Here is a 543736-nt window from a genome sequence, read left to right on the forward strand (position 1 = left end):
TTCATTGGAAAATATACTTTTGATGAAACTGAAATGGTTTATGGGAACATTGCACTTTTCATAAAATTTTCAGTGAAAGACTTCTGAAAGGATTCACAAACAAAATGGAAAATTACCTTCCCAGTTGATTTTAGGATAGCGTTTTGTACTATCTTAAAATAATGTATAATAGTCAAAATGCTTCATTTCCATGAGGTGATGCTGATATTTTCAAACTGGAATATTTGGGAGTTTCCATGACACAAATATTTTCAGTACTTGGATTTTCCTGATTCAATAGAAAGCCAAATTTTGCCATGGAGGAATTCCTCTAAAGGCAAAAATGTCACTTTTCTGTATGCACTTAATTATTACGGTGTCGTGTTGCCTGCCCTTCGTCCGCGTGTTGTGGGAGTCTTGGCCTGATGCTTTGAAGGCAGGCACAAGGTGGACTACCGTTACGTGATGGCTGAACCCCGCTCTGCAAGCACTCTTGGGAGAAATAAAAAAATCTGCCTTGCTAGTATGGTTTTTATTAAAAAAAAAGAAAAAATTGGGAAAGACTTTAAAAACGGCTGATGTTGCTTCTTCAGGTTTCTGTCCAAGGGAGTGCGTAAGCATGGGTGTAACGTCAAGCTGGTCGGTAGTCCCGTTCCCCTCGGTGGGGCTCTGTCCTCGGGTAAGTGCTGTCCCGTACCGGGGAGCTAGCAGATCTGTTTCAGTCACGCTGCTGGCTCTCTGGATCGCTTCTCAGTGCTCATACTGGATTTCCAGTTTTCAGTCCCTCTTGGTCTGGCTTGTGCCAACGTGTTATTTGCATTACTGACGTGTTACTTGTGCAAATGAATGGTTTCTTTTGAAATCGGCACGAACGTATAGAGTCTAGAAGCAATAGTACAAAAATGAAACCAAACTGTATGCTTCCAAGCTGTGTAATTGCAGAACAAGATGCTAATGTTCCTCAAAAACGCAGGCTTTTGCCTAAATGACATGCTTTGTGGGAGTAATTAATTTGTATTTAATTATTATCTAACTTGTGAAGAAATGTTCTGAAGAAGTCGTATCTTCAGCACAAGTCTTTCAACTTTTTTCTTTAAGATAAATTTCTTATTTAGACTCGCAGCTTTTTATATTTTGTATGATAACACCAACAGGAGACTCCTTAGCAAAAGTCACTGCTTACAATTTTTGCCTTTAAGGCTATCTCATAATTATGCATTTAACTAATCAACACTCCAGAACTTCCAGATGCAACAGATACAGGGTTTGTGAATAATATCCCTACATGCATCTTAATTTCCTAGCAGCAGCTGTAATTTATGGGATTCCATGCGGAATAGCAGGGCTAATGATGGGCAAATGTGTTTTTAAAGTTGTACCGGATGCAAACGCTGGTATATGGTGAAAGGGATGAAAACAGATGACTTCTGAGCATCAAAGCTCCCGCCTCTTGTCTGTAAATGCTCCCAAATCCCGGGTCGGCAAAGTGGAGCTCCGGAGTTGTTCAGAGTAAAACTCCTGACCCTGTTTCGATGTAGGCGAGGTGGGGCTCATCTGTGTTGAACTGGCACAGGGCTGCCTATCCGTACTGCGGTGGGACGATCCACAGGTGATTGAGCCTGTATTCCTCGGAAGAGCAGCGGGTTTTGGCAATGACATTCCTGAAAGAGCAGAGGCCACCCTGTTTATAATTTTTGTCTGGGGTTGTACTGTGTTTGGCTGGGATAGAGTTAGTTTTCTTCATAGTATCTGGTATGGTGCTGTGTTTTGGATTTGTGACCAGAGCAGTGTTGATAACACAGGGATGTTTTAGCTGTTGCTGAGCAGTGCCTGCACAGCGTCAAGGTCTTTTCTGCTCCTCACCCTGCCCCGCCAGCGAGCTTGCTGGGGGGGCACAAGGGGCTGGGAGGGGACACAGCCGGGGCAGATGACCCCACTGACCAAGGGATATCCCAGACCATACGGCATCACAGCAATAAAAGCCGGGGAAGAAGGAGGAAGGGGACGTTTGGAGTGATGGTGTTTGTCTTCCCCAGTCAGCGTTAGGCGTGATGGAGCCCCGCTGTCCTGGGGGTGGCTGAACGCCTGCCTGCGATGGGAAGGAGAGAAGGAATTCCTCCTTTTGCTTTGCTCGCGCACGCAGCTTGTGCTTTACCTGTTAAACTGCCTTTATCTCAGCCCACGAGTTTTCGCACTTTTACCCATCTGATTCTCCCCCATCCTGCTGGGGGGGAGTGAGCGAGCGGCTGGGGGGGGCTGAGCTGCCCACCGGGGTTAACCCACAACAACTGTCCCAGGTGAGACTAGAGACATGGCATGAAGACAGAGAAAGAAAAGAGAGAAAAGCTCTCCCTGGTGTGTTCGCAGCCGGTGTAAAGGCAGGGGAGACGCCTAGCTCCGCGCTGGGCTGCACCCTTTGCACAGCCGAGTGCTCAGCCCAAGGACCTCTCTCCCCAGCCGTGCTCACCGTACGAACGCTGGTTTTACAGCATGGAAGGCTGGGGAAGATTAATTTCCAGGATCTCTTCTGTCTTCAGTGAATATTAGCCACAGAGTTTGTCGGTGCTCATAAAGATAATACTGTGTCTACCAAAGAGCAGGGAAATGCTTGTTAAAACTAGTTTCTGCTAGAGATGTTTCCAGTTTCTTTTGTTAAATCTACTGGGCCTTTCTATTCAGATACACTTGTATAAAACCAACATAGCCAAAAACAGAAGATGGAAAATATTTAGCGTCTAGTGCAGAGGGAAATTGAGTTTCTTCAGTTCCTATGATGATAACATGTGATGTGAACTTTCCTGACAGCCCTGGATTTACAGAGAGGCAGGTATCATCCTGGAGGAGCTGCCAAGGAAACCTACCTGCCTGATCCTGCAAAGTGAGGAAATCTACTGCTGGGAGCGTGCCGAGGGCCGCCAGCTCTGCCAACCTTGCCTGCAGAAATCCCTTTTCTTGCTAGAGTCCGTTTTTCTTGGAAAGTCTCAGCAGTAGATTTTCACTTGTGAACCCCCAAATCGTCAAAACAAATGATCTGGACCCATCTGAGCTGTGTTGGTTTATAGATGAGCATCTGTGCATCAATCTACCACTCGGATGTGGTTTGTTTTCAAGCAGGAATTCTTTAGGAGTGTTATCTTTGAAATACCCAGTCCCACGGTTTCCCAAATTTTCCCCTCAGAGCAGGTATTTCTGTGGTACGTTTTGCAAATGCTCAGAGTTCAAAATAGCGCTCGGTCTGCGTTAAGGCTCCTGTCCTGCTAAGCACTGACCGATATTGCAAACCATGAAGGCTTTTGTTTTCTTAAATAGCTGGCCACTGGAGAAATTCGGGTGTAAGTGAGCAGGAGTCGTGTTGGTTTAACTCCAGTAAAGCAGTCACGTGTAACAAATACTGTATTATTAACACGGGGGGAAATTTTCAACTTTCAGCATCTTGACAAAAAAACAGACAATAAAAATTGCTCGGTGACTTTTTCTAACCTTTGCAACGTGTATTTTACTCACCAAGACCACTGCCTCTCCACTCTGTGGTTTCAGGCAGTGAAACAAAGAGATTTTAAGCAAGCCATTCACTGGGAAAATGCCTTTTGTTTTCTGAAGTGAACTTTCAGGAAATATTAATTTATTCTTTCTCACATTTTTCATCTTTTGCTCTTTCATTTTTCATGGTTTATATCTTCGTAAGTCTGAAGTCCTGCGTGGTGATGTAGGTATCAAGGTGAGCACGGGCATGGGATGATCATCGATCAGATCACCAAAACGCAGACCTGCCTTGTATCCTGCAAAAAGTGAAGTTTAAATAGCCAAACACATGCGGAATCAACCCAACTGTGTGACTGGTTGTCCAACCTGGCTTTCCTCCCTGGCCCACCTTGCACGCTGGGCTCTTACTTCTTAAGGGCAGTTCCTGCTTAGGTGCAAAGTTGATGGTTACAAAAGTCTGATGTCTTGGGGCTGCTTCTTGAGCCAGAAAAGGTCAATAAACAGAAGCGACACAGTCCCGCTGATAGACAAAGAGTCTCTGTCCTAGGGCTGGGAAGGGGCGTATGACTTTAACGATAAGGAAATCTGGAGACTAAGAGGTTGTCTGTGAGAGAAAACAAACAAAAAAGTGGTTTTGGAAAAGGACGGTTTACAACTGAAAAATGAAAGTTTTAATGGGAAGTTCTCGTCCTGCTCTATTCAGAACAGAAGTACTGTTCTGTGGAGGATATTACCATTATGACTATTATTGTACTGCTTCACTTATATGAGGCATGTGGAAATAATTCTTGGTTACAGTCAGTCTTTACACCATCAAGAAACGATAAGGGTTGTGTTCTCTCCTTGCAAAATTGTGAGTAGTGGCAACTAGAGAAGGAACAAGAAGAAACTCCCTACAACTGGCAGATAGCAAGAGAGGAGATGATGTGGCAGGAGAAGAACAATTTACGATTTTTAATTGAGTAGCTAACTTTTAATGTGAAAGCAGCAAGTAACTGTTTTTAAAACTAACGCCTGTGAATTTTATTGATTTTCTTAATAGAAAACGAATATTTTTGCTCTATTTGCCCTTCCTCATCCATCTGTCCTAGTTGCTGAGTACCTCTTGGTTACACTGCAGCCTGCCAAGACACGCTGATGGGACGGGTCCTGAAGGGGTTGAGTAGACCATGGCCACCGATGTCCCAATATGGGATTCCAAACCCCCTCTCCTGTGCCTGCTTGCAGCGGGGTTTGCTCTGCACAGCTATGAGGTCTCTCTGCAGACCTTCGTTGACTTGGGTGGAGGACCATGGGCCAGCTGTTCTCAGGGCCAGGGCCACTCGCGGCATGTTACCTGCCGTGCCTTGCCCAGGTGTGCTACACCGGTGCTCCCCCTCCAGTCCTTCCCTCGTTACTTAGTTAAAAGCTGTTGGCATTTCAGATGAGATGGATTTCAAAGGGATGTTTGACAGAGGAAAGTACTTAACCTGGAGAGGTGAGGAGAACTGAGCGGATGAAGGAGGGACTGGAGAAAGGAAAAAATAATTATGTGTGAGCACATATGTGGAATATTTTCCGAAGTGCTTTAACCTGGGGAAATTTTTTCCTGAAGGGGATAGTGCTGAATCAAAGAAAAGGGGGGATTCATAATTGTGCGATTAATTTGTGGACTATTTTGAGATCTGGCAGGGTCTATTTGGAGATCTAAAATATGTGTTTTATCAGTCCATTTTTCTGAAGAGCTAGACCTTGCTTGCAACTGTAAGTAATCGGTATTACAACTCCCAGTGAAACACATTTCATACATCATTTTAGTTCACTGTGTGACTCTAGCTAGTGCCTTGTGCTAAACTACGTTCTTCACAATCGGGTGATATGTTATTTATAGTCTAAAATCACCAGCGACAGCTTGGGAAAACACATTCTCTGAAAGCTCCCAGGGCAGGTTCGGCACCTATTTCCGCGGTGAGTTGTACCTTACATCACACCGGTTCTTTCCCCGTTTCTTGCCAGACAGCGTTAAGGAGCTGTTGACCGCTCTGATGCTGTTCCTGAAGTGAATGTGAATATGGCGATGCCCCGTGTCCTCCTCCCAACCCAACCTCAGGGAAGCCACTACCATGTGTCTCCAGCAACAGCCCGGAGGACGGAGAGGAGAAAATGCGCATCAGGATTGCGTTGAGAGGGATTGCCTGTGTCAGGGCCTAGGAGAGGTGCGCAGGGATGGAGGATGTGTCTGGACGTGGCACGGGACAGCGTTTGTCCTGGCGGAGGCCACAACCCCAGCAGAAGGACGGCTTCACCGAGCGGCTCAGGTGTGGGCTCAGCAGAACAAATCCAGGCTGTGGCGCACGGGAGTTTGATCCGGTGGCTGGGAATCCACCACAGCCTGGACACGAGGAGTCAGCCGTGTCATGAGCAAAGGTAAACGGCACACAGTTCCCTCCGCACACAGAGGCACCGGCCGTTTAATGCAGAACAGCCGTGGTGCTTCTTCCCACAGCAGCTACAGGGCCCGTGCTGCAACAGGGACCTTGGTCATGGCACTTCTGAACTCGGCGCTGTTTCAGCGTCTAACGCTTCATCTGTGCTAGTACTTTGTAATACGGAACTACTCTTTTTCAAGTTCGTCTTTCTTACGTGCGTTGTGTGCACATGCACGTGTTTTGGATCAGCTGTAGGCGCTGCACACAGATATGCAGGTTGCTTAAAAATTTATTTGATCTAAGAATCTTTTCTTTTTTTTTTTTCCCTCTGACAAGTCCTCCTGGCTCTGGTTTTCAGTGGTGGAAAAAGCCAGCTCTAGCCCTGGAGAGCTGGAAGAGTGAGACATCTCCAGTGTACTCCAGAACGGGAAGAAATTGAGACGTTATTTTAAGGCCATGCATCATTCCTGGAAAATAAGCTTGCATATTTTACATAAGAATTGCATAATTACTTTCTACCTCTGCACAAGGCTAGTTCTTTTGCATCTTATAATACCAGGAGTTTTTAATAGACATCTTAAAGACTCCGTTATCTTTGGCAGCATCCTGGCAGCTTGGCACAGAGCGCAAGCTGTAACAATGACACCAGCTCCCTTTTTTTCCCCTTTAAACACCATGTTACCGAGAATACATGAAAATCTGGCAGAAGTCAGCAGTTTCCTCCCAGGTGTGCCTCTCACACCCGCTGCCCCACGTGCGGGAGGCTGCCTCCCGGCTGGGGTGAGCTGTCACACCCCAGGGGGAGGAACGACGACGTCCCGGGTGCCCAGGGACCCTGGGGTGCCTCTGTCCCCCGTTATGAGCAGACAGAGGTGCATTTACCTCCGAGACCTGAGAAACGTTCATTAGCCAGAGACAAACCAAAGGCCGTGTGTCAGGGTGTGTGACCAACATTGACCAACAAGCCCAATCGCTGGGTTTCATTAGGATTTTGTGTGTGTTATTTCGGCCTGTGGTTTGCTTTAGTTCTCCCTTTCTAGTATTTATTACACCGTGTAATACTGGAAGCCACTCCTTGTCTCAGGTACATCCCCGTAGCTTGTTTCTGAAACGCTTGCAATATTCCTTTAAGGCAGCAGGGGAAAAGGTGGGACCTCAAAATGGAGTTTATGGGGAAAATCCTTCTGTTGGCCATTTATTTCCCTGGCTTTGTCCCCTCCCTGATCTGCAGTGGTGAAGGCTCTGGCCGTACCTCGGCAGTTGTTTCGTGAGATGTTGAATTTCCATAGCTGGTGCTGTTCACAGGGGTGGCTTTTGCTTTGTCCCTTTGCAGGGACCAGTTTTGGTTATCAAGGTCTGGTGATGTCCTGGGAACTGCCAACATTTGTGCAAGCGGTCCCAGGCGCCGTGACCGCAGGGTGAACACCTAGATGGTCTGAATATTACCTTAAATAGTATTATTCTAAACATTGAGCCCTGCAGGCCCTGGGAAGTGCGGGGACTGCTCACACAGGCTGTCCTCCTGGGTTTGTGTGGACATGGGCAAACCCAACATTTCTGCAGAGCTGAGAGCGGTTGGGTTAGAAGTGCTCATGCCATCCGTGGGATCGGTTACAGCCCCAGCGGCAGCTCACCTTGCCCCCAAACCCCCCAGACGCCTCGGTACCGCGGTGTCCCCAGTACAGGGTACTCCGTAGCCCGTGGACAGCCTGAGCGTGGTGGGGCGAGCACCGTCTGTCCAAAGCACTGATGGGTGTGCGAAGCTCCGGCAGCTCAGGCGCTTGCAGTTACTTTCTGTTCAACTGCAGTCGGACCAGAAGCCAGCAATATCGCCGTAGTTTCCCTAGCAAATTTTAAAAATCCTGGACGCGTTTCCTGAGATTTTCCAGAGCTCTGCGGGCTCTTTCTGATCTCTGGTGGTACCTCTGCAGCACGAGGCAGCGGGTGGTGACCAGCAGCTTCTTGCTCATGCATACAGCCTGGGAGGTTGTTGTCCTCAGAAGCATCTGATGAGGTTTGCGAGGGGCACAGCGTGCTCTGCAGGGACTTCGCAGCAACAGTCATCTCACGGAGTGAAGTATTGGAATGATATGATGCATGTGTAAAGGACAGAAGAATGCATTTGCTTAAATTTATCTAGCTAAAAAACCCCTGAGAACTAACTGCGTGATCTGGTTAAGAAAGGTGACGGTCCTTGTTGGGACCTCTCTTTCCTGAACTGTTGATTGCCTGACCTTGTTGCAGCAGGATGCGTGCTAGCCGGGGGCAAACCTGTGGTGAGGAGCAGGAGGTCACCGGGCTGTGGGTGTGCACAACGGCCAGCGAGTCCCGCGGCTCTGCTCCGGCCGATGCGGATCTGCAAGCGCAGCGTTGGAAACAACGCGCTCTTGACTTCTTCATGGCTAAACACATGGCAAAGCAGAGCCCACGCGTAACCTCGGTTCAAAAACCTCGGGTGCAGCAGCAGAGCAGGTAAAATTTGTTTGTTTGTTTTTTTCCCCAAGAGTGATTCTTAGAAATCTTCAGTAGTTTTTAATAACTATTTTTTTATTAACGGGCAAGAATAGCTCTCTGAATAACTTAACACAAAAGAAACGAAGTTTGAGGTGGTGTGCATTTCTGAATATCTGTTTATCACATTTTAATGTTGATGGGAAAAGGGAGAAAAATGTTGATGGCATTTTTGTGAAATTCCACCCGTTTATGACCATATGAAATTAAAGCTTTTATACACTTATAAAGAAGCTCCAAAGGGAACAAATATGTTTTTCCTACTGAAGTCTGCTTAAAGCATATAACAGATATGATTGCACAGCTCAATATTTCATATAAAACAATATGCTCTACCATTTTAATTTTCAAAAAAATTGTTTTTCATATGAATTCGTGTTGCATTATTTTCCGATTCCAACTAAATTAGAACTATATAGATATAAATGATATACATTACATTTATTATACATAATCTAGGTAAATATGAACTAATTCATCAACCATACCTCAGCTTTCATATAAATTATCTTCGTGGCATTTTTGCTTTTATATGAAGTCTTACAGTTGAAGGATTATTTGACTATATTTGTAACTATTGCAGCATTAATTTAATTGCATTTCTGCGTAAGAATTTGCAAAGCGCTTGATGGAGAAGGAGAAGCAGGAGCCATCCCGGCGTGACCTCCCTGCTCCAAAGGGGAGCGGTGATGGGGCGCAGCCGGGGTGCAGGGGCTCTCGGGGGGCTCTCGGGTGCTGAGCCCCGCTCCCCTGCTCCGCCACGGCACGAGGGCAGCGGGGTGTGACAGCATCTCGTGGGCGAGCTGCCCAAACCGGCCGGGGGGCCGGGCGCCGGGCTGTCATCTCCATCACCAGGAAATTGGTCTTTTGGTGTAATTTTCCTCCAGTAATTAGTCTCTCTGTGATTTTTAGACTTTGTGTCATGTTGTGAATGCAACATGTTCGACAGCATACCTGCCAGGGAAAATATCTTCTGTGATGGGTAAGGAAATACCATTTTTCATGAAAGACATCAGAAAAATTGAATGTGAAACTTCTGAACAGTTGGGGGCACGATGACTTTCAGTGACAGGGAGGACTCTATCTGAGCCAGTCAGCAAGTGTCAAACTGCGCTATCCTGCCTTTTCCTCGGCTATTTGGGCTTTAACACCCGGTCCTGGGTGCAAACGGGATAGCTACAGGCAGGAGACGTTTCACTGCATAAACCACCGGTGTGCCAGGCACGGGGAAAAACCAGGCACGGGCAGCTGGACACCAGAGACAGCAGAAAAGTACTGCGCAAATGAAGGCCTCGCTTCTTTAAGGGATTTTATCACATGTTTAGGGATGGGAATAGATTAGTTGACTTCTGTGCAAATAATTGCAGTTAATTAAATTTAAGCTTGAGTATTGCATTGGGTCATAATATTGTGAGGTAAGTACATATGGGGTTTTTTTAATACTGAGCGAGCCAACCTTATCAGAAAATGGTCATTTCCAATGGGCAGTGGAGCTGGGAAGGGGACAGGGCAGACTCAGCCGGAGCTGCTGCTGGACAGGCTGAGCCGGGGGAGACGGCTCGAAGCACACCATGCTCTTTGCACCGAGAAGCAGCCGCAGGCTCCAGAGCTGCCCCCGGGACCAAGTGGGGACCGCTGAGGGGTCTGCTCCGGAGTGGTGTCCGGGGGACTTCAGCTGGAAGAGCTGCGCGGGGGAGCCCCCTTCCCGGGGCCGCCCGTGGTGCAGCTGGAAATCAGCTCGGAGCGCTGCATCCATCACGACCAAATTGTTCAGCAACCTCCAGGACAGCGTGAGCAGCAAGTAGCATCTGTTCTTCCCTGCCAGAGACGCGATGATGGACTGCCAAGGACAGAGCTCCCTCCTAACTTCTCGCTGTCTGGAAGCCAAGGTGAGATTGAGTCGATGTAAAAAATGGCCACGCTGCCCGCCGCTGGCGGGGCTGGCTGCCTGCCTGGGGAAGGGAGCCAGGCGGTGGGAGCAGACCCTGCTTTGCCCCAAAGAAAGCTGCCACAAGTCCCGGCTCGGTGCAATGCCCACCGAAACTCATGAGGTCTCTCCCGACTGGTTTGGTAGGGACTGGGTGAAGGGCAGGGTTTTGTCAGGTGCAATTCCAGATTTAAGTGGGAAAAATGCGTGTTCCCATCCGAAGCCGTGCAGGACAGGACACGTCCTCTCGCTCGGCACCCCTGCCCATGGCAAACAGAGGACAAAGGCCCTTGCTCCCCGTTGGGAAGCCCCCCGTGCTGGAGAGGGCTGAGCAGAGGAGCGGGAGGCAGCACGCTCCCCTCGCTGGCCCCTCTCTCCTGGCCCCCAGCTGCCCTGCGGAGGGGCCGTACAGAAGCAGGGGGTTGCCTGCATGCCTGGCTGCTCCAGGTCTCTGCATCACCTCCCCACGGGTGGAGGATGATCTCCCACAGCAGGAGTGTTCCTGCCTTACACCCAAGCTGCTGGTCTCGTGGAAGGCAGGCGTCCTCTGCTTGCCAGCGGCAGGGCTCTGGAGGGGTTAAAAACAGAGGGGAAAATACCTGAAGTGCTTTATGCCTCCGCAGTGCTACACAGGCCGTGCAAAATTCATCAGAGCAGTAAGAAACCATTAATTCCCCTGCACAGCGGCTCTCCGCAGGGGCGCAAGGCAGGAGAGGAGGGTGCTGCAGGGCTCAGGGTGGGGGACCTGCGCTGCTGCCCATCGCCAGCCCCGGGCTCTGCGGCTGAGCCATGGCCTCATGCTCCTCTGGGGCTAATGCATCCTGAAATAAGGTGTAATACTGCTTTTATAAAAGGATGCAGAATTAGATAATCTAGGATACTCTTACTTGATTTAGTGGAAGTTAAAGTACCATATGTGTTAGGGCTTGCAGGATACTATGTTATTTTTAACATCCACACATTTGTAGGAATTGTAACTAAATATGTTTTCCAACAGGAATAAAAGTACAGGCTTAGGTATTTTATGAATGGCAGCTGTGTTGAGTGATTCAATAAAAATATGTGCACAGTGCTATTAATCCAGGCAGGAATTTTGCTGGCGCTGTGCAGGGTGTCTGGAGCGGAGTTAAAGTTCTCGGTGCTCGCGCTGCCCGAGCCTGCGTCTCACCGGCCTTCCGAGCGAGCCGGAGCTCGGCCAGGCTTTCCCGACAGCACATGCCGGGGATATTTAAGGGGCATGTTTTCACAGTGCATTAGCTGGATGGTATCCTTGCGGAAACCCGTGGGCTCATCTGCCCTCCCGCTGCTGAGGGGAGGTTTGCGAAAGCATTTTGACTCCTTCTGGCTGAAAGTACGGGGAGACATTGGTCTCTGCCAGCAAGGCAGAAAAAAGATGCTCACCCTTTTCTACCTTTAAATTGCACCTTTTTAGCAATAATTGGAAGAACTGATTTTTACAGTTAATTTATCTTGGAAATGACTTACGTCTGCACTGCGTGAAAGGCATGGTAATACAAACGGCAATAAATAAATCACGTGGGGCAAGTAGCAGGCAGTGATATTAAGGCTAATAGCAGTGTGGCTGTTGCACCTGCATGCGCCGCACTTGTTAGTCTAGTTAGGTACAGGCATAAAAGAAAATATTATTGTTATTGTTGTTGCTGTTATTATTGTAATTAGTACTCCCATTTCCTGCTGGGGAGCAGAGGTGTGAAGCCCCAGGTGGCAGCTTCGTGGTGCGGTTGGAAACCCACGGGGGAGTGAGTTTCTGTGCTCCTGCGTGGTGGGCAGAGGGCAGCCCCGGCCCTGCGGACCCCGTCCTGCCCGACACCCCCAGCCTGGCTGCTGGCACAGCCAGGGGACGGGACAGGACCCCCACGAGGTGCCCCGAAAGCCGCGGGAGGGGATGGGGAGTGGGTCTGCGGGTGCCCCTGCCATGTCACTTGCCCTACAGGGCCATGCTGCCCCGTCCCCCAGCACCGCAGCCGTGCTGGCAGCCTTTCCCCTGCTGGGCTGGTGGTGCTGGGGTGAGCACCCACAACATGAGTATGGCTGTGCTTCCCGCCCGGCGGGACAGTGCTGGTGCCTTGGCAATGCTGCTCAGCTGCAGCTGCTCCCGGGAGTGCTGGCAGCGATGTCCTGCTGCAGCGGGGCCAGCGAGCTCCCGTCCCCCTTGGCATGGGGCTGCCTCCCCGCAAGCCCTCAGACCCGCAGCAGGAGGGGGTCTTTGTTTGCAATTTGTGCACCCGTTGCTCATCGCAGGCTCGCCTCCTGGCCGGAGGTGTGCTCTGCGGGCTCTGCGTTGGAGCACGGTGCAACCCAGGGGACGTGGCACACGCAGCTGAGCCAGCTGCAGGGGAGGCTGTAAAGGCTTTGGCATTGTACCTGCAAGGGGATCAGATAAAACGCTGTGGGGTGGGTGCCTGCTAGCACAGCCCAAAATCCAGCAGGGGTGGGCTGACTTGTTGGGGTCTGCCCAGGTCCTGCACCAGCACTCAGAAACAGTATGAGCGGGTTGGGTGAGACCCCATCATCTGGGTGGTTTCCTCGCCCTGTGCAGGGAGGTGGTGGTGGTGGCAGTGGTGACACGAGGCCAGGGCTGCCCTCTGCAAACTGCCACTCTCCCGAGCACGGCTGGGTGCATGCTGGCAGAGCTGCTTTCGCATCTCTTCCCACGTTGGATGCAACTTGACTGTCCCGGTCCTTCAAACCTGCCCCACAGCTCCTTGAAGCCCCGAGGGCACCAGGCATCCGTGAGGAGCGGTGGGACCCGTGTGCCGACCTTGTGCGGGGTGGCACGTGCTGGCAGCACTTCCACCTGCGTATGGGCAGGGTCATCCCCAGCGCCGGCAGTGCCTCAGTTTACCACGGAGGGCCGTGCAGCCCCTCCATAAGCCCTCCCTGTGAGCGCTTGTTGGGGTCCGGGGCGCCCCACGCCCGCCCTCTGCCCTCCGGCCACCGTGGTCACTCTCTCCCCGTGCCTGGGGCTTGGCCCACCCCGGGTGGGAGCGCGGGGGGCTGGTGCCCCCGCTGCGGGAAATGCCAGCCTGCCCGCGCTTCCCATCGCTAGGCAACGGCGGGTGAAATATATCCTGATTTCTGCTGCTCCCATTTGGCACCTCCCACCATGTTCTTTCATGTGCAGTTGCACAGTGTAGCGGATAAAAAGCCCGTTTTCTATCTTTGGGTGCCAGTGCACATTGTAGCCATCGTCGGGAGGACAGGCAAATCAATTGGCAAAGAGTAAATGACTGACATTAGGACCCTGAGTGACTGCCTGTACCGAAACGCTGCTTCTCATCTCGGGGCTGGGTGCTGCCAAGCAAAGTCCAAAAAGTTATTTTTTTTTTCACATCAGAACTTCAAGCTGATCAAAGAAACAAACACTTTTAATGAAACATATGCAAGATACTTAGAAGGAGAAGATTCACAATGCATCTGCTGTGGGACCAGAAGGCTTATCAAAAGTGTGAAGTAGGAGGAGAAAAATTACTAGTGTATGATGCCAGAGAAGATTACAGAAATATTAAGCAGAAGGAATGTAAACACATATAGCTGGTGATAGCTGGCGCGCGGCTTGCTGCGCACAAAGAGCCTCCATGCAGTGTTGGTCTGGGGATGCTCTTGCCGTTGCATGTGAGAGCCGGCACGCAGGGGATGGGTGCAGGCTCTGGGTGGCCCCCACTGCAGCTCAGCCAGGCACCCCTGCAGAAACCTGCGCCCCCACGCACCCAACCCTCCCCTCCCGGCCCCAGCCCCGCTGGGCTGTGCGGGGACAGGCAGGGCTGGCCACGGCCATGTTTCGGAGGACAGTCCCCCTCCCAGGAGCCCCTCTCTCCTGCCATCTGGCTCCAACTCGACACCGGAACATCGGCAGAGAGCTCGCCACGCCATCTAGTTCAACTGTCCTTCGAGCCGAGGAATGTTGCAATGGCAATTTATTTGCATTGTCCTTATGAAACAAAAACTTCAATGTAATATCAATTTTCTTGCAACGTGTTTTATTGAAAACATAAATACTGTGAAAACCTGTAATTTCTGGTGATAATATAGTAGGTTTATTATCAGCGGGAATATCACATAATTATTTCTGTTCCACATTCAGGAGTGTGCAGACATATGGCTTATCTATTTCAGCCACTGGCCAAATTCTGCTCTCCCTTAACCCTTGCAACCTCGGTGAATTCAGCGAGGCTGCACAATTATAGCTGGCAGCAGGATCTGGAGCTCTTATTTCTTGTTAAATGAATATTTTTCATTTCAAAGCTGCCTTCCTGTCCCCCCACATACAGACTGCTATTCTTGCTGTGTATTATAATTTTGCTTCTCCCTTCACAGTGCTGGCAGTTGTGTGCAATGGGCTTTCTCTGCCAGTAAGTGCCACCACCGGCTCCGTTGCGAGGCAGAATTGGGGTGTCCCTGGAGGGGTGTCTCTGCCCCCTCCTCAGGCTGCTGGTGCTTTTTGGGGGGGAGCCCAGCATGCGCAGGGGTAGGGCATGGTGTACTCCTGAGCGCAGTGCCTGCTGGGCGCAGGAGGACGCGTGCTCAGGGCTCCATAGCCGGCATCGTATCTGGGTACTATCAAATAATTAACCATCACCATCAGTCAGGACCGACTGTCCTGTCTCTGTCGCTGTTCTTTCCCATCTCTTTTCCTAACGCCCACTCAGGAAAATGCCAGTTTTTCCCTCTGCCCGGGAAAGCTGACACTCCCGTTTCCCTCTCGGCATCGCTCTGCAGGCAGGTGGGGGACGAGTCGAGGGGACGCGGCAGGTCCTGGCTGCCAGGTCAGTTTTGCCCGAGGTTACCAGCCACAGAAGACCCACCAGCATATGCCGAGGCGGCCAGGAGGCAGGTTTAATGTATGCTCCTGACCTTTCTGATCGCTCTTCTAAGCTCTGCATCTGCAAGGCTGCCTGGTCGCCCAAGAGGGATGGGTGCCCTTGCTTTGCCCTGTTCGGGAGATGAAGCCCCCGCCGCTGCTGCCTCCCCCGTCTCCCCGACTGGAGAAGGAAAGGAAGAAGCAGCAGCCTCTGAAACAAGCAGCCGTGTGGGCATCACAGCCACTGTCACCTCTTTCTGAACTTTGGGCAGATGGTCCCTTGCCTTTTGTGGACACGGCCACCAACATGAATAGAGTGGAGTGGAGTAGAGTAGAATAATTTCAGCTGGAAGGGACCTACAACCATCGTCTAGTCCAACTGCCTGACTACTTCAGGGCTCACCAAAAGTTAGAGCATGTTGTTAAGGGCATTGACCTTAACAGGCATGGGGCATCGATCACCTCCATGGGAAGCCCGTTCCAGTGTTTGACCACCTTCTCAGCAAAGAAATGCTTCCTAGTGTCCAGTCTGGAAGGTTCAATTTTTCAAGGAAGGTTGCCACACTGCTGTCCACAGACCATCGGTGGTCCGAGGAGCAGAAGCTGGGGACCCATGGGAAGCGGGCAGGCAGGTGCCCCTCGGTTCCCAACTCTAGATGTGATTGAAAGGAGCCAGGCCACCGTCCAGCACGGCTTGGCTAGTGAAGACCCTGGTCCCATTGCTGCATGGGGGGCTTCCAGGGCGGCGAGACCGTGCTTTCCTGCTGCCGTAAGGGTGGGGTGACCGGTACGGCAACCGGGCATCACGCCCCGCTCGACCGCGAGTATTTCACAGGGGGGGTCTCCTGTTATTTCCGAGCAGCTGTGCTGGCTTTGCAACATGGTTTTGAAGAAGCACTTCCAAACTCTGCATTCAGGTAAAGCAGTGTCTGCTTTGGAAAAGCTCAAGCATTTCTTATAAATGCACTGTTTATTGTGATTTATAAATAGCTCTTGTGGTGACATGTAAAGCCTGAAGTATTACGTACCGCTCAGCACAGTGTTGCCTGTTGGAGAAGGAGCCCTAGCAAAGTCAGATTCCTCTGCGGTTTTCAACATTTGTAAAAGCAAGCTGGAAACGAAAATAAGTGAAGGCATGCAAATAAAATTCTTTCCAAAACACCCATGCTGAAGTGGGTTTTTTTTCTACCACTGTTTTTAAAAAAGCATCTGGCAAGCCTTTCTTCAAATTTATTTTAGCTAAATGCAAACAAACAACAACTCTAATAAGCATAGTAGCATATTCATTAACAGTTCTGGCTACAGCTTTTGAAGATAAGGTGAGGAAAAAGTTCTTTAATTTTACTTGTGGAAATGTATACGATCACCATGAAAGGCATTTTAATCTTAAATAACGAGGAGTATAAATGTATATAAAGCCCTGCTAGCACAGACATCACCTTTTCTGCTTCTGCTCGTGAAGGTGGAGCTGCAGGAAGAGCCGCAGCCCTGTAGAGCGGGCGCTGCATTTGCACAGCCCTTCTGGTCTGCCTGGATGTTGGGGTGGACACTGGGATTCATCCTGGTATAAAGCCAAATAATAAAAAAACCCCACCCCATTAGAAACAACCAACCTTTTCCAGCATCATGCACTCTCCTGCCGGCAAAACGCCTGTGGTTTTTGCTTCTTGATGGATCTATGATCTACGTGAAGTAGATCATAATGTTTAACTGCTCCAAACTGTTCCGTTTGTTTCGCTTTCTGAAAGAAAAGCCCTCGTGGGAAGGGCCGGGCTCGGTCCCTGCGGTGCAGCACCGTGCCGTCCCCCCCGGTGCGAGCGGGCGGTGTTGGGGGTTCGACGGTCGGGCAGGGGTTTCCCAGGGTTTGCCAAGGGCAGGGCTGCGGCGCCTGGGGCACACACACACACACACACCAGCTGGCTGAGGTTTTCCTCATTTCAGACCATTTTGGTCTACGGATTCAGAATAGCGGGAGCTTGTGTTTATTGTTTCAATATTCGTCAATAAATTCCCACTTAAGTGGCCAGCAGAAATATTCAATGTTCCTTTTTGACAGTGTTTTCTGTATGCAACGAACATCTCAATTACAGCAGGACTCTGTGCTCATATCCTCAGTCTTAAACTGTTTCATTTGCATGCACTGGGTGACTATATTTTGTTGTTGAAAAGTTAGCCTTCAGAAATTAAATTCAAAAATTCATCAACTTGAAAAGAGCTGTTGGGCATAGAAATCGTTTGATCATTTCTCAGCAGGGCCTCTGACACTGGCAATCTCAACTACTCAAATGGCCTGGCAGCCCCACGAAAAACCACGCAGACAGGGAACCCCCTTCTCCAGGATCACCCCAAGCCGGCGGCAGGCGGAGGAGATGCCAGTGCAGGCGAAGCACGGGCACGTGGACGCACGGAGGGAGGTGCTGCAAGTTTCGGTAAAGCCGTGGATGCCATCGCCCTTGAATGAAGGGTGGCTGGCAACAATAGGATACAGCTGTAAAGATATAATTTGTTGAACGTTACGGTTATGCTTTTCAAAGGTCAGCATTGCACTGGCTAAATTGGCTTCATGGGGGTTTGTACAAGGAAAGATAAGAGCAAATAACCTGTAGGCACGATCCCTAATGAAAGCTATTCTCACATGTAAATTGATGTTTCATCCTGCCTCTTGCATGTGCCAGACCCAGCACGGCTACCCTTTAGCAGGCAGCTGAAGCTGCCGGCTCCCCTCCCGGCTGCAGCCGAACGATCAAACGGCCGTCGGCATGCCAGGCTGCTCCCACTGGCGCCGGACCCGGGGCGTCCCGCCTGCGGCACGAGCCCGGCTGGTGGGCAGCCCAACCACACCTCGCGTGTGCGGGGGAGTTTCTCAGCCCCACTGAAGCTGGTGCACGTGCTCCAGAATTACAGAGAAATAATGAGAAAAATATGGCTGCAGCAGTATAAATGAGACTCATTAGAAAGCAAGTGGAAAAGATGGGGCTGATCTGAGACACCAGGACTAAGAGTTTCCCAGATTCATTTAATATTCATCGTGCGTAGTTTCTAAGAAGCCATTGCTTCTTTGCAAAAATTTCACCTCACACCTGCGTATCACGACGGTTGTTTCAGGCCTCGATCACACGATGCCTTCCCCAAGCCATTGACAATCGCATCAGGTTACTCAGGAGAAGCCAATATTTTTGTGCAAAGCTCAGATAGTAGCAGGTAATGAGTATTCCCATCTCAGCAGATTTCTAATGCAAACTCATACAGAGAAATATTACACATTAGCCTCCTTTAGAGGAAGCTCATTAAAATAGGAGTGTTTGCACTCCCACTGCTGTATGAAGATGTTGCATTTTTCAAATTTGATTCCTAAACCAATTAGTTTTCCATACTATAAATGCCTTTCTTTATACACTACACATTATAAGGCAGGGTTGTCATTTCTTTAATGGGAATCATTATTTGAGCTGAAATGTTTGGTCTGGTGAGTCAAGTTGGTTTCCATTGTGTAAAGGAAAAACGTTGCTGCCATTTGCCTGCTGCTTCTTGCTGCCGTGGTTTTCTGGATGCTTCAGCATCCAGAAGGTGCCCAGCCCCGGATCCACCGGGATCCCCTCCGGGCAGCGGCACGCCTGGGCGGGCGACGGGCGCAGCTGCGCCCGTCGCCCGCCCAGGCGTGCCGCTGCCCGGAGGGGATCCCACCCACGTGCTTCCACTTCGTCTGAGATCGACCGAAGTTTAATGCTGCTGAAAAACCTCCTCGGCTGCGAGACGCGTGCCACGAGGCGCTGCCTGCACCGTCTGAATGAGAGGGCGGTTTCTTTTCTCTCCCAGCAACGACCGTCCGATGCTAAAAGCTGATGGAAGCTGGTACCGGCGCTGCCTTTTCTCACCGCCCCAAATGTCTGTCCCCTGTGGGAGGACCTGCGTGGGCCCCTGCCACCGCTCCCGTCCCCGGAGCTGCGTCGCTTTCCCTGGGCAGGGATGCCCGTGCAGCAGTGGTGGGAAGGAGGCTGCAAGGATCCAACTGCTACTAACATCTGACCCATGAGAAGTATGTGTGTGTGTGGGGGTAAATAATACGTTTTTTACTGTACATTTCAACCCTGTCTTTAAAGTATTGAGCTAGCACAAAATCCTGTTCCTTTTTAGATGGATGCATTGCAAGAAGCTTGAGACATTTCGAAGACATACACAAGGAATCTGTTAAATTACATTTGCATTAAATTAACTTGGGTGGTCCATGCGTTATCGAACATCTAAAGGACCGGAGAAAATGTATAGCTTAAGAAATGTATTATCGCGTCTGGTATAGCAGTGACCTGTTTAGTGGATGTCAATATGTTTTCTTTTAGGAGGACTCTTTCATTTTTGCTCATAGCGAAACTATCCAGCCTCCCCGAAACATCTCGATGGGTGGTTCTGGGTGTTTTGCAACATGTGTGGGGTGACGGCTGCGCTCTGCGGTGGTTACCGGAGGTCGTGACTAAGAGCCGTCGAGAACATATAACACCAGCGCTGCCTTTGGGAAGGAACAATGGAAAATTCTCTTCATTTCTGCAGCAAAACAGAGCTATTGCCACATGATTGCTCATTAGCAGCAAACAATAATTTTCTTTATATTTGTCCACGTTTAGTGCAGCTTTATAAAAAGTCAGTGCCTGATAGTCTAAATCATTGAAATGAAGACAGTGAGCCAAATTTAGTTTTCATTTACTGCCCTCAGGAGAGATGACCAGAATGTCATTAATAAAGTAAACAGCAGTAGGTGGCTTATGAGTAAAAGACATTAATTCCTGAAAGCAGGACACACATGGCAACATGTACATTGGCCAATAGTTTAAAAATAATTACGTCTGAATTGTTTATACAAATGTGGCTAGATTTTTTTTTTATCTGAACTGATCAGATCCGTCTTGAAAACCAACCTCAGTTCTGATTTCTATCTGGTCTAGTGGTTCCCTGACCTATATCTACCGCTTACAGTGTGCACGGACAATAACGGTAGAAGAAATGCTATTGCCTGTCTGCACGTGCTTAGGGCAGAATACAGCTTAGGAATCGATGTGCTTTTGTTAGCAGTGATGAAATACGGCGTCAGGTGGACGTGACAGTGACGGAGGTGCCGTACGCTCACCGGAGAGGTGGCAGGGGGGCCCGTACCCGCCCTGGGCATGCCCCTGCTTTGGAGCTCAGTCGCTTCACGAGGCTTCGGCACGTGGCAGGGCTGGGTCACGGCCAGCTCGCTTCAGTGGAGGAATACGTTCCTATCATAAGAACGCAAAATGGTTATACTATGCATGCTTTTTTTTCAAGCTGGTGATCAACTCCTGCATTTTGAACAAGTCCAGGCATTGAAGAACCCCTGCAGAAAATCCTCCTAGCCACAGGGACGTGTTTGCTGTGGCAAGTGTATCCTGGACGAGTATGTGCCATACCTGATACATCCCTATTTCAAAGGGCCACTAACTTCATTTCTGTGGTTCATATGCTCCAAAACCATTTTAATAATGCTAGAAATAATTGAAAGGCTACGCCCTCACCAACTGAGGACTTCAGCCCGGCAGCAAGACTTTCATTTTGCCAACTGTGGATACAAAGCCAGTCCGATGCATGCATCCAGAAAGCTATACCCGGGTGCCAGGGCACAGCCTCACGTTGCATTGCTCGCGGTGCAGGAGAGAAACCGCTGTGCGTCTCCTGGGCCCCTCCTGCACTTTGCTGCATGTTCAGAAATGGTCTCTTGGGAGGTGTTTTATACATAGTCATGAAATGGCCTCTCAATACCTTTGGTAGAACTGTATGTGACCATCTGACCACAGTGCCGCTGGACTCAGTCCTCAGGGGCCCTGATATCTTTGTTGGTAGATATACACAAATATTTTGCTTTTCTTCTGTTTCCCTCACGCGAAGAGACAGCAGACACCCCGAGGGTCAAGTCCTGGGACGCAGGGCAATACCTCGACCCATGCATTCAGTGTGCACTGATATGTCGTTTGGACAAACCCCCTCGTTGGTGGCCAGCCCTTAATGACAGAGAGGTTTCCCTCAGTGCTCTGAGAAGCCACTGCAGGAGCGTTTCCAGCAGTCCCGTCAATCCTTCCTGCGCCTGTCTGTAGGCGGAGGAAACGGCTGCTCCCCATCCAGTTAGCTTTCTGCAAGCCCCCAAAATTCAGAAAAGTCATTCCAATTATTCACTTAAGTGAACGCTTGATAATAAGTGTAATAAACTTGGAAACTAGGTGTAAATAAAATATAGGTTATTAAAGTACTGTAATATGATGGTAAAGAGCTTATAGGTTCTCGTAATTAAACGGGCTACGTGTAAACAACAGTGCTGGCAGCTTAACCGTCCTCAGCAGCCACCAAGTAGGAGGTTTCTTGAGTAAGCCAAGAGGAGAGATACTGTTTGCATTATTATCTCTCTTATTTATTAACTCCCAAATACACAATAAACTCACACAACGCATTAGTTTGCAATCAATAGCGCTCTTTGGGCATAAGGCTTTATGTCTCCTTCCATGCCATCTGAAGTAGGAAGCCAAACCGAGTATGACAGCAAGCTCCACACACCGAGTTAGGAAAGTCATTTTTCATTTCAGGAGAAGTCCTCTCCAATAATGGAAATGCTGAAGGTTATTACAATAATAAATGAGTTGGCAGTGCGATTTATATAAGAAACTAATGTACTTTCTTACGGAGCACTGTTTAATTCCTTGTAAATCTTGCACTTACCAGACAAGCTCTGACTCCCGAGCGTCTCTGCCGAGAGCCTGCAGAACCGGGAGTTCGTGTGGTTCATTTCTTGTTGTCCAAACAGCTGTTCGTGATCGTCCTCCCTGCAGGTATCTGTTTGGGGATTAGTAATGCTTCGCATGCTCGTACATCACAAGAAGTGGATGTGTAATTACATTAAACATGCTTCATCTCCTTGGACTCACTTATCCCGAATTGCTGATATTGGCTCAACTCGATGAATTTTCTTCATAGACTTTTATTTTTTAGCATCATGTACTCTTTGCAGATAGGAAGCCCCACACCAGGCAGTACCGTTCAGCTTTCTCACCGGGTGCCCCAGTTTTCAGCCTAACGGTTCCTCTTACATGGGCAAACCCACTTGTTTTCTGGGCATGGCTGGCTCGGTCTGGTCGACGTTGTCCCGGGGGGAGATGCTGGCCGCTTCCCACCGGGGCCACTCTGGCTCTCTCTGGGGAGGCTGCAGGAACAGCAGACTGGGGCTGGAACCGGGAGGTGCTGGCCAGCTGAGATAGTCACTGCTGCTGCGTAATCCCGCCGGTACGGTCCCCCACCGCGGTGCCGGAGGGCAGCCGTGGGTCAGCCGTGTCCAAACGGGAAGCTCTTGGCAAAGAACTGCAGGGATTCCCGGTCCACCATCAGCAAATCTCGAAGCATCTCAATGCAAGGATGTCGCATGTGTCAACCCGTTGGACAAATGAAAAGAGGGTAAAAGCGAGTGGCAACGGTGCTGCAGGCTCTGGGGGTGCAGGGTGGGTGGGTTTGACATCCTAGGGTGGATGTTTCCAGAGAAGCAAGACTTTGGGAGGCTCCCTGCAGTGCAGGCAGTGAGCGAGGACATGAGCCCACTCCGTCCCGCATCAATGCTTCCCCAGGGCCTCTGTGGTTTGAGGGGTGTCAGTGGGACTGCAGTGATGCAGGGGGCTTTCTGCGGGCTCCCGGCAAGGGGAGCGCATTTCTTCCTCTGGTAGCCTTTAAACCATGCGTTTTGGGCTGGCCGGGCCAGAATGGCTCTGCTAGAGCTGCTGTAGCCCAGCCCAGGCTCTGAGTATATCCAGCAACAGGGTACAGCACACGTTATTTGTCTGGTAGAGCACTGTGCCTCCTGTCCCCTCATCTGAATGGCACATAAAACCTTCTGAAACCCAAGGAAGAGGAATGCACTGTCCTGCATGATGCAGGAACAAACGAAATTTTACAGATTCTCCCCTATCAACAAACTAACGTGCAACAGTACTACTTCTCTGCTTAATAGCGTTTCCATTTTTAATTCAAAGCTCTGAGTGCTGTGGACAAGCAAGACATCAGAAACCAGTAAACCTTTGCAAAATGGGACAGTTAATATCCCTTGCTGCTCAAGTCGGAGGTGTGTACCTGGGTCTGTGCCACCTATACTGCGCTACAGCACTTCTGTGACAAATTCCAGGAGACGCTCCTCCACTACCATTAGAAGCATACTTTTTTTTTTAGATAATATTTTATATTATTCTATATTCAATATTCTACTGTCATATTGAGTCCGAGCCTGTAAATGTTTCCTGCAGGAGAGTGCCACGAGCAGTCTCTCCGACTTTAGAGGTGCTACCCTGTGTTTGCAATGACTGTACTGGCACCACACACTTGAGGGTGAAGGCTTCTGAAATGACTGGCGTTGTCCCGGATGGGAAACAGATACTTCCCTGATATCTACAAATAAGAAATATGCAAAGAAAGTTATGAAGAAATCAGTAATAGGTGTTTAAAAAGAGCTTAAAAGCTCATTTAGGAGATGTCGTCCCACTCCATCCCCTGCAGCTGGTCACTGAAATAGGGAGGTTTCTCTGAGCGATGCTCACCATGTCTCAGGAGTTTCTGGTGGATGGAAAGCCGCCGATGGAAGAAAAAGACCCCTGGCTACACCTCGGTGCTCAGGACCGGCTGGCGCAGCCCCTCGTGCCTCCAGCCCCACCGAGGTGCCTCGGCCAGCCCACGGAGGCCGAGGCTTGGTGCCAAACTGCTTATTTCCTAAATATAGTGTCTGCAGCAGCTACTGCGTAGCTCATCAAATGCACTTTCCTACTCAAACTTACCAGGAATGTCAGGTTAAAAAGAGACTAGAGTCAGAACCTTAAAACTTCCCAGGAAAGTCCTGTAAAGGGTGGGCACCCTCCTAGCCAGATGGCAGAAGCATTTTTCCAAACTACCCTGGTTTCTTACAGAGTATCTGCTGAACACACACATCTGCAGCGCTCTGGTAAGGAAACAAGAGTCACACTTAGATGCCCAATGCATTTTTCATTTTCCTTGGGGGTCTAATCAGAAAAATCTATGACTGAAATAGATGAAGACAGTCACTCCAGTCTGTATTGCGGAAAAAAAATAAATAAAATAAAAAATTTAAAGGGGAAGATGACAGGCATGAAAACTTTAAATGAGAACTTCACGCCCCTGGAGTGATTCACATCTCTGTGTGTTTTGGTCTCCCTGTAGCTGCAGAGCAAAATCCATAAAGATTTAGTGTACTCCCAAACACGACTCCCCTTCGCACTCATCTTTCATGACTGAATCTCCTTGATTAAATCATGTTTATTTTAGTTTATCTCAGTCCTAGGAAACCACAGATTTGACTACATCAGCATCCTAACAAAATAAAAAAGGGAGTCTCAGACCTGGGAAGTTGCCCCAAGACTATATTAAGTTTTTCCCAGGGAAGATGCTGGATCCCAAGCACTGAAATGGTTCGCTCGGCTGGGACAGATGCAGTATGCGGGCACGCACAGAAGGTGCCATGCTCTGCGGCCAGGACTGCCCCGTGTCTGCTCATTTCTGGTCTGGGGAGCCCGGGTGGCAATACCTAGCCAGTCATTTAACCGCAGCAAGTGCATTGACTTCTGTGCCGTACAGCTCCTCGCTACCCTTGCACTGACTTTCAGCTAACCGAAATCAGTGAGAAAAAAGGATTTTCTTTTTTATAGCAGCACCCTTCCTGTGATGTGCCTGTTTGTCACGGTACTGACCCCTGCCCCTCGCAAAGCCCCAAGCAATGTCTGCCCGGGAAAATTAGCACCTTTCTTACGGAGCACAAGCATTGGAAACATCCCACAGCCCCAGCTCCCGATGGCTGCGTTTCAGTTATTGCTAAATCATCCCTCTGACTCCAGTGCGGCGTTTCCTCAGTTTTCCCCTGAAAGCACTTGCTTCATTTCTCTCACATGTTTCCCCGGCACCGTGGGGCTGCGCCTGCCGCCAGCCAGGGAATCGGCTTCCTGCGGGCTCCCCCGCATCCTGACCCGCCGCACGGCCCCTTCCACCCGCCCGGGGGTACGCCCCGGGGATACGGCAGGATTTCAGGAAAACTGTTTTTCTCATGCCGGGGGATGAATTCCTATCGCATGTGCTGTAGCCAGGAGCGAGGAGCTCTCGGCGTGATTTCCTCCGGAGGGTCAGCACGAGCAGCACGACAGATTCCTCGTGGCTCGTGCCCCGAGGGTGTCCGCAGCCACCGGCAGCACCTCTGCACCTCCGCTCCTCCCAAAGCAAACCCTGGTAGACATTGCACACTTTCTCACCAAGCCTTTCTGATTCCCATACGGTATTTCGCAAAAAAAAAAAAAGCTCTGAGTTTGTGATCTGCTTGGATTCTGCTTTAATTTCCGCGGTGCTTAGATCCACCCATTGACATTTGGGATTTTTGCTACTCAGCTCTATGCTGCAAAAATAATAATTAAAAAAAATCCTTCAACCTAGATATAACTACACTGAGAATTCAAAATGCGTATTCTTAGTCTCTCATTAGTTGTATTTAGCTGTAAGGTTAGGTATTCTTCTTTTTCCCATAAAAAGAGAAGCCTTTGCAGCTAACCATGTCTGACCACTCGGTTCCCCAGGGACGGGACTGTAGTTCAGTGAATTTTTCCTTACTGTTGCTTACCCCACTTTTTTAGGTGGCAATTTCCTGGACACCGCGTGTGATTGCTGTGGCTTCAAGGCAGGAAAGGTCCAAAGCAGTGACACGAGGACAGGAGCGGTGAGAAGCCCCGAGCACCCCAGGTACCTTGTGCAGTCCAGGGGTGCAGCGGCCTCTACTGAAGGCTGGATTGCAGGGTGCCCCAGCCCTGGCAGTGGTCTCCTGGTGCGGAGTCCCCGCTGTCCCCCCCTGTTTGGCAGCGCTCCTCCCTCCCCTCGCCCCCTCCGCAGGAAGGAGCTGCAGAGCTGGAGGGAAGTTTGCAGCTGAGCCCTAACTAACGCGGCTTAAGAGACTTGAAGGCCCTGAATCTCCCCTTCAGTGGAAGATTAGAGTGCATTTTGCCTCCAAATTCGCACCAGAAGAGGCGAACTTCTTTAATCTCGTTCAGGGCCTTGTTATCCTCTTTTCCGAGACTCATCCCATTGAACGCGAAGCATCTCCAGACGTTTCCCAGAGATCCCCAATGCGGAGGTTAACCTCCCGGGAGAACCGGGGTGCCCTCTGCCTGCACGGGCAGCTCCCGTTGGAGGGATCTGTCTTCTGAGCACGAGGACCCACTGCCGACACCACGTCCGAATTCACCCGACGGGCAGCACCCACGGTGTGTGGGCTCAGGTGGGTGCTGTGGGGAAGGTGGCCACCATCTACGGGCAGAAAATCCACAGCAGCTGGGACCTCGTCTTGAATTCTGGTGCCGTTGTTTACATAGAGACTGAATCTGAATTTAGGGAAACGTGCTTACTATTGCTGCGTGTTTTTTATTAATGAATATTTTATTGTGGATATTACTTCTACTCTGAGTCCAGAAGTTGTAACAGGTAGCCCTGCCTGTGGCTGGGTTACGTGGGTAGACTGGAAGGCCTCTTCATGACTCAGGATCTACTTTGATGGAAACCGTTTGAGGCCATACCCCGATTCACTCTTGACGATCCAAATTCTTTGTGCAGGCTGGAATATCTTGGAGCAGTTGTCAAACATCAGGACACTTTGGCGATTAGTCCCGAGTTTCAGAAAATACTGAAAATCGGCGCTGGGCGAGTGCAGCATACAGGAGCTCGCCTAATTTCTTTTTACCTTAGTCCTTAAAAACTAGCAAGCATTCCATATCAAATTCTCACTCTTAAAAAGCATCTTCTGAACACAAAAATGCTTATTGCACTGATCTCCAGCCGTTGGTCATCTTGAGCGGCAGCTGCAAGCAGCTCTGGTGAATTGAATGTGAATTCACGTCCAGCCGAGTGAGTATCAGGGTGGTAAGGCGGCAGTACCAGCCTGGCTCCGACTCCAACAGGAGCCCGTGAAGAAAAGGGCTGGAAATTTTGAAACTGAAAATTAACACACTCAAGCTAGAAAGGAATCGCAAATTTTTAACTGCAATCCGTCCTTAACATTTAGATAATGAAGTGGCAGTTTTTCTTCTCTAGCCTTTAAATGAAGATCACGTCTTAGAGCTCAAAGAGAAGTTATATTGCATTGCTGGGCAGCTGCCTGCAGCCTGTGATACAGGGGTACTTTCTCACCTTCAGGTACGTGATCTTATTAATTTTTCCAGTGATCTGGCACTTCCTATGGATAACGGACATGGTAGACGACTAATTCCCTTCTCTTTCTTTCTTTTTTTTTTCTTCTTTTTTTTTTTTTTTTGTGGAGGAAGAACAGAAGAACAGAGAGAAGTGGGGAAGAAAGGCAAGATGTAATAAGACATACTTTCATGTAGCTGTATTTAAAGAATCACAGAATACGTTTCTTCCATCTTCTGCAAAGCCGTGGAGCATTTCAAAAGCACCCGCACATTCAAACGGACAGGAATATTGTGGTTCATACCTCTTTTCCATTGATCTCTAATTCTACCATTATCCAATGGAAAATACCAATAGCAATAAAACAGAGAACTAGATGTGCCACAGACAATCTTCAAACGGATGGCTTGGCGAGTGAGAGGAGGAAATGAAGCACTTAAATCTCTCATCAGATGTTCTGAAAATTATTTCAGCTGCTAAAAATGCTAAACAAATTTTTATTTCAAAGGATATGTTCCAAAATCTTCCCCTTTGATAATTGCTTTTTTTTGAACCATCTGTCATATATTTCATTCCAGTCTCAGAGGGCCAATGCTCCCCTCCCCTGAGCGCCTGGGAGGGTGAGCGGCAGCCCCCCCAGGTAAGGCTTTGGGACCCAGCCCTCACCCCAGCATCCCGCTGCCAGTTGTTTGCAAATCGCACGTGGCAGGAGTTTGGGATACGGGCTTGGCCTCGGGCGGGCGTAGTTCCTGCTGCTTAGGGTACCTTGCTCTGCATTTCTGCAACTGTAAACTTTTTTCTTTTTTTTTTTTAAACAATTTTTATTATTTATTGTGAACCATCTAGATTTAAACCCTGCCCCCCAACCTTTCAAAATCCTTTGAGGCTACATCCTTAGCCCTTAAAGTGTTTTCACTTACTGGTAATCTCAGTCAAAATGTTGGGCTTTTTCTTCTTCTTTCTTTTCTTGGAAGTTCCTTCAGTCACAAAACAGCTAAAAAAAGAACCAGTCTGCCTGGCTGGTTTGGCAAGGCGGAACTCGCTGCTTTCTGCATTTCTTTTTGCTTCTCCTTCCCTTTGTCTGCTGAAAGACAATCTCTCACAATGCCCGTGGCAGGGACGCGGCCTCATAGTCTATATTCACCCCGAGTAAACAGCCAAGGAGGCCAAGGCTTTTCTCCCCCGGGATTGGAGAGCACCCGGCGGCCGGGTCCCTCGGCCCCCCCTGCCCGGCCAGGAGGGACCCGCTACGTGGTGCCCAATTCGGCAGGTGCGGTGGTGCCGCGAAGGGTGCCAGCCCGCGGGTGGGATGTTCGGGGGGCACCACTGACGCAGGCGTTGTACCCGCGCAGCGGCATCGCACGGTCGCAACAGGATTGTGCCTCCGGCTTTTGTATTTCTGGTCTGTATCTGCCACGGCTTTGTCTGTTTTTCACGTTTGCATCTTTAGCACCCTATGCCCATTCAGTAAAACATTCTAATAAAACTGAAGAACGGTAAGAAGCGAGCATCGGCCACCTCTGCGGCTGCCAGGGCACCCCTCCCGTCGGGAGGGGCACGAAGGCGGCGTGTTGCGGTGCCTTTCCCCAGCGGCGGCGGGGTTCCAGCCCCCCGCGAAGGGACGCGAAGACGGAAGAGTGCCACCTTGTGGGAGACGCGGTTTTTTTTCCGGATTTCACCCCGAAAAGCCGGGCGAGGTGCCCGGGCGGGCTCGGGGTGGGGGTGGGGGGGGGGGGGGGCCGGTCCCGCGGGGGAGGCAGCGCAGCGGCAGCGAGCGCCCGTCTCCGCCCGGCCTCGGCCGCGGCTTCCCCGCCGGGTCCCCACGGCGGGACGGGACGGGACGGGACGGGGCGGCTGGCGGCTCCTCTGCAGCCAGCCCGGGGTGTCCGGATCCGGCCTCTCCCCGGCCGGGGCCGGGGCCGGGGCCGGGGCCGGGGCAGCGCTCCCCCAGCCCGGTCCAGCGCCCGGGGGGGGCTCTGCGCCCGCCGGCAGCCTGCCGGGATGTGTGGGATCGCAGCGCTGTTTGACACGGTGGGTTAGCACTTTCCAGCTAAATTGTCAGCGATGGCTTCTGTCACTGACAGATCGACGCTCGCTCAGTCAGGGTTTTTCCAAAACAATGTTGTGAGAAGGTTTCAGATTTGCAAAATGCTTTCAATTTGGTGATGTTGTTGGAAAAATATTTGCTTCCAAATCAGTGTGCAGTGTAAAACAGAAGGGCTTAATGCTTGGTGCTTTGCATTACATGCTTTGCTAAGGAATGAGGAGTGCAGCTACAGCAGCCTTTTCCCACTGCTGGGGAAGCTGAACGCTCTCTGCGGAAAACAGGATGTTATTGCCTGACAATTTTCTTAGGGGGTTAGGATTTCAAATATCACTCGAAAATACCAAAGCTTGTGCTATTCATTGACAGATTGATAGCCCACACTGTGATTTGTAATACTTTGGTGAACATCTTGAAATACTTATGTCATGACTGAGGTAAGGTTTGAAAAAAAAAAAAACATTTCCTTATTTTGTTACACTTTTTTAAATGTTATGATTTATACTAATATTAGCGTATTGCTAACCCAAACAGCACTGCACTTGGCTGTGCTTTTCCCCTTGCCGCTTGGTGAACCAGCACCTCTCCCTTCCGTGGGAGAGCCGGGGCCGTGCGGCTCCTGCACCCTGTGCTGGGCAGCAGGATGCGACCCTGGGCACACAGGCTCAAAGCCCCATTGCACAGTGACACCCGCCATCCACAGGCTCGTGCTTCACAGGGCATCCTCTTTCGTCTTTCCAAAAAACAAGTGCAATATCAACCCAAACCACGGCACACATGAGCAGTGAAGGAGTACAAATGCCGTGGCAGGGCTTGGCAGGAGATGGGGTCAGAGCTTTTTTGCAGGACACGTGTTCACGACTGCTGTTCCCATACAGCACGGCTGGTTCTCGCCCCGGAGTTTCCACCGTACTGTGCTGTGGCGGTGACTCTCCCTGGGGGTGGTCGTGACGGTGCTCGGCCCCACCGTCCTCCCCAGCCTGGCAGAGGGCACCGGGCTGCTCCTTGCCTGGTGCTTACACCCCGAAGCAGCTGGCAGGAACGGTGGTGGTGCTGTGCTAGAGAGCTGATTTATCATTATTCTTGGCTCTAATGCATTTTGCTTGGCTACGTATGCTAAGGTCCTTGGGCTTTTTTTTTTTTTTTTTTTTTAAAGTTAGACCTCTGAAATCTGATGATCCTAAGGGTCTCTTTTGACATTATAGCAACATTTTAAACGAATTTGTAGGGGAATACACAAGAGAGATAAAAAGTCAGGTTACCGTAGCATGTGCTGAAGCCATCTGACTGCGTGTAGTGAGGCCTTTGTGGTGGCAGGTGCCAGAGGACCCCCAGACTGAGCCAGTTGTGAGCTGTGGGCCGTTACCTGTTAACACCTCACCCAAAGTGCCAGGGGAGCACACCCTGCACCCCTCCAGTGAGAAAGTGCTTAGTGGCGAGGCTGGATGTGGCTGTCCTGCCAGGAGAAAGCTGTCGTGTTACGAATTTCTTCCCCAAAATGATGTGAGGTGCGCAGCGTGCGTGATACACACAGGAAAGGGAACGGCTTCGGGGCGTCTCCATGCCTCCCCCTCTGTCACTAGTGCAGAGGCTTTCCAGAGCTGCCCTTGGCACCCCAACACCCCTCACTCACGGGCCGTAGGTTCAGCCTGGTCCTCAGCAGAGACGTTTGCCACTTCATGGTGGTTCTCTGAGGTCCACATGGGCTCTGCTGGAGGTCCTGAGGGTCCTTGGTGCCCCCCCACCCCAGAGGACTTCTGTGCATCCCCCTGCACCTGTGTCACAGCAAAGCAACTGTCGGCATTTGTTTCCCACCCTGAGCTACTCGTGGTTGGATTTAATGGGCAGTTTTTATCCCTTGGGAGTGCACGCCTTGGGGAGATTACCTTGCAAAGTAATGCTCCCCGGCATGGGCGTGAGGTAGGTGTCTGTGTCACCGCCGGCCACGCTGGACTGACCTAAGCAGCCGCCACTTCTGCTTCTGCAAAGCTCCAGACACGGGCACAAGCCATGACAGGTAATTTTCACACTCCCTGGCACAAGTTGAGGTCTGGGGTGGGGGGTCCATCGCTGCTGGGCATTTCTAAAGGAAAAGAGGTCCTTGCTTCTACAAACGGCTAATGATAAAGGTCTTGGAAATGTATTTCTGTTTGTATAAGAAATTTAATAATGACAATTTCAAATCTAAAGCAGCCCAGGGCTGCACACCCACTTCAGCAGTGGCAGGGGCCATTCCTGGTCTCTGCTCATCGATGGCAGTGGCAGCAGCCAGCCCCACTCCCATCCCAGGCTCAGCTGGGGTGCAGGGCTGCTGCCTTGGGCACTTAGCTCAGACGTACAGACTCACTGCTGCTTCTTCCCCAAAATAAAACCCCCAAACCTACGCCATTCTCAAAATAGAACAACCCCCCTTCCCTTCAGCTGGGGCTAAATCTCATGTTTAAAGTGGAAACAAATGTGCCCCGCGCAAGAGGCTATGTTTAATCTGGGTATGCGGCAATGCAGGGCCAGGACCGGCAAAGCCCGACGCGGCCCTGCAGCAGCACCCCGAGTGCCGGCGTGGGAGGGGGGGGCTGCCTGCGGAGACGCCATGCATGCTAATGTCTTGCTGGCTCCCTGGTGCCAGCAGTTGCAGCTCATCTGTTGGCAGTCGGTAATGTGCTGAGAAAATGTATCTATTGGATTAAAAAAAAGGCTATAGGGTGACCAGATGTTCTGGGCATCAAACCAAAACAGTTTGAGGGAGGGGGAGTAAGATGTCTCTTCTAAAATCACATTAAGTTCTGGGGTTGTCTTTTCTCTGTGCGAAGAGCTCAGTCCTTCAGGGTACGCTGAGTAGCCTGGAGGCTGCAGAAGGCATCTTTCTCAAAGATGGGATGTTTATGCATCTCTTTCTCCATCTGACCCGTGGCAATAAGCTGTACCTACATTAAGCCTGCTTTTGCACTGGGCATCGACCTCTCCTTAAGGGACAGGGACACTCATGACAGCCCTAAAAGCCTTGAGAGCCATGCATGGCAGGATGACAGCAATGCTAGCTGATGTTTTTATGGATACACTCGCTAAGATTTTTAAAAGGGTGCTCGATACTGGTGGGGGGCACTGAACTCACCGTTTGGGAGTCCAAGGCGGTCGTACGCAGAGCTGTTTTGCCCAGTTTCCCTCCTGTCCTGGTTGAAGATGCCCTTGGGGGGCAGGAATATCTCCTCTCAGTCACCAATTCCTCTTGCTCCTCTAGTTCCTGGGCACTTTGCTGTATGTGACAAGAGCCAGGGCTGAGCTGGGCTTTATCGTCATACAGGATTTAACCTCATTAGCCGATTGCTCAGATTTAACCTCAGTAAGTTATGTGGCTTTTGGGGAGCGCAGCCCGGTGGCTCCTGGAGACTGAAACCAGGAGGAGAGCAACTGCGCTCTTGGACTGGCCGTGTTTTCAAAGTGAAACCCTGGGATATTACAGAGGGAGGGGAGAAAACTGGTCCTCTGGAAACATTGCTGCAGATATAGGGGAAAAAAGGAAGTTTTCTTATGCCTTTCTCTCCTTTCAGATGCTGCACGAAGGGCAGGATGAGCATCAGCGGGACAAGTCCTCACCAGTTTCTCCAATTCGTTCCCAGTCCAGCTCCTACACTTTGCACCTCTCTCCTTCCTTCTCTCCCCTTCCCAAATCACTGGGAGTTTTGCTGCTTGGCCCCTTCTGTTCACATTTCCACCCGTTCTTCTCAAACCATATGTATGGGTTGGTTTGCAAGAATGGAGCCTTGCGTGACTCCTGGAGCAGCAGCAAGCCCAATAGCAGAAGAAAACTCAGCTTGAAAATGAATAGTTCCCCCTTAAGATGAATGCAAATCAGGGAGCCTGAAGAATAGTGTGAAATCAAGTCATGTTAAGTCCTGGAAACTATTACCTCCTGCTGGTAGTTTAGGACTGTACAAGAGCCAAGTCCACAGACATCAAAGTATTTACAAATTAAAATAAAGCTCGCATGGTGCTGTAGGAAATGGGATGGGCTGATGGAGACCCAATGTGGGTTTCTTCATAAAAGGGGAAAATTAAGTTGGGAAGGAATTTTATCATATGAAATTGCTGTATGCAGCTGACACTAAATTTCAACGGTGGTTACAAAAATGACCCTTTAAACCAATATCAGCATTAGAGTACCTTCACTTTGCTTTCTTTCATGTGCATGTGAGCAGCTGAAGAGCTAGCGCAGCAATGTCAGTCCTGTGGGGCAGTTCACGCCTCTGCACCGCAGCCAGCGCGCGGCGGACAGAGCATCGCCACGTTTCCCACCACGGCCGGAGGCACCGCCGGTGCACGCGGCCAGGGTAGGTGTCCAGGGCAGGTGCGATGAAACATGTGCGTGGAGGAATCCAGGTCTTCGTGATGACTGCAAAAGCAGCCCAAGTGACCAGGCTAAACCAGAGACCAGCTTTTGGATGGCTAAAATTAGGTCAGACGAAATCCTCCTTTGTTCTTTTCTTTATTGGTATCAAATAAGCAACTTAAAAGTGAAAAGCTTTTAGACTATAAATAACTCAGCTGTTCAACTGGCAATTTTTTCTTGTGAAAACAACATCTATTTCTATCATCTTCTCTGTTTAACAGCCTTTTGAAATTACATTTTTTTAAATAAACTTTTTGGGGAAAACATATTCTTAAAACATTACCCTCTTCCCTGCTTTTGGTTACCTTCAACCTGAGCAAACTAGTGACTCGAGGATGATGGGACAGTGGAAAACAAGTCCGGATAGGCTGGACATAGTTATATGAAAGCGATGATGGGGAAGCGGGATTAAGTCCTTCCTCCACTAGTTCACACACCGAAATGGAGCTCTTCCGAGCAATTCACAACACGCACCTCCTCCTTGCTGGTGAGCAGTATACCGCAAGCTGGGGTAGGAGGACATGCCCATACTTCTCATTTCTGGACACGGTGGTTTGAAAGGCCAAAGGGAAGTCCATGCTTAAAGGTTTTCAAAACCCAGTTTACCAACATCTTGAAATAGTGATACCCAAAATTCCTGAATCCTGCACTGCACAAAGGCATGAGCAATAGGAATAACGGAGAGAGAACCCTTGGTTACCTAAACGGATGACACTCACTAGAAATGAGCAGTTTTTTTCTGAAACTTACATGCATGAGAGATGTGCCCCCTACCACATAAAGAAATGCGTATGTATACACAGATATTTCTATGCAAATGTCAGGATACCCACCAGTTCTTCCAGGCCAAGTCCAAGATAAAATCCCCATCCCCTTCCCTTACACCAAACCGAGAGGGGAAAATCTGCTCACACTGATGAGCATCCCCATCGGCTCTACAGAAAGACCACAGAAAAGATTACAAACCTCGACAGTGCTAGTTACAGGGACATTATCCATAAAGCATGTAATCCTATCCAAACCTTCCGACAACAGTTTCACAGTACGCCAGAATTTTTTTAGGATATTTTCTGTTTTCATCCCGTGATCCCATGTAATACATAGTCTTGGCATTTCTTATCACTTCCAACCATGCATTTCTCAATTTTTTTTATGTTTGTTCCAAATTTCAGTGCTGTGCATCCTTTTTGCCTTAGACCAAAAGCATATCACACATTCTCATCATTTTAATTAAACTAGGGCCAATCCAGGGCAAATGTTTGATTTTGACTCAAAAGGTGCATGCAAATCACAAATTCCATTTGATTCAAAATGGAAAAGGCTCCCTGCTACATCCTTACTGTATACGGAATTAAGCAGTCTGCCAAATTCATGGCTGCACATCACTTTAAAAAGTGTCTGTGTTTTTGAAATTAAAAAATGAATTCATACATTAAATGTAAGTTGTGCATGCATTGTTTTTAAGATCCACTGTGAATACTACAGTATAAAACTCAGATCTTTTCACTTGAGGCAAGCGCCATTTAAATTTATCAACTCTCAACAAGCAAAGACTTCAGTGTGGATGCTGACTGAAATTTGCATTAAATGTCTACTGAAACAAAATTTCCTAGCATGTGAAATGATCTCAGAATGACTTCATCTTCTGATGGCTTTCCATTAGAAGCACTTCCAGTGCAGCTGCAGAAATGGCACCCGTGGAAGGTATGAACGTGCACCTTGAGCTGGAAAAGCACGGTCCTGTGGGGGTGAAATGGCTTCTGTCCCATGAAAATTTGCTATTTGTATCTGGACAAAGCTGGAGCCATTGACAACGTACTTGCAAAATACCAAAGCTGTGTCTCAGAAACAGTCTGGTGGAGGAGGCACGGAGTTTGCAGTCCTGGCTTCTTCCTTCTCTGCCTGATTTGCCCACAGCGAATGCTGCAGACCAAAGGTCAAGTACCAGTGCTGACCCAGGCCAAGTACAGCCTTGAACTTCGGCCACCGCTGTCACTGGTAAGCATACTCACTCCAAGGTTAGTCTTGGATGTCATCTTCATTGTAAAACCCACCTTAGAGCTGCAAAATACTTCAGCTCAGTGTTTTTCCAATACACCATGCACAGAGAAACTTCCCATCAGCTGTTGCCTGATGCTCAGCTCTTCCACCATCAGGTATCGCTGGTTGGGTTGCAGCCTCTGCCGGGTCTATGACCATGGCATAGGGCTCATACTCTCTCCTTTCCTTTCTCATGGAAGCTCCAGAGCTTTGCTGGTGTCTGCCCACCTCTGCTGTCCTTCCTGGAGTGCATGTGTAAGTCAGCAAAGGGGCAAGTGGGTTATCCCCTCCAGTGCAGCTACCTGAAGGGGTGAAGGGCTCGCGAGCTTTGCTGGAGAGGTGGAGGTGGGTACAGAGAAAGAGCATTCCCCGCAAAGCTGGAAGACCTCCATCCCCACGTGGACATCCTCCCAAAGTGTTTGTTACCTATTCAGATGTGAGACGCCACAGAGGGAGGAGATGCTTTTTGGCATGAGGGAAAGTCTCCCAACAGCCCCCTGAGACAACACAGAGGAATGGCGCAGGCTTTGCCCTCTTTGGGGATGGCACAGTGCAGTGTTAGATTGGTTGTTCAGTGGTATCTGGAAGTGCCCAGAAGGCACTGGCTTTGCCGTCTGCTGGAATGTCCCCTCCACCCTGGGAATGCAGATCTTCTTGCTCTGAGAGAGGTCATCTTTATCATGAAGTTGTTCCTTCTTCCTGTTTCCCATTACTGAAAGGACGTCAGTTTTGAACCACTTTTTTTTTTTCATAGAAAGTTCCTCGATGTGACTTTTTTCTTCGTGTCCGCCAGTTCAGCCAGGCAATCGCCTCATCGTGGGAGAAGTCTGTGTCCTCTCCCAGCTTGGAGCTTGTCCAGAAGACAAGAGCACATTGGCTGAGTTGGCTTGAGATTTCCACGGCTGCGTCACGTCACCATGCGATTTCTCATGCTCACAGAGCAGCCTGTTGACTTATGAGTTTGAAAAGTAGCTGCTGAGCTGCAGAGCCCGTGATGGTGTGAGCTCTGATTACGCTTAGGACTTCATGCTTCCTGAGCTCGCATTTGAACTGCACAGGTGATTGCACTTTTATTACATTGGCTGAGTGGGCGTCTCCATTCATGTTCCGCAAAGCCATAAAGTTTGCTCGTGTACCTGTTCCTCGGCTCTGATCATCCTTGCTTTCCTAATTATTTCCCTGTCTCGCCTCCTTTCCTCAGAGCCCCTTGGTAAGTTTTGTAATTTTGTACTTTCAAATACATTTGGGTGAGTCTCAGTTATACCTTTGTGAAGGAAGGGGCAATTCTTGAAGCTGCTGCTCTTACGACGAGTGTGGGAATTGTCCCTGTTTCATGACGGTGATCCACTTGGATGCCCAGTCTCTCATTCAGGCAGAACACCTCCTGACAGTTAACTAAGAGCACAGCCTTTCCCATGTCGATCCTGGTGGCTTATGTGGCTCTCAAAAGCAGCCTGAGCTCTTGTAGGCATCGCTTACGTGAGCAAATACATTGCTGCTCACCGCTTATCATTTTCCACTATGAAAACGTGAATGGAAGCTGTGCAGCAGTCTGGGTTCTGGTGCATTAACTCTCCAATCCTGACATCTGGATAAAAGCAGTAGTACCTACCTTCAGTCTTTCCGTGCCATACCTCCTATTGCTATCGTCTGGGAAGCTGCCATCAAAGGTGAGCCCAGGATCCACGTTCCAATCCAGGACCTCTACGCTGGTCAGCCCTGGATCCTGGGATACCATCTTATGTTCCCTGTCATTGAGCCTCCTGATGAAAAACAATTTTTTTATTGCTTCTCCCATTGGAAGGCAAAAACTTACTGCTCTAACAGTGAGGTATCCAATTTCCAGGCAGTTCAGTTTTAAAGGCTAGCTGAAACCCATTTCTTTTTGTATGAAACATTATCTTTTTGCTTAGGGTGTTCTTCTTCCTCCCCAGTATTCACCTCTGATACATTGCTCGGGACACATCACATCCTTCTGTCTTAGTTTTGTTAGAATAAATGAGCCAAGCCCTGGCAGTCTCCATGCATGGAAGACCTCCCAGCGCCTTGCTCATCCTCATGGCCTCTCTCCACCTGCCCCATCTGCGTTCCTCCCAGTTGACCCGAGTCCCTCCAGCTGTAGGTCCATCCTTTACATCCTGAAGAGGAATTTTTGATGGCCTCTCTCCTACTCCAGGGTGGGTTTTTTCCCATAAGTTGCCACACCATAGCTTGTCCATCCCAAGCTGCGGTAGGAGAGAGGGAAGCATGCAGCACGCAGGTGTTAACACATCATTCTGCAGGATGCTATCAGCACCCCGGGGATTTCTCTGTGGCGAAAAGCAAAGAACAAACATTCGGCGGTTCTCATTTCATTCCCTCCCTCACTGGCTGCTGTATTATGTGATATCTTATTGCTAGATGCTGAGGAGCCTCACTTCCCCGTGCAGGCAGTGCCGCTGCTGTCACATTTATTGACTGCTGGCAGGGATAATGCTTGTGAAGCATCTTAGCGTGTAGGTCAGGCAGCTTCATACCAAAAGGCTCTGCACGAGCTGCCCGGAGCGTGCTTCGCGTCTGGTTGTCGCATTAGGCCACACTGTGCAACCGAAGGGATGTTCCTCTTGCCCCGGTCACAGAAGCCATGGGAAGCCCGGGGGTAGCACCACTCCCCACAGATCAGGGTCGTGGTCACACTTGTGAAGGACACAGACAGACGGCATGTACAGCACAAGGCCTGGGCTCAAACATTCAAGAGAACCATTAATGAACCCGATATTTGCTTGTTTCTTCACTGTGAAACCTGCAGGATTAAGCACTGCATCTCTTGCACGTAGTCAGGTCCTTCCGAGTTTTGTGGCACCGACCTGAATCTGACTGGAACAAAGCTGCACATCTAATTTCTTCAGCCTGAATAGTCTTTTTGGACTGGGGGTTCATCAGGGTGGAGACGGTTTAATGTGTTTATAAGCATCCAGCCCAACGCCAGTAGGAGAGGAATCGACTGCAGCTGAGGAGAAGGTTCAGCAGGCAAACCTGGGCGGGCAAAGGGGGCTGGGTACGGGTCCCCACTGCAGAGCGCACCTCAGTGTGGGTCTGCTCAGCGCTGGTGCTTCAGCCTTCACTGATAAATTCTCAGGAAGCAAAGAAATCCTCTGGAAAAGTGATGGGGAAGGCACTTGCGGTGGTACCTACCGCTGGCGCAGTCCTCCCTCCAGTGGGTTTTCAGGTCCTCAGCGCCATCACTTTCCTTCCCTGCATGTTTTCCTCAGGATCTAAATGTTTTTTTCAGAGAAACTGTATTTGAGTTATTTATTGAGAGTGTATTTTCACGTGAAAAAATCTACAGGGTTGTAATTTGGATGTAATGTTCCCCAAAAGCCATTCAGGCAAAATTTCTTTTTAACTGTGGCTAATTACATATACTCGGTTGCTCAATACCAAAAATAAGAGCATCCAATGTAATGTTTATTATTTCTCTCACAAAGGGGAAAAATCATAAATTCTTTCTAATGGGATCTTTAATAATAAAAAAGAACATAATCATTACTATCAAAAGATGTATGGCTTCCATGGGGTTTACTTACCAGCATTTTGTCTGATTACGTCTCTGTTACACTCACAACATTAATTATTGGAGACTAATTAGGCAAAATTGCAATGTAAACCCTAATGAAAACTGGTCTCACAAAATCGTAACTCTCCTTGCCGCATCCTTTCAGCTAGGTAAACTTTCTGCTTGCAGCAAACAGCAGATCTTGCTTGTTCATTTATTTGTCACCCCGAGTCTTCTCCAAGCACCCGGGAGTGTAATGCTTCCCACCGACGAGCGGTTTTACGGTGCCGATCGCACAGTTGGCTTTGTTAAAATGAAGCAGGACTATTGACGGTGCAGGTTATTTTCCAGCTTTGCAAGTAGCTGTGCACGGCTCTCCTCTCTCTTTTGTGAATTCTGGTAAATGCTTTGATTCCCTTTGCCTCGTCCTGGCCTCTCCTGCTCTTCCAGGCGGCTGCGCAGCGTCCACGGTGAGCCCCCCGCGTGGCAGGTAGCCCGCCTGCAACGTGACCTCCTTTCCAGCTGGGCTGGAAATGCTTACAGCAGCTTTACTCCAGCAGCTGATGTGCTTGCTCAGCTAAACAAGGTCACAAATTTCTTCCTCCCCAAGGGGCAACTGTCCTGGGATACAACCTTTCACAGGATATCTGAAATACAGTGAATTTCTGCTCACTTGCACAGTTTTTTAGAAGTACAGAAGCATGAAGGAGAGATTAGCCACCTCTATGCTGAACTTCAGCTCAATATGCTCTGCAAACTCCCTTGCTCTGTGGTGGGGATAAAAAAAAAGGAAAGAAAATAGGTAACTGCGTTGCTTCTTTTTTGGATAATAGATCTATTTACTTAATTTGCAATATCTCTAATTTTAGCTTGGCAGTGGTATAAACCTACATCTCAAAGGATGTCAAGGCTTCTTACAAACAGTATGCAGAGATCAGTGCAGACAAGAGAAGAGCATGGACAAACGCTGAACAGAAAAGTTCTTTTATCTGCAGCAGTTTCTCTTCTTCGCTCGAGATAAATGAAAGGGACAATGTCCACCTGAACACCACCTTTCCCTATCACAGGGCTGTATAGGCTATTGTTGCAGCGAAGCCCTGAGAAAATGCCATGATGACACACGCCGAAGCAGCAGCTTTCCAGGAGAGCTGCTTTGCACGGGTGTCTCTCCCAGCAGTAAGATGAACTGGAGAAGGCAGCAGAGACGGACGGTGTGATCAGCAGTACATTGGAGGGCCTGGGGGCTGCTCAGTAAAGCTCTTCATGCTGCGGGGCCGAGAATCGGAGGTGTTCCCTGGCGATGGTAGGTTGGCCAGTATAGACATGACCTGATTACATCTTGCCCTGTATTTGGTGGGCATTGAGAGGAGCCCATCACCTTCCTCTCTGTGGCAGCCTCAATCATATTTGAAGAGTTTGTGCATGTCTTCCTTCATCCATCTCTTCCCTAGACTAAACAAGCCCAACTCTTTCAATCTTTCCTCTTAGGTAATTTTTTTCTGGCCTCTGATCGTTCTTGCTGCTCTCCCTGGACTGTCTCCAGTTGGTCCCCAGCTTCCTCCAAATGCTGTGCCCAGACCAGAGACAGTTCTCCAGCTGAGACCTTCCCACCGCTGCCTGGAGCGGAGGATTACTTCATGTGTCTTACACATGACAGTCCTGTTTATACATCCTGGTACGATGTTTGCTTTTTTTGCAACAGGATGACATTGTGTACTCAGCCCAGACACAACCCAGATTGCTTTCCTTGGAAAGAGTCCCTTGTATAATGTTTTCCTAAATAAAAATAATCATTACTTGAAGCTGTGTCCTTTCTAGTTTCCCAGTGAGGCACATCTGAAGTTTTCTTTTCCCTTTTTTTTCTGTGCTTAACATTTTTCCCCATCATCCATAACCATTAATATTGCACAGAGACGATCTTCGGCACGGTACACTTCGGATTCCTCACCATCAGAGTGATGGCTTCTTTTTCATATTTATTTCACTGGGCTTTTCGTATCAATTCAATCTCATCTGGCTAAAAATAAATGTGGAAACTGGGATTTCTGTGCCTATCTCAGGCTGATGCAGCTGCCAAGCAGATGTAGCTGCTTTTCAGTTTTCCTGTTTGTAAAATGGGTGCAGCTAAATCTGTTTGTAGCGTAATTATTAGCATAAATGACAGCCTATGCTGTAAAGGATGCGGCACCTATGGCTCCTTAGGCATTTTCACATGCTGTTCCTTGATGCACAGGCTCATGTTTTTGCAGGTTGAAGGCCAAAAACATTGAAGTTACTTTTTACAGGAAATAAGTTACAGGAGTGTAAGGAACAACCGCTTTTTACGTTTGCTAGAGATCCAACCTTGTACGTTGCTTATTTTTTCCCATTTTTTCAGGAAGTCGCATTCATTAGCATCTCAATTTACTTATTATTTGGATAATGCTAATGCCTTTTGAAAGGTTTTCTAAATTTCCAGGTTTTAGACAGAAAGAAATTATTCTGTGTCAAAAGAAGTCCTTGTTCCAGGCAAGAATGCAATTTCAGTGCTAATAAATCTTTCCAATGCTTTTTTTTAAGTTCAAGTCCATTTTAATCAGTATAGTAGTGGCTGCTCGGAAATGGACTTTTCACCAGTGGCAGGTAATGCCAACGGCCCGCTGGCTGCAGTTGCGTTTAACTCCACAAATTGAGACCCTGAGCTCCCCTCTCTCTCCCCTGTGTGCAGTCTGCAGTATTTCATACAGCAGAGGAGACGGACGGTGTTTTCTCTACGCACGCAATAAAAAAAGCTCAATGGAAATACAGGGGTTTGTGCCCAAACCCACGAGAAAGGTGTACCTGGCCCAACTTTGGTCATAGACACTGCTGAAGCACACTAGAGCACAGTCACCAAGGTACCTGCTTAATCCCTTAGGCAACCAGGGTAGGCAGCTTTTCGACTCGTTTTCGATATCTACAAATGTGGTAGACATCTAAGCTCAATTTCTAATCGGTGGAGAAGAAATAAGTACTTCTGAGGCACATTTTATCTGCCACGGTTTGATGTCTACTTGAGGATGAGATGAGATGAGATGCTGTAGGCTGCTAAATCCCCTCCCTGAAGTCTGCTGGCAGCTCAGGTTTTAGCAGAAAAGTTCTCAAAGTTCATAAAAGTGTTTTTTTTTTTTCTGTGCATGTGCAAAGACATAATGCCTTTTTGGGTTTTGCTATGTTTTTGCCATACAGGTACTGAGGAAAGCTGTAACATCCCCAGCTCAGTAAGGCCTTGGCTGACATGAGATCCCAGCTAGCGTCTGTGTTCTCCTTGAACTCCTCGGCAGAAGAGGGAGTAAGGACAGCGCCAACAGTAATAATAACAACAGCTATACACCATGGATAGTAGGGACTGAAGGAAACCGATAATTACTGCACAGCTTTATTGGTAATTAATTAAAAATAGATCCAAAGATGTCATGTAACCATTACTTTTGTTTGTAACCACGATTTAACTCTATTGGACTCTCTGTACCTCTGGTCACACAGCCAAACAATTCATTCTTCCGTAGTAGCGCTCTGTCCCTGTAGGCCAATTAGGCAGAGATACCACCTTATGAAAGAAACACATGATGAAGCCACATGTCTTTGCTGCAATCAAGGCAAGTCATCACTTCTGCTGTTTATTTCTGATCTTCCCCATGGATTTCCTGGGAGGGTTTTGCCCTGTGAATTATGTTTTGAACCTTTTAATTTATGCAGAGAAGATGATTCTGTGAAAGATAATATTGTGCAATTATCTACAGTTATTACTATAATAGTGAAATGGTGATCTTAATAATTATACTACTAAAGCTAGCATTTCATTAGAGGAGGGCAACTCTGGCTCTAACGACGCACTTTGATACACTGTTTCTGTGATTTGTTAATTGCACTCTCAGAATCAAGTACTGATTCAGTGACCATAAACTCTGCTTCCTATAGCATCATTAGATCATAAACTCCCTAATAGCAGAAAGTTTTAATTATGGAGCACATTCTCTTTACGATAAATATTTCTCAGTGTGACTTGCAGTGTGCAAGCACCAGGAGTCCAAGGGAATTGCAAGTGGGGGTTTGTGGGGGCTGGCAAGTGTGAGCTTGTCTGTTCAAACAGGAGCAGCCCCCATCTCCCCATCAGGTGTAGCAGCGCTAATGCATCAAAGCCTCCAGCCTCGGCCACTGCCTCCAGGCTCCGTTACAACGTGAGCATGAAATTGCGCTGTAATGCATCCAGACTCTATTACAGCAAATAACTAAAACAGCCATAAAGAAACTTGGAGGTGATGGTACCGGCAGCTTCTGTAAAAAGAAAAATTCTGCATGCTTATGCTTAAATCGTTCTGCTTAGAAAGTAGGGAGGAGACTGCAATTGGTGACAAAGGTTTTGGGCGTCTGTGAAACGAGTGTCATTCTCATGAGGAGCGCTGTGTGCTCCTCCTCTTGGTGGGTGGGAAAGGGGGTCCCTGCCCCGCATGCGAGGGGCTCTGTTCGCCTCTGCTTCCCGAGGAACCGGCCAGAGCACCCAAGTCCTCCTCCAGCCGCGTCCTCGGGTTTCCCTCCGGCAGAAACGGAGTTGTTTTGGAGACGAGCTCCTCCCCTGCCCGAGTTCAGTCCCGCAGGGAGATGGGATGCGGAGGGGCACAGCCGAAGCCAGGAGGCTGGCCCCGCACCGTGGCCCCCAGCCCAGCCGTGCCAGGCAGCAAGCGGGCGTGCGCCTGGGGGCTTTGCCGGGGGCGTTTTAGTATAGCGTGCATATAGAGCAGTATGGAAAGCAGGCTCTCTGGAGCATCTCACACCCCCTTTCTATGTGTGGGAGTTAGCAAAAAAAAAAAAAAATTTAAAAAAATTTGAAAATTGTGTTTTTGTCCTCAGGGAACCTGAGGTTCCTCGGGAGGTTCTGTGGGCAAACTGATGGAAACGAACATTAACACCACCGACATGACCGGTCCCGGTGAGGGGTGGCGAAAGGGCAGGGGCAGGCTGGTGCCGCGTGCCCGCCCGGGTGCCCACCCGTGCCACTTGGCTCTGCACCGCCGCCGCCGCCTGCCCGCTGGGTGCTGGTCTGCACTGGAGACATGCCGGCCCCCGCGGGGAATGCCGGTCACTCCTTAACCCAGAGCAACGCTGGGTTCTCCTAATAGCACTCCTGCAGCCGGTGTTATTTTACACAATCCACCTGCTGCCTTGTATCAATAGTCCCAAGGTTTCCTCCTCTTCTCCTCTCCTTGTGGAATTAATTAAATGCAAAAAAGGAGAGGAAAAGGCATTCTCTGCTGGCTGGTGTGTGTTGCTTTCCTCTTTTCAGCACTGAAAAGGCTGTTTACAGGGGTGTGTTTTAAAAAATATTTGGGAACGGTAATTAAGTGGAGAATGGGATAAACAGAAGAACAGCAGAAGTTTTACTCAAGCCATCCATTCACTACAGTTCCTTGTTCCCCCTTGGTGAGTTACATCATCATCTCCACTGCATTTTTTATCATTACCTAAGAAGATTAACGGCTTTTGGATGCCAGCATGATTTTAAAAGTCCGGTCTCTCCTTAGTGTGTATTCATATTGTGTAATTCCCTATTAAGTTTCACTCCAGCTTCCAGGGGAGAAGAGAGCTCTTATAGGAGCGCAAGCATGAGTGAGATTTACTGCCAGATAGCCTTGTCAGATGTGTGGCAGAACTCCTGTTGAACCTAATGGGATTTGCATACCAGCAATTGCTGAAATAATCTGGCCCCCAAAGCTGTTAAGATCATATATATTAAGCGTACATAAAATAATAGGGAATAAAGACAAATTACTGGGGGATGGGATAAAATCGTTGCCTTTGGAGGAGTGACCCTGACTGGCCGCAGCTGGGGATGTGCTCCAGCCTGCATCCCGCCGTGCTCGGTGCCGGGGATCTGCCAGACCTTCCTGGCCTGGCGTGGCCGCGGGGAGGATGGGGCTGCAGCCGGGATGGCACCCACGGGAGCAGGCGCTGCTCCAGCTCGTCTCCAGCAAGCGCCAGGAAGGTTATCGGCAGCAGGGGACTTTGTGGATGTCTTAACAAATTAATGTGGAAGTGTTGTTCCAGAAGATACTTTAAGTGTGAACAAGACTTAGTTTTTCCTACGTAGGAGGAGAGAAGCGCGGTGGTCCTCGATGGTTTGTGCAACAGCTCTGCATTTGTTCCAGGGCAACTCCCGTCAATGCAGCGGTGTCTCTGGGATCACTGGCATCCAGGGGACCTTCCAGCGTGTTTCCTGGAACACACCCTGCCGCTACTAAAAAACCCCTTTTGTTTTGAGAATTTTTATATTGCCATGGCACAAAACTTCTGTAAATCCACGTAAGATTAAAATCTAATTGTCCTTAAGGCTGGCTCCCCAGCAGGCTGAGCACCACTGCCTGCATCACCCCTGTGCCGCTGGCCTGACACGGACACGAGGCCCTGACCGCTCCGATGGCAGCAGGAGTCTTCCTCCCCAGGGGAGCCAAGGAGGGGGCAAACCCCTGCAGCTGTCGGACAATTACTTTTCTTAGAACTAGTATTTGTGCCCTCGAGTTTTAGAGCTGAGTTCCCTACTGCTGCAGAGGAAACCCCGCCTGCAAGTCTATTCCCTAATTCCTTAAACTCTGGCTAACAGACTGTCCCAGTATTGCATATTCCCAAGACAAAAAATTGCACATAAGATGGTTTTGAAAACTCCTAGAGCACGGAAGAGAAATGAATAGACCCACAAAATGTTTTTACAGAATCATCACGTATTTTCAACTCATACCCAGGCAAAAAAAAAATAAACTAAACCTATTGTGTCGTCGATGCATTTGAGTCTCTCGGAGATAAAGAACAAATTCTGGGATATAAAAGGGCAGAGAGCCTTCAGAGGACAGTGCTGTTGAAAAGCAACTCAGCAAAGAGACTAAATCTTAACCTGCTAGCTTTGTTATTCCTTGGTGGTTTCTAACTAACTGGTATATGTGTGTAACAGCTATTACACATGTATTATATACAGACATGTATATTATGTAGTTGTGTGTGTGTATACACAGAGGGAGAGGATCTGCTATGTTTAAGGTGATTATTTTAACATTGTCATCCTGCACGCCTAGCTAATATGTATATTTTGAGATGAATGTTGATATTATTGGTTTCCTCTTATGACCTTTCAGCCTTTTACTTTTGATAACAGAATGTAGACCAATCCACAAGGAATTATTTGAGTGATTTTCCTAAAACCATCCTGTTCTTTCTGTGGTAAGATATAAATGAGGATTTATATATACCGTCAGCAATGTATAATCCGCCTTCTCTAACCTGTCTGGCAACTTTTATCAGAGCGTGCTGCGAAAAGGGAGAAGTGTGTGGAGTCAGCAGTAACTGTGAATGTGCAATATGTAAAAATAAATCAATAAAAAGGAAAGGAAAGAGGTTTAAAACTTGATGATGTGGCTCCAGGAGAATAGTGCTCAACTAGGGGAAACACCCCCTCTGTCTTTCCCGTGCACGCTGAGGATGGAGGAAGTAGCTATGCAATCTGAAGGGCACAGCAGCCCCGTGTCCAGGACGGTTTGCTGGTGGGGAGGCCAATTGCTGGGGAAGGACTTGCGTTCGTGCAGGTGTACTCCCTTAGCCTCCAAAGCAGGCTGCAGGCTGCCCGTCGGCAGTGGTCTCCGGCCAGAGCCGAGCCCAACGCACAGCCTGTGCCGGACCTGCTCCGGGGGATCAGAGCACAGCCCGGCTCTGCTGGGCTCTGCGCACAGGACCGTCCCTCGCCCCGGCACAGAGCCCAGCAGGCAGCGGCCCCTCGGCACCGACCCCGTGCACCGACGCAGCCGTCTCCCTTCGCCCAGCCGCAGGAGCAGCCCTGGGTGCTGTGGGGCCACCGCCTGCCCGCGTGCGGCTGCTGATGGGTGCTGCGGGCCCGTCGGCGCTGCGCTAGGTATATTGCTGTTGCACACACAGGCAGATTGTCCACCAGATGGTACAGCCTACTCTTTGAGAAATATTTGAAAGGGCAACAAAATACAGCAGAAGCCATTTGACAGTCCACATGGTTAGTGCAAAATTAGCCAAAATGACTCCACTGGAAGCACAGCCAGTGCTGAGCAAAGCTGGAGATGCAGCTGAGAGAAGGCACCCAAACCTTCAGAGATTCAGCACAAGTGTTGTGCTCTTCTCCCATCTGTGGTCCTCTTTCCTACCTAGCATTGCTCTTCTGCAGCGCCTTGGGCGTTTGGGATGCCTTTAACTCAAAGCACTGGTGAGACTCGCTCCTGAGTTGCACTGATCACATCTGGACCACGCAAACCTACTGGGTATCGAAAAACCCCTGGACTTCTGCTCCAGTCTCTACCAAGGTCGGCAGAGCTGGAAGAGGGAAAGGAAACTGCAGCCGCAAAGGGATTCCTCCCCTGGGCTCTGTTCCCTCCCGTCCTCCAAAAGCAACTTACTCATCACGCGATTTATGTAAGAGGAGCCCTTTCATTTCTCAACCCGCCTGCATTTCTTCACCCTCCCCGGCCCCCCATGCTGAGTCTGGAGCTCTCTAACCCAGTGCGCGGCATATGGCACAACCCTGGGAAATTTGTTGGGGTGGGAGACTGGGATTTCTGTGAGCGGAAAGCTGGCAGTCCTTGCTGGGACCTGAATAGCTGATGCTTTCAAATACTGCCTGTTCCCACGTTTGCCCGCCGAGCTGCAGTAAAAGGGGGTGCACGGGGCTGAGCAGGGGCTGGTCTCAGGGGGCCGTGGGGTCAAGCCCCGCAGCCACCCCAATGCGGTGAGGAAGGGGGAGCCCAGGGCAGGGCAGGAGCAGGCAGAGACCCCGAGCAAAGGGCTGAGCCCGGGGCAGGGGATACGGGGAGCAGGGGGACGTCCAATGGGAAACACAGGGGTACCGGCAATCCCAAACTCTGCTAACATGTTCCTCACACGCTAGAAGAGGTTTTATTGTGGACAACATACGACAGTAACAAAATACTAAATTTTTCAGCTTCGCCTGAAATTCTTCCATTTTTAGTTCCCGGTAGGATTTTGTTCTGGGGTGGGGAGAGGTGGGGAAAGAGTGGAAGGTTGGAATTACACATCTCACCCCAAAGAAACATGTCCCCAGCACAATGGTTTTCACCAAGGAAACGCGGGGCGTAACACAAAGCATCCCAAGCAGTTTCCCTTCCTGCTTTACAGGCACGTGCAATGGAAAAGGAGAGAACAACCCGTGCCGTGGCGGGCGAAGAGGAGCTCGCCGCTTGGGCAAAGCCTCCCCCAGCCTCCTGCGGTTCTGCCGGACCAAGGAGGAGCAAACGGGGCTGTGGCCCATCCCGGCAGCGGCACCACTGTCCCTCCTCACTGCCAGTGCCTCTGTGGCGGCACCTGGGGCCAGCGGGGCCAGCGGCAAATCCCGCGCCTGTAGGAGCGAGGGGATGGCAGGGGAGGACGCGTGCCCACCTCCCCAGCGTGGACACGGCGATGCAGCCCAGTGTTGGTACAGAGATGTCCTCATACAAATTAAAGAGCCAAGAAAGGAGCTGCTGAGTGTCCTAATTGGATGCCGGCAAGAGTTACTGCATTGCCACTGATTTAGGCAATTAAAGGCACAGTCTCTGCTGCTCAAAAGCTGACATCTTCAGGTGGCTCATAACAAAAATGAATACCGCTGCTAACTGTGCCACCTAGTCATGCTGTAAAGTAAATTAATTACTGCAACAGAACTAATAATAACAGTTCGGGCAGAATAGGAGCAATATTATGGTTTACCATCAGAGACTGTGCTGAGACTTTTGCCTCTCTGCTGCCCATGAGTGCAACCCGGCAATTGCTGACTGTAACATTTCTATTGTATAGTTTATGCTAAATATGCATATCTTAATTGCATTAGTCAAAATAATTAGCTAATATATTTTTGCATAATGACGAGGTAAGCAAATATCACCATAGCTCAGTGCTTCTTGCATGAGTAAATTTGGAAAATTAATAGACTCCCAATTTCCTAATTATCTGTCTTTTATTCCAAACTCAAACAATGAAATGCTATTGCACACTCCTGGGCATCTTGTAATTTAGTTTGCACCTTGAAAATTTTAAAGCACCTGTTTTTCTTTTTCCTTTTTTCCCCACCTTTGAAAAGGAAATGTGAACAATCCTTCCTCCCCTTCACTGTCTTAGGGAATGAGGCTGCTGCACTCAAAGTGGAGGATCACAAGGTTTGTGAGCTTCCTAATTTCCAGACAGAGCTGGGGGTAGGAATTAGAATAAAAGCATCTTAGACTTAAAAGTATATATTGAATTGGAAAAATATTAAAAGTTAATTCTTTAGGTGGGGAAAATGGGCAGTAATATCTATTAGGCATTCAATACCTCTGGAGGCGGATTGTTTCTCTATGTGTGTTTTCAGAAGTGCTGGTCTGGAGTGTTCCTAAATCACTAAAAAACCCCACCAAAACCTGAGATTTTGCTAAAAAAAGGGCATTTTGTAAATAAGTGTTTTTGTGCATCTGTAATTTGTCAATTTTCATTTGTCTTCTGATGATGCAGAATTCAGCTGTTGTTCGTCTCCTGGGTAAGAAGAAAGCGGACGAGATGGTGGCTGCACAGCCGCAGCGCCCCGGGAGCAGGGCTGCACCGCGTGCCCCAGGAGCCCCAACCGGGCTGCAGATGTGGCCGCCCTTGGTACAGCACCCACCACCTGCCTGCAGCCGATTTCAAGACCCCGTTGCTGCCAACGGCAGCCAAAACGAGCCGGCAGCCCCGACCGCCGCTGTGCCGGCGAGTGCTCCCAGCTCCCAGCCCAAGCTTCAGCGCCTGGGGGACAGACCTGGGCTCACTCCCATCACACGGGAAGGTGCCTGGGCACCGTGTCTGGCAAAGGTGGATGGAAGGTCCTATCCCAGCACTGACAGGCGTTTGCACAAAAGCAGTTAGCACATAACACTAACCAGCTGGGTTTCCGAGGGGTAGTCAGGCTTGCTGGGGCTTACGGGAAAGCAATTTGAAATGTGATGAAGAGAGCTCTCTGCTGATGACACTTGTCTTCACCAGACCCTCCCCAACCGGTCCCTGTGCCGATGTAACCGTGCTGTGCTTTCCAGCGCTGACAAAAGCCAGAGCTGCTCTTTCATAGACCCCGCAGAGCTGCAGAGTGCCATTTCGGTACTCAGACCCACCGCTCCAGCTGCAGCGGCTCACAAACTATACCAACTTCTATATTAACATGCAAATTGCAGCATTATGGAATGGGTCTGTATGTAAAGCTTGTAAATTAGTAAACATGGATCATTAAAAGAAAAAGCTTGCTGGAACGGCTAAGCATTCCCTCTCTTTAACCTGTAGACGGCATGTAAGTGGAGAACTGGGAGCATCTCCGAGTACAAATGAAGAGCACACATCTGCAAACCTGATTTTCCTGGAACTTTTTCATCACTTGGTCTGGAAGCCGTGGGCTGCAGACACAAAGAAGGCATGCTCTGTTCTCAGCAGGGACTCCTCCGCAGCCACAAGAGCTGCACAGAGTCAAGAGGCAGGTTATTCCTTCCCTCCCCAGAAAGAAAGAGAATTTTTTCCCCACATTTTTTTAGCAACAGAATTTTTTTCCACTAAACCATTCAATCTTTGCCAAGGTCCCTTGCGTGGGTTTGTGCACCTTGCCACCCTGCCTCTGCAGCTCTGCCACCGTGCCCGGGGCTGCACCGCACCCTGTGCCTGGCGTTTGTTTAGTGACTGAATACAAGATCACATTTCCCTTAAACTGCTCCTGTTTGCGGTCGTCTATGGGTTGTGTTTGCCTGGATGTTAGAGGCTGGAAATCCAGGTGGGAATGGAAATGGCAAAGGAAGGACAGAGGGGCCGAGAGCCCCATCGTGCCATCAAGCTGCCACCCACCACGTTGCTCACAGGCGGCTTGCAGGTCCCGTCCAGACTCATGAGATGGCAAAGACATCTGCAGATGTTATTGCTGTGGACCGAGAGTTCCAAGACAAAGCGCCAAAATGCCTGTCACAGAATTGGGCACATCTGGCTCAACTTGATACAACGGGCATCCAGTTAAGGCTTCGAGGGGCAGAAGAGCCCTTTTTGGGGTCCCACGGCTGCCACGGTCAGTGCTGGGCACACCGCGTGCCAGGAATCGCCACCCGTGCACCACGTTTGGCTTCTGGTGTCTGTTACCATCGCTGCTCGTCCTGGTAGTCTGTGAGCACTTGTTTCCATTTATAGGCACCGGCACTTGCCATCCTCATTCTTTGTCACTGGAGAAGGGTTTTATTATAGAATATCAGATCTGGGAAGTTTGAAAGGAGTCGCAGCCACCCATTTAGCAGGATTATACTTGTATGCCGTTAGTATTGCAGCTATGTTATTACAGGTTGCTTTAATCAAATCATTACAGACCTTGTTGCCCACCTCTTCATACATCATAGTATTTAGAATACTCTGAGAAAAATAGTAATATTGTGAAACATCCTTTAAAAATGAAAAAATGTTCATCTAAAGGGAAGGAGGTTGTTGAGCCATTTTTATTTGTCTTCACATTCAAAAGAATCCACGGCCTTTTCCAAAAAAGCTGAATCATAAATTTGAGAGGGAGAACAGTAACTCTGGCAGGTCGACCTCCTCTCCAACGTGTCCTTTCGTGCAGCACTCTGCAATGGCGTGGTTTGGAAGGTGAAGTCTGGGGAAACTCTGCAAGCAGCATAACTCGTGCAGAGAGAGAAGACATTCCCGTATTTAAAATCCCCGCAGCTGAGGGAGATGTGGCTGAGTCAGTGGGCACCAGCACTGCGAGGGGATGCTCGCAGGATGGGTCCCGTTGGGTGAGCCGGCACCTGGGGGTCCGGGTTGTCACGTACAGAGCCTGGGGGCTGCTCCGTGCATCTGGAAATGCGCCTATGTTTTCAGAAGCATGGTCGCATCCTGGCAATTTGAGCAAAATTGCTGGGAAGATGTGGCTCGGCCCCGGAGCAGGAATGCCTTACGCTTCTGCAGGGGGGTTGGTGGCCCCTGGCTGGGGCGCCCCGCAAATGTGTTTTCCACGGTCACATTAGGAAGCCGGTGCCATTCTTATCATTTTATGCAAATGTTATAATTTCCTAGCTGCACACACAGAGGCAGCGATTATGGTGGGTTTAACCTGTGTTTAGTATATCACTGTCAGTAACTGTCTCGTGAAACTTCTGCAATATAAATGAACCAGCTGGTATTAGAAAAAGTGTGAAGATCTTTTTTTTCTCCTTTGGGTGGGGGAAGGGAAGGCGAGTGGGTGTGTTGCAAGGTTTGTCACATAAAGCTGAGAGATTTGGTGGTTGTGAATATGGTTTTACTAGAGTGCGGGCTATTATTATTTTTTTTTTTTTCTCTACCATGTTTCAGGAAATCTGCTGATCTTGTCGCACCTATTTGGTCAGCAGCTGCTATTGAGCCTTGTGACACATTTGTATTTCATCAACCCTTGCTGCTGGGAATCCCAGTGGGAAGTGGGAGCCACACCGCCGAGCCTGGCCCCTTCTACCCCTCCCTGAGCACCAGAGCCCCCTCCGTGTGCTCAGGGCGCGCAGCTGGGGAGCAGAGGCTCGGCAGACGCTGGGGAAAGCAGTGAAGGCCTTTGGGGCAGCACAGACCCAGGTGGGAGAGCCTCCACCTCCCCCTTTTCATCATACATGTCCAGCGTGAAAGACAACCCTCCGCAGCGGCTGCCTTTGCCGGCGGAGTGGCTGACCAGAGGCGCCCCAAAGCAGCAGACCAGAGCTCTGCACCTGGGCCCCGAGGCACCCAGCGCGTCCTCGCGAGGAGATGTAGGGCAGAGGAAGCAAGTTAAGAGACCCTCAGTATAAACTTGTCCGTGCGTCTTTGTAACGTCACTTTCGGTTCATTTCCTAATCTGGGAAAATGCTAAATATCCACATGGGTTTGCTTATGGGATCAAAACAATTCGAGCAGAATTTTTCTAACGTTCATGTGGCTCTCACCTCCCGTGATGGATGTGACACCCACGCTGCTCTGGCTGCCTCGTGCGACGTAGCCAGGAAGATGCACAGCAGTGGAGAGAGCCGGGGCGGCGGGAGCCCACGGGAGCGTGGAGCCAGCCCCGCAGGGACGTGCAGACCACCAGCTCTGTTCGCTGCCCCTGCACCCCTGCCTCCGACATTCACCTCCAGGTTGTGTTTGCAGCTAAACCGAGGTGTGCCTCTTGCTTTGAAACTGCTGATTAAAAAGGGAACGTGGCCTCTCCATGGTTCAGATTTACTCTTCCTTCTCGGTAAGATGGAGGTGTATTGAATCCCCTTAAAAACAACAGTCATTCACTTATTTTTCAGTTGGCATGATCAGCAGAAAAATTAAAAACTTGAGGAATAGCTCTGCAACTGCAATGGTGCATTTACGTGAGGGCTGACTACAGCAGGTCATTGTCACCCCTTGATGTTAGGTGGCTCCTTTGAGATACGCCTGCCATCTTCTCCTTCCCTGCTTGGACTTCTCAGGAGTTTTTCCGTGGGGAGCGTCCGTTGGGGGAGATTGGATGTGACATTTGCAGCCTTTTGTTTGCAATCTCAGCCAGATTGGAAGCAATCAAAAGTCATTTCCATCTGATGCTCGTCCTCCAGCCTGCTGGGAGCAAGCCGGGGGTCGTGCAGGAGCGCAGCGTGCTCTGCCCATCGGTCCAGGAAGGCAGAGGAGAAGAAGCAAATGCCATCTCACATCTCGACGTGGTCCTTCAGAGGGCAGGGATGACTTAGGGCATCCCCTGGCAGTGGGGATGGAGGGTTTAGAGCTGGCCCAGCTTTGTCCTGGAAGCGGTGGTGTAATCTAGGTCGCAAAGGACAGACGGAGGTCCCCTGGTCCAGCTCCTGCTCCAACATCGACACCACAGCAGGTCACTCAGGTTGGATGGGGTGGCTTCGCAGGGTACTCGGTGGGACACTGCCATGCAGAGCTCTTGGCATCCCACCGCCCCTTGGCACGAGGTTGCAGCAGCGCAGGGTGCTGAGCGTCATCTCCAAGCTCTGCCTACGAGCTGCAGGACCTGATGGGTTTGGGTGCCACCGTATTTGCCAGGGTGATGCCTGCAAAACTGGTTTGTACCGTGACCCCCCGGCGCTCAGCTGCCCCCTCGGCTCTGCCAAGACGAGCACATTTCTCCCGCCGCTGCGGCGAGTCCCAGCAGCGCTGTCCCTGATTTAGAGCCAGCTGCTATGTTTTCTCAGAGTTGAAAATTGTACTGTCAGCAATATCACAAAAGTGATTTCTTTATCAAAGGTCATTACCAATTATTTTGTAAAGAACTGACGCTTCAGTAATTACCTGATTTTATCTTTTTTTTATGTAGGTCATTTATATTTCATTATTGTCATGTTATGGCCTATCTGCTTGCAAAGAGGCATATATTAAAACCAGCAACTTCGCCTTAGTGTCAGAATTATTGCCCTATATTTCATTTGCCATTTTATCTACTGTTCTGGAGAACATCATAGCTTATTAGTTAAAGTGTTATATAAACTAACACACAGACACACACATATGCATGCTCCTCTCCCAACAGTTTCACTCTGTATTTCCACTCTCTTTCCTACACAGCCAGCAGTAAAGAATTTCCTGCCTATTTATTTTTAAATGCAGAGGGCAATCGCCAGTACCTGGCTGTTTTTACATCACGTCCCCGTGAGAGGAACCCGACTACCGCCTGCAAAGAAATGCTGGAACTGGCAGTTTTGTTGTTCCCTATGGGACGGTGATCCCAGAGGGTGACTGAGGCAGGGTGACACGCAGGGGCCGGAGGAGCCAAACCGATGGGCAGGAGGCAGTGCCGTCCCCGGCTGCCCGCCCTCCCACTCCCGCCTGCTGCTCAGTGCAAACCTCCTCAGCTTCGCTTTTCTGCCCATGGTGTGGGCAAGCACCCATGGGTGCCGTGGGGAGGCACAGCTCCCCAGAGGGGTGAGCATGCTACATCACAAATTAAATGCCGTGCAGGTGTTAACGTCCTCCCCAGCCTTTCTCCCTCACAGTAAAAATGGTCTGGCAAAGTATTACCCATGGTAGTAGTTCAATAAATGTTTCAGGCTGAGGCTGGGTAGGGAGCGTGTGGGAAAGGAAAGGAGAGGAGATATATTGCTGCTGCCACCCGCCAGCTCCCGTGCAGGGTTCTGGTGCATTGTCACCAGGCATTGGTGGCGTGTCCCCGCCACCCGCCCTGCTCCCAGCTGGCTGCAGCAGGGCAGTCCTGGAGACCTTGCCTGCACGGCCCTGATGGAAGCAATTCAAGCAGACGGGTTATTTATTATCAGTGCTGAATGAATAATTTGGAGCAAATAATTGATACGATGAATTAAGTCTTATTTAACTCACAGGTAGATCCTGGCTCCCCTGAATTTGCATTCATTACTTTTGGGGTTGCTCAAACGTGTGTCTCCAGTCCAGTACACGGACTGCTGGGAGATCTGCAGGAGCCCCGTCATCCATGCTGCAGTTGGAATTAGGGAGTTTTTGTTGGCAAAATACATCACAAGATGTTACCTCCATGACCTTTGGATGGGAGGCATCCGTGGACAGCTCTGGCAAATGACCCACCTCAGACCCACGGAAGGGTGTCCCTCCAGAGATACCTGTCCTTTCCCACCGTCTGCACTGGGAGACTACATCAGTAGCTAAGATGATCCAGCAGTTAACTGTTGGATAACTAGCGCTCAGGGATAAGTCCTGTTTCACGTGCAGAAGTGGATCTGCTGTAAGTATACTACAATTTAACAGGGGATTTCTAAGTCCTGCCTTCCCCCGTCCTGGTGCGGCCACGGGGTGACGGCTGGCGTAGATGCTGGTAGGCAAACACGGTGGAAAGAGAGCTGCCGTGTGGCTCTCAGGTAGTGGGTTTAACCTCGTTATGAAGAAACAGCAGCTTCCGAAAAAAGCTTGTCCCAGTGTAACTTTTCTAACGGAGAAACTCCCCTTGACATATATGCAGGATATTGACAAAGTTTCTTTCCTTCCAGGACTTTGCATGTGCCTGTGCACGTGCCTTACCGTGTGAGCATTACGGTGGCATCTTTGATGGTCATGAGAAGTGCATGTGGAAAACAGCCCATTAGCAAGCCTTAACCGCCAGAGAATTGTAAGTAAAACAAATTGAGTGTGACATTAAAAAGTAAAGTATTGAATGGATTTTCTTTCCGAGAATTACACGAAGTCAAGTATCTTATTAAGTTCAAGAGAATTACATTTTACATGCTTCAGCAAGAGACATGTACCCTTTAGAAAATAATAATGAACTGCTTTTTTTTTTTTGCATTCATTTACATACCTTTGATAAATTACTGTAACCAGATTAGGGAGATAAAATAACTAGTCTATTAATTACAATGATTATTATTTAATAGAAAATGGGATTCTGGGCAACGTGTATGGTAAAAGGAGAGCTTAGCAATGCATTATATGGATGTGGTATTTTATCTTAAAGAGTAAGATAAGTGTCCAGCTCTTTCTGCAATCTAAAGAATATGTTCATTACCTGTGCAAGATTTATAAGTATAATTGACTGTAATATTTTAAAACTATTTGCCGTATTTCGTAGTACATGGAGGACAAGGCAGAGCTGCTTCTTTAATTAAACTGTGTAAATTCCTTCATGAAGTTATCTGACAAGGGTTCCATTTGTAAGGAAATTATTTTTTTATTGAAAAAGTTTGCAGTCCTGCTTGAACTTAAGTGGGTGTGTGCATGTGTAGTCATCTACATGTGTCTTTTCATTTTATGTATGTCTTACGTAAATCCTATTACATCTAATGCATGTGTGTGTGTATATACACGTATTAAATCCATATATACATATTTATATGCATATATATACATGTATACCTACAAACACATATACTAGTGTGTAATAAATCATAAGCAATGTCAGACATGTGGGCTCGGTTCCACCTCGGTCCTGGCCCACGTGCACCTCTCCGGTGCAGTACACGAGGCAGGGCCCGTGCAGAAAACAGCGGGTGCTCACGCCTTCCACCCTTGGATAGCGAGTCTTCTGCTTTGCATTCATCCACAGCATAAAATGGCCTTTTTAAGGGAAGACGTTTTGAATTGTGTCCAAAAATAGGAGACTGCAGTCTGTCATAGCGGAAACACAGGAGAGGGAGGAATGGGAGTTACATGCACAATCCTAAATTTGATATTTTCCAGCTCTGAAATGCCTGGCTTTGTGGCTGGTGCACTGTTCTTTGCGCGTAGATTTTGTATGCGGTTTCTGAAGGCTTTTTTGTAGTGGTTGTGTTTTTTACAATGAAAATAGTGGAATGTGCTTTATCCTGTGCTACCAGTCCCACCTCCACCACCACCGCTGCTTCTGCATCCGTGCCGACGGCATCTGCCGCAGGCTGGAGCCAGGGGCTGGGTTCCAGGCGCTGCCCCCAGTACCAGCACCCTTCTCCCTGTGCCTGTGCTACACGCTGCTTCAGGGACGGATGCTCTCCCCGGATCCCTGCCTATGTTATCATTTGTTACCCCACCTTTGCCGGTGGGAAGGGCTCAGCCTTAGGCACTTGCATATAGTTCTTGCAGTGTGTTTTTAAGCAAAATAAAAATCATGGATTTCTCATGATTAATGCCACTGCAAAACTGAGCAAACTCCGGCTAGATCACAAAGAAGCCTCATTTTGGACATGAGGAAAAATTTCTTTACTGAAAGAGTGGTTAAAGATTGGAACAGGCTGCCCAGGGAAGTGGTGGAGTCCCCATCCCTGGAGGTATTTAAAAGACGTGTAGATGAGGCGCTTAGGGACATGGTTTAGTGGGCATGGTGGTGTTGGGTCGATGGTTGGACTTGACGATCTTAGAGGTCTTTTCCAACTTTAATGATTCTATGATTCTATGATTCTATGAAGCTCTATATTAGTTCGAGAGCACCTCCCATCAGACATCAGGAAGGTATGAGAAAAAGAGGTAGTCTAAGAAGTTTTTACAATAGACACTGATAAGTAACATGAATACACTAGTTGTCATCAGTTCATTCAATTAATTATATTTAAATAAATGTATTCTTCTATCCTTTCAAACCTTGTCACTAGGTAGGCATTGCACAAGAGCAAGACTTAAAAGTCGGCTAAAAGAGTATTGTTCCCCGGAGCTGGAATTCATCCTTGCACCCAAGAATAAGAAACATTTCCACAAGACCACTTACGTCCTACTTAAGCTCTCAACTGGGATGTAAGCCCCAGCTTTGCTATCCGTGCAACAGCAAATTCATGCTTTTTATACTTGGGCTACAATATATGTAACCTCATTTATGGACTCTCTCAGTAGTCACACACAGGCATGGTATCAGGTGAGGGACAGAAAGTCTAAAAGCCTCATTATAAATATTATTAGTCCCTCATTAGCTGGCCAGTGTGATGAGTGCTCTTGCATCTATGAGCTGCACATCCCTCCTTCTTCCCCCTCCAAAACTATGGCTGCACCCAGGAAATGGAAAAATGGGAATTACTGACTTATTAATTGAAAAATAGGAGGTAAGAGGCTCCTGTCCTAAAATAGGAGAATTCAGTTTTTCTGTTATTATTTCTCAGGACAGCGGTTTTGGAGGCAACTTTCCTTTTGCGTTGTTGACCCCCTCCAAGCCCCGGTGTGGCTGGCTGGGCTGGGGCTGCTCTCGCAGCTGCACTGGTCCCTGCCCGCTCCGGCTGCCTCGCCTGCTGCTGGGCTGCCGTGGGGGGCTGCTGGCTCTCCCGCGCGCGGTACCCTGTGGCGGCGAATGAAGGACTTGATTTGCCTCTCACTCACCATGGTGTAAATGAGGAGCCGCTCTCCTGAAGTAAACACAAAGTTGATTAAAAGAGATGACGGTCACTCCCTAAGTACACAAATCATGCCAATTCTGAGCAGCACCTCTCAGCAGTTAACATACACCGTTAGGAGGATACACTTATTTAAATGAACTTTTCCAAAATAAGTGGGTTTTTTGGAACAAAAGGGAAAAAACACACTAAGGAGCAGGCAGCAGCACTACCCGCTCTGCGGCTCTGCGGCACTGCTCCCTGGCTGGAGCCAGGCCCCGCCGGCCATTGGCAGGGTGCCTTCGGGACCCCCACGTGGGGCCAAGGGGGGGCATGGGCATGGGCATGGGGCGCAGCTGCAGCCGGGGTGCGGGGAGGGTCTTCTGCACCCCCCTGGTCAGACAGAACCTTACCTGCCAGTTTAAAAGGAAATGGAAGATAAATGCTAACATCTGCGGCCGCACATGCAATGGTGGCAGGGGAGGCTAAATGCTAAGTAGAGCAAGAGACATGTCTGGCAGAGTTACCTATGCATAAAATGAACCTCCCCGCAGTGCCCCAGGAGCGGTGTCCACTCCCTCCCCGCAGCGACCCAGCCCGCTCCCCCGGGACCCTGCCTTCACCAGCCCCACCGCGGCCGCGCTCGCTGCTCCCAGGGCTGGCGGGGCAGGCTGCTCCGGTCCCTGCTCCCGGACCGCGGGCTTCACGCTTTGACAGGAAAACTTCAGCTTCCACGTTTTCCCTTCTCCTGCTTTCCGCGGGTCTCTCTCCTGTCTCATCTGGCACCGGAGCTGTTGCCACCTTTCCCAGAAACAGTCTCATGTCTCACATCTTCTGTTCACACTCGCAGCATCTATCATCTGCAGCCTTGCTGCCGTAACTTCTTTTGGCATATGTCAGGTCACCATTTATTTCTATGTTTTATTTTTTTAACAGAACATCCCACATGCTGCGATCAGTACTGCTGATTTATAAACCCCCTGCAACCTCTCTGTAGCTATTTTTCTAAGCAGGTCAGGAAGCAATGTCGGAGTTACCCTGCCTCTCTGCAGCCGAACAGGGGCTGCTTTCCCCAGCCCTTGGGTGAGCTGACATGCAGTTGTTCTTAGCTTATCTGTCACATCTGGTTTTATTCACACATCTGGCAAAAGACAGCCATTACATATATTTTCCAGCTCTCCTAAATGTTCCTGCCTTGCATCCAGACGGAGGAAGGGTGAGGTCAGGCAGGAACATCGCTCTCTGACAGCTCCTTGATGGCTCTATGCACGGAGGTGCTGGTCTCAGGCATGCTCCTCTTTGGGGTGCTCCTGTGCTTAAGAAAATAAATCATAATTGCTACTAATTAACTCTCTGGCATCTTTGCCCCACAGCCTACGCTTGCACCCCACAGCCAGGCACAGCAACCAGAGAATGGTGATGCTATGAGCACTGTGAACACCTCCACCTCGGGATGGCAGAGCCTGGACTGCTCACTGCCCCCCTCGCCGGCAATGCCGGGACATGCCGAGCCCCTCAGCCCGGCTGCTCTGAGGCATGCTCATGGTTTGGAGGGTCACCCCGGACCCTGGAGCGGGACCCCGTCCCCCTCCCTGGCTGGCAGCCCTGGCTCTCCCGTTACAAGCACTGGGGGAGGCTGAAGAGAGTCAAGTTTGCAGAATAATAACAACCACCTGTCAGGTCTTATTACTCAGATATTTCACACCAGAGATTTGTTATATTAAAGGGCACTGAAATTACTTATGTCAGGTAACTGAATTATAATTAAATACTATGTAGGTTATTAAAATATTCTTACGGCAATGGGGAAACATAAATGATAACACAAGACAGCCCCATTACAGAATTAGCTTACTAGCAGAGTTTTACTTTGATTTGTCATTAACTGGAATAACTACCCTCTCTCCAGCACTCGCCTCCTCTCCCTCTGCCCGGCCATGCTCCAGCCAGGCACTCTCTGCCGTCGGCTCTGGCATGCAGCAGCCACAAACATCCCAGCGCTGCGCAGCTTCCACCAGCAAACATGGAATTTAGCGTTTCTCCTGGGTGTCAAAAATCCATTCGAACCCCATTGAGTGAGCCTTATGTGCAGTGACAGGGAGCAACCCCCACCCGGAGCCCCACTGATCTGCATCAATCTGCCATCACTAACGGGGAGGATGCTGCGAAAAGGAAAGAAAGGTGGCAGGATGGGGGTTCTGTTGCTTTCTTTTTAGCTTGAGAAAAACCTACGTTTTGTTATATGTTCGTATCTGAAGAAACACAGAAATTATGCACGGAATAAGCTATGAGTTTGCAAAATTATTTTCCCTTTCCTATTCATTCCTACATATGTGGAGGAGACAGTCATGATAAACTGTAAAACCATATGATAAACAGCAGAATGGTCTCTAAGCCTGCTAGGATTTAATAAGGATGAATTTAATACATTTAATAGGGTTCTGCAATAACTGTCCTGAACCCCTATAATACTACGTCCTTGGTTACTGGAACAAAGACGGGAGCCCTGGCCTCTCTCAGGGCCCCCGATCACCCGGGTATGTGACCGTGTCCCTGCTCCCTCTCCTGTTTCTCACTCCATTTCTGCCCAGTAGCTGAGTTTCCGCGGGAGGGAGGGGAAGAGCCCAAAGAGCCCCAGTACCGCGGGTCACTCGTGACTAAACCAGTTGTCATCTGTTCAAGCCGACCAAGTCCCCGACGGTGGATCCTTCTCCTGCTGGCTGGCGTGTGCCCGCCCAGAGGCTGCTGTATAACAGACGGGCACTGCTGCATTCGGGATGAGCAAAACCAGCTGCACGCGGGAGACGGAGGGGTCTGCACGGGGAGATCAGGCCCCTGAATGGGGTTTGGATGTCTTCAATTGGTGCTTGCATGGCTCCCAGGTCTTGGACCTGGCCTAGTTTTCTTTCCCCCTAACGAATACATATTTTACAAGCAACTTACAACCCCAGAAATTTCTTCAAGGAATTGCTAATCAGCAAGATGCGACAAGAAATAAAAAGTAGTGGTGGTTAATAATAAACCAAACAGTGTGGAAAGCACAGATTGCACTCAATATTACTGTCTTCCCCTAGATTTGGGGTTTTGGTGGGGGCTTTTTTGGGTTTGTCGGTGTTGTTTTTAGCTGATAGTTCCCAGCTGGGACTATAAATTCATCTCTGTGTGGAGCTATTTTCCTACTTGTCTGTGCACTCATCGGGATGCTTTATCCTTGGTTACTGGAACAAAGACGGGAGCCCTGGCCTCTCGCGGGCCCCCCAATCACCCGGGTATGTGACCATGTCCCTGCTCCCTCTCCCGTTTCTCACTCCATTTCTGCCCAGTAGCTGAGTTTCCGCGGGAGGGTGGGAAGAGCCCAAAAAGCCAAAGAGGGTGGGATATAATTCTTCCCCTGCTTTGTGCAGGGCAAGCCTCGCTCCCGCCCTGGGAATGGAGGGACTGGGACACTGGGCGATGCCCTGCGGCACTTGTGCTCCTCATCCGCCGGCCGGTGCAGGCAGAAAGCATCTCCGCCTGCTCCAGTGCAGTGCTGCCGGTGAATCGCGGCTGGTCCCAGGGAAGCAATGCAGCCCCGGGTTCCCCTGCCACTCCGCGGCCGGCAGCGCCGGAGCGGGCACGTGCCATCGGCGGCAGAGATTTCATGGGACGCAGCTGGTGGGTCAGACGGCAGGGCAGGAGGGGCAGCTTGTGGTCTGGGTCTGCTGAACACGACGCCAGGGCACAGCCTCTCGCACCTCCGGGTCTCAAGTTACTCCTGTGGTGTTACCGGCCTGATCTCACAGGCCTTATTCAAGAGAACTGATGTTCAGTGGGGTTTTTGCCTGCGTAAGGACCGCAGCCCTCGGTGAACGTTGTGTGTCTGATTTCCGAGCCGTGAATTCAAAACCAGTTAAAAAAAGAGAAGGAAAACATTCAAAGGGTATAACGTATCTACTAATAGAGGCAGTGTGGGCACCCAGATGAAAGGGATCTGATTAATGATAGCACCTGAGATAAGTGGCACTTTAACCAACTTTAACTGTTGATGTATGATGACATAATGTCCCCTCCAATTAATGACAAGGATATAAAACACCTGTATTTAGCAGAGCAGATGTTGCTTTTATGGTTAAATGCACACAGAAATTGACTTTTAAAGGACCAACGTTAACTTCTCCATTATTTGTTTCTCTATTTGTTGCACTGTATTATGAGCAGGAGTGAAATGTAACCCCTCGTGCGAGGAAGGAAGAATACGTGTTCTTCGCTAATAGTAATTTATAGGTCATCTCAGAGCGGTTTATGGAACATAGGGTTATCTTTGCTGTTACATATCTCCAGAGGCGTCTCTCCCAAAGGATCTCAAAGCAACTTCCAAACGGAAGAAGAGTTTTTGAGATATGTACAGGAATGATGTACATCTTAACCAGAACAAAAGCATTATGTAGGCTTTATATCGTATTTTCTTCTCATTCTTTGTCCACAAAGGGATAACTGCCTTTGAATCCAGCTAACATCTCTACTGCAGCTCCAGTGACAGTTATTTATGCTTTGACCCTAAGGGAGCCAACTTATACTGTTAGTCATTCATATGCTCACATCTATGTTATGCAATTCGGTTGCTATTTTCTGAGGAAAAAACATTTGTTAAGAAGATTCCCATTAAGGCCAAATAAGGATAAGGGACAATTTATGTCTGGGGTGATCAAAGGATCCTGCCTTTCTCCTTTGGTTTTGCAAAGCATTTTGGAGTGTTTTCTTCACATTAAATACACAAAACAGGGAGAAGGTGTTGCATTTCTCCATTGCCTTTCATCTTCGAAGATGTCACAACTATCTGCTGTCACCCACATCACCCCAGGCGCTGGGTGAGGAGCACCCAGGTGGGAGCAGAGACAGGCTGGGTCGGGGTGTTGGCCGTGGTGGCACAGCGGGGAAAGAACACAGAAATTATCATTCCCCTCAGCTCCCACGCTAATGAGCAGGACTGCCTTCTCTGTGTCTCCTGAGGTTTAAAATACAGTAGCTGCATATGGGCTCTACGGAGGATTTATTTATAGAGCATAAGTGTTTCCAACTCTTCCAAGTTGATTGCAAGTCTTACAATATTAGGCACTGTTCTTAAAGTCCCAGCTTCTATACTCCTGGTATTTCATGAGAATCTAAGATTTCAGTGGGTAAATGAGAAGTGTCTGAGCCTCACGGGAATAGAGAAATGCTACAAAACATTTCCTAGAAGTAAAAAGCCTGTGAACAACCCTTCCCTCCTTCCCCTCCTCACAGATGAGTGATAGAGAACCGCTGACCACAGAAGTCACCCCTGCGTTTTATGTCAGCCATGAGTTGTGGATGTGTTTTTAAACACCTGTAATTGGCAATGCCAGGTCCTACATCTCCTTCAGCCATTGCCAGGCAGGGTCATCAGAAATACCCACTCAACGATACACCAGGCGCAGGCTGCTTCTCCCACTGGAAACTGCTTTTCAACATGCCATCTCAAGATGCTAACATGACAGCACATACGAGAGATGTTAGCGTGTTACATATTATGGGCTATATCTGAGATTTTAAAAGAGCATTTCTTCATCTTCATACTAAAGGGGCGTAGATTCAGACTAGATCTAAGGAAGAAATGTTTTACGCTGAGGGTGGTGAAACACTGGCCCAGGTTGCCCAGAGAGGTGGTGGATGCCCCATCCCTGGAAACATTCCAGGTCAGGTTGGACGGGGCTCTGAGCAACCTGCTCTAGTTGAAGATGTCCCTGCCCACAGCAGGGGGGTTGGACTAGATGACCTTTAGAGGTCCTTCCAACCCAAACTATTCTATGATTCTATGATTCTGTGATCTTCTGGCTGGTTGTTTTTTTAGAATGGAACACTTAGCATTACAAAGATTGCAATAATGACCTGTCTCTTCCAGTATACTAATATTATGGTTTTATATACTGGGCCTTTTGCAGCTGCTAAAACCTTGTGCCTGTCTATGTATCAGGTGTCCTTGACACAGTAAAAAATTACCTAGAAATATTGTCCCAAGACAGCAGAAGAGCATCCGTGCAGTTCAGCATGCATCTCGTCATCAGGCCACTTAACCGCTCATTTCACTCCTCAAGGAGCTCCTCTTCCCCAGCTGTGAAATGGGGCAAAAATTCAGCAGAGAAACAGGAGAAGAAGCTGAAGGAAAGCAGACTAGGGCTATATCGTACGTGTCTCACAGGAATTACTTTGTGTGAAGAATCAGAGTTGAAGTCAACAGAGTGGCTTGTATTTTTCTGTTTGCCGTACATATTTATTTCACATCCATCACCCTAAACCTGCTTTGATTCTGACACTGAGTTCTTCAAATAGTATTTTCAGATGTTAAAATATGGCTCAGTAAGTGATTATAGCTCAAATATGGCGAACGACCTTTCCTCCTAGAGAAAAAAAAAAAAGACCTAAAGCTTGATATCCATGCTGTGGTAAAACTCACTACAGCACTTACAAGGACTGTCTTGATGTGTATTGGATTTCTGTTACTGATCTCCAGTCCAACAACTGCCTTTTGGTGCCTACAGATAACCCCTCTGAGGGCAGGGTCTTTTTATACACAGTCAGTCATGGAAGTAGGGTCTTGGATTGCAAGTTTGAGAGTAGGTACCACCTCTTTCTTCACTTTTGCATGGCAGTTGGCATGAAGACAACAACAGTAAATTAATACTTTGTTGGCTTACTGTGTGTAGAAACAGCTGGCTTTATTTCATCTAAAATATCAGGATTATTTGGGATGTTTTGTTTGCATGTGACCTCTTTACTTTTGTTTGGCTCATTTTTTTTACGTCTCATGGCAGGATCTGGGGACAGACTTGAAGTTAAAGAAGAAAAGGAGGTAATGTGGCATTTCAGGGGTGACTTGCCATGTGTGAGAAACAGCCCGGGACCATGTCCAGCAACAATACAGGGAAAAGGAGTTTCTTTCTGTTATTGAGGACATCAAGTCTGAACACACTCCTTAAACACACAAAACATTTCTGTAAATATTTATTGGCCAAATAAAGTCTTTAGAATTGCTTGCATTTCCTTGGGGGACTCTGAGGACTTCTCCTGTGTGAAGTCCCCAAATTTTTCCCCATTAGTGAATCATTCCACATAACACCTAATATTCCGGTATTACCTGGCATTGGGTTTGCCCCTTTAGCCTTGTTCCCTACCTAAAAATTAAATAGCAAAAGTAAAGTTTCTTTTCCTTCACTTCTCCCCCTTGCATGCAATAGGTAATTGTTCATTTTGCTTTTCCCACCTTTCTACTGCGCTAAACCACTTGCAGAGCCCGGTGCTCCTCTGCAGGAGCTGGGTGGCTGCGTTTGGCCCTTTGAGGGCAGACACCTACTATCTGCTGTCACAAGGCATCTTGTAGAGGCTATGAGAAGGCATGAAAGCAAAGAAACGTTCAAGCTCACGTACAAGGAATGCAAAATCATGTCCAATTATCACAGCTTCCCTAAAGATCCTAAAATATTGCTTCCATAAGTCAGTCTGAGACAGAGAATTACATTTATTTCATCCTCCTGAGATTAGAGAAGAAGTTCAAGTTTCTGTTCTAGATAAATAAGATTTCCTTAAAGCAGTTTAACAGCTGCAACAAAAAAAAAAGAAAAAGTGAAGACATCCATTTTCTGCAATCAGTCACACAGTGGCAGGTGCAAGTCAAGGGGCATGGCCTTTAGCAGGACCCAAGGGTTGGCCAGAGCATTGCCAATTAATCATCCAGTAAAATGCACTTGACAGCTTGGAGAAGTCTCCAATTCTTTTTCTCATGATTGCATTGCTAATTTGGTCTTTAAACTTACTAAGAACAGGCAAGACTTAAAGAAAAGCTGTCAAGTTTTCTAATATAATATTTTTTTAAGGGGAAGCTTTTCTAAGTTGGTTCAGACAGTCATAGCTTGTGAGCGGCTAATATAGCTCAGTAAGAAAGCATTTGAAGAAGTATTTCACCAGTGATGGGTATTCTCCATGGTGTTAATCTGCATGGGCTAATGCACGTTTTCTTTCAGGCATGACATAAACCCCTCTTTTGTTTCATCCACCTGTTTTATTTTAGGCAAGACTGGTGAGAGATGATGCCTGAAGGCACAATTTAGGCACCAAAGCCCATGTGGAAAGGGCACACAGGCATGCCTTGACGTTTCAGAGAGGTGCTCAGATGTTCAGAGTTACTTCACTGGATCCAAAACACAATTGGGGTCCTCAAAATACCACTGGCTTTCACAGGAGTATCAGTATTTATAAGCCATGACTCTGGTGTCCCTCATTTGTCCAGGACCACACAAGCCCATTGGCAACGACTGTGGTGGGCAGACCCACACTGGTGTGCCTGGAGAGGCCCGGTTCAGTGAGCATGGTCTCCAGCCCCACTACAGCCCACCCTGCCGCAAACTGATGTCCCCATCCCCGTAGCTCTGCCCGACCATCCCGGGCTGTGCCTGACCCTGGGTGCCCTCACCCAGCCCTGCTTCCAGGGAGCCCCCGGCCCCTGCCGTGACAAGGAGAGGGGCTCAACATGGAAACTGCTCTGTCCCAAAAGGCTCCTGGTTCATTTACCATAGGCTGAAAATTGAAGCAACCCCACAGGCTCAGTGGCCTCTGCTGATCACTGACTGCCATGCAGGAGGTTATACCCTGGTATTGGTCTTTCAGCACACAGTATTTGGGCATTGCTCTTCAGACTCAAGTCAGCCCTCCATGGTCTCTGATCCTTATAGATCCCCATCCCATCTTATCTTGGACAAAGAGGGGTTAACATTCACTGCAAGTACAGGGGGGACCTATCCAGAGCATCCAGAGCACATCAAGCACTGTGATTCAGCTCCTGAAGAAATCAGTGGCAGGAGTCTCCTGGCCATGAGATGAACTCCAAGGCATTGGAGTTACCTACAGACTAAATGGAGGTGCCAGGGCATCTTGTGTCCCTTTAAAACTCACGAAAAAAAAAAAAAGGCAGTAGTCATTAGTGTATTAGAGTTGTCATCGTTATACTAGAGGTGAAGAGGGTGACTGAGAAAGTACAGTTTAAGGGTAAAATTGGGATGAAATTACAATACCCGAGTAAAAGAGGGGACGAGAGTTATGGTGGTGGGCCCCGTGGGGTGGTACCCACCTCTCCTGACTGACAGTGGTTCAGTTCATGCTCAGGCAAGTGGTGACCTGGGCAGCATCTCAATTTGTACAAATAAAGAAGGCATATAGGAGGCATAAAGTTGTCCCCAGCTCCATTGCACCATCTGCACAGTAGCTGGATGCATTTGGGTCTTGCACATGGCTGCTTAGAAATGCTGGTCACTACCAACAAAAGGACACAGAAACACAGTGTGTGCGCGTGCATACGCGTGTAGGTATTTGTGCACGTGTGTGTGCGCGCACGTGTGTGTGTTGGTGCCCACGTGCATGCAATACTCCCACACCCACACGTACCCAAAGTACTACATTATCGTGTGGGAAAAATATATAAAGGAAAGTCATGACCTTGTGCTCACAGCATTTAGAGAAAAGCACCAGAGTAGCTTTATACTGTGTTCTCCTATTTTCTCAAAATAGTCAACTTGTTTGTTTGATGCCAACATCTCATGGACCGAAACAGCTCACTGGGGGATTTGGGCATGAGTTGGCACGTGTTACTTCTAGTTTATGTAAGGTCTTACTGCAGTTTCTATTTTTAACCATGTTAATAAAAAGGATTGTTCATCATTATACCAGCTTAGCAGACACAAATCACATGCCTAGGCAAATCTTAAGGGGAAGTAAGGTGATTCATTCCATTAATCCTCTGCTGCACAAAGTCACAGTAAATCCTGGTTCTAATAAGTGGGTTGAAGGCTAAGACCTTAGGGTTCCTCTGTCTAGCGTTTGGCTCTACTTGCTTTTGGGATGTCAGATTTCCATTTCCAATATACGCTGGTTTTTTGCCGGTAAAAAAAAAAACAACCCAAACCCAGAAACTGAGCCCTTTATCAACACACAAGACTGATCTTAAATGAGTAATAGTAACAGACAAACATTAATAACTTGCAGTCTAAATAAGCATTGAAAAGTTTGAAAGCTTTTTTTTTTTTTAAATATAAAAATAAACATGAAAAATGCTTTGTCCTAGAAACAGAGCCAGCAGTGTATTATCTCAGCAGACTGCAGCTGGACAGCAAATGACATGAGATTGTATTTTGGTTCCTCTACTTCAAGAGAAACATGATGGAGCCAAGTACATGCAGAAGCTGTATTGGCAGAGGGAGGAGAGGAAATGCAAGTGTACGTGAAGTTAACGGGGTTACTCCGGTGCAGAGCAGGGAATCAGACACTTCCCTGTAAACAGCCAGGCAGTGGAATTTGCATGAACACAACTACTGTCAGAGACTGAGAAATTTTTAATCTGAATGCATTAAGAAAGATATATTCTGTTTTCCATAGGCACCCACTCTCAGTCTTGATATATTTGTGGGGCTCTCTTTCCCTAAAAAAGATGAGCTTTTCAGTGAAAAAAGCCGATGTAGTGGGTTACAAGGAGAATAAAAGTCCTTGGAATATTCAGAGTATGTCAAACCCATGGGGACCTGATAGTATTTACTTTGGCATCGGCACAGATCAGTGATTAGACAACTTGAGTGTTGTCTTGAAGACTGTACTTATTAATGATATCCAAGCTGTCCACTCACCTTTCAGCTTCACAGCAAAGCTGTTGTCTCCTTGACATCTCTCATCAGGACCTACCTCCACGTGGAAGGCCAGGTAGTGCTGGATAATGTGCAAAGACCATATCATTACAACTATAATTTCCTTCCAATTGTGGATGCTGTTATATCAGCATACAGATACAGGTAAAGAGGAATAAAGTGTTTTAGTCGTAGGCACCTTTAGGCTAGTGAGAAAGGAACCTCATCTGTGTTTGGGCTTGGACCGGGTTCTTGTGTACACAGCACAAGAAAATTCAAAACTTATATGCAGATGATGTGAAAAGATTTTGGAAATATCTGCAGAACATCAAATGGTCTAAAACCCCTTTGTCATTTAAGACCCCAAGGGCAAGTGGGAGATGCCCAAGCCAGGACCATGTGGCCACATCCTACGAAGAGCCGGTACTTACAGCTGGAGCAGGCAGCTCTGCTAACCGCGCCAGGCTGGTTTCAGCACAGCCCTTCGCTGCCCACCTGGATGTGCAACGGCCAGATCGCGTGTCCCGGCACTGGTTCCCCTACCTGCTGTGGACACGCCCAAAGCGTGGCTGGAATAAAAAAGTCTTGTAGTAATGATGGTGATGAAGGTGTTGCAAGTGGACTGATGAGCAAATGTTGGGTGTAGTTTACGGGCTGCACTGTGCACGAGAGGTCAGAGCAGGCAAGGACCTTCCCTTAGCTGTTCTGTCACTCCTCTGCAAAACCAACAGTGGGAGAGAAGAAGAAAAGCAAGAGTCACTTTTTCTCTTAAAGAACTCTTACTAATTCCCCGTCTCATTCCCTCACTCAGAATAAATAAATAAATAAATAAATCACCGAGACTTAGACCCCTCAAACTGCTGTCTGTTACAGTAACATTAAGTATCTTACATTCACGATTAATCCAATAAAGCATGGAAATTCAGAGTTCAGTCTGACACCCTGTCCTGCAATCAGACGTTTGTAATAATAAAAAGGTACAATTATGTAAGCTGAGACCTGAATGTCAGTTTGGTTTTTCTCTGATTTTTTTTTCCTTGCTCTTTATTTTAGAGGCATGAACACGGCCGTTTAGCTGCAGCGTGACCTTGTCCCTCTTCCCCTCTGCAGCCCACTGGTTTTGGGGGAGTAAATCCAGCAATGACAGTCCCTCAAATCTCCCGTGGCCTTTGCCCCCCACCGGCACACATCCACCCGGCAGGGCTGTCGGGTCACTGTCTTTAGCTAACACAAGGGGAGTTTCTGGGAAAAGCCTTTTATAATAAATGCAATGGCTGTGCAGCATTAGTGCTGGCACGAGGTGGAGAGCTTCCCACTTCCGACCTGCCCGTCGGGACCCTGCCCCTCCACGATTCTCAGTGGTTTCCAGAGTCGGGATTAAATTAGGATTACATTTCTCAACCTCTAAAAAAAACCAGGAATGGATGAAATGTGGGATTAACAGCTCTGGGCAACAATCTAGGAAAATCTGTTGGTTGCTCAAAGATCTTGAACCGGTAATACGGAGATTTTGCGAAATTAGGAGTTTGAAGTACTGCTTGTAGCAGTCTGCGCTAGGCATATGGCTAAACCAATCCTAATCTCTCAGATACCCAAGTCCATGTGAAGAGCTGGAAGATGCTGCAAGATTCTCCCTTTTTTCCCACAGAAATATATTTTTTGAATGTGAAGATATTCTATAAATATCCCATAGTAAAATACCTAAGGGTAATAATAAATGACAATACATGTGCAGAAATGGCAAAATGCGGTACTGCGGTTCAGGAGTGTCGTGCCCTTACTGTCCATCCCGCGTAGATATCACGTCCAAAGCTGCAGAAACACGCGTTACGCCTTTGCTGCTTCACAAGCCTCAGGTTCGTTTCCACCTAACTTTGGATATCGTATGGTGGCTGTGCATACGTTTGTGAGCAGTCAGGGTCTCATGGTGAGGCACAGGAGGGTCTGATTTGGTCAAAAATTAAGTTTTTTTTGGGTCAAATTAGTTGTTGGGTTCCTGCCGCTGCATGACCAAGGGTGTGCAGCGCCTCGGTAGTGTCTCAATCAGCAGAAAATCAGAAGGTGGAGGTGAAGTTTGATGGGACTGTTGGCTGCGTTTCTGAGGAGGATCCAGCTGAGTGCTGGATGTCTTGAATTACCTTCCCTTGTTTCTGCCTGTATGAATTTTTCCCTGCGGAACCATTTTCAAAGAATCTCGGTGCATCCCTCGACATTTTCCAGAAGCAAGACCCAAGCAATCCTTTTCTCACAGTACACTTAGAAATGGGCCCCAAAATGAAAACTTTGCCCAGTTCAGACAGCAGCACTTGAGCTCCGTGGCTCAGGGCTTTCACTCGGAGAGAAGGGAGATGACAATGGTGAACCGCATCCCGCTGCTCAGGAGGTCTGGACCCAAGTTTGTTCCAGACCCACCGAACCCCGTTTGATGGGACAAGAATTGTACAACAACCGCTAAAGCACAGTGACCTCCAGGACCAAAAGCTTTTCCACAAATTAACATTGTCCTTTCTGGGGTGTGGATGCATAAGGGAGTTATTTTTAAATGCCATGGATTCTTGTGTTGTGGGTTACCCCTAATCACAAATGAAAATGCAATGAGATATTGCTTCCAGTTTCTAATAATGTCTCACAGACATGTTACACTTTCTTTAGGACTGATAGTCAGGAAGCACCTCATTGCTGCTGCAAAGATTATGATAACACTCCAACCCATTTTAAAATTGAGGAAAAGTGTCATTATCAAAATGTCATTCCAGCATGCATGCTGGTGGTTTTTATGTCTTTATGCTGCCTTTGCTACCAGGAAAAAAAACATTTTATGCATAAGCATAGTCTTTCCAACCTGTTTCCACCCACCATTTCAAGCTAGTGCAGCCTAAGGCACGTCCTTGGTCTCTAAACCTGGATATGGGCCCACTGACACCAGCGAACACCTTCTAGTCTGTAGCAGCGGGTAGCACAGATCGCTGACCTGACTTCATCCCTGATCCATGAACAAAGGGGCTGCGGCTGGTTAAAGGGTTCACCCGCGTCACCACAGAGGCATCGCGCTGATGGACAGGCTCCCTTGTTACGGACAAAAAAGCCGGGTGCTTTTACAGCATCCCACGTTTGGCCGATCAACTCTCATCCAAGCATGTAAACCCCCATCTGCCTCATTACCTCTGACAGGGAAGGTAACATATTGCATGATTCAATGCGATGATAATGCAATAACAATAATAAATAATAAAATTACACTCCCGTTGTCTTACTACTGAGGTTCGATGAGAAGGGAAATTTTGCCAATATTGCTTGGCTGAGAAATGAAGCAGAAAGTGTTAATAGCAGAACAGTTTCTGTATTAATCTGGAAGCGACTGGCCCTATATGATAACGTGGCAAGAACATACACAAGGCAAATAAGACTGCAGACAAACGTATCATTGTCTTTTGAGCGTCTAAACTCCTACAGCAGCGAGCAGGCTCGGTGGCGAGCGTGGATCCGTACCTGCTCTGGGAACCCAGATGGATGACATAAAAGCCATGCATCTTTATTAGCAGCCGTTGTGCAGCATCTGGAAACGGAGCGGGAAGGACTGAGCAATTATTTTGCGGTACCTGTCCCAGGGACAGCTGTATTGCGCCAGGATGTTTCTATGGCTTGTTCAAGGCTCCTGGATATGGATGGAGATCATTATACTTTTGTGTAGTCAGCAGTCTGACACTGATGCCACATGATCTGGCTGATATTTTCTCCCGGGGGAATACAGACCAGAAACTTAGCGGAAAAACAAGGGCTCTGCTTTAGAAATCTATTACTTAAAGATTTGGGGGAGGGGGCGGTGACAGGTTTTTATATATTGATGACAATTTTCAAGGCTTTCTATACCAGGTTATGTGGGAAAGTTAATAGGAATTAGTAAAAGGTGTGAATTTATAATGAGTTAGTTAAATTAAGCCATTGTAGAAACATGAGCATTTGGAATTAAAGCGACCTTAATCTGAAATATCTTGATTTTCTGCAATGTGAGGTGAGTTTAACTGGATTAAGGCCATTCTAATTATAAGCAGGGATGTGGTCAGACATTCATTCTAGGAAACACTGTGGTTTGAGATGTTACCGCTTAATAAAAACACATTCCCACGTGGTTTTGCAGGGTCCGGCAGCTCGGAGGATTTCTTTTGCTGGGCTAGTAAATATGTCTCTATTTTGAAATCAAGCTAGCAAGGAAAAGGCAAATTACCTCATTTTAAATGTTCAATTTACACTCTCAAAGGTGTCTGCCAGAGCAGTTAATGCTGCGGGGTGGATATGGGAATCAGAAGGAAGCAGAGGGGAGCGTGAAGGGGGATACGTGTGAACAGTGAAGCCAAGAAAGAAAACAGAATGCTTCAGATGACAAAATGTGTCCAGCCGTGACGGGTCTCCCGGGATCCCCACGGACTACCCAGACAAGGGGGAATAATGCAGATTTTGCAGTGCAAAACATGAAATCTGGTGCAGTTTGATTTGTAGCTTTCACTTTGATGTCATGCAACAATTGCTTGGCGCCCTGAGATTTTGCACTGATATTCCTGCTTCCAGGAGGGTGTTAGCGATTTTATTATCTTGTTTTTTTAAATAAATTATATATACACACACACGTAAGTGTGTATGTATTATCCTGCTCTGGCTATGTATATATGGGTGTATCTGCATGTTTTTCTCTCCTGTTCTTAAACATTAAATACAAAATGATCAAACATGCATTCATATTCACAAACATTAACTAATAGCAATTACTATTATATATTAATTTTCAAATATTGAGTTATTCCTAAATAACTGCCGATGCTATTAATCAATTTCAAACAAACTTTCAAACCAAACTAGAATAATTTTTTCAGCGATTACTGCATGCTTACAAGTGCCAAGAGGACAGATGACTGAGCAGGGCAGGAACACCCTGTAAGTGGCCAGGCGGCTGTGTCGGTGTCACCCGTGCATTCTTCCGCAGGTACAGCTCTTGCCTTTCCCCTTACTTAGTGCAGAAACGATGGTCCAGCTTGGGCGGCGGTGCGGAGGGGACGCCCAGGCTGCAGCCCGAGAGCAGGACCATCACCCTGGGGTGAGAGGCTCCTGCAAGGGAGGATCTCCTCCTGCCTTAGCTGTCCTGGATGCTTGTCATCACCAAACTAGCATCTCCTGGGGACAAAGCTGGGAAAAAACACTGAAACCTCTTGGCTTTGTATATTTCTTTTAGTTGCGTGATTATTGCTTTAGCTGCTAAAAGAACTCATTAAAAGCACAAACTCTTTCGCTGTGAGAGACAGCCAAGGAGAAGAGGTATATGTGCCCATAGGTGGTTTCCTCTCTTCCCCCACGTGGTGCCGTCCCGTCCCGCCGTCCGGCAGCGCTGCGTCCCTGGCTGGTGGCTGGCGCGCTTTGGGAATGGCAGGGTGTCTGCCTCCACGTTTCGCTTTCGGTTCTTAATGAAAACATATTGCTGTAGTCATCCAGTTACTGCAGTGTGAGCAGACGGAAGGCTAATAAGGACATTATTGGGGAAAACATATATGAGCCAGGAAGACACGTTCCTTTCCCAACATATAAACATACCGGGATGATAAAGATGTCTGCCATTCCCCGATAACTACAGGCTGTGCATCAAATGCAGTGGCATGGACAGTAATGCCATTCCCATGACTAATGCCACAGGAATATCTAATAGCATCAGGTCCCAAAATATCTCTTTTTTACCTGCATTTTTTTGGACTCATATTTCTATTCTGTCATTCCAATATTCATTTTTCCTAATATAATTTAAAAACTTCCTGATATGATTATATTATTCATTGTATCCTATTAGTGAAAACAAAATTACTCAAATGAACCTATTAGGACATGACAGAAAACTGCTGACATGATGGAAAGTTTCTAGGGTTCTCCTATTTGGATTCATGTAGCCATTCTTCTTTATTACTGCTGATGCTGCCTATCACACCGTACATGAGTACGGATGCACTGGGGGCTACTGGGGCGCAAGGGCTCAGCTGCGGGTCAGTGCCGGGCTCTGCCGAGGAAAGTGGGTGCTGCCAGGCACCTGGCGTGATGGATTCGTGGGGCAGGAGACAGACGGGTCGGGGGCGGCTCGCAGCAGCAGTCCTTAAGGGGAGCAGTGCCTCAAATTATCTCTATTTCAGGTAAACAAACAAAAAAGCAAGACAAGTTGGAGAGGGCTCCCAGCTGTCCTGCAGGTCGAGAGCAAACCAGCCCTACAGCTACTCCTGGTCTGCAGAAAACCCCCTTCTCAGGAGGAGAAAGCCCCACATTTCCTTCCTCAAACGTCCTCCAGCAGAGCTATTTAAAACTTACCCTTCCTCGGGGCGAATCTCAGCTCCCTCGCCAGAGCCAGGCTCCTGGCTGGTTTCCAGCAGCCTCCTCCTGCCTCACCAAAGCCCGAGCTCTCCCGGCTCCCCCGTGTCCCGTGGGGCCATCACACAGCTCTTGGGGCTCCCCGGTCCCCCTACCATCTCCTTGTACCCTCGGTGGCACGGGGCCGGGAGCCGGGCAGGGGGAGGCAGGAGGGCTCCTGCCCGCGGGGTTGCCTCCAGCATCCTGACCCTGCGATATATATTTGCCATTACTGACGCGCACATATAGATGCTGTTTGCTTCTACAAGTGCGCCTTAGCACAGCTACGGCATTTATTCTTCACTGAATTATGACAGCCTAAGGGAATTAGAGGAATTTACCTAAGCACTACAAGTTTAAGGTCCCGTTTTTCCCCCAGGTTCAAGGATTTAAAGCAAAAGTTGATTCAAATGAGCATAAATTGAAATGTTAGCTAGCCAATGCTTGCAGGAGGAAGGTAAATATTGTGATACCTGGTGCAGAGACAGACTGAAGGTGACAAAGAAGGTGAGTCCGGCAACACAACAAACTTCTGGAAAGAGCTGATCGGCCTGAAAATCACCTGTGCTGGCTGAAGAACCTGAGAGAAAGGCATAGGCTGTAAATGCTTGCGACCCCTTCATTTCCAGTGATAATGGAGCAAACCTTTCTCCTTCTTCTTGCCCTCTCTCTTTTTAGTATTTCAAAGACTGAAATCTGTATTTTATTCCATAGCTAAAAGGAAATGCACTCTGATTACAATATTACAGAAAGGCGTATTATAGTTACGGAAAATAGCAGCCATTGTGCTTTCCTTGAAAGTTGCCTTAAAAGATTTAATTTATATTTTTGATGATGAGTGAAATTTTTTACTTTAAAAAAATTAATCAGCTGTCAGTGCTGGAAATTTTAATTCTCTATTCACTAATGTTTAATAATACCATTATATAATAATACATTAAGAGCAAAATAAGACAACCCACTTCATTTTGCTTTGGTCTGCCTTAAGGACTGGCACTTGAATCCTACAGATGAAAGGCTGATACTTTTATCCCTTAAACTACTCAGTCAGCCCCTGAAACTAAAGGACTTAAAGCAGAATAATTGGCTTTTTACAGAAGAACAACAGAACAATGTGCTCTCTGCCTCTCAAGTTCTGTTTTGCATCTGTCTCCATATTCGTTCCTTTGTATAAATAAATTAAATAATGTTACCTAAAGAATTAGATCACAAAAATATTCTCTCTTTGCACTTTGTTCAAAATTAATTTCCAGATGGCCGTTCTCTTATGTTCTGGCCAAGGAGAAGGAGAAGATCTTGGCCCGTGTGAACCACAACCGAGGGTGGAGGGGGTAACTGTCACTTCATCTTTGTACGTATTAATTGTAAAGACATCGCAAGCTGATGTCCATAAAAAACAATGTGAGGACAGGGTAGCATTTGCTTTCAAATATTCTAAATTTGTAGTGCTCACAGAGAGAGGGGAAGCATGAGAAAATAGAGGCATATTTGTATGGCAAATTTTTATTCATGTCCTGAAATCTATAAAGGATGCTTTCGCCTGGGAGAGAGCAATTGTGCTCTCCATTTTGTTTCAGCAAGGGCAGTCTCAGGCTCCTGAATGTTGGCTGTAACTAGTGTGCACTCGCCAAACCTTGATCAAGGCTCAATGCCAAGAGGATTTCATCTAGTTGAAGCAAGAATTCAATGTTCACTTGAGCTGAAAACATCCCTGTGCTGTGGCCAGCACAAGGTTATGAACACTTATGTCCTACTTACGCCCTATTTTGAGACCGTAAATGTGACTTAAATGTTCTGCAGGCTGAATAACAGTCCTCACGACAAAGGTGAGTTTCAACCCAAGTCTTTAGGCATGTTATATCTATTTTTTTAGACTCCTTTTTTCAGTCGCTGCATGTACTCGTTCTGTATTTGCTCTCTTTACAAGGCTAGCTTTCCTCCCCTTGGAGTTGTTCCCATCACTTCTGTGTCCACAGGCATTGCAGCTCCCTCCTTACTCACCTGATGCACCTAACAAGCACCATTGGCTTTGCCAATGAAGCTTGCAAGTTCCTTTTTTCCACAGCTATTTGCAAATCCATCATGTAGATCTTGCATGCTTGGGTTGTAACTTGGCCATCAGAGCTTGTAAAATCTTTCAGCCAACAAACACACACACATGTGCAGTAACCTTGATTTAGGATTTTAATCTTAGGGATGTTTATGTAAGCAAAGACACATTGCACATTGGTTGCCAGTGAACTTTAAACATATGTGAAAGTATAAGGGCATGTGTAACTCCAAGTGTGTGAGTAGGCTGCTGAAACTAATCTCATTATGGAGTTCCCACCCGAGCTCCATGATAGCAGCACTCAGTGGATTATATCCATCTTCACAAGTCATAACTGATTAAGGGGCAGACGGGGAGATAGGCTGATGCTCTTGCAGTCCATCTCTGACTGTAGCAGAGGAGTCAAGAATGGGAGGTTGTCACTGCTCAGATGCAGACAGCCAGGGAGGAAAATGTGACTCTCACAGCCCAGAGTTTGTCCTCGTGTTAATTAAATGGGAGGATTGCTTCTTTTAATGCACAGATGAAAATATGCTGCATTTCTTTCCTAACAGGGCACTCACCCGGGAAATTGGAGCCTCAGGTTCAAACCCCATCCCTGCCTTAAGAGACAGGAATACAACTCCAAATCCTTAGGAAAAAAATGTAAAAATACAGGTACAATGTCTGCACAGCGCAGCTTTGCACAGATACTTGAACAAAGCCTAAGGAGCTCCACTAGGTAACAGAAGCTACATAACTGCACGGTCCAGCTAGTGTACACTTCTGACTGCACACAAGCTGGGTCAGCTATGGCTGCATGGCAAAGCCTTGTGTGTACCGGCAGCTTTACACAGCCATGCAGAGAGAGCCTCAGCCTCCTCTGCGAAAGCCGTCCCGCTTTGCATAGATCAATTAATTGACTGGGTTGAACACAGAGTGACCCCACCACTTCAGACTTGCAGGGTGGGAAAACTGCATCTCATTGGGGGTCCCACAAATATTTCTGTACTTCATGCAACTTGGGGCAGGAGAGCCTGAAGGACAGCAGACGTCGCGGAGTCTCCTGTGGGCTAGCGGGCAGGCACTGCCTGGGGGACTTCCAGAAGAAGCGGGATCTGAAGCTGCCACATTACAGACTCCTGGGGTATGTTTGTGGCTTTTCAGGATCATGCATGTTCAGTACGCATTTGCTCAACTGGGCTGCCTAAGGGGCAGAACATCTGCTTCGGGGATCTCATCAAGGTGGAGGCACGATCCGAGACCCACCAAGGCTTTGGTAGCTCTCCAACAGATGAAATTTAATTGCCACAGCATTACCAAGGAAAATTTAGTAGGAGGAAGGCTCCAGTGCTCCCAAGTCCAGGCAGCAGCTGAACAGGAATGTGTGATGCTGAATGGCTGGAGCCGGGCAAGTCCAGCTCCAAGTCGTGCCTAAGTCACTCTTGTGAACCAGCTTGTAACACGAATTATTTTGCAAGCCCAGAGCTCGTGCAGCTGACAGAATCGCTGTCATACACCTTCAGATACGTGAGGCAGCAAGCCGACTGATGGGGTTGCCAGATTTCCTTTAGAAGCGACCACTCAAAATCTCCATGAACTTTATGCTCTGCACCTTATTTTCTACCCAGAGGCAATCAGACATGTAAACCTATGTGCCTCTGGCTGAAGTCAATGTGTGAAAATGGTTTACACCATCAGAAGGGCTGTTTCTGTCACCCAAAGAAGATAATTAAATGGTGTAGAATTTCAAACCAGGCTTCACCGTTTTTTTTCTGCTTTTCCTCCTGCTCACATCAGTTTAGCACTCAACTAATTATAGGCAGGTTTTTTCTGTGACTCTTCTCAGGCTTAGAAATGACCAAGACCCCAAAGACAAAGGAGCACAGTTCTCTTTCAACACCAAGAGGTCTTGGGGTTTTTGTGTGTCTGGTTTTGTTTCTTAGCTGGATGTGAAATGTAGCTGCTCTTGCTGGCAAAAACTTTCCAAACAGGATGCTCGGATAATCCGAAAAGGATGCTTCCCCCTGCTTCCCCTCACGAACGAGGAGAAACAGAAAAGAGGCTGTGTACGAGTGAGGAATCTTAATGGCTCCCAAATGTCTTGACACCAAAAGCCCTTCACACCTGGGGAGTGGACATCAGACATCTCCGCCAGGCTGGTGGGCACCCGCATCCGAGGGGCTGCACCCGATGCGCTTCCTCCAGGAGAGCTGCAGCGCCCGCAGAGCCGGGATGCACTTTGGTGCAGTTTCATAACATCTGTTACAGATTTAACTAAGTAAAACCTGTTTGTACAGTAAAATATTGAGCCTACATTCACTTATTATTCACAGGGAATCCATAAATATTCATAGTAATTTTCTGCCACTCCTTTTGGGATTTCTTTATGTTTAGTTTCTCCCATTTTCTTCACGCATCCAGGACTGTTGTGTTCCCTCTCCCTCCCTTTGGGCTTTTTACACTGCTCAGGTGCTTTTAACAGCCGCTGTGGGTACTGTGAGGAGCGGGCTCCATGCTCAGCCGAGGAGACGCTGTGCTGAGGCTGGACCCAGCGCTGTGCGAGGCGCTGAGCTGCTGTGCTGTCCGTGAAGAGGCGTGTATCCCCCTCCAGCAGCACTGCAAAGGGGGTACCAGGGGCCACCTGCAGAGACCTCGGCCATGGGAGCCTCCTCCCCAGGTAGAACTGAATGTTGAATGAACACACATTGCTGAAATGCCGTGGTGGAGCTGTCCGGAGAGGATAAATCAGGCACTGACTACAGAGACCAAGTCTTCACAAAGTGTTTGGCGCCTGGTGTCGGCTCTGGGATCCCCATCCCCACGTGAGCTCGTCACACGTTCTGCCTGTCCAAACCGTAGGTGAGACCATCGCATTAGATACCTGTGTCCTTCCTGCTTCTGTGCCACTGGTAAGTGACTGCTGGATCTCCCTGACGGCGTGCTGAAATAGGAGTAAGCATACACAAATATAAGCAAAGTAGCAATGAAATAATCAGGTAAAGCAAAGTGACACACCCTTAGGGAAAAAATTAGGGACTGTGACAGCCTCACCGAGTATGGACAGAGTCAGGGTGCACTAACGTCACATCCAGGGACCTCCCAAAACCCCCGGGAGGCCAGGGAGGCTGGCGGTGAGACAGCGGTGCCTTCGGTACCCACCACCTGCCACACCCCACACATGATGGTGGCGATGGTGGAGAAGGCGATGGTTTCCCAGGGCAGCGGTGGTCCAGGCTGGGACCTGGGATGTGGCGTGGCATCCTTAGCCACAGCAGGACCAGGACCTTTCTGCTCTTTGACAGATATCATTATCTACATGTCAGGCTGTGCCCTTCGGTGCAGCTGGGCAGATCCCATCCGATGTACACCTGAGCTCCTGACACTCCTGACAGACGGGGATGCACAGGTGGTTCCCGCTGAAGAAATGGAAGTTGCCTGGGTGTAGAAGCAGACAGGAGCACGGCACTTTTATGAAAGGCATGTATCTTTAAATTCAGCCTGTAATGAATGCAAGGAATTTTTTTGATATTAAAAAGACGTAGAAATTCAGCTCTGAAACCCAGATTTCTAGAGGTCTAAATCTGAATTCCCTCTGCTCAAATGCTTCTATAATATTACTTGATTTTTTCCAAAGCAATCTGATGGCATGTGAAAGTTATTCTTATTTTTACCCTTCTTACCCATATGAAAAAGGAAACACAGTCCATTTGCTGTAAGCCCCTAAGCATCTGCTGATTTGTCAGTTTTATTTAGTTAAAATGCATTCACTTTTGCTGCATAGGGGACCATTTAGACAAGCTAGCTGGAGAAAATTAGTTCTACTTTACCAACATTAACTACCCTGATTGTACATTAATTAAGATATGCCTTGTGACATATGATATGTCCTCAAATAAATATTTTGGGAGTTAGGCAGTTTTGACAATGTAAAATTAGTATGGAGGAGTAAAAATAGTGTTCGGTGGGAAAAATATTACCACGCCTTGAGAATGTAGATGCTGTGGGTATTTTGTGTATGAGTGGATGGTTAATGTTGTTTCATTGGTTTTGGTTTTGGATCCTTAATGAAAAATTCAGTCCAGTTATACTTACTGTGTGAAGTAACCCTGCAGTCTCTGAGAGCAGGAGAACATGACATGATAACCCACCTTTCTTTTCCAAATCTTTCCCAACCAGACAGAGCTGCTGCTAATTTGCCGGTTCTCTAACATGGGAATATTTCCTGTGAAAGTGTCTTGGTGAAAGGCTTAAATCAGGGCACAGCTGCTGTTCAGGAGCATGGACCAGCCGGCCAATGTGACCCAGTATCTCCCAACCACCCAGAGGTGACCCCAGTGAGAGAAGTCAGATGAGAAGGTGTATGCTCGGGAAAACCTGGTCCGTATCGCCTTGGGGCACAGGGATAGTAAATTTATTTCTAAAAGTTGTACCATCTTTCCAAACTCTCCTCTTCCTTAGCTGCACAGCCCTGCCTCGCTCTAGCTGCAAGCTGAGAGCCCTATTTTCGGGATGCTCAACAATTGTTTGTTCATCAAAATAGCCATAAGCTTGGACGTGATTTTCCCTCTCCTTATGGTGTCTGGAAAATATAGCTGCACTGAGGGCAGTATGGCGTGAAAGTTTATGACAGTCAGTACTGTTCAGCCCCCAGCTGATCAGCTGCTGGACCTCCTGGGTGGAGATGGGGACATGAGCTTGGCTCCTAGAGGCTTGGCTCAGCAGGGCTTAGGTAGTCTTCCTCTTAATAATGTGGCAAGAGGAGCGTGGGCTGCTCATGTACAGTGACACTGGCAGCAGGTTGCTCGAGGTCCCTCCAGCCTCTTCACGTTGGCAGAAGTACCTACATCAGCATCTTGTACTGCTTGAAGGAGCTGTTGGTGAGACAGAGGGAGATTCAGCAGCGAACAGTGGGGTGAGTTAAATCCCTGGGTGTGACAACCCAGCCGGGGTGAACAGCACTCCGCCAGCTTGTTGCTTTAATAGGGGTGGAATCTGCCCCTACAGCTGTCCTCGCATGGGGACCTGGATCAAAAGATGCGTGTTGTAATGAAATGTGGACAAGTATGGCACATTGGAAAGGGAGATATTCTGTGCAGCTACAGTGCTGTGCAAAGAACTTTTATAGTGATTAAAGGTGTATTAATATTTTTTATAATCCTCCTTCTTATTGTCTGAAATGAAACAAGTGCATCTATCTATTCATACATTGAAACGTAGAGGTGCAACCACACTGGCTTCTGCCAAAATATCCTTATGTGGGAAATTTGATGGTATTAACTGTTTGGAGCCTCACATAACATTTGAGCCACTGTTTTTCTAATATTAAGGAATTAAAAGGCGATTTTCCTATAGCAAATATTTACCCTGACCATCCTTCTCAAAGCTTCTTCTTGCAATGAGGGAGAACACTGTGCAACTGGCTTAGAAAATGTCAGCAGCCATCGGTAATTTAGGGGACCTGGCAGCTCTGGTCTCAAGATCAGCTCCCACAGATCCTTCTCCCATCATTTCAGCCCTTTTCTTCAACATCGCCTTACTGTGAGCAAAGGGCTTCAAGGGTCTGGTGAGCCATGAGTTATTTGCAAGCAATATAAAAGTAGTGATAAACCTTTAAAAACAGCTGTAGAGCATTTACCACATAAAACAAATAGGTATAAAACATGTAGGGATTTTTTTTCTTTACATGCATGCTTTTTAAAGCAGAAAAAGCCTGCCTAGGTAGCTGGCCTTTAAGCCTTCAATTAATTGAACAAAGATTTAAAAATTGTTCAATTGGTTTCATTAGAAAGTGTATAATAGAATAATAAAGTAAAACAAATGATATAAAGCAGACCCACTAATTAGCTCTACATGATTGATACAGCTTTGGACTAGGCATTTGATCTCAAACAAAATGCAGTTCCTTGTTAAGAGGATTTTTAATTGATGTGCAGAGAGGTATTAGATGATGTTGGAAAATAATTACTCAAAAGCTATTCATGCATTTGGCTGAACATAACAAATGAAGTTTGGGCTCTGGATCTGGCGGAGTGGACACATGCTAATTAATAATGAGAGGAACAAGAATCTTCCAGTAGTTTTTAACCCAGTGTTTACTAGGAGATTGCTTCGCAATTATGCACCATAATGAGGTTGTCATCTAAGCAAAATCAACATTACTCAGATGTCATTTGAGATTGCTAAACGTTGCGGCCCATATATATGTTCAATTCTTTTTACAGATGGTAATACGTTATTAATCAACAAGAGCTGTTGCTAGCTATCCAGCTGCCATGGGCGTTCTGGTACGAGGGGACACCGACATTCCTCTCCTCATTTCAGCCTGTAAAACATAATGTCGCCGGAGCGCCGGAAATTCTAAAATTTATTCTAAAAACCCTAAGCCTAGGCGTCTGTTCACCAGGGAAGCAAGAGGGATTTACATATTCCTCCTCTTCAAAAAGCTGACAAGTGGAAGTCTGAGCCGCCCTTCACGTGAAAGCGTCGGCCGGGTGCTGCTTGTCCAGCCACCTCCGCTCCGCTCGTCGGCGTGTCCTCATCAACAGCCCTCCGCTGCTGCAGGGGCCCTTTTCAACAGCCTCCGCAGGTGCCAGAGAAGAGAAGAGGGCCAGCCAGTGCTGAGTTTATCCTAGCTGTCTGCACGCAGTCCCTGCAGGTTAGATTTGAAGTCTATTGGCAAGGGGAGTGGGAGCTAGAAATGCTGCACACCATGCGGTACCTATCCCCTGAGCAGGCTGCAGTCTCCAGGGCTACCAATCTGGCACTGCCACCAGCGCTGAAATCATAGCAGTTTAAAAAGAAAATAATAAACCTCGTAAGAGCCAGTTGCTTAGGTTTCAAGCAATCTGTTTTTTTTTCCTGTGCCACTCTTTGCTCTAATATCTCACTGCCTTTGCAGACTAAGGATACAGCCACGCGTCCTGAAGATAAATTTCTCCTCCCACAAAGTGGCAAGGGCTAGCCGTTGACTGTTCCTGCGTTGAGAGGTTCTTGCCATGTGTTGGTGGGAAGGCTGGTGTGAGCAGGTGGGTCTTTCATCTCATGCCGATGTTGATGAGTGTCTGATTCAGATTCCTGCAGGTGGTTAGGCTGTTTCGACTGTCACCCAGTTCTCCTAACACAAGGGCTGTGGGACTTGACGGCTCAGGGGTGACATGAGGTTCAGGGCTTGGCGCGTAACTGTTGTCTTGCCATGTGAGTTTCTTTCATCTTCTGGCTATTTAAGCAAAGGGATTTGATTGAAATTGTGATGTCTTCCTTTACCTTTCTGCTGTGCTTAGCACAATGAGGTGTTGATCTTGACTGGGGCTTCTGCAGGATACCAGACTGGCTCTGACATCCTCTTATTCTATGGAATATTTGACGGTAAAGATAGTATAACCAAGTGGGCAGGATCTGCTTGTCTTTTCATGTCTTTCATTCATTGGTTATATAAACTCTTTGCCTTCTTTTCCCTTTGGAAAGACAACAGTATTGGTGTCTGCACTTGTGAAGCACCCCAACGTCTCTGGAAGAACAGCTCGAGGTGAGACGTTCTTATTCAGGAGGTGGCATGCCCGCTCAGCTGCCTGGGCTGGGCTGGGCTGCTGTTGAAATGCTGGAAACAGTTTAAAAAAATTCACAACATTTTCGAAAGTTCAATGTATCTCTGAATGTTGTGATGCCTATTCTTTATCTCTTCCTTGGAAAAAAAGCTAGATTTTAGGAGTTAGAGTTTTTTTATTTATTTATAAAAACCCCTCTAAAATACATTACGTATTTTCAGATAGAGTGATTTTTGTCAGTCAGTAGCCTCTTTCCAAATAGTTTTTTCTGTTGATTTGTTTTCAGCACCTTTATCAAGTACATTTTCAAGTTGTGTTTTTATCTTACAGTACCTCCAAAAAGAACCAATTACTTATTTTTTAAAATCATTTTTATGCCTTTATTCTTTGGAGACCAATTCATTTCAGACACAGGCTTTCTGCTTACACACAAGGTAGTACACAGTAAATGGCACAATGGGCTAGCGATATTTATTTTTGGGTAGACCTCGGCCCTGTACAGTTAGGAAATGAGGAGAAGGGGATTTGCGTCCATTGTTCAGTGGGTATCCCTGAGGGGACCCCCAGAATTCACCAGCTTGTGGCAATTCTCTTTGTGGATGAAAATGACTTCAGAATGACGTAACAGGTCTCCACTATTTCTCATTTCCACATACATTTCAGGGACATCATCTTGCCAACAACAACGTATGTATTCTCAAGCATTCTCGATCCCTTCAGAGGACTCCCCCGAGATGCTGGGGTGATGCCTACCCATAATAAGGCACAATGAATAGACATTTGGAGGTTCAGTTGTGTAGATGCTGTCTTCAGTTTTTAAAATCCACCTGGTTTGGGCCTTCTTTGTCTAAATAATGCTGCCTAGCATTCATCCTGTGTCTCAAAAACACGCTCCATCCTCCCAAAGATGAAATGGAACACTTGGAGAAACTGAAAAATAAATCAGCAGTATCTGATTTGAACTTCCATCAGTAGGAGTGTGTGGAAATATTTTCTTTCTCAGTTCTTCATTAGGAATGTCAACAACATTAAAAAAAGAAAAAAGATTACTATTTCGGCTGAGACTTACTCCTCCATTTTTTATTGCTCTTTATGTGACTTGGTAGCCTATCCAGTGAGAAAAACCCCTCAAAGGTCTCCTAAGATAATGCTAGCGCTATGTTAAGTGCACTGGACCTGACCTGGTGAGGATAAGAAGCACCATGAGAAGGTGAAGATCAGCGTACGTGGGGCTTATGAACAGTAGACGTTGTGCCAAACGCGTGTCTAGCTTACGGTGATGTTAAATCAGTTGTAGCTTTGCTAAATGACATGAAGTAGCTGTGGATTTACACCAAGACTGAGACCTGGCTTTCAGTGCAAAGTGCAGGCACTAAACAATAGCCCGTTTCTGCAAGAAGTTGGTGTTTCTTTTTTCGTTCTGCAGTGCAGTGTCACTTGGTGGTCACAAGGACAATCCCCTGAGAATGACTTCTCTTCCGTGGCTGCAGCAGCAGCAGTTGCAGCAGCAGCAGTAGCAACAATATGTACTTTTATCCCTGGAAACTCTGAGAGCTGAATCCTCTGGGTCCTGCTGGTCCTTATAAAACAAAGCAAGTCTTAAAATTTGGCTGCTACTCTTTATAGACGAAAGTCAATTTGTCTTTTAATAACTTAGCTTTTGATTTAGCAGTATTGAATGAGGAATGAACAAAACCAGACTTATTTCCAAAAATCACTTCGGGTTCGGATGCTCCATTTCTAGTTGTCCAGTATGAAGCACCTTGAGCAGGCTGGGCTTCCAGTCTTGGTAAATGGTCTTTAAAAATCTTTTATTCTGGCACCTGAGTTTGGCCACACAGGTGCCAGGTCACCCCAGCTGCTGGGCCAGTTTTGGACAAGGTGCACGTTGGGCATCATTCAGACATAAACTCAAAGAGGATTTTTCCTGGGGCCAAGTTTTATTTTCAGAGTACATTCAATTAGCGATTGTCAGGCAGCACGCTAAATGAAATTTCTTCCTTGCTATTTTTTAAATGCTTTCCAGTTTCTACGTTTGCCCCCACACAAGCACATGCATGTATGCATTTATGTGTGTGTGCCTAAATAAACCAGCCCTGTCAGAAAAATCAAAAAACCCTAATCCAATCGTGCAACGGTCTGGCTGGCTGTGCTGGGAAACATAAGCTGCGTTATAACCAGGAGCCTGTTGTTCACAGGACTGATTATTTAAGACAACTGTTGTTCCTGCGTGCAATCCTGTATGCACTGTGCAAATTGCATTACTAATTTACTAGCTGGCCAAATGTCACTCTTTTGTAATGCGCCGCATTCCCTCTAGCTCCAGACAAGCCACTCCGCAGCATCCCTCTTTGGGAGAGAACTTCTCGGTTGATTTCAAGAGTGATGCCAAAAGTCTCACTTTTCTACTTCAAATAAATTACTCTGACACTTCACAGCCATGGCTTTATATTTTTACTTAAATGTGTGTTTTGTGGGTGAGAGTGCGGCGTGGTTTGAACAGTTGTCAGAAGTTTTATTTTTGGAAAAAGACAGAGAGTATTTTGTGAGATAATTAAGAGTTTGTGAAGTTTCCTCGAGAAATGAAACAGGCCCAAACCATCATCTTCTGCTCATATATATATGCCTTTTACACTCAATTCCTCATTTGCCACCTCCTCCTCCACTAGTTTATAAATCTGTTAATTAATGGTGTTTATTCTCCTCTCAGCCTTGCCTGAGAAATGGTTTTATGACTATATTATTAGGAAGTGATGATAACATATGTGGGAAAAGGTATTTTTTTGTATGTGGGCTTAACAATCGCTATGGAAACAAGCAAATATTTGCAGACCTCAGCTACTGATTAATACCTACTGGTTATTTTGGCTTTATAAAGTTACTGTCTGGATGTGAAGAATTTCTTGCAAGCGGTTCGCTATGGCAATTTGTTTACATGTGTAATAGTCTCATCAGAAATTACTCCGGTAATTTAAGGCTCCATCACGTTGTAGCAGTTTCTGAAGCAGCGATTTTATCAGCGTGTGATTGAAACACAAGCACTAGGCATTATTTTTAAACCATTTGGTTCACATTTCAGTGAAAAGAGTTTTATTACAAAAATATTTCTCCCTGAAGGGAGGGATGCAGATATACGCACTGACTAATAGCGTGCTGTTAACGTAGTATTGACAAGGCTGCGGCTGCCAGGAGAACTGCTTGAACAGAGAAGCTCGAGCAGAGCGCTAGAGGAGGACTTCGCCAGCAGCGCGAGCCGTGGTCCGCGCCCCCGTCTCTACAACGCGTAGCACAACGGGCGCCCTGAACCAGACCTGGGTTCGGACACAGCGATAATTAACGTCGAGGATACACCTAAGCATACAGAACGCTTTGACATCGAGTGACAAAGGGGGATGATAGGAGAGAGGAGGGACAGGTTTGTCTTGATGTGAGAAACTCTTTACACAAGTGTTAACACAACTTCCTACAAGAAGAAGTGTTCTTCTGCATGAGCTGTTGGACTCCTCTATTGGAAGAAAATCTTTATGAGGTGGTTTGCAGGTCATAAACCCATCACAGAATTCTCTCCGATAGCTAGAAAGTATAAAAAATAAAACTTCGGTTAGTAAATTCTTTACCCTCCACACGTTTTTGTCTTTCTAGAGAATCCTAAATTCTCACCTCTGCGGAAAGAAATAGATTTGGTTTTGGATTAGAATGATTTTGATTCCCAGGGTGCTTTTGAAAATGGGATTTGAGCTCTTTAATCATATAGGTATTAAAAATACTGTGGTAGATGGACAAAAGGTAGTACCAAGTGTCCCTCTTACTGAACTGTTAACTTGGCCAATACAGAATTACTAATCTACTTTATATTCTTGCTTGTCATAGCTCCACACTGACTCATGTCTTCATGAAATCGTTTTCTTTTGTTCTGTATAAATTTGTGGTTCGTCAAAAGACCCAAGCAGGCAGCACCAGAAACTCAGCCCTGCTGCATTTATGTGAAGAAGGGATGTAGCACAGCACAGACCACCATCACACGCAATGCAGCCACCTCACCAGCAATCCAGCCCAACTCCTTGGAGATGTCCATTAGCTCAAGGGTACCAACCTCTCTCCCTTTGATCTCCATACCAAACTATCCACATGTGCTGAGCCACTGGACACATACCGCAATCCTCCCAGACCCGAAGAGATGAGGCTTTCCTGGTATGGATGAAGGATGTCAGCAGCTGGGTGGGAGAGCAGAAGCTCCATGCATTCATCGTCTGATAGCAACAGGCTGGCGTGCAACCACTTCCACCAATGCCCACCAATGCTCACCGATGTCCCCTGTGGGTTCCTGCTGTCTCACTTCCCCCCCGCAGCTGGAAATCGGGATTAATCAGCAGCTTCTGTGCACGGACAACCTCGTTATAATTTTGATATGAAAGCTGCCTTCAGATTTCTTGCAGCCTGGCCTTGGCTTAAGAGCCAGAGTTTGGCCGCCCATGAACTATTTCTTCGAGGCAGTTGGGACTGGGAGATAGACGGGCTGTGGCGGAGGGCAGCGAGGCAGAAGGAAACGCAAAAGGTAGTAAGTGAAGCCATGGTGATCTGCAGGGCCTTGGGGCATCTCCCTGAACATCTGCAGTCACCTCAGGCAAAATCCTGTCCCTGCTGAAGTAAACGGAAAATTGCCGCTGACCTCGAAACGGCCAGAATTTCATCCAGGTGCTGCCGGACTGTGCAGCACAGTGTCGCAGGGTGTGCACGCTGCTGCAAGACGGGGCTTTGTCCCACCACGGACACCTTGCTGGGGCCCCTCCACCCGGGGAAGCTTGCAGAGGTTAGCAGGGCTCGGGGGTGTGAGCACAAATGAAAAGGGGGCAGAAACGCCAGAGAGAAGGGCCAGAGGTCTGCGGTTTTCCCTGCTCTGTTGTTTGACGGTAAAATTTTTCTCCAGGGAAAACTTTATTTTTAATCCAGTTAGGTTTCACAAGTGAATGCTTTAATGGTTGTGCCCAAGGTCCTCAGTCAGTCTTAATCTATGTTAAAAAATCAGCAAATGTGGCAGTTTACCAGAGGTCTGTCTGAGGGAGACTCACAGCTGAAATTACAGAGAGGCAGTGCATGGGCGCTGAACTGGGACGGGCCATGTGTGCTGGTAGCCCCCAAAACACTTTCAGCCTGCTATTGGGGTAGCAATCCAGCAACTCGGGTATCGTTCAGCAAGGTCGAATGTATGGAGCACGTACATGCCAGGGCATGGCTTTGATTCCTTTTAAGTCCTGGCTCCTCTCTTTTTGCAGAGTTTGTGAACAGCTTACGTAGTCACTGAGGCGGTGGCCTGAGAGCAAGTCCTTGAGAAGGTCTAGGGTTTATCTCACTCGATGAGTATTTTCATTTTGCTGTGAATATAGCGATGCTTGCCTCTTCATCTCTTTCTGTGGGTCTTGAATTGTTTTCTAAGTAATAAATTTGGTCTTCAAATAGCCCTGTGAAGAAGTAGACACCCTCCCCTCTGCACAGAGGAGAAAACCACAACAAAGGAAGGATAAAGCCTGAACTGTGTTGTTGGTACATAGGATGTCGGATATTTCTGCAGCTGAACTGCAGGTTCGGAAACCAAAGTATGTGGTTAAACGTATAAATCTAAATCATGTTTGTAAACTATAGAATGAGTAACTTTAATCATACAGATATTTATTATGTAAATAATACTGTAACAATGTATCTGATTATTTATCCCTTCATGCTGACAAATTACCCCTAAGTGACTTGCCTGAAGACACTCATGAAGTCCATCTGCGAAGGAAGAGCACAGCCTGGGTCTCCTGAGTCCCGGTCCTGTGGATTGACTGTATGAATATCTTCTTCCAGTCAATAGCTTCATCAATCATCATTTAAGTCAGCTTGATGGTTGGCTTTCTAAGGCCATCCCTGATGATTTAGTCCTATCCTTCTCTCTTCAAAAGCTTGCAGCCTACGACTTGTCAGATGTTTGTAGAGATGTGCTCTTTGCCCATCGGTACTTGCCCTAATGCTCACGCTATGAGCAGCCTGATGCTTGCACTGCTGCTCTCACGCAGGCGGATGGCAAGAGCCCTCCTGGAGTGACCTGCGCTCAGATGTGTCCGTACCCGTGTCTCCCTGGATGACAGCAGTGAGGAGAGCTCCTGCCACGAAGCAGGTGACGGGGCAGGACTGGTGGGGGGAGAAGAGAGGATGCAGGAGCGTGTGGAGGGCACCGGCCAGGCGAGCATGGGGCAGCAGCTCTGCAGATCTCCGGAGGGACGTGTCTGAGCGGAGGATGCTGCTGAAGGCAGGGGACAGCCTGAGTGATGGGACAGGCGGGCCACGGCTCTGGCCAGCAGTGATGGCAACCTGTCCTCTACCTGACCCTGCCGAGGGGTGGGCTGGCGCTCCCCCCGGCCGCAGCCCAGCTGCTCTGATTTCTGGCGATAAGGGAGGAATGCAGAAGCTGATCTTGCCCCGGGTTTGGGCTCAGTCATTCCCTCAGGGCTGCCCCTGCTGAAGCGGTCTCAGCTCCCAGCTCCAGCGGCGTGCAAGCCCCCACAGCACACACGTGCACATGGATGCTGTGGTAAAGGAGGGCGTGCCACAAGCTCCTCAAATGGATTTTGGGAATATCGATGCCAGTTCTCTATTTCTATCCTCAGTCCCACTGCTTTATCCCTTTTCCCTCTGCTTTATCTGCTGTCAGTCTGGCATTCTGCTTGTCAAATATGTGCTTCTCATGTATCATCTTCTGCTACACCAACTCTCATAATTCATCTTTATTCTCCAGTTTTCTGTCTCCTTTCCTGTCCTTTCTACTCAGGATTGCTTTTTATTTATTTCCACACTTGGGTTTTCTTTTATTTATTACTCCTCTGTTAAAAATCACTTGTGTTAATTTTTCCCACACTAGTGCTTTTAAAATATGACATCTCTGTGCACGCCTTTGTAAAAAAGTAATACAAAGCTGAGGCCAAAGCATCAGTGGTAGGATTCTTCTCAGCATTGATCTCATTCTGCTCCTTCTGAAATCAATGAGACTGGGTTAGGCTGATGCTGAGCAATTCTTGGGAAAAAAGTGCCTCTGATTGTTGCAGTAATACCACACGGTGTGCTTAGCGGGTTATTAACAGTCCCAGCTCCTGAAGACAACTGATGATAAAAGCCTAAGGGATTTTAATAATAGCAGGGTAGAGCTTCAACGTATGACCTCAGGAGACCTTGGAGAAAGATGAAAAATTCAAATAACACAGTATAGTCCTGCCTGGAATCCTGCAAGTTTGTGGTTAAGATACCCAAATTTTTGACACCACCAAAATCCCAGCCAAAACACTTGGCTGTACCGGGTGTGCAAGTTCCCGCCTGCTCTTTGGGGTGCAGGATCAATTGGAAAGAGCCGGCCAGGGACTTTTTCCCAGTAGAAACAGGTCCTCTTCCCTTTTACCTCCTCAGCAGACCTACAGCATCCCAAAGAAGAGACAAATTCTTTACATAGGAGCTACCTAACTTGTAGCTTTCTTTTTTTCAGATTTCTCATGGAAAATAATGTACGTTCATAGGAAGGAGGAACCTGGAGGTTTATCCTGGGGATGTTCAGTAGCTGTGGCAGCCGGCATCCTGGAAAACCCACCTATTCCCGAATGCCACCCCAGGCTCTCAGTGAGGGCAGAACAAGCCCTGGTGAGGAAGGAAGCCTTTCCCTGTATTAATCCACTGTTAAGTCTTCACGATTATTACTTTGAGTGCCAAACGCAGCCCCGAAGGAGGATCAGTTATACCTTCTGCTTCCCCGCTTGCCTCTGCCGCATGAATCTGTGTACATGCATCACAATATTGATAATAGCATCAGCTTGGTATTTTACTTAGCAATGGTCTGGTTCCCTTAATGAAGCAGTCTCCAGCTTCTTCATTTCCTCTTCTTAGTAACCAGATTATTGACTTGTAATTTGTCACAATGATATAGCCTGGTTACTAAATGGGAAATGTTTAAATCAAGCAGCAATTAATGCATTGTAAAGCACTTCAGGTAATTGTGTAATAAGCAGCACATTACCTAGAGTAGTAACACATTTTACAGCTAAACCAGCAGGAAAAATAATGTTTTTTTTGCCAGGTTATTTTAGGGTGTGAAACATGCTGTTGTGGAAAGGCAGTGTGAATCCACATTATGCAGAAATCAATGGATACCCATCTTTTCAGACTACAGTAGGAGCTGTGTGACAAGGGCACAGCATTTTTCCTAATCAAGCAGGTTATGTGAAAGCTAAGAGTCAAGCTGAGCTTGCTATATCCAGCTGTACTTTGTTTGCTACTTAATGGAGCAGGTCATAGTTATAACACCCCAAAGAAATCAGCTCGTCTCAGCCTGAGGAGCACAGAGAAAGTGTTGGAACTCCAGCGGCTCTGCATTAAATCACTCCTATAGGTCATCTGCAGAGAGAGGACTCGGGGAAATAATAAACCAGCATCGTTCTGCTGCTGGTGCTTAAGGCTCGTCCCCAGGGGAGGCAGTCTCTGGGTTTAGGTTGGGAAAAGCAATATGGCTAAAGAAACAGTGATTTATGTATTATACAGTCCTTGGCAAACCATCAGACACCAGGCTTGCGGCTCCCCCTCCTCTGGACAGAAGGAAGAGGAGTTTGTAAAGCAGGTTGGCGCGGATAAAGGATGATGTACGGCTTCTGCCGTTAGAGGACCCGGGGGCCCTTAGCACCGGTGGGGCTCTGCAGTGCTGCGCACACCGGCAGTGATGAGTTTACCGTTTCAGGGCAATGTCAGGCTGTACTAATCCTGGTCTTGCAGCAGCTGGTCATGACAGGGAGTAAAGCGTCTGCAACGAGGTCCCCAAAGCTTCACCCCCATGTGGGTTGCTCCACACAACACCTGTGTTCTTGCTGGCTTCCAAGTGTTCCTTAAGATCGAAGATGGACCCAATCTCACATGACAGCAAATACGGTGGGGGGAGAGATAATCCTTAACTCCTTCCCAGCAGTAAATGGCATTGTGGGTAGGTAAAGCACAAGCTGATCCTTTGGTTTTCAAGGAAAATCCTCCCTTTTTAAAAAAATTGGATTTCAAAGAAATACTCCTGCAATGTATCATATTTGGCCTTCCTGAAGAATCATTCCAGTTCTGGGACTTTAAGAGGAAAGAATAACCTGTACATCGTGTTCGCTCCTTTTCATGGTGCTCCCGGGGAGCTGCTGACCAAAGAAAGTGCTAACCACCATGTTTTCACCTTTAACTTTGAAACATGCTGATCACATTTTCTCCTTCAGCCTTTTTCTCTCAGCTGCTCGTGTATATAGTTTATTCAATTCATGGCAGTGCACAATGAAAATCAATAAAAAGCATTTGTTATAAAGTACCAGAGATTAAAATGACTGACTTGGCTATGCTATTAAAACATGGGTAGCTCAAAGCAAGGATGCACACTTCACACAAAATATGATTTATGCTCTGCAGAGAGGAAAAAATCCAGTAAGCAGAAAAGGAAGTTTTATTGTCTTGCCAATGAATCACTGTCCTGCTTTTAAAAAAGTTAACAGACATAAAAATATTATTTAATACAACTAATTTAGCATTTTATTATAAATGTAACTATTGTAAATAATGACCATTTTTCCCTGCTAGCAATAGTACCTTCAAAACTTTAATCAGGTCAGCAAAGTAGCTGCCTCAGTTTCGAAGATTTACATAAAATTAATTTCATTTTGCTTATCAGTTTTACATATTCACACATTTCCAAGTGCATCAAAACCTTTTGTTTGCAAGCTGGAGTGACACGGGGGCTACGAGTGCAGCACAGGGGGACCCATGCCACAAATACCGCCCGGTATCAGGAGCAATTAATCCGTGTCTTATTTACCCAGGCAGGACCCCAGCTCCGCAGGAGCCCTCCTACCCGCAAACCCCACCGTGCGAGCTCCTCTCCTCCTTCCCGCGAGCGCACTCGGGCACACCTTCGGCTTCACGTGCACGGGATCTGAGTCCCGCTAACATATCACGGCATAGATAACGCACCTTACACAAACAACTAACTCCTTTGGGTTGAAGAAGACTAATCTGAAACAACAACATTTCTTGGGATGTTGCAAAGGGCAGGCAGGTTGTGCACCACCGGTTTTACACACGAAACTCATACACTCCGGCTTTATGAAGCGCAGCCCTAGTTCCCAGCACAGGCAGGCAGGGTTTCACGCCCTTATCCGTATTTAGTCACGTGCGGCCATGGTAAAAAGGTCTGGTCTTCAAAGCCGTCCCCACCGCCCGCAGAAGCCGGTAGGAGCCGGAGGGTCCCAGGAGGATCTCCGGGCGCTGCGTCTCCATAGGCGCAGCCCCGCAGCCGCCCTTGCAGCAGCGACGACTTACGCCAGGCTAACGAGCCAGCGAGGATGGGGTCCTGACGTCCTGCGTCTCCCGTTGATAGCAGATTAGCAAATACCCAAATTACAAGGCTGTGCAGCCCATAGCACAGATGCCTTCTGTGCATGCTGCGGTATGACAATGCGGAGTTGTGAAAAGCTGAAGTCCTGGCAGAAGCAGCAAGACATCTCAGCTGCATTATTAGCTGCTCAATGGAGAATTTCACAGGCAGGTTTGAAGTTTACTCAGCTTAGTAAAAAGAAGAGGAGAAAAAGCTACTGTAGTTTGTTGCAACAGGCAAACTGAAATTCATTTAATTTGTTACTTGCCGTTTTGTCCTATAAACTCAAATACTTATTAACACTGTAAATATGCCTTTTTACTGGCTCGCTGACAGCTCACATGCTTTCTGTGCTGTCTCCTTAAACATTTATGAGCATTCATGAATATGCAAATTCACAATCTAATGCCTGCAAAATGGTTGCAAGTACAAATGCTGTGTTAATATTTCATACAATGATGGGAGCAAATCAACAATCATAAATTTTGAACAAATATGTTGCTTCATTAATAACTAATGAGGCAGTGCATGGAGCTCTAGATTTGGCATTTAATAGTAAAAGTGGTGTTTAAAAAGAGCTTATTGGGCACTACTCTCATTTGAAAGAGGGTTAGCAGCCCCTGTGGCTTGCAGGAAGCTTCCAGGATGAGAAATGTTGGAGGCGCACTCACAGAAACAGCGTTATGGATGCACCTCCAAGAGCGACTTCTCTTTCCCAAGTCTTTGCTGGTTTTGGGAGACCAAGAGAATTGTCCAACTGTACAGCACTCCCCTCGCAGCCTCGGTGGTCTGCGTGTCTTCGTGAAACACGGTTCGTATCCTGGGCTTTGTTTAAAGACCCCCACGTGAGATTTCAGCAAACCTTTGGTAGAAGAACCTCATTTTCCTAGCCTAAGGTGAGGCTGGTGCCCTGCACTGGTGGCCTTTCCCCGAGGAACTCATGCACGCTGCTTTGGCCAGCCTGGCCCACATGTCCACAGTGGATCATGCAGGACAGGACCACCAGGAGAGCTGCTCTTCACCTGAGGCTGTGGCAGCTCCCATGTGCAAAACACGAGTTGGTGATCTTGATGACTCTTGGAAAGTCACCAAGTGTGGCACGTGTGGCTCACACCCACGTGCGAAGGGCACAACAGGCTACACAAGTTTGCTCTGCCGCACACCAAGGGGGAGTGCTGGAGGCACTTCCTCAGTCTTCACCTCTGACAGCCCAGAGGAGAAACTGGTGATCTACAGGGGGGGGAAGAATAACCAGCGTTTAAAATGCCACGTACGAATGGTGATATTAAGAATATTGTTAGTGTCTAAAGGCATCAGTCCCATCCTGGGCAACATTTCTTTGCTCGTGCTGATTGAAGCCCGTCCCCGAGCTGTGCATGCTCCCAGCAAGGGCACTGAGCTGCAGCTCCTCGTCCTGCCACTTGGGAACACGGCAAGGGGCTGCAAGCTGCAGGGTGGACATACCTGTGCTATTTTCCCTGGAGATCATGGGATACTTGATGTCATATTAGGTTGCCAAAACGCCAAACTGACCACAGCAATCCTGTGGTTTTCTTGGGAGAGACCTGGCCGTTGTGAGATGGGTCCTGAGAGAAGGTCTCTGCACCAAGCCAGGATGCCATCACCCGTGTCCTTCCTCTGAAACGCTCAGCTCTGCCGTCACGATGTCATAGAATCGTTAAGGTTGTCAATAAGCATCAAAGTGCCTGATAGCACTACAGCACAGGTAACATTAATTTAACTGGATGACAGTCCATGGTGGAAGGGGAGGAAATCATTAAGAATGCTGCCCAAGTGACCCTGCGCTTGAGTATCTTCTTCCAGCATCATTTGCTTTATATAGAGTTACGCTGATTGTGATTTAATTAAAGCCCGTCTTCAGTGTTTCCTGACATAGAACCTACTCTATTCCTCCAATGAGGTTAGCAAAATGGCATCTTTGAGTTTTCCTGGTAGCACTGTTTTCTCTCTGCTTTGATGGAAGGTGGACCCCCGTGCTTCCTCCAAGGCGCACAACTTCTACCAAAAGTTCTCCTTAATTTGACTCTATTCGCGTGGGCAAGCAACACCAGCTTCTGCAGAGCTGCTGCGCGAGCGGGAGAGCGTACCCGTGATTCATCTGTTTATTTTTTCTCTCCTCTTTCCTCCCAGTTTTGCTTCTGAAGTTTGGATAGCTGGGGCGGCTGGGCGAGCGCTGGAGATCAGATGAATTCCTGCAGGGCCGGGACCGCGGCTGGGGAGCGGCGCGGGCGCTGCTTGCAGATGCAAACTCGCCTCCTGAAACAGCCACCTTGTTTCTTTTCATGTCCATGTCCTTTCTCCAAAAGATTGTGTAAACTATTTGACAGCAAAGTGAGACAGGGCAGTAAATGTCAAGGGAAATGGATGGGGGTCAGGAAGATCACTTTTTTGGAACCTGTTGATTTGTTTTAGGTTGACCAAAGCACAAACAGCTCCGCCGTTTATCTTGGGGAGGGGAGGGCCGTGGAGCTGAGCAGCAAGAACTTGTTAAAAGTCTCCAGATCCTGTCAAAATGCCTCCGTTTTATGGCTTTCAGTCGAAGGTTGAAGTTTTTGATGAGGTGCATGAACAGTGACCTCATAAATTGCTCTATAAAGTGTAAACACGATTTCTAAAAATTCTTTTTGAAACCCAACTTTAATAATAAGCCAAACTTGTTGGAACTGCCTTAAATATTTATGTGCGTGGCATGCTCTCTGCACAGCTTGTAATTATAGAATATTATTTCTCTTTTTGTACATTTTTAGGCTGTGCTGCCACTAGCTTTTGACACTTTAATTTAAGCATAGTTAAAAAAAAAAAAAAGGATAATTTCTTTTTTCCACCTTAGTACAAAGATAAACCAGTGAAATCATTCCTGCATTTGCTGGTACAATTTCAGTTTTTAGCTATGTTGATAATTTACTTTTGATGCTAATTAATTACAAGTAATCATAAAAACAAATTAAAAGCACTATACTTGCAGCAGGTTTTTTTATGCTTATGAAATAATGCATCTTTATGCATCTGTTTACTTGCTATGTAAAAAAAATGTAATCTATATTCATAGGAAAAAAAACACTGGTGCTGTAAACCATTACCGCTCACATGTTTTTAGCTATCTTTCCTTTTTCTAGAAAAAGGGCAGTCCAGTGTAAAACCCAAAGTCCACCCATTTTGAAACTCGCGTTGAAGGTAAAAGCCTGGGATTTAGTGATTGATCGTATTTATAGACAAGCTTGGGAATATGGATTTTTAAAAAGTGCAGTTTATTTATAGATAAATATCCATCCAAAATGACTTAAAAAATCAATTAGCAGCTTAAAAGTAGCTCATGCTTAAAATAAATTATTATACGTTGATGCTCAAGGCTGGACTGGGCAGGGCAGGGGTACCTGGGTCCAGAGCTCTGCTTGCAACAGAAGGTGGGGCCAGACCCCATGGGTCCCTTCCCACCCGGGCTTTTCTGTGCCGTGAACCGTTTTTCAGCTGTGGAGAGGTAAGGCTTGCATTTGTGTGCAGGATTTTCTACTTGGTTTTGCCTCTTGCCTGTTTTGCGTGTATGCAGATAATCCAGCCTGCACCCTGGCGGTCCCTGGTCCGGCTGGTCCCTATCGGAGGCATGTTGGGCTCCTTGCACAGGAGCAAAATGGTCTCAGAGGTGGGTGAGAGCACAGAGCCAGTCCCCTCTGGCACCCACAGCCTGCAGGAGGCATCTCCCAGAGAAACGTATTTGGGCTTCGGGATCAGTCATGCATCAAGTTGGTGCTGCTCCGTAAGGGGAAATGTGACCTGGTATCACGTCATGGTGCTGCTTCATTCATCAAAACATTCTGTTTGCCATGAAATCATCCCTATCTTTAAGGTTTTATGAGGGAATGGCCCCATTTTTCATCTGGGCTTCTGTCTCAAATAACCACGGAGATGGCTTTGAGGTGGTGCTGTTTGTACGTGTCAGGAAGATGGAGACGTGGATGTCATCTGTGTCCTGATGGCACTCGGCTCCGCGATGGCTCCTGACCTTCTCATGCGGTTTTCTGTATGTGTTAAATAGTTTATGGGAGAAGAGAGAGACTCGCAGATAACCCACAGGTTTTGGGTCAATGCAGCTGGTCATTATGACCCTCTGGGATCTCACAGGGAGGAAGGATCAGAGCCAGTTCAGAAAACTTCCTCCCACCCTCGCCAAGTCTCAGAGCTGAGTCACCAACAACTCATTATCAAGACTTTGTGTATTGACCTAATTTCTGGAAGAAGGCCTTGAATTCCTTGGCAACTTCCAATATTAAGAAACAGAAGCTTTTATGGGATTAGATGTGAAAATGAATAAAACAATGCCATACAGTCATCTTTGCCGTACGGAAGTCAGTATTAAATTCAATATTTTTGTTATGCTTCCCCGTATTTTTTTTAGTTTTCAAGTTGGCACAAAATTTTGGTGTTCAAAGTTTTGTAAAGAAAAGCATGGAAAGGTCTGGAGGGGGTGTCCTACGCTACAGCACCTGGGAAATCTGTTGTCTTCACCAAGCCCAGCCAGGCTAGAGTGCTTTCCCAGCAGAAGGAAAGTTCTCATTCCACACCAGAACTGGTGACAGGCATCACACAGGGGGGTCTGGTCTCATGGTGGCTACGGAGCTGGGAGGTACCCAGTACCCATCTCAGGCTACCCTGTGCCATTGTCAGAGCTCAAATGCTCTGCACAGACAGAAGATCGTCCACCAGCTTGAACGGTGGCAAAGGTTCCAAGCTGCTGGAGCTGGTGGACTTCGTCCTTGGGAATTTAGACCTGACCACGGCAGCTACGGGGCTGTTGGCCGTCACCTTCTGGGACTGGGAGGAGCAGCAAAGCCAGGCTGTGCCGTAGGCAGTCCTGGTCAGGGTCAGCAGAGCTCAGGCCGTGGGCACAGCCTGCATGGTGAACACACACCTTCGGCAGGATGGGGCAGGGCAGGGCTGCAGCACCAAATCAGTTTGGCAAAAGAGAAACGGTACAAAAAGTGTGTGAAATCAGATGGGAACAAGCTCAGCAGGGACGCTTAGGCAAGAACAATCAACTGTGCAAAGTCAGGATGAAGAGCATCTGGTTTGGGAGCAGTTGCTTGGGTGTACAGGGAAAGAAAAGGTGGGTGGGATGCAGCCATTGAGGACTACGAGGTGTCTCAGTGAAAGAGAAAATCTGTTTTCCAGGCTCATGGCAGGTACTTGGAAAGGGTGGGATTAAAATGCAGCGAGAGAGCTTTGCTGGCCATCAGGACTGGTGATGGCCATGGTGAGCATGAGGCGAGAAACAGATTACCTGGGAGGCTGCGTTATCCCCGGCACTGGCAGCCTTTGGGAAGAGCCAGCGTCTATCAGGAGTCACAGCAGCGCTGGTCTTGGGTCTTGGAGGGTCCTCTTAGGAATATCTGGAGGTTTATTCCCTTTGACAATAACCATTTTTGTTTTGGGTGTTTTCTCTGGCATTGATTTCACAAAGGGGTTGAACACCTGGACCGCTCTCATTTTGGTGGTGTCTGGTGTTTTTCAGCAAGCTGGGTAATCAGGCTACTAGCAGTGATGAGGATACAAACGTCTCCCGTGGAAGCTTACCATATCTGCTGATGGAGACCAAAAGAAACACTTAGAAAAAAATTCTGGTAGCACTTCAAATTAGATGTCCTGAATAAAATACCTTAACCTCACATATGTTTGAGGTGTTGAGGATTTTTATTACATATTAAACAAATGTAGAGGGTAGTATATATAACACATGCAGTACCCGTATTTGCTACATGGTTGTTGGACCTCTATATACAGTCTTTGCTTTTAATAATCAGCTGCCATATAATAAATATCCAATGGCTGTCTTAACAAATCTAGAAAGGTGCATTTACGTGCATTCTTATTATATGTTAATTATTAGCACCACGTATGCCAAAGAGGTTTAACTATGCAATAGATATAGATCTAACTAAATACCATAGGTGTTAAAGCTCAAGCAACACGTTTTTGTTAATCAAATGATACTGAATTAACATACTGTACAATAATTGCCTTGTTAAATTTAAATTAAAACCTTATTTGAGACACATAATCTGGAGTGTGACTCACTGTTCTAACCACATTTAGATTGTTGTCAGTACAATTAGGATTTTGAATTTACAAGTTGGTTTTTTTTTTTTAATTTAATCAATCACTATAGCAACTGCAAAATTAAACAGGAGATGTTCCCCCTTCCAAGTCCAGTTTGTTGTACTCCTCTTGCTGATGGAAAAGCAAACTTAAAAACTTTCTGAAACCCAGCCATTTCAGAAGTTTATCCAAGCCTCTGAGCCTGGCCTCCTGAAAGCCAGGTCTGAGAGATGCAAGGACCTGTGAAATCCATCACTCACCCTCTAGGAAAAACCCTTTTGTGCCAGGTAGTGGAGCACAGCAACGTATAGAAATCAGACGCGGCACACACCGAGCACGCATTTGTCTGCTGTATGAATCACAGCCCTCACCTAAGCTGCTGCTGGCGCTGGTACTTCTTAAAAACGTGGGTGCTGCCTGTCCAAACCCCTTTTTCCTTGCTCCGTTGTTGAGTGGAACAAACAATAAAGGCGTCCTTGACTTCCCCAAGATATGGCAATCTCAGATCTCCCATCTCAGGAGAGTTTCCCTGATAATTAGGGGAAGTTTCTCTTTGTTTGAGTTCAGATTTAATTTCATGTGGCCAGGGAGAGGGTGAAGTTTCTGACGAAGGTAACGGACTGAAGTGCCCGAGTCCCCCGGCTCTCAGCGGGACGGCACTGCGCGCTCTGCCAGGTTTTCAGCTGTTTTCAAACTTAAGGTACAGGTAAGACGCCATGTTCAAAAGTGCACAGGCACAAGGGGTGCTGCTGACAACAGCTCTGGAGGGGAGAAAATGTCTTATGAGCTATTTATTAATTTTGCCTATGACCATAGGAGAAAGGGTAAAATTAACTAAGAAATTGATTTTCCAGAAACAGTTTTCTTAAACAAACAAACAAATTTAGAAAAATAACAAACATTCTTCTCTGTGCTGTAATTCCCAGCTAGGGAAAACAGCTCCCTCCCCTTCAGAGGGAGCTGTAGAGTCCAGGAGAGGTATGACTGCATGAGCAGATATCCCTATTCCCCTGAAAATCTAGCCTTTAGATAACACTTTCACAAATGTCTATAATTGTTTCTCCTATTTTCAGCAATTCTGCTTTCCTCCTTGTGTTTGTCCTTATAATGTAGCTATGCTCTCACTTTGGAGAGCTATAAAATCCACTGCGTGTTGGTGCATGTGACCTTTTTCCTTGACTTTTCGCCTGGCTGTCTGTCCTGCTCTGGCTTACAGCTCGTATTGGAAAAGCTGTGAGAAAGTCACTCAAAGAGAGGAAAATTCCCCTCCTTGCTGGTGCTCAAGGGCTGGGAAGACTCCCACACCAGCACTTGCTCTTTGCTCGATTGCGTTATGTATTTACTCAGTTTGTCCAAGAGTGGAACACGCCAAGGGGAAAAAAAGCAAGTGAATTTTTCATCCAGAATAAAAAGTATTTGGGCTGGCTTTGAACCTTAACCAAACATTCAAGTTGGTTTATACAATGTGCAGCTAAGTTTGCTTGTGTGAACAAAGTTAAATATTATAGAATTACATGAAGTTCATTATTTTACCAAAGTGCAGTTGGATAAAGCTTTCTTAAGGCTGCAGACAAAGCCCATTTCGTACATAACTGCTTTAGTAGCGATTAACGCCGGTCCTGCTTCCTGACACACTACATCAGCGCTGCTGAAGCCAGGGCAATTACCCGGTGCCTTGCCCACGCCTGAGCAGACCCCAGCACCCACACCGCCGGCACCTGGCACCATTAATAATCCCATTCATTGAACTCTTTTATTTGTACCCTTCCAGGTTTAGACATTGACCTCAGATTTACAGGTGTAACTTAACGAGGCACATGTTGCAGCCAGATGTCCTGCAAACAGATACCACATATATATCTTGGTACACGAATAATCCTGAAATATTCATTATGAGGCACGCTCATGAGATCTGCCTTGTTATTAGAGTACCAGTCTTGCACGTCAGCTGGAACAGATGGAAAAAACTGGAAAATGTATTTAACATTCCTGCTAGTTTCTTAAAAATAATTATCTGATTAAAAGTGCCAAATGCAATTTTCATTTTTCCTTATTCATCGTACTGGTAAAACTGTAGTTAAATTGGCAGTGATGCAACACCACAAAGTTATGACAGGAATCATAAAAGGAGCAGGCCAGCAAGTGAATTTTAACTCCAGAATACAGGATTTAAGTACCGTCCAAGCTCATTAATTTACAACTGGGGCTTTGTGCAATAATCATAACATATAAATTATACATTAGGCACCTTTCAATCATAATAAATGTGTTGAAGGTATTCTGCAAGGAACAGCTAGAGAAACAAACTGTGGTGCACGGCATGGAAATGGCCCATGAGGACTTCTCCTGCGGCGTGTGGGCTGGGGGCTTGCTGGCAGCTCGCTGGGAGCTCGACCAGGGGCTTGCTGGGATCTCGCCAGGGGTTCGCTGGGAGCTCACCAGGAGCTCACCAGCCCGGGAAGGGTTGGCGTCTTCCTCAGGAAGCAGCCACCACGGTGGACAGTCTGGGATGGGGAGACCAGGATCCTCTCCTGGGCAGGGAGGTTGTGTGGTGTCCTCTGCCCTGGGACACCAGCTGAGTTGTCTGTAAATGCGATGGCTGTTTAATTGGCCATGAACTTACTGAAAACCTTATTCATTTCCTACTAGTAAAGTGCTGCTGGTGTCCATTAGTATGTCAGAAACCACTGAAGACAAGAAAGTATATGCCTTAATTGCAATAAAAAGACATGAGAAGCCTGATTTTAAGTGCACACAGCCGAGGTGGGATTAGTCTCACCGAACATCGGGTGCCTTCTTCATCTGAATCTGCTCTAATTACCCTGTGCCCTTTGTAGCCAGTGGAGTGAAACCAATCCTTTGGGGTGACGTTTGGGTGGTCTCCATTTGGCACCTCTGTGGGACAAAGGGAGGGATCCCCGAGGGTGCTCCCAAGGACAGCAGAGGGGATGCAGGTGACCGTGCAGGACAGAAACCAGACAATTGGGCAAATCCCACCCTCGCTGCCAAAGGTGAAAGAAGAAAGAGAAGCCCCAGGCGAACATTTCGGCTCTTGCATGTGGGTGAGACATGTGGCTGAATGAGACTTGATCTTATTTTTGGCAAAGCAACAGCCAAATTGTGATTCAGGACTGTGTGTTACGCAGGCTGCCTTTTGCCTTTGACTTCAACTTACGTTTAACCCAACGAAGATCATTGTCTTTCTCAATAAACACCTGTTTAGAGTTTTTTAAATGTCTGGTTCCCAAGAGTTGTGTTATAATAAGGCACGGGTTTAATTGCATTGAAAGGAGAAAAAAAAGGTATGATTTCTAAAAGGACAGATTACTTATGATATTTATGGACCCATTTAACACACTGCTTTGGTTTAAAGAGGTGGGGATTTACATGTGTTAAGTGCTCCTACAAATCTCCTTTACCCTTTCTTGGAAAAGGGCAACACAATAATAATTGTTAAATTTATGTGTTAAGACGTCTGTACTGTAGAGCTCTGCACATCAGTAAGCTAAGCACAATAGACTATCTGCCTCTACTTTTTATCCTCTAACTATCTTCACTAAAATGCCTGTTTACCCCGTTACCTGTCTAACAGAGCGACTGCTGGCGGGCGCTCCGTCACACGGCTCCATCTCTGCTGGTTGTACCTGGCAAGGGGCTTCGGTGAAGTTCAGGAAGCTTGTATGCCTGTTGCTTAAAGTTAACACAATTTAATTACGTAGCCAGCGTACAGCATTTTGATCTGGTAGACCACCAGAGCAGGAGTGGCCACCAGGACTGATGGTGGAGCCTCCAGGGTGGGTGAGCAGCAACGGGGCTGGTGCAGCCTCGCTGGTGCCGGGCTAGATCCTTCCAGCTGCAGCACCAAAAATGGAGGTTTTCCATTTAATGGACCATCAGGGAAACTCTGGTTCAAGCTGCTCCAAACCCAAGAGTGGTGCTGAGCCTCTGCTGTCCCATCCACGCCTACGGGTGACGTAGCCTTGTCACTGCGGGGAGGTGCCATCTCCTGCACGGCAAGTTTCTCAAGGCAGATGCATAATGTTGCGCTGAAATACAGCAAGTCAGTAGAGCAGATCTTCCTCTACCAGTGATAGAAATAGGCTGCACAAAATGTCAGAGATGTTAAATATGGTGCTAATTGCTGTTTGTTTATTCTTCTCCTTAAAAACCTTCAAACCAACTGAAATGAACCCTTAATGAACTTTTATCACTGATAACACAATCTCTTAATTTAGATGCCTGTAGATGAGCAGGCTGGGAAAAGGCACTCGTGTTTATCTTACCCTGCACTCAGTACAGAGCCCTGGAGAAAGTGTGTTTCCAAAGGCACTGATAGTCAGACAGTCTCCTCTGGGAGAGCGGTGTGTTCCCAAATGAGGCTTGTTATGCTGATATTTATCACAGTTTGATTTTTAGAACTCCTGAATATGTTTGCTTTTCGTATTTTTCCATACTCTGCTGACTTCACTGCTATTTAGAGTGATGTTTCTCTGCTGAATGCATGCTCGGGTGAGAATATGATATGCACATACCTGCGAATTTCACGATGCTGGAAGCAGTGCAGTATCTGCGTGGGGACGCTCCTCCCCACGGCATGCCGGTGCAGGGTGTGATTCACCTGGGCTCCTGCTTTGCAGCCGGGGAGAGACGGGGTGGCTGCAGCGGTGCCGTCTGGGCTCGAAGAGGGTGCACCACTGTGAGAAGGTCTGATCTGAGCTGCACTGCCCAGCCTGGACAGCGCGGTGATCGCTCTTCCCTAAAGCCAACTTTGCTGTAGGATGAATTAACTGTCATCTGGACTCCTTACGTCATGATGAGCAATCTCATCGTGATATTCCATTATGCTTATCTATATCTCTCCATTGTGTGTGCACATATACACACACACATATACACATATATGTTGTGTAAACATATATTAAATATTTATATACATTTGATCAAAGTATTACCAAGCTTGACAATATTGTTTAAGCTGTTATAATGCACAAGCTAGGCTGCACAGGGCACAAGACTGGTAAGGCAGTGCTGTTAAGGGCCCCACCTAATGCCTAGGGTATTGTTTAGTATCCCATTCATTTTGAATCACGGCACTACCAGGGCCATAATATCAATATATGGCCTATTACGACGTGAGGATGCCCTTCCGCATCTGCTGTGCTGCTCTCTGTTTCTCTCTGGTTTAGTTTGGATTATGTGGATATTACCGTGGTTTTCATGGTGCTGTGGACACCAGAGAGAACATGACACGGAGAGAGGTATATTCCCACTTTTAATGTAAATCACCAATATTAAGAATCAGAGTGCAACCTGGCTCCCCAGCTGCGGGCACTGCTTTTCTTGGAGGACACACACATTTACTTAAGAGCAATGGACGGTAGCGTTTCAGATTTGAACTCATATGACTGTAAACCAGCTGGAAGTCAGAAAAATCGGGTAAGTTATTATTAATTCCTTCACTCAGGCAGCCTCCAGGTCTCACATCCTCTGCGGTAGACCTGTGTGTGTAACCTCAAGTTCGAGGTTCCTCTGATTCCCTCTCAAGCTTGGCAGCCGTTGATGGGAAGCTGGGAGTACCCGATTTCTGCTCCCTCCCTCGACTCGGACTGCTCCCAGATGAGAGAGGCAGACCAGTTAAGGCCATTTATTGGCACAAATATTTAAAGCAAAGGAATGATGAATACTTAATCTCATGTCAGATACTAGGTTAAGTTAATATGACAAAACAATTATTATGCCTTGTCTATAACCCTTTCCAACTCTTAATAGAAATAATATGCTCAGTAAACAAACCATTGTCTGATATTTAACTTCTTCCAGTGTATTTGTACGCAGGACTAATGTGCTTATCCAGGAACGCCGAGAGCCTGATTCTCCGTGCATGCGTGCTCCTCTGCCGTGCTGCAACCTGGACAGCCGAGCAAGCGCGCGGACCCTGCACCTTCTGCAGTTATTTTGGCACTTGTCTGCTCTGGATTCTTTCCCAAACTCAGAGCAGTGTTTTTCAGCGCTGAGCTCATGCAGTGGTTGTTTACCTGTAGTTGAGGACAGCGAGGCACGCTTTCCAGCCTCTCCCCGCAAGCCAAGGGCTGGAAACTTCCTTTATCCAGAGATAAGAGCGGAAATTCTCATCTAATCCCAGGGCTCTAGAGGCCACGTCTCTGAGAAAATGCTCTGCCTTGCAAAGACCTGTGAGAAAACTTAAGAAAACAGGCGATGCTGCCCTTGCTGCAGAGGAGAGAGGCACCGCAGTGTCCCTGCACACCAGACTGCCTCCGCAAGAGCTCTGGTGCTCAAGAAAGGTAAAGTGAGAGAGGAACAGGCAGCAAAACCTGTTTTCTCCTGAGAGAAAAGTAGGTGAGGGAATATGCCTGTAAATGCGGCAGGGGTAAATGCTATGGAAGGAAAGGTATGGTTAAATTAAAAGAAAATGTTGGCACAACAATAAATGACACTGAATAAACAGCCTGAGAACTAGAAGAAATTTCCTAACCATTACAGTGGTTGGGTCTTTGCAAATATCTTTTGAAAACAGCAACAGGGAAAAAAGTCTATCGACTTTAAGATGACTCTTGATAAGCATTATACAGGGACATATGTTGACATAGTTACTGGGGCCAGGACTTAAAGGCTCAGGGAGTATCTCCCAGGTTTCATTCATTTCATTTCTCAAATATTTTTGCAGTATTTTCTGTTGCTGGTTCTTGTGCTGAAGGCTGTTCCTATCTTCTCTATAGCAAAATTCTGTCATGCAGGGACGGGATGAAGCAGTGGCCTGAGCAGTATCGCTCTCTGCTGCCTGCATTTATTTCACCGCTGCAAGCAGGACCCTGGTACAGCCACGAACCCCAAACCTGCTTTACTGGAGGAGTACGAGAACAACTGTACAGGACCACACACAGTCCGCCTTGCCCAGCTTTCTCTCTCCTAGCGAGGGGTATAAGAACAGCCCTATACATGACTCCTGGGTCCGTCCTGTGCACCCTGGTGACAATGCACTAAGGATTCTGCAGAAATGGGGACAGCAGGAACTATTTCCCCCCTGCAGAACCTGTTTCTGACAGAGGTGTCTGATAGAGCAGCTGGTGATGTGCAGTGCTCGCCCGCACCGCTGCAGCCCCAAGCAAGGGAGATGGGAGAAGGGACTGTCTCTGTCTCTCTCTCAGCCTGGAAGTGACCTGCACAGAGCACATGAGCTGTACAGGACAGGCACCTCACCAGGCAGAGGTGGTAGGCACTAGGAATATTTATCTATGCTTCATCCTTATCAGCAAAAGTCAGGAATAAGGTTACGGAGTTTTTTCTCCCAAGACATGTCCTCTTTTCACATGCATTGAGTCTGAGCAGAACAGGAGGACATTTGTCTGTGGCTGCTGGACCTCAGGTAGCTCTGAGGAGGTGACAAGCCTCTGGAGACCCTGTCCATGTCATCCACGCTGTGCAGGTCTTGCCTCCAGGGCATGCACAGCGGGTCTGGCAGCGCCTGGCCAGCCATGGGGGTGCTACGGGGCACGGCTGCCTGACGGGCAGATGTGTGGCCTCATCCCCAGGCAGAGCCCTGCCGAAGATCTCTTCAAAGCCACCCGCAGCCCCGTGTGCTGGACATGACCTTCCCAGCACTGCTGTCCACCTCTGGCCATCACCGACACTTCGTGCCCTTCAGTCTGCATTATGCACTGGATAACTCGGGCTTCAGCAACGGCAATCAGTTACAGCTGTTACCATGGGGTCTGCTTGCAAAGCTTCAAAGAAAATCCCAACATACAAATCCAACTGCAAATCCGTATGATTCACTGGCTACCGGCGCCAAATGATTTTGTTTTACCATTTATGCACAAAGCATTAGTGTATCATACACTAGTGATGTTTATCATCTCACATTGCGCACACAATATTTGGCAGCTGTTTGCCCCAAGAAATGCACTAATCAAAGCCACAGCTCAGCAAAGCACTTACGCATGTGCTGAACTCCAAGCCTGTGCCCAATTCCCTTCCTTGCTGGAGAGGGGAGTGGCACATGCTCGCAAGTCAGCTTATGCCTCATGTGTTTTTGCCGAAAAATTGCTCCCGTTGAGTCAAGGTTGGTGGCAGCCATAGAGTTTGCTTATCAAGTGAGAGCTCAAGCAGCAGACTTGGGGTGGCTTTGTCAGAGGTGACAGTGGCAGCCCCTCACTCCCTGTGTCCCCCCCCAAGCTGCTCTGCCTCCTCAGGGACCCTTATTCCAGTGGCAAAGGCACAGGATGGGGAGATTTAGTCCTTTCCTGGCTCACCCCCGTCCCTGACGTGCCCCTGTGCTTCTGCTCCACTTGTCCTCACTTCTTTCCATGCTTACCGCATGTATATATTAGTACCTACATGTTTATCAATGCACTATATCTATGCAAATACCTATACCCATATACACGCACACTATACATCTGTGTACGTAAAAGACTTCTTTCTGCCCAGGCTGGCTGCCTCTGTGCTTGCTACGAGCATTCGGGTGATGATGTGTTTCTCAACAGGAGCACGAGCACCGGAGCCCTGCGTGCTGGCCATGGCGGGGAGCTGCACGGCAGCATCCCGCGGGGCTGGAGCACGCTGCAAGGTGCTGGAAGGAGTTACACAGCACCGCTACGCAAAACCCCAAGGAGATAAATTCTTTTATCTTTTTTTTAATGACTGATCTTTGAGTGATATTTCTCTGCCCTGAAGCTTCAGAATTTATAGTTATTCTAAAAGAAGCTATTGAAATATCTATCTTGTCTGTGGATTTTTTTTTTATGGCCCCTATAAATGGCTGTTACAGCACGGAGACCATTACCCTTCGGCTGGGCATTGTCTGTGACAGCCTCTGGTACAGCACCTTGTTGAAACTTCAAAAGCTTCACTGCATTATATCCACCACTCCCTTCTCTCTTATTGATGTGTACCAAAATTCAGAGAGATTTGTAGATGTAAACTCATGTAATAGTGGAGTTAAGATTTAAAGGCAAAATCATTGCAAGGATATTGAAATTGTCCTCATTACAACCGTTTTCAGGCTGGGGAGCTGTGGGTGAGACCTACCTGCAAGAGCTAATCCAGGCTGGCTGGGTACGGAGATGCAAAGGCAAGGCAGTGCACAACCTTAATGTCTGTCTGTTGGCAACATTTCCCCCATGAGGAAGACCCCGTACCGATGGCAGCTTTAAAAGCCAGCCCAGCCCAGCCCAGGCTGTTGGGGCCGTGGTTGTGCTGTGCTGTGCCGGCTGTCCTGGGGCGGTCACCCATGCACAGGGACACAGAGACCCGGGTGGCTGCAGAGCTGGGGACATCCACAGCAACAGCAAACACCATTAATTTACACGGGGCGGTCAGGATGAAACCTGAGGACTGCAAGCTGTGGTCCTGCAGCGGGGCCTGGGGTTGGTCAGAGAGCCCCCCAAGAGGTGCAGTGAGGCTGCCTGGGTGCAGGCAGCACCCGCGGGAGCAGAGGGGCGAAGGGCCAGCTGGGGCTGGGGGTGCGTCCGTGGGACCCCATCCTCATGCTGCCGGCGGCTGGGGCACAGCGAGCGCCGGGGGGCTGCGCAGTGCCTGCTCTTCAGGTGCTCCCACCGGCTGCTCCAGGTGGGCACATCCCTGCGGACGCTGGGATCCCGAGCGCTCGATGGGCTTTCCGGGCGCCTTTGTGGATTATCAATTCCCATTCCCACTCTCTCCTCTTTTTGGTTTGCCTGTTTATCTACAATCTGTCTATTTAAATTCCTTCTAAGCAAGATGGGAATATCTTTATGCCTGTTTGTAAGAATATTCTGCATCCATCTGTTATTTACATCATTCATTTTCCTGAGGTGTCTCCAACAAATCCTGGCTGGATGCTCTGTATGTGTTATTAATAAAACAGCTGTAAAAATATTAACTGTACGGCCTAATTGTCAGCCCTGATTAAGAGCCAAATTTATCCCCGAACGGATGCTGAGACACAGAATGTGGCTGTTATCCAGATCTGACCCTTGCAGCTCGCTCTTTGCTTTACTCTTTGAACACTTCAATTGCAGAGCTGCAAAGAAAGCCCTCGCCCTCACCCCATTGCATTCCTCTTTGTTTCTGTGTGCGGAGTCACTAGTGCTCATTTTATTCTCTTAATTTGCCACTTCTACCTTGCTGTAACACAGTGTTACTGGTGATGTTTAACCTCCACATCGTTTCATCTGGGGTGAAATAGCAGCACTCCAGCAGCGTCTTACTTTAAAAATTTGTCAGTGTAAAGTGGAAGCGCCGTGTGTTTTCTCCCCGTGTAGAGGAACGAAATTGCATTTTGATAGTCTGACTCTGAAAGTTCAAATCCCTTTTGAAGGCCCTCAGCTTCTCTGCAGGGAAAACTGGGAGGTGCCGCATGAAAAGTAAATTTTGCTGCTCTTTTTGGGGAGCACCTCAAGTGCACCTGGCCCATCGGGACCAACACCTCGGACTTTTTTGCTCTAGGCTTTTTTCTAACAGTTTTGCATCTAAAAGGATGCTTGTCCCTGCCTCTTCCTGCCCTCCCCCTGCCTCTGCGCCAGCTGAACCTGTCACAGTTTGCTGAAGAAATCTAAAAATATGTCCTGTTGCCAGAAATACCAGGGTTTTGTCCTTAAAGGGCTGTGCTGTGCACCTGAGAGACAAACCAGAGCTTGGTAAGCTTAACTCTGAAGAGGTTTACGAAGAGGGAGGGAGCCCTGAAAGGCGGCACTAACCTGGCCGTGGGTTCAGCCACTCGTTTCGGGGTCACTCGCTCCAGGGTTTCCCACATCACCCCCAAAAGCAGCTGCCAGGCTGGGTCTCAGCACTGGAAAATTCAGGTTGACATAATAATTTGGAGAATTTCAGTTAAAAGTGCCTGCTGGATTCTTAACTGCTTTGCTGCTTCAGAAATAGTCTTCCACTGCCAGTTTAAAGGAGCACGAAGTTCGCCGAGCTCCGTAGAAATGCGTTTGCTCTTGCCAGTGCCCAATTTGGTGCATGCCTCTTGCAGAGCAGCACGTGAAAGCCACGGCAGGATGACTGGAGGCATGAAACCATTGCTCCACCTCACTCAGGCCGGTGGTATTTAATTCATTGGGCAGTTCTCCTAAAGCAAGAACATTATTTTTAGAGGAGAATATCAGGATTTAACCCAGAATAACTATTTTCATTAATCTTTAGGCTGAGTACTCTTTCAACAGGTGTCTTCTTATTTATTTATCCTGTGGTCAAACCTTGGGCCCTGTTTTTGCTGATTCCTCCACCTTCTGAAGGGTGACCTATGGTAAGAGTTGAATAGCTCCAGTATCTTCTCATTTTGCAGAGACATGAGGAGACTGAGGAAAAATGTGCGTGCAGTGCCAACGCGAGTGCAATACCTTGTGCTGGTGTTTGCTAAGCTGTTTCACAACAGAGGGGTTGTGCAAATCCCGTGGAGAGTCACCACGGGCACCCAGAGGACCCGAGGACAACACTGCTTCCTCACCAGGAAAAGAAGCATCCCCATTGCAAACCTGGTTTCAGATGAGAAAAACTTTCTCAACCAATGTGCTTGCTAGGAGTTTGTAAGAAAACAGCCTTTTTTTTCTGAGACATCTGCGGAGATTCAAGATATTCCATTTTATTTGAGAGCATTAACTTTTCCTAAGTGTAATTTGAAAGACAACTGAAATTTGCTAAATTTAGTATCGCCGAGATGAAGAGCCATCCCTGCATTTTACTCAGAGTTGTGCTCTCCCAGGAGCTGTAGTCTGAAGATGAGTGTTTGTGGCATTTTTTATGTTACCATGGGGATTGCTATAGTAACAATTCTCCTAACCCTTCATTTATTAATTTACTTTGTTATAAAACTAAAGATAAACCAAGTATCCAAAGAAACAATAGCTTTAAAGAGATTTCACCGTCCCTGCGATCCATGTTTAATGTTCCAGCGAAAGGGCCTTGAGTTTGTCTTTAAAGGACAACATTTGCAGATAATTTAATACAGTCAAAGGAATGAGATTCCACAAGGTTTCCTTTGAGACTGGAAAACAACAGCTGATCTATGTCATAACACATTACAGCGCGCAGCAGTTTAGCAATCCTTCTGCAGAGCATCCCTCGGCAGAAGGGAGCTCCAGCCTTCCCCTGCCCGCTGCGAAAGGCAGCCACCGAGGGAGGCAGGGGATGGAAATCTCCAAATAATCTTTTCTGCCGCCGCAGAGCCGGGGGATGATGGGGATCGGCGTTACGGCAAGGCGGTAACATCTCTAACAAGCAGCCCCGTTTCCGCGCGGCATGGCCGGGAGCAGAGCGGGATGCCAGCCCCCGGGGTTACCGGCTCTCCCCATCACTCAGCCTTGTCCCGGTCCTGGGGGTTTTGGGGGAAAGGAAACACGCGGCAGCGCTGCATTGTGGGGAAAACGCAGGCAGAGACACAAAGGAAAGCCAGAAAGTATTAAATATTTTTAAATGCCTGTTTTATTTTACAAGGTGCAAATATTACACTTTGCAGTTACGTAGTAAATACCAGATTACTAGGTAATTATGCCTAAACATTACCAAGTACTGTACCTGCAAAAATAATTGCTATATTAAGGGCATTTATTCAGTCCCTTGATAACCCTATAGTTTAATGGTTAGAAACAAGTATATCATTTATTCTCTTCACATAAAAGCTACCGACCATTCAGGTATTGCATATGATCAATAGAGGTTTTTAATGGAAGTGCTGCTGATCTAACCTAATAACCAGAGTACCATAAAAGGCAATAAGCAGCTTAAACCAACACGTGAAGCACAGTCTATATAGCAAGAGGGGGAGCTGTTCCAGGGCCCCAAAGGGTCTTCAAATCACTTTATTTTTATGGGGCAAATGTAACCACGTCAAAAACCAAACTTGACATTTTAAAGTGGTTTAAAACTCACTGTAAAACCCTACTCCGGGCACAAGCTTTCTTTACAAGGTCTCAGCCCTGCAGCTATTGTTGTGTCTCTGCAGTTCAGCTTTCTCGGGTTTATTTTCCATGAGTGGGTTGTTGTTTTCTTGGTTTTTTTAAAGAAATAATTTTATTGATGTGCCTTTTTTTAAAGAAAAAAATATTTTCCTCTTTTTATTCCATGTTGTGTATTAGGTCTCTTTGAAAGATAGCTTGGCCATACTGTGGCAGCCGCTTCCTTAACACACAGAGCTGCGGTTTCATCCAACTAGGCCAAATTAAAGGCTGGAGCTGTGAATATAAAACCTGGGATTTCTAAAGCAGAGTCAGGTAGTTTGGTAGCCAACTGCCACTGCCTTTCAGCAACATCTCCATCCCATAGGTACCTTTGCAAACCACCCCCTGCAGAGGCTCTAGGAGAGGCTGTGCCAGACCCAGATGGGCGAGGATGGTGGGTGCCCGGGCAAGGTCCAGGTGCACCGAGGGGTGATCCAGCAGCGGGACCCCCCCTTGGCCTGCTCTTCCCTTCCCTGCATGTGTGTGGTGTCACTAAGCTGCACCCAAAGGTGATCTAAAAAAAGAAGAATAAAAGGAACCAGTCTACTAAAAGGTCAACTTTGCATTTCTGCCAGTGCAGCAAAGGAGTCTTCCCAGCTTGATTTGTGTAATAAAGCTTTTTACGCAGCTCCAGTGAAAGTGCACTGCGTCCGTGCACTAAAATGAGTATCTGTGCCAGCAAGGGAAAGCCGCAAATAAATTTCATTCCCTGTAGGATAAAACCAGGATAAAAAACCTGAATGAAAACTAAGCGAGAATAGGACTCTCAGCAGAGTACTGATACCCCACATGGATTTTAATTATGCCAGTTAAGCTGACCAGTTTCTGTAATCAGAAGTGGGAAGGAAGCAGAAGTGACAAGGCACGGTTCCACGTGCCACGTGCGAAGCAGCCAGCTCTGCGAAAACACCGCGAGGCCATGCATATGGACTTATCAATACATTATAAGCACTGTATAAATATAGCGTGGAAAACAGACATTTCACAGATGCCGAGGCATCTTCCTCTGTGTGCCAGTGAGGTGCTTCCTCCACCCTTCCTCCCAGTAAGGAGCTGCTGCAGCACTCCTGTGCTGTGGTCCCTTGGACGTGGTGGCTTCTCCTCCTCTTGTGCCCTCCCGGCACCACGGACGAGCCCATCTCCTCCTCCTGACTGGGGAAGCACTGAGTCCTTACAAGATTTAGGAACTTTCTTTTGGAAAAACTCCTTACCAAACTGGGGATGAAGTTACCCCTCACGTCTGCTCGGTGATGTGAGACTTCATCTTCATCCTGGAGGCCAGAAGTGCCTTCTGCTCGGGCACACTGGAGAAGGACTGTGGTGGTCAGCCAGGGTGCACATCCAGCCAGCACCGTGCTTAGGTATCTGTGACCGTATTTTCGATGCCCTTGTTATAGCCTTGCCCTTGTTTAATGGCCAGTGCCCGGAGGAGGGGTGTGCCTGGGAGGTGAAGGGGAGCTCAGCACATCTCTGATTTCTGGCAACCAAGTGTAGTGCTCGCATGGGCCCAGCTGCAAAGGAGGCTCCTGGTGATGCCAGAAGTTCCTCAGTCACCCTCAGTAAGGTGCGACTTTCTGCTGAGATGAAGGTCCCCGTGGCAGCAGCTGTCTGCAGCAGATCACCTTGCGTGCTCCCGGAGGGTACTGGCATCGCCTTCCTCCACCTGCATGACCTGCTCTGCTGCACTGCTGGGGCCACAAAGCTACAAGGAGCTGCCCTGGCTGCTTGTTCATGGACTGCCCCGTTTTGGCAGCAAACTGCAATTATTCCAATTATGGATAATGCCCTCCCCTGCCACACTGCAGCCTGGCAGCGAGGAGCCCAGCAGGTCCAGCGGAGGAAGCCCAGCACATTAGATCTGCAAACACTGCTGGGATGATGCTTGCAGTAGAGACGCAGCTTTATGGCTTCATGGAAGGACCTGCCCAGCACCTGAAGTATGTCCATGTGCTGCTGGGTCCACACCAGCGTCCTCATGCAGGAAGACTATCCCAGAGGCTGGGAGAAGCAAGGGCCCCTGTGTGCCTGCCGGTGATGGCATCCTTTTTGGCTGTGCCGAACCTGCCCCGCCGCTCAGTGCGAGTGACATGATGTGGAGATAGTTATGCATAAAGCGAGCGCAAGGAAATCTGTCTCTTTGTGAGGGAGAAAATGTCATTCTCTACTTAGTGCTGCTTTGCATATTCTTTTGTAAATACAGAACCTTTGTTGGCAGCAAAAATTGCTTTTCTGTGAAAGTTATAGGGTCACAGCGCAGGTGGAACTGCACGGAGGGGACAAACAAGGTCAGCTGGGCTCATCTGCAATGTCAGGCCGGATTCTGTTGGTCCTTACAGCACCTAAGTGTCAAACACGTATCTGAGCCGTTCAGCCATCAGGGCTGGATTCAAACCGGGTGCTTTGCGTGGGCACAGGCCCTGCATCTCCAAATGGCAGCTTGTTCAGTAACTCCGAGGGGATGCCGAGGGGTGCCCTGGGGAGGCAGAGGCACGATGGGCTCAGACCTGCTCTCAGCTCTGCTCCTCTCCTGTGGCACGAGCTCTGCATCCCGTGGCACTGCTCCGCATCCCCGGCACCCCTCTGTAAGTGGGGCCATGTCCTGCCCTTCGCTTAGCCGTGCTCTGGGGTGAGCGGGTGCAGAGGGGCACGGGGGTGAGCGCTCTCAGCAGCAGCAGTGTCTGGAAAGGTGACTAGTGCTGTGCCAAAGCAAAAGTAAAGATAATGATAAAAACTGAAAAAAATTGCTAAAAATTGTCCTGGACTGCTGGAGGCAGCAGAGAGTGTGCGTGGGGTTGCAGCAGGCGATGGGGAAGGGTGTGACCCGGGGCTGGCCCCTGTGGTGGGATGGCCGCAGGAGATGACTGAGGAGCCGGCTCCACAGGGCGCTGCCGCCCATCCGCTGCCTCCCGCCCTGCCGAAAGACTGCGTCACTAGGCAGAAGTGGCTAACAAATCTCCATATGGCAGCCGGCTTATGTTGGCGGCCCCAAATTGAGTTAGGATGAGTAAGTGGAATTATAGTTCATTGTTATTTTTAATATTTGAAATTTAGCCTATATTGGAGGCATGATATTGCTCAATTTGTGAAGTACACATAAAATAGCAGCTAGTGACATGATCTCCATTTCAGAGGAACCCAGGGAAACGTCACAAGGAAGAGCACGTTCCAGAAAGGATTTTTTTTTTTGAGTTTTCAGCAGCTCTAATGCTGATTGAAATGTTGTAAATCCAAGGTAGCAAATTCTATTAGTATCTCATTTGCAAGAGTCTTAACTGTGAAGAATGAATTAGATTATTTTGAAGGGAAGTGAAAGGTTTACGTGCTGTAGCGCCAAATCAGAAGGAAATCCGAGCATCCCGACGGAGGCACCCCACCACAGCCCTGCCACTGAGCACCTCATTCTGCAGTGAGAAGGATTTATCATAGAATCGTAGCATAGTTTGGGTTGGAAGGGACCTCTAAAGGTCATCTAGTCCAACCCCCCTCCCATGGGCAGGGACATCTTCAACTACATCAGGTTGCTCAGAGCCCCGTCCAACCTGACCTGGAATGTTTCCAGGGATGGGGCATCCACCACCTCTCTGGGCAACCTGGGCCAGTGTTTCACCACCCTCAGCGTAAAACATTTCTTCCTTAGATCTAGTCTGAATCTACCCTCTTTTAGTTTAAAACTGTTACCCCTTGTCCTATCGCTACAGGCCCTTCTAAAAAGTCTGTCCCCATCTTTCTTATAAGCCCCCTTTAGGTACTGAAAGGAGGTTTAGGTGCTTCATCACCTTTGGACTGATCTCTGGTGGCAGAGTTGTTTCCAGACCAAATGGCCCTGATGTTTGCAGGACAGTTTGGATGCACTGGCCCTGGCACCGGTGCCCCATGCCCAGGGTTTCTCTGTGGGAGCCGTGGCCGTTGCCGGAGCGGAGCCCGGCGGTGTGGCAGTGGTCAGTGGTGAGCATGGACAACTCAACTCAGGGAGATCCTGCGTGCAAAGCTGGGATCCAAGCCGCAGCCTTGTTTAAATAGGACTGAGGAATATGAATCATATGGTGCCTTTGGAAACTTTCCTCCTTGTCTAGAGAAATGATTTACAGCTTTTTCAGATTATAAGACATTTTCTGCCCTACTTAGAATTGGGGCAGATTTCCAAAAATGTTTGGGTATTAAAAGATACGGCGAAGCTCTCACCGGGTCCTTCAGAAACAGCTAAGCATTGACACCTGTGACAGTGAGCAGCCTAGTTTCCAACGATGTATCAGGTGCCTGTCTAGAAAATTTACTTTCAAAGGAGTGATCCCCACGTGTCGCAGTGCCAAGCAGATCGGCACCGAAGCCCCAGATCCTCAGAAGGTATTTTGACACCTCTGAAGCCAATAGCTTTGGCCATGGGCGTTCACACAGCCTGAACGTGTGTGTCTGGAGTCAGCGGAGGGGGGCGAGTGCCTCAGGAGGAAAACTCGGAGCACCCACACTGCGTGGCGGTTCGGTGGCTGAGCTCAGTTGCCCTGCGGGGCTTGCAGGTGCCGGAGCTGAGCAAGGCGACGGCAGCAGGTAGCGCTGCTGTCCCACGGGCGTTGCCGAGCCTCCTGGGGAGGACTTTGCAGAAATCCTCTTGAAAAATGGACCTCCCTTGGTGAGATGCTGGGCAACCTTCCACCGGGGACCGGCTGGGGATCTCGCACCCTGCCCTCGGGGTGCCGCTGTGTCAGCGCCGGGGAAGAGGGAGGACCATCGGATGCGCTGAATGTGCAAAGTGCAGCAAAGCTTCCCTCGTTCCCTGGAATAAGGCTGAGCACATTTAGGTCGTGTTGGCTTCGTCCACGCAAACAGGAGCAAGGGAAAAAGTGGGAATGAAATGGTAAAGGAGGACCTGCACCAGAGGCTGCCGCGCTGAGGCTGTCTGGGTGGAGGTCCCCTCAGCATAATGTTTTCTCAGAACTTCTGAAAAACTCCATTAGCTCTCCCTGCTTGAAGGTGACATTTATTTTCAATTCTCCCCACAATATGATGATGAAATTACATGAACTTTAAATCAAACTTTAGTGTGACAGGATAAATAAACCTCACAGCTGACTGCACCGAACCAGCGTCAGAACAATCGCGCCGGCGCTGCAATTTTATCATCTTAACAAATGTTTGTTTTCCATTTGCATTTGACAATGGAATTAATAAACTATTTTACCAATTTAAGTTTTATGAAAAGTGTATCCCACGGCTCGGCTCCTGACCCCACTTATCTCATTTATAGAATTTGTAGTCTTTACAGAATGGTAAAATGAGGCACTTACATTGCATCGTTTCAAACACCTCCGCTTCCAATTTTCGTGGTAATAGTAAGGGCGCTTAACAACAATGGTCCATTGATCTGGTTTGTCTCTTACCTGCCCTGCAGCCACCGGGCAATTGTTAAATGCAAAAGCCACAAAAGCAGATAACAAAATAGACCATTAGTGTATAGGCTTCGGCCACAATGGTTTCAATAATAATTAATATGCAGGATAGCTAGTCGTGTCACACACCATTTCAGACTCAAATTGCATCTGTCAGTCCAAATTCTGACTACATGCGAGGCATCCAGCACCGAATCTAGTTAGACAGCTAACTGAATTAAAACAAAAATCTACAGATGCATGATAAATGCACAGGATGCTATGTCACACATGAATGACTTCTGTGCAGGCCAAATGACAGATGTATTTCCTCGACTCCAGGCCAGACTCCAGCACAAACCACTCTTCATTTATCAATAATTGGGCCTTAATTTCATTTGGCAGTGCTAGTGCAGCATGCTCAGCTTCCTCTCCAATAGACTAACACTAATTAGACTTTTTTTTGGGCATCAATCTTTTTATTTTATCCTCTAATAATCAACCATAAGCATAGCTATATCTTGCCTTTTTCGAGGGACATGGTAGGCTTTACCCATAACTCATTATTAGCGATAATGGAATGGGAATGGGAACCGTTCTATTATTTATGTCTGAGAGAGAGAGCGGCACCGAGGCAGGAGCAGGGGATCATATTCTGCCTATTCACATTGAATCAATGTCTTGATTCGTTTGCCACCTCTTTTGAATAATAAATGTCATGTTCTATTAGTCCTTATACACCAAAAAGGGGATTTTAGTTAAATAGAGTCTATTTATCAGAGAGATTTTGGGGTAGAGTTAAATACAGGCACAGCAATTCGGATGTAAATGTGGCACGCAGTATCCAGGCACTGGGACCATTATGGTTCAATCCTGGAGGCTGCTGAGTACTTCTGAGTGGTGCTGGGCGTCTCGACGCCACTTCAAAAAAAATCATTTCCGCGGGAATTATGGGCACCAGGCAAGACTGGGTTTCTTAACTTCCTGGGTTAGTGATAGCAAACTGTAAGATCCATAAGAAATCGGACTTATGTAAAATTCTTCCCTGTATGCCATCACGTATATGTACACGTATGTGGGTATATGTGTGTATATATATACATACACACACACATATATTTATAGGGAAATGAAAGAATGTACCTGAGAGCGTGCATATGCATACAGGCAGAGATCGGATAATCGCATAGCTTATTTACAGCGCACATTATGCCATCAAAGGATTTATCCCTGCAGAGTTGAGCTTTGCAGCTAAATTCCCTGCAGTTTCAAATGCAGTGATTGAACTGACCTTGGTTTACATAAGTTTTGATCTTATCACCCGTCTTCCCTATAAGCTCAGAGACGAGCATGATCTCTCCAAAGCCTTTTTCTGCCTTCAAGTGACAGACTGAAAAGACTGCTCCCATTTGCAGAGAAGACCTCAGCTTTAGGTAAGTGTTAAGCCCTATTGATTTGCTCCAGGGATCAGTGCTGTTCAGTGCCGCTCGTGCTCCCCTCAGTGTTTTCGCACAGAGCGCTGTGTTTATTGGCACAGACTAAATCAGTGATGTGGTCCTCGGGGCTGATTGTTATGCTCAGATGATCTGTTGGAGTTTGCTGCATGATCCAATCTATGGCATAATTGAAGAGGATGAGGAACAAAATTCATCCTTGTTTCACCCCAGTAACTACGCCAAATTCAACAGAGAGCTCTCCATATGGTCCAACACAAGTTAGGTAATGTGTATATTATGCCATAATAAATGAAGTCTCATAGGTCTTAGTGGCTAGTTATTATCAAAGATCTTTCCTAGCAATTCATTGTGATTGGAACAGAATGCAGCAACTGGAAAAATGATAAATAGTGCTGCCGTGCAGTTATGATAGTGATGGAAAAATCTGGGCTTGCAGTCTTTTGCTAAATAACAATGTGCCCACATGTGTTCGCTCTCCACTTTTGGAAAAGTCCAACCGTTCTGAATTCAAATTCATTTATTTCCAGGATGAATGCAGATGTATTTCAAGGACCTCTTCCCAAATAAGCTGTGTAAGTCCTGGGGGACATCTTATCCCAGAGGGTAAGAAATCTGGGAGCGCTCATTAACTCTGGTGTTGTTCTAGCAAGTGAGCAAAGGCAGAGCATGCCTGGGAGTCAGGCTCTCCTTTCCTTTTACTCGGTGCCACCCATATAAATGCAGTATTTAGACACTTCTTTAAGTTTTCAAGCAGTTCCTAAAACTTTTTTCCGGTCGGGAATGCACTCAGATTCACAACCTTCTCCTCCTTCTTTGTTGTTGCTGTTTTCTCATTATTACTATAATTAAACTTTTCATCTAATAACTAAATTTGCTTTAAAAAAAAAGTTCAGATGGGAATATCAGATCATGGAATAATATTCCACGGGGGTAGCAGAAGTGCCACTGAAGATGTATTTAAACACATGGCTGGACAAAGTACCAGTAAAAAGTTGGTTTTCTCTCCAGCTCCATTTCAATGACCCTTAGTGCATTAAATAGCCATATATTCTATTGCAATTCTGATAAATTATAGAATTATTTGTCACTGCTACTCTCTACAGCAGAGAATTTTATTGTCAGTGTGATACCTGCCTTGCTTATTTATTTATTTCACTTGATGAGAACAATAAGGAGGCTCCTTCCTCCTGGTCCAGGTGCTCCTGGCTGTACACACACGTCTCTGCAAATAGAGAAGATCCAATAACCCAGAGGATATGCAGCTTGAATACTTCACCTAATTAGAGTCTCTTACCCAAAAGCACCTTTTTCCCTTTCTCATTATTTTATTACATGTGGTTTTCAAAATAGGGGTTTACTTCCCAACCATACTTTTGCTGTCTAAAGTAACCCCAGAGAACAAAACACTATTTTTTTTTTCATTGTGGGCACAAAAGCAAGAAAGACCAAGTCTTCACAGAAGTCTACCTCAACTCGATAGACTGATTACCGAATTCAATTCCTGATTATTTGAAGATGTGCAACTCCTTCTTCTGTCCATTTACTCAAGCTGCAAGTCTGCCACTTAAAAAAGATTTGTTAATAGGGTTTCAGTGCCACTGGGCCCTTAACATTTCTTTTTGCCTATAAACTAATTTTATTGTTTTACTATAGTGAGGAAAATTGCTGCATTCATCTTGGAATGAAAAGTATTACCCTATTCAAGATAAATAGCTGATTAACAAAATAAGGTTTTTTAAAAATACTATTTTGGAGTAAATAAGAAGTTGCTAAGCCTAGTATTATTACAGAGTTTTTTACTTCCCTTCTTGCTTCTTCATGTCCAACTTCTCACCTTAAAACTCTGGGAAACGGCTCGAGCAGGGAGGCGCGGGCTGCAGGACCCAGCAGGGCGGCAGGAGTTTGCTCTCCGCGCTGTCCCCAGGTGGGAAGATGTGCCAGAGAGCTCAAGTCCTGCTCAAACCAGGGAAGAGGAGCCCGGTGGCTCATGGCAAAGGACCCTGCTGCAAAAATGCCATTTTCCCACAGGCGGTCAGAGAGCAGAAGACATCCAACATGCTCTTCAGGCTACTCCTAAGCTTCACCTGCAGGCTGAAACCCCAGGGATGTCATTCCTGTGTGCTTAGCCTAGGAAAGCTCAATGCTTGGATCAATGGCGTCGCTCAGGAGAGCGGGGTAAGGCGAGCGGGTTGGGTGGCACGCCGGGGCAGAGCCTGTGGCCCCTCGTGCCCGGCGTCCCGCGACTGGCTCTGCTCCCTGCCGGCGTGCCAGGGAGGGACCTGTGCCGCGGGAGCATCCCCAGAGCACCCACCGCACCTTCCCTCCCACTGCCCCCACTTATCGATACCTTCCTCGTTCCCAGACTTTTCTGGTCTGTTACCATGGCAATCCCTTGCCTCAGTAGGGTCCTTGTGAACTTGTTTACCATCCCAATTATAACATTTTAAAATCCAGGCTGATTATGACAGCTCTGTGTCGCCCATCTGTGCCTGATCCGATCAGCACTTCCACAACAATGCATTGGCAGGTCACCACCGCCCTGCAGCACGTGCTCCCCCACGCTCACGGCAGCCGGAAAGCAGCAAATTTAGACGCTTGCGGGAAGTGGAGGGTTCGCCGCTCAACGCCCAGCCTGCGGAGGCAGAGCGGGAGGGCAGAGGCACGTTGAGGGGGCATTCGCCATGCTGGCACCTCCCAAATTTCCTTTAAAGAAAGTAAAATGTAAAAATGAACTTTTCTGTTGACTTTGGGATCATGTCTCTGCTTGTGTCCTCATGGGATTAGACAGCATGGAGGGGAGCTGCCACACCTCGACAGTGATGCTTGCAAAAGTGGGGCAGGAGGTGCCCCAGCCCCAGGCAGCCGGGAAGCCCGGGGGTGCAGGAGCCTTTGACCACCCAGCAGTAGTGGGATGCAGGACCCCTCGAGCACCCAGGCATGCCTGAGGGTGCTTTGGGTAGAGTCTTTTTTTCTCCTGTCTGGTCCAGATGGACACATCTGTGGTTGGGCAGGACCTGAGTGAGGATGGGATTTAATTCTTCTGAGACTGGACCCGCTGGCACCTGTGGGCACCAGTGACATGGGGGATGCGCCCATCTTGGGGACACAGCTTGTGCCACTGGACCATTAGGCTGTTAGAGGAATTTTGACTGCCTGAAAATGGTCAAATAGTGAACATGCTGATATAATCTCAGTAAGTCCTGCAGGTGCAATCAAATTCCCGCTGTAATAATTACAGTGTACCTATGCCTTTTCTCCATGTACAGCTCATATGGGGCAGTCTGATATTAACAGATAGTAATTGTTGACAGTGTTCAGGTGGGTACAAGAAAATTGATTTTTTACAGAGCTTGGGTTTCGGTAATACAAGTATTCCCTGGCACTGCTTGGGAAATCCCGGACCGCCTCGGCCATGGTGTCAGCATGAGGGGACTGTGTCTGTCACGGAGAAGACGGGTCTGATCCCGTGCTGCTCTGCGGAGGGGAAGATGTTGGTGCAGTTATATCAAGGATTTATTTGGCCACAGGGTTGAATATTAAAAAGGGGTAAGAAACAGACATTGAGAAAAAAGCAAAACCATATTCCTTTTCCTTTGCTTCTTTTTATGACTACTGCTCAAAAAACGGCGTGGTTTCACATCCTTTGGAAATAAACCACTTTTTCTAGTAAAAATGCAATTTGTCCAAGGCATTGGACATCATATAGCCAAGGCAAGGTTCAAGGGATAGGTAGCGTCTCTTACAGTCGACAAAAACCAGACCAGTTTTGAGGCACACAAGCCCTTCTTCAGACCCTGCATATCCACAGCTAAATTTCATAAAGAAAACCTGTTACTTTAACAAAGAGGACAGGAAAAGGTACGAGAAACCAGAGGCTTTAACATACCTGCCAAAGAATAGATTGGAATGGATCTCTTAATCCTACAGGCAGGAAGGTACTGAGGTCCATGATGGGAATTACAGCCAAATCATTTCAGGCTAGAGATAAGCAGGTTTTGGTATAAATTTTCAACAGGGATGAACATTTAGCCGTTGGAAGCATCTAGCAAGAACTATAATAGAAAGCCTGTCCCTTCAAGTCTTAAAATCAAGACAGATATCCTTCTGAAAGAGTTTCTCTAGCTCAGCAGCAGGACTGTGCTGGATGCAGCTATTCTGGGCTTAGATTAAATTAAAGGATGATAATGGTCCCTTGTCTCTGAATCTGTAAAAGAAAAGTACACTTAAAAAAAAAATATGTGCTGGTGTCACTCGTGCCAACTTGTGACTCAACTGCAACATGCGCATATTTCTCACAGTTCGGGATTTTTCCAAATAACTCTGTGTTCTCAATGGGTTCATTATGAGCCTCTGAAAGAGCATTGTTAACATCAGCCCGGGACAGAGCCTCCGCTCCCTCTGCTTCCGTCCCCTCCCCAAACCCCGGCCATCCCGGGGAACGCTGCTTCCATTGGGTTTTCCCGATGAAGATAAAGAAAATCAGTCTGTCAGCATGTGTCTGATTAAGTATTTTCTTACTGTGCTTAAAAAAATAAAACGGGCTTTGACGGATAACTGGAAAAGTGCAATGTCGCAGATGTCCAAAAGAAGTTCCTGAGACACCATATAAAAACAATATTTCTCTGGAAGAGAACAAAACAAACCAAAACACAACAGGAATTCGTGCTCCCTCAATGAAAACATTATAATCTTCCACAAGTATCACATTAACTGTCTGAACACTTTCTTCACGCCTCTGGATGCCTGCCTCTAAAGGCATCACTTTCCATGTACAGAGAAAGCACTTTGTGTGTAGTTTGATTTTATGTCAAAGAGCGTTATCCTCTGCCTCTTCCCAAGCAGAGTTTAAGAACCATGAGAACAACGACTGGTCCCTCGGGGACCAGGCGGTGGAAGGGCAGAGCCCCGCTGCCTCTCCTTCAGCACGGGCGTGCAGTCCAGCTCCACGTCTCCTCTGCTGGGTGCCTCAGAGGCCGGGGCTTTGCGACTGCATGGCTTGAACTGCAAAGAATTTCACAGCTTTCCAGTAATGCATAATATCGGTATAATTTTTATCAACCAAATGAACTTTGGTTTCAGAATGAATACTAAATTAGTCTTTTTTTTGCTTTTGTCCGACAATTATTGAAAGCCAATTTCAAGAATCTAATCTAGCCTTCTGGGGAAGTATAAACTGGTTGTGAAAGTTAGCTCCACGCGAAGCATTTACTGCTGGCCTGGGTTTTGCTCTCTGGGAAGGAAGGCTCCTGCTCCCACCCGCCAGGCATCTCTGCCGCGGCACCTCTGGCTTTCCCCAGGGATCTCACCTCTGTGTTCAGCCCTGCCTGGCGGGGCACTGCCAAGATCCCGGCACAGGGCTCTGTAGCTGCAGGCAGCGTGGGCCACCAGACCCGGGGGGGTGTGGATATTTCCCTCCCCGCTACCCCAAGCCTGGAACGGAGCATGGATTTATTCTCTCAGTACAAACATCACAGGAGATTATAGGCTTGAACAGGCTTCCAAAGCACCATTTCTCTCTCTTTTTTCCTCATCTCATTTTCATCCCATTTCTGTTTCTCTGATTCCAATTTCAAATTCTGGAATGGCAATTGAGAGACTTTTGCTTATGAGCAGCAGCAAAAGCTACCAGTAACTTAATGAGCGGACAGCACTGGCATGCAAACAGCCAAGTAGCAGCTTTTGAGTAGCATATCTCCGTCCTCCTCCTGCCCATGCTCAGGCTGCCTCTCCTCGGGCTGGAAGGGAGAGTTCCCATCCTCGTCTGCATCTGCCTGCCCTGCATGGCTGCACTGCGCACTACCATGTGGCCGTGGGGACCTGGTTCTCTTTCAATCCATTTGCAACAATAGAAAAATGATGGGTTTTGGGGTGGTTGGGTGGGGTTTTTTTCAGATCCATTTTCTGGTTTTGTTTGCCATTAAATCCTAACTTAATTTCAGATGTGCCTGTGGCAGACAATTTTAGTTAAATGCCGCCTTGACTGCCAGAATACTTCTACCGTACTTTGTTTTTTAATCCCACTAAGCTGAGAACATCTTTTGCTTAGTTTGGAGAGACACAGCTGAAAAAAAAAAGAGCACAGAAGGCCCGTTTTTAAAAATGGATGTGTCTGTGCAGCAGGGACGGGGCTTGGTTTCTCTTACTTGTGTCAGTAGTGCCTGACCCTGCTGCGAGCCCATGGCTGCTGCTGACAGCCAAGACAGTGCCGCGGCCGAGGGCTCGCTTCTTCAAGGGCAGAGGAGAAGGACACAGAGGAGACTTTCATCCTAACACCCCCTTCCCCTGGGGTGCTTTAGTGACCTTGATCCTGCCTAGATGTTACCCCTGCAGAAATCCTCATGAAGCAAGAATTGTATTCAAGGTTTCCTGAACTGCAGACCCGGCTTCACGGGTGGGACAGGTTCCCGTGCCATGGTCTGTGTTGTGGGAACACAACGTACAGCAGTGCGTCATCTTTCATGGTGAGCTCTGGCTTTACCCTTCCTTGAAGAAATCTTACAAATGCCTTAATTTCTGCCCAGCCAATCCTTTTCCTGTAGGTCGTTTCCTTTGGCGCGAGCAAGTTGCCCCCAAATCAACAGCATTCCTAACCAGCTCACAGACACCACCAGTCACTCCTTCCCACAGGTCTCCCCCGCAGGGCAGGTCATCTACCCCTGAAAATGATGCCCTCTAACAGCACGCTCCTCAGTACCAGGTGTTTCTGCTGCAGCCCTCCTTGCCCCTGCTCCCCTGGGCTTTTCCCAGCGGAGCTTTGTTCCCTGCTTCCCGTCCCTCTGGGAGCACCCACAGGCCCTGATGCTCCTGCCCTGGAGGGGCTCCTGGGGGCTCCTCTCCTGGCTCAGCCACGACTTGTCGCACGTCCCACGTGCTGGGTTTTACACCGGGCAAAGCTTGGATGGAGGAAGGGTCAAGCCCTAAGCCTGTGCCTCGACCAAGGAGCTTGTCACTCTGGATTTCTGGCCAAACCCTTCATGTTTCTGCAGAAGCCTGTGCTCTTCCCCTTCCCCTTCCCCTTCCCCTTCCCCTTCCCCTTCCCCTTCCCCTTCCCAGGCAGAGCTGGGGCCTCTCCAGTCACTCAGGTGTTGCCTGGACAGCTGCTGGTGTGGCACCTTCCAGGTGTGGCCACTGTTTTTTCTTAAAGCACAGTGTTCTTTATTAATTTTGTATTTTAATACATATTTATGCTGCTATTATTAGGTGGTGAGCTGCTGTGTTATGCTAATATTAGAAGTTCCTGGCAAAAAAAAAAAAAATTAAATTCTTCCTGCTCCCAAGCTCAGACAAATGGAAGAAGACCTTGGTTTGGTGTCCCTCCAGAGGATTTGTTGTAGTCCAGCCCTGCTAACATCTTGTTTCTGCCTCAGTGGGAAGAGAAGCAGGACCCAAAAGCAGCTCTTGGTCTGCGGCATGACCAGGGTTTGCAGATACCGGGGTAGGCTCCACGTGGCCGGGGGTTTGCGGTGAACACAAGCCTCAGGCACGCACGCTGAAGGGTGGGTTAAGGCTTTATTTGTTGATCAGATGATTCATCTTCCTTGTTGGATCTTTGTTTTAGATCCAGTTTCCAGGGCATTTGAAAAACAAAACAGAATCAGTTCGGTTACCTAAGTTGATTACTGTGTTTGTTATTTAAAACAGCAAACTTCTATTAGTCCACGACAGGACAAACGCCTCTATTCCTTCAAAGGGACTGAGCCGTGTCCTCCAGCTCAACCCAAGCCCTTGCTCCCGCTCCATTCAATTGCTTTTCTCCTCCGACTCGGTGGCATGAGCACAGCATCCCCTTCCAGTGGAGCATCTCCCCCCAGCCCACCACGTCACCCCCGAGCATCTCCATCTAACTCCATGGCTCCTTCTGACATCTGGCAAGCACAATAAATCCCTCCCAGCTCCGCCTGTGGAGGTGAACCCGTTGCTTGCTTAAATACAGCCCGGACTATTTGATTACCTTATGCCCTATGCAAATCTTGCCAATGCCGCTACCTTTCCAGTAATCTCTTAATTCTCTTGACTCTCTGGGAAGATGCTGCGGCTGGATTTCAGGCACACACTTCAGCGCAGGGCTTTGCATGCAAGTGTCTTGCTGCACGTTTGGCTTTAGGCCCAGGGCTGGATTTAGTCATACAGTGTTAATTTTAAATTCTTAAAAAAACTGAGGGTGAAGTGGGGAGGGTGGCTGGAGATTTCTGCTTTATTAGTGTCAGGGAGACAGATTCAGCTTTGTGGCACAGCAGAGAAAAAATCAAAGAAAACTGTTTTTGGTGGAATTTCCTTTTGCTTTTGACAGGAAACAGGTCAGGAGCCGAGTTCGCCCTGTGCCCGCAGAGCATCCCCAGGGCCACCCGCTCCACCCGGCCTTCCTCAGCTGGAGGGGAAGGAGACGTTCTGGCTCTTTCCGTGGCAAAGCCTAGTTCTACAAAAAGGCCCCATTTCTGACAAATCCAGCGAGACTGGGAAGTGCTGAGAAAGGGAGATCTGTGCAGTGGGGGGGGACTCGGGGCTGGGGGTCCAGGCGTCCCCGCAGCGGCACGACCTGGAGTCCCCTCTTGCAGCAGGCAGCAATGCCGAGCAGGGCATCCACACCGGGATATCCACCCTGTTAAATTGGTCCTCAGCTGTAGAAAAATAGTGAAAGGTGAAATGCTTGCACGTGCTTGCCATGCAAACTTCTCTGTAAGTTCCTACCAATTGCTTTCGGGCAGAGTCCTTGCAAATGACAACTGGGGGGTGCGGGCAGTCTGGGGCTGCGAAGGGAAGGTCTCCTGCCTCGCCGAGCCCCCATGCACCCCGGCCCACGGGCAGGGCAGAGAGCAAGTGTGCAAAGCAAGTACGCGGCTCCAAACCCGTGCTGAGCCGGAGGATTACATAAAGCATCCCATCAGGAAATAGAAACGCCACCGTATGACTCATGCAGCCAGCATCTCGCTGGAACTGTGAATTTCTTCTTTTATGAAAATGTTTTGGGACTTTTCTGGAAATTTATAGTTTAGAGTTTGCTTTCAGGAACGGTGCGAGCAAATATTCACGGACATTTTTCCCAGTGAAGCCTGAATAGCAGCTAACTGTTGTCAGGATGTGTCAATAAAGACCACAGGACAGAACATGAAAGCAATGCTGTATTTCGTTTGATTTTTTCCATGGAAAACGGTTCAGACTGCTTGCTCTGGGCTGGTCCTGAGCTGCAGACCTGTCTCTGTCACCTGGCCCTCCCCGTGCACAGGCAGAGCTGTGCAGGCAGAGCAGAAGGGTATGGCCCTACAGTTTTCTGCAGATGCAGGGATTATGCTTTTGCAGGTGGTTTTTATTCTAATAGAGAAACTGGGATCAGCCACCTCTGCTGGGTGTCGGAGCCCGAAGCCACGCCACGGCTGCAGCTGCCAGCAGGTTGTCTCCAGCCCACGTCCCCCAGACCTGTGGGACTGGCCCCTGCCCTGCTGCTGGTCCCAGGCGAAGAGCCAACCTCTTATTCTCACGATGAATAATGAGCTTTTTAACAGAGAAGCTTTCTGGTGTGTGAGGAAACACTGCTTTGCACAGGAAGACCCTTTTTTTTTTAATTGGGGATGATTGAAAGATAAATGATCGATAGTAGCAAGAACAGGCTCTCTATGAACCTTGACATGATTTGTAATAAACCTTGGCTCCCTGGAAATACATATCATGTGTTCACTGGAGATGATGTATGATTAAGATTGGTACTTTTTTATACCTCATTTTCAAAGCATACATACCAGAGTGAGCAATATTCAGGTCTTCATAGAACGTGCTTCAGGAAAAAACATCAAGGGTCTCATCTCAGCTTTGGTAAATTGATATAAATGATATGATATAAACTCCTCCATGAGGGGTTCCAAAGCATTTTAATTTTCCTGTTTATTTGTTTTTAACTTGTTTTTTAACAGGAGCCAGGTCTCTGGCAAAGCTGGTCGTGGCAGGGCTGCCACAGGCAGGGGCAGTGCCTGCCTCTGGGCTGGTTTGGTGGTGGGACGCTTGTGTCCTGTCCACAGGTCTCTCTCTTTCTCCCTCCCACTTAATTTATGCTAATATTCAAATACTATATGTTTGGCTCCAAAATATCATTGCTTCCAGTTCCTAGATTTCTCGGGAGAGGGTGAATAAAGGTGATTTGCTAAAATTGGGACTTAATATTCAACTTTCTGTATCATTCACCCATTTTTGATGGTTTATTATGATCGAAGGTACAACTCCATTGAGAGATCAGTGCCTGCTGAAATTTTAAAAAGAACGGGGGAAATTGTATATGGTTATAGAATTTTTGATATGCATGTTAGTTTTAATCTGAGCAACATTATCATAATTTAACAGAGGAGATGTGAAACATTCAGATACAATAGCTGATGTAATTAAATGTAGAAGGGAGTTGCAGGGAAATGACAGGTTTCCATTTTCAGTACAAACACTCTTCCAAAAATTACGGGTGCTCAGCAACAAATATGACACCTATCTAAATTCAGGAAGTACAAAATGTTCATATTCATATTAAAAGAGAATGTGGAATCAGAAATCAGACTGAACGGTGGAAATGGTGTAGTGGCGAAGACCGCGTCAGAAGAGAGGGAGGCATGGCTGATCTCGCCGGCTCTGAGCGGCACCTCTTCTGAATATTAGAGTATAAATCCTGACGCTGGTTTTGCTGTGGAAGGCTACAAGTGGTGCAGTTCTGCCTTACATCCAATTCACACGTTGCAACTCCTTTTTGTTTTCTGAGTGGTGGCGACCCTGCATTGTTCCCGAGAGCTCCTGCCCAAGCTCTGAACTCTTCCTCCTCCTCCTCCTCCTCCTCCTGCTCCCTGCAGCCCTGTGCAAGGGTCTGGCAGGACGGGGCTGTGGAACGATGCTGTGCTTTCTAGAACGTTACAGGGATGGAGGGTGTCAGCACTGAGTTGTACCGCACGGAAAGAAGAGGACCGGGAGGCGCTGCGTGGGAGATGGGGAGGAGGCAGATTAGTGGGTGTTCGCTGACTTTATTTGCTTTATGGAAATGCAACAATTGCCTCCATTCAGCAGATGAAGAAATGAGTCACAGAGAAGTTGATGGTTTGCACGTAGCTGTGTAGGACATCTGTGTCACATCAGGCGGCGGAGGCCTCCCCACCGGCTGGCCTCTACCCCAGCCTCCATCCTTCCTCCTCTCCCTTTGTGTCCATCGCCAGCTCGTTTTCGCCCTGATAAGCTGAAATGCTGTGCGGTGAGGGCACGTCAGGGCGAGGGGGTTTCTCTGAGATGGGAGCCTCTGCAATAGCAGAAGGGACTTGCTTTAATGTCAACTATTCCATTACTGAAAACTAGGGGGAAGAATTACACCGGGCTGGGAGCCGCCGATAAACAGGCAGCTGGCACAGGGAGGGAAATTTCTTTCTTCTATTACCTTGCGCTTCTGCAAGTCACAACTTTGTCAGTCAATGCCTAGCTGCAGATTTAGAAACCCAACTGCAGACTCCCCGTCTTTTCCATGTCTATTTGTGTCTCAGCCAGCAGCACACCACCAGGCCAGATGCTCGGCGGGGAGGGACTGGTGCACGGCCAGGGAAGCGGGGGGATAGCATCCTTTACCCCGGCTGCGCAGCTCCTCTGGTGCCTGCAGACAGATAGGGAAACCAGAAGTGGGAACAACAGAGGTATTCACCTTTCCCTGGTAATTCTTAAAGCAGGAGGGGAGCGACATGGGGTTGACCGTGAACTTGAAATGGCTCAGATTAAAACCGAAGTGAAACAGCAGAAACTCCTTGCTCCAGCTGAGGAGCTTGTGGAAATAAAGCTGGAGAAAGGTCAGATCCACTGCTGGCGTAAATCAACGTCGCAGCCCTGGCAGGAAAGAGCCAGGCCAGTTCATACGCGTGCAGGACCTGGACCGCGAAGCCCAGCCACGGAGGGGATGCTAATTAGTGTTTGCTGGTGTGATTAAAGCAAGCCAGGAGCGAGCGAAGGTGGGCTGGTTTGGGGAGCGCTCCCCGGGGGAAAGGCAGGTTTGCAGTTTCGCAGCTCAGGTTTCCCCGGCTGCAGAGACCGTTGCCCTTCTCGTCTCCGATGGCCAACCGCAGCAGTGCTTTTCTGCTGGATAAAATCCACCAGCTGGGAACGAGAGCCAAAAATGCGGGGCTGAGCGTTAGGCAGCCCTCACATGCTAAACCTGGGAGGACAACGGGAATCCCTGAGTGAGGCCAGCGCGGGGACAACGCAGGGATGGCACCCAACCCTACTGGAGCCCAGGGGATGGAGGGCCCTGCAAAGTGCCAACACGTGAAGGACAGATGCCCGCTTCCAATTTGCACGAACCCTATAGAAAACAGGGAAATTAAACTTCTTTGCATTGAACAGTATGCAAATCCAGGCTTCTTTGAATATCTTTGCACAGAGAGTTTGCCGGAAAAGTACACAGCTGCATGGTAGTGAAATCCTCTCCAATGACTGGTTAGAAAAACAGAAGATTTGGTGCTGCCTGTAAGACTTCCTCCTCCTCTGTTGCAAAGCTCGTTTGCTTGGTAGACAGTTCTCATGATCATTTCAAGCAGAAGGTAGTGATGGCGACTTGGCAAGACCCACACTGAAAATCCGTATTTGGATCATGAATCAGTACCATAATTTCTGTGTAAAGGAACATTTCAGGAGGATTTATAGCATAGCATGCTAACATCAGATCCGCTTGTCACAGATCGTGTTAAAGGCTACAGATAAAAGGTTTGCAGTTTACAGCCCTGGAAAATTAGAATGAATTCCCTGCTGTGAGCACAGAGCAATGACTAGCAGAAATCCTTCCTGAGACACTAAGTTGGACCAAGAGCCACAGCTGACTGATGACAACAACTCCAAGAACATGATTATGTACCTGGACATTGCAAAACCAAACCCCGGGGGACACGCAGGCCGGGGGCGAGGCAGCAGCACTCAGCACAGCATCACCGCACGGGGAGCGGCGGTGGCCGGGCAGTGCGGACAGTCCCAGATCGGCGTGTGGAGACATGGCGTGGCTTCACTGCCATGACAGCAAGCTGGTTAACCCTGACAGAAGTTAGGGAGTATAAGGAGTTGGCTAAAAAATAAGTGAATATGTTTGGAGAGGACAGTTTTTCTGTGCACTCCTTTCTTTGCTGAAAAGACTTTCTGCTTTTTAATTCAGGACCTCTGGCCTGTAAGGAAGATCTTTTCCTAGTCAGTTATTTTTTTTTCTTATTTAAAGTTAAGATCTTATGATGTACACAGGCTGTACTTCTGCAGTTGCAGAAGTCTGGTATAAAACGATGCTGATGCGAACCAATCCTCCCCCAGCTCCACAGCCAGGTACCGGCTGAATTCAGGGAAGTTCAGACCAAACCCAACTTCCACGACTAACCTGCCAATGTCTAAATGGCTGAAACCTCATTTCTAAGCACACAAAAATATTATAGCTTTATCCAGCTAAAGTTCAAAATTATTCAAAATTAAAGAGTTTCACTTAAAACTGTGATCAAATCTATGCACCCCTGAACAAAATCAGTCACACACCAGGCAAGCACACAGAAAACAAGAACTCTGCTTTCAACACCCAATTAGGAAAGACTCAGTGGACTCATTCAGATTTCTTCTGTGAGATTTTAGGATGTTCAAGCTCAAAATGCAAAGTAAAATTTCTAAAACATTGAAACTAATACGTAGAAAAAAATTAAGAAGTTTGCCGAAAAAGCTTCTAAAATGAGAGCACAGAATTTTTCACATAGAAGAGATGTACAAAATCTCTATGAACATGTTTTCTCTTTTCAAAAGCTGTTTTCTAAATGTCAGTTTTATCGCCTTTTTTTTAAACCATTTATGACCATATGTGTTTTTATGATATTCACAACATGCTTGTGCCACACAAGATGCAAATGTAATTTCCTGTTATAATGGCACAATATGCATAGCAACAAATGAGAAATGAGTGACACAAAATAATGAAAAGTGGCTCTATGTGTGTGTGCGCCTGGAAGGGTTTTTTTTTCCCTAGAAGGGAATTACCCGGAGCATTGACAGGGGGTTCAGGCTCCTATTCCTGCACAGCCGGTGCCCACATGTGGGCTTTGGCCAAAACTCATTCCAAGGTGTCTTTCAACTCTTCAATTAGCAATTAGAGAAACCTCTTCATCACAGATGTCATCTCTTTGTACGAGCAGGAGTTGGATTGTCCACTAATTGCCCTATTACAGCTTCATCCACTCCAGTGAGTCCTTTCACCAGGTGATCCCCGTTTCCATCCTGTCTGGACGAGCGCGAAGGACTCTTGTGCAAGAAGGTGGAGGAGCGGGCATCTCCCCAGAGCGGCAACCTGGGGCCGGTGGGAGCAGCTGACCTTGGAGAAAGATTAATCGCGCTGGGTTTGTGCATCCCTGCGAGGCGGTGTGAGCTCTTGCAGCGTATGCAGGACTTGGACGCGTGCTCGGAAGCAAAAAAGGTGAAAGAAGTTAGCAAAAATGGCTGGAGGAAGACATAAAATAGCAAGATGACTTGGCATAATTAGTCAAACGCATTGCACCAAGTCTTAAGAGAGAGCTGCTGCCAGTCCAGCTCTCCGCTTCCTCTGCACAAACGCTGCAGTAAGAGGTGGTGCCACCCATGACGGGACAGTGTGGGGACAGGGAGGGACGAGAAGAAAAGGAAGAAAAAGGAGACCAAGAGTAGGGCAAGGAGGGGAATAGCGATTCCCCTGCTGAGCCTCCCAGCCCCTGGCACCACTTGCTTCTTGAACTGGGAGTCCTCCGGAGGTGGGAACTCCTCCACCTCTACCACATGGAAATCCTGATCTCCTCCAGGGATAAAAACTATAAGTTTTTACATTAGCAATGCTGCTGCTCTTGCTTTCAGAGCAGTCATTGCTGGCTGTTTGGGCCAGGGCCACAGTCACCTCGGGAGGTACCCCTCCTCCCAGGCTTGCAACCTCACGGCACTGCAGCCTTTCATGGAGCAAGCTGTACTGTTGCTCCTGGTAACAGCCGCATACGACAGCACATCTCGCAGCTGACCTAATAAGAAATGCAGAGTGAGATGCTCCCTGGGGCTAGCTTTGCCCCAGGACATGTGCCGCACGCCGCCCTGCCGCGGGGAAACACCGCCGTGCCATCGCACGGGGCGAAGGTGCAGCATCGCCTGCACCCAGCTCCCACGCCCAGCGTGCCGGGGTGACCTGCCGGCTGCCAGGTCGAAATTCAGGGCCTGCAACCTGTCCGGGGCATGGCAGCAAACCAAGAGAAGCGCCGGTGAAATGAAGGCAGAGGCAGCACGGGAGAAGCAGTGCAAAACGCGAGCCGAGCAGTACTGCGGTCTGGGGGAACCCTGGCTTTGGCAGAGCACTGGCGACTGCCGGGCACGCTCCTTCTGCGGGGGGCTGCCCGGGTTGTGCTGTGGTCACCGCTGCGGTGCTGCACTGGCACAGAGCAGCTGCAATGGCTTTCTTGCTGCTTTTGAAAGAAAAATGAAGAAAAGTGGAAAAATATATCATCAGGAAATGCTTGGTTAAATACCGCTTGCACATGTCATCCGAACAACTGAAACAAACGCAATAAAGAAGCAAATAAACAAAAAAAGGGGAAGAATTTCCTGGGAGGCGAAAGGCGTTTGGGGGCTGCAGGGGCGGTTTCAGCGGGCGCCTGGGAGCGAGGGCAGCGCCGTGCGGGGAGGGCACGGGCCGGGGCGGCCGGGGGCGGCCGAGGGCACCGGCGGCGTGCCGAGGGGGGCTTGACCCCTCCCTGACCATCCGTTACTCAATAACTGAACAAAAAGGGGCTTTCAGGCAGCGCAGCTGACAGCGACTAATATTACACCGCAAAAATGTATTTTTAAACCAGCTGCAAACTTCAAAAGCCTCAAGTGAAATATTTTATTTCCTATTTTAAGTAAGCTCTGAGTGCACGACACATTGTGACTGGGGCTGGTTGGGAAAATGTTTACTGAAACAGTTCCTCGCAGGAAAAAGCTGTTTGAAAAAACACAGTTTTGTCAAGAGACCACATCACGCTTGTTACAAAAGAAATTACACGGAAAACTGTTTCGAAACAAAAAAGTGCATTCAAAGTTTTCATTAGCTATTTTAAACAGTTTGATTTTTTACAATGTTTTCATTTTATGTTCCTATTATCTTAACGGTATGACATATTGCCACTTATTATGTCAGAAATAAGGATGCTGAAATATTTTGTTATTTTCATCCTGCTTATTAATTATTAAGGAAATTTGCAATTAAGTATCAATTGAAACATTTTGTCCTCTCAAGAACAAAGTACTTTGCATTATTGTAAAATGATTTGAAAGCCTGATTTATGGCTTTATTTGAGAATCCACAATTGATTACACCATGTTTCAGAGTCTTACTTGCTCTTCACAAAATGCCAAACCCTCCCAAATACACATCGTTGGTTTTGCAAATTCATAGGCGGAGAGGAACCGTTAGCACAGCCAGTGCTGACACACGCTCCGCTACCGAGATCAATAATCTAGGATAAACGATACATATATCAGCTCGGAGAATTTAAAACATCTGAGATGAAATTTTGAAAAACGGAGCAGAGGGTCCAAAAATAGGAATAGGCAGGGAAATCCCATTTCCTGAGAAATTTTAAGCGCATTTGTACATTTTTTTCCAGCTGGGAGCAAGTGTCAAAGTGTTATCCTTTCTCACAAAGTGTAAATCGAGAGTTTGGGCTAGTTCTGGCTGTGACCTTGGGTGACACATACAGTCTGTTAAAAAGGGAAAAAAAAGTCGTTGTACTTAAAATATTCATACCTCGGCTCGCAGACTGACATGTGTAGCGGTTCGGAGGAAAACATTCCTCAGGGCTTCAGCCGCCTGATTTTAGCTTTTGTAGGAATTACTCATTGAATAATAAATTTCTATGAATTATTTACAGATTTTTCGTGTAATACACTGGAAGACAATTCCCACCTTGATGTGCATTTTTAAGCACGCAACTTTACCATGGCTTCCGAAGGCGATCCCTCCCCTCGCCCCTCGCGCGGCAGCCATGGAAGGGCGCTGACACCTTCTCCTCACACCTCGCCGAGGTCACAGGTTGAAGTCCCGGCGGAGACCAGGTGTGGGCTTCCTTCACCATCTGTGGATCCAGGATGAAATATTCCTGCCGCGCCGGTAAAACGCAGATGCCTGGGTGTGCAGGCTGCGTGCCTGCGCCCTGCCTAACCTGGGGATGCTCTGGGAGGCAGCGGGGGTGACGGGGGAGCATGGGCAGCCGCATCCTCGCCCTTCTCCTTGTCCTGCTTGTAGGCACGTGCCTAGAAATGGCACTTGTGCACAATAAAGCACAGCAATAAGGCACGATAATTTCCTGCAAGTGCTGCAAAAGCAGCTGATGGAATTAATCACATATAAAGCTTGATTCAAATTGATCATCTTTTCCCATTTACAAGTCATGTCTCCCAAGTTATTTGAGTACAGTGCAGGTACCCGTTGGCTCGCCTTGCCAACCTGTGGTGCCTTGGTACCTGCAGCGCTTCCTCAATCGCTGCCGGGCATTCGTCTGTCTCCGGTAAGGCACGAGGCACCAGCTCTCGCCTGTGAGCAGCTGTATGGCGGCCCGGGAAGGCTCTGGAGAGCAGCAGGCGCAATAGGGGCAGAAGGACACTCCGGTGGACACGTGGTCATACCAGTGTTCGTGTGCACAGCAAAGTTCATGAAGATTCGCATGAGCATAGCATCCTCGCATAAGGACGCTGCGGACGGCCACATTACCCGTCAGCGTACCCGCTCACCAGTCTGGACCAGTGACCAGCGTGCCGCCAGCGTCTCAGGGTGTGCATTCACAGGCGTAAATCGGGGGGTTGTCCTCATCGCCCGTTTCCATGCACGGACTTTTTCTCACCCTGCACTCTCAGACCCACCTGAGACCCTTGCCCGTACCGTCAGGTTGGTTTAGGACATGTCCCACCACTGTCACCTGCAACCAGCTTTCTCCGAGCCGCAGCTCGGCGGGCGGTGTGAGGCACGGCAGGGCGGATGCCCAGCGCAAGTCCAGCCCGGCTGTCAATGGGGTGGCAGTGCTCCGACCCAATGTGGCACCAGGCAAAGCCGTATTGGGCTGCAAGCACCAAACGCTGACGGAAAGGAAATGAATTGAATTTTACTCCTCGACAAATACTCTGGAATCGCACCGGGGAAAGTCAGACAATTAATTAGGAGTGGAGGAGCCGTTTCAGTGGGGTTGTGAGAGGATGCAGCTCCCTTCGCAAGGAGTCGGGGCTGCGCCTGCTCACCCCTGGGCTGGAGCTGGACGGGCATCTCCCTCACGCACTTATAAATAATATGCAGAGGGATTTTTTTCCAAATGTGTGCGATATCATGTTGTCCTAATTTAGGAGCTTTTGTACCTCATCATAAAGAGCCCTAGAACAAGAGGATTAAGGGAAAACTCTTTGAAAATCAGAGCCCATGTTATTGCTTCTTGATGGACTAACAATTCAGATCTAATTGATCACGGCATTAATTATACATAATCTCTATGTACTCGGGTAGCCTTGTGGGATATTTCTAATCAAATTAAAACTAATTCAAAGCAATCTGACATTACAGAATGTTTTGTCTCTATTTTAGGACAGGGAGTCAGGGGATATGAAATGCATATTACATCTTGATCTGAGTGCATGCACTGTAAAAAGGCCTCTAATATAATCACTTCCACGCAGCGGTGATTATGAGTACGGTAGTCGTGTGGCTCACAGAAATTATTTTTTAAAAAATAAATTAAACTGGCAAAATGAAAAAGCTGCTAAGTCAAAATGTCAGCATGAGTAGGTGAGTTGATGCTTAAAGCGGGAGCTAGGGAGGACAGCGGGCGGCTCTCTGCCCTGGACAGCACACGGCACACCTCCAGTCAGCAAAACATCGAGGGAAAAAGGGTTTCCTGACTGTTTAATCAAAGCCCTAATAATATATATACATTTGTGGATTAGAGGGCTTTTCATCATTTTTAACTGAAAGCATGGGTAGATATGTTTTGATTTCTTTTTATGAAAACACTGTGAGGAGTTAGGAGGATGTATTTAAGTTAAAAATAGTGTTTTTAATTGAAAGTAAAAAGGCAGTGCGCTTACCTCACAGCTTGAATGGAGCCCATCCAAAAACACACAGCAAGAAAAAAGGAGCGGGGATGCGATGCTCATCTGGTGTAAATCAGCGCGGCTTTATGGGCTTCATCCCGCCGAGGGTCTGGCCCCACTTACCGCCTTCCCCCGCTCCCGGGGGGACCAGCCCGGGGCCCCTGGCAGGAGGAGGGCGGCAGAGCCCGGCGGGGTGCTGGGTGCCGGGGGGGGGGGGTGCCGGGGGGATGCCGGGGTGCCGGGGGGCTGCCGGGGGCTCCTCGCCCAGGTGCTGCCGCTCGCAGCTCCCCTTTGACCCAAACCTGTTAAAATCTTTGAAGGTTTCACGTTGGCGGCTCTCTGTATGTTTAGAATAACAGAACACTTTGGAAACTTCAATAAAAAGTGGTTTATTGATTCTAATTAAATCTTTTTTTTAAAAGGTATAGCAGACACCGATCCTAGTTAACTTTAATTTAGGACTGACATTTACATGCTGCCTAAGAAGTGGGAATTCAGAGTGGACAATTCATTTTAATTTTGGCGAAAAATATCATTTAAATGCCAGAAAACTGCATATTTAACATTTGCAGTAATTAAGTGACTTTAATTTAATAATAAAACTCTCTTGTCTCTATCTATTTACACTCATTCCTCTGTCTTGGCCTGGCACATTCTGTAGTGATTGAACTACTACTAATTACTTCTTTTCAAGTATAAATATGCTCTAATACTTTTTTCTAGCCAGGTAGCACGTTTACTATTTAGCCGATAATAACTTTTTGTAACGAAATCCTTAATTCGGGGGCTTCTTTCATACGACAAGTTTTTGTGTCTATCCCGCAGCAGAAACAAGTCTAGACTAACCAGCCTGCATCTGGTCTGGGCGTAAATTCCTCTAAACCACCATCTGGAACGGTTTTCATATAAACACAAAGAAAATTCTACAATAAGCCCCCCTCCACCCTTAGACATCCTTGAACTGTTGTTAAAAATTTCACTTTTTCTATTTTCCTCCTTGGTAGCACTTTGTTTTACAGGGCACAACATGCAAATACAGAGCCCCCATTTTAAATTTTCTGATCAAAGATGGGGATCCAAGTATTTTCTCAGCACTCTGCGTCAAGACCTGCTGGATAGCACCACGTTTCCCCTCTGACCCTCTCCTGGTTTCCCCTCTATTTTCTACCCAAAGTGCAGAGGGAGAGAAACGTGGTTTCCCTCAGCAATTTCTCCCTTGGTGCAAACACCCCTTAGGGGCTTATACTGCATGAGGAGCTAAACCTTTAAAATTCGATCTGGATTTCGTGCTGAAATGTTAAAAAAACATCCTTCCCATCTTCTGATGCAAAATGAGCTGATGTGTCAAAAACTTTAAAATATTTCTGAGCCATGGTGGGACTCCAAGTAGAAGTGAACAAATTTGGAGAGAAACTGCAGGGGAAATTCAAGGGGAAATTCAGCAAATAATGCTGTTTGCGCTCCCTGGCAGCCCCCGCCTTGCTTTTGGTGCTCACCGCTGTCCTGTGCCAAACCTGCCTGCGTGGACCAAGTCTTCTGCTGGGTGCAGACCAGTGCGAGCCCATTGCAGCCGGTCCTCGCGAGAGCAACCCTCAACCCTCCGGCCCACCCAAACTGGCTGTTGCCCTTCAGCCAGCCCTTCTCTTGTCCTTACAAAATGCACAAGTAGCAAGCACCTGAGGTTCTGTGCTCTGCAAGATACCCTTCACCTTGGGTCGCTTTGCTGTCTCGCATCCATACATCTTAAAGTGCTTTGATGTCCAGCTCTAAGCTGCTGCTGTGCCTCTTTGCTGACTGCTGAGGATTTTGCTCCATATGTTATCGCTAGAAGTGTACATGTGTCAAAACCCTTTTTGAGCAGAGTTAGCTTAATGATACCTATTATTTAGGAACTGTAAATCAGTTTAATATTCTAATTAAGCCATTCAGTACCTTCAGACACACGGTGTACTGGAGTCCTTACGACCATATGGATATGCAGGGGGAATCGCGCAGCTCGACACACTGGGATTTAGCCATATGACTCCCATTAATAAACAGGAGGTATGGAATGCACCCATGCCACCCAGTCTGACACCCTGCAGACCCAGCAGCACTGGGCAGAGAACTGAGGGATTCGGGCACCTGACACGGCTGCGTATCAGAGGCAAAGGCCATCATAAAACACTGAGGTCTGGTCCTGGGAAACCATCCCGCACCCCATCCCCCTGGGTGGGAGGCAGGGGGGAGAAGCAGCTGGAGCAATGTGAAGGAGACAGGGCGCAGGACTGGGGCTCTGATACCAGCCCCAGCTTTGCTCCTTAGAGCACGGGTTTCCAGAGCTCCCTGGCTGAGGGGGTAAATCCCGAGGGGGGGTCCCAACACTGCACCAGACCAGAGTCCCTCTGGGGGAAGCGGGGACCCCCCCACCCCACCTTCGGCAGCCGCTGCAGGGGACCTCGCACTATTCTCCGTCCTTCTCTCCGGTCAACCGACAGCGATTTCTGCCGGCAGAAAGGCTGAACGTTGGGTTTACCCCCCCATGTACGTATCTCAGCCCAACAGATTCATTGCGGACAAGCTATTCTCTTAAATTACTCCAATTATTTATAATTTAGTAATTAGTCCTAATTAATATTTCAAATGAGGTTGAGCCCGGAATCCAGCAGGAAGGTTGTGATCGCAGGATACTGCCCGGGCAGCTGGGTGTTGGCTTCCCCACAGCCTAGGCTTGCCAGGAACAGAAACACCGACCATGTTTTGTTGCACCTGACCGAGAGATTTCAAAGTGACAAATTTCAGTGATTTTTCTTTTGTTTTTTTTAAGAAGGGGAGTGGGGTGCAGCGGTTTTGCTCCCCAGCAAAACCTTCCCCCGCGGGGCTGCAGCATCCCCCAGGCGGGAGGGTCCCACCTCGCCCTGCACCCTGCCGAACCACGGCTCCATGCTCCGCCGAGGTGCCTGGGCAAGTCCTTTTAAAATACATTTAAGAGATGAGTAGGGAAGAGTGCAGCTGCCCTCTCTGCAGCAGCGGAGACAGCCCACAACCAGCACTACCATGTGCGGAGAAAACCGCTCAGATAGCTCCTCTTTATTATAGTATATAACCCCTCGCAGATCGCTGAGGCTGGACTCAGTCAAAGAAATCTTGTGCTTCACAACAGATGTTTCTAAATGTTTGGATTTATTTTTTATGAAGGTTTTACAAGAATCAATTCCAGTTTATAAGGCTTTTTTTTTTTTTTTTTCCCCTTTTTTCCTGAGGACAGAAGAGGATTTGGAGAGTGCTTTCTTCTGTTCTGGTTGAAGTTTTACTTATTGCTTTTAAAAACTCCACAATTTTATGTAAGCTGCAGCCTTTACAGACAGAGCCACTATCGCATTTCACAAATCACTATTTCTCATACCGTGTAACACGTGGAATACTGGAGCTGCGAGGCTGTGAGCTGATAGATTTACTGGGCACAAGATGCAGAAGGAGAAATTAGCTCCATGCGTGGCAGTAAACATTTTTTTATTTATTTTTAGGGAAAAAGGGGCTGCTGGTGGAGCCGATCTGCCTGTGGGAAGGGAGCGACCTGGGGGCTCCAGCCCTGCCACCCTGCATCCCGGGGAGAGACAGGGCTAGCAAGGTCCCCGAAATCCCCGGTCCCCGTGAACACGTGTGCACCTCCTGCCAAAAAACCTTCCCAGAGAGAGGCTTCAGGCTCGGAAGTTGGGTCAGGTTTATCACTCAGTAATGCAGCTGTTCCAAGCTGGAACTGGGGAAAACGTCTACGGCTGAAGAAATCCCCTTAAACAACAGGAATGGCAGAGCTGGGGCTGGGGCGAGCACTCCCTGCCCTTGCAGCTGCCTGGCACTGCCAACCCCAAAATCCTGTTTTCAGCTGCTTCTAAGTTTGCCAAATTTCCTACTGTGTGGCAGTCTCCAGGTGACCTTTGGGTTTTTTTTCCCCCACGAAAGTAAATTCAGCCATTTCTGAGAATGCGGCTATGGAAAAATACATTCTTCCCATTTTAAAATATTATGTCAGGCTTTTCTTTTAGAATAATGTCGTATTGCACAGCTTGTATTCATCTATAGCATTTCTCACAGCGTCTCTGCTGTACTAGCGCGTGTATATATTTATAGAGAGAGAAAGTAAATATCATTTACAAGGAAAGGTCTCAGCCAAGATATTTGTTGAACAATCTTCCTAAGGTGACTAGAAATTGATTTTTCTAGTAATGTCAAATTCTGTTGACAGAACAAGATAAAAGGACAAAATATTTATTACGAAAACATGCCCCAGTTTAAGTGGAGATCTGTTTTTAATAGTTTTTAATAGCACAAAACCAGAGCGAGTGGACCCGACGGGGGGACAACACCAACATGTAATGCCCGGGTAGAAACCAAGACCAGAAACCCCAATAACGGGCCACGGCCCCGAGCGGGGAGTGCTCACCCAGCAAAGCATCACCTGGGCTCCCCCCCACCTAAGGCATCCCCTGGCAGGCGGCTGCGCAGCCCTCGCCTGCTGTGAGATGGGATCTTCTCTATTAGTTTTCAACCCTTGATCAAGTTTCCAGGCATTTTGTATTACACTTGATTTAGCTTTGCTAGACTAAGCACATTATTAATTGGTTCTCTTTTTATTTACAATACTATTGCTTGAAATATATACTACACTCGGTAATTGAATTTTTGGAATACAGTAATTAAAAAAGTCAAAAGAGCAATAAACAGAAGCGTTAGTAAATAATTGCATCTGAGAACGGGCATAAATCATCCAGATTAAATGATTTTATATCATATTTGAACTCTTTAATTTTAATTTATGGTTTCCAGACAATTTACAACCACTGCTGACTTTGTTTTCCTCTGCCTGCCTTGTAGCCTTAGTGCTGATAAAAAGCTTTTCAAGAATTCTTAGATTTTTTTTTAATATCATTTTCTCAGGGTTTTTTTTTTTTTTTCACTCTGCAGGGGTGAGCTGTATTCCAACACCGGGGCCAGCACAAGAGAAATAATCGGGAGACTGCTGCTGGCGTAGGGCTCGCCAGCGCAGCAGCAGTGAGAGTTTGGAGACGGGGGCAGAGCGGGGCTGGGGCGCAGGCAGAGGTGCTGCAGCGTGGGCAGGGTGAGCTCGGGGGCTGCTAAGACCCAGGACTTCTTGTCCCTCCCTGCTTGCCTTGTGTGGGCAAAGCCCCTCGCTCACCTCCAAGGGTGGCCCCGAGTCCTCCCAGCCTGGCTGAGCTGCAGCACTTCTCCTGCAGCCCTTGATCACTGGCCCCTTTGCCTCCGGGCACTCAGCTCCCCAGCGCGTTGGGGTGGTCAGGAGCACGGGGGGGCCCTCGGGGTGGCTCTGAGTGTGCATGGGTGCGTGCACATGTGTGTGCATGCATGTGCGGGTGTGTGCATGCATGTGCACGCTTGTATGGGTGTGTACACGTGCGTGCATGCATGAGCACGCTTGTACGGGTGTGTGCATGCGTGTGTGGGTGTGTGCGTCTGTGTGCATGTGCTCCCCACGGCTGGCACGTGGAGGCTTCCCCCCACGCAGCACAGAGGTGCCAGCCCGCGCCCTGGGACGTCCTGGCCAGAAGGGTGACTCCCAGCCCAGGGATGCAGGGTGCCACCTTCCAGCCAGCTGAGGGATGTATTTACAGGTCAGGCATTGGGAATGCGACTTTTCCAGTAGCATCAAGGATTAAGGACAAAAACACTGATGCTCATGAGCAGTTTATCTCCCGCTGATTGTTCCAGAAGCCGTTGTCAGCCCCTCGGGGTGGCGGTGATGCCCTGTGCCCTCGCTGACCCCAGCCTGGGTCCCAGCCCTGGGCTGCGGTGAGGGGCACCCAACAGGCTGATTTTTCAGCAGCCAGGGCAGGTGCTGCAGCTCAGATACTGTCCGAGGCGGGAGCGGGAATTATTCCTGCCCGCCGGTGTGATTACTTCCCTGCCTGCCTGCGTGGGGCATCGACTGACTCTTAAGGTTTTTGGCTTAACTTTAAGACCTGTAATGAGCTGGGTCCCAGATAATTCTCGGTGTCTGGATCCCCAAGGCCAAGTGGATGAAGCTGTCAGAGGCAGGAGCCGGCGGGGCAGGATTAACTCTGCACTCCCGCGCCTCGAAAGCGGCAGAAAATCCCCCTGTGCCTGGGTGCTGGGTGCCGCACACCCCGCACGGCCGGCAGAAGGGCACGTTGCCTCTCCGAGGACGCGTGGCATGGCGTGGCGTGCCGGGGGGAGCTTGGCTTTCCTTGGGTTGCAAAGTCAGGGATTTGGCGTGGGGATCTTCCCTCGTAGGGAGGGGAAGGAGCAGATTTAGCCAGGGGGGTGGGTTTAAAAATAATGATTTCCAACCCGGCCATCAAATAGGAAATTCTGCCGTTTGCAGAGAGAGGCAGGGCAGCAGGCGGGCAGGGGCCACCGTCTCCCAGGGCAGCTGCTGGAGCACAACGGGATGGAGTTTATAAAATATTTATCAAATATTTAACTTGGCATTTTCTTTTTGTACGCTTGTATGGGTGTGTACATGTGTGTGCATGCATGTGCATGCTTATACAGGTGTGTGCATGCGTGTGTGGGTGTGTGCGTCTGTGTGCATGTGCACAGAAATGATATGTTATTCAGCTTTTACAGCCTTAATTTCATTTAAAATTCCTGCAAGTCAGACTAACAGAAAAGGACCGTTGCTTAGCATAGTATTAGAAGGAAATTCACGGGCTGCTAACGTTACTTCTGTTTGAAGTTTGTTTACTTTTTTCCAGTGAGCTGAACTTTATTCATTGTCACTTTTGAAATGTGCCATCTTTCTGGATTACACTTGATAAGCACTTACTGAGGATATAAGCTATCAGTTTTGGAGTTTTGATCTCCAGAACTCAATTTTTTCTGGCTTAAGATCAAAAGACAACAAATATCTTGAAAGAAGACAGAAGCTTTATTGTTGCTATTTGAGGATATCGGCATGTCAAAAGTAGAGACGGGTTGTAAACTATCCTGTTATTTGGGACAAGTATTTCCAACCTACACATAAACTTCGGCTTGATAATTTTACACATCTTTATTGGGAATAAAAGATGTTCTGTTGTACTGCTGATGCCGTCCACTTGCTGAAATCTGACAGTAGGCGCGGTTACTCTTCCTGAGGCATTTGAAAATGTCACTGGGGAAGTGCTGCTGCCAGAGGCACATTTAAACTGGCACTGGGAGGAATCAGCGTATCTCAAAGCATCTCTTGGAAAAAAAAAAAAAAATGAAGAAGAAATAAGAGACTTGTAATGCCGGCATCCACAAAAGCCTTCTACAGGCAGCGAAGGAAGCAGACAAATTATTTGAAAATGCTGAATGTGATGGGAGGGCAATAATGCACCTACGCTTTGTGCTTACGTAGGCAGCGAGCCTTCCCCAGGGGCACGGTCTCAGAGCATCTTCCCCCTCAGCGGCACGACGTGCCCTTCCCGGACCCTCACCACGTTGGGTCCAGGTTACACGGGGGCTGCGTGGGGCAGTGTACATGTGGGAGGCTGTATGGGATGCTGGGCGGGGAGGCTGTGTGGGATGCTGGGTGGGATGGTGTCCAGGAGCCTGCCTGGGGAGGCTGTCTGGGGATGGGGATGTTGTATGGGATGCTGAACAGGTTGCTGGGCATGCAGGGGCATGATTGGGGTGGCAGGGGTGGCATTGGCGTGGCAGCAAGCTCCCTGGCAGTTTCCTCTTTTTTACCTTTCTCAGCGGCCTTTATGGCAGCCAGCAGCGGGGAGGGTGCCACGTGCCGGGCATTGGGCTCCCACAGCAGACACCCGCCTGCGGTCACCACGATGGTCACCCAAGCAGTGGGACCATGTAGATCCCGCTCAGGCCCCCATTCTCCATGGGCGGAAGCACGTAGCTTTCAGGGGACGGGCCAGCCGGGCTCCAGCCCTGCAGGGAAATAACAAGCCACAGACCCCCAAATCGTGGGAAACAACAGCCAAACTGTGGGGCTAGAGAGGAGAGGGGGAAGCGAGCAACGCCTCCTCCGTTCAGACCCACGTGCCCCACGACGCTCCCACGGCCGTGCACAGCATAAGCCATCGCCCCACGGCACGGCTGCACCCCAGAGAGTGCCAGACACGGCCCCGGCGCCGAGCTGTGCCGCAGGTGGGGGGGGGATATAGCAGCCGGCACCGTGCCCCTGGGGGGGCCGTGGCTTCGCCTCCCTGGGTCCGCTCGCCCTGCAGTCAAGCACTGCGGGCTGGAACCGCTGCCGAGCTGCGTCCCCCCCAGATAGCCGCAGTGCTGCACGCAACAGAAGTGCTTTTAACCACCGCAGCATTAATTATTCTGCAGCATTAATTATTAATTTTCTTCATAGCAAGCCGGTGCCTGGGGAATCACCTGCTTTTCTGGCTACTGTACAGCAGGAAACAAACTTCCCTCTGAGTGCTTGCGGCCCCACCCCACCCCTCCTTATTCCTCTGCTGCAGACAATGCCAAAATAATATTCCCAAAGACAATTCTGAGTGAGGTAGGACCTGTAGCCTATGATGTCCCACAAAAAACAGGGCAAAATAAAATGCTTTGCATAAACAACTGAATTTCTCTAAGTGCCTTGATGCATTTCAGAGGCTCTGCCCAACACATCACTGACTTCCACAGAGTCCAGCCTCGGTCCGGTTGTATTCATATTTCTGGAGCAGCACAGGAAAAGAGAGTAACTTGGTGTAGCAGCAGCATCACGTCGGGTGGGTAAGAGGAGGAGGCAGGAAGGATTTGTAACCTGCCTGTCTTTGTAGAGGTGCCGGAGCATCGCTTCAGCACAGCCCCTCCAGGCAGTATCCTTATCTGTGGGCACCTGCTTTTTGCAGGATTGGGTCTTTAAGCCCTCACCAATATTACTTGTGTTGGATTTTTTTATCTGTGGCCATCAGAAAGGTCCCTAAAGACTCCTAAGCTTATGTCAAATTACTCTTTCATGACATATTCTGTGGCTTTCATAATATGCTTTAGCACCTGGTAGAGCAGTGGCTATTTGCAGTAGTTCTGCCTTTTGAGACAAGGTTTGAATCACACCTATGTATTTAAAAAGAAAAAAATGGTGTGATTCATCAGGAAAAAAAATGAGAAAGATGTGGACTAAATATGTCTTTAGATCTCCTCTTGCCAGAGAAGAGGCGTTGTCATATTAGTGGGCTGTTGTATTAAACAGCAATGCTAATTAAAGATGTATCAAATTACTCAAAGGTAATTCAATTTTTTAGCCCGCAAGACAGTGGCAAAATACATGCTGAAGTACCACATCAATTGGCACGCATTATTTAGAAATGTCTTAGCAATGTAATCTGAATGGAAAAAGGCAACACTTACCCAGTCCTTCCAACGTTTCTCTCTCTACAAAAAGAAATCCCAAGCCATAGAAGTCGTTTTGACTAATGAAAAAAAAAAGATATGTGTTATTGCAGGGCAGAAACATTTGGGTTTTTTGTTGAAAGTCCTTAATAGCAACTAAATGCCTTTGGGAATACTCGTTGCGCTGCTTCTGATGAGCAGGGCAGCCGGCGGGTGCTGCCGGGGTCAGGGCTGCGGACTGACGCGTGTCCCACATCCAGACTCATTCCCCCAAGCTCACAACAGCCTGTGCTGCCTCGTGCCAGACAGAACTTTCACAAAGCTCTTCCCAAAGAATTGCATTTAAGGAGCACCTTGCTCATTCAGAGAAATCGGGCACATTTCAAAATAGCTGCGAAGAAAAAAAAAAAATTGGCCAAGGAATCCTGGTGGGGAAATAGTTGCTGACTTGTGAAAGCAGGACGGGCTGGAGGATGCCGGGTCAACCATAAGGGTAAACAAAAGAAAAAACAGCTTTTTCAATATATACTCTAAGTATCTATATACCCAAAAAAAAGCACACAATAGCCTAAGAATCTGGTATTGCTAAGAGAAAAACAAGCTGAGGTGGGTTTACTGGGGGGTTTTGGTTTCCATCTTTTAAATCCAGATAAATTACTCTCAAACCCAAGCGATGAACATCATTTCAGCCCTGTGAAAGGCAAGACGCGGACATTAGCTCTCCCTTTTGCTCATTAACTCTTACACTCTTGCAATCATGAAGGTTGTAAACCTGAGCTCGAAGGCTGCGTCTCCCCAGCCGAGGCGCATGACGCTGCTGAGCACCCCAGGGATCGCGGGCAGCGCAGGGGGCGAGGGCAGCGCCCCGCGTTCGGGGGGGCGAGGGCAGCGCCCTGCCTTTGATTCGGGCAGCTCTGGATGCTAGCATGGGGAGCAGGTAGTGCGAACTGCCGTCGGGCACCGGGGCGTCTGGGCGGCCGAGGGTCGGTTTGGCAGCCGGCGCAGGAGCCCTCCCCGCTCCTGGCTGCAGGCAGGGATCCTGCCAGAGCTTACACAAAGGGGGCTTTTGTGCTGGGTGTATGCAACGCAGGGCGCTATTAAAAGCAAAAAAAGAAAATTAAGCCTATTGTTTGGAGTGCTGTTACAATTTCATTGTTAGGCGAATTTATTGGAGAAGGATGGTGTTGGGCTTCTGCAAAAGCTGGCAGCTACCGGCGAGGGGCGAGAGATGGGTCTGCAACCAGCCACTGCTAACCGCGGGAAATGCTGGCTCTGCAAATGAGCAATATTCTGATAGCACCACAATACCGTGACTTGAAATGTGCCCTGCACCAGCCAGTACCAAAATCCCTCGGTGCTGACGCTGCCATAACCACACTGTTAACGCTGTGCCCTACTTTGCCCCGTTCTCCCTGCCGGGCATGTCCCCCGCTGCAGCCAGGATGACAGTATGTTGCTTACCACGTGCTTTTTCTCCACGGAGGAGACGTACAATGGAGTGTGGTGAAGCGCTAGTCCAGAAATAGACTCTACAGTCCGTATTAAGACTTTTTTAAAACATACGGAGGAAACGAAGGCTGGGAACGGCATCCTTTCCCCAGAAGAGCGAGGAGCCATGTCCTCGTACTGCAGCAGAACATTAGCACTAGTGTTTTGTGACACTGCTTCTCAGGAGAAATAGAAATTATTTGGACACACCTGCAAGGGCTGGAGAAGTGGCCAAGGGACAGTCAGTGGCGTCACTTGCTGGGCTGCAGGACGCAGTTCAGTGCCTGATCACAGACCCGGCTCGTTTGCCGCCCTCATCAGCGTGAGCCACACACGGGAGGCTCAACGGCGGGGAGGGAGCGGGAGCGGGAAGCAACTAAATATTAGACATGGCTTTGCAGCCTGGGATGGATGCAACAAAAACAGTTGTTAAGATTTTGAGCTGCATACACAAGGCCATCACCCTTTATAAAGGGACATCACACTTCCCCTAAATAAATGAAGTTTTGCCTGATTTTTTTCCTGTACTTTTGTCTTCCTGCTATCTGACAGGTCCCATTCTCATTTCACAATTATTATTTTGGGAACGCAGGGAGGTCATCGATTTTATAAGGGACCAAAGCAAAGGTCAGAAGGAAAACAAAGCAGAGGTTGAGGCAAATTAAAATCCCCTGCGTCGTGTGCTGTAGGGAGAGGAGGTTGAAAAATGCAGCAGCGTTTCAGACATCCTAAAGGTGGAGGCAGGGATGGATTGAAGCTCTTCCAGTCTCCTCATTTTTCCACTTCCTAGAGCAAATACTCATGACAGCTCTGTGCACCCAGACCAGGAACCGCTCCCTCCGGCTCACAGTGGCGTAGACTTTTCCCATTTTCCGAAGGCTCAGAGCTGTTGGAACCGGCTGAGCTGCGAGCCTGCCAGCTCTGGGTACAGCCTGCAATCCTTCTGCGTGAGACCCATTGGGTTTAATGGCTCAGATGCAAGAACAAGCTGATGCACTCTGCTTTTGAGCTTGGCATTGTGATATGCTTGACAGTTACATATGAATATTAGCCATCTGCAGGATATGAAGATACAGCTATGATTTCTCTCTTTCTCTATCTCCTCTTTTCTTTTTTTTTTTTAATTTTTGGTGGAGCAAATTATTGCAGAACCGTGTTTACCAGTAGTCTCTTCAGTCCTGGATTGAAATGAACACTTCTGAGCGCTATTTGGCAAAGTCTGCTGAGAGTAAGATAATAATTTAAAAAAAAAAAAGAAAAAAGAAAAAAGAAAACTGTTTAAAAGCTGTGTTGAGAGAAATGGGCTGTAGATAGCTGCAGTTCTGATATGAAGAGTTTATCTGAACTTTGGATTATCCAGCATTTGAATGGGAGTTTGGCACTTGTGTTGAAACAGAGGTCATTTATCTGGATAGTCTGGATGACTAAACGTATTTGCAGAATAAGCCTAACTTGCAGGGCATTAGTCATGTCTTTTTAGGTTACTAAAATTAATTATTTTTGCATAGATAAAACTCCCTGTACCTGCTATTGCTCTGTAGCCCTTCTCTGTGGCACGGTTGACAGTCTGCATGAAAGAGCAGGAGCTGAAGGACTCTCCTGGTGCAATTGCCTGAGGGGGAGCAAAGGCAGGGGCGTTCCCGCAGTGCCCATCCCATTCCCAGGGGAGCAGGAACCGAAAGGGCGATGCGGTACAGCTCGCACTTCCATGCTTGCTTTTACCTGTCAGAACTGAGCCAGCAACCGTGTCCCTTAACACACAGCTAAAACCCATATTTTAAAATAGCGTTTCATCCAATGCTTGACTTTCCCGGCCGCTCGGTCTGCCCATGGCCCATCGCCATGGAGGGAGCACCACGTTGGTGACAGCTGCCTCCACAAACTGTAAACAACCAGCAGCATCATATCAGGCCCTTGAAATGATAACTAGCAGTTGAAAAGGTCCTCCAAAGAGGGGAAGATCCCTTTTACTTTGAGCCCAGCAAAGCAGAGGGCATCCCATGGCTTAACCCTTCCCCGGCCACCGTCGGCAGGAGCTGCCGGCTCAGGCGTTCCCGGCCCAAAGGTGGGGGCGTCCCCAGCAGGCTTGCCAGTGACAGAAGAGAATGAGTGTAATTGCTTTCAAGAGCACAATTAAAAAATCACTTACTTGGGCTTTGTGTGATTTTGCCACAAATCATTTTAGCATGATGGGATGTGTATTCTGTGCCTTGAAAACATATGCTGGGGCATACTGGCATGTGGAGAAATTTAATCCAGTGCATTGATGTGCATCTAAATACGGGAATAGAAAACATCTTGATTTCCCATGGAAGGAATAACCTTCTCTGGGCAAAGATCATGCTCAAAGGAAAAATTTCTCCCTGTAATTCTGTTGACTTCATGGGGATACAGAGGGAGAGGAGAAAAACTGGTTACCGGGTTATGTCTCCCCTGTTTATAAGATCACAAATCTTACCACAAGGAATTTGAGAGAATTCCTGAGAAAGCTGGGACTGGTGAACCGGCAACATGGAGACTGCAGCGAGGGGAAACTGCGAGGGCTCGTCCCGGCCCAGCAGTTCTCGGGAAGGATAAAATACAAAGAAAACCACCACAAAAATAGTAACAAAAGCCTCATGATCGAACCAATACAACCTATTACGAGGCTTTTGTCCTCCTCCAGCTCTTGCTCCCAGGGACCTAGACAGAATTAGAAGGCAGATTAGAAAGACCAGCAGCTCATTACCAACAGCCAACGATCCCCTAACAAGCTGGACTGCCTCTTGCAACGCCCATCCTAAACTCACCTCACCTAATTAAACACCCAGGGGAGCTCCTCAGGGAAGTGAAACGCTTTGCGTAAAAGAAGCAAAAAAACCCCAAACCAACCCCGAAAGCCCCGGCGATACCCAGGCACAGCCCTGCGTCCGTGAGCGGCGGCGGGAGGAGCTGCCTGGGCTGATCTGCCTGCCAGCTCCCAGGCCCGCGTTTGCTTGGAGCTCAGGGTGATGCCTTGGTCGGGTGCGTCACTCACGCCCTTGAAAGTGGCCATAAAAATGGGTGGAATTAGGTGCAAGAAACATCACCGCCGGAGCGGATTTGTCAGCGCGTTGTGCAGCCAGGGTCAGTGAGGCAGGAGGTGCTGGGGCGGTGGCGGAGGGGGCAGAGGGGGGGTGCTGCCTGCACCCCCTTGCTGGCACATCGCCTGACACGGCGCTTTGCCCCCCTTTTCTGCCTGCACCCTGTACGGCACGAACTCCCGCCTGGCCTCTCTGCTAAGGGAGCGGTGCCCTCGTACTGCGCCAGGCTGGGTCTCGACACGAAGCCTTGGGTCGAACCACCCAATTTTCGGCTTGCAGCAGAGGCCAGGACACAGCCCCTGGCTCCGGGGATGGGACAAGGGCTTTGCTCCTGAGCACAGAAGCCGTGCCCACCTCCAGCTGCTTCCCCACCGCAAGCTCCTCTCTGGGGCTGCACGAGGGGCTGTGCCGCCAGCGCCGCCGCCCCCCAGCCCAGCTCCTGCTCCAGCCACCCCCGGCTTCCCGGGGCTCTCCCAACGGCTCAGCCGCCCGTCCTTCGGCATCGGCCCTTCCAGCAGGGAAGAGCGGTCGGCCCAGCTCGGGGCGCGGTGCTTTCACTTTCTGCCGTGGGAACGGGCTCCCCGGTAACTTTGTAACTTCATCATTAACAAAGGTTGTATTTAAGATTCCTGTGTCTACCGCGTAATAACACCCAAATTAGTCTCGATGGAATTAGCTGTAATTAAGGACATTGTGAAATATGGTGGGGGCAAACAGAATTACACTGTATTACTTTATTAATAATATTCTTTAACTACACTGTAAATTGCTATTAGGCCTGCATATTACTGCCTGGATATGGAAATAGTCTTTTGCTATGCTAATCTAACACAATTTTCTTTTAAATGTAAACAAATTATACTCTATTAATATGCTGTTCTACTTGCATAGTTAATTATTGTAACAGTAAGGAATAAAATTGTTCTGCTTTCTCTGTTTCTGATGGAAAAAGGGCTACATAAATAGTTTAATAGGGAACTAATTATGCAAAAAATTTAGATGCCTAAAATGTGTTTGTAATTGCATTAAAATGGTCTTCTGTTCAAATATTGGAAAGCCTGCTAATTGGAGGCTAGCTGGAAATTTAAATATTGTGAATCAATGATTTTAATACAGTACATGTTTGGTTGTGTTTCTGTTCATATTTGTCTTTGGGAATGAAGAGAATATTTAACGGTGTTTAATAAGAGGAGCTCTGGGTTTCATACCAATGAGGTTAGTAAGTGGAAGATGGGAAATTTTAAATGTGTGTGCCACGGCGTTAACCTTAACTCGGGCGGGGGCAAGGCGGTCTCTCCCACCGCAGCACCGCCAGCGGCAAACACCATCCCCGGGCGAGGGATGCCCACCAGGGCAGCGTGCGGGGGACGATGCCGCGCGGCCGCCTAACGAGCTGGTGTGGCCGCGAGTTCCCTAATTGCCTTGGGCACGGAGGGGCGTGCGAAGACGTGCCAGTGGCCATCCCGCAGGGAGCTCAGCTGCGAGGAGACCCGTTTGGAGATGTCCCACCTCCACCATGCAGTCAGGCATGGCACGGTGTGGTGGGCAGCCGGCAAACGCTCCCGCACGGGGACAAGATGGAGGCAGCGAAGCCGACGGCGGCTGCTGCGGTGCGACCCAGCGGGCAGGAGCAAGGGCAGCAGCGGGAGCTCTCCTGCCTGCCTGCAGCGGGAACACCGGCGTCAGGCGTGATCTTCACCACAGTGCACCTAAGCAAAGCCTCCGGCTCGGCGCGAGGCGTCTGCACCAGCGCACTAGCACCCAAGTATAGCAATTTGGAGTGGAAACACGCAAACAGCTTGTGGTACAAAGAAAAGGATAGATTTCCAAATGGCTAATCTCCAGCCACCCACACAAGTTTTGTCTCTCTTTAGCACCTTTCTCTGTTGCTAAGTCTCGCATCCAAAAAATGAAGAGGAGACACTCCAAATTATGCAGCAATATTGTGTTGAGCAGCTGAAAACAGGCTCGGAGAAGATCTCAGGGAATGCAGTGAAATCATTATTATCTTTAGCAAAATGACACAGGGCCGTGCAGGACCAACAGCATGATGTCCTTAAGCGGCCGGAGTGAGCAGGCGAGGGCCGTGCATGCACCCGCCGCGCTGGGCTGGAATGGGCTGGCGCAGACGGCTGAGCATCACGTTGGCAGGTCTGCCATCCCTCGCTGCCATCCAAGAAGCCGGGGAGGACAGGCAGCAGATGCAGGGGGGTCTGTGTCACAGAGAAAGGGTGACCATCCTGTCCCATGGCCCTGTCTGGGGGCGATGCTGCCCTGCCTGGACTGAGCTTCCCGTGGTGGGGAGGACCCTGCGTCCATGCGAGGTTTGCTCCCACGTGCTGCTATCCGCTTCCCCTGGCTGTCATTTAATTGCAGATCATATGAAGCATGATCTGCTCCGTAGCCATCGCAGTGGCCTGAGCAGGACCGCTCGGCAGAGCGGGTCTGAGCAGGAGCTCAGCGAGAAGCACATAGCAACAGTGGCAAAATAGGAGTTATTTACTCGGCCTGTCCTAGTGAAACGAAACACAGCAGGGAGAAGTGATGCCATCCAACCCGGGGCTCGCGGTCCTCCCAGGGGACAGGGGATGCTTTTGTGTGCCATGCAGAAGGTAAATGTAGTGGGAACAAAAAAGTCCCCCGGCAGTGGCTGAGGCCGATCCCCCCGGCTCCCCCCACACAGCTCCTCGGGTGGGCGCAGCCGCAGCAGCCCCAAATCAGTCTCTGCTGAAGGGATGCCTGCAAATGAAACTGCAGCTAATAAAGCAGCTTTGTGGAGTGAAGTAGAAGGCCAGCAGCAGCCACCTCCAGCCGGGTTCGGCGTCCACACGAAGACGAAGCCCCTGGGGAAGCGCTGGGGAGGGAGCTGCGTCCCTGCCCGCCGGGCTGGGGGCCAGACATCACCGCATCGCCTGCCAGCAGCGGCTGGGGCTGTGTTTTAAAGCCTGTCTTAAAAGAAAGGAAGAAAAGGGCCAGTGCTGAAGGAGGAAGGTGCAGCCGGGGTACGCTCGGAGCAGGGCAAAGGGCTGTGTTTATCCTTGGTCCCTGCTAAGCGTAACGTAGCATGGTGCTGGCGAGCCTGGTTAGGTCTCCACCACCTCGGAAGCAGGGGAGCCGTGTCCCTGCCCATCTGCTCTGCACAGCACCCAGCAGAAGCCCAAGGCCACCCGAGCACCGCCAAGCGCACGGGGGTTGCTGCATTTGCTGGAACAGCTACTGCACTGTCATTACCCGACGCGCTGCTTTGTAAAGCGTCAGGGATAGCTGGGGTATGAAAGAGGCCGTGGAAAGGCAATTTTATCCTACACTTGATAATCCCTCCGTTTGCCCTTAAATTAGATTAAATAGAAACACTTAAATTTGTTTTTTGTTATTTGACGTGACTGACCTGTGCCGTGCTGTTTTCGTATTTAAATGAGAGGGGGAAGAAAAATCCTTAAAATATACCTGAAGTAGGCATGGGCAGAGGAGAGCCCTCAAAGTGAAAATGCCTGACAAATTAGATCGGTCCGTGAGTTATCATCACTTCAATTTTCATAGTAAATACCCTATCAAACAGAATTTCTTAAGCTTGCTTGTAAGGAGCCAAAGAAATCATTTGCTACGGGGGAAAAAAAAGAAGAAATGGAAAAAAAAAGAAGAAAAAAAGACATGTCATATCCCAGCTATCCTGCCAAAATCCCCAAACAGCTTCCTAGCTGTTTAAGAGAAGAGCATTTTAAATATCTTTGCAGAGTCTTGTCTGTTTGTCTGACAGATGTCTGCAATGTACTGGGAACTGTATTCATGCTTAGAATGTAAATAAGATTATAGGTCTTTAAATATTCCCATTACATTGTATTTACCTAGATGCTGATGAAAATAAATAGGAAGCATTTCTGTTGGGTTTTTTCCTAGCAGGTTTTTTCTCCGCATCCCACAAGCAGGCTTAGCATTTTTTGCCTTGTCAGTTAAATGCACAGGTTTCCACTCTAATCTAGTGGTTAGTCCAAAGCATACATCTGTTAAACTAAAAGGGCAATTTCTGGCTAAAAATATAAATTGCTCATTTGGAAGTATCATTCATACCCCTTTTTTTTTTTCTTCTTTCCCCAGAACAAATAACAAAAGTCTTAACAATCGAGTTTATTCAGGCCCCTGCTCCATTCACCTGGGGACCGCAGTATTCCCCAGGGAGGAGAGCCGGCTCCCCCGTTATACCAGATATCCGACCACACGAGAGGTCAGCAGATCAACGGAGTAAGCTGACACTGGAGATTAAACGGGCTCTTTGCATTTACCAGCTCCCACATAATTAAACACCGGGAGCCACGCAGGAGTGCTTGGAGCTCAGCTGCCGAAAGCGGGGCAGCTCGGGGTGGCCCCCCAGCAAACCGCCCCGCAGAGTGACCGGGGTGCCCTGGGATGGGTGCCCTGGGATGTCCCCAGCCCCAGAGCATTGCCTCAGGGGGAAGGCAGGTCTCCCCCTGCAGTGGGGAAGAGGGGAGCTGGGCTTTGGAGGGGTGTAAATGGCCATTTTGGGGTGCACGGGGAGCACGGACGCATTTGCCGCAGTCCTGCCGGGGCAGGGTCGAGTGGGAAGGAGCAGCTCCGAGGCACCGGAGGCGGCAGAGGAGGGGCGGCCACGGCAGGAACTGGTCATTCCCCTTTTTCCATCCACTGCGAAGACTTAATTCCAGAAATTAATTCAACAAAATCTACATTTATAAAACAAAGCCCTTCTTCAAAGCTCAAAACCAGATGAAACAGCCCCACTGACTCACCCTTCCCCTGCCCCCTCCTGGGCCTTGAAATAGGTTGAGTGGTTTTGCTAAATACCCGGCGATCCCCGGCTTAGATCTTGGATGCCAAGAGTCAACCCAATGTTATGGCTGAGTAATAAATCCCTTAAAAGCAATGTTTGAATTTGTAATGGAAATGTTGACAGACCCTCAACTGGAGCAGCGCAAGCTCCACAAAGTCAATCTTGTAATTGATCCTGACTTCTACATCGAGCCACATGTGCAGGGCTTTGTGCACTGGGCAGAGGTTGTTAATATAGCTGCTTTCACCTGAAACAAATGAGGTCTAATTAGATTAATCTGTAAATCAGTGCTCACCAGTTGTATGATTAATGAGCACTTTGCATTTCTCAAAGATCAGATGAATGGATTATTTGAAGGGATTTAACAGGAAATAGTAGATTTCCTCATCTGTGACAGGGCTAGCAGGGATCCCGCGTCTTCCGCACGAGCCTTCGAAGGGGGAAGGAGGAAGTGTAGACGAAGAAATCGGAGGCTCAATCTGTCCTTTTTTTTGAGGAGCTGAACTTCTGATTGTGCGGGTGTCAGATGGACACTCTACAGCTGTTCTGGAACCATGTGTCAACACTATTTACCAAACTAATGTGATGATAATTATGGCATAAAGTATGGGGAGAAAGCATGCAGGCAGAATGGACATACATACTTAATGATTTTATTCTCCTGCATTCAAAATCAGTAGGAGCCGAGCTTGTCGCTGGAGACATGTTGAAGCAGCAGTGCAAGCTGTCTGTGCAGGATCCAGTGATGACTGTATGCGGCAGCATGCATTCAAAGTAAAAAATTAATTTACAAATGGTTTTCAGGGTTCCCACCAGATGGAAGAGCAATGAAGTCACGAGCGGTCCTTCTCTGCTTAACCCTTGCGCTGACGTGCTGCGGCGGGAACGCGGCCAGCTATAAAAAATAATAATCTGAGGCCCCGTTCAGAGTTTATTTTTAAAATGGTTACTTTAAAACTGAAACACCTGTACTTTTACTGCTGGCTAAGATGGACTGCAACATCACATGCAGAAGGCAGATGTGTAACTGGAGCCTTCATAACTGGTTTGAATTATAAAAACATTGCTTTAAAAGAAAGGGAGGGGGCTTGGGAATGTGTTTTTAAGAAAGGCTTTTTTTTGAGATCAAACCTGAATCTTTAAAGAATTTCTTCGCATCACCTTTTACTCCTGCTGAGCACTGGTTCTCCCTACAGCGAGTCCCACTGACGCAGGTAAACCTACCAATTAATTTCCAAAAGCTGATGAAAGCTGAGGGGAATCGGGCCCCGAAGGTTACGCAGCCATCGGTGCCGCCCCGTCAGGACACACTTATTTCTCCTAAACCCTCCACTGATGGGGCATTGCTAAGCCCAAGCCCTCCCCTGCGGTCGTGCCCGATGGGCAGCGCTGGCCGCACAGGGCAGGGATCCCGTTCCCCGTCTGGACGGGTGGAAAGCACGCTTTTTCACGAGTGGTTTGGGTAAAACCACCTGATGTATAAGGCATTCCTCTGTGCAAACTGCAGTAACACCCCCGTGTCCTGCGTGGCCGTGGGAAGATGTTCAGGACACTGTGTGGGGTGGCCGGGCAGGCTGCTGCGGGCTGGGGGACTGTGCCCCAAACCCCGGCTTCCAAAAACAGCCTGTATGGGGAAGGAGAGGCTGGAGGGGACCAAGGAGGAAAGGCAGGAGATAGCAGAGCAGCAGCAGTCAGGTCCATGCCTGGGTGACAGTGGGGACAGGGCACAGCCGCGTGCGGTGCTGGGGGAGCCGTGGTGAGCGCAGGCAGGGCTGTGCTCGGCCTCGCAGCGGTGTCCAGCCGCTCTCGGGATGCACAGCTTCCCAGAAAGGCTTTATCTCTTCATGAATTGAATTTTTCAGGCAGCCTGCAAGAAGCTGGAGGGCTGAACTTGGACGGGCTCCGTGCCTTTGCGCAATGCTGTTATAAAACATTCATTGTGGTAGAAGACGAAGTTCGGATGTGTTCCTAGAGCAAGCCATAGCATCCCTCCCACTATTTTTTCACAGGGGGGATATAAAATCCATGGATGCGCACCAATTTTTATCAGAGGAAGAGCGATTTCTCCTTGGAGAGATGAGCAGCCCTTTCTCTCCAGCCTCCTGGAAGCCCTCAGCTGCCGACTTGGAGCTGCAGGACGGGGAGCGAGGCAGGGGGCCAGGCTATGGTCTGGGGACAGAGCCTGGAAATGTCTTTCTTCATGGCTTTTTCCCAGCCCTGAGCTGCAACAAAATACCCTCTGGAATTAGGGTTTCGGAGCTTCACGTCAGAGTTGAAGGGCCGTCCCAGTGCACGAGCAGTGATGCTGCGGGAGCGGGGCCGCTCTCCGGGTGCAGGCAGCGGGGTGGCACCTCGCTCCTGCTGATCCAGCCTGGGGAGCGGGGACACGCTGGACCCCTGTGCCCCCAGCCCCAGCCAGAGCCGAGCTCTTCTCAGACCCGCTCCAGAAGGTCCCCACACGTGGGAAAGCTCTTACACGTATGGTCAACTTCAGGCAGGTGCTCACTGGCCACCCTGGGCACGCTTATACACGCCGCCCAAGGCCAGCTCCATTAAATGTCTGTATACGCCGCTCTAAGAAGATTCGGATTTTCTTTCCCCCACATTTTGTCTAGCAATATTGCAAAGACCATAATAGGAAGAAGAATTTGTTTTTCACCCCAGCCCTTTCAATACCTTTTGGGATTATCCTGTGGCTCTGCAAAGTGACCTGACCTTCAGTGCATGGTGCCCCTTTTTTTTCTGCTTCTTTCTTTTTTTTTCCTCTTTTTTTTTTAACTCTGAGCTCATTTGAAAATTCCAATTTCTATAATAATTTGATGCAGCTGCTAAGATGTTCTTCTTCTTTTGATCACTGTTATTAATGATGTGCTGTAACATATGCAACGCTAGCAATCCCAGCTACTATTTCTTACAAAGATCATTTTGTACTTCCCCCTCGTTCTCTCCCCCCCTCCCTCCCCCCGCTCTGATGAAGCTCATATGTTTTAGGAAGTTCATCTCAGAGTTATTAGTCTAAGAATTAGGAAATGTGTGGGCAGCTCCTCTGTGGTATAAAAGAAATTGGAAAAAGAAACCATTCCCCTTTATTCCCAAAAGAAGGATATTGGCTTTATTTTTGGTCCTGAGTTTACTGTTAAATATTTTATGGTTCATTCTTAATGTCATCTTTTGTAACTTATTTGCATCGATGTTTTGATAAAGCTGAGGTTTCTAGCTTATTATTTTTTTAATTTCTTAAATGCTACCAGACCAAATTACAATCTCGGTTATGTAAATGCAAATGCCAGGTAACTCCACGGGAGTCTGCGGATTTGCCCCAGATTTATAACACGACAAGTGCGATCAGAAATTGAAAACCAGGAGTCTGATTTTGCTCCTGCTCCAAGGTATTCAAAACCACTTCAGTTAAAATCAGCATATTTACACCTGTACGAGGCAAGGGACAGACACAATTTGGCCCTAAGAACGTGTTTAAAAGTTGTAATGGTCCACGCTGTATTCTTCCCACCTCTCAGGACCAAGCCTGTGAAGCGGATATAGTTGTGGTGCTCACTCAGGGCTGCAGGGAGCAAGCGAAACCCCCCCGTCCCTCGCATGGGGTCTTCCCAACAGACACTCTGAGTTTGCACGCCGCCATTTGCAAATGAGTTTGCATGGGGTACGTTCAGGGTGGCTTTTGCCATTGTGTGCATGTGTGTGTGTGTGTGCGCATGCGTATCTGCACCGACCGACCGCATCCACTGACAAGAACACCGTTGGAAACAAGAAATTTTGAAGGAGAGTTTGTATGTTTTCAAACTGGCTTTCGTGGCCATCAAGTATAGCTAAACATATAGAAGGATCTACATGATTTACAGATTGGACATTTTTTTTTTTAATTTACCTTCTCTCGTTCCTAATAATTTATACAGAAAAATACATTAATTAGAAATTATTCACACCAGAAAGATGCTGAAGATGGGTCCACCCCAAGGAGACAGGAGGCATGGGGTGACCCCGGGTGCGGGGTTGGGTGCTGCCGCCCTGCTGCACCCACTTGCTTGGGGGCACCCAAGATGCTCAGGGGGACGAGGACACAGGAGGGGCAGCTCGGGGGCAGGTTCTGGGTGGACTTTAGGTGTCCGTCTGCTGACCCAGCACCAGCGCCCTGGTCCGTCTTCAGGGACGTGTCCCTTCACCCCACACCCTCCTGCCCTCAGTTTCAGCCCCTTGCTGGGGCAGCAGAGAGAAATGCTGCATCCCCGTCCTCATGCTGCAGTGCCAGGCACAGAGGGAACCCCCAGGCACAGGGGGGGTCCCCGAGGTGAAATCCAGCCCTCAGTGGCTGCCTCTTTGGTGCGGCACGCTCAGTGCCCTGTGCCAGCTGCTCGGGGTGTCTTTCCTGCCTGCATACACATGCACATGCCTGCACACGCGTGCACATGCGTGTGCACATGCACACCTACTCATGCACACGCACACATGCACATGTACACATACTCATGCACACAAATACGCGGGCGCACACGCACACCTACTCGTACACACGTACACGTGCCCACACGCACGCAACCCACCCCTCCGGGCTGCTCAGGGGGGCACGGGGTGGCAGGCGTGGGCTCGCCCAGCTCCCCAGCGCAGGCAGGAGAAGTGCAGATCCACAGGGCTGTTAGCAGGAGACGACCTGCTTGTTTCACAAATAGCAATGACTGCAGAAGACAACACTTAAGGTTAATGAGAGACTGGGGGGAAAGGGAGGCTGATGTGCCTTGAGCTATTAATGCAAAAGAAATGCCCTGCTTTGAGCATAATGCTGATGGAAATGGAAAAGGGGAGAAACAAATGAACAAAGCCCCGTATTCCGGCACTGTAAGGTGGCATCATTTGGCAGGCACAGGACACCCCCAGCCAGGACCGTAGGTGACCAGGTTGCCAGACCACTCTCCCTCTTTCCATTTGGCTCACCATTATTTGAATGCAGCAAACTCAATTATTTTTAGTCTTCTAGCAACAGAATAAAGGGAAACAGGCGACATGATGGAGGGTGCATGTATTGACAAGCACTGCTAAATGGCTCTTTATTCATGAGGCTGGCTGCAGAAGTTTTCGTGCCCTACATTTCTCCCCCCCCAAGTCAGAATGAAGCGACCATGAAAAAATAAACCAGGCTGTGATTTTTCCCCCTTCTTCTTTTCTTTTTTTCTTTTTTTAATTGCTTCGCTATACGGGCAAAACAGGTGCTGAAATGTGAAACCCTACTGAGGGATTTCCTCTGCAGAACAGCTTGGTGCTAGCATGGACCTAAAGTTAGACGTGCTCCCAATGCTGCATGCTAAAGCGGCTGCCTCTCCTATGGAAAGGGGCTCCATACCGCTGACTGTCAACAAAATAGCACACTGTCACTTTAAGAAAAAATAAACTAAAATATGAACTACCAAAAACCCTGCCATTTCCAGCCTGGGCTTGATTAATGATTTTTCTATCTAATAAAAGGTTCACAAACCATCTGTTTTTCTCCCTAATGCCTTGCCCAAAGGTTTTTCCTTCCTATTTCAGGCTTGGGGCCAACTGACATTCCCCTCTTTTTTTTTCCCAGCCTTGTAAACAAACCCTTCTCTCTTTTTAATCTTCCAGTGCTGTTTCCTACCCATCGTTATGCATATTCATTGCGAGTAAACATTTTTAGTGTCTACACTTAATCTCTTCCACTGGCAATTACTGTTCTATGCTGTTTTGTAATGCAGAAGGGCCAACGCTTTCCCTTCTAATAACAGCTGGGTCGCAGATGGGGCCTGCAGTCATTGTAGAAAATAAAAATTTACAAGATGCCAGTGGAATTTATTTCAGTTTTATGGAGTCACAGGAGGAACCTTTCTGTTATCCGCCTTCAGTGAAATCTGCAGGCACAAGGCAAGCTTTTGACATTTAATCAAAGGGGGGTTCAGGTAGGGTCTGGAACAACACGAGGAAGAAAGCAGGTGGATCGTATTAGGCAATGCCATGGTTAATTTATTTAGAAGTGATTGGCTTAGATGTGTGCAGCCAATATTTGACATCGTGTATATATCTTGTTTAGCATCCCGCTTCTAAATTGTTACCGCTGTCGAGGCGCTGAGCTGTCACTGCGGACCGAACCAGGTGTTAGGGCTGGTTGCGGCGCAGAGGTACCGGTGGCGATGGCAGCAATGGCAGCGAGAGCGCGGCAGCCGCCGCGCACCGGGCAGCCTCCCCGTCCCCCCCCCCGGTGCTCCTGCCACGCTCCCCGCTACGGCAACGGCTCCTCCGGCACAGCCCGGCGCCTGCGACTGGGCTGCTGTGTGCCGGCATCAGCCCTGAATTTAGAAAAGGAGTTTCATGAGAAATTTCCTGTAATTTGACAATATGAAAATGACTTTCTTTGGAATGTTTTTAAAATCTCATGTTTAGGTGATAGCAGACATCTCGCGCAGGATTAGCCTCTCCGTTACATGCCGGTAAGTCGTTCTGCAGCACTCAAGAGCTACATGCAAATATATAAATGAAAAATGTGTATCTTTAAACTTTGCCAGGCCGTGCTCTGCTTTCACCAACCCTGTAAAGCCAGGGGAAATTGTGACCTCAGCACACTCACTTGGGATTTACACTGGGGCAAACGACAGATCAGCTCGGCGCCACTTTAGGAGATGCTTAAGATGGAGGGGCTGGCAGCTGCCTGCGCTATTCAGGTCTGCCTGGGCAGAAGAGCGGCTCGGTGGGTATCGCTGTTTCCCAGCAGGAGAAACCATCTCAGGAAGAAATGTGGGACAGCAAGGGACCATGGCACGGGAGGCTGGCAGCGACACCCCAGCTGTGCATGGGGCTCCCACGTGGGCACAGCCACGGCTTGTCATGGCCACAGCACAGCATGGCCATGGCACACCCGTGGCACGGCCATGGCACCGCATGGAAATAGCATGGCCACAGCATGGCTGCAGCATAGGCGCTACATGGCCACAGACATGGCACGGCACTGCCACAGCACAGGCACGGCATGGCATGGCATGGCCCCAGCATGACATTGGCGTGATGTGGCCCGTGGCGTGGTCACAGCATGGCCACAGAAAGGTGACAGCACAGCCATGGCACAGCACGGCCACAGCTTGGCATGGCCACGGCATGGCGTGGCCATGGTTTGCCGCAGCCGTGGCTCAGCCATGGCACGACACGGCACAGCACAGCTCGCCTTCTCCCGCCCCACGTCCCCCACCCTGCCGCCACCTACGCCGGCATTTCACTCTGCTCCCAAGCCCGTACCCAAGGCAGGAGGTTTCCCCCTGGGAAGCCGGAGCTGGGGCTGCCCAAGGCCGCCGGGGGCCGTCGGCTGCCTTCCACAACCAGAGCGATTCCTGAAATTTCCTGAGGGGCAAATATGTGGATGCACATAATGAGTTAGGAGTTGAAGTAGGTTAGAAGAAACTCACAATAAATAAAGGACATATTTCTATTTAGTGTGCATTGTGTAGACAATTTTTCCAGATTTTTTTAAGTAGTTGAATGAGAAGGAGATAAATGGAAAGTCTCACATCCCTCTTTTTTTTTTCCCTTCCTCCTCTGTTACCGGCATCCAGAAACAGAAACTTATCGACTCACTCAAATTAATTAGATTTTAGGTGGTGTGTTTTTTATTATTCATGCATTTTCTTCATTTATAAACCCAGGGTTTTCAAGGCGCTGTCTCTCTACTAAGGGTAACAGATCTTTTCCTTTTCCTAAAGATTCATAATTTTTACTTCTCAGGGCATCCTGCTTCGTGTAGAAGGAAAATACAACTTTCATGGGAAGAAAAATGGGAGAAAAACCTTCAGTTATTGCAGAGTTTATTCTTGCCTGACAAATGTTTCCCAGAGCTTGGATTTATGAAAAAAACCCCAAAACTATTAAAGTGTGTGGCTTAGTTAAAACTTTCCCTCCCCCCTTCCATTTTAAAAAATATGATATTGCTATTTTTATATGCAAACTATATCCATAATATGGAATTTGGTACATTAAATACCAGAGATGAAGATCTCAGTAACTTTTAATGAACAGGATAAATTCTCATAACTAGGTTTCCCTGTATGTCATTCCCAGTCCCCTTTTCCCAACCCTTTCCTTCATTTACAAATTCAAAAGCTGCAAATAAGCCACTGTGAAGTTTGCTAATCTCAGCGAAATGCTGTTTCTGTTGCAAATATTAGTAAAGATTACTAGTACTAAGTCACGGGCTGGTAGATGGCTCGGCAGGAACCTCAGGGGTTTGCAGATCCCAGCGGTTCAAACTGGATCTGGGTAATCCCAGCCCAAGCGAGGCTTCCCTGCAGGTACGGGGTACTTGGGAACCGCCCTCCTTCTCCAGCGAAAAGCGGGAACAGGGGAAGGAAGCACTAATCACTTTGAAAAGCTCACCAAGCCTGGAAAAACTTAGAAGCCAGAAGGGAAAATAAAGTGGGAAATTGCAGGTGCTGGAGAGGAGCCTGGGATGCAAACACAGCCCACGCCAGCCCCTGGGTGCAGCCACCCCGGGAGACCCCCGTGACACTGTGGGTGCTGGGCTGGTGGGACGGCCCTGGGGTCCCAGCTGACACCGTGGGGCTCCAGGGCAGCCGGGGCTCTGAGCACCCCAAAATCCTGCACCCCCATCTCCACCCCCATCACATCCTCAGCATCCCGGCCCCAGGGCCACCCACGGCTCTCCAGAGAGCAGAGGAGCCATCCTGGGCTGGCTCCGCAGACGATCCATGGCTGGAGCAGCGCTGCCTTACACCACGCCGGAGTCCGGCCCCTGCCCTGAAAGCAAAGCCTTTTTTTTTTTTAATTGTGCCATACAGAGAGAAAGCCAATAAAAAATAAACAACAGGCAGTCTTGATACGTAACCTAAAATTATTTTTGCTCTGTTACTGCAGAAACAGCCAGAAGAGGGACCATAGATTAATTAGCATACTCTGAGCTGACACCACCAACGATGTTGCCGAGGATGCTTATAAACCCAAGCACTGGTCTGGGCATTTCAGCTCTGTTATTAACAAAAAGGAACGGTAATCATTCCTGACAAATGAAAAGCAGCATTGGTGGGAGAGGAGAGCAGGCTTCGGAAAGGAGCTGTGGAAAATGGAGCATTGCAGATCGCTCTACTCCAAACGGCTTGTGCGACCCATGAAATATTCAAGAGCCGATATGGGCTGCTTGGGGCTCCGTCTCTTTCCACATCCTTGTGGTTTATGGTATGGTCTCAGGCTTGCTCTCTGCCGCGCTGAACATTACTTGCCTTTGCAGTGAGAGCAGCGTGCGGTGCTCAGCGTCGTTTGTGATGATGAGAGGCTCCTCAGGTCCCCAACTTTCCCTTGCTCTTTATCGCAGGACTAACAGGTGGCTGCCTGCAGGAGCCCGCTCCCTGCCTGCGCCTGCCCGCGCTGGACCCCGCGCCAGCCGGCGGGGACGGCTCGGCAGCGTGCTGGATAGAAGCGGTTTTGCAGCAGAGCACACCAGCCTTCTCCCATCAAAAGCACCCTGCAGTCTTGCAGCCATCACTCCTGGACAGGGATTTCAGTTTAACTTTGCACGGCATAGTCTTCAGGGTGGTGGAGTGTGGCCAAAGTCATTGCTGTAGAAGGGGTGTGGGTAGGAAGAAGAGGCGGTGATGGTCCTTTGGCGGCTAAAGGAAATGTCTGGGTCTCTGCAGCTGCAGCAAGGCACAGGCAGCAGCGGCTGCGGGAGGACGACCCTGTGTGAGAGCCTTCCACAAGATATACTAGGCTTCTCTTGACAAAACATGTAGCATTAAAAGTTGTGGGATGTGTTTCCCAGGTACACAACACTGTACCAAAAAGAATAAGAAGTCCCAGCACGGCAGGACAACCCATAGGTGCACAGTTAGGTTAATACATTGCTCTGCGCTGAAGGACTCTACCCAGGATACAACAAGGCAGTTCATTAGTCTGCAAAAAAATAAATTAATAGCAAACTATTCGCTCAAAATGAGTGTCTTGGGGGAAAGTGATGGTTCCTCATCTACAATATATAATTCCGAGAATGGGGAAATTTACCGTGCTTCATACTGGGCACGTAGGACAGGGAAGAAGTCGCTCCAGGAAGAATCCTTTCAGTTACTTTTGATGCTATTTTCTTCCAGACAGTGCTGCTGCTTCACTGGGGGCTTTTCAACGACATAAGAGCAGGTGATTGTGAAGATAGATGCTGCTCCTACCCTGCCGAAACAAGCATTTGCAGGGAGTACAGCCGTCTGCACCACGGCTCCGAAAATGGCCAGGCTGTCGTAAACTCCCTGGAAGAGCGACAGAAACACTTTGACAGGTGGGTTAGCTCTCTTTTAGCTCTGGCTTTGTGCTCCCATCTCAGGCAATGGTGCAAATGTAGTTTATGCTATAAAAGATAAGGGTCATATGCATATAGAGTATCTGCATTATGGCTGGCACACCATTTGCAGTTGTTTGTCATGGGCCGCTTGCCTGTTAAAAGTGACATTGAAAATATAAAAGGGGTAGCACATAAAATCCACAGCTAGTTTGGGTAGTTTGTCAAAGCTGGAACATCTTAACAGAGCAGCAATGAGGCAACAACTTCCAAAGCGTCAGATGAAGCAGCTGGAGTTACTTATTCAGAAGAAATCATCTGATAACAGTATATATATTAACATTTTCCGAAACGAAAATGGTAAGTGTCAGATGAAAACCCAAAGTCAAACCCAAAATGTGTATGCAAAATATGCAGCTCTGTTATCTTTATTCTTATTATTTACAATATTGTGGACAGTTTCAGTGACGTACAAATGAGATAAGTACAAGCCACAGAGTTCAGTTTTGGTCCAAATCCCAAGCATTGCTAAAAATCATTTTCTTAGAGGACTTATTTTTTCCATTTTACTGTGATAAGGATAATTTTTGAGTTTGTTCATCAAATGGTACTTATCAGTTTCTAAGATATTGGAGACTGGCTTTATTTTTACACTCATTTTTCATACTAAACCTGCTAGTCTAAATTTTCTTGTGAAGCATCATAACCATTGACAGTGGTAGACAGCTAAGGGCTATGCTGTCTAAAATCAGCCAGAATTATACTCATGCACTACTGAAATATAGGCAAGAAGCACCCAGAAAATATCAAAAAGGAGATGTAGAGAGCTAATAATGTGGTACTGATGGTTATCCAGAATTAAAGGGCTGTCAGGGAGTTTACTGATCTATGAATTGCATCATTCCTTCCAATAGTGATGACTACAGAAATTTTTACCTACTGTCTACCAGTAGAAGACTGTCCGAGATTAGTGAAAATGGAAATTGTTATCACACAACGATTTTCCATAGCCCACGTCAGAGAAGACATTCACAACAGGTACCTCTTGGAGAAGTCCCAGAAAAGAGTGTAGGGCCTGGGCTGGGCTTTAAAAGGAGCTACGTCCCTTCCAGAGGTCATCGGTTTAACCTCATCATGGGTCAGTGGTCCCGTGGCAGATGCTGAGGGGGAGGAAAGTGAATGATTAAGTGACTCCCGGCAGGAACGCCAGCACAGCCTTCTCCAGGAGAATGCTTTGTAGCGATGAGCAAAGCGGACGTTCAGACTGGTAATGAGTGAAATGGTACTGGAAAGTGCCATGGGTGAATTCAGAGCCAGGAGCAAATGTAGCGAATGACACCTACATTTTGCAAAATTTCACAGCCTACTGAAGTAGGCAACAGTAGATTCAGGGGCAAACCAAGTCCAAGAAAATGCAAGAGCATTGGGAGAAACATGATAGATTTAGTACTGAAAAATGAATGATGGGTATGTGCAATATCTCTTTGAAGGAGTTTCCCCAAATAAAATGTATTTTAATTCCATAAATTTGTCATTTTCAATGTCAAACAACTTTGGGAGAAGAATTAGCTGTGAAATCCACTCCAATACAGCAACAAGGCTGTAGACAAGCGGGAGGTAAAAAGCATGAAAGGAATGCAGCTCAAGGATGCGTAGGGTCCTGCTTGGAGCTAAAGAGTGGCCAAAGACAACTGAGATTTGAGGTGAGTTAATCAAGATATATGAGAAAATAAGAGATGTAAGGATCCTAGATATTAGTAAATAGACCGTGTCCAGACATAGCAAAAACTGTAGAAAAGGCAAGAGGTGATGGCAAAGAACAAACCCTTGTCTCAAGGAGCTGAAGTGCCCGAGAGAGCGTGAGCTGGGGCAGACATTCAGAGCACTCAGGCTGGAAAATCACCAACAGAGACTCGATCAGGAACAAAGAAGGCTCCATGCTCCATGTGGTATCAAAACATATTTGTGCAAGAGGAAGAGAGAACTGCGACATGTCAGCTAAGGGGAAAACAGCTTTTCCTCCTTGATAGCCTTAGCACATAGGACATACTTGCTTACAAATGCATACAAGTTCTGCTGTTGTGTGCCGTACAAGTGACTTGTAGGTCACACGCAAAGAAAAAAGAGACTTAGACACAAAAATTGGGCTGCTCAAGACACATGAGTTCTTGATCTTCTGTGCAGCAGAGACACGGGCTGCTAGATGGCCAGACTTCAAAATGCAGTGTTACAGGGCTTTGGTTGCAGTCAGCTACAGAGAGGAGCACGGTAACAAGTCCTCCAGAAAAAACACTAATGTGATGTGGCAATACAGAAGAGGCTTTAGTAGTTTGGAGATGTTTTACAGATGAAGGCAACCACCAGACCAGAACTCTCCTCTTTGGCTTAGAACAGAGAGGGTCAGACATTGGAACAGCCACTTCTATGAAGTTCAGTAACTCTTCAGGAGGGCTTCTTCAAAAGGCAGCCTCTGAAATGGGAGCAATCATATGAGTCTTGGCTATTACAGATGATCCTGTACCTCCCAGGAAAAAAATTAGAATTTTATTGATCTATTTTAAATGGTTAGGAACACATCTATCATCTCGGGTATGTGTTTGGGAAGAGGAGGCAAGAGAAGAGAATGTGATGCAGAACTTCATTAATAAAGAGCAGTAATATGTATAATTTCATGTGCACTGCATTGAGAAATTACTGCTCACTATCTAAAATGTGTTCCTAATTTAAAAAAAAAGCAGAAGAGAAAGAGGAAGAAGAAGAAGAAGAAGAAGAAGAAGAAGAAGAAGAAGAAGAAGAAGAAGAAGAAGAAGAAAAGATGAAAAAGACGCAAGAGTGCAAAATCAGAAAATCAGGTTGACTCCTGGAGTTTCTTCTAAATAAATATTAGAAATACTCAAAGAATGTTAAAACAGAAAACGATCTGCTGTATCTGTCCTGTACTTACAGATAGATTTTTAGCAGTGAGTTCAGAAAAGCAAGCTAGTTTTGCTTTTTTTTTTACTTCTAGAAGTAATGTTAGAGAACAAGGTAACTCTTTGCAAAAATAATACATTTTTTCATAGAAAAATAGTGGGTTTTGAACCTAACTATAACAAAATTTTGTCCTTACGTGCTATGTTCATGTAGTATGATCACTGGTCACGTATTAACACACAACACAACATCAGCTGAAATCTGGACTGTTGGTTTGCAGTCTTTCTTAAAACTAAAGCTCATTTCTACCGTTGGCTCCGACAGGGTTTCTGTTCTGCTCCACGTAAATCAGTGGCAAAGCTGCCGTGGCCTTTTCTGGAGCACCCACAAGCCCACAATGATGCTCTCCATGAAATGGTGGTCATTCTCCTCATTTCATACAGCTAGGAAGAACAGTGTTTGTATTTGGTTTGTGCAAAAAGGCCTCCTTTTGTACAATCAGCTGGGCAACTTTGCATTTGGCACCATCCAAGCACATAAATAATAAATTCATGACTCCGGAGCTGTAATACATGGTTTGGTGTATTCTATGCAGTAGTGTAAAAGCAATATCAAAGCAATCTGTAGGACAAGCCAAATTTTAATCCACCCCTATTGCTAATCTCTAGGAACACTGCAATGGTCCTTCAAATGAACTGCTCCCCTAGGACCAACAGCTACCAGGCTGGTGCCCTAGCTTGTACATACACACGTGCAAGTAGTGCAAAACACCCCGTTGCCTGAATACCAGCTCGGAGACTTACCCGAGTCAGCGCTGTCACTCAGGGAGAAAGCAGGAGTGTCCCAGGTCTGTGCTGACTGCAGCAGGCAATGTTAGTTGGCTGCGGAAACAAGGAGCAAGCGAAGAAGAAAATCTGGCTTTTGTAGGCTAGCTCGCTGCTGTGCTGTGTTTCTCCTGGGTATAGCTACAAAACTCAAACATACACCACTAACACCTCTTTGAAATGTGAAAACATGACTGGCACTGCTTTCAATGCTTCCCGTATATTCATCAATACAATCAAAAGTTGATGAAACAATTTAATCTTTAATAAATATCTTTCATTAAATCCCAATACATGTACCAACTTTATTACATTCATAGGTCATGCTGTTTGTACAGCACAGCCTAACACGGATGTAACTGCCATTAGGACAGTAAAACTTGATATGCTATTTCCTCATACACAACAAATCTACAAGTCAACCGCTCTTATTCCAGGATGAGTGCCCAAATGCATCTTTGCACCATCCCCTCACTGTGTCTTGTGATGCAGCCCTTCTAAAGCTATCATCTGAGAACATACCTCTTCAAAATTGTTATCACTTATTATTTTTACAATGGTTACAAGTGCTCCAGATCCTTCTCAACAATACATGAAACATCTGCACTGTCCCCAGTTACTTTACAATACAACTTAGAAGTGAATCAATGCTGTGATGGGGATGAGGTTGTACTTGATGACCTCTCCAGGTCCTTTCAGACTACTTTTTATTATTTGGCCAGAGCAGACACAAAGTTTGGCAAGGTGAGGGTCTGTGAAGGTAATTGCAGACCATCATGGTAGGTGGCTGTTCTCTGCAATGTGATCATTAGGGAGTACTCGGCTTTTTCTTCTATCCATTTCACTTTTGCATTTCCCCATCAAAAAATACATTTTCAAAAGAGCTAAAGAGAATGGTCAACACAGTAAAACAATTCATATGGTGGATGATGGGAATTTTTTCCCCATTTTGACACATTCAAATGTTTGTTATGCATTGGCCTGCCCATTAAAAACAGCCAGCGCCTCTTGACATCTGTACTATATAGCCAGCCTTATGCTATTAACCGTCTCCACTACCACAACCGCTGCTGCAATATCCACGCTCTCAGCCATGCAGTCATATAGATCTCGACTTTTTTCCTGGCACAACCTGTAATTTTAAAAGTAGCAGCAGTTCTCTGAGCGGCGCCGAAGCCTAAAAAGAACTGGCACGGGGCGTAAAGGGGCCCCGGAGCCCCCTTGCCGCAGCAGCACAGCCTCGCACACATGGCCCACCTCCTCACCCTTCGCTCTCGCTGCGATGGGCCACGCAAGCTGCCGGCCTTTTGTTGATGTTTTCTTTAAATATTATTTTGTGCTTTTGGCACGGGGATGGAAGCGTAGTAACCAGCTGGCACGGCCTCTTCCCTTTGATTGCAGCATTGATTGTGCACCACATGCCCTTCGCCTCCTCCTCCTCCTCGGTTTGCTACATCACTGGAGCTGATTGCTGTGGCCACTCATAGAGAAGGTTTGGCAGCTGCAAGACCCAGATGCCAATTTCTTTCGGCAGTGGCCTGTGGGTGTCAGCTTGTCTCCCTGTTTGGCATTTCCTCTAGCAATGAAACCTGCTCTGTGTCAGTGTGTCGTCTGCAGAATGAAAAAGTTATCACTGAAATACATCTGAAAGAGCCATGGAGAGGACGGAAGGAAAAGCCTTTTGAAATTTGCATGGGAGAAGGAAGATACACCTCTGTCTTTGACCCAGGACTCGTCCAAACCATGGTAGCAGCAGTAGCCATAGAGGTGGCTCAAACAGCATGCCTCTGGGAGAGCTGTCCCGGCCAGCAGGCTCAGCCTGCGCTTGCTCCTTGGTTGGAACCGTTCACATGTGGGTCTTGCTTGGGTATATAGAGACAGGCTGGGTCCTCACACTGCCCTGCCAACAGGAGGAGAGGTTGGTAAAAATACCAAACCTGCAGGACTGGTTTGGTATTTTTACAATAATTTTCCTCTATATATTTGAAATTTACTTTTTTTATGACACATTTTTACATGTCACATTAATCCAAAATATCAATTACTAAGGAGGGAATATAACTGAATTTTATTTTGCATATAAATCCTTAAAAAAGCCTAATACCCTACAAAACAATAAAAAAGATAAATTAAATGAACGCTAAACACACTGTTTCTTTAAATAATATTTTAAAGTACATTTCTCAGTTAGTTAAGGCCTAAACAAGGATCTTTGCTTTCTTTGATCTGGTAATACTGACTGTCAGAGAAAGGAAGTCATAAATGGAAACCTGATTATTTCCCCAATGAAACCGAGGGGTTTTGCTGCCAACTTCAGTAACGAAAACTGCGGGCCTTAACCGTTTGCTCAGATAGTTTGTGAATGATTACTTGTGCCTTTTATACAGTTAAAATAACGAGCAGATTGCAATCTGCAGCAATTAAAAATTCTGCTTTTCTCCAGCTCAGCTTTAAGATTGTATTTTATTTATTTATGAATATCCAATTCATGTTACTTTTCCATGTTTCAACCCCTGCACGAACTCTTACACCACATCCCAAAGCAGACGCGCTGGGGGATGGCACGGCATCCTGAGGCACGGCAGATCCACCCCTCCCATCCCCGAAATGCTCAACTCTATACCAAGGAGTTGGATTTAAGCCATAATATTTAAATGCCATTATATCATTTTGTTGATGTGTGCAAAATGGACATAAAACAGCTTTGGTCTTGCCTTTCATGGGTGTAAGTAATCACAAGCACTACGCTGCAAGGAGTGGAGAGTCAGGCTCGCAGCGACGTAGCTGTAGGGTAACGGCCTTGCACAAATCACGCGGCAATTCAGTCGTGGCTGGGAGTGAAAAAGCACAGGGAGTTTAATTTCTGGTGCTCTGCTCTAACCACTACCGACCGCTTTCTCCAACTATATATAACCTGGGCTGCAGTAAATCGGCTCCTTTGGAGCCCACAGAGCTATGTCACACCAGCATCTAATCTGTTCATTGTGCGTATTATAAAAAAACGCTCTAAATTTCATATTGTTGTCTTATCTTTACCTCTTAACATTTAAAGAGGTGTGGAATATAGCTCATAACTTCTATGTGCTAAACAAAAGTCTTCCTAGTAATGTCATAGCTGCTTTTTTTGTGTTCCTAGCATAAGCCCTAGACCAGGGACCATCTTTCCATTCTGGGTACAAGCACTGTTGAGCACAACACAGGGCTGAAAAACTTAGGGCACTCAAATAAACAAGTAATAATAATGCATCACGGCACTCCAGCAGAGGAACACAAGCTAACGCCCATCTTACTGGCACTGCAGTCCTACCTGCACTGAGGACAGCAGGACATCAGGAGGCAGGAAAGAGAAGGACTTCCCCATTCCTCGGTGGTCCAAAGTGAATGTGGATTAGACAGAGAATTCATGACTGCCAAATGCAAATGGGAAAGAAAAAACCCACAAATAAACAACATCATTAATTTGCTTTAGGTAAAGAGAGCGATAAATGCTCCAGGAGCTATGACAGTAGAGAGCACGTGAACACCAGGAAGAAAAAAGACATCACTTAAAGACTATAAAGACGTTCTTCAGCAATACCGGATAAATAGATGCTGCTACAACTAATGAACTGGCTCACTGGAAAGCTGCCTTCCCACAAAGCTAATGACTGGGAACCTTCCCACGTCCTTGACACAGGCACGAATCCTCTGCTTCATCAGAGGGAGGTTTACGGGCAGCAGCCTCAGAAAACCCCAGGGAGACTCTTCCTCCTCCACAATCAGGCTGCCCTGTCCCTGTCCCGTCCTGCCAGGCTTGGGGATGCTGTGGCGAATGCCCTGGCGCTGGGGTCCAGGCGCTGGGGCTGGGTAGTGGAAATCTCACTGCTTGCTACCGCAGGAGGAGGAAAACCGAGTCCCGTCACTCAGCGAGGGGTCTCAGAAGGACTGGAGAAGGACTTCAACAGCATCTCCCACATTCGCACCCTTCCTCCCTTCCTCTCTCCTCAAGCGCACAAACATGCACAAACGCCCATATTTAATACTTTGAAATCTATGTATATACACACATATGCTGTTATTTTTATAACATTTGATATAGATTGTTGAGTGTAACAGCTCCCAGCTAGAAATATTTTACCTATGGTGAAATAATATAAACCTAGTTTAAAATGCCATTTTCCCAAATAGGGTCATGAAATAACTGCGTGGCTTTAAGATATAGTTTCTAACTCTTCATTAACCTTGGAGTACTCCAGGAAAGGACAGAGTTTCTTCATTTCTCCTTCCCTCTGTGACTGGGACCATGCTTGGGAACACAAGCCTCGCCACCAGTTTTAGCACAGGCGTAGGCAGGTCCTCGCCGAGGAGATGTCACGGTGACCACAGCGAAGGCAGGGAGAAGTTTTCAGCGAGTCTGAAAAAGGCAGGAGAGAGATTTCACACGCTGCCTGTGTCTTTGTCTTGTCACTCCAGCCCACTGCTCTGGAAGAGAGCGCGGCGTCAAGCACAATGACAGACGCTGGGGAGCCATCCAGCACCCAACGCCTCCCCAGAACCGCATGCTGCCGCTGCTGAATGCCAGCCCGGAGATGCTGGGGTAGCGTGGAACGGGCCCAGCATCCCCAAGTTTCGCATCCTCTCCTCTGCTCTTCAGGCTGCACCGCAAAGGGACCTGCCGCTCAGGGGAGGGAATGTAGGAAATCGGGAGCATGGGGTGGGGGGAGCATCACTGCCTGGGCCAACGAAACTAGGTTTGTCCGTTTTCCCAGCTAATAGCATACAGCGTGCTTTATCATCCAAGCATTAATGCAAGAATTACTCGAATACCATGGGAGAAAGCGCAGTACAGGTGAGTAAGGTGCTGGCATGGGAACCATGAGATTCGGGTCTAAGTCCCTTCCAGCCTGCTGCTGGTCCCCCGTGTCATTCCTACCATTTCTCCTCCACTGTTGTCTTGATTAATAATGGTTATTATTAATGGTTTGTACAGTTGTATGGTTTGTAGAGGAAGACACTGCCTGCTTGGGCAGAAAGCAGAGCCATAAAGTCAGCCACAAAGAAAACTACAGTAAGACTTAGCGATGGCTGGGGGAGGACTCCAGAAAAGGAGCGTTTTGCGGGGTCAGAGAATTGTGATATCCCTGAGAATTAAAGCATTCGGCTGTGTTTCAGGCTTAAATTCCCAATGGTCACTTGGAAGTGAATTTCAGTGCCTCAATAGGCTTTTAGGAATTTCCAAGGATTAGGTTTAATCAGTGATCTGAAGTAATTTAATATATTTCCAGTGCTCTCTTCTTTAATACTTAATGACTGATGATTAGGTTTGTGTATCAGATCTGAAATCTGCAAGTTATGTGGCAATTAATGTTTGAAGTACTCTGTAACTTCAAATATAATGATCATATTTGCAAAGTAATTACAGAATATATGTGCCTAATAAATAATAACACTTAGCACTTACACAGCACTACTCACCTGAGGAGCTCTAAATGAAAAAATTCCAAAAATAATAGACGCAATTCAAATGCGAACCAGATTTTCAGCAACACCTCATGAGAAATGATGTAACAGTTTCTGCGTAGCCAAAGCACCGTGCATGCCATGGTGCTAATTCGGTACCGCAATGTGCGCGTAAAGCGGGTGACCAAACGGTCTCACTCTGTTTTAGCAGGGAAACAGAGGGTGCAGCTCCAAGAGCAATTTTTAGGCGCAAGGGCAGCACAGGAAGCCACTGCCTGTGCCCCATGCACCCACCCCTCTGCTACAGCCCACCGCCCTTCCAGCTACGCTTGGACAAGGGTGCGTGCAGACACACCATCAGTGAGGTGCATGTAGGGCCAGATTTAAAAAAAAACCTACTGCAAACAAAAAGAAACCCGACCTTTTTAAACACTCAGACCACTCAACAGCTGGACTACAATGCACTGCAGCGCACAGGGAGAAATGGATGGGGAGATGGAGGGAGGAGCTGCGGGACGTGGCTGATGCCCGGGATACAGGGTGGACCCAGCCCTTCCTTGGCACCCGCGCAGGCACTGGATCGGTCCCCTCCCTGAAGCTCTGCTTCGGGACCGTGCCACCCGCCCGCAAGCAACCCAGCCATACTCAACAACAACAGGCAGGTGAAATCCCAACCCATGGAGGCAACGAGACCGCTGCTTTTGAAAATAAATATTTAAGCGCCCAGTCCCTGTTTTGAGCCAGCCAAAGCATAAACAAGCTTCACATACAGAGGCAGATGTACATGTAACTCAATGTACATTATTCAAAAGAGCGAGTCTATAAAAAAGAGTCAACAGTCAGCCAAGAGACCCTCTGTAAGCAATCGTTCTGGTGCAGCAGCAGCTTCCGGCAGACCAAGCTCCAGCTGCAGCATCCCTGCCGCCTCTCCTGGCCGGCCACATGCCGGAGGAGCGGTGCTGCTCCGGAGCCAGCATGCCAATGCCTGTCTGCCCTCGTCTTCTGGCTCTGCAGGATGTTTCGGGTTCGTCCTTCCCTCTCCTTCCCTTATCAGCAGATGAGTTAGTTAGGAGAAAGGGAGTGATGTAACGCAGCAGGTCCAGCCTCGCTCGTTTCCATTACATGAACTTCCTCTCTGGTTAATTCCTGGTTGACCTTGAAGTTTAATTACAGGCTAAAAAGAACAGTTACGTAACGGAGGCAGCAAACCTAAATAAAACACAAACAGAAGGGCCATATGCCACATAGCCTAGAAAAATCTAGAATCAAATTACACTCTTTGAATTATTTACAATATTTCTTCTTGCCAAATCTAAGCAAATATTCCACTTGCTTCAACTTCAAGAGCTCGAACTGTTTACTGTAAACCCAAGCATACAATAGCCCTTTCATCAAACACTTAACTGCACATTTCACATTAATAAATATTACAAGGATATTTTATTATAAGAAAGGCCAGATGTAGTTTTGATGAGTCTTCTAGCTGCTATACTGAGAATGAGTCTGAACAAGGCATTTCCTCTCAGGCCATGTAGTCTAGCAGCATTTGAGCTACTGAGTAAATATAGCGAAGTTAATATTATTATTATTATTATTATTATTATTATTATTATTATTATTATTATTATTTTAATAGCAGTTTCCCACCACATATTGAAATGGGAAAATGAACAAGGAAACATTTCATAATAATGAATTGTGTTTGCTCAGATTTATTCATTGTAATATGATTATAAAATACTATATACTACTCAGTGTGACTGTTCAGTCTCTCAGATTAGGCAATAGTCTGCACATGCCTATCCTTATTTTCAGCAGGGAGTAGTACATGCTTTGTGCAATAAGACAGCTTCCACCACAATGGGTCATCCCATCCTTAGGCAATTAAATTAAAGATTTAGATGACAGGATATGGATTTAGTAACTACATTTGGAAAATGGTGACCACTGTCTTAGTTTCCTTATCTGGAAAAACAGGATAATACTTGTTTGCCTGCACCGTAGGAACCTCCTGAGGATTGTTGACATTTGAATGGCACTGCGAAGAAGTAAAGAAGTGATGTGATTAATCACTGTGTAAGCTCCATGCTTTACAGCTAGGTGAGATGAGAATATCCCTGCCTTGACAAGTTGTGTTCTTGAAAGACAATGTAAAAATAAAGAATGAGGAGGGTTGCAAGGATAAAAAGGAAAGGGGAAAGAGAAGATCTAAGAGATTCAACCAGTGGTTTCCAGCTCCATATTCCCATCCCCACGCCACGACCACCTATTGCCTCCTCAGTCGGTTTTGCATCCCTTTTGATTGCAGTACACTGGAAGTGACATGCACGGAACCAGATTAAAAGAAAAAAAACCCAACGCAGATTAACATTTTTAAAACACAACTCATTTCTCTGGTCCTCTTTACAGAAAGAATTCAAGCACCCAGAAGACTTTGTGCAATCTTTTACCTGCAAAAATATTTTGTTCCTTCAAAAAGATTTTGTTTCGTGAGTGCAAAACAAGGCTGCTGAAAAAGGGCTGGGGCTGGGGCACCAAGCGCCAACCTTGGAGCCTGCCATGTGCCAAACATCCCTTCCAGCATGCCTGCTGGAGACAGCTCTCCGTACCGTACAGCGAGGCCGCCCCGCTGCCCAGGGGGCTCAAGCCCCACCTTGCACCCCGGGGCGGCTGCCCTGCTGCGGGCTGGTGAGCTGTTTGGGGGTGGGCTGTGGGAGGGATGTCTTCACACTCTTGTTGAAGCTGTTTTGCTCTACTGGGAACACATAAACTTCTCTGGACTAGAGGGAAAGAGCAAGAGTGAGCCCGTGCTGTGGGCTTCGGCTCAGCCACATCACAGAGGGTGTCCCAGCTCCTGGCCCAAAGACCGTGCACGTATTTTCCATAAATACCTGGTATTTTATTTATTATGTATTTCACACAAGTATAGTTGCAGAATAAAAATAGGAGATGCCATTGCAGCAGGACCTGAAAGGCATCATCTTCTCCTAGGTCAGCCTCTGATCATTAGCTCGGACCATCCCACACGCTCTTGCTTTTTCTCTCTCCCCAGCCTTGTTTCCCCCTTATCTTTCTGTGAATACCTGAGTTTCTGTCTCACGCAGAGAGGAACAGGTCTTCCAGTTGGAGACTGCAATCACCACTGAGGTTATTTGGGATATGCCTTCTCAAGAGAAGAATTACGACTATCCACCAAGGAAATCCGAGGTTCAGTTAACTTTGGAAAGACAGAGCTCTTACAGGATTTATTTGGTTAATATTGCAACCTCCAGCAACCTCTGTATGTAAAGACCATGGAAACACAGGCTATTCAATGTGGAGCAGAAAGTCCATCTGTTTTATGCCTGACCACCACTTTGGCTCTCTAGTGATGTGAAACCCAAACTTCTACCGTCTTTGCAGTTGGCAGAAGACTGTTTTCTCCTGCACCTCCATACTCCTGGTAGGTATGCATCCACTGCTCCCAAAATAAACTTAGCTTGAATCTAACTTGAGACAGGAATTGACAGCATGAATCATGCTGGTGCAAACGTCATCTCAGTAATTGGAACATGGCTATATGCCTGTGGAAATTATAAAAGTAGCAAATAACTGTATTACAGAACTAAGGAGAGGAAACCTGGCTCTGCCAAATCAAAGAAAGCTTTACTTGGCCTTCAGTAATGTCAAGAGCTAGTCTCATTGCCACTCATTACAGCTGACAGTGTATTCTGCTTATTTCACCCGTCTGCAGATGGGATTCATTGCACCTAACTTTAGTCATATAGGAGTTAGGCATCTGGTCTGAGCTACTCTTCTCAGCTCCTCTTGCTGGAAATGGAAGAGGTGAGTACCTCAAGCAGAGGGGGATTCAACACATCTATTTTCAGGAGCGGTCTTAGGTCAGGACAAATCACCTCTCAGGAGTCCAGTCTCCATTAATTATAGAGGGAACCTTGATTTTCTTAGACTAAACCAACTGATTTTCACATAGCCAATGACAGCTGTGATAAATCTGACCACACGGGATTGTACAAAGATTTCAACTTTTACCCTCATTTCAGTTATCTCCAAATATCTGTCATTCTTTTGAAACTGTGATCAATACTTTGTGTCAATAAATATTACTGAACTGGTGATTCTTTCTTTTATAGGCACATTATGAGAGAAAGGCCTTTGCTACAATGCTTTGGCGCACCTCGCATAATATTCCCATAAATATAGAATGAGTTGAATTATCCATACTGTATCCACATTTCTCTTCACTATGACATGCCAAATTCATCTCCTCTCTTGGATCACAATTCAGGTAAGTACAAGCAAGCCAGAAAGATGTTTGTTTCATTTTTTATGACTCAAAGATGTCTTGAGGTCCTTCTGGTTATTTGAGAGACAGTATTTCTCAACTGCTTTATTTTATTCATTAAGCTAAGCTACTTGACTTCCTTCTGTGCTCCTTGAAGTGCTCAAGAGAGTCTGAAGAATTAAAAAATGAGGTTCCCTCCAGACAGTATGTCTTCATATATATTTTTACAATCTGAAAAAAAACCCCCACCACTGAGTTTGCAGAACCATGTTAGGAAGTAAAGCAACCTTAATTCAGATTCCTCATGCTTACGGGACACAGGTACTCCTTGTTCTACATTTTCTGTCATCCAAGAGCTCTTCCTCAGCTGTTTTGACCAGGCAGACCCCCTCACCACTGTCATAATCTTCTGCCTGACCACTGCAGGTTGGGTTTGTCTCATTGCCAGCTGGGGCTGTCCTGTACTTGAGCCCATCAGCGGCTCTTGCTGGGACTTTCCCACTTCCACTGGCTCAAGGTTGGAGATGAAAGATGTCACTTTGGCTGATCCCATGTATTTTGACCTCAGTTGACTTTTCTTGTCCAGGAAAAGAGAGCACACAACTCCTCTTCTATCCTACTTCAGAACTGGAAGATCAGCAAGGAAATCCTTCTGCCACTTTTGTGCCTTCAGCTTCCTCCAGCTGAGGTTCTTTGTACCGAGGAGTCTCACCTTGAATCTCAGTTCTCTCTTCTGAGGCAAGCCAGTGCTGCCCATACCAGTACATCCCATATAATGAGGTAGTCAGCAGGATTTATACATATTTGCAATATAATCTGAGTAATGGCTTATCCTTGACAGCACATCCTGAAGTAGAAGTGTTTTAAAGATGAAGCTGAGGTTTAGGTTTGTGCTTGGTGAGAAAGAACTAGGGGCAAGGGTTCTTTTTTTATTTGGATATGAAAACCGGACATTGGAAAATATCAGAAAAATCAAGACAATGTATCTTTTTTTTCCCCTCAGTAAGCTGAAGTCTCAGTCTGCATATGAAACACGTGGAAGAGAAAGCCACATATGAAGCCTTTATTTGATGAAGAACTATTTCACTCAGGAAAGTTGGTACAACCTCTATAGACACCCTTTGGTACAAATAGAGATAAACCAGGAAGACACTTGACAGAGAAGCAGCTTGTGGCTTATGAAATCAGCCAAGCTGGCTATGATGAGCCAGATCCAGAACACAGATGAAATTTGCTTAAGTGGATCTTTATGAAAATGATAACTTTACAGTCTTGGGAAAATTCCCAGAGAACGGGGAACACTGCTAGCACGGACACAATGTCAGCTTGTTCAGGTATCAGCAAGGCAGGAGTAGACACCTTCTCCTGACCAAATCCCTTTGCACATCTCAGGGAAGTGTCAAAAAAATGACGATGGCTACTGAGGCGGGTTTAGCTCCAGCCTGCAACATCTGAAAGCAGTGCTAGCTCTCCCCTTCCCCCTTCTCAAGTCTTTCACCTACTTGGCTGTGTACCAGAAAGAGCCCGAACAAAAGTGAGAGACCCTGAAGCTTGAAGCCACTCTATAGTTAGAAGCGGCGCTAAGATTAGAGAGTGAAAAGTGTGAGATAGCTGAAAGCCTGTGAATCGTGCTAAGGATAGAAAGTTAGAAGTAGGAGGCAGCCAAACTCGATACTGAGAAATCAGAAGTTGAGCACTAAAGTTGGATGAGATTTATGGGTAGAGAACATAGCCTCTTACTGCTCTGGAGGCAAGGTAGTGCCTAGCAGCCAAGGATGTTCTGCAAAGCCACACTGTTCGGATCTGATAGCCTGCTTCCTAAAATAGGGATTATATCACATCTTTTGATAGAATGCTCTATGCACGTAAAGTACCAGAAGACCAGAAAATATGCTTTTCTTGCCCGTAGCTCCCAGGGAAAGTCCTGTCTCCTTTCGGTGCTCTAGACAGAGCCGGCAGCCAGCCACGTTACCATGCATTCAGAGATGCTCTGACTTACTGCAGTGCTTCCACAGCCAAGAGATTTGCATTGCATAGATCTGCCTCTAGACTCTAGAAACAGGCTAAGTAGTGAACTAATAAAAAGGAAGGGGTGAATGATAGTACCTCTATTGCTGTTACCTCTTTCAAGCAGCAAGGAGTGAACACCATGAGTTGGCCTTATCCTCTAAACCCAGTTAAAATATGTCATTAGCCAGTGCAAGTCCTCCAACCTGTTTCAAGGTACATCTCCAGAGCATCTGAAGCACAGTGCATCATGCTGTCGGAAAATGAATCCAAACGCCTTCCTAATCACGTTAAACACAAGCACCATAGCCTGGGAAACGACAGATCATATGTGATGAAAAGCCAGGGGTCTCCTGGATCTCACTAAACCTGGGGAAATTGTTGCTCAGTATATTGAACGGTCTGTTAGCATTTAAAACCCACCACAAATTTTAGCAACAGAAAGTGGGGTAGAACCAAGACCTCAAAAATTAATTCTTACCAAAAAAAACCTTTGAGAGGCGGGAGATTTTTTGCTGCCTGCTAAAAATCAAAGTCTGTCAGTCAGCAGGAGTCAAGTACAGCAGGTCAGAGATAACCTGGCAGAGCAAATCAGCAAGGAGAGAAAAGGCACGTTGGAGCTGGCATCACAGGCAAACCTAGCAGCCTCCAGTGGTTACCATAATTAAGAAAGACAGGTGGGAGCGAAGCTCTGTGTGGATGAGAAGGCTCCGCGCCACAACCGTGCTCAGCCTCTACGTACTGGATATCTTAAGCAGGCAAAATATCTCCACGCACTGGCTGTATCCAAGGGGCGCTGGCAAACCCCTGCTGGAAGCGCCTTCTCAGCAGAAATCTGCATTCAGCAGCGCAAACGCAGGGCTCTCGTGTTTAGGCCACACTTTTTAAACTGAACAATGCAGCAGCTTTTCAGATCATGGTCAATTAAGTGTTGGCAAGATTGCATAACTTCATCCAAGCTGTGGATGGCCATGATCAGCAGCAGCTGAAAAGTAGCCAAGAAACATGTGGATTTGTGTTGTAAAGGCTAGAAGAGGCAATTTTAACCATTAAAGTGCAAAAATGTAAAACTAGAGCAATCAGGATTAATCAGTCTGGAGCTGGTAAGAGAAGCCTTGTTGGCAAGTTCTGTCCTTGCTAGCTGAAATTTTAACAAGTTATTTAAATTGTTGACTGAGGCTCCAGACGCTGGATTAGGAGGCGTGCTTTGGCAGGTGGGAGAAAGCAACGGAAAACTGCCTCTGCTTTTTAAAAATGAAAAATCTGAACTTCATGTGAACAAATGCATTCAAATGAGTCATACCATTGTGTGAACAGTCAAGTGAATATTAGTCCTGAGAGCTCTTTCCTCTCTCAGCTGGCTTCATAGGGTGACCAGGATACGCCACAAGGACTCCAGCGCTTTAACACACACTCTGTACTCATTACAGGCAAGAAGCACAGAGCAGAAGATTCATTGCCTATTGTGACAGTCCTGGGCTTTTTCCTCCAAAAGAGGACATCGGCCAGTCTTTGATGCTACCTTTCTTAGGCAGAACATACCGCATGGTCTCCCAAAGAGAAGTCTGGGAGTCAATCATCCCAAACCATTATCACTGCAAAGTGATTGCCATCACAGCTGGCTTCAGTCAAAGCCGCTAATGATCTTCTTGCATCAGCATCATTTATGTCAGTGTATGACATGCGACTGCCAAGTTACATATTTTATAGAAAGGTTCTGTGTACCCAGAACTTGAGCATGGATCTCCCAAACTTTATAATAGATTAACAGTCTGGAAACAGCAAGTACCAAAGTGGTCAATGGTGCAATGGGGAGAGCTTTCAGTCTCCCTTCTAATGACATTGAGAAAAAAGATAACCTCGGGTAAAGGACATGTGTGGAAAACTGGTGCCTGAGTGGAGCTGAAGGGAACCCAAGAAAAGAACCTGGGTGTAAATGCACACAGGTGACCTCAGCCCAGTTCTTTTTTCTGAGTGCAACTGGAGGATGTAAGAGGTGGGATCCCAACCACATAATTAGTTAACTGTATAAACAGGCTGCCAGCTGGATCACCGGATAAGGAGACAGAACTGTGCTCTATTCTATTTCTCTTCAGATGCTTTTATAACAAGTGTAACTGTGTTGTTGGGGTTTCGAAAACACATCATTTTAGTTAACCTTTTCTAGCTTGTGATAAGGGTGATGTTGAAATAACTAGAAAACACCAAAGCAGAGCAGTTCCTTAAACCAGAAAACTGGCTCATTCCTGTAACAGCTCACACCCCAAATGGTGTTTGGGTGTTTTCCAGAATAACCAAATAGGATACCTCTACTTAGCTGCTGAGCTAATTCATGAGTTAATGAGGCAGAAACTCTGTGGAAGGAGCACTTTCTGATGAAGAGCATTACACTTGGCAAGCCTTAGTACAGTGGAGAGCGTCTGAACCCTGTCTTGGGGTACATGTTACACCTGCCATCTTCTGCAAGAAATGGCTGGGGCTACACAGAGACCTTCACACACAATCTGGATGACTCTGCCCTGCTCCAAAGTCATCGCAAGTGTCATCCACATGTGCGGATGCCCCAGTGGAGGGCCAAGGCCATGTTTTGTTTCCTGGAGCATTTTGCATGTGCCAAGCCAAGGCCCCATTAACTTGAGTCACACGTGAACTCTCAGTACTTCAGACGTGGCCTCTCGCATGAATTAGTATCACACACGCTTTTTCAAAAAACAGAGAGAAAGAGATTGAAGGCCAGCTTTGAAAGAAATTAATGACCCGCTTTGGAAATGTCGGTTTAAGTGAATTACCAGCTTCCTACTCTCTGCCCCTGTCATTATTTTCCAACTTTTGCAACAAAGGGGACAATGTCCCAAAGCAGCAGTTTCCTTCACTACACAGCTCTGAGCTCTGAATAATATACCTGCACGAGGCAGAGTCCTTGGCAGAAGAAAACAACTCTTCTTGTGTGTCACCTGGGGTATCTCTAACATGCATTGTTTTAGCTAATTATGTGTGTGAAATAATATATACATACATGTGCATATGTATGTATGCATGTATGCTCGGGAAAAGTCAGCTATCCAAAATCTTACATGCCTCAGCAGATTTAAAGTACCATTGTAACAACCCAAAGGTATTAGAACGGGCAGGAACAAAGACAGTCGTAAGACCTTGATTTAATTTTGGAAAAATCAAATTTCCAGTTGCACTAAGAGGCAAACTAAGCACCTTGGACCTTGCAAAACCCCATGAATCAGATTTTGGTTTTGTAAAGCCGTATCTAAAACCAGAAGTATTTTGAATATAAATTCCAAAGTTTGGAGTAGGATTAGATAAAATATTCTAATGTAAGCCCATGTCTAGTTAATGGATAGAGTTCTCCTTCAGTATTTATCTTTCTGCTGCTCTCTCTTTATCACTACTTGATCCCCAGCTAATCTCTACTTCATAACTGAATGTTTTCTGTGCATATCTTAATCAGCTCTGCCTTCCAGGTCAAAGATCAGGGCATATATTTTAAAAGGGTATTTCAGACTAGAGCAGACACTCAATTGTTATGGTTGCAGTATAAATCATTTATGGAGAGAGAAGCTTTCTGGCTAATTCTCAGAGATATGCAAATTATGACTTCTGCTTGCTGCATGTTTACAATGCAATAACCATAAATGGAGATAAAACACGAAAAGTCCATGTCCCACAGAGGGAGGGGTGGGCTGATCTGAAATTATGGATGGGTTGAAAAAGAACAGATAGTTTGCAATAAATATCTAAACTTTTAGGGCAGGTTTTTTTCTTTCATTCTTTCTACAGCAAAACAATACAAGGAAACCACACAGGAACAGCTGGATCCCAAACATGCCTGTTTTCAGAATATATGCACCAAGATATGCACATACTGCTGCTCTGGGGGCTGCTGGTGGCTTTTCAAGCACGGAGCACAGCGAGCACTGTGGGAGGGCTCGCAGGCTGTAAAAAGGGAATCTCTGCTGTTCCTGCAGGGGCGTTTAGCAATGGTGCAACTCTGCTCCCGTTGAAGTCGATGGGAGTTTTACTTCAATGGAGCAGAGTTAGGTTAATGCTGAATGTTTTGGAAAACGCCATTCCCACTTGCCAGCCTGAATCCTCTGAGATCTTCCCATCATTAGTTTAATTCAACCATAAATGTTTGGAACAGCAGCCAAGGGATTAAAATGATCAACAAAGTCAATTGCTTTGTTTGTAAATGTTCTTTTGCTTAGTTTTCTGCAATGTAAAAGTTGTTCTATGAACCTTGTTTTGACTCATTTAAACCCCATTTAGTAATCCTGCAGGAAAGACAGTATTGGTGATGTTAGTGTGATGTCTTCTGCCTAAAAAACATCCCCTACCCTTATGAACTTCTAGTAGCTTGTCCCAGATTGGGTTGGTAAAGGCACTTCTGTTTTACAGAAGTGTGAAGTGCTCATATTTCAATAAAGAGTTCAAGAAAGAAGTGCCAGAATTTTGTTCTTTTTCGAGAGTTTTTGAAGATGAAGACATTGAAGCTTTTAGAAATGCCTGGCATAGCATTTTTTGAAAGGTACATTAGCCTGCTTTTGAATTTCAGAATTGACTTAGTCTAGAAACTCACATATATTTTCATACTCTGAGGCTCATAGAGAAATAATGAGCAGGTGGAAATGCCAAAATTATTTGAAATGAAAAAAGACTAATTTTAACTGCTATTCAGAAATCTGTGACGACCTGCAGAGATCTGTCCAGGTGAGATTATTCTTGGTTTGGCTGTGCAATTTAAGTGATCAGCTCTGCTGTGTTAGAAACTGCTACATCTTCATTCAGTGGGTAACTTTTATGAAAGATGCTCGCCACCCTCCTCCCTGGACATCATTCCTGTCAGCGTAGCACTGCCGTCACAGTCTCCAGCAGCCCCACACTTCTGCCGCGCTAGCTGACGGTGTTTCTGGTCGTGCAAAGCAGCTCTGGGCAGCAAGTTATGGAGCAGAGGGTTTTTTCTTTCCCCTCCTTGTTCTTTCTGAAGGAGGGATGGGCTGGACGATCTACTTGTTAGCTTTACAGCAGTCTTAGGATGGACAGCTGCACCCTGAAACCTTGGGTTGTATTTTCCCCTCCATTCCCTGGCCATAACTACAATCCCCTGTTCTAGAGAGGGATGCCAGATCTCTCCTTCTTCATCATCACCTCTCATTGTGATAATTAAATTGCAAACTTGGCTCTCAACTGGGCCAAAACAGCTTCAAACGCAGAGGTCTGAGAATCTGCCTCTACCCATTTTCCTTTTCACTTGATGTGAACGCTTCCCCGCCATTTGATATTCCCCACTCTCTTTGTGATTGATAAATGTGCATTTGTGCACAGGTGATTTTTCCACCTCTCTAGTCACACCAGCTACTATACCTCCCATTGAGGTAATGGAAAGCATCTACCGCTTATCTCTGAGCAGCACATTAAACAAAGCAATATAATGAGCTGCATTTTGTTGAGGGCTCTCCAGGTCCCCCAAATCCTTCTCAAATGTTATTGTTTATAAAATGTTTGATAAAAAATAAATGATGCTTTCAATTTAAACAAAACCTCACACTGTTACCGGTTTTAATAACAGTTTTGACAGATGAGATTTTCATCATCTGTTTTTTCTTTGTAAAGGCTTCTTCAATAAACTAAAAATGCTTTAAACTAACAGATGTGACTATAAAGTAAGGCTGAGCGTGAGACATCAGGAGCTGAGGTTTGTCAAATGCTACAATATATAAATTAATTCCTAGTTTAAGCTTCCAATGAGCATTGGAACATCTATTTTCCCCTGTTGTTGGTTACTGAGTGGTTAGCTGACCTTGCACAGGTTTCACACACAGAGACAAACTGAGCTTGAGAAATCTATACTTGTACAATTAAAATTATGTATGTGTTTTGGGCACTAAATAATGCAACAATTCATTGATGGTAAGTAAGAAGTTTGAAGCCAGAGCTAGACACCTGATGATGGTCTGGTATCCATCAAAGGGAGCATTTTCCAGTTCCCTTGAATTCTCAGCACTTTTAAAATTCAGGCTAATTATCTGAATGCCGAAGTAGGAGCCCGGAAGCCTGTTTTTAGGCAAGAATTTCAAAACCTGCAGCCTGGTTTCCTCCCTAGCATTCCTCCACCTTTTCTTCAGGTCTAATCTATTTAGCTTCTCTTATGTTACAAACCTGTCTAACAGGCACCCCAGAATCAATTTAGGGTAAGGTTGATGCTTGAATAACTGATAAGCTGTGTATTTTTTATCTGTGAAAAGTTCAGAAATTAGAATTTTCAATGATATTCTGTTTGCTGTAAACAACTTACATTTACTGATTTAGAGAGCAGTTTTGCTTTGTTTAATGGCCTTTAAGCGACGCCACTTTTAAAGCCTTATTGCCTGTAAACCCCAATACTGTTTGTTTTTAAATTTCTGATATTGTTATTCTTATGCTTTGCATGGTTTTCATCTGTCCTGCTTCTCTGACAAGTTGAGCTTCTGCAACGTAAGGAGGACTCTGCGCAGGAGCACGTGGCCACGTTGCTCTGCACTGCTGACGCTGGCAGTGACGGCGGGCTACAGTGAGGCGTGGGGGATCCGGCCCTCTCCTTGGACGGTAAGGGACGCTTCTAAAGAAAACTTGACATGACCTGTACATTGCATCACTCATCAGCTCTGGTTTCGGTCCCGGGGGTATTTCCATAACAAACTCCTGCTGGGTAGCTTGGAGGCAAAGGAGGAGCAGAGAAAGGAGAGCATCCTGAGTCACAGGTCTCCTCTGGGCAGGGGAAACTTGTCCAATGCCTCTAAAGCCCCCAGAAGTTACAGTGCAGATACATCAAGTTATTTTATTTTTCTCTTGCGATTCTTATCGATGTGTTAAGGGCGTTAGGTTTCCATATAGATCGTGAATCTAGACCCTGATAAACTCTACAATATGGCCATTACTTCAGCTATGTCTCCAGATTTTACTGTAATACAAAAAATAATAAATAAGACATAATGGGGTCTTGCCTCATGACTACGATTGCTGCTGCAATACAAAGGCATGCATAAATGAATTAATAATAGCCACAAGGGTGATGGTATGTAAATATATTAGCTTAGGATAGGAAAAAAGGGCGGATGAAACAAAAGTACTGATGTCATAAAAATTAAAAAATAAAATTATTTGAGTGTATTGATTTGATAAGTGAAAACTTAAATAAGACTTCGGAAGAGAAATTTTCCAAAAGACACAACTCCTCTGAGATCTTCACTGTCAGAGGCAGACAAGGTGCAACAAGGACGAATTCTCCATCTGAGGAGTCTTGGATATTTATGTAGATTATTGAAAACTACATTATACTTACTTTTATTTGATGTTTCATTACGAAGTCCCAGAGACTCCCCTGAAATAATTCCTCATTGTTATAGTTTTTATACCTTGATATCGCTCTATCTCAGATTCTCTTTTCAAACTCAGAGTGCCGTTCATTAAATTCTTTCTTCTATGGAGCCATAAATGCAGTAATCTAGACCCTGATAAAGGCTTTAAAGCTATCCCATAGGATACTTGCTGTTGGAACTGATGGAACATTAGTGTCAAGGAAGCATATTATTTGAGTCTCAATATAATTAATAAACCCTTTCTCTCCCCCACAGGAATGTGCTAAATCTCCGAGTCTTGTTTGTGTTAGGCAAAAGATTTAGTTACCTCTAACAGAAAAGAGAAAAAAAAAAAAAAGATGAAAAAGGCTTTAAATATTTAACAGTTTAAACCCTACATAAATTGGAGATTTGAATAAAAAATCAGCCCAAGTATATTTGTATGAAACTGGTGAACAGAAGGAATATACATGCTCAGAGGAATAGATTTTATGCCAAACATCAATCAATCCCAGCTCCGAAGCCTATTTATAATACTGTGGGGGTTCTGGACGGTTGCACTTCACACTGTGAGGACCAATCCATGACATTATCTGTTGAACAATTGAAGTCTTTACAAATAATTAAAACTCTGTTTGAAAATGGAGATATTTTCCACAGCTTTTGTGTCCATGCACCGGATCATAGATATTTGAGTGTGTAAATAATGACTAGTTAATGTCGAGAGCCTGTAGCATATTTGCCTTGCAATACTGCTTTCTGCTGTGTCTTTCTCTCGATCTATTCATCCGTTGGCACAAATACGTACTTATTTCCACCTTTCGCTTCCCTCTCCCCTCACCTCCATCCAGGGCAACTGAGTGCTGTTCCAGACCCCGAAGCAAAAGACAAAAAATCATTTTTCCCTGCCTTTGCAACCTCCTGTCCTCCTCCCAGACCCCTCTCTCTTTCTCCTTCGTGCTCTAGCACAATGTTTTCCAATAATTTCTATGTCCTCTGGGGCCGTTAGTAGTGCCAGGCCAGGCCCCACTCGGTTGCCCTACTTACACGTATGAAAACTAGGGCTAACGCTACCCAAGTGCATGTATGGTGCTGTCGGAGGTGTGAGACTCATCAGGCTCTCTCTACAGCAAAGAAATAGGTTGAGAATTGCACAGATTGAGAAATGCCTCAGCTGTTGTTTCCAAATGATGGAGGAGTTGGTTGTGGTTGCATGGATGTTTCATGGTACCTCATTCCTAAGGAACTGCCCTGATTTGCTGAATTTAATCAGGAAGGATACCTGATCACATTCCTGATGAGGGGAAGCAATGGAGGTGGGGCCAGGGCTGAGTCAGAGCTTTGCCCGTTGGCACCAACCAAGAAGAAAAAAAAAAAAAAAAAGAAAAAGCAGAACTTGCCATCTTGCTGTTGCTATTGATGGAGACACTTCTGTGGTGCTACATTGCTCCAACATGCCATGTCGGTCCTTTCAGTGAGGCACCTGTGGATGGGTTGCAAGGATTCATGGCAGGTTCGGGTTGCCATGACTCCGCTTTAGTATTTAGAGACTACAGCTACATAGTGTGTAATAATAGGAATGTAATGCAACGTAAGATCCAAAATAAATGGTGCTGAGCATCCAATATGTATACATCATACACGCATACATACATATATATGTGTGTATATGTTTGTATCTACTATACCTATCCCTATTATCTCTAATATAGGGGTATGGACCAAATGCCCACAAGTGACTGGACTGTGTTAGCAGTGCCCCTGGATCACATCTTTATGTAAATCCTAAGAATCAGGTTTCCACGCCCCAAGGTCACTGAGCAGTGCTAATCGCAGTGCACGACATGCACAGTACAGCTGGAAGACTGACTTCAGAAGCGAGCTCCTGGTGAGAGCTCAGATGCCAGTGTCCCTGCATCCAGAGAGCTGGAGTCTCACCACTGATCTGCGCCGGTCCTGTGCTGTTTGACACCAGCACAGACAGTAATGGCACCGGACACAACATCCCTAGCAGGGCTGGTGTGGCTGGTGATAGCCACCCGCCACCGAGCCTTCTGTGTGGTGGGGAAGACAAGGGAGCTTGCTCATCAACAGAAGGCTAACATCATCTTCTGTGTATGGGAGAACTGAGAATTTCTAACCGTCCTGGAAAGGCAACGCTGATCACAACGCATTTTCTTTCCAAGGGAGGTGAGTTCAGAGGTAAGAGCACGGGTGGGGGTAACAGTGAGGTGGTACATCCTCGCATATTCCAGCACGCTGTGCTCTGGACACTGCTCAGCACAAAGAGCCCTCATTTCTCAAACCTTCTCAAGGATGTGCTTATTCTAAACATGAAATTCATTCCCTAAAAATTAATGAAACCTTTCACTGCTTGCAGTAAGTCAAGTGCTCATATACCTTTTCCTGGACCAGGGCCTGAGTAAACAATAAAAAGAAAAATAAACTACCTGTCAAACCAAACACGTGTGATTTCTTGAGGCTACACTTAGTAATAGGTTAATAGGACTCACATTTCAAATGAAACCTTCTAGAACTTATTTAAATTTTAAAAATAGTTTAAATTATTTTAAAATTTTTCTTACTAGTATTTCTTGCATTATAAGCAGTGCTCATCTACAGTTAAAACATCCAGATGTTTTAACTAAAGTTAAACTATGAAACAGAACAAAAATAAAAATCCATGAAACACTTGCCAGATAGCTCAACCACATCTGTTCAGGAAAATATAATACTAGTTCAAAATAATAACAGCAACTATCATTTTCAAGCATGCATGGGATTAAAATAAAAACAAACACGATTTTGTGCAGAGGATGAAGAATTGGAAAGCTGAGCTTCTGCCCTGGAAATACAGTATCATTTGACCCCCTTTGAACTAGGGAAACATAAGGATATAAAATAAAACTGGCAGTGGCTGGCATCCTGGGTGCATTAGGTGGGTCACCACCCGGTCCGACCTGGTCAGGAGCTTCGTCAGGGTGCTGCCTGCATCACAGATCACAAAAACAACCTTGGATGACCTTGGCCATCCACGCAAGCCCCAATGCCACTGCTGCACATGTACAGGACAAAGAAGAGGTGGTAGTCTCCTCGCTTTGGATTTTAGGGACCCCCTTATGGGGGGGCTTTGGGTCCCTAAAACCCAAAGTGAGGAGACTACCACCTCTTTTGGGTTTAAGCAGGAAAGACAAAATTCTGCAGATTGCTGTCTTGCCTTTAAGCACCTAAATGCAATTTAAGCACACGCTTTCCTGCTACCAGAACGGCATCGTTAGTAACCTGACTGAAGCCCATCTGCATGAGCTCTTTGTCTTAAATTAGTTGGGTGGTGTGAGGCCTCATCCTGCTCTGGCTGCACCCACAGGAGCTCTGTACCACCGAGATGAGTGATGTGCCCACTGGGGAGCCAGTTCCTTCACCGCCAGACTAACTGCTTTCCAAACAGCCTCACGTACACATGTGAATTACAAGGTTGCACCCGCAAAAGTGGAGCTTCGGCATTTCTCCCCTGCCCGAGATGTGGCTCCCCAGTCTCCGTGATACCCTACTAGAAAGCAGACAGCCTTTGCTAAACCCACCCTGGTTCTTCTCCACCTAGCAAACAGCTCATTATTTTTATTCTGGTGTTTTCTGCCCAGGAGAGCCTGTGGCGGGGCTCTGGGTGCCCGTGCGCAGCGGCGAGGCCAACCGCGGAGCTGGCTGCGTGCGGCAGAGCAGCAGGGGGAGCTCAGACATCCCATTTGGCTCTCTCCAAATGTCAGTCCTTAAGACCTTCTGAGCAATTAAACAAAATTTAGCATGAATCAATCATACAGACATGAGGGTGTAAAATAATGAAGATAGATGTTGTTTAAATCCTTATAAGAGTTCCTGCCTGAGCTAGATATCGTCCTGAGTAGTATTAGATTATCCAAGTGACCTTAGAAGCGTTCAAGTGTCCACATCAGCACGTTGAGATAGGAGGAAGCACGCAGCGATGTGGAGCTCCGTTAGTTCATTTGCCTCCTGCTTTTGGTCCCTTCTTTTTCAAGGTAACTCCTTCCCCCGAGCACTGCTGGCATGATCTGGATGCACAGAGGCAAAGCGCCGCAGCGAGCAGCACCAGCAGCCTGGCTGCAGCGACTGCCAGAGCAAGAGGAACACTCAGTTCTCTGGGTTCCTTCTATCTTTCTACGAGCGAAATAAATCTTTTGCTTTGAGAGTGAAAATCCTTCTTAAAAAACTCTTCCCAGATGTGGGACCAATACATTTAGTTTCACTTAAAGTTCCTGAATCCGAAGGTCTATGTCGGGCTGGCCACTCACGCCTGTTTCCTCATCTGCACTTTGCAGAGGAAACAGGTGGGTTTAAAGCTCTCTAAAGACACCAAAGTGGTTCTTTACAAAGTGACTTGCAAAGCAAAAATGAAAAAAGATATTTTTTTTCCCAGGGATTTTTGAGCATATGAAGCAAAAAAATAATCACACAAATGGCGCAAAGAAAAAAAAAGGTTTTAGTCTAAGTCAGCAATCCAAATGCAGCCTCCCTGCTGCTTCGCCCCCACATCACAGGGACACGACACGTAGGTCTGGATTTCAAGGGGCTCTTCTGCTTGGTAGTGGCCAAAGCCAAAACCTTAAATCCCTACGAACTACGGGAAGTTGGGTTGCAAAGCTTGACATTTGGCCAGGTTATGCCATTCAGAAAGAACAAAACATGCAGTGCATTTTTTTACTCATTAAGAACAAAAATAGGTAATATTGGAGAATACACATGACAGCAGCCTGTCTGGGCGCTGAGGGCACTAACGGGCCTCACTGTACCTGCCCGTGCTCCTGCTGCTATGGGTCACCTCGTCCCCAGCACCATCCCCTGCTGCTCCTGGCCTGGCTCCCTGGAGGGACCTGGCTCCCCCACCGTGCCTGGGGCTGCTGCTGTGGCTGTCCCCACCACTGTCCCACCTGGGGCTGGGGGCTGTGCCCTGCTGGCGAGGGCACTGTGTGCTGGGTTCCCCAAGGTTCCTGCTCAGCCTCCGCCCTGGAGCAGCCCCCTCTCCCTGCTCCCGGACACACGCAGGCCTGAAATGCAACACATGTCTTCCAGACCAACCAGACAGGTCTCCTGGAACAGTGAGATGTCCGTGTTATTTACAGCTGCTTCCCTCCTCTGCTGTAGCTTAAATAAAATAAATAAATAATGAAATAAAAAATCTTGGCTCTTCTAAAACAATCCAGATCTGTATCTTCCACCTCTAGGAAGACGCAGGCAGCGTCAAGTAAGAAAATATACTGGCGCCTTACTTTCTTCCTGACCTACGCCAAGTCTTTAAGTTGGGTTTTGCTCCAGAAGTTCTTTACAATTTTCATTGAGAAATCTTTGTATTAGAAAAAGAAATGTCCCCGGGAGCAGCAACCAGGATTCAAGTCAGGGTCTGTAACCCTAACAGCTGAGCTCAGGACTTCCTTGTCCTTGTGCTTTCCTGATCATCCAGCTCCTGCACCCTCCTGCCGACAACTACGATCAGCTGTGGGTACACGCGCTGGCTGGGGCGAGCCGGGGAGAAAGCAGGACTCAGCGGACAGCCTCGATTTTGGAGCGTGCTTCTCCGCACAGCTACAGGCCTTTTTACACGGAGTTTTACAGAGGGCTTGGCTTCAGGTGCACATTGCACACGTCACTGGGGATTTGGTTGTTTTGTCTTGAGCTGAAACAAAAGTGGCATAAAGTCAGCTTAATTTCTGTGATTTCACTAATGTGGTGGGAAAAGAGGAAACTGGCTTCTTCCTTGGAAGAAATGCTGATGCTCTTTCATAATTTCTGTAATGACATTTGATATTATGGTGATGAGTGCCTTAGAAATACATATGATAATCATTATAATCAAGCACATGTGTCTGGAGAGTGTAATAGGTACATTCTATAAATTGGAAAATAAACATGTGTTAAGGAATGACTTCTAATATTAATTTCCATTTTTAGAAAGCAAGGTCCCAGATCCAACTAGGGATTAAAGAGCCAAAACGGGACTTTGAATGGGATAGATGCCTAAATCCCGAATCATAATCCACAGCCCTCCCACCCAGTTGTTGCTAACCGTGAAGGCAACTAAGCTCATTTGGTGACTCAGTATGCAAAGCGTTCAAGTTGCTCAGCCACCAAAAATTCTCTGTAAGTGAGGTATTCCCCTGGGTGCTCCCCTTCGCCCAGCGGAGTCACGCCAGGGGCCCTCCAGACATGCCTGCCGGGCTGCTGCTTCTCGCTGCCCCGCTTGCACTAGCCCACACCGCCCCGGGAGGGCTGGCGTTTTGGATACGCCGCTGCTGGCATTTCCCCGCCAGCGGTACTTGGCAGTTCCCTATTCTGTACCTTGCTTTGGTTGATCCCCTTCTCTCTGAAGCTCCAGATCCTCTCTCTATTAACCAGAACATCTAAATTGGGGTCCAGGCTTCCACCAGGGTAGGGGTGCCTAAGGAGTGGGTACCGCTTTGCTCTGCTTTGTTGGGGTCTCTGTAAGCAGAACCTGACTTTTTCGTCCCATGCTGAAGCACAGTTTTTCTCCTACAGTTAAATGCAGACATACAAATATGCCACTGCATATGCAATTTAGCAGTAAGTAATTGGAGGCCACTTGTAAAAACCAGTTAATAATTATAAGCAACAGCCCTGCCTCACCTCCATGCTACCGAAGCTTTGCACTGATGTAATGTCACAGACAGCAGCAGAATTACTCCGGGACAAAAGTAGGGCAATGCTCTGCTGAATGAGGCACATCACATTCTTTCTGAATGGAATAAAAACAAAATATCACTTTATGGACCTCTCAGGCAAGTCCAACAGCTGTTGTAAATCAGAGTAACCCCACTGGCTTCAGTGGATCTACTGCAATTTATAGCAGCTGGGAATCTGGCCTCGCGTTCCCCAGATAGGTACTGGATTTTACCATTAGCAGTTTAATCCTGTAAGTAGGGATTTATTACAGAAAGGAAAACACGAATAACTGTGAACAGAATGAACAATGTTACATTTTGAAACGAGTAAAAGAACAACACTAGAAGGTGCATAATAACTCTTGAGAAACAAAAATTAATACTGCGAAGCCTGGGCAGCCAGGCACTGGGGTTATTTGGCCTCCTGACTGTGGAATTTAACTCTACCAAAAAACCTTGGCCCTTGGCTGGAGCGCCGCTAAGATGAAAGACACTGCATCTCTACCACACTACACAGCCTATTGATTTTATAAGTCATCAATGTATATTGTCTGTCTATACTATTAACAGGACAAGCAGGAGGTGCACATAGTCATTTGACTGCATAAGCCAGTTGTCCCATGCTGTGCCCTATGGGAAGCCACTGATTCTTACACTTGGAGCAGGGACAATGCAACTTAATCAGACTGACAGGAAACAGGCAGCAATTACAGTGTGCAGCTACATCTGCTGGGTTCCACTTCACTGAAGGAAGAGTTATCTCAATTTTAATGTACATCCCTTTTTCATGTTTCATTTAACCTCTGCTGTATTATTAAACACATCAAAATATAATGACAGTCGTTAAAAAAGAAAAAGAGAACATTTTGGAAATTTTGGACTCTCCCCCTTTATCTGTAATTTAACGGTATCGGTTTTACTTTCCTGCAACATTCTGCAGCAGTGGAAGTCTAATTTAATATATAGTTTTGTTTATTTTAAATAGCGAGTACAGACCCAATCCTACTTCTTGCAAAGTCAATGGCAAAATAACTACTGATTCACTGAAAGCAAGATGTGACCTGCTGATACTAAGTCTTATTAATTTAGACAGCGGAGTGAAGCCTTCCCAATAGTTTGCTCATTTTCACAAATTGTGTTGCTAACCTTGAAAGGCGCTTATTGTTAGTGTTTAACTGGCAAAGGAATAATTCCGAATTCTTAAAAGTGTCTGCGTGAAAACTGGGGGAAGGGGAACAAAACCTGCCTCTTGGAAGCTAATGGGAGCCGTAGCACAGACTGTGAGGGACAAAGCCTTGTCCCTTACGGACTGAAGAGATAACCGAGGCGCTGTGCTCCTGCAGCCAGGTGCAGGCAGCCAGGACGGGAGCCCACCCATGCTCCGTGCCCGCAGGACGCCCACCACCTCCGGCTCACGGGGAGCAGGGCTGTGCTCACACCAGCTCCCACGTCGCACTGAGGGCGTTTATGAACTTAGGTCAGATACCTCCATCCATATGAAGGATAAGCCAGTAATGTCCTCATCTTAGCAGTAGATACAAAGTGCAACTCGGGAATCACTGGGCTGGAAATGGGACCAAAAGTTTTGGGTCTCAGGTCTGTGTGAAACACCAAAAATCTTGGCTGCGGGGTTTGGTGCAGACAAGGCTGGGTCTATCAACGTGGCATCAGGCTGGAAGCGTTTCCCCTGCCTCCTAGCCGAGAGCTGGGTGGGGGGATTGGTAACAATTCTGCACCCAACCATGTGCCTAAGTCACAACTTCAGGAAGTACAGGTGATTCATCTCACCAGTCCACCTGGCTGGGAAAAGAGGCGAGGCTGGGGTCTTCCTCACATCGCTGCAGTTCTGTTCAGGAGAAGAACCGCTCTGGATGGGAGGCCAAAGGTGGAGAACGGCTCCTTCAGCTCTCTGCCCCAGCTTTTGCACACCCATAGATTTTGGTCACAGCATGCTCTTAAGTAAATAACATCATTAAATATTTTTAATAAAGTGCCTAAATGTGTTCAGGTATCTGCTAAGAACCTTCTTATTGTTAATGATTTATTATTGTCACTAAAAATAGGTTTGGGGGCTTACTAGATCTGACCTGCCTCAAACTTTCAGAAATATCCTTTCTGGTCAGGTACTAATTTATTTCTTATTTTTATACAATACTTCCAATAGATGATAAATTCTTAACTTTGCTGCACAACATATTTGCATAACATCTCTGTTGTGCTGTTACTCTGATTTACTACCTGAGAGCTGCTGTCAAGATTTGGTGCTTTTTCCTCTACAGCTTATCATTAACTACATTTCAGCTTTACCCAGGAGTATGTCTACAGGCTTTTGACACAGCCTGCTCTGCCCGTGTCCCAGGCTGGCTGGGCAGGAGCGCTCTCCCAAAGCATCCCTACCCTGGAGCCGTAAGCCATGCAGGGAGGACGGCTTCAGCAGCCCGAGTGCTGCACGGTGCTAATGCAGGTACGCAGCTCCGGGTGCAGAGCTACGGCTACTCTGCTACTCCTAGCTACTCCGCTACAGCTTTTAGCTTCCTTCGGCTGCTCCTCTATTCATGCTTTTGCTCGGTTTGGTTCTTCATTCTGTAGCCTACCAAACAACACTGTCTTATATCTGCTCCATCAGACTGTAATTGTAAAGCCAACAAAAGAGCAAGTCAGCACTATCTCTTGAGTTTCCCAGTGTCATCTTTTATCAGCATGCATCTTCTAGATCCAGTCAACCCTGCCTGTAATCACTCTTGAGCTTGTGAGAAATCTTACTAAAACGAACTCCTCCGGGTCAGCAGGGGCATTTACATGCTTCCAACATGACAGCATGCACTGGTCTTTGCAGAAGCAAAGCCTCCTCTGGTAAGCTTTTTAGGACGAAGGCTGACTTTATTTGTGTAGAAAAGTAAGACCGAAACAAATTAGTATGATGATGCCATTGCACTAATTATTACTTCTTGGTAATAATCCTAGAATTGGATGCAGAATAATCCTACAGGAATATATTGTTATAATTTATTTATCTATTATTTTGTTCACTGAGGGAGGCATATGAGTTGTGCATCTTAAGTCAGATTCTCAACTGATTAAATCTATACTGAATTCAAAGGAAATCAAGTGATTTACACCACTAAAGGATTTCACCCTCTGTTCTGCAGACACTCCTAGCAAGTCTTTCCACTGCAGAGACCACACAGTTCTTCAAGACCACCATATCACACACAAATGTCTAAATTATTATGCGGGTAGCTCTGAGCAGCAACAAAATCTGTTCATTTCATACTGGCGAGCTTTCTTACCATAAAGGAGGGAAGCTTTTTGACAATTGCGGCATGAGAAGTCAGCATGGTTGCAAGTGAAGCTCTAACAGAAGCTGCAGCCAAGAATGCAGTGGCATAAATAACTCTATGGCTACAGCTCTCGGTAGCTACAGCATGACTGAGCCACTGCTTAGAAGGTAAGCTTGAATTAGGGAAACCTTGTGAGCAAAGGAAGCTCCCCAGACACCTGGCCACCCTTAGGCCAGTATGCCCACAAGCCCCATTCATGAAGTGTTTGCAACGCAGTCCTTGCACAAGGGAGTGACCCAATGGTGCAGTTGACTTGGAGGTCTTGGGGGGCAGGTCTATACCTTAATGGTGAGCAAGCTGGCTTCTTAATGGAGCTCCACATACTGCTAAGGACTTTATTATGATCCCTCTGCGGAGGACTTTCTAGAACTGGATTTATCCTAGCACACGATGGTCTAGTCCTAATGTTCTCGGTACGGTTGTAGTCCTGCTGTGCTGTTACAATGATCAGAGGTCGACGAACATTCTGGCTGGAGGAAAGCTCCACCCTCCCGAGAGGACAAACAGACAGGTACATGATGATGCAGTGGCAGCACGGGCAGAGCAGGCAATGCATTTTCCTGTTGTGCCTCATCCCATGAAGCTTGTGGAGAGGCTTTCTGTGAATGGGGACACAGCAGCAAACAAGCATGGCTTAAGTGCAAGGTGATACAGGCTATGCCATAAAATTTGCTGGGGTTGGTACTCGCTGCCCCAAGGTGCTCCACGTGGGAGAGGTTTCAAGGCCAGGGCATCCACCGCAGCCAGGAGAATGCCCATGATTACAGGATGTATTCAAGATTTCCTCCTCGGCGTGCCAGCTGGGGCACCTGGGGGGACCTCGAGGCACACTTGGGGTTAGAGAGTGTGGACAATGGACCAATTTGGCACTAAGGGAACTATTGCAGGGTAGGTCATAAACAAGCATTGTGTATAATTTGCAGAGGGAATTACTACAAAAAGCAAGTGTTTACATGGGATATTGTGTTCTAAAATTTTGGTATGCAGTTGTGGTAAATGCACAAACACTTCTAGGCCTGGGGGTATGCTCAAAACCTCCAGGCTCTCACAAGCTGTGCAGCACACTGGTGTTAGAACCCAGCACCGTCATGGTGATGACTTTCCTCCATTTACTGCTCTAACTATCAGGCAAGGCTTTCTGAAGTGCACACAGAAAGCAGCTCAGCAGCAGGTGAAATGCTGCAGCTGCACTGATGTAAATGTTCTCCTTTGTTGTGGAACCAAAACGTGCCAGGATTCATCACGCAGGATGGCAGGTTTCCTCTTGCTGGAAACCAGCTTTTCTAACACTCATTTTATGCGTGAGCTTCCAGTCCATTTTCTCCAGCAATCTTTCACTGTCGCCTTTAGTATGGCGCTTGGACATGGCCTTTTCAAGAAGGGAGGGAATCACCAAAGTTTTCTCAATGTTTTTTATTTCTAGTTTTGGAGGCAGGTTTCTTCCCCCCTCCTGGAAGGTGAGAATCCTTGCATGCACGGTGAAGCTTAAATGATATGTCCCCTAAGCCTCCAGGTTTATTACAACTTACTTGGAAATGATTACAGCTCCCAAAAGTCTTACCTGGGTCTGACCATTAAAAATCAGATCTGTTCTACCACTTTAAATTAAGGGCATGAAGTTTGAGAAGAAGAAATAATTATCCATTACGATTTGTTCTCTGTGTAAATACAAAGCCCTGCCTGCTGCCAAATTCTCCTTCCCCGAGAGGCACAGGACAGCCTCCACCAGGACATAATTCTCACCTACTGCATGACTACCTCCATTTTTCTACCTGCAGCCTAGTTATGCATCTAATTAAGAATCACTGGTTTACATGTGACAATGTAAAACTAGCTTGTCTAACATAAATTGAAAGTGTTAAACCAAGATGATACTTTTAAGCTGTAACCTAAACAAAATATATGAAAGCAACTACTCTGGAAAACAATGAAGAAACCAACCGGAGGGGGTAATCAGCATTTGAGGAGTCTTTAATCTAACAAGGACATCTTAAGTGAAGTTGCCTAAAAAAAAGGTTATGTGCAATTGCCAAACACCTACCCATATTCAGAGGATTCCTCTGAAGCACTGCATGTTAATTGGAAGGAAGTTGGAAAGCTTTCTGTCAGGATCCTATAATAAGCTTCATTAATATGGGGTACAGTGGTGTATTGCATATTAATAAAAAGGCAGCCTAAGATAATTAAAGGGTGAATAAACTGAGAAATATATTGTCTATGTGGTAGAAAAGTCTAACCTGGCACTATCTGATATCCATGTGCTCTTAAAAAAATACAGATAAGCGAGCGTGCACCAATAAGAGATGCAAAGCGGTAAGGGTAACTGAGGAAAGAGCGGCTCAGCTGGAGGTGTTACGATGAAAGCAAACATCTTGCAGAAATGGATGTGAGCAGTCCCATTTTCTTAAGACTCTGTGAGTGCAGGGCCTAAAGAGGTTGTCGGCTTCGGACAAATGACCCCTAACTTGTAATAAGCACTGCTGCTCAACTCTAAGAGCATAACTAAAAGAATCATTCTGTTGAACAAGACCTTAGATTAGATATGAATTATTCCATTTTCATTTCATTTAGTTTGATTTTCTCTCTATTTCCTATTTTCTAAATTAAATAAACCTTGCTTGATTTAAGATAATTTGCCTTTACTGACTATTACTTAAGGATAAGCATTGCAAAGCCATTCCATGAGAGGAGGAAAACAAAAACACCGAAATTTAGGGTTTAGCGAAACAAAAGTAAAGCAGATATCCAAGTGAAATACATGATGAAAAGTGAGTTGTCTACACCTCAGCCCTAAGAGCTGTTGTGAATCCAGGGAGATTCTGGATAGAAAGAAAATAGGGGAAAATCTTAAAATGAAGGTGCCAGCTACGTGTGTCTAAAACTGACCACGTACAACCAGTTTGTAATAGATCTCATTCAAATATTTCCTCCCTTTCTCAACATCTAACATCACTGCCACATTGTACCACTCTACATACGTACCCGCTACTCATTTTACTGCCATCAAATAAATAACAGAATTATTTCATATTTCTATCCTATGCACTGAAGAGATATTTGTGATTGCAGCATCACTCATCCTCCAACTAAACAAAAATTTCCCAGATATATTATACTGGCAGAGCTTTTTCTGTGGCACAAGGATGAACAACAGGGCTGGGGAGGGAGTTACCTGTGGACAGGTAGGAGTAACTTTGTGGTAGGAGGAGCAGCAGTTTTGATGTAGGTGAAGATTTGGGGAGGGGAGTAACAGCAACTGCTTCCATAGATGTACTGCTCTCCATACATGGAAGATGTGGAGAGTCCAGAAAACCCATCGCTGTGAGAGGGAGGTCTAAAAAAGGTCAGAGGTTGTAAGCACAGTATGTAAATGGTCATTGAGGGGCCATGTTTATGGGGAAATAATCCCTTGAGGTTAGGAAGATGGAAGGGAATAATGGAGATAAAAATGGTCTTCTCTGTGGGAGCTGTAGGCTCACAGGCTGCGAGAGGAGATGTTTGCAGTCTCAATATGCTGTACATCTTTAAGAAATAAGCTGGCTTTGACCAATGCCACAAGCTTTTCCAGTGGCTCTACAGACACTGTTGAGCTTCCTTTGCATATCCTATGCTTAAAAATTTTATAAGCTGAGCTACTCTTGTATTTACAGATAGTACAGCAACAGGGACCCATAACGGGTAAAGAGTTGGATGATACACCCTTTTTCTTAGGGGTTATGTGGAGACGTTATGGGCTTCAACAATTTAACTGCCTTGTTTTATTTCTACTGTATATTGTAGTTGCATCTGGAAATCAGAAAATTCAGTTTTAAAAATAAGAGAGGGAGAGATAGGGGAGCAGAGGAGAGAGGAGGAAAGCAAGAAAAAAGGTGAGAAATTGAGCATGTTAGACTGGATGTGTTTGGTTGCTTATTTGGCTTGACCTAATCACAGAGATTTCCCCAAAACTATTAATATCTGAAAGCTGAATGCCATTTTACTCCTTATTCTCTCATTACATTTTACTGTTTCCAGAGAGATGGGCAGCAAAGCATCTCTCTGACATTGCACCCTCGACCCCATGAAAATCTTTAACAGATTAATGTCTATAGTCTCGTATCTCTTTAGTAGCTGCTAATCTATGCAAAGCAAATTGTTTTGGATTTACCTAGAACATCATTGCCCACCCTGTAATTTGTAACTGCTGTTTGCAGTGACAGAAACTCTTAATCACACTACACACTAGAGATATACCTTAAACTCATTAAAAGCAGCAAACTTTTTAAGGACAAAACACCAGGAGCAGCTAACCACCTTGGCAGCTCGATTCTGAACAAAATTTTTCCATGGGACAATTCTTTCCACAGATTATCGTCCCTTGCACCATGCTTCTTGCCAGGGAGAACAGGCGTTCGTTGGCTTGGATCCACCAGCTGCACCCATCTCCTCTTCGTGCCCACTGGTCCCGCCTCTGTGGCATCCCACCACACTGCTGGAGTGGGGCAAAGAGGAGCTGTGCCGTGGGGCAGCACTCCCCAGCACCAACCTCCCACCTCCCTTCCCACAACAACTCACCGACTCCCTGGTAGGACAGGTCTCCTGGCCGCGGATCTGTCCTCAGGGCTGCCACCATCACCACCACTGCGCTGCCTGAGCACCTTCTTGACGAAAATCAGGATGTTCCACCTAGTACAGAGACATACCCATATAGATCAAAATGTATCCGAGAACAATTTTCGCATGAAGATGTTCCTTCATTCCCATCTGTGCATATCACAGTTTTAAATACTGCTTGCACTTTCCAAACTCTTGCTTCACCAGAAAAAACAGCCAGAGCAAACTACAAGAAAAAAAAACCAAACAAAAAACCCCAACAAAAAACAGATGAAAATGAGTAACGAATAAAAAACAAAGAAACAAGGAAACGCTGAAGCAATCACTCCTCCTTATACATTTGTTTTGCTGTCTGACATACACAATAAATTGTAACAGTTACCAAATAACCATTCAAGTTCAAATGATGTACACACATCTATAATCTTAGTTAGCTGCTTGCTGGCATACTTCAGGAATGCCACTGTGTCCTCCAGTGTAATTCTGTATCAATGACTTTTCCAAATAAATCTAGTTGCTGGTTTATATTAATGAACTGTCACAGTTCCCATTGTTTTCCCATGGTCTTGCAGCTGCATTCTTTCACAGGTGCTTGGCAAATTAAAATGATGCTGGTTTGGGGTTTCAGGCTGATACAAAATCACTCCTTCAGCAGATTGTTAGGGAGTTATTCATGCAAGAAACACATCTTTACTTTAGACAGTCTGCTTTTCTCCTTACCCTCCCGTTCCTTCACTGACCCTTCGCATTTCTGATGCTTCCTGGCGATGAAATAAAAAGCAAGATTGCTTCTTGTTTCCACTTAGAGAATAACTGGTTTGACAATAATAAGCTTGGAAAGCACGGCTTGACTCTGCTCTGTCATCCTGATGTAAATCAAAAGCACTCCCAGTGAAGCCAGCGTGCTGGGCCTCACGATGGTGTAAACTGGCGTAGCTCTGTTGTTCGAGTGGAGCTGGAGTAGCTTACAGACTAGCAAAAGATCTGGCACAACTTAAATGGGTATAACTGGTAGGATAATCGGGCCAGTAATTTTGTTAACCTACTAAAAAAATAGAACAATAATGGAAATTATGACCGTTTAATTTCTAAAGCACAATTCAGAGTGAAATCTTAAAGCATTAGGAGTATTTATGCCCCTGATCCTGGGGAACAGCAGAGCCCGGCAGCTTTCCCTGAAGTCAGCAGGAGATGCGGGTGCTACTGCTTCTCAGCCTCAATGCTCCCGTTACTCTGAGACAAACAGACCTTAGCCACCATTTACAAAGTTAGAGGCATCTGACATTTCAGGCTGTCTCCATTTTTGGATGCAAAAGCTGTAACATTCTGGTAAGGACCTCATCTGATGGCAGGCATCTCCACTGATTTGCAGGATCTTTGTGTACTCAGCAGGGAGATGCTTTCTCGTGGTGGGTGACTGCAAGCAAGAACCAGCCTTGGGTGCTTTGCATTGCCAGCTGGAGGCATCTTAGCTTTTGCTATTGACTCATATTAAGCCTAGGAATATCAGCTGTTTCATGTATAACTTCAGACTAGACCTGTAAAGTCAAACCTAGGAATCTCTTTGCTGTTGCACCTTTCTCAATGCAGAAGTGGAGAGCTGCCCTGAGAGCTCGCTAACAGGCATGCGGCCGTGCCCCTTCCGAGCACAAACAGAACAAGAGGAAAGCTTTAGGTCAGCTGAACTAGATATTCAGCTGGTGTAAATCCGTGCAGCTTTCCCTGACTCAAAATGCAGCACGCTGTATTCTCATCCCTTGGGTAAGGCTGATCTCAAGGACGTGCAAAAAGGGTCATGGAGGAGTCTGCAGAGTGCACAGACCGCTGGGCTCTGAGGATCCATAGGAAATGTGCACACCAGCTGTGCCTCTGTGATTCCCCACCGAACCCAAAGGCTCACTATTAAAGTCATGGGTGAGGATGAGATATTAAATATTTGCCATGAGGTTAAACAGTTGTTGAAATGATCCAGTAGGGCATCATTGCTTTTATTTACAATATTTCACTTGTGACTCAATATTAACAATAACAATGAGAACATTTAATACGCAAGAACCTATTCATTTACGCTAGCCAGATGCAGTTTTGCTTTGTGTTTCCTCCCTCTAGTGCTTTTTTTCCCTAATCCCTCATTTCTTTTCAACCTTTTAAGCTCTCTCTCTAGTTTTACAGACAACACAATCGATGTATCTGAAAAAGGCCCTAGAGTTCCTGCTGGGAACAGGAGGTTATTATATTTTAGGGATAACTTCATGCATTTCCATTACTCCTTCTAAACCAATTTTAAGATATTTATTTACATTTAGTGCCTATTAAGCAGCGAAAGAACGTTGCACTGGAGATGATACACACGCCACAATCAGTAGGTTCTGAGCTGGCAATTTTCAGATCTTCTGAACGAGCACGAGGCGGAGGGAGATCTTGTGTCAATGCCCATTTTACTGTCTCATGTGTAGGAGGTGGCCCAGAGACAGTGCAGAAACACGTCTGTATCTCTGATACTCTAGCTGGGGTGTCTGGAAGCACCGACCACAACTCCACTGTAGGGTCATCATACCAGGAAACAGTAGCTCTGGGAAGTGTACTCAGACTACATCCTGCTCTGCCTATTCCCTCTTCTGGTTTCTCTTCACTTTCTGCTGTGTAGAGCTTTCCGGTTTCCTGCAGATCAACTAACAGACTTCACCCAACAGAAGGACCTCTCCTGCCACCTTACTGATCACGCTGCTCTGCAACATTTGAGATACTCTGGCAAGAGACATAGGGCAGTTTCATGGTAAAAGTCAGCTTGTTCCTCTTACGGCAAAACTGAAGAGCCTCAGAAGTGCACAGAAGAAATTACTAGAAAAGCTTGTCAGATTTGATTCTACTGTTTCCAGTATTCAGGTGAAAGTTATCAGCACCACTCAGGGCCAGAGAGAGGTGAGTGGCCAGACCTGGCCAAAACAAAGTCTACAGTAGATTTATTTACTGGCAGAAAGTTGACTGGGTGTGAAGCAGTAGCTGCCAGCTGGCAAAGGGGATCCACAGCCTCACAAGACCTCCCTGGAGCTATCACCCATCAAGTTTCCTACAATTTCCAACTCCCAATATTATTAATGATACAGGTTCCTAATGAAGATGACAACTTAAGGTAAATTACATGGGTTCATATGCTTTTGACTTTATAATTGGTTTATGCTGCAGGGCCCAATGTTCAACTTAAAATATGCCATCCATAAAATGTACTTGCCCCCAGACTCCAGCTCCTGGGTTTGGTCCCAAAAGGACTGGGAGGCATGGGGGAACAGGTCAAAGCATGTTTATCGTGATGGAGTTATGGGAGAAAAGTGAAGGACATTTTATTTTTCAGGAAGGACAGCTTACACCAAAAAAACCCCACATCCTGATCCTACCGGTTCTGATACCAACCAAGAGCTTTTAACCAATGTAAAACACGTCTCAGCACACAGAACTGGAGCGTGATGCACGCCTTCTTCAGGTAGGGGTTTTGTAAGCCAGGTTCATCTGATGATGTAGGTTTGCCTGTTTTGCAAAACAACACATGGGTACGGCAATGAAGGTTATGGGAAAACAAACTTACAGGGTTATGATATATAAGAAGAAAGTAGTGCAAGCAAAGATCTTGCAGAAAAGCAGCAGATGCTAAAGAATTGTGTCTCAGGATTTCTACACTGTTACACTGTGTAGAGTGAAGGTGTAGAATGGCACTCAGACACTGCACGTGGTGATAGACAAGAAAGCCTACAAAGATAAGTGTTACAATCAGCATGGGGATTTTGCTGATAGCAGTAAGATTATCTGTTATGGATCCTAGCTGTGGGAAACTGGGTACCCACTGGAGACGCACATTGCAACAACCCACTTGAAAAAGCAGCAGGCAATAGAATAAGAGAGCACAGAACCATCACTGGCCATGGCAAATGGCACCGTACACCAGAGGAAGATGGAAAGCAGAAGACTGGAAGATTTTCTGAGGTCAATATCCTAGGCAGTTCAAATCCTCCTGAGTCGCATACACTCAGTGAAACCTTACAAGTTGCATTACTTGAGTTCAAACACAGATTTCATCCTCCACCTTGCTTTTTCAAAAGCCAGCATTCAAAAGTGCTGTGCTTGCTGCTTCATTCATCTTTATGAACTGATTTCTTTCTAATGGATCAACAGCACTGTTTTTTCTTTAGGACCTCACCTGCAGCAAATTTAAACTAAACCTGGCCTCCAGCTATCAACATTATACCAACTGGTGTGGACAGGCTGTTCCACTGCCCCTAGCTCACACAATGCAACTTACTTTTTTTTAATTCTTCCTCTCAAAATTATTGTTTCTGAGCATGAGAAAGTTCAGCCCATTGTGCGGCGCTGATTATATGTGTAAAAAATGGCATATTATAACCCTATTTCTTGCAAAAATTTAGAATAGGTTTCAACGTTAAATATGACTGCTCTTTTTTAAGATTCCAGAGGGCCCTATTAGCCATACCACACTAGCTATGAATGTAGAACTCTTAAAGTACATCCAAAAATTTCTCTTATTTTTAAAAAAGAATAGGAGAATCTTTATTTAAAAAATCCTAAAATTGCAATATTACTGCAACTCCACCGTGTTAAAGGGATGATGTCAGGTAGTTTAGTTTAAAATTTAACTTTTTATCAAAACAAAAACATTCTACAAAAGCCAAACCCTAGTTCACTCTCTTATTTGTGGCATTCTTTTCTTGATATCTTCCCCCTAAACCTTGCCTCATCAGAAAATTTGCCCAGTTAAGGACAAGAAAAGACTCTGGAATTTGATCTTATTTGTAATACAAATGTCTTCATGCTTTTTAGGAAACATTGCTTAGAATAACGTTGACATTGGATTTAACCACTGTCCTGCAATGCAATATTAGCCCACAGAGGGCTTGCTACTGGTTTGTGCAGAAATGACAAGTCGCAGGGTGTTTCATCTCTTTCTTACCAGCTGCTAATTGCATTACAAGATGCTAACTTTAAGCACACAAAAGTCTTATTTCCAGCCTCCAAGCAGAGAGGCAAGTCCAGAGAGGTGCTATGCACCTGCAGCTCCTACACAATTTGCTCTAATCAGGTTATTCTCCTGCTCCTGGGTGCTTACAGGCAGCCTGTTATCTTAGCAGTTGGGTATTTCAGTTCAAATCCTAATGCTCCCTGTTACTGCAGTCAAATAACTCCATCCCCATGCGGCTGGCACGGTGTACTGAAGTTTAGTTATTTGCCCAAGACTACAGCAGACGTTAGTAAGGGAGCACAGGTTTGACCCAAGACATGTCAGAGCTTAACCACTGTCCATCCTTTCCCCCTCTCTGGAAGCCAGTGAGATCCTGTTGGTGGTTGAATTATAGTAGTGTTACCAAAATACACAAGCCAACCCTTAGACTTTTCCCAGATAAGAAAATTCAGCAAATATAGCGGTAACATGCTTGGGCTTGACTTTGTGCCATTTCTAAGAAATACTTCTTCCTGATCTGCTGGCTTATTACTATGTCATGCTATCCTGCCTTTTCCCTTCATCCCAAGGTGAGGTATTGGGTCCGCTCAGTGTTTTCTGCTGAGATCTTTGATGTCTTTTACAATTTCTCATAGCTGGAGGAAGCTTCTCTCTCATACTTCCTCACGCTGGACATTTGGGTTGAAAGGCACAGCACTTAGGATTTGGTCGTGAGTGAGGTGCAAAAAGTAAACAGATGTTATAAGTGAAGAAAACTAAATTAGATCATGGAATTTCAGGATTGTTTCATTTGGAGTCACAGCTGGGAATTTATTAGGAACAGAAATAAGGACAAGTATTTTCTTTCACTATCTTATTTTCAGCCTGAGAAAACTTGCCCGAGCTCATCTTAAAATTGGCAGCTACAAAGTCACCTCTCAGCCACTTTCTCATTCACCTATTATGAGATTGTCAAACCTGTTAAACACTGTCATTGGGCTGTGAGCTATAAGTTTAAGAACGCCTTTATAGTCTGTGGAGATATGTGGGTCTAAGATGGCCAAACACAGGTGTCTGCGCTAGGGTGAGCAGGCACACGTACCTCACACGTAAACATCTAAAGTGCAGACAGCCTAAATTTAGATATCTGAGTCAAGAGTAAATCTTTCCTGCAGCGATAAGAAGCACTTCATCGGGATCCAAGACCAACAGAGGTTTGATGCTAGAAAACCCATGCCGCTATGGGTTTTCTGCTCTTTGTATTACTGTTTCCTTTTCAAATTCATGAAGATGAAAGTTAAGCTGTTCCTAGGTCTGTGCAGTAATTGCACAGTGGAATATAAACCAGCTGCCCTTATAACTTGTGAATAAAAATAACAACAGAGCTGGGGAATTCAGATCTCACAGTTCAGCAGCAGCCTATCCACTAATCCTGCTATGACTCTACTCTCTCAACAGAAATGTCATGGTGTATGAGTTGACTTGCATGGAGATCTTTGTCGTGGTTTAACCCCAGCCGGCAACTCAGCACCACCCAGCCGCTCGCTCACTGCCCCCCGGTGGGATGGGGGAGAGAATCAGAAGGGTAAAAGTGAGAGAACTCGTGGGTTGAGATAAAGACAGTTTAACAGGTAAAGCAAAAGCCGCGTGCTCAAGCGAAGCAAAACAAGGAATCCATTCACTCCTTCCCATGGGCAGGCAGGTGTTCAGCCATCCCTAGGAAAGCAGGGCTCCATCACGCGTAACGGTGACTTGGGAAGACAAACGCCATCACTCCAAACATCCCCCCCTTCCTCCTTCTTCCCCCAGCTTTATACGCTGAGCATGACACCATATGGTGTGGAATATCCCTTTGGTCAGTTGGGGTCAGCTGTCCCGGCTGTGTCCCCTCCCAACTTCTTGTACCCCCCCAGCCTGCTTGCTGGTGGGGTGGGGTGAAGAGCAGAAAAGGCCTTGACTCTGTGTCAGCACTGCTCAGCAGTAACGAAAACATCCCTGTTTTATCAACACCGTTTTCACGTGTTGCACATGTGAAGCACAAATCAAAACATAGACCCATGCTAGCTACTATGAAGAAAATTAACTCTACCCCAGCCAAAACCAGCACAATCTTGTTCTTATTCATTGTTCCTGATCACTTGTTAAATGATGCCAGGTTGATAAATTACATTCGAAACATAATCTATAACTGACCGGCTCTTCTTGAGCAGGGTAAGTCTTCAGATAAGCCACACCATCAATTTTGACTGTTAGATGCTACACCTTGAGACTTCAGCAGTAGGTTGGAGAGTGGATGAAAAAATATTTTTGTAAATATAGAGCAGAAGGTACTAGACTGACTGTTTCTTGGCAAAGGAGATGCAGACTAACTGCCTGTGCCCACACAAAAGGCTGGAAACCAGTAACAGGACTGGCTTCAAATGAGAGCAATTCGTGTTCTCACTTGGTTACTGATTGGGGATCACTAAATCAGTGTGATGATCTGGACTGAGATTAGAGCAGGTTATTTTAAATAAGATAAACAATAATTTCTGGGATGATATTGACCAAAAAGATGATGCTAACTCCTTTGCCAGAAGCATAATGTAATTCTGAGATCTGCCGTTCCCCACTCAACCGTTTCCAGGCTCTTTGTGTCAAGCGTTCATGCATCAATCATTCCCTTACTGCCCCTTCCTAGCTGCCATAAGCATCCTGCATTCCTTTATAACTCCATTTATTACAGAAAATCTGTAGGGAGCAAAGGCTGCTGCTTCCTTCTCTAATCTTTCTACACTGGTACTATTAAAAATTCAGAAATCTCCATGGGAACATGACTTTGCTTTGGATGTTGGGTTCCCTTTCTTCACCATTATCAATGGGAGTCGATGGCCCTGCATCCAGGAGCATACCCTGCTGATGTGCAGCATTGCAGTAGGGCTTGGCAACAAGCACGTTCACGCTCCGGGTAGGTATCACCAGGTCCTCAGGGCCGGGCTCCTGCCAGGGCAGAGCAGCGCTCTTCCCTTCCCCGCTCACATGGATGCATGCCCCAATGCCCACCAAAGCTGGAATTGAGACCCTCGGCAAAAATGTGGACGGTATATATAAACTGTGCTATGTCGAACACAGTCCTTCACGAATAACTTTTCTTGCAATTTAAAGTGAAATGAGATGAGCCTTTCAGAACCTATCATTCAATAAATTCAGCACTATTATCTCTATTTTTGCTATGCAAGATATTAAAAATAATTTTACTTGGGAATCACGCAGCTATAAACATTTTAAGCCTTGAATTACTTCTTCTGCCAAAAGACACAGTCAAACAACATGATGTAAAAAAGAGTCACGTGTTCCGGATCTTCTCATTTTTCTCAAGTTGGAATGCTGAAGGTGCAAGCGTACAAGCTCTTTTCCACAGCCATGAAGGCAAGAACTCTACTTTCCTTCCATGCAATAGTCTCAGGCAATAATGCCCTACAGTCCCTATAGCTTGTTGGGACATTAGATAAATGGAATCTCTTTTGGCTAATAACAATTTCGTCAATATTCATCACCTGTGAACATACACAGAGGAAGAGGTCAGGAGAAGGCAAAGTACCAGCCCTTCCTTTCCATCGTTAATATTCTTGGAATTCAATAACAGTAAGAGAAACAATTATGTGGACAATTATTTCAGTGTTTCCTTTTACAACAACATAAAAGGTACAAAATGAACATTTTTGTATGATATACTATATTCACTCTGATAGTATTCTGATGTTTTCAATTACTCTTGTTTCCAAGATTACATTGCACAGATAAAATAGTCATCTTGGAACATTAAAAAACAAAAAAACCATCATTCTCCATTTATGCAAATTTTATTCTTGACAATTATAATGAAGGCCACATAGAGAAGTTGGTGCATTTGCAACATCATTCTATTCATGCCTTCATTTTTTAGGCTTGATTGTTCAAAACTCCACTGAATAATTGAATGAATAGATGATAGCACACAAGAATATTTTCTTTTAAATAAGACATTTAATTATTATGTTTTATATAATGTGGAACATTAAAGTCACTTTTAAAAAGGCTTTTTAAAAAAATGTGCGGTTGGTTCAAGATTATTTATTTTGGGTGAACAAGTTTTGTAAAAGCACCCAAGTGATTTAGGAGCTTAAATCCAGGAATAAGCCAATGAAAGCAGAGCTGTTAAGATACCCAAGTACCTTTGTACAATGTATTTTAAATAATTTTGAACAAGCAAAGATTGAGAGGAAGACAAATTTGTCTAGAATGTAAATAATTTGTCCATTAATTACAAGATTTTTTATTGTGAAAAGTGAATGAATTTATATACACATATATATGTATACCTCAAATATATATCTGAATTTCTTTAATGTCATGTGTATTACAGTTTTGATTATGCCTAAATTCACGTGCATAATTCAAAGAGGATCTTAGGAAAAGAATGTTTTTGTATGAAGCAAAACAAGATACAGAAGTAGCCAAATGAAAGCTCACCGAGGAAATAGAAAAGAAGGTATTACTTGCAGGGAGACTGACTTTATGGCCTCAGCTAAGCTAGTAATGTTGACACTTGCAAGGTCTAAACCTAGGATGAAGGGAATACCACAGTCTACGTTACCATGTTGAGGAGAAAGCAGCAGCAGCAGAAGGGCCACTGCCAGGGACAGGCAGAGGAGCATCCTACGGAGGTGTATTTTGTTTCTCTGTGCACACAGAAGATATTTGGGCTGAGTGGAATTGATCAAAATTTGCCAAAAAGGGGTGAGAGCGAGTCACCTGAACTTTCTTACCCTTTCTCAATGAAATTTAGTGAACAAGTGCAGTTTTGTCCTGAAGAAGTTGCTTTACAGTCATTTTATTGACTCATTAAATACTTTACTGGTGCCAGATACAGCTGGGTAAGTCGTGGTGAAATACTCAGGAAGCAGAGAGCCGGTGCAGAAGAAGTTGTGCCCAGGACACCCACCCCCCGTGACAGAAGGGAGGGACACAGGACCGAAGCGGTCGAACATGCAGCGTGCCCCCTGCCCCTCATGCCCATCCCTCCTTCCACCTCTGCCTGCCAGGCGTGATCCTTACTGTGCTCTCTTACAGCCTCCTCTGCAGAAAGCCTGCAACAACTAGCCAGGGAACAGCGAGCCAAATTCATATCCAGCCTACCTCTTTACATCAGTGAAGTTACAATGGAGATTAATTTAACTTGATATGTTTTGGTCTATTATTTCAGTGATTGTTAGGTTTTACCGAGTGATCTGGCACTCAGATTTTGCTTGGATTGTATTCTCCTCTGCTCATACGGTTCCTGCTCAGCAATAGGCAGACTTAGAGCTCTGTTTGTGTTCTCTTTTTTTCAGAAGAGCTACTTTTAAAACCTGGTGCTGACTGAATTTCTAATCCTTAAAACATTTGCAGAAATAGAGATTTCATCCCACACAATGGATTATCTGAAAGAAAAAGAAATATTGGCACAAATATCACTCTGGCTGGGGTTTATTCTACAGCAAAGCAAATAATCTGAAAGAACAGAAGTAGTCTGGTGGCCTGACTCCCGTGTGTAGGTAGCATTGATGAGTAACTTCAAATTTCTATCTGCAATACTTAACTGTAACTTCAGCTAGTCATCTCGTGCCTTAAATAGACCAGAAAGTTTTTCATTACAGTGTGAAGATACGTCAGCTTTTGAAAGCTGAGTCTCCTTTCAGGAAACTGTGAGTAAATTTTGCAGCCTTTAACTTCACTACAGTCTGGCAAAATCTGGCCATTTTCATGTATGTCTCTTGTGTGTTTTGTACTTCTTCACCCCAGGTAAGCAAAGGTTTTTCCATGAAGCGTAGACACTCAGGTTTATCATGCTCCAACATCATTCCTTGTGCTCACAGCCACAGGATCGAGTGCTTAGGATCCTTCCAGACCTGGATGCCTTGGAAGTTGCTATGGGCTACCACCATGCGTTTGATCTAGGGCAACTGTAGACCTCAGAATCGTCATCTATGCCAAATGGTCTTTGGGCTCCGTGGAGAAGCAATATGGCAGGCTTGGCTGAAGCCACGCGAGTCAGAGGTTGTCCTGACTGCAAACACAAGGCCTTTGTTATGTTGTGTGTGCGAGAGGCAGGAAGCTTTGAGATGCAGCAGTGTGAAAGGCAAGTTTTAAAGCACAGACCTGCTCCTGAGCCAAAGAACTAGGGGTATCTGAACAAAACAAGTCTTTAGAACATTCTTATGTGAATAAAAGGAGCGTACACCTGGCCGCTATTGCCTATTATTAGAGTATTTGATATAGCCAGAAAAAACCCCAAACTTTGGGGCACAAAGCATTCGTACCATTCTGAAACAGAAGCAGGAAATTTCCCGATAGTACGGGTGGAACACTTGTGCAGACTTCAACTTAATGTGTTGTTCAATTAGCCAGTTGGAGAAAAAATGTAATTAGCATCTGCTGAACAAAAAGGATTGTTAGCAAAGAAAGAGGTGGTAAGACCTATGGGATATGATACAGTTACATATTTTCAGTACTGAAATCTGTGGTTTATCAAAAAGTACAAGTGCTCAGAATAGTAAAATAAATTATGCCTAATTTTACATAACAAAGGGGCAAAACGGCATTAGTTATACCAGTCATTGTCACGCTTACTTCAAGAAGAATTTGAGACTTAAGTTCTAAAGGTAAAGTATAAGTTCTAAAATTAATTTAATTTTAGAAATTGAAATTTTGAAGTTTAATATCTAAGAATTTCCTCAGTTGGCAACACCAGGACTAGAGGCTGATAAAAGTAATGCAGACTTCAAAGGCAGGTCTCCTAGCTCAAGTGTTGTGCTCTAAAGTTTTGTATTTAATCTTCACGGGTAGCCTAATCTGAGCAATCTTGTCATAGCTTAGCAGTGTGTTACAAGTTAGGAGCAGGGATTTTCTATGCCACCCAGATATGAGGTAAAACTTGAAGACTGACAATTAAGGAGCAATTAACCTGGTTTTCATGTATTAAATCATTCACCAGAGAAAGCCACAGTCTTATTACTGTAACAACATTGTATTGTTATCTGTTTAAAAGCTGAGAAACAAACAAAGCCCTTGTTTGGAAAATCACTAAATAAAGCACAGAATCTTCCTTTCCTTTACATCACTTTACACAGATAAAAATAATCTGAGTTTTTGGAAGCTTCAAACAACAGCACGTCACTGAACTTCTAAAGGTAATGCAGTGACATGTCAATGAAATGTAATTGCATGTTTCACTGCATCTCACAGAGAAAATGATCTAGAATGATCTCATGTTTTATATGCTGAATATATTACAATACACGCTACCATTGCCTGGAGCCCTTGGCATGTGGCTTACACGCCCAGGACCTTGTTGTTCCCTACCAGCCATTGTTGACACTAGCAGCCATCATTCCGTCTTCGCTGTCTTAAACATTCCAGACTTTTAATTTGTGCCAAGTGCTACGAAAATCTCTTTCTTTGCCCTTGCAGGTCTGGGAAAGGCAAGGTAACAAGGAAAGGCAGTATGCGTTTTTAATTCAGACAACGGATAGAGTTGACAAAAAACCAACATACTTTTGAAAAAAATCTCTTTATCACATCCCCTCCTCACAGATACATACTTATTAATAAAGCAGGGAAGAAAGTGAAATGCCAGAGCTGGTGAAAGGACTGTTACTGAAAGCTTGACAGCTTTTTCCAGTTACCTGTTGGCCTAATAGGAGACATTACGGTCTACAGCCCCCACAGTCCTGCTTCTCCTTTTCCCTGACACAGTCAGGCCTTCAGCACTGCTGTGAAATGGCATTACTCTTCTGAGTTGTGATATTTTGGTATCTCACTGTTTATTGTCTTTTTATACCTGTAGGAAAAAAATGTCATGGGTAGGATACTGGAAAAGAAGATTTTCTATACTGACACATAGCTAGAGTAAGCTTTTACAGGATGCTATCTGTTGTAGGCTGTCCGGAGCCAGGAACACTACGATGCAGTGGGCTTCTTGCTACACATCTATCAAGGTGTGCGAGCTTGAACTTTCTAGAGACTCAGGGGCTTTTCCTTTAGATCACAGCTGAAGTTACTCCTACCAAAAAGAGTATGTCTGCAATCCACACGGAGATAAAGAAAAATACATTTTGTCAGAGGAGGTTCTTTTAATACTGAAGTCATAGAAAGGAAAGAGGGCATAGTTCCTGAGGCAGAGCCTAAAAATAGCAATTTAGGTTTTGCCTCCAAAAGAGCACTAAATACATGTTTAATTTTAACCACGTGTGTGTTCCCATCTTGATTCAACACAATGTTTAAGCATGAAGCACACGCTTAACTGGCATTTAAAAATATACACTTAGAGTTAAGCACATACGTGTGTGCTTAAAACCACAGAGAGAAAACTGCTCATGTCCCTCCTTCTGAGCATATATTTAAGTGTCTTCTTGTCATTGTGCATAAGAAAATTGAGTGCTTTGTTACAGTAAAGGCTGCTCTACTGCCATGGAAAGCACTGCAGTGGTCCAAAGACATCTGTTGAGAGTGCTTGTTTCATTGCAATCCTCTGAGTAAAGCCTGGGGTGTGGAAAATGGAAGGAAGTAAGCATCTGGTTTCATACTGAATGTGTTCTTACAAGAAGATAGATTTTTTCCCAACTTCAAATCCTGAAAAGAAGGCATATGAAAGAAAGAAACTCAATGCAAAAGCCAACTGTGAGAGCAAAGGGTTCAAAAGAGCAGAGGAGATATTTTGTTAGGAAAAGGGAAGGAGGCAGGACGTCCACCCAGAACTTGCGACTGTAAAAATAACACCTTGTTTGATGGGATCTCTGAGGATTTGGGATGATTTTTTGCAGTGACAGTGGACACAATGCAAAGCGTGAGATAGAAAGCTCAGCAAAGGCCCACAGAGTTACTGTTTTGTCAGAAGGGATGGTGATATTGGTAACCGAGGGTGAGTACGTCGAATTTGACAGCGATAAGCTCCTGAGTGGACAAGAAATTTAAACAGAAAAGAGTTTGTAGCGTGAGGCTGCAGCGTGTATTCTCACCCTGTAGAGTGGGAATATAATCCTCCTGCCTTGCATATTCGTCCACATGACACAATAGTGGGAGAGCTTCCAAGGTACTTATTAGCCAAAAGTGTGAATGTTGGCCAGATGGTTTCTTTGGATTCTGAATAGTCAAGAGGATCAAACCTGTGATTTATTGTGGGTTCGGTAAGATATGCAGCTACAATAGGCTTTGCTGCTGTTGTCTGGTCAGCTACAGTTGCATGTTCAAGCTGCTCTTACTTTACTAAATCCAGATGCCTTGGGTGAAATGGTGGACTTACCAGAAGCCAAAACAGCAATAGCCAAAGACAGCTGAACAGGTTGTCTTGCAGTTCTCTGAACTGTCTCGTTGGTCATTTAAATATCTACTGCCAAATTCGATACAGCATCTTCCTTTATGTCATTAGCAAGAACAGTTAGTTTAAATTAAGAATCCAGAAAATAGCCCTAAATGTATTTCCTGAAAGCTGGGGTGTGGACGCTGGGTAGTTCTTCCCCAAACATTTTGGCATCCATGGAAGGACTCCCTGAGGGTTTTCTCTTTACATGAAGTTTTTTAATTAACTGTACTAGAACGAAAAATCCTACTTTTGTAACATATATCACTGGTTTACATACACGTTTAATACTTAACTCTATGGTGGCCTGTTCACACTTTCAGAAAACATTTACGAAGCTGACTGACAGAGTCCTTCTTTGTTCTCAGTTCACTTCACTGATTTAGCTCCCACTACCTGGTTTTACTGACCAAACTCTCTGAAATGTAGAATTCACTAAAATTTTCTGACCAGCTTTGTAGTAGGAAACACACTAACATTCACAGCGTTCCATGAAACACTCCAGTTTTCCATTGAGTACTGAAAGATATTTTATTGCTTTCGATAATATTCAAAATGAGACGTGGAAGATGCACATATATTTACTCTTTCAACATATCTATTTCCTCTTCTGTATTTGCTCTATGATTATTCAAACACTGCACAAAGAAGTGCATAGAGAGTACATGCAAAGTGCTGAAATTCTTAATTGGCAGCATTTGCAAGCCAGCGGACACTCACATTTCACAGCTGTGGATTGCCATGTGCACTACGGGGCCCGGAAGAGCAGAAATTATCAGGGATAATTTATAGGAAACAAGGTACAAACACAGCTAAATCCCACTGTGGTCAAAGTTAGATTGAATGTGGTGGTTTGCTGCAATAGGTTTTCAAACTATCCCCCACAAAATCAGTTCAAAATTTCCAAGATGAGACCAGCCCTCCATGACAATGAGAAACCATTCTACTAACATCAACAAGCTCAATTTAACCTTTTTGCATGGTTGCAGAATCTTTACAACAACCTGTTTGAATAGTACTTCTATTTTTCTGGTTTTTCAATCTCTGGAAGAAATTTTCTTTTAACAGGCTTTCTTTTACAATTCTGTGAGAAGTTACTTAATTTTTTTCTGTAGCCATCTTTAATTTCCAGCGGTAGTCTCATGACAAACTGCTAATCTATCACTGTAATGAACTCCCAGAAATCTTCCCATTGCTTTCAACTATGTTCTAAAATGTCTAGGGGAAATCCATTTATGATGAAGGAAAGCATGTTCCAGATAAATTCTTCTATTTTGTTTGATTTTTTTTTTGTACTACATAAAAATCTGACAGCCCCTTATCACCTAAATTCATTATGTGAACTGGAAAAAATGCATATTTTATGCAGTGGGTTCCCTGCTTCCACCATCAACGGAACACTGTAATGATCATTCTTCTAACAACTCTCACAGTTTTTGTAAGGCAAAATAAAGTTTGTGATTGTTTATGTAATATTCATTATTACAACATTTTTACAGAGTTAATCTGTGAACGAGTATCTCACATACCCCACCTGCAATTTCAGATGTGTTACTAATTTTGATTGGTTACATATACATGTACATATATATACATAAAAGGTACATATATATCTCTCTCCATAAATATACTGTTACATGTATCCAACATCATCTTCCCTCTTCCTGAGTGGATGAACAAAGACCTACTTCCAACTTCAGTTTAATATTGAATTTGGTTCCCTCCAAAACATTGAAACTAGTTTGCCATGAAAATTAATTCTAGTAGATTTTCCTTCCTCATATTCATACCAAATAATCAACTTAATTTTGACAAAATGCTAATAGATTTTTTGGCAGTTTTCACACAGCTATTCTCTTTGTTTTACCCTGCTGATATGGCACTCCACCTAGCAAAACAGAGATAAGTCGATATAATCAAACCTCTGATGACCATGCCAGAGAAAAAAACTGTAAAATTATGAGCTGATTGATGGCAAAGCGGACCTTCTCCTAGATCTAGAAATAAAATACCCGTGTCTCCAGTTCACAGTATTTAAATCAAACGTACGATTTTATGTTCAATCTCTTTTTTAAGCACAAATACACCTTTTTTTAAAAAAGTTAGATTATGTCCTAGGCTGTTCCCAGAAAACTCTGTTGCACTTGAAACAAAGGTTGAAATTCCTATCATACACTGCGTGGTTTAATAAAAGGGGCTTAATATGGAAATGAAACAAATCTAGCATTAGAAAAATAAGCAGAATCAAAATCCATTTAACTGAAACCTGAAGCTCTTTATATTTAAATCATAATACACTTACAGTAGCAGCTTCACTAAAAACTGTCCTTGTCAGAGATAGCCCTTTATTCTTTCTTCTATACTGCTTGTCAAGTAGCTAATTCAAGTAGCTAATTGTGAAAATAACTAATCCAACCACCATGTATTCCTTCAATTATTTTATTCTTCATCCCTTTTCTATTCTTATTCCCATGTATTTTTTACATCATCTTTTAATTAGATTATAAGGACAAGCAATGTATGTCAGTGCACAGTACCCAAACTCAAGGACCTCTGATGATCTTCTATGCATCCGGGCTCAATAATAAAAATAATATATAATTATATATAATATATAACAACAGTATGTTCTTAATATAGATAATATATTGTAATAATGTATAATAATAATAACAATTTTCCACCATCAATGTAGACACTTCAAAGAACACTCAATATGTTAAATAATACCATTTGGGTGAATAGACTATTAAATCTCATAAACTCTCTAAAAGGGCCCCTCCACATGATATATGAGCCAAAAAAATGCCATCTATCCTGGCATTTTTTAAGCAGGCTGTATAAAATGTTGTGAACTTTCCCCTTGGCCTTAGATAGTTTAAAATAATTTTTTGTGTAAAAACTATGGGGGTCGAGACTCACGTATAAAAGAGGAATATTAGACACAAGACAATTCTGGTTGCCATAGCCTTACTTCAGCTGGGCAAAACTGGCTATGAAAACTCTTGCAGACCTACTCAAAACTATTTGGTGGTTTACTTCACATTAAGAAAAAAAAAGCTAAGCAGCCTTTTTTATGATACTTGGCCTTGAGTGTAAACATATCACCTCCAATGAATTAGCCATCACTAAGGTTTTTAATCACTTAGTCATACAGCAGCTGCACACTTGTATTCTTTCATGAAGAGTGTCACTTTGACAGAAGTTTCCTATTTTTACAAGTGAAGAACAAGCACGTTTGAGTTCAACAAAAACAAGTAACTAAGTTATTCTTGTTCCATTAAATTCTAGGAAGAAAGAATATAAAATCTCCAAGTGGATACAATTTCTTTAGCATTCTTCCATTATTGATTCAGCAAATTTGTTTCTGCGTGAATTGTGACACTTCTCCCATCTCTCTGAAGATATTAGCTGCAGCACATCAGCACCACCCAATAACCATGGGTTTAGAGCTGCCAGTGGCCTGAGCCCAGGCTCCATATGCTAACCCTTCTTCCAGTGTTTTTTTAGAATATTTTTTCTTCATTGAAATTGTTCAGAGGAGAGAGACAGACAGCTGTTCTGTAGATATTGAGGAAAATGGTAACTTTCTGAAATATCGAAATAAATTAATATTTTCTTTCCCATGACATTTGGGAAATGACTGTAGATACTCCCGTCGACTATTGGCACAAGATACTAAAACCTTCCATGGAACTCATTCCTGCCTTAGAGGTCAGTAAGATTCAAGTTCCTAGAGCCTCCTAGAAAAAGGTCCATAATATCTAATTCAGTATCTGCTAGGATTAACAAAAAGACATCCAAATCTTAAGTCTCTATTCAAATGTCACCATTTACATGAAAAAGATGGTTGAAACAACAGTGATATGACTTGTAGAATTTGCAAGCTTTGTCCTACCTTTGCACAGATAAGAATATTAGTTCCATGCCAAAAATACAGACAAAACTGCTAATGAGAATAAAGTAATAGAAATTAAAATTATAGCATCTGAGATGGAAGCAGTACTCAAAAACTTTAATGATGTGCTCAATCTGGGGATGATCTCCAGCCCAGATGACTTAAAGAGCTGGCACAGTAAATCATCAGTCTATCAAACAAGTAGCACAAACGTACTACTGAAGCATGGCAAATGTGGGCATCTTTTAAGAAAAGCTTAGCAGCCACTGAACCATTAGCTACACTTTCAAATACAAAGTTTAAGAATAAGTTCTGAAGAAAACAATAATTAAGCACATGGACATAAGTGGGAGAATGACTTATGAAAGACAGATCATGTTAGACAAATCTAATGTTTTCCTCTGGTAGGAAGGAATCATTGCTTATGATTTAAGCAATCTAGATCTAGTGTGATTGGACTCTGGAAGTGTTTGATAATCTAACATGGAAAAAGTGTTAGTTAGCTTGAAAAAACATGATATTTAACTGAGGAGGAGAGGAGCTGACAGTAAGTTTTCTGAACATACTGGTTGAATATAACCCACAATATTCATCAAGGATTAGTGCTGGAACTGATCTTACTGCTTATTTCAACAATGATCTCTGTAGGAAGGGGAGGAGTACGCTAATGAAATACTCCAGTGACAAATTAACGGAGGTAATGGCAATGACAGGAGATCTGCTCAATGAAGACCAAAGCAATAGAAAGGAGATTAGGTTTAATAATATATAATGAAAAATATACTTAGTGAGGTGATTCACCTCATCTAACAAAGCCATCCAGAAGACAGGTCTCTAGTCAAATGCAGCTAGATAGGGAACCCTCCAGAGAGCGACTCATCACAGCTATTGTTGACACCTCTTTCAGAGCTAAGGATCCACACCTGGCCGGCTAAGATTAGGTAAGATGAGTCTACCAGTTTGATAATCATAACAAAAAGGCTATAACCTGACAGACACCAGTTAGTAATAATGTGGGAGAATGATCTGGACATACTGCTCAATTGCAAGAGAAGTATCAGTTATCGATATGATACGGTTGTAAGAAATCCAAGTGATCCTAGGATGGGATCCAGGTTATTTCTAGCAGATGTAGGCAACCATTAATTGCCTTGTACAAGATGCTAGAAAGGCCATATGTGGAACACTGTATGCAATTCTAGTCAACCTGTTCAGAAAAGATGGATTCAAGATGAAAAAAAGGCAGGGAAAGGCTACTTAGAAGAGAATGGAGAATCTATCATGTAAGGAACTTGTTGTTTATCCTAGCATGATTAGTATTATTATTCATAAACAAACTCAAGAAGCAGACACAAGAGAGAAAGCACTACTTAAGTTAGAGGATGATACTAGTAACAAAAATATTGTCATGCTTATGTTTACATGAGGAATTAAAAGACTTTTTTTTATCAATCAAAGGACTGAGTTTCTGAAGCAGATTTCCAAAGAGAGCAATACAGTAAAATTCCAGGTAGTTTTAAGATGATTCTCACACTTTATGGAAGAAATTACACGGTGTGTTTTTCTGACATAGTAGGGGGGTGACCAAGAAATTTTATCTTCCATCTTTGAAATAAGAATTTGAAATAGAATTTTAAAATTAATTGAAATTTTGACATAAGAAAAATAAGGGCATTCAACATTTCCCAAAACACATTCAGAGTTAAACTTTTCAGATACATCTTTTATGAAAAGTTATGTTATGATGTTATCTCACAGCTCAAAGCTTCTTCCTTTACTTGGAAAATAAGATTTGTCTTCAAACATTACAATGGAGTTGTATTTGAACTGGTAATTCTGATATCCATACAGTTATATTTATGACTACTCACAAATTCCAAGTTAGAAGAAAGAACAGAAAAGAAATAAAACCCAAAGGAAGAAAAGAACAGTTTGTTTCATACATATACTACGTTGATTCAATTCAAAATCTAAAGAGGAATAACCTCTGTTACCCTAACAAAGGGGTTGGTCCTGCAAAATGACAGCACGTGCCAACTGTCAGCGATGACACTCATCAGCACACGGAATTCGTCCAGAAGCCTAGACACTTCACATACATTTTTGTTTGTGTTAGTGTGAAATGGACATTGTAGGTGGCATGTCTCATTCCAAACATCGCCTACCTTCATTTGTCAGCTTTGTGAGGAAAGCCATAAATTATGTTATCATAAGTAGAATGTTTTGCTGTACTTTAGTCAGCAACTAGATGACAAGCAGTAGACAAACAATAACAGTAATGTTTGTTTTACTGGCTTTTCACTAAGTAAATCAGCTATGATACACCTCCAAATAACATTTCCCTATCATTTCATGAAAAGAAATAATATTTTAAAAACGTTTCCAGGGGAAAAACATTTTTTCCAGATGCTGGTTCTTTAGGAAATATTAAAGATATCTGCTGAAATCTTTATAAGAAATTGCTTTATTGCACATTTTGTATTCTTAGCCAAGCTGTCATCACGACCTATGTAGTTCCGTAACTACCTACATATGCCCATTTTCTTGACTGAAGTAAACGGACAGAACTAACTTCATTTTAGTTTGACTCAAAAAGAAATTTTTACATGACAAACTTAAATGGCAAAAAAATAAAATACATGGAAAATCTCTTTTGAATTAAAAAATAGCGTGTAGGATGAGGCTTTGAACGGAATACTTTTTTTTTTTTTAAAGATTTTTGTATGTTAAAATTCACTTGTGTGGACTTTCCTCACTTACAAAGAACAAAATATCACCGACTACCACTGCTGCCAATGAACACAGCGGATGGTTACAGCACACAGCGTTTCCAACTGGGCCATGACTGCTCAGGCCCATGAAACTGATGATGAGGCTGAAGGATTTAGGAAATCCGCCACCAGAAAGGTCTAACAGAGGTAGCCCTAAACCCTGCAATTACAAAGGAAAGCAGGCAAGAGGAAACCCACTGCCCCTGCAGTGTGCTGGTAGAATACATGCATGCACATATTTTCACCGTGAATGCGAAACATCCCCCGTACCTACTGGCCTTTTTCCAAATCCACTGTCTTCTCCCTAACGGGCTAAGGTATTGCATACCCATTAAAACTATGCAGTATGTCCTAAAATGATGACATTTCATTTTAATTGAAATCAAACATGCTCTTCCACTAGGGAATAAGAAAGTAAACCAAATTTTAATAGGAATTCACAGAAGTACAGAAGAACATTTTTCTCCCTCCTATATTATCTTTCCATGGAAATCCGAGAACAAATATTTTTGAGGCAATAGATGAAACTTATTCTTAGTTAAACTGTACTGAAATCAGTGAAGTTATATTAGGTATTAATTTTGTTCCTTTGTTTCTGTGGAAATGAGACTGTACTGGATATATGTTTACTAAACTACACTGCTTATCATAAACTTCACAGTATGTACCTATAGATTTAGCCTCTAAAATAAAGTTTATTGATAAAGGGAGCCAACTCTAAGTCTACTCTAGAGTAACTTTGTGAATATTACTATTCTGGAAGAAGAGTGCTATTTTCTAAATTTGCTTTATAGACTGTAAAAATTAGTTCAGGTAAACCAAAAAGAGACATCTTTTTTCTGTAAAGAAGCATCCCTGCAGAATGTGATTCTGGCACAACAATTCCTCTTTAGAGTCACATTCTGGTTTACTCTGAAGAACGTTTCCTACTTACATAAATCCTAATATGCTCTCTCAGAACTTCCCCCCAAACTCTCAAGCCATCAGTCCCAAAACCGATTTTCTGGGCTTCAAAGAAATGCTGCAGACACTGTTGAGTGCCAGTAATAGCTGGACGTGACAGCAACAGAGATCCCATTGGTCAAACAACTTACAGTCCTGCAAACGGGGAAATTACCCATCTGTAAAACACCTTCCTAAACCAGACAAGGCAACACACGCTGACTACTCCCTAGGCTGATTACATCGAGAGACCGTACCTTCAGCTACTTCTTGCTAAGATGAAACTGTTTTGTGGAAAGAAGTGGTTCTGAGCCAATTAAGAGTTCAATTGCTACTTGTTAGATGTTAGGAAATAGGTTGCATAGCTCACAACTGTAATTCTGACCGTACACTCAGAACTTCAGTTAGCAAGGTTAACTAAAAATTAGGTTTGGGGTTTTTTTCCCCCTCTCTGTGCTTTCCTCTCAGGAAAACACAAAATCCTATGATATTCCTGCTGACCTTGGCCAGTCCATGATATCCACATTTTACACTATATTCCTGTCATGCACATTTTTCAGTCCTCAGACCTCATATTGCAGTGCAGATCTCTTGTGATAGAAAATGTGAGCACGGATTTTGATAGTCATCATGAATTTCTATAGCGACAGTGTTTTCCGAAACTACTGACAATGCAGCACTGACTTATACAACCTCCTCTGACCACAGTGTGCGGGACTCTTACACACTCCGTTAGACTTGAGGAAGAGGTATAAAATCCTGAGCTTAAAAGACGTAAGGGCCAGACCTTGACAAATGTTTCATTCTTTGTTATTAAAGAAACACATTGATAAATATACAAGGAAAAACAATACATTTCAACTGCAAAAAAGAGCAGAATAATGTTAAGGGAAAAAGCTGACAAAGAAATGTCAACTGTAGAGTGCTGAAGTGTCACAAAGCTTAAAACGAAGTGCCAGAGGTACAGGTGATGGAAGTGGCATGTCCTTGCTCTCCTGAGAACTGTGTGCTTTTCTCACTGGCTCACACACTTTTCAGCCGAGATCCAGATAAGATTTTAGTTGTTTTAAGACCTATTTAATCCCATTAAAGTCAGCAGTAAAAATTCACAATTTTTTAACCAGAAGTCTCATAGGACTTGGACACATCCCTCGGGATCTATCATGCAGTCCCACCGTCACTTCTAGGAAAGCCTTGCTGCTGACAGCATCTTCTGTTGAAATGGGCATTTTTGAAGTGGGCAGCTGTTGTGACAAAAGGACAGGGGACAGGACACTCCAAACACTCCTGAAGACACCAGTAAAAGCGTTTTGATCTGCAAAGGCCAAATTTCTTCCTCCAGTTCATCCCCTCAGACTTCTGCCACTAAAGTTTGCAGCAAGGATTTTGAGGTTCTTCTTAGGCAATTTCTTGGTTCCTCTTTCTTTGTCCTCAGAAGTTTTACCGTGGTGAAAGTTTTCAGTCCTTACTTAAACCTCCCATTCATTCTAATGAGAGTTTAGTTCTAATGAGAATTTTGACCCAATGACTATGGGATTTAACTACTAAAAATATTTACCATTTACACAATGTACTACAGATTCAAGGTTCCTTGCAAATGTGACTTAGCCCATACATACTCGTGAAGCAGAAGAGACTTAAAAATGTCTGTAATTATAAAATAAACTACAAACTATAAAAAATATACACATTAACTATATAATTAAGCCATAAAAATAGTTACTGATGTTGCAAAATCAAGTACTTCAGCCATAGTTCTGTCCCCTTGTTTTTTGCCTCATTTCCTGAATGAAGCAGAATATAACAAGGAAGCACAAAGGGATGTATTAGAGGTTGCATGGAAACTATAAGCTTTTTTTGTGCTTCATTTTTCCACTTTTTTGGGGGAAGGGGAGAAGCAAACAGTTTAGTGGTTTGGGGGTTTATTCTATACAATTTATTAAGTTCAACTTTGTTCCACCCCTGCTTCATCACAAAAACTAACATGGCAGCTCTGGATCACATCGCTTTTAATCTACAAGATTAGCAGGAGGGAAAAAAATTAGACTATCTTGGCCCAACCTAGTCATCTCAGTTGTCTCCACCTCTTCTCAGGGGTGTGCCCTGTGTCCCAGATGTGAGGACGCGTACTGGTACCATTGGGTAGGTCTGAAAGCCTTTCATAAGCCTTTTTTTTTTTTCATTCCCACCCCCAGTTTGGTGTTGAGTAAGTTCCTACCTCATGGGGTGCCAACAGGGTTTGGATGGTGTGGCTCTGAGGCATGGCTGAGGAGACAAGCTTGGTCCTCCACTATGCTCCATCAACTCTCCGTGGTCTCCGAGCTGAGGCTCCACTCCCTGGCTCTGAGGGCAGCGTGGCCCTAGGCACAGAGAATACTCTTGTGTGTTTAAGTAGCTGCAAGTGAAAGGAGAGAAATAACAGTTTTTACCAGTTTATAATTCACCCAACCTGAATCCCGACACATCTCAAACATTGAGAGTGTTGGACTTTCTCCCAAAAAAGACCAGTAGTAATTTTTTCACAGGCATGTGTTACATAGCCTAAAAATACATGCCACTACCATCTCTGGCTGGAACAAACACTTCTAAGGTTTTTTCTTAGAACTATTGCTCTGCAATACCTGGACTTCGTTTTGGTGAAGGGTCCCTAAATTTACTACTGCTGGCTCGCTGACACTTCCATGGACTGTCGGCATAGTCACACACAAGTGGTGAGTTCATATATGGTGCAGCTTCACAGAGCACAGGCTGGGCGTCCTGGCATTAGACTATTTTAAAGAAACTCATGAGGTCTCATCTTCTTCTTTCTGACCTTGTGAAAACTATTGACTTGCTTTTCTATTCTGGTGGTTTAGCACTCAATATCTGAAACACCATTATGAAAAAAGTGAAATGTAATATTTTATAGATGTGTGTGGCCTACAGTCCTCTACCCATTTTCAGTCTTAAATAGCAAAGAAGTGAAGCGGGAGGAGACAACTGCAAGGTGTTATCTCTGGGCAGAACACAGATGTGTTCTCAGTTTGGTGCCAAAAATACCCGGCTTTTTCATATTACCTTTCACTACACATTGCTTAAAGCATATCCAAGGAAAGAAAGGCAACGCCCATGGAAGGAGTCATTGGCAATAATGTTGTGGTTCAGCCTCGTTCCTTTAAAAATGACTCACCAGAAAAAAAGCTCAGAAAAGACCTCTGTCTTAATTACTGTCCTGGCCCCAACGTGGCTCTTTTTATCTGCTTGTGCAGAGCCATCACGCGAGGAACTTGCCGAGCAGCAGAGCCTGCACCCTTCTCCCCTGCTCCTGGGCAGTCACTGCCCTGCCAGGAGGGAAAAAGTACGGCTGCGGGGCGAGATGCGTGACGGTGCTGCATGCCCTCCACCTTGGCGGAGGGCCCACTGAACGCTGTGGCTGAGCACGGCCAGGAAAGCCCCAGGAGAAGAAGCCTCTCATAGACACGCCGACACAGAGAGCCAGGCAGCAGCAGCCATTCCATCGGCACCGCTTGTGGTGTTGGACAGGAGAGCATCAACACTGTAGCTGCAGCCAGCTTCTTCAGCACACATTTTTGACACAGGCATTAATTACTTCATCACATGCCATTTTTTCCAGAGGGCCCCTGCCCAGTCCCGTGCACGGAGCGGATCGCGCTCACTGAGCAAACTGCCATGCAGCCGCTTGTTCTGCCACCGTCATTTGGTGCGTGGCCCTAGGACTCGTTAATGGCACTGTATGCAGGCTGTGCATGCCATGCTGCCAGAATTAGCAATTTCCACATGGGTTCTTCCACGGCATCAGTTAGTGTAGCAACACAGCGCTCCATAACATTAATCAATTTATCTTCAAAATAGTCTGATAAAATTTCCAAAGAGTTTATCTGCAAATCCATAAAGAGTCTGCACTGAACGTGTGCACACTCAACTTTTTCACGGGTTTATGATAAGGCCACATTTTGATGGATTTTTACAGGAATGAAAAAGGCACAATCACAGCCCCAAACTCGAACAAAATGCAGTCTAGTACTTTGCTATCCTGCTATTAAAGTCTACAGACAGGGTGAAAAAATTTCTTTGGAGACATATAGTTAACAGACACATTCAGGAACCTCAGGATGTGAATTTCTGTCTAATGTTCGCACTTGTAACATCGCTTACCGTGTTAACAGAGCACTTCAGCTAACATTGTGTGGTTCCAAATTGCTTCACATGTCTTCTGAGGTGGTAGAAGGCCTAACTGCCAGCAGCCCCTCTCGGTCCGCAGCAACATCTGCACTTGTGAATTGTCCACAGAAAATTCTGTGGCACACTGGAAACTGAACATATGGGGACAGTATAAAATACAGTGGATTAAAATCGCAAAATAAATAATACTGGGGCCAGTACGGCAGTTGTGTTAATTCCTTTTCCTATTTAATTTAAAAACAAAACCCCACAGCCCATTATTAACCGTAGCTTCTGCATTAATTTTCAGTCTGCCAACCTAGCGTACTCCAGAAAGACAAGGTCTTGCTACAGAAACTAGCTTCACTTGTGTTACTATGTGTGAAGTCTTACGTGTCACCATAAATTTACATTTTGTGGTTTATTAATATTTCACTGTTGTGAGGTGAATAATTATATTTACCTCTATTTTCCCTGAAATTAGTGCATTTTTATATTACTTTAATACCACCAATGCTTCAGTTATTGCTAATATTAAAAATGGATTTAATTATGACTTGATTAATCCAGAACTAAAACATGGTTGATATCCGAACAGGCCAGGCACAAATCAGGTGTAATTTACATCCCTAATTATTACATTAACAATTTCTTTCTTCTGAAACACTGAAATGACACGCCCGGTATAATCATGATGAAGAGCAGCAGCAGGCCAGGAAATGTAGTAAGCTTAAACGAGGTACGCGCTGCACCGAAATAGCTAAGCACAACAGACAGAAACGATACCAATGAAGCATTCAGAAATTAGGAAACAGGGCTGGGACAGCCCTGCACACCGTGCAGGCCCACGATTTCTGAGGTTCCCCGATCCTCGGCGGGAAACTGTCCCGCGGGAGGGTCTGTGAGCCCCTCACCCGTGAAGACCTGCCATCAGAGCATCAGCAGCCCCCGCTCCCCTCTTCTTTTCCGTACACGGGGAATGAAACTCGTCCAAGCCGGGACTCACGAGGCCCTATTTTTCCCCATCTAATATCTACTAATGCTTCATTTCTTCAGTGGTATCTGGAGATCCTGGATGCATTACTGGGTTAAATAAAGCCTTGCCTCTCCTCTGTGGGCTCACACTATTTTTTTTGTACCGGTCTTCTCTGTACTGATTCACTTTGAGGAAAAAAAAATAAATCTGCATTTTAAATAATGAGCAGTTTGGCACCGGCCCTGTCTTTTCTTTGTACCATGTATAGCGCTAAGTCCACTGTTGGTGCCAAGGGAATAATAACTCACAGATAAAAAAACTTCAGTAATAGAGGGAAATGGCTGTGCTTTGAGCCCTACCAGCCTGCCGAGTCCCCTGACACCCAGCTCTGGGGAATAGCGAACGAGGAGCCCTCGCCACCAAAATCTTCCCTCTCCCCTGGTTCTGCATCCCTTGCCATGCCGCAGACCCTGCCGGCCGGGGACGAGGGCACTGTGTACCTTTGCGCCGCCATCAGGTAGGACCACTTGGCTCTTGGGGGCTTTGCAGTCTTTCACCCTCTGAAAGCCACCCGCGTCCCTTTGAGGGACGGCGCCCCGGGGCTCACATCGCCCAAGCAGCCAGCCAGGGGCCGGGGCACGTCCCCTGTGGGATGGGGAGCGCAGGCCCCGCACGCCCTGAGGAGAGCTGATCTCCCTGCGGCGGGGCCAGGGCCAGGCCCCTGAGGGACTGCCGCCTGAGGGGAGGGCAAGCCGTCACCAGGTCCTGCCGGCTCCAGTCAGCCCAAGCCACCCTGAGCCGCCCCTGGGCCTGCCCCCGGCCCCTGCCTGTGGCACAGGAGCTCCATTTTGGCCCAGACCTTCTGGGGGTACGGCAGAGGCAGGGGGTGTCCTGTCCCTCGTGGCTCCCAGGCCCTTGCAAGACTTCCCGGGTGGCCTCAGGCCTCACTCAATACTGACCTTTGTCTGGGGACAGCTGCGCTGGCGATGGAGCTGTGGCTGTCACCACCCTGCTCTGCCCACCCGCCTGGGGCCATAGGACTGCGCCCCATCATCCACATCGGGGCAGTGGGACTTTGTGCCATCATCTGCATCAGGGCCATGGGACTGCGCCCCACCTGTGGTTGCCCACAGCTCCCAGCTTGCCTTCCCTCATGGGGCACGCTGCTCTTGCTGCTTTCCCACATCTACTCTTCATCTACAAGGCCTTCAAAGTAACGTCTACGGCAGGGAGCGCGATGAAGCACGCAGCCAGGTCCCAGCGGCTGTCAACGGTTTTGTTCAGGAACAGTTCCAGCCTCAGAGCCTCACTGAACTTGGTACTCTGGCCATCGAGGCAGTTGTTGAAGACAAATTGAAGCCGATACGCTAAAAGCAGTAAATAATATTGACTGAGTACACTGTCCCTTAAATGTTCCCATCAGCCCCCTCAGGCCAAAATCCTGACTGCCCACATTATCTGTGCCTTGGACTTCTTCTAGCATCTAAAGCATTGTAGTGTGCCTGTCTTGTCTGGATGACTTACACCTGTGGAGACCACTGCAGCTCTGTGAATACATGTCCCACACAGTGTCACCCATCTTATATACTCTCACACCACATGCCAGGGCCTGTGAACAGGTCCCTTCTTCCAAACATCATGGCCAGGGCAGAAGACGGAGCCCTCGTGGCAAGTGGGTGCCACCTCCTCCTGGGAGGACATCTGTGCCCTTCTTCCCCATGGGCAGGGTGCACAACAATTTTGCAAAGCTATTCTGAAACAGGTGCTCAGTAGCCTGTGGCACAGGCAAAATTACGGCAACTCGTGCTCAAGGAAGAAGCACAGAGAAGGGCCTCCTTGACCCGTATGCAACATGTGATGGAGTCGTCGCTGGAGACACCAAACGTGATGCTGTGTTCAGTACCCATTGTGAACAGGAAAAGACATGAGGGACGCTATTTGGGACTCCCGCTTGACTTCCACGAGGGCTAGTGGCTCAGTGAGAAGCATGATGAGCAGGTGAGTGCTCTCTCTGAACCATTACTTGGCATGAGAAATGGGGATGCTGGTGGCTTTGGGTGCTTCTGAGGGAGGAGTCTATTGGAGCGGGGCATCGGCAGTTCTGACTCCAGGAACAAACGCAGCCTCCAGCTGCAGAGGGAGTCCACCCCTCATCAAGACCAGGTATCCTCACACCTGTGTAACACAGCCACAGGAGAACCTCCATGTTGGCAGGGGCAACCCCCTCCTGGGCAGCCACCTCAGCACCCTTGTTTCTCATTTGGTTTTCAGGCCATGCTGGAAGATGGCCTTGTTCACATTGATGTGGGGAACGCTCCGCATGGATATCCTGGTGGTCAGGGGGAAGCCAGCTTCGGGAGCACTGCTGAGGGGGAACCAGTGCTGACCTGGTGACATTTTCACAGTTAAGAGTGATCAGGTATTTTTGTATTACACGGTATGTCTGCACTCCGTGCCCCCTGAAAGGCCCTTATCTTTTAAGTTGTTTCTGCTTTTCTCTCACCATTTCACCATGGGGTACAAACAACCACGTGTCCTTATCTGAGAGTCTCTCTGAGCATACTGCAGTGTGTACATGGTGCATCGTGGAGAAGAGGACACTTTCCAGTCCAGGAGAGGATCGGGGGAAGATACAGATCAGTGAAAATGAGGCCTGGGATCTAGAAAGTTTTACAGGGGGTGTATGCGTGGCTGGTACCCCCCAGACAGGCCTCAGGGACAGCAGCCTTCGCCATGCAGCAACATGGTACCACGGTGCTGCTCTCCCCATGGTACCCACCCCTGACGGCCCTCCCCAGCCCTGCTCCGGGCCACGACATCCTCCCCGGTCCCACAGCACTGCGTGGGTGCCTTGGTATCCTCTGGTTTCAAAAGGTCTAAATTTATGGCACCTTTACTTTTCTACCACTGCTTTTGGGTTTACACTTTCATCTCCAGGCCCAGCAGGGTAACGTGGATGCAAGAAAGCCTCTCGTTCATCAGAGAGTCTCTCACCACCCTTGAGCAAGCTGTGGAGGGAAAGAAATGGGGTCCGCAGCTCTCCTCCTGCCCCAGCCATCCAGAGCGGCACCCCGCTCGTTATTTCTCCTAATCCCTTCCAGGCCTGGGCCCTGCCATCCCTCTCCCTGTCCGACCGCCCTGTCCGTCCCCCACCTGCAGAGCCTCCTTCCTTTGGTCCTTCCCCCTCCCCATTTCCTCCCCCCCTTTTGCTCCCTTTGCCCTTTCCCACTCACTTCTGCATTTTAATTTTCAGGAACTGCTTGCGCACCCTCAGAGCGGTGATGGTGCTCCGCTCCCATTATATTTAAAGAGATAATCAAAACAAACGCCCCCCCCCAGCATCCCGCCACCCCCCTCCCAGGCTCCTGCGCGGTGGGGGGCAATGCGGGCCCCCCCCCCGCAAGCCGGAGGGGTGCCTGCATGCCCGCCCGCCTGCCCCCCGGCCCGGGCGCTCCCGCGGAGCACGTGGGCGGGCGCGGACCGCCTGCGCGCTGTTCCGCGGGCGCGCTGCGCTGCGCGGCGCGGCCGGTCCGGAGGGCGCGGGGCGGCGCGGCCGGGGGGCGGCGGGCCCCTCCATCTTGCTCGCCCCGCGCCGCTGCCGCGCCGCGCCGTCCCGCCCGCCTCCCTCCCTCCCTCGTCATTGTCTGCGAGCGGCGGCGCGGCGGCGGCGGCGGCGGCGCTTATAAGGCGGCGGGCATTGCCCGGATGTGAGCGGCTGGCGATGTGTCTTCCAGGGAAAGATGCTATTATCCGCGTCTCCGCGGGGGAGGCCGTGGTGGTGAGGAGGAGGAGGAGGAGAGCGCTGTAAACTTGGAACAAGTTTGGGACGGGCGGCTCCGCGCTCGCTCTGGGGGCTTCGCCTTTTTTTTTTTTTTTTTTTTTTTTTTTTTTAAGGAAGGACAGGGGGGAAAGTCCCCCAGCCGCCACGGCGCTCGCAGTTTGTCAGTCACCATGTGTTTGTAAAAACAATAGAGGGAAAAGTTGTCGGACCTTCTTTTTTTCCTTTCTTTTTGCCTTTTTTTTTTTTTTCTTCTTCCTTTTTTTTTTTCCTTTTTTTTTCCGGCTGGCTGGCGTCTCGGCTGTCTGGGTGGGGGAGCTGGTGGCGGGCGTTTGGTGGTCGGGAACCCCAAATCCCAACAAAGCCAGGTGTAGGGTGCCTGTAAAGCTGTGGAGTACCCCGGAGCAGGACTGACACGTACAGTACTTTTTCGTGGTTTTGGAGGGTCACACACGTGTGAGATAATAAAGCACTTTGGCAGAAGATTCCTCTCTTCTTTTTTATTTTTGTTTTTTATTTTTGTTCCTTTTTTTTTTCCCCCCCTTGGAATATTGTGAACATATTTGTGGCCATTTAAGGTAAAGTTACAATTTGCTGTTAGAGTAACTTGTCTGTGGTTTTTTTTTTTTTTTTTTTAAATTGTCGATCCCAATGTGTTACTTAAAAAGAGGTGCAAGTTATTCGATGTGTAAATGCAAATAGCACACCGCGTGTGCGCACACAGAATTGCTCGTGTGTATAAATATACATAATGTATACACGGTGTAATTACACGTGTGAGATGCACACTAAGGTGCAAACGCGAAGCGTGATTAACTCGGTGCTTTATTTCCTACCGGAAAATGAAGTCGAACTAGTTTTTGTGCGGTGCGTCGGGCCTGCAATAGCAAAATGTAAAATAAAAGTATAACGTGCTGAGGGGGGAGGGGGCCGCTGGCATCGTCCCCAGAAACTTGAGCGTAAAGCGAATCAAAGGGCCGATTTTGCAAAGTTTGCGGCAACGCGCTCTGTAAATCGAAAACCTCGGGTTGGAAATTTAGCTGTAGGCACGGGGAGGGGAGGGGGGGGGGGGTCACAAACAAACCAAAACAAAGCAGGATACAAAAAACGGACCGGATAATACAAGGGGAGAAAATATTGTTCCTCTTGGCAAAGTCTCCGCATCACGTGTATCGGCAGCCTCGTATAAACTCGCTTTGCCATGTGTATGTGCGCGAGCTGGGGAAATTTAAAGTATAATCCCCGCAAAAGTGCGGCGCGGGCGGCAGTCGGCGGCCGCCCGGGATCTGCAGCTCCATGATCCGCGGGTACGGAGGCGGCGCGGCGCCCGGCCCCGCGCTCCGCCGCGCCGCGCCGCGCTCCGCGGGCGGCGGCAGGCCCGCGCCGGGGCGGTCGGTGCGCGGGCGGGCGCGGAGCCGGCGGCGGGAGCGGGAGCGCGGGGCCGGCGGGCGCCCGGCCCGGCAGCGCGGCGGCGGTGGGTAGCGGCGGGGCCGGCGCTCGGCGGGGCTGCGGCGAGGCGGCCGCCGCGCCGGGCTCCGCCGGGCTCCGCGCCCCTTCCTCCCTTCCTTCCTTCCTTCCTTCCCTCCTTTCCCTTCCTTCCCTTCCCTTCCCTTCCCTTCTCTTCCCTGCCCTGCCCTCCCCTCTCCTCCCCTCCCCCCGGGCGCTCGGAGGGAACCGATGACTCCGCACAGGCCCGAGCCGCTCCTGGGTTGTTGCTATTAACCCCCCTCCTCTCCGCAAATTAGAAATTGGGGCTAATTGTCAAAGGCTGCTCTCTGCTTCCCTCCCGGCCCCGCCACCCCCGCCCCGCGTCCCTCCGCACCGGCGCCTCCGTAGCCTGCGACTTTGCATCTCTTTTTTTTCATTGCTCTTATCGCTATTTGCCGTTTCTGCCTCTAAACGCTACTTTGCGTGGAAGAAGGAGAAGGGAAAAAGTTGGGAGCGGATGGCTGTAGTTTCTTCTCTGGGATCCTCATTCATTCCTCGCTGAACCTCCTGTTGCATAAATGATGCTCCGGGAGCGAGGCTTTTTCTTTTTTTTTCTCCTCCGGATTTGGGTTTAGAGTGGATGTTACCGGGTTTCGATCGCCTCTTTGGAAATACAATATCGCTTTTTTGTTGTTGTTGTTTTTGCTGCCCCTCCATCTTTTTTCCCTCCCTTCTTCTCAACTACCCACCCCCCGACCCCCACCTTCCTGAAAAATCCGATTGTGTTTCCTGCAAGGCTCGGGACTGGGTTTCTGATTGCGGTTATTTCCATGTTTCTAGGTTTGTGTGATTTTGCTAAAATGCATCACCAACAGCGAATGGCTGCCTTAGGGACGGACAAAGAACTGAGTGATTTACTGGATTTCAGTGCGGTAAGAAACAACGGTGGAAATTAACAACAGCTGTAAAAAAATATCTTCTAGCTGATCTGTTAAACTAAAAAAAAAAAAAAAAAACAAAAAACCAAAAAGCCAAACCAACAAAACCAAAACAAAACTGCGATCTAAGTACATTGGGCAATTTTTAATCAGCAGCTAGAACCATGGTAAATATCTTTTTGCTTAAAAAAAAAAAAGAAAAACAAAAATTAGAGTCTTTTTATTATTTCTTTCTGTATGTGATGGGAGATGCAATCGTGTTCACAGCTTATTTTAATGTCTTGGATGTCTAAAATAATTCATACAAAAAGAGACGGCCCTAAAACCGAACATTTCTCATCATTAGTTAATAACAATATCTAGCACTTTTATTGTGCTTTACGTTTTATAGCGTTGTTGGCACATGAACTAATTAATTGCTAATTAGTTGCTTATATTCTATTTTCAGTTCTTCCCTTGTTTCATTTTTTGGCACATGGAAAGTGCAAAGAAATCCATGACTGTCTCAGTTTAAAGTTTTCACTGAAATCTCATATGGCTTCTGCTGTCATTAAAACTGCTCCAATCTTTTCCGAAGCCCCCCCAGCTAGATGGTGCTTTTTTTTTTTTTTTAAAAAAAAAAAAAAAAAAAAGTACTTTTTGTCTCTTTGGGCTGCTCCTGGCCGGGCTGGTTTGGAGGCCAAACGTTAATCCGGACGTGTGCACTTGTCTAGTTTTGTCAGGCTCCCCCTCCCCCTCCCAGCCCCTTCCTTCCTCTCCCCATCCCCTCCCTTCCCCCCCAATATGTCAGGAGTATCTATCTATCCAGTTATTTATTTATTTAAGGGGAGAATCCGTTTGCTGTGAGATGCATGTATGTTCCTAAAGACCAGCAACACCCCGCAAAAACCTGACACCCCCCCCCCCCCCGTGTAAATGAGGCTGCTTCAGGCTGGTGCTGCTGCTGCTGCTCCAGACTTTGCTTTGGAGGAATGGCTTGGGGAAGTTTGGCCAGGAAACGTAGCCTGAGGCAGCTTTGCAGCCCCCTCTTTGCTTGTTGCACTTTTTCCATTTGTTCCTTCGCTTTTTGCAGGCTCTGACTCAGGGAAGGTGCGTATTATCCACTAGACACGTCGAAGAAGAGAGAAACCAATTAGGGTCGAAATAAATGCTAGGGAGAGAGAGAGGGAGCGAGAGAGAGGGAGAGAGAGGGGGAGAGGGAGAGAGCCTTGCTTCAAATTGCTCTCTCGTGTTAGAGACGAAATGAGAATTTAGGGCAGGTGGCACTTTGCATTATTATTATTTGGGTTCACATATGACAGGCAAATCCTAAAGCGGGATGGAAATGGACATTGCTACATTTATGGCCAAGGTTTCAACAAAATAAACTTTTTTTTCGCCTTTGTCAGCGTGAGAGTTGGAGAGGGGAGCGAGCCCCGCTTCCCAGCCTGGATAATGCTGCTGGGGACTGGGGTTGCTCAAACTCTTCGGGAAGCGAATATTGTTTTGGGGAGCTAATGAGCCTAATAAAAACGTGATGATGGTGCTGAGGGGCTGGTGGGGGCTGTAAGAAATATTGACTTGTTTTCAGGTCTGTGGGGGATGATGTTTCGTGGTAGACAAACTATTAATGTAGTTCACAGCGAATGTGGAAGGAACTTTTGACTAACAGTGGACTCGGGAATCTCTTGTTTTCCAGTAGTAATGCCTCTTTGTTTTTTTTAGATGTTTTCACCTCCTGTGAGCAGTGGGAAAAATGGACCAACTTCCTTGGCAAGTGGACATTTTACTGGCTCAAGTATGTAAAATTTTTGTTTCGTATGTAGTTAAAATGTTGTTAGCTATTTATCCATAGGCATTACCTTTGTTGTGGTTGTGTTAATCTCTTCTGAGGAGCAGATTCGTTCAGATTTGAGCAGAATTATTCCTAAGCGCTGGCTATTACTATTGTTATTATTTCCACAAGACTGGGACATTTTCACAGTATTTCCATACATTTATGATTTTTTTAAAAAAACCCTAAACTTCTCCTCTGTGCAATTGTTCAAGGTGAGCTGGTTTAAATCTTTTTTAAATTGAGCATTGGAGATTTTTATTTACAATTTCAGATGCTATCTTTTGTATGTCAGAAATGATAATCAAAACATCTTGCGTGAGAATTAATTTTGTGACTAAGAATTGAAGGCTGCTTAAATTAAATAAATAAATAAGCAAGTATCCGAGTATAAACACCAATCTCTTCCGGGAAAAGAACCCTTTAGTATTAGAGATCACTGTTGGCCGATGGAATATTTTTCGGTGAATTAAAATCTTCAGGCTAGTTTCTTTTCCTGATGGAAGACAGGGCATTTTCTTTCTAAATATTTGACTCCTTTTGAAGAGTCCCTGAAATGTAACTGGAGGATTTGTTTGTTTGTATGTTTGTTTATTTGGCTGTAGTTAGTACTATATGGGCAACTTCTGCATTCTGTAAAAACAGGAGTCCTGTTTGACGACAAAAGAAATATCAGAGCTCTTTGCGGTAGAACATATGTGTACAATAATTGTCTGGCAACTAAAGTTTTATATAGAGGCTTTTATATGCCTGACAAATTAGAAGTAAAACTAGCAAAGATACTTACGCATTTGAAATTTCCTTACTCTTCTATTAAGTTCGTTTAAGAGGGTTCCCTGCCTTGCGGATGTGGTGTTTTGGACAGGACACAAATACATGTCCGGGTAGAGAGTTGCAGTGTTTTAAAAGCACAGGCAATTACACATACCAACACACTGTACGTAGTATTGTTATACACAGAGTACTGTTCTAAATCAGATGGTAAATTTGGACAAGTCTTCACTGCAAACTGCCAGTGGATATCTAGATATAAACACGTCATTGCATATGGTTTCATGCCTGGTATTTGCAGTTTGTGCTCAATTAAAGGAACCTCTTCTGTGTATTCAGTATAGCCATTTTTATTAAATGCACTAGTATGTCAATTAACTTTTTATTTCCGAAGAAGGACTTCCTAATTTGAAGGTAGTCTGTAATATACATTTTTAAGATACTAATCAAATGCCGCCTACAATTATTAAGCACTCATTTTGTGAATTTTACTCTATTCAGGCTTTCAAAATAATAACATGTTTCTGTTTTATCTTCACAAATTTGGTTACTTTATGAATATAGTGGCTTGGAGAATTTTCCTGTTAGGTTTGAATAACTTTCCAAACAGAATTTGCCTTACATCTCACGAGCTAAAGATTTTAACCCTATTTTTTGTCATTTTCTGAATTACATAATTTTAATAACTGATTTAACCGAATACATAATATTCACTGTATTTGTTTTCACTGGAAAGAAGGGAAGAGTGTTTGTGCCAGACAAATCAATTTGTCATGCTTATATACCAGTCAATGCAGCAACTAACACTTGGTCTAACAGCAATTGACTAGGTAGTTATATTTAATAAACGCATCGTAAACCTCATCTATGAAGTAATTTTGATCAGAAATACCACGGATAGCAAATCTGAACAGTGAGTGAAATCGAGGGGTTATATTGTTTTTTATTGTCTCTAAATCTGAAAGCTAATGCAAAGTAACTTTGACGCATCATTTTAGACACACAGATAATTTAATGAGCTGAAATAAGTTAGTAATATTAAGATATAGACCATTTAAAATAACACCTGAACTCTCCCACACTGTAACGACAAGTAAATGCTTGAATACACCAGTCTCTGATGGTGGAGGATGAAGTACCCTGCTTGATAAAGGAACGTATACTGTATGTTGGTAGATTGTTTGCACAATGGCGTGCAGCACAGGGTACGCTCTTCTAAGGGAAAATCATTCTGAATTTACGATATAAATATCTGTTGCTTGGTTATTAGACAGGGAGTTTTGTAGTGAGTGATCAGTGATTTCAAAAAAGTTGTCAGAATGTAGGTATCAGTGAATTGCCCCTCGCTGATACTCGGTGAGAGGGTGGATGTGTGGCCTGAAGATACAGTTGCGTGAAGGAGAAGCGTGGCTATTGTTTCCCTGTGCTCTTGCTGGCCAGCTAGCTGTGTGCGAGAGTCTTGCTTCTTAAGAATATTTGGTGTGCGGTGTCGTAATGAGCCAGCACTTGAGAAATTCAGATTTGATATGATAGTGCCCAGACAACTGCTTCAAGAGATGTTTTCTGCAACTATATGGAAGGATTAAGGATAGGTCCATTACTAACATATGAACACAGTTTATTATTCTAATTATGCATATTGATAATACAGAATTTTAGCTATCCGAATGCAGCCTGTTCTTCCTCCTGGACAGATGCCCTTCTGAAGTCTGAGCTGACCTTCTCTTAATGGTCCTCTTTTAAAAATTATATTTACTGAGATGGGGAACCACAGATGTCATTCCTCTGCATTAACCCGAAACTTCTCTTATAGGGGGGAGAAAAAAAGACAAAAAAAAAAAAAAAAAAAAAAAAAAAGGACCCCAAAGAAAAGTAAACCCAAGCAGTGAAGTGAAACTAACTGTACTTTAGGAAGTGTGGTAATATTTCATGCTTAAAGTCACCTTAATAGCTTTTTACTCATCTAATATATGATGCTCTATTGTGATTTGTAATGTGTGAATGAAAATAAAGTAAAGCCACATTTCCTTTTAATCTTTAATTTCACAAACATGGCTTCTTACCATGTTAAGAAATGGTGAGGGCTGCAAGGGAGAAAGGAATGTAACCTGAGCCACAGCCGTGACATTCCCATGGAGCATTTTTCACATGAAAGGCTTTTGTCAACCCAGTAAAGGACCAGGAGTTTTTGTTTGATGTTTGCAGGTGTTCAGCAGAGAGCACTAAAACAATTCAGCCATGCTGGTTTAGAGACTCTGACCTTAACAGGGAGAATTGGTGAAGACTGAAATTATTTTTAAGAAAACTCCCCTGGAGTTACCTCAAATTTATATTGTATTTGTAAAGTGATTTAATACCTGTTACTTAAATTGAACAATACACATCCATTAGAACGAAGCAGGGTTTTTCTTTTTTTCTTTTTTTTTTCTTCCTTTTTTTTTTCCCTTCCTTTTTTTTTTTCCTTTTTTAGGACAGTTGCCAAAATAAAATTAATTTTCCCAGATTTTCTAAAATTTTCTGAATAGTTTACCTTAGCTTCTGCAGTAAAAGCATTTGTCATAATCTTAGTGCGAGCCGTTGTAAAATAAGGGGAAGATGATGATCGCTGGTGCTCGATTTTTGGGAATGGATTTTGAAGCAGTTTTTCAACAATTGTGGTGCTCAAGAATTTGCTAGGTCTGTCACATTTCGCATATTTCAGTTTTCGAACTGTTAATCAAAGCCCACATCTTCCTGATTATGTTCAATTTCTGCTTCTTCTATTTTAAGTATTTAATTTTACCTAAGTTTTCAAGCATCTGTTATAGATTGCCCACTATGTATATGTTTGAATATTGTGTAGGTGTGAGTAGCAGTAGAACAACTGACTTCTTATGACTGGCCATTCCTATTGCACAAAAAAAAAAAAATCTAAAATCTTTGCTAGCACAGACATCACTGAATAAAGCAAAGTCAGTTTAAGGGATTTAAAGGCTTGCTTTTAATTTTGCCATTAGTTTGATTAGGGCTTGTCCTGCATTAGAATAACAGTGATTACAAATTTTGTGGACATCTTTAACTAGGGAATCACAAATTCAGCTTGATTTTGAAGTCCTTTTTTTACTTCTGATGTGTCTGTGAGTAAATAACCAAATATAGTTATTTAAGTACAGTTCATTTTTGCAGTGTGGCCTTCTGGGAAAGGTGCATAATTTTGCTATTATTGGTGGATCATCAGAAAAACTGGAGTTAAATACAATCTCTATCTTGAAAACGTTTTGACAGCCGCTCAGGTTAGGTACACCCTGGGATGCGTGCACAGGTCCCATTAGCGGCAATAGGAATAATGCGTGTGTGTGCTAGGGAAGAATACACCCTTTACTAGGGAGGATTTTGAAAGAGTGCAATTTATTTTGGAGGTTATAATGCAGAATTGCCATTCAAAAGAAAAAAATTAATACATGAGAAATTTTAAGCAGATGGATCAGAAAAGTACTTTTAATAATGAAGAAGTGTAGTAGGTACATGGCTATTGCAATTCCATAGGTGACTCTGAAGGGTAGTCCACATTTGTAATGGTATATGTCAGAAAACACAGAAAATTACGATTGAATTTGGGTGTTGGCTTTGCTTGCGTGTTGCACCACGTTCCTCCGATTGCCAGGCGCCATTCCAGGTCTCCAGCGTGCTGGTGCGCAGGGCACGGCACCTCCGAGCCCCAGACCCTCCGGCCCCTCGCCCGGCCCGGCTCTGCTGCTGCTGGCCCGTGGCAGTGCTTTGTAATACTCCTCTCTTGTTTTGCCTGTTGAAAAATACTTGAGGCTTTAGCTACGTAGATACACAAAGACAACTGCTTCCATATTTTTCATCCCTAATGTTTCGTAATTATGATTAAGAAGAAGAAGAATGCTAGTTACCTCCCATCCTTCCAGCTATGTTTACTTGTGAAGCGTTCAATCCTCCTCCCCTCCGAGTCCTATTAAAAAGAGTACTGTGGGGGCAGAAAAAGACCCACGCTACGGTATTTGAATTGGCCTGAGACACCGTACTGCATACTTGGAGGAGCTAAATATATAGTTACAAAGATGAGAGGTTACTTCTGAATTTGTATCTTGCTTGCAGTGGCAAACTGAGTGTATCCTGCAGAGGACGTTCCAGAGACACAGCCACCTACAGTCACTCACATAGATTTAAATCTGGAAGCTAAGGTCCTATCTTGGTAATAAAAAAAAAAAAAAAAAGAAAAAAAAAAAGATACGAATCCCCTTGATTTTTGATGTTGGAAGAAAACTAGCCTTATTAAATGGAAGAGGGTCTAAACAAATACTTGGCAAAGAGGTTGCATTGGATCTGATCTAAGCGAATTGTATCTGAAACGGTTCAGTCATGCCTGTTGGATACTGTAGCTTTTTTTTAAAATACTTTTTGTCATAATCATTGCCTGTCTACCTTGTCAAGACTCCTGAATATATTTAATAATTCAAAAACATACACATTAGCTGTCTGAGAGACTGAAATGCTTGGGGGCCAGATCCAGCCAAATGTCACTTGGAGGAGATGTTTGTGCCTGCCATTGCCAGATTTAGCAGTAACAGAAATAATGTTTTAGATGATTCGGTGGATATGAGGTATCTGTGAACAAAGTGTATCTATAACCAGTGAACTTAGGTCTGACTTGGAATTAAGTAGGAGTACAAAGCTTGTCTAACGTGTTCAGTAAGGGATGCAGGAAAAAAAGGCATTTGGGAGCGTGTGAGGTACAATTTGGCTTCTTCCCATTAGATTTGTACTTGTGCCACTCCCAAATTCATATTGATTTTTGTCATAGGCAAATGCAGCTTCCATTGACTGAATTCCCAAGAAACATTAAATAGGCACAAATAATTGTCAGTCTGTGCATCTCATGAACACCAGGTCACACAGATTTTAATCTTTCACCACTTACACTTATTTTTTGGCTACTGCAGAAAGGATATGTGATTTAATTTATTCCCCCCCCAGTCATTTCAACCATTACTGAATTTTGAAATTGCTTTGATATTTTACTTACCTAGTAAGTAAAAGGATTTAAGCACACACTTTGGGATCCCAGGAACGTTGCGAATGAACTGCTTGACATTTTTTGACAAGATCAGCAAATATCTTTTCCATACTATTGTAATGAGGAAATCACTTAAATAACAGATGAACAACTAAGTCACATAAACATATATAACAGAACTATGTAATGAAAGTTTATGCTGTTAATTGCTTGAATCTCTCTTAAATGCACAGAATCATGGAGCACTAAAAGCTGTCATATAAACAGTTTTGTTTTGAGTTTAAAATTATTCCTTTTTTTTTTTCATCTGCTATGATAAACAAAGTCATTTTGTAAGCTTTACAGATCAAACATTTACTTCTAATGGTAAACTACATTTTGTATCTGGAAATTTGTGTCTTTGCAAGGCCCAGAAAAAGAGTAGAGCCCTGGTGGCCCCAGGCCTGTGGTTTTCCGTGTTTGATATCACGATGTTATTTAGATCAGTTCCCATAAGCCAAGATAACAGATCTGCAATTGTTTAATAAGGAACAGGGTATGTGTTTGTAATGGTTTAAAGATCTTTTACCAAAATTTTCCCAGATAAATGATACCAGGGTGGTGGACATAATCAGAGTAGAACTAAAAAGGGATAGAAATTACATTTCAAGAAGTGGAAATTATTTTCTTATGTCCTGAATCGGAGGCAGCCTATTGTTTTGAAGCTTATGAAATGCAGCCTTACGAAAGTCAGGTGCCTACATCTCCTAGGGCTCCTCATAGCTGGCAGAGGAGAGATTGCCCCAAGGCACTTCAGATCAGCGCTGTGAATCATTTTCTGGTGATGCCTATTCTCTACCAAAGGACCTAGCGATTTGCCGAGACATAGCTTGCTGCGTTCTGGCTGTCAAAGGCTAGGTGAGACGGATCCTCCCAGCCAGATCACGCTGTCATTGCTCAGACAAATTTCTAGTTCAAGCAAGCTCACTGTGCGGTCATCAGAGAGGAGCCGGCATAGCCTGGGAATGTTTTACGTGTCCTGCTGAAGATGTAGGCATATAAAATTAATATACACGTAATAGTATGTACCATCTGCCAGTGTCTGTAGATAGTCCATAGAGTTCCTCTTGCACCTCGGAAGACAGGAGGAATAACAACAGTTAAAATGAGTCCCTTGAATAATTCAATTTGGTGTTATTTATTCTGTACTATTAACCGCTAAGTAAAAGTCACTACCAAATTTCCTCATCTGCCTTTATGCAGCTGATGCTGCCCATCAGTCTGAGGCAATGAGATGTTGAGAGGCCTCCACTTTTTTTGTCATCTGGGAGGTATCGTGTGCCTCATGGGATCTAGCCCAAATGCCAAAATCTGCCTCTTACCATTTGTGCCGTTGAAAGGTTTTCAAACCTGTGACTTTGGGGTTTGCGCCTGGGCACAAATCCGTGGCCTTGTAACACTAGCCTGCTAAATTTTCTTCTTTAACCTGTTTGCAATGAAAGCTTTCTGCCTAGTGCTCCTTGGCAAAGCAGAGGGGTGGCAATGACCAAATTCTGAGATAATTTTTCTAATGTTTTCAAAGGCTGTTGTGTAATTTCTTTTCTTAGCAAACTTACAGAAATAGGAAAAGCGTTGAGAAAGGTTGGCATATTTACTCTGTCTGCCAAGGTAAACACTAGTACAGTTGATCTGCATATCAAACAACCAGGTGTATTTAAAAATGGGTTTATCTTCGTGGATTTCAGGGTGGTGAGAAAGTATTTCATGTGATGGTGCAGTAACAGCATTGTTCGTGTGAGAGCTATTGTGACAGTCACCGTTTAACGATGTCTTTCAAGACTACTATAGGTAGTAATGACAATACGTAGCTGCAATCTATTGTTGTCCGTGCTGGGTATTGATCTATTTTGGAAACAATGCTTCACACGCGCTGCTCTATTTGCAGAGTACTCTTGTGGAATTTGTCTAATCCCCTAAGACTTGATTTGTTGAATATAATGATTTTCTTTTCACCTGTGAAAAGGCTTCCGAGGTTAAGACGATGTATCTGGCACTTGGTGGTGCCTTCTGCTCCGCTGTCTCAGCGGGGTACCGGGGAGAGATGCCGGGCGCTGCACTTGCGTGTTCGGTAGCCTCTTGGTCCTCTCCTCACCGAAAGCCCGCTCACGTTTTCAGCTGGCTTCAGTGGGCCTGGCATCCGGGCTTCATTTCCTTCATTCAGGGTTTTACTCGACATCTGCGTCAGCGCATAAGTCACTACCGCAGAAAGGGACACCGACGGCCCTGGCACGGGCGCCCGTGTTGTGCCGAGGCAGGGGCAGAGGAGCCAAGGCTCTCACCCTCCCCGGCTGCTGGGAGAGGTGAAGTCGCTTTTGCTTCGGGCTCTGTGAGCAATGGCAGGCTGTCATCTGCTGCCTGCGAGCCGGCACGCTGCCGGCAGCCTTCCCAGCAGCTCCGTCCCTTCCTGCCCTTTAACACGCTTCCCATTGCCAGTGCCGCCCTTGGCGCCCTGCTCTGTCGTGTGTGTGTGTGTACGGTGAGCCGTAGAAGGTGATCTTCTCAGGCCTGATGGAGAAGGGGTTCTTCCCTGGACGGTGCTTCATTCGTAAGAGTGCAGAACCAGGGAGGCTTCAAACAGGAGATTTTACCTTTGGGTTCTTACCGTTAACAGCAGATCCTTTCAGGCCCATGGGCTATTTCTGTGGGCTCCAGCAAAGTTTATTTAAAAAAAACAAAACAAAAAACCTATTGCATATTACATTCACTATGCGGCAATCAGTACCTCCACCAGGATAATTTTAGGGGCCCAAAAATGGAAAAAAATTGAAATCACTGAATTAATTCTTAGGCATGTGTGTAATCCCTAAGAAAATAGGGATTCAGTTCTTTCTGTTCTGTAGTATATAAAAATTAGACTCTCTCCTGCTGCTGTTTTTCTTGAATAAAAGCCTGTCTTGTTCCTGAAGATTTGGGATTGTCAGGTTAACATGGCACAATGCACTTTTTCCTCTGACTGTACATTTAAATACGATGAACCTATTTGATAAATAACTGGTACAAAGGTTTTGTTATATTAAAAACAGCTAAGTATGACTCCTGATCGAATATCAAGACTGTAATTGAATCTCAGGGGTTCTGGTACTGTTCATAAAGCATTTTGAGTTGTTTTGTGCTTCGTGACGTCAGCCAAAAGCTTGATTGAATTATGTTCTTGTATTGTGGGAGCACCTGCCAGTGCCACTAGACTTAAGGGTCTGTCAGCATTTCCAATACAAACCTTTCTGGTAAGTTTGTGACTTGGCTCTGAGCGTTTGAACTGGGCTGAAGGCTGGCATATAAACTTTCAGCCTGGAAGGAAGTTGCTCTGCAAATACAACAAACCCAAATAAATACCCCAAACTCTAATACGATGTGCAGTGCTCCTCCCTGTGACTCTTGCCTATCTCTTCATGAAGATCTGATGCTGTTCCTCGAGCGCAGTTCCTATTTGAAATGACTGCGAGATCTGGCAGAGGAGAGGCTGAAATATTGGTGTCTAATGAAAATACACAAAAGAGAGTTTCTTCAGTATTTTAGAAACAAAGACATGCAGGGATGAGGCTGTGACATAGTCTCTTTCTGCAATTCCAGTACCACAATGCTGTTTGGGTGAACTTTCACGCGATAACACGATTTGGGACTACCTGTGAGCATGGTCCATCTCTGCTGGCAGTTCTGCAGGGTAGAGCATAGGTTTCCTCATTTTTGAGGGGATTCTCATTAAAGGGAGAAGTGACAGCAGTGAAGCTTGCGTGTACAGTTATAATACAGAAATAACTACTAAATTAAATTATTTTTAGCTCCTTATAGGTCTGCATACTTAATTATGGGGACTACACATAGCAGCTGATCCTGAAATGCAGGGTAAACATTTAGTGCCGTGCTGCTCGAGGTGCACTGCGTTGGAAATAAATGCTCCTTATCCTTAGATGACTGCTGTCCATTAGGCCTTGTAACTGTTTAAACGCTGCAGATATTTTGAGAGAAGGGCAGGGATGAGACTACTGCATTTGTGATAAGGCAGATTCACCATCAGACCTCCTGAAAGCAAAGAAAGTGGCCTAATAGCTTGATTAAGTTTTGCAGCCATGAGACCATCGTAGCGAGTCCTGGGTTTGCCCCGAAGCTCACCCTGCGGTGTGCGCGGGAGGATCCCGGCTCTTTGCCCCTCCTGCTTCTCCAGGATTAACTGTTTTGCTTGGGCTGTGCACAGGGGAGATGATTTCGACTCTCAAGACTTAACAGTACTGCAAAACCTCATTCACACAGCATTTCATATGGCATAAATCACATCTACCTGAAATTTAGACAAGCGTTCTGACATAGCCTTTCTGAAGTCTGCTCCTTTGCAGTGAATGCTGTGTAGTCAACCCGAGGTTGTGAATGTCCTCTCCACGAGAAATAGTACCAAGTTCTGTGGTATGACTTCATCTGACTTTGAAACGTTATTTTATTTTTCAGACCTAGGATACTTTTTCAGTAGTATCTGAATGTTTGTGGCAGAGGGTTGAAGGAGAAATGGAAGCAAAGGTTTGGAAAATACTTTTTCCTGATCTTATAAATATAAATAAATTACATGTTCTGCAATTCCTGATGTGACTGCAACCTGTCAGGCACGCTTTCATTTTGCTCCTGTACCACTGATGCAGCTTTGCTAGTCAGACCTTACAAATTGATCCTCCTGTGCTGTGACTGACTAACATCAGCTACTAGTTGCTGTCTGTTGCCAGAGCAGTTGGTTTTGGTTTGCCTTAAACTCGTATTGTTCAGGACCACTTGTGTTCTTTGTGCTAATCTGGGCTCTCCTAAACCAACTTTAGTTAACAGTATTTTGTCCGTTACAGTCCTTTGGGAAAAAATTACGTGTTAAGTCCTGATTAGAGACTAGATAATGCTTTATTCTGCAGGATCAGAGCTGTTAGCAAATACATTGCTTAACTTTTGTTTTCTGTAGACACAGAATCACTTTGTTGATTTTATACTCTTTGGAAAGATTTACTTACTTAGGAAATACTGTGTCTTGTTGTATAAACAGAGGAAAATTCATGTTCCTAAAATTAGATATTTTGTAAACACCACAAATTAGAACATTTAATTTATGAACTAGCTTATTAACTAATGGACATTGTCTTTTTCCCTCTCCTAATTGTCTCATTTATATTCTTTTTTTTTTTTTTAATCTCTGTCTTTTAAAACTGAAGCGGTTAATTGGCACTAGTGGCAACATAGTGGTGAGAGTGCTTCAGGTTCATGCTCATGTCAAGATTTGATTAAGCGGTTTGGTCAGTGTGAAATATTGATGCTTCTTCACATCTCCCTGCCTGTGACTGAAGTGTACAACAGATACTGAAAATATGTTGATATCCAATTAGGAAGTTAACATGGCAAAATTACCAATTATCGGAAAGTAAACACACAGCTCAGGACAGCTTTCGTCAGCACACAGGCACTCTGTCATGTGCGTTGTTGGGGAGCTGCCCCCTTTCCAGGGGAGTGCTGGTTCCCTGGCTGTGGCATAAATCCTTAACAGTAAAATTATTGGCAGTAAATTGTCATTTTCTTTTTAACCTCAAGCCCAGTTTAGCTGAAGCACAAGAACATTGTCGAATTGGGAAAAAAAAAATGTGTAATGACCCACGTTTTACTTCTTTTTGAGCCTCTGTTGAGAATCCAGTTGAATCCAGGTTATTTCAGTAGTATTGGATCATCAGCATGGTCACTTCTTACCTTTACATGGGTCCCAGCTTCTCCGGATGTTTGTCATCTCATTTTCTCTATTTCTTCCCCCTTATTGGGTTGTTTTTATTCTTTCCTCGGACTTGTGAATGCAAGCTCTGTAGGACAGGAAAGACACTGCAGTTCATTAAACCTTCATTATCTGAACACTGTGGGGCAAGATTTTGTCTTTTTGCAGTGCAAATCCAGGGTAGAGAGCTCTGCCATTGCACTGTGAGTGTGATGTGGGGCAGTGGCGAAACACCTTCCAAAAATAAGGATTCTCCCGCATCCAGAAAAAACCACCACTGGACCGCATGGCCATCTGGATCTGACTAGTACAGTAACTCAGGCCCTTGATTCAACATTGTCCACTTTAATTCCAATGTTTTCTTGCTTAGGGTGCAGAAGAGGTTATCTATTTAAAATTCAGAAGTGAAGGAATAGGAATGGAGGAAGGAACTGAAAACACTGTGAGCCAAAACTTAACCAGAAAACAGATAAGGTGATCATTATTTGCATTTTTGTGCTTCTGGAGTCCCACTGCCTGTAAATGCCCAAGTGTTTTATGTGGCCATCGAACCCATAGTATCTGACTACAAGGAGATGATGAGATTTTATTATACTAAAAGTATGATATTTTAAACTTTAAAAAATGTATATCTAACTGGTTTTTAACATATCCTTAAGTGTAAAAAAAAAAAACCCAAACCCTCTGGCTCTGCCACTGGGCAAAATTGTGATGTGTTTGTAAACAGGGCAATGGCTAGTGCCACACTTAATGGAGAGTTGTTACTTTCTTAATCCAAAATAGAAAGAGCTTAAATAGAAAGTGCAGGATTATAAAAGAAGCAGCTTTATTCTTTTTAATATAAAGTTGTTTCCTCTTATTCAGCCCAGTCCTATCCCCACTGCTGGAAAAAATAAACTTCTGGTGGCCTCTGGAAGGGTGGGATGAAACCCGTGCACTGACCAGCCCTTTGCAGTGCACTTGTAAGGGGTCACAAGCACTGTGCACCCTCTGGAGTCGCTTTGCCATTTTGTTAATATTTGTACAGTCATATTTTTCTGCTTAAGCCTTTTCCCTGTCCATTGCTGTCTAAAAGACCTAGTTCAACAGGAAATTAAGAGCAAAAATGAAAATGGATAATCTGTAGAACACTTTCAAATTTGTCTGTTGTATTTATCAGAAGTCAATTTGAAAAATAACAATGCTGAATAAAAATAGAAGTGAATTTAAAAAATAACAGGCATAACACTAAAAAAATATATTTGAGAAATAGCACTCTTCCTGGTCTCTCATTTGCGCTGATAGGAGAATTCCCGAATGTGAGCGAGGGGAGTGTTGTGGGAGGGAAGGATGGGGCTGCTCGCTTGCTCGTGTGTTCACAGATGGCACCCATCTTGCCTACTGTGACTTTCATCAAAGACTGGCATCTTAATCGAATGTAATCATCTAGGTGCCTCCGATGTCAGTGGAGAGAGATAGGTGTCTGTAAAGAGATAGGGAGGCTTATCCCTTTTTAAGATAAGGGTTTAAGATGGCTCTTTCAAGGTGCCCGTCTCTTCATACTGATTGTAAAGACAGCTTGGTCACTAGATGCCTGCTTATTAGATGGCTAAAGTTAAATGAGATGAATCCCATCTTAAAGGTCCCCTGGGTCTACTTCAATCCTTTTTTTTATTTTTTTTAAAATTTTTATTTTTTTAGAAGACAAAATCCTTCGTTCTTATCTTTGAAGAATCAAGAGCCCATATCGTATAGACTGGAAAACTGTTCTCTCACTGCAGTGTTTTATGTTATTATTTTATGTATTTATTACATTTATTAAAGACTGCCACTGTGTTTGGTGTTGTGCTTTTTAGAGGGTTAATTGGTTCCAGTTGCAGAGTTAATTGATTTCAGTTGGCTCCGAAGGAGGAGATGTGAAATGGAGTCTCTTCTGAGGGTGACACTTCCCAGGAGCGGGAAACACCTCCTCTTCCCTTCCTGCGAGGTACAATTCTCCTTTGTACCTTAAGAGAGGAAATTTTCTCTGCGTTGCCATTTCATCTCAGTCTTAACAGCGCGTCCTATAAAATGCCTCCTTCCAAGTGGCAGGGTGTCTGTGCAGTCATGAATGCACGTCTCCATTATTAGCATCTTTTGATTTTATTCCAACTTGGTGACTAATAGCAACAGATTCCAAATAGTTATTCTGAGACTTTTGACTCAGTCCAAATTTTGCCTTAAAATGCGTTTGCTTCCATACAAGAGCTGTTTTGCTCTCCTGCATTCATTGTAGCATTTTCAAATTATTTTCAACTTGAAAAGGGTTTTGATCTTTGCTAATTTAATCGGAGTTTCCTGAGAGGACTTCAAGGAAGAACATCTCATTTACTGATCGGTGAAACTGGAAAAGTTCCTTATAGAGAATCATCAAAAATTCTGGCTGCTTACTGTCTAATACTGGATTTATGAACTGTGCTCAAACAGTTTTTCTGGTGGGTATTCACACTTCTTGTGTCTGGCTCACTCAGAAATACTGCAAATATCGCACTTCTCTTTTTCATTAGAGGCAGCTAATTAATAAATATGAGAAAGTTAACTGATGGGAAAATGTTATCTGGGCACTGCGACTTGGTAACCTTGACTTTCTTTTGAGTAATAAAAAATAATAGATAACGTGCGGAAGGAAGTGGTGGTGGGTTTATATAATCTATTGGATCCACAACTGGAATAAATCAGCATAACTACAAACACCCACCGAGTTGTGCCATTTTATGCTGTCTGAGGATCTTGTGTTCTGCTAGGAAACTAATAGGATAAAGTCTAAAATATCTTTATTTTAGCGAGGGCAGCGAGGAGAATCGTTGCTTTCTGGGAAGAAGACATGCTACACCTCCATAGGTACTTGTGAAGGTACCGCCTTGTACCCTTCCTTTTTATCTTTCATTGTAAAATTAAAGTACACATTTCCTGGTTGCTTATTTCGCTGAAGCCTCCTTCAAGCACACATTCAATAATTTGTCTTATTCATCTCCTCATCATGCTCATGGTTATGTTACATTCACCTACAGTAAGGATTCAGTGATAGAGGAAGAATGAATATGGATGAATCGATGAATACAAGTGCTGTAAGTGATTTTTAGAGCTTCTCATATTCAGTTTGACAGTCTCAGATGGAAGACTGTCAAGATCAGTCCCATGTTTTGAATCTTCAAGTGCACTTTATGTGCTTTTCCCCTTGAGGTGGAACCCAGTCTTTTGGATATTGAAAGCAACGGGAATTTTTCTGCCGACTTCCCTATGAGAAGGATTGGGCTCTTTGTCTGCCTATATTCTGCAGATTTATACATTTCATTGCCCTACATACTCATGCTAATGAAGGAGATAGGTACAGGCATGGAAAGGCATGATATGAATAGGTGGGCTTGGAAAAGGGGGGTTCCATTTATTTATTTATTCTTTTAGGCTTGCCCAGAAGAATAATTTTCTCTCATACTCTGCTTGAGATTTTGCTGGGAGAAGATATTTGCAGGGATTGGAACAGCCTATTGAAAAGTTGTTTCCTTTCAGCATTTTGAAGTGATTTAAAAATGATTTTTCTCGACCAGCTTCACATTAATTTGTAACGAAAACTTCCCTTTAAAAAATTTGCTTAAATCCTTATAACTAGTGTACACTTTGTATTTCCTTGTCCTACTGTTTGGGTTATAAACATGTTTAAAAAAATATATTCACACACACAACATTATCATGATTCGGCTTAAGCATCTGTGGTTATAAGTGCACTTCATTTCACCTAATTAAGTTATTTAGTCATTTACACATTAGCAATGTACTACATATTCCACTTTTACAGGAACTTATTTTAATTATACCCACAGTTCTGTTCTGCTCCATTATAGCCATAGATCAAGCTGAATAATAACCATTCTAAAAGCCATATGCTAAAAGAGATTATAGGTCATTAAGGCCAAATTAAGGTAACATTTCTGATGGTCACAAACAGAAGTCTAACCAACAATTATCTTCTTTCAGGTCTGTAGATATAGTCCTTTTTGAGCTTTTAAGATGACAACCAAAGGACAATCTCTGATTCCTAATTGTTGGCATTGGTTTCAGAGGTTGTAATTTCTGAAATTAATAAGGTTTGCTAAGGCATAACGATATTTTTTTGTTTTTCGCTCTGTGATTCTGGTGTTTGCCAGAGGGCCCAAATGTAAACTTGTGCTTCCGAACGTTCAGCTCTTGCGGAGTACCTGCTCTGCGTAAGCATCCATTCATCCGCTTCCTTTAGTTGTACCAGCCATCAAAGCTCATTTGCAGTGGTGTTGGGTTCTACAGCTTCGGGCTTAACTGTCTTCTGCTGAATAGGGTTGGATCTAATTGTCTCAAGATTAATTTTGGCTCGGAGCTTGCACCTAAGAAGCTTACCAGTAATTCCCTTTTGAGTGAGCCTCGGTGGTATTTTCTTCTGGAAAGAGCTGAGCTATAGACAAAGTTTCTGTAGAGAGAGACTTGGGTGTCATATCTTTGGCATGTGCTGCCCAGCAAATAAGTGTCTTCCGCTAGTTTCTAGCATTTAAAGTTAACTGTAAGTATCATCGTTTTCACTGTCAGAACACATTCACAAAAAAATAAAGCCTCTCTGTCTACTCTGTAGTCATTAGTAAATGTCATATTACAAACAGAATTACTTTCCCCATCAAGTGGAATAACTATTCCCATCGTACTCGAGAATTCAGAAAAATTCGGAGGAAACGGCTCCAACAGGACAGTGCTCCTTGAAGGTCAGTGATGATGGGCCCAGCAGGGTGAGGAGGGCTCTGCGAAGGCTCATGGATGATTTCAGGCAGGAACATCACAACGATCCCTTCTTGCCTTGAAGTCTGTTAGGCTGTGGGCAAAGACAGAGACCTTTCTGGAACGCTGCAGGTTGTCCTGCTTTAGCCATATAAGGAGAAGGTTTTTTTTTTGTGGAAGAAATGCAAATTTTAAGCTAGAAAGCTTTCTTAGCTTACAGACCACACTTTGCCACAAAATAAGCTGGAAACCATTCCTGTCTATGGGTTGTTAGTTTCCCACTCTTTCTTTTAGACTCTTGAGGGTATTTAAGAAAAATGTTTACAATAACCTTACTGGATAAAAACAACTATTCTAAAAAAAAGTGTGTGTATATATATACACACATGTATAACCAAAAAGAGTCATCAGTGGTCATACTTACAATGTTCAGTTGGTGCTTGGTTCAAACCAAGCTCCGGCAGAAAGACAACAGGAATTATGCTCTTTTTTCTGTCTGATGCCATGCTGGTGTGAACCATAATGGCTGTTGTATCCCTTTGTGTTCCAGAGTAAATCACATGAATTAAGAGATAGTGTAGGATAAGATCCCATGAACAGCTGGGATTCCTGTTGCATCTCACAAGTAACAGCAGAAAAAAAATACAATCTCTTTATCTAATGGATTTGTTAAAAACAGGTAATCCCACATTCCTGAGCAGTTTCTCTCCGTAGATAGCTGGCTGGCCACTCGCAGTTAATCATTCCCATGTTTGTGTCTTCAGTTGCCAGCCGTTGGACTTCATAATGAAAGACTTGTACTGCAAAGTATTTCCTTGGTGTTTACAGACATGGGGATGTATATCAATTCCATTTTTTGGAGTATTTGAAAAGGAAGTTAGGACTGGAAGGGAGGTTTTGGATTAGCAGGTCCAGGTGCCTAGTATTGCTTAGATTGTCATGCTCTGTCTTAAAATTGTTAAGGTTTTTGATCCAAAAATCGTCTTGGAATAGTGTTCCAGCATCTCAGTCCTGATGGCCAGAAGTCTTATTGTAATGTTTTGACAAAATTTAAATATGGCCAGTTTATATTCACTTGTTCTTGTTCCAGCACTTAAATAGCATGTTTCCCTTCTCCATCTGTCCCCCTCCCCCAACGTGTGGCATGTCTCTACAGGAACGTGCCTTTTTTGATAGGAAAAGTCAACCAGACATTTGTGTCTCTCAGATGCGTGCATGCATTTGCCCCAGTTGAGTTTGCTCTGTACTCTTCCCAAGGAGGGAGCAGAGTGCTGTGGAGCAGTGCCACGATAGCAGGTGCTGTCTCCATAGATCTAAGGGAGTCCCGTCCCACCATTGCTGCAGCTGAAGCCTCACCGTGGTGCCTTCTGACCTACAGAGCTACCCGTGGGCGTGGAGACCCTGCAGGTGTTGGGTGGACTGCCTAATTGGAGTCATTTAACCTGAGCTACCAGAGAGCTGCAGGAGCTAATTAGGGCAGGGGTGTGGATGGAGGTGGAGATGGCTGGTTGTGTCCATGGGGCTCCATGCAGTCTGGCTGGGGTTGGACGTGCGTGGGTCCTGGCGGTGGGATTGCTGCTTCTTCCCTAAGGTAAGGAGTGGTGAACAGGAGATTTCCACTTGAACACTTTGAAAGGAAATACATGGAGGCTGGTGTACCTTGTCTTCCCTGCTCTTACCCTGTGGACTTTTCCTTGGGAAGTCTGGGGTTTACCTTGTTTTTTTCTTGGAAAGTCTTCCCTTGGAATTTGTGAATTGAATATTTCTGCTTTAATTTAGATTGTAGAAAGTAAGGTGGGGTGTCTTGGTGGAAATTCATAACGTGTATATGCATGCATGTGTCTGTAGCATGTTTTTGCCAGTTGTTTTCAAAATCTCCTTGTGTAAATAAACTTGCTTGCCTTATGTGTAGCTTTATGGGGTTTTGAGAGAATTTTAATTGCAGGAGATAGAATCTGTTTTATTGTTCTATTCTGTGATTCTGTTAGGGCTGAAATAGTTAAATCTGGTCTCCTGGTCTGAAATAAAAATACCGACCCAAAGTACAGACCCACTGCACGGCTGGACTTGATAGTATGGAGTCCTTTGCATTTGAGTCAAGAGGTTCCTAATGCCCCTCTTGTGCGTGCACCTTGTCTCTGCTGTTTGCTGTCTCTAAGGTGAGGAGGTCCTCGCACTATGTCACCCACCATGGTGGTGGTGATATGAGAAGTTAAAGTGATAAGGAAACTTGCCTGGATATCAGTGATGAGATGCCTACCTTAAGTGTGTGTGGGTTGTTTTTTCTCCTCCCAGTATTTTCCTTAAAACTTTCTGTGCTCTCCCAGTTTAGCGGACCAGTGTAATCCTTTTGCTTGAGATAGGATTGCAAGTACATGCTTGCATTTTGACTTCCCTCCGCTTTGGATGTGCTCTTAGATACTGAGTTAAGTGTAGTTTGTATTTCTGGAATTCTGTGTGAATGATAACTTAAGTAGCTCTTCTACTGTTAAACCTTCTCTATTGTGCAGGGGTCAAAATGTAACCTATATGTAATTTTTGTTAAACTCTGGTCCAAATCCTAAGGACTTCTACTCAAGGAAGAGTCCCATTGAGTTTGCCAGAGGAAGGGATTCCACCCGTCAGTGATGCGCTGAATTCCACTTGTGTACAATGGTATGAATTGGATGTAACTTTACTAAATTCAGTGGATTCGCGCCAGACTCATGCTCATGCAACTAAAAAACTTCTTTGCATTTTGTCACAGAACCTGATAAGTAGTACCATGGAATCAAAAGTGCGCATAATGTGCAAAGTCAAACTATATTTAAAGCGCTTTATTCACAGAGGAACACCTCTAACCTTTCAATATGTGAATGAGATGTCAACCTAGTTCTGTAGCTCCACCAGGTTTTGACGTGATAATGCATTTGCAGTCACTTATATGCTTGCATTGGTGAAGTGCAATAATTTGCCTATGTTTATTTGAATAGTGCAAACTTTGAACGTTATCACCTTTTTATTTAAGAGAAAAGAGACTACAAAGACTACATCATGGGAGCATCATGCACAGACAGTTAAATTTTGAAGAGGCATGTATTTTAAGGTGTTCCCTGCTTCTTCGCCTCTCCTTTCTGAAATTGAATTGGTTAAACATTGGAACAGGCTGCCCAGGGAAGTGGTGGAGTCCCCATCCCTGGAGGTATTTAAAAGACGTGTAGATGAGGCGCTTAGGGACATGGTTTTAGTGGGTGGTGGAGTTGGGTCGACGGTTGGACTCGATGATCTTGGAGGTCTTTTCCAACCTCAATGATTCTATGATTCTGATTCTATGAATTGCAAGATACTTGGAGTGAAGACCAAATTTTCTTCCTTAAACTGAAATTTCTATATCTGTGTCAGTATTTACAAAAGCAGTTCTAGCTTTCCTTGCTATATAATTAGTCATCTGAGTGAGTGATCTGAATTTCACATTCTGTGAGGAAGACATTTGGTTCTGGAAACCTGGCCATTGACTTAGCTGTTCAAAATAAAGGTGTGGAAAACTCACTTTAAATCTGCCATTTTAAATAATGAGGGTTTTTGGTCACTGGAACAAGCATAAAAATTGGTATTGAGTAGTGTACATTTTAATTTGAAATTTCAGGAAGGCTCCATGGCAACTGTAACATGGAAGGAGCAGGGTCTTTCATGAATCCTTTGGTCATTAGGTAATCGGGCTTTGCTTATTTGTGGTGGGGGTTTTTTTGTGTTTTTTTTTTTTAAACAGGCCGTTGGACTGCCAGCTTTGTACAGTGGTGTTTCTTCAGTGTGTAAATTATTTTGAAATAATATTTTTGTTCTGAGGCGGTCTTGAAAATTCATAAACACCTTTGCACTCTTTCATGAAAATACGGAATGTGCATTGTGCTGGGAATGCTTTTGTAACTCAAAGATTAAAGGGAGGGAATCATAGTAAAATTTCTAATGTAACAGTAATGAATTGTGAAAACGGTAAGAAGAAGGTAGACAACTGTATAAATGTATTTTCTATAAGGAATCAAAAGTAACTGGAGGGATATGAAAATAATGTGAACAGTAATATGGATAAATCTGGTAGTTATTTGAGATTTTACTTTTTACTTCAGTCATTGTGGCACTGTATTATTAATGTTTATTTGAAGTATGAATGCAAGGAACAACTTTAGCAGTTTGCTTGTCACACAAGTTGATATCTAAAGGGAAATATCACTGATGGAAAACCAGAGAGACTAAATAGATATATTTGGTCTCACAGGCAGTCCATTAATTTGCTCAAATTAAATATTATCTTTAAATATTGAAAGGTTAAATGTACACTGATAATGGATTTAGACAGCCATTAAGTCATAATTGCTCTCTAATGTAGTTAGCAAAAGACATTATTTGATATAACTTATTGAAAAGGGACTAAAAGCACCAGGATTTTTTTTTTTTCACTTGCCCTTTTTCATATAAATGTACAAGATTAAATTCCATTTTCATTTAACACTGTGGGACCTACTAAACTCTGGGAGTTTACGTGGCTGTAGGTGAGCGGGCAGGATGTGGGCTGTGCCCCCAGATTGGGCTTCGCATTGTTGGGTGCTTGTGCCAAGTCTTTGTGAACGTGCAAGAAAGATGGATCGCCTCTGCCCCTGCTTAGAGGGGGGAAAGGTGTGATTGCTGAGCCGAAGGAAAACTCCCTGCCAGGGCACTTGCGTTCAGGAGCGTTAGAAATGAGATCTTAACCCCACAAAAGGTGGAAAAAAAAAAAAAAAGCATTGGTGTTGCCACCGTGGTCAGGATGGTAGCCCGAAGGTCGGTGAGCTGTGACAGTGATACGTGCCGCATCTTTAGAAACAGTCAGGAGCGTCCTCCCAGGTTTGAGTGGTGCCAGCCGCTTTGGGGGCTTTTCTTGGAGCTGGTCCATCGTCAGCTGTGAAATACGAGCCAAGGTTGAAGGAACAAAGTCTGGGTTTACAGGTGTGTTATGGTCACCAAGGCTTTATTTTGGTTGAAATGAAAAATATTTTTAAGCTTTCATAATATTTATCTGCAAATGTATGTTCATGCAGCTCTTGGGATGGAGCTCCTTCTGCAGACCGAGATCGCTGACCTCTTCAAATTAGTCTAGGGCCACTAGTGCTCATGCTGCAAATCCTATTCTATCAAAGTTTTCTTGAGGTCCATAGGGGTTAGATCGTTAGCAGATGTAAATCATCGCAGTCACACTGAAATCCCCAGAGCTGGGACAGTCTGGGGGAGGTGCTTTAAAAAGCAATTGCTCTCAGCTGGGGGGAAATGGGCTGCAGGGGTGCCCTTGGGGTGTTGGGTAAGTCAGCTGGGGCAATGAGATGGTTCAGCCGTGGGGCTTGAACTTTCTGGTTTAGATTATTTCATTTATTTGTTTATTTATTAAAGCTGACAAATCACCTTTGCAGTTTAGGTCCCCTTGCCCGTGACCTGTTATCTTTCTTTCTGGGCGGTGGTAATCTACAGATGAAGGGCTCTCATGAACAGAATAAAGGTGGTAATTTCTAAAGCTGCTCTGGTTTGATTCAGAGCAGCATTTCAGTCTATGGCCTGCGAGTTCAGTGTTCAGAGATCTTGCAGGACTTTCTTTTATGTCAGGAAGAAAAAGATAAATATCAATATTTTCTTGGTTAGCGTCTTTTGTTTAAAGCCTGGAAGGGCCTTAATCGTAAGTAGATGTTATCCTGTAAATGGGATGTTTTTCTTCTTCAGCAATATTTAATGAGATAATATCAGATAGAAGACTTACTTAAAATGAAGGAAAATGCTGTTCTCATCTATTACAGTATTGTATTAGAAGTCAAAAAAATCTCTAGAACATTGTACTGGTTTTTTTTGCCTTTTTCATGCAATTCATGTAATGTGCGTAATGAATCGGGATGAATTTTTCTTACTTTTCCTGTTCTGAATCTTACGAGATTAAAAGAAAAAACCAACCAACCAAATTGCTGCAGAATGATTCACAGTGGAAAAACTTACGAGATCTAAATTAATTACAAATCACAAGAAGATGGTTTTGCAAAAGAAAGGTTTTACTTTTATATCTTCTTTTTCTCTTTTTTTTTTCCCCCCAAATCGTGGTATAGGGTGTAATTGTGGTGAGGACACTCTTTGACCCTGCCTTCTTTGGCTAATAGCAGCAATAAGTACATGGTGACACACTGAACAGAGAGTACATTTTTAGTGGGTTAGGGGATGCCTATAATAAGAAACTTAATTGAGTTGTCAGTCTTTTGCTCTGTGAGCTAAATCATAGATTTGAACCACTGAGAAGTGCCTCGATTAGATACCTTTGAATATATCTTGCACTCTGGCACGTGCAAGGAAATAGTTCACATTTCTTACAAATGAAATGACTGAAACATCTTTGTCTTAATGAAACAGATACTTCCTTAAAAATACATTTTGTGTTTTTTAATTCCTCATGCTTTATCCTTTGGCTAGTTTAATTTGGGCTCAGTTTTTAGAATGTAACCTTTGGCTCAGTGCACCTTTTTTGAAGGGGAGAGAGAACTGTTTTCAATAGATCTCGTCAATCACAGATTTGTGAAGAGACAAGACCACGGTGAGATAATGCACTGTACGAGCAGGGCCTCCTCGTTCAGCTGCTTCCCTGCAGTATGTATGTTTCCAGGGAAAAAATCCACATACAGGAGGCTTACAAAAGTATTTTTAGTTTGCATAACAGGAAAAACCCCACTTGTACAGCGGTGCCTAGCCTTTGGTGTCTCTTGGTTAACACAGTGTCACCTTGCATGTACCTGGAGTCAGAAAACCTGTCTGGTGGCACCAAGAATGCGAGAAGTGACTCTTGGTTTGCTTACCCTCCAGGCTCTGTCCAGGAAGATGCTGGAGACTACCTCTTCCCTTTGGATGTAAAGCTCTTCCGTTGAAACAGAAGAATACATGAAACACATTTTGAAAATTAATTAACTATGTATGGTTAATTCTTCCCCATGCATTAGTTCTTGCAATATTTGATGGCCTTACCATACTCATGGTATGCTATTTTTGTTATTTAAAATCAGGTTAATTATGAAAGGAAGGAAAGTAGACTGGCCTGTCTGTAAAATGGGGGGGGGGGGAACCCGAACCCAACCACCACAAAACCTGCAAAACTAATAGACCTCTAAAAAGGTTACCGTTCTATAAAGAGAGCAGTTTGTTCTTCAGCACAGGATTTTCACTCCTTGTCCATATATCTCTTTGATATTATTGTACAGTCTCCATTATGGCTTGGGGGGGAAAAAACAGAGCATGGGTATTGGGTTAGAAATCCCCAATCCCTTTGCAGTGGCTTTCCTGGCCACGTCAGCCTGAAATATACAGGTTTTGAAAATGACAGTAAAAAATGAAGCTATTTAAAGTTGGGAATCGTTAAGTCTCTCATCGGGGTTCTGAATTAGGGGGCTGTTTTTCTGCATCCAGAGTGCCTCACAAGTTCCCGTTACTGTCATTGGATATACTTTGGTAGTCATGCTTAAAATGAGGTTTCCTGCTTGCTTCAAGACCTAAATGTAGACGGCAGGCTTATGTGCACCTGTTTCCCGAAAATCCAGCCACAATTTACAGCGATGGCACAAGTGAAGTATTGTTCGTAGGCAGCTAGCCTGGTTGTCAGATTGTGTACATCCAGTATAACAAATGGGTTACTGCTCCTCTATAGCATATTATTTCTCGTGAATAGTTATGCGCTAAAGGAACATACAAGGTACTTTTAAAGAGATAACTTTTTTCCAAGCAATTGTCCTGAGCAGAAACCAAGAAAACCGTTTGTTTTTAGTCCTTTTACCTCAAGGGTCAGGCTGTCCCTTTCCCTGGAGCACTGCTGCTTTAGCTATTCCTGTAGCTTTTACCTGATAATGTGCATTAACGTAGGGAAATTTCCCAGCACATAGCAGGGAGAGAGCAAATCTGAAGCTGCTGCAATTTAAATACCTTGACAAGTGCTTGTCTCTCTGCACGCGCCACCTCTCGCACCGAACTCTGCCCCAGTCGCACGGGGCTGGCCGGTGTCACCGGCCGACCCTGCTCATCTGGTGAGCAGTGGGGATCAGAAGTGGGACAAGAAGCAAATAGGAAATCCTTTTCTTCCTTAACAAAAAATGTTGACAAACATAATTTTATCTCCGTTACGTTTTCTTGAAAACGTTTGGAGAAAAAAATGAAAACCAGGAAGCAAAATATCATTGTTTTTCGTTCTTTGACCAAGGCAAGTCTTGTTGTTTGCTACCCTTTGTAATTGTTTGCTTCCCTCCAACCCTTTTTTAGACACAATTTCCCAGGAATCAAAGTTGGCTCATTTTTAGAGTACACTGAGGAAAATATTTCTGAGGAAATCGCTGCGCTAACTAAAGAGAGTTGTTACTGTTAAAAGAAAGATTTTAACAAGTTGGATTCAAATAAATAAAACCTAGATTTTACTTGTAAAATCTTAACACTGAGGTGATCTAGTCCTGAACTGTAACCTTATTGTGACTGAGCAAGCGCAAAACAAAGAAGAGGATCCTTCCCCAGGAGCTTAAAATGGGAGTATAAAACCAGAGAGAACAGATGGATAGACAGATTGGGGAGCACAAGAAAACAAAGAGATGGTATTGTTCAGCATAAATAGCTGTGGTCGGCTCATCCCGGCAGCTGAACCAAACTGAGGGCTGGTGAATAATGTATGGCTGATGCGATGGGGACTGGAAGACCATGAGAAGGATGCAAGGAGGGAGAGCAGTCAACAAGAGGGTTTTCAGATGTATTTTGAGTTGCGAGAGCGTAAAGCTGGAGGTGGAGAGGAAAGAAAACGGAGGTTTAGGGTCAGAGCAGAGGAGGAGATGGTGAGATAGGCAATGAGGAGACAGTGTGGACTGGATCGCTGGAAAAAAAAATAATGATGGGTTTAGGAGAGAGAACTGAGAAGAACCTTCTGTTCTTGAGAGAGGATGAAGGAGAAGGCTGTAGGAGGGAGAGGGGAAGAACAGGGAGGAAGTCATGTTTTATTTGATAAGTTATTCTTTGGAAGGAATTGGCAAAGCACTGTGCTGAGGGAGAGCTAGAGCCAGGAGAATGAAAGGGAACGAAGACTGAGTAAAAGGCAGAGAAAAGGCAGCTGGGGTTGTGGGTGTGTGATTCAATGAAGTAGAAGCAGTAGCAGAGCTGTTTAGTAGGAAGGGCGCAGAATTTAAGAAGCAGAGGGGAGGAATCTGTGGTGGAGGACGTCTACCTGGATATGGGATTTCCACCTGGACAGCTCATGTTGCAAGAGGAGGAGTGAAGCAAGCGATTGCTGGTACCGCCAGCCAGGACTGAGAATCAGCAGGAACTTCTTTGTAATAGGAGAGAGGGACAAAAGACTCAAAGGTGGAGAAGAGTTATGGTGAGAACCATCAACCATATCAGTGGGAAAAAGGAAAGAACGGATAGAAAGAAGAGGGCTGAGAACAGGTCAGTCATCCGCTGTTGGGTTGGAAATCATGGAAAAGTGCATGGAAGGAAACCAGAGGATGGGCAGAGAGTTGGGAGGTAGGAGGAGTAATATGCCTGCTCTGAAGTTGTGGTCTGACTGGTTTGGAGACTGAATCAGGAAAGATGACACCTTGGTTTTAGGTGGGAAGGGACTGAATAGGGAAGTTAGTGAACATCAGATTAATAACTTTTGTGCACAGGAGTGAGTAGGTATGCCTAGCAAATGCCTATTTATTGCTCTGTCAGATGAAGACAAAGTGCAAAGGTCTGACTTCATGGAATGTATCGATAAGAAAACCCCCCTGAAGTCCCCAAAAGAGAGAGTAGAAATGCAGAGAAGAGTGGAAGAAAAATAGGAAAAGGAAAAGTAAGTCGGTTGAAGAGGTGTAGAGGCAGGACCCAGAAATAACAAGGAAGAGGTGGAAAGGAAGAGTATTTATGCAATGCTCTTCAAATTAGGAGAGTAGGGAGGGGTAAGTGGTAGGGTTTGGAAGGGACAAAAATGGGAGAGGGAAAAATTACCAGCTGGGTTGCAAAGTGTCAGATAAGGATAGGCCTCCATGAAAGCAGCTTAGTGAAAGACATGTCTTTGCGGTAGCTGGGGGGAGTATGGTATGGATAGGTTGTGAATGGTTGAGATCTTTTCATACCTGTGTGAAGGCCACCCTTTCCCTGGATAACAGTGCTGCTGGAAGCACTGTGCAGCACACTGGGATAGGGCCTTTTCCAGAGATGCTCATGGCAGGAATAGTGGGGAAAAACAGTGCTGCAAGTTTGGAGCGCTAGTCGTTTAGGTAGCAAAATTGCGCCGGTCAATACCTCATTCTTTGAGTGTAGATCTTCCTCTGGATTTCAATGGGATGACGTTGAAAAAGAATGGGACGCCATTTGGTGTTTTCATTTTATGCTCAGCTCGTATAAAAATGGTTGTTCTCTGGAAAAAGAATACCTGCAGCAAGGACTGACGTCAGTCTGGGTATCATCAGGCAGGGATCTTGTAGTCGTTATGGTGCCGCATGCGCCATTACAAATATTAGCCATGAACAAGTGAAGATGATAGCCATGGAGTTTAGTGCTCTGCGTTAGGTGTGCTATGATTGCCTCTCTTGCTACTGTATGTCATTCAGTTCAGATTTAAATATCTAATGGCTCTCATCAAACAACATTTAAACTTTCTATGAAATCCTGCAAATGTTCCTTTAGATCATATTATAAGTAACAATGGATGAAATGAGCTTGAATGGGAGGGCTGTGTTTCAGTCTCGGGGGTTCTGCAGCTGCTGGTGATGACAGTGGAACACTTCAATTGAACTGCAGCCTGGTATTCAGCAGCACTCTGCCCATTAAACGACGTATAAAAACAGTATAAATGGTCCGGCACATTTCCTTTTCCACACTATTTTCATCTTAGTCACTGGAGTGTTTCTGTAGAAAATAATTTATTTACTGGGAAGCTAACAAGGAATGTTTTGGTCACTGTGAGCACCAGATGTGGTGTTCGGATTGTAGCATGAACAAACTTAATTCAACAAGGAAGTCTTTATGCATTGAAAAGGATCTCACGTGACCGTGCCGTTTGCTGCCGGTCCTGCTGGAACAGACCTGTCCTCGCAAGGGAAGCGGGAACGTGCCCCCGATGTATCAGATGGCGAAACGAAGCCACAAGCTCTGCAGGTTTTGAGTGCCTTAACGGCTATTTATTAATATTTGTTTATTTATTTGGATAGTGCCATATTTGTGTTAGGAATTTTATAGACTCATGAGGAGACATGTTTAGTCGCCCAAGGATATTGCAATCTAGTGTGGACAGATGTCACATTGAGTAAAGAAATCAAGCCGTGGGGGTTGGAGAGTAGCAATGTGATAACACAGGGGGAGTTGAAGTGTTGCTGGGAAAAAATAGGTTTATTATTAAGAGTGCTATTATGTAGAAGCTGAGTTTTGAATATAGTTGAAACCCTACCGTGAAGTATATTTTAGTCAACAGCAGTCACATCCTTGGCCATAGGTAATTTCACTTCCCTCATCCCCCTTTGCTGTTCAGCTGACTTCTAGGAGGTTTTTTTGCCTTCCAGAAATTCACACACCCACTAAAGCCAGTATCATTAAACAGAGGAAACAAAGAAAAAGGGTCAAAGGCAATACCATACATTATCATCAGAAATATTCAAATATCAAGAGCCATCAACAAGCGAATGCCCTTGCAGTCCTTGTGCTCTGGCCAGCCTCGCTCTATTGAATCAGCAAGGAGGACCAGGCTGAGGAGACTGGCGAAATGTCTAAAACTGAAATCATGCTGTCTGGTTCTCCACCAGCAAACTGCAGGGTCTGAGGTTGGTGGGAACCGAAGGAGGTTAGCATCACGGAGAAGATGCGGAGCCCAGAGTGAAAATGCAGTAGCAGTCCCACCTCTTGCTTTGCAATGCATAAAGTAGATTTTTTTTTTCAATATATTTTTCTGGTTTTTGTACTGCTTAGGAAACATTCAGCCAAATTTTCTTAAACCTGTGACTTTAGCATGATGATCTGTACAGAAATAATCCTTATATAGTGACATGACAACTTGAGACACCTTTATCTCATTGCAGTCAACTGTAATGAAAATGTAATGCAAATCAGTAAAAATGAATTGGTGCGTGTTTAAACTTTAAAATTAAATATAAAAGCAATTGGTAGCACAGCTGCTCTTAAAGTATTTGGTGGGGTCTTTAGAACCTTTTGTAGTCTCAGTCTTTTGCCTCCTTCTTTGGCAAACATGGGTGACTTATACATGTTTCTAGAAGTAATAGGTCAGCGGAAAGCTGAACCGAACTGTCCTGAAGCCACATGTGTGCAGCCGCACCTGGGGCTCGGAGCTGTTGGGGATCTGCAGGGCCGGCCGGGTGCCGGGGTGAGGGCATCCCTCCGGCAGCTGGGAGGCAGGTCCTCCCCATCCCTCCTGCCAGGCAGGGCAGGGGGTTGCCTTTCCTTTTTCTTTATTTTCTCCCCCCTCCTTCTCAACTTTGATTGATGGAAACACTCACTGGGAGTTGTTTCTTGACATTCTTTAAAAAAACTGAAAGCATGAAATGTTACGATAGTGTTATGTCTATTTTTGAAAGTAAGGCTGTTAATGTAAAAATGGTGCTGATATGCTGGAGTGAATTATAAAGGCAAGATTATTAAATCCCTGAAAATTGCTAATTTATTAGTTTTCTCACCTAATTTTGATTTATGGTGCATGATTATAGTGACACATCTTCAAAAACAAGTGAATTGCTGAGAAGTTATTTGCATATTGCAAAAATTTTTGAGACTTTACATTTAACATTTGCCAAAAAAAAAAATCCACCCCTCTTGTTCTCTGCTTTCATTTGAAACCTTCTGAGCTAAAAGAAGATTGTAAGGGGTTTAACTTTCATAGCTTCCCCATACAAGCAAAAAGTGGTCTTATCTTACGCATAGTAAGGATTCTTACCCAGTTTGGCTGTTAATTTTACTCCCATGGGAAGCATGCTTGGGTTCACGTTACTGCAAGCTGCACACTGAAAGCTCTAGCACTTTCCTATATGGACCGATTTAACTAAAAATTAACCATCAGAAACACACATTTAAAAGAGCACTGAGCACGGGATCTTACCACGTTTTGTTCTAAGAAAACTGATTCAGTATAGCAAGGCTGATTCTGCCAGCTCTGAAGAAACTCGGGGCTGGATCCTGTAAACCTGATTCACAGGATTTGTTTTGTTTTCTTTGAATGGGGTTGCTCCCAGGCACAAGCCACTGGTAAGCAAGAGTTTGCAACATCTGATCCTTCCAACAGCTAGGGACGACTTCTTCTTTGGGAGGGGTGGTGACAGTAAGTCCTGAAGACCCAGTTCTCCTGCTGGTGTTTGTGCTTAGGCTCTGGCCGGTGCAGTGGAAAATATACGTGTGTATCTTAGGGAGAGGTTTTTTTGACCAGTTTTCAAGAAGTGGTGGGAACCATCCTGGTACAGCAGTGTCTGGCTGAGGACAGTGGGGACAGGCAGGTGCCTGGCTGTTTGAAAGCACAGCGTGTACATACTGTGTATATATACGTACATAAATCACCTTGTATACAATGAAGGTATATTTGCCTTGGCTGGATGTGCCTTTGGACAGCGTATGGGGACAAACAGCTGTCTGCTCGTTGCAGTTGGCCATTGGCATGTTGAATTAAGTGAAGTTAGAGACAGGAGGAGGTACACAGTCAGTGTAATAAGGAATCACCAAATGCTGTTGGCCAGAGTGCTGCCTGTGGAATGCTCCCGCAATGAGCAGATTGGGGCTTGCTGGTGCGGGTGGAAAAGGGGGAGGAAAAGGAAGCGAAGCACCTCTGCATGTGAAGGTGACGTGCCGTCAAGGCTGAAGGCATTGCTTCATGTGGATGCCGCTGCCTGCACTGGCGAGAGGAGGAGGGCAGCATGATGAGGTCGCGTGAGGTGACATTGCTGTCCTCATCCTGCTGGGCAGGGGAGGTCAGAACTGAGTTCCCTGTACCCGGGGACTCGCCCAGGAGCTCCTTGGTGGAGCAAGACAGTATCCCGTGGAGGGGATCCTCAGCCCCCCTGCCTTGGCACAACGACGCCTGTATTATACCCTACTTCCTTTCTGTTCACATTCTGCTCTTACTCCTACTGGCATTAACTGCGGGAATGTAAGTCTTGTTGGAGATGCTCCAGACTTAAACAGATGTGAATAAGAGCCCAGATTAGTAATGCGGTTTTCTTTTTTCTTTTTTTTTTTGTTAACACCCACCTAAGTGCACCTTGGTCTTTGTGTGCAAGAGATAATTTAATCAAAGCATTCATTTAGGGCTGGCTCCATCCTGCTCAAGTAGTGGAAAAGCTCCCATTAACTGTAACAGTGCAGGATCACGCTCTAACGGCCAGATTTGTACAGGCATTAGGTGCCTAGACTTGCAGACAGGTATCTAATAGGATTTTGAGAAGCACAGAGCCATCTAACCATCATTGAGAGTCAGGTATCCAAGCACTTGTGGAAATCCTGCCAAGCACCTACCTGCACCTTTAAATGCCCTTTGGAAGTCTTGCTTTGAAAGTCAAATCCAGAAAAAAACAAATGAAATCAGTGGCAAAACTGACCTTAGTGTGCAAGCAATAAAGCAGCTGAGGATAGAGGAAACTACGATTGCTTGGATTTTTATTCATATATGAAACAAGCGTGAGACTTGTTAATTTTGCTTAAGTGCCATGGCAACATACATATCTGTTTTGCAGCTTATGAAATGTATTTTTGGAACTACTGACTCACACACTTGAATATTTCTGCTGTACTAAGAGAATGTGTTTCCTTTTGCTTTCGTGCAGCTATTCAGCATGAAAATAAAAGCAGTTCCCTTCTGGTTTGTATCATGCTGCAGCTCAGGGCTGTTTTCTGGAGCAGACACACCTGGGCTGAGCGTGCCTGATGGGATCGCTGTGTGCTGCTGCTGCTGGGAGCCGCTGGGATGGGCACCGTGCAGTGCTTGCCACGGGTGTAAAGCTGTAAGCTGTGGTCTCTAAGTCTGATACAGGCTGAACGGTGGATAACTGAGGCTGGCAGTGAAGAATACTAAAGTATGACGTATTCTGTCAGTTCAAGCACCTTGCATTTAAGACAGTACAAGTTACCAGGTTTTCAGGCACTCTTAAGACCGTAGTGAAACGGGATTGATCTCCAGGGTGGATTACGAATCTATGGAGCGCCAGTGCCATAACCTCAAACCAGCACGGCAGGGTTGGCAGCATTGCAGATTTGAAAAAGATCTTCGCTTGCGTGGAGGGTGCTCTAGGTGTGCCACCTGAGAGGGGTTGAGGGGTTGGGGAGAAACGCAGGCAGTCCCCGTTGAGATGCCAGCAGTGTTGGTGGGATGCATCTGGATCTCTGGGCGCAGGCAGCGAGTGATGGAGCTGATGCCCTTCACCCGTGCTCCCACCATGGCAGTTCAGGAGAAGTTTCCATTTTCAAATAACACAGTTGAGAGTTTTTATTCTGTGCTCTGCGGTTCTTGCCATACTCGATACTAATCTCCTGTTGATCAAGGCACTTGGCGACTTTTGGCTGGCAGGAGTAAAGCTTTCCTAACAGACCGGCGAGTTCAGGATGTGCTGTGTTCACACAAGAGCCTCTGTCATCGGGGGTTTGTGACAATGAAAAAATACTTTTTACTTGGCAGTAGGAAGCAAGCAGCATACCCTGCTGCTATGAATATTCAGTGACGTTCCTCGGGCGACCTTTCGCACAGATCAGGTTGGTGAACGGTGTGCCTGCGGTACCAAGGCGTGACGTGCTTTTTCTGCCTCCCCAAAGAAAGCCGTGCTGCAGGCTGTGTCATTGCGGGAGGGCTCGTGGCAGGCATGCCCAAAAGTGGGAAGAGGATGTTACCGTTCTAGAAGATTTCTTTTTCTGGCTCCGTTTGAAACTGCATGGGCAGAGTTTCCAAAGACCTATCTATGAGAAACCTCAGTGCCAGCAAGCAAGAAGGGGCTTGTTTCCCGTGGGACCTGTGGGATGCAGGCAGGGAGGCTGTGCAGCCCCGGCTGCGCTGCTCTGGGCCGGCTTAGCCGTCTTTGGTACCCACCTGCCGTGTTTTGGCTGGTTTTATTCTATTTTTATTTGCTTCGCACAATGGTGCTGTGATCCTAATGGAGAACTGTATGGCTACTTTGAATAAAGAGCTAGGTCCGTCATTGTCCACAAAACGGAAGAAACTCAGTTTCGGGGTCGGATCTTGCCAGCATATAATAGTATCTACTTACCTCACAGGCTTATTGTGGGGCTTTTAAAATTAATACTTAAGTGTATGCAGTGCAATGTACTATGCAAATTAATTGTTATTTTACTTCTAAGCGGTAAGTACCTGTATGCCCTGTCACTTAGAGAACATCAGAACCCAATTACTTAAAATATCTGCCTAGCAATTTTGATTAGTTTATTATACTGTGTTTAAATAAAAAAATAACAATTGAACAATAGCAGTAGAAAAAATTTATTTAGAAAGGGAGCTAATTCCCTGTACTAATTTTTAAGATACTAAAAAGGTACTAGAGATGAGACTACACTGTAACGTGACAGTTTCTAACCAGGAATGTGAAGGAAAAACCAAACCCTGCAATATGGAGCTGTGCACCCAGGAGGCTGGCAGCAGAGAGCGAGGGCTCCTGCCTGCTCGGCCCCTACGAGACGGAGGCCTGCGTTCGGCCCCGTGCCTTCGGTCGTGCTGACGAAAGACCAGAGGACAAGGCAAAGAACGGATGATGATTATGGAGGGCCAGAGGGGTGGATTTGTAAGTTTAATAGCTGAAAAAGAGGTGATATTTCTAATGTTGCTAATCAGGAACAGGGAAGAGAGCGGTGGTATCTGCCCTTGGGGAAAGGGGGGTGTCAGTCCCCAGGCTGATCAACAGTCATATGGGGTAACGTGAGGAGAAGTGTATTAAATGTAAGAATACGATGGTACGTGTGGAAATGTGGTGTAGGCAGAGCAAAGAGGTGGGATAGCTGTCTCTGGAGGTATGTAAGCCGAGGAAATGGCACGGTGGGCGAGGCAGCTGAGCAGGCTGCATGCTGTGAGCACCAAGCAGCCGGGAGCCGGCACGCAACGGCACTGCTCGCACGTGCCTCGGGAGGTGGGGCCTGGGGCTCAAGCCGTGCCTTGCTCTTTGCTTTGCTGTTCACGACGCTGTAGGATAAGTTGGAGCCTCAACTCTTTGCCTGAACTGTCTGTGCGCTCGAAGAGCACAAAAAGTGCCTTTAAGCTTCTTTCAGCACCATTTCCTAGGATTAGCTGTGTCTTGGCCCCTGGTGAAGATGCACTGACCTGCCCTTGTAATTTGCCTCATTTGAAGCCCCAGAGCAAAAGCCAGGAGGCAGAGGAGAGAAAGGAGGGGGTTTTGGAAGGGGACAGGGGAGCAAAGCCCCAGGGGAGCACAGCTCAGCGTCTCCTTCCCAGGGGTGGGAGCCCATCCCTAGCAGGGACTGTCAAAACGTGGGTTGTGGAGTCTAGCCAGGGTGTGGGGACGGTGGTGGCATGTTGTGCAGATATATTCTAGACAAATGTATGCAAGATATAGCCTGGGGAAAGTCTGTTTATTACAGGAAAGAAGAATGGGGTGCCATCAAAGAGATTAATACTTATAGTTGGTTTGGAACAAGGCTGTCCTGGCAAATAGATGGACTAGATGACCCCCCAGGGCTTTTTACATCTCTGTGTCTAATTGCGTTTGTCAGTGGACTATGTCTAGAGGTTTTAAAATATTATTTACTAGAAAATGTTCTGGATTATGCTATCGAGACCAGGTGGCAGCAGTTTTACAACACTGAAACTTGTAGAATGTCTTTAACTGATAATTTAACTCCCTACCTACTAATTGGACCAAGACATAACTTTGTAGCTTTATCTCTTTCCTATTCCTCATTTTATTTCTGTTTCAATTAGTGAGTATGCCTTTAGCAAGACTAAGATTGTTTTTATATCTGTTATAAGATTTGCCTGCAAGAGAAATGCATTTTATTGTCTTGTCTTCTCAAATGCTCAAACAGCATTCTCCCCTTTACAATCAATGAAGAGACCAACAAGCTCATTTGCCTTAGGTTTGGTCTCCCTGTGCAGGGCTGCTTCCCTCTTACTGGAGCTGGGGAAGATGTTTACCTGTGTTGACACTTTCAGTGTAACCAAAACCTGCTTTAACCCCCGTCTTGTGTCATATTTCAAAATTGAAAAGAATAAGCATGGAAACTCGATGTGATCAGAGATGCCAAAATGCTAGCGAAGGCTGATGTCCCGCACAAAGCTTCGGGAGGAGCAACACCTATTCCCATGAACTGGGGGGTGAAATGGCAGCACCCGCCTAGTCCCACAGCTGACAGTCTCCGTTTCGAACCGCGAGATGGTGACACTGAATGTTTTATGGTATGCGGGTTATTGAGCCTGATTCACAGCTTTCTCATCCTTGTTACAGTCATTTGCAGTGAAGTTGCTGGGTTAGGATTGTTAGTTTTAGTTATTGGCTGAGTTGCAGAAGTGCTTAGGAGCTACTGGTGGAGTAGTCTGGGACTCGGCTGTGTTCAAGGTGATACAAAGGAGGTGGCACACACTTGAGGTTTGACCAAAATATTTCAAGTTTTGCTAAACAAAATCTCCATTCACTGACTTTAACATGGTACTGAATATGATAGAGAAAACAGGTAATGTAGTGTACAGTGGTCCCAGCCAGCCAGAGACTTGTGTTCTTCTGCCACCAACGCAAAGAGCGGGCAGTTGTGTATTTCTTGCAGACATTGAATGTGTCCTGACAACTTCCTGCACAGCTTCCCAGTTGCTAGAAAATGTAGATTCTAGTTGCCAGTCACAGTTAATTGGTTATTACTCATTATTTATTTAATTTAATGCTCTGGTTGACAATGCATTCAAATTACTTAAAATTCTTTTAAGAAACAGTTTGTCTCTTGTTTGCCATAGAGATATTAGCAAGCAAAACAGAAACCTTAGAAGTTTGAAACTTAAACTTTTTCAGAGCTTGTGTAAATAGCTCAGCGGACATAGGCTGTCTTTACAGATGGCGCTTTTTAAAAACCAGAAGACTTATAATTATAAGCGCTGCATTAAACTGCCTTCTCTGTGTACTGGGTCTAGATGTGAGTTTTTGGACATAGGAAGAAATACTCCTTCTGGCTGGTTGGCATGCTGGGATCACTCGATCACGGCTGGTTGGACAGTGCTCTTCTTTGTCCATCTCCTTGGCCTCGTCTGTAACTTTGGTTGGTTCTGCTCCCAGAGTGCTGTTGCATGTTGCCTTTTCAAAGATTAATGTCTTGGGTGAAAATGTTCCTAAAAAGTATTCTTCAACTGCAAACGTTACATTTTGTTCTTATTTTCCTAAGCAACAATTATCCGAAAGGATTAAAATAGCTTGTTCTGAGATGGTTTCCAAATTACTTCTTTGCTGTTATTCAGACCTCTTCAATGGTTGCATTTGATCTACGGGAGGTCAGATTTGTTTAGCTTCATGCCTTTTTATTGCTGTGTCACCTGTGGGTCCTTGTGGACTCTTAAACCTGCGTTGACAAGGGTGATATTTTGGGGATGAATTGCTAATTTCATCTCTTGGAAGCTCAATCTCTTAACTTTTTTTTGTTCTTTTTTTTTCATAACTTATTTGAAATCGTTATTCAATTTTAAATAGATACTTCAACTTTCATGATTATTGTTAATCTTGGCTTTTGCAAAAAATAATTGCCAGCGAGTCCCTTCACCTGAGGCTTAGTGTCCACAAGTTAAATAACCAACTTCCTCCAAGTAACTTCCTAATCTGCTAATTTCACTCCGACTTTCTCCTCTCGCGTTCTCCACCCTCTTCTTCCTGGCTCCATGATCCACGTTTATCGCTGCATAGTGTTACTTCCTTCCAGCCCCGGCATCTGCCCGGGTGAGCACATCTTCCTGCGGCCGGCTGCCTCCTGCCTCTCCCCACCCTGCCCCTCGCTTCCACCATCAATCCCCAACCCGCTGCAGCCTTTCACACACCGCAGCGCTCACATTTAGCTTATTCAAATACTGTGGATCTCTCTACTTCTCTCTGGTCTGCAAAAGGACCTAATTTATTAGAGAAACTGAACACTTCTGTAGTCAAGGTTGTTGGTAGCTTATTTATAGCCTTCAGTTGTGCTCGGTCCCTCCCTTCCCCAGCAGAGCCCTTCTCTGAAAAAAAACCAACCAAACCACAACCAAACATCTCCCTTCTCCTTTTCTGAGGTTTTTGAAGAATAGTGCTATGTTTTTGTGTAGGGGTGGATAAAAGATCCCCAGATATTACAAATCTGCGCCCAAAATTCACATGTAACCAAATGGTTTTTTGCAAGTTGGTGGAAAAATGTTCTGATAGCGTTTTTTCCCAGTATTTTGCTCTTGAGCACGCCTCTGCACTTCCTGGGTTTAGCCAGGACCAGAAGTGGAAGTGCTGAAATACCATGAGACAGACTGTTCGTCTGAGGTTTCCCACTCACTCTTCCAGACCCAAGCAGTCTAGGCACTTTTGATAAACATCTGAAATTTCTGAATACTGATTTGAACCGAACCTCTCTACTTCTCCTTCTGGGTTGCTCAGTGATGCCCTTTTTTACTGACGGGCTGTTGGTCCTCCTTGAAAGCACAGATTTCTCCATCTCCTGCACAGTTACACAGGCTTATCCAAAGGAACCGCCTTCTGCACGTTGACCTGATAATTCTGTTCATCTGCTGTTACCCCTCCACGTGTTGTCCTGCCAGGCCTCAGGATCACCAGCCCTGCTTTAGTCTGGCACCACGTGGGTATCGCTTTTCTTTGATGGCCATTGAAGCCTCATCTCTGCAGAGCACAAAAAAGACCAAGTTTTCATCCAGGTGGAGGGATTTAACGGCGAGGGAGTTAAATCACTGGTTGTAGTTGGTCATTATGAGATCCTCCTTTAGACAATGAACTCTAGCTCTCTTCTGCACTGGTACTACTTACTGTTATTTTCTAGAAAGTAGAGTGATTCTGTATGTATCACTTGCATTTTAGCAATTATGTTGCTAATTCAGATAACTAATCTTTGTGTTACATTAAAAAGAGTGAATGAAACTCTCATTAGTTATTTGGTCGTGATTTTAAATTGTGGTTTCCAGCAAGCTTTGCATTTGGATGAAATTTAGGGTTGAATTACAATAGGCAAAACCCAGTAGTTTAAGTAATTTTTAGTAGTTTGACTATAAGCTTACAAAATTTTTCTGCATTGAATTGAACAGTGGTACTAAAAATATGAACTGTTAGTGATTTGTATTAGCTAGTGTATTGAATTGATTGGGTTTGGTTATAGTTCCTTCAGTGTTTTAGAGCTAGTAAATCTCATGCTTTCTGTTTTTTATTGATAGAGTGGAAGAAAAAGATAAGCTATCATACATTTTTCAACTCCGGCCTTAAACACATTAGCCATTGGGCTGTACTGGTAGAACAACTGGAAATAAAGGAAATGTTCTGTACGTGTGCGGCGAAGAGGCTGGTGATGTCAAAAAATACTGTTGTTGTTCTGCACGCCAGAGCGCTAGGAGTTTGGCTGGTTATTTCCATTCGATTAGTAGCTTATATTTCTTTGAAATATGAACACCAAATTTACAATGCTTGAATATTAACTTTTAGTTCATTTATATTGTTTAATTACTGCAAGTTTAGATCTTAAAAGAAGCCAAAGTTTTAAATTTACATTGAATTCTTTTGAAAAGAAAATTCTATTTAATTCAAAATGTTTGAAGTTTGATTTCTGACTGATAAAAGTAATTGTTTTCCTTATTCTGGTATTAGTTTTCCCCTGGAGTCCTTAGTTTTCAGTTTTGTAGCGCAGCCAAGGAAGTTGGGGGAGGCAACGGCAGTGAAGAATCCTTTAGGATATTAAATGTTGAAAGATTAAATAACAAAACACCAAATAGACTGGAAAATTCCCCACCAAATTGGCTGATGCTATATACGGTTTCTTTTGGAGCACACAGCAATATATTGCAAATAAGAAAAGTGAATGTGACCAAATTCAGTCCTGTTAAAGCTCACAGTGTAGAGCTTTCAGTTAGTTGTGTCCTAGAAATCTCATCTCATGTATGTATGTAAATATACATAGTAATAGATATGTAAATATACATATATGTACACACACATCTGTTTTTGCAATATTAGGCCCAGAATGTTTTTCTCTGTACATGGCTTGATTCTGCATCCAGCGAAGTTAACTGCACGTATTTCAACTACACAGGTAGTTGTAGAGCTTATAGAAGTTAGGCAAAGTATGCACAGTTTTCCCAAATGAGAAACTACTGAGCTTATAAACAAAATTATTATTAAATAACGGATTAATCTGTATCTTTTGTCTGACATCTTAAAAAGTCTGACCTGGGGAACTTTTTTCCCAGTGGTCCTAGTAAATGCAGTCATAAGCATCTCAGTGGTAAGAGCTGCTTATTTCATGCTCCCTTTTTTTCCTTGCCTATTTCTTCTGCAAAGTGCCCCCTCTTTGTTGAAACTTCTTAAGTGAAAAAGCATCTAAGGGAACGATGTATTCTGATGCAAGACAGACTAGCAATAAGCACTAACTGCTTTTTCTGAAACAGTAGTGAAAAGGAGATACTAAGCACAGCCGACATAATTTTATAGTGACTTACACTTTTATTTGTGAAACAGCGTATTTAAATACGTTAATGTTACGTGCATCCATTGGAACAGAATACAGGCTATAAACTTCACACTGCGAGCATGAAACCTGGGGCTGCCTCAAGAAGTTTTTGCCAACTCTTACTATTAGTTTCAGATAAAATCATAGTGGACAAAAGTCAGAGAAAAATGAATTGTATATTCCAAATGGGTTTATTTTGTACATTCAAGATTATTTTCTGTATTTGTTTTCACAGTTTCCCTGGCTTCCCTGCAATCCTTGCTTTTACAGAGCAGCCAGAGGAGACAAAAACTATTGAAAATGGGAAAACTTAATCTAAAAAAGAAAGCCATTGGCAGCCGGTCCGTGATCAGGTGTCTTACCTTTCCCTCCGCTGAATTTGCTTTCTGAAATTAATTTGGCAGTTTAAGAAGAACATTTGTGTTATCATAGCAGAGAAATGTATCATCATTTTTGTACGCACTCATAAATCATATGGCTCAGCCGGTAATTTTAAAGCTTGTCCAAGAGTCATGTTTGTGCTGAAACTCTGCAGAAGACGTTTCAGCTCAAAAGAACAATTTTGGAATGAAACGTGGTGTTTCGCATGAGATGGAAAGGCTCTTTCAGCATATGGCAATTATGATGTAGCTCGTTCTGGCAGGGGAGGCAGGAAGTCTGCAGCTCGGGGTCCTTTGCATCGTGGGGTGTTGACAATTACTCCTGATGTCGTTAAAAGTAACCAATTACAAATATATATTTTTTTTTTTTCCCCTCTTCCGAGGTCCTAAAATTTTTATAGTTTATACAGCTATTATAGATTCAGCCAAACCGTTGCAAACCAATTCTAGGCTGCGGCAGAGGCACGATGCTGTGTCAAGTGCTGGCGCTCGCCGCGGGCTGGCACTGTGACGGGCGCCATGCCGGATGTCCTTAGCCTGGTATTTCAGTATATTTCACTTTCTTGCAAGGTAAACACTAGCACAAGGTCAGTATCCACGTAGCAAAGTTTCTCTTTCCACTGGGCATGTAGGGCTAGCCTTTTTTTTTTTTATATATTATTATTTGTTCATTTTGTGAAATAGAAAGCAAGTTGTCAATGTGGCGCAGCAAGCGAAGGCAGTGGGTTGGGTGCACAGGTGAGGGAAGGGGCCAGCTCCGCAGTCACCGTAAATCAGCATGGCCCTGCCAGCTTCCTTGCAGCTTTAGTGGTTTGTACCAGCCTTCATTTTGGAATGATGAATTTTTGATGCGTTATTCAGTTTTTTGGAACCAAGTGTAATTTTCCTCTCCCTGCTCTCATCTTCTTGAAGTCAGGAGGGGTAACAGGATCACTGTGTGAAAATACCACGGGTGGAGTGAAAGGCTCTGTTTGAAGGAAATATTGGCCACAGAATAGAAATTGCAGGTCCGTTGCTGGAAAATTAAAATAAAGGTTGGTTTGTTCTCCTTATCCTCCCTGTCCCCAACATGCTGGGAAGGGGCCATGATAGAAAGATTGCATTAGAAGGAAATAAAAAGCACTTGTGGTGTTTATTCTCTCCAAAACACATTTCAAGCATCAAAACCTGTAGTCAGTATAAATTCTAAATGGGAAAGAACAGAATGTATTAGAACTGTGAAGAGGAGATTATTAAAGGGTTGATTTAACTAGTCATGTTGCAGCCCATAAACCATATCTAAATCTCTGGAGCAAGCTTAAAAGGCTACATTGAGGTCAATCTTTAGAATACCTGGATTTGAGAAAACTGAAAACAAATTTCTACGCAGAGGAGTTCAGATTCAGAAATCTCTGGTTCATTCTGCAGGGCAAACTCCTCTTACTAACGTTACGAGGAATGAGTGCTTCAGCCAAAGGGTGATGCTGACATAAGCAAAAGCGGTGACTCATTAATTCAGCTTTGTTTGGTTGGGCAACCAAAGAGCAGAAAAAGTCCTAATCCTCTTACATGTAGGAGAGGTGCCTCTCAATCGTGCTGCTCAAGGTGTCTCCTCTGCAACCCAGTTGCTTCTAGTAGCTTGCCCCCACCGCTGGTTTAGCTGTGGGTCGAGCGGTGTTTCTGCAGAGCCCCTCGCCGTGGTGCAGATAGCATCACCGCGTCCTGCGCCAGGTGAGCTCGGCGCTGCCAGGGCTCAGCTCCCGGCACGTGGCTCGCACCGCGCTCAGCCGGCTCCCTGCCTCCCGCAGTGCTCGCGGCACGCCGGCAGACAGATAAGTGTAGATTTGGTCACTTGCCTAAAGTCATATAATAAGTCAGCAGCAGAGCTCTGAATTTGATAACTAATATAAATATTTATTACTGGTTTTACTCTGGCAGTGCTAGATATCTGTGCTGCATTGTACTGCACCTTGCGCAGAGTTTCTGCCTCGGAAAGCGTGGGAGCCTTGTAGCTGCCTTCGCTTTTTTTTTACTTTTTTTACTTCCTTGGGGGGGGAGGAATTAAATACATGCATTTTCTTCAATTTTATTGCAGATTTGGTTTTTTAATAGCATTTCTTTCCTAGCCTGGTTTCTCTTTCAGTCTTCCTGTGCTGAAGTCACACTCCAGTGAATGACATCAACTTTCTTCCAAGGAAACTACTCTGATGTAGTTCCTGTAATTCAAACAGTAACTCAATTAATTCCAAATTAAAGGAGCTATTATTGCAAATATGTTTTTAGTGCAGGATCAGAGGATGACTGGGAAGACTTTTCCTTTATAGAAGGGGTAGGCTCCCTAATTAGTTAACTGTCAGGAAATATATGGAACAACAAGAATGACAAGAGGAACTATATTTGTACTCTGATCAATTTGCAAAAATTGCCTCCATTTGAAAAATACTTTATTAGACTATCTGGAGAAATCTGTAATGATCTGCCAATGTAAGTAGTGTGGCCAGACTTGTTACCCAATTATTTTACATGAGCAATTAACACCTAAGAGGAGCAGTTTGTCTGTGTTACAGGTGAATCCTTGCCTGTGTGCTTGCACTGTGGTACTGGTGTACGTGAGCGAGGCACACTGAATTTAATTTCATTTTGTCTAGGTATATGGGAGTATGTAGTTCATATACTTGTTTATATGAGCACATAGCAAACCCTGTGTGTAATACTTTATGTAAATCCCTGACTCAGAGACCCCACTATGGTCAAATTTCATGTCTTTGCCCAATCCAGTAGTGGTTGCCATTAATTTTCATGTGACCAAAACAACGTGTTTTTCCCTGGACTTGTTCTTGAGAGCAGCCAAAAGTATTTTGTTTGGGGGTTTTGGTTGGGTTTCCCCCCTCTTCCCCCCCCCCCCCCCCCCCCCTTTTCTTCTAATCGGCTGTGGAAGATGTTAGCCTCATGGCCAAAACTCGTCACATCTCGTGGCCGTGGGGAGCACGACCTCCTGGGGCTGGTGGCCTCTTGCAGGCAGTGCGTGCTGCCCGGCTCTTGGGTGCTGTGCTCTGCACGTCTGGGTTTTCTCAGCCTGGGAGCGGGGGGATGCCATTGCCGTGGTACAGATGGGTGGCTTAGACTTCCTGCAGCCCCGTCCCACGGTGCTCATATGCTCAAAGACAGTGTCAGTGCCCGGGCTCCTGACCAGGTTGTGATGAGGGTGGTGGAAGGGATGTCCGGAGGAGGTAAGGCGCTCCAGCCGTGCGGGCTGGCGCTGCCAGGCTGTCCTCTGCAGAGGAGGGGGCCGGGATGGAGGGGCTCACCTGTGGGCGTGAGGAGGTGCCTGCAGCTCCAGGGCGCCCTGGAGGCACTCCAGCTACCCAGCCACAGCAGGGCAGGAGGGAAGTACTGTTTCACAGCAGGAGAACATGTAAAGTTAATGTAAAGAAAGGAGAGCATGTAAAGGTAAAGACTTCAGTCGAACTCGGGGTGAGGTTTTCCTGTCTTTCCCCCCCGACCGTGGCTTGAAATGTCTGGCAGAACAGCAGAGTTTGGCACTTTATTTGGCATTGCCATTTGTGTGCCTGTGGAAATGTATCTGGAAAATGCTTAAATACATTAATTGGGAAGATATTTACAGGAAGTCCATTAGTAAGTGCATAGATTAGATCTTTTCTATCTTTTCTTATTCAGTGAATTTCCAATCCTGGTGTCTGGCAACAACTGTGTACTTACCAGTCCCACTTACAAGCCCCATGCTCTTAAAGGCAATTGAGGGAAGAGTTACAGTCACCACAAACTGCATTTCACACATAATAAATATATGTGTTTTTCAACAGGTAGAAATTTACACCCATCCCAGTAAGCCTGACCCAAGGGTATAAATGCTGTTTCTCCAGCCCTAATCTCCAAACCAACATGCAGAACAAATCACTTGGACAAGAAATATAGTGAGTGCACCTCATTTTCTCGGCCATGATGCTCACGGAGTCACTGGTGCATGGGTAACGCGCGGGTACCCTGCAGCCAGGTCGGAGCGGCAGACCCTTCCCATGCAGGTCGCAGGTGTTTATTCCGGCCCTGCGGCTTGTCTGATGGACAGACCCCTTCTTTGCAACTTCAGGATATTGTGGCAGCACCTTCAGCTAAGGGAACAGGAGGGAACCTGAACCTTTAAAAATTGATTTAAAATACTTTATGAGTATGCAACATCCATCACCTTCTCTACTGGTCTATGCAACATCTGTAAATTGAGCTGGCAAGGGAAATTAAGGGATAGGTTGGAATGGAATATCATAAGTGTAAAGGCGGCAGCAGTTTGTGGTTTGTTTTTTGGGTGGGGTTTTTTTTGTTGTTGTTGATCAAACCTACATGGAGTAAGGTTTACAAATTCCCGGCATCTGTACGAGATTGGATTTGGCTTGCAAATTATGCTCAGTAACGGCTCACGGTTTTTGGAGGCTATGATGAGCTGACTCTTGTGAGCAAAGGCTTTACCTTGAATGCCTGGAGCATGTCTAGCGCTGGGAGTACTCGGGCTTCCCCATTTCTGATCCCCCTTCTCCAAGATTTCTGGATCCTGTGAGTTGCAGAAAGTGGAATTGGTAGTAAAGTGGGGGTAAATAGATTGCTCTTAATACAGGTTCGTATTTATTACGGGTCAGTAAAACTGACCTTTGGAATTCACCTTCTGCATGAAACCCCCCAAAAATACCTGAGAGTTAATAGCCTATTTATGGCAATAGAAGCAAATTTTATAGTGTATTTTACAAAGTACAGTGAGGACTGGGAAAGAACAAGGTCCAGCTTTGAGGCACAGTACTGAGAACTGGGGAAGGAATTATTAGGCAGTGGTACGTGATTGCTTCATTTAAAATAATAGAAACAATGCTTTGCACTTCCTTGTCATATCTGCCATCTGAGAATATGGAACATAAGTGAACAATAGCCCCATGTATAATGGGACATTTCTGCTATCTTTCAAAATATCCTATAAAAAGCAAGAGGTGTAATAAGCAGATGTGAATAAGTAGAATATTGTACGTCGTCAAGAGATGGAGAAGGGTAAAGACCCTCCCAGGTTTATGAGAGGGACTTCTGGGAATGGTAGGTGTTACCAACATGGACATACAGAAGGGGAAGTATTCCTACAAACACGCACCGTATCCTGCGCTCACGGCTAGTTCATATTTCTGAGCAGAAGAACGTTTTGCTCGCAGGAGTAAGTCGTGAAGGCTGACGGAGGGCTGTGTTTTTACATGCACATCTATGGATTTACTTTCATGAATAATGAAAATACAATACCTGTATAAATCTCCTTAGATGAGACTAAACTCAAGTTTACTTTAATGATGGTAAAATAAAATAACGTGAAATCCCCTGGGAAAATTGCAAATGCAACTCTGGCTACTGAAGAAGTGTTATGCTAAAAGGCATAGACTAGTTATGGATGGAAAGAAAAGACTTCTTACTTAATTCTGGAAAGAACGTTGAGAGACACATTAGCGGCAAAGCAATTCTAAAACGTTAGAGAAGAGACAGTGATTATTGGACTTTATGACAGGAAGTCATTGAGAATTTCCTGAAAGAAGTAAAAGAGGAGTGTATTTGCATTCTGCTCAGTGATTTGGGAGTACTTAGATATTTATAGGAAAATTCCAAGAGGTTGTGTGTGTTTTCCATTATACAGATTTCCTATAAAAAATAAATAAATGTTGCCACAGCAAACTAATGGCTGCATTTTCTGCTCTCTGCTGCAAAACTTGCTCATGTTAGATTATACTGGGCTTAACTTTTTACTGAATTGTTGATTTACTTTGTGCAATTGCAAAATTTTTTACAATACAAAATATGAAAGACCTGTACTAATGAAAAATTCATAGTTTAAGAAAAAGAAATGTCACTGAACCATTTAAATGAGGAAAAAAACCAAACCACCACAAACCCAGAACACCTGTATCTTTAGATTTGGAGTCCATACCGCTTTCATGTCTCTCTTGTTTCTCTCATTCGTATAAAACCTCTTGTTTTGTAAGGGTAACTTGGATTAAAGTTGAAAGGTCTGTGTGCTCTTACAACTGATGTAGGGTTAAGTCCGGTGGATCTGTTGGGCTGAGTTGTAGGGGGAGGTTGTGTGTGTGGGGCAGGTCTGGGTCAGCAGCCCCCCCGAGGGCGTTGGAGTGCTCCGGACGCTGCTGTCCAGCGGTGAGGTCCCTCTCTAACCAGTTTCCCCTGTTCCCCTCGGTAAGTCAGCTCTCCTTGTCTTGCGCTTACCCTTCTGATTAAAATTTATTCATCCTAGAATTATGAATAATACACAGGAGGAGGAAGGGGGCATATAAACCAGGAGGAATATGCATATAAACAAGCCGAACTTCACACCCCAGACTCTTTTATTGCTCTCTGGAAACTATCTAAATGTCTGGTTATTTCTCCTCTTTTCCCATTGTATTTGAATGTATTCAAACAGCAAAAGAATTTTCCTGTCATTTTTTTCTTTCATGCCTGCAGGATTAATAGGTAAATAGCTGGGTTTGTTCTTAAGGCTTTTGTTTGTGTTTGTGAATGAGTGAGTAGGTGGCATCTGGATGTGAAAGTTTAATGAGGGAGAGCAGCGCTGTGCTGGGGTGGGTTTTCAGTGGAGAAGGTGATGGGGGCTCGCACTTCCCTGTGCCTTTGTTGGGAGGAGGGACCCTCATCCCTTGGGGTCCAGTCCCTGGGCAGCCCCTTGCTCTGGGGCGTCCGTCCCAGGTTGCACAGCTAGTACACATCACAGTTTTCGGGCAGACCAGCATTTGGACCCTTGGACAGTTGTTATTTCGGGGTCTCTGCACACTTGGTGGTGGTCTCCAGGCATTGCTGGGAGCATTGGCTTTGTGGGCTCTCATGTGCCTGAGCTTCAGCCAGGTCCAACATGATCCCTCAATTCCTAACCATCTGCTCGCATCCACTAAAGAAATTGAGATGCAAGGGGCCTTATGATTTAGGATCTTAAATGCTCTGTTGAAACTGGGCATGGGAGCACTGGAATGCCTCAGGTCTGATCCTAGCATGTACGTCTGTTTATTATGTGGTTGTAGACAAGTCATTTAGCATAAAGATGCTGACATTTATGTGGATGTCTAATTCCACAAGTAAATGCTGAAATATGTAGTTTTCAGACAGATTGAGCAAGCAGGCCCACATTGTTCTTTGTGAAGCCACTCCTGATTAATTCCTGTATAAATAAAATAAGAATCAGACCCAATTTCCCAAAGAAAAGAGAATGAAAATAATTTGTTTGGTATGGGGGTTGGGGTGAAGAGGTCATAATTCCCCAAAACTGAGGGGTAATCTTATCCTATCAATTCAAACTTCCAGCAGATGTTTGTTTTGTTTTTCCCTTCATATCCAAATCCTTCAAGTTCTGTCTCGGAGTGTTTTAACAATTAATCTAAAACATATTAATTCTCGTTAATGCTTCTCTCCACACAATGGCTTTTGTTTGGCTTCAAGTTATGGGGGGGTGTGCGTGTGTGTGTGTGAACTTCCTTCCAAGCTCATGTTCCAAGCTCAGATTCATCTGAAGCTGTAAAACCTAGCATAGCCTTTGGGGAGTTGGAGCCTGTTTTCCCATCCCAGAGGAATTCCTCTGGCACTGCGTATCCTGAGCTTCTGAAAGTTGCTGATACAAGAAACTAGCTCAGTTTCTGAGCATCAGACTAGGCGATAACAGTTGATCAATATTCATTCCTCTTAGAGACCAAGTTTGTATTAGGATTGAACCAATATATTTAGGAGCTTGCTTTATTCTCCGTCATGAAATTCAAAGTCCACCATTATTTTTGGCTCCCTTGCACTTTTTGGGCTCGATCCTCGGAGCTGATCAGCTGAAGTGGGTCTGTTGCTGGATTGTTCTTTTTAACTGATACGCGTATGCACAAGGGCACATACATTATTATTTTTAAGAAGTTGATCTGTGCAGACATCAACAGGATATTATTAGTCCCAAGAACTGACGACAGTTTGACAGCCTGATGCGTAGAGGAAGGAAGTTTACAAACATCTCAGAGAGAGCCATGTTGAGCAGTTGAAGGAAATGAGGCATGTCCTGCTGTTATTGTGCTTATAGCACTGGGATTCCCAAGGGGCAGAACAAGCCCATCTTGAGACCTCAGTCTGGCAAAGAACAAGTTGACTCATATTTTATTTTTGTTGTTTTTGTTACTAGTCTGTTATTGTTCCAGTTGTGATGTTGCTTGTAAACAAACTGCTGCTATAATTTTATTTGCAGCTATTGAATGATAGCTTAGGCACATACAGGAAAACAGGCATCTAAAGCTAGTCATTATTTTTTATACACTTTTGATGTTGCAGTGCATCAGCTATGGTATCTCTCAGATTAATAAGTGCAGACACTGCGTCTGATTTTGTGTGTAGAGAGCTCTGCATACACTGAACAAGAAGCTCAGTGTGAAACATGGTACCCTGAGAGCTCCTGACCGACAGCCCCTTGTCTTCCACGTGGGGTCACCAGTAAGGGCGAAGCTTGTCCTGTACGTTTGGGGACTGATTCTGTTGCTCAGTTTGATTAACCACAACAGAGGACATTCAGTGAAATGAAAAGTAGGAAGCTAGTGACAAATTTTCTATGAAATAAAAGTAAGTTTCTAAGTGACACAAAATCATCAGGGCTGAAAGCCTAAATCCACTCTTTGTGCTGAATGAGAGGAGCAGTGGCACCAGCGTTTCTAAAGCTGAAGCAATAAAAGTCTAAGAAATTAGATGTCCTGTGTGCAGAACATGCTGGTGCATCCTTAGAGACATGCTTAACATATGCTTGCATTTCCACTCAGACTAATGCAAACTCTGTGTCTCTGACTTTTTCATGGCTATCTGTAGGTGTTTGCCAAAACTTCTTCCTGCATTCAAAAGTAACGGGAGTTCTCTGACTAAATCTGTGCCATAATTACTCCTTTCTAAGTTACATTTGATCAGCTGAAGTGTTAACTGACGTGAGCTGATCTGAACTCCTTTCTGCAGCACTCACGGTGTGCCAGGTCATTCACAGTTTGGAAAGAAATGCAAAATTTTAATAAAAGTTTTAATAAAAAGGCAACAGCTACAGCTGTTTAGCGAGCAGTTACAGTGGTGACACCATGGTCACCCAGTAATGTCAGGTGTCATAATAGGTGTAACAGCAACAAATTGTGGCAGGGGAGGTTCAGACTGGGTGTGCAAACCACCTCCCCCAGGCAGGTCCTGCGGCGCTGGCGCTGGCTCTCCGGGGGCATTGCGGGATCCCGGTCTGCAGAGGTTTCTGAAGCTGGGATGGAGAGTGCTGTGGCTGACCTGATCCAGTCTTGGACGCAGTCCTGCTTCTGGTGGGAGGTCACACGAGACACCTCCAGAGCCTCTTCCGACGGACAGTGCTGCAGCTCTTCCTTTCCAGGCTCTGGCGAAGCCAACAGGATGGCTGCCATAACCTCGGCTAAAGTTAGCTGCAGCAGGCAGCGAGCCTGGGGAGAGAGGAAGAACGCTGCACAGAGCAAGCGCTCGGTTTGACTTTCCCTTTGACTGTGTTTGTGAATAAAACTTTCCCTTTAGTTGTGTGTTTTGGGTTTTTGTCTTGGTTTTTTTTTTTAAGTATTTCCTTCTTGGAATTTTAATCTTAATTTCTCCTTTTTTATTTTCTCTCTCCCTACTTACACTCTGTGGCTGTCTTGCTGTTCTCTCCCCACTCTTTAGTATGACCCACGTTCAGAGCAAGTTCTCAGGCAGTACAGCATATAGTATCTTCGGGACTATGTGTTATTTTCAAGCTTGGACTAGATCTGGAGACCAGATGTCATGCGATGCTTCTGTGTCATGGTGGCTAGTCCAGCTGGACAGTCAGTACAGAGCTGCCCCCAAGCCTGGTCCCGGAGCTGCCAGCCGGGGTAACGGCATCTCCTCCCTCCCAGGGAGGTGTGAGGGTAAGGGAACGACCACCGTCTGCGGCCAGGTACCGTGCTAACCAGGGCCAGGGGAGTCCTTACGTTATATAGATTGGGATTAAATCTCATCAGATACGGCTCACAGCCAGAAATCACTCTGTCTCAGGATAGTGAGTCAGCTGTTGTCATTTCCAATGTTGTTTTGGGTTTTCTTGCAGTATTTTTTATTTCAGTAGTTGAAGTGATTCAAGAATTAGTCATTCATGGGAGTGAAATAAACTAGACTTTTAATATATATATATACACACACTAAATATAAGGCTTCATGTTGGCATGTTGTGAATATCTACAGGTTTTTTTGTAAAGCCAGTAGATTATCACTTGTGTTACAAAGAACAGTTTTTTAAAAAAAAAAAAAAGGCAAGGTTAAAGTGTATCCCAACTCTCTGGCTCATGTTTATAGTACAGTTTTATTACTGAAGGTAAGACAGATAACTGGGCATTACTCCAAATTCCTGGCAGTTTTCCCTTTCCAAGGCACTAATATTGGGATTAGCATGTTGTTTTAATGCCATTACCTTTCTTCACCTTCATAATTGCTTGTTCTTAGGGGAGAATACTGGAAACTCAGTGCTCATAAAGTAGACTTGTTATGCAACATATGCAAAGTTACATTTTGTTATCAGTTGGATTTACTTTAATATTTCTCTGTGTGCGTTTTTGTATGCACATATATGATTTGTAGGTTCTTTGATTATTTAAGTGTATATATGGTACACAAGTAGTGGACCAAAACCAGAACTCAAAATCACAGCGGTTTTGAGCTTCAAAAAGTTGGTATTACCACAAGGTGACATAATTTACCATTCATATATGAACACTGCTGCCCTGCCCATTTCTGGCATCGTGATGACATGGCCTGCTCTAGAAGCTGTGAAGGTATATGAAAGGGATAACTTCCATATATGCAGGTGGAGAAGACATTGTTCCGTGTGTGGCTTAGGGACATTTTCTCTATAGGCTCAGAACTGAGCTCAGAAGCGCTTGAATTTCTCCTCTGGATGCTCGTTCCCAAGAAGTCCCGGAGTAAAAGCATCGAGACTACGGTCAGTGAATTGTCTCCCATCTGAACCGTGTGGGTAGCTGGGAAACAGATATAATATATATCAATTCATAGTGCTGCTGCTGCCTGGGGGAAAAGCCACCCCTGACCAGGGATAGAATGATGGTCTGACTGGGAACAGAAAAATGGGGTCTCAGAATCGGAAGATGACAGGTAGTCAGTGGAGCAGCAGCAACCTTTGCTGACTGCAGCTAGGAGAATCTGAAATGGGCTGACAGCGAGAGAGAGACAGCAGGCGAGAGCATTTACTGCTAACAATTGACTAGATCCCATGCCCTTGGGGAAGTTTTTGTTCTTTTCTTGGTAGGGGAAATAGCTTGGATGAAAGATATGAGGATATGAAATAAGTTTTAACAGCAGGAAGTTGTGTAAACATGATTAATTCCATTAATGGAAACTTTCAAATTGAAGGTTGTCAGTCCTTGTGTATATACCTCTTGTTTTCTTGTGAAATGTCACGCAGAGTATTGAGACGCTATCATAAGGGAAAGCATTAAAAAAAATGAGAGAGAAGAATATGCTTGGTTAGTTGCCTGGAAAGAGTAAGAAAATGCTGCTGCCTTGCCCAAGATTATAGTAAGATTTGGAAGGGTTTGTGTCATATTTTCCTGCCATGTTTTACTTGTCCTGTATGAATAACAGTTCGTTTGCAAAGCTTGTCTGGGAAGAAGGCATGCATGAGAGCACCAGAAAGGGAGCTTCTCCATGGCTGCTGGCGAGAAGATTACTCGAAGCAGTGCAAGCAAGAAATTCTAAAATCAAGAAGCCGGTAGCATCACTCAGCAAAAGGACAGCTTGCAATTTTAAGTTATAATAATACTGTTGGAAAAACACCCAGTGGCATTTAGTCTGAATTCTGAGGTGCCAAGAGGCACGTATGCACTATCAGACTAACATGGGAGAAGTGACACCAAGTGACTTGTGTCTCTCTCAAAAAAAAAAAAAAAAAAAAAATATCATAGCAATGCTGAGATTGCAGAGCACAAGTGTACAAGGTGCCATTCCCTGTGGCTTGGAAGAGATCATGAACCTGTGTTCATCTTCCCTGTTATTTAATCAATTTTTCAAAGACTATAAATATACATTTGTCATGCATGTGTGTGTATATGTGTACATATATATGTGCATGTGTGTGAACTCGTACACTGGGCTGTGGATGGCCTTGCTTACCATCCACAAAGCATCTCCCCCCTGCCCTGTCCTGCACAGTTGAAATAAGATGCAGCTGACATCAGTCTCTTTGCCTTTTTATGATATGGGGATGCGGTGGTATCAAAGCAGGCAGGATGAAAGCACAAAAGCTTCCTGTTTCCAGCTGTTTTCCTCAGCAAAGATTTTTTTTTTCCAAAGATGATGCTTCCTTTTAAGGGGTTTTTAATCTGCAAACTGTTTCCTCAGTTTATTTCACTACAGTAAAATGTGTTCCCTTTAGGTCATATCTGTCTCTTTTAAAAACCAACCTGCCCTTTTCAGTAGTTTTATTTGCTACTCAAAAGAACAAACATGACTTTATAAAAAAAACCCTTTAATGAAGTACAAAGACCAATAAACCTTTTGCCACTAAAGCTGAAAATTTATAGTGATTTTTTTTTTAAAGAGAAACCTTGAATAAATTAACTGGGGAAAATATACTGACTTCGTAACACTTCCAAGTTTTTAATACTGAGATTCTTGCATTTGTACCAGTGCTTAGTGTACAAAAAAAATAGGTTTACATTTATGTCATATGTAAAAAATGCTTTATTTGGGGACAAGAGTAACTTTAAATAATGGCAGAAATAGTGATTGGGATACAAAAAAAAAATCTTCCAGCTGCTTCCATTATGTTAGTCTCTTTTCATTAGACTGATCTTTCCTTGTTTGCTTTCTTCTAAAGTAAACATGTATAATTAAAATACGCGGTGCCTCTCTCTACATCTCTAATTCTGTATGTGGGTTTGTCACAATCGGAAATACCCTAAAATGCTGCCAACGCCTCAGTGGAAGAGCGGCCCTGCATTTTATTGAGGTAAAATGTTTATGGGGGAACTGGACGGTGGATTTAAGCTCTTGCCCAGGTTGGGTCCGGCAGCCGTGGTGCCTCGCTGGTGTTGCGGAGGTGTCCACCACCAGCGCTGCGTCTTCATGCGCTTGGCCACCCCGATGTTTTTGCTGACGGAAACCCTCTGGTGGGTTCCTACCTGCTCCCTTTGCAGGGTGGATGGGGAGTGAGTGGAGATCAACCACCCCGGGCACAAGTGGTTGTACGGCATTGCTGGAGGTACATGGCAAGTCCTCAAACTGCAACGAAACTGAAAGCATAAGGGAGAGAACCACCTCGTTTCGTTTGAGCTGTAAAGCTTTCTCTGACATATGTTTTGAATGGAGATGGTGTCCCAAATGCCAAGATGTGTTGAAGGATAGCTGGTTGTTTTTGGATGATTGTCCTATATTTACTGCTTACAAGTTCCATTGTTGTTGAAAGTCTGCTGTGGTCTGTAAATATGTTCTGGAGCTGTATAAAAATATCACAATTAACATATTCAGAAGGACAACAATTGTCATGGTTGAATGACTTAGAAAGTAGCACAGGCTGTAAACAGGATGTGCTGAAATGAACTAGCACACAGTTCCACTGCAATGGTCTTTTCAACGAGCGTCTGCTTGTTATCAGCACTTCTGAAAATAATCTTTGGATCCTCTAAAGGACATAATGCTCTGGTTTTTAAATCAGTTCTTCTAAAATGGAAGCTTAGCTGGCATTGCTACCATTGAAGATATCCAGGTTTGGTTTGGGAGTGATGTCTGGGTTCTTGCTCTCTTGCTTAGTGAAATGCTATAAAGGGAAGAAGGGAGAGAGGGGGAGGAAGGATGAAAATTCTCCCCCAAATTCTGCTGGAAAAACCCTTCTATTAACAAATTCAATAGCTAAGAGGGAGGCAGGATGTCCTGAGAGGAACTTGTATCTAGACATGGTGGGTGTAAAATTTCCATCTCTTGAGCTTGTGGTTGTTTTTCACTCAGTAGTGTTAAGGTATGTAACAGGAAGAAATATTTCATCAGAGTGGTATAGCACACTCCAGTAAGACACTGCTGAATATATGCTTGCTTGGTGGAGGGACATAACTTACTTGGTTTCACATCTCTGCAGTTCTAAATGCTGTAACTTCATTTCAAAGGATACCTTTAAGGACGATTTCTTTCTTAATGACCCATCAGATGAAAAACTACAGAATTTACTAAAAACACCTTTCGGAAAGCCATGGACTCTTTCCCAGGTTTAATTCTCAGCAGCGTTCTCCAAAGTCCTTAGAAAGATGACTTAGAATGATGATCTATAGACAGGATTTCCAACGATGCACTGAAACGTCTCCTTTTGGAGTCGTTCCCTGCAGCAGCCTCCGCTTCCCCTGGTGTTCACAGGAGCAGTTTCCCTTAGTGTGGGCAACTGGGCCTCAAGTCCAGCAAGGAGGATGGGACGCTGAAACGGTTTCCATCCTTCCCTTACAGGTAGTTTTTAAAATTTTTTTCTTTTTAATGAGTTCCTTGCAAAGGAACTGTGGCCTTCTCAGGAACAGCAAGAGACAGGGAGCCCTGTAAGTTTCTTATGAGCATATGGTCAGGCTGAAAAATAGCAGATGCTGCATGAGCAAAGGGCAGAGCCTCAGAAGGTAGGAGATGAATGCGGCTTCAAGAGACCCTCGCTCGGTGATCTTTCAGTTCAAAATCAAATGCTGCCATTATGTAAGTTATCCCTAGCAAAAGCTTCAAGGTTTGCAGTCGTGCCTCAGCTGTTTGTGGAAGAGTGGAAGTCTTCCAAAAGTGACAAAGAATTTCTCAAACTTCCATTTTATCAAATACAGTTGAGTTTTACGGTGCCTCGAAAGAGTCCAGTTGAAAGGGCCTAGCAGTCTGAACGTGTTTGATACAAGAAGCTATGCAGGGCAGATATTGAAGAGTTGAAGAGGTTTTGCACGTATATTTGGTATTCATTATTATCCTGCAAGAAGAACAAAAAGCCTTGAGAAAATTAATGAAATCATCCGGTTTGAAGAAAGGAGGTTTCATTAGTGGTTCCTTGTATACCGGGGAAGCGAGTGCGTGCTGTGTGTTGAAGGTAGCCCTGTTCCTCAGCTGGCGGAGGCTGACCGGTGCTCAGAGCCCGTGTTTAAAAACGGCACCGTGTGCCAGGTGCAGATGGATGGACGCTGTGCATAAGGGATGGATTCCTTGCGAGTGAGCAAGTCGCTGTACCTGTGGTCAGCCGTACCTGTGACCACCTACGTTGTATCTGCTGAGGATAGGCATCCTTTTATTTTTCGTCAGTAAGTATAATGAGTGGGTAGTGCTTTGTGTATTCTGCAGTGATGAATTAATTTGGTGTTCGCTGTGGTAGTACTGATCATAATGAATTAATTTTGGCATTCATGTGGATGTTATGCTTTTTTTTTTTAAGCTTTTCTATTACAATGCAGAATTAGTTAGTAGACACTTAAAGCGTTACACATCCGATTCAGTTGTCATCGTAACCTGACTGTACTGTTCCCTTGTCTGGATGTTGCAAGTGCATTGTATTCATTTTGTGGAGAAAGGCTTACTGCGTGGCGGCAGGGAAGTTTCAGTTACAGTGATGGTACAGCAGCGATACGATGTTTAAAAGTTGCTGTTCCTCTTCTGCTTGCCTATTTTAAAGTCCCTGAACAAACTCCAAGGGTGTAATGTTTGATTGATTTTTACACAGCTTGGAATAAGAAAAAGGCATTTATTTTTGCTACATAATGCCCAAATCTAAATGCATTGTCAGTAATTTGTGGCATCGTTGAAGACAAATAGACTTTTCCTTGTGTAAATATTAAATAGTGAAAAAGCCATGAAATGTAGTCCTTTGCTCCTTCTCTTCTTTTTTTTTTTCTCTCGAAATGTACTCACCTGATAAATACATATACCTATATTATTTATCCCTTCTTTTGAAGAGGCATATGATCGCACATGCATTTTCTTTTCCATTGGTAAAGTGTTTTGGTTTAACTGGGAGACATGCTGGTGAGTTGAACCAGTAAATGTTGGTTTAAAACTTAACTGATGTGATGTTGCAGGAAATGTTTAAAATGCAGCTCTCGCATCAAGGGAGTGTTTTTTTTTTTTTTTTTTAAAGCCTTTAAACAGATATTTTTTTATTTGTGGATGTTCTCATATTTAGTTCTTTCTGCATATAGTGTATATTAAGATTTGGGACAAAATACGTAATTCTCACTGGACATGTTCTGTGATGCCTTATAGCCACAGGGCAGTTACCTGGAATTTCTTCTTCATGAAGTGCCTAATTATTAGCGTGATCTGGACCTGAGAAGGTATAAACAGTGGAAAGGGAACAACAGGGTTTTTTAAGTCAACAGAGAGCATTATGATCCTCCTGTGCAGTGTTGCCAATTTGACATTGCACCATGAGACTCAATATTTGGCGTTCAATTTGGCCAGGGGAAAAACAATGCAATCATCTTGGCATTTGTTTTTTTTTTTCTTCTTAACCAAAAGGAAATCTCTAACATTTGCTTGCAGTGAAAAGCAAAAAAAAAAAAAAAAAAAAAGAGCTGAGCTTAGTGCACCATAAAAACTAAAGAAAACAGAGAAAGCAAAGAAAGTAAGCTTCATTTTTAACCAATCATGAGTTAAGCTATTTGGGTTCAGTAATGTGTGATGTGACGTAATTCCTGCATCAACTTTTGGTTGAACTCGCATGTATTTGAGAAAGGAGGGGTTTTCAGCCCAAGCAAAATCTAGCCCACTGCATCAGCGTGTAATGATAAAAGACAGAAAAGATGATTCTTGACCAATGATGGAATGCTTTTGTTCAATCTCTTTCAAGTCAGGTGCTTGAAACCATTTTATTAATATCTATTACTGGATCTCTATGGCTTTTCATAAGGGGTGTGTGAGCAGCTTCAGAACAGGTGCATGAGGAAGGGTAGGAGTCATTTCCTCAAAGATCAAGGGAAGCCTAAAAAGCTTTCCTGGAAACTTTGGAAATATGCATTCTGGGGAGAAAAACAGAGATTTATGTTTTTAGTAGTATTGTAACATTACAAATAATGCCAAATCTCAGAAAAGCGTTGAGCATGAACGCATTGTATTTTGGCATGCTCAGAACACTTATGCGATAGTTAAATGTAAATGCTTTATTTGGTGGCTTTTAACAGGGCTGGCTCTTCAGGAACCCGAGCTTCCTTACGTGCATGGGAAAGCTCATCGCGGGGCTCCCGTGTGCGTTCATTGCTTCTTCCCTGTTTTACTCGTGTTGAAAGACACAGCACAGTGCGCCGCGTGTGCGAACAGGCAGCCTGGGGAAGAACAGAAAGCGGGCTGGAGCACCGGGACCTCGAGGGGTTGGGATGTATCCCCGGAGGGGGAGTGACCGTGTCCCTCTGGGGACTCCAGCAGCTGGCCGGGTCCCCAGGAGAGCAGGGCAGGGCAGCATCTGGGGCTGCTCCGCGGGAAAACTTGGAAATGCCTCTTTAAGTATAAGAACGAGCCGTTCTTTTTTTTTTTGTACAAGGTGTATCTGCACCTGCTGCAGTGAGGATCTCTTTTAGCCAGGACAGTGAAATAATTGGGGCATGCAGATTCTAGGCTTTTGGGGTTCGTGTTTCCCAGCTGTGAGAGTTGTGGAGAATTGCAACATTGAAAATTAAATGTGAAATCTTGCATGCTGATGGCCGTTGGAGAGAGGACACACCTGGGGCTGAGGTCTCTCAATCCCTTTCTCTCTCTCCTTGTAAATTCAAGTCCGAGAGTGAAAGAGTGGAAAGAAAATATACCCATGCTTAGGCAGTTTGTTGAGATAACTACCTGTCTAGAGCCCCTTCTTGGCCATCGAATTAATCCTATTCAAATTTAAGCTTTAACGAACGGATGTCAAATGAATTTTAAAAGGCTTTGGGGATGGCGGTGGTTGCTACAAGCCCAAATCTGTACCAGGGCCAAACGTGGCACAAGTGCCAGTAGCTTGCCATCACAAACCTTTTACCAGTGGTTTATCTTTATCACCGAAGGCTGCCTTAAACTGGGTGGATTAAGCCGGGTGAAGTCACAGCATGTCCTTGAAAATACAATAAACTCACTTTGCTTTGAAAATCCTTCTGCACTACAGTGTAATAGATCACTTAATTTCTGTAGAATTGATTTCTGATTTTTTTTCCCTCGTCGGTTGGTATTCTTTGCCCAGAAACATATGGATTGTCTTACGATAGCAAGTGTCCAGTAAATAGAAAGTGTTTGCTAAGGGCTGTCATAGTACACTTTAAATGCAAATACATCTAGGGTAGTTTTAATGTAATTTTCATATAGATGAAGTCATTCTGAAATAGGCTTAAATTAAAGCGCTGTTCTCCAAAGACTACAAGTTTAGCAGAAAACGTCCTTTAGTTTCATTAGATATTTTTCTTCTGTTTACGTTTGATTTCCCTTTCATCAGATTTGTATGGTTTGCAATCAGGACGGTATCTTTTATTCACTGCAGTTGGTGTAATTTGTGACTTTTGCAACAGCCAGTTGGAGGATGAGCTGGACTAGTGGGGGTTGTTTTTTGGTTGTTTTTTCTTTCTTTTTTTTTTACCTCAACTTTTTCCAGTTACACATTCCTCGCTAATCTTTCTGTTTCCAAGAAACATAAATATTGGGAATTAACCAGTCATGTACTGGCCAGAGAGGTACAAAACCCAGCTGCTGGTGTGGTCTGTAAAAAATGTGGTTTAGATAACAGCATCATGTTGAAGTGTATACAGAAACAGCTCTAACAGATGCACTCCTGATTCTGAGCTGTCCATTCAAAGGGAACGAGCTGATCGCTGAATTTATTCCCCACCCGTAAGCGAAAAAGAAGTTTGCATTTTTTTAATGCTTGAATTTATTTATTTTTTTTCCTTCTTTTTAATGAAGCAAGAAGCCAGCCTTCACCCCATGAGTCACACGGCAATGCTCCTGCTGAAGGAGTGGTGATTCATAACGGAGGGGGAAGCTGCAGAAATGGGTTAGAAGATGAGCGAAGCAAAGCAGAGGGGAAGTTCATGGGCTCTGGCTGGTGGGTTCGGTGCCACCACCGTGCGCTGAGGACTTGCCCAGCCCTGCTGCAGCTCTGCCTTGTGCCAGCTGCTAACGGACCCGTGGGGAAGACGACGTGGGGATGGTGTGGTGACAGCTCCTGCCCCCCAGCCCCACGGCCCTGCAGCTGGCAGCGGCCAGGCATGGCCCGAGACCCTCCAGCCTTGCAACGCTGAGCGTGGCGCTTCAAAATGGCAATGCTCCTGCGGCTTCGCAGCCAGCACAGAGGGGCGAAAAATTAACCCCTTTCCCCCAGGTTTTGACAGTATTTAGAGCTAAATTCTGCTTTGAGATTTTGCAGGCAGAGAAGAGAGAAATTAAGCCCACTGGATTTGCTTCCAATAATTGCGAGTTTCATTTATTTGCTTTTACAACCTCAAAGCCACTAGTCAACTTTAACAGTTAGTAGTTAGGGACAGTTTAAGTCACAGCAAAACTGCACACGAGTGAAAACAAATACTAACCTTTTTCTTATTATTATTCATCACTCAAAAACATATAGGAAAAAGCCCTGTTCTTGTAGTGCCTTCACCATCAATCTTTCTGCGCAGTTGGTTTGCAGAGTTAGGTCTCCAGTTCAGTTACACTTTCCATAAAGTTGTCCCAGACCGAGCTCTTCTGTGTCAGATTTCATCCAGTCCTATTTAGATGCCAGGACCCTGGTTTTTATAGAAGTTCCTGGATTAAACTGAGGGTGCCTGGATTAAGTTTTTAATGAGGTATTTCAGCACCTAAACATATTACCTAATTTTGAAAATGGCCATCTTCCCGCTTCTTCCCCCGGTTTCTGCTGGAGGCAGTGGGTCTCTTCTATACTTATATTTAAACATAAAATTGTGTGGTTAAATTGCCTACATCAAGTTTAAGAACGTATTTTTCAGGCATTTTTTTCTTTTCAAATCGGGACAGGTAGTTTTTCGTGAGAGTACCTACCGTGTGCTAAATGTGCCGTTGTCTACATGATGCTATAAATTCTTGGACTGACTTATTCCAGAAATCTCCTTGATGTATATGAGCAGAGCATTAACCTGGTTGTTCTTTTCCCTTGCCTTGTGGGAGCCCTGGTGCCCTCCCCAGATTGTCGTGATATATTGTAGCATTGCTGCCAACTGTTAATGAGATTACTAATGCAGTGTAACTGGGTAGCAAATTATTAAATGCTATTCCATACCATTATTCAGCTTATTTTAGCAATTTGTGAGAGAGGCGCTCCTTTTAAATCAAACTCCTCGTATATTGTTTTTGTTAATTAAGAGTTACATTAAATCCAGCATTTTAAACACTGCGTCACTGACAACAATACTGGACCACGTACTTTGCAGTAAGCTGCAGGAAAAAAAATCCTCTGCTGGAGTGTAGAGGAAAGACTGAGTAACTGCTCTGGTTTCGCCCACGTGCCGTGTCCAGACACGGTGCAGAGTGTGCTGTGCAGTCGTTGCGCTCTCTGCTCGCGTGTTCTCTGTGCATGTCTCTGCGTTGCCAAAAGGATTTGGGGTCCTTGTGCAGGGAGTTAATGCTAAGGATACAAACCTTAGGAATGAATTATCTAGCTTTAATTACTAAAGCACAGGGTTTCCTAATACTTCATGGCCCAGTAAACCACATATCGTGGTATTACTGATCCGCTGGCAGAAAAAGTGGCCGCTCAACTGAAGTAAAGCCCAGACCCACCTGCTGCGGGCGCTGCTCTGCCTCGCCTGGCTGGGGCCGGGGCTGCTGCGGGTGCCTTTCCTTCTGGAAAACACTTCAGTGACCAATGCTTCACCTAACGATAGCGTTAGGCATGACTTTCCGGGAGCAGGAGAGGGGTGGCTTTGAAGCTGGGACGTGTTCTGCTCTGTTACCTGGAGTATTTGAGTGCCTTTACCTGTATGACAGTATTTTCTCTAAATGATGCCGCATCTGAAGCGTAACGTTTCTCATTCATACAACACGCTTCTGGAGTGTTGTTGTATAAGTATACATAACTTTCTAAAAAATTTCATCTGTATATCTGACTAGTGGCACTTGTAGAGACTTGGTGTCAAAAAAAAAAATCATTGAAGGTGATTAAATATGACATTATTCATTTGGTGTTGGGTGCCTAAGTTGGATTTCTGCAGTGATTTTCTCTTCCACATGTAAACGTGTTATGTTTGTAGTATGTCTTATCACGTGGTTGTATATCTCAGAAAATCAGAATGTTCTAGCTGCATTCAGATTTTCCTTATAAAGCTCATATTTTCTTAGACTACACAAACACGTGCAAAAAAAAAAAATTTGAGAATTTATTTATTTAGAAGCTCAATGCAGATTTCTCCCAGAAAGGGAACAAAGCGAATGTTAAAATAAGAAGGTAACCTTTGACTCTCGGTGTCACTAGCCCTTCTCAGTGCTACGTAGCTGAGATGAGCATCCGAGTGTTCCACAGCAGCCTTGGGAAGCAGAGGTCTTCAGAGATGCTTGGTGGGCAGATTGGGCAGGGCGGGTGGGTGAGGCATAGTTTAATTCTTGTTTGCAAGAGAAGACAACGGACAGTCTATGTGACAATGATACTTAAGGGTATGGATACAACCCCTCTGTCCTTTTTGCTTGCGGTCCTTTGAGATGCGCGTGGTGTGCCGTGGGGTCCGGAGGAGCTGTGGCTGCGCGGGGCTGTAACCGGGAGAGTGCTGGAGGGATTGCGTGGCGCAAAGGGGTATCGGGGTGCTGCCACAGGAGAAGTGGGCAGATAGAAAGGAGGAAACAAGTGGTGTAGAAGTTAGCGGTGGAGAAGAATGAGGGTCTATAATGAGCCCTCCTGGAAGTCCCCAATTGTCTCCTAATTAGCCATCTTATCGTAAGTGGCCTGGCTTTAGGTAGGCTTTAATCAAAGCTTCTACCATCGCTTTTTGGAATTACTAGTTTGGAACTGAAATGTCCATTTGCTTCGTACCGAGACCTTCATAATCTGTTATGCAAGGAGAGTTTAAGTAAATCTGTCCTTACTTATTTTTAGGTTATGGTGTAGAAAGTATGCACTTTTCTTAGAGCAGTGTGATTAATTATCATAACTTTGGAGTGCTCTACGTTATTGGGTTCAAGTAAAAATCAAGTACTTCAACATTAATAGAGACTGTATATGAATATACAGTAAATTAATTAGATAACCACAGTTTATAACCCACATTCATTTTATAACTGAAAGAGTTCTGAGAAACAGATGCTTTCCTACTAAACTCTTATCTCCTCTCAGGTTAAAAAAAAATAAAAAAAGACTCATTTTGCTCAGGAAACTCTTCTCCCACAGCACTTCCTATCCCCAAACTATCCAAAACCGGAACAAAATCAAACCTTCAGTAACCTGATAAGCCGGAAAGGGCAATATAACTAGAACCTTAAACTTTTTCTTACAGTTCTAGCAGATCTGCTAAAAACTGGTTAAATGCTAGAGTTACGCAAATGGAATGGATATGTGAGTCATCTGTCCTTACAAGCACAAAGTCTGTCATAAGCGTGATAGAAAATAGCTTATGTAACTCTACTAAATACAATGTGAGGTTTTATGACCTCATCCGACAGCAGGACAATGCAATTCTTTGTTATGAGTATTAAGATTGAGAAGAGTTTAGATTTGTTTACGCTGTTGACGTTTTATAGCAAATGCTGTCAAGTGGTGCCTCAGACTCTCTGTGGATATTTGTATAGACTTTGGAAATTCAGGCAGAAAATAAAATGACCATCTGATTCAAATGAATTTTCCAATTATTTGTGGCTTTAACAGAAGTGATTGAAGTGTATTGTATATATCTGGCAGCTGGTCCTGCTTCTTTGGGAAAAAAAAAAAAAACCCAAAACCTAAAGCTTTGTATCTAATCCCTTGAGCAAACCAATAGTAAATTGTTTATCAAATAAGTAGTAGAAATTTCCCGTTTTGAATCTGTGCTTTCTTTACATTGCTGTCACGGAAAGGATAATTATATGCAGCTCCCCTCATGCTGGAGGTGCATGGATTCACAGTTTGTCTATTCCTCTTTCCTTGTTCAAGCCCGAACTGTTGCCTGAACTTGGTGCAACTTCTCCCCATCCTGTGCCTGCAGTCTGTCAACATCCCCTCTATTGTCTGATACTAAAACCACGTTTGATTCCTCATAAATCCCTTTGTTGTCTTCCTCCTGTTTCCCATGTCATATTTAAGTTTTCCTCACCGGTTTCCGTGGCCCGTCGCAGTCTGTGCTTTTGTTTGTGACTCCATCTCCTGGCTCCTTTCTCTCGATGAAGTCAGTCCTTGACTACTTCTGTCACCTTCAAGCTTCGTACTGCCCTTCTTCCAGATCACCTCCCTGTCTATTTTTTTATCATGTCCTGATTATATTTAGATCAAAATCTTCAAAAAAGATTGCATCAATGGATGTGCATTTTAAATTTGCCAATCCTTTAGCTTACCAAATGTCCGGGTTACTAACTTATTCTTCCCTTGATCTACTGCTCTTTAGGCCTCCTTCTGTATTTTGTCATTTTTTGTTGAGCTCACTTGTTTTTTAAGAACTAAATAAAATAATACTTTGAGGGGGGGAAAAAAATTCTTTTGAAAAACAAAACAGCAGAAAAGGTCTCAATCCACAAAATGGGTGTGTTTCACTTAATTTGTATTAGCAGTATCTGACGTACTGTTTGTAAGGTGCTTCAGAGCTCAAAGAGGAAATAGCAATGCCGAAGTATGTTTATTGTACCTGTCTAAGTATGATAATTATAATGAGAGTCTAGGATTTTTCCCACCCTTTTCATTTTTGACACAACTGTAATTCATACAGTGAGAAATGCTAATTGTGTGTTAGTATGGCGTGTGTACAAAAAGTCTCTTTCATGTAGAGATCTTGGTCCTTTTCCTTCTCATTTGAGGATATTTTGACTATTAAATCCTATATAAAATTACTTTCATTGGTTAATATACTATTTAATATACTATTTTTTTTTCCTTGAAGATAAAATTCAAATCTGAAGATGTTTGTCTTTCTCCATTTACTGTTCTGTGTATTTTAGATCATGTCAGCAAATCAACACAGTTGGCAGTCTCTTCTGGGGAAGTACTTGGGGTTGGCATAAAAGAATTTACTGATGCAGGTAAAGATATACTGGCTGAATTACCGTGGAAGTGAAATGCCTGTTTTGCAAACAGACCACTGCTTGCCACACACATTTAGTGTTTTGGCGTATTTTTTGTATTTTTGTATATATTATATTTTTAGCGTATAAGACTATCTTTGATTCTCTGTGTTAAAATTATTAAAAAAAGCAGCTGATGTTTTGTAATCCACACCCTTTCTGTTATCTCTTTCTCCACACAACTTTCTTCAAAGACCTCGGTGTTGAGGACCCCTCAGGGATCAGCCCATATCCCAGACCCACCCCACTAACCCAGTCTGTCCCAGTCTGTGAAGGAGCACCCAGTGTGCCAGGAGCAGAACTGCCATCAGCTTTTTTGAGCTAATGAAGTAGAAAACAGGGTCTAGCTTTTCCTCTAACACAAACCACTCTTGTCATCTGCTGCTGACAAGGGTGGGGTGCGTCCTTTTGTTCTCCTCCGTCACCCAAACTGGTACCATAAAAGCCAGTCCAGGGAGGGGTTTTCATAGCTCTGAGCACCCTTTCCTCAGTAAGCATGGGCTACCTCCTCCTGTCCTCCTCAGTTGTCACTCCTGCTCCTCTTAGCTGGCTTGGTTACTCTTCTCCATGTTCCTGTGCCATGTTTCTGTAGCAGCTTCACAGCTGGATTTTCCTTTGCAGTCCTTCTGGTGTCTTCTGTGCCCTCTGATTGTCTGCTGGGGAGAGCACAGTGTGTAACAACACGGTACCCTGATTTTATGATGGTACAAATGAAATGACGGTCTGAACCAGGAGCCCTTGCTTGGCCAGTCCTCTGGTGGACGAAGGCTTGGACCTTGTTAGGTTTCCTCCAGTTACCTCTTTATCTGCCCTTCAGCTGTTTACTTCTGGAGAAGCTAGACTTTCTGTATCCATCTCTGAATCGCAGCCCTCTGTGCAACCAGGCGTGGATGGGTGAGATGTGTGTGCAGGGTGTGAAGGCTTGGGAGACTTACAGGGGTCAAGGCTGGGAAGGACTGCCAGGGCACCTGCACTGGCCTGTGATGGATGGCAGGCCGGTGAGTGTCACCAGCTACCCTTGCACTGAAGCAGAAAGGCTTGCCTGACAGGAGCACGGTGTCCAGAAGACGCCCACTCTTCGTGTGCAGGAGTCAAGTGCTGGGAAGGAACCACCATTTTCCTTGGCATCTTTTCCCAGTGCAAACACATGACGGCATTTTCGGGGAGGTTAAGCAAATGTATTTGTTTTGACTACAGTATATTACCTTTCTTCTTTGGAAGGTCATCTTAAATAATTTGACTCGGAGTTCACCAATGAGCATTTGGAAGATTTGCCTTTCACTCTGGTCTTCCACAACTGATCCCATTTGCTGTATAGGTAAATTCAGGAACACAACACTTGGCTTCTCTGAAATATATGTTCTAGTTACTCACGAAACAAAGTCATCAATTTAAGCGTTTTAATGCTCTTGTATGTTAAAATATTTTCCAATAGTATTTCGGAATTATAGTAGTGCAGTTCTATTTCAGAGCCACAAAGACCAAATAATTATATCAATAAATATTATTTTGCACTTATGCACATGAAATGACCATTCTTCAAGAATTATCTTTGGCTTGATATGTAGTTTATTCAGATCCTTTAAAAGAATATGGCCTAGAACTGAGTTAAAGTAAAGTTAAAGAAACATAATTCTGTATTTCTTGCTCTGAAGCTGGTAGATAAAGGCCAGATTTTTCACAGGCACGCTTCTGAGTACGGGCTGCTCGCTCAGCACTTGTGTTACTGCATTCGTTAAATGTCATGATTTTGATTGTGCTGCTTTTCTGAATGTTGCTGTTTTAAATGTGAAGTATTGTTTATTCTGAGTTAAGGGAATGCAAATACTAGAGACGACGTTTTAGTCTTTAATTGAAATCAAATGGAAAACTCTCACAGAAGTAGAATTTTACCCCTGTCTTTTCATAGCAAGGAGGTTTAGCCAATGAAAACTGAATTTGCCCTTTCTACTCACTTTACTATTTGAACATCTAAAAAAAAAAATCATATGTATTTACAGTTGTATGCTTCTCCTACTTACTCTCATGAGCATAGTGGTCAGGTTACTTCATTTGTGTGTTTGTACATGTGCTGGGATGATGGTGCTGGAAGGGTGGAGTGAAGCTTACGTTCTTGGAGTGCACCATGAAACACCTTCACACTCTAGAAAGCATCATATCGTATGGCGAGAGCTAGTGAGTGTGCTCGGGTTTTATGTGGAAAGGTTGGGGTAGTGATCTGTGTGCTTTAATAAACATCCTCAGTCCCCTGCTCGAATAATACCAGATTGAGTACGATGTTAGCTGAATGCCTATTTTCCCACAAAATTGCTCAAAATACTGCTCAGACCGATGGTGGGAACCAGAAACGCTCTCCTGGTGCAAATCCCAACCTCCGCTCCCATCGCTCCAGCAGGAAGCTTGCTCCCGTATGACGCGTGGTTAAGCACCATGTATGTATGAATGGCGGATAAATCAACATTCCTAATCAAATTTGCTACAAAATTAATAAGATCCACCACTGTGCTCTTCTTTCTTCTATTATCTCACCTAGTTGCTAGACTGCTGTTACTGTGTCTAACACCAGGTGCATACTTCTTTTTACATGGGTTTTTCATATGTATCATTTTTCAGATGGTACCTCTTTTTTTTTTTAAACAGTTCTTAAGTTCTTAGTTACTTTTGCTACTCTGAGTTGTCTTTCTTCTTTTTCTCAGCCCCCCCCCCCCCCCCCGAGCAAAACGCCTGTGATATCTGTGTTGCTAGTTACCAGAGTAAAGCATGAGAATATAATTTCCTAGCCTGTGATTTTAAGATTTTATGTATGTGCCCAAATTTGTTATTGGAGGTGGTGGGAGTTTCAAACAAAATTATATTCCAGAGTCATCTACTTTATTGTCCTGTGTTATTGCTACAGTCTTGGATGATTTCCCAAGTATTTGTTTGGATTATTCCTGCAAAGAGGAGTTTGTTTTGGTTTTTTTCTGGGTTTGGGTGTTTTTCCAGAAAAAAATACTAATTTTCTAATTCTAAAGTCTCTGTTTGGGAGCACCTCAAGGGATTCAATGAGACTTTTACCAAAGAAAGTTCAAGGGACTGGGCATTACGACCAAGGTCAAGTAGCCTTGCATGGTGCCTCCATTTTATGCATCACAGCCCCTTGAAATAAAGTAGGTGTTGGCCTGAGAGTGTCACACAGCGTATCAGAGCCGGTGGCCTACCGTGAAAACAATTTGAAATTACATACATTAGGCAATAAGTTGCCCTTTAGGTCACCTAATTCTGAACTTTTTCCTTTTCTGGAGCTGGGAGGTGCGTATTAAGCAACTTTATTCAGTTGAGATCCTGAGCATGGAGGCTGTTTAAAGACACCTAATGATCAGGCTGATGCTTCTGTAAAGCGCGGGTGGTGGTGGAGGTGTAATAGCCATCGCCTGCATGCTGGAGTGCTCAGACCTCAACACTTGTGGTGGACCATGATGTTATCTGCTGTGCTTTTGCTGAATTCAGTCCTGTCTGTATTTGCCGGGCACATTTGGAGCCTACTTAGCAGATAGGGAGCACCAGGAAGGATGGGCAGAGTGCGAGCATATCTCAGCCTTGCTGATGGAGGGTCTTGGAGCCTCGTGCCTGGCTCGGTGGCTCCCAAGGCATCCCTCCTTCTTTTAGATGTCAAGGGAACCTTGGTGCAAGAAGCAGAACTCTGAAGGCTGCTGAAAAGTACTTTCAGGGTTAGGTGGCTGCTCAACTGGAGGCTTTCTGGAACTTGTTCCTCTGCATAAGTGCAGCTTTTGGCCCCAAAATCAGTGGTCTGGATTTCTCCCTGCATCCTTAAGCATTAGTGGCCTCTCTGAAGTTGCAGTACCTTCCAACACAGAGGTGTAATCAATGTGGATTGCAATTCTTTTTTCCCCAGAGCATTAATAGAGGTAACATGATTTGAATCCAGCCAATCAGTCTACAGCACTGAACATCTCTTCTAGATTTGGTTGAATATGCTTTTTCCAGGTTCTTTGCTTAAAATGCTCAGAGTGGTTTGACTCCGTTTAAATGCCGGTTTTACTTCTTTTAGATAGAACTTCTGAGATGCTGAGTGAAGCTTTAGTTTTTAAATCACACTGTATTAATCGTGTATGAATCGCGTTCTGAAAAACTGACCAAATCTGTCTGTGATGATTTGCTCTTTGTAATGTCACATTGCCTAATGCCTGTGATTAAGTGAGGTTAATTTACAGGAGCCAGATTCTGGAGAAAATTACATATGTGTTCAAGTTTATGCACTCTGGGATAAATCCAAGCTCTGAGAATAAGTCACTGGAGAATTTTGCATTGACTTTGGTGTCATTAGGGTTTCACTGTCCTAATTACCTAAGTGGCAGTACTTACAGGGTACATAATAAATTTCTGGAATTAGGTTTAGGAGCTTACAAACCTTCTTACAATATCTGTCATACTAAATTGTTAGTAAACTAGGGTAGATTAACTAGGTAGTAATTAGTGAGTTTTTTTTTCTTTTCTGCCGAGGGAGAAGTGCTGTTGATTTGAGGGCTGGTTCGAGGCGGACAGAAGTTAGCTGGCTTTTGGCTGTTGATAGCTCACTGGATCACACTAAGAGAATACTTGTAAGCTAGATGAAAAGAGACAAGGAGCATGCATGCAAGGTGCAGACGCCCATCTGTTCATCGAGCACTCTGGTGTTGTACCCCACCACATGACCCCTTCATGGCCACAGGCACACGGAACGGCTGAGAGCTCCATGCACGGCATAAGCCATCATGCGGGTGCTGAACCCGCTCCGGTGACACTCCGAATCTGCTCACAGGCTGAAGAAGTTGTTGAGCCTCTTTGAGGGTTTGCAGGCAGTTGCTGCCTTCTGCATGGTGATAGTGGGGGCAGTGGGAGACCGCCATGGTACCAACACAGCAACAGCGGAAGGCTTTGGCCAGCTCTGCTTCCATTGAAAAAATATTTTCCAGCAAATTCACAAATGCAATAAAACTGTATTTTATTGCTCTTTATAACTGTTTATGTCCAAGAACAATTTTCATCTTGCTAAGCTCTCAATTTCCCAGCTGAAGATCTAGGGTATTTTTGAAAATGCATCTTTTTCCCCAGCTAGAGCTTGCATTTTTATAGAGCTTCATGATACGTGTTTTAGACTGACTTCCTTCTTTTTGTCTGTAGCTGAGATAAAGAATTAGTAGTTTAAAACAATAACTACATGTTCCACTATGATCAAGGAATTAGATAATCTGGCATGTTTGCTTAAGGGGTCTGTATCTTGGGGCTTTTATAGGGCAGTATTAAAGCCCTGAGCCTTCTTATTATGCCAATACCCAGAAGATTGCTTTAATGAGAAGTAAAGGGCCTTTTTCCAATTACAAGGGAATAACTGTATTAAGTTCCTGTGTTATGTCAACCTGCTTTGATTTGATTACTGCGAAAGAAATGGATTTATCTGTCAGTGTTACTTAATTAAGCCTTCTCATTGATGTTTTGCAGAGTAATATAGTGTAGTTTGCACATTTAAGTCTAAATACAAAGAAAATTGGTCGAAAGCTAAGACGCGACCCCTGAAGATAAGGCACAAGAGCCCTTGCTTGTCATTTTCTCATCAGAGTCCAGAACTTTTAACTTTGGTGGAAGAACTTGAGCATTATATGGGCTCAGATTTAAAGCAAGGTAAAGAGTGAGGAATGTTCAGCCAAATTTGAGATGGCTAAAAATTTTGGAGTCTAGGCAAATCTTACAGAATTATTCTGTGAGGTTAGTCTCCTAATCTCTACCCGATATAGTATGCTTGGGTACGTGGAATGATGTCTGCATACCTTTAATGTCTGTCTTCCCCTGATACATCCCTAAAAGCTGTCCTTCTGCCTGCCCAGGAGTGTCCTTCCCACTTGGTGGTGCTTCCCCCTGCCTAGGCAGGACTTTCTCGCTGGGTTAGTATTGGGTGTGCCCAGGGACTCGGTCTGGGATGTTTGCAGAGATGAGGAATACCCCAGCCCCGGGGTATGTGTTGTTCCCGTGTTATATTAAGCATCTGATAGTGCCCTCTGGTCATTGGCACCCTTGGCTCGAGGGAGAGGTAGGGATAACGCAGCAAAGAGTGCCAGAAAGGACAGCTGGGAGGGAATTCAGCTCACCACAAAAACATACGTTTAACTGTAAGCATGTAGATGGTTCCTTTCACATCATTGGGACTGTCCAGCAGTTGGTCATGAAGCCAGTATTTCCATGTGCTGCTGGAAAGTACTGGGCATCTTCGGGAGCGTGGCACCCCTATCCTGTGCCTGAAAAAAAGGTTTTTGAAGAAGATGACTCAGAAAGAAGCACCACGAGTGGGTTAAATTGCGTGTAGCAGCCCAGCATGTGTTGAAGGCGCGATGGTGGACTCTCAGCTGGAGCTGGGTGGTGGACTCCCAAAGGCAAGAGCTCAGCAACTGAGTGCACCCCTTGCCTGGGCTGATGTGGGGATGCCCCCTTCCCTCTCTGCTGTCCCTCCCGGGTACTGAGTGCAAGAGAAGGATTACTGCTCAAAACACAGCCCTGAAATGTGTTATTTTAGGTGACGCATTAGCGTGCCCAAGACCACAGCATCTATATTCTTAAAACATAAATAAAAATGTACAGTATAGCAGTCTGAGAACCTTTATTGGCATGTAAATCTTGCTCCTAGCACTGGCCGTGAGCCAGTGTAAGGGGTCTTGACAACATGTATTATTTTAGATTAGCTGACTTTTACAGAAAGTAAGTATGTTAATAAATGAAGTTTCTAACGGAGCTATGTGAATAACGCCTCCTTGTTAATGAAAGCAGAGCTCCCCAGGCGACGCCCTGTGCAGCACCATGCAGAGCCCTTTGCTGGTGTTGCTCTGTCCTTTACCCTCTGTTTTACACGCGCACGAGTGGGCTCGTGGGTCTGCACAAGAGGGCTGAGAGCAGGACGGGGCTGAAGCCGAGCCTGCGGGTGCTGGGTTTACCACCTGTCTGGAGGTGGGCTCAGAGCTGTTGCCCAGTCCCCCAGGTGCTGTTCCCGAGGACTGAGCTGTTCTGCTTGCTGATGGATTTTGGAAGCTATGCTCGAGGGTGGGATGATGCCCATCAAAGTCAATGGGATAATATCCACTGATTTTTAGCAGGCAATGGATCGGGGCTCTACAGAGTTAATTGCCTGTTACATAACACAAATGATTTTTAAAAATATGCCTAATTAACCTAATAGAATGGTTGATCTGATCTGTCAGGTAAATGATACGCATTTTCTTTCTTTTTCTGGAGCTTAATTAAATATTTACCTAAGAGTGTCTTGTGCTATTAACACATTCATCTGTTATTGAGATAATAAGAATTGTAATTGGGGGGAAAGTATTAAACTATACAAATGTGTGGTATGGGGTTTTTTGGGGTTTTTTGGGGTTTTTTTTTTTTATAATCTTGGAAATCAACCAGCTTTGGTCACAGCACCTGTATTTTAAAGTGGTAATGACCATATCTGTTTCTCAGACAACTGAAGTCCCCACCGATCCTAGAAGTCTGGATGAACCAATGCACAGGTGGAAATGGAGCTGCTCATGTGCCTAGTCTTTGGCAGCACTCTGAGAAAGTTTCTCTAGCCAGCAAGACCAAATACGTATTTTTTTTCCAATTAGATTAAAGCTACTGTTTGTGCATGGCAAAAGGCAAGCAATATTATTATTTCATTAGGATGCTAGTGGGCACACAGGAGTAAGTTGGAAAATAGCACTGAAATGTGCAATAATACTGTTATAGATCAATGTCAATCACATTTCCTGATATTTAACATACTGTAAGTAAAAAAGTAATGGATTTAAGCAGTATGGTCCAGTCCATTGATGTACTAAAGGATGTGCTTAATGTTAAGCACGAGTGATCTCATTTACTTGAATTAACAGGGGAGTGAACTATGATTTCGGTGGAATTATTCACAGGCTTCCATTAAACCTGTGCGCAAGTGCCTCGCTGAACCGGTGTTATGTTTAGCCATTAAGTTTTTAGCCAAGTGGAAAGTCTCAGGAGACTCCCAACTCGTTTTAGTAAAGGTTTCGTGATGGCAGCGGTTGTGCAAGCGTATCCCAGCATACTTGAGTGTACTGCAGAGGGTCTTCTGCTTTCAGTGTCAGCGGAGTTGAGTTCCTGGGCTTGGCGCAACCTCGGAAGTAGCGTGGCCAGCCCGGAGGTGCACGTCACTGCTTAGGGTACCCGAGAGGGACAGCCCCCTGCCATTGGGGTGTCTTTGGAAGAAGTTACTGTGTGAGTCTTTTTTGGGTTGGTTTTTTTTTTAGGCTCCGCATTTGAAAGAACATTCAGTGTTACAAGGAAGTTTTAACAACAATAAACTGGGTTAATGGACAATACTGGGAAAGACTTGGGGAAAGTGGAATAAAAATAGTTGCATCAGAGAAGAAATACTGGGAATTGTGAAACATGGAGAGCGTTCATATGCAAAACGTGTCTACAACCTGATTTTTGTCAAGGAAGATGTAGTGTTGCGGTCTAGCTAGCCTCTTGTATCCAGTGATCTGGAAGCACGCTGCAGTGGCTGACTAGCAAAGCTCACCTCTCCTTCCTGGGGCGACTACCAAGCTGTCCCTTCGGTGCACAGATAAAATGCACACAAGAAAATGGCAGGCTGAGACATTCCTGTGTTTTGTCGCAAAGTTAAGAGGAACTTGTAGGAGTCCTGGTTCTTTGGTCTGTACCCTAAATGGCACGGGGTTCACCACGTCCTAGCACACGTGCGATGGGATGTGTTATTCCTAGAGATACCCTCTCAAATGGAGGGGGAAAATGATTTAAAACACCCTGAAATGGGCTGTCTGAAACTACTGGAGTGTCTCCCACCCAATGGTTGCAGTGAATTTTCTGCCAAACGATAGAGGAAAAGACAGAAATACCCCCTCTGTGCTTGGCTTTAGGAATGTGCTTTTCTCTTCTTGAGATACAAATACTTGCGTAAATGCTTTTCTGCAGTAGAAGCCTAGGTGAGGTGGCGAGAGGTACGTTTACCCCAAACGTGCCTTACTTTAACTTCTAGGTTTTGTCTGTTTTATGTTTTCTTTTTACTGTTTGACAATACCTGTTTTTGTGCTGGAGATTTTGATAGGATTTTAACTGGTACAGTGCAGTCACTTTTTAAAGTGTTGAGAAACACTGAGCCACTGAAGTAATTTTTATGTTCAAACCTCAGGTTCCTGAGGGTCCGGTTCATTTCTGCTGTGAATTTAAATGAGTTAATTTAAGCAGTGGGTCAGAAGCCACTACCATCGTAGTAGCCCTGTGCCTGATTCTTAATTAAAGGCAACAGGAGATTAATTTGAAACATTAATTTAAAAGTGCCTATACAAAAGGAAAGAATTATTGCAATAAAGCCTAAAGAACTTTTTTGTCCCTAGATGTAGAAGACAGAACTAGCTCAGGGTCCTGGGGGAATACAGGACATCCTAGTCCATCCAGGGTAAGTATATCTAATCTTTTTCCCCAAACCAGACTTCCTGCATATGTAAATTTACAATCTTAAATATGAGTTTTACACCTGATTGCATAGAAAAATGGGCATGCAAAGTTGGCTGTAGCCTGTCTTCTCTTTAAAATTGCCCTTTTTTTTAACATTCAAACCTGATCCTATGATTGAATTTGGCACCTGCTCTGCTACTTCTAACAGGTAGCGAGAATATTAATTAACCATTTTTTTTTCTTGCTAGGCCCTATCAACCACCACCCAGAGTGCAGGTGGAGCAGAAATGTTGTTGCTGAATGTTTCATTTTCTGCAGTTGGATTTTTAGGGATTGCGGGTGTCGCCAAACCTGAGGAGAGGGCCAGCGCCCCTGCCGTGGGCAGCGCTCGTCCCCGTGCTGGGGCTTGCTGGCCACCCCAGGGCCTGAGCTCAGGGCAGCGAAGCTGGAGAGGGGCCGCCAGGTCTGTCCCACCACGCCAGGGCTGCCCACCTGCAGCTGTGCCCCTGCCCTTCCCACAGTGCGCCTCAGCTGCTCCGTGCCTCACGTGGTGAGGGGGTTCCAAAGCCTTCTCCTCGGGTAGGGGCTGGCAGCCGGGTGTTTCAGCACGTCCCCCTGACTGCTGGCACCATCCGAGCTCCGGGGCAGGTAGCCCGGCTGCCAGCCACCTGCCCACCTCTGCTCCGGGCACTGCTGAGGATGGGGCACGGACATCTCCTGTGCTCCCCACGTAAGAGTGGGATCCCCCTGCGGGGAACGCAGACACTGAGCCGCTATCTGGCACGGCAATACTCAGCATTTGCTGAGATTTGCAAGACAGCTGGACTCAGTCATTTCGATCGTGGCTGTGGACGATTATCCAAATTCTTTAGACACCTCAGGATCGGGACGCTGGTTACTTTGGTAGGGAAGAAGTGCTATTTCCAGCAGAGCAGCTGTGCGGTTCGCCCCGAGCCGCTGCCGCTTCCGAGCAGCACGGTGCTGGCAGCCCTGCTGATGGTCCTCGCGAGCCGCCCCGCGCCCCAGCCGGAGCATCGCGGCTTTGCCTGTCCTCGGGGCTGGGCATGGCTTGTGCTTCAGTACCAAGATGATTATTTCTGTTTACTTCCTGCAAATGCATGAAGTACACTTATCTTGGGCAAAAAGTGGCTTCGCTCTTACTTATGCCCTTATTTAAACAGTTTGTTTAAATTGCTTTTTAATTGTTTTCTAATTAACGTGAAGGATCAGGGCTTGCGAGCAGCGCTGCCGGGAGCTCCGTGCCCTCGAGTGTCTGTCTGGCAAGGAGAAATGCGGTTGCCCTGTTCATCCTCGGTCTGTCCTTTCCCCTTGGGGCAGGTCCTGCCCTCGGCGGACCTTACGCCAGCTGAGGTTTTAAGTGGACGTCTGCAGCGCTGCACCACACCGTGGGCAGCCGAGGGGGGTCCCCCATTTATGGCGTGGCGGGGGGGACCCTGGCCCTGCCACTGAGGGAGGGAAGCCCGACACCTTTTCTTATTCCATCCTGCTTAGCATCCATTACGTCATTACTGCTCACATCTGTCAGTTTTATTTTTATCCCTTTTTTTTACTTGACACTTGTATTGCTTCCGAGGGAAAAATGTTTTGAAAAGTAAATTCTAAATTTGCACACACAATTATTTATGCATGCAAAAACTTGAATGTGAGTGTACAATTAAGTTTTGAGATATAAAGAAAAGAGCACGAGCCTGGGAAGAATTCTGGGGTTTCAATCAAGACTGTGCATTAACTTGCAGTGTTGTTCTGCAGACAGCCTGACCTCTTTCTCTCTTTCCTTCTTTGTAAAATGATGATGGTATTTCCACATTGGGAGAATTAGTTTCTCGTGCGTTCTTCTGAGCCGAGGAAACAAAACATTACATAACTGCTGCGCTTGGCCAATATCTGTAGTTAAATTTAGGATTTTGCTAATCGAGTGACCGACAGCAGAAGGTTGCACCAAGACTGTTTCAAAAATTAGGGGCCCGATCCTGGCAAGGTTTTTATACGTCCTTGACTCTGTGGGTAGTGTCTGATGCTGTTGATCCCCAGAGGAGTACTGAGGGGTAACAGGGCAGCACGGCGTGCTGGGCAGGAGGGGGTCTCTGCCGCTTGCTAGCCATGCACAGAACTGCACGCACAAAGGATGAGCGCTATGCAGGGTTATTTTTTCAGTGAGAAGTAACTTTCCATACCCACTGTGAAAAAAACTCTAATTTATTTTTATAGTCCAGTGCATGTATATAGCAGTGAGGTGATTAAGGTGGCAAATTTCTATGTAAAAATAGATTTAAAAACCAAAATGTTAAAAGAATTATTTCTTTGCTGTTCTTGCATATGTTATGGGCAAGATGACTTCTATGCTAAAGAGGGGGCTTTATGCTGAATTGCACAGCACGAAATTCCAGGAACCTCATCTCAGTCACCCATTCAGGATTATCCACACAGCAAACCAAAGTCAATTACTAATGAAATAAAAATTTGAAACAGCTTTAAAAATGGTCTGGAACACATCACTTCCAGCAGAATCAATAGGGGAAAACAATAAAGGGAACAATATTTCTTATTGGTGGCTTAAAACTTAGAAGGGAAATATGGATGTGTAGGTTTTGAAAAATGCCGTTTAAACTTGTAAAATTGTGTTTTTTCCCGATTTGTTAACAGAACTATGGAGATGGGACTCACTATGATCATATGGCGAGCAGAGACCTTGGGTCGCATGACAATCTCTCTCCTCCCTTTGTCAATTCCAGAATACAAAGTAAGAAATCAAATTTCCTAACTTGACCGTGTTGTTGAAAGTGGAATAAGCGAACCAGAAATAAAATTCTGAGGGCTTAAATCCCTCATCCTCATTTTTGGGGTTGATTGTACTTGGCATACGGGTGGGAACATGGGGGGGTTTTTTTTTTATTTTTTAAGCTATCATGCAATTTCAAAAATGTACACCGATGATGTTTATTGAACAGACTGTGTTTTCTTGCTGTGAGAGGGATATGACTTTTGATGCAGTAACTGCAATATTTGCTGAAAGAGGGAAATGGTTGTTTCCTCAGGCTCAGCCTTTCCTTTTCAAAGAAGTGACCAGTTGGCAGAGAAAATAAGGATGTGCTCTGAACAGGACTTTTAAAGTAGAAAAGCATTTCTGAAAATATGATAAATATATGTTCACAAAAGGGAACAGATAAATAACTGGTGAGGGACACTGAAGCCATTGTTTGTTTTGGAGCATGATGGATCGCTGCCTGCTGGGACCTGTGAGCTGCAAACTCCTGGATTTCAGGCGAGGGTAGTTGCAGCCTATTCTGCTTCAGAGGAGTGAGATTTTGCCCGGGGCGTTTGGCAAGGACCCTCCTCCCACCCCACACCCCATGATAGAAAGTTTTGACACCCCTGAATAATCATTTAGCTTAGCAGCAAACACCGTAGCAGTATGCAGAGAGGCTATAATTATTTGTAAGTGAATGATAGCTACTTTCTTTAATTATGGTTGATAAATGAGTTTGGTTAAAGTAAATAAATGATGTAAAAATATTAGTAATGCTTATGCTTGGCCAAGATCACACCCTTCTTCTGCAGTTGTCAATGAACTAACCAAATGCTTTGCTTTAAAGGATTGAATGCGAGCCAAAAAAAACATGGACCTGTAACTGCGATATATCATTCTTCAGCTCTAATATAAGTCCCTAAAATATGCCTTGTCTTTTAATATTGGGAAATATGTGAGTTGTTTAACATATGGGACAATGTTGGAGCTTGTAGTCATTTCGATGTATTCACGTACAAAACATGGTTACAACAGTTTTAAAGGGTCTAGTATAAGCCAAAAAAAGCATGGAAATTTCAACACTCCCTTCTTAACTCAAGCCATGGGGCTTAGGTAGTGCGCAGAGACACTTCGCAAGTAGCCACACACTTCTGTGAAACCCACTGGGCTGCATGGTGCTTTCAAGTTTAACCTTTAATTTGAGTCTTTAGAACTTAAAAGTCTCTCTCTCTCCTGCCTGCCCTTGGGTTACAGAAGAATCTCATTCCTGCTTCTGATTGTTTTTGCCAATCTTAGTGAAAATACTGGTTTCACTTGGCTTAAGAAATAGTTGTTTTATAAAAGCATGTTCAGAGGCACCTGGTTAAAGAATTAAGCCATGTAAAACTGATTAGGAACTTTGGAAACCCTGATGTTTCTAGAAGGTCCCACTTGTCACCGTCAGAGGGGTTTGCACAGCCACTGCTAACCCAGTCGTGGCTCTGCAGACCTGAACTGGAGGTGTCTGCTCCAGCCGTGGGCGTGAGCCAGGCAGCATGGCAGCGTCCTCACAGCGCGTGGTCCTGAAGTGCCCTGACACTTTTTGGTTTTTATGAGATTTGGTAACTTCAACTGGAAATAAGACCAGTGACGTTCCTGCACACGCAGATTAATGCGTGTGCAAGCGTATGGCAAGTGACTAACGGCTTTTGACAAGTGTGCTATTGCGCACTAACGCGTGCGTGCTGCCGGGGCCGTCAGCTGCCTCCCACAACCCACGGCATTTTGCAACCGTGCTTTAGCATAATTCTCTGATAATTAGAGTGGACTCTTCTTAACTTGTCCTGTTGGGGCAGCCCTTCGCTCCCCAGTTTTGCTCCGCTCCTGGGCGCGGGGCGTTAGTGCTGGAGGAGGAGGGATAGCTGCTGGGATGCGTGCACATTTCCTTCCCGCTCAAACACGTCTGAGGGCCTTGGCCGGGAGGTCTGTTTCTGTGCCGTGTGGGAATGGAAGCCCTTAACCGGCAGCGGGACAGGCGCTGCGGTTGCTAACACTGCCGCTGTGGAGGACTGCGTGTGTGAAGCATCGCCCTAACAAAGACCGCTGTCAGTCTGCGCTGGTCACGTCTGTATTTGTGATTTTTAGGAGAAATCTAAGTATTGTGGTGATGAACAATGCGCAGTGCTGTTTACTCAGACGGAGGCCGCCCGGACTGCCAGCTCCCGACTCCTGTTACTCCAGATGTATTTTATCATTTCCCTTTTCCTGGCAGGTCTTCGAACTCCCCCAGGGAAAGGTCCCCGTAAACTCTGGTGTTACGCAGCTGGCACCTGCAGAGCCACACTGTAGCTTTCTTTCCATGCTCCTCTTTCTCTTGACAACTGATAAAGAGCCTGATGATCATACAACTTGAACTGGTTTTATACCGGTGTATACTGTTGACTCGAATGGAGTTGCTCCTGATTTGAGGTGGTTTTCCAGGCAAGAAAGGCTTTGTTGTTACTGGGAATAGGTATTACTGACCCCATACCTGTGAACCACAAATGTTTGCAGACAGGCTGTGCTTAAATGAGGGCTTATATTGTATTTTATTTTTCAGATATTTGTTTTTAAAACACATTTTTACGTGTCCAGCGTCTAGCAGGGAGCCTGTGCGTTAGGCTTTGGAGCCAGCCCTGTGGGGAGGAGCAGAGAGAAGTCGCAGAGCTGTATGTGTTACTCAGCTCTTCAAACTGCTGCTCGCATGTATTCAAACACAGCTTGCTTTGTGCATGTCTGGAGTCCCACCACCCTGCTAGGTATTTTGTGTTTTCTTAAGAGTATCTGAAGAGTAGTTATTTGGCCCGGCAATGAAATGTGCATGGGTAGATAGCTGGGATGGGTATGACACATTGGCTGTCGCTTCTCATCGCCTCTCCTGCTTCCAGTTGTGCTCTTTGGGAACGTTTCTTATCCTACTACTTGGGATATCTTGCTAGCACATTAAATCATTTACCAATGCACAGTAACTTGCTCCTAAGCCCCCTGTAGCTTAATGGAGCATTTCACTGCAAGGATTAGATTGAGGTTTCAGGCACTGCTGAAGAAAGCTGCTGGCTTATGTGGTGACCTTTGAATCTCATCTGGGTTAGTGGTTGATATTTTGATTTGGTTACTGTGGTCATATTGTGACAGCTGCTGGTTCATTATAATTCAGTTCCTCTCCTCGGTTTGCCTACCAGGAATATTTAGGTTTGTGTTGCTTCAAAGTGCTCTAACCACCCTGAATGTAACCTGGCACGCCGCACAAGGTGAAGCGTTGTGAATGCTTTCGGTCACCGGCCGCCCTCCACCGGACAGGCAGTCACAGTGGAGGGTGTGTGTTGGTAGGGAGAAACTAGCTGCTGGAGAAAACTTTCCCTGGGGTTTACAAAGCTGATTTAACCCAGTTTGTTGAATGTAGGAAAAATGGGAATAGAAAAGATTAAAAGCACTTCTCTTACTTTGTTGCACGGCTAGTTTGTGTACTCCTCCTCTCCGCATGTAATATTTCTGGTGTTCACAGTAGTGTTTTTATATATCCTTTTGAAAAAGTTCCTACACTACCAACTAGAAGACAGTATTTAATTTCTGATGTTACTTTGAGACTCTCTAAAAGGACGTAAGGTCACTGAATGTAGATCTCTTAATAGTTGTAGGAGTTGGTCAGTGATCTAGTATGTGAAGACAAAATATTTGCTTGTGTTTACTTTCTCTTTCTATTGCTAAACACAAAATGAAGAGCAGATACAATGACTTACTCTTACTTCCCTCCCGGTTGTCTGCTTTCGATCAGTGCTGCACTGCTTTGGGTTGTGCTCTTACACGATCGCTTGCCTGACGTGCTTTTGGGAGGGTTGGCGCGTGTGTTTGCCAGAGACTGGTACTTGTATCGCAGAATAAATACTTTCCCCTCTGGTTTCTTCCCTTTTCCTTTTAAAAATCTCCCAAGTCATAATTTTCCTCTCAGCATTGTTATTTCGGAGAAGGTGGCGTTTTCTCACAGTTGGAGTGACTGAGCGGTGCCGGTGCTGGTGCCAGCACGGTACCGGGGGGGCTGGGGCGGCACGGGCTGCCCGCCGTGCCGGGAGGCAGGGCTCGTGCCCGGGGTTCCTGGGGAGCCCGGCTCGGCTGCCAATCTGCGGCACACTCTTGGCAAGTTGTTAACGTCTTTGTGCTCAAATGTGCCTTCCTATTTATCTGTCTGAAGAACGCACGCTATATATTTTGCAGGGATATTGTGAGATGTGATGAATTACTGTCCGGAAAACATCCCGAGTTCCTTGGGTACTCTGTATACATGCCAATTTTTAATATTATTTTTAATGCTATGATAGTACTTGTCTCTGTACGAATATTGCTGTGGCATTTGCTTTTAATCCGTACAGCTTTGATTCTGTTACTGTTGTTATAAGTAGAACTGGAATTTTTGCAGATTAGTTAAGTGTACCCAACACGGCATTATAAGGCCTTGCTTTCAATTGCTAAACTATAAACATTTGGGATGAAATTTTCCATGCTGTGTATCTGACTCAGCCTGATTATTATTTTTTTAACCTTCTGCAGGAATGATTTCAACATTTCCTAAAATGAGATTACATTTCATCCTGGCAGATTTTTGGTTTTCTCAGTTAGCGTCTGGCACATCACGAACATTAATTCTTTTTCACACCACCTCTGTTATGTCAGGTGGCTTTGGTTCCCGTTTTGCAGCTGGAGGAGTGAAGGTACGTGTGGAACCATGAGGGAAATGTCAAAAACTGTCCAGTAACTTTCAGTTGTAAATTTGAAATGCAAAAGGGTTTGATGGTCTCTCAGTTCTTGCGTTCAGTGGTGCCCAAAGATGCCACCACTTGGGGAAATCGCGGTTGTAATGCTTCGTGTGGGTCATCCACATTATGGGAACACACACTCAGTAGCCACTCGCTTATCTTAGTGGTGTCTGCTTTTTTCTTATTGTTTCCTAAAGTCTTTTCAGGGCAATGAAGTATTGAAGGAGCCTGGCAACTTATGGTGAATAGAAAACACAGAAATGACTATTATATTTGGAAAAAAGTAAATTCTGTGTGACATACAGAAAGAAACGTGACAACTTTTTTAAAAAGCAGTCAAAGGTGAATTTTCAGGAATCGCAAGCAGAACTATGTTTTCCAGAAAAATCTGACTGTCTGACTAGCTGTAGCTTTAACTAAGATGAGCTTTAACAACAGAAAATCTGACTGTAGCAACTAAAAGTCAGGAAAGGCCTTCAGAACTGGAAGGCCAAAGAACTGGAAATCCCAGACTCCAGTTTTCATTTAAAGTATTTTACATTCGTGCAGCTGACACGACCCGGCGCCTGCAGTTTTAGGAGAAGTCACTGACTGGATGATGCATGACAGGCGAGCACTTCCAAAGGGGGAGAGCGTTATCTCATCGAGTGCCCTCCCAACTGCTGAGCACCCAGGTACTCCCCAGCCAGGTGGAAAATGGGGAAATGGGGAAAAAACCATACTCATTTCCATTCTCAGAAATGAGGCAGTTTGGGGTGGATGCAGCAGGGATCCAGCTGCAGTACTGCTGGGGAGGGGATAGGTACTGGTATCCCGGTTCCTTAAAGCATGATGACTGCCACATCCCCAGACGAAACTGGAGTGTGGTGTGGCTGGACTACAAGAAGGTCCTGTGGTTGTGGATGGAAAACGTGCTGGGGCTGCAAGCAGCGTTGCTATTCTATAGATACCAGCTATGACCTGGAGAAGACAGGTCCCGCCGTGCAGAACTGCTTCCCACGGCTGCAGTGCTCTCTGGCTTGGGGGGGTGGGAGGGGAAGCTTCGGGGCTGTTTAGAGAAAGGTCTGAAAACCTGAATTCAGCTGCCAAGTTTGAGCTATTTGGCTTGTTTGGCATGTCATGCCTCCAAATCTGCATCTGGCATCTCGGGTTTTTTGGTTCTATGTTTTTATTCACTTCTAAACTCACTTAACTCCTCTTACAACCACTCTGGTGAAAGCTGTATGGATATACATGCCCAAAAACCATTTTGTTCTTCCCATCCCCATGTGAGTACAGAAGGGAAGATCTGAGACACGGTATTCAACCTAAATGCAGGAAAAGTAACCTGTTGAGTTTTTTTGCCAAATCTAGAATTGTTTCACCAACCAAAATGTCTCTTTTTTGATGTCTCCAAACTTTAAAAACAGTGCTAATTTGGGAAAAAAATGTGCCCACTTGCATATTCTGAGAGCAGGGCACTGTAAATGCATCTCCAAGAACTGAATTACAAAACAGCAACTGATTTCAGACATGGTCTATTCTGCTCTTTAATGGATGTGTATCTAAAGTTTTACGTGTAAGTTAAAGCTCCGTGTTCCGTCCTCCCCTTACCCAGGAACAGCTGGACAGGATTTCTTCTAGCCTTTTTTTCTGGATTAGTTTTAGTGGTTTCTGCACAACAAAGTAGAAGCGCTTCTGGATAACCCTGAGCAACAGTTTGAGTTTAACTATGCAGGGTGTCAAGGCTGAGACCCGAGGAGCTTAGATGTAGCGCTTTAGCTTTCTAAGATAACCACAATGAAAATCACACGATTTTCTGTCAACTGGGGCCTTGAAAGATGCCTTAAAAATGCTTTGTAGAAGACACTGGCTCACGTATCCCTTCTTGTCGTGGAATATGCCTGCTGCTTCTCGTCTCGCTTGCCTGTGAACAAAATTAACAGAAAAAAATCTGTGCTGAAAAGCATTTTGTAGATGTAGATATAAATATGTTACAGTTCTCAATCAAGAGTTTATATATTTTGCAAGCGCTGCCAGTCAGGGTTCTGAGCTTCAGCATTCAACCCCAGCCTCTCATACAGTCCTGAAGAAAAGAAATTATAAGGACATTTCCATTTATTTGGGGAACGAGCAGCAGATGTATAAATAGAAACTGTAGACTGTGGCAATTAATGTCTGCATACTGAGCAAAGAATTGAAATATTATTTTGTACTACATAGTTTTCAGTGAAGTTTACATTCCATTGTATTTTGTTCTTAAACAAGTCCAAGCATTTTTAATAAGTTATTTTGTGCGACAGTTGTGTTCTGCGTAGCATGGCGTAGACTAAGCTGTGTGAAAAATTTGCATTGAACTGCAAACGTATTTGATCTGTATTTGGAGTACAAACTGTAAGTTTGCAAAATATTGCCTGAAGTTATCCTCCCTGTAGGCAGAAAAGAACATCCTCCTGCTAATAATCCATCCCTCTCTTCTGCAGTGACCTTCTGCAGACCTGGAGGCTTTCAAGCCTGCCGTTGGGGTGGCCCTGGAGTGGGAATCGGGTCGTGCAGCGTGGAGTCGCTGAGTTAAAACCATGGAGCGTGTGCAGGCGTTGGGTAATTGCTGCTCCTGGTGCAGCAGGCTGCAGGGCTGGCTCGGAACACTCCATCCGGCTTCACCGAACCGAAGCACAAACGGTACAGAGCTACACAGGTTCGGCTGGGCTCCAAGGCTCTGGTTTTATCTGCTTGAGACACTGCATTTTTCTGCATTGCAAGCACATTAATAGAGAAACGGCTTTTAAAGTAACATCCAGAAGGCACTTTAATGGTTAATGAGCTTCTACCCTTTATATAGATGAACATAGTTTGGCTTTCAAATAAGCATTTGCTGCTGTTCTCCAGCTGAGCTGGTATTAGTGGCAGAGGGAATTTGAGCTCACACCTGTTTGAGCATTAAAAGGAACCTATAAGTGACTTCCTTAAAATATTCATAGAGAGGAAAAATTTCAATTTCTAGAAAACCTTACCCTCCCGGGAAAACCATTGATAGGCATTTTAAAAACAAAACAACAACAAAAAAAACCCACCCAAAAAACCAACCACCACCAAAAAAACTGGGTTTGTGAATTAGTTACAATCTTCCCGTTTTCCCGAGTTGTTTGCAGTCACATAATCGGTGAGCACACACCTAAAGGTAGCGGCGTGCTTCTGGGGGACGCGACTGGCCTGGATGTGGAATAGATTTGCATTACAGCTGGAAAGTATACATGTGGGAAAATCTGCGAAACAAAACAAATTTGTTGAATTACTAGGTCATTTACATAGCTGCTCCAGTCATGGTCCGTTAAACAGGCAAAAACAATGGTTTTGTTATGCTCTCTAGTTAAGGCACAGAATGTGTAAAAACAATGCCGAGTTAGCTGGATAATTAATAATTGTTTTGAGCCTGTTTGTACCTTAAGTCTGAACTTCACTGTGTATAGAGATGTTGAGTCGAGTAAGGCGTTACTAAATAAGATCAACTTATTTTGTTAGGTCGTGGTGTATTCTCCTACAAAAAATAGATAAAGCTGCAACTGTCGGGGCTCAGAGGTGGCTGGGCCCTGATGCCAGACTACATTCAAGCTCGGCCACAGGCAGAGCTTTGGCTGCGCATTGTTGGTCAAAACTAACTGCCGTCTGCACTTCTGTAACAGATTTCTTCCAAGGCTCTTCTCTTGTGTCCAGGAGAGAAATTTATCATTGCTTTCTGTAGGAAGACGTGATAGTCTTGAAGCAAGCAATCATTTTTATTTTTGTAGCTAAATTTTTAATTCTTTTTCTCGAGACTGCTTCTGACGGTTTCTGTAAGGACTTCTCTATTCTTGTCCCCAGCCTTCAGCCTCTAGTACTGCTCTGGATTTAGCACATTTGGTCAGATGCACAGAATATACAAAATCAAATATAAAACAGTTCCAATGAAAATGATAAAAAGGGTATGACAGGAGGGTACAGTAATTCTCTACAGCATCATGCCAATAGATACATCTTACCATATGGTCTGAATTAAGGACAGCACCAGTTCTCACACTATACAAGGCTGATGGTATACTAGGTCCATGCTTTGATCCTCGTACCATGTGAAATAAAAAGATACGGAGCATGCATTTAACAGGAACCATCAGTATTTTAATTAGATTATATTTCTTTTTAACTAAAATCAGAGTACTCCGATACATTTCTTTATTCTGCAAACTTTTACTGTGTGATTGTGGTCTTAAGCATATTCAATAGTTCTAAAAAGAATACAGAATGAGAAGTGATGGAGAGGGATATTCTGGGAAGCAAACATGCTGACTAAATGTGATAAAGAAGAAATTAGGCCAACAATCAAATATTAAGAAGAGTGGCATTGTGTGTGTGTGTATATATAGATCTGTGTGTGTGAATTATCCAGAAAAAGCAGTTTTGATTAATTCTTGGATGAGGAAGCTATGTAAACAGATCAGCAAGAATTTAGTTGCAAGCATTTTTAATTTGCTGTTTAAATACCTTTTAATTATGATATCTATATCAACATGTTCATATCCTTTCTACTATTTGTATTTTCATTTTTATATGTCACTAGAACTGAAGATGCCGGATTCTGGTTCACACTGCCAGCAAATTTTGTTTTTCCAAATACACCTTCTAAGAGAATATTTTTTTTTTTTCCTTCCTAAATTTTAACTTCCATGTAAATCTCATAGCCAGTGTATTGATTCCAAAGCCAGTTTTGACCTGGATTTGCAATTGGCTGAGATTACAAATCTCCCATGGTATGCAGAGCAGCACCCAGAAGGTAGCTGAAAATCTGAAGAGGGAGCTTGTTTTATGAACTATTACATGGAGAAGTTTGCAGGCGTCAATAGAAGTTGGCCCAATGGCTGTAATCTGTTTAATCATTCTTTATTTCAACTAGCAAAACAAAAAAGAAAAAAAGAAGAAAGAAGAAACATAAGAAAATTAGTGGAACTTCAGAGTAATTGTTATTGACTGAGCGTTAAAGTGGGCTTAAAGCCAGGACAATACTTGTAATAGTTTTTAAAGCACTAAATTACCTGCTGATAGTAAGGTGAGGTGTGCAGTCAGAGCAGCTGTCATGTTCTGAGTGTAGCTCACATTTAGCTTTGCGTATTAGAACCTGTTTTCACAGGGAATGGAAAGATGATGCCATGTAAATACACATCAAGGGGAATTGGTACCTACTGAAAAAGAAGCGTAGCAAGTATATTCTACGCAGCTATGCTAAGAATAAATAATATGATGAAAAGCATACTAACATCCTAATACAGAAGAACAAGCATGGCAAAAGAAAGGAAGGCAAGCATATAAGATGTAAAACATCAAGTTCAGAGAACGTGTGGAATGAGGTTCAATGTTAAAAAATAATAATCTGAAAGCAAAGAGAGAAAGAAAGGAACAACTGTACATGAGGTTAAGATAAATAATCATGAAAGATTATCGCAATGCATAAAGAAGAGGAGGTCAGTAAAGTAGGTTTTAGGACCTCTTGGAGATGGAAAGGGTAATTTATTGGCAGATGATGTAGACACTGCTAAAAAATAAATGGATTTTTCGCCTCAGTGTTCACAAAAGAGGATGGGGAACAGATGCCAGAATCAGATATAAATTTCCCAGGAGAGAGGGAAGAAATATTGAAGGAAATAGGGATTATTCCAGAATGGGTGATCACACGGTGGGTGAGAACATCAGTAGATGGATTAAACTCTATAGAGGAGCCATCACAGAATTCTTAAACAAGAAAAGAGAAAGGACTGTTTCATGTTCATGGGGAAAAAACAAAGAACGAACCAACTCTCCTCCATTCCTTAGTGTCCTCAGCTGTCCACAGAGATGACCATGAGGGGAGCTCTGTGTTTCACCATAGCAGCACAATGCCTTTGTCCCATAAGGACTTTATCAACAAGTTTTGTGCGTGACTGTTTTTTAGTTATTTTAAAATAATTTTAAATACTTAAAATATATTTTACAATGAGGAGTCCAGTCTCCACAAAATGTACAGTCCTGTATGGAAGGGAGACTGAACTTGGGGCCATCCATAAGCAATAGCTCAGTTGGGACAGGAGAAAATTTTCTTTGAGGGGAAGGATCAGATCAACAAACATAAGGTGAAGCATTTCCAAATGGTTTCTGCTATGTGGTGTGTTCTGCCTCCTCAAAGCAAATCTTTTGTTATCTTCTAGTTCTGCCAGAATAAACACATTCTTCATCTGACAGGAAGGTTGATATTGCATGGTTTGATGTTCACATTTGAAGGTGAGATACTTCAAGCCATACATCTGGAATGTTTTCGTCTTAGTGGTCTGTAGGAGTATAGAAGACCGGGGCAGATAGGCCTCTGTTTTGTTGTTGCATTTACCCTCAGGTTCAGAGTTGACGCTTGGCCAGTCTGGGCCTGGGTCTATGAAGAACTAAGATCCAAAGTTGTGATGCACTTCTTTCTGAGCCTCTTAATGATTTAGAAGAATCATACTCTTGCTGGCACAGTCTTCAGTGTATGAACTTGAGTGAACTTCATGGTTTTATGAATGACTGAACTTAAATGTTCAATGCAACAATGGAGTTTCATCTTAGTTGTCTTGACAGCCTCATCCTCGAGTCTCATGTTTCTTCAGAGGCATTTTTGTTTTCACAAATTTGATATCAAAGGTTCTCGTGCTTCTTCCCGGTCCAGATTCATTAGTTTCTTGTACTCATGAGGTTTAGCTGTCTTCACAGGAACGATGTCTGAGTGACTGGCAGGCAGTAGCACTGAAGCTGGAGGCAAAATGAGATGCTTGATTTCCATTGAACAGGCAAACGTGAAAACTGAGGGAGGTAACCAGTAGAATATTTAATACAGACCTAAGCTGTTGCAGGCCTGTGGACTTAAGACTTGTGGTCTTCCTCAGCGTATACATTAGAAGATCATCAATTAAAATTTACCGATATTTGGTGGATTGTGAAAAAAACAATGCAAACTGAACTTAGGTTGTCCATCTGGCAAAGATCTTTAACATTTGGATACCAAGCTGATTCAGCAAAACACTTTATTTTTAAAACCTTGCAATACTTTAGAAATAGAATCCAGATCAAACAAAATTTCACATCCCCCAGGCAGAAGTTTCTCTCCAATACTTTGGATAGCTTTTGCAGAAGACCAACCCCAAACCCTTTCTTCTGTTCCCTGAGTGGAGTCTTACCCTCTTCCCAAATGCAGCTGCTGGCAGATTTTCTCTGCTGGTTTCTCGTCTTTGCAGCTGCAGGGCAAAGGTTCCAGCAGAGAGACAGTTCTGCCTTCATCTCATCTTCCTCCCTTGACCTACAGACTGGAAACATGCTTTGTTTTTGCTGGTCATCCTGAGGAGACACACCTTCTGGTACCTCCACCCATCCTCTCTGGTAGCATCTGAGATGATGAAGGCTAATATCTCAGGAATGGAAGTAAGTTTGGTAGATAGGCTGACGGATCTCATGAAACTTCTGACTAAATTTAACTAGATCTTCCTTTTAAAGATCTTCTCCCAACTTCTGCTGGAATAGTAAAATATCTCGTAGATACACTGTAACTTGGATAATACTTTGTAATGCCTGCTTATGATGATGGGAATATGCTTTGGCTTCAGTAGCCTTCTATTACACCACCGACCTCTGAAATAACGTCTCTTGAGATGCAAGGGATTGCAGAGGAATCTCTGAATAGGTGATAAATTCTCTCATAATCCCTGTTTTGTGGATGGAAACCCCCAAATGCAGCCAGAGACTGAGCTTATTGCCTGTACCCCTCCACTTGTCTGTGTTTAAATTCCTAGAGCTTCCTGCTACTCTCCTGGTCGTGACCAAATAGTGTCCTTATTGCTCAGTTTAGTCAGCGTCCTCAATCCACTCAATATAATCCTAGTTTTCTATCGATGGAAATTGCAGAAAACCAGGAGCTTTCAAAGCATGAATGGCTACAGGAAGAAGTCACACGTAAAATTTGTCCTTTTTTCTACAGAGCATGCCCAGGTTACGTTGGTGTGATAGACTTATGGGTGTTCACTTGAGGATGAGTTTTGTTACAGAGGCACTTTGGCCTTCTGTTGTTAATACAAAAATCATGTCTCTGTACCCATAAGCAAAATTTTCCATATGTATAACACACCCAAAGTTACAGCCATCTTAAAGTATATTCTGTGCCTTTTTGTTGTGGTTGGATTCAAGGCAATGGAGTTCCAGCCTTTGCATCTTTGAGGTTCTCTTGACTACATTTTGAAAATTCACCTGAAATTCACTATTGAATTGTTTCTGCTTTCCTGCAGAACAGAGCAAGAGACTTTTATCACCTCCAGAGTACTTGGCTTACACGTGCAGAATATGCTTGTTTTTAGGTCAACCTGGGGAGTTCCCTTCCTGCCCCCCCTTTCTGGTGGTAAGCCAGGTGGAGTGGCAGGTTAGCGAGGCAATAGTAAAGATCCGTTTGGTAGGCTTATAAATGCTAGTGAAGCATGGCAGACTGAGCTGTGTCTTGTTTAACTTGATCATTTAAATAGCCAGTCCTTTTCAGTGTGTTTTGTTTGACTAGGTTTCACCTCTTTGTATGGCAGAACTATTCTTTGTCTAACTTTGATATTTTTTTTTAACATGTGAAATGTTTTTGATCACATTATATGGAGCTGTCATCACACCCTGAACAGTTGCAATTTCTGTGCCTGCTCATGTGGTGCACACCTGTAACATGTTGGGAACGGACTTGGCTTTGAAGCTAGACTTGTTCTCTCATAAGAGTCCACATATTTCTTCCATCATGTAATGAGATTTGCTGATGATACAAAACTGAGGGGAGCAAGCTGCACTTAAAAGAGAGGCAATATAAAATACAGCTTTGGCCGCAGTCCTGCAGTTGGATCCGTGCAGGAGGAGTCTTGCCACAGTGCAGAGCCCCGTTGACTTGAACACGGCTCTGTGTAGTAATAAAAATCTGCTTGCGAGTTTCTATTGCTATAGTTTATTTTTTTTAATGCTTTCAAGATTTTAAAATGCAGAGTAAAATAATTACTTAAATGTAGAGGGAGAGTAAAAGTAAAAGGGGAGGGAAGGAAAGATGTGCTGGTGGTTTGAAAAAAGCTGGTGGTTCAGAGAGAATCCATGAGGTTATTCCAGATGTCAAGGAGTGGAAAGTGGATGTCCCTCTCCTCCTGACCAGAGATGGAGAGCAGCCAGCCGTGGGCTCGTGATAGGAACAAGGATGATGTGGGATCTTAGGAGGTTTTAAAAATGTAAAAAGGACTTTTCTAATTCAGCTACTGAGACAAATAAGGAGGGAAAGAGGATAATGTGAACCTGCTGCTTCTCTGATGCGTTCAACAGAAGAGGAATAATGCCAAGCACCAAAGTGAATAGGAACCCGGATTCTGCTTTCATGGCTGGGGCGTGGAGTCGATCCGGGAATTCGTCGGTAGAGCTAAGAGCAGGCTCTCGTTGTAGTGTCCTGTTCAGGCTGAACGGGGCTGCAAGGTGAGGCCCTTCTGTGTTCTGTGTAGGCTCGTGTAGCTGTTTAATGGAGAGAGACAGATCTGAGGGCTGATGGAAAACAGCGCATTTAAACCTTCACCCAAATACAAAACAGGTTTGTTTTTTCTTTTGGGGGTTTCTCCCCTCCGCCCCCCGAAGCTAATGGTCTGAGATTCATGAGCAAAGGTTGAATAAAAGTCAAAGGAAACTATTTTGGCACTTTATAAGGGATGAGTGAGGCCACATCCGTAATCCTGTGCACGGTTCTTGTCACCTTATTATTAGAGCTGTGTAAATCTGGCAAGGATTTGTATTTGCCAAATATACCTCTGGCCTAGATTTGGGCTTATATTTGGAATTCAGGCCAGTTTTAACGCCTGTGCAGTTTGTAATTTTTGCCAGTTTTAAGCAAAATAACAGGAAAGAGGATAATGAAGGACAGAGGAGTCAGGAAAGCAGAAAACTAAGAAAGGAAGGAACTAGAAAAAGAGAAGGAAAAAAAAAAGGACAAAGGAATACGGAGCCCATTCCTTCTTTTCTACTTTCTCCACAGCCCTTCCTTAACATATCCTCTCTTTTCCCTTTCATGCTTCCTTGTTCCTCTCTCTCTGAATTTAGAAGAATTAAATAAATTCAGCCACTATCTTCTGCTCTGTTTGTGCTCTCACATTTGTGTTTTAATTTGCAAACTTCTCCCTTCACCCCTCTCTCGTAAATTCCCCCCATCTTCATTTCTTTTCCTGTGCCCCAGAGTCCCTTGGTGGATGTGCTGGCTGTGAAAATTTTCCTGGCCCACATATCCTATCCTGGTGCACAGGCGCTTTGATGTACATGCATACCAGCAAGATTAAAAATCTAAGGACTGAAAAGTATTGCGCTTGCATTCATGAAATAAGCCTCGCAAACATGCTGGTGAGACAGATATTATTTGCTGATGTTATCTCATCCCGTACGTAGGTTAGGTGAAATAGGCAGAGATACACTCCATGACAGTGGAAAGCCCCGCTTGACTCTCTGAAGGTCTCCTTGCTGTACTGTCAGGGTGAGAGTGTAGGCGTTGCTTTCCCCATGGGTTGGCCATGTAGGCTGGTCCAGATGGAATGGTCTGAGCGGATTTTGCTAAATTAAGGGTAGAGAAGCTGTGACTTCCTCAAGGTCAACAGGAGAATCAAAGGCAGAACTGAATAAAACCCAGTAATGAGGTGCAAGAAGCCCAGATTCTGGCTGTAGGTAATACTGGTCTCCCGTGTTAAGTTTGCGATTTTATGTTATTGGGAGCTCAGAGATTTAACTGAAGGCACTTAAATTGCAGGTTTTAAGTACAGTGTGAGCCTGCTGCTCCTCCTCTGTCTTGCTGGCTGTCATTAACCATCCGAGAGACCCCAGCACAGTCAAGTGCTCTGTATTGGTTATCCACCTTCCTTCAGCAGCTCGATGGGAGGTGTCCGTGCCGTGTGCCTCATCCTCTGTTGCTCGGCTGCTGCCCAGCCAGCCTGCTGGCACGGTGTGGAGGAACGGGGCTGGAGACACTGACTGCAGGTGTGGGTGCACAAAGCACCCAGGTCTGTATTGGTTTTCATTAGAGATAATGATCTATCTCATACGGTTGCATTGGAAGGGTGGAGCTGGTTTATTGCATTATTTGGTTGCCTTCTTCAGTGATGATTCACCGATTATTAACACATACAGATTTGTATGTGGCATAGGAATAACACAGGAGTATAGAAGGTGCCACAGCGACGAGCTAACATGAGCATCGGCTTTGAGAACTCCCTCGCTTAGAGAGGGGGAAAGGCAGGTTTGCCTCCTGCAGGGAGGACGGGATTGCAGAGGGTCCCTTCTGAAGGTTGGGGGGACGTTGCAAGGCTACTTGATCTAGTGGCAAATATGAAGCTGGTCGCAAGCCTTCAGCTGAGCAAAGGCCAGATGTGAAAGGAATTACATGCAGAAGTTCTCATACAGAGAAAATAATATAGGGACGTGTTAATGGCCAGCACTAGAACCGGATACTATCGGAAGTTAAAAATAGAAATGTGTTGGTATTTGGAATAAATGTCCTGGTTAGTGGGTTGGTCACAAACACAAAGCAACCCGGGTAGGTTTGTGTATATCCTGAAATTTCTTCTGTTTTACGTGCCCTGGCCTCGCGCCCGCTGTACCACTCCATACCGTCTCTGAGCGAGTACTGTGGACAACAGCAGAAGAGGGGTGGTGTATTTTTCTTTAAAAATATTATCTTTGGATATCTCTTGTGTGCTTTTGTGATTGTGCACTTCTTTCTTTAGAGGCATGTGGAAAACTGCTACGTTTTCATAACTTTTTGACAACATCTGACCTTGCAAGACTCCCTTGCCCTCCCTTGCCAGTTTGCATTTTATCGGTGTTAAAAGCTTTGCTTCTCCCCTGCCCCCAGCCTCCTCCAGTCCTGCCAGAATACAACGTGTAACCTAGTACGCTCCTCTCAGCAGCTTTGGCATGAAGCTCAGAAGGAAAAGCTACCTCCAGGAATAAAGCAGATATTTCCCCTCCCCGGTGCGGGTAGCCGAAGCAGCAGGGGTGCGGCACGGAGGTGCACCGCAGCACGGACTGGATCTGCAGCAGCAACTGATCATTATTTTTCAGGTTTTGAGATTTACCTGTTGTGCTCAGTGTAACAAAAGAAATGAAATCTCTGTAATTATACTGGAAGGGGGAGGAGATGGCGTTTTAGTGCCTTTGATCTGGAGCTAGAATAGGCTCAGCTTTTGGAAATTCAATTTGAAAGAATCCAACATGCACATCTGCTTTTTGTACTGCAATTTCTTTTGAGCCAGAAAATAGAAATTTATTAATGCAAATGTGTGGATTCTGTTCGTTGGAAGAGAAGGAAGCCCATTCAAAACATAAGTTGACTTTTTCTTTATAGCACCAGAAAAATCTTAATAGGTATGATGGGTGCTAGTGTTACGGAGTTTATAGGCAAAGTTTTGTGTGAACAAGCAGGCGGCATAAAATGGTAGGACACTTCTGGGAGCATAAAAATTTTTGGGAAATACAATATGTGAGTATTTCCAAGGTACTAATGGAAAGAATGGGTGGAAAATTCTCTCAATAAGCAGTTTAAAAACAACAACAAAACAAGCGTGTCGTAAAACCGCTCTGTGAGCTTGCCTGGAGTGGGAGATGGAAGATGCCCGTGGTGCTCGCAAGGAAGCAGAGGGTTTATTTCAGTTGCTCTGCTGATGCCCGACGCGCTGTAAAATTAGTTGTGCCTTGTAAATCGAACGTGACCCAAAAATCCAGGTAGATACCTTCAAAACATTACTTAAGAAATGTGACTTGTGTTTTTCAGGGCTTTGCATAAAAACCGAGAAAAGACACATTGGACAGAAAAGTGTGCAGGAGATATACTTTGGCTCTAGTAGATAATCCATCAGAATTTCCCCTATGCACCCTTTTTTCCTATTCACTGTCAAAATCTGCCAAACTGGGGCTTGGTCAGTCTCTGAAATAACACCGTATAAATGAAATTGTACATCTTCAAGCATATATAAAGAAGCCCTGATCGTTCTGTATGACAGCAGAGTGCTAAAATAAACCTGAAAGGTTTTGTTTGTTTATTTTTAATTTAACCTGTTTTCATGCCTTGTGACTGGAGTGTATTTTCAGATTTTAAATGAAATTCATTAGGCGTTTGCCTGGACAACACAAGACCTTTCATCAGGTGAGTGTCTCTGTGACAAGAACATCTTTCAGATCTTCACAGTCAAGTAAGACAACCAGCTTTAGCTTGCTTTTGAGAACTGGACATTTTTATCTCAGCCACCTTTATTTCTTCCTTGTGTCCTTTCAGAAATTACACTTTTCTTTATATTATTAATGCAGCAGGGTTCAGGCTGCAGTTCAGGCCAGTTACAAAGGACTGGCAAATTCTGTCCAGCAATGGAAAAAAAAGGCTTGTGTTTCAAGTGGCGTAGCTTTAGGTTTGCTTATGGGAGTTTCTGGGTGGGGAGCTGGTATCGCCGCGGCGAGTGTTCACTGGTCGACACTGGGAGGTGGGTGAGTTACCCAAGTCATCGGCCAGCACAAGGGTTTTGATACTTCATGTTTTCCCCCCCGTGCTTACAAACGGCATTCTCCTGGTTTGTTTTACAAACACAAATCATCTTTCTTCCCCTCTCTGACTGCCCAGATGATGTGGCTGTGGTTGGCTAGGATTTCTGTTGCTCTTCTTGGGCATTGTTGGTACATGGGAGGTGGCTGTCGTTGGTGCAAGGTGTGAGCCCACCAGGGTGGCTTTGCTGTGTGATGACAGACGATGTTCAGGTTGTGGTGGGTGCCATGACTTGAATTCATTCTCCTTCCATCCAGCTAAACAGTTTGAAGAGGATGAGGCAGTGTTTGGTAAATGTTACCCACCGTTGCTCCTCGGGCAGAATAGGTTTAAATACCCCCTTTGGTTGCGCACCTCCCGCAGCAGTGCCCCGGCATCCCCCCCTCCTGGTGCTCAGGCAGGGAGGAGTGGGGATGCAGCACCTGCAGCTGACCCCACCACAGTGGACCCCTGGTTTGGCATGGGGCCGTGGTCCTTCCTTGGTGTCCATCCCGTCCGCCTGGGGTGTCGGGCGGCTCTGGGGCGGTGGAGCCCTCTGGGAGCATCTTGGAGCGCGAGGCACCGTGGGTCATGGTACCTGTGGGCACCAGCAGGTGCCGCAGCCTGTGTGTCCCGCAGCGCTTCCTTGCTCTTCTCGTGGCTGCTGTCATGCTCGTCACCCATCCGGAGCTGGGATCTGTTCCTTCCCCCACGACGCCCCAACCTGCCGTGCCTCTCATAAAAACTTCAAACTCTTTTGGAAAACCCTGCGTGGCCAGGGCCAGGGCAGGGAGGGCAGCGGGGCGCGAGCATCGCCTCCAGCCCTGCGCCCTGCCCTTGGGATGCTGCTGCGGGGGTGGCTTTGGGCCGGGGAGCCCCGGCTCTTGCCGGCGAGGTGCCTCCTCGCCTCCCCTCCCCACGCAGCAGCGGAGCCGAGACAGGGCGATTATGAAGACGTCAGTCGGAGCGGAGGCAGGCGAGAGGGGAGACGCGCTCCAGATGAGGTCCTGGGGGAGCGGAGGAGGGTCATTCATGTACGACCATGTGTATGTGTCTGACAGACTGTGAAATGGTGCGTTGTTGCGCGGCTGCGCTGCACCTGGGCCCTTCATCTGTGATTGATTGGTTTGGTCATGTGTAATGGTCCCATCTGCTCCATGTTGTTTTTCTTTTTTTACTTATAAACACCGTTCCCAGCGGCTGGGAGAGGATGAGCTCTGTTTTGTCATCTTCACTTACACTTTAGCTCAAAAAAGTGGTCAAGGAGGTGAGCTCCAAAGGCTGCCCAAGGAGCGTGGGGCCACGATACTTCTTATTTTGTGCCTCGGCCGCTTTTTCCTCCCGCGCGGGATTCAATCCCGGCGGAGATCCGGCTGGTTCACGAACCGGGAGGGACCCCGAACCCGAGAGTGAAGTGATTTGCACAAATCTGTGGATAGTGACTCTTACTGCAGCGAGGAGTTTTTTTGTAACCGAGCCAATACTTAATTAAAACCGCTGACATCATGGTGTTATAATTAAGCGTGGCATTAATTAAGCTGGAATAACGATTTTTTTTTATTAAGAGCTGCTCCAATTGTATAAGCGCATGATCGGCAAAAACAAAATAATTTTTTATTAAAGGAGGAGAAATCCGTCCCCGTGCTCGGGCTTGCCGGGAGTGAGCTGGTGGCAGAAGTAGAGTCAGCAGCACAAACTTTGGGGGGCTTCGGCGCGAGCGGGGAGCGCGAGAGGTTGAAGGGAAATTTGGGGTTTTTTCTTTCATTTTTTTTTTTTTTTTACCCAAAAATGCTGATCGGCTCCTGGCATTCTGATGGCTAATTATGCATCGGAGAGCTTCGACAGCTGCATTCATCATCATAAAATGTAATAATTAATGACATTCCAACAAAGAAAAATATGCAAATGAGAACTCATTAGCATTTTCATATTCAGCTTTGATAATGCTTTTGCTGACAAGGTTGTAATTAATGAAAATTCATGTCGCAGTCAGGAGATTGGATCGGTTTCATTCCGCTCACAATTCCCAAATGCTTGCATTATGGAAAATCGGCAGCTCTGCCAACTTTTCAGGGAAGAAAAAAACACACACACACACTAAAAGCACCAGATGCAAATTAATGGTAGGGAGCCTTTAACTCTTTAAAGTCCTATCCCCCGAGCCCCCCCCCCCCAAAGAATGAAAGAAAAACAACAACCCCGATGCAGAAATAGTTTGGTGCACAAGCATCAGGGTCTTTCAGAAATAATTCTCAGTTTCTTCTCAGAATATGGAAATTTCTGTAAAACTTTTTTTTCTCCCCTCTCTGTTTTTCCTTTTATTATACCTGTGTCCTAATAAACTCTGAGAAAATTAGGCATCTTACGTGGTCTGTTCTTTCCCGGCCTTATCTAATTAATTCTACAATTGTTTGTACATCCAAGACTTCCTCATGCCTAAACAGATCCATTGGCATCAGCTGGATGGTGGCTTAGCACGGAGTGCAGGATACGGCCCCGGCTGTTTCGTGCTCCTTAGAGGATGGGCATTCGTATCGGTTATTCTGCTGCCGAGTTTCTTATAAGGCCTCCAAGAAATCCGGCTTTGCTCCCTATTGCAGCTGGCTTGGCGGTCTAGGTTAGCTCGGCGTTGGGAAATGGCTGGAGTCGTGTCCCCATTGGTGACACCTGATGGGGCTCCAGCGCCTGGCTGGGTGTTTCCCTTGGGGCAGGACCGTGCTGTGAAGTATGGAGTCGGGGGGGGTCCCCTGGCACGCCGTGGGGAGCGGAGCTGGGCTTCCCCAAGCCCCGTCTGGGACCTGGCTGCAGCACCTCGTGCCGTGCCGTGCCACGCCGTGCTGGCTGTCATAGGAAGCTCTGTTGTGACAACAAAATTACAAAGGAAGAGATGTGTAAAGCATCCCAGGCGGGGCGATGGGGAGATGGAGGCAGTCTCAACACGTAGCGCTGCCCACGGTTAGGGTAGGGGTAATCTAACCACTATGGCCAGGACTTCTTGCAGAAAAAGGCAAACTTCAAGCTGCTTCTTTCAGAATCCAGCAGCAAACTGCAAATGTTCCCTGCCCGCTGAGTGCCTGGTGGCTAATGCAGACCACTTCAGCTGTCAGGAAATGCAATTCCCTGGTTTGGGTTTTGCATTTATTTATGTATTTAAGCCCCAAACCCACTACCCCGGGTGGGACTGGGCAGAGCAGCACGTGTCCCTCTCCGAGAAGGTGTCCCTGCTCGCAGGGACATCTCGGCAGAGGGGATGTTGAGCCGTTCTGGTCCGGGGCAATACTGCACCTCCCAGGTCAGGGAAAAGGGCGCTCTCTCTTTGCCCACAAGCTATTTGAGCATCGATTTTGCACAGATCATTGGATTTTTAAGAACTTTTTGTAGCTCAGTACTGTGTAACTTAATTTGTACTTCTATATAAAATAATTTGTATTTTTTGCATAACTTTCTTTAAAATGTGTCAGGTTTTACTTTTTGGTATAGTTTCCTTTTGTATGGGCAAACTGCCCAAGCAGATGGTGTAATGTCACCTGTAAGCAATCTGAATAGATAGGTTCTTTCTTACATTTTAGAGAGCTTTTTATTTCTTTTATATACGGTACAACTATTGCTGAGAGACTGTTCAAGATGGTGTTTCTTTTTGTGTTTCCTTTTAAAGAGATTCCTGCTGTGATTGGTTCTTTTTTTCCCCCCAAAGTCTGTTTTTGGGCTCAGTGAAAAATCTGTGACTTAAGAAACTTTCCCGGTATTGTTGAAACAACATCCTATGAAATCCTTGGCCATTTTTAAAAAGTGTAAATGAGGAAGTGATAGAATAAGTTAAAAACACATTTGATTGTTTAGTCACATAACGTTTTCATTTGAGAAGTTTAATATTTGCTTTAAGAAAAACAAAAACCAAACCAAAATAAAAACCACACAACCAAAAAACCCTGGTTTTAAAGAGAACATCTTTTAACGACTGCTGATTTTTTTAAACGCTGTTCTTTCTGGAGGTGCCAGATTGGCATCCCCTGACACTGCCACTCCACCTACCCACGGCAGGGAGAGGTCTGGCAGCACCGCACTCCCCTGCCCGGCCAGGCTTGCCCACGCTACGTGGGCATCGTGCCTTTGCTGTGGGGCGTGGGGACCACGGCGGTGGCCGATGGGCGGTGGAGACCCATGCCGGCTCGGGGGGCTGCAGCAGAGGCGGTCGTTACTGCAGATGTGGTTTTGTGATGAAGCGGGTACGCTTCTGCTAAGAACCGGAGTGAGACCGCCAACGTATTTCCTATACATTGCAGTTTATCCTCATTTTAGAGAACTACTGGGAGACAGGTTTATATTGCACGGATACCCAATAACTTAAAAGAAACAGCAGGGAAGCATAAAAGCTTTCACCTGCATAGTTTTTCCACAATTAGTTCTTAAAACGAGGGGCCATTTTTACTTTGTACAGCACTTCATACAGTGTGTCCCTGGTCCTTGGTGGGACCTCAGTGTACTGCGGTAATACCGATCTTAGCAATCTGAGCTGGTGGTGTTACAGGCGAGCTTCACGTTAGTTCATTTTCTACTAGTAGGGAGTTGGAGATTGCCTTGGTGAGGGCCAGATACCGCTCGTCTCATTATGCAACCAGTCCCCTTGACTTCAGCGGAGCTGCTGGCAGGAGTAAGGTGAGATGTATTTGTACTTAGAAAGGTACAAAGAAACTGTGAATACATTATCAAGCTTAAATATGTCTCTGCCATACAAGCTCCTTTAAAAAAAAAAAAAATAAAATAAAATCATAGAGGCCTTATTTGTATGTTTTTCCTTGGGGAGGAGCTGAATAAAAGATTATTTTTATTTTTTTTTTTAATTTATGGTGAATGGAAAGCAGTGGGATCTTGAGTGGACTGAGAGAGATGGTTTTGTTCTTAGCATGAAGGAAGAGAAGCCTTTGTATATAAGCACGCCATATATTTTATATGTGTTTATTTGATCATTTAAAGTCACAGGGCACTTGGGGTAAAGTATTCAGAGCTGACTGCTGATTTCAGCGTGCGCCGTGTGACACCCTGGGTCTTTGAGGAAACCGGAGTGCTCTCATAAACTTTATTTTAAGTTATGAATACTTCATTCTTCTGAAAATCAGGCCTTAAAGTGGTGCATCTGAAATTAGTGGCTGTTTCCAAGGCGAAAAAAAGAATTTACCATATTAGAAGAAATAAACAGCTCAGCAGTGTTAAGGGGGAAAAAAAATTGGATAATTTTTTCATCATTGCAATATTTCATAGTGAGAAGCCCATTCCCGTAGCCGTCCTGGCAGGCTGTGGGAGCACCGGCTACAACAAAGCATTCAGGGGTTCTCAGTGCTTTTGCAGGGGAGAAGAAGAAATTATCCCAAGCTTTTTCAAACCCTGCTAAAGGATAAAAACCAAGGTGATCAGATTGTCTTCTTATCCTTCTAATTTGGGATTTTTTTTCAAAAATACTGTGTTTCAGGTCCATTTCAGTATCTTCTTTATTTTTATAGAAAGTAAATTTCATAATTAACCAGGACATTTTATACTTTAATTCCAGAAACCTATACAGTATTTCTTCTGTTTTCTGGGAAATAATACCATTTCCTGTGAAAGATGGCCTTCTTTTTCCAATCCACAGATAAGTCCTGATTTGATTGGCACTTCTGGTTTACCTTTAAAAAAATGCCCTTGCAATTTCTGCGCGAGTACTCTTTTAACACTTGCAAAGCTTGTTCCAAGTTCTGCCCTGGTTTGAAATTTTACCTTTTCAGAATGTTATCGTTCCACTAACAATTCGCCTGGGGATAAAAAGCAAACTAGCTAACAATTTAGTGTCAGAAGTAGAAATATTTGCTGCGGTTGCTAAGGCAGAAAGTGGAAAGTCTAGGGTGAACCAACCCTGTTCTTGCCATGAGTTGTTCCTAATAACAAGAAATTACAGCACTATCTTTAAAGGGTTTTGAAGATGGCTGAAAGTTAAAATTTTTGGAACTTTCTTCTGTCTGGCTGTTTAGCAGGTGACAGTGATACCCAGCTTCTCTGCGTTAAGTCTACCAGCACCTTTCTGAGAAAATTTTCTGTAAGAATATTTTTTTCATGAGAATTCATTAGTGTAGTAATTTAGAATTACTGATCACCCACAGAAGGAGTTACGAGAGTTCAAAGTTTCTGAAAATCAAAGCATATTTGTCATAAATACATACATCAGGGTGCTTAACAAAGTGCGATTGATGTTTGTTGAGAGTGATGATTGTTATTTCTCAGGGGGGAAAAAAAAAAATTACTCTTGCTGGAGTTTAACGGGTTCTTATGGCTCTAAAGTCCACTTAGGTCAGTTGGGAGCTTTCTGTTTTCCAGCAGAAATCAGGATTGTTACACCTCCCCCCGCACAAGCCTGAGTAGATGTATTTTGTGCAGATGAAGTAACACGGCAAATAGACCCATTTTTTCTGAGAGGCAGACACGAAGGGTTTGCTGGCTGTGAGCAGGCCGGGGAGCAGACTGATGACTGCCGCGTTTCCCGATGCAGCTGTGTGCGGCCAGCATGCTGGATGCAGAGATGCTCATAGCTGAGCACTTGCTCGATGATGGAATTTAAGGCGAGCAAAGTTTTCAGCTGCTCCTGCTGCAAGCACTGCTGAGACCATCCTTGGAGAGATGCCGCAACCGACCTCCTTGTCCCCTATCACCCGTTTGACATTGCCAGAAGGACTGATGAGGCGAGAATGGCCAATGGTGCGTGCCAGGAGTATCGGATGTAGCATGGTTTTCTTTCCTATATCCCAGGCCTTTAAAACGTGCGCCCGAGTGTAGACTTGTGTCCAAGCGAGGTGGCTGCGGTACAGCCCAGGGCTTGGCGGTGGCACTAGGACTTCTGAAACGCTTTCCTGTGGCAGGTTCTCTGTGTTGGGTCTCCAGTGAAAGTGGGTGAATTTTGGACATTAACAACACACTAGGCTTGGACTAATTTTTAGCTGCATTAAACTTTGTATCTGTTATATTTAACTTTTTGATGAGAAGACAAAGAATAGTTCTCGTAGTTGGGTTTTTTCCACTTCGCTTTTCCCTTCTTTTTAAACAGGTTTTGTTTTAAAACCATGATATAGGGAAGGTAAATACTTTGCCAAAGTTTTTATTCTCTTTCATTAATGGCTCAGAAAACAGTGCATTTGAAAATAAATTGAGGCCAAAATTTCAGATTTGCTAACGAAATGCAGAAGTTCAGCACTGACAATTGCTGTACTTAAAAGCTCCTTGGATCAGGTGGTGTTTTACCATATGGACATTTTAATTAGTAATAAAAATGTTGATCGGGATTTAGTAGTGGAATCTACAAAGCACAAATATCTGCCTCGTTTGCTTTGCTTTGTTTTGCTGGTGTGAATTTAGCTGTATTTCTCTCTCCATCTCCCTTCTCTGCTTCCTTTATGTGTACGCATCTATTGCTATCGATAGCCAAGCAGGTAGTCACATCGGTTATAATACCATGAAGCAACGAGTTTATTCCATGAGCCTGTAGAGCTGTATTACAGAAAACATCAATTTTAAACCATTTGTCTTCTCGATGGTGCTAGCCCAGTGGCTCACCGATGCCAGGAGTGTTTTAAAGAGCCATTATCTATTTGGTATGTGCCCAATTAAACAATAAATAGTTTAGAATGGCACATGCGCTTTCTGTGAGGGTGCCTGGGAATTTTTCTGTGAAAACAGTGAAATCACATACAAAATAAACTGCCCTTAAATGTGCAAAGTACACAGGAGCTGAGGAGGGCTGTCTCCAGACACGCACCTCGGAGCGGGATGGTTCCCTTCCTGCCTCCGCATCCAGCTCCCGTGGGCGCGTCGAGCAGGTTTTCCCACGCGTGTCCCTCGTGGCAGAGCCGAGGGAGGCCACGATTCCTGCTTCTCCCCAGGACTGTTGGAGGTAAATTCCCCATCAGGGTGCCCGCCTGTCCCTGTGCCAGGATGAGACCCGCGGCTGGCTGCAGCTCTAGTATACTCTGTGACAGCCCCCAACAAACAAACCCAGAAATCCTTCTCTGTCATCTCTGACAGTAACCTTAAATTGTAAAAACACATTCTGAAAGATGTGTGACTTTTTAAGAAGTTGATGTCCTTTTAATATGCAGGATCTTTGGGGGGGAAAAAGTACCCTTTTTTAAAATTAAAGCACGTGCCACAAAAGCATGCATTCATAATCATAGGGGTCTTTGTTCTAGTGCCTGTAGTACTAAATGCTAAATCAATAATAAATTTAAGATCTGTGTGAAGAACTGCAGCGCTGGAGCCATGGATCCGACTCTTTTTCAGCATTGGTTTCATAACGGTCTTTGTTCTGCCAGCGTGTCAGGAGTACTGCCTGCCATTCACCTGGCCTTTCTGCCTGGGGTAGTCCTGAGCTATCGAGTTCAAAATAGTAACTTCTTGATTTACGTAAAGATTTCCAAAATTTTTAAAGCGTTTTTTTCAATTTTTCTGCTTTAATCTTCGTTCATGGTGGCAAAACCAATAGTGGTTTCACAAAAATATAGAAATAACAGTGAGATGTTTAAAGTAATCTAAAAACATTTTCTTACAAGGAATAACAAAATACGAATAAATATATTTTTTTTAAAATTACATTCTCTTTCCTACTCAAACTGGTCTTTTAAAAGTTCATTAAGGACTGCTCCAATAAGGTGACCCCCATTATTCCTATTAATGATTTTTTTTTTCAAATCCCAGTTTCCCAAAATCTTAAAATAGGGATTGCATTTAAACTTAAGTTTGTATCCCGTAACACCAGTGCTCTCTGTCAGTGTAGACCATGGGATTTTCAGAGGGTCTTGTGAGACAGGCACAGCACTGTGTAACCCCCTTTATAAAACTACCAAGGTCCTCCATAAAACGATTCCCGCTGTTCCCCAGCAGACCCCAGAGCCTCCCTGGTTGTCCGACGGCTCCTGCCGGTGGGACGGCCGGCGGGCATCAGGGCAATGCTGTCCCTGGAAGGGGACCCTGGCACAAGCCGTGATAAGAGGTAGAATGAAAGTCATTTGGAAAGTAATGGGTTTATGCCTAAAAAATGGGGAGAAATAGTCATTCTGAATAAGAACACATTTCATACTAGAAAAAATAATATTATATTGCAAGCCTACTGAATAATTAAGCAGTGATGACATACTATTTCGGGCACGGCTTGGCCACGAGCGTATCGAGTTCAACGCCCCTTGGTTTCAGTGAGAGCCTTTCCGTGTTCCCGCGTGACCCCTCTGGAAGTCTCTGGGAAGTGTCTGTTGATCCCAGCACTGGGCAGGATGGGCCCTTACTGGTAGCAACATTGGCTCAGCCTTTACAAGGTCGAAATTGGAAAAAAAAAAGGGATTACAAAAATAAGTGCTTAAAATTAGATTCCCAATTCCAGAGCCCGGTAAGTGGTTTGTTTTGGTGAGTGGTGCACCAGCAGCTTCCACTGCCACCAGTGACACTGGCTTGGATTTACTCCTGCCTATGAGACTTTATTTAAATGCCTAAATAAGGATGTAGCTTTGGTTACCTACTATATTTTTGCATCGTGACCCCAGGGCATTGCCCAAAAATGGTTACGCAGTTATTTCTGCAGATTTTATTTCTGAACGATAGCAGGCCTGCATGATATTGGACCAGAGTAACAACAAGGTTATAGAAGTCTTTGCAAGGAGTTCTGGAAATACTAGTTACTGTTTTCAGCGCTGCATTTCCAAATTATTTAGGAACTTCGTTACACACAGCTAATTTGCATGGTTTCTCTTCTAATTGGTCTATTTGTTATTTATGTCAGTCAAGATCAGTCTCCATAGGTGTGGCAAAGCCGGTATTGCCAGTTCATGTGGTTTCCCGATCCACTGCTGCAGCAGCTGGTTACAAGGATTCCTTTGTAAGAACCCAAGATTTTGGCTCTTCAAAAGAAAGTGATTATGGGTGGTGGGTGCCTTACAGAAAGGGTTAATTTACTATTTGCGTCTTTGGTTAATTCAATAGTATGATTTGGTAATCAAAACAGAATAAAGAAGGACCGTGGCAGCTGTGGGCTCATACATGGTAATGGCTCAGTTGGATCTAGTTGTGTGTGTAACGAACGTATACGTAACCTTGAACGCTGAGACGGCTCGGCGGGATGCGTATAGCTCTACCGCTTGCACCATAGACCGTAACGTCACGGACCTTGAAGATGGAAAGATCTTTCAGACCATTGGTGCTGTTATCTTGCCTGTGTAGTTCTCCTCCTGACAATAAGGGGCCAATCTGGTAAAAAAATACGTACCCCCAGATCGCGGTGGGTTTCAGCAGGATGACTCCAGCATGACTCCTTCTGCTAGCTCTCTGTCTCAGGGGTCCATGCTCTTCGTTGGGGTGACGTTTCTACTGAGAACTCATTGCCGAGGCTTTGGGGTGGGGACAGGGATTTTATGCTGTTTTCTTCTTTTTGTCTTGTTTACTTTTTCTTTGGTCTTTACTAAACTAATAACGTTTATTCTTGTTAATAATAGAAATGCCCTGTACTTAGTAAATTTACCAGGTATAAAAATGGCTTAATCGGGAGCACTATTTAAAGTAACTAAGATTTTGGAGAAAATAATTTTGGCAAACCACCTGTTCATGTATAGCTAGCGTGGTGGATCGGGTAGAGGCTTTGGAAGGGCTGTATGAAAATTGAAAGACTACAATATCCAAAATTTAATAAAAAATAAAGTAAATCAAAGTAAAGTCTATAGTCAAACTCCTTAATTGTGATGCATTTGCTGAGTTTCCCTCTTCCATCGTCGGCCCTGCTCTGATGCCATATGGTCTACCATGGAACATTTAACTTGTCAGATATAATGGATTGTCCTGGAAGCAGATTTTTGCTTTGAGCGTTCGGCTCCTTTCTTGCATTTCACTCTCAGCTCCAGGCTGCAGGATGAAGGATTGTGGTGGAAATGCAAAGAAGAGACACACAGTTGATTCCCCTTAAGAGAGTGACCTATATGCCACAAAATTTTACCCACGTAAAGAGGCATTATCCCTGTCACTGACCCTAGCAGGCTGCATGTCAGAACCATTTAAATTTGTCTGGACTTAACAGATTGTGCAAATGTCTCAGAATCAAGTGCTTAGGAATAATAAAGGCTTGTCATTTCAACTTAGGCAGTGGCGGCGCAGCTCGCGCCGGCCAAGGGATGAGTATTATTTATTGTGACCTACATGTAACCTAAGCTGCCTGCCTTGTAGACCTTGTAAATTAAGTTCATCTCCCAAGGCTACTGAAACTTAAAAAAAATATATTATCTGATAAGGAACCCAAGTAGCCATTACTCTGTGCTGTAAAGTAGAGGTTAAGGTTGGGGGTGATCATTTCCATGGATGGGCCAGTAGCAGTTAATTACCATCGTACGTTTTGTGGTTGCAAGAGGAAATGGAGGTTTCTCCTTGGTGCGTTTGTACCTCTCTGAACACAGGGAACCTGCTGTGGTTGGGAGAGGGGACTTGGTTCGCCAGCTGTGAATAAAATGCTTCCGCTGGAGGACTCTGAAGCATGGGTAGGCATTAGAAAGTTTTCTGTAATATAAACTTAAGCAAGTGATTTCTGAAACAAACATGACAAATGACAAATTCTTCCCTGGATCAGTTTTTTTAGAATTTCCTCTCACTTAAGTATAATAAAAAACAATAAAATATTGACTAGAAACCATAGGTAATATTGCTGTCCCATTCTGTAAAGTAATTAAAGAATCTAGGATAAAAATCTGGCCCTGCTAAAGATACTCAGTTTTACTTAATATTAGTGCAGCCGATATTTCGCCTATAGAGAATAAAATATTTGTAAATCAATCTGAATTTTGCTCTTCAAGGTAGCATTCTTTTCAGGTGTGAAGTTTGTATGAGGAATGGTAATTTTTTTTGCATGAAGGTTATTGTCTGCATTTGGCAGCAAAAGGAAAATTGTCAGCTGGTGGAGGTGGGAAATCCCCCTCTCAAGGACTTTTTTTTTTTTTCGGTGTAGGAATCAACATTCTTAGGTGTCTGTTCACGAGAGAGCTTTATCATTCTTGATCTGAAAGTGTTGGAGAGTGTGTGTACTGATGCTATGAGTTTGCCTGTATTCTCAGCCCGAATTGTTTGTTCCCGAAATGTTTAGGAAATGTTAGTTCTCAAGTGTAAAAATCTTATTAGGGTATGCATGCCCTCTGCTGGATATTACCGATTTGAGACTATTGGGTATTTCATAATGTTACAGTATATCTACCACATCATTCCTGATGTTTTGCCATACACTGAGAAGCTTGTAGTTTGTTTTGTCTGCTTAGCTAGTCCAAATTATCTGATCCGTTGTTTTTAAAATGTCAAAATTATAGCAAAAATAAATGCTAACTTTTTTCTTTTAATTTTCTGTACTGAACAATAGTACAAATAACATTTCTGTAGAAACGTATAATTGAGTATTTAATCTCAATATAACGCAGTATTAGAGATTCAGGTAGTTCTGTCTATATATGCAGAGAGCATGTGAAGAGGGGAAAAACAGGAGGTAAACTGCTACAAAGGCATCGATGCTTTCGGTACTAAAACCTGAAAATGTGTCTTTGCCATCAGGCTTTTAAAATGGGTCCGCGTGTGCTTGTGGTCAGCATTTTGTTTCCTTTTCTCTGGTGCGTAGATGATGCTGTAGACTTAATTCAGGCTTCAGGCAGGAGGGGTGGGCTCAGCAGCCGAGCGCTGGGATGCGGAGGGCTGGCCCGCTGGGTTTGGTGGTCCTGCTGCCTGAGCACAAAGTCACCCCAAGTCCCGAGATTACGCCTTTTCTGTCAGTTTGGGACAGAACGCAGCTGTCTAATGAGAACAGTTTCTGTTTATCATGCTGAGGTGTAGATTTGATTCCCCAATCTGAACGATAAGGCTTTTGATCTCTTTATCCTTGCTCATGTCCAACATGGTTTGTTTTAGTAGCCTTTTAATAAATGCTACTAGATAGGGGTAGTTTACAGACCAAAGATTTAGAGCCCAGACTTGGGCTGTAGGAAGGTTTATCGTCCTCTTTCAATTCTGTGTCTTTCATGGCCTTAGATCCTTATCTAACTTGTTTTAAAGTGATTCTGTTTTCATGCTTGAGTGAAAACCCAGGTTTCCAGATACACGATAAAGATCTCCTGAACTGGTCCCTGAACAAATGATGAGGGATCACCCTGCGGTGTATTTCAATTTAAAATAGCCCTGTGAGGCTTACTTAGGATAAAACAATATCCAGTGCTTTACATTCAATTCTTATATATTGCTTTCGGGTCCAGAGTATTACTACAACATGTTTTCGTCTCATATCTTTATGCTTTTGATTTTTTGTTGTTCTTGTTGTTCTCTGATGCCTGTCTTCATCCCCTGCCCATCTTTTGACTATTGTATGTTCCAAGAATGAGAAGGGTAAAACATGGTGAATGGGTTTTCTTAGAGTTTTTGTTTCTCTCCAGAATAAATTTGCCTATTTCCAGAGTGATACAGGTGTTCAGGCTTAGATGATCATAATTATTTCTTCTAGACTGAAATTCCATGCACATATAAAAAGGAAAGGAGACTAAAGATGTTTATGAAGTCAGATGCATCTTCACTCTAAATGAAGGATTGTCTCTTAAATGTTCTTCCGTTCACAGCTTTTGAGTGTAGATGCCCGGTTGCTCTGGGCTTACTGAACGTGGCCATTCGTGCACCATCAGGCTCTGAGACAAACGTGGTGGCCTACGACAGTGATGAGTCTTTAAGGTTTCTTCAACTCGTTAAATATAATTTCTTCAGACGGCATTGAAACAAACAGTTGTTTTGTTTAAATACCTAATTTAATTATGGAAGTTTATTATTCTGGTCTCAATTAGTGCATGTACTTGATATTAAGCTCATTAATGTTCCTTGTCTGCAGAACGCAGTATTATTTATTGGTTGCACAATTGCAGTGATGGCTACGAAATGGCAATACCTGCGTACCCTCTGATTAACTTCAAGGTGCTGAAAACCTGTTGCAAAGGGTGCAACGAGCTTGTTCTGACTGGATTAGACACAATTGATCCTGTAATGCAGCTGTATCATCCAGGCAAATAACCAACTATTAGCGTCAAACCTTTCTTTTATGGGATAGTGTGATAATCTTTACAATCTAATTGATTTTGGTGGGACTAGTCAAGGACTAAGGCACCATTTAATATAAATCTGGTAGAATATGGTCTTCGACTCTAACAGGAGTTAACAGGGCTCATTGAAAGAGCTTTAAACTAGATTTGAAGGGCGGAAGGGATAAAACCAGGCTCGCTAGAGATAAGCCTGGGGGTGGCATGCCGATGTTTGAGGGATGGTGTGCTAGCGAGGTCTTTCAGTCTGTCGTCTCAGTGGAAGGTAGGGGATGGAGATCCATGTGGCAGCAAAGATGCAAAGGTTATGGATGTGTTAGAAACCACGGAAGAACCTGAGAACGGTCACGTAGGAATTATGGTTTCTCCCCCCAAAAAGGTGGCGGGATCAATAGCCCAGCTGAAGTGCATCTACACCAGTGCCCGCAGCATGGGCAACAAACAGGAGGAGCTGGAAGCCATTGTGCAGCAGGAAAACTATGATATAGTTGCCATCAGGGAAACATGGTGGGATGACTTGCACAACTGGAGTGCTGCAATGGATGGCTATAAACTCTTCAGAAGTGTTAGGCAAGGAGGGAGAGGCGGTGGGGTAGCCCTGTATGTTAAGGAGTGTTTTGATTGTCTAGAGCTGCTAATGATGGTGACGATAGGGTTGAGTGTTTATGGGTAAGAATCAGGGGGAAGGCCAACAAGGCAGATATCGTGGTGGGGGTCTGTTATAGACCACCCAACCAGGATGAAGAGACAGATGAAATATTCTATAAGCAGCTGGGAGAAGTCTCACAATCGCTAGCCCTTGTTCTCGTGGGGACTTCAACTTACCAGATATCTGCTGGAAATAATACAATACAGCAGAGAGGAAACAGTCCAGGAGGTTCCTGGAGTGTGTGGAAGATGATAACTTCCTGACAGCTGGTGAGGGACCCAACTGGGGAAGGCGCCCCGTGGACCTGTTGTTTGCGAACAGAGGAGGACTTGTGGGTGATGTGACAGTTGGAGGCCATCTTGGGCATAGCAATCACAAAATGATAGAGTTTTTGATTCTTGGAGAAGTAAGGAGGAGGGTCAGCAGAACTGCTCCCTTGGACTCCCGGAGGGCAGACTTTGGCCTGTTTAGGAGCCGGGTTGACAGAGTCCCTTGGGAGACAGTTCTGAAGGGCAGAAGAGTCCAGGAAGGTTGGACATTCTTCAAGAAGGAAATCTTCAAGGTGCAGGAGCAGGCTGTCCCCATGTGCTGAAAGATGAGCTGGTGGGGAAGAAGACCGGCCTGGCTGAACAGAGATTTGGCTGGAACTCAGGAAAAAAAGGACAGTTTATGACCTTTGGAAGAAGGGGCAGGCAACTCAGGAGGACTACAGGGATGTCGTGAGGTTACGCAGGGAGAAAATTAGAAGGGCCAAAGCCCAACTAGAACTTAATCTGGCTACTGCCGTAAAAGACAATAAAAATGTTTCTATAAATACATTAGCAACAAAAGGAGGGCTAAGGAGAATCTTCATCTTTTATTGGATGTGGGGGGAAACATAGAGACAAAGGCTGAGGAAAAGGCTGGGGTACTTAATGCCTTCTTTGCCTCAGTCTTTAATAGTAAGACCAGTTGTTCTCGGGGTACCCAACCCCCTGAGCTGGAAGACAGGGACGGGGAGCGGAATGAAGCCTCCATAATCCAAGGGGAAACGGTTAGCGACCTGCTACACCACTTAGACACACACAAGTCTATGGGGCCGGATGGGATCCACCCAAGGGTACTGAGGGAGCTGGCAGAAGTGCTCACCAAGCCACTTGCCATCCTTTATCAGCAGCCCTGGCTAACCGGGGAGGTCCCAGTTGACTGGAGGTTAGCAAATGTGACGCCCCGTCTACAGGAAGGACCGGAAGGAGGATCCAGGGAACTACAGGCCTGTCAGCCTGACCTTGGTGCCGAGGAAGGTTATGGAGCAGATCATCTTGAGTGCTATCACGTGGCACATACAGGACAAGCAGGTGATCAGGCCCAGTCAGCGTGAGTTTATGAAAAGCAGGTCCTGCTTGACCAACCTGATCTCCTTCTATGACAAGGTGACCCACTTAGTGGATGAGGGAAAGGCTGTGGATGTGGTCTACCTAGACTTTAGTAAAGCCTTTGACACCGTTTCCCACAGCATTCTCCTGGAGAAACTGGCTGCCCATGGCTTGGACATGCGTACGCTTCGCTGGGTAAAAATCTGGCTGGATGGCCGGGCCTGAAGAGTTGTGGTGAACGGAGATAAATCCAGTTGTCGGCCGATCACAAGTGGTGTTCCCCAGGGCTCAGTATTGGAGCCAGTCCTGTTTAATATCATTATCAATGATCTGGATGAGGGGATCGAGTACACCCTCAGTAAGTTTGCAGATGACACCAAGTTGGGCCGGGAGTGTTGATCTGCTCGAGGGTAGGAAGGCTCTGCAGAGGGACCTGGACAGGCTGGATCGATGGGCCGAGGCCAACTGTATGAGGTTCAACAAGGCCAAGTGCCGGGTCCTGCACTTCGGCCACAACAACCCCATGCAGCGCTACAGGCTTGGGGAAGAGTGGCTGCAAAGCTGCCTGTCGGAAAAGGACCTGGGGGTGCTGGTCGACAGCCGGCTGAACATGAGCCGGCAGTGTGCCCAGGCGGCCAAGAAGGCCAATGGCATCCTGGCCTGTATCAGAAATAGTGTGGCCAGCAGGAGTAGGGGAGTGATCGTGCCCCTGTACTCGGCACTGGTGAGGCCGCACCTCGAATACTGTGTTCAGTTTTGGGCCCCTCACTACAAGAAGGACGTCGAGGTGCTGGAGCGTGTCCAGAGAAGGGCAACAAAGCTGGTGAAGGATGTGGAGCACAAGTCTGATGAGGAGCGGCTGAGGGAACTGGGGTTGTTTAGCCTGGAGAAAAGGAGGCTGAGGGGAGACCTCATCGCTCTCTACAACCCCCTAAAAGGAGGTTGTAGCGAGGTGGGGTCGGTCTCTTCTCCCAAGTAACAAGCGATAGGACGAGAGGAAATGGCCTCAAGTTGTGCCAGGGGAGGTTTAGATTGGACGTGAGGAAAAATTTCTTCACTGAAAGGGCTGTCAAGCATTGGAAGAGGCTTCCCAGGGAAGTGGTTGAGTCACCATCCCTGGAAGTATTTAAAAGACGCGTAGACATGGTGCTTAGGGACATGGTTTAGTGGTGGTGGACTTGGCAGTGCTAGGTTAACGGTTGGACGTGATGATCTTAAAGGTCTTTTCCAACGATTCTATGATTATATTCTATGATATTCTGTCTTCACATTCATATTCTTACAGTTTCAAGTATAGTTTTACCACAGCTATTTTGTTTTAAAAGCACGCAAACAGAGAAATCACATACTGCCCTGTAATAGATGCTATTATTTGGTACATTACAGAAATAGATTGAGCAATTTGCCTCAGTCTTTTGGTTTGGGTCCAATATTTCATGAACCGAGATCAGTGACAAAAAAATTGGTCTGGTATTTTCATGGAGTAACTGAATATGCATAGAAGGGAACGTGAAGCTTGGGGCGGGCAGCACTGGGGTCGGTCCCTTCCCTGCGCTTGAAGCCATCAGCTCTGCGGGGGGCATTGGGGCAAAGCTTGCGGGCAGCACCACGTGGGATACCCTTCAGCAGGCAGCACAGCCATTCCCATCAACATATATATATATGTATGTATGTATAGACATAGGCACATGTCTATGTGTGTAAGGAAGTAGTTTGGCCTTTGGGGAGTTTGGGAGTTAACCTTGCCTGTTTAAGCTTAAAGCTCTAGACCAGCAAGGTGGGACAGTGGTGAAGTACCACTTTTGCTCTGAATTTCCTTGCTTTAGGTTGTTCAAGTCAGCTCTGTAGCTTTATTTTAGTATAGGTTTTAGGATTTAATTTCCTTTGCATTTTGATGGAACTGTTTAAAAAAAAAAAATCTCCCTTTGTAATGGTACTTGCTCTGGCATCATAACGTCTCTTTAAGAACCATTACTGTTTACTGCACATCAATGTAAGTGCAAAAATCCTCTTTCATGTCAAAAAGATCTCTTTCCCCTAGCATTGCACTACATTTTGGGGTGTGATGCCATTCAAATTATTGGGATTAATACCTTCCCTTAGCTTTGTATCTAGTTTCTGGACCTTCCCTGGATCAGATGCCGTGTCACTTGTGCTATTTTGTGAATGTTATTGCACAAACTTTGCTTAAAATCTATCAGATTTCTTTCTTATTGTCTGTACTTCACATATAGCACAAAGCAGAAATAGCTCATTAACATGATACTTCCATTACCATCGGATGAGATTCTTTGTGATGTAAAATACGCTGTTCAAAACCTCACTGAAATAAATAGGGTATTTTGACTGTATATCCTACACCGGTGAGTGCACTACTGTTGGAGAAGTATGTATAGATAACCCAGGTCAAGCCCGAGTTAGTGACTTAGCCGAGCTGAGCAACTCTCTCTGCTGTTTAAACGTTGGAAGAGGAGAAGTAGCAGCCGGATGCCCAGTGTCAGCAGCCACTGCTCGGACCCGCTTGTCCCCCCCAGTCCATGGGGACGATGCCTACCGAACCTTTTCAGCGCGGGCCCCACGCCTCACCTTTCCCCGCAGCCCGAGCACAAGGGCCGCTTGTTCCCCTGCCAGCTCCCTGCCTGCGGCTGCCCGGGAGCTGCGCCGGCGAGCACCGCTCCCTGCCCGGGTTAACAGCCGAGGAGACGCCGAGCTGCTAGGAAAAGCTAGCTGTCACACAAAGGGGACAAGCCTCAAGCCAACTGTTAGCCCTGGTGCCAGGGAAGGCGTTCGGGTTTGCATCCTTCAATTAGGAGCCCAAAAAATTTCATTTAATACTACAAGCATTTTCCTTTTTATTTTTCCTTTTTTTTTTCTTTTGAAGAACAGAGTATTGAAAAGTTCTGAAAAAATAAAGAAGCTACCTGCTGGCTCCTCTGATGAAAACATGGGCAGGCTATTTTTTCTGACAAGGGCAAAAGATAGCAAGGCCTGGGAGGCTGTCCATGGGGGGCACAGGGTATATACATTCCTCCGAGAGTGAGGTGCTTATAGGTATGGGATATATAAGTGTACAATAACTTGTTTATTTCAGTGAGGTTTTTCCTCAGATAATTTATAATTCTATACAAATTTTAGCTTGATTCCTCTGCTGAAATGAGTTGGGTTTTCAAATCTCTGAGGCAAAAAAAAAAAATAGTACTGAATAATCTGTCTGTCCCTGTCAAAAGTTACTGTGCAGAGCTGGTCCTCGTGTCAGGCAGGGCCGGTGTTCGGAGACCTTCACTCACACTAGTGAGCACTGAGAGGAGTCCTGCACTCGCTCCCTGGAGTGCTCGAACCCTCTCTTTCTCGTGCAACCAAACTTAAACAAGCACAAGAAAATTTTGAATGCAAGAACTATAGATTAAGGCAGAAGTAAACTGTTTCATGGTCCTCATAACAATGCAAATAAACCCTGCTACGGCTGATAACATGTATGTGTTCATTATATACAGACAAACGTGGAACGATGAAGTTCAGCACATTCTTCAGTTGCTCAGAACTTTTTCCCAAATATGTTTGCAGCGCTCTGTTCCTCGTGTCTGGTCTGACTTCGACACTGAATTCTCCTGTAACTTGTCATTCTCTGTAGGGGAATCAATCGGGCTCCCTTCAGGATGCATTTGAGATGTTGGACATCAGAGGGAACGATCATTAATTTTCAAAAATGCTAGAAATGCAGTAATAAAATAAGAAATAGGTTTAAGCAAAATTGCAGACCTGAACAGACTGAAATTTGCAGCCATTAAAATTCCAATCCCTCATGCAATTATATTTTTTTTTTTTCCCCCCCCAGACAGGTTTCCCTTCTTCAGTCTAACCAAGAACTAAACCCCAAATGTAGGGCAGCGGAAACCTGAATTAGCACTCATCTCTCAAAAAATATGTCAAACATGAAATCAATGTAAACATTGAATTGAAGTCATTTATAGAAATAGCTTCACTTCCTTTTCTCTGCAGATGGAAAGAGTTGCCTCATGCCTCTCATTCTGCCTACCAGAAAAAAACCAAGGTGCCCTATCTCCCAGGGCAGGGGAAAAGAGAGTGGGGAATCAGATGACTTGCATTTGTGCTTTGGAAGTTGCTTAAATTTTCTACTTAATTTGATTAATTTTTCAAAGTGCACCATGGAAAGGCAAGTGGCTTCTTTATTGATCAGTTGGCAATCCTGTGCTGCTTTTATTTTCTGCAGTTAAACAAAAATGCAAACAAAATATTTACGAAGCAATCGTTTTAGTTTAGTGAAGGTAAGCAGTATTTTTTTCTAGAGGTATGTAGAAAGCAGAGACTTAAGATTCAGTGTTTGTCAGAAAACAGGAGCTGCGTGTAGTTCTTTCTTTGTCTGTCCTTTGATTGGCATGCATTGTGTCAATTAATTGAAAATATATATATATATTTACACACACGCTAAGTTATTGCCTCTGATAATAATGGAGATGCTTTTTCTGCCTTACCTAAAGAACAAGTGCATACTTGAAAGTTATTCACCAGCCTTTGTAGGTCAACTTCTTCCATGGAGCTTTGTTTCAATTGTCAGATCATAAAGCCACGGAAGGGTATAGATCGTGTTGCATGTTCGGAGTGCTGGTAACAAATGGCACATTTTAGCATTTGGTCCTCTAGGTAGGAAAAATTAATCAGATGTCTGACAAGATTTGTTATTCGTCTGTATTTCAGGCTCCTTTTTTTTTTTCTTTTTTTTTTTTCCTGGCTTACAACAAATATTACTAACGGGTACTTTTAGGTTTTAAAATATGGACAACAGTACTCCATGCAGTAAAAGACTTGAACGATTAATGCTACCCTTATGCCTCTTTTGAGTAGTTTTAGCCATGGGGCTTGGCACTGCCACCATTGTCTTTGTGCCAAAAAATATCCGCAGCGGCTGCCGCATTCTAGTACTAGAGGGTTGTCTCGAAAATTCCGCAGTGAATGCGTCGGGTGTCTACATCGCTGTAGACGCTCTTTCTTTTTTAAAACATTTAAAAAAAAAAAAAGGAGAGAGAATCTTTAGCTCTTGCAAACCTCAGAAAACGCACAGTACAGGCTGGGGTGTTCAAGTGACTGAAAATGATGCATAATGTACAGTAAACGTAGAAATTCAGGAGAAGCTTTTGTATTTGTGAGCACAAATAGTTGCTTAAAGAGCCTACTCTTGCATATTATCAGCACTCTTGCAAATTTTATTATCTGAAACAAATGTGCCAGTGAATTTTAAGCAGAAAATCAACATCAAGACTGTAGCTAATTTTAAATGGACAGTTTATACAAAAGATATTCCCCCCCCCCCAAATGAAGTGTCATTACAAAAAGTATGATAATTTCATAATTGCAGTTGATAGTGAAAATGTACGTATGTATATATTTTTAACGGTTTCTTGACTTTTTCACAAATTTCGGTTATTCTTAATCGAGAAGGCAGATTTCTAGCTGTATGTGGGAACAACAACAACAACAAAAAAATGTAATAAAGTTAAAGGCTTACACTATCAGAATGAAATGTGTTCACTCATGATCTCCAAAGCTATCTGTTTGGTGGTAAAAGTGGATGCTATAGATGAAATCTTTACAAGGAGCATAATCCTAAAAAAAAAAAAAAAAAAGTCAATCTCCTGCTGGCTGCTGTGCCGCTTTGGTACCTCACAGACTTCGACAGAGTCCTGGACGAGTGCCCATTGATGTCATGGAAACACTCAAATTACTGAGAATGATTCATGTCTATGCTGTTCTCTTATCCTCCCCCACACAAATAGAAGTAGATTTTAACCCTGACAACTTGTAATTTGCAGTGGGTTTATTTTTGTATCTGGATAAATATTTTTTAACAACTGAAATTAAGATGAGGCTGCCTGTGTCTGATACGATAGAAAAGAAGATTACCGATACCCAGGCAGCAGCGAGAAGCGCGTTCAAAGTACTTTGTGTTGCTGCTTGAACTTGGTTCCCCTCAACCCTATTTTTCTGTTTGGGATTTTTTTTTCCCCCCCGTCCTCACCGCTTGCTATTTGCATCGACATTCTGGCCCTCTTGGGGTGATGGGAAGTAGCACATGTAACTCCAGGCGTGCCAGCAAGACATTTTGTTTTCAGATCTCGGCATTGGACGACTCGGGGATTCACGATTAAAATTTCATTGTCTTTTCAATCTTGAATTATTTCTGCAAAGGCTTCCAGTACTCCAAACCTGAGGGGGGCTATGGAGTGGGTGATCCATCATTTTTGTATAACCAGATACAAGTGCTTTCAAAAGTTATTACGTGTGCCAGTGTCCTATGAATTGCAAATAAATTTTGGGGGTTCCCGTGTATAAGTAACTCCTTTATGTGGAAAACAACAAAACCAAAAACAATCGAGAAACAAAAGCAAGCTACAGAGTCTTAAATTATTATGGGGAGAAAGATGAGTGGTTTGGAATAAAAAAATCACAACAGTCAAACTTTATCAATAATACCTCTAAATGGCACTCAAACCTACTAGCTGCATTTTAAAGGAAAGGCTTGTGGGCTCAGTCAGAATGTGGCCACACCATATTGGGAATGATTAAAATTAACTCCATCATCCTTTGTCTAACGATCTGCCTCACCATGGGTTCTTTATGAAATCTGGATCGCGTGGGGAAACCTGAGGGGACGTGCCAGCTAGGGACCCCTCATCCGCTGCCTGCCTTGCTTGGGCCCCTGGAATTTGTGAGGTCGGTGGATATTGTCATTATCGTGATCTGATACTTCCAAATGCAGTTAAAGGACGTTTTTTAATGGCTTCGGTAGGTGTATCAGCACAGCGGCTTTATCTCGGCGGCGCAGGGTTTGGTGTAGGGCTGTCACCACATCTCTCGTACGCGGGGGTATGCAGCCGCGTGAACCTGGCTTCTAGGTGCAGAGGTGTCCCCGGCATTGCTGGGCGTTGCACACAGAGATAAACTGAGCATCTGGTCCCTAGTAACTGGTACTGTGTGTTGTGGGTTTTATGTCCCAGCCTATAATAAAAACTTTAATTTTATGAGTGATTTTTACTGTGTTCCTGGATGTTTTGTTAGATAATACCTCCCCCCCTCCCGTGATTATCCTCACCATAAGGGTGGTCTTTTAGTGTCAATATGTTTTGTATCAGCCCTCTTGACTGCTCTTTGTCTCCGGAGCACGTGGTGCAGTGCTGCTCAGCCATGACTTAATGCTTTGCAGAAACCACCTCTTCCCTTCTTGATTTCGCTCGAGTCTGGCCATTCAAACCTGAAAGAACCTTTATTTTCCTTTGTAAATATGGCATAACTGTAACCGGTACTGCAAGTCAGGCTGTTGGATCTGAGTGTTAAAGGCTTCCTGGGAAAAAAGGAGGGGAAAAAAAAAAAAAAGTACTTAGGGCTGGCAGAGAGTCTTGGCAGTCATTGGGCCCCCGTTCAAGTCCCAGCGCCGCTGGGGCAGCCCCAATGTTGGTAGCGAATGGCAAATTCCCAATCAGTGTCTCTTTCCCAGGTGTAAATTCCATCATCACCTTGATCATGGGGGAATTTGCTCCTGGGGAAGAGAGCGGGGAGCGGCATCCCCAGCAGCTCCTGGGCGAAGCTGGCCGTCCGGAGAGCCGGTGAGGGACTCGCCATGCCCCCCGCGCGGTGGTGGGACAGGTAGGGTGCCTGGGTGCTCAGCCCCCGAGCCAGAGAGGAGGCACGCAGGAGGTCTGCTCACACCTTCAGCCAGCCGGTGGAAGCCCGTTAAATCCTGGTTCCAGGCAGCGTGTGGAGCGGCGCAGCTGAGATTAGGAAGTTTATTTCACATCACCATCCTCAGTGTGAAAAAGTGTTAATCCCTTTCTGTTGCCTACATGCGTTACGCAGTCAGCAGTGCCTATTTTACATATGTAAACAGCACTAGGAAAATGTGGTGAACATCATCTAAAACGCTTGGAGAAGCTATATATATCTGTTTATATCTGTTATACATCTATTTTTTTTTTTTTTTGTTAACAGGTAAAACAGAAAGGGGTTCATACTCATCATATGGAAGAGATTCGAATTTACAGGGTTGCCACCAGGTAAGTAAAAGTCTGCTCAGCAGAGGGGTTGTGATAAATACTCTGATGAATGAGGTTTGCTTCTTAAAGTTGTACATCTTGGGGATAGGCTCCGTCATAAACGGCGATGGCTGCAGATGTGCATTTCTCAGAAATGGGCTCTATTTGCAAATGCAGGTTTTAAAGCTCCTGCCTGAGCTTTTCTAGCCAGGATACAGTTACTGGAGACTATGAGTACTTGGGTTGACCTAATACCGCCCTAGTCAGAGCTGCTGTGAACTATTGATTATTGTCCCTTGCAACAATGCCGCACTGTTCAGCATGTCAGGTCTTCCCAACAGCACAACTTCAGAAATTACAGAAGTGGAAACACACCGCAGAGCTTGTGTCAGCCCCTAGCTTTGGATGGCTACTGCAATAAATTATAGTTTTCATAGAATCTGTATGATGTTGTGTGAAAACAAGGTTGTATTGAGGGATAAAAATGTCTGTGAAAATATGATTTGTTGTCCCTTTTTGTTTCTGAATTGTTTTTGGCTGGAAGTCAAGGCCAGCAGGCTAACAGCAAAGCCGTCTCAAGGGAAGCATGCGTGAGCTAGAAAAATAAGAGTAGTTTAATTAAATAATAAAATGCCAATGTAATACAAAGGTATAGCATGTGTGTGTGTGTGCCTCTCTGCGCTTTGCATTTGCATACTTTTAATTCTCCAGAGAAAGTCTGAGTCTAAAAATACTATCAATAGTCAAAAGTCTGTGCTTTGTTTCAAGACAATTGATTTTTTTTAAAAGACCCTTTCTTTTTAATTTCAGTAGCAATATTAATTGTGTGTTTAAATTCATTTTGTTCTTGAAGAGTGCTAGGCTTCCTTTCCTTTTCTAAGTGCAGTAGCTTTGCACTTTGGAAAACTATTGAAAGAATTTAATAGCCTTCTTAATATTCAAAGCTTTATACCATTCAAATCTGCCAGGGGAAAAAAAAAGCAACCAACAAAATGCATATTATTTCCCTATAGGAAAGGGAAATACTTGATCCCTTCTTTCCTTTCGTATGTCCGTGTTCTTTAATAATGAGAGGAAACAGCCTATTCTTACGGGTTTTTTTTTGTTTTTGTTGGGGTTTTTTTTGAAACATTTAGTGTAGAAAAATGAAACCATTTGAGCAATTAAACAGAAATGTCTGTTCGCAGTGCGCACGTGTATGCCATCAGGAGTGTCTGGAGGCTGGGGCTGTGCTCTCGGCCGGCTGTCGCGGCGTGCCCCTTCCCTCCGCAGCCCTGCGTGTGCCGGGGCGCATCCCGGCCCCTGTGCCTGGACGGACTCCCGCGGGCGGACAGATGGACGGACGGGCGCAGCCGTCGGGCGCAGGGGAAGCATCCCGGGAACGCGAGCGGCGGCGGTGGCAGGGAGCTGGGCCGTGAGCCCCGCGCCCCTGCTGCAAAGCTGTGGGCTCCCGCGCGGGGCCCTGCCTGCGGGTCTGGTTTCGGAGGTGGAGGCAGGGTTGGGGCAGGCTGGGGGAGCCGGCGGCTGGCGGCAGCTTCCCCGCGCAGGTGGCGATGGGGCCCCTTCCGCTGGCCGGCGCGGAGCTGCTCTGCTTTGCCCCCTCTGCTAACAGGGCCGGCGTGAGCCCGGAGGGAGGTGAGGTTTGCTCCGCTGCCGGAGGGGCCCCTGCGCTTGCCAGTCGTCGTCCGCATTGTTTGAGTTTTGGGGACGTTTCCTGTGCGAAGTTTTGCATGCTGAGCGTGGACTGGGAGAGGCGACAAGGGGAGGCTGCTTTGCCTTCCTTAAAGCACATGTTTAATTCCATGTGGAACAAACTGAAAGGATACAGAGCTGCTCACTGGTGAAGGTTTACAAGCTAAGCCTTGAAAGTAAACTTAGTGAGGCACTGAACGTTCACATACGTAACTCTTTAGCGAGTCGATAAGCGACTTACTGATTTCACTTGCAATAACCAGCACAGATAAGTGCAGAAGATCACATGTGTAACCCTACCCTCACCTGATCCAAAACAATCTGCAGTCGCTCTTAATTAATTTTAGGAGCTATTTCTAGCTAGTCCTCTTTGCTTTAAAATCTTTGTATGCTTTTGCTTTCTATTGTTAGGAGATAGCAGGATGTGTTTGTGTCCCCAGTGCTTGCACACCGTTGGGGATGTTGTCCTCAGTGTGTAGTAGCACCCATCCAAAGGTGAGACCCGTCTCCTCTGCAGCTCCAGCCTCCTGGAGATCCCACTCTGCTGCTCTCTTGGGTCTGCTCTGGTTTCCTATTTCACCTGAAAAAGTACCTTTGCTGCGTTTTGCTTTTAGTTTTTCTTTCAGTCTTACTGTGTTCGAATGATCTCGTGATACTGCAAGTAAGTTAGAAATTGTTTCCGAGTTCGAAATGGCATTACACCTAAATAAATTATATGGTCTATATATGCCTTGTGCGTGGAGCCTTAATGCGACTCATACTGCGGCCTCTTTGCGCACACCCATATCTGTGAATATCTGCAGGGTACAGATGTGTATTTTCCTTAACTTGGGAGTAAAAAGTTAATCTTGGAAACTAAGGGCAGAGGTGCAGCTGTAGGTTTGAGAAGACAGTTTGCCGTAAACAGGTAATTTTTTCTTAAGCATCCTCAGCTTTATGTCCCAGCCAAAGCGAGGCAGCGTTTTGCACAGGCTCTCGGGGGTAGTGGAGAGGGACCTGGTTCCAGATATCCCCAGTGTCAAATGATACGGAAATGACTCGGTGTGATGTTACTGCAGCATCACCGCACCTGCGGTGCTGGGAGCCGGGAGGGGTTGGGGCAGCTCGGATCAGTCCCGTGGGGACGGCTGGCGGGAGCTGTGGGCCCCCACCCAGCCCTGCTCGTGCCATGCCACCGCCTGGCTTGGCCTCCCTCGGCCAAGTGACAGATCAGCAAACAGCTGAAACCCCTCGTGGGGAACTGCCGGGTAATTGCCATAACGAGGATGGTTGCCTGCAGAAACAGGCAGCACGGTTTTCGCCTTGTCTTTTCATGCAGCACCAACCACCTGCAGTAGAAGTCCACACGCTGCTCCTGCTCGCCAGACTTCTCTTCTGGTCCAGAACGCAGGAGAGGACAAACCTGAAAGTGCCAATGAGCTCTAGCCTTTCGGCGAGCTCCTTCGTATCGCGTGAAAAAGAGGATAAGCCCCAACGGGCAGTGCAAACCGGGGAGATGCTGAGCACCGCAGTGCCGCTGCCTGTCCTCTGTGCTGGGGAATACGGTCTGTCAAGATACCGGACAAAAAGCCAACATTTATTCCAGTAAACAAGCCAATGACTGTGGTTGTAGTATGAGAGTTAATGCATTTTTTTCCCTGAATGATAGCATTGAGTAATTATTTTTTATACTTTGGTGGACCAATTCTGGAGTTTCCTCAGAATTCAGTTGGTACAGACATGGTCAGCTCTCTGCATGGATCCTTGATAGTATCTACGTGGCAGCGCCCTGTGGCTGTGTAGGGTCAATGAACTGATGGAGAAAACCCTACCTACCCACTCTCCTTTTCTGTGGAGAAAGAATTCATGAAAATTTGAGGAATATTAGGAAGATATTACAAAAAGAGTGCAAATAATAAAAATTCTAATCCATGGAATAGGGTCTTTCTTTCTACCATACGCATCCACTTTCTTGAAGCGTAATGGAAAAGTGGGTGAAGCAGATGACCAGTGCCCAGACAGGAAGGAGAAAAAATATTTCTAAAACAAGAATCTCTCAAATTCCTGAAAGGTACAGAAGGAATAATGCTTAATGCCGAGGCTGGACCATCTGTTGTCTGTTCTCCAGGCTGCAGAACTATCAGGACCCACCAAATTATTAACCATTATGAACCTTCAGGCTTAAAAGAAAATTAAAAGCTACAAGCCTATTGCAAGATTTCTAGGATCTGCTTTCACACGTATTGAGAAAGTTTAGCTTATCTAGACAGAAGATATTGAAGAAAACTCGGTGAATTCCAAAGGAAATATTGGTGGTGATATTGCGGATCGTTGAGAATCCCCTGAAGCCTTGGGTTATCCAAGGGACTGGAGTAGCGGCAGTAGCTGTGTGAGCTCCTTTTTCCTAAACCCAGGAGGAGCGTGCAGATTTTGTTGATTTCTGAAAGGTAAATTGCTACCTCCAGATGTGATGCATTGCTCTCTGTAGATGAGTTCCTGGAACAATTAAGGAAAACTAAATACCTAACGATATTGAACTTGCTACCTATTAATCTTCTGGTAGGAAAAAAACCAACAACCTCTCTTCACACAAATAGCAGCAATGATCTGAGGTTTCATCCCCGCGCTGTTTTCACACCAATGAGAGAAGAGGTCAGATACACAGCAACCCATTTACTTTGAGATGATTTTTATTTCCGAGCCTAGGGCCCAATTGGGCTTTCACTGAAAACCACAGCAAATACAACACTGATTACAGTGGGAATGGAAGAAAGCTCATCTTGGGAACTATTTAATTCCATTAGAGAGAAGTCATCTAAGAAACATGTACCGAAGTTGTTGTCAAGACACTTTTGAAACACTGGCTTCATTGAAGTTAATGACAGAAATCTCATTTCATTCAGTGAAGTCAGGATTTTGCATGTTGTCTTAATTCTGTGCTACTTACCATTTCCCCAAAGATCGATTTTTTTTATATTGTGCTGGTTTTGGGGGGGATTAGCAAGGCAATAGTAGTAGTAAAAAAAAGCGTACCTACTTGATTTCTCTAACTTTGTTCTGGTTTCCTGTATTAGTCTGTATTATTGGTTGGGTACTCTGGTCGTAAGTAAGGGTCTGCACGTGGTAATGAAGAGCAATGCATCTGCTTCTTCATTCAAAGAGCTTCATGTAAATCAGCACTGTGAAGAGGTAAAGGCAGAAAGAGCTGGAAGAAATTATTTGGCAGGTAGAACTGAGCATCAGCCGCTTGGCTGCCTCAGCGGTTGCAGGGCAGGGGCTGCTGCAAGGGTGTGCCCGAGCGTCGCGGTGGGAGCAGGGAGACGCTCCAGAGGAAATGTGAGCCGGAGGCTCAGCTTGTGTAAGTCACCGTGCCTCGGTTTCCCACCGACAGCTAAAAATGAGGGGCTGTGTTAATTCTACAGTGTATATAAAACACTGGTATTCCTTAGTGCAAGAGGATCTGGATACACAAAATACTGTTATTAGACTAATGGTAACGTGTGCTGCTTACAGTAGTGTGGTTCCACTAATCGGTTAATAGTCGGTGAGACCGACTTTGAGTAATCCAGAGCTAGTGAGCTTTTCTGAGCAATAGTTAATTCAAAAAAGCAATGAATAAAGAGAACTGTAAAATGAGCTTGATGGCCAGAAAACATACACCGTAGATTTCCAAGGCAACGCATGAGATTGTATGTGGGAATAAATTAGACAGTCCTTTGAAAATTTGGATTATGCCTTTTTGGCAAATGCATAGTAACAGATACTTAGCTTTTAAGGTGTTTTAACTTGAAGCAAAATTCCCAAATCCTAAGGTGACTTGTTTTTACTACTAAGTCTTTTAGAAAGTGAGTCTAAATGTTGGTTTTGGATGTACTGATTTACTTCATGTTCAAGAAATACTCTCGGAGGCCAGTTGGAACCATCCCACTGTTAAAAGCTGACTCTGGAATGAAGTGTTAAGGTAAAAGCTAGTGGAGTTGTACAAGCTCAGCCAGCCTTTTTTTTTTTTTTTTTTTTTTTTTTTTAAATAAAACACAACTGCTACCAAAATATAATAAACTTTATCCAGATTGAGATCATATCTACTAGCCTTCAGCTTGATTCAAGATACCATGGTAAAGAGAAAGGCCAACCACCAGAATGACATAGGCATGATGTTTAACTTTGGTTTTATCGCAGCTTCAGTTCAAACAAGCAGCATTAGAGGCTGCAACAAAATGGCTCCTTCGTGCATTTACAATGCCGTAAGCATCCGAGGGCAGTCCGCCCAAACCTGCAGCAGCCCTGTGGCTTTCCAGGATTTCCTGAGGGACCGTATCGGTAGCAATTTATTCAAGGAATCCAGATCAGAAAGGAGTAGGCTCTGAGATCCTGAGAAGTCAGAGTCCAGACTGGCAGGACAGTGTTTCTGCAGAGACCACCTCTGCACCGTAACACGTGTATCATTTAACTTGCCTCTTCTCTGTCTTCCTTTCAGTACTTTTTCTGACTCCTCTCTTCCTCCTTGCTTTCCTGTGCTCCCTTCTCTGACTCCAAAACCTCCACCCCACCCCGTCCCTCTGGAAGCAGTGGTGTGGGTTTCCAGGAGGCTTATGATCAAGGGCACAGCAGGCTGCCGTGGCAAATGAACGTGCCAGTTCTGGACTGAGGTTTCTAGAAACTCATTTAAAAGTTCGTGCAGACCCAACCGGAGTTCAGCCTTCTTGTAGCTGCTAATGTTTTCCTGTATCCTCTCCCATTGGATCTGACTCCAAATATTTGTTGGACATTGCAGTCTCCTTACAGACGCTACACGCTCTTTCCTGATGTCCCTCCTCCTGTGTGGTCGTGGATCCTCTCTCCTTTACCTCCGACTCTTACTCCCCTGTCCCTCTGTGATGGGTGAGAGGAGCCTTTGGCATGTGATGGGGCCTGTGGCCCCCTCTGCATTCAGCTGGGACAGCCAAGGTGCTTTTTCAGGTTTTCTCATTAGATGCACGTGGCATTTTATGCTCTGTGTGTCATAGCTCGCTCCAGGGGGAGAAGTCATTGGCTTTTTCTCCTTGAGCAGGTGGTCGCGTGGCCAGCACGCTCCCTGCTTCCCTCCTGTCCCATCCCTTTCTGTCCCCCACCTACAATAGCAGGCTGAATGTTTCCCACGGAGGAAGGCAAGGAAAGCCTTGGATTTTAATTTTTGAATGTTTGTGGCTCAGTGAGCGTAGTGGAGGGAGGATACGACATACCTTTGACAGAGATTTTGTATAGAAGTAACAGAAATATCGCTGGAAAACTTGAAAGAGTGTAATGGAAATGAAAGACACAGGCGGCTTCTGCAGCAAGTGCATATGGATTAACTCAGCCCAGCTGCCCGTGCCCGCCTGTCTGTGTGTCCAGTAAGGCTGTAAATCCTTGCATAACGCTGCTGTTCTCATGCTGAGAAGGGAATGGACAGAAATAGCTATTGCCCATTTTCTTTTTTCTTCCAGAAGTGCTGGGACTTCCTTTTTCTGCTGTGAATTATTGAATTGTTGCAACATCTCTAATTATATGAAGAGGAGTTCAGCAAAGACAGAAGGGGAAAAAAAAAGCAGGAGGGATTATCTTTTTATCTGATATGTACTTTTAAAAGGTCCTTCTTCAGCGCTTCATTCAGCATGAGATTGAGACTAATGCATATTCTGAAATCAGGCTTCCGATTTAAGCTGCTAAAGAATAACTATTACAAAAATAACCCTGGTAGCATCGCACAGGGGCCTCCTGCATCTCAGAGACCTCACCAGTGAACGCACGAGTGCTGCCCCGTGCATTCAAATGCTCTTGGTTTTCTTGAATTTGATCAGCAACATGTTCTTCAATATCTTGCAGAGCACTGTGGGGGTTTGCTTTCTTTTTACCTGTTTTGTGCGCTGCCCACCTTTTCATAGTAAACAATAAAAAAGACGGTATCGTGACTGCAGACGGGGAAGGTGTGAACCGAGGTGGTGTGTGTGTGTGTGTCTGCGCACGGAGCTGCTGCGCGCTGAACTGCTTCTAATTTGTACTTTGTTCATGAATGTCAGGGCAAAGAATCTTTCCGTTTTATTGGTATTGTATACAATAAGTTATTAAATTTCATCTCTGTAATACACCTGCAGTAAAATAACAAAACATTACTGCACTTAAGGAACATGTGTGTGTGTTGCAGTGTTCCACCCCTCCCTTCCAAACAGCTGCTTACGGATTTCAAGATCCATTGTATATATTCCCTAGAGCCCACCTCTAATAATCGAGACACATCTGCCATTGCAGTATTATAGGCATATGTAGTTTTATTGAAAACTATACCTGTATATAAAAAAATTAAATAACTCCTACCTCAATTAAATTGGCAAGCTACCTTTTCTGAAGTTCATATTGCAGACCTCTGGAGACACAGCGAGTTCATTTTATTCTTCTGTTACAAATTACTTAGTATTTTTTGCTTAGTCAAATAACTAGGTTTTCTCACATTTTGATGACAAGATTCCTTTGCCTGTAGTAATTTCTCCTTTGTTCACCCTCCCTATAAAAAACACACAAATGCTGTACTACAGTGATAAAAGATACCTAATGTACCAAGGAATTTAGGTTCCTACGAAGTCTGTTGCTAATCCATTTTTTGTGATAGATGTGCAGTGTCAATGCCCTTAACAAAAGCTCCAGCGCTTTGTTTATTTGCTTTTAAGTATTTGAACACTGACTTCTTGACTGGGCGATATGTACTTACCAGCCACAGCTGTGTGTGGATGTGATGTGCTCCATAGGAAACACGGTACAAAATAGAATTATGCTGTATTGTATGTATAGCCTTTGGCTAAAGTAAATGCAAAGAGAAAGAGCTCCTTGCCCCTAGAGTCCAAAATTCCTCCTCGGTGGTTACAGCCGTACTAACCTCTTGTGTAGGTATAATCTTGCAGGTGGGGTAAGGAGATGGAGTAGGTGGACTCTGAATCTGGCTTTCCCTGACTTCATCCGTACACGTTCCTTCCTGCCCCGAGGACAAAGGATCAATGTGAATGGATAAAATTCTGGCTACCGTGAGGTCGGTGGCAGAGGTCCCACTGAGCTCAGTGGGGCTGGAAAGCAGAATTTTGCCTGGTAACTTCTGTGGTAATTTATAGTTGGAGAAGATTCACCTCTGTCGTTTCTGCTCGAGCATCTTGCGTTGGGAGGTGGAATCATTGCTCCTGCTCCAGAAATTAGTTCTAGCGCCCATAAACTATCCTCCTGTGATCGTGGGCACATTGTGGACTAATGTTTTTGATGTTACAGCACTAAAATAATGACATAAGAGATAAAATTTCCATGTTAATCAAATGTATTAAAGGAACAGACTTAAGTTCAGATGTCTGAATGGCTCATTTAGTAGAATTCCTCATGCATCTAGAAAGACACGGTTTCATTGTCCATATCATAATTGAAGAAATGCTAAAACCCAACACTGCAATTTAGTGGTAAAAGGAGTGCTTTTCTCTTAGCCCTTTGGATCAAATGTTAAGCTGAGGGCTATTTTATTGGAAGTGAGCATTCCAAGGGCACCTTTCTGGAGCTTATAACCTGGCAACAGAATAACACTGCGATTTGTAATGTGCAATAATAGGTTTATGTTGTGGTTGAGTGCTAATAGGAGCTTGGTTTGCCTTCGCGGTCGCTGCACTCTGACTTTCTGTGCTATCGTGAATGCGATAAAAAGGGGAATGATGCTTGCCTGCAGTTGTACCGTGGCAGGTTGTGGGCTCGCTGTGCTGCATGTTTCTGGTTCAGGTCTGGTCAGTGTTTGATGAAGACCTCCAGCAAAAAAGCAGGCTGTGCTTTGACTAATTCTGGCAATTTTCAGGACTCAGAATTGACCATTGAGTGCCGCGACGTACAAGGGTGATAGCTGGGGATGCTCTCCTTGGCATATAAGGTATGGTTTGGCAGGTTTTGCTAATATAAATGCATAAACCCTAAAAAGCAAAAAATTGGTCCAGTGAAATAATAGCTGAAACCATTTTCATTGCATACTTGGTGAGAATGGTGGCATTTATCAACCATTCATTGCTTTCTCCAAAGATGACAGTCTTCTATGTAGCCGTGTGTTCACGTCTCGGTGGTGAACTACCTGTTCCTTTCCCTGGCTCCATTAATAAGCCTTGTTCTTTCTGAATCACTCACATAACGAGCCTTCTAGGCCCATTAGATAATCCAGTTCAGCTCAGCTGCAAGGTAGTGACAGTTCAAGCAAGTTCTGAAGAAAAATTATCACTTTTTGGACTATCAGAAATTCTTATCAGTGTGATGATTGTGAGGACGAGGGTGTAGTCTCACTAAAAACACTAAAGCTTTAGAGCTTTACTCACAGAATCATTGAGGTTGGCACCTCTGGAGGTCACCTCGTCCAACCCCCTGCTCAAGCAGGAGCAGCTCAAGCAGGCTGCCCAGGACCAAGTCCAGATGGGTTTTGAATATCTCCAAGGATGGAAACTCCACAACCTCTCCAGGCAAGCTCTTCCACTGTTTGACTACCCTCACAGTAAAAAAGTGTTTTCTTGTGTTTAAGTGGAATTTCCATATTCCAGGCTGTGCCCGTTGCCTCAGTTATCAAGTGGTTTGGGTCACTGGCTTCCAGAGGGTTCAGTAAATCTCCAACTTTCACTGGCAATTTTATGCAAACACAGAGAGAGAAGGAGGAGCTCATGTGCATGCAGTGTGTACGCACACGTACACAACACGCATACGCAGCACATACGCATGTTTAGATATTACAAAGGATTGTGATAGACATAAGATAGCTATAAGAAATGGATTGCTGGGGGAAGCTTCGGCATGCTAGTATTGACCTAATTTCTGACACCTCTCAGACAAAATAGCCTTCTTGTCTTCTGGGAGCAGTCATCTTTTGAGAGTCGTCTTCTGTTCCTCCCCTCTGTTTCTCCCACCATTTAGCGGTAGTTACCCTTTCACAGGAGGCATCTGCCTTCCATCGCTTCTCGCCCGCTCTGCCTCCTCTCGGACACACCTGGTTGGTTTGTTACCGCTGGGTTTGGCTGTGGGTGGTGGGGTGCTTTTCTGTGTGTTTCTGAACAGAGCCCGCCTCAGTCCTGTCCAGGCCATGACTGGGGTCTCAGCATCGCCCGGTGCACACAGAAATAAAGAGGTTATTTTAAATACTATTTTCTTCAGGTGACGATCATGTTTCTGGATGCGATGATCACCCACGGTCGCCACAAACCCGCACGGCCACTTTCGTAGCGTTTGCTGTACGCTGTCGCATTGCTCATTTCCAACAGACCATTTCCAATAGCCTTTTTACTGCCCAGAAGTTACTCCATTCTCCCACCACCCCCTTCTGACATGTGGTTACCTGCTGCTTTGCAGGGGAGTGAATAGCATCTTTAATCACACTTAATTACCATGCGACTGCAGACAGGAACTTCACATACAGAACAGCTCAAGATGGAGGAACAGGATCCTTTACAAGCACAGATAGACACAGAATGCTAATTATTAAAATACTATTTTCAAAACACACACTACACATAAAATCTAGTCAGGTTCTATACTTTCTAAGACAGCTATTAATTCATTTCTACAACTCATAAAATTTCCCTCATTTTGCAAACTTCTTTACAGTATTTCTAGTTGCAATTTAAGCAATCTGTAAGTTGTCCAAACCTCTCTGAGTTTCAAAATCTAGTGCATCTCTTTTGTTTACACTTTGCATGAGCTAATAATTATATTTTAGGTCACTCAAATACAGAAGTAAATAGTCCAGTACACGGATACACTGAGAAATCAGTGTTTTAACAAACAAGTGCCGTACATTTAGACAGCAGATCATTCTTGGTGCATTGCCTGTGGAATTTCTTCACCTGTTTTACTGCATACTCTTTGGGAAGGTCCAGATAAACACAAGCCCACAATCTGTATATTTTTAAGAGCTTTCACATTCCAGTAAACTCTTGCCACCTGATTTTCACAGAAAGCTCTTTAACTTCCTTCTTGTTAATAGCTGGAGAGAAAAAGAGATACGTTTACATCCAACTTGAAAGACTGTGTTTGAGTATCGCAGTGTTACTCCCTCAGTGTCTGGTGCCAGCCTCAGCCATCAGTCCAGCCTGGCATCAGCACTGACCTTAGTGATATTTTTTCTTTGGAAGAAGGCACTCTAGCTGTGCTTCTATTGTTGTGTGATTTATTCCTTCGCTTCTTGGCTTAAAAAAGGAGCAATTACTTTTGACAAGTAGAGATTTCAGGGCATGCATGAGGATATGAATCCTACTGGCTATTTATGTCTGGAATAATTAAAAACAATGACTAAGTTCTGCTATCAGCCTGCCTAAAAAAAGAAAACCCTCTCATACCTCAAACACACAAGCAACATCAAATGGCTGTAGAGTTGTCATGGAGCATTCCCTACTTCTTTTCTAACTCTTCGTCTTCGCCCATCTGAAGATGCTTTTCCAGCCTGTTTTAATTCAGCATTAAAATACTTCTGTAGGGCAACAAAGTGCAGCGCGTTCCAGGTGCATCAGAATTTGGGTCCCTAAGTCCCACCTACGTTGCATATGGCCGTTAGGTACCTCCCCAGCTATCTGAAGGGCTCCCCTGAGTGTTGTGTAGCTGTTCCCAGAGACACGGGGCAGAGGAACGGTCAGAGCCCAGCAGCCCTGGTTCCCTGCGAGAGGTCCCCCAGGGAGGCCGGGGTGGAGGCGGCCGGTGGTGCCCAGCGGCTCTGGCCGGGGGTGGCACGGACCCGCACCGCTGCTCTTGTGCGGTGAGCGGCTCCCGGAGCTGGGTTAGCTGAATCATCCCCCCTTAATCCTCCGCTCGGGAGCAGAAACCCACATTGTCAGTGCAGCAATGCCTAAGTTAGGACTCCACATCTGTAGACTGGGGGCCATCAACCAACGACTTAGCAATGCCTTGTGGTGTGTCTTTCTCGCTTCCCCTTTCCTGTTTTGCTTGATTTTCATTGTTCCCCTTTCACAGCTTGTTTTCCCCATAACTGACTTGTGTTTTGCTGCAGTCTGTGGCTGGTGTTACGATTGCTCTGGTTAGAGGGTGAGGGCTCTGTGTTAGGGGTTGGATGTGTCCCTCGCAGGTGGAGGAACAGAGCTGGAGCCCTTTCATGCCCCTAAAACGCGTATTTCATTCAGTTGCAGCCTGTGCTTCCCCCTTGCAGCCATCCTGCTCTGTCTTGTGTTCTCAGCCTTATTCAGCTTGGGAGCAGCATTTTAAAGCATTTTTTGCTCCCCCTCTGGCTTTGAAAAGTGCCGAACACATTGTTGGTGCTTAACAAATACTAAATAATAATAACACAGGAGCCAGGTATTTCTTTATGCCTTTGCAGCAGATGAGGTGCATGTCTGCCAGGCATTCAAGTCTTGCTGCAGTATGTTTAGCAACAATGGAAAAGTTAATATTTTTATTTCGTTTTGAAGTTAATGACAGAATATAGCCATCTGTCTGCATGTTTATAGGTCTGTCTTTTTTTTTTTTTAAACTATTTTCTTTCTTTGAAAATGGATCCTGGTTGAGTGTCAGGAGAAAACATTTTTTTTAAATAGTAAAGATATAGGCTATACTACAGTTAGAATTACAGATATTTCCCACATCCTTGTCTTTCAGAAGTGTCTGGGGAAAAATGCATATGAAGCCTAATAAAAACCAACTGTATCACTGAAATATAACTCACGTGTGTATTTCTCTGTCTTTTTTTTTACATACATGATAACATACAGTGTTACTTTTACATTGGATAACAAGGTGCTGTGACAAATCCAATTTTTGGAGAGAGTTATATTTTTATTATTTTGTGTAATGCAAAAAATGGCAGTTAACTGCCCAGCATATTCTAGCCATCTACAGAGAAAATTAGCAAGAAGCTGCCCATTGCTTGATGGCGCTTTACTGTCATGTCTTCCCCATGCCATGGAAGGAGTGATGGGCTACTGCAGCTTACCGACATAGTCTTTAATGTATCTGTTGTGAACAAGAAGATATGAAATAGGGTGTTTCCACGGTTTGAAAATCCTGCTTGCTGCCTTGGTCCTGAAAAGTAAAATTTCAAGAACCTCAGACAAAGGTTTCGTGAGGCCATCTTGCGTCATCAAGAAGAGTTGCCCATGTCTTACCCTCTGCTTACGTCTTGTTGGGAACAGAGCTCCTCTGCCTTTTTCTAATGCCCTTTCAGTGACTGTTGTCCAAAACACTACTCAGTAGCTGCATCCTGGTTCACTGCTCCCCTTTTTTTAAAGCTTGGGCATGGAAGAGTGATAATTTTCCATGAGTCCTTGCTATTTTCTTTTTAATATGTATTTCCAGTTTAAATCAATCATTTTTAGAAGTTTTATTCCATGATGACCAGTCTTGGACAGGCTTTACAAAATGATTGATTCCTAGCCCAGCTTTGGAAGACTCGTGAGAAACTACATTTGCAGTTAGTGCAAGTCACCACTCTGCTCTTCTGGCAGCATCAGCAGAGTTCTGTAGCAGCTATATCCTCCTTCATCCCCGGGCATGAGATACTGGAGTCACATATGGAAATTTCTACTGCTTGTCATATTTTATGGGCACATGGCACGTCCTGATACCGTAACGATAGATTTGACGTGATCGTACACGTGTAGAGCAGCACAGACAGTTTTGGAATTGCAAATGTGGAATAAGAAGGCACCTTTCGCTGCGTGTTTCTAAGTAGCTCAGCAGGGATGAATGAGGCTTCTTCCTCATGTACTCTTGCTGCTGTGTCTGGATAGGAGAACAACGATGCTGTGCCAGTATCATTTAATTTTCCAGTTACTAGAATCTTATTCTGAAGTTACCTGGTTTTACAAATTTTGCCATGTAACTTCTGGCTCTTTGCTTTTTTCCCCTGCTTCGTTCCTTTATCAATTCAATTGCTCTAAGATATGTTGTATGTATTTCCATAGGACGTTAAGTAAAATCAAGAAGAAAGCAGTCTCTCTGGAACTTTGCTCTCCTCTGTGCCTCTGTTCAGCCTGGTATTCCTTTTCTGTAGAGTAATTCAGCATAGTGGCTTTGATTTACTTTAAAAAAAAATATTTCTTTCAAATAAACTAACTACACGTTTTGTGACAACTTTTGTCCCCAGTATTAGTCCGAAGTGGTGGTACCATCCCTGCGGAGCTCTACTCCACGTCAGCTCTTTTCTGCATCTTTTGCCTGTGAAAGCGTTGCTGTATCTTGTGTTAGTGCCGTGAGTGCAAGCTGGAGTAAAGGACTACGTAAAGAAGACGTAAGAGGAGACCCAGAGGGAGGCATGTCCCCATGCAGCCCCATATTGGCTTATTTACATCAGCACCAACCCACACGGGCACTTGCTTGACTGGATGGCTCGTGCTGGTTTCCTTGAAACCAGCAGTATCGCAGAGGGGGAGCAAAGCTTCTCTCTGCAGTGTAGGCAAGATAAAGTGTTGCCTCTACGATAGTAAAGACCCTCCTCACCTTTGCCATGCAAAAAGGAAGGGAGTAAACGCACCACTTGAATAGCAAGTGGGGCGCGTAGAGGGTCTGCGCTTCCCCATCACCTCTGTGGGAGCCCAGTAGGCGAGACTAACGGGAATAAGTGCCTGCACAGCCCTTTTGGACTGAATCAAGCACCGTATCTTTTGAATTAAATGAGCATGCCTCTATTTACAGGCACGTTGCTCCTCCCTGAATTTGGGCAGGTTACTAGATACATCTGCTTTAATTTGTGTAATATACGAGCAGATAAAAATGGTACTGTAAGGGCGAAGTGTTGCTGACTGTTTTTCTTCATACGTGAGAGTACTTGGGTTACTGTATTTGCAATACCTCTCTACCTGTGGTAAGAAATCCCAGGTGTACTCCTGGTGAGCGCAGGAATGTGCTGCGGTAATGCCGGCACTCCCGCACCTCGGGGTGTGTGGGCACGGGCAGGCTTTGGATGAGCGCTGCATACCGAGGAGGCAATCCTGAAGAGAGACATAGACCAGAAATGTGAAGATGTTGATCATGGGCAGTGCCTGGCACGGGTGAAGCAGCCACCTGGTGATCTTAATGCGCCAGGCAATGAAACCTCGCCTCCCTGCCACCCCACCGGTGCGGCTGGGGATGCACCGCAGCCAGCCGGGGAGGCAGCCGGCTCCTGGTGCGCGCCGCGGCAACGTGGATGCGACCGCAGCATTTTGTGCTTCAGCTTTTCACTGAACGCATGCAGTCTTGTTATTATTTAAGATCATTGGGTTTTTCCCCCTGCGGTGCTGACCTAACTGGGAGGCAGTTTGCAGCACAGCAGGCTGGGGTGGCACGCTCCGCTCTGACTCACTGAAATACCAGTTTCTTACATTTTTACCTGTGTCAGCATAAAAAGGTGTTTTTTTCCCCCTTCCAATTTCTCATAGCAGCTGAATTTGCCAATTTTGTTGTTGTTGTAGGGTGACTCTAATTTTTTGTCCTGTCTCAAGCGCAAGGTGACCTAAACTTTGCAGACTTTACTTGAAATGAATATGCCTTTGCACTTTATTCAGCCTCAGCTACATGCTGTGTTAGAATATATCAGTTTCCATTGAAGAGCATGTACTTTAGCTGTGTGGAAAAAGGTTGCGAGTAGCAGAGGGAAATTTAAAATAGAGGAAAAAAGAAAGTTCCTATTTTAAATGCCACGAGTGTCATTAGTTGGTTTTAGGCATATTTGCATAACACGGTTTTGTAAAAAATAAATGTGACTTTGTAACACTGAAAACATAAGGCTCCTGTAACGTGAAACACAATTTTGATACTCAGACTGCTCAAGTTTAAATTTTTATTGGTCCTTTCCCAAGAAAATGATGGCAACGTACACCAGTGTCGTGTCTTTGCATCATTCCTCTCTATTCATTTACTTAGGTCCTAGGAAGCTCTTTGCTGATCTTCTGGAAAGAACCTGATTTTTTCAGTTGCTGTCTCATTCGAATGGGAGTACGTCCGTCCTTTCTTCAGCTTTTTTGTTCCTATGGGGAGGGCTCTTCCCTGTCTTGGGGAGTTGGAAGGGCTGCGGACGGTGGGTCAGGGCTGGCCGGGCGCGGGGGTTCCTCCTCCCCTGGCCTGCTCCGCTGGGCGCCCGCCTTGGCTTTGCCAGGTCGCAGCGTGCCGCTGCCTCGGGCGCACAAGCGTGATTTATTTCCAGTTCTTGCGTACCGTTAGCTTCAAGTCCCACTTCTTCCCTCCGCTTCCTTTGCAACGAGTGACTGAGGTTTCACTTCTCTGCTCCTTACCCCAGAGCAGGCGTGTGCTCTTTCACATAAATGTGTGAGCTTTAACTAATTAAGCATCCTTTCCAAACCTGTGTGACGCAGATCCACATTAACCATCGGCCTTGTATGATGCTAGATCATTTGAGGACATGCAAATGGCTTTTACGCTGAGGATAATGATTTTTTTCCCTGCAAGATCTTGCTTCCCCATCAGAAAGGGGGAGGCCGTTGTTTATCTTTCAGGCTGATGAATAGTAAGAAGTTTAAAAAAAAAAAACATCCTCTGAGGCACTTAAAGTATTTAGCATGGGTTTTGTTATTTTTTTGGACAGGAAGTTTCTTTGGTCTTTCAGATGTTTTTACGGTAACTTTTCTTTGGTTAAAAATATTACTAACATAATTTCAGAAAAATGCTGTTTCCCATGCATTTGAACTTCTGTAAGCCTTTCCTGTGTTCTCATATTCAAAGGGAAAACAATAATTATATCATTAAAAATGGGAATTCAGCCACAAAACACCTTTTTAAGACTGAGGCATGTCAGGATATTTTACCCTGTCTGAGACAACTTGAGCCAGGATTTTTGTTGTAAGCTGTTTGTAGTTGAATGCTTACACAGGGAAGAGTGATGATAATTGACTTGTTAGGTTAACAGGTCTTTTTTTAGGGTTTGTAATAATTTGCCAGAGAAGGAAGATTTTGAAGCAAGTCGTGGTAGGACATCCTCACTGAATCATGTTGAAGTGCTTACTTGAACTGAAAAAAAGCAGAGCCCAACGAAGCAGCTCTTGCCAGCAAGTCTTCGGCATTTTTCTCAGGGAAAAATAGTGCAAAAATGTCCTTCTCCGCGCAGCATTCATTTCTGCATGTCATTAATCCTCACTGTCTCCTACCCATCTCCCCCCCATAAGTGACCGCAATGCTGATACCTACCAGATGGTATAGGGTTGGAGATGTTTGAAAAAGTGGGCACTTATAGATGTTCTGAACTTCAGTGTTGCATGGAAGTGCAGATATTTGTGTACTGGGAGGTGCTGTGAAAAACAGGGATACCAGGACATGTGTTTCGTAATGTAGTGAGCAGTTCCAGTAGATACATACTGACAAATACCGGGTTTATCTGATTATTATTCAACCCTACGTAAGTTTTTATGGTGCCCTTTTTTTACCATACATTAATATTCTGATATTGTGCACTTTTTCATACCTGAAGCATCTTACCATATTGCATTTTTGAGTGGAATAGGTGGGGAGGGATTTTTTGATAAATTCGGAAGGTGATGCAGATCAGCTGAACTCTCTGATGATGCAGCAAGCCTGTTTTCTAGCAGCACTATGGCGCTCTGTAAAAATACTGCAGACAATGCTTCGCTATATTCAGCAATTCCCGAAAATCCAGCTGCTGTCCATGGGCCAAATTCTTCCCTCATTAACACCCAGGAGGCCCCCTGTGACTGGGCTAAACTGAGGGCTGCTTAATTCCGTACCAAATCTTCTGTCCTGGAAAATGACTCTACCAATGTGCTTCAGATAATATTCACGTTAAGCCAAACTGGCTCCATGTTTTTGTACAAACTGAATAACTACTGTTGCTCTGAGCTCGCTTCATTTTCTTAATTGCAAAGTCTTTTAAAGTCTTTTAAATGTTATTGCGCAGTATCATGGTATGCAAAGACATGGGAGCACTGTCAAGGTCCAAGGCACTGGATTTTCACGATGTTCGACTGACTGCAGATCATTCTGGGATGAATTTTCCCAATAATGGGCTTTTATACAGGGCCCTGTGGTTCACCACCTCAGCTCCGTGCGGTTCCTTTCTGACATAGTGCTGTTACAAATGGGGGGGGCCCACAACACCCTCGGATTTCCATTTCTCCTCGCAGAGGAGGGCTGTAGGTGCTGAAGTTGGTCTTTAATCCTGGCCGCCCCGGTGCCCGGAGCCATCCCCGGGGCAGGGTGCAGCAGCTGGAGCACGGCCGCAGCCGGCAGCCCCGGCGCGGGGATAATCCTCGCTGGGAGCCATGCAGAGCAGCTTCAGCCGCTGCAAATATTGGAGCTGGTACTGCATCGCGCCTCGGCCATCTGCAATGTCAGGACGTTGCAAAAACGGCTAGAACCCAAACCCAACTCTTTTTGTGGGCACCGTTAGCAGCATGGGAGAACTTTCTAACCGTAAAACACTGGGCTTTGACCAAAGTCCCTTCGATCGCTCGGTCTCATCTTCCCCAGCCACCCTCACCAAATGCCAGCCCTTCTGGGCAGTAAGAAACCCAGCAGCTTTGTTAGTTTTTACGGTTTTTTTGAGGCCCTTTGAGGGTGAAGGCGATGGCATGTTCCCCACCCCATCCCCCTTCCCCAGTCACCATGAGGACTTTCCCCTTTTTGTGTTTGTTACTCACTGGGACACATTTATATGAGTATTACCTGTATTTAAGCATGTGTTTTTAAGCACTATAATCATCTGGCTCAATTTCAGCGTGTAAATGAAAACTGTATTCTGAAAGACTAATAACAAAGCAGAGAGAATGTCCTTATCGCTGCCTGCGAGCGAGCACAAAGGAGCCGGATGGTGCTTTGCTGGGGAGGGAGCGGGGCGAGGCTGGAGAGGAGGCGGCAGCGCTGGGCTGGGTGCGGAGGGTGCGGCCGGGGCTGGCGGAGCTGTCAGGTTATTAACCTCCGGAGAAGCCAGGAGGTCGTATGGGACACCCGATTTCATACAGGTAGGGGTGTGTGTCTCTGCATCCCTACGTATACATTGCGCATCAAACATCAGCATATATTACAGCATGTTTTGCTGATCTTCGCAGCAGTGAAGGCACTAGGATTTCCATTTGAACTGTAGTAGAGGAGGTATTTCCAGCTCCAAGTATTCAAGCATAAAGCGTACAGCAGAAAATCATAAATTGAGCAAAGACTGTATTCTGCAAAACTGCTTAGTGAGGGAGAAAGTCCCTTCCTCCCTTTGAAATTTTTGTGCCTTGTACTTGTTCAGTTGAGGCACTTTTTATCCGTTTTTCCCGTATACTAGGAAATGAAATATTTTCATTATACTAAAGCTTTAGAAAAACAGCGAAGACTGTGCAATTGATGGTGAAATCATTCACTGTAAATGTGAAAGATGGGGATCGTTAATGCAAACAAGTAACTAACCTTTAGTGATAATCAAGCAGCAGTATAATAATCTGAGTCATCATGCCTAATGGTGAATGAAGGGATGGGAAGAAGCAAGCAAACACCAAGAGTAAATGTGGGAAAAATTAGGTAAGAAGTTACAAATGATCCCCCCCCCGCGCTCACCTGAAATAGATGAGGAAAATGGGCACAGGAACAAATTTGAAATCCTCACTGGCCAGAGGTGGTTGAACCTCAGCCACGTTTAAGAGCACTCCGTGTCCATGAAATGCTGCTGAAACCAGTAAATGAACTTTGAAAGTTGCTGCTGTTGTGCTGATACGATATTCAATGCTCAAAAAGCACAACTGGGAAAAATTACTCCAGAAAGGTTTACACTTAAAGAGCAATTTTAAATTATGCAGAGGAAGAGATAGTGAAAAAATTAAAAAAAACCTGGAGAACTAATACTGATGACATTAATGCACAAGGGTTGGTTGAACATGAAAAATTATTTGATAATACCTGCAAGCATTTTTTAATGGAAAAGGTCAAAGTCAAGAGAAAACTGCTGAACGCTGTGCACAGCTATCTGAAGGTGCTGCCCTAGAAGGCAGAAGAAATGAAACAAAAGGTTATTTGGCATCAGATAGAGAAAATAAAATAAACATATTAAAATTTCTCTCACTTCATACACGTGAGTGTTCTTGAAAAAATAAATCCTGTGAAAAATTAAATCTCTCTGAGAGAAGTTCCTTTGTTCTCTGAAAGTCAAAATTTTTCTGCAAATACTTTTAAGAATTATGGTTGGTTAAGTAAAAAAGGAAAACAGTACCTTAGCTTGAAAACACACTCAGCAAAACCCAGGGAAATTGTTTCTCTGTGTTTGCCATCAACGGGTTGCAATTTACACTTGGCATTAGAGAGAAATACTGGACGTAAATGACACACAGAAGATTTTACAGAGAGCTGCCAAATTTCCAAAAGCCAAAGAAAGGCGTATTTGTAGGAATTGGACAGATTATGAACAGATGCCCTGATAGTCACATGATAAGTGGAAATTTAGTTTCGTAATTTGATTAAAACCAGAGGATTGAAATCACAGAAGGAAATAACCAAGAAATGATTCAGATGTGTATGTGGCATGACTTAGTTAACTTGACTTAAGTGAAAATTCATAAACTGAGGATAGAGCATGTAAGAGCAGCTGAAATCTGGATGATGAAATATAATCCTCTTTCCTGTGATTTTACTAAAGGAGAGGAAAAAAGGACAGTTGCAGTTAGAAATTTTCTTGTATTAAAAAAAAAACCTGAAAAAAATTACCTCCTATTCATCTGTTTCAGCATAAATTGGATGTAATTTCAACAAATTCAGGTAGCTTTGTTTGCAAATTTGCAACGGAATAGATGTTGAAACGTCAAATGGAGATGGTTTAAGAGCAATAGGGGAAGAGCAGGTATTTGGCAGGAGAATGTCAGTCGCTGCTGAGCACGGAGGAGCCTGCTTGCTGTGACCCAGCGGTTTAGGTCCAGCATCACAAATTGCTGCGTTGGGTACATGCACAGCACGCGTTAAGTTCTTAGTGTTGAGGAAGGTCATGGTACGCCTTCCTTTCTGCTCTTTTTTCTGGAAAAAAACGTAATTAAATTGCACGGAAGCCCCCCGATGGTTGCGTACCCCAGCAGAGCGGGAGCTGCAGAGCTGCGTGCGTCTGCGGGAGCTCGGTACCGGTCGGGGGCTCCCCGGGGAGGCGTGGGGGCCACGGGACCACAGCCTCCCTGACCTACTTTCCTGGCCCACGGAGACATCGGTGCCAGAGCAGAGGGAACAATGCAGAGACGCTGTGCTCACAGGGAGAGCCAGGAAGGCCTAAGCGCGAATAAAGCAAGCAAACAAGCTTTGATCTTTAAAAGTGTAAGGAATTTTAATTTAAGAAATAGTGCAACGTCGTGAAAAATAGCAGGACGCTGGTTTTTTTAGATAAAGTGCATGAATTCTCATCATACATGTGAAATTTATTGCAAAAAAGGACGTGCTTTTAAAATGATGTATTTTGGACAAGCCGGTTGGTAAAGTTGTATAAAATATGTACCCGTGCCTGCCTTCACATCGGCTCACAGGTCTGCCCCGCAGTGCCTCTGGGCGTGCAAACGCACACGCGGGCAGAGGCAGAGGTGGGCTTGCCGAGAGCCCGGCAGCGCTGTCCGGAGGGGCACCCCGGCCCCCTCAGGCACCTCCAGCTGCGCAGGGCCATTTTGCCACCCGGGGGCGAGTGTCCCCGCTCCGCCTGGCGTGAGGACCGAGGGTGCGATGCCGCTCCAGCTCCATTCAGCTGGTTTGCTGACTATGCCTGCAGATGCCGAGGACCCTGGCGGTCTCGGCCTTCATCCCCGCTCCTCACCCTCTCCCACCGAGGGGGAGGAACCTCCGTACTGCACCGGGTGGGAGAGGGCTGGGAGAAACCAGGGGTGCGGCCGCGTGCAATGCGGCGGTTTGCCTCCAATCGTGCCCGCGCGATGCCTCTCCGAGGCTTTCGGCGAGGGGAACATATGTCCCGCAGTCGCTATACATCACGCAGGTTGGGAGCGGCGCGCGGGACTGCAGCTGTGCGCGCAGGAATACTCAAACGTGAGCACAACCCACAAACATTTGGCAATCGTTCAGAAAAGGAGCTTAATCTGTTTTCATCTAAGCCCGTTTTTCTCTTGCCTGCAACATCCCCACGATGTTGTGTTTGATACTGGATCACGGCGTAGCGTGAAGATGTCAAAAAAAAATATATCCGGGTTGTCAGCAAAAAAAAAAAAGGCCTTTTCTGAGGTATTTTTCCCTGATCAGTGTTTTCAGGGGCTTTCGGATTACAGGCTTCAAGGCCATTTTCCTTTAATCTGAATTAACGTTTTGTTAGTAAAGCAGCACTCTGTCATACTCTAATCTCACCTGTTTCTGTAACAAAGGAAAAAGAAAATAGCTTTTTGTAAATGTATTTCCTACTTATTAGGTCTGAAACAAATATTTAAGTGAAATTCACATGATTTTCATTTGAAAGGCAAAACTTCAGGTTTGCAGTGGGAACAATGTTTGTTTTTTCCAGTAGGGGTAATATATCCGTATGGATATTACTTTGTCATAGTACGTGCATATTTTCTCCCTACCCAGCTTTAATTCTTTGCCTAGTTATTCAAATTTTGGAGGCAGGATTCACTAGTCGGTGACTTATTTTACAAATTGCTAGAAAGAAGGATTGTGTGTAACAACGAGAAAAGCAAAAACATTGTAACTGGTAAAAAATACAGCTGCGTGGCTCAACGTGAAAATGGATTTTGCTCTGTGGCTTTTTTTCCTTCTGCGATTGTTTTTAGCTCAAACTCTAACATTCAACTGGCAAATTCAATATATTATTAGCTTTGTTTATTATAAAACGAATAGACTGCAAACAGCATGGGTCTGTGAGGCTCGAGTGGTTCGTACAGTGTGTGCTATAATGTAAGGATATGCCTGCAGGTTTTATACAGATGAGCCTGAAGATTTGCAAGGTCTCGCGTCCTGCCTGCTGTCCTGCTTGCACCCAAAGATAACCCGCTTCCAGCGTACAGGACATACATGCCCATCAAACCCCTAGCTAAAGGCTGGAGAGGAGTTTGACAAATGTAACACTTGGCTTTTAAGCTCATCATTTCTTAGTGGTAAATATTAACTTTGATGCCTAATAATTCATTGCGTTTCTAAGATCCAATTTGGAGCAAATGCGAGCTCGGAAGGCTGTGTAATCGATGGCATTGTGGTTTGTAAACGTTTTATCTCTCTCTTTGTTGCAGGCCATTAGCAGTGTGACATGTAGGCTGAACAGTAATAAATGCCCATTGTTCCTTTTACAAGCATCTCAGAATAACTACGTATATATTTTTATCTTGGTTTTCCTCCCCGGGGTGCTCGGCGAGGTCCCCTTAATGCACAAACCCACCTCTTTTTTACCTTATAAGAATGTCTCTGTCCCATAACAGACAAAGGAGGGGGCTTTGCTAGGCTTTGGGTTATTTGTTTGTGTTTTTTTTTCTTCAAGAGAGTGAAGAAATGAGTCTGTGACAGTTGCGGTGAAAATTTTTGAGATGTGTTTTTCCAAATAAATTCACCTTTGCTGCAGAAAACACTGTTTATAACAGAGCCCTTGGATCAAATTTGTTGATAGTGAGGGTATGTGGCATTAATTAGGAGCGCTTTGCACACCAGGCTTCCATGCACCTACTCCTGGGGTGGGAGCCTCCGCAGGGACCGCGAGCCCCAGGGGCGGCACGGGCCCGAGGGTCGCAAACCCGTGTACCTGTCCTGGGCGGAAAGCCGCGGGTGCGTGATGCCGAATGTCATCCCGACGCCAGCAGCTACCTGTTAGGTCAAGAGGAATGAACAGTCACTAGAAAGTGCAACTAGTGGCAAAGAGCAGCGTTCAATCGCTAGCTCAACAAAAGGTGTGCAGCCTTTAAGACGGGTGCATATGTTTCCTTCTAATGTAATAATACAAGTTTGGGATTTTTTTCCCGTAGAAACCTCTGCATCTTTTTATAGAGAAAAATGTTTGGATGAAAAAACAAAAACAACATAGGGTATGTGTATATTTTACGCTCCTAAAGCGAATCTTGTTTAATCTAAAATAGTTTGCAAACGCTGTCTTATATACGGGGTTTTTTTAAGTCAAATGAAATCTAGTGGGCTGGGTATAGGAATTTATACAGCCGATGGCTCTAAGTCTTTCAGACTACCCGACATATGGATAAACCATGCACAGATTTAGCAGGTCTGTCTTTATGTTAAAACGTATACGTGATAAAAATATATGACTGAAGAGAATTTCTGTGGTTAGCGGTGCTTCATTCTGAAATGCTCCAAGACATTCAATAAAATTACGTTTATTTTCAGAGGATATTCACAATGAATCGATAACCCTTTTTGTCAGAGGGTTTTTGCATACATTTCTCTGCCGCTATGCAATAGACTTGCAACCATTTTTTGCCGGTGCAGGTGTTGTTTATTAAAAGGAGCATAGTCATTGCAGGTGTATATTAGACATTAGCTGAACGTAAAGATATTAGCAAAAAGTGCCTTCTGACTGGCATTTTTGTATCTTTACGTCTCTGAGAGGTCTGTAAAGGCAGATGCGAGGCTGCACACCGAGAAAGGGTTTCAGCCCCAATCGGTCAGAGCCCATTTGTCCATCCCTCATCAGCGATTCTCATTTAGCCTCTCTGGGAAAAAGAGGAATATAGTTTTCTAGAATCAAAAGTTATCTTTAAATGTTTTTAGAAGTATAGTTAAGGAGTAAGGATGTTTTAATTTCTGATTTTCCAGCTCATGGGTCATATTTGACCAACTGCTTTCAGCAGAAGACATGCCACTTTGTTGAGCTATTTAGGAATCAAAAAGACTGTCTTAATTTAAAACAAGGAGCCTTTGTTTTAGTTGGTGACTGCCTTGTGAAATTTTTCAGTTCTCAGCGGGTTAACCAGGGAACAGGGGCAGAGTCATAATTGGCCTATTTAGAGTATTTTGCATGTGAATAGTGTGTTAGTGAAGCATTACTAAGTCTGTTGTGAGTGACATGGTGATTAGAATTTAGATTAGGGAAAACACATTCTGTACTTTATCAAGTACAGTAATTAGTTCAGTCAGTAAAAGTTGATTACAAGTAACGATAAAGTTAGATTTTTGGTACTTAATTTTAAAATTTCTTTATTAAATGGTAAATTTGTTCTTAATATAAATGGTAGTATCTACACCTGTTTTATTGCGTATCAGAATAATTAAAAGAACAATGTGTTCAATGCAGAGTATAATCAGGGGATTTATATATTATGGGTAAGTTTCAACGTAGTTTATAGCAAATAGAACATTACTCAGGAAATTGTTCTTCTGTCATAGTCTCTTAAAGATTTATAATTTTTCTTATAGCACAGGTCCGATAATGTTTTCTGCTGTTGTATGGAAACCATAGTCCTTTCGTAGCTGAGAAAATGTTGCGTTTGCTAGGATGCATCTTGTTAGTTAATGGTACGGGCATAAAGTGGATATATTGAAGGTCCTTTGCTGCTGCTGCTGCTATACAATAGCGTTAATTGTTTTTGGGTCTCTGAGGTGCCTTTTTTTCCTGATAGCATTGCAAAAAATATTAATAATGTATAATTTTATTTTAACGTTTTAATCACATATTACGTACAGCCTGCTGTGCAGATTTTTATATTGCAAAATCTGATACATTTAATTCACAGATATTAGTTTTTTCCTTGCACGGGGATAGACAATGAAGCTGTTTCATGCACACTGAAGCAACCGCTCTGTCAACAGCAGGATTTTTTTTATAGTTTTATTATTGTTAAATCCGTGCACTTAACTATCTTGTTTGCAGTGAAGAAACTAAATTACCTTCAAATATATTAACAGAGCTCCAAAAGTTTTTAAAACACCGATTGCATTTGAATAAGCAGGCAGTAAGTCTCCTTTAAATGTAAATAATCGTATTTTAAATTAATTACTTTGTGTTTTCCTAGTAAAGGAAAAGATGCTCAACTGGAAATTTTTGTAATGTCGCCTTTAAAATTTTGGCAGGTTCTTGTTTCCATGTTTCAGTCGCTTGTGAAGGTTTCTTTGCTGTGTTATTTTTAGGAATGAGAAATAGCTAATGATGAGGAAAGTCGGATTTAACATGCACACGCACACACGTATATATTTTTAATCTTTTAGCAAAGTCTCCTTGGAGGTGACATGGATATTGGCAACCCAGGAGCGCTCTCCCCCACTAAGCCTGGCTCCCAGTACTATCAGTATTCTAGCAATAACCCCCGGCGGAGGCCTCTCCACAGCACCTCTATGGGTGAGTGACTTTGTGTTCAACCTTTTTTTTCCATTTCAACAAATAATCGGAGTTTCGTCCTGTTTAGCACTACTTCGAAATAAATACAATAAGTGGCAGAGCCTACGCGTACGCCGCCAGGACTCTCGGAGGGGTTTAGTTAACGTTAGCTGATTGCTCCTCTCTGTCCTCTTTGTTGAGCGTGCAAGGAGCCTTAAAAAATCGCTTCTTCAAAGCAAATCCGTGTAAGGCGAAAACAAAGGCCCTAACACTCAAGACCAAAATATCAACAATTTTCCAGCATTTGGCTGTCAGACTTAAGAGCGGTGGCATCCACTCGGTGTTACCAAAACTGCTGCAAGCCTGGCATGAGACGGCGGGCAGGGCGATTAGCAGCTGGGTCTGTAGAAAATCTCGGTGCGAAAAAAAAAATAAGCCTGTCTTATGAAGACACCGTTTTGTCTTTTTTCAGAAGTACAAACAAAGAAAGTTCGAAAAGTTCCTCCAGGTTTGCCATCTTCAGTAAGTACCGCTCGTCTGCTCGCTTGCTTGTGATCGCGGTGGCTTTGTTCGGTTGCAGGCAGACAGAAGCGAGCCCGCTCCCGGGCTCGCAGAGCGCTTGGCGCTACAGGCTGAGGACAAGGTAAGGAGAGTTAAAAAAAATCTCGTCGCTTGTCCCGATGTGGAAGTGATTAATTGCACGGTGGGACGAGCGTGTGCTGCTCATGTGGATTTTCAGCGGCGGATGCTAAAGAGCTGGCGCGGGCGGCGTGTACCTGCGCGGGGCGAGCATCCCTTCCACGTGCCGGTTAGCTTCTTTGTCGGGCTGATGATGATTTATGGGTTCGCATGTTCAAAGAGATGTGCGGAGAGGATTTATGAGACATTTCCATGGGTCTCAGCCCGGGTTGCGGGGCAAACATCTTCATTTTCCCGTGAGGTCTCTGAGCTATGGTACCTGCAGCAGGAGCTGGCTGGGGGTGAGCCCAGGTGTCAACCGCTGGGATCCAGCTGCTGCCAGAGGCATTGTGGGTTGCTCGAGCAATAACGACAGAGCTGGTAATTACCCAGGGTTTCCCCCGATATTTTAAAGGCTATTCCTGCTACCTCGTCGTAAGGAGGGTTACAGATGCCATCCGGCATCACGTTTTTCAGTGTTTATGGTGAAATCTTTGCATCGTGCAGTCAGAAGTTGGTGTTTCTCTTTGGTTTGGTGAAGTCCTTTGTTTCGTGATCCAAATAATTATTCTATTAGTTTTCATTTTTCCATCATTGCGTAAAATCTTTGTGGGTTTTTTCCTGAAAAAGCTGTACCAAGGTGCATTACATCTTTTGAGAGCGCTTACTTTTAAATCCATTAAAATATATATAAAATAGCAGTTTTAAAAGAAATCATACGACATTTCAGTAAATACAGCATAAAGAGTAGTATGGCTCAAGAATGCGTTTTATTCTAGTATTTTTATTCTAATTTTTTCTCCACCATTACTTTAAAAATACATAATACATATTTTCGTATAAATATCTGCAAAGAGAAAACAAACCACTCAAGAGGGGAGAGCTTCCTTTCATACCTGATAACTCTATTTGTTTTATCTCTAGATCTGGTTATTAGGAGGAGCTGAGTGGCAATCAATCTTGCGGAATATATAACGAATTGGCGTGTTACTCTCAGATGGGTTTTGTGTTTTTACCATAAATCCACGTAAATTTGCAGTTTGCAAACTAGCATACTTTTAAAGCTGCAGTTATTGTAGTGACTGTGCTAAACAGTAGTTTCATTACTGGTCACTTTATAAATAATAAAATTTTAACCTGAAAGAGAAAAACACATATGAGCATCCTAACTTAATCGCACGGATTATTGTAATCTTTATAATGTTAAACAAGCACAAACATACATCTTTTTTGTACGATGTTGAAATATGGAAATTCTCAAATGCAAGTTTCCAGTAAAGTAATAATAATATTTTTTTTTAATTAAAAATAAGTTTCCACACATGTATTTTAAATTTATTTCACTATGTGTTTTTTGGTTTTGGTTTTTATTGGACGCCTTTACAGCAATAGCTAATATCCTCCCCAAAGGTTTTTATGAGTACTATTATGCTTGAAGTTAGAGGTGGATTTAACTTAGGTGAAACTTTAGCTTTTAATAGTTTTTCTGACAACTTCACATGATAAATCCCTCCCAGCCCTTTAGAGGTGGAGGCAAGGCAGTGCGTAGCAGGGGTAATACTGAGCGGAGCCGAGCGTGCTGTGGCACCGCAGAGCACCTCTGTGCCGCAGAGCCGCCGGCACGCTGCGAGGCACCACGCTGGAGGATGCAGCGCCCTGTTCTGCATGCGCCTGGCACCAGCCGGCAGCGAGTTCAGCAGTTATTTGTGGTAGCTCAGGAGTTGTGCCGGGTTTTTGTTCAGTCATTTGCGGGGTGTGTGTGGGGGGGAACCCCACCCCAAACCTGCATTTTGTATCATTTAAAATACTGCTCTGTGGACAGGTGACCATCTCGGGACATCTACATGCATATTTTTGTGTCCGTGTTATAAAAGATACTTTCAGTAAAATGGTACCCGCTATCTGCCCTCGCTGCGTGGGGAAGGGTGGCAGCGTTTCTGTTGGAAATGTCAGCGTGCAGGGATTTGTAACTGCTGCAAAAGTTTTTTATGGATTGCTTCTTGCTTCGAAAGAATGAAAGGCAATTTATGTTTGTCGCAGATTAGTCTCAAATGTGTGCTTCCTTTAATTTTTTGTGAATACAGTTGTTGTACAGAACAGAAATACTTCTACAGCTCAATACTCTCAACTATTTTAACAGTATTTTTATTTTTAAGCCAAATTATCTCAAAGTAGAATATGCACTTTAAATACTTCAGATTTTAATGACCTGTACAATTTATTAGAAAATAAAATATAAAAAGGTATTCCTGAATATTTTAATTGCCCATAGCTCCGTCCTCCAAGAATAAGTAAATTAAAATACAAGTCCAGTAATGTGAATACAAGAGTAGTATGCTTCTGAAGGAAAGACGGCCTTTTTTAAGTGAACATACAGATAGGTATTTGGGTCTTGTTGTCTTCGTATATCATGAATCATACATTTCATTTAAATTGTGCTGCTTTAGAAAAGGCACCTGTGTGTCTCAAATAGAACAAATACCTTATAAAAGGTCAGATTATATTTAGGTTATGGATCGTGTCGCACTGAACTGCCAGGATTTATGATGCTGAATGAAGTATATGCATTTATAAGTTGACTAACTAGATTATAATATACTTAGTTGATAGGGTGGAAATATTGCTGTATTTCTCTTCAAATATGTATATTAACTTGTTCTCAATGTGATTTATGCAGCGGATATGGAGATTAATGCAGCAGCGTTTGTAAAAGCAGTTATTGTTGATTAATTCATAAGTAGTCTTATAAAAATTTCAATGATAAATGGTAATAAATATGTTGTATCAGCTCCCCTTTATTATAAGAAATGGCTACGAGTTTGGAAAACAAAGTAAATTAAACCGTGGAAACAATCAGGGTTTAAAAAATAATGAAGATTTGAACTAAATTCGGAGTCGAGAAGGTGAGACTCTTCCAGGGGTGCTCGGGGGGGTGGGGTGGGGTGGGGTGCATCCCAGGCCAGGCTGTGACCGTCCTGCCCGTGCCGGACCCCCGCGGCCGGTCTCAGCCACAGCTCATCACAGCAGTTATAAACTGGAGGCAGGCCTGGAGCTGAGCTGGAACCGGAAGGTTGAACTCCAAAAGCTTGGTCTGAACGAAGACTTGAGTTGGGGGTGGCTGTGTCCCCTGCCAAAGCAGCCCGTTCCCCGCGTGCCCTGGTGCCTGTCTGACCACCGCGGGGACTCGGGGTGCTCTTTCGTGGTGCGTGTTAAGGTTGGCTTTGCCCAACACGCTCACAGTGTCCTTTCTGGAGCTTTTCCCATCTCTGAGGTTTCAGGAGATCACCCTAATTTCAGGTTTCGTAACCTGAACGTGTCTGCACACCCATAGTGTGATCTGCCCTTGCAGGCAGTGGGACGGGGGGACAGGTCCCCCCAGCTCTGCCTGCTCCCTGGGCACGCACGGTCTCTCCGTGTCCTGGGCTCCAGCCCGTGAAGTAACGCAAGCTAACGTACTTCCTTGGACTTAACAGACTCTATGTAGTCTCTTTGGGGCGAGGGGTTTTACTGGGACCATTTCATACTGGAGCTTTCCGCCTTAAGCTCTGCTCTGACTCCAGCGGTGTGGTGAGGGTCAGGGTATTTTGGACTGAGCCAACTGAAGGTGAGATACGGGCATGACTATATCGGCAAAAATGAGTTTTTTCTGTTAAAACTTGTTTTTCCTTGTTGAGTGCCAATGCAACTTTACCGAGCTATGACACGGTCACGTTTTGCCCCCAGGCTGGTGCGGTCGGTAGGCACCTACCCACAGACGAGGTTTGACCTGGGCATTTATATAGCACCGACCTCGAGGGCACGTGAACGTTGTTTGGACCTGCAGGCCAGGGCTGCCTTTACCGACTAATGGTAACAGCTACTTTATGAGAGGCTTTGCAGTCACTTGGTGCAATGTTCTTTACAAGTGTCAGATGCTGCCGTCACCCAGCATCGTGCAATGCGGCGGGTGGCTCCTCTGTACAATCACCTCCTCACCCTTAACTTCATCCTAAGGCTTTGCTGTTCTTTTAATCTTTAACGTGAAGCCTTCATCCATTTTAGCTGCTGATGGTTTAATCACATCTGACCTTTTACGTTAAGCGTTTGCCAAGTGATGTGACATTTTCTGCCTTTCTTATCTTGACCAGTAAGAGTCAGGAATGAGCAAGCTGCGCTGGTACGTATGGCTGGAAGTGTCTGTGAAGGAACAGGGTATGGAATGGGAAGTCTTTGGGGGAAAAAGTGAGCAAAGAGGGAAGGGCTTAGGTTGTAGAGGTCATGTTTGAGTGGTGTTTTTACAGGAACTTATATCATCCTGACTTAAGTAAGTCCACCACAGTGGCACTGCGGCAGGGAAGTGGTGTCTGCCCAGGCGTTGATTTCCGACAGGTAGCACCTGTAATACAAAGCAATATATTGAGGACGAAAAGAAAGCTCAGAAATGAAGCCTTCACGGAGAGCTTATGATGCTGGTCATCTGCGGGCATGGTCCGAGTGCTGCTTTGGCTTTCTTGGAGCAGGACTGCATGTTTCAGCAGAAGGAGGGGTTAGTGGGACAGAAGCGGGAGCAGCTCAGAGGAACACAAGTGATGACCTTGCCTTTGAGCCCCCTGCGTGGCCAAGGCAGGCTTTTTGCCTCTGAGAATGAAGTTGGGTGCGTGAGCCCAGCAAAGGCCGTCTGCAGGCTTTCTGCATCTCAAGTTTCTTTGTGGCCAAGCTTTCCAGTGGCACGACTGGATGTAATAAATTGCTCAGCTCATGCATTTCCTCCATCGCCAGTGCTTTTTCTTTTGGTATGATTATCATCTAGTAAACGTGCTATCAAGTACGGTCGTTATGGTACAATATATATTCATTTTCCATTTTCCTTCTCCTTGGACACTCTTTCCTTTATGACCGCACCGAGGCCTCCTGCTCCCTTAGCTCCATGGGAAAGAGTGGATGATTGCCGTTGTTAGATCCCCGTTTATGGCAGACCCGGGAGCTATAATCCAAACTGAAATCCCACGTCCTGCTCTGCCCCTGGAGAGAGACGTTCAGGCTCTCAACCCGTGCTGATAAATGCAGCTTTCAGCCTGTCCCGAATCCCCGACCACGCGCCTCTCCTCGCAGCCCCCTCCCAGGGAGGACCAAAAATGCCACGCTCTGTGGGGCTGGTGCAGCTGGGTGCGGGGTCAGAGGCGCTGGTGTCAGCTGCGGGGTTGTCCCCATGTCCTAGTGCTGGGGGGTGTCAGCAGCACCCACAGTTTAGCAGCCTTGTGGAAACAGCCTCTCCAGTCTGCCTCCTCTGCTGCAGGAGCAGCTAAAGGAGCTCAGCGATGTAACTGCATGGTCTGGGGTGAAGTTGCAGCTGTAAACCACAGGTTTTGCTGCCATAGCTCCATCACCAGCGATGCACAGCAGAGCTAAATGCAGAGCTGGTTTTAGGACACTTTAAGGGGCGCGGGGTTCGCGTTATAGTAAGAGGTCCTGTCGGTTTCTAGCGAAATGGGAGGACGGTGGCGGAATTACTCCAGCTTGCACCCTGCCGATGGTAAACCCTGAGCAGGCGATGACGCAGTTCTCGTTTCAGAGCTGTACATCCAGCTGTACCGAGAAGTGCCGGTTTCTCTGAATCCCGCGTGCCGGCCACCACGGGGGCAGCAGCAGGGCGATGCTCGGTGGGTCCGGGCTCTCCCACCACGACCCTGCCCTACATTCACACCTCTCTCTTGACTGAGGTGGTTCACCCTGTGTTTCCTCATGTGTCCTTGAGCAGAGATGGAGTGTCCCCAAGCATCCCTCGTCCCTGAAACCGGCTGCAGCGAAATGGAAAGAGAGCAAAAGCCGTGGCTGTAAAAGGAGTCGTGGCCCAGCCCTGGCGTAGCCGTTCAGTGTGACAGAGACCATGGCTTCAGCCAGCGATCACGGTCACATCTTTCTGGTTTCCAAGGTTAATTTAAATAGAACCAACAGCTTTAAGATAAATAAAAAGCTTAAAAATGGAGGAAAGAGGAGGAGGTGATGGCTCCTCAGGTTGAACCATCTCCTTGGAAGCTGCCTCTGTAGGAGCCCTTGGGGAAGACGGGTGACCTCCTGCTTGGGAAGGGGGCTCGGGGCTCAGCTCCCTCCTCTGCCAGGGGCTTCATCTCTGGCCATGGCACTTACTTCACTCTTCATTCGTCAAACAGATGCAAGTGGGCTTGGGGTGAAGGAACGGGGTCTGGCAGTAGGAGCTGGGCTGTACCAAGGAGCGGGATTGCAACCGCGGCCTGGACTGGTGCTGCACATTATTTTGAATGTAGATGATGAGAGAGGTCTTGTGGGGAAGATTTTACAGCCAGAATAAAGAGTGGGAGAAGTCAAATATCGTCTCACTTGTGTTAAAAGAGACGAGAGGAACTGAAAAATTAATTGATTTTGTTGACGAATCAGCAGGTAAAATCTCCCGAGCCTCAGTTTTAATGGCAAGAGCCTCTTTCTTTCATCTTAATTTAAGGTGTCCCCTCGTAGACTGGAGACGTCTATTTGCACTCGCTGTTGTGTGTATTTACAAGCGCAGCAGCTCTGACCTTGCTGGCCAGACAGATAAGGAAATGTATGACTCGGTTGTACATCCTAAGGAAACACCTGCTTGGTTCCAAAAATCAAGAAAAGAGGAATACTACTGGGATGCCACCTGGAGTTTTTCCACAGCTTTATTCTGATTTCCATGGGAGAAGCCTTGATAATTTCGCTGGGAGGTGAGGAAGCACTGCTTGTGCTTTTTGTGCAGACTTTGCAGACTTCCTACCTCAAGTGAAAAAACACAACCGTATGAATTTCCCTTCAAACATCCAACTTAAATGGGAGTTTTCCAAAACAAATACAACGTCCCCGACTTTCCCTATGCCACCTGCCATATCAGAAAATTGGCAAGTCCTGGGATGCCGACGTTGTTGCTACTGCCAGCATCTTTGGGGACATTTCTCCACACTGGACCTGTTGGGTGCTTTGGAGCTTCCTGGCTTTCAGCGGTGGGTTGTGGATTGTCACCCACCGGAGACGTGCCGCAGCACTGCAGCTGCCAAACGGCACTGGGGCAGCAGTGCGGCGCCTGTCTGGGGCAGGGGGGATCCCAGGCTGGGGGGCTTTGAGGACCAGCGGCAGGGGGTGAAGCCTCCTTGGGACAGAACTGGCCTTCCTGGAGATAGGCATCCAAGGACAGCAGGGTAAAATGGGGATGAAAACTTGGAGGCAGCTCACTGGGACCCCGCTAACAACTTGCGTCAAGTGAGAGGGAGCGAGGTAGGAGCTGGGTTAAGGAAGTGATGACAGGAACTAATATTATAATTTTATCATAATATTTTAGTACTATTCAGTGACTTCTGAGGTCTGAGAGCCCGCAGAGGTGAGACTAGACCTGTGTAATGCACTGCAGCACGCTTGCAGTAGGGTACTTGGCTTTCCCCTGCCTCGCAGCAGCCTGTACATTTTCCCCAAGTAATTTGTCCAATTCACGCGGTGGCCGCCCTTCCCCGGGCGCTGCCCAGGGCTCCCGCCGGCCATGGGGCTGTCGCGCTCGCCGCGTTATCGGGTTGACAAGATCCCCTTCATCCAGTGGCCCCAGGGGAAGCAGCCTGGCTAGCATCCCTCCTCACCCTTCTGGCCCGCCGTGTAAATCATACTGCATTATGATTTGGGGTTTTTCCATATTAAAATTAGAACCTTATTAAACTCCACACTGCTTTTTTTCAGTTATAACAAAGCTCTGCTTTTTGCTTTAAAGTAAATAAATAAATTTGGAAATGCAGCTTTAGCACATGGCAAATGAAGTCAAGCCAAGGAAATGATAAAATCTACTGGTGAGGTGATCGGTTAAAAGACTGCCTGTTACAAACCACACCTGAAATTGCTCACCGAATCTGAAGGACTAAGAGGTAATTTTGCAGGCAAAATGCTGTGTTGTTGTTGTTGTTTTAAAATAGATTAAAAGGTAGAGAAAACGCAGATTAAAATGGCTCAGTTTTTAATGAATTGCACAGGGTATCTTCAACATGAAAAAGCAATTTGAAACGGATGGTCCGATATGTGTCTTTTTCTTAGGCCCTGGCCATACGTTATATTTAAAGGTAGAACCTTTACTGCAAAATTCACACAATTCTGCATGTTTAACTATTTTGGACTCAAAAAAAAAAAAAAAATCCGGTACTGAATAGTTCTGGCCCATTCTTAGCAGCTGGTAACAGAGGTGTGGGATTAGTGGGGGTTTTTTGTTTAGCTTGAGCAGAGACTCCCTCTTCAGAGTACTGCAGGTAGTGCAGAAGGCCCTTATTCTTCATGGTCTGAAGGTTTTGGCCAACAAATCCAGATGATTCCTAAGTGCCTGCAAAAAAGGCAAAGTGAGACACAGTAGATACTCAGCAGTATTTTTAAGGCAGTTCTTTTAAAATTGCTTTTTAGGCAGAGCAGCGTTTATTCCTCTAACGCAGCTCGGGTGGTGCTGGCACCTGAGGAGCAGACCCCGCTCCCGGGGAGTTTGGGTTGTTCTTTGGGATGAAACGTGCCCTGCATGCTTAAGCCTGATGTCTTTTTGCCCCGCTAAACTTGACACACATTTTTCATTTAAACTTTTCATCAATCTATCTACTTGCATGTACTGAGCATCGGTATTGGAAGGTTCCCGGTAGAACAAAAGAAAAACCAGTGATGGGCGTTTTTGCCAGCGGTGACCCTGCAGCTGGAGGAGCTGCTGCAGCCCTGGCCGCTGCGCCGGGGAGCCGGTCCTGCCTGCACCCCGCTGAGCCCTGCATCTCGGCTTCCCTTTTACTCCCTTCTACAAGGATCAGTCATAAAATGCATTTTATTCAGTAAATAAATGTAAAAATAAATGGCGAGTTCATGTCCAGCCTTCAATCATTTTCTTTATGTAATTTGTAATTCCTTTTTAATTTTGGAATTAAGCTGAGTTTCTCAAGTGTAAAACTCAGCACTTAATTTTTTTGTTTGAACTTGAGGATAATTGTTAGGAAAAGGCATTTAAAGATAAAAAAAAATTCTCTACACAGTAATTTGATTTTGTAGCTTTTCTTTAAATATTATCTGTAGATTGTCTTCATTACAAGCAGTGCAGCGCCTTCAGATCTCTGGTTGGCACGGTTCAGCATTTAAGATATAAGCATTTAAATCCTATCTTGCATCAGGCCTTTCCAACGTGGTTTTAGGAAAGGATGGCTTCTGGGGCTGAGGATTTATTTATTTGATCTCATGTGCTTTAAGTTTTTCTTCCGTTTCAGGACGGATTGGACATGGGGTCAGGGTGGGGAGAGTGATGCAGTGTGCGGAGGGGAGAGCAGGACGTTAATGAAGAAGTTATCTATGGAAGTTTAAGATACTCCGTCAAGATTGATATGCTTGCACTCTGACTGGAGTACATTTGTTAACGGAGTCTCTGTGTTTTATCAGAGGAACATTAATTTTTGCTCTGCCTTTACACTGAAGCGGTAAATGAGCAAAAAAATCAGCATAGCGAAAATACAGGAAAAAAATTGCATCAAGAGCTCCAATAACTATTAACGTTGTTAAATGCATAGCAAAGCTCCCCTGACAGTTTCTTGGCACAAAACCTAGGAGGCCTACAATGGCTGGTTGTTTTTTTATTGTTATTTTATTTTCAATGGCATACAGCGCCTTTCGACAGGCCAAACAAGCGGTTAAAGTCAGCGCCTGAGCAGAGGGGACACCGCAGTGGCCCCAGCACAGTTTTAGACCCATAAACGTGTGTTGCATTTTGCTTCCCAAAGCTTCAGCCCCACGGGCACCTCCAGGAGAACGGGACGGGCTGTCCTGCCCTGCTTGCTCTCCCCACCGAGCTTCTGCTGGGCTGTGGTCACCCACTCTCCTGCTGGAAATCCCTGGAAAGACCTCAAGAATACCCTTTTCTCAAGTCCCTGGAGGGCTCCTTTCAGCCGTGCCGATGCTCTGAGATGTTACAAGCTCACGTTCGTCGGCGCTGCATATTTAATGCGTACGGATGTAATGCATACGGGTTTAATCTCTGGCTCTGCAAAGGCGCGCGCAGGTGCCCTGGGAGGTTCCCGGGGGTCCGCAGCTGGCCACGGGGACGGGAGCCCTCCCGGACCCAGAGCCCACCCACAATATTTAAGGGCGTGGAGGGCTCAGCGGTGGGCGTTTTACCAATGCCATCCTCGCTACGACGCAAATAAGGAAAGGCTTAAAGGCTCCCTTATTTGCTGCTTTTCCAGCAGATAATAAAGGCTTGAATATTTTAGGTGCCTCAAAGACCTGTTCCGTTGGTAGCCTTCGAGTGTTGCAGAATCGCCGAGCACTGCAGCAAGACCCCCAAGCAGGGAAGCGCCTGTCCCTGCTCCGGAGCGAGAGGGGCTTCGGTAACTTTGGTATTTTAAGCTAGATTTGCATATTACAGGTGATTTGACTGCGTTTCCAGATGAGAACATCTTTTCCCTGCCAAATGCAAGCCACAAAGTGACAAGGCGAAGTTAAATCGCTTGGTCCCGGTCCAGTGTGGCGGAGCCAGCCCTTGCTGGCCGGCGGGCGCTGGGCCGGGCAGGGGCAGGTCCGGAGCCGGCAGCCCTCCCTTGTTGTCATTGCCACCTGGTGGAGTACAAAGGATATTGGTTTTCAGCAAAGTCGCCTTTAATTTTGGCTCTTTTATTGCAACCACACTTTGGCAATAGTGTGCGAGAGTCCTTAACCAAAAAGATCCTCTCGTTTGCTCTGCAACACCTCATTTCTCCGCTCACAGTTCATTTATGATTCTGATGAGAGTGTTTTTTCAGGAAACACACATTTCACTTTTTGACCTAGGAGCATCTGTTAGAATTTTTTTTAATACTACTTTGGCATTCTGGAAGTGTTAATGTCTTTCATATCTGTTTAATGCTATTTAGGGATATTTATGATCACCTCTTGGTTACTTGGGGTAAAGTGTGTTGCAATTTTTTTCAAACAGACAGGAAAGCATTCATATGAGGAAACAGATTGCTTTAAACATGTGCTTCCTGTGACAGTAAAAAGAACAAATTAGATTTAACACTGTGTAATGAATGCATAAATGTGTACGTTTAAGCTTTTAAAAGCCTTACATTTGGTTCTGGCCTAAACAAAAATTAAGAGTCACCTATCAAGGTGCAACAAAGTAGATTTAAATATGTACAACCGAGCCTGTTCGTATTTTCAAAGCAATTTTGCTGCAATTTTCCATTCCAGTCTAGACTTTTTCCCCTTAAATTGGGTAAATTTGATCTTTGGATGCTCTTTCCTCATCCGAAAAGTGCTCCGCATCAGTGAATCACAAAAGAAGGAAGTGCTCATACAACCGTATTGATCAAAATCGAGTAGTTCATCATTTTTATAACAAGAAACATCACTCAGTGATAGCACTGGGTGCAGTCCCACCCAGCAGATGAAGCTGCCCTCGCGAGGACCCGCCCCAGCCTCGAGGGTCCCCTCCGGGTCCCATCCCTGCGGGAAGGCTGCGCCGCGCAGCCCCGTGCCCGGGCAGGGCCTCCCTGGGACGCCCGGCTCTGACCCGGCACCCCGGGGGCTCAGACCAAAGCTCCTGGGGGCTGCACCAGGGACGGGGGTTTTCCGGGCGAGGGGCCGCGGGCGCGCTGCCGCCGGCGTGGCCTCGGCACCGGGGGCCAAACCAGGCGGTGGGAGCAGGAGCAGCTGATGCCAACATCCTCTTCTGGCACTGGCCTGCAGCAGAGCTGATTGCTTTTATTTTTTAGGAGGAAGAAAAAAGGAAACGGTGAGAGTTCACTGGCCCAGGGAGCAGCCTGGAAGTACTTACGGTGCTTTCCTGGGTATTCGACCTGTGCCTCATTTTTTGGCTGGGCTGGCTGCTCCAGCTTAGTCTCAGAGCCACATACAGAGCTCAGAATATAACTGAACTCTGCCTGGGAATACAACTGAAAGGAAATGCTGGCACATTAAACATATGCCTTAACAGATATCTTCAAAATGCAAACAATGGTATAATATATACTTAACTATTGTTCTTTACTTACCTACTAGGGGGTAGAAACTATTCCGAATCATAGCTGTAGCAATTCTCCAGGAAATATTCTAAATGTCTGCTTCTTGTTTGCATCCTTGTTTTTCTTTGAAGATGCATCTGGAAAAGAATTAAAGGCAGTTCCTGTCCGCCTTCACCCAATTAGTTCCCTCACACCTCTTATTTTCAATCTTTCCAGAAGATTTCTTAAACATAAAACCTACTCAGGTGAAAACAGAGGGGGGTTTTGTGTCACTGACCGTCAAAATGCTTCCGAGTGCAGAGTGAGGATGTGGGGGTATCGGCTGGTGTTAAATTAGACTTGGATTCGGCGCACACGCATCCACAAATGGAGCAAAATGCCAGAAAGATGACCAGTTTGTGCCGAGCCTGGATTTTTTTGCAGGCTGTGGGAGTTCGGTCTAGAATACAGTTTGTTTGACAATTAGTGCACATCTCCTAAGACTTTCAGAGATTCGTGTTCAACCTTTCTGCCACCACGTTCTGACATAAAATTAACGCACCTTTTATCATTCTCCAGTATTTAAGTAAATATTTTTGAACCATCTCCGTGCAACAGGTTTCCAAAGATTTAAAGTATGCCGCAGGTTTCCAAAAAACTTCATTTTTTCTTATATTTTAAATGTTCTGTTTGTGCAAAATTTTGAGAATCACCATAAGGGCTTCTTTGCATTTTTAATTTAGTAACTAACATATGAATAAATTTGCATATTAATTAGTTGCAGATTAAATCATGCATACATAATTGCCTCCTTACTGTGTTTAATGTTTGTCAAAATCTCCAGCCTGGTTTGATGGATGTCGTATGAAAGATTACAATTTGATGTACCCTTGGAAGTATTTACACCAATAATGCAGGATTCTTAATAGCAGAATTCTCTAGTTATATACAGTTTCTAATAAACATGTAAGATAGGTGCATGTCCCTTTTGACTAGATTTTTTCCTTGCACCAAGTCATTTACTATTCATAATCATTAATGCATCTCCTAATTATACAGCATATGTCTGTTAACCACTTCATTGCCAGTCTTGGGGCTGCAGCGCCTGAATTTCTAGTACAACTTGTATTATTTGAGAGACTATTCCTGAATTGTTTCGCCTCTGACATGAGCCATCGCTTCAGATTTTCCTCGCGTGTGATATTTGGAGGAAGAGTTTAAAATGCAAGGTACATTTTGTGGTTTATTACTGAGGTTGAAGAAATGAGCTGCACTTAATTCATGGCTGAAGGCTTCTCTGCTGTGGCCACTGCAGTAAATAATCAAGGACGTTCCAAGTGCAAAAATAATACCTACCAAAATCACCACTAGCGTAGTGCCGAGCCTCACCTAAAATCGTGCGGGGGGCGGGCAGGGAAGGTCGGGTTTGTGGCTGCCGCACCCTGGTGCTGCGGCGGCAGGCTGAGCTCGCCGGGAGCCGCTCGGAGGGACGGCATCGCCCCTGCCCGCAGCCACCCCTCGCGCCAGGCTCCATGTTGCAGAGGGGTTTCATGGGGATTGTCGGTTCGCGTTTCCACCGTGCTTGGATAGCACCTGGACGCCAATGCCAGCCTCTAGATACGCGTTAAAAATCTGGACTCGGGTTCCTGAGACAGAAGTTCACAAAATTCAGCAGACTTTTGGAAACATATAAACGTAGTGGGTTTGTGTTTGCCTCTTGGTTTTTTCTGAACTTCTATCTACGCTCTGATCACGCTTTCAGGTTTTGTCCACAGCTGTGAGGGCCTTAAACCGCTATTTTTAATGAAATCTAGATTTTTATGTAATTACTGAATTTTTGGAGCTGAGGCTTTAGAAAAAAATAAAACCCCAAAAGAAGAGGAAATACTGCAAGACTCCTGATAAAATCCCAAGAGTCAGCTACACTGAATTTATCAGCAAGCAGTCGATTTCCTTCTTAATCTGGCTATACTTTAACTACTTCTCAAGCAAAAGCAGTTTTAGAGGACTTCCAAATAACCACATTTTGTTACAGAAGTTGGCACTAACATGTGTTAGGCATTTAAGTGTGAATTTGAGCAGTCGATGGGAATATGGTGCAGTGTTAGGAAACAGCACCAGGGAAGTTGGACCTTGCTCCCCAGGCTTGCTGCCTACCTGATGGAGAGTTTTCTGGCAAGTGACTTCACCTCTGGGTGCCTTTTTTTTGGGCTGTCTTTGTTCATCCAGGCTGTAGCCCCTTCAGGTCAGGCTCCGGCTCAGCACGGTGCCTGTGCAGCGCAGGATGACAGAGGCTTCTAGGAACGGCTGTGGTATAAAAATACGTATTTTAATATAGCATCTGGATTCATTTAATTGAAAGTGTGCTTTTGGGGTATTAATTAGGATTGCTGAAAGGAAAAGTTCATGGGAAAGTGTAAGCATGTCATTTCAGTGAGAGGTTTCTTCTGTAATATGTATGTGTTTACAGTTGGTTTGCTGTGTATTTTAAGTGCGTGCGTTTTGTATATTAATAAACAATATGCATATTTGATGTAGTATAAAATACACAGTGAAACCACTGCATGGCCCTAACTACTCACAAAATCATGTCCTTTGTTTCAGAAAACCCAGCAGCCTGACATCTTTAGTCCAACCGGTCAGGTTGCAAGATATATTGTTCACTGTGGAAAGCCCAATGAAATCAAAGGTACAAACACCCTTTTCTCCTGAAGGATTTTACATAGTAAAAATAAAACGTTGTGGATCTAGTGCCCAAAGACCTCACAGACTTGCTCTCTAATCACAGAAGAACATAAACTGCTTAATACTTACCACTACTTAGCCTCCCGCACTGTGCAATTTGGTATTAAACCACAGAAGAATGTTCAAATACCATTAAGGGACAAATCTACAAAAGCAAGAAAATTGTAAGGCCAGGCCAAATTCAGTAAACTCAACCCTGCGGTTAGCAGATGCCACGTACAATAACATCTCTGGCCCCGGTTCAGTCCCGATGCAGGCTATGCACCGCGCGCCCGGTACTTCAAACACAAACACGCCATTTCAGGAGTTGCTTCATTAGTGCGACTCGTGCCCTTATTCAGAGAGTCATCACAGTCTTTGCTCCATCTAACTGTAAACCCACACCGTGGCCGTCGTGGAGGCACCGTGCACAGCACCCGAGGATGCAGGAGCACGCCTCTGCGTTCGCAGCGTGCAGGAGAGGAGTACGGTGCTCGCACTGCACCTGGATGCCCAATCCAGACAACCGTCTACTGCTTTTTACGTTACTATCGCATCTAATCCAGTGTTACTAGCCAAAGGGTTAAAATTCGCTCTGAAAGCTAAATTCTTCGTCTTTAATGGGAAAATTGACAAATGTTGCAGAGAACATCTTTTGTTTGAAGATCTCCGAGGAAAGATAGATACCCGACAGTTTCCCTCCTCCGGGCGATATTCCTGGAGAACTAGAGACAAAACGATTTTATGCAAAGAGAGGGAAGACTGTAAGAAGCAAAAATGCTAACGTTGGTTACAGCCCAGTCCGGCACGGCAGGCAGAGAGCTGAGACTTAGGAAAGATCTGATGCTTTTCATGCTGGTGCTTCAGTAACCTCCGGCAAACCTTGCAGCCTGCCCACCTGCGCCCCAGTCCCAGGCTGGATTTAGCTCCTCTCCCCCTGTGCCGGAAGGGGGTTTAAGGAACAAGTTCAGATCCTGATTTCTTGGAAAGTGAGAAGGACGTCCAAAATTTTGCAACGCGCTCAGGGTTTAAAGGCCAACGCAGTATAAGCAGCAAAAGGGAAGAGAAATGATGTGGTTTAGTAGAGGAGGAGAGGTAACCATGAGTCATGAGACACAAATAAAACAAAAAAGCTCTGGCAGAGTATCAGGTGAAGCTTTCTGTGGCAGGACACAGATTTTTGACTCGGGAATAATCTCCCATATTTCTTAACGTAGAGATAAAACTGATAAAATACCAAGACACATACTGTGTGCTAGAGGCCCTCCTGTGCTGCAGCTCAGCTGAGCTGCTCTTGCACATCCAGAGCTGGGACAGCAGAAACCGTTCGGGTGTTACAAAACCCTTTTAATTCCATCTTTGCTTCTCGGGTAACACGAGCGCTACCCCAGTCAGAAACACAACCCCAGCAGTCAGGGATGCGGAGGGAGCAGCGCTTCGTTTGCGTGGTTGGGAAGCCCAAGCCCTGATTTTCCCTGTGACGTGGGGAGACTCTCTGGGTAGGGTCTGGGATCACCAAGCAGCATTTTGTGTTCATTAAATACCTATTATTCTGGATTCTTTTCTTTCTTTGAACAGTATCCTCAAAGAGAGCCTTGCACAGGGCCCTCCCTTCTTTCTTCTGAGCAGCGTCCCGGTTTCGTGGCCTCCCCCTTGACCAGACCTCTCACCGTGCCATTGCCATCTCCCCTGCCCATCTCCCCTTCCACGCGGGCTGCTCTCCCAGGGTGACGGCAGAACGGGGTTCAAATTTGCCTGCGCCCTCCCTAATTCTTTGAGGTCTTTGGGACCAGCCACTTCGTCTTTCTGTGTGTCACCCATCCTTGCACCCAGCAGCAAAACCAAACCGTATTGCTCGGTACGGAGCATGATGCGCGTGGGTGGGCAATGCAAAAGGATTTTACCTCGTTTTCTGATTTTTTCCAAAAATGCGCCATCTCTACCTCTACTTTTGTCTGGCTGTTTGAGGTTGGGGGTTATTTTCAAGTACAGGTAATTCCCAAGTGCATAGTTAATCTTCAGAGCAAGTTACACACGTGTAAACATGACCTCCTCTTCCCCGAGCATCCCCGGGAGCTCAGAGCCGTGGTGGCAGCCCAGCCTCCTCTGCCGCAGGCACGTACGCCTCCCAAATGCCTTCTGCATCGCAATGTGGCCAGGTCACCGATTACCGGGACCAGGGTGACCATACTTTGTATTTTCCCTTGTAGTCGGGGCAGAGAGCCCGAGCTGTTGCCCTGGGAGGCTCCGTGCCGGAGGAGTGTATTCGGGGAGCCCCAGCCTCTAATCCCCTTGGCACCATTGACTCGATGTGACTGCAGCACCGGCGCAGTGCCCATGGCCTCTCCGAGCTTCGGTTTCTCCGTCTATACAAAGGGAAACAGTGACAGAATAATATTTAACTGCTAGATAGAGGGGCTGCGAGGCCTAACTATGTAACAGCTGAAAAGTCTTCCATATGGCAATGTGCAATAAATGAGGAGCAGCGTTCCTCTCCCGCTCCCTCCCCAGATTCTTGTGGCAGAGTGGGAACGAATCCGAGTTTGCAGGATCCCACATCTATGTTCAGTCCTGCAGATCATTTAGCAGAGAGGAGGGTAGCGAGAAATGCTTTTGAGTGCTTTGATCAGCTCTGCTAACGGTTTACTATGTAGACAAATTGCTGCATGTGACTGAAAAAAAGGCCACGTTTTGGTTCTTAACGTTAGCCATGTGTCCATTTGCATGGTGTCCACAACTTTTTCTTACCTTTTCCACGTTTTTTTTTCCTTTTTTCCATGTATTGTTTTAAAGAGTAGTTGTGCAACAACAGAATATATAGAAATTCTTTCTGAAATTCTAGTGCAAGTAGGTCTTTTATCATTTTATAAAACACTGAACCCACTTGGGAGAATACATATTGTTACTAATGAAAATCGTTCTATTACAGTGTGATTTTTTTTCCTAAAGACTGAGCATAAGATCAGGTCCTTGATTGCCTTATGCTTCAAAAACGTTTATTTATTTTGTAATGGCAGCTGATGCTAATGGAGAACAATTGACCAAGAACTTGTAGAAACCTCTCAGTAAAGCAATACGAGCAATAACTACAGCGCTGATCACTCTAGATCGTACTTCAACTGCAAAAGCAAAGATGATCCCTTATAATCTGAAACAACTTGTTTATTGTGTGGTGTCCACAATCGGTGAACTGCTCAGCACTGTATGAAATATTAAAAATCTTGCTCTGTTCATTTATTTTACCAAATACTTCTCCAGTGGGCTCTAAACTATGGTACAACGTCCGTAGTCTCATATTGAGCCCAGTGACACTGAAATTCCCACGTGCAGGAACCTCCCATCGCATAACCCTGTGTGCCTTGGGAACATAGAGAAAATGTCAGAAATGAACCTTAAACCCACTTTCCTGTCCGTTTCTGCAGTGAATCCCAAATCGAAGCCCATGGGATGTTCAGGCCCATAGTCCAGGCCAGCAGAATTCCTGACTTTGGGCTGGTAACCCCAATGCCACCTTGCAGTAGTTGCAGGGTCTGTTTACGGTGCCAGAGCAATGTGGAGAAGCTGTCATAGTATTGCTAACCTCAAACATTCAAATACCACGAGTCAGCCGCCCTCCCATCCACAAAAAAAGAAATCATGAGATTTTAAAAATAGTAAAGATTGGGTTGGTTTTATTAGCCTTTGGGGTTTTCTGCCTCAGAGTTCCCATTTCCCAGCTCTCCTCCACACTTACCGGAGTTAGAAGCTCAGTCTTCAAAATACGAAATCTGAGATCATCCTGTAATCAATGACTACAGCAGCTCTGACTTTCCAGAAAAGAAAGCCCACCGAACACTCTGATACTCTAGATAAAATGGTAAAAATTGGCAATGGTGCCTTTGTGCAGGAAGAAATCCTGGCCCATGTGGTTTAAGTTTCTCTCTTGGCTTTTCGCAAGCAGTGTAGTCAAAAATAAACCTAGTGGCAAATGGATATTTTAGATAGACAGTTTTGTTTAAAATAGTTTAACTGTAAAGTATGTTTCTATGCCTCTCTCTCTATTTTTTTTGGTAAGGTAAGTTTTTTGGAAGGTGACAGATAAGCCGCAGTGCCCGGTGCTTCCCCACCTGCCCCCAGTGCCCTGCCCAGCTCCGGGGGTCCAGGCCAGCTCATGCTGCAGCTGAAGGGGATGTGCTCAACCTGATTATCTGTTAAAATTGGCTTATCTGGAAAGCAAACATTGGATGCTGGTTTGGTTTTCAATAGCTAGTTTTGATCTAGGGTTTTATTATGTTATTAACTTCATGTGCTATCTAGCAAATACGGTCTGTATAGCATTTGAGGTAAAAGGAGAAGTTTGATATTTTACAGATTAAACTCGGCGGATGCTTGCAGAGATGTTCTATGGTTTACTCTGGCAGTCTCAGACTAACTCTTTTGCCATATTCCTGGCTTCCAACCTCAGTCACAGCACCCACCTCAGCCAATTAGTTGTGTGTTTGGCAATGCAAGAACAGGAGCACGTGCAATTATGTCACCGAATCAGTCACTGCTGAAAGGGCAATTTGCTGCAGACCTGCTCTGGATATGGCAGATGTGCCCGTCTAACGTGTTCAATACATAGAAAACGTACAAGAATTTGGTGGAATCGGCACTCGCCCTGACACCCGCGAGTCATGTCTGACTGACCATTTCAATTTAGAAAAAAACTTGCGAATGCATTTTTATTGAAATTATTTGAAAATTTAGCAAGGCTCAGGCACTAGCATGGTGACCTGACTCACGCACAGAGCGTTACTGTGGACAAGGACTGTCACACCGGCATGGCCGTGGATGCTGGCCGGGCCAGTCCCGAGTCCTTCTGAAGCAGGCTGAGGCGGCGCTGCCGGTCGTCCCGGCTCTTCGGTCCAGGCTCTCTGCTGGAATAAGGAACTGTCGGGGCCACTCCACGAGCTGCACCCGGTTAAAACATCTGGTGGAGAGTTTGTCCCCTTAACGAGAAAGAGAGGAGCTAGATTCAGTGCTGGGAAAAAGGCTTGCTTCCTCCTGGCAGACAAGCCTGGAAACAAGGCGTAGGATTATTAGGTTGATTAGGATTGCCATCAATAGGTAGTCTATAATATTAAAGCAGATGTATCCACATTTGGCTGGTTTTAAAGTAGCTTTTTAGAGACTGCGGCTTTTAGGATCTGATTTATTCATATAGCATCTGTATAATTAGATATTTATACTGTATTCAGTCTGTGGTGCACAAGTATCTGAATATGAACCTCTTCCTGGGGAGAGAGGAGAGAATATTAATGTACAAAACCATAGGAAGATAAGTGTTGCCTTTAGTTGCAATAGTTACAAAAGAGACGATTATAAATTACGTCATCTGGAGTTCAGCGGGTTAATCTCTAACTCAGTTTGGGATCCTCCAAAACCAAGATCAGAAAATGGCCACGGCACGTGCTACCGAAAACGTGTCCCATCTTTATGTCTGTATAAGGTAAATACGGTGCAACTTGTTCTTGTGTTTATCCAGCGTCTAATGAACGAGCTTTCTGTGGTTCGGTTTGTGTCCCCTCCGGGCAGAGGCACCGGGGGCTGTCCCTGGCTGAGCTCTGCTGCTGCTGGCGCCGTCCCCGCGCAGGTACTTAGGGGGGGATTTTAAGAAATGTTTAGCTCAGCTCTAGCATCTCCTAAACTAGACCTGGCTTTGGGGAACAGAGCTGGGGTTTGCTTCTCTCTGTTTTGTTTTGCTTAGGTAGGAGAGAGGCAGGTCGGAAAAGGCTGATGGGGCATGAGGTGGGGCACGTCATCATGGGACCTCTGAGTGCAGGTCCTGGTCCCTCCGCTGGGGCAAAAAGCCACAGCTGGGTAAAATTCTTCACATCTGGGCATTCAGAGCCACTTCTCCACCCACAGCGGGCACGTTTTAATAACTGCACTCAAGGATTTGTGTAAGAAGGATGAGATTATCCAAGTGACCCAGACTTAGAGGAATACTGGTTATTTTAGTCATCTTACTTGATATTTTACCGTTATCCGTTCCAATTTGTGGCTGCAGGCTTGTCATCCAGCAGATAGCTTCCCTTCCTTTGCTCCTCTGCTGAGGACCTCAGTTACAGTCGCGTCAGGAACGTGACTGCTGTCTCTTCCTTCCAGCATCCGTTTGCTATGACTTTCTGGAAGGTCTCTTTCCAGATAAGAAGCGTGCCGGTGGCGGAGCCATCCATTGCAGCACCCCTGGTTGAGCGAGGAGAGTGCTCAGCAGCTCACTGGATGAGGCCCTTTCCAATTTCTCTATCCTGAAAATCCTGCTGGAAAAGCGGGGACCCATTCCCTCCTCCCCTCCTGGACCAGGCGAGATGGCCTCCTGCGGGAGCTGCAGAACCCGCCTTTCTGTCCTTCTTCTTCTTCTTCTTGGATTTCTCACATGTCTCCTCACCCTCTTCTGGAATTTGCCGCTGGGATCCGACACAAGGGAAGCAAGGAGAGAACGGAAGCGAGTATATATATACCAAAGCGTTGAAATTATACTGCAGAAGTCACAGCACTGATTATTTCTAGGCAGCCCCGCCTGGTTTCTCTGCCTGTTCACCAGTTTGCCTGGGTCGCTGGTCTGGGGTGACCAGTGGTGCAAGGGGAAAATGGAACAGGAGGACCGTAAAAAGAAAGTATTAACTTAGGTAACGCTAAAGTAACTGGATTCTGACAACATGGCCATGGACCATGGCGTCCTACATTTACTGTGTCATGCTACGTAGGTGACATGTCGACGTGAATTGGTCCCTACTTGTGTTGTGCACAGGGAATGTATTTATACCGTAAGTGCATGGATAAGTTACACCCGGTCAGCCTTGTTCTGTTGTGACCTAGAAGATGCTGAAAGAATGACGCCTAACATAGAAAGTGCTGAAATAATGCATTATCAGAGCATTTTATGCATCTGTTAGGTTGTGTGTATTTTAAAGTACCCTGCCCTTTGGTGGCATTCCCTCTGGGTACAATACAACATCGTTTTTACCGAACCAAAGGTTTAAATACTCATCCTTGACCCTTTACATGGAAAACAAGCACCTTTTGGGCAATGGAGACAACACGCTGGTTAGACAGGACCGCAGGGAAGCTGCTCCCCCTCGCTGGAGGAGGCCGGTGCGATGCCCGGTAGCGGCGCAGGGCGGTGGGACGCACTGTCCCCACGTCACTCTTCCCCGCCTGCGCCTCGGCGTCTCCACGCTGCCAACCTCTCGTTAAGACGAAGGACGTAATTGCAGCGTTGCCGGCACCACTCTGTGGCAAGGGCTGGAAGATGTCGGCGCTGCCTGACGCCCACCGGCGGGTGGGTGTGCGGGGGGAGCTGCTCGGCAGCGCAGATGCAGCCGCGGGGGTCTGCAGGGGGTCCCGCACAGCTGCACCTGCAGCGTCCCCCTGCACCCTCGCACCGGCATGTCCGGAGCTGAATCCTGGCGGCAAATCCTCGCCTTTGTCGGTGCCGAGTCCTGCCAGGGAGCTTGGCTCTCCCGCAGCCCGCATTAACGACAAAACCCAGCGCAGAACAACTGCTTTTGCCTGGTTCAGCGAAAATCCCCAATGTAGCTATGTTGCGGCCAGATGCAAATTGGTAGAGCGCTGCATTTGGAGATTAAAACACCAACAAAGATTTAATTTTTTAAAAAGGCTGCTTCTCGTCAGATAACTCCCCTTATATTTTTAGTGGTTTGCTCTTTTGATCAATGGGCTCTTGTTAGCCAGGAGCCCCGCTCGGGCCACGCGGCTGGAGACGTGTCCCCGGCCGTGCCAGCGGCCGACCCGCACCCCCGAAAGCCACAGGGGTCTCCCGAGCAGGGCTGCGTTGGGCTGCTGGGGCAGAGGGGTGCAGGAAGGGGTGGGGGGGTGGCGGAGGACTAACGCAGCCTTGCCTCACATCATTTCAAAGCCCTACACGCGGTCGGCGTCTCTCCAGTAGTATTCCTGGCTGTTACTAATAATGTGAATTTTGTGTGAGATACACATTTCTATTTCTAAAAAAGAAAAAAGGAAAAATATCTGGGACAATCACAAGTTCCCGAGCGAGGCAGGAAAATACATTAAAGTTATCTCAATGTATGCGTCGAATGCAAATATGATATGGTAAAGTAATTAATTGTTACTGTCATGTGTTGAGAATTATGTTACAGTTATGGGCTTACTCCCTGCAAACCGCATTGACTTCTTATCATGTTACGTACAATATATGTACACTGAAATTTTCCCATTCAGGAGAATGAAAGCACTAGTACGGCAGGGTCCAAATTAAGTTGGACTGTTCCCCGCTCCGAGGTTGCAGAAAACAAACTGAAATCATCTGCAGTCATTTTCATGACACACGGGTCACGATTCAAGGATTGCTTTTCGGAGTCGCAGGTCTCTCTCCATTTCCATGACCTACAGACATCGACACGTGAAATTTTTAGCGTTACCTCGTGCCAGTCAGAAAAAGCTTATTCTGCTGGAGTTTAGGGGATTGTTTCCGTGGCAGGAAAGCGATTAAGTTAGATGATTTAAAGGTCCATCCAATCTAATTTTGTGGTAAAATTTGTACTAAAATGTAATGCTAGTTGTATAACTTTGTGTGGAGCTGTGAAACTACAGCTTTTATTAAGAGAGGAAATACCATATTTTGCAGTTTGAAAATGCGGAAGGGAAGGACTGGCTTTATTTCTAGGTGCTTATTAAAAACGTCGTAATAAACGATCAAAGCACTTCGTTGTTTTTCACCTCTGGAGCATTAATATCTACGTTTGTAGGAGGTTAGTTTTATAAAGTAGATTTACTGGTACAGTAAGCGTTCTGCCCGTCTGCGCCAAGCCCGGGGTTTGAGGGGCGTCTTCTCCCCCTTTCTGGTGGAGCGTTTTGTCGCACGTTGACCTGTGGTAGTTGGGATTTTTGGCCTTATGTATTATACGCTGAGGGTGGTTTAAAGGGTACAAATGTGATCTTGTCAGATTGACAACTAACTGTTCTAATGAGGAAAAAATCCTCAAAGCATGAAATTTGAATGAAATGTGTGATTATAATTCAAGTACTGTTTACCCAAACCTCTGGGGACCTCCCGAATAAATGCAGAACAAGTGAGTTAGATAAACCTCTGCCTGTTCTTTCCTCCTGGCTTTCCCCCCCCCCTCACATACGCAGCCAGGCACACAGACCCTATAGATCGGGGTGGAAAGCATGAAAGGAAACTTTGCCGTCGCCCAAGACGACAGCTCGGAATTGACATCACCATCTCTTTGTCGTTGATTAATACTGTATGTGGTGTGTTACGACGTCGAGGAGTAAGGAAATAGGTGCTTTGAATTATTAAAGTTGGGCCCGGAGACTGGCTGTGCGCTCGCATGGCATTTGCTTCGGCATATGCAAATGATTTAGTTTCATTCGGGATCAATTCCCAGGGGCCCTCCTTTCCTGTGATGCTCCGAATTTGGCAACCTCAAGTGAGTCCCGACGTGGTGGTGGGGGGGGGGGGTGTATCCCCCCCCCCCTCCTCCTTCCCTTAAACACACCCCCCCCCCGCCGTTGGCCGGGCCGGCACCGCGCGGGGCGCAGCCGGGGCGCGGGGCGCTGCGCGGGGCGGGGGACACGGGGGGGGGACACGACACACAGACACGGGGACACACACCCCCGTTTGTCAGCAGCGCCCGGCGGGACGGGGCCGGGACGCCGGGACATTTGTGACTTAAAACCCACGAAAAAGCGGAGGAGGGCTGCGCGGGGCTGCGCGGGGCGCGGGCGGGCCGCGGCAGCTGCGCACAATGCTGGGAGCGTGCCAGCAGCACGGACAGATGGCGGAGTTATTAGATGTGCATCATACGATTCCCTTCCTGCCACTCGCTTTTTAATCAAATTAAAACAAAAAAAGAGAGAGAGAGAGAAAGGAGAGGGGAGCGAGGGAGCGGGCGAGGGAGAGGGGGAGGCAATTAAGCGCATTTGTATTCCGCTCGGTAACGGGCCCGGCTCCGCGGCCCCGCGGGCGGCCGGCGGGGAGCGCGCCGGGCGGTGCGCGGGCGCGGGGCGGTGCGCGGGCGCGGGGAGGGGAGGGGAGGGGGGGGGGGGAAGGAAAGGCTGGAGGAAGGGGGGGGGGGGGGGGCGCGCAGCCTCCGCCCCCGCGCGGCGAATGGTCTCGCCCTGCTTTGCATATTGAGCGCGCCTGGCCCGGCCATATGGGAACATGCGAGTGGAGGAATTGTTGTGAAAAAAGGGAGAGCGAGTTTGAAATAAAAGTTGTGAGAGCGGGAGCGGAGGGGGACGGCGGCGGCGGCGGGACCATGTACTGCGCATACACGATCCCCGGCATGGGCGGCAACTCTTTGATGTACTACTATAATGGGAAAGCGGTAAGCTGGCGCTGCAATTAAAGGTGTAATTTGGGCAAGTTTTTCACCCTCCGCGCTGCGCCGCGCTCCCGGAGCCCGGGGCGGGCCGGGGGCCCGGCCGCCGCTTTTGGGAGTCGAGTCGCGTTTGGGGGCTTTTATTTATTTTTTTTGTTTGGCTTTTTTTTTGGGGGGGGGGTGTCGGTTTTTTTTCCGCGCGGTAGAAAGTCCGCCCCGGGCTTAAAAGTTTGGGGTTGAGTCAAAATAGCGCAAAGCAAAAAAAAAAAAAAAAAAAAAGAAAAAGAGGGGGGTGAGGCGGGCGGGAGCGGAGCGGGGCTGCGCGGCCGCGGAGCGAGCGGGGCGGCGGCCCGCGCCCCCCCCCCTCCCCCCCCCCCCCCGCGCCTCGGCCCCCTCCCTCCCCCCCCCCCGCGCCGCGACCCGCGGGCGCGGGCACCGAGCAGCCCCGCTCCAAAAGTCGTCGTGAGATAACGGAAAAGGGCCCAAAAGCCCCGCTCCCGCCCGCGTTGCGGGGACTCGCCCGTGCCGGCTGACTTCGGTCCCTCTCCCCCCCCCGCTTCCAACAGAAACGCTTTATTTAAGAAGAAGGGGGGGGGGGAAGTGTCTGGTATTTTGCGCATAACCCCAGCAGAAGGTTTATACTTGCCATCTGGAGGTTTATTTTTTTTTTTTTCTCTGGCTGGGTCTCGAGAAGGAAAAGTATTTCGGTATATTTTAAAATATTTGGGGGGGAGGGGGAAGGGCGAGGTAAGGAGGGGAACTGCTGCTGAAGGGAGAGGAAAATGAAATTTGGAAGTGCTGGGAAGGGAGGGCAGCGCGTGGGGGGGAGCAGGCTTCGCAAACTGCTCCAGCCTGCGTTCTTTCAACTTTCTTTCGTTTCATCTGATACCAATCAGGGCGGCGTAGCGAGGCCGAAGGGGAACTGTGAGAGTTTTAACCCAGGCCCGCTTCGGATGGAGCGGATGGAGCAAACTAATTATCCTGCCCGGGTGTGTCTGTGAATGTGTAGGCATGTGTGCCATAGACCAGCGCGTGTTTATAATACATCCAGCTCGAATTGTTCCGTACGGAAAGCCACTCTCATGAATGAACATCTGTTTGAATAACTGAGATTTTTTTTTTTTTTTTTTTTTTTTTAAATATGCCTATTGGCGAGAGTTGTGGGCCTCGCCTTTTGTTTTGAATATTTTGCAAATAACACGTTGCAGTAATGCAGGACACTCGGTTTGTGGGTAGAAAGTAAGTGAATTTGTACAGGGAAAACAATTGAGATTTACAATTATAAAAATGCAAAAAATAAAGATATGTAAATTTACTGCGAGGCTTCTTTTTTTTTCTTTTTTTTTTTTTTTTCTTTTTTCTTTTTTAAATTAGTTATTCCTATTCCAGAGCTGTTAAGGCTACACCTAAAGTCTACCTGACATTCCCATGCACGGCAGGGCCAGCCAGCCTCAGTAGCTATAAAAGAAAAAGTTCCTACACGCTGCTATTCATCCTCAGTAAGTAATAAAATCCTGGCGACAGCAGCCTGTAAACAGGAAGCAGCAATGCACAGCGCTTGCACAGTGTCAGGGCTACGGTAAACAATTTTCAACACTTAGACCAACTTCATTATTCTTTGGATTTTTCTTGCGGGGGGCGAGATGGCGTGTTTGATAAGCGACATGGAGGTGGCTGTGGGAGCCGGGGTTTTCCTTTTGTTTTGGGGTTTTTTTTTCCTCATTCCATTTGTATATTTTTTGTTGGTTTCTTTTTTTTTGGTTTTTTTTTTTTTTTTTTTTTTAAGTAACTGAACATAGAAAGCACAATGCCCAGCCTGCCTGGTGAGCGGCCCCACGGTCCGTGTCACCAAGACTGGGAACGCCGAGACCGTAATGTCGTCCTGTCGTGCCAGCCGCCTGTCGTTCTTACATAAAACTGCAGAATATGACATCATAGGGCTAATAAACCCCGCTGGGCTGCCAGGCCTTTTCCCCTATTCTTTGTGTTTTTCAGAAGGTGGGACTCATAAAAACCAGGATCGCTCTGTCGCAGGAGATGTATTTATAGGCACCGGTGGAAGGTGTCTGTGAAAAGCCAGCCTGGCCTCGGCGCTTCCCCGCGCCGGGAGAGCACAAAGAGAGAGGCGAGGGTCCCTGCGCCGCCGGGGGGGACGGGCAGCCCTGGCAGCGCTGCCCGCTCCCTTCCCGTGAGCTCGGGGAAAAGGCATCGGCCGCAGCGAGGGAGTTGCGGGAGTCGGGGGGATGAGGCCGGCACCACGGCGTTTGGGAAGGGGGAGAAAGTATTCCTGCGTCCACTTGACAAACAGATTTTTGTGTTTTATAGAGCCGGCATTGTTCTGGCTCCGGTTCCGCATTGTGCAGCTCTTGATGTGGTGCCAGGCATCGTGCGGAGATTGGGGATGCCATGCATTAATTGTTCACAACGCCTCGTCGAAAGGACCCGCGGCTCTTGGGGCTGCACAGCTTTCGCCCAGTTGTTGGAGCAGAGCAGGGGCTGCTCTGTCTCGCACAAGTTTCCTTGTGCAGGAAAGATAGAGTTCTGAATTCCTCCCCTCCCACCCCCCCACCCTTTTTTTTTTCCCAGTGACAAGTCAATTACTTGGTTAAATTCAGTTTGAACTCTCTGAACTGCGAGCAGGCAGCGGAAGCAGGTCTTCCCTGGGAATAAACAAAAGAAGAAAAAATGCAAAATCATTCCAAAGCCCTCTGAATCGAAGTTGCTGTGGGAAGAGGAGGGCAGTTGGGTACAGGAGTCAAAAAATGGCTGGAAAAAAATTAAGCTGCCGTAAATGCAAGATTTGCAGAACACATTTTCTGCAACTTGCTTCCCCCCCCCCCCCCCCCCTCACTCGCAGGGCGTTTTAGGAGAGCTTACTCCATGGGAGAGCACTTTTTGCCTTTAACTATTTACTGATGTTCATTGGTAAGAAATCTTTTCCTTCCCATCTCTTGCGATAGAGGATATTTGTTTTGGAAAATCTTAAAACAATAGCAAAACTGCCAGTGTCAAATAATAAAGTGTAAAGATAAGCTAGTGCTCGGTGATTACAGTAATGGTATGATATGTGAATGTTGGGGTCTTGATTCACTTTTTTCCCCTAAAATATCATTAAAAAAAAAAAAAGACGTTTTAGCAAAGGAGTTAGAAGTGTGCACTATTAGCTGTGATTAACTAGATAAACACTTCGGTTACGTTGGAAGCCATGAAACAACAAGAGCCATTTTTTTCGTAAGCCTTGCTCCTTGTTGCCCGAGATGTGTGTGATATTTTAGGATGTGCGCGTTACCTGAAAGGGGGTGGGTGCAGGATTACTGTCTAAATTTGATTTTCAGAATTGCTTATTGTGAATTGCACCTCACTGAGACTTTAATAAAGTATTATTTGGTCATAGACAATATATTGAAATGCATGGAACTATAAAGAAGAAATTATTGCAAATGAAAATGAAAAACAAAAGTGGCAAAATTTTCTTTTAATGGTATCTGAAGATCACATCATCAGCTCCCACCATGCGCATGTGTTAAATCATATAGGGAAACCTATAATTATTGTAATTGCTCTTTTTGCTTTATCCTAACAAGCTTCAACCCATCTCTCAAACTAGTTGTTTTGAAATAGTTATTTGTCAAGTCATCAAATCACAAAAAGTAAATGCTAATGAGTTTTTCCTGTTTACATTCTGTCTGCTATTCTTATTATAAAGCTTTTCAACTCCATCAAGTCCCTAGATGAAGATGAATGCTCCATGGTATCACTCCTGCTAATAGGCTAGGCCAAAGAGTGTAATAATTCCATGTACCACGCTTAATAATGACAAGTGAGGAGTTGTGAATGGCACGAGGCTGGCGTCGCTCTGGGAGCGGCGCGGAGAAAGTTTTCTTTTTGAGCGCGAGGAGGAAGAAATCTCGAAATCGAAATGAGAGACCCTTGTGCTTGCACCCTTTGGGCTGAACCGGCAGTAATTCAGCGTGATGTTTGTGGTTCATCTTTGTTTAAAGAAATGTCAGCGTCTCATTTGCTGGGAATATTGGAGTACTGACACGCGGATCATAAAAAAAATATTTACTAGCAAAAGTTACAATATGCTTTAAACTATTTCCGAAGCGTAGGGATAGATTTTGTAACAAAGTAACACTAAATTTACAACTCCTTCATCAAATTGCATCCACGTACGGGGAGCTCAGGCTTCATGATTTGAAATCCATATGTGCAGGAATATACGTGCGTATGCAGAAATGCTTCCTCTTTTCAGGGCTGTGAGTAGAAGCCAAAATACCTAGAAGACTTTTCCAATATTTGTGGGGTTTATGGAAGGGCTGTATGTTTGTATCGTAAATTAATATAATCTTGTAAGCTCCCTACTGATAACAACCAAACAAAATTTTGTAAATTATAACTGTTTACATAAAACTATATACAGTGTTACATACACACACACATTTTGACACAATCAGTGGCTTTCTGTTTTACATGCTGGAGGAAGGGAAGGGAGATAGAACGAATTTATTCTGACTCTTCGAGTTTGCAGAAATAACTGTAGCGCTGTTTTTAAGGGTCATGATACCTGGCCGTTCGGTTAAAACGTACACTTGGCAGGTCTGATCACTTTCTTCCTGTTGTACGCGATGGAAATATAAGCGGCCTCGTGTTTGCAAAGCTGGATTTTGCTGAAATATTTTAGGGATTATTAAAGCTTAGTATTCTTGCAGGATGTTACGTTGAATCTTAGTTTTAAATATGCTTTGCATATGCTGATCAGAAGTGAACTTCACCTCTTCATCTGTGCCAGTTTGGAAATTATTATGGTGGCTTTTCTCTGAAAAAGAAATTATAAATAGAACTTTATTTTATTTGGTTATAGATCGATGGTAGACATGGAAAATGATGTTAGGGTGTTGACGTCTTATAATAGTGTATATTATGAGCTGCTTTTTTGTGGGCAGGACTGGGGGGGGTAACAAAAGATCTAATGGCTGGTGCAGTCTTTAAATACCTTTCCAATTGATCTACAGGAAATTGTGCAGAAGAATTGTTTGTTTCCTGTTTCACTATAAATCTGGTTTGCATTATACTTGGCTTACTGTAAAATTGCCGTGGCACTTCGGAGACGTGGGATTTGGTTATTTTGCACAGGGAATTTATTTTGAAAAGTGAATATTTTAGCCTATGTTGGCTAGTTTCTTTCTGATTTTATGATACTGTGTTGCTGGTGGAACTGGGGGTTTTTTTGTTGTTGTTTTTTTTTTTTTTTAACCGGCCTCTGAAGTTTTGCAGCCTGACGGGTGGTGGGAAAGGTGACGGCAGCACAGTGCCTGCAGCTTGGAGGGGAAGGCGTCGCACAGTTGGTCAGCCTGTCTGCAGGCGTAGTGAAGTACTGTGGGAAACTCTGATACAGGCACAAGATACCTGCGCAGAATTGCCCTTCCTTCCTATTGCTTTTCGTTTATTGTTTAAAAGAAGGGGGGTGGGTGGGGAGAGTTAGCGTTTTGTAAAGATGATCTGGTGAAAACTTGTGTGCTCGTTTCTCGGGCTGCACTTTGCAGTGCCGCCGCGATGAGTTTGCTGCCTAGCTCTCCAGCCTTCCCCCTCAGACACGCGGCGTGCGGCACTGAGAGTGCATCTTTTAACTGTTCGGGTATTTTTTTCAGGCAGACTGCTAGAAGTGAGTTTAATATCATCCTTTCAAAATTCCAGTGCCACATAACTGTATTTTAATACATCATTGCCAACACTCAGTAATAAAAGTCATAATGCACTTCTGCTGAAAATAATCCCCTGTACAGCAAGAAGCTGTATTTAACTAACACTGGCTAGTGCATACCCAGTGTTTCCGTATCAAAAGTGTTTGTATTTATTACTGTTCGGTTAACCAAAAGATAGGCTATCACGGAGAGCTGAGGTCATTACGTCAGACGTGATCTCTCACTCTCTTGCCTTCCTTTTTACGGTGGAGAAATTCTCAGGCTCATTAAAAAGTTTCTGTAAGTTTCTCAAGGTTCAGTGGGAAGACAGTGTTCTCGGACCTCAGCAGGTATCTCAAAATATTTAGCATCTAGCTTTGTCCTGGCATAGCCAGACAGAATCATCCAAAAAGCTGAAAGAACAGATTTCACTGGAATATGTTTCTCCCCCAAAATCCAGGGCAGGTCTTGCTTTTCTCAACTTACTGAATTTATGTATCTTCATTTGTAAGGTTTTCTGGGTTGTTTTTTTTTGGTGGGTAGCATTTGTTTGTTTTTCCTTGCTGTTGGTTTTTTAGTTTTCTGTTTTTCCTGGGAAAGTAGTATTACAGTGTTATCTCCTCTAAGTCAGAGAGACACTTAAAGTTGGAAGTTGGCTACAGGAGGAGCAGAATCAGACCTTTGGTGTTGAGGGATTTGTCCTTTTGTGCTGTGGGTTGTCCGGTTTCCTAAGGCATAGCTTCAGCTCTAGATGCTCTCAGCTTTTTCCCAAGCAGAGGTGTCCATGTGAAATGCAGCGTGCAGAGCACAAATCTTCCATCTACGTTTTAAACTTGCATGTGTATGAATACAAATATACTCTGCAATTTGTTGTGTACAATTTTGTACTTGAGCTTTGAATTCTTTCCCCTATAAGGACCTTAGTTTTGCCTATAAAATCAATAATACTTAAAAAAAAAAACAAAACCAACCAAAAAAACAAAACAAAAAATCAACCTCCCCAAAGTTTGTGTAGAGGAAATTTCATACACCTGCAGAGCTTTATTAGGTGCCTGCACAGGAGTGAGAACTCATGTGCACAAGATCAAATTGTTCTTTAAGCCATGTACTAGTCTTTTTGTGATGAAAAGCAGCTGAATAGAAGAAGAGGGGCCTGTAGCCCCCAGATAGGGAGGAGTTGAGCTGGGTGCTGCCGGGGTTCAAGGGCGACAAAACCCGGCAGCCCTTGCCCGTTGTTCTCCGGAGACCCGGGGCCGGGCTGTGGTGCAGAGCGATCCCGTCCCCGGCGCGGGGGCACGGTGCCGGTAATTGGAGGGGCCGCGCAGGGAAGGGTGCGCTGCAGCTGCTGCCATTGTAGCCGACCCGCGAATGAAAAGGGGATGGGAACAATCCCGGCCAACATTTGACTTGGCTTTTTCACCTCTGCAGACGCGAGGGTGAGAATTGCAGAGCAGCAGTCGGCGTGCACCAGCCACAGCCCTGACAAAGGGGATGTCCACAGTGAAAAACAAATCTTGCGGCTTTAAAAATAGCTCTTTGCTCATGAAGTGGCCTTTCATAATTGCCGTTAAAAGAATTTATCCAGCATCTGGTGAATCATCGTTATTAAATTCTGTTATTAGCCCTATACGTTGGATTTCTTTTTTCCCCTGAAATCCATGATAGCAGCAGTCATATCTCCTGGAAGACACAGTGCACAAATAACTCGCCCCTCAAGGACAACCTCATGGAAAAGGTCTTGTGCAGCGTATCTAGCTACCCTCCCCCCCCCTTTTTAAAAAAAAAAAAAAAAAAAAAAAAAAGAATAATGCTGAATTACTCAATGGCTTTCTAATGAATAAAACAAACCAAATTGATGTAACATGCATATTTAAACCCATTCAGTTAAGTACTGACGTGATTAAAATAATCAAATGTATTACTTAAAAAATTAAAAAGGCTAAGTTCTGCACCCCATTATTTTATTGACTTTTAAATATAAATTGCAGAAATGTTTACATTCCTAATGGCATTATGAAGCTAAACTGACAAATCGGAGGGAAAAAGTTGATTGCCCAGCATATTATTACTGCTGCACCTGTCGTTACAGTCGAGTTAGCTGCGGAGCAGCGCGGGGCACGAGGGCTGCTTCCTCGGGCTCCCTTTGTGAGCGCTGGAAGGGGTGGAAGGGACCACGAGCGTATTTGAAGCGTAGGTTTGCTTTTTGCAGTAGCTCATTCTTGCAGTCAAGTGATTAACAGGCTTTCAGAAATCTTACGCAGCTTAGAAAAAAATATGCAAATGCAGGGAGAGGTAGTGCTCTCCGATACCTGCTGCATGAGGTCCCTGCAAGCAAATACAACCGCAGATAAAGGTGTTTGTGTGTGGAATGAATGCCCATTACACGCAATGAGAGCCTGTATTTTTCAAAGGATTTGTATTATGATCAGCAGAGAGCATTAATCTAGGTGAGAATCCCAGCTGGGTAAGGCTAAAACTGCTTTAATACAATTGCTGTCAAGTGCTACTTTCATGCAATCGGAAGCACGCTGGTGTGTTTTCCTCCCCACCGCCCCAGCCGATCCCGCAGCCTGCTCGGATCCCACCGCGCTGTAACACCCCGCCGTACCGAGGAGATGCTCGGGTGCTGGCCCGGGAGCGCCCGCAGCGCTGGGGGAGCCCGTCGTCAGCCGTGGGGCTTCCCGCGGCGAGGCTGCGCCGCCCACCTCCCGGGGCTGACGTATTTTTCCTATTCTTTTCTGCGTTTTAGCTAAATATTTGTTATTGCACGCTCTGCTTCTTACAGTCTTTAATTTGGTCGTTGGGAATGGGAATAAAGAAATACTCCAGTTCAGCTGCTCTTAAATGTTGCTCTGCCCCCATGTAAAATAGGTAGACTGTAAGAGTTGAAGAAGAAATGATTAAGCTATCAATGTCTTTTAAGTGGTGGTTGTTTGAGGTGCTTAGACAATTACAGATGTTGAGTTACAGAACGATTTGAATTCCTACGATTTCTGAACACCTGATATGTACTGCATCTCTCTTACATCCCCTCTAGCTTCGCAGCAAAATGTTTGCATAAATACATCCTCAATCTTGCGGTGGCTATTGGACTAGAGATTTTTCAGAATTAACACTATTTCCAGAATTAAAAAATACTCTTCAGCTGTGGCGGAGGGGAGGGGAGGGGAGGGGGAGTGTAACCAGAAAACCAAATGTATTTCTTGCCATTTTAAACCTTGCCCGTGCCTATTGCAGGAGGTAAATCCCTCGCATCCGCAATCGTCACGGCACGGTTCAGCGCCGGAGCCCGTTAGGAGATGTCCGTGTGCTCCTGATGCCGGTCCTACGGGAAGTTTGGCTGGCAAAGGGAGGGATAAGTATGGATCAGCCATCTTCCCCGCGGTTACGTTTGCAGCACGTCCTTGTGTGTGGTTCGGGAACGGGGACAGCTGCGAGACTCGGAGTGGTGGCAGCTGCCGGGATGCAAAACTGATTTTCCTATTAACACCTGAAAAAGAGACAGGGTAGCACTGAAAACTTAAATAAGGTAACGTAAGCTGATACGCAGAGCTTTGGGATAGTAATCCCACTTCCCAGCAGTCACATAATGAAACACAACCGTTGCTTGACGGCGGTGGTCAGGAACCCGTGCTGGTCCCAGGACCCCTCACAGAGGGTGCAGGGAAGTTTCCAGGGCTGCCGGGGTGTGGGAGCCGGGAGCCCGCTGCCTGGGTGGGTGCTCCCGGGCAAGTTTAGTCGCCAAATATAATATTACTTTTTCTTTCCCACTGTTTGAGACTTCTAACTTGTAAATAAAAACCATCTCCAGTATAAAACTTGCCGGTCGCTATTTTTATCAGGAAAACAACAACAACAAATGGTGTGAATGGTTTTGTTGTTTTGGGGTTTTTTTTGTTTGACTTCCTAAATTAGTATTTTACAAACTGTTCACCATTTCAGAAGTTAAACACATGTTGTTTTCAGTGGTTCATTAGAATACAATGTTTTTGTGCTAATCTACTTCAGGCAGAGTTTGGACGCAAGGTGGCTGCTCCCAGTTCAGCCCCGGGTCCTGGTGGCCGATAGCCGCCATCCGCTGGGATGATCTCTTTTTTTTTTTTTTTTTTTTTTTTTCTTTTTCTCTTTTTTCCCTGGCCCACCCCTTCTCACACCAGCACACTGGGGGGGGGGGTGGGTGTCACTTCTGATCAGAAAAGCGGTGGAGGTGGCCACTGTTCAGCATCTCTGTGACTATGGAGAATTCATATTCAGTACGGCCTTAGGAACCATAAGATAATAGGCTGCTTCAGCATCGAGAAGAAATAAATATTCCCCCCCCATTCCTGGGGAGCACCGTCTCCCCTGGTTAACGAATCTGCGAGCGCCGTGCCAGCACACATCTGTCTCGTGAAGAAGGGCTGTTGATTCTGCCAAAGCCAAGAGAGGGCACCTTGTAGGGGAAAATAAAATTACACATGTATAGACAGCTCTGTACTGATCACTTCTGGCAGAAGCCTGTTTCTGATAATCCCCCTCGCTGCCTGAACCACACACACAGATCTGTGGAAGTTGGAATACGAAATAAGTTCTGCTCCGATTGCATGCAGAGATCTGCCACAGTTTTGAGGTTGCAGTTGTAGATCTTCAAAAGATCTAGACTGAGGTCTTTAATTTGGTATGCTATTAACTCATAGGATGGTAATTTGCTTTCAGTGTCCTAGTGTCTTATTTATAGCCTTAACTATTTTTCATAGCAACTTTTACTGTGCGGGGGGGAGGGAAGAAAGATCCAGTAAATAAAATCACACCACATGAAACTATCCTTTTTGTGTCCTGTAGCTCTGCATTTTATCTGAGAGAAAATCACAGTGTTTTTAGTTTTGTGGGACAAACTCCTTAATCCGGGGGAATAGCCTGTGCCTGCCCCAGGTACCACGCTGAGGGCTGGCCGGGATGCGGGGACGTGGTCTGTGCGAGCCCTAGCCTGGGTGCAGCACCACAACAGCCACAGCATTTACATTTTTTGTTTAAGAGCAGATTATAAATGCTTTCAAAGCACAACTGTTCTCTAATGGAAAACATTTTGGGGAAGTTCAGAAAGTTAAATGCAGGAAGAGTGGACGGTGACAACTGGGCTGCTGGCTCAGTCATCTGTGTTTCTGAATCGCCTTTAATGGGTGTTTAAATATGTGTGTGACTGTGGACTTGCCCTGTTTGTAACATCTTGATGTCCATCTGTGATGTCCAGCCTGATGCCCCGGTCACCCAGTGCAATTTTATAAGGTACCGGGTGCTTATGTCGAGCTGTCATTTGCAGAAAAAGGGATTTTTTAAAAATTTTTTGTTGTTGTTTTTTAATCTCCAGTATGATGTAGACCAGATTCTCGTAAGCATGTACACGCATGCAGCGGCTTCATTGGAAATATTCATGTGCTTAAATCTGTGCATACTAAAACTCCCAGCTGGAGGAGATCCCAGGACTCTTACCTGCAAAAAAGAAAGGGGAACTGTAAATACGGACTTCCGCGTGTGTTTTGGTGTGTTTGCAGTTATCAGCGCACAGGTGGGAGCGCTTTCAGGTCGGAAGTCTTGAAAATTTCTGCCTTTAGTGCTTACTTCAGACAGTTGGAAGGTTTGATGATTTGGTTCCCTTCCACGTCGGCCGCAGAAGTAACCATTAACCATTTGAGAAATGCTGGCGATGGTCTGCAGTGATGCCTTGTGCGGTTAATAAAAGCCCTCAATGGCAGAGGCAAATGGCAGCAGGCATTACAGGGGCTACCTGTTGTGGAGGGAGTTTTGCTTCTGTACGATCGGGTCAGTGGGAATTTGACCCTTTAGCTCCATGTCAGCCGGCACGGGCTCCCCAGGCTCAGTCCTGCCGTCTGTGCTCCCCTGGGGCACGATCCTGAAAAAGCCCTGCCTCTGTGTGCTGATGCCAGCAGATCCCATTAACGAGAGCTGGAGGACTGCTGAGCCCTGCTCGGTAATGGTAGGCATCTTTTTTCCTTTTCCTAGACAAACGAGGCATTCTAGTAGTAATGTAAAGATCAGTTTCTACAGATGATCCGTGAGATAAATTCCTGAGTTACTTTTATTCTTTCTGATAGCTCTGAGAAAGCAGCCATGGCATTGTTCAGCTTTATTTTTAAAACAGAGCTAACAGTGGTACCCCTGCAACAACTGCAGATCCCAGGCTTTGCCCACTCCTCTTTGTGTTTAAGCGAAGCAGCGTACACCCCAAGGGAAGCTTTAAAGATTTATTCCGGTGCTGATGCCACAACGGAGATGTCCTTCGGTCTGATGACGCCCATTTGCTAATAAGTAGGGAGTAATTGGTTTTCTGAGTAGCTCCTTTCCACTTGTGGTAGAGACACATTTTTTTTTTTTAAATATTGTTGTGTCAGAGTCCGAAGTCTGGTTCATAACCATATTTACTTTGAGATACTGATTACTACAGCTAATGACTGCTTTATTAGAATAGGAATACCTTTGGCTTGGCTTGTGGCTCTCAACTAACAAGCTGATCTTTCACTGCTACTGGCAACCACGTACTGAAATGCCTCTTGTAATTTTTAGTTAGGATAGTCATATTTGCATAAATGCGTTCGTATTTTTTAAGACTGCATTTTATACCTATCTTGTTTATCAGCTCCAGTGAGTGCAGAGTCTTTTCAGACACTCTTTTTTTCTTGGTGAGACTGGGCATCGGGAGATAACGGTGTCTCAAACTGGCGGATGCTTTATCCTGGAGCTCGTGATGGTGTACGCAAACCATCATTTTTTCCTTGCAATAATTATGGTGTTAAGAGGCATTTGTGTTGTGCGCTCTCTTTCAGCTTGCACCATGTTTGGTTCCTGTTATGCAAATACCGCTTTAAACTTAGAAATGCCAATTTGCATTAATATTTTGGTTTCATATAGCTAGCTATTGCATTGCAAAAACAAGTGCATTTTAATGAGCATTTGGCAGAATGTTAAAAAAAGATATGGTACTCATTAAATTCTATTCTATGAAATGCAGTAGTTTGTTGCCAAAAATCATTAGGATAAAATACAATGCAAGTTAAGGCTACAAGTATAGCCCTCATCAAAGAGTGCTGCGACACCATGGAGCTGCAAAGCTGTGGCATTGTGTACTGCATCATGCAAACTTCTCTCCCTAACTGCGAAACGGGAATACTGTGAACGTTCGGTGTTTCTCAAAACCGACTTGCCTGTCCCTGTGCCATCTCTCAGCGTTACCGTGTCTAACCCTCCTGCTCTAAGCAAGCTCATGTTGGCATCTGTTTGGTTCCTTTAATTTATCTAATCCTGCAGACTTTTAAAAGACATAAACACTAAATTGAAAAACAGTATTTCATTCCTTAATGCATTTCAGAGCCTAATTCTGCAGCCGGCTTTTCATTAGGCCTAGGTTTCCTTTGGCATCCTTGCACCAGAGTCACGCGTGAATCGAGGGCTTTGTCACGTTGAGGAAGGACCGCAGCATCCCCGCAGGTCAGCGGAGCCGCTCGGGAGACTCTTCTGGTCGTGGGGGACCTTTTTAAGGAGTTTTCTGTAGTTGGTCAAAATCAAGTCTGTCTGCGTGCATACACACGTATGTGTCTGTTGCTGCCGCCCTGCGCTGGTGCGGCTCTCCCTCTCCCCAGCACGTGGTGCCAAGCAGCTGGGAGCTCTCTGGATTTTCTGCCCCCTGGTCGCTTATTCCTCTCTGTACGAAAATGCCTCTGCCGGGGAGACGGCTTCACCCCGCGGAGGAACGCGAGCTGGGAAAGCTCGCCCTCCTCCGACACTTTTTTTTCTCTTTAAAAAATTTTTGGGCTTATTAATATTGGAAATGCTTCCAAGGCTGATACTTGAGAAGCTGCTTTTCTGTAAGCTGGCTAAAGGAGGGCTAGGACAGGGTTAAATGAATTCTTTTCTTCATTACTCAGAAGTGATATAGACTTTTCTTTGACTAATGTAGCTTAATTAGTGGTCAATTAAAACTGAACATTGTTGAATTGAAGTTCTTTGATCAAAATCCTTGGCATGGTCTCCCTTTCTTTAACTAGCCACCATCTTGAATTCATTTGGAATCAGTAGTGTAAACAAGTTTAAAACTGGTTCTTTTATAAGAAGTCAGCAGGCTTGTATAGCTGTGGTTTCTTTCTTTTCCTTTTTTTTTTTTTTTTTTAACTTCTGTAGGCGGCAATTCAAAGCAGTGTTAAATGAAAACAGTGCTACACCCTGAAAAGTGCATTTTTCAAAAAAAAAAAAGTTGCATTAATTAATCAGGATTCAGTGGTTCCTCCTGGTTCCATTTCTTGTCATAATCTGTATTTTCTCTCTGGTGAATAATTTCATTATTATCTGAAATATATCTTGTTTCATAATTGGGCAGCAGTTGTTCAGAGTGTGTTCAGGGACTCCACAGTTGACAAGCGAGTGAAAACAAAATTGGCAGAGAGAGGAACATGTTTTAAAACCAGTGCGGGGCCTTAGATTTAATTAGAGAAGTGCAGCTTTAACTTCTGGTGATGCTGAATAGCAATAACTTGAGAAAAGACTTGATGCATCATTGGTGAATTTTGCTTGAGGGGTTATTTTAAGGATTGCATCTTAGAAGGTTTCTGGTAAATGAACGTTACGCTCAAGGGCACAGTTCAGACAATGGTCATAACGTGTCCTCTAAAAATATTTTGGGTTAGATTTCTATTGTTTGCCAAATAGTTCAGTCATTTCAGCAGTAGGCTTGAACCAAAGATAAAGATGAAGATGCTCAGTCATTACTAAAAGCTCTGTGAAAAGTCATTGTTAAACGTCCAGCTTTGTTAAAAGCTAAATCAAGCTAGAACACGGCTATCGGTGCTGATAGTGAATAAAGTAGATTTTAAAACAACGTTGAGTTTTTGATCGGCAGAGTTCTCTTTATAATGCGGATGAAGCAGGCTGAGATTTTCAAAATACATGTATTTATCATTAGCTTTCCTTTAAATGCAGTTATTTAAGCTACAGTGTTCATATTTTTATAATACCTTATTAATATTATTTAGCAGCTAAACTCTGAAAGAAAACTGTTTTGGGGTTTTTTTGGGGGGTTGTTTTGTTGGGTTTTTTTCTTTTTTTAAGTTTTTCAGTTGTTGGGTAGGTTTCCTATCCGTGTCCTTGCTGGTTCCATCCGCGTTCTCTCGGGCTGCCCCGGGCTGTCCAAGTCAACTGGAGCCCATCGGTTTGAATCGCAGCCCCAGATTTTGGTGTGTTTGAGTATGTGACACTATTCACGCTTGTAAGGCTCGATTCTCAAGCCTGTGCCTGGGCTGTTTTGTGTGCCTAATTTGTGTGCACAATTACGGTGATTGCATAGCCCGGCTGTGTACAAAGGATTACGGAGCAGCGGCGCGGCGGAGTCGCGGGCACAAGTGCTTCATTTACATGCAGTCATGGTAATGGGGAAAACACAACTCGGAGCGTGTTTGAAAATCAGACCCCGAGAGTACCCTTCATTCAAAGTGCTTTTTAAACACTAGCAAACTAAACTTCTCAAATACAGCTGTGTGCAGCTCGGGCTGTGAACCGGTGGAGCTTTACAGCAGTATTTTTTTTTTTCTTTCCCCGATTTGAATCCGCCCATCTTCGCATGACAAAGTTTGAGTTTGAGTCAGACTCGGCCGAGCCCAAATCTGCATGTCAGCCTTCTGAATTTCCCATGTTCTCATTTAAACTGTGCAGATTCACACAGTCCTGATACTCTCGATATTAATCAAGTTTGCTCAAAACCGCTCCCCCTCCCCAGCACGAGGTACGCTGCGTAGGCAAGCGCTGCCCAGGCAGCAGAGAGCTTGCAGGCCGCTTTTCAAGTGCGATTCATCCCCAAGAAATGAGGTTCCAGGGGTTCGAACTTCTGACGCGTTTATTTAAGCATAGTACGGCTGCATGGACTTGGGCAGAGCGCAAATCTCTGTAGCCCGGTCTGGTGCTCACTTGCAGCTGAGCGGGAGCTGGCCTCCAAACATCCCCTTCCCACCCTCTCTTCCAGCCTAATGCATTTACCTCCTCTTTTCCATCAAAATATTTCATAACGTAAATCTCCCGCTGGAAATCATAATAAAGAAGTTTAAACAAATGACTTGCATATTTCCTAACTGCTTCTGCCTTGCTCTGGGCTTTAATTGTAGGAGGGACTAGGAGGAAATTGCTCTGCGGCGATGACATGAACAGATTTTTTTCTTTCTTTGAATGATGGCATTTTCAACTTTTAATCCCTTTCATCAGAAACTGGGTGAAAATCATAGTCCTAAACAATAATGAAAATAAAATTTCCATCTCTTGACAGAGAAGAGAAATTGTTTATAGTAAATGTGCCTTTCAGCCTTCCCTCACGCCTTCTCCCAAAAGGGCTGATTAGGATGTAATAATTGGGGATGATAGCAGGAGGAAGACGACAATTCCATTTAATTAAAGATAATTTATTTTACTTTAACTTGGTGATGTCCCACATGGATAAGAGTAGATTTAGCAGATAGATTTATTAATGGGTACTGACATCTCTGCTGACATAAAAAGCAAACATTTTCTTTCCTCATTGTTTTTATTGTGTCTCGGCACCTGAAGCCGCTGTCACCCCACTTCCCGCCGTTCCCGGAGATGAAGACACTTCCGCAGAGGGCACAGCTCCTCGTTCGTTACCCGAGATGGGTCTGAGGCACTGGGTTTGGATCAGGACCCACCTCTTCCTAAAAATCAAACCGCAGGAAGGCGGAATCCGGTCTGGGCTCCTTTCTGCTCGTCACTGAAACCTTCATTTCCACTTGAGTTGGTTGAGCATCCAGTTATCCTGGAGTTTGCCGGTTCACGCAGAGTACTGGGCGAAATCCCGGCTTCTTGGGAGGGCGTGCAGGGGGTGCATCCACCTCTCTGCTGCCACTGGTGCAGGGATGGGCTGGAGCACAGGGCACCTGATGGTAGGCTTGGCGTCCTAGCCGGTAGTAGAGGAGTTTATAGCCGATTTCCTGGGGATGCTCCATCAGCCTTAGTCCTAAACGGGGGTATTTCCATCCCTGGCGCTCTCCGGTGAAGCACGGTTTCCTTTGGGTTGTCCCAGTCCCTCCCAGTGCGCCCAGCTCAGCCTGCACCCGCTTTGGTCCCCTCTTTCCCCGCTGATGAACATCACAGCCCCGCGATCAGCAGAGCTGATTGACACCCACCGTGAGGGTGCACCACCGGGTGTACAACCCACCGCTGTCAGGAGCTTGTGTCAGGACTTCAGGCAAACAGATAAGGTCTAATTAATGACTGTATATGCTTTAAATTATTTGATCACACTGTGCTAGGTAGATAATGACCAGAAACGCTGGAAGATTGCAAAATTAAGGCTCTTTTCTTGCGGAGAGATTTGAGAGGAAAATATGGGCAGATGTCTGATGCATTCACTGTCTCTGCATGTATTTGTAAACAGAGCATAGAAAATGAAAAACCCCCAATACAAAATGGTTCTCAATAAAAAACGAAGTTAGAAAGCAGATCCCAAAAGAAGGAAAATGCATGAAATAGTCCTTCTCCTTTTCTCTGTCTCTTCTGGGAACTCCTTTACTAAAAAAATAAAAGCTTAAAAACATGCTATCTTATGTGAAATGTGAATTAGAATTCACGTATGGAAACTGTCCCTGGAACTCAGCCAAGTGGCACCTTTGTTCTTTTCATTGTCACTTATTTCCATTTTCCCACTATTTTTCCTCTGCTCCCTCTTTATTGCTTTTTGGAGGTCTGGTTCTGCCTTGCTGAGCATCTGCAACTGTTGAAATCCTGGTAACTGCAGGATTTAATTTTGTCCCATCTCTCCGGTCACACCCCTGGCTCTTTGTCCTTTCTGCCTACCCATTCCCTCTCGATTTTGCTCTTTTGCTTCTCCTGGACATGTCTCCTGCTCATCTCCGTTGCCCTCTGCATCCTCGGGGTCCTTCCCTGAGCCCTGCCGCAGCGAGGCCGATCTAGCCAGTGCTCGCCGTGAGGGTTGCGTGTTCACCTAAATCAGGTAAGTTAGCCAACCCTTTCCCTCCACTCTTGAGTCGCCAGCTCCTCATCGGCTTTCATGGAGTCAGCGTCTCCAAAACCTATAGTTTTCTCGTTTCTCCACAGCCTCTGTTGCATCTTCTGTGCTGGCATGTCTTTCCGTCCCTTCACCCATGCATTCTCCGAATGCCGGCAGGGCTGGTGACGGCAGGCTCGTGTCTCGGAGGAGCACGACCAGAGTCATGCTCAAGCCTGGAGTGCTGTCAGGGCAGGTCTCTGGTTCTTAAAGCCTCCCCTGCTCCAGTCCCTGTGACCTGGCGGAGGCTGATCCTCCCGTGCTCACATCCGTGTGACCTGGTGGCTAAAAAAAGAAAAAAAAAGCCCCAGATGGCAAAGCCATGCCCAGCTGCATGTCACTCAGCTGTGCCGAAGGTTTTGTGTCTGACACTGCTCTTTGATTCTGCCCGTCTTGGCTGGTCTCACCGCTGGTGGTGCCAGGCATCCCCCTTTGCTTTGTCCCTTCTGTAATACACTCTTAAAAACATCGAGGTCTTTCTGCTGTGCCCATCGCTATGGCCCATTGCTACTTAGTTATTAAATCTCCCTCTCTATGGATTTTTCTCTTACTTTTCTTTCTGCTTTGCTTTCCTCTCTTTGTTCCTCGTCCCTGGGGCTTCATCTTGCTGTAGGTGGCCATCTCCCAGTCTCTCCTTAGCCACTCTGTGGTGTTCTCCTTTTCTTGCTCCTCTCGCTCTTCCTTTTCTTTCCCTAATGCCTATTGGAAACGGTTGTGCTTTGGTGGGACAGTTTGGTGAGCTCTGCCTCCTGGTTGTCCGGGATCCCAGAAGAACCATGTCATGTTAGAGCAGAATTCACCTGCGGTTCCTGGCCCAGCTGCGGGTGCTGGCGTTTGCTCTTGCACTGCTTTGCAAGTGCTCTGGGAGAGCTGCGTGATAAAGACAAATGGCAGAAAGGAATCAGAGTCTGAATAGAAAATCTCCGGGTCTATTTATGTTATTGTTGCTTTTTTAGAGTGTGTATTACTGCACAGGGATGACATCATGTTGTAATTTTTTTTTTCTCTAATTTAGTTGACCCCTTTTTAACTTTGGGCGTTCACGAGATGCAGTATTCAGCAGTCCCATCTGGAAGACATTTTAACTGAACAGGATCTGCAGACTTAGAGGATCATATAGGGTGGGATAAGGAAAAAAAGTCAGGCAGCTAATGTTTAGGGTATGCTGAGCGTAGGGCAGCTCTTTGTGTGAGCAGTGATTCCTGGTGGGAGCGGAACAACCAGTGCGCAGCAAATAGGTGGTTTGGTCCAGATTTCAGCGTTTCACCTCAAAACGAGCTGTGGTTTGTAAAGCTGGCACTTTGTAGTGGCTTTTGAGTCGACGTCAGTCTTTGCAAGTTCCTACTCAATGGCATTTGTGCGAGTGAGAGGAAACCCAGGGCCCGGCGGGGCAGCGGCGTGCTCGGCCGGTGGCTGTGCTGCAGCGGGAGGGAACCGAGACGTCTCGCATACGCTGGGCCAGTTCCACACGAAACCCACGCTTGTGGGAGCCCGGTGCAGGGAGCACATCCATGCCAACGCCCCTGGTGCAAAGCCTTCACTGAGAGGCATGGGGTTGCAGTCAATGAGCCGCCCTCAGCGAGGGCCTGATAAATTTTTTTTTAATAAACGTGAGCAGCAGGAGAGATAATCACGGGACTAAACCTGCTGCAAAACCTGCAGCCCGGAGTCGGGGTTTTCGGTGCACGGCACACGGTGCGTGCTGGAGAACCGGCGTCAATTAAAGGACGCGGCACAAGATGCGATGCAGAGGCGATGGAGGAATGTGTGTGTGTGTGACCAGTCTCACACCTGCGCTCACTTTCGGCAGCACCAACCAACCTTTGTCATTAACCCCGGACAGCCCCCTGCCCCTCCGCGGGCCCCGCCGCCGTGGCTGCGGCGCTGGGGGCGGCGTGCCGTACAGGTGGTTACCCTGGCTATGTACACTTGTTTTTCACGGTGCACCGTGCACTTAACGGCTCAGCGGGACCTGCAATTTCATACCTCTCACGGGGCCGGGGGGTGGTTTGCATGTGCTTTTCTGCGTTGGGGCTCATATGGTCTCAATTACCATTTGATGGCAACGCCAGGCCCGAGGCCTTTCGCGTGTTTGTCCTGTGAGAAAGATCTGGAAGAGCCGACATCTGGTTTTGATTGCTGCAATTGCAGGTTGATAGAATAAATGCAGGGTGAGGTGGGTGGGTTTTCCTTCCGGCCCCTTCCAGGCCGGGCTGGTAATGTGCTTCACTGGCGGGGCTGCTCTTTTCATCAGCGCCCGCCGCCCCCGCGCCCCGCTCCTCTTCCTTTCCCCCCACTCACCCGCAGCAACATGTGGCCGAAATTAGGGACCTGCGGTTTGAAAAGTGCCCTTCTGCTGGAAACCTGGAACAGGTCAGCCCACAGAAAGGGGGGTCTGCTGCTCACGCGTATTAAAGTGCAGAATTTTTTTTTTTTTTTTTTTTTAAACTAAAAGCTGGGGAAATTCATCCCTAGCCTGGCAGAGCAGTCGCTGGTCTGATGGCAGAGCTGCGAGGAGTGAGGACAGCAGCTGAGTGTGTCCCTCAAGTGGTTGTAAAGGAGGGAATAGTGATTTTTTTTTTTTTTTTTTTTTTAAATATTTAATGTTTTTAGTGTTGCTGGTGCGAGCGTTCCCCTCTGCGTGCTCTGGCTGGGGACCCTGCTGCTGCCCAGGGCAGCGCCGTCCTCGGCACGCACCTGTCTGCCAGGGTTTCACGTTCAGCCCAGTGCAGGTGGGGAGTTCCCGGGCTGCAGAGGCACCGAGCAGCCTCGCCTGGGGAGGCGGCTGTGGGCAGCCCTGGTCGTAGGAGTGTGAAACGGGTTGTGACCAAGAAAGTTGTAATACCTGAGAGCGCAAATGGCAGCGGTCGGTCCTTGGCTCGCGTGTGTTCAGTCCGGTTAGCGGAAGCCAACCGGTACCACCAAGGAGGAGGTTGGTGGGAAGAGGCAGCGTCGCGTGGACGGTGCAGCAGGCTCAGAGAGACTCCTGCAACGAGCGCTGTCTGCTTGGCCAGGTACTCGCTTAAAAGAGTTTTTCCCTCCGTGCAAAGCTGACATCTGCTAATGCAGAGCAGCTTGTTCCAGCGAGCAGGTTTATTCCTTCTGACAGCTCTGATAGCCAGTACGCTTTGCCATTTGGTAATGCACTTATAATTTAATAGATGTTCTCTTTGAGATCTTAATTTTAAAGGAGTTTCACCATGTATTTTAAAGTCTCTGGACTGCTGATTGATGGGTTTATTCTCTTCACAAATGTTTCCTTATAGCGGGTACCTCTTTAAGTGGATTGCTCCGTGTACGGAAATACGCTGCTCTCAATCACGATTGTGTTTTACAGCCTGTGTTTTACGTTTGTGCCGTGCGTGTCAGGCAACAGATTTTTCCTAATTGCACCTTGGGTGTGAAGGCCGGGATGGGGCTGCCCGAGCCCCGTTGCGCCGACGCGGCCATCGCACCGGAGGGATGCCCTCTTGTCCAGCCTGCCTCGCGCAGAGCATCTCAAGAGCAGGAAATGGAGACGCATTTCGATTTTGAGGGGAAATTTAAATCTTCTGGCAATGGTATAGCCAGTGCCCGAGAGTGGAGGAGAGGCGGAGGGAGTTGAGGAGAAGAGCCAAGACGGAAGGGGAAAAGGCAATCTCTCGCATCTCCTTGCTCGGGCTGGGTTTCCAAACACCTGCAGCCAGCTGCCCCCAGCCAGCCTGATGGAGAGCGGCTGCGGTGGGTCGGGGGGACAGCCCGCCCCGCAGTGCCTCGATGCTGGGGGCATCTCCTGGCACTTGGCAAGTACACACATCCCCGCTGGCAATGTCTGCGAGGGGCAGCCGCATCCCTGACCCGTGGAGCTGGGGTTTCTCCCCCCCAGCCCCTGCCAGCACCAACCAGTACACCTCTGGTTCATTCAGTAGCTAATATTATGACATTAATAGGCGTTTCCAAGGCCATTTATCCTTTATTTGACAGATGCCGGATCCCCAAGGCTTGAGCATGGCGCTGTGGGCAGAGAGCAAGTGCGTGGTCCATCCAGCCCGCGAGCATCCAGGGATGCTCAGCTCGGCTTGGCCGGAGGCGCTGGGGCAGCGCCGGCTGCATCGGCAGCTCTGCTGACCAAGTCTCCCGAACACTGAAAAACGAAAGATGTTGGAAACGTGTTTCCAGGACAGCGAGCTTTCCGAAGAATTGAAGAAGAAAAGGTGTTTGGAACTTGCAGGCAGGCTCCCAAAAATGGCAACAATGTGATAATTTTTTCATCATGTCATATTACAGAATGGCGTGTTTTTCCCAGATCATTATTCATCATCTCTTCAAACCTCCCAGCATGAGTCAGAGTGATTTTCTAAATTCAGGCTCTCTTTTAAGAATATTAACATCTTTAAATCTATAATATATTTTCTGTCAAATCAGAAAGTCACTTGTACACATCTGTGGTTTACTCTTTTGCCTTTCTGTAGACAGCATATTACCATTTTTACCAGTGCCGTAAATTTAACCCGTTTTACTTTTGCTATTCTGGATCAAGTTATTGGGTTGTTTTCTTTATCAACACTTACTCATGATAATTTATGTCTCTGTTTAAATGGGGGTATCGGTGCAATTCCTTCTTTGTAAAACTGTCTGGCAAACATTTTTGGACAGATCATTAATGTGATTAAATAATACACTTCTTGCTTTTTTTTAAACATTGCTTTGTGGAAGAATGACAAAAAGACAGGGGCCAGTCAGAATATTGTTCATCCAGCTAATCATCTCCTACACTCTCTTTATTGCCTGTTGGAAATACTGCAGTCCCAGTGATACAGAGGGAAACAAATCTGGAGACTTCTGCACATTTTAACATGAGAGGAATTTCCATGTGTGCTCTTAGCTAATGTCGTGATAACACGAGAATCCCACTGTGATAAAAATCTGAAAATAATGAATATTTATGTTGAAAGAGTGACACGTCTTCAGGAAATACACGATTTTTTAAAAAAGCTACCCTATATGTCCTCAAATTCTTCCTATGACTGAGCCTGTCACAGCAAAATTAGTTAACTTGCTTCAGCCCAGTGGCTTTCACTGCGTGAAAACTCAGCTGTAAAACCAGCAGAAGAATAAATCAAGTATCTGTCTTTAGTGAGGAAGAGTTACACCCAGTTACACGACGCTTTGTAAGCTGGCATTTATTTTGGCTATTTTCCCCGTCATTTCATGACCGCCAGCCTCCATCCGCCCTCCCCTGCTCCTCCTGGTGCTTTGCTTTCCTTCCCTTCCCGACCTCCAAGCTGACCTGCGTGCCCAGGAGAGCCCCGGCTGGCGTGTGCCAAAGCCTTCATTCAGCATTTTATACAACTGCCGAGAACAGTAGAAAGCGTCACCAAAAGTGTTTGACCCAGACTGAATTGCCACCTTGTCCTGGCGCGTCTCCTGTCGCTAACAGGGGCGATGGATTGCAGCTGCAGGCAGGTGAGACCCGAAGGCGGCGCCCTGCCTCCGCACCGGCATCCCCTGCCAGCGCCACGGCTTCAACCGCCAGCCGCCGCCATGGTTTTCTGTGAATTCATTGAAGTGCTGGCTGTACCAGTTTTGGCTCTTTCTGAAGCGCGTTCCTACTGAGCCCTGTCGGCGTGGCGAGCAGCGCCGGCGCGGGGGCAGTTGCAGCTCAGGCACCCGCCTTGGAGACTCTGGCCCCGCAGCTTTACGGTTCAGTTCGACAACAAGCAACGAAGCGAAGCAAACTCATAAATTAGGGAATAAGTGAGCAAGAGGCGTAAAATCCATGCTCGTTTTCTTTACAGTGCGTATGGGGAGCTGTTAGACCTTTATAACTCGCGCTCTGCAGGTACTGCAGAATGCTGAGGTGCAAAGCCAAATTTCCGTCAGCGGGAGGGGGCCCTTTCCGGGTGTAATTTTGGTTGAGCTGGAGTCATGTCTGAAAGCAGTTAGGCTGGACGGCTGCAGGAATATAGAAAAAAACAGGCGTTGGGTCAAGATGGACGTATATCGTCGTGAGCAGGAGGGCTGGGCTGCGCAGGGAGCCTGTGTGCGGGAGAGGGGGCCGAGAAGGGACTGTCCCTGCCCTGGGGCAGGGGAGGGAGAGGTGACAATCGTTCCTAAAATAGCGGGAGTGATCACAGGGGACGTGGGAGGGTTTTTCTTCGTCTCTTTCCAGGCCAGGGCCAGTCTCGTTTTTCCCAGGTAGCCGCTCTTACCGCGCCGTAGTTGGGATGATGAGGTCACCCGCTAGGTGTTCACCTCTCCCTTGGGAAACCTCCCCGGCAGTCAGGACGCTTTGTGGGATACCTGTCAAACAAGCGCAAGGGAAGAGAGCTGTAACTGCATCTGACCTTCTCACTGTGCAAGTTAAAAACACATAGTTGTGACTGTTTTTCCTCTGAAGCGCGCATCAGACTTTTATGCAAGCCTGGTAACCTCGAGCGCAACAAGTAGGGGACAACTAGGATCTACTGAGACAAGAGCAAGATGTGGTCACCTCTGGGTAGGGGGGCGATTGCTCTCAAAAGTCGGTGGCACGGGCATCCCATGTCCAGCCAGGGCGGTGCTGGAGGGGTGGGGCAGGGCGGGGCAGGTGCCGCCCTTCCCAGGAGACCCTCCCCGCTCCACGGGTGCAGCCCAGAGAGAAAACCCTGTGCCAGGCGGCGGCGCGCACCAAGCCCCGAGCTGTTAAATATATCATGATATAGCAGAGTAGAGAAATTACTGCACATGAAATACCGTGGCGCAGTGAAGCTGTTCTTTAAAGGCACCCGTTACACCTCTGTAAGACGTGTCAGAGCAGCGCAGCTGCTCTGCGATCAGCATGCACGCCGCTTTGTTTGAAAGTGCAAGAAGTGCCCGATGCATGTTTTATTAAAGCGCCGGCATAGCCAGCATGCTGCCTTTGATGTCCTTGCTGCTTTCCAACCTGTGTGCTCGCTTCCTCTCTGGGCACTGGGTATGTTCGAGCACCCTTTTTTTTCCCCTACCTGTCCATCTTTAATCTTTCATCCTTAAAGCTGGCATTCAGATACCTTTTTCTGAAAAGCTCTGCAATTTCTGTAGCATTGTTCTCTGATAACTGCAGAACTTGTATGAAGCATTTTTGAAGCCGGTGCGGGAGCAGCAGTGGGAGAGAGCAGGGCTGGGAAGGGGTGTCTGGGGGAGGCATCCCCTTACCCTCCCGCTGACCAGAGAGGGGAGGTTTGGGCTGACTGATGCCTCCCACAGCTCTCCTTCATCCCATCTCTCAGGATTTTCAAAAAGCCTCTTGCCTGCGTCCGCAACCTCCCCTCCCTTAGCTGAATTACAGCACTCGTCTTTGCAAGATGCAGAGGGGCTGAGGTCAAGAGGGACTTTCCCCCCGGCCCCAGGTTGAAACCATCACCAACGTCCCATGCCAGCTTGCTTTCTGCATCACTCAGCATCCTAAAGGGAGAGCTGATCTGAAAACAGCGATGCTGAAGGTGCTAATATTAGAGGTGACACTTTGGGCTGTCACAGCTCGCAGCTGGTGCCTGCCCTTACCGATGGGTGCAGGGACCGATCCTGGGGTGGCGGGACCCTCCAGTCCCTTGCTGTCGTGGCGGAGGCTGGGATGGCGGTGCCCACCGAGAGCACATGGCAGCCCTGCTCCAAAATCGGAGCCCGGCAGGGCATAGCATGCCCAAGAGCCGGGTGCCCCTGTCTGGCCAGGGTCAGCCCTGCCCGCCCTCGTGCAGGCAGGCAGCAGGGTTTGGCTATTACTTGTTATGTATTTGCACCTTTGATGCAGTTAAATGCTGACACACGAGTAGAACGTTCACTCCTATGATTCCAGTGTCATGGCAGTTGGCAGTGATTGCATCCCACCCGGTGTCTCCCGCTCAGCGGCGCAGGCTGTTGGCTTCACTGTGGGTTGGTTTGGCCAGTTGGGTGAAGAGCTACGTCACCTCTTGTTTTACCCATCCAAATAGTCCTCAGGCTTTCCTGGGGCTCGCTCCTGGCTGCTGCCGCACCACAGGCGGTGGGGCATTTCTCCTTCTCCTGGGTGCCCAATGCTGAGCACCCCAAACCCATGTCGGCCTCGACTGAGGCATAAGGCACTGTATTAAGAAAAAAGACTTTGCTTTGATTTGTAACGTTGGCCCTGTCTGCGCGGGTGACATTTAGGTTCATGAAGCCAGGGGAGCTGCCGTGCCACCCGGGGAGGCAATGCTGGGATGCCTGGCTCCATCCCACCGCCCTGCTCCTCACTCGGGCGCCGGGAGCCCCGAGGCGTGCGGGAAAGTTACTCAGCATCCCGCAGCCCTCGGCCTTTTGCTCCCTGGTTTTTGGTTTTGGGTGGTTTGGTTTTTATTTTTTTTTTTTTTAATGAGACCTTTGCTCCCCTTGCCCTGGCTGGGGGATGCCGGCGGAGGAGGGCCGGGCGCTCTTCCCAGCCCCGCCGGCGGCCGTGCTTCGCTGGTGGATTTCTCTTGCCTTTCGCTGTGACCTGCGAACGTCGGAGCAGGCGCTCTGCCAATTTTGTGATCTGCTGCCTGCTTCAAAATGGAGGCAGGAAGGTATCCATTTTCATCAAGGAGATGACAGTGCTTCAGTCTTCCTGACCATCTGGAGAGAGGCACCTCCAGCGCAGAAACAAAGCGCGGAGGAATATAGAGAGCATATAGGCAGGGGGAATAAATTGCACTGTAAACAACAAATTACGCTTATCAGCCCGGACTGGTTTTGGGGGATTTTTTTGGTTTTGTTTTGTTTTTAAATGCTGTCCTGGTTGAGCTAAACTAAAGCAAGAAATACAACAGATATTTTCTAAAAGGCAAGTTGCAGAAAGCTCTGGTGTATTAGTAAACAAATATAAGTAAATGAGTGTTTTGGCACACGTACTAAGCTTATTGCACAGACAAATATAATAAGTCCTAAGAAAGGAGGAGGTTTTTCCCCTGATGTGTACATATGCTGTGTTGGTGGTCTTGTTTAGATCCAGGTTTTTAATCGTCCTTTCAAGCTTCTCTGGAAAAAGCTCGATCCATGGGAATTTAATATCCCAAGATATGTTTGTAATTTTCAGCGTTCTTGATAATGCTATTTTTCTAGATTTCATTTTTTTTTAGTTTGGGAAATAAAGGGTTTTTTACTTCCTTGCAGTGCTGTCAGTTTTGTTCTTAAGTGGGTAAAGTGTGTATGCTTTCATACGAAAAAATCAGCATTGTTTCAAGTTCCTGTTTATTTTAAGCTCCGTAATGCTCTAGGAGGAACATATGTACATCTGTTTGTTCATTTTATTTACAGAAATACATAGTTTGACAAATACCTTGCAAATATCCTTGTTTAAAGCTGGAAAATGTCAGGCTGGAGTTTCTTTTGAAGCTTAAAATTTATTTTCCAGTCACACGTATACTGAGGTTTTTGTGTTCTGAGAGAAGAATTATGTGGTGTTGTGAACTGATTTATACTGAGCAAGGTAAAAACTCAATATTTCTTTCCTGCTTCCTGCTAAAGGCATACTAAATTAGTCTTTTTTCCTTAGGTTTATGCCCCGTCAGCAAGCACTGCCGACTACAATAGGGATTCACCAGGTTATCCATCCTCAAAACCAGCAGCCAGCACTTTTCCTAGCTCCTTCTTCATGCAAGGTAAGACGCTGCTTTCAAAAGGAAATCTGTTTTGCATACATTTTCTGTGTTTGTATTTTGGTTTATATGTAGTCAAGACGCGCTGGAATATCATCTTGTGGTCTGTAACATTACCATTAAAATGAAGACCTGTACGTCTTCGTTTGACCATTATGCCTCTGAACATCTTGTTTTGATCCTGCAGTGAAGCAGCATAACGAATAACTTGCCAGCCTCTTATCACTTGAGGCTCTTGAAGCATTTTTTTTCCAGCATGTGCCTGTGCACGTATATTATGCATATATTAAATGCACACAAATTTGTGCATGTACTTTGTGCATTGTTGTTTTACGTTAATGAGAAAGTTTTTGTCTTACGTGAAGTATACGGTGCTACAAGTATGTCTATTTGCATGCATGTGGAGTTAGAGCAACCTTTTTAAAATGAAGCCATTTCTCTCGTTTGAGGATGGGTTAATAGTTTTCATGTTTTCATTGCTACCATGTTGTATTTCTCACAATGATTACGTGCAAGTATAATGAAATTCGGTATAACTTAGTAAATAAGATTCCTAGAGTTTGGAAAGATCCACACACAATTAGGGTGCTCATCTTTTGCCACATTTAGGATAAAATAATTGGGTTTTAAACACTTCTACATATACTCTGCTTTAGGCTAAGTAAAGGGTAAGTAAACCTGTTTAATTCAGCGGGACTGCTAGGCTAAAGTATTTGCAGGGCAAGGGATTGGCTTTTATTCTATGCACATATATATACGCTTTCCAATTCCCACCCTTAGGGAAAAAAGAAAACAACCCACTTTTGTGTCCCCACCACCTGAAGGTCATGGGCACTGCTCAGCGTCCCCGGGGATGGCTCAGCTCCCTGTCGTGGGGTGACCGGGCCGTCTCCTGTGGAGCTCCGCCACGTCTCCGGCTCTTCGTTCGAGGATGCGCGTGTCTGGGTTTCCGTTAGGCAGCTGCCGCGGGAGGACGAGCTGGCTGCCTGCGAAGGAGCGGCAGCAGGCAGGACCGGCAGGGATGCGGGCAGGAAGGACCACTGCACCCTCCCGCCCCGGGTCCGGGGCTCGAGCGCTGCAAGGAGGGGTTCTGCTGGTCCTCCGCCAGCTCTGGTGGGTCCTCGTGGGAGGGAAGAGGACATCGTTTAAAGCACTGACCCCGTTGGTCACCTCCTGCGGTGGGGGATCTGCATCTGGGCCATTTCCTGAGCAGTGGGAAGTATAGACCATGACTGAAAAGAAAACGGTGCTCTTGGCTTAAAACGTGAATAAATACCGCCCAAAGAGCAACCTGCTATGAAACTCCTATAGAGCTATAAAGCCGGGGATTAATAGGCTTCTAATGAAATCAAACATTTACCCTTTGTAGTGCTTAGCCATTCTGCGTTTTTAAATGTTATCTTCTCGCAGATTCATATTGAAGACATAAATCTGAGTTAAATGACTGTTCAAACAGCCATGGGAAGGTGATGCTGGAAGTGCTGCTGCTGCCAGGGTGTTTGAAGTGTATAAATAAGGCAGGGCTGTAGGTGAGACATAATAGTTTTCTATTAGACCAACTCCTGTAGTTTGGAAAAGCCAACAACTTTTCCAGCCCACGTGCCCGTCTTTCAGGCCTGCTGATCATTATGGAAAAGTTACCTTCTTTTTCTTTTTTTTGTTAACGCATTGGCATTCTCCCAGTAGAAAATACATTTCACTGCATTATTATAATTCCATTTCAGCATGTCTAGTTAAATGCAAAATACGCAACCAACTATTTTACTTGTTAAAACTTGGGGAGCCCTTTTTATACTCTTCAGTGCGCATTGTACCTCGGCGGTGAACTGGCCTGAAGGATGAACGCTGTGCTTAGGAGATGCAGAGACGCAAGCTGTGAAACCCCTAAAAGGAGAAACCATACAAGTGGTGCTACTGTCTTTTTAAAGAAACAAACAAAAAGCAACAACAAAACAACACGGAAAACTTTCTGGATGTGGAAACATTCAAAGTTCAGGAATTCTCTGATCATTTACCAAGTTGAGGCTTCCCCAAAGCTCGTTAGCCCGTCCTCGTTCTGTAGGCTTCAGTGTATTTTTGTTTCAGTGTTCAGACTTTTGTCTCTGATGAAATTTGTTATAACGGAGTTTATGTGCTTGAGTTTATGGTACCAGAGCAGGCATAAAGCAGCAGGAAACTTTCAAGCCTAAGTGATGTGACTGTAATGAAGCATTGCAGGATGACACGAGCATTCACCGTTGCTCAGTTCAGCTTCATTTTTATTAAAGTACGTTGCTTTATGCTAAAGCGGCATAGCGCTGTAGCCCCGTTGGGGTCATCAGGATGGAGTCCGCAGAGGCACAAAGCCGGCGGTTCTGCAGGGTCTGGTGCCGGCGGCCAGCGGTGTTCCCCTCCTGTGTTACAGATGGCCATCACAGCAGCGACCCGTGGAGCTCCTCCAGCGGGATGAACCAGCCCGGGTACGGGGGCATGCTGGGCAACTCTTCTCACATCCCCCAGTCCAGCAGCTACTGCAGCCTGCACCCGCACGACCGCTTGGTAAGGCGCGGGCACGGGGGGGGGGGGTGTGCACGGCGGGAGGGGCATGGCTTGCGCTGGGCAGCGGTCGGCACATCGCACCTACCCGCTCACGGCACGGACACGTCTTCACGTTTGCGCCGCTAAAATGTTCTCCGTGCACCGTTGCGTGTTCCCAACTCTGCAAAAATGAGTTTGAGAAATCTCGGCAGCCTTTGCCTCAGGGGTTTTAGTCAGGCTCTGCTGGGGGAAGGAAGGTTTCAAGCTGAAGGGTAGCACGGGCTGGGAAAGTCTCGGGAGTGGAGGTGGCTGCCTCTGCCTTTGGAAGGGTGGTGATGAGGTCCTGCCACAGCTTCACCCTGTGTGCAGTACGTGTTTCCACTGAAGGTCACCACCTCTGTACAGAACCTCTCCTGCTGCAACTGAGAAGCGAAAAGAGGAGAAAAAAATTATCTCGCAGACTGTTCTGTTCCTTCAGCCGAAGTTGCAAGAAGAGGGTTGAGCCCACGTTTGTACCCTCTGCTGGTCTGGTGGCCGCCAGCCTGGCGATGAGCTGCCCACGCCTCTGCTTTTCAGTGTTTATAATTTATGGCGGTCAGTGTCCTTTACTGGTCTGATTCTATAGATAACTACCTAGCATCAATTTTCTGCTTTAAAAAAGGGAGGTTTTTAATTTTCTCCGGTACATCCTGATCTCTCGCAGGAGGAAGTTGCTGGGACCGATTCCATCTATTGTATTGGAATAGAACAAAAGTGGAATTAAATCTGATCTGAGTGCAGCTTAGGAGATATTCTCCTAATATCACGGCTGAATTGATTATGTAGAAGTAACACTGGATTGCATCAATTCAGGTTTTTTTGGTTTTGTTTTGCTTTTAAGTAAGAGGCAAAGAAATGAACAGACAGCTAAAGTTTTTCTCAAAATGTGTGCAGCATTACAAGTAATGTTCTTCTATTCTGCACCTCTGCTTTTCATTCTTGGAAGACCGTTAAAAAGGAGGAGTAATGAGGAGTACTGGTTTTAAGGGAGGAAGGAGTCCGTTGCTGTAAAGTCTTGCAGAACCATCTATTGGGGAGTAAGAAGAATTAAACTCACTCTTGCAAACTGAAAATTAATTTGCAAAACAAATCTTTGAAGTCTCACATTTAATGAGGTTAGCACACTGCTATGGAAAATTAATAGGAAGTCAAAAGCAAAAGAAATTGCCTCAAAAACTGCTTAATCATGTCCTTATAAAAGGCATAATTAAGGCACTAAGCAAACTTAACGTTGCTCTGAAGTGACAAGCATATATAATAAAAATTGAGCATAACTTTTAAAACCCAATTTAATCTAATTTGTTACCTGCACTGGTACTCATTCATCAGAATTAGGTGGCTTTTCATGGTACCGGCTCAGGGTAGAGGTGAGACAGCTGAGTGCCTTCATGGGGCAAGTCTGCAAACATTTTTGCATTTAAGTTTATGTCGATTCTGAATTTCTTGGTTTTGTAACATGGAGGGGTTTTTATGAAGAGTTATATTTCTGCAATGTAAATTGGGTAGGGATATTCCACCTGAACTCCCCAGAGTGTTTTTCTATGTAGGTATTACTATTTTTATCCTAAATTTCCAAGATAGTGAGGACCGCTGATACCAGTTTGAGTTGCAGGTGTTCAGTGCCGACGATGCTCATGTTAATCATTTATTATGTATGCCTGGACTGGCAGAGCCTTCTGTATTTTAGGTATCACTGGGACAGAAGGTAGGCAGTGATACTTTAAATAAACTCTGCATAATTTCTGCTGGAGCATCAGTGAGAGGTCAGCTGCAGCATCCATGAGTGGTCAGCTTGTCGAGGAAAGTTTGAGTGATTTCAGTTCAGTTCCCTGCAAATGTCCTTAACTTCTCAGTGCCCTGTAGAGAAAATGCATATAGCAAAAGAAAGAAAGAAAAGCTGTTGTTTATTATTTTTACTTTCTCAGGCATAGCAGTGATTTTCTAAATAGATGCATTGAATACAGAGAACGGTTCTCCACTAAACTATATTCAGCTCCCATGTTTTTCCTAAAATGTTTGGCAATAGTGGTTTGACGTCTCCCCCTGAGAAATGAGAAAATCCCAAACCAGCACTTCGATACGTGTCATGGAACAGCCGTTTAGCGGGGAGATGGAATCACTCCTGTTCGGACCATTGCCTAAGCGCTCCTCGTTTGCTCGTTTCTCCATCGCAGGAGAAATCTGCTCAGCTGTGCCATTTCAGCCAGTTGGGTTTGGGGCTGAAGCCCTGGAGTGGTTTACAATGAGTCAAAGCCTGAAAATGTTATTCAGACCTCAGTCAGAGTTGATGGTCGTTTTTCCATGGATAAGAAAAATAGGTTTGGGCTATGTTGTTTACATTCTTTGAGATAACTTTCAAGTATTCAGTTACTTGGCACTTAATTGCAAGAAAGCCTGCAACAGTAATTAAATAGTACAAATGAAGGGAAGGATGTTTTCAGCCAGCTTACGCTGAACCACCTAGGGAGGCAGAAGACACAGAGATGATCTTGCAATAACCTCAGTGCCTTGATCCTGGGCCAGGTACTGCCATGTGTCTCCAGCTACACATGTTTCTAAGGAGGCTTTGTATCAGAGTCTCCAAAACCTAGAGGTCTTCTGCAGGACCTCTTCTCTGCAGGGGGGCAACGCTGGGATAGAGATAAAAGCTGGGCATGTTCTAGGACCTGTCTGCACACAGTGTCTTACACTGATCAAGAAAAGACTTCAGCAGTGACAAACGGCACTAATGTAAGCCAGGTTTATAGTCATGCAAATTCAGCAAAACACTAGACCGCAGCAATGTTGTGTCACAGTAAGGAAGGTTTGTGTTGATCCAGCCATATAGCTACCAAAGTCTTCTGTGTGCTGCCCAGACGCTTGTCCCACACTTCTTTGGAGAACTTGATCCGTCGCATTTTCGACCGTCTGTCGCACAGGCGCTGCAATGGGAGGGCAAATTGATCCAGTTGATTACCTGGGGTGCCGATGTGTTTCCTTATGGCACGTTCTGTAATACCAGCCACCCACGTCTTGTAGTCAGATCTTGTTCTTAATGTCAAAAGCAGCGTGGGGTTTCTACCACTTCTGTTGGAAGGCTTCTCCTCCAGCCAATAGCTGTCCCTGTCAGAAAGGTTTGCTTGATACATCACCTAACTTGTCTTTTTAATTTTTTCTCATTACGTCTCTATGGTACTGTCATGAGTTACGAGCCTTCCACTGTGGATATTTATCCGTATCAGATAGGTGTATGTGGTGTCTCCTCCAGAAGATGACAAGTTAGGACAAGTTTAGGACGGGAGGAAATGGCCTCAAGTTGCGCCAGGGGAGGGTTAGATTGGACATGAGGAAAAATGTCTTTACTGAAAGAGTGGTTAAACATTGGAACAGGCTGCCCAGGGAAGTGGTGGAGTCCCCATCCCTGGAGGTATTTAAAAGACGTGTAGATGCGGTGCTTAGGGACGTGGTTTAGTGGGCATGGGGGTGTTGGGTTGACGGTTGGACTCGATGATCTTAGAGGTCTTTTCCAACCTTAATGATTCTATGATTCTAAGTTAGGGTAGAAAAATATGCTCCCTGCTTAGTCTTAGGGCAGCATTCTGCTTTTCTCAGTTGGGTGAAGTACGGCAGCGCTTGGGACTGGGGCAATATAAGCAGCCTGCTGCCTTCCATGTTCTCGATAGTTAAAATATTTCCTCTTTTTTATCCTTTTTGCCACAGAGCTACCCATCACACTCCTCAGCAGACATCAATTCCAGTCTTCCTCCGATGTCCACCTTCCACCGCAGTGGCACAAATCATTACAGCGCATCTTCTTGCACACCCCCTGCCAACGGGACGGACAGTATCATGGGTGAGTTGAGGTCGGGCACTGTGGCTGCCGCCCGAGGCTCTCCCTTTCCCTCCTGTCTCCACTCTCCTCTGCTTCAGTGCACTGTGCTAGCGCCAAAGACCTGAAATCAGGGTGGAGGGTTATTTGATGGTATATCCCGGTGTGCGGAAGGACTAGCTTCTTAGTTCAGCAGGTGCAGAAAGATAGCAAGAATTTCATGGAAATAAGTACATCATAGTTGACCTTTGCCTCCTTTGCTTATGCATTTTACTACTACTACTTCTTTTTGTGAATTAAATATAATCACAGCAAAGCGCTTTGCTTCAAAGTTTGTATGGAAGACATTGTACCAGCTAAGTGCCTGGTCCCGCTGGTTTTGAAGTCTGGTTTTATTGTCTTTAGTGATTTAATTGCCTGCAGTGCCGTGTGAGGTGATACTTCTGTATCACGACATTCATCCCCTTCAGTTCTTTGCTAGGCTTCCACAGGGTGTGGGGGAAGCGGCGGTGGCGGCTTGTCCATGTAAGGAAGAGAGCTGCCTCTGACGTCGCTGAGGGTGACTCTGTAAATTAAGAGCATGCCTCTGTATACTTAAATATTTGGCAAATACCGGTTCATACTTAAGTACAGGAAATAAAAAAATATTGCTTCGCCTATATCTCAAAGAGCAAATAAAGCTAATTAAATAATGGGTAAATAGGGAACACATCGCTGGACACATGTTTTGGATTACACACGTGATTCTTTATTGAATGACTGCGAGCAGGACTAATGCAGTAAGAATGGAGGGTGGGTTCAAACATTAACACATGGGCATCATATTGTTCAGGGTCTCTGAACAAAGAAGAAACTAAATACAGTCCCTTCTTAATTTGTCACTGTCTGAGAAAAACGTATCCCATTTCAGGATAGCATTTCTGTGCTCAATCTTGCCATTCCATTGAGAGTTCTTCCTTTACAATGTGTCACTGCTTCTGTGTCCGTGACATAGGAAAATCACTCGCTCTTTCTCCCTCAAAAGAAGTCTAATAGAGTCAAATTTAATTCAGCCGTCTTTACACCAGTTATGCAGCAGCCTTACAGATAACATTTAGGGACGCAAAAATCTCGCAGAGGGACGTAAACAGGTAGGAGTGCGAATGCAGCCTCCTGCCCTGTGCCTCAGGGAGCCACCCAGAAAAGTGCCTAAATTTCCCATGTAAAAAATGCATCCGGATTTTCACCTGGATTCATCTCCTGAAAAACCCAGCGTGTGAATCAGAAGAGCAACAATACAAATATGCAGATTTTTTTTAGCAGCTGTAAATATTCAACAAGTAGTACTGTTGAGCTGTGTCTGAACTGAGGGCTGCAAAAGTATTTCTTGGATCTCAGTGCAAGTCCTATTCTCCTCCTAAACCAGTGAACCTCCCCTGAAGTCTGGGCACACGCCGTCTTGTCCCTGATTTTCCTGAGAAAGCCGTTGGAGCTGGCCCAGCCGGGAGGCGATGTGCCTCCATCCTGGTCCCCGAGGGCGTTGGCGTAGCCCCGCCGTGCCATCCCCGCCTGGGGACACAGACCACAGTGAGCAGGGCTCGGGCAGATGAGCTGCGTTCCCTGATGGTCGTGCAGCTTTGAAAGACAGGAGGGAGAGAATCCTTTCAAGGGACTACAGGGCGGCATTGGCAGTGGTTAATTTTATGCTAAGCATTAGCTTTTTATTTTCAAAGGTCTGAAGCGGTGCAATGTTCAGGCAACCAGTTATTGAGATAGAGCGCCTTTAGCATACGCCGTACGAGTCTTTCGTATCCGTCTGATGCATGTATTAATCCCGCTTGCTGCTTTCACTTCTAATGACATGTTGTTTGTGTGACATTATGCACTGTGACATGCAGCTTTTCCAGGAGAAACATTATGTGCATTTCCCCTTGAGGCACTGGTTTCACAGTAATTTTATTACCAGAGCAGTCACATAATACTGCACTGTATATTTTACAAGTATGTTAAGCTTCCAGTTACAGGAGGGTGGTGAACTGTCACGCAGTATGAGAAGAATATGACTTTTATCCAGCAATGTCACTTCCTCATAATTTGGGAAGATCATCAGCTGTGAATACCGAGATGGTGCAAGTTTTTCCACTCTTCTTAACATAGAAACATAATTTCCAGTCTGCTGTTTCAGAAAGCGCTATTCCATCAGAACAGCGTGAGTTTGTACTAGAATTTAAACTATAAAAAGTCTGGCTGGAATTCTCTAATAGAAGGCTCCAGCCTATTGGTTACACGAGATGCTTTGCTAGATATAATTGTACTCGCTGAGATACAGATTCCTGGAATTTTATTCAATAATCTAAGATTTACAATCAGAATCCCACCAGAAGGATGTGAAAAGGCTGTACTTCATCATTCTGTCCCTTTGCCTTCCAGTGCAGAATCGTTCTTCGCAGAAGCATGCTGAGAAAGTTTTAGGAGATTAACTGTAACAATAAACACGCTCTTCAACAGAGTTAGAATCAATCCATCAAAAGGTTGCAATCTTTCACGATGTCTTCAGTACATTAATAGTCTTGTGAGTGGGGGAATAGCTCACAAGTAAAAGCGACAGCTTTTGCGGTGCATTTTCAAGTCCTGTTTTACAATCCTGTTCCCAAGTTATCTTTGTCTTCTGCATCACGCCAAAATTTGCTGATGCTTCGTGTCAGTGGAGACCTGCCCTTCTCAAGTGGGGAAGCCAGCGTTCAGGCTCACGTCTGTGTAGTTGTATTCTCTAATAATAAGTGCATTTAGACCGGTTTGAGGAAATAAGACTAGCAGAGGTAGATGAGAAATGCCTTACTGCTTCAGACAGGTGGTCCGTCTAGTTAGCATTCAGTGGCAAAATGTAATCCTGGCCATTTCTGCAGCTCCTGCCCTTTGCACTGCCCCAGCACCCAGGACTGTCACGATAGTGAGGTTGGAGGGGACATCCCTGCCTGGTTCTTCAAGCACCTATTTATGGACCTGTTGCCCATGCGGTTGTCTAATCCCCTTTGAACCTGCTGAGGCTGTCTGCTTGCACGGCTTCCCCTGGCTGCACGCTCGCTACCTGCTGTGTGGAGGTGGACTTCCCTTACCTGTTTTAATTTCTTTTCCTGGAAGTTTCATTGAGTATTCCCTTGCTCTTGCCTCAAACCTTTGTCCATCATCAATTAATTAATTAATTAAACCTTTCTTTAAGTCTGGATTTGGCTACTTGGTTCTATTAAAGCCCAGTGCAGAGATGTCTTGGATAAACTGTGCCCTTCCAGGTTTGGGGGAGTTTCATGGCGTTCCTTGCGCTAAGTTGTTCAGGGTTTTGCATAAGAACTTGAAAATATCTGTCCTTGTTCAGACCCACAGCTCATCTATGCAATGGTCCTATCTCCGGCAAAGACTCTAAGGATTTCTTTGGGAGGAATAGAAAAACAAAGCAAACATGTATGATATTTTCCCAGTCGTTCCAGGGCTGGGTGCAGCGCTGAGTATTTAGGAAGCTTGAGTTCATTCTTCTCCATGAAGTGACCCAGCCTTTCCTGGAGGCTTGGTCTGGCACAGTGACGTTACGCGTTTGTGAAATGGTGCTCCTCCTCTTTCATTTTGACTCTGCTCCCTCAAGACCTGTTGTGGTCCCCCCTCCTTCTCATGCTGCCGTAAGGACCAGATGATAGCCTTTCTGCCCTGCTGTTTGGGCTTATGTAGCCTGCGTCATACCCCGCTGTAGTGGTCCCTTTTCCAAGCTGGAGAATCCATATTTATCGAGTTCGTCCTCTAAAGGAACCACCCTCTGCTTTATCTGACTTCACTTCTGTTCTGTAGACCTTGATGCTCTTTCTTGATGGACTTACCAGATCTTTGCTCTGTATCCAAAATACAAGTGTGTTGTGAATTCGTAGAGGGACGTAACGGGCTTCTGGGTTGTCTCTCCTCTTTGCCCAGTCGTTGCTCGTTGTTGGGGTTTTCTTGGGGGCAGCGAGGGGCTGGTTCTGCTGCTTAACCATCAGCTCAGGTTGTCAGCTAATTACTGACTGCAGCTCTAGGTTTTCTCCTCTTTCTGGACTGCTTGTTAGGTAACTGAGAGCCTGCTTGTGTGTATTTATGGCATAAGGCTTTTTTCCCCCCGTGTTTGTTGCCTGGTGTTTTTTATGTATGTATGGCATTTATTGCCCAGCAAGTTAGTGTTACAAGAGCTCCTCTTTACACATAACATTATATTTTATTATCCTGAATCAGGATCTTGCCCCACGTCACAGCCTCGGTGTATGCCACATCTTTTTCCAGGCCACGTATGAGTATGTTGAACAGTACAGATCCGCACGACTGGGAATTTGCTGGTAATACTCCTCACTTACAAAGCTAACTATTAATTCCTGTTCTTGTAGTCTCTCTCTTAATCAGTTCTTAATCTGCAAGAATATCCTCACTTCCCTGTTATCTGAAGACAGTTTAGGTTCTTTAAGAGCCTTTGGGAGGTGGCTTTGTTGAAAGCTGGGAGTACAAATCAGTTACGTTACTGGATCTCCTGCATTGATGTGCTCATCATGTTTTTGAAAGAATTTAGATTTACAAGACATGCTTTCCTCCAAAAAAGCAGTGTTGGTTGTGCAATGTGGAGTATTTATCCATATGTGTATTGCTCTTTGTTATCTTTCCTAGTAGAGAAGTCAGATTTAAAATCTGGTGGTTCTTTGAATTCACCGAACTTAGTTTTCAATATTGGTTTTTAATATTTTCTACCTTCTTTACTTCAGCACTAGGTTGGTCTAAGCAGTCGGTTTTACACTGCGGTTAGAAGTTAGACAATTTTGTGTTTGAGTTTCTTGAGAGCTCTTAGAAACGTCCTTTGGCTTTTCTTTATTTTTCTTTTTATTGATTTATTTTAAAGCCTTTACATTGACACTTCAGTTGGAGCCAATTTTTCTGACTAATCCCTTGTAAAATACCGTCTGTCCTATGGCAAGGCAGATGAAAATGATCTGTTTAGCATTTCTTCTATTACCCTTTTTTTCCTTGAATTCTCCTGTTGCATCTTGGTTGTTTGCAGGTCCTACCAACTCTCCATCGTTGTCCTTATTTCTGATGGGCTTGAAAAAGCTTCTAATATTAACTCATAAGCCATTAAAAATTTTTTGGTCTTACATGTAACTTGCATTAAATATTTGCCTAATTCCTCCCATCTTGCTCAACCTGTACATCTTATGGTTTTCTTCCAAAGGGAGCTGAAGGGAAGTGGAGGAGCACTTGTTGGATGTGATGAAAGCCTTTTGTTTAGGTAGGATCGATATCTGTTCTGCATTCTACATTCTTTTGGAAAACCGGCTGAGGATTGGTTTTACCCAGAGGTGAAGAGCGAGGCTTTAGGCAGTCTGAGACCCTACCGTGATGACCCTCAAGTTATTTCAGAGTTCGTTCAGCCGGGGTTTGGCACACTCTCTGCAGGTTACCTTGCGAATGCCCCTGCCGGGAAGATTTATAGGGCTGCTGTGGAAGCACCGTCTGCGGATTTCATCAGATTGCTCTTTGGTGCAGGATGACAAATCTGATGCCAGCTGGGCTGGGCTGCAATCCTTCTTCCCCGCCGCCCGCTCACACACGAGGAGCGGTGTCTGCACGGACGTGCTCTGAGTATCTGCATCTGTCTTCACGATGCATGTCCCAGCCTAGTCCAAATAGTTTTTGCTTTTCATATAAATTTTCTTCCGTTCTGGGTGCTGTTCTGGACACCAGCGGTGCTTTTCAGAGCTCGGATAAATACCCCGATGGTTTAAACCTGGCAGTTGTCGTGCACACCGAAGCTGTCAGCTAAGCCTGTCCCTGCTGAGCTGTTGGGGCGTCAGTGGCTGTATTTAAAGAGTGTTTCATTGAAGCTGGTGGTAAAGTGATGGACCAACAACTGTGCGATATTAATAGAAACAGTTGATTATATTCCATAGCCATTCCCTGTGTAAAGCAGCACTGTACATTACCTTTCTCTGTAGTGATACCCTGGGTTATCTTTTCCTACGTTTGAGGTCTCGTTCTTATTTCTGTAGTGCCCGGTCCTGGGATGATGTTAGTTTTGTCCCGTTGCTCCCGAAATCTTTGGGCTCTTGGAGCAGACACTCCTTGCTGTGTTTCTTCTTAAGACTTCGTTTTTCTGTTCTTCCTTCAAATATGGGGTTTTCTTTAGTCGCCTACAGATTTCAGTCATGTCCCTTACATTACCAAAATGATAGCTAAAGCAAATAATAATTTACATTTAAAACCATTAGTGATGTAAGAAATAAAAACCATACATTAAAAAGTTAGCTGTATTTAAGAAATCCCAGTTATTTTCAGGACATGAACACTTTTAGAAGATCTCTGTCTGCTTATGGTTAACTTACTCTTCCATGCAGAAGGTGCCTTAGTTTCATTTGCCCATTTTCTCCTCCGTCCCCGAGAACCCAAACCCAAGAGCACTGGAGGCTGGGGGCGGCCGGCAGCTGGGAGGGAGCCTCAGCCAAAGCGTCCATGTGTGCGCTCCTCCCTCCTCTGGCTTTTCCTTGGGGTTTTGCAGCCTGCATCTCGGAGCCGTCCCGAGTTGGGGTTGCATCTGGGGCTGGTGTTCAGTAGCCACCGATGGATGTTCTTCTCCATGAATTTATCCAGTTCTTTTTAAATTTATTTATATGTTTGGTCTTTGCGTACCTTAAAGCAACAAGTTTCGCCATCTGACTGGATGCTAGTGAAAAAAAAAAAGGTCTTTTTTGTTTGTTTTAATGGGTGGCTTTCAGTTTTTATACGGGGAGAGCAATGAATAGTGATGCGAGCTTGCCTTCCCCATGTTACAAACCTCTGCTGTATTGCTTTTCAAGCATCCCTTTCCCAGTGAAGCTTCCTCTTCTCTGCAAAAGGGAACTTTGCACACTGCTGCCCATCCTTGAGGCTCTCCCTTTATGTTTTCCAGGCCTACTGCATTAATTTTTCTTCAAAGTCTTTCAGGAAAAGTTTAATATTCAGTATATCTGAAGAATTCCTTTGTTCTTAGCGGTGACTAATATAATACGTGGCCCAGCTCAGCACTGTCAGGTTTCCACGAGTACATGGAGCAAGACTGTGGTCCCTGCGTTTGCTTCTCCCGCAGGACTGGTATAACTTGTCTCATTAGGAGAAATCAGCCTTCAGACAGACAAATGTAGGACTTAATTTTAGAATAATGTAGTTAGAGTCACTTAGAAAAAGGAAAAAACAATGCATGATCTAGATTTAGATTCACAGTTCACTTTAGAGTGAAGTAACTGAATTTCTGGACATTTGCCTGGTATTATTCAAGTCGCAAACCTTTAGGTTGTCATTTACAACATTATATTACCCTGATAAGTTGTATCTCTAGCTGACACCGCCTGTTCTATCTGTCTTCACTTTTCTTTGTGTATCTTTCTTTATACATCTTGATGCCTAATTTCAAACTGAGCTGAGATCGCAAATAAGCTGTCATCGGCAGATGAGCACATTTTCAAATAGCAATAATAAAAGTAAAAGTTTAACTAACAAAAGGGGAAAAAAAGGAGTAAGCAAAGACGTACTTGCAAACTGCACTGTACAAGTTTGTCTAGCGGCATCTGGGACACCCGTAGTCCTTGAGGCCTTTCCAGAGGAGTCTGCTGTAGGAGAAATGCTGAAACGTCCAAGTTGCACAGTCAGGTTAAATGTAAAGGGCTGCATTTCTTAAATTTAATAACATGCACGTTGTACGTGAGAAATAGAAGGAAAACACCGTTCTGTGCCATTCCTTAAGTTTTCCTAACTAGACCCTGCTGAAGCTGCTGCTAGAAATTTTGGGCTTAGGCAGGATGGAGGATCAATAACTGATCCCTCTGACAGCAGAGATACGGTAACTGCTAAGCAAGGAAGGCTGGGATGAAAGGGGCAAGGGATGGAGACTAGGAAAAGCTAATGGAGACAGTGGATGAGATAAATGCTTTCAGGGTGGGAAGACTGGAGGAGGTGGAGCAGAAAGGTTGCTCTGAAGGGGCATGGCAGGACATCCCTCGGACCAGGGAGGTCCCCGAAGCCCAGATATCCCTGCTGCTGCTGTGGAGCTGCAACATCCACAGGCAGATCAGCTCATCAGCTTTGAGTGCTGGTCCATACACATGCAGTTATTAGTGACTGTAGTTACACCAATGACAAAATCAGAGAGCTGTAGAATGGATCCAACCCTGCTCCTTCCCATGCCCTGAGTATTTAACTGCATAATGCTGGGGTGAAACTTGGAGGAGGCTTTTTAATATTACTTTTTAATGACCAAAAATGTGCCTGTGCTTGCACTTTGTGGTACAAACGTGGGCAATTTGGTCCCTGACTCCTTTTCCCGTGGGATGCACCTGGCTCAGAGCAGGGGGTGGGTTTGCTCCTGAAGTCCTCTGGGCACGGGATCCCAGGGCCTCGTGGTGCAGAGCCTGCCGAGGGGCTTGCTGGGGGGAGACAGGGGGACTGAAGCCCTTCAAGCCCCTCTGCGTTACAGGATCCTCTCCTGCCTCAGCCCTCATGTTCCAGACATTAATCCAGGTTTTCCGGGGTCGTTACCGACTTCTTGTTTCTTGTTTTCTGGCCACCTGACTTAGGGTCCTCGGAGATGAAAGCAGAAGTATTGATCACGGGCAGCAGTCAGCCAAAGCTGCGCTTTTAGTTTATAAATGGACATACAGATGCTGAAACTGGTGGGATGTTTCACCCTAATTTTTCTTTCCTTCTTTTTCTCCTGTAACGGAGAAGTTTCAATCCTATCACCTGAGCGTGAGAAACTGGTGGCCTGCTACACCATGATTTTTCTTGCCCTAAATTTCTTAAATAAAAGATGCAATCCCATCACCTGAGAGATGGTGAAAAATCATTTCATTAAATGCTCATGAAATGTTCGAGTGAAGTCAGAAGGAACACTTTGGAAAAGTCCATATGAGTTTAATAACGTCTTTAAAACGTGCATTGAAAAGTATACAAAGGACCAGGGTCACAGAGCGAACGAGGAGAAAACAAAATACCGGGTAGCTGCTTATTAATGGCACTTTGTCCTTCCCTTGCAGCGAGGGAGGCTAGGACTGCCTGGGAGCGTGGCAAGAGCCTGGAATTAATGACTGCTCCCAGTGCGGGCGCAGAGAGAGAAATTGGGCTGTGCAGGCAGGCTGAGCTCTGGCGTTCCCAGCTCCGGGGAGTTTGTCTTTGCCGCCTTTATAATGTTCCTCTGCAGTAGTTTTTGACATTTTTATATGTGAGATATTGCCCTTATATGTAAGTGCCTTAGAGTTTTTGAAGAAGAAAACCCTCGTTAGAGCGGATTTGCACATCCTAGAGCACAAACTCAGCACCCTTGGACGGGCACTGGGTCTGTGCACGGGGCAGGGGAGGCAGGAGCCCTTCCCCAAGCCCAGGCTTCGTCTCGCCACGGGCTTTCCTAGCTGTGCGCTTGCATATTTTCCATATCTTTGCGCATCTTCTACTATTAGAAGCCTTTCATTCAGAAAAAGTAAAGCCATATGGCCAAGTACTATCAAATACGCAATATATTTTAAAAAAACCCAGCATGTCAAGTTTATATTTTATCTGCAAAAGTGGAGCATGAATGCGTTTGATATCTACCTTAGCAAACAAATTAATGGTAATTAAAGATTAATTTTATGTAATTAACATTAAAATGCAATTAAATTATGAGTAAGTGGACCAGGAATAGAAGTCTATGATGTCTTACTGTCTGTTTTTACATCGAGTCTTTTGTTTTTCAGCAAACAGAGGAAGTGGGGCAGCAGGCAGCTCGCAGACTGGTGATGCGCTGGGGAAAGCACTTGCCTCTGTAAGGAAATATTTACTTTGGAATACACGTTTACCGTTTTGAAAGTGTGAACTTTAATCAGAATTGGACGCCTGGAGTTTACGAAGATGAACAGCAAACGGGAGAGATCTGGTCTCAGAGGTCACCCGCGTGGAGTTACTGCCAACTGAACAATCAGTGCAAAATGGCGTTTAAAAAGTTTTAGACCTAATTTTATGGTAGAATAGAAATGGAAAGAGGGGAAGCCTTGACCTGGTCACATTGACTGGGTGCCAAGGAGCTGTGTCTGTCAGTCTTTCACACACTGCATTTCCTAGGGCAAGGGAGGTCTGAACAGAACCCAGCGGCAGGATGACTTCTGCACTACCGAGCCATCCGCAAACAGGGTTCCTTTTGAATTTGCCTTTAGATTTTCTATTTTTCATGGCAGTTTCCACCTATTCAGTTACTGTGGTTGCTGTTAAAGTCAGCAGTTACCACCTCTTACCTGGGTAGCTGGGGTACGGCAGTTTTCCAGCTCAAGGCGGGAGGAAACCCTGCCGTGCCCCAGCTATCGCTGCGGTACCAGTTGGCATGGGCTGACTTTTAATAAGGACCACTATAGTTATTTTCTGGGCAGAGTGGGTTCCATTGAGTTCTCATGAGAGTTAATTTTTTTTGCATATTCTTCGATGCTTCATTGAAAAAGACGAAAAGTCAGACTCTAGTTTGCCTGAAATAACTGATACAGTACAGAATCCACTTTGAAGTGGTGCCCTGACAAATGGCACGGGTGGTGAGCGGGGACGCCGCGGGGCGGCAGCACCCTCGCCCAGGCACGGGGCACGCGGGGGCTTTCTCACCGGAGCAGCGGACAAGTAGTTGGAGTTTGCTGCTGCGGATTACCCGCTGTGCCAGGGTTTAACGTGCTCTGCTCCCTTTGCTTTATTTTGGCCGTTAAGGGATTTCAGCATAACAAAAAAGCAATTTTCAGGCGTGCTTTAAGGCTTCGTTCAATGACGCTCATTCGTAAAGTAGTCTATGCAATGAAAATGTGTATATCTACCGTGGCAGATCCGTGTGACAATCAGAAACCATCGCTTAATTGGCTAGTGTCTGTTCCCATCAAAAGGGGTCTGTTGTCTAGCTTCCTGCATCTAATACAGTTTTGTCTTTATAAAAATATTAATATTTGAATAAGAGGCTTTTTAACCTGTCCTGCTTTCATTTAAATGAACTGAATGCATAAGAATTCCATATTTCTTTCTGCATCAGTTTGTGATGGCTTTAGATTAATTCTGTATCATCTTTTAAAGATCTATTCTCCAGATCACACCAACAACAGCTTTTCATCAAATCCTTCAACTCCTGTTGGTTCTCCCCCTTCTCTCTCAGGTATTGTTGTTACAATTCTATTTTACTGAACGTTTCAACATATTTTTGGTAGGAGATGCCTAAATGAGCTCCTACGGTACTGGGTGTGAGATGTGCATCCAGCCGGCAGCACCAGGCGGTTCCCGTATTGCTGTGCAGCACGTGCAGGTGGCTGGTGGTCCCACAGAGATGAGCAGAGAGGTGTCCTACACGCTGTATTTCCAATGCAGAGAGAAGGTCGTTGCAGCTCTCGGGCGGATGCATTTACAGAAAAGCAGTGGTTTTGTGCATCCTTATTGCGGCTTCCTGCAGTGCCCTCGGGGTCTCGTGGCAGATGAGTTCTGCCCTGTGCAGAGCGTGTCCCCGTGCCGTGGCCGTGCCCCTGTGCAGGGACACCCAAGCCCTCACGGCAGCCTCGCTCCGGGGTGGCCGTGCCAGGTACATCTCCTTGTATGTTCCCCCATCCCCTCCTGGGGCTGCAGCAAAAGCCTGTTTGATCCGTAAAATGTGTCTCTGGACAAACTGAGCCCCTGTGAATCCAGTTGATTAATTTTATACTTTGTTTATAATAATTGCATACTTTAACTAGACCCACTTTACTAATAAAAGCCTAAACTGAAAAGATCCGGAGGCCCAGGGTAGTTCCCATGAGCATCAGGTGTTTTAAATGTTTACCTGAACGTAATTCAGATTTCTTAAACCTTGAGACTTTTCAGCTAGAGTATTAGGCTTCTCCTCCCACGCAGCACATGCTAACGCCTTGGAGAAGGCCTCTTGGCGTCCCATCCCCCCCTTTGAGACGAGGTCTGTATCACACATAACCAAAGACCCCGGTCTCCTCCTCTTTGTGCATGAGCCCTGGATCCTGTTAACCTCACTGGGAATCCTAAAAGGCCACCATGTTCCCGTAGGGCAGCGCTGGCGAGAGGTGTGATCCATCCCGCGTTCTCCATGGGGCACGAGTCGCACGACAGAGGTGGAGGGAGCTCCTGGGCTCTTGATCCTTTAAAATGGTGTCCCAGCCTCAGAGACCTAGACCTAATAGCAGCTCTACAGTGACGAGACCCTTTTGGAAGGAGGGATGGAGAGAGGCTTGTGCTAGCTGGCAGCCTCTGCAGGACGAGGTCCAGGAGGGCGCCACGTCCACCTCCATCACGCTCACCTGCTGTGAAGGAGCACGTAACATTGGGGTGACATCCAGTCAACAAATGTCCCCGCAAAGCCACCCCCAGCAGGGGATGGGGGACAGAGGGACCACCTGGCCTGTCATAGCCTGGGGGGTTCCCACACCTCAGAAAAGGGCTTTCTGCCCTTATTTTGCCTGGAATCACCCCCGAGGTGTAGCACCCCCGGCACTGGGGCTGCGTTTCACCTAGCGAGGCGCTGCCCTCCTTCCCGATGGAAGGGGCCGAGCCAAAGAGAAAAATCCCATGTGAATTTGGGCTGCGTTGCTTTCTGCAGGCTCTACTGGGTAAATAGGGAGAACCGAGTGTCAAAATAAATAAAAATAAGGAGTGTAAGTGCATTTAAAAGAGCTGAAAGTGTTTAGCATGCAAGACGCTTTCCCTCAAGGATATCAAGGGCTAGTTAAAAATTATTTTGAAAGTAAAGATTGCTGCTCATTGCTTCATTCAGTGCTGTAGCAAAACCTCAACTAAAAGCTCCATGGGGACCAGAAAAGGGAAGATTTAAGTTTTAATTAGAACTGACATAATTTTGACTTTTATGAGAAACAGAATCTTAACCGTGAGAGCCTAAAAAAAATTGCCTGAGTTCCACCCTGGCCTGTCTCAGTCCAAGCAAATGCCACTCAACGTAGACATTAAGACTAAAATCCTAATATTTCCATCTCAAATTCTTAACCCCGTTTTATGAGATCATTCAGAAGATCACTCGTTCAAAAGAGTATTATAAATTGTCTAAGCGTTGTGCTATATATATAAAAGCTGTTGGGAAAAATAGCTGAAAAAAACTTCTTTTCCCCATGTTTGCCTCTTTCACAAGGGCAGATTTTTCCTTAGAAAATGCTGCTGGAGACCAGGAACCCTTTTCTTCCCGCAGCAGCAGGAACAGATTTAGAGCAGCGGATACAAACCAGAAGGTTTTCGGTCAGACCTTTGGCGGTCTCACTGGGCCAAACCAAATAATCTGCCCAAAGAGAGCGCAAACCTTATCAGCGTATACGTGAATGTTGTGTGCAGTGCTTTTACTGACTTCTTTTTTTAAGATTTTGTAAATTTGATGGTGGGATGACGTAATCAGTGGCACTGAGTGTGTCTGGAAGCAGGGCTAGGAGAATGGGCTAGTCTGTGCTGGGCTCGCGTAGGGGTCCAGCCGCCCCGCAGCACCCTGCGGCAGCGCTGCTTCTCCTTCCACCACCGAGACGTTTCCTTCTCCCGGAGCCTCTCGCAGCTCCAGCTGCCGAATGAATGCAGCCCTCTATGCGGAGGAGCAGCCTGGGGGAACTTTGTGGCCTGCATCTACGTGCTTTGCTACAAAATACCTTTTTTTTTCATCCGTGTGTATTTTGGAAGTTCTCCATATGTCTGCTCTATAGTCTATCTGGAATACGGCATTTACATGTCTACAAAACTGTCCAAAAAGTTTGAAAGACATTTTTGTTTGCATAGTTCTAATGGTAATTCCAATTTTACTATTAGCAGGCACAGCTGTTTGGTCTAGAAATGGAGGTCAAGCGTCATCATCTCCCAATTATGAAGGTCCCTTACACTCTTTGGTATGTTTTGATTAGTGACCTCCTCTGCCTCAGTATTTTACTTGCTGTTCTTTCCATTTCTCATCCATTCTTCTCACGCAGGTTTTCATTTCGTTAGTGACTGCTATGCCCTCGGACTTGATTTTACCACCTCTAAATTCGTATCATGGGTGCCCCGTGCTCTAGACACGTGATGTGGTTTGAGATGCTGCTGGCCAGGGTCTCCTGTTTGACAGGGGATGCGGTGTTGAAATCTACTGAGAAGGGGAACGAGGACCACAAAAAGAGGGGAGGATGAGCAGGCAGATGGAATAGATTGTAGAGAAAATGGGAGTGGGAAGCCGTGGTGGCTGTCACGCAGGACGGAGCGTCTGTCAGTCCTGTGGAGTGAGGGAGGGAGCGCGACCGATGCAGCAGTGATGGTCAGGAGTCTTCTCTGCAGGAAAAGCCGATGGGCTCAGCTTGCCAGGCCGAGCTGGTCCTAAATGCTCGCATGGCACAGAGGGTTAAAGGAATGTCAGTAAGATTTGTTACCTTTCCTAATGGAAAGATTAAGTAAGAGTTGGAGCTGGCCAAAAGCATGTTAGGACAGAGAAGAACTGTAGAGAATCCGATGTCCTCTGTCTCGCTCTTCTCGGTTGGTTGTTGGTCTCAGTTGGAAGTCTAGGGGGTTTCACTAATTGATGTGAAACGCCTGACATACTGTTGGGTGTAAAATAAATAGTGCTAGAACTTAAAAATGTCCTTAAAAAATAAAAGCAATCAGATAATCCTGAGGGCACAGTGTTTAACCCCCCTAGTACGGGGTGATGCAGCAGTCCTGTTGGCTTCGTTAGAAGTTTGCCAGAGTCAGGAATTAGCATGGACCGATACAGAAATCCTTCTCGTGATTGATCATGATATTTTCTAGGCTATCTGTCTTCTGGAGGTTTTTTTTAGTTGTTTTGGTTTATGGAGAGCAATGGGTTGGTTAAGAGATTTGCTGAAGAGGTCCATAAGCTATGCCTAATTATTTTTGCAGCTCACGTTCCCCAGTGCTTGGGGGCTGCCCTGTTGAGTTTCCCCCTTTCATATTTTATTAAACAGCAAAGACTTCAGGTGCCCAGGTCCACACATGGCTTGTGCTGGGGATAGCCGAGGACAGCGGTGGGGCTTGGGGGAAGCAGAGCAGGGGGTGCAGCGGGGGGTTCTGTGGGCAGTGGCTCCCACAGTGGGTTGTTCCCAGAGCATGACACGCAGACACGGGTCCCTCCTTCCGTGGAGCAGCCTGTGCAGCAGGCAAACTGAAGCCTCAAGGTTGTTATTCCCTGCAGCCCATTGCTTCTCCTCGTCCTCGCCCTGCCAGCAGCACACCTCAGGGGCTATTTTTTGGCTTAGCAAGAGCACGGTGTTGGGAGGCAGTAACTGGGGAAAGCAGCGGTCGGGGTTCTGGAAGGCCCTCCCCAGGGCTGTGGGTGGGCTGTGCTTTTAGGGTGGTTGGAGAAGTGGGAGGCGAGGGCCCGTCCTTCCCGGGCACTCGGTTGTAGGGACCCCAATGGCATTGCAGCCGGGGGGGGGGTTGGGAGCAGCCCTGCACCCCTCACCCCCCGGGACGGCCCTAGCTGCTAGTCGTTGCCACATTGCTCACCGGCTGTAAGCTGCTCAGTTAGGGAAGAGTATTTATTGCTGCTTTTACCAGTGATAAAAAGTGATTTCAGGATGCATACCTGTAGGGAAAAAATCCAACTGGCAGCAAGGGACTGTAGGACCTGGTAGTTTCTCTTTCTCTCTTTGTGTGTGATCCTGGGATTAGATGGGGGGAGGAAAATCCCAGTCAGAGATTGATTACAATTAGAGGTATATTTGTTTCTTTACTTCTACTTCTTTTTTTTTTTTTTTTTTTTTTTTTTTTAAGTATCACTAAAACTTTTCAAAGACATAGAGGGCAACATATGTACTGTAATGATTATGTTCATGAGGAATCATTGAACCTGTTTTGCCCATGAAAATCAAAGCTGTACTCGTGTTAACCATGCTCTCTCCTTCCCCACAACGCTACTCTAAACATTGCCCTAGGGAAACAAAACCACTCCTTTAAAAAAAAAAAAAAGAAAAAGGAAAAAAAAAAAGCCAAAACCAACAAAAAACACCAAGGGGTTGAGAAGGAAGGACTGGCTGTCAGTGGCCGTGCCCCCGCGCGCCCCACGCACACCGGCGGCAGCGCCTCGTGCCCGGCGCTGGGCGGCCCTGCGCGCCTGCTGATGCTCTTCCCGCTTTGTTTCTCGCACACAAACAGCAAAGCCGGATCGAGGACCGCCTGGAGAGACTGGATGACGCCATCCACGTGCTGCGCAACCACGCGGTGGGGCCCGCCACCGCCATGCCAGGGGGCCACGCCGACATGCACGGCTTGATAGGGCCGTCGCACAACGGAGCCATGGCCGGTCTGGGGTCCGGCTACGGCACCGGCCTGCTCTCCGCCAACCGGCACTCGCTCATGGTAAGCCACGGGACTCACCGGCAGCGCTGGGGTGAAAAACTAACTGACTTCAAGGGCTTGAGGACAGGGAAGGGAGGGGTGGATGGGTGTAAGGGTCTGCAAGGGTTTGCTGCTTCTCAGAGGTGTTATATACTAATGTGTGCGTGCGTATTCGTGGAGGGAGTGATATTGCCTTTCCTTTACGCAGTGTGTGTGTGTGAGCTATTGTACAGCTACAAACATGTGCATGCGCGTTTCACCCTGATGGCGGCGAGTGCACCCATTTCTGTTTGTCCCTGCCTGTGCCCTCAGCCCAGCTGGCACGACTCTTGGCACTGGTACCGAGCTGCTCGGCTCTGCGTCCAGCCTTGTTAACCGTCCCTGCTGACGTAGCTTGGGTTGGCTGGGGGCACGGGTGCACCAAGAAGTCACTGACAGGCACCGTGATGGGTGTATGGGGAACAGCAGCCCCATGGCAGCAGGCAGGAGCGTGCCGGGGAGAGCTGCCCCATGGCAGTGAGGCAGGCACATACCAGCGAGAGCAGCAGCGAGGTTGGGCTCTCCTGTGCCTTTCCAGGGGTGGTTTGCGTGGTCGCGCTTCAGGGGCCACCTGCACAGCCCCAGTTTACCCTTCTTCTCATAGCCACGTGCACAGAGGTGCAGATTGTGTGCATGCATGCATGCCGGGGGGCATGAGGGGGTGTTAAATCTTCGGGGATTCATTTATGCTTTCATTTCAAGGCCAGGTGAACATAAAGTCACTGCCCCTACCCAGGTCCTGAAATGCTTTTCCTTTTTTGCTTTCAAAAAGATTTTTAGTGTTGCGTTTCACTCAGGACCCTTGCGTTTCACTTGCTTGGGAAACTGGGTGCAGTTTTTAGTGTAAGGTGTGGTTTTGGCGTGCAGGGCTGGAGAAGGTTTAAGGAATGAGAGCTAATCCTGTCCTTGCTTTAAACACGTGCTTAAATTTGGGGGGAGAAGGTAGTTCAGAGTTGGAGCTGCATGTGCTCACTGTGGCGTGTGTTTCACTCTGGATTACGTGACCCTTCTGCAACGTGAAATAGCCGGTGCAGAGAAGCCTGGCTCTGCAGACCCTCCTTGGGCTCATGAGCTTGTGCTTGTGTACTGAGTCCCCGGTCTGTCGCTGCTGCCTGGCTAAGTGGTGTGTCACAAAAGTCTGTGGGATCAGGTCTGTAATTTCCCTTATATGCACCACTTGGGTCTCCAGGACAGACGTCTTGCACTTTGCAAAGGAAATATTTTGCAGTTGCAATATTTTCCTCTTGCAAAGGAAAAGCATGTCTCTTCAATCTTTTTCTTTTTTAATATGTCAGAAAAATAATAAGGAAAACCATTTAACACGATGCATTTGAGTCTACAGAAATCTTAAAGTCCCTCAGCAGAAGTTAATGAAAAAAATAACGGTCCTGTAGGAGCTGAGAAACAGCAATTCTCGATTAGGAAGCAGCAAAGTTGTGCACGTGCAGAGCTGAACTAGATCAGCGCAATCTTCAACAGGATTAAAAGGCACTCGGTTTTATACTTCCAAATTTCATTCCAGAAATAGAGTTGCTTACTCACACGTGGAATGGAGGAGAGGAACAAGGAGTTATCTGGCAGTATTTTCAGATGGTTCAAGCTATTTAGGTTAATTAAGACTAGGGGAAAATATGTGGGAGGAGAAAGGGACCTGACAGATCCATGGCCAGTTCACTGCTGCGTGGCGCTGTGGAGGACTAGGCTTGATCCCCTGCTCATCCCTCATGCTAAGGGCAAGGCAGGGCAGATTAGAAGAAAGAATTTCAATTAATTAATTCATAATTTCATATGCCTCTGCTAGAGTCGCATGGAAATTTCTCCTCAGCGTGCAAGAATCCCTAACAACAAGACCAAAAACCCATTGAATTGAAAAGGCACATGAGAAGGGACACCAAAACTGATGGACTGGGGGTATATGCTTTGGGTGTATATTTACATATACATACATGTGTGTATACCTTCCCTGGAGCTGTCTTCTGTTTTGGTTTTCCTATCTCCAAAAAGTGTAGTGGAATTAGGAGGAGTTCGGGGACAAACAGCAGGAATGATTGCAAGCATGGAAGGATTTTCATGTGAAGGGAGGTTGAACAGATTGTGGTGATTTTGTTTAGAAAGGAGCTGAATAGGAGGAGACATAATAGAGGTACATAGAATAATGGACAGCATAGAGAAGGTAAATCTAGCTCTCCTATTCATCCTGCCTTATAATTAAAGAACAAGGGAACATTCAGTGAACCTGACAAAAAGAAATACTTTTTATTCAACACACAGTGACCTGTGAAATTCATTGCTCTAAGATGTAATCAAGGCCAAATGTTCAGAAGCATTCCAAATAGGATTAGACATCATATGGAAAATGCAAACATTTAGAGTTTTATTTGACAGGATTCAGACAGGATTCCTCCTTTTTTTCACAAGGGAAGGAAAAAAAAAAAAAGAAAGAAAAACTTTGATGCCCGAGTGTGAGGCAACTGCTAGGGAAAGGAAGGAGCTTCTTCTGGTGGCCAATTATTTGATAATTACCGTGTCCCCCGGTCTGCTGCGCGCCGGGGATGCCCCCGCACTAGGCTCTGTCGTGATAGTCGGTTAGGTGATTATAAAATAATTAGCCTCCAGCGGTATTGAGAGCACGGCTTTATTCAGCAGGGCCGTTCCTGAGCCTCGTGCGATGCTGGGGGAAGTTCTCAGGCGGCTCCTCCAGCCTGGCTGGCGTTGCTCCAGCCAGCGGGGCCGAGCCGAGCAGAGCAGAGGGCTTTCGGCCGCTCTCCGTCCCACGCTGGGGACGGCTCCACAGCCCTCGGCACGCTCCATCTCCGGCCAAGGGCAAGGTTTTGTGTCTAAGCTTGAGTGCTGACCACCATCCAGAGCCTTCACAACTGAGGTCTGCCATCTCATACGGAAATTAAAATATCCCAGCTGTCTCCTGCTTCCCCCCTGCAAGAAAAAGTTTGCTTTTCAGGTATCCTTACCCAGCTATCCTTGACCAAACAGTTCTCCCCTTCAGACTTGTCCACCTACAATGCCCTAAGCTAAATATTTGCCCATAGTTTCTGTTGCTTCAGGTTATTGAAATGTAACATCGGTTGTTGAAATGAAGCACCTGAGAAAGGAAAATAAAGGGGGGGTGTTTATTTTTTTTATTGGGGCAGCTTTGTGACAGGCTCTGCTCCTCGTTAAATTAAATGTTACTAGAAGTGACTCTGTCGGTAAAATATCATTAAAAGCCACAACTGAGACTGCGCCATTTGCAGATTCAAAAAAATGTGAAGTGTTAACTGAAAATGGTCTGGCGAAAGGCTCCGAGAGGTAAAAAGATGCTTTTTCAGCAGCTCAGTTAAATCCATCTCCTCTCCCCTTCCCTAATAAAATTAGCATGAACCAGACATTGTTTTGCTCTCTGTGGCAGTTGCTGAGAATTCACAAAAGGAAATTCTAGATTGTAATTTAGCTTGGCCTCAGGTAATATGTTAAATACACTTGGGATACATATAATCTAAGATTTTAGTTTGTACAAAGCTATTTTTTCCTCCAGTGTTTAAACAATACTGCTTTTAATGAAGAAATCTGGCTTTATTAAAAGCCAGATCTGTGACTTACAACTGTTTCTGCATATCTGCTCTCAATCAAGAGAAAAGAGTTTAATTTTTGTAGCTTTGTTCGCTTTGCATATGTTAAACTGATGCAACATGCACCCAGGGCATCACTTCAGAGACAGTTTGTTCCATAAATATGTGCTCCTCGCTTAAATACCAGATGTAGGTGAAGTTAGATTTAAACAAAAAAAGCAGCAACAATGAGAAATGGAAGTGCCGGTATCACGCATCTAAAAAATGCCTTAATAGTTTTAGGAATATGAAGGCACTTGCTTTTTCAGGAGAAACGCCGAGTGATGGGGTCTGACCGGTTTTGTTTGGACTTTGCTAAAGAAGTAGATGGTCAGAGCAAGGTAACTGAGCAGGAGAATTCGGATGCTTTGGGAACAGCGCTGCTGCTGCAAACAAGACGGGGACATTTCTCTGCAAACCCAGAGTCTGCCGCGTTCCCAAGCAGCATTACTCACTGTCTGAAACCGTAACTTGGGTGAAGGAGTCGGGCCCGATAATTTCTTTTGGAAAACTGGTATGAATTTTGAAGGAAAAACATAAGAACAAAGGAAATAGTTTTTGAGTAGAGTCAGTCTGAAGTTAGCCTTTGACCATTTGATACATTCCACGCTGAAAAGGAAGTTGAAGGGGGGAAAAAATTCCAAAAAAAAAAAAAAAAAAAAGAAAAAAAAAATCAAGGAGGATACTGGTAATGTTTTCCACATTTGAATTTTAATACATGAAACAGGCTATAAAAGGCTGGCCAGCTGCAGTAAATAAAGTAGCAGTGGGAGGTATGGACCGGAAACTTGTAGAGCGCGCTGGTGGAAGCGGCTGTGCCCACCGCGCACCTCCGCGCGCTGCCCGAGCGCGCCGGAGCGGTGCAGAGCCCGCGCTCCCTGCCCGCGCTCTCCCTCGCGCAGCAGATGTGCGACTTTTCTCCCCAGACAAAAATAAGGCAGAGATCGGTCAGATGCTGCTGGAAATGGGAATCAAGTGCTCCGGTTTTAATGGAATGAGGCCAGGTTTACAGCTGTGTGGCTGGGAGCAGAGTTCTGCTCCCCGCGCGGACGGTTTGCTATAGCAGGCTGTCTTAAAAGGGATTTCTTATTTTACATTCCCTCGCTTTTTTTATTAGTGGCCCAGTAAGGAGAGAATTTAAGCGTTTACTAATTTTTAGCAGGCCCCTGGAATTTGCTGAGGTCCCTGTTTCTAATTTCCCCTGTGCCGTGAGCAAACCGGCGCGCATTAATTCACACCATTTACAAATACGGTGTATTTTGATACCAGTTTAGCAGCAAACTGGTTTAGCGGTGAAAGCTGCCTGCTCCTCTGTGCCCGCTGTGTTGCAGCAGCAGCACGTGCAGCCAGGAGAAGGGCAGCAGGAAAGTCTCAAAACAGGGATACGTCTTAAATCGCAACCCTGGGGCGCAGGAGCTCGGGGGGGAAGCCCTCGCAGGGCATCGGGCATGGCTTCCTCGGCTGGGCAGGGTGGAGGGGAGGAATTTGAACCCCCAGGATCCCCCCCGGCGTACCCAGCATCTCCCGGCTTGTGCCCCAACCGCAGAGGTGGGGTGCAGCAGCTGCTCGCCCAAAGCTGGTCCCTTTGCGGGGCGTATTTGGGGGTTGTGGGGCTGGAGGGGGAGCGCGGCGGGGAAGGGGGGTGACCCGCTCATTGAGCAGGGGAGATGGAGGTTCGGGTTTCCCGTCCCATCAAGACCCAGGTTCTACAAACACACGTGTGCTCGACTTTATTACCACGAGTCGTCCCGTTGGGACTATTGGTGACGTTGAAGTTAAGCACATGCACGAGCATTTGCGGGATTGAAAGCATCGTAATTAAAATGGAGGTAGGCTCCCTTCTCTGGGCTCGTAAAGCCGGTACAGAACCGCCCTGGACACCCGCAAAGAGACTTCTGGGAAGAGGCAGAAGTGGCTTAGAGATGAGGGTGATGTGGGGTTTGTTGTCAGGCTGCTCATAACATTTCTGTCTCTGTAAGGGTCTTTAAGGCCAGAGTTTTAGCAGTCGCATGTCAAGATAAAAACTGGGAGTTTGGGTTGATTTAATCTGCCCATCTCCATCTCTCGAGGGCATGAGCTAAGCATATATTTTCAGCTTTAGCTGTGAATTTCCTGGCTTTCCACAGTTCCTGTTATTTCAGAGGTTACGCGGATTGTGGGGATTTTATCGTAACATTTCAAATTGAATTGTAGAAAACAGTGTTTAAATGCTAACTTTTGCACAGGAATCTTAGAAGACGCGTGTTTCTTTTGTAGCGGTGCACGAAGGTATTGGTTAAAATCATTATAAACCAGAAATTGGTATACATTATTTTTAAGATAGCGCTTAGAAGCCCATCAGCCAGCCTGCACGCTTCACACGAGGGCCCACAGGAAGAAAGCGTGTTCGTGTGTATTTTTTTTTACATCCACATTAAATTAACTTATGGAATTTTCCACCCCTAGGAATTAGAGTAGCAGCTCATGAAGTAATTCAGTTATGTCATTCGTACATAAACAAAAAGAGACAAGCGACTTGGCATTATTTAAAAGACAAAATTTGGCTTTTGCTGTTTTGTCTTACTACCTTTTTCTCTTAATTTTTAGCACAGTTGTAGCTGCTGCGTCTGTGGTTTGTTTTGCTTGACTTTTTTAGTTAGCAGGTATAATATAAATTAAAAAAAACTGGACAGAATGACCTTACTGGAATGAAGTCTGACATAACAGGCACCGGTGTAGGGTTTTTATATAGCACCATTTTCGGCCTAATTGGTTGACATTCCTAATGCTGCGCAATTACAGCCTTTATCATATTTTTAAATTATTTTTGAGCTATAAACTTCATTTTGACCAGGAGAGAAACCACTGACCAATATTTAAACGACACCTTTTCAGGAAAGCATTGTCCTCGCACAATGGCTCCATTCATTTCTAACCAGCTAATTAGGCACATGGTTAAAACCCTGTCGTATTGGTTTCCCGGGTTTCATTTCTGCGTCGCTCGCTGCCTGCGAGCTCCACGTGGCCGGCCCGGCGTGCGCGCGCGCTCCCGAGCGGCGCTGGGGAACAGCTGGCTTGTGTTTAAAGAGCCGCTTGGTGCAACGTCTGCATTGGAGGTGCGGAGCCGAGGCCGCCGGCGAGGCAGGTGCTGGGGAGGAAGGCAGCAGCAAGGGTGGGTCAGCCACCTGATGCTCTGGATGGGACCCCCATCATCTGGAACTGGGTACCGAAATAAAGCGTCCAGGCGTGCGGACTTGCTTGCAGCGTGGTTTCCTCCCCTCCCTCCCTGGCCGTTCAGTGAAGAAGAGTTAATATTCTTAATCCTGTACTTTAGGACCCTTTATATCTCCGGATTTAGCCAATACTTAAATGAATAATCATCTCTGTTGGAAAGAAATTGCAGGGATTATTTCAGTGACTTCCCTCCGATGGCCGTGGCAACCCACTTCTCTCCATAATAGGTCGCAACCGGTTGGTTTTCCTTAAAATACTTCAGTTATCTCCCATGGTGGGAAAACAAAGCCGGTGAAGCGTGGGAGACCTTGCGCAGTTAGGGGGGACGTGGTGGTGGGCTGCTCTCTCTGCGCGCGGGACCGGCGCCTGGATCGGCCTGCGAAGGGCAGAAAGCTGAAGGAGGGAGCCGGCGGGGAGCAGCCGGGCGGGTGGTGGGGAGCGGAGCTCAGCCGGCAGCCTCGGCAGCGCTGGAGGGAAGTCGGCTGGAAGTCGGCTCTTCCCACCGAGCAGATGCGCGGTGCCGAACCAAACCTCCTCCTGCTGAGCTGAGGGGGGTGGGTGGGCTCCCCGGGGAGCCCCCCGGGAGGCACGCGGGCGCTGCCACGCTGCGCGGTCCCGTGGCCTCGAGGCACGCACGCTGCCGCTGCGCCGGTAGCCTGGCCTCGCCTTGAGACGTGGCACTTGTGCTTTTTTTCCTTCATCATCTTCTTCCCCTTCCTTTTAACACCGAAGTCCGGCTTTGCCACTTTCAGCTCCGTTTAAATGGCTTTTGCATACAACTGGCTCGCAAACAGCCCTTTCATAAGATACTTGGCGAGCTGCTTAGTACTCAGCGCTACTTTTTTCTGTTGAAAAAAATGTGAACTTTGCTTTTTTCCTGATTTAATGCCACTCTTAATGTCTTTTTTTTTTTTTTATTAAATCCTTTCTTTTGCTTTTGATCTTATTTATAGCTGAGCCACCGGTCATATGGAAACTATTATTGTATAGCATGGAGATGAAAGACTTCGGTGCAGTTAAATAAGAGTGAATAATTTGGACCAATAATACACACATACAGTGAGAGACCATTTGTGTCAGAGTGCCCTGTGCTGTTCCCTTTTTAATATAGCAGTAGAGGTTTATAAGGGCTTTGCGCAAATCTGCTTTCTGTCAGACTTATAAATTTTGACAATATTGAACACATGTTAACATGCATCACCTTACAACTTTCTTGCCGCATGTTTTTATTTATCTAATTGGATAACACAAGGTCATCATTTTTAAAAGGACAAAGCACGTTACTTGTTGCATTTCTTCGTGATACTGGCAAGTTAGGAATAATCTCTTCCTAACCATAGCCCGAAGCTGTGATCCAGGCTATAGGTGATAGTTTTTCCTTCGTATTTAGCAAGTTAATCGTGTGTGTGAAGACCACCTCTCAGCATGAGAAGGGTTAACCGTAAGGAAAGGGGTGCAATGCTCATAACTTCATAGGAAAGCTTTCCCCATTTTTTACAGCTTGTCTGCTCCTTACCGTGCCCGAACTTCAAGTGCCCATCTGTAAGCAATAAAAGAAACATTTGTATGACCATTTCTTACCGCTGCTCAGGACTCACTTCTGGGTCAGGTAGGGGGTTTCCTTGCTCTGGAGGATAAAGTCATTGTCATATACGTGACACAGAGAGAGAGAGAATCCGAGGTAATTCAGGATGAAATGCAGCGCTTCGGGGCTGTCAGGTGCAATAGGGATTTCATGGGGAAGGTACGGGTCAGAGGCACCAAAAGAGGTTTCCGTGTCGGTGGGGGTCCGATCACCACGCAGACACGTTTCTCTTTATGCAAACTGAGCATCTTCCTGGTCTGCCCGTAGTGGCAGAGGACCCCTGTGCTGTGGGCGCAGAGGTGGGTGATGCGGGGTGGGCAGCTGGTGCCCTGGACCCCTCTCGCCTTGTCCCCGCTGGACCTGCCTCCTTGTGCGGTGGCAGCGGCTGGGAGGGGGCATTTGGAGAGCAGGGTTTCGCTTCTGGGGGGGTGATTTACACGTCTTCAGCAGGGAGCTGGGGAAACTCTCCTTCTGCAGAACAATCCTCGGCTGCTCTCTGTGTAAGGGAGAAGTGAGCCTGCCCCTGCCCTTCCCAGGGCTGCCGGCCCCTCCACTTTCACAGGTCCCAGCCGCACTGTGCATCCGCGTCTGGAGCAGTGGAGGGGTGGCTTAGGCCAACAGCCTGCTCGGGGGGCCCTTCCCTGCGGGGATAATATTAATAAGGATTGAATAACTGCCAAATTCAATGCAGTACATCTTGACATTGATGAAACAAGCATCTTGGATGCAGCAGAAGAGTTATTTTTTAAAAGAAGAAAGAAAAACGCACTTTGTAGAATGAGGGTGCAACTGTGAATTTTTTTCCAGCATCGTGTTCTTTATCTGTGCTAACTACAGGTATACACCTCCATCATGAAATGCTGAGTATTCAAGAATTAATTTCCATGTATTTTTTTTAAAACAGCTTCCCATCCCTGATGAATACATAGATAGTGCAGATAATCCTGGAATACATACAAACTAGCATAACCAGAAAAACCTGACGTTTGTACTGAAAATCTGTTACCATATGTAAAAATGAAAATGCAAAGGTAAGAGAAGACAAGGTCTAGCCTTCTTCCAGCTATTGAAGTTTTCAAAATGCCATAAAAGACTAATGTTGAGATGATTCAGGCATCATCTGTCCAGGTTTTCGTGCCGTGTCCATCAGCCTAGTACGCGCGTGCCTCCAGAGAGACCTGTGCTGGAAGGTCTGCAGAACGATTTTGATCCTTACTCTGATTTTGATCCCTGCCTCTGGGAGCAGCCTTCTCTGTACTGGTATTTATTTATCTTCCAGAAGCCTTTTTAACCTTAATAGCCAAAAAAACCACAGGACTGGGGCTTCTCATGGTTTTTCCCTTTGGCTGAATTATCTCAAGCGGACTGTACTTCACACATGAGTATGCACACGTGCTCGGGTACCTGCGTGTGCCTGAGATGGTGACTGCAAAGGGGAAGTTAAGGCAGAGATTTACACATCAGCAGCAGAGCCCGCTTATACCTCCCATGCACATTTTAGGATTTGTTCTTTGTTGGGGTTTTTTTTCCACTCCGGTCTGCTGAGTGCTGCAGTAGGGGACTGTTTAAAGAGATGGAAATAAATAAAATATTAATAGAACTTCAAAGCGAGTTTGATTCTCTAAAGATAAGTATTATTTATAATCTACACTCCCAGGCTGGGGGGAATGATTCATATCTTCGCTCCTCCTCAGGGCAGAGCTGTTGTTTGTATAACAGACAAACCGGCGGCACTGCTGGCTGCGGAGGGAGGGGGAAGCAGAAAATGCAGCACCCTCTGTGTCCCCAGCAGTGCCGGGAGCTGCCCACGCCCCGAGCTCGCAGGCGTTGCTGCTTTCCGTCCCTAACACCTTGTGTAGGATGGGCTTTATTTCAGTGAGGCGCATCCCTGCGTCCCCTGGCAGATGGTGGGTTTCAGCCGCGTTTGGCAGTGTGGTGGTGCTCTTGAAGGTACTGGGCTCCTGGTGAAAGCAGCTGATGATGTTTGAAGAAGAAAAGTAAATGGCCAGCCTATTTTAGGGGACATCTGAGGCCTGAAGTTTGCTGTAAAGGCGGTCATTTGGGTACCCACGCAGGACAGAGCATCCCGGGGGTGGGGGAGATGCGGTGGCCTGGTGAAAATCACAGCACTGCCAGAAACCAGCCCCTGTAGTCCTCTGCTTGTGGGACTGCTTGGTGTGGGTTAGTTTTGCTTACAGATACGTGTGTGTGCACGTACACGCACACACAAAGGTGTTTGCCTGGTAGAGTTGGAGTTGAAGTCTTTCTGTGTCTCAGAAAATCCACTGTCTGTGGATAACGAAGTGATGGGGCTGCCTGAATCTTCTTGCAAGCGATTGAAACTGGAGAAATAAATTATCCAGGAAAACATGCTATGGCAAGGCCATTGCAAGGTGGTGGTTTGAGTAGCCGTAGAGTTAGAAAGCGTCGGTGTTTTGGAGCAGCCCCCTCGCTGTGGCACAGGGAGGATGGCGGGTGGGAGGGGTGCTGCAGCCCGAGCTCCATCCCATCTCGGGATGCCTGCCTCCCACAAGGAGAGAGGGGAAAATGGGCTTCAAGTCAGTCACGGTGGATAAGAAATGGTCTGTCCTTTGTGTAGGGATGGCCATAGGCTGGGCTTGCTCACTAAGCAAGCCCAGAAATTGCCAGTTGGCAGGGAAAAAAGCTGCAAATCTCAAGAAGCAGGATTGATCACATAGTGGGCTGCAAAAGAGAAGAAAAGAATTGAGAGCTTTTATCGTTCAGTTGTCAGACATAACATGGGCGGTTACCTGCCAGATCTCTTGAGAACCTAAAGGAGAAGAAATGTGAGGAAATTTTTTTTTATTGGAACCAATTTTAAAAATATAAATAAATCTTTATATCAGTATGTCAGCGATAAAGTGGTGGTGACTTTATGGCATCTTTTTTTTGCATCTGAATTCAACACTTCAGTTTAAAAATCCTCCAAATTATTAGCTTTCAATTATTACCATGTCTGCTTCTTGACATGGTAAAACAAGAGGTAGTCTTCAAGAAGTCAGGCCAAATAATCAAGATAGCCGGGTTGTCCCTCTTCAAGCTGGACCACCCAACTGGAGGCATCTCGTGTAGCCCTGTGACGGAGGTGGTCCGGGGGAGGAGCAGGATGGGATGCTTGCCATCTCCGGGTCTGTCTGTCTGTCTGTCTGCACAGGTCATGGACGGAGCCCAGGGAGGCTCACAGGAAAAGGGAGGGACCCAGAGCGAGACGTGGTGTCTGTCAAAGCGCCTTTACAGCTTCCAGCCGCTCTCAGGAGCTCTGCTCGAAGGGTGGTGATTGTTTGCCAACCAGAAGTGGTATCATATGTTTCTCTGTCTTCATCGCCCTCAAAACTAAATGGTTTTTGTCTTTTGTAGAATCGCAGAAAAATGTAGATCGGAGGGGACTTGTGGAGGTGGCCGGGGTGAAACCCCTGCTCACGGCGGGGCCAGCTTCAGACTCAGGTCCAGCTCCCAAGCTGGGTCGGTTGCCCAGGGTCATATCCAGCTGAGCTGGGTATCGCTGGGGATGGAGAAGGACAGCCCGTGTTTCACTAGGTATTTTCTTTCATACGTGTTGGGGAAAAATTTTCTCCTCAGAAGGATGTCATCGGGATTTTACTGCGTTTTCTCCGTTGAGGTTTTGGGAAGCAGGACTGCCGAGCTCCAAGCGCCCTGTAACAACTCATCCTCTCTTAAAACCAAGTAGTGCTGGTTCCAGTCTTTTCTTAGTATCTCATGTTTTAAAAATTAAAACGTCTCAACAAGGAGAGAGTTTTTGTCTCCGCTATTTTACACTTGCTTTCGGTTATTTGCGTTTCGTCTAGTAGTAGAAGATTTTCTCAAGTTCCCCTTGGCAGGATTCCCTTTTATCTCCCTTACTGCGGTCTCGACTTGCTGTTAACAATTATCCTATATTATCTTGTAAGTCTGATTAGAAACATCCCTCCATCTTTTTATCTGGCCGAGTACTTACTTTTTGAGAATTAGGAGCGATTTACAGTTCTCTGATGGGTTTATCGCCCCTTTCACTCGAGCGTTAGGGGATGCACACACCTGAGGAGGTGGAGTGCGGAGTTTTCTGTGCAGACAGGCTGTCTGTCTGTCCCTGCAGACGCGCGTCGGTACCTCTCCGGCTCGGAGCGCAGCCAGCCGGAGCTGCCATGCAGGACCGGGGAGGCAGCGCTGGTGTTACCGCTCCGGGTGCTTTTGTATCAAAGTCTCCTGCAACTCCTGACAGTTTTGCTCTTCAGATGCTTAACTCTTCTCGGCGGTCTCCTTTATTTAATGAAGGAGCAACCCTGCTCCGCAGAGTGTGTCTGTGAGCCACGTAGAGGGGAGGAACGGATGCGTTTCCATTGCACCCGCACTGTCAGCTCCGATGATGGCATTACTGGAGTGTTTAATAAAACCTTTATTGGTATATTACCCGGAGTCACGGCGTTGGCAGGGATGCTGCCCCTTCGGGTTTGGGACTCGGTGGTTAATGAAATACAGCGAGCGCTAATTTGGACGGGGCTTCTCGTTTTGGAAAGGCAGGTGACACGTTATTGTGTTTGGGGGGAGCAGGGGCCGCGCCGCTCGCTGCCGCAGCTCCCGCTGTCAGAGGCTTAGCTGGCATTACGGGGAAAAAAATGGCAGGCCTGCAAATCTGATCCCCCGAAATGAAAGTCGAATGCCAAATTGAAATTCCTGCAGGATTTCCGATAGCAATGGGGGAATTGAGAAGCCCACAATTAAGCATATGGGCATTAAGATAATTGTCAGATCTGTTGGCGGACATGATAGAAGACAGATGGGTAGGAATCAGTGCGCTCGGCTGCAGCACCCTGGGAGACAATTTGACGTTTTACCTGCCTGAGCTGCTCTGCTGTGTTTGTCACGAGGCATGCGGCGCCGCATCCTCCCGGGCGGCCTGCGCGGTGTGCGTGGCGTGCGCGGTGTGCGCGGCTGCGTGCGGTGCGGCTGTACGGGCCATCTGCGCCCTCTAGTGAAACACAGCCCAGTGCCATGGCTCACCGTCCCCATCCCTCTCCTGGGGTCCCCAGGACTTGGGGCTCGGCCGGCTGCCCGGCACCGCACGGCCTCACCGCTGCCTCTCTCCTCCCCGGCAGGTTGGAGCGCACCGCGAGGATGGGGTCAGCCTCCGCGGGAGCCACTCGCTCGTGCCAAACCAGGTCCCGGTCCCCCAGCTGCCCGTCCAGTCCGCCACGTCCCCGGATTTGAACCCGCCCCAGGACCCGTACAGGGGTGAGTACCACCTGCCTGGGAAGCCTGTCCCGGGACGCAGCATCCCCAAAGACGCGTCTGGGATGGCGGTGACCCGGGCTGGAGGGATGAGGTGTCTGCGCTTCTGGTCACAGGGATGGTGGAGACTGTGACACAGCGCAGGGCGCAGCCGAGACTGCAGGGCAGAGCCTGTTTGCTAATTCAGCTTTGCTCTCTGAAATACTCCAGTTATTACAACTAGAAGCGTGCAAGCAACTTACCTCTGGACAGGGAGTCTTGATACCAGGACTGCTTTAAGCAGCAAAATTAAGAGTGTAGAAGACACTGCAGGAGGCACATCAAAAAGGTGTGAGTTTAAGGTGAGACTCAGACCCACAGATTTTCCACCACCTTTACAATTCTGCCTGGGGGCAGGACGGCACCAGGGTGCCTCTCGTTAGCTCGCAGGATGTGCTGCGCTGTCCCAAGCCTTGCAGACTCCTCTGCAGGGTTGTTGCAAAGCAGGCCTGGAGCTAACCGAACCCAGAGGACATCGGGGGTTTGTTGTTATTCCTAGAGGCAGCTGATCTTCCCGTTAAAGCGAGGAAGAGCGAGCCCAAACTATTATGATGGCTTACAAGGTCTTGCTCATTCATTGCAGCCAAGGTATTTTGATTATTTTATGAGAATGACATATTGAAGATTTTTTTTTTTTTTAAGATGAAGGAAAAGTTACGTAGCGATTGAAGAACAGGAGTAGCAGCTAGGCGTCCTGTGCCGCCTTCCACAGAGCAGAACTAGACCTCAAAGCCCTGGCTGAAACCCCTTTCCAGGAGCTGCCGCCCCCACGCCTGGCTCTGCAGCAGGCAGCTGGGGCTGCGCTGTGGGTCACCCTTCGCCGGGGACAGGGGACACGCACCCAGACCGTTCAGGCGTTGGCTTAAGCACTGCTTGACAGCTCATCCGTGTGTTTTCTCGCAGGCATGCCAACCGGACTGCAAGGGCAGAGCGTCTCTTCGGGTAGCTCCGAAATCAAATCTGATGACGAGGGAGATGAAAACCTCCAGGACACAAAGTCTTCTGAGGACAAGAAACTAGAGGATGACAAGAAGGATATCAAATCAATTACTAGGTCAAGATCTAGGTAACAGTATATAATAGTGTCGCTTCATTTAATTCCTTTACTGGATTTCGATGAAGTGAACAGAACAGGAGGAAACTATGAGGTTTTTTCCTGGCAGGTAAAACCACAGCCTAAGTGGAACGGGATGGCTCTTCTGGCAGTACCGAGTACCTTTCTGGTACCTGTACTCCAGGACGTCCTCAAATTCGAACAATTCACAAATTTGGACACTGAGCAAGTTCTCCACAATCTATAAAGAAATTGCGTTACGCTAAAATGTATGAATTAGGCTGTTATTCCTTTCTGCCTGTGCTTGCAAATTGGAATACAGTATGAATTTTCATCTCTCTAAAAACGTGCCTAAGAGCTGATCACACCTGCATCTGAACTAACAAACCGTATGCTTTTCTTTTACCTCTGAAATTAATTTGTCGTTCCCAGTCCTCAATTTCTGTAGATCTCTAGGGCTCCCTAAGTTTAAGCGGAGGGTTTAGAGGTCTTTACTGGTTCGCCATATTCTTTATCAATATTTGGAAAGTATTAGTGAAGGCGTAGCTGGGTTGTATCATCTGGGAACTCATGCCCGTGGTAAATGTGAACAATGTCTACGGGTGCTGCAGCCGTGAACCTGAGCAAGGGACAGGCTTTACTCCTGTCCCTTGAATTTCACCTGCCTCGCCTGCATGTCAGCACAGGGCCCGAGGCACGGCTCAGGACTGCAGATACTCGTCATCGTAGCAAAAAATCCCAATAAAGCTGAAACCCAGGCACAACCCTGCTTTGCTCAGGGGATTTTTTTGAAGATGAATGGCAGTGTCCTTCTGCCTTTTCTCCTTCCATGCCTGGTCCTCTGTATAAAAAACGAGCCGAGATAAGAAGCATCTGAGCAGACGTGCTGCCCCCAAGAGAGCGCCGAGACTCGGACCTCTCAGGCCAGCACTCGCTGATGTTTGAAACGTTAATTACATTCACGTCTCTTATGACGGGAGAAAATATATGACACTCGAGATTTCCTCTGAATAAATGTGTTGAAGTAACCATATGTATAAGTGAGGCTTTCATGTGCGTTTACGATATGGTAAGGAGAAAGCACCTTTATGCTGATGTGAGGTGATGGTAGTTCTTGTTAATTCAACAAATATGCTGTCGCTTATGCATATTTATATGTGCTTTGAAGCTTTTGTAGGCTAACATTTTTGCTTTTAACATGCTTGCAGCTTTAAACGGTTACTCCTGATATTTAGTTCTATGTCTAAATCCATGTTGTTAGGGCTGCTGAAAATTTATTACTCCATTTGCATAACCAATTCAAATTATATAGTGCCAGTGACTCACCAGTGGATGTGTTTTCAATTTAAAATCATCATTTTGTCTGGATAGAAAGCAGTTTTGTTGCAGAAAGGATGCAGAAGTTCACCACAGGGCTCTTCACAGCCATAAATTACCTCTGCGGCTCTTTGCCCACGGGCGTTTCGGTGCCCCGTGCTCCATGCAGGGACTGGGGTGCTGCCCACACCCACCGCCCGTGGCTTGCCACTGCTCGGGAGGATGGCGCATCCTCACCCTCACCCTCAGCAGTGGAGAAAGTTTCTTCCAAAACCCGAATGATGGTCTGCTGGAAGGGAAGCGTGTAAACGCACGGCTGTCATCCTGGCTTGGAAGCTGCTGCTGAGGGGCCGGAGCCCGTGGGACTTGGGTGCTAGCATCGGCGTGAGACAGGGCAGGTCCCCTCGCTGGTGGGGGACAAGCTCCTCACTCCCGGGGCGAACCCACAGGCAGCAAAGATGGGAGCAGTGCAGATAGCCACCACTGTGTCCTTCGGGGTTAAAGGGTGACGATAAGCGGAGATTTGCCACAATTTATAATGTTGCAGTATCGGCTGGGATAAAACACGCTATTGAAAAAAGGCTGTATTTTTGCTTCTTTATTAAAATATCAGAAGTCCTGCCTTGCAGAATGTAAAGCTTCATTACGAACCAGGGCTTTACTCGTGTAGAATTTAAGGGGACTGAATTTTGCGCAGGTTTGGTGGAAGAGGGACAGCAAATAAGGATCGCTCAGAAGGTGTCTGCTCATGGATTGTAGCCCTAGTTTTGGACAAAGTCTGTTGAAAATCTTTGTACTACTTATTTTCCGCATCATTAGAAAATTATGTATTCCTTTTGTCTCCCAGCAATAACGATGACGAAGACCTGACACCGGAGCAGAAGGCCGAGAGGGAAAAGGAAAGGAGAATGGCCAACAACGCGCGGGAGCGCCTGCGCGTCCGCGACATCAACGAGGCTTTCAAGGAGTTGGGCCGGATGGTGCAGCTCCATCTGAAGAGCGACAAGCCCCAGACCAAGCTCCTGATTTTACACCAGGCTGTGGCTGTCATCCTCAGCTTAGAGCAGCAAGTCAGAGGTCAGTGTGCCACCTCTTGTGTCTCCTTACGTCCCTCCTGGGCTTCGGCCACGCCAAACACACCTTTCTGGATTGGGGAAAGCCTGGCCAGGGGCACCCGGTGCCAGGGAGAGAGGCAAGACCTAACCCCTGGCACCCAGAGCCAGCCGGGCACCTCTGAGCGCCCGGGGTGCTTGCGTTCCCCTGCGGCTCCGGCGCTGGGGATGCTGGCATAGGTCCTCGGCACATTTTGCGTTCTTTAGCAAGATCCAAATTCCATATTAAGCTTGGCTGCTCCTTAGCAAAGCACAAACACGGAGGTATTTGCAGAGCTTGTCTGTGGAGTTGTACCGCATTTCAGCGCTTGACCTGACCAAGCTGCATCCTCTGCTTCAGCCCGCTAAATTCCTGTAGCAGGACTGGAACGAGTAACTGACGATTAATTATTTTAAATGCCCGAGCGATGAACGGACCGATCTGGTATAAAAATGTGAATATGTGAAATCGCCTTTTGCTTCAATTCAACAGAAAGAAATCTGAATCCTAAAGCAGCGTGTCTGAAAAGAAGGGAAGAAGAGAAAGTATCTTCAGATCCTCCTCCCCTTTCCCTGGCAGGACCCCACCCCGGGATGGGAGATGCCTCCAATCACATGGGACAGATGTAAAAAAAAAGGCAAGTTTGTTTTCAGCCGTGCCCTGGGAGCCTTCTGCCCCGCACCCAGAGGGGTTGCCCCCAGTCCAGCCCCCCATCCCAGGGCAGGCCGTCCCCCGGGGTGCTGCGCGCGGGGGTGGATGTGCCGGCCCGCCCCTTGTAAATTGATTTGCGGGTCGCCCTGCGAGCACGCTTGGTTTCCAAGGCAGTGTTCAGGTGGGTTGCTGGAGGAGGGTGTAGGGACACACGCTCAACTCTCCTTGACTGATGAGGTTTTTTACTTCTTCCACAGGTCCAAGTTGCCACATTTCTTCATTTAAGCAAGAGACCACTTCCTTAACAGCTGTATTATCTTAAACCCACATAAACACTTCTCCTTAACCCCTTTTTTGTAATATAAGACAAGTCTGAGTAGTTAAGAATCACAGACGCAAGAGATTTCAGCATTCCCGATTATTAAAACCGAGAAAAAACAAACAAAAAGTGCAACTTGAGGGACGACTCTCTTTAACATATCATGCAGAATGTCTAACGCAGTATGTTACGAGCTGTAAGTGCACAGCCTAGAGACTGAATGGCAATCTTCTCCACACTGTGGGACAATGCATTTGTGCCTAAACTTCTTTTGGAAAAAAAAAATATAATTAATTTGTAAGTCTGAAAAAAATATTTAATTTAAAATTGTAAACTTGCAATAATGAAAAAGTGTACTTCTGAAGAAAAAAAAAATGAGCGTTTTTGTTGGTGTGCTAGACAGCTAGTGTTTATACTTACTGGATATTAAAAGGGAAGCTTTGCTGCCCAGATATTTACAAAACCAGCAAACGTCCTAATGAAAACTGAAGCGATGACATTAGCCATTCCTTAGGGTAGGAGGAACAGATGGATCTTATAGACCTATGACAAATATATATATATAAATATATATATAAATATATATTAAAAATTTAGTGAATATGGTAAGCTTTTGTTCATTTGTTTCAGACTTTTTTGCTCCTGTAAAAAAATAGTACTGATTAACTTTTTTAAAAAGAAGATTTTACTGTAAATAAGGATTTTTTTGTCTTATTTCTGTCCCTCTCCCCTGTTTTTGTTATTGTAACCTGTAGTGCCAACTCTGTCTCTGGAGGGGTAGTGCAGGATGAAATGCTGACCCTGACGTTGCTTCTCATTCATAACTAAAGTAGAGAGTTGTTTCTTCAGTCTTTGGGGAAGACAGGACTTCGGGTCCGGCGGTGTGCCGGCACCCCGGGCGCGGGAGCGAGCCCCGGCCGCCCCGCCGCTCCGCTCGACCCTTTTCTGGGATTTTCAGAGGTACAAGGTTAGAATGCTACAATGTTACCACTGTGCCTTCCAATGTTTATATCATCGGAAACATAACATAATCAAAGTGGCTGTGATTAACGAACCGATTAAAGTGTTACCTATGTGTGTAGCCTAAATAGTGTGCAGTGAGGCGTTGCTGAATACATGGTCAGATTTGGGGGGGGGGGGGGACCATCGCGGGGGAAAATTGCAAGTAGTGTGACAGATTTGATCGACTTCTTTTTCTGTTGTTCTTCTCTCGTTTTTAAGTGGATTATTTAAGTGTAGACCACTTGCTGCCTCCTCCTTTCTTTGTGAAATGCCAATTTCGGTCATCATGCAGCATTATAACAAGCCTTATGAGTCCTAAAGCATTAAGTTGCACTTTCTCGAGGAGGGGTGGTAGTACAGTATTTCTCTGGCCAGTACGAATGAAGTTTTTACTTAACATATTTAATAGTAACATAGCTCAAACTATGGCACAGCAGCTCATCAGATAACTAGCTTTGAAGTCTGGGCACAATTGAACCAACTTCCATAGTGAATCTTAATAACGATTGACTTTGGTGTACAGTACGATTAACAGATAGTGCTCCTAGTTAAGTATTTGTCAGCATCCTTTTGTCTCTAATTCCAGTTTCTATTTTTACAGCCACACCAACCTGGCATGTATTTTAAATAAAATCTCCCTGTTCGAGTAGATTTTCCACCTATCAACACTGAATAAATGCCATAAATCCATCAAACGGTCTAAATGTTCCATCTGTTCTCCTGTTTTGCCAGTTATATAGTAATGAAAAATACATTTGTAAATTTTATGCAACAAATGGCAAACGTATCATTATTTTGAAATTGTGTATGTAAAAGTTATATTTTTACATGTAGACTCTTGTTATTATGTGTTTTAATACATTGTATCAGTTTTTTTGTTTATAAAAATCTGTGTGGTTGAAAAAAAGTCTCATTTAAATGAAATAGTGAGATACAAGAATCTGAATTTTATGTTTGTTTCTGAAAACGTAAAGAACAAATATGATAGTTACCACGTGCTCACCTTCGACATCCCCATACCCATTTGCATTAGCTGTGTGCGTGCTGAAAACTGTAAATATGTTCAGTAGCGATAAAACTTTCAATGTTTTGAGTTGTCGATAAGTTTCTCAAATGTGGAGGTGGATTCAACTGCTAGAGCAGACGCTAGAGGAGACCACACTAAGGCTTAATTCTGAGTTGCAGAGGCTTATTGCGGGAGAAGCGCCGGACTTCGAGCAGGCCTGGTTTATCTGAGAGGGAGTGTAATAAAGCTTGAGCCCACCCGGCGCTAGTGACGGCCAGTGGTCCCCTCGGCAGGCTGGAGGGCTCCGCTGCTCCGTGCCGCGCGGGTTGTCCCTCTGGATGGTGGGAAGAGCACGATGCCGATGAACAAGCCATATATTTTTTTCCAGGAGACCTCAGACACGGTGGACCACGCTCGGTTTCGGTCTGTCCAAGTGCACCGCTCGATCGGGGTAGGGACCGGCAAGGAGATCATCGCCGAGACGCTGAGGACTGTGCTTCTGATAAACGATGTAAAAAAAAAAAAAATTATAAGACCAACTTCATGTTTATTTAAAACAATCTGTGGACAGAAAATAAATGACGAGTTTAGTTTCTGGAACTTAAAAAGAAAGGAAAAGCTTTTCTTGTTCCGCTCGCACTTGGCTCTCGCTGAACTCGAGGAGCAGCTCGGGCGGTGCCCGGCGGCTGCGGTGCGCCCGGCCGCCACGGGGATGGAAGCCGGCGGCACGCTGCGGGCGCTCCTGGGCTCATGGTCCCTAGTTTACGCAGGATGCGCCCTCATCTGTCCTGGATTTAAGAACTGAGGATCCTGGCCGGCTTCCACTCCAGATAAGGCAAGAGTTAAAAACAAAAAGCCCCACGAGTGTGTAATCCTTAATTTTTTCCGTTATTTCCCAGCCCAGGTAAGGTGTGCGCATCTCGAGCTGCCTTCCTCCGAGGGGATTGAGCTGATGACACTTAGTTAAAGCGATGAAGGTTTTAGAAGGCTGTACCCTGTGGTAATAAAACCGGGCTAAGAAACTCTCAAAGAAAGAAACAAATACTGAATTAGCAGCTTTTTCTGAACTGATCCACCTCCACATTCAAGTAATTTATGAATATGCTGAATAGGGAATCTGTTCATCTAGAACTTTTTTACCATTTGTCTTCTGTGTAGCTGCAAGGAACACTAATGTTTATACAACTGTCAGTCCTACCAGTGATGCAACTTGTACTGATTCAGTCTTCCGAGGTTTTTTGGGGTTTTTTTAGGTTTTTTTTCAGGGGTCGGGGGGGGAAGGCGATGAAGACGGGTGGTCAGGGAGAGGAGGGGTTCACCTTTGTATCCAATAGGCAGAATATGATCCGTGTCCAAAAGCGAACAATACAGAATATTGCCAGGAATGAAGAGATTTCAGCGGAAACAAGCACAAATAAAAAATAAAAAAAAAAAAGAGGAAAAAAAAACAAAAAAAAGGAAAGAAAAAGAAAAAATTAGTCCACTGGTTGACTGGAAAAAAAAACCTAGAGGTGGAATACGATGAATTCCAACACAGCGGGGCACCAGGGCCCGGGGGGGCCCTACCTTTTCGTTTCAGTTTTGTTTCGTTTGTTTGTTTTTTAAAAAACATGTTCTTTCTCATGGGACTTGAAGTTGATTCATATTTGTGCAGTGCTGGTTTGACCATACTCATTTCAAGTATTATAGACTTATGTAATGGTGAAAATATATGAACTGTGGCCTTTTTCATTCTTGTTACTTGTGATGCAATTAAGTGAAGATAAGAAAAAAAAAAAAAAGCAGAGATTTACCATGTATCAGTGCCTGGCTTTTTGTTATAAAGCTTCGTTTGTCTAGTGCTCTTTTTGCTATAAAATAGACTGTAGTACACCCTAGTAGGAAAAAAAAAACTAAATTTAAAAATAAAAAAATATATTTGGCTTATTTTTCACAGGAGCAATCCTTTTATACCATGAATATTACGGAAAAAAAAAATTGTCAGATTCTGAATATTTCTTCTTTGTAGATTTTTGGAATCATTCTGAGTAAAAGTTTGTTACTTTATTTTACTATTTAAAAGATGTTATTTTACCATGTGTTATTGAGATGAAACTGTATGGTAGCTTTTTTTTTTTAGTTGTAGGTCGCAACGGGGAAATTTTTGCGACTATACACATAGCTGCAGCAGTAAATACGAAAAAAAGAACGGGAAAAAATGAAAAAAAGGGAAAAATGTCAAAAAAAAAAAAAGATGAACAGTTACACCTTGTTTTCAATGTGTGGCTGAGTGCCTCGATTTTTTCATGTTTTTGGTGTATTTCTGATTTGTAGAAGTGTCCAAACAGGTTGTGTGCTGGAGTTCCTTCAAGAAGATGACAAGCAAACAAAGACAGCTTGGTGTAGGCCATTACCTGTTTCTCATCTGTAGTTATTCGATGCCGTCATGTACATGACCGTTCTGTAGCAATAAATGTGCCATTTTTATAAACCGTTTCCGACACTTGGGTTTCATTTCATTCTGCATTGCCCATCGCCGCCGGGGCCGTCCGGCTGCCGCCCTGCCCCAGCCTGCCGCCCTGGGGCTCTGTTTTTGGGGGGGTTTCTCAGGAGAACGGGTGCGCTTTTTGTGTGTGTGTGTGTGTGTTTCTGGTAAAAACCTGTTGTTTCCGTGTGTCCTGGTGTGTGTGCCGTGCCCCGGCAGGGCTCGGTGCTGCGCTGCGCTGGGACCCCGGTGCTGGGGCGGCCGGAGGAGCCGGTGCCGGCGGTGGGGCCGGGCACTTCGGGCTTCCCCCCGCGGTGGCTTCTTCACCTGTCGGTAGCGTTGGCAAAGCGCTTTCCAATCCTCTCGGAGGAAGGTGCTGTAAATAGGCAAGATCATTTTCATTCTCATTCTCATATAGATTTTACTCTGCTCCATAAGTTCCTCTGTATTTCACCCTAAAACGCTTTGAGCCCCTGGAAGAATGCAGAGCAAGCAGGGGATGCTGTACAGGGGGTGTGCTGGAGCGCAGGCAAAGCCAATCCATGAACCCCGGAAAAATAGGCGGAATCTGTAAAATCCAAGGCTGTGCATCTGCAGAAATTAAACTGCAAAGCGTTTCGCTGTGCCCTCGCTTGCCGTGCTCGGTCGGCGCTCACCGCGTCGGTGGGTCAGCTCTTCTGCAGGTTTTTCTCTGCTACAATTTCATGGTTGGAGCTGGAGTGAAGACCCAAGATGCGTAATCACTGTAAACCGGGCATTGCCAACCACACTCATGGTTTCACGGTATTTACACTTCTTTTTTTTTTTAATAATTCACTTCTGGTTGGCACCGTTGGACCTTCGCAAGCCAGACGGAAACCACCGAGTTCAGACCTCGGATGCATCACGTCTTACCATCAGAAAGTTGTGCAAATGGCGGTGGTGGGGACGTACAAGCTGAGAGGGGATCTTGGTGGAACGGCCTCGGGTTGGTTTTGGAGAAATGAGAGGGGCTGGTTCACGCAACATTTCTGCAACACCCGAGATGGACATAAAAACCACTGCAGATTTGCACTGAGGAATTATTTATCCTGTGTGGTGTCTTTGGGATCTTTTCAGTTATTACTGACGCCTGCGTCCTTGCGGCGGTGCCGTACCAGCCGCCAGCTGCTCGCCCGCAGGAGGACCCTGCAAGGCCCGTCACTGCGGCTGTTGGTGGCACAATGTGAAGACTCGATTTAATCAGCCGTACATGACACGCATCTGATACCTGCAAAGCTTTCGGATGATAACACCTTTAGTTTTGCCAGTGAATAGAGTTTTATTGCTGTGGTTTGCCCTTCTACCACAATTCATTATTGCTACTGAACGATGCAATTTGGTCTCTCTGAGTGTTACAAATGAAATTATGTGTTTAACTGAGTTTTTCTTCCCAACCAGGATAGTAGGTCATTTTAAATAACTGCAGATGCTGGCTCCGTGGTATTTCCTGGGGGAGGGTGCTCAGACTTCTCAGACAGAAAATAATCTCAAATTAATCCCTTGTGGAGAACGTGGGTTTCAGGGCCAGCCCCTCGAGGCTGTGCATGCCTGCCGGGCATGGCCCAGCCAGGGGAGGTCTCCACGTTCTCCTGCCGACTCTCAGTTCATTTTGGAGGAACTCCTGCAACCCCTGAGCCCAACCCCCAACTTTTCATCCGCAACCACCAGACCCCTCCTTCCCTGCACCGCCAGCCTGGACCGAGCAGGAGCCCCTGCCAGTTTCTGCCTGTGTTGCCTGCTCTGAAGGTGCCACTGGAGCTGCCTGCCCAGTGTGTCTGGGTGCTGCCAGTCCTCCTCTGCCCGGGAAGCCGCTGCTCTCCCGTGCCGTCCCCGGTGCTGTCGGTCTTGTCCCAGACGCAGCACAGCTGGAGCGAGGAGCCAGGTGGGCAGGGACGGAGGAGGAGGCAGCACAGGGAGCCCAGCACCAGCTGCCCGGCCACCACGCGGTGCCCACGCCTTCCCTCGGGCATCAGAGCCGCTCTCCAGCTCACACACGTTATTTCTCCACTTGCAGAAACCAGAGGTGCTTTGCCAAGGAGGTGCCCCGGGGGGCTGCGAGGTCTGGGAAAGGTGCACGGGTGGGATGGGGCGCTGGACACAGCTCTGCCATCCTGGGGCCGGGCAGAGAGGTGCCCGGGATGGAAACACAGGCACTGACAGCAACTCAACCGCGCCGCGTTAGAGGGCTTTCAACAGGACATTCAGTTGGTAATTCATTTATGAGGAGCTTGGGCTTTTTTTTTGTTTACTAATAAAGCTATGGGGCTCCAAATTTCTTCTGAAAAAGAATAGAAGAGCTGAAGGGTGGAAGAATGGGTTTCATTCTTCTGGTGTCTCTATAGATAGAGTTTGGATGAGGAGTCATCCCACGCTGTCCCGTGGCTGACAGCTCTAGGAAAGTTGGCTTGATATCATATGCAATTACGTTGGTAGCCAGTAAATACATCTCAAGTGTCTTGGGCTTGTAAATCTTCAAAGTGTGAGCACTGGGAATAAAACCGCCCTGTCCTCTTGGCTGGAGCTCAGACACGGAGCCCGGCTGCATTACACGGCATGGGGGTCGCAGCCAGGGGTGGATAGGGAACTTCAGCCCCTTTCTGAGCCAGAGAAGACCCCTCGGGCTCCCTCCCTGCACCCCTTTTCTGTAAAGTCCCCTGCAGTGATCTTCCCCGGACACGTAGGTTTGGAGTTTTTTTGTGGTTGCTGGTGGTTTTTTAAACCTGAGTCCTGAGGCTGAAATGCAGTTCCCCTGGTCTTGTGTACCTTCTGCTTCAGTACTTGTGGTTTTAAGATCTAAAACCTGCTTATGTGGGCGCACAGAGAGGCCCCCCCCAGACAAAGCCTTTCATGCAGTATTGTCCTTTTACATTGGGATGCAAACTGCTGCCGGCCCTGCTGTTAGCAGTTCCCCACACTTACTTAAACCCGAGCACTCATCAATTTGGTGGCATGGACCATCTTTGAAGACAAGCCCTCCTAGCCTGAAGTGAGGTACGTGGTGGTTAAGACTCATCTCATACTTCAGGGTGTCCCCCAAAAACTATGGCTTTAGCCCATCACTGTCAGATGCTGATTGACGTGTGTGCAAGGGGAGTGTGAAAACAGCCTTTTGGATTTGGTAACGGTTTCTATGTACTCAACAGGGAGGTGAGTAAGTCCCTGTGGTGCCGGGGGTGAGGAGCAAGGCTTGTCTGGGGGCAGCAGCGTCTGTCACCCAGCGTCTGGGGGAGCAGACCACGCTGCCAGAACAAGCGGTCTGGCCCGTAGCTTGATGCCAGTGTTCTGAACATCACTAGGAAAAGAGATTGCCATTGCTTATTTCCTGTGATTAGAGGAAAGACCTACTGGTTTGGGTACCCCCATTTGCAGAGAGCAACTGCTCCGTTGGAGGGCGCGTCCCCGGACAGCCGGGCCACCTGTGCAGCAATGCCTTTCAAAACAGCTGCGTTTTCCGATGCCAAAAAAGAGCAACAATAGATAAAAACGGGGCAAGAGCAAAAGACCTGCAACAGTTTGCATGCGTTGTGCCTGCCCGAGCTCCCTCACATCCCAGGAGGACTCAGTCCATACTGGCTGGTGGATGAGCGGCTGCAGGTCCCGTGCCGGCGGCTGTCAGGGCAGCGGCGGCAACCTCAGAGGGCTTTGCGGAGCCGCAGGGCTTTGCTGGTAGGACAGGCTGGGAAATCTGTCCCCTCAGAGCAGGAAGCTGGTTATAAGCCATGCTCTGCAAACTGTGCCCCGCTGCACGCTTTAACCAGCCAAGGCACACACGGTTACCCCAGGGGCCGGTGCAGGACAAGGCAGCCCGCTGCCAACCCGGGCTCGCGGCAGCCCATGCCACCCACCAGCCATCCAGGGGTGGGTCCCGTGCCCCAAACCGCCGTGTGGTGATGTTTAGCTCGGGCAGGCTTTGCTCAGCAGGCACTGAAATGCCGCAGGGTGCACGCCGCTGTTGCGGCCACCAGCTCTCGCAGTGGTGGCGGTGCCCGTCGCTGGCTGTCACCTGGCGTCCCCAGGACGCTCGTTCTGGAAAACTGCATCTGGAAACAGGGGAGGTGCTTGTAATACTGCAAAGGACATGTACGTACGTACACACACATACACGGCATTTCTGCTAAGAAGTAGCAGTGCCCAAAGCCGCAGGAAGGTAGTGCAGTGCTGTAGGAGAAAGCCTCAGCCCAGGGCAGATGTCCAGCCTGAGCTTGGCACCAGCACAGGGAGAGGGAGAGGAAGGGGGATGGGATGGGATGGGATGGGATGGGATGGGATGGGATGGGATGGGATGGGATGGGATGGGATGGGATGGGATGGGATGGGATGGGATGGGATGGCTGTGTGAAGCAGCTGGGGGAAACAACCAGGCCAGAAGCAGCAGCATGGGCAGAGGTGGAGGATTAAAGCTGCCTGGCTCCCTGGGTGATGGGAGTGGCTCCTGGGTGTGTTTATAAAATTAATCAATCAATCAATCAATTAGAGGCAAGGTTGTTTGCATTGTGGGAATATGGGCAGGCTATGTGATTTGTTTTGTTAAGAACAAAACCAGTTTGGAAGCATGCTGGAGTAGCAGAAGGTCAGCCACCGAAGGCAGGTGCAGGCTGCATGACTTGCTGTGTTTGCCCGGCAGCGCAGTGGCCCCAGCACAGGCTGGGGCCACGTGGGAGCTCGGTGACAAGGTGATGAGGCCGTGGCAGCGACTGCCCAGCCTCGGGCAGGAAGGTCAGTAATGTTTTCTTGACCTCCATTCTCTGGCTTTTCTTTCAATTGCTTAATTTTACCCAGCTACTAGAGTGGGTAGTCACCCACTCTTAGAGTAACTTAAGGAGTTTCTTCCCCGCCTTTCTGCTAATACCAACGTTACTGGAAGTTGTCAGGTTCAAAGCCCATTTGAGGCACTTCTGAGAGGAGCAAGCAGGCGCTTCCCTGGGTAAACGGGGTTTCTGGGGTACTCCTGCCCACCCACCGGCTGGGACCGCATCCTTCCCAGGAAAACTGATTTCCCATCCAATGCCATTATCAGCAGTGTTGGTGAAGCTGCCAACATTTTCCTATTCCCCATGGGGGGAAACCTGGAAGCTTTTCTGGTCAAAAATGAAAATGTTACTCCAGAATGCCCCCAAATAACCCAGGGTTACCCAGGAATCTCTCCTGGAGGGTGGTGTGGGGTGCTGAGCCTTCCCGGCCCACAGGAGTGGCTGCAAAAACAAACCGACACCAAGCGAAACGGGCTGAAAAGTTTCTCTTTCAGTAAGTAGCCCTTTTGGCAAGAAATGCTGAAAATTTTCTGTTTACTTCTAGGCATTGATTTTTCTCAAATACTGCTGCTTATACGATCAGATAGATTTCTGTAGCATGAGCTGCTTTTAAGCTCTTAAAAACCCACTCTGTTGTAATCTAGTGTTAATCAGATTGTAGTCAGCTGTCCCTGGTATAGAGCAGTGGGGCTGTAAGACCGGGAAGCCTTCCTGCGATGCTGCGGGGCGGCTTAAAACCTCGGCGTATTTATATAGTGCCGCTTCGTTAGCAAAGAGAGTGTTTTGGTGGTCGTATCTCTGTGAGGACCTGCGATGCTGAAGGTGAAGCCGGGGGGATTTGCCCGGCCCCGAGCAGCGAGGAGGAGTGTGGTGGCTGCAGGGTTTGGTGTCCGCTGGGGAGGAGGCAGAGCCCCAGGGTTTAACTCATCCCTCCAGAAGTGATAAATACCTTGGGTAGATCCTTAGCTAGGACTCGTTTATCTTCTTTACTCCACTAAGCCAATATTGTTATTTATAAAAGAAATCCTGCAGCCGCCTTCTAAATCCATGCCCCGGCACAGCTGGGTAGATGAGCTCCCGGCACCGGCAGAGAACAGGTTCATGGTGGAGCGATGAAGACCTTACCCAGGTCCTGCCGTGGCCCCGCAGGCAGCCCCGGGGCTCGAGCTGGGAAGGTGCAGGACAGAAACGCTCACAGACGCAGCTGTCTATTCCAAAAATAACCGAAATCTTATTTTAGTAAGATGTATTTTTTTTTTTTAATAAGAGCATAATATTGATGGAAACAACTTTCTGTTGTCAAATATTCAGTGCCTCTATCGGAAAAAAAGAGCATTGGGGAAGTAGGACTGCAAATTAAATTCCAATCTACCTCTCGGAGAAGCCCAGCAAAGCGTCCCTGTGCTCAAAGCCGCGCGGTGGGGGTTCCAGCACAGAGCAAAATTTGGTGCAGATGTGCTGGTGAGTGCTCAGATGCTTACTGAAATGCGCTAAATAACTGTAATCCTGCGATTCAAAGAAGTCTAAAGAGGATTAAATCATCTGAAATAGGCCAGAACTACTTTGTTGCTGCCGGTTTTTTAACTTTGTCAGAAGAGTCACTAGCAAGATGCCAGAAAGCTCCCCGCGCTCCCTGCACGGCCGGGGAAGACGGTGCAGGAGCCCCAGCCGCTATCCCGGACCTGGGTGCCGGATCCGGGAGCTGGCGGGCGAGGATCAGCGCCAGCAATGTAGGGCACGCTGGGCCGGGGGGCTTAGGGATGCTTTAATCCAGAGAGAAAAATCGCGTTTGTAAAAAGAGCGGGGGGGGGGGGGGGAACCCCCATCTATTGCATTGCAGCCTGCAAGCTGTTGGTCTGGGGCTGCAGAACACCCCGACACCGCTTCGCCTGCTGCAGCTGAGAAGGGGCAATTTCGTGCGGCTTTTTGTCCTGTGCTGGGTCCCATGCCGTCAGCAGTGGCAGAGGCTCAGACTCGGCAACTTTGGTGATAAAGTCTTTACACCAGAAGCATCCAGACTCCAGTTTGAGGCTGAAGCATCCCCATAGCGCTGCATGTCATCGTCCTCTGAGGTGTCATTGTCTTTTTGGTCGTATTTGAGCCCAGTGCATGGGCTGGCATCGCCTGTGACCCTGCATCCCCAGCAAGCCGCTGGGATTTAGTGATTTGTGAGGGCAAATATGTAAGCCCTGGAAGGCAGAATTAAAATCCTGGGGATTCTGGTGTGCATCTGTGTGTGTGTATATGTACATGTGGACACCCAGCATAGACAGAATAAAAGGTGATAGAAAATATTGGTAGTTAGTCAAGATAAATCCTTAGTCTTGCCCATACAGATGTGGAAAAAGTTATTTAGCATTTGCAGAGTGTTGGAACCATTTTATGCAATATGAAAATGAAGTGTAATTCTTCGGGCATCCCTTGCCCCATCCGTGGGTGTCTGGGCTGACCCTCTGGCCCAGCCTCCAGAGCTGCAGCGGTGCGGGGGATCACGAGGCTTCACTGGAGATCATGGCAGCACGTAATTGTGGAGATGAGAGAGGATAATTAAAAAACCCCTCTGAAATAACGGCATTTCAATAGATGGAGGCTTTGGCTGTGTGTTGTGGGATTTTCCCACTTGGCCGCTGGCGTGTCCAAGGGCTGGCGCTGCTCCCTTGCTTTTAATAGGGCTTTCCAAGGGACTTAGGGGTTGGGTTAGCATTGCTTGAGCAGGGTGTGATGCAGAAATCAAAGCCTGCTCCTTGTAGGCTACAGTAACTGTGAAGCCACGTGTGAGACCCCCCAGGGGTAATTTTGGGGGTGATGCTGTGTCCTTTAGCAGAGCTCCTTCCTCAGTACTTGAAGACCATCACTGGGGTGTCTCAGTGCTGGCACGCAGCAGCAGTGCCCCAATTTGCGGTACGGGGCTCACAGATATCCCTGTCTCTATGCTTGGTGTAGCTCCTGGATGATGGTTTTGCCTTAGATGTGACCTGAGCTGTCATATTTCACCCCCCGATTGGGTGTGAAAGCAATGTTTGTGCCTGGCGTTAATTGTGGAGGTGCTCTGCTCTTCTCCCCGGGGAACGGCGTTGGCACCGTTCGTTCCTCCCGGGAGCTGATCGACCTGTGTTACCGGTGGTACCCAGCCAGCCCCGGGGCTGCTGGGCTGGAAGGCACCGCAGCTCAGCTGGCCACGAGCTCCAGCACCCCTCTGATGTGGAGGTTGACCAGGAGTTGGAGGAGTCTTTCAAAGCCTAAGAAGTTCAGTTTGACCTTTTTCCCTAGAAATTAGAGCTGTCGGAGGGAGAAGTGCCAAGGAGGCAGGTTCCACGGGGCCAGTCTGCGCTCGCCCTTGGGTTTGCCCTGGGGTTCGGCCGCGGGGAGGCTGAAGTCAAGAGATGTTCAATACATTTGGGGTGAATTAAACAATATGGGGCAGCAGTAAAGAACACAGCTTTTTTGACGTGGATTGCTGAGCCTACATAGGGAAAAACAACAGCACCTCCAGGAAAACCATGGGTAAGGACGGGTCGGTGCCGCAGGGCACGGGGACTTGCAGCCGTGGCAAACCCATACGGCGGTGCCCTTCATCTCAGCTGCACGCTAAATGCATCTCATTAGCAAATACCGCCAGGCCTTGCTGCAGCTGAAAAAGGATTAGTACAAGGCTGTGGAAGATCCCTCTCCCGAGCGTGGGCGTGCCGGGTCAGATCGTGCCCTCCGAAACCGTGCCACCAGCCAGCCAGTGCTTCGGGGAGGGAAAGGTGAGCTGGGTTTAGCTTTTGGTTCCTAAGACCATCATAAATGCCTACTGCCTGTTAACATCATTGCAATGCTGATAATAAAATAAAAGGCGAGAATCCCATGAAACAAACAGGTGAAAACAAAAGCTTTGGTGGAATGTGGAGGAGCGCCAAGGGAAGACAAAAATATCGGCATGGATTAAAGACAACAGAGCCACACTTAGATGCAAAGATTATACGAAATTCCTGAATAATGTGGAACAACAGGGACTGAAAGATCATTTCCATTAATCTCTGATTAATTTTAACAAAAATGCAAGACTGCTGAGCCAGTCTTATCTGCTGTCAATTGAACTTATTTTAGCTGAGAAATAAGACTATCAGATTTGGAGCATAATGACAAGTAAGATCTCTTAAACCTCTAGAGAGACCCTGTCAAGTGCTCCCAGCCCTTCTGTGACCTCCCCGGCGGGGGAGCAGCTCGGTGTCCCTCTGTCCTCCCCGTCCCCGCAGGCACGTTGGTACCCAGGGTGGGACCCCCTCGCCCCCGGCTCCCCCTGCCCCCTCCCCGCCCTGTCCCACGGCACGAGGCCGAGCAGCTAAGCTCCAGAAATGCGAACGGCCTGCCTCTTTGAACTATTCATCTGCTGTCACAGTAATGATAATATTTGGAAAAACTTTGCCCATCAGCAAAACGTGTGCTTCTTCCTAGGGGAGGGGGGCAGGATTTTTGCGGAGGGTGAAACACAAAAGGCTGGTGTGAAGGGGGCCAGTTCATTTTAACTGCGCGAGAGCTACAATGAGTTACATCCGAAGAGGATCTGGCACACAGGATTTATTTCAAGAAAAAAAAACACAGCAAATATGTAGTGGCTTGTTTGCGAAAATGTGGTTCGGATTAAAAGAGTTATGCTTTAAAAAAAAAATAAAAAAAAATTTAATATTGCTCTTGAAACATCACAGGGGAACACACTTGGGAACGAGCTGAATTCGGCGATGGTGCAGGCTGGGTATGCGGCGGGAGGCAACCCGCACCAGGCTGCCGAGGAGAGCTTTTGCAGCGAGGCTGGGTTTTGCCAAACGCCCTTCCCCAGCCCCAGCCTGCCCCTCACCCTGCCCTTCCTCCTGCCCTTCCTCCCACACCTCCCAGGTACCGGCAGCCCTGCACCCGGGCTGCCCAGCTGCAGGGATCCGGCCCGTCCCCGGGGCTGTTTGATGCTGTCGGTCGGAAGTCAGTCGGATTCGAGGAAGCTCAGGATATTACAGCATCAGAGCCGGCGTAATTAGAGGCAGATCTGCGATTGCTGTAAATTGTCTTAGCTTCATTGAAGTCAATAATCTTTGAAGTCGATGGAGGTATGATAACTTACACCAGCTGAGGATCTGCCAACAACTGTTGGGTTTTTACAGTCAGTTATTCATCCTTACAGCCCGAGTACTAACCGCCGGCCTCGCCTGGCCAGGCACATCCCTGCACTAGAAAGACTGTTCCCGTGTCCTGGGAATATCCAGCAAATGGACCCTAAATGGTTGCCTGGGGCTGAGAGTGTCAAAATCGGATGGGGGGAGAAAAATGATTACTTGCTACAGCACTGGTGATGGAGCAAACTGAAATGCAACATCTCCCGGAGGGCTTACCCAGCAGACAGGGCTGGGAGACGGGGGTGACAAGGAGTACTGAATAAATAGCTATGTGATCCCAGGATGGTTAAGAAGCAAATCAACATATTTGTAAAGATGAAAAGCGATGCATTCACCTGGTTATAGACCAGTTTTATTTGTTTTTAAATAAGAGCCTTACTGGGATTTTTAGGGCATTTAAAAAACTAGCCTGGAGACTGAAGGAGTGTTTCCAATAGTGCTGTCTCTGTTTTCAGATAACTCATCCAGTCTTCCTTTTTTATTGCCTGTGAAATCTCTCTGTAAGAGGAACTCGTATAACAACCCAAAAGCCCAAGATTTCACTGACTTCTTCAGCCTTTCTTCTCTCCCCTGCACTGTGGATTAGTTTATTCCTGCCAGGCTTTGCAGTGGTGCTTTTGGGCAAGGGGATGAGGATCCACCGAGGAAGGGAGCCGGTATTTTTACAGTGCAGCATCAGAATTTAGCTTATGTCTGCTCAGAAATGTGGGCTTAGATGTTTATCATCTTTACTCCCAGTTTGAATTGCTCCCGGCACACATGTATCCCTCACCGAGTGCCTTGTCCTTGCAGCTCGCTACGGCTGCCAGCCAACGCAGAGTCCCCTCGTGAAACATGTTGCAATTGGTTCACCCCACCAAAGCCTTTCTTTCTCACTCGATTCCTCTAATTTTTATGAAAAGCTCATCGTCGCTTTGCTGCAGTATCTCTACCTTCAAGCTCCTTCTCAGACCATGAGGGCAAACTAATACAGAAAGCTAAATTAGACATATTGCATAGGAATGCAGGCTCCAATCAGACCCTTGCTGCTCATTCCTCTGCACAAAGCATATAAATTCATCCCAGATGGGTAAATAAGCAGTCAGCTTTTATTGAGAAAACTGTGTATTCATTTTGCTGCTGCTGACTAATTTCTCATAGACATTCCTTCCTACGTATTGAGCAAGCATCTTCCCGCATCCCTCTGATGCACTGTTAGCAGGAGAAATTATATCATACTATTTCTAATTTGTGTTTAGTCATTCTAGATCTTTTTAAATAGACTTATCCAATCAAACTGGGGCTTCGTGATGGAGGTGAGCCAAAAATCTGGAGACCTACTGCTAGGGCTTCGTGCTATCATGTTCCGAGCAGTGGGGACTTGGTATAAATTGATCAGATACTTGGTGGAGAGAGACGTCTCCTAGAGACATCCAGTTATGCCAGCTTCCGTCAGTCCTGTTTTGGAGAGGGCCAGATATCATCTGCTCTATTCAGGAGGCTGCGGCTTTTGCAGGCAATGTCTCTTGAGTTCATTTTGGTGTATCTGGCAGGTTCTGTTACTGCACGCTGCAAAGCAGCTATTTTAAGAGAGCAGCGGTGGCAGGGGGTTGCTCCCCGATCCCCCCTCGGAGGGGCAGCCCCGCTCAGCCCCTCCGTGCCGGGGTGATGGGTTGCAGGGCCGTGGTGCTGGCAGAGCGGAGGCAGACGCTGCAGCTGGGGCTGGTCCCCGGCTCCTTCCTGCGCCGCCTTTCCCACAGCCCCGCACAGCCCCGGGTATTGTCTCGGCGGCTGCTCGGGCCGGCTGGGGCTGGCCAGCCCCGGCAGAGTGCCCACGGCTTTTGGTTCTCATTCTTTAGAAAAACTTGGGGGGAAAAAAAAAAAAGAAAGAAAAACAATAAAGTGCAAAATAAGGAAGTTTCTTCATCTGCCTCCCTGTGGGGATATCAGGGTCCCGTTGTGGGGTTGCGTCCATGACCTAACCGCTTCCCTTCTGCCCTGCTCGGGCTGCCTCTCCCCGGCTCCCCGGCATGCACCGCCTGCTCCGGGGATGCCGGCTTGGTGGCGGGCGCAGACCATGCCCAGGGGAGCAGCAGATTTTAGGTGCAATCCCGGGTGTTTGCTGCTGGTCACGGTTCCACGCGGCGGCGACCTCAAAGCCATCAGGACAGCTAATAGATTCACCCCATCCATGAACCCCTCTCCTTTAACGGGATGACCTTTCCATTTCATGCGGTCATTTTTGCACTGTGAGAAGCCGATGGGGTCCACGCACCCCAGGGTTTCTCCGGCTGGACCCAGCAGCACCCTCGGAGCACACCCATGAAAGGCTGAATCCTGGCATTCATCGTCGTCCCAGCTCTGCAGCCGGCGGAGTCTCACACCGCCTTTAGAGGCTGCAGGACCACCTTGGCCGGGGATGTTCCAGCCCACTCACTTTCACGTGAATGCATTTGGGGTCTTGCATTCCTGCAGCGCGGTTTCTAGTGTGACTTGGGGGTGGAAATGGGTTTGAGGTTTGTGGATATTCAGTGCGTTATCATCCTCTTCTCCCTCCTCCTGCACCCCTTTGCCCTCCCCTTGCCTCCTTTTTCAGTTAGTTACTAGCAAATACTCGTTTAAGGAAGTCTGACAGTGGTGCAGGTTTATTTCTTATTAATTTTTGTCAAGTATTTTCCTACGTCAGAAACACATGGCATATTTCCAAGGGAGAAAATATGTATTAAGGTCTAAAATTTGTCCATTCAAAGATAACATTTAAAGCCAGGGTGGGTCAAGCAACCCCCTGGAAGGCTGGTATCAATTTTAACCTGGTATTCAGTTATTACACAGGTGCAAGTTCTTAAAACAGCTCAGGAAATGAAAAATAGGGAAGACATCAGGCTAGAAGATTGCCACTTATTCAGAAATTTGCATGGGGAGAAAGGGTGGTGCTCGGCCAGCTGAACCCCGTATGGGGCAGGGGAGGGTCATTAGCTGGGTTTGGGGGGCATGGGACAGGCAGGAGGATTTGGGGAAGGAGACTGGGACTGCAGGTCGGGAGAGGAGCGCACGGCGTTGCAAGGGCAGGAGTCAGGCTCAGACCTGCGTTTCCTTCGGAGATACCCCACAGCAGTGGGGAGAGGTGGGGATGGGGGTACTGGGATGAAGTGGAGCTTGGGGTGGCCGGGGCGGGGGGGGAAGGATCTCTTAAGGGTTTGTAAAATTTTCATCTCCTTTCAGCCCCTTCCTCCGAGCGCTGAATGTGTCAGCAAAGGCCGAGCGAAAGGACTGGTAGCAACCTGGTGTGTGACATTAAAGAGAGGGGGAGGAGGCCAGGGCAGGGGGATGCCGGGGCAGGAGCAGTGCCAGGGCAGTCCCGAGAGGCAGCAAGGAGGCCCCGTGGAGGGCAACGGGGTCGATGGCAGGCAGGCAGCTGGTGGGCAGGAGGTGTGCAGGCAGGTGGAAACAGTGCGCTGGGTAAGGAGAAGTGCTCCTGGAAAGATGGAAAGAAAAGGAAAGGGAGATGGGCAAATGGAGAGCAGAAAGGAGGAGATGGAGCTGGTGATGCTGCAGGAGTGGGTGAGTGAGCAGAAAGTAAGAAAACATCCCCAAAAGCCTTGCAAGGCGGTATTACGGGAAGCATCGCTCACAGGCAGTGGGTGTGGGCAGCACTGCTCCCCCCCCAACCGGTTCCACAGGGCAAGAGTCCACCTTGGGGAGCTGTTTGGCAAACTTGGGTAGTGGTTTCGTCTGGTGCCTGTATGTCAGGTTAAGAACCATTTTTAAGTCTTTTTTTGTCCAAATCAGACCCCTTACTTCTCGCTTTCAAGGGAATCAGAATATCTGGAGGTGTTGTTCAGCAACCCTTCAGCTGACTGTCATGAATCCCAAGTGAAAAAGATCGGTTTTTGTAGCAATCAATAAAAACCAAAATGCCCTTTAGTTACATCCTGCTAATCTGGAGGGAGGTTCAAAGTAAATTTTCAAAAGTCCTTGTGGCTCAGGGCCAAATGCAGCCATTGACAACAGAGCCAGATTCTGCCATTTGCCAGCGCTGCGAGGTCAGGCGAGCGCTCTCAAAGCCGAGAGTTACCCCAGGATAAAATCGGAGGCCTGGGCTAGGCTCAGAATAAAAATATCTGCTAAGACACACCGCTAATATCGAATAGTTCATCTGCAGTTCAAAGAGTAAATCTCCCAACCCCAGAGGTGAGCCTGGCCTAAACTGTCTAGCGGATTTCTTCTTTCATCCACAATCCCAAATACTTAATTTTTGTCAATCTTGATTTTAAAAATGGCCAAAAAAAGCCCATGATGTGGGTTGATCTAAAGCAGAGAGAGAGAGGTGTGATGCGTACATCGGCCCAGCGTGGCTTTAAGTATCTGTATCCTCAACGAGCTCATTCCTGACGAGGGGCCGGCGATGCACCCCAAACCTGGCTGCTTGATGTGCAGCCCCACGAGCGCCTGTGTCTCATCCTGCCTGGACTCGAGGAGTACAGAAACATCAACAACAATTAAAGCTAATGGGAAACAAATGCTCTGTCCAAAACAGCCATTGATTTCAGTGGGAGCTTTACGAGAAAGTCGGAATTGGATTCAAAGGGTTTGTCTTACATTTGTCTTAACTCCTGGCTCTGCGTCCCAGCTTGTTCCTATTTTATCTAAATCTGGTCTTAGTTCATAGAGCTGTGAGATTTGTCCAGCTTAGTGCTCGGTTCCCGTCTCACACTCACACTCGCCCCGAGGCTGCCGGGGGGAGGATGGGTGCTGGCAGGAGGGTGCCGGGCAAGGGGTCCCTGCTGGGCACAGCCACCGTGCCCTGACCTGCCGCGGGGCCCCTCGGCGTCCCTTTTGCCTGCTGTCCCCTGTGAACACGAGGAATAAAGGCCAGGACCTGAATGCATCCACGCTGCCGATGCATCAGTCCCAGCCATCCGCAGCCGTCAGGGTCTGGTACCAATTAGCGCAGGCTTCCGGCAGCTCTACGCGTGATACAGCGAGAAAGGCACACAAAGAGCAGCACCAGCACGGGGGCTGTCCGCAGGGAGGAATCCAAACTTGCTCAGCACCCGCCAGCCTGCGTCCGCTGCGTTTGGGTTCGCACAAGTGTCTGCCGAAGGTCTTTAATGTCCGGCTTTGCCGGATCCGGGCGCGTCGCGGGCCCTCGGAGCAGCGCCGGCTGCCTCTGCCCAGGGCTGTGCTCCCCGGGACCAGCGGGACCGCAGGCACCTGCAGTACCGGGCAGCTCTGGCAAAGCGCACGGCCTGCAGAAAGCTAGCACTACATCAGACAAAAGGATGTCCCTCTGCATAGCTATGTCTTTTCTTCCTTCCTAATGAGTAATTTAGAGCATGTACAGTGCTGGATAAGGAGCGAGTGGGAGGCTGAGCACCAGCGGGCTGCAGGGCCCGCATGGCCATGGCTGAAGGCAGGCGCACGCTGAGCAGGGAGCTGCCGAGGGTGTTAAATCATGGCCCTCCTTTGTGGCCAGAAACTTGCAACAACAGCAGCAAATTGCTTGTTAGACTAATTGCACACTTCATCTTTTAAGTGCAGGAATAGATTAGAAAGAGGATATATAGAAATATAGAATTTTTATTTATATATGCGCATAGAAATCAATTTTCACTAGGTTTTGAATGGTGGCTAACTCCAAGCCACCTACAGAAGACTATAAGCACTTCTCTGCAGACATGTGAGGGTGGGATTATAATATGCAATCCTCAGTCTGTAGATCAACTACTTCTGGGCCAAATCTCTTGATTTCAGCGGGGAGATGATATATAAGCTAATAGTGAGCTTGACCCGACTTCTCTGTCTCTGCTTAACATTTTACCCACTGAATTTAACCAGAGGTCTGCTGCTGTGAAGGGGAAATCACTTATTTAACAGTGACTAGTTCAACACTGAATTTTTGGGACCAAACGACTAGGCTGGTTGTTGCAGGAGCAGCAGCAGGAATCTGTGCCTGCGGGATTTCCATCCCTACGTGCCCGTGCCCCGCAGCCCGTCCCCGGCTGGGGTTGGCGGAGCTCGCTCCCCCGGCACGGCGGTGCTGCTGTTTAACAAACAGTCTTTGGTAATTGTACCGCTGCGTCGACTGAAATGCAAGTCTCTCAGCTGATGGTCGGTGGGTCTGGAGAAGGATGAGGCCCCCGCAGCCTGCACATATTTTTTCTGAAAAAGCCGAGTATCCTTCTTCAGGCGATTTATCAGAAGTATCCAACATCAAATGTTGATGCTCCTGCCATCGCACAAAGACTTTGTAGGGATAAAAACATAGCATGAGTAAGGATATTTCCAACCGTTTTACTCCAGAAATTGCTTCATAAATGAAACATGTAAGAGACTGTATTTATAGTAGAAAGAACAACTCTCTCGGGATATGAATAGCATTATACCGTATCATGTAATTAAAAGCTGAATATGACTAACACATTCCCATACAGATGTATCACAGCACTGGCGACCATGTGGGATATGTGGAGAAAAAAGACCCAGTTAAAGAAACCACAAATTCCAGGGGTGGGAGTGTGAGGAGGGGGGTAATGAAGCGCTTTGCAATCTATTTTTCTTTTCCGTGTGCGAGAGCATGAACACATGAAAAGCATTAGGTAGCGCCTTGCCCACCAGAGACCCGGCAGTGGCTGCCGGACCCGTGGGACGGAGCATCGCCGGCTCCGGGGCAGCATCCCCGGCCCCGCACCGGCACAGCCCCCTGGAAGGTGAGATCACGAGAAAATGGCAGACAACCGCCAAAACCCCCAAATGGCGAAGTACCATCCTGCAAAGAGACTGGAAATTCGGACGAAGGTTGGAAGGTGCCTTCAGAGCAGCGGGGCTGGCCCTGGATGCCGACAGAGCTGGGCGCTCGGGCTTTGGGGTCTGAGCCGAAACGCAGTAAAGCTGATGGGTGTGTGGACCATGACCCCGTAACAGCATTGGGATGGGCCTGCTGAAGTCAAGCAGACCTTAAAGTACAGGCACAGCCATGAATTCATCTCCGTAGGTCTCTTCTCCACCAGCCAATACAGCCTGCTCCCAGAGACCCAGGTCAGGCTCTCTGCATTGCCATGTTTTCATTCCAGATCTCCTCGAACACTGCTGTATAAAAGTCTGATTGCCTAATACAAACTTGTCTGCTCAAGAGAGACAATGAGTGTTGAAAGAAACAAAAGAAGAAAATATGGCTGAGAAAACAGTGCAAAATAAATACATAAATCAGGGGGGGAGACAAAGTTTTCTTTTTTTTTCCTTCAGTCTTTTTATGTATTGGAAAGCCAGCATCCTGTCTTCTCTAGGCTCAGTTAGATATTCGCGCAGCCTGTCCCTGCAGGTCATGCTTTAGGTGCATTGCCCAATATTGGCATTTTTCTTCTGGACTCCCTCCAGCTGGTCCCCATCTTTCCTGAGGTGCAGCGCCCAAAAGCAGACACCGTTCTCCAGCCGAGGTCCTATCAGGACCCAGGGGAGAGGAAGGATTTCTTCCTGTGCCTTATGAGCGGCACGCCTCTGTGTACAACCTGGTGTGGTGTCCCTTCTCCCCGTGCAGAGCAGCGCTGGGCTGTGTGTTCAGCACATGGTCTGAGGAGCCCCGCTCCCTCCGCTGCACAACCGCAGCTTCACCAGATGCTCCCGGTCCCGTCCCTGCTCATCCCCCTCAGCCCCCCCGGCCTCGGCACCCAGAGCTGCCTGCGCTCGACACCAGCCCCTGTTGTCCAGACCGTATCTCCAACCTGTGAAAGTCGTTTCGAATTCTGACCCTGCCTTCCCGGCTCGCGGTTCCTGCACATTTCATACGCCTGCTCCGGTCCCCCTGCACCGCACCACGGTCGGGAGCCTTGATGGATACGTACTCCCATGTTGACAGTCTTCAAATTCATCCTTGGGTATGGTCCTCCAGTCTCCACCTGCTCCGTAGCGTTTTCCTCTAGGCTGTGCTCCCTTGGTACGCTCGAATCGGAAACCTTGCCAGAGCACAGACATATGACATCCACAGCTTCTCCTCCACGCATGAGGCCTGCTGCCCTGCTGTAGGATGAAATTAGATTGGTTTGACGTGATTTATTAGTGACAAATCCATATTAGTTGTTACTCATCTCCTTGTTCCATATACTTAAAAATTCTTTGATTAATTGCTCCAGTACTTTTCTGTGACTTGATGCTGAGCTGACGGCTCCATAATATCTCTGCTCTGCCTTGGGGTTTTTTTCTATTTTAAGGATAGAGATCCTGTTTTCCATCTTCTAGGTTTCTGGTATCTCTCCAGTTCTTAGGACTCAAGTTCTTGAAGACAACGACCAAGATGTGTGTGCTGGCATTTGCCAGCCCTTCCAGGGACCCAGCACAGCCTGGGACCAGGTCCTGCAATGCTCTGGATGTGGCTCGCTCTGTCTTCCTCCCCCCTCTGCAGTGCCTCTGCCTACGCAGGGTTAAATTATAAAGCTTTGGAAGCAAATCAGATGCCTTAATGACACATCCCTACTTTTATTTATAATATGTTCTTCTGCTCTGATCACACATACTTGTCTGAAATGCATTGTAAATCAATGCACCCTAATCCAATCTTGTGTTAATTAATTCTTCCACTTGCCTTCTACTTAGGGGAAACAGAAGAATAGGTGTAAAAACCATGATAGTGATGTTGGAGTGGCTGATTATTATTCTTTACAATAGTGTATTGATAAGAAAATGAGCATGTTCTTTTCCCATTTGCAGCACAACCTTGGGCAGGAGTTTGTTATATTAGAAAAAAGCAATTTGAAAAAATTGCTCCCTGGCTCCTGTACAGCCACTTGAAAATTGATTTATTTTGGAGTTTCCACAGCTGTGTGTGGGTTTCCACAAGACTTTATTTTGTGTTATTAAATCTGGCCGTTGAAATGTTCCTTTGATTTAATGTGAAGTGTGTTTTATTTGATAATTCCTTATAGATATGGAGGGGAGGTCTTGCCAAAGCCGGAGAGGAATAAACAAATAAATAGATAAAGGAATGTCTCGGTCGCTATGAAATACCCACGTGAGACGCCCTGGCGGTCCCTCGGGAGGTGGGTCCGTGCGGGGACCGCGGGGGGACCCGGCAGCAGGGCTGGCAGCAGAAGGGTGCGCGGGCACAGATGTCGGGCAGCAGGGCAGATGTCGGGCAGCCTTAGCTGAGCGCTGCCTCCCCTTAAGTTAGCGCCCAGGAAAACCATGCCACGAGGACGAGGGGATGCTCCCTTTCAGGCTGACCGCAGCTTTGCACGTCACGTACTCAGCTGCAGCATCCCCAGAGCTGCCCCCCATGAGTGCTGTGCCTTGTGCCCCCCGCCAAAGCTGGGAGCCAAAGCCTCCAAGCAAGCTGTCGCCTGGGGAAGAGGAGCTTGGGAAGCTCCCTGCCCTGCTTGTGGAAAGTCGAAGTCTCCGGAGTGGAGGAGGCAGCTCCTGAAACATGTTTTCTCCCTGTGAAGTCCCCTGAGTGCATGGCACGCACTCTTCGGTGGTCCGTAGGTGAGCAAAGCCAGGTGCCACCTCACCCTCTCGCCACCCCCCGGCACCCCTGGCTGAGCAGCAAAAGTGAAAAACAGGGGAGTTCCTCCCTGGCTGCATCTCCATGCTGGAAATCTGCCTTTGGACCTGCCTGGGCAGGCAAAGCCCATGGCCGGGGGTTGATGTGAGAGCAGCTGAAGTCACCTCCGCAGCTCTTGTCCCAGCAAGGCTCTCGTCCCCCCCAGTGTCACACTCCGACACGTGCCCAGCTTCAGACCCCGCGCCAGGCAGCACTCTGAGCTAGAGCAGATGAGCGCCCAGCCTGGCATCTAAACACAATTAAAATAATAAAAAAAAGAAAAATGTTTTCCTTAGCAGAACAAGGCAGGAGGAGCTCCAGCCTTCTGCCTTTATTATTGAATTGTCATTTTTGTGCCTTAACCTCTTACTGTTTGCTATGGCTGACGCCAGCTTCACCTCCTTATGGTAGCTGTAAGGGCTTTCTAGAGCGGCCATGGCTCTCCAGTACACCCAGTGCTGCCCCAGCATCCTCTGGGCATTTTCCTGCAGAAAGGTGAAAACATCTGCTCAAGGTAATTTTGTATTAGTAAACAACCACTTGGTGATCGGAATTCCGAAGTAGCATCCTTTTCTAAAAGCTCTCCTCTTGAGATGATCTCTCTTTTTTCCCCCCTTTAACTACTTTTTTCAGTGAAGGGAGGGTCCTCCTGCCACTTGTGCATCAGCCATTTCCCCCGCTGAGCGCCCGGCCTCTCGCTGAGCAGCTGCTCCCAGCAGACCCCAGGTTAAGTGGAAGGGGACAAAGGCACAGGGCGTAATCCTGCTGCCTCTCCACTTAAGTGCAGCAGCGTGATTGAGCAAATGGACTTTTTTTGCCTCGTACAGTTGCAAAATCTCCCGTCGGGGTAATTAATCTTCAAGGGGATGGAGGAAAGGGTGCAGAAAAAGGTCAGTGAGTGGACGGAGCAAGCACAGGACATTTTCAGGGTAATTTTTGCACTGATCCAGGACTTGGGAACCAGGAGGTCATTGTGTCAGTTCAGTAAAGCTGTCACGTAGCCCATCAGCACTGATTTTATACAATTTTTTCATTTTGTGAAGCGAGAGGTATGGAATCACTTACTCCTCATGGGTTAAAAGTCAAATTAAACAATACTATTTTAATAGTCCCCGAATGGTCATCAACAGGAGGAAAACCAGTGCTGATGGGGACAGCAAACACAGTTGTGGCAAATGAGAAACAAATACCTCGCCCCTGACGAGCCCCTTTCACCCAAGGACCACAAGGTGGTTCATAAACAGTAATAAGTGCGCACTGGGATTTTTGCCAACGGTGAAAATTAATCAGAACAGTGGTTTTTCATTCTGCTGGAGCTGAGCTCAGTCCTACCTGCATCCCTTCCTACAATTTGTGCTGGTGCAGAGGACTTCAGCTTCATTGACTCCAATGGGATCACATTGATTTTAGCCAAGGAACGAACTGGGAGGGCTTTGTAGAAAACCAAATTCCTTTGATGGTTTGCTGTGCTCCTTCACTTGACCATGATGAGGCTTGTCAAAACATTTGGGAAGATGTAGGACCTTGTCCAGCTCTGGCCTCCATGGGACTGGAGGCACAGCCCACCCAACTGACAGCAGAGCTGGGCGCCTGTGGGGTTGCCAGAGGAGCAGGAGCTGGTGGCCAAGTTGCCTGGAGGGATCACAGGCAACCGGGAACATAGAGGATGCTCTTGGATACTACAGGGACGATGCATTCTGCAAAGTTACCATTAGATTTTTAACAACAATAAAATAAAAAATAGTTTTGCAACAAGCTACAGATAAAGTTGCTAAAGTTTAGGTTTGAAAAATTTGTTTCAAGTAAAAAAAAAAAAAAAAGACACTTCTTCTTCCAGTTACAACAAAAGATTTTGGACTTAATAAAGTATTTCCCAAGAAGGCCCGGTTGAATTTGTTGTGACAGGGATCCCAGAAGAGCTTTGTGGTTTGGGTTTGTAATGGAAATCTTAGCCACCTTAGATAGCTTTTGAATTACAATCATAATTTATGGACAGTATGACTCCGGTAGTGTTTTCGTATATTTTCATTTAGCAGCTCTGCAAATGCTAAATTTGAAGCTTGTAGCAGCTGGAGTGGAGTACCATCCTAATTTATGTTGGGCCGGGTTCAACCTTATGTGACTCTGCTGAACTCGTTCACCCTTCATTTCCCCTCCTGCTCCGGTTATGCTTCCTAATATTCTGGTTTAATCCTCCCATTTCCTTCCTGCTCCAGGCCTTGGCTCGCTGCCCTCTTTCATCTGCCTGTCCTTGGAGCGAGCCGCTGCCCTCCTTCTCGCACGTGCCTCCACGTCCCCGTCTCCTGTCCCCCATCCCCTCCGACTCCCCGGAGAAACCCGCTTTAGCAAACAGCCTTTATGGTTTTCCTGCATGTGGGAGTCCCCATGGCATCTCTTCTTGTACCTTAATTACCCTGCAGATGGGCTTGGGCAAGTAAACGTATTTTCCTATGACTTTTCAAGGCAGACCTATGCAGCGTTATATGGAGAGACCGGCACCAATCGTGGGGATGGATTTGGCCTGTAACCTCTGCCCAAGAAGACGCTCCAGCTCTGCACTATTTCCTTAGTCCGACTGGCTTCACTGCAAGTAAACAGAGCATCCAGCCAAGTCGTAAGGGCTTGTCGTGGCCATGTTCTCTTGGAGATGCTGGGATTAATGCCAATTGCCAAGTCATTTTGCAAATGATATTGCTTAGTTTAGCTCTTCAGATTCTCTTTGCTTCCAAGCCATTCGAAGGCTCTGCCTGAGTTTGCAGAAGCAGCCCTGGCCCTGATGAGAGTTTCAAGCTGGGATTCTGCAGGCAGTAAGCACATCCATAGCCCCAGCTCAGAAAAAGGCAGGGTTTTAAATTTGCTGGCCGAAAGTGCATCATACGGTCGGGAACATCCTGAGTATTTCGGGGTATTTCCACACCGTAATCTGATGCGCAACAGAGGATGGCTCCGTAAGTCCCGTGAGCATCGATACTTGACTGCTCTCTGATGTGAGCCCCCCCGCTAGCTTGCCATACTCAAGCTAGTGACAGCGTGTGATTTGTCTAATCCCATTTCTAATAGCAGTCTGCATATCTGCAGCACGGAAAAGCAACACTGTCACTTGTAGAAGGTCTGGTACAATGCGCAGTGAGAGACTTTTGCATCCGAACAAGAAACTTCAGTGGTTTACAGGAACTTCCAGATTCCTGGAGCATAAACCCTCATTAAATCCAGGTGAGATTTCTAAAAAATCTAAAGTCTGGCATTTGTTTTTCTGGCTTTATCCTGGCCTTTGCTATACCCTCTTCTCTCTGTGCTGCAGGGGCTGGTTAAAATTCAGCCAGAAAGCGCAGGGCATCCAGCTCCCCGGGCTGGCCCAGCCGGCAGCACCGGGTACCTGACGCATGCCCCCGAGCAGGGGCTCGCAGGGATGAAGCCACGAGGATTCATCCCCCAGACCAGCCACGCAGGGTCACACCGGGGATCTGTCTCACATCCTGCCCGCGGCAGCAGCCGCATCCGGACGCTCAGGAAAGAATATCAAAATAGGACAAGCAAGTGATGCTTCCCTAGAAAACTTTCCCAGCTCTTCCTGCGGCAGAGGCGATGCCCTTGCACATCCCTGCTGCGGGGAGCCGAGGCGGTGGACGGTGATGCGCAGGGGAGCCGCCCTCACCCTCCCCATCCCTGACCCCCACCAGAAACCGGGGCAACCCCCCTCCAGCACCCCTGGGCTGAAGACCTGCCGTTTCACCTCCTCTGCCTCTCAAAACACAGTCAGCTGTCTCTGCCCACTCCCCAGGTCCGCTGGCGTCTGCGTTGGAGCTGGCATGTGCGTGCCGAGTGCCGGGGCAGCAGCCGAGGCGCGGCGGAGCAGAGCAGAGCGTGACCTCTACTCTTATTAAAATGCACTGACCTAATTTAACTGATGGATCTCTGGATTTACATGGGCTGCCCACAGAATAGGCTGGCACTGACCAGATTAACTACAATTATTTGGGATTTACAGAGAGACTGTTTGCAGAATAAACTGGCACTGAGCAGATTAACTAACTAAAATAATTTGGGATTCAGGCAGAGTTCCCATGGCAAATAGACTGACACAAATAAAATTAAGAGAGGACCAGGGGAAATACATTTGTTCTGCTTATTCATTGCAGTTAAAATTTCTATATTCCCTCTTTCCACAGATCTACTTTTTACCTTGTCCCCCAAACAAATAAAAGGTATTAAGTATATGGAGCGATCAATCCTTCCTACCATCTCCACCATGATCAAACACAATAAGAAAACAATTACAGACGAGTCGTTTACTCCAACATACTTGCAATCTTTTGATTTTATTTGTTGTTGTTGTTGCCCTTGGAAACACTAAGCACGCCCTGTTCTCCTGCCTGCAGTCACAAAATGATGCTCCTTTGCCTCCCAGCACACAGTATTATTATCGTGATTTACGACCTGTGACAAATTAGGAGCCTGTTGCAGAGCCTGGGGCTGAGATCAGGAGAGCCATGTGGAGAGGCGAGGGCTGGGGCGGTGGGCGCAGACCCCCCCCCAGGGTGCAGGACCCCCTAGCCCCGTGGGCAGGGTGGGCAGGGCATTGCATGGGTGCGCTTGGCTGGACCCTTGCAGGACGGTGCCCGACCCGGGGACTGATGCTGCTGGGACGCATCCCTGGAGGGAGGGGATGCAGCGGTGGGGGGGGCGGGGGGGGGCAGTGCGGGAATGGCCACCTCACCCCAAATCCTGTGCCAGGGCAATGCACAAGAGCGTGGGCCAGACCCCAAACTGCACCGACCGGGCTTCACCTGGTAACGGCAGGTCTGGCTCAGGGGATGCAGCTGCCCCATCTCCCTCCGTGCCCTGGACCTCGGTGCGGGGCTGCCCCGGCCACAGCTGCCCCCGGGGTCTGGCTGGGGCTGGGTTTGGCACTTTTTCTCTCTAAGTCAAGTTTTCATATTGTGCTTTTGCAGGAATCCTCTTTATTCGCATGGCCCACCCTCACTATGGCTATTTTAACAGCCTTTTTCTTTCCTTTTGCTGCATTTTTATTTTTCCTCATTGCATTTTCCTGGCAGGGAATAATCTCAGGATACTGGCAGGCCCTTCCCTGAAATAACAGGGTCTGTGTGTGTTACCTGAGCATTTCTGAAAGGGGTGAGGGGAAAATCTGGCAGCACAAAGTAGGCTTGAAACAATGCTGAGGATACGTGCAGCCAGATCCGTCACTACAGCAAAACTTCCATGCATTTCACTGCTTTGCAAAGCCACAGACATCCCAAGATAGATTAAGAATAGTGTCTTAAAAAAAAAAAAAAATCCCCTTGCTAGATCTAAACCACCCAGGGCACAGCAGGGAGACCACAAGAAAGCCTGGGACAGCTCTCCATCAGCGCCGCACGGTGTAGCCGGCGATCATGCGGCAGTGGGTAATAACAGATGTGTGTCAAAAAGTGAACCTCAGCCTGCCGCATCCCACAGTGCCATCTAGCGCGGTCCAGCCCGGCGGGACCCAGCGGTTTGGGCAAGCGGGCTGGCGGGATGGAGGTGCAACTCGTCCATGCGTGTGCCAGGCACCCGTGGGTGGGGACCACACACACGCGTGCTCGGGTCCGGACCCCCACCAGGGTTAGCTCATAGGAAAGCAGTGTTTTCCTTGCTAGAAATGGCAAAAATGCTTGGTGCTGACATTTTGCAAAATCGCCTGTCCCTCCTCGCTCTGCTGGGGAGCGCCTGGTTTGGTTTGCAGGTGGGAGATGCACTCGCCTCCCCCTCCATCGGGCAGAAGCGTGGGGCTGTGCTGGGGGGCGGCTGGGAGGGAGGGAAGGATGCTCTGCTCTGCTCTGCCCTGCCGTGGCACGCTGGCAAAACACCTTGCTCCCCACCTTCCGCGGGGGCAGCACGCTGCCAGGGTCCTCTGTCTGGCTCACCCCACCGCGGTGCCAGCCCACCCCGCCGGCACACGGCGCGTGCGGAGCCACGGTATGCTAACCGGCAGAAAGACCTCGGAGGGCGAGTCACTTACTTTGTAACCTCTTCCTGAGCGTAAGAGTCTGTTTTAAACTTCTAAATGCCACCATAAATGTAGTCAGGCATATATTTCCATACTGATACTGGATAATAAACACAGTAGGAGCCTAAAGTACCTTGAGGGACATCCTGCTGTGCTTATTATCCTGTACTTCTCCACTAATTACTAGAGCCTAAACTTTAATACTCACGGATTTGTTTACCTACCACTTTATCAGCTGCTGTATCTGTTTTGCAGCTTCCCTGTGACTGCACTGACATTGCCATGCTTTCCCTCCTGACGAGCTGCGGTTTTTGGCTGTGCCTCCTGTTCCCATGGGTGAGCCGTGTCACACGCATGGCTCAGGCTGAGGAAACCAGCACCGCTGTCCCCGCTTCACCTTGGCCGGCCGCGAGATGCCGGCGGGCTAGCTCACCGCCCGGCTGCGGGGCATGCACAGACAAGGAGGTCAGATGGAGGCAGTACAGAGCAGAGCGTCAAAGCCACCGAAGTCACTTCTGAGCTCAGTTTCCACCTAGGAGTGCTGCCGCTGCCCGCTTATCCAGAAGACATCCATTAGCAATAGCTGAACTCCTTAAAAATGAACAGAAGTGGCTGCAAAGCACCCAGCAGCCCCTGCCCCAAACAGCTGATGAATTAAATCCCAGAGGAAGATGGCACGAGGTGGGGAGTGCTGGGGAGAAAAGAGATTTCGTCCTGACAGATGGCGGGCCCGGCACACCGGCAGAGGTGCAGGGGAACAGCAATGCAGCGGGTTTATAGATGTTTTTGGGAAGGTGGCCCAGGCAGGAGAGGTGGTGTGGGAGGCTCCTGATGGTGCTCAGCTGAGAGTGCAGCACGTGGGCGATGCAAACCTGCATGAGTGATGCAAACCTGCATGAGTGATGCAAAACTGTGTGGGTGATGCAAACCCACGTGAGTGATGCAGACCCACGTGGGCGATGCGAATCCGTGCAAGCAATGCAAACCCGCGTGGGCAATGCAAACTCACGTGGGTGATGCAGATGCACATGGGTGTTGCAAACCTGCGTGGGCAGCGCAAACCTGCATGGGTGATGCAAACCTGCATGGGTCATGCAGACCCACGCGCAGCCGTGGGCGCTGCGGAGATGTGGCACTGACCTGCAGTGCTGGGGGATGTTTTGTACACAGAGGACAACACACCATGCAGGTCCCTGAGAGGTGGGACGGGCAATATTGTGCAATGTGATGAGGAAAGGGAGAGCAGGAGAACTGTCCACGGGGGGAAAGAGGATGGATGGCGGACCCCCGGCAGCACAGGGGTGGAAAGGTGCGGAGCCTGCTCTGCCACGGCTCCTCGGGAAGCCCGCTGGCCCCGGGTGGCAAAGCCCACGAGTGGGAGATGGTGGGGGCCATGCCTTGCAGGAATAGAAAAGCTACCGGCAGCCCACGGGAGGCCACCCCGGGGCTGCTGGCGGTCCTTGCTGCCCCTTCTCCTTCGGCTGGCAGGCCAAGCACCGCCACACCGCCCCATTTAGCCGACAAAATTCAAAGCATTCACATCCAATAAATTGGATTATCGCCCTTTTGTTGGATTAAGATGAATGACTTTCCAAATTCTTGGCCTGTTTACTTTGGCTGCACTCGAATCCTGTGAACTCAGCTTCTGATAACCACGTTAGAAAGAGGGATATGTGGAAAAAAGATTGAAATAGAAATGTGTAATCACCAAATGGCTTTCTGGTTGGCTTTTGTTTTATGTCAGAGCTCAGAGTCCATCCATAATTACCTTCATTAGTCTTGACCTGAGAACAAACTCAAAGGCACTTTTTAAAAGATATTAATAAAAGGATTTCTGAGGAAGAGAAGGCATTGCAAATCTTTCATGTCTGTCCCACATAAATTGAATCAAGCGTCCGTGCGGCAGCCAGGGCTGTCTGTCTGCCGCCCACCCGGCTCCGTCCCTGCGCAGGGCAGAGGGGCTCCCAGCAAACCTCTGCCTTTGGCCCCCATCGCCGGCGCTGCAAACCCACTTTCAGATGCCAAACTCCAACCGCTGAGTCGTGTCCCCAGCCAGAAAAACAATGTTAAATCCACAAACCAGGCGGGCAGCAAGCTGCATCCTCCGCCTTCATTTCCACGGAGCCTGGCCGCGGCAGAGCCAGCTCAGCCCCTGGCGTGGAGCATCGCAGGACCAGGCACAGGCTATTTGCCCCAGCCAAACGGCGGGGAAGGCAACAGCTGCTTTTCCCTCGGGATGCACAGGCCCTGGATCCGGCTCTGTGCAGTGCAGCCCTGGCGGTCCTCAGCCACCGTTTGTCATGTCCTTGCACCCAGGGCACTGACGGGCAAGCTCAAAGAGGTTTGCAAAGCGGGTGAGTGCAGTGCAAGAGCAGAACAAATCCCCTGCAGCACCCAAGCCACGCAGCAAGGTTGCACGAGGCCAGATCTGGCCAGCGAGCCCCCGCGCCCGCCTTGGCCGGTTGTATTTTCCCCTCCCAGAGGGGTGCTCCTGGCACAGAGCCGGGTCCCACCCGACTTTCCTGGAGCTGCTTACGTGATTGTCGGGGGACACAACCAGGCTCGGGCTGCACAAAGAGCTCCCAGCAGGTCTTCCCTGGTAGACTCCGGCTATTTTCAGATCATTTCCCTGTTTTCTCCCAGCCTAGCTCTGGCTTGGCTTTGCTGAGCACCACCCAGCCCACAGCAGCCACAAGGCTCAGATCTCCCATCTTATTATTTCTCCTCTGCCTTCCCCCCAAGAGCACCCCACTCCAAACAGCACCAGTCCCAGACTGTGTCACCCTGTGACTCAGTTTACCCCTGCCTTTGGGAACAGGACGGGTTGCTCCTGTGGCTGAGCATCCCTGCCCAGCTGTGCTTTGCACTGTCTCCTTGTCCGGCTCTGGCAGGGTGGGAGGCACGGGCAGCAGCTCTGTGCAGGGACTGGCTCCCGCAGACTTAGGAAAGCCGCAGAGCCAGCCAGCCGGCCCCAGCAAAGCTCATCTGTGCACATGGCATCTCTGGAATATCATCTAGTCCTGCCCTCAGTCTCCAGCAAGATAAAGCAGAGCTAGTTGCCCAGGACCATGTCCAGACAGCTTTGGAATATCTCCAAGGATGGAGAGTCCACAGCCTGTCTGGACAACCTGTTCCTACTGTTCATCCATTCTCACAATTAAAAAAAATAAAATCATAAGGATTGCAGTGGAATTCTTTGTATTTTGACTTGTGCCAGTTGCTTCTTGTCCTTTCACTGGTGTGAAACGACCACTGATACGTGCATGCTGGTAACTGGGTGTTGTGGGGATGCCCATGAATGTCTGTTTTGGTGGGGGGAAGGTGATGAGCATGGCCGGGACTCCAATTGCAGCAGGTCCCACCAGCGCTCCATGTACTACTGAAATGCATTTTTATTTGCTTTCAGGTCCCCAGCTCCCCCTGCCAGGAGCTGAGCTCTTCTCTCCTGATCCCTCAGCCCAGCTCCATGGGCTGCTGCCCGGGAACTGCTCACATTTTGGAGAGAGCTGCCAGGGCCGTGAGCGCGGGCAGGGAGAGCTGCCAGCCCCTGGGGCAGCCCCCGCCGCCCCCACGTACGCCCAGCGCACCCACATACCCACCTCCCGATGAGGCAAACCCAGAGCAGTGCTCCCTGTAAACATCTGTGTGAGCAAATGTCCATCGAGAGAAATGCAAGGGGTCAGGGTATGCCCCCAGCGAACTAATTATCAATGCAATGCTCCCAGCAGCTAATTATCAATGCAAATGACGGATCTGCCCAGGAAGGTCTGCTGTGCTATTTTGGGGGTGTCAGGCAGAGCTGCGAGTAAACTAAAGGCTTTGGGGAGGAATTTCCACTTACTGCTGTCCATATGTGCGTGGGGAGAAACGACACGATACGGCACTTCAAAGCCAGATGGGGACTGGCCCGGCGTGGGGAAAGGTGCCGAGCGATGCTCCGGAATGGCAAGTGGGTGCGCCAGGGAAACTTGGCAAAACTGAGTCAAAACCATCTCGTGCACTAAAACCGGAGAGAAAGACTTTCAGACACTCAGCGTGGGCACGGCTGCTGCCAGCACGTGTGAGGTTACTCCCACGGAGGCCATGCACAAGCAGAGATGGTGGGGTCTGCTGGCTGTGCTCCGGCGTGGGCATCCCAGCTCCCTGCAGCATCTCCTCGGGTAGGTCAGGCGGGCGAAAACGTGTGAGCGCCCCAAGTACTTCTGAAACCTGACCCAGGGCGCCTGCTACGATCTATTTTTGCAAAAATAGTGCATCTATTTTGGGGGTTAAGCCATCTGCTCACCTTGTTTCTGTTTGGAGAGGAATTAATTACAGACCATCTCCTTTACTGGAAACAGAACCTGCCTAATGGGTTTATTATCAGAACCTGTTTCTAAAGGGTGTCCCGTCCCCATCTGATGCTGCAAGCTAATTACAAAAGTTGGTTTTGATTAACTTGAAAGGTATTGTGACATCCAGCTTTGAACATCTGGAATGAAAAATGGGATTTCTTTTAAAAAGGAACTACCCGAGACAGCTAACAAGGCAGTAGGAAGACATTATTTTGTTAAAAACAATACCCGCAGAAATGAAATGTTCACCAAAGCACTCCTAAGACGTGCTAATCCTCCCATTGATCACTGTTTACCTCCCTCTGCATTTGTCTTTATCGTTTCCAACACTCCCTGCAACAAGGAACGTGTTGTTTTATACGCATAAATAGCACAACGTAATAAAAAGGGACCCTAATACTAATTAATGACTCTGGGCTGTGGGAGGATGCAACTTGTGTAACACAAATGAACGAGGCAGAAGGAGAGCTGGCGCCAGGTAAAGCAGGCAGGGCGCAGGACCCCTGCCTGCAGTTCGGCAGAGGATTCCCAGGGCTCTCCCAGGGCACGACATCCAGCAGCAGCCGAAGAGGCAGCAAGGAGCAGCTTTCACGCCGGAGAGAAAAACGAAAGGGAACCAGACGACAAACTGTTGAAAGCAAAACCACAAAAATTATTGAAGAAAAGGCTTGTGACACCCACGAGGAAGGAAATGGGGAAGAACAACAAGAACGACATAAAAATGTTAGAAATGACTGAAAAAAAAAAAATATCAAAGGGCATCCTTCAGGCAAGGGGAAAACTTCCTTCCTCCCATGCTGTGTGGGAGGATGCTCCCGTCGCGCCTGCGGCCGCTGGCAGCGGGACATGCCCGGCCCGTGACGGCGGGTCCGGCTCCCCCTCGCCTCGCTGCAGCAGAACACGGGATGCACAGCAAGGGCGGTGTGCGTGTGCGGAGGGGCTCGCTTTCAGGGCTGACTCCTGCTCAGGTTTTGGCTGTCAGGTTTTGCAAGGTGTCTCAGGCCAGCACCCGAAATGTGCAGCACTGAATGAGACCTGCTGCTTCGTGAAAATCCAACTCGTGCTCAGCTCTGCAATGCGGATGCCCCAGCCCTGCTGCTGGCTGATACCTGGAGGAGAGCACACAGCTCAGTAGCTGCTCTGGACGTGCCCCTGGGGGACACCAGCCAGACCCTGCCTGTCCTCACGCTCAGCCCAACACCCGGCATCTTCTCATACCGCAGGTGGAGGGCTCTTGCGCTCCTCCAGTTACCTCCAGCCAAAATCCAGGTCAGAGAGCTGGGAGTCCTCTGGCCTGCGACGGTGGCACCTACACACTGCAACAGAGCAAAGAAATAGCCATAAAGTCTATCCTGATCATTTCCAGCCCATCCCGCACGCTCCCTGCAAGGAGGAGCAGGGCCAGCACCTGCTCGCTCACAGAAAGGGCGTTTGCAGGAGCAGCATGCTCCAGCGTGAGTGCTACAGGTATTTTATATTCACTAGTTTTGCATTTTTTTCTTTACTCTTGGGAGAGCTAATTACAAACAATTTAATTAAGATCTCTCACTCATTAATGTTCTAGTAGTTCAGCAAGTTTGGGTTCGCTCAGCAGGTTGCAAAGGTTTTATTCTATCCATTATCCCCCCATTAACTCAGCCCATGTCAGCAGTGTGTTTGCTTATCCCCCGCAGCTCCGGGGAGCTGCACGGTTCGAAATCCCCTCAAGCGACAGGTCCTGGGACACCTCTACTTTGGGGTGGACGCCTGGCTGGCACAGGGCCCGCTCACCCGGCTCTGTCCCCACGGGGCACTTGGCTGACGCAACCCCCTGCACCCCAGCATCGCACCGGCAAGCGCTACCCTGGGGAAATGGTAAAGCTCGGTGTTAAACAAAGCAAACTGATAAAAAACTCTCACCTTGTTAGAAGGGACCAGGAAGGTTAAAAAACAACAGGTGAGAAAGGAAGGGATTTGGGGAAAAGCTGGAGCCAGTTCCTTGGGTATCAGCACACCAGCCTTGTCTGCCCAGGGGAAAGAGAAATCTGAGCACTAAGCCCCTGGAAAGTAGGGAAAAAACATCACAAGTGACTGAGAAAAGAAAGGAAATGTATTTTTAGTCCATTTAGAAATCTGGTTTGGTTTTGTTTTGAATTAGCTTAAAAATCTGGTTTGGGTTTGGCTAATGCTTTAAGTTCAGTGAGGAGCTCTTGAGCAACGTGCCAGCTCCGCACCCCAGCCCAGCGGTGGCCACGTCTCCAGTGGAACAGCCTCAAGCATCCCCCACCGCTGCTGCCAGCTTAATGAACTTTGCTAACTTGGGTGCTGGGTGGGACCCTGAAGAGCAGCATCCCCGAAACCCATTTCCCAAACTGCAATAAAACCCAAGTTACCCATCAGCTGACATGCTCCAGCGTCTGCCCCACGGAGGCTGGAGGGGAAATTCTCTGGCCTGTGGAGCGGGGTTTATCCTGCTCGTTGCCGGGCAGGATACGTGTACCGACTTTTTTGTTTGGTTTTCCTTTGCTTTTACAGTAAGCGGGCGAACGGCCTATATCTATATCTATTAGATCAGCAGTGCCTGCTCTCACAGCTGGCTGTCAAGTGAAAATGAATACATAAATCATTAAAAATGGTCTCGCAGGAGACCATAGGCCAATGGCATTTTATTGTGATTTAATGAAAAACTAAAGCGCTGCAAGCACATGGCGCAATTCTCTTTTCATAACAATTGATTTCATACTCGGTGATGCGCTGCTCCGCGGCGTGGGGAAGAGGCTCGGCCGACCCCTGCCCCATGCCACGGCTGGGCTCACCGGTCCCTGCAGGGATGTCGGGGTGAAAAGGCTCTTCCGAGTCCCTGCTGCCCAGCCCAGCCACACAGAAACCAGTGCTCACACTGTGGTTTTTCATCAAATGAAGCAATGGCATTTTTTATAGGAAATCTTTTATTTTAGGTGAGTTGGAACACAACACGCCACTTTGCACCAGATCAAAATTAAATTGCTTTTGGGGTATCACACTTTACCCCTCTGGTGCTCTGTGTGAGCCAAGATGCCGCGGCGGAGCATCACCGGGAGAGTCACCCACCTGCAACTGCCCGCAATGAGCCGGGCATGCGCGGGTGCAGCGTTGCAGGGCACGCCTGCTCACATGGAGATTACACCCGAGTTACAGAAAATGTTCCCCATCTTTAAGCAGTGAAGGAGCAGCCTTCGCTCTCGTGTCTCTCCTCCCACCGAGCTAAAGGCCAGCCCTGCTGGAAACCGAGGTCCTGCGGAGCAGAGAGGGGCCCCAGGGCACATAGACAGGTTTGCACCTATACAACGTGCCAAGGCTCTGGAAAACAGCCAGCCTTGAGCTGCTAAATGTTTTCCGAGCTGGGCAAGAAACCTCACCTGGTCTCCCAACGCAGCGCACTCGGCTGCTTTGGCTGTCTTTATTTACGGCATCCGCTTAGCAAATAGACAGGCTGCCGCGGCGTGCTGCGCAAGGGCAGGCAGATGTCCAGCCACATCTGGATGGATCCGCTTGCAACCCAGCCTTCTCACTGCAAACAACTGTAATGTTAAAGGCTGGAACAAGGGGAATCTGCCTTTGGTTGGCACCTAGCATCCACCTCCTGATGCACTGTCATATAAATGCAAAGGTGCAAAAACCGCATGGATATCAGGTTGACACGTGGGCATTTAAATCTTTTATCGTAGTCACCCTAATGCCTCACATCTGCTTTGGATTTCAGTGTTGTCTGCATAGTCCTTAGCAGAGTAGCACATTTGCTATACAGAAAAAAATATTTCATGTAGAGTTATCACAGTCTCTCTCTCCAGCTTGGGAAATGTTTGTCTCTGCAGCTAAGCCGTTAAACTTGGAAGAAAGCTTGCTTTGGTGTGAGATGAAAAGCCCTCGCTTGGGAGGAGAGGAACAGGCACTGGGTGGCTTCTTGCCACCCCTCCTGCCCCGGGCGCTGCCAGGCTGGAGGACCGGGATGCTCCCCGGCCGCGGAGGCATGCACGTGGGGTGGTGGGCAGGGGGCTCTGACCTGCTGGCAGGGGCAAACAAAATGAATGTTCCATTTCCAGATGCATGTGATGAAAAAACTGATGCACGTGGGCATCTTCGCAGGAAAGACATAACCTTCCTGCTGGGATGTCGATGATCTTTCAGAACTTGTTTCTCTCTGCGTGGGAGCTGCCCTCGGAGTAGTGCCAATTACTGGGGAAAAACCCCAAAACAATTATATATAAACTGTTGTTCTGACCAGAACTTGCAAGTGGAAGGTGTCCCAATTCAAGGAAATTTGAGGCATCTTTTATAGGATAAGGATGACAAGGCTGGGTAGGAAAACCAACGGGAACAGTGCACTCACGGGCAGACATAGAAACCTCTACAGATGTGCAGATGTAGGAGAGTTAGCTAAATAACTGTGTGCAGGGGACACCTATGGATGAAGTATATGCATTGAAGCTACTTCTGTCTGTAAAAGCATCCAGGGGGAGGCACAGAAGTTACACAAGTTGCAGCCTCTTCCCAGGAGGGTCCGTGCAGGAGGGTGCCTGCAGGGACAGCACCTGGAGCACCCTGGGGAGTTGCCTCCATCCTGCGTACAGCTTGAATCCTTGAAGGATTTAAGGAAAAAAAAAGGATAGAAGCACAGAAAACAAGCCTGAGGCAGAAAAAAACGCAATAAGCCCAAACACTGCCTGCTCTTGGGGTGCCCCAAAGCCCAGTGCCCCCAACCTCCTGGCGGGCACAGCAATACCCGGTGGACCTCGACCACGGTCCGCCAGACCTTGCTCCAGCCGACAAGGCGTCTGACCGGGCACTTATGGATTTCACCAGGAGATGAGTCTTTTCCACTGGGATATAAATTTATTTCAAACTGAAATGAATTCAAATCACCGCACAGGATAACGATGTCAATGCCGCTGTATAATCTCAAAGAAGAGCAATACACTGTGAAAGGGTGGCGAGGGAGTTGCTAAATACAATAACCATACAGAGGGAAAAATAGACGTTTAGGGAGTCACCTGCAGCCTTGATTGAAAAATCAGAGTTACATTAATCTTTTTCCTATTTAATTATCTCACAGATAATATTACTTAGATTGAGTTTCATATCTGAGCAAATTAGTTGTGCCACTATTATTAAAACCTACTTAGGAAACTCAATCAGTGAAAACTACCACTTTGAGGCTTAACACATGTTAGGAACAGAACTGGAGAGGTTTGCTTTTTTTTTTAAAATGAGCTAAAATAACTTTATGATATAGATAAATGTAATATGAGTGACTCCAAATTAACACTGCTTTAGAAATTGCTTTTCCGTTTAGCTTTGCTCCACAAAGTTGGGCTTGAAAAATTTAACAAGGTCATGGTCAGGCTTCAGGCTGCTGGAGCCGAGTCTCCTCTGCTACCTCCCCAGATGCGGCAGTGCAGTGGAGCCCTGCAGTAAATGGAAATGGCGTGTATTATCTGCAGAGGGCTGGAGGGCTCTCTTCTTGAAGAGCTCTTGCCCGAGTGATGCAGAGTGTTATGGAAAATGAAAATTTTTTTCTCCAAAGTTTAATACGTTGTTATATAAAGGCAGGCATCCTGAAACCGAGCGACGGGCTGGAGCGATCTTATCTTCATTTTCCACCCTCCCACGGTCCTGTCCAGAGGAGAAAAGCTGCATCCCAGCCTAATGCATTGCAGCCTTTGCCGTCACATCCACAAGGCTTGTGCTCCGCTTCCCAGCCCGTCCCTCCCGCTCTTCCTCTCACTGCCGGATCTGCATCCAGCCATCGCTGCATCTTCAGCTTGGTGCAGGAAAGGCTTCACCAAGGTCTTAATTTTGGCACAGCTGCAGGCTGCACTACAGATTCATTTTGTTCTGTATTTTTGAATTGCTTGTTTTATGCTCCCACCAGATTTTCTTTTTTTTCCTTTTTTTTTCCAAACGAGTGCTGTTTCCTGCCCTTCTTCATTTGCAGAAGTCATCACTGTGGGCTTTTGCTGATTTTCCAATTCAGCAAATATCCTGAAAGTGGTCTGGCTGCCAGCCTCGTCCACTCCAGACAGCTCCGGCTCTGCAGGACGTGGGGAAGGGCTGGAAGGACTCTGGGCTCAGCGTTGCCCTCCACGAGTGGGGGTGAACCCCCCAATTCCCTCGCAACCTACTGGGAGAACAGAGCCCTAAACCTCACTGGGGTGATGATTTCCAAACCACTGCGAGCATTGAGATGAAATACCATAGTTCCCTCACACCCTTGGTCCTGTTATGGGCTGTAAACATGGGGAGCTCTGGGGGAGCACGGGGACAGGGTGCCCACGGCAGCTGCACAGGCACGAGTCCAGCCAACACAGGCTACAAAAAAAAAAGCCAAACAAATAAAAACACTCGGTGGTACGAAGCCGTGACAGTTTGCAGCCACTGAGGGAAGCTGCCACAGCAGAGGTGGCAGCAGCCTCAAGGGAGAGGCAAAGTGATGCTGAGCTGTGGCCATCCGTGCCTGGCCTGGCTCCGAGCAGGGGCAGGGAGCGGTGCAGGGGTGGGTGCCTGATTTCACCCTGCACCGTTTTCTGGCTGCCTGGGAAACATCCCCCCTTCTCTACATTTTTTTCCGGTATGCAAATCTTCGTCTCTCCCTCCACATGTAAGGAGCAAAGTGTTGCAGCCATCTCGGTCCTGTGCAAGGAACAGATGCAATTACAATTACAGCTGCACCGTCTATCATGAGCCCTTGACAAATATTTCACCTTAAGGCTTCCTGCTTTCATTTTCATCTGTAAATATCTCATTCACAAGGTGAATCGTAACACCCAGCTTGATAACACGATGTACCGTAGGCTTCCCGAACTTTCTCTTAATTGCAAAATACTCTGATGTTTCACAGCTTTATGTATCTCACACCTTCAGATCCACTTCTCAGCCATCTTCACAGCTAAAGTACCCCAGATTAATACAGCTCCAACCCTTTTTACTCGATCACTTCTGCTGAAGGATTTCAAGGTTGCGGCCGGCAGCTCAACCTGATGCTGTTCCTGCACCCCAGTGTGGGGAAGGGCCTGTGATGTGGGAAATGAAGAGGGACCACTGGGTGCCTGCTGCTGGCCGGGGTGAAGGCAGGTCCCCTTTGGGGTTTTACAGGGACTTCTTAGCGGTTTAGCCCTGGAAACCAATGGATTGGGATAATGACGTTACCCAGTTGGCAGCGCAGCTTCTGTGCTGAATGCCTGTTTAAACTTGCCCCTCACAAGCAGGCACTGCTCTTTCTTCTCCAGCACAGGCACTTACGGATGGGGCTGGCAGTCAGGATGCAAAGCACACGAGAAGTCTTGCCTGAGTCTTGCCTGCAGGATTAAGGTCCCACCAACATTTGGGTAAGCCCCTTAGAGGAGCAAAGAGAGGTCAGGCAACCTGGGATGGGGAGCTGGACCAGAGATGATGCTTTAGAGCTGAAGTGACCATGGTGAAAGAACCATAGAATCCTAGAATATCTCAAGTTGGAAGGGACCCATAAGGATCATCGAGTCCAACTTCCAAAGGGAAAGGACTCCCTTTGGAGACCCGTGTCCTCTTCTTCCCTCGGCAAAGCCCACGTGGGACCCCGGCCAGGGGCAGGAGGGCATCTCCATCGAGGGCAGGCACCCCCGCCACACAAGACGCCTCTTCCTGACGGCGTTTCTTGTGACCCCAGGGTGAACACCCTGATGTAAAACTGGCTCAAAGACCTGTGGGCAGCTGCCGGGCAGCAGCCGCCTGGTGAGCCCATGAGAGGGGTCGGGGCTGGCAGCGGGCTGGGGACAACTACGACTGTCCCGTCTCTCCTGTGCGACAGCATCTCCATCGCTGCGGGAAACGGTTTGCTGCTGGATCATGGATGTGGCTGGATTTTTTAAATCAAACCAAAAGTGGATTTTTTTTTTTTTTTTTAAATTCTGAGACCTAAAATACATGTGCAGGCTTCTATGTTTTTCTATATTCTTAATATTAAAATACGCATATTAACTTTTTAGCTGACATAAGAAAACACCATTTCAAAGCACTGCAAATTTAGATAAACCCCTCACATTTTGATGTCATCCATTCTGCACAAAACAAGTGGTATTTACAGGAATACTTCTCTATGTAATTACACAATTATTAAAAACATAGTAGTGAAGTAGGAGCTTTTATCAAGTCATTCAAATTAGAGCTGTTTCATTCTAATCACTATCTACTTGAATACGTATCGCTTGGATGAAACTGTAAAAAGCTCATTAAATATATTTTTCTTTAAAATTTAATTACTGGGAACTTCTTCAGAGAATAATGACTTTGGATCATAATTAGGATCTTTGTTTCTGTTTGTATTTAGACTGAAAGGTATAAAGACTAGGGAAAAAAGAGAGAAATTGCAGATCCAACATTTGGGAAAGGAGCTGTCAGGAGGGGAACAGAATATTAACAAGCCAGATCCAGCATTACAAAGCAGAAAGATGGTGCTATAATTTGATAGACTTATTAAGCCCTTCGTTTCTGGTGTTAAGAAAGCTGTGTTCTAGTCTTCCAAAAATGTGAGATACTAATTGGATTCTGTTTCCATACAATGCATTTATGTGCATTAACTTATTTTAAGCAATGAGGATGCATTTGCAACCTGAGTTTGACAGTCGGAGTTTGTCTTAAATGTGATGGGTTTAGATCCCAGAGCTGGGAAAAAATGATGTAAATATTTTCCATCATATGCCAGTTCAAACATATATGTAGAGAAAAATAAATCACCGTATTTTTTCCCACGATGATGACAAGGGATGGAAGTTGCCCCGGAGCAGATCTGGAAATGGGAGGTGGATGTCAGCGGATAGCGGTGCTGGCAGAGGCAGAATGAGGAATTCTTACAGAAACAGTTCCACAAGGTAAAATAACAACGAGTAAAATAAAAAAATAAAATTGTCCTTAAAAAAGAGCTAGAAAAGGAGAAGGGCCTGAGCCTGCAAACCCTAATGCGAATATCCATTTCACTCGCAACTGCGCGCACTGAAATCATGAGAACTGCTCTCTGAAGGCTGCAGACTTAGACAGTAATCTTAAAACTAAAAATTACATGCAAGTGATATCAATTACCTACAGTTTTCTTGTTTGTTAAGGCTTAATTTTTATTGATAATATTATCTCCGTTAAAAAAATGGTTTTGTTTACAGGAAACACATTTAGAGATGCTGGGAAATGCTGCAGGTACCGAGCGTGAGATGAGAAAAGCTGAAGCAAGGCAGGGGGAGGCTGACGCTGACGCTGACGCCCCGGTACCAGGCTGGGCGAGGACGGGGATGATCCCAACTGAGTATATACCCTTTACTTTTCTTACCCCATGATTTAAACGCTTCCGTCATCTGCCGAAGATGTCTTTCTGGTTGAAGAATGTGGGTAACAACATTTTATTTTTAAATAGCCCCTGCCCTTCATGTGTAGGAGCCTTTGAGTCGTTTCCCTTCGTTGCCTAGGGAATGGGGCGATACCAAACAGCGATCACAGCACCGATCAGATTTTGCAAATGTTTTTACTGCCTGCTTCCAAGGTGCCATCAGGAGCCCCAGTTACCTGAAGCACCCTGGTAGAAACGACAAAAGTATCACCTCGCTCATTTTTTGGAAAACATGCATCATGGGCACATCTTCATCCGCACTAAAATGGGGAGGCAAAAGCATGGGTTGGGACAGAAAGCAGAACAACACATCTCTTCCCAGGACAAGGAAACTATCCTAATGCGTGAGAAGGAACACCAGCGATCCTTTCCATTTTCAGGGCAGGAACCATCACCCAGTGGCATCTCCTGCACCCCGAGGTGGGCGGCAGCAGCCGGGCAGCAGCGCGCCGAGGTGCCGGCACCGCCTGTGGCTGGGGTCTGCGGGGCTGCTCCAACATATTGCTGGGACCTGAGACCGCTTTTCTGTTTCTGGATGTCTCTGCAAATGCTAGTAAATATATCCAAAACCCGATTCAAATCTCTCAGATCTCCCTTGAGAGCAGAGCGCCCAGATCAGAGATTTCGCTTGTCTCAGGGATGAGGTTCTTGCTCGATTTTGCTGGAGTCAAAATACCATTCACAAGCCATTAAATGACAATTTTGTAATTTGCTGTCAAAATGATGCCTGACTCTTTTGCACCTTCTAACCAAGATTTGTATGAAACTTTTCAAAAGTACGACCGGTATGTACAGAGAGAAAGAGACACCTACAATTAAACCCGGAATTCCCATCCCCGAACTGATGTTTTGTTACGTGATCCTCCAGGTAGTCTCAGTGATTGCACCTATCATGGGAAACCAAAGAGAGCAAGCAGGGAGCCGTGCTCGGCCATGGCACTGGAGCACATCCTCGTCCCGGCTTTGGCGCAGGCCAGGTCCCACTTCCCAGCGCAGGCGGGCGAGCGCAAGCTCTGCACACACCCATCAGGGAGGAAAATAATTCCGATTTTATTACTTCTTAACGTTGAAAGCTTTCTGCCAGCTGCTGTGCAAAAGCTGCCGTGAGGCCCCCAGCTTGGACCAGCCCCTCGCCCACTGGGATGGGGTCAGGGCGCAGGATGCAGGCGGGGGACTGGGTGCACACCACTGCCTTCCACCCAGGACACGGGTAAATCAGTATTTCTGCTCTACAGAGCTGCCTGGGGCTCTGCGCTGCCCAAGGGCAGCCCTTCAAGCAGGCTGAACATTAACCAATTCATTGATATAGAGACTTTTATCATGAATTCTATAGATTTACTGATATAAAGGCATGCAGGTTTACACCTGACATCAAAATACTGAACCAAAGACTCCGAGCCTCCAGTCGAGCACTGAGCTTCAGCGGTGAAACCGCTCCCAGCGCAGGCTGATGTCTCCGGGACATCACCTGCCCTTAAATCTGAAAGTTAAATCTGAAAACGTTTCTCTTAGGCCGAAGCGAAGAGCCCGCAGCTGCACGGCAGACAAACCCAGCGGCACCCATAAGCCCCCCTCGCCGCTGGGCGATCTCTCACCAGCACCGAGAGGGCTCCGTCGAAGCAGCGGGTGGTTAGGTCCTAGGCGATGAAGCCAACCTCCTCCTGGGCAGGTGTCTTCGAACCATTGCTCCTTTTTCCTCAGCGTGAACCAGGGTTCGTGCATCTTTCCACGACCAGCATCGCCACCGGGGGCACGCGGGTGGGCACTCACCGCTCGGTGCCGCACGGCGCTGTCACCGTCCCTCCTCTGCCGTTCATCCCTCCCTTCCCACTAACCGCCTCTTGTTGCCGATGGGTGCAACAGGACCTGCCGGGGCTGAATGCCCGATAATACTATTTTTAACGTGATAGTGCAAAACTGTGGTTCTTTTTTGAGGTGAGGAAACCCCCCCGCCCCCCCAAAGCTGCGAGCTGTACATTTTTCTTCTGGAGATGAATCATAGGCAATTAACAGGAACAATTCTAATTAACTGACATAATTAAAAAACTAATAATGTTTAACATTATTGTTTTATACAATGACATTAGCTTTAACAGCCTAGCAACACATCAAGGCTTCATTTGCATAGTCACTGAGTATATTATTTATTCTTGGTTTCTTTGGTAACCAAATTGACAATAAGAACTGCAATGTGAATTCCTAAATTGTTTTGCCATATAGCTTCATAATTTATGCCATTGGCAGTAATTGTAATGTCTGTATAATTTCCTTTTAATTATCAACTAATGAAATTTACATTCATTCGGGTAAAAAACAAATATTCACACTCAACTTCCAATCACCTGTCCAAATTTCCAATCAATTTGCCGATGTTTGCTGTGCCTTATGCTTATTTATATTTTTGAATGTCAAAATGTGGGAAAAGTTCTGAAACCTCTTTGACTGTTAATGGCTGGGGGAATAGTGATAACTGGCTCTGCTGCCACCGAGCTCTTCTTCCTCCCAGATTTAGGAGATGCTCCTTTCCAAAAGAAGACGGAAGATATGGACTTTATCACATTAAACTCTATGGATTTTAAGTGGAATTAATTCTGTAAACTTTAATTGCAGAATAATCTCTGCCTGTTCCCTTATCTCTCGATTTATTACAGACATTTATTTCTAGTTTGAAAATTTCTCATCAGTTTCCCAGGGAATTAATTTAGTTTTTCAAAAAGGAAAAAAAAAGGAAGGTTGGGGGAAGGAAATGGCTTCTAAATTCAAATGGAGATGCTAATTGCAATAATTATTTCATGAAATTATATAGAAACTTTATACATACGAGTATAGTCATTTCGTTAAAAAAACAAAATCTGCACATAATCTTAATTGAACCCAACTTCTGAACAAAACAGCACTTTGGCTCTTTTTCTAAGTCAGGGTACGTGGGGAAGTCCAACAGCCCCGACAAGGCTCCCCTCGGGCCGTGATGCTGCAGGCGCGCGGGCAGGTGCTGCACCAGCGTCGGGCAGGGCCCCGGGCTGGGGTCCCGGGGGGGCTCCCCCAGCACAGACCCCCCCCGCCGCGGACCCCGTCCTCCAAGGAGAGCCCGCAGGGTCGCAGCGCCGTGGCACCTCGGCCAACGGACCCGGCGGAAAGTGAGCGATGAAGTCCATTATCCTCAATTACCTTGAAGTGATTTCAGTACAGATTTGATGTGAAGCCACATGAGACAAATTAAAACAATTAATGGACAATCTGGGCCGGTCCTTGAAGGGAAGCGCTTATTGTTTGTGTCTGGGTTTTTCTTTTCCATCAAAGATGCCTCCTGCACATAGAACCTATTAACTCCTTTTTGATTAGAAAAAGGAAGCTTAAGAATAATGATTGCTAATGGTGTGCTGTGTCTCTTCAGGGGGAATGGCGTTGTGATTTGGAGGGCCTGATTCCCAGCAAAGTTTCACCTGTCTCCTCGGAAAGGAAATATCTGAGTGCTCAAAGCTGCTTCGGCTTAACCCACATAAGGGGCTAACAGGGCACGTGTTCCTTAAAATAAAAGGAACGGGAAGTTGTGAAGAAACGAGCATCTGTGAGCAGACTAATGTTACCCAGCAAGCGGCAATTGTGATCCGTGTTTGGGTCCACTGAACAGCATTTCTATAGCAGTTGAAAATTCATTTCATTTCATTATCTGAACTGCTCAAGCACCCCACTTCGGATCCGAGAAATCTTTCCAAACCTGCAGGAAACTCATTTACCCCTGCTGAGGCTCCAGCTTCTCTTCTTATATTAAGGTAGCGTTGTCTTCCTTACAAATTCTGGCAGATATACGTGCAAGATTGGTACAGAGGAGAGAAGGACCATTTGCTGAAATCCAGAGTGGAAAGGAGCAGCGTTATTACTCTCCCCTGCTTTATTTAGGTCTGTTTCAAGGCTACTTTACCGATCTCTCATCTGTTACAAATACAGTTCGCGATACATTAGAAAGGAGAGAGCTGCCTTTGAGGGGATGCGATGTAGAACAAAGAGAAGACCATCTACCCTCCGAGATTTTGCTAATGGAGAAACTTGCAGTATCATTAAGTTGAAAAGAGAGAGAGGGGAAAAAGCAGTAATCAGAGTGGGATGTTTTCAAATTAGGGACAAATTAATGCAGGGAAAGTGTCTAGCGCTGGAGGTCCCTGAGTGCGGGCACCTTCCTTTCTACAGCATAGCAGTAGTTTCTGATCCACATTGCGAAACTTGACCTAATTTCTTGATTACAATGATTGAAATACCTACAAAGTTTGTGAAATCAATATGTTTACTCCAGAAATGCACCAATAAAAATTAGCCTGAAATCGCATAATCTGTATTCATTACACTGAGTTTCCATATGCACTGAGTAAGTGCAGAATATATAGAAGAAAGACTTGTAGATTTTTGTGCCAGATTTTCAGCCCACATATATCCGTATAAATAAATAGGGCGTTGCACTCAGGAGAGAGACGATCCGATCACAACCGCACCCCTTGCGACACCGGCAGAAGCCATCTCTGTGGCCCGAGTGATAGCAGACTTTTTTATTGGTCCCACAAGCAGTGACCATCACATAAATTACTGCCATTGCTCCGAAGCGTCCGTTCCTCCGCACCTGGAGCGAGTCACTGAATCCAATTACTCCAGTCAAGATCAGACCAGTGTGTTCGAGAGAGGAATTCCCACATGGCGACATGTTTCATGACTCGCGCGGAGCCACGTGTTCCAGCCCTGGGTCACGCTTTAGGCTTCTCTTGTGTCTTTTGGATCCGAGGGCGTTTGCTTTGAGTCGAATAACCTGGACTGACCCGTGAACGGCTGCAGATGACCCAAGCCCTGCTTTTCCATCTAGTCTTTTTTCTGGAGGCAAGCGGGCACTCACGGTCACGCCGGGGAGTGGGGAGGAGAAAGTGAGGGGTGGAAAGAGCAAAGACAGAAAATGCTGTGGGGGTGTAAGTGGGATAGGAGAGAATAAGAGGGTGGATTAAGGAATCATAAGGTGAGAAAATAAAAGCAGGCTAAGGTTAGAACCAAGGTTAGAACAACTGCACTTAAATTTCCTACAGCGTAGTTTATATTGCCTTTCTTCTTTTCCTCTTCTTTCTAACGGCAACTTAAAAGCAACAATAAAAGCCAACATCTAGGATTGTCCTTCTTTCTGTAGCATTCATTGACACAAGATGAGTCAAGAAAGTCCTTCTCCAGGAGGAGCTGGGAGGGCAGAAGCGCAGCGGGGGCTCTGCGATGCAGAGCACGGAGCTGTCCTTCAGCTTTCGTCCGGGGGCTGGTGGTGGCCACGCACGGGCTGTCTCTCTGGAAGAGCTCAGCCGCAGGACGGGGTGCCGGGCCAGGGAAGCCGGTGTGGGTGCTCCTGCACGTGGTGCCAGCACACGGCAGCACGGCTCCAGCACAGCTCCCTGTGGCTGCGGCTGCGGGCGCCGGCAAGCAGAGCTCAGCTGCTGGGCGGCCAGGGACGGGTGGCTCCCCACGGGGTCTGCACCCACGTCTGCAGCCCAGGTCATCCTCCCCATCCTTCCTAAAGGATGCCCTCGACGGATGCGGTACGAGCAGGCAGTCCAGTTGGGAAAGGTCTTTCAAAGTCTTCTTACAGAGTCATGATTTGTTTGGGCTTCCTAGTTTAGGAGGTATTAAGGTGACACCAGGGGGACGCCAGCGGCATTTACTGTATTGGACAGCCCTTTAGTTGGGAAGAAAATTTTTGTATTGATGGGTGAAACCTGTCTTTGTCTGTGCCTTTAGTCTGCCGGTGGCCAGTGGCGTTTGGAGTGCAGCTGCAAGGACAAGGGCATTTTTCTTGTACGTCTGTGCTGTGTCCTCGCTGACACCAGGCAGCAGGCACAGCGGGGCTTCCCGCACCCACTGAAAAGTCCCTTTTTTGCTGCTACTTGAAGGAGGCTGATTAGCTTTTTGAAGCGGGCTAGATCCATCCTAACCTGCCTCGCACTGCAGGGAAGTGGGGAGAGAAGAGACCACGAGTGGTGGGTGCAGTTAAATCACCGGTGAGGGGAAAGTGATGAGCTGGGGGCGAGAGGCACCCACCGTCCCTTCCGCGATCCAGGCACATTTGGGAGTCTCCTCCTTGAACTGAGCAATAGGTGTAACGGAATTTTTGCCTATCACATATTATACCACCACACTTGTCTTTCAGAAAGGGCATCTGTTCTTCAGTTCCTCTTTTCTTTGAAAAAAAAACACAACAACCCACCAACACGGAGAAGGAATGAGAAATGAAGTGGATTTTTTATTAATTTGTTTCTTCGTTGAAAATCTGTAAACCAAAACGCTTTGATTTTCAGAACATCTGATACCGGAACATACAGGTCGGCTTTGTCTTTTTCAGGTATGGATGTTTTTTTTCAATTTTGAAAAGCTCCTTCAATCTTTTGGGGTTTTGTGCCCCTTTTGACAAATGGAAAAATTTAAAGGAATAATTAAATAATCTCTGGTTAAATTTAAGAAACAAAAGAACCTTTAAAATGAGTATTCACAGAAAAAGGCCATTGGGAGGGGAAGATGAATGAGATGTTTAATCTGGCAGTTCAAGGTAATTATTTCAGCTAAAATATGAAGACCGTGAAAAGACTTATTCTACTTTTACCTAAAAATGAGGTAAAAATTAGCAATGAAGTAACCGGCACGGGCCCTGACCCGGCCAAACCTGACACGTGTGCTACCTTCATGGCTGCGAAATCCGGGCGAGCGCTCACGCTGACCCACGCAAGCAGATGCTCAAGTGTGCGGGGGTGGGAGGCGCGGGGAGCGCAGCCCCCCCGGCCCGGCGCGGCTCGGCCCCGCAGGCAGCGCTAGGTGGCACTGCCCGCCCGCCGCCCCGCGCATCGCCCGCGCATCCCCCGCCCGGACCCCCGCATCCCCCGCGCATCCCCCGCCCGGCCCCGCGCATCCCCCGCGCATCCCCCGCCCGGACCCCCGCATCCCCCGCGCATCCCCCGCCCGGCCCCGCGCATCCCCCGCGCATCCCCCGCTCGGCCCCGCGCATCCCCCGCGCATCCCCCGCCCGGCCCCGCGCATCCCCCGCGCATTCCCCGCTCGGCCCCGCGCATCCCCCGCGCATTCCCCGCTCGGCCCCGCGCATCCCCCGCGCATTCCCCGCTCGGCCCCGCGCATCCCCCGCGCATTCCCCGCTCGGCCCCGTGCATCCCCCGCGCATCCCCCGCCCGGCCCCCCGCATCCTCCACGCATCCCCCGCCCGGCCCCCCGCATCCCCCGCGCATTCCCCGCTCGGCCCCGCGCATCCCCCGCGCATCCCCCGCCCGGCCCCGCGCATCCCCCGCGCATCCCCCGCCCGGCCCCCCGCATCCCCGGCTGCTGCTCCCTGGGTGGGTTCCAGCTCCGGAGCCGGGTCTTGCACGGGGGGCAGGTGAAGCGCAGGAGGGACCACAGCCGCCCCGCGACCACCGCCTAGGGCGAGGGTCCAAGGCGCGGGCACTTTCTGCATTGCTCCTGCAACGTTTAAGTGCCTCCGGGAATCTTTTTTTCCCGATTTGCCATCGTTATTACAACTTTTAGATCCTTGCTCCGGCCTGGGAGCTGCGTTGCAGCGGCTGTACAAGAGCAGGCTGCAGGGTGATGGGGCAGTACTGCCATGGGGAGTGCTTGGGATGTGGCTGTGCTGCCTGCCGAGCCCGTGTGCGCGGTTATAGCTGTCTTGCTCTACGAGAGAGCCGGGCAGTGTTTTGGGTTACGGGCCCATGCTCCAAGCGTACATGAGGGTGATGGTGATGGTGACGGCATCACTGGCAGAGCCCGCAGTGCCCTCTGCGTGCATCTCCTCTGCCAGGAGAAGCCACGTATCCGCATTTGGAACAATCCCATTTGCAGGAACCGTGCACATAGCGCTAGCAGGGACCTCCCGAATCCTCCACTGGAAGCATCTGGAATTAAAGGCAAGAGAGTAGCAAGTTAAACGGTCCCTTTCAAAACAGATGTGTGACAGCACGCCTGCACGGATGGGCAGGGACGATCACACGTCTGCGCAGGGGGCTGCCGGGGACGAGCCAGCTCTGGGTTAGGGGCCGGGGCAGAGAGCTCGGGGTGCAGCGTGCGGGTCACCAGCAATGCTCAGCTCGGAGCAGCTTCCCCAGAACTGCTACAGGATTCTCTCCAGGCAGTTACAGCAGGCTTAGGGGACAACAATATTTTCCTCTCTCTGTCCTTTTTGCAGGTTTTTCTGATTTCTGGCCAATTTTTTTACATATTTACTGAAGAAGTTTGCAGCTCGAGAAAGAAGTTTCCCTTTCCATGTAAATTATCTCAGGGAACAGAGAGACTTTTGGAGCCCAGCCAATAATGTAGAGTGAAGGTGAAGGTGCTGGGGAGGGGGCAAGCGCTGCATTTCTTGGTTGAATCTCTGTAGATTGACAATTATTTACCACTAAACTTCTGCATTAGCGCTTTTATCTGCTGTTGCTTCATGTGCCGTTCAGGTCAGGTGAAACAGCCTGTGTTGAAGTGGATGTATCAGATACAGAAGCCGGAGGAGCCTGGTTTTTAAACACTGAATTTCCTCCACGCAGGGGTGCGGAAGAGAGTTTAGGGCAAATAACTGGATCAATGTCTTTTTGTAGGGTAAGGAGGCTTTCAAGGAGGTTATCCTCTCCCTGAAATAACACAGTGAACTGGCCCCTCGCCTGTTTTTTTTTATCATAAGGGGCACGGGACATGCAGAGAGAGCAGCCTTTAGGAGAAGGGGCAGCGGGTGGTGCATGGGCCGAGCGGTAGGATGTACTCCACGGGCCATGGGAGGAAGGACTGTTCCCAGCAGCTCCCTGTTTACCCTTGCCCTGTGCGTGGCAGCTGTGCCCAAGCAGTTTACACGTGGGATGTGATTCGTCAGCAGCCTAAGCCCGGTAAGCTGGGCTGCCCCTGTCCTTCCCTGCTCACCACGCCGAGCCGCACTACTCGGCCTCCCTCCTTCGACCTGCGACAGGGCTTGTGCACACCCAGTTTGGACCCAGGAGTTGAAGTGGCTGTGCATAGTCATTTGCTGGCTATGCCAGGCGTGCTTGCAGCTCCTCGTGGCGCTCGCCGCCAGGTTGCACACGCGCCGGTGCTGGTGCAAGCCTGGGAACCAGGGTGGTGCCTGCTGAGGACACCGCATCTCTCCTGGCATCGCCGGAGTCAGGCTGCTGGGAAGCTGGGACAGGACTGGCACGCACATGGGTCGCTCACGCAGTGTGCTCGGGCCTTCGCAGCGTGGTTACCAGCCATCCGCCCCCCGCTCTAATCTTAGCCGTACCGGTATGTCAGGAGCAGCGTTTGCCCTTTGCAGTTCCCTGGGCAGATGGCTGATGGATGGGGCAGCTTCAAAGCCTCAGAGCTTCCTCCCCATGAAGTCGAAGAGGCTTAAAAGAACTTTTACCAAGCAAAAACTTCCTGGCAAAGCAAAAATGTCCCAGCAAAGCAAAAACCAGGATCAAATTCAGTTAAACGAAACACTATCACATATAGAAGTCCAGAATGATGAATTTAAAGTTAATTAAATGTGTTAAATAGGATGACAAATGCAATACTGCCATGTAGCCTCCCAGGTTAAATAGTCAAGGCTTAAATAATTCTATAAACAAACATCACAGCAACAAAACCCCTAAGGGTTTGGTCAAAAGTCCCTTGAAGTCAGTATCCTTTAGTTCTGCCAGTCATTATTTAGGGTTCTTATTTGTTTCCTGACCTGGTTTCACAAACAGCGCAGTGTGGGCTGTGGGATGAGTCGGGCAGCCCAGCGAGCACCCAGCACGGCTCACCTGCCCGCTGGGCACAGCCGGGACCTCAGGTCACATCTCTCCCTTCGCACCTTCAGCCTTTAACAAGGGGACTACAAGCAGGAGATGAAGATCTCCACGTGTGCATGGGGAATGGCAGGCATCACCCTGTCATCTCCTCCAGACCTGTGCTCGAGTGAGAATTGTGTCACCTCCCGCAGGGAAACTCCTCACTAATTGCGGAGCCCATCCATCCTTCTCCCACGTGTCTCTGCAGCGAGGCTGGGAAGTGAGCAATCGGTGCGGCTCCCTGACAACGTATGTCCTGAGAACGTGCATTTGCCTCAGACACCTGTCCCAATTTCGGCTGGGATAGAGTTAATTTTCCTCCTAGTAGCTGGTACAGTGCTGTGTTTTGGATTTAGGACAAGAATAACGTGATAACACACCGATGTTTTAGCTGTTGCTGAGCAGTGCTTACACTAGTCAAGGACTTTTCAGCTTCTCATGCCCTCCCGGCAAGAAGCTGGGAGGGGGCACAGCCAGGGCAGCTGACCCAAACTGGCCAAAGGGGTATTCCATACCATGGGACGTCATGCTCCGTATATAAGCTGGGGGGAGTTGGCTGGGGGGCAGTGACCGCTGCTCGGGGACTGGCTGGGCATCGGTCAGCGGGTGGTGAGCGGTTGCATCATATTTTTTTCTTTCCCTGTTTTTTTGGGGCGTTTTTTTTTTCTCTCTCTTGTTTTTCTACTTTCCATTACAATTTATTATCATTATTATTATTATCATTATAACTATTATTATTAACACATTATTTCAAGCATTAAACTGTTCTTATCTCAAGCCACGAGTTTTCTTACTTTTGCTCTTCCGATTCTCTCCCCCACCCCACCGGTGTGGGGCTTGGTTGCCGACTGGGGTTAAACCACCTCAAGAGTAATCCAGCTGAGAGCTCTAAAAATGCCTGTGCAAGCACGGCCATTTATAACCTATTTACAGCTTCTTTCAGACGAAAGACTGCAGCTCTGCCTTTGCGAGAGGAGAACGGTGATTGACTACCGCTGCTTGTCAAATTCTCATGTCATGTGTGCATGGATCGATAACCTTATCTCCTCCAATTCACAGCCATCCGATCCTTATATTCCCGATTAAGGAGCAATTCAAGGAAAACCAACAAAAACCCCAGGTGAGCAACATCTTTGGTTCCAAGTCTTTCACCTTGTCATCTCCTCATCTACTGTATTAAAGAAGAACATAAACCATGAAAAGCCAGAGCTTGCAAGTACCTGATGCCATCTCCCTCAGTGATTGTACCTGGAAGAGAAAGCCCGAGGGCTACAAGAGCAGAGAGTCTGCTCTCCAAAATCAGAAGAAAGGCTAGCGGGAAGCAGTTTTAAAGTGAATGACAGCACATCTTGGGTCCTTAGGCTTTTCGAGGTGAAATTCAGTTTGCAGAAGAGGGGTGATTCAGCCGGCAAAACGTCCGTGCCCGGCTCGGGGTGAGCTGAGCAGCCGCCCTGCGTGATGACATGTCCTCTCGGGCGGGAAGTCAGGATGTGGTCCTTGGACCGAGCACGGGTTGAGTCATTAAATACTGCTGGGGCTTCGCTGCTGAGACATTGGCGCTTTTTTCCAGTGAGAGGCCAAGATGATTTTATCATGTCGCTTCTGCGCCATGCCTAGGAGATAAAATCTGGTACCGTGTAAAGAGCCGTAAGCAGTGCTATCATTTCTCAAATGCAGAATTAAATGGAAGTGGCACATTTTCAAAACTGTTAGAACAGAAACCCCAAATTTATCACTGTCTGTCATTTTTCAATATGTTTCTTTCTAAGCCTCACTTTCTGATGAGTAGAATAATTATAATTTAGCTACAGTAACTTGGGCCTCCATTTTCAGTTAACAGATTGTTTATCAAAATGAAGACCCAGAGCAGCAGCTGTAGGATGGGGAGAAGGAGATTGACATGGATCGCAGACCAGTCCTGTGGGAAGCAGCTGAACAGAAGGGAATTTAATGACTACCTCCAAACACAAGTGATCGATTCACTGAACCCACTCAAGCAAGGCGGCACTGAGTGATTGGGTTTGGAGAATTCATTATTCATACGTATTTATTGTGCAGCGAGAAGAGACACCTTTGGATAGAAATTCAGACCAAATGGACTTTGCAGAATTAAATTTGTGAGGGCTATTTTATTTTAAAATTCAAGAATTTCTGCTCTCTGGTAAGACACCGAGACAAGTGCAGACTCGTCTATCACACGCCAGCCTGATCACTAAAATCATCATGGGTTCATTAGAATCCCGTCTCGCTGCGCATGTGCACGTACACTGAGCCTCCCGAAAACAACGGTGCTCTCATCACACGGCAGGGTCAGCCCAGCCGAATGACGCCCCAGGCCCTGGGCCGATGCTCACGGCAGTAAATCCCCGGCCGAGACCCAGCCCCACTGATGCCAGCGGCAAAGTGCCCCCCACCAGTGACTTTTAACCCTTTGCTGGGAACGAAAGGCTTTGCACGGAGAGATTTTCAGTTTTTTAAGTTTATTCTCACCCTTGTGTCTAGATGGTAAAAATGACGTGTGGTTCATATACATCTCATTTCCACCCTATACGGCAATGCTATCAAAATAAATGCAAGTACTATAAAAACACACTGAAATTATATTTTTAAACAGCTTTTTAACTGCGTTTTTGCGAGTTTGTTGAGCAGTTTTCTCATTTTCCATCTGACATTTACTGGCACCGTGTTTCCTGGCACGAGGACTCTGAACATAATGCCAAGGTATGAAGGCAAATGAGTTCCAAGTAGCGAAGAGATGCTGATATACAAACTACCACTCAGAAAATAACATCGGTAATGGAGTTTAACTACAGTCATTCCCAGAGTATGGACTACGGAGTACCTGTAACCCACAAGGAAGGTTAGTAAGGGTCCAAATCTGTGTCGCAGTCGTGTTGTTTTTACTGTGTTTTCAGTTTAATACTTAATGACACAATTGCTTGAAAACCGGTGAGAGAACATGATGGGTGATAGGATCAAAAAGTGCAACAGGGATTCACGTAGCTCTCCTATCTCCCTGGTCCCAGGGAAATAACACGATACAGGACGGTGCTGTAAGACTGCAGATCTCTGAGATAACTCTGTAAAACGATGTTGATAACTCCTCCTCGCTGAAGCGAGTTGCTCTGTGGTTGTAACGATGACTTCATCTTTCCAAACCTGAATCTGCCAGGTCTACGCCGCAGCATTCCTCCACCCTTACACACGCTGGCTCCTGAGCACAGCGCCTGCTGCCCCCCTCACTGACGCTCTCCGGGGCACACTTTTCAAGCACCTGACTAATGCTCAAATAAATGGGATTTTTCCTGTGCTGAGAGGCAGGAAAATGCCTCAAGGCTAAAGCTACGAAAAGAATTAGGTGTCTCATCTAAGTCCTGCTTTAAGAAACCAAGTATGAATGCATATCCTCAACACCAGGGAGATTTTGGGTAAGCCCAGACATTTCTCCTGATAGATCTCCAGGCCAATCATCAGTATTTGCTGCTGAGCACGTGGCTGCTGCTGACCCGCCAGACCTCTCTCTCGTGTGCCAGCTACGTTAGCAATTCGGGAGTAGGCCCTGCCCTGTTTCTCTCACCCACAAGAGCTCCTTGGGCGTATCTGCTGGGCGAGGGCCAGCTGGAAGCACCTCCAGCAGGACGGTGCCAGCCCTTGACTTGCTGTGCCCGTGCATGGTGTGCCCGCCCGGGGTAAATCCCCCTTTCCGCTTGAAGGGATATAAACGCACATCGCCCATCTACAGGCAGCGTCCCCTAAGTCTTGTCTTGTATCGGGGTCAAAGCCACGCGCGTTGCAACTCATTTTCTCCAGGATAACTCGGTGCGCCAAGGTCAAGGCTGTGGGCTCTTCCAGGCAGCAAAGCGATCGGGTCTGGTGCCGCAGTGGTTGCTCCTCTGCTGCTCTTCTGGGCTGAACTTTCTGCCTACGGGTCACACACAGATTATGCGACCCAGGGCCGTGAAAGGCAGGTTCAAGTATTTCCTGTATTCCCTGCAGCTGAGGATAACACCATGCAATGCAAATCCTAGAATATTTATAAATTTCTGTATTCCACCATATTCATGAGGGGAAAAAGCTCTGGAGGAAGAGAAAACCGTAACTTTAAAACCCAGAATGGAAGAAGACAGTTTGATTTGTTAGTAGGTAAGAGAATATCACTGAATCATTTATCATTCGGAGCGTTCACATCGGCAACAAAATGTGTGTCTTGGATCTTCTTCTTCAGCATCAGACCATGAAAACAGTTATTTTCTGAAAGCAATCACGTACGAAGATTAAAAAAAAATCTGTGCTTTCCTGTGCCACACAGCTGCACAGCAGATCAGGGTGGAAATCGGTGATTCACAATTTCCAGACCTTACTTTCCTCGTCACTAAGTGCAGAAAATTAGCACTAATGCTTTCTAGTACCCAGGCGTAAACATAACCATAGTGGTCCAGGTCAGGTTTTTCCTGACTCCTTTGAATTTCTTTGTGTAAATACAGTCTATCTTCCTAACCAGAGACCCCGTTCTAGGGTGGTCTCCGTGCGCTGTGTAACTCCATTATTGGTTTGTACGACCTCGTTAGCCAGCCCTGTGCCGGCCCAAGGAGCCCGTTAAGGAGTAAGGCAACGTGCCACGGTACAACACATTGCCACCAAATGATCCGCTGGTGGTCTTGGGGAAATTTGAGGGTTTTCTTCCAATTTAGCAAAGTCCTTAGTGGAAATTGAAGACTGGACCTTAAAACGATTTGTAGGAGACAGAGGAATGAAGAGACAAAAGGAGGACAGGGTGTTTATCCCAAGCAAAATGTCCCATCTGCTACCCGCTATCCAGACAGACCGGGAGAACACAGGCTGCCTTCCAGACACCCCTCTTTCTGCTCTGGGACCGCACGTGGGCGAGACACACCCGGCACGGCCACCCCCCGCCAGTGCCTCGCTCCCCCCGCGCCCCCGGGAGCCCTGTCCCTTACACTGCTGGGTATCCCGGGAAAGGCAACTGCAAAGGGAAGGTCCTTCCATAAATAATATCAGTCGTGTCTTAAACATCAGCTCCCGGGTACACACTTGCCCAGCGGAGTGATAGAGACAATTTCAATATGCAACGGGATAATTATATGGGACTACTGAGAAAGGCAAGTAAAGTTTGGTAGGATTATTTAGTACCGACAGAGCATACAAATCCTGCCAAGAACCACCCCTAATTTTAATTACAGTGAAGCGAGTTTTATAGGGAGAGCATTTTGTTAGAACAAATGATTTATTTGGGGGAAAAAAATGACAAGCTCTTCGGTTCACAAGCTCTTCTGTACATATGAAATGGAAGGAACGAATTTCAAGCTTTAGTTTCTGTTTAATGAATTCAAATTAGTGGTTGGTTAGACCAGACACAATATTTATTTCATTTTCAAATAACAAATATTGTGAGAGGACCTATTTAGTCAGGAGTAAGCAAGGCATTTCCTAGTCTTGGTTAGATGCTTTTAAAACACCTTGATAAACTGCGGGAAGAGTGAGGGCTTCATTTTCCCACTAATGTTGTGTTTTCAGCCTAGGTAAGATAAGAAATACTCTTTATTCTTGCCCAAACTACTCATGCAACAAAACTCTTATCTTAAAAAGACATTGACAGGAACAGTTAACACACTGTCTAATTAAAGCAATAAATTAATTACCAGGCTTCCCTGGTGACTATTAAACACTTGAGGCAAAAGAGCTGTCTTTTGCTCCTTGTTGAAGGATTATTACTATTTAGTTTGAACATTAGCTTGAACAATCGAGGTTACTTTCTCTGGTGCAAACGCGTAGCCACAAACCCCTTCGTGTTTGCAGACATGTAAAGGCTGTTGAGGCAGCTTTGCTAACATGTGTGTGACTTGAGAGTTGGGACCTCCTCTAACACATTCCTCCAGTTTCTGGGTGATTTCGGTGGTTGCAACAAGGACCCTTAAGAGATGGACACAGACGTCAGCTGCAGAAGGATTTTAATTGTAGGAAAATGCCTGTAAGCCATTGCTTGGGATCGGTCCAGGGAAAATGTCACTGGTGAAAACCCACGCGTGTGGCACCCTGGGAGACACGGGGTATTTGGCATCTCTCTCGTCTCCCGGGTTCTGTTCGAGCACAGGGTGACTCAACGCCAGGCAGCAGGTGAATGACTCACGGTTTTTACTGAGCTGATGGGCTTGTCAGAGCCAAAATGCAAGCTGAGGTTCTTATCTAAAAACTCTAACGTTAAATCTTTGTTTAAATACTTTCTTACTGGGGTTATGTATGGAAAGCATTTTAAAAGCCATCAATAAAAGGCTGTTTATGCATGGGGAGCTTTGCTTGAAGGAACTTTGAATCTCTATTACAATTTATAAATCTTCATTTTAAATCTTCCTTAATTTTTTCCATGGAAGCTAGCTTCAGATAAGCTCCTTGAGGAGCAGAGAGTGAGACGTGCGGGTAACAGCAGCGGGCAGAGCCGGGCAGCGCCGCGTTGGGAGGACGTGTGGCAGAGCGCCACGCGGAAGAGCCGGCTGCGTGCCGTGGCCAGAAGAAACGTGAGTCAGGGCAAGCTGGTTCCCAAAGAGGGATGTGTCGTGCCTTATTGATCAGCAGCCTTCACACTAAGGAAACCCCTAGCTACACCGGAGCTGAGGGGCGGCGTCACGCTAATTGAGACCTGGGATGCGATTGCTGAAGTTCGCAGGTCTCTGCAGTCACACCCATGAGAGCCATCATGCATCCGGAGGAAAAAGTGATGCGGCTGAATTACTGGTTATATTTTCAGTAGAGCCTCTTTCACAGACACATACAAAGTTTCCTTCCATTGTATTCAACAGGCTTTGGGCCAGACCCCCAAATTTGCAAATAAGCTTAATGCTTTATTCATCAAAACACGTAACTGAAGTTTTGAGGGAAAACCTATAGCAACATATTAACTCTTCCATTCTCTTTCTCATGACTTTGTGGATATAACTGTGGTTTTATGTAGGTAAAAATTAGATGTTGAATAATAACACGAAATCGTTGCCTAATTGAACAAGCTCTTGGAGCTGAAAGACCTTCCATTCATATGCTGAGCTCGCTGCGTATCCCATGAAAACCTGCACGCACTGCAACAGCTGGATCAAAACAGGATGCTGCGGCCAGGAGGAACGATGATCCCAGGGCAAGACTGAATCACTAACCTAAATTACCAGGGTTCATTAGCCTCCAGCGCCACGTGGGTGTAACACGCGTCAAGGACTCCGGTTAGTCCCTGGGCCCAAAGTGTCTAGCGACCACTAATTTGAGAGACTCGGCCTGTCTCTTGTGTGGGGCAGGAATACACACCGCCTGGCCAAATACTGCTGTGCTGAAGCAAGGGGCTGATGCGGAGGTTTAGGACAAGTCGCACGGAGCCCATTGTTGTGTGGTGGATCTCGGCAGCGCTGCAGTATGCCTCTGCTGTGCTGGTAGCGCTGACGTGGCCCTACGCAGACACCCGGGGGGTCGGCTCATTCAGTATCTCATAAATCACCTCCCACGGTCTTCCCCATCAAAAGAGGTAGCCCCACATCACCCTATGTCAATGCTCCGCTGTCACAATCACGCTGCAAGGCACGAGACCTTAAGCCCTCAGAGATTTCCCGTGGCAAAATGCAGCGGAGTTTGCAAGCAATTCTATACGTGGCTGTGAAGATATATCAAGCTGCGTTTTGCCTCACCTTCCTTAAGCAACAAATGCAAGTGAAATCACCACCCTGGCTTCAGCCTTCCTGGGCTGCAGAGAACGGCTGGAGCCTGCTGAGAAGGTTGTTAGTCCCAGGAATGTGCTAGAGATTAACCATCAACGGTTAGCTATTTAAATTGGTCTGAAAACAAGAAAAGCCACCTCTTGGGCCCCCCATTTTAGAGATTTAAGAGCTTCCATTGCTAGGGAAGAAACAGCCCAGGAGTCAGTAGTAACACAGGGCAGGAGTGGGTAGGCAAGGCGGGGACCTGTCCGGTGGCTGGCAGCACTCGCCCTTCGCTCCGTCGGAGCCGACCTTGGAGCCGGGCCCTGCCGTTCTTGTGTTTGTTCCGCAGCCAGGGCTGGGAACAGGGCCCAACTTTGCCCTCGAGGCTCTTCGCTTCTGAGGGGAGGCGAGAAAGGGGTGGCACGTCCCAGGCAGAAGGAAAAAAGCAGCAATTTTTTTTTCCCCGCTTCTACTTAATCAGAAAATCCTCTTAGACTCCAACAGAAACCTGTTGTTAAGACAGAGGGCTCCCACAGGGCACCTGGAAGCATCGCGGCGACCTCGCTCAGAAACGGGCCTTTGCCCCGTGGAGGTGCGGTGTGTGCACAGCAGGAGGGTTCGGGTCCCCTGGCCCCGCGGGCACGTACGGCAGGGCACGTACGGCAGGGCACGTACGGGTGTGCAGCACCTGGGCCTCCCCTGCCTGCCCTGGGCAAAAGCACCCTCAGATTCAAAACGTTGCTGGAAAAAGAAAACTGAGTGCAACTTGATATATTTATGGGTGTTATGTGATAGGGAGTGATACAGATCTTGGAAGACTGAACTTGCTGATCAAGACTTTCCTGTTTGTAAAAGGGTTTATTACACACTTTTATCTTCCCATTCTCCATTTTATCTTCTCCCCCTTTAGCCTGTTTCCCGGTATGTTTGTGGCTTTCTCAGCCGTATTTCCACCAAAACCTTTCTTTAAAGCCCTCTTCTTCCAGATGTTCCTCTTTCCTTCAAGATACCTGCTTTCCTGTGCCTCGCTTTTATCTGTATTTATCATATTTTCTCGCTTCCTTCCAGTTTTCTTCTGCCTCGTTAGTACTAAGAGGTATTATTAATCACCCCGGCTGGATGGGACACCTCCTTTTTCCCCGTCCGTTGTTGCCCGTGTAGGAAAAGAGAAGTTTGATGGCACATCCAAGAGGGAAGAGCCCCGTCCAGGCACCGCTCGCTGCATCCACTCGCAGCGACGTGCACGCGCTCGCGCCTGGGGACACGGTTTAGCGGTGGACTCGGCAGCCTGAGGTCTGCGGTTGGGCTCAAAGACCATAAAAGG

General features: G+C 46.2%; 1 protein-coding gene across 1 annotated transcript; it reads left to right on the forward strand.

Moving 5' to 3' along the window:
- Positions 1-239933: 239933 nt before the first annotated feature.
- Positions 239934-482402, forward strand: LOC143172469 (transcription factor 4-like). The gene is made up of 20 exons (XM_076361966.1): positions 239934-239949; positions 240510-240601; positions 242312-242384; positions 315357-315418; positions 318082-318178; positions 360607-360671; positions 387366-387495; positions 387947-387996; positions 440373-440478; positions 442880-443013; positions 446731-446863; positions 456580-456647; positions 457922-458000; positions 460640-460716; positions 462971-463174; positions 476710-476845; positions 477785-477947; positions 480100-480329; positions 480837-480981; positions 481253-482402. Exons 2-19 carry the CDS (start codon positions 240530-240532, stop codon positions 480971-480973), a joined length of 2016 nt encoding a protein of 671 aa, XP_076218081.1. The 5' UTR covers positions 239934-239949; positions 240510-240529; the 3' UTR covers positions 480974-480981; positions 481253-482402.
- The last annotated feature ends 61334 nt before the right edge of the window (positions 482403-543736 follow it).

This window comes from Aptenodytes patagonicus, chromosome Z (genome assembly GCF_965638725.1).
Source record: "Aptenodytes patagonicus chromosome Z, bAptPat1.pri.cur, whole genome shotgun sequence".
Taxonomy (NCBI): Eukaryota; Metazoa; Chordata; class Aves; order Sphenisciformes; family Spheniscidae; genus Aptenodytes; species Aptenodytes patagonicus.

Bases quoted from the DNA above. Each gene is read 5' to 3' on its own strand.
- LOC143172469 (XM_076361966.1), top strand. From the start codon at position 240,530: ATGCATCACCAACAGCGAATGGCTGCCTTAGGGACGGACAAAGAACTG. The intron at 387,496-387,946 runs GTGAGTGACTTT...GTCTTTTTTCAG, and splicing joins TCTCCACAGCACCTCTATGG to AAGTACAAACAAAGAAAGTT. The intron at 446,864-456,579 runs GTGAGTTGAGGT...TTTGTTTTTCAG, and splicing joins CGGGACGGACAGTATCATGG to CAAACAGAGGAAGTGGGGCA.